The sequence below is a fragment of the Balaenoptera ricei genome, chromosome 1 (assembly GCF_028023285.1).
Source record: "Balaenoptera ricei isolate mBalRic1 chromosome 1, mBalRic1.hap2, whole genome shotgun sequence".
NCBI lineage: Eukaryota > Metazoa > Chordata > Mammalia > Artiodactyla > Balaenopteridae > Balaenoptera > Balaenoptera ricei.
The window spans coordinates 7,530,057-7,974,604 of NC_082639.1; the positions used below are offsets into that span (position 1 = coordinate 7,530,057).

General features: G+C 42.1%; 9 protein-coding genes, 3 non-coding genes and 2 pseudogenes across 33 annotated transcripts; 7 read left to right on the plus strand and 7 right to left on the minus strand.

The window, feature by feature from the left end:
• Positions 1-1,881: 1,881 nt before the first annotated feature.
• LZIC (leucine zipper and CTNNBIP1 domain containing) lies at positions 1,882-22,734 on the minus strand. Of its 3 annotated transcripts, none has more exons than XM_059912441.1 (8): positions 22,440-22,734; positions 22,000-22,159; positions 18,129-18,237; positions 16,933-17,068; positions 16,500-16,598; positions 14,730-14,825; positions 14,474-14,555; positions 1,882-2,215 (listed from the first exon to the last, which is right to left on the minus strand). In XM_059912441.1, the coding sequence occupies exons 3-8, from the start codon at positions 18,227-18,229 to the stop codon at positions 2,181-2,183; spliced, it is 549 nt and encodes a 182-aa protein (XP_059768424.1). In that variant the 5' UTR covers positions 18,230-18,237; positions 22,000-22,159; positions 22,440-22,734; the 3' UTR covers positions 1,882-2,180. The 3 variants fall into 3 exon arrangements, with proteins under 3 accessions (XP_059768424.1, XP_059768434.1, XP_059768414.1); XM_059912451.1 differs by lacking the exon at positions 1,882-2,215 and adding an exon at positions 5,734-5,940 and having other exon boundaries at positions 22,440-22,733; XM_059912431.1 differs by lacking the exon at positions 1,882-2,215 and adding an exon at positions 13,569-13,976 and having other exon boundaries at positions 22,440-22,731.
• A 137-nt stretch (positions 22,735-22,871) lies between these two features.
• Positions 22,872-51,352, plus strand: NMNAT1 (nicotinamide nucleotide adenylyltransferase 1). The gene is made up of 5 exons (XM_059912418.1): positions 22,872-23,139; positions 42,103-42,273; positions 44,370-44,553; positions 46,268-46,413; positions 47,137-51,352. The coding sequence occupies exons 2-5, from the start codon at positions 42,159-42,161 to the stop codon at positions 47,535-47,537; spliced, it is 846 nt and encodes a 281-aa protein (XP_059768401.1). The 5' UTR covers positions 22,872-23,139; positions 42,103-42,158; the 3' UTR covers positions 47,538-51,352.
• LOC132347488 (occludin-like) lies at positions 48,874-52,052 on the minus strand (annotated as a pseudogene).
• Positions 52,053-54,490: 2,438 nt separating this feature from the next.
• KIF1B (kinesin family member 1B) lies at positions 54,491-381,793 on the plus strand. 16 transcript variants are annotated; one of them, XM_059912466.1, is made up of 49 exons: positions 234,815-235,160; positions 249,557-249,737; positions 273,190-273,266; positions 274,013-274,192; positions 276,462-276,527; positions 280,119-280,297; positions 280,882-280,993; positions 284,776-284,853; positions 285,707-285,772; positions 289,925-290,000; positions 293,986-294,064; positions 295,168-295,310; positions 296,384-296,425; positions 299,199-299,410; positions 308,886-308,965; positions 310,056-310,131; positions 313,184-313,263; positions 313,774-313,880; positions 314,662-314,745; positions 314,970-315,150; positions 315,276-315,348; positions 335,547-335,640; positions 336,782-336,930; positions 338,317-338,495; positions 338,651-338,788; positions 339,967-340,215; positions 347,340-347,458; positions 348,444-348,529; positions 348,875-349,004; positions 349,180-349,342; positions 352,028-352,118; positions 353,892-354,010; positions 354,669-354,724; positions 355,741-355,779; positions 357,252-357,360; positions 358,725-358,791; positions 359,485-359,569; positions 361,946-362,072; positions 368,571-368,685; positions 369,455-369,588; positions 370,337-370,398; positions 371,570-371,715; positions 371,905-372,144; positions 373,260-373,331; positions 374,347-374,468; positions 375,923-376,072; positions 376,428-376,620; positions 376,829-376,947; positions 377,509-381,793. In XM_059912466.1, exons 2-49 carry the CDS (start codon positions 249,632-249,634, stop codon positions 377,549-377,551), a joined length of 5,493 nt encoding a protein of 1,830 aa, XP_059768449.1. In that variant the 5' UTR covers positions 234,815-235,160; positions 249,557-249,631; the 3' UTR covers positions 377,552-381,793. The 16 variants fall into 16 exon arrangements, with proteins under 16 accessions (XP_059768546.1, XP_059768555.1, XP_059768449.1 ...); XM_059912483.1 differs by having other exon boundaries at positions 361,946-362,051; XM_059912509.1 differs by having other exon boundaries at positions 299,277-299,410.
• RBP7 (retinol binding protein 7) lies at positions 58,751-77,637 on the plus strand. Its single transcript, XM_059912678.1, has 4 exons — positions 58,751-58,859; positions 71,062-71,240; positions 71,360-71,461; positions 77,395-77,637. Exons 1-4 carry the CDS (start codon positions 58,787-58,789, stop codon positions 77,443-77,445), a joined length of 405 nt encoding a protein of 134 aa, XP_059768661.1. The 5' UTR covers positions 58,751-58,786; the 3' UTR covers positions 77,446-77,637.
• UBE4B (ubiquitination factor E4B) lies at positions 98,403-210,777 on the plus strand. 4 transcript variants are annotated; one of them, XM_059912603.1, is made up of 30 exons: positions 98,403-98,802; positions 98,988-99,134; positions 128,310-128,496; positions 136,852-136,987; positions 143,515-143,602; positions 144,667-144,811; positions 146,518-146,746; positions 147,211-147,627; positions 148,345-148,488; positions 154,981-155,122; positions 156,414-156,514; positions 157,502-157,616; positions 161,124-161,207; positions 163,798-163,854; positions 164,425-164,541; positions 164,640-164,738; positions 165,108-165,221; positions 167,065-167,263; positions 170,509-170,647; positions 178,580-178,679; positions 179,937-180,064; positions 184,446-184,544; positions 185,254-185,489; positions 191,450-191,576; positions 193,245-193,389; positions 197,461-197,595; positions 200,031-200,222; positions 207,773-207,947; positions 208,916-209,062; positions 209,399-210,777. In XM_059912603.1, the coding sequence occupies exons 2-30, from the start codon at positions 99,111-99,113 to the stop codon at positions 209,458-209,460; spliced, it is 4,083 nt and encodes a 1,360-aa protein (XP_059768586.1). In that variant the 5' UTR covers positions 98,403-98,802; positions 98,988-99,110; the 3' UTR covers positions 209,461-210,777. The 4 variants fall into 4 exon arrangements, with proteins under 4 accessions (XP_059768586.1, XP_059768597.1, XP_059768605.1 ...); XM_059912614.1 differs by lacking the exon at positions 197,461-197,595 and having other exon boundaries at positions 98,403-99,134; XM_059912622.1 differs by lacking the exon at positions 147,211-147,627 and having other exon boundaries at positions 98,403-99,134.
• On the minus strand, positions 234,856-235,545 carry LOC132347495 (basic proline-rich protein-like). Its single transcript, XM_059894060.1, has one exon. It carries the CDS (start codon positions 235,543-235,545, stop codon positions 234,856-234,858), a length of 690 nt encoding a protein of 229 aa, XP_059750043.1.
• LOC132347925 (small nuclear ribonucleoprotein G-like) lies at positions 242,864-243,092 on the minus strand (annotated as a pseudogene).
• On the minus strand, positions 251,456-251,562 carry LOC132354689 (U6 spliceosomal RNA). The gene has a single exon (XR_009499369.1). It is a non-coding gene; the product is annotated as a U6 spliceosomal RNA (small nuclear RNA).
• Positions 269,970-270,042, minus strand: TRNAQ-UUG (transfer RNA glutamine (anticodon UUG)). Its single transcript has one exon. It is a non-coding gene; the product is annotated as a tRNA-Gln (tRNA).
• Positions 381,794-392,748: 10,955 nt separating the features above from the next.
• On the plus strand, positions 392,749-407,876 carry PGD (phosphogluconate dehydrogenase). The gene is made up of 13 exons (XM_059912643.1): positions 392,749-392,881; positions 393,480-393,555; positions 394,254-394,433; positions 396,732-396,797; positions 397,469-397,587; positions 399,292-399,361; positions 402,040-402,174; positions 403,756-403,945; positions 406,260-406,390; positions 406,614-406,747; positions 407,167-407,266; positions 407,411-407,533; positions 407,631-407,876. The coding sequence occupies exons 1-13, from the start codon at positions 392,874-392,876 to the stop codon at positions 407,748-407,750; spliced, it is 1,452 nt and encodes a 483-aa protein (XP_059768626.1). The 5' UTR covers positions 392,749-392,873; the 3' UTR covers positions 407,751-407,876.
• Positions 407,877-421,199: 13,323 nt separating this feature from the next.
• Positions 421,200-432,386, plus strand: CENPS (centromere protein S). 2 transcript variants are annotated; one of them, XM_059912656.1, is made up of 5 exons: positions 421,200-421,380; positions 424,576-424,699; positions 425,488-425,521; positions 430,233-430,299; positions 431,985-432,386. In XM_059912656.1, exons 1-5 carry the CDS (start codon positions 421,327-421,329, stop codon positions 432,123-432,125), a joined length of 420 nt encoding a protein of 139 aa, XP_059768639.1. In that variant the 5' UTR covers positions 421,200-421,326; the 3' UTR covers positions 432,126-432,386. The 2 variants fall into 2 exon arrangements, with proteins under 2 accessions (XP_059768639.1, XP_059768648.1); XM_059912665.1 differs by lacking the exon at positions 421,200-421,380 and adding an exon at positions 424,442-424,483.
• A 506-nt stretch (positions 432,387-432,892) lies between these two features.
• On the minus strand, positions 432,893-432,964 carry TRNAE-CUC (transfer RNA glutamic acid (anticodon CUC)). The gene has a single exon. It is a non-coding gene; the product is annotated as a tRNA-Glu (tRNA).
• A 4,814-nt stretch (positions 432,965-437,778) lies between these two features.
• CORT (cortistatin) lies at positions 437,779-439,356 on the plus strand. Its single transcript, XM_059912692.1, has 2 exons — positions 437,779-438,046; positions 439,075-439,356. The coding sequence occupies exons 1-2, from the start codon at positions 437,951-437,953 to the stop codon at positions 439,291-439,293; spliced, it is 315 nt and encodes a 104-aa protein (XP_059768675.1). The 5' UTR covers positions 437,779-437,950; the 3' UTR covers positions 439,294-439,356.
• Positions 439,357-444,548: the final 5,192 nt, after the last annotated feature.

Consider the following 444,548-nt stretch of genomic DNA (forward strand, 5'->3'; position numbering starts at 1 on the left):
CACCTCTCCACCAAGTTGCTTATACCAGAAACTTAAAAGAGTATCCTTGACACCACGCTCTCCTTTATCCCTCAGTCCATGTTGTTTCCACCCTCAGACCATACCTTGAATCTCCCCACTTCCCACCCTCTCCACTATTCTGCTCCAGTTTAACCCATCATCAGCCCTCACCATGACTCCAGCACTAACTTCCAAGTGTGCTCTCATTCAGGCTTTCCCTACCACTGTCAATCCATTGCCCACACAGCAGCTAGAGGGATCTTCTTAAAATGTACTGATCTTGTCACACCTCTGCTATTCAATGACTCCTCTTTGTTTTCCTGATGAAGTTCAAAATCTTTAGCATGGCTACAAGGCCTTGCATGATCTGGCTCCAGCCTGACCTTGAACTACCTTTGCCAACTGAGCTTCCACCACACACAGGCCCTCTCCCTATTCCTTGATCACAGGATACTTCTTTGTGCTTTGGTACATATGAGTACCATTTCTCTTCCTTTTACTGAAGTGTAGTTGATTTACAATGTTGTGTTAGTTTCTGGTGTACAGCACAATGATTCAGTTTAACATATATATACATATTCTTTTCCATATTCTTTTCTTTTATGGTTTATTACAGCATATTGAATATAGTTCCCTGTGCTATACAGTAGGACCTTGTTGTTTATCTATTTTATATATAGTAGTTTGTATCTGCTAATCCCAAACTCAAGGAGACTTTTCTTGACCTATGCTAGGCCAGCCCCAGTCCCAACATGGCCATAAATTCCAGGAGGGCAAGGAGGTCACTGTGAACCACTCCCACCTAGCATAGTAGCTGACATGTGTAGATGCTCAACAAATACTGCATGAATAAATAAATGTGTAAAGACTGAACCCAGGACTTTCCCTCCCACTGATAGCCACTCCTATTTCCCCATCTCCACCCGCAACTCCAATGCTACCAACCCTCTTCTCACTCTTCACTCGATAAATTTATGATTCTATATTTTACCCTTTCAGCTTTGGGGAAGGCCTCTCTGTGCTCCCAGACATATATGTATCTTTAAATAGTTGCTTTCTGGAGGAAAAGAAATCTCTATCCTCTGTACCAAAGGGATAACTCTAACAGTAAAACATTCAGGCCAAGTACGAAACAACAGTGGAGCCACAGCAGGCTGCAGGGAAGGAAAGCTATTTTGAAGTAGTTATGGCAACAGTGGTCCTCAAATTTTACCCTATAAGAGGGCCTCCTGCCTACAAGTTGAGCAGGTACAAGGTGAGAATGGGAGAGAAAGGAAAAGACTTTGTACTGAATAAAGAAGAGATTTTTTTTTTAGTAAAGAAAAAATAAGAACTAATTTTTTTGTGTTTTGAAAACCAAATTTTAAACACTAATAACTTCCAATAATATAGAAAGTTCGAAAAATTGTCTTTTGCATCGGTCCCTATGTTTGTCATCCTGTTTACATGTGATACAACTCTAACTTCTCTGAGGATAGACAGCGACGCGGAGGCTAAGCACGCAGCAGACAAAGCATGCCGCGGTCGTGTGCCATTCTCCTCTTTCGCCTTGGCAAGTGACTTGTCATTTAAGTTTACTTTGGAGATGATAAGGAATTATTAAACACAATGATGAAAGCATTTTGTAGAGCAGTGGATATACATATTTTGTGTCATGAGTGGGGTATGTGCAGCTTTGAACATCTGGCTCGCCACCAACCTGTCCCTAGAGTGTTGGTTTCTGCAGCATCTGATACGTACATGCTCCCTACATCACGGAACCTTGTTTGTACTGTGCTTGGGAACAATATAAAGAAATAATTATTCATTTCTTTGGCTGAGTGTTTTGACAGACCAACATGTCTTTTTTTTTTTTTTTAATTTATTTTTGGCTGCGTTGGGTCTTCATTGCTACGTGCAGGCTTTCTCTAGTTGCAGCGAGCGGGGGCTACTCTTCATTGCGGTGTGCGGGCTTCTCATTGCAGTGGCTTGTCTCATTGCGGAGCACAGGCTCTAGGCGCGTGGGCTTCAGGAGTTGTGGCTCGCAGGCTCTAGAGTGCAGGCTCAGTAGTTGTGGCGCACGGGCTTAGTTGTTCCGCAGCATGTGGAATCTTCCCAGACCAGGGCTCGAACCCTGTGTCCCCTGCCTTGGCAGGCGGCTTCTTAACCACTGCACCACCAGGGAAGCCTGACCAACATGCCTAATAAGTGTACTTTGTGAGCCTCAAATGTTCACCTAGTAAAGACAAACCAACATAAGGCCTCAATTTAGATCCAAATGTTCAGCCTATTAGCCTTTAAGCACAGTAGTCTGTTTATCACCTTTTTTTTCCCGGCTGGTTATCGTCTAATTAAGCATAAAAAATTACCATCCCTAAAAGCAAAGCGCCTCTACTCTCTGGGAATAAATGACAGAACAGCTATCTTTCCCCCCTGCACAAACCAATGCATTTCATATCTGTAGATATTGAAATGTTACCAGTGTATTTAGGTGAGACTGAAAAGACCATTCCTAACAAGCAATTCCTTCCTCACCCTACTGATGGACACACTGCCCACCAGCTTACTGTTGCTAACAAGTAGTGGGGCCTGTTATTATTAAATATTTGTAGCTTTGCTCCTACCCTTCACTGTGCTAAGAGTAGAAATTTTCAAACCTACCTGAGAGTATAAATCCTCCTGTTCCACATTTATATGTTTAGCTATTTGCTATTTGTAAGACTGAGGTCGAGCTTTGCAGTAATGTGACAGACACTTAGATTTTGCATTTTGGTCCAGCAGAGGTTGCTCAATCTAAATGAACTTTGTGGCTTTGTTTTCTGCACACACCGCTCCCCTCACTTTCTTCATTACTGTTCTTCTAGGAAATTACTTCCCATCAGCAGTACTTGCCCCCAGCTGGTTGTAAGTCAGATGGGGCTCTTTTTTTATAGTTAATAAACACTAAAGGCTGAGGGCAGCAAATCTACACCCTGGTGCCAGCTAATGAAGAGCCTCACATGAAAGCTTATGCAAAGGGGACAGGCATAGTGCAAATGTCCTGGGATCCCAGATAATCCACTATTCTCCCACACGCTGCATAACAGATACTAATGATTATTAATTATTTAAGCAAAGAACATGAGAGCCAACACAGGCGGCAAAAGGAAAAAACAAGAAGCTGCACTCTAGAATCCTCTGTTGAAATCATTTTAATTCACACAAGCTACAGAGCCAAGGGAAATAGACCAAGATACTTAACAGCTAAAGAATTTTTTAAAATCCTCTACCACTTTTTTCCCTTAAAAAAAAAAAAGGCAACTTAGGCTATATTTGTATCCATTGCTGAAAAACTGGCATATGAAAATGACATGGCTTCCACAGGCTGCCCTCTGTGACGGCACGTGCAGGCCAGGGAGTGACAGGAGGAGGCTCAGCCAGATCTTCGTAGGCTCCAGTGAACCCTGAGGTTGTGAGTCCCAAGTCTCCCCTCGAGATGCATCTTTCTTGCTCACACACACTAAGGGCACTGGAAGTCTAACGCTTGAAGCTCCATCCACCTTGATTTTCTTTTCTTTGTGCTTTGTACTAAAACCTTTGTGAGATTTTCACTTCAAATTTCAAACGTCGTGTCATTCCTGGTAGGTTTTACTTTTTCTTTGTATATATCAGGATACCTAGAACGGTTTCTTCCTATTACATAAGCTGTGACACTATTTTAAAAAGTTAAGTGCTCAAAAGAGGCACAGTTTGATCTTATTTTTAAATTCTTAGACAATCTCCACTTGTTTGAAACTAATTGGTGGTTCTACAGTGCAACCTTTCCAAACTGTCAATCCCCTGGCAGCTAACGACATTTCCTCTTACAATCAGAGTTTTAGTTTCTAATTCAGTAACATTTAGAGATCTAACGCTCATTATTACTGTAACTAACCTGGCTCTGTGACTAACAAGAGACTGTGTTTTCTTTGCAGGTGTCTTTTTCTGACCTTGTTCCAATATTCACACTACCTTCCTCTAAGTTCTTACACGGGACCTTTCATTTGAACTGATTCAGAACTTCATCAACATTTCACACGTGAACTATTATGTATCCCCTGGCTTTTGTTCAAGCATAGTCTCTTTAACCAATCGCATGTCACTGTGCTAGGCAGGGGATAAAGCAGCAAATCAGACACATATTGTCCTTGCCCTCATGATGGATAAGACATACACCAATGAATTATACACCTGAATAATTCATTGCAATTATAGTTAAGTGCTAAAAGCTGAAACACAATGGGCTCTGAGACCATATAATTGGGAACCTAACCTTGCATTAGAGTCAGGGAGAGTTTCCCTGGGAAAGTAATATTTAAGCTCACACTTAAGGTATAAGTAGGTGTTAACTAAGCAAAGAGTGGGGAGAAGAGGATAGCACACAGTGGGACCAGCCCATAAAAAGGCCATGAGGAGGAAAGAGAGGATGGTGAGATCAAACTATGGAGACAGAAGGCTGGGTGGCTAGAGTGCAGAGTGATGGGGAAAGAGGTCAGGCCCCTATCATACAGGACTTCATAGGTCATGCTAAGCATTCAGTATTTATCCCCAAAAGTAATGAGAACCACCAAAAGGTTTAAACAAGGATATGACATCGTTGGATTTGTATTTAAATAGATGACTATGGCTTTTGCAAGGAGAATGGACTAAAGTGGGATAAGAACGGCGTACTAGCAAGTGATTGCTGCATAAAAAAACCACCTTGAAACTCAGTGGCTTAACAAGCATTTGTGGTTTTTGTTCAGGGGCCTGCAAATTGCCTGGTGTGGGTATACTTCAGGCTGTGGGTTGACTGTGACTCTGTTGGGTTAGGCCGGGATCAACAGGGTTTAGCTGTACATTGGGATTAAGTCTGCTCCATGTGTCCTCATTCTCCTTGAACGAGAGGCCACGAAGGGCACATTCCTCTTATGATGAATGGCAGAAGAGCAAGAGCACCGAGACAAACTGTGGAAGCACACTGAAGACTCCTCCAGGAATCATATCCATAAACATCCCATTTGTCAAATTCAGTCTAATTGCCAGGCCCAAAACAGTGGGATAAGGAAGTATATTCCACCTCAAGGCAGGAAGGTCTGAATAAATAATTGTTGAGTAATACTCCAATATATCAAAGCAGCTATCATCAAGGCATATTCCATTCTTGATGGAGAATAAATACATGGTAGAGTCTGTTGCTTTCTTCGTCCTAATCCATCTTGCTTTAGCCCCCAAACAATTGCTTTAATTTTCCCAAAGCCTTTACCGGATAGAATATAAAACTGTATAATATTATCAGCTTAGAATTATCAGCTTAGAATGGCACAGTAGGCATTCAATTTATGATGGATGAGTCTGGCACAGTGCTATGTACTCTCATCAATTTTTAGATTTAATTTATTGTTTTGGGGGGGTGGGGGTTTTTGCATTTTTTTTTCTTTTCTTTTTTTAAAAATTTAGTATTTGGGAGGAAAACAAATCTGTTTTCCCCCCAAAGTCCTGATTTATCTCACATTCTTGGGCTTAGCTTTAACTGGGATTCATTGTTTTCTTCCATTCTTGCAGTTAGGAATGCATTCACAGCCATAGTCCTGGGTCTTTAATAAGAAGCTAGTCTTGCTGTGGACATCAATATTTTTGGTGGGGTGTGAGGTTGAGGGGAGAGTTCATGTAACTTGGAAGCAGCCCTGGGGAGTGAAAGTGAACTATTTTTAGCTGAATTTGAGTGGAGGCAATGCACTTGAAGAATCCAAAGCCTTTAGCAATATCTTAGATTGACTTTAATGAGTAGTTAGACTGAAATAGCTACAGGCTCCAGGGGGCAGACCAAACCTATTGAGAACCTCTCCTGGGAGGTAAAAAGGCGCTCCTATAGCTCACATCATGAAGCAGCGTCAGCCTCTTCCACGCCCCCAGCACGGTGCTCAGCATGGCAGCATTTCTGCTCGTCTTACTAATTGGTGGCTAAGTACAGACAGAACAGAAAGGGACACTTATTTTACTAATAAGTAGAAAAGCTTTCTCAGGAAAGCAGAAGACATGCTCACAGAGAAGAGGAGGCAGGGAGTCCTTAAGCACGCATACAGGTGACACTTGGGACTTTAAAACAACTTTGAGCAGGCAATTTCCATTTAATTTCTTTTCAGAGAAGACACATAGAAACAGCATGCTAAAGGGGCTGCAGTGTCTGCAAAAGATAAAGGGACTAGTTTTAATTTGCCTTCCATTTCTGCTGCTAATGACACCCTGCTGAGACATACTATAATATTAACACACAAATTCCCACAAACCCAATAACATCCTTTCACTAGGATGTCTTGGGTTATTATAAGATCTCTGTAGCACAAGTTATGTCATTAAAGGAAATTTAAAAGTAAATTAATCTCACATCCAGGAAACGAAAAGACAGGAGAAACAGAATTGTAGGCTTTTCCCCACATTAGGTACTCCTAGTTAATATATTTTATGATCTTAATTTCCTGTTATTTCAAATATCTAGATATGAACACAAGCTTCCCTTTGTCAAACCAAACACAACGCCTCCATTTTATTTAGTATTCTTAAAATGTATATTTTAAGATTTTAAATATTTTAATGAAAGTGGCATTATTTAATTTTATACAGTTCCTTAAACTGTAGTTTCAAAGCCATTTAACCATTTAATAACTATTCTTCACAAAATATCTACATGAATATTTGGAAGGTGACTTGACAAAATGAGGCCAAAATTAAGTATAAAAGAGTGGCACAATTAGGATTAGAAATGTAGTGACAGGGTTCAGGGGACACACCACCCCACGATATGGCACCTTGGCATATTGACTATTTTAAGCCGATGGAACTTGAGAAATGGCATGAGTAGTAAGGACTTTCGACCTTCCCTTGAAGCAGGTCATAAAACCCTCATGTGAGAGGTGCCCTCCCCAATACCTGGAAGGAAGGAACATCCTTACATTCGAAGAAGAGACAGAGAGGAATGGGAACAAATGGATCTGGCTGAGTTTCCCTCAGTTTCTTACACTCAGCTCACCTTTGTTCTATCTCATTTTCCCACAACTTTCCACCCTTCATCAAATCTAGCATACAAGCACTCAGATTTAACTGTTTCTCTGGGTCTTCATTTCCTTATGAAGGTTCCCATGTCACATAACACTTACAGTAAATAAATGTGTATGCTTTTCTCTTGTTAATCTGCCTCTGTTATAGGGGTCCCAGTTAAGAACACAAAAAGAGGAAAGATATCTTTCCTCCTCTACAGGAGTATTCCCACTTTCTTTCCATTTAATATTCTCCAAAATGACTTAATAATATAAATACAGATGACTCTTGAACAACATGGGTTTGCATGTGTGGGTCAATTTATACCCAGATTTCTTTCACTAAATACATACTACAGTACTACACAACTTGTGGTTGTTTGAATCCACGGATGTGGAACCACAGATACCAAGGGCTGTCAAACTGTACACGGATTTTCAACTGCACAGAGGGTAGGCACCCCCAACCCCCGTGTTGTTCAAGGGTCAACTGTATTTTAGTGAGATATGCATTTTACAATATTGATTTTATTTATTTTTTGGCCACTTTGCGTGGCTTGAAGGATCTTAGTTCCCCGACCAGAGACTGAACCCAGGCACACAGCAGTGAAAGCACCAAGTCCTAACCACTGGACTGCCAGGGAATTTCCTACAAGATTGATTTTAAAATGAGGTAAAAAATTATAGATGAAAGAGATCATTTAGATCAAATTGTACAGATCAGAATTATTTCCAAGTGTAATCTTCCTTATAATATGTGAATATACATCTGAAATAATGTTTCTAAGGATCCAGCTAACTATGATGGAGTGACAGATTTGGAGGGAGGGGTAGATCTATTTAAAACATGATTTTATCATTGTGAAATAAACCTCTTGGTGATGCAGCCGGATATCTAAACTTCTATTAACCATATAAACACTTAAGAGTCTTATTTTTTTAATAAAAGTACTCTATTCAATATCCATTTTAGAAAATTTAACCAAAAAGAGCCAAGTAATGTGTCTGGCGTATCTCAGCACTCAATAAGTGCCTGATGAAAGAATAAATGACATCACAACCAGAAGAGGTAGCAGATAGAAGCTTTCCTTGCTTCCACATAGTAATTGCTGTTAAGATTTTTCTAAAACCCATTCTCTTCACTTTCAAGACCTAATCCCCACCAGGGAAAGTACATTTTGAGTTTTTCAAAGTAAAAGGGTCTAGTGTACACAATTTGTCCAGTGCCTTCATTGTAACAAAATTAACCTGGCACAATCAACCTCCCTCTCTGGCAAGAGCAGCACCGTGGGAGGTCGTAGAGTACTGTGGGAGCAGTCAGGCTCCCAGAAGAGAGGCACACACATGAATGAGCACACACTCACATCCCTCATTTCTGCTCCAGGCTCACAAGTTAAAGACAGAGTTCACATTTTCCTTCCTGAGAATGGGAAGTAGATTTGGGTATGTCTCATGTACTCTTTTATTTGGACTCTTGCTCATGGTATTTTCTCGCAGAGGAATAAACCACTCATAGTTCTGGAAGACAGGATGAAAAGAAATGCCACGAGGCTGAGGCTAAGGGGCTGAGATTTTGCCTGTTTGCTCGAAAATTACAAATGCTCCTCTCCTGAGTAAATATGAAACAAAATATTTAAGAAAATGAGTATAAGTTCAGAGGTCTTGTTTGTTTTGGTGCTTCAAACGCAATGGAAGTTTATTTCTTGCTTCTATGAGTTTAAAGTGGACTTTCCTGATTGGTGGGTGACTCTCTTCCAAGTATTGATATAGGGTGCCAGATTTATTGCCTCCTACAGGCTGCTATCTTTTTTCTTAAATTTTATTTATTTTTATTGAAGTATAGTTGATTTACAAGCTCAGAGCTTTAAAAACCAAATCTAAGGTATAATTTACCAAGACCTAGAATAAACTTGATGTAAAATTTGAGGTGCTAACAAAGTTAAAAAAAAAATTTTTTTTAAGGGACTTCCATGGTGGTCCAGTGGTTAGGACTCGGCACTTCCACTGCAGGGGGGCACGGGTTTGATTCCTGGATGGGGAACTAAGATCCTGCATGCCGAGTGGCGTGGCCAAAAAAAAAAAATTTTTTTTTAAAGATAAAGTAATAAACACCACATTTTCTAAGAACATGGTCAACCATAGGATTAAGACAATCACTTACAACCTAATCCAGGCCAAATATTTACTTTTACCTAAATTACCTATTTTTTTTATTATCATCGAGGGTCACTGCCTCAGTTTTCAACTTGGCCTGGTTTACGAGTATTGCAGGAATAAGGCCAGGCCTAAAAGAATCAGGTTTTCATACAAGCCAAAAAAATCACTGAACTCTTCTTATAAGAAAAGCTCCATGTATATATATGACAATTTAGCAGCAACAAAAAAATAGTACTTGAACTACTAAGACATTTTAGAGTGAACAGACATAATTACGATAACAAACTCTTAAACCATGTATTGAAATTATGACTGAAACACAAAATCAGAGGTTCTTGTGGGAAGGCTTCAGAAGTTGTCACAGTTGCCAGAAGCTGAGGGCAGAGGACCTGTAACTGATGCATAATCTTAGAAAGGACTCTTACTAGCATTACCTTCCTTTTTTCTTTAATTAATTAATTTTTGGCTGCGTTGGGTCTCCGTTGCTGTGCACAGGCTTTCTCTAGTTGCAGCAAGCGGCGGCTACTCTTCTTTGTGGTGTGCGGGCTTCCCATTGCAGTGGCTTCTCTTGTTGTGGAGCACAGGCTCTAAGCACGCGGGCTTCAGTAGTTGTGGCACGTGGGCTCAGTAGTTGTGGCTCGCGGGCTCTAGAGCGCAGGCTCAGTAGTTGTGGTGCGTGGGCTTAGTTGCTCTGCAGCATGTGGGATCTTCCTGGACCAGGGATTGAACCCGTGTCCCCTGCAGACTTAACCACTGAGCCACCAGGGAAGTCCCTGTCTTCCTCTTTCTTAACTCAAAAGAAAATTGGTGGCTCTCCTTGACCTCCTTTATAGAAAATATTTTTTACTTGTTTATTTTTAATTGTAGTCCATTGTCTGAGGCTGTAAGGAATGTGATGCTCTCAGAGGAAAACAACGAAGTGTTAGGAAGCTACCAACTGACAGCCTCAAACTGCTCAACTTTCCTGGTCCTCTGCTTGGAACAGCATGGACTTTGCATTGTAAGCTCTTAAGAACGTCAGTAACCCCTTGTGTCTGAGGTCCTTTCAGCATTACAGTCTTTCCACCTTGCTATTAGTGTGAGCAGGGAGAAGGGCTTTCAAAAAGAAAATGAGTGAGGATGTCAAAAGGCCATATTCTAGGGTGATATCTAGTAGAGCCATATTTCTAACCTGCTTTTTGCAACTTAATGAAAATATTAAGTACTAGTTTCCCCAGTTTCTAAATCTTTTTAATTCCAGGGCCACACAGACTGGAAGCAATTACAGCTTGTTCACGGGGGGTCTGTGGGAATGCTGACAGTTTTAATTTACATATTAATGCTGAAAAACAATTTGAGAGGCAAAGAAGAGTATTCTTTGGTCTTAGTAATGAAAAGACAAGAAAAAAAATGTGGACAGGAAAGTGATTGAAAAGCTCTAGGCAAAATGGTCTGGGTTTATTTTTTCTGTAATAATTTCAAACTATCCACCAGTCACTGTAATAAGATACTATTCCAATGGTGGATTTGCACAGTCTTTTATTTTGCCTAAGATGACCATTCTTTGGCTGAGTGTCTTCAATAAAAGGCCTATCGACCAAAGTTAACAACCCATCTGTCCCAACTCCAACTCGTTCCTGGGAACAACTCATTATATTGCTTGATTTCTTCCTCTACCTAACTTAACACTCACAGGATAAAAACAAAGCAAAACACTGAAAGAGAAATTGTTTTAAATTATTAGATTTCATTAAACAGCCAGGTTGGACACTGGATCATTGGAATTTATTTCTGCGGCAAACCCCAGTTCTTTGAAAAATGCAGGAATTCTTTTCATTAAAATATTAGCTTGACCCAAGGATGTCAAAAAGCTGCCTTAGCATTAGTTATTGCAGTCTGAGACCTCCCAAGACGTCTAAAAAACTAGAAGATTAAATATAGCAAAATATGAACATAAACATAGTTTACAAGTCATTTAATAACTATAGTTGTATAGACTTTTCAAATTATTTTTCTAAATTACCAAATTTGTGAAAAATATATCATATGGCCCTTGAAAAAACTATTAAATGGTGGATTAGCTCCAATGTAAAGCTTTCTACATTAAGAAAGAGAGGGGAATGCATGGTAATCCTACGTCATAGTTAGCTCCTATGATCCCCACTGAACAGATGAGGAAAATGAGGCTCAAAAATATTGTCACCAGGGCTTCCCTGCTGGCGCAGTGGTTGAGAGTCTGCCTGCCGGTGCAGGGGACACGGGTTCGAGCCCTGGTCTGGGAGGATCCCACATGCCACGGAGCAACTAGGCCCGTGGGCCACAACTGCTGAGCCTGCGCGTCTGGAGCCTGTGCCCCGCAACAAGAGAGGCCGCGATAGTGAGAGGCCCGCGCACCGCGATGAGGAGTGGCCCCCCGTTTGCCGCAACTGGAGAGGGCCCTCGCGCAGAAACGGGGACCCAACGCAGCCAAAAATAAATTAATAAATTTTTTTAAAAAAATTTAAAAATAGATGTTAAAATTAAGTAATTAAAAAAATATATATATTGTCACCTACCAAAGGTCACACGGCCATGACTGACAGTGTCTTGCTAGGCACTGCAAACTTTGAAACGAAGGTTAATTTTAAATTAAGTACTAGTCATCACTTATAAAATGAATATATTAATGTGATTAATGATAAAAAAAATATTTCACTGAAAAAAAAAAAAATATTTCACTGAGGTTAGTCTTACAGAAAGTTTAAGGGAAACCAAAGTTAAGGACTCCAGATTCATTTAGGCCTCTTTCAAATATAAAATATTCTTAATTTTCCTTGTCTTACTACTACTGGAAGGGAATCTTGCTACGAATTAAAACAAAACAAAACAAAACCCAAACAGCAATTCTGTTCCTAGGTATATACCCAAAAGAATTGAAAAGGGGTATTTATACAAATACTTAGGCACAAACGTTCATAATGGCAGCACTATTCACAATAGCCAAAAAGTGGAAAAAACCCAAATGTTCATCAAGAGATAAATGGATAAACACCAAGTGGTATCCATGCAAGGGAATATTTTCAGCCATTAAAATGAACGAAGTACTGATACACACTACAATGTGGATTAAACTAAAAAGTATTACACCAAGTGAAAGAAGCCAGACACAAGAGGTCACATACTATATGATTCCATTTATATGAAATGTCCTGATAGGTAAATCCATAGAGACAGAGAGTAGATTAGTGGTTGCTAGAGGACTGGAAGGAGGAGGGAATGACTGCTTAAGAAGTATGGGGTCTCCTTTGGGGGGGATGAAAATGTTTTGCAACTAGATAGTGGTGGTCATTGCACAACACTGTGAATGTACTGAATGCCACTGAATTGCACACTTTAAAATGATGAATTTTAAATGGTCATGTGAATTTCACTTTGGTTAAAAAAAACACACAGAATAATGAAATAATGGCGATTGACCATAAAGCCCTAGATGAATAACAGGTAATTTGCTTTTTCTTAGTTTGTCACAATTTTATGAGTTTGTGACCGTCATAAACCAATATATAAAAAATTACCCATTAAAAGTTCCAAGTAAGGCATTAATGTAGCTGAGGTCCCCTAACTTGTCCAGTTGGCAGAGCACCTAGTAGAGTTTACAGTACACAAGAAGCTTTAAAAATGTTTTTAATTTGTATAAAGTCTAAAGAAAAAGAATATTGAGAAAAATATGAAAGAATATGAAGTGGCCAGAGCCTAGGAAATAAGCTGACGTACATGCATATGGGAAAAATCTATATATCTGAGCATGCAGAGAGATGTAAACACTCAGGAGAGAAACCAGTTTCTTCTCATAACTTATTTTGTGTTTCTCCCAAAACTGAAGAGTAAATAGTAGTTTACAGTCACCACCCACTGGGTTTCAGCAAAGAGGTCACACACAGGGAGGGCCTCAAGCTGCCACTTCCAATTGCTTCCCTGGTGAAACAACGCAGGAGGTTAAGTTACTTCAGGAGACTCTCAACAGGGCTCCCATTGTTCCAAGCTCAAAACTCAGAGATACAATGGGCACCATTCATACTGAGAGCTTACGGGCTGGGGAATGGTCCCTCAGTGACTTTTTTTGGGACATTGAATTTTCATAAACACGGACTTGCACCGATAGGTGTGAATTATTTTTTAAAAGCAGCACAAAATAAAGAAATAAAACTCAATGTACACTAAACTGACAGGACACCTAAGTCTTATCCCCAGCTCTGTCTCTAATGTGACTTTAAGAAAGTCACCTGCTCTTTCTGAGCCTTACTTTCCTTGTTTGTAAAATGAAAATGATTCTAAGATCACTTAGAACTCTAAAGTTCTGTGAACACATATGAGGTCTGTTGATGTTGCTACATTATTTACTCCAACAAGTGGGGATAAATTATAAACAGAAAAGAATCGTCAGTTCGCATCTTTTCATTTACTACCAGCACTTAAAAACAAGGAGGCTCAATAAAGACAGGCAGAGACACTATTTTGTTTTCTCTTAAACAGACAAACCATAATGAATAAGGTCCAGTGAGCCCCTCCATCCCAACAAGTCCAGGATCACGGAAGTGGGTATCCCTACACAAAGCACAATGATGAAGGGCATAAACAAAAGCCTTAAGTATGTTTTTCTGTCACCTTTTCTTAGGTTATTAATACATTTCATGAATCTCTTGACTTCTTTGCCATGACTCAAAATCCCCGGAAGAAAAATGCCATTTACAACAAGAATGCGATCAATGTCCCAAGTTTTCACACCATGTCATTTTTTTGTTTTTTCAACCTCAAAACTTGCCAAAGCAAGAACTTTGTCGCCAGAGCCTAAGGAGAAAGACACATAATAAACAGAAATGTCATTTCAAATGCATTTATAGTTCCAGGTAAAGAGAGGAAAATCTATCACATAGATGATAAAACAGAAAATGAAACGAGCTTTTATTATCAGCGCATTATCCCTGACCCTCCCCACTGCCACGACAGTTTCCTTCCCTGCACAAACAACTCAGCCATGTAGGGCAATTTACTGGTTACAAATACTTACTTTAATTCAGGTATGAAATAGAACATGTAACATTTTAGTTTACTTTTATATTTACATTTAGCTGACAAATATTTTTAAATCATTAGGCTATATTAACTTGATTATTTTTAATTAAATAGTATTGCAAAACAAACCCATTAAAAAGAGGTTTATAAAGAAAACAATTCTGGTTTCACCTCTAAACTCAAGAAAAGGCCATCATTTTATCTCACCCGTGCCATCTGTCAATCTAGAGCAGTAATTCATGTCCAGCTTTCAGAAATACGAGGGTACTCACCAAGGTCTGTAGAGACTTTCTCAAACTGGCTGAGTATAGCACCTGCGTTTGCTGACAAGAAGGCCTCGTCATCTGCAGTCAGCTAAATGAACAGAACAAAGCCCAAAGGACTGAGTTCAAATGTGAACAAAGTGGCTCTAGGAATCACTGTTAAGAATGTCTTAGGACCACAAACCAAATCACAGATCAAGAAGTTCTATACCAAATACTTCCCACTTTTTCTTTATATCTAATATATTAAGTTAAATACAAGTACCTTCTCTCCAAGTTTCCTGAGAGCTGTTAGTATCTCCACTTTCTGCTGAGTATACAGGTCTCTTTCCAGCTTTCCTACCATGAGATCTCTATCCATCTGTAATAGATGAATGTAAAGTATATGGTATTTAAGTTAAAAGCATTCTTTGCATAAAATCAAGCTTTTCAGATGTACTTTTTTAAGAAAAGGTCCTCTACCAATTAATATTATAAAGAACTATAGAAACAACTCAAGGCAAACATGACGGAAATGTTATTACACAGTTCTAATAAATCTTGATTCTAATCATAACCATTGTCTTAGTTATAAACTCTACTGAGGAATTAGTAGGTCAATAGCTTCTTTAAAGAGGAGCTATCCTCTAAGAACTCTATTTCATTAAACTGAAGTGTGGTCTAAAGGCCTGAATGAGACAACTGGTAACAGATCTCCTGGACCTTTGGTTAAATATCACCTCTACCACCAGAAACATTGATAGCATGTACTATGCTTTGGTACTCTTCTATGTGCTTTACACATTTTACTCCATTTAAACTTCATAACAACCATAAGAGGTAGGGACTATCATTATGGCCTTTTTACAAATGGGGAAACAGGCACAAAAAGAGGTTGAAGAAGGACTTCCCTGGTGGTCCAGTAGTAAAGAATCCGCCTTCCAATGCAGGGGATGCGGGTTCGATCCCTGGTCAGGGAACTAAGATCCCACATGCCGCGTGGTGCGGCCGAAGAAAGAAAAAAGAAAAAAGAAGAAGAAAAAAAAAAAGAGGTTGAAGAAAATAACTCCCCCAACATCACATACGTCCATAGTAGAACAGGGGTACAAATCCAGACTCCATGCTCTTAACCACTGTGCTATTAAACTACCAATGGCTGCAAATAACTTATTAATGTCTTAACTATATTCAAGTCTATAAACAGACTTCCTCAAGTGTCAGGTTTATAAAGATGTTTGAAATTCTTAGATGGGAAAGGCCGCACATGCATAAAGCATGGCTGCTAATGAATGCTAGATGGGATTTCAATTCAGAGCTCCAGAAATAAATAGTAAAACTTTGAATGTAGAGTCGTAGCACAAGCAGTCAGTAGCAATTTAAACTGCCATATGCTGGTTAAACCTCTACATTCGTTATCAACAACAACTGCTCAAAGGACTAATTTTGTCAGAAACCTAGTTGTGGGTTGTGGCTCTAAAGTCAACTGACCAGTTTTTTGAAATAGACTATTTTTTAGAGCAGTTTTAGGTTCACAGTAAATTGAGCAAATGGTACAGAGATTCCTCATACACCCCTTGTCCCCATTCATGCATAGTATCCCCATTATAAACATCCCCACCAGAGTGGTACATTTGTTCCAACTGATGAACCTACACTGACACATCATAATCACCCAAAGTCCATACTTTACATTAGGGTTCACTCTTTTTTTTTCTAATTTAATTTAATTAATTTATTTTTAAAAATCATTTATTTATTTATTTGGCTCCGCCGGGTCTTCGTTGCGGCGTGTGGGCTCTTTTAGTTGCGGCACGCAGGATCTAGTTCCCTGACCAGGGATCGAACCCGGGCCCCCTGCGTTGGGAGCGCAGAGTATTAACCACTGGACCGCCAGGGAAGTCCCTAGGGTTCACTCTTGGTGTTGTACATTTTCAAATGACCAATTTTTAAACTTCAGAATAACATAAGCAATAACATGAGCAGAATAACATGAGCAAATTCTTGGGCTGAGAAAAGAAATACATACAGGGACTGGATCAATTTAAAGAACCTTTACCTCTGCTAACCTTGTCCGAAGCTGACCTGGTTGTTTCTTTGCAAACAATCTGATGACCTCTGGGGTTTTAAAGGCCTGGCTGATAGCTGCCTGGATAGCCTAGAAATACAAGAAGGTGAAAACTAACCAAAATAGTCCAACAAATCAGATATTACAATATTTGATTGATGGGTCTTCAATTCTTAATAGGTCTTCTTTGTTCATCAAACAGTGTTACAACTTTAGTATCCATTTGCTATTTCTATGCATGTCACTGGAGTCAAATATGTAACTAGATGAAGATCTGGAAGCAAATGCTGTTTTATCCATAAGTAGACATTCCTCTAGAAGTTAAACCCCAAAAAAGGTACATTTTCTATCTTAAATATACTTACTGGAAAAAAACAACAACAAAAACCAAACTGTGTCACCAACGTAAGTAAATTATGCTTACCAGTTGCATTCCACTTAGTTCATCAACCAAAGTCATATTTCCAGACATAATTTTCTTTAGTGAATCATTAAATTCACTTAGTTGCTCCAGAGTTTCTTTTTTGGTTTCTTCATATTCATCTGTATCAAGTTCCTCTCTGAAGTACAATGAACATAATATAGAAAAATATAGAGTTCCAAGAGAAAAAAACAATCTTAGTATTTATACACTAAGACTTCAGATACGTATATATACAAAAAATATCCTGGGGAAAAAAGGCTGAAAGGAAATATCAAAATACTAATGATGGATGTGTTCACATATTAGTATGGGCGTTTTCCTGCAATTCTGACAATTAAACTTTCTTTTTTTTTTAAACCAAAATGAGACATACTTAAACCACATAATAACTTCCTTTTAAGCAGTCTCTGAATCAATGGTACAACCTTGGGCAAGATATTTAACTAGCCAAGTCTCAGTTTTTTTATCTATTGTATAAGCTGCAGATAACGATAGTACCTACTTTATAGGGTTGCTATGAGCATTAAATGAAATATGGAAAGTACTTGGCATATAATAGGTACTTAATAAATAGCTGTTATTATTACCATCATTATCGTTAATGGTGGGTAAAATTTTATGCACCTTGAAATACAACAGCAATGCAGTACTTGCCATCTGAGTACTCCAAACAAGCCATTTATTAAACATAAACTACAAAACAGCTCCCATTTATTGAGTGCCTGCTTTGGGCCAAGCACTGTGTTGTTCCCTTCATCTGCAATATTTACAATAATCTTTCAAGGTTGTTAAAAAGGCAATGAGCAGTCTTAGTCCTTTGAGCAGTCAAGGCTGAAGACACACCAGAAGTTCAAGCAGTACCTTCTCAGCTTGATACCAGGCAGGGCTACTTTAAATACTGAAGACAAGGTGGGTGTTATTATTTCCATTTCACACTCAAGGAAATGGAAACTTAAGGTGGTTAAATATTTAGCCCAAGTTCACACTCACTTTGTAATTAATCTAAATACTTTCATATCCCAGCCTTTTTAACTCCAAAGCCAGTACTGAGTTTATTTCTCCAGCAGACAAAGCACTGTGAAGAACACTACAGGGGAAACCAAAATCACACATGGGCCTGCACACATGGAGCTTATAATCTAGCTGCAGAAAAAAAAGCCATTTTACAGTATAGCAGCACACAATTATACTATTACCTGCATTCCTCCAGGTCCTGTAATTGCTGCATTAGTCTATCCAACTGTTCTTCTAAGTTCTGCTTTAATTTGCTTGTCTCTGTCTTTCCTCTGGAAGCCATTTTACTCTCTAAGTAGAACAATAAAGCAATTTAAAGTAGGCTATACTCAAAAAAAAAAAAAAAGTGGTGGGGACTTCGCTGGCGGTACAGTAGTTAAGACTCTGCGCTTACCCTGCAGGGGGCGCTGGTTCGATCCCTGGTCTAGGAACTAAGATCCCGCATGCTGCGTGGCACAGCCAAAAAAAAAAGTGGCTATACTCTTTCTTTTTTTTTTTTTTTTTTTGGCTATACTCTTTCTGAGCTACAGGTGTGGGGAAGATAGTTGTGCAAAAAAAAGAAATCTCAATTTATATATAAAAGTTTAAACGCATATAGTAGTAACACCCCACAAAAATGCCTGGGAGTCTTCTTAATTGAATTGACAAATTAATTAGAAGCTTTAACTATTAGTCTATCTTACTTTAAACATATTTGATAGATGAAAATACAGATTTATAAAGAAACAGATCAGGCGTGACTCTGCTTTACAAGATTCATTTTGACATTCTTTTTCATTCTTAATAAGTACACTCCAGGACTCAGAATACTCCTAGTATTATCTTATTGGTCTTTTTGTGCATTTACCTAATGACTTGTGGGCATGAACAACTTTTGATATGAATTTCTTCTTTGGAAATGTGCCCATTTTTCTACTGGATTATCTTTCTCTTACTGATTTATATAACATAGATATAAAATCTTTGCAATTATGTTGCAAATATTACCTCTTGTCTCCTGACTTTAAAGTTTATTTATGGCATTTTTTGTTATGGTAAATTATTATTTTTAATGGCCAAACCTATCTTCTCCTCTATGTCTTCTTAGTTTTGTGTCCCATGAAAGCAGGCCCTGACCATCTCAAGATTTTTTTAAATATACTATTTTGTTTTTGTTTTTGGCTGCACTGCGGGGCTTGTGGGATCTTAGTTCCCTGACCAGGGATTGAACCCAGGCCCATGGCAGTGAGAGCGTCAAGTCCTAACCACTGGACTGCCAAGGAATTCCCAAAAATATACTATTTTTTTGTTAACGCTGTGAAGTAGGGATCTAACTTTTATTTTCTTTCAAATGGATAGCCAACTGCCCCAACACTGTTTACTAGTCAGTATTTATTGATGCTACCTTTAATTGAGACTCAATAAAAACAGACTCAAGTCTGTTTCATTGATAATATTCTGGTCCTAAGGCATTACTTTACTATTTTAATTATTATAGCTTTAGAGCTGGTGTATACTGATGACTGATAAGGAGTTGGCTCTATTATTGTTTTTTTTCCCCAAAATTCTTGACTATTCTTGTACATTTTCCCTTCTAGATGAATTTAAGAATCAATTTGACAAATTCCCCAAAAAAATTAAATTGAAAAATTTTTTTTTAAATTTTATTTATTTATTTATTTATTTTTGGCTTCATTGGGTCTTCGTTGTGCGCGGGCTTTCTCTAGCTGCGGTGAGCGGGGGCTACTCTTCGTTGTGGTGCGTGGGCTTCTCATTGCGGTGGCTTCTCTTGTTGTAGAGCATGGGCTCTAGGCACGCGGGCTTCAGTAGCTGTGGTGCACAGGCTTAGCCGCTCCGCAGCATGTGGGAGCTTCCCGGACCAGGGCTCGAACCCGTGTCCCCTGCATTGGCAGGCGAATTCTTAACCACTGTACCACCAGAGGAGTCCCTCAACTGAAATTTTGACAGGGGTTACATTAAAATTAATATGGAGAAAATCTGTATCCTTGAAATTTGAAACTTCCAATCAAGCAATGTATCTCTCCACTTATCAAAGCTTTCTTTTATGATCTCTAGTTTTAAAAAAGTATTATTTTATTTACAAAGGCTTTAAACATTGAATGTTCTTAGATATCCTGTATTTTTTGTTAATATCGGAAATAGGGTTTTTGTTATTACAATTTCTTTTTTAAAAAATAAATTTATTTATTTATTTATTTTTGGCTGTGTTGGGTCTTCGTTGCTGCGCACAGACTTTCTCTATTTGCGGAGAAGGGGGGTTACTCTTTGTTGGGGTTCCCAGACTTCTCATTGTGGTTGCTTCTCTTCGTTGCGGAGCACGGGCTTCAGTAGTTGTGGCTCGTGGACTCTAGAGCACAGGCTCAATAGCTGTGGCCCACAGGCTTGGCTGCTCCACGCCACGTGGGATCTTCTGGACCAGGGATCGAACTCGTGTCCCCTGCACTGGCAGGCAGGTTCTTAACCACTGTGCCACCAGGGAAGTCCCTATCCACCATTTCTTACAGGCAAGACTCCAGCCTCCATGACCTTCCCTGAGTTCCAAAGGGCGGATTCCGAACATTTGCTAATCAAGGGAGGAGTAGCCAAGAAACCACCTGAGGCAAGATTAAAGGGACCAGAGAAGAAGCTCATCCTTTTTTTTTTTAAAAAGACTGTCTAGAACTGTGTTCCTGAGGCTGTTTTCTTTTTTTTAAATTTTTTTTTTTTAAGTTGAATCTTTTTTTTTTTTTTAATTTTATTTATTTATTTATTTATGGCTGTGTTGGGTCTTCGTTTCTGTGCGAGGGCTTTCTCTAGTTGCGGCAAGTGGAGGCCACTCTTCATCGCGGTGCGCGGGCCTCTCACTGTCGCGGCCTCTCTTGTTGCGGAGCACAGGCTCCAGATGCGCAAGCTCAGCAATTGTGGCTCTCAGGGCCTAGTCGCTCCGCGGCATGTGGGATCTTCCCAGAACAGGGCTCGAACCCGTGTCCCCTGCATTGGCAGGCAGATTCTCAACCACTGCGCCACCAGGGAAGCCTTTTTTAATTTTTAAAAATTTTTACTTATTTTTTTTTGGCTGCGTTGGGTCTTTGTTGCTGTGCACGGGCATACTCTAGTTGTGGCAAGCGGGGGCTACTCTTCATTGCGGTGCGTGGGCTTCTCATTGCGGTGGCTTCTCTTGTTGCGAAGCATGGGCTCTAGGCGCGCAGGCTCAGTAGTTGTGGCGCACAGGCTTGGTTGCTCCACGCCATGTGCGATCTTCTGGACCAGGGATCGAACCTGTGTCCCCTGCATTGGCAGACGGATTCTTAACCACTGCGCCACCAGGGAAGCCCTCATCCTTCTCTTTTGAGCCTGCATTTTCTTCTACCTATCAAGGCCAAGTCATCCATTCTTCAAGGTCAGGTTTCACCTTCTCCATAATGCCTTCCTTGGTTCCCTCCCAATCACTACATTGTGAGTTATTTAAGAGTAGGGATTTTACATTTTCTTTATACACCAGCGTCTAGCACAATGCTGGGCAGGTAGAAGGTACTGGATAAATAACTGGTAAATGAAAAAAAAAAAAAAAAAAAAAAAAAACTGGTAAATGAATAATGAGAATTGACTGCTTTTTACATCTTAGTAAAATTGACTGCTTTTTACATCTTACTGCATTCTACATCTTAGTCTCCATTTAACACTATGTCTGCCTTGAATTATATGTGATTTCATTATAGCTTGTTGTTTGTCTGTCTTCCTCTCCAGACTGTAAACTGAGAGCAGAAAATGGGTCTGATTTCTTTCTTAGCCTCTTCAAGCACTTAATACAGACTACATATTCGATAATTGAATGAACTGTATAAAGGCACAACGTACTGTAAGGAGGTAAAGCTATTCTAAATGAATTTCAGGGAAGATGAAGACGCTTTAAAAACCTCACTCTCATGCTACATTATTTGAGATTTATCCCAGAAAGATTAACTCGCGGGCACCACCTAGTATTCAATAAAGGTGGTGCACCTTTTACCGCAACTGCAAAATTACTCTCAAAAACTGTAATTTTTGAGAATTAAGGTACTCATTCATGCTCACCTGTCTCTTAGTCCTCTGAACTCTGCTCAGTGCTGACCGGTCTCAAATTGCATAAACCTCCAATTCTTGAAGTTCCAAGTGTCTTAAACTTGAGGAAAGCGGAACTGTTCATCAGGACTATAAGAGGCTCAAAGTTCAAACCACCTGGGGGTGGAGCTGGCTGGGAAAAGGGAAACCATTAACAAGTGGTTTTATTTACTATATATAAACGTATACCTAAAGCAGTCCCAATAACTGCCACTTGGGCAGCCTGCGACTGAAACACACCCTCTCTTTCTAGGACGACATCATAGGGGCGGGAGGGGGTGTGGAGGAGGAGAAACTCGTTTTCCCTTTCGACTGTGCCTCTGGCAGTCTTTCTGAGGATTTTTCTAGTGAGGCCGAGAGTGTTATTCAGGAAAACCCCGCACCCGGATCTGCCTTGAAGGAAGTTGTCATACCCAAAAGCACGGAAAAGGAGCGCATACATTTTCCCGGCTGGAAGTCAGCAGCGTCTGGACCTCAACCATCCGGACGCGGTCAGGGAGCAGCCCCGATCACAGCCCCAAATCCCATCTCCCACCGGGGAACATGAAGCTCCCGCATTTGGGTCCTGCGGCGGCCGGCTCGACTAGGCCCGACTGCCACCAGAGGTCGCCGGGAATCCGCTGCCCCCGAAACTCTTCCGCTTTTCCCAGACCAGAAACCGAACCACCTCCTCAGGCCCTCGGGGTCCCTTCTCCGCCTCCACCCACCACTCGGTCCCAGAGTTCGGAGCCAGGGGCCCCGCCTACCTGAGGGGCCCCGCTCGGCGGACGCGTACAAGAGGAGCACTTCCGTCAGACGCATGCACTTCCGGCCTTCTGGAGCCAATGAGGGCGTGGTCGCGGGTGTTACCCTCATTAGCATCCGGGCTGCGGGGCGTCTGTTGGAGGGCTCGGGCCCGTCCGCCCTGAGGAGGGGCTAAGTCCCCTCCCCGAGCTCTTGAAAAACCCGCCTGTGGTGGAGTAAGCTCAGGACTGCTTAGGGTCTTTGAGGGTCAGGTACAACTGTCCCTGAAGCTAGGTCACATTGAAGTTTGGAACAGGGAGTCTTGCCCCTTCATTCTTTCTGTTTCTTTCTGTGGAACCGAAAACCTCGGTAAATTTGCCTTTGGAACAGGTGAGTTCACCCTGGAAAAAAAAAAAAATCTTTTTCTAGAGGCTTCTTGGGCTTGGCGGGGCACTTCTCTTTTTTCTGAAATCCTTAATTTCCAAATCTATAAAAGACTAGATCCACGTTCCTGGAAGCGGACACTCACTCCTCTTGAGAAGGAGACTGCTAGCTGTTGGCAACAGTCTAGAAGTTACTCAGAAATTAGGTGGAAACCATTTTCAGGTGTTCCCAGCCCATCTCCTTGAAGTCATTAGTCCACAAGACGACATCAGGGTTTCCGGCGGAATTGTTTCTCAGATGTTGTCTTTAAAGTTAATTCTATTTCAGCTGCCCGGGACAAACTTCCAAGATTACTGTAGAACTCCACCAGAATGAATTATTTGTCCAATTATAGAATTTCTTAATTTATCACCGTAAATTGTTTCTCAGAGTTACAATTTGCATGTGAAACCACTTTTCTAAATCCAACTTAGAGAAGACTGTTGACACACCAGTTGGAATGGTTCCAATAGCCTATCTTGCAAAACGCTTCAGATTCACAGAATATCCTTTGTAAAAGTAAGTGGCTGTCATGTTAATATAATTAGCTCTAATTTTTGACATGTGAATATGTGTGGAAGTGTCAACGTTTTTGTGTAATATCGAACTCTCAGTGACAAATAGTTAGGGCCAGTGCCACACAAAACAAAACTGGAAAATATACTTCTTTCATCATTTGAAGAACTTGCTGAATAAACATTTTCTCACTGTGTTCATCCCCTAATTTTGATGATGATAATAAGGTGTTCTATTTAGGCATTTATGTTGGTTTTAGTGTGTACAGTCTTAGAAGTGGTGGAGGAAAGGCCTCACCATACGTGCGTTGTATTTGCCAGCTGTTTCTCGGTGACAATCTGATTCAGCGGTTCTATGCTGAGAGTATTCTTACATACCTTTGAGTTCTGTTTAGAGCTAATGGATAATGAAAATGTATTTCTAGTGCATAGACAAGAGAAATTGGTTTGGGTTCCAGTTCTCAAACAAAAATAGAATCCAAGCCTGGAGGGGGAATAGGGAGGGAAGAGAAGATGTTGGGAAAAGAGGAATGAATATTAGGTAGGTAGTCACAGGAGAGCATTGGGGAAGAAGCTCAGAACTGGGAGTCATAACTGGAAAACCAGGTAAATAACTACTTGGCAGCTGGGAAGGTTAAGGACACCTCAACCTGGACTTGGGATGGGAGTCCAGAGAGCACTAGTTGCTCCAACTAGGTAGGGAAAATGCAGGGGCAGATGAAACTTGAGTGGCTAATAAGAAGTACCATGAGCCAAAGGCGCTCTGAATGCGTGGACCTCTTTCTAATGTTTACCAGTAGATAACGTACCATTGTAAATCTTGTGTAACGGTTAAGAGCATGAACTTTTAGAGTCAAGGTTGTTACACAAGCTGTGAGATCTTGAGCAAGTTAATCAACCTCCTTCAGCTTAAGTTTCCTCATGTGTTAGGAAGAAAAAAAGATAATAATAGTACCTACTTCGTTGGAGTGTTGTAAGGATCACATGAGTGCTTAGTATATTGCTTGGCACACAGGAAGAACTCAATGGATGTTACTGTTATAGTTGTCACCATCATTATAGTTACATTAGCATAACTGGATATTTATTTATGAGAAACAAGTCCATCCAAAGAGAATGGGTGAACGTATTGCCATTCAGTGAAGAGCACAGGAGAAGAAATAAGGATTCCATAGCAGGAACCCTGAAGCTTTCTGCCCTTCTTTTGTCAGTTTCCCCCACCCCAGGCAACCACTGATCTGTCTTCTGTCATTATAGATTAAATTCTTTTCTAGAATTTCATATAACTGGAATCATATAGCATGTTCTTTTTTGTATCTGGCTTCCTTCTCTCAAAATAATGTCTCTGAGATTCATCCATGTTATTTGTATCAGTAGTTTCTTCCTTTTTATTACTCAGTAGTATTCCATTATTTGAGTATAATAATAATAAACTTCATTCATTCATTCATTTCTTGATTAACATTTGAGTTATTTCCAGCTTTTGACTATTACGTATAAAGCTAAACCATACAATTCTTTGTGTTGACGTATGTTTTCATTTCTCCCCATTATTTTTAAGCTATGCTCTTAATTTGTACCTAAAATCCTTTCTGTGTGGCCTCCTTAAGGACCTTTCTCCATCAATTATTAGCTTTCTTGCAGGTTCTGTGGCTTCCTAATTGTGCTTTTCCCTCAACCAACCAACATTCTAATTCTATTCTTCAAAAAAAAGTCAAATCAAATAAACAGCCTTCTTTTAACCATGATATCCCCTTGAAGGTAGTCTTTAGTGTCTCTGGGTTTTACTGCCAGGTTCTAGTCTCTCTCTTTTTCTGTCTACCTACTAGATCTCCCTACTCGGATGTCCTGTCTATACCTCAAGTTCAGCAGCACCTTTAAAACCGTAGTGTGTCTCTTTATGCCTTGCCTCCATACCTCCCAACCTGTTCGTCCCCTAATAATCTCTTTGTTGACTCTCGGCACACCATCTAAGTGGTCACTTAAGTCAGAAATCTCCCTTCGCCTCCTTCCCTCCTCCATTCACTCAGCTCATCTACTTGTAAACCCTTGACACCATCCCTCCTGTTATTACCCTTCATTATCTCTCACCTGGACCAGTGGAGCTTTACAAACTTTAAGATGCATACAAATCACCTGGGGATCTTGTTAAGATGCAAATTTTGATTCAGTAGACCTAGGGTAGGGCCTGTGGTTGTGTATTTCTAACCGGTTCCCCAGTGATACCCACATTGCTGTTGCATTCTGTCTCACTCACTCTCTTGGTAAATGTCATCCAGTCTCACGACTTTTAAATACCATCTATATGCAGATGACCCCAAATCTAGTAAATCTCTCGTCCTCTCCCCTGAACTGGGCTCTGTTCTGCGTTACCTACTTAACCCCACTATTTACATATTTAATAGACATCCCAAACTTAACTTCTTTATAAACTGAACTACTGATCTTTTCCCCTAAACCTATTCCATGGCCATCTTTCTCTTCTCAATTAAAGGTAACTCTAGTCTTTTAGTTGCTTAAGCCAAAAATTTTTGGAGTCATTCCTGACTCCTCTTTCTGTCGCAGCACACATTCCATCCATCAGCAAATCACATTGGCTCTACCTTTATATCTAGAATCAAATGACTTCTCACCACTTCCGCTGCTACCACCCTGGTCCGTGTCAGCATCAGCTGTCACCTGGGTTACAGCAGTAGCTTCCTATCTGGTCTCCTTTCTTCCACCCTATTTCCCACTACATTCTATTGTCAGCTTTAGCAGCCGGAGAGATCCTTTGAAAGATCCTTTGAAAATATGTTTGGTCATGTCACTCCTCTGCTCAGAAACCCTGCAGTGGCTCCCTTTTACCGCTGATGACATCTACCAATACTCTTTTCCTCTGTTAACTCCTGCTCAGCCCTTCTGATCTCGCTGGAGACCCTGGAACGGGACAGGCATGCTTCTGCCTCAGGGCTTTTGCATTGTTTCCTTTGCTTAGAACATTTTTCCTTCAGGTGTCTGCATGGCTCACTCCCTTGTCTCTAATTCTTTGCTCAAATGTCACATGGTGAGGCCTTTCGTGACCACCCTATTTAGAATTCCAACACTCCTTATCCTCTTGCCTTGCTTTGTTTTACTCATAGCCCCATTATTTAATATGCCATTATACGTATGCATTTTTTAAAAGTAAATTTATTTATTTATTTGTTTTTATTTTTGGCTATTGGGTCTTCGTTGCTGCACGTGGGCTTTCTCTAGTTGCGGTGAGCGGTGGCTTCTCTTGTTGAGGAGCACGGGCTCTAGGTGCGCGGGCTTCAATAGTTGTGGCACATGGGCTCAGTAGTTGTGGTTCACGGGCCCTAGAGCGCAGGCTCGGTAGTTGTGGCGCACAGGCTTCATTGCTCACGGCATGTGGGATCTTCCAGGACCAGGGCTCAACCCCAGGTCCCCTGCCTTGGCAGGCGGATGCTTAACCACTGCACCACCAGGGAAGCCCTGAGAATTATTTCTAAAGTGCACTGATATATTACTCCCTATTTAAGCCCTCTAAAACATCCCCATTCCCTACAGGATAAAATCCAAACTCTGAGGGTGGGGATACCCTAAAACAATCTTCTAACAGTTCCATATTAACTTAAAAAGAATTATAGTAAAATAGAAAAAGGAAGAGAATTCTTTGTGGAATTTTTTGACCTTTCTCCAGTGAAATGTTTAACTATGACATATGTCTAATTAGGAATTCCATTTTTACATATCTTTATTTTTAATATAAGTAGAAAATATATATTGAAGACTAATGGTATATTGAATATACCCAAGCTTTCAGGTTAGGTGAGCATGTAGAAATTCAATATTCAATTCAATTCAATTAGTAATTAGAAAGTTTTCACTTCTAGGGTTTAGCAGCTGTGGAAAAAGTAGTGTGAAGACTAACTTTAAATTTGTTTTTTAAATTTTAAATGGAGAGTAGTGGGCTTCCCTGGTGACACAGTGGTTAAGAATCCGCCTGCCAATGCAGGGGACACAGGTTCGAGCCCTGGTCCAGGAAGATCCCACATGCTGCCAAGCGACTAAGCCCGTGTGCCACAGCTACTGAGCCTGCGCTCTAGAGCCCGTGACCCACAACTACTGAAGCCCACACACCTAGAGCCCGTGCTGCACAACAAGAGAAGCCACCGCAATGAGAAGCCCACGCACCGCAATGAAGGGTAGCCCCCGCTCGCCACAACTAGAGAGAGCCTGCGTGCAGCAACGAAGACCCAATGCAGCCAAAACTAACTAACTAAATAAATAAATTTATTTAAAAAAAAAAATGGAGAGTAGTGAATGTCAAACATCAAGTATTTTTTTTCTTATAGTAAATTTAATGAGTGTAATGCTTAATGTTTTTATTTTCTCAAACTTCCTTTGACATTCTCCCAGAAAGTTGCTCATAGGTGCACATGCCCAACATTTTGCTTACAACTTCAGAGACTTTGTACCTCTGAAGCCCAGGTCCCAGATTGAGAACCGCTAAAACAAAGCATCCCCCACGAAGTTGCTAAGCAAAAGTTTTCCACTCGGAGCAAACATGGGTTATAGCAGAAAGTGTTGTCAGTCTGTGAGGGACGATTGCTGATCATGGCTGTCTATAAGTTATGAGGGGCTAAAAAATAGCAGTTTTAGAATTTTATACTTTTCACCTGTGTGGAGAAAGAGCATGCTTTGTGTTTCATACGATATCAGTAGCATAAAATAAATGTTTCTTAATGAAATTAACTCTGGTGACTTGGTTTTGGAGGAAATGATAAAAGCATAAAAGTGCATGAAAATTCAGTTTTATAGGTTATGGGTTAAGATGCTGGTTAAATTATGCTTTGAGTTATGCTTATCAATTAAGAAACAGAATTTCATTTTCTGGAGTTATGTTAAGAACGTTGCGTAATTTCAAGGCACAGAAGTACCAAGCAGGGACTTCCCTGGTGGCACAGTGGGTTAGACTCCACGCTCTCAATGCTGGGGGCCCGGGTTCGATCCCTGGTCAGGGAACTAGGTCCCACATGCATACTGCAACTAACAGTTCACATGCCACAACTAAGGGACCCGTGTGCCACAACTAAGGAGCCCTGGAGCCACAACTAAGGAGCACATGTGCTGCAACTAAGGAGCCCACGAGCCCGCCTGCTGCAACTAAGACCCAGAGCAACCAAATGAATAAATTAATTAATTTTTTTAAAAAGTACCAAGCAGCCTTGGTCTTAAGAAGCAGCCTCTTGCATTTAGAAAGAGTCAGTTAAAAATTTCCAACTAGCGAAAAATGGTTGGATTCTGTATGTATTTTGAAGGTGGAGCCATTAGGACTTCCTGATGGGGTGTGGGGAAAGAAAAACAATGCATTTAGGATGATTTGAGGTACTTGACTGTAGCAACTGGAAGGATGGGGCTGTCATCAGCTGAGATCTTCAAGTAGATCAGGTTTGGGGGTGAGGGGCAAGATAGTTCAGAAAAAAAGAAACTTCTGATAAAAATCCTATCTTGAGATAAGTTGACATTCATCTGACATGTTAATATTTGGTTAATGACGTCTAGAGAATGTAAAAGGCTGTGTTATTTTTAAATAGTTTCTGTTAACCATAGTAATAGAATTATTTCAGGTGATTTCACTGTTAACGTATGAGTTACTCGCATTTCTACCTCCTAAGTTTTAGCGCTATGTCTGGAATGTGGAAGGTGCTCAGAAAATGTCAGTGTGGTGGATGGATAGTGTGTTGGTGGGTAACTTCCCCTGCAGCAAGTATCACCTGAACAGAGACGCAGATGGAAAACAATCATTCCCATTTGTGAAAATCTGTGTCTGTCATAGATGTGTTGGGAGATGTTTGTATTAAACTTGTTCCTTCTGCCAAGAGATACTGTTCTTCCCCTCAAGAAATGGCATTATCTCCACTTACTAAAGACTTTGAGAGCATCTGTGAGTATCTAGCTCCTACTTAAAATCCCTCAGAATCTGTGCATACACATAGAACAAGTCAAAAGACAAAGCATCATGCAGGTCAGTTGGCTATTTTCTCTAGACAGCAGTTGACTGTCATGATGCAAGAGATTGGTGTAGCCCAGGTACGGGAGATCGTAATGATTTTTACTCTAAAATCTCCCACTGCGCTTTTTTTTTTTTTTAAATTGCACCTTTTTTTAAGCCATTTTTATTTATTTATTTTTTTTAGAACATGGTGTTTATTTACCTTTACTTTCTCTTTTCTTCACATTTTACTTTATTTTTATTTATTTATTTATTATTTATTTTTGGCTGTGTTGGGTCTTCGGTTCGTGCGAGGGCTTTCTCTAGTTGCGGCAAGCAGGGGCCACTCTTCATCGCGGTGCGGGGACCGCTCTTCATCGCGGTGCGCGGGCCTTTCACTATCGCGGCCCCTCCCGTTGCGGGGCACAGGCTCCAGACGCGCAGGCTCAGTAGTTGTGGCTCACGGGCCCAGCTGCTCCGTGGCATGTGGGATCTTCCCAGACCAGGGCTCGAACCTGTGTCCCCTGCATTAACAGGCAGATTCTCAACCACTGCGCCACCAGGGAAGCCCCCACTGCACTTTTAAAGAAGTGATAGATTGACCTTGTTCAAATATACAGTCTGGATCACTGTGTTCTTTTGAAACTAGACCTTTGTTCATTACTGAGATCTATATTTTTCTTTTTCCTTCTCAATACTTTTATAGCGGCCATTCAGCTGATGCTACTAACTTCATTGAAACAGAAAAGGAGGTTCAGAAAGTCAAAGTACTAATGATCTCGAAAGTATCTAATAGGAGATCCTTACTGGGGCTGAATTTGGTTGTGATGTCGACCCAGTGACTTTGGTTGAACGATTCCTTTTTATCCATTGTCAGTGCTCATTAATGTTGTCACCTGACAGATTTCTTCCCAGTGACTGGTTTTGATGTGCTTCTTATTGTCGTGGCTCTGATGTTCAGCTGACCACTTCATCTAGGAGTAGCAGGGTGGAGATGGTCACGTGTTTGCTGGCAGTAGTCAGATGACAAGGCTGCTGGAAAAGGCTCAACCTGCCAAGACATGTATCTAAGGCAGGGGACCAGCAGGGCTCAAATGTCAGCTTCAGACTGTTGATTTAGCATCTGGCCTTGGACAGGTTACACTGGCCAGCCAAGTCAGCCCCAGGCTTGAGCAAAGCACTGTAGGATAAAGAATGGGATCTAATTAAATGGAGTGGAAATAATGTGAGAAGGATGGCTTTTTATATCCCATTCTAACCCTCTCTGCTTTTTGTTTGCTCTTAAAACTCTGTAGCTTCTTGGAGCTCCTGCTTTAAGAGGAGCTATACATTCCCCTTGCAATGTAACAATCCTAGCTGAGCACTTACTTCCCTTGAAGGACTGGTGAGCCTTTAAATAGGTATGGGTTACTTGGGAAGTTTTTGCTTACCTGTAGAAACCACGCTGCTTATTGAAAGCATCACAGACAAGTAGTAAAGTTCAGGAGTCATTTTTTCCTATATTTGGGAGGAAGAAAACACTGTTAGGAATACTTGTCTTTTAATTGCAATAGATATTTTAAATGTTTTTGCTGAAAGGATTTAAACAAAGGCACCAACTTAGCAGGAGATGGAAAGCTTGCTGCTTAATGTGCCAACCCCGTCCAGCAGTTCCTTCCACTATTGATTAATGTCTTAACTTTTTTTTTTAATTCTAGTAAAGCAGACTTCACCCTACAAAAAGAAAAATCTCTCATGGAATTTTTAAACTTTCCTTGTTGAAATGTTTTAACTGTGATGTGTCTACTTAGGAGCTCTATCTCTCCATCTCTATTCTTAGTGTAAGTAGAAAATAAATGTTGAAGACTAATGGTGCATTGTATACAGCCAAGCTTTCAGGTTAAGATGAGCCTTTGGAAATTCAGTATTTACAAACGTACACAGTCGGTTGCCAAAAATGTTAACACTACGGTGCAGACTCCTTCACTGAAGGACCCCACCCCAAATACAGAAAACATCCTCTTCAGTGCCTGTGGGACCGGTTCCATCTGAGTAAGCAGCACGGTGAAACCTAAAAGGACAGCAGAACGGCATCAGTTTACTGGGTTGAATTATCTCAGAAATATATTCCTTTTTTTTTTATTGAAGTATAGTTGATTTACAATGTCTTGTTAATTTCTACTGTACAGCAAGGTGAGTCAGTTATACATATATTTGTTTCATGTTCTTTTCCATTATGGTTTATCACAGGATATTGATTATAGTTCCTTGTTAATCCATCCTATATATAATAGTTTGCATCTGCTAATCCCAAACTCCCAATCCTTCCCTCCCCCACTCCCCCTCCCCCTTGGCAACCACAAGTCTGTTCTGTATGTCTGTGAGCCTGTTTCTGTTTTGTGGATATACTCATTTGTATCGTATTTTCGATTCCACATATAAGTGATATATAGTATTTGTCTTTCTTTTTCTGGCTTACCTCTCTTAGTATGATAATCTCTAGGTCCATCCATGTTGCTGCAAAATGGCATTATTTCATTCAGAAATATATTGTTGAATGCAGACCCTAAATAGAAGGTGTTTCCTCGTGTATCTACTGTGGAACAAAAGTGCTCAAAACCTAGCCAGGCTAAGGTTTTCCTTTGATCGAGGTCATGTGCTTACTATCAGCAATGCTAGTGATAATAACTGTGAGAGTTTTTTTTTTTTTAATTCCCCCATTATTTCATTTAAACCTTACAGCAAAACTGTGAAGCAGGTATTTTTATCTCCATTTTAGAAATGAGGGCAAGTAAGGTCAGAGAGAAGAAGGAGCTCCTGCTGTTGTGGGATGACTGTTTGGCCTCCCACCAGGGAATTCTCTGGAGACTCTTTCTAGAACCATGTTAAGGCACCCAGTAACTTTTTTCATTTTATAAAAATTTAGACATAGTCTTAATTTAAAGTGCATATCACTCTTAAAAGTACATACAAAGGAAAATATAACTAAAATATATTAGTTTAAGGTATTCCTAAAACTTCAGCACATTTCAGAGTCCAACTCTTCTGTGTCATTTTTTGACTTCAATTAGTTGGGGTCCCTGTTTTTCTACCTATATCATCTCCTTAGTAACTATTTATTGAATGAGTGGGTAAATCTGATATTTTTATAACTGTAAAGAATTTTATAACATCAGAACAAGACATTAGTATTTAATTTAATTTGGGTTCATATTCAAGTTGTAGGATGACTAAAAGAGATACTAAGGAACTTTTTAAGAATTCACTTCAGGGACTTCCCTGGTGGTCCAGTGGTTAAGATTCTGCTCTTCTGCTGCAGTGGGGCACGGGTTCGATCCCTGGTTGGGGAATTAAGATCCCGCATGCCATGCGGCATGGCCAGAAACCAAAACCAAAAAAAGAATTCCCTTCACCAGAATTCTAAACGTGAATTTCTTCTTAGGTTTCAGTCTTTGAGCTCTTGAAGAGCAAGAAGTCCTATCTTACCCGTTTTTATTCTAGTAGTGTCTGGCAAATAGTAGACACTTAATAAGTGCTTGACAGAATGACTGCACACTTACCAATTGTGAAGAAAGTAAAGATGATATTACCAACCAGGTTGGTGAGGAGAGGTTGACTGCAGTATCGAGAAGATCTGGGCCTAAAAATCAATACGCTGGGTCATACATTAATTGATTACTTATTAGTAGAAATCCACGCTGTTAGTGTAACACCAGAAGGCACTGACCCTTGGATTCTAATTGTGGCACTAGGTTCATTTGGCTCCAGGCAACTCACTCCTCTTAAGAACCTTGGTTCCTTTACTGTGACTGCAAATTAATTAATGCTAGCATTAATAAAAATATTATTAAGAGTTATTAATATCTTAATTGGTGGACAAATAATGTTTACCATTTTTCTAATTCATGTTAATTTGATATTTTGGTGAAAAAACATTTTGTGGAAATTCTGGCCTTCTGGAGTAAGGAAATATGCCCTACCACACACAAACCTCTTAGAGTAGAAGCTGGCAAGTTTGAATTAGGCTAATTACAAGGAGTATCACGGTTTCCATTCCTTTCCCATCACTTAAGTTTTCAGATTTTTTTTTAGAATTTTCACATTTTTAGAACTGCAGTTTATTTTGAATGTATCAAATTGCATTTGCCTTGTTTGCCCGAAAAAGGTATTAACTGACTTTTTCGGCCAAAACTAATTTCCAACATAGAATCTGAAATAACAGATCAAGTCATAATCTGTTTGAGTGTGCCTGTGTCACCCTCAGCCTTTCAGATGTTAGCTAATGCTAGGCTGTTGGGACTGCTCTCTGGGGAATTGATAAATTGAAACGTCGGTGCTCTCATTGTTTCCCATTTGACCTCTTTTTATACTAGAAGAAATAACTGTTGATTAAAAGTTAAACTCAATCTGCCCAAATCCCAGCTCTCCTCACTGTACTGAGATTTGTGACTCTTCAGAGAGGTGAAGCAGGTGACTACCATTGATAATAGGGGCAAAACAATGGGGCAGGCTGCAATTAAACACATAACAGGAATGGCAGAGGGCACCCGAACCATCTGCACAGGTAAGACCTGCATGCTGAGCTGCCAGGGGAGGGGGCTGGCTGGAGGAAGAACTCACCTCAGCAGGACATAGAACTGGAGGGTCAGAATGGTGATCCCAAACAGGAACACTGTCACTTGGCTGCATGGGACACAGTGAGTTACATTATACATTACTTTTTTAGTGATAAAATGCCTTCAAGAAACCAAATTCAAGTTCTGTTTCATGATAATGTTACATCAAACCACAGAAATAAAAGTTTTAAACATAGCAAAGATGAACTGAGATCCATACCATTACAGCAAAATTATGTCTAATAATACTTCAGTAAGAATAATAGTTACCATTTATTGAGCTCCTACTATATCACTGTGATTACTGGTCTCTAAGGAATCTTGAGAACCTTGGTTTCTTATTTATTTGTTTATTTATTTAGTTATTTATTTGTGGCTGTGCTGGGTCTTAGTTGCAGCATGCGGGATCTTTAGTTGCAGCCTGTGAACTCTTAGTTGCAGCATGTGGGATCTAGTTCCCTGACCAGGATCGAACCTGGGCACCCTGCATTGGGAGCATGGAACCTTAGCCACTGGACCACCAGGGAAGTCCCTGAGAACCTTTGTTTCTTTACCATGGCTGTAAGTTAATGCCATAAGACAACCCACAAGCAATAGTAAGAATTATTAATGTTCATAATTAATAGACAAATGTGTCACATTTTTTATTCACTTTCTCATTTAATATGCACACAATCCTATGAAATGGGACTGTGGTTTTCCATTTTATAAATGAGGAAACTGAGGCTCAGAAACATTAAATGTCTAGTCTGAGGACAAACACCTAGTAGTAGTGAGCAGTAGAGCTACAGCAGAGGGAGAGCTACAGCATGGTTAGGACCCTATGGCCCTGTACTGTGCTCGCTCTCCCTCCAGCCAGGTAGTTCACACTGAGTGAGTTAACATACCTACCACAACTTACACAACCAAATGAGGTCTGTGGTTGCCGCTCAATTTTGAAATTCTTTTGAGATTACACGTACATAGTTTCCACACATATAGGAAAAATCTTCCTTAACTAATAGTTCTATCTCTTCACTGTAAACTGTTATTCACCTTCATTATTTATTTTATTAATTGGATTTAGCACTGAATGACTTTAGGGTATTTGTAGAAATTAAATCTCCCCTCCAAAGACAAAGATTTACCCCCAGTGAAGGTACTCAAAACAAAAAGCAATTTCAAAATATACCCCCAGACTAAAGCAATGGCACATTGTTAGAACTAGAATATGGTTACATGTTTAAGGTTACTATTTTAAAAGGAATAGTGTTCCTTTAGAGGTGTAAATCTGAGAAGTTGTCAAGTCAATTGCATTAACAGTCGTCAAAATAGATTTAATTATATTGAGCATTCTGAAGTGTGACAAGAAAAGCCAAACAGTTTTTCTTTTAAGTTAATGTTTTAAAAACTGACTTAATGTTTACAAAATGTTTCATTAATGTTTACACATCAATGTTTTTGAAACTTAAAGTCAGTGATTTTAAAGTTGAAAGTAAATTTTACTTCAACCTCAGGACAGCCTCAGGAAGCAATGAACTTTTTGCCCCAGTGGGCTGGGGAGGGACACTTACAGCCTGAGCTGATGAGATCTTGGCAGCCAGCAGTGCAAGCGGTAGGCTGTGTGAGCCAGACAGAAGTGAATCATGGAGGCCCTGGTCCTTGAGCGCCTGGAGCAAAAGGCAAGGAAGACCCAGAACAGTCCCGTTAGAGCTTCCAAACCTTTTCTGCACTCATTCTTCCCCTGCCAAGGCCCCCTTCCCTCCACACGAACCCTTCGGGGATACGGAGGAAGTACTCTCCAATGGAGAGGGGCAGATCCTTGTTCTTTGAAAGCCACTCTAAGCTATGATAGAAGCTCGCTGTAACCTAATTCTTCTATGGCTTTGAGGATCTAAAGTCTAAAGCTGGCTGTGTTAACAGTGAATTAATAGAACTGAGCTGGATATTTGAGACAGGTCATGAATGTGAAAAGAGAGAAAGCTTCCTTTAAGCTGAGAGATCAGCTTCCCCCAGCCCTTTCCCCACCCCTTCCCTTGGGGAGGACCTGGAAACCTGAGCTCACCCCCAGGGTCAGGGAGGGGCTTCAGGCTCTTTGTTCCATCCTTCCCTGCACAGCCAGCAGCTCCCTAGGGGATCTGTACCTCCTGCTCTCAAGCTTACTGTTCTTCCAGCTCACAGCTTAGTCTCCCTGGGGAGTGGTACCTGAAACTTGAGGTGGGTGGGGCTGCAACTGACGCTGGACTCCAGCTGAATCAAGCCCCTCCACCAAGGTCCTTGAGAGTATGCTCAGTAGCTGGCCAGATACCCTGATTTCCCTGTGGGCCCAGGGCCACCCCATAATACCACAGGTACTTTGCATGGGAATTAGGGGACAGATAAGGAGTGGGAGCGGGGGAACAAGCCCCAGGTGAATCCTGGTATCATCCTTGGGGTGATAATTGAAAGGTAGGACATTTAAATCATTCTAACCAGTGAACTCATTTTTTTTAATGCTGTGTGGAGCATTATTGACCCTTCTCTCCTTTATTTCCTATTAACAATTAGCAGTGTCCCTGTGGTCCCTGCCACTGTTTGGAGTAGACCTCAAGTATTTATTGAATAAATGTTTCCTAATTTCCATTCCCACTGACTGTACTTAAATTGAAGCTTTCTTTACTTTGTAACTGGCCTTCCTATCTTGTTTTGCCCCTTCCAGTTAATCCAATAGCATCACCATCATCAGTATTATCACTTTCCTCACAAATAACAGCTACCATTTCTTTTAACACTGCACCAGGCACTGTCATAAGCACTTTGCCGTATCATATCATGATCTCTATTTTACAGATGAGGAAACTTAAGACACAGAATTAAGTGATCAGGTCAAGATCATACAACCATATAAGGATTTTAAACACTCATGTCACCTTATTTTTCTAGAGCATTGTTTTTCTAGAGCCCTGTTGTCACTCCATTGCTCAGAAACCTTCAAAGCTTCCTGTTGTCTAAGGAACTGAAGTTCACATTCTGCAACTCCTCAGCCAGAAGGGCTCATTTCCAATCTACACAGCTCCAGTTTATCTCGAATTTTTCTTTTTTGGTGAGAGAGAACCTAGGAGTCAGGAAACCTAAATTCTAGCCCTGGTTCTTCCACTCACTAACTTTGTCTCATGTGAGCATAAAATCTGAGCAAAAGTAAGTTGGTCAAACTAGCAATTGGGTCTGAACACAATTGGGCTACAAATAAATGGTCCTGATACAGGTCTTTTGAGTGTTGGCAAGACAGGTACACAGTGAGATGTTTTATAGCCTTAATTTCCAACTCATTCTCAACTTATTATTTCTTCGAGATGTTTGTAATAGTGAAAAATTAGATAAATCTAAATGACCAATGATAGACGACTAACTGGAAAAACTAAATATCTAACAATAGATTATTATTTGGAACAAACTAAATGTCTTTGGCCATTTTTTGTTCTTTTATGGTGAGAATTAAATTATAATGTGCATGAAAAGTAGTTTGTAAGTTAGAAAGTATCATATAAATGTTAGTTTCCTTTTTTCTTTTTTTGGCCGTGCCATGCGGCTTGTGGGATCGTAGTTCCCTGACCAGGGATTGAACCCATACCCTCGGCAGTGAGAGCTCAGAGTCCTAAGCACTGGACCGCCAGGGAATTCCCAAATGTTGGTTTCTTTATTGTCATTCGTTATGTTTCAACTTTAATTATAAAAATACTTCAGGCTCTGCAGGTGATTCCCTAAAAGTTCCCAAAACACTTTGAGCAATTTGGCATCCAGGGAACTCCTGAAAGTATTTTATTTATTGATAGTTAATAGGGAGTGTTTATTAAAGAAATAATTAGAACTGAGTGCTTTGAGTTAGAGATGGGTTCACTGAGTCACAGCACAATGAATGAAAAAGACCCCCACTATGACACATCATTATGGCATTTCAGAGCATTGGGGATAAAAAGAACATGCTTCAGATCTTCCAAAAAGACAAAGCAGGTTACATGGAAAGGAACAAGAATCAGAATAGCACCAGACTTTCAACAGCAGTGTTCGGTGCCAGAAAACAATGAAGAATGCATTCATAATTTTAAAAGAAAATTCCAGCCTAGAATTCTCTCAGTTAAGGAAGAATAAAGACAGATTTATTTTATCTCCCATTTGCCCTTTATTATGAAGCTATTTGAGGATATGCTCCAGAAAAATTAAGAAGTAAAACAAGAAAGACAATGACATGGTTCTAAGAAATAGGGGATCTCCCTTAGGAGAGAGATGAAATGTCATATTTCAGAATGACAGATGCACAGATGGGTTAGAGATTTTCAGCCCAGATTAAAGAAGGAATTTCAGGAAAAAAGCCTCCATGAAAAAACAGATTCAGTAGAGTAATAATAGTTGATTGAACCATTTGAAATTGATTTGTTTTGAAGATCAGAAAGAGTTGAGGGACTTTCCTGCTGGCGCAGTGGTTAAGAATCCACCTGCCAATGAAGGGGACACGGGTTCAATCCCTGGTCCGGGAAGATCCCATATGCCACGGAGCAGCTAAGCCCGTGTGCCACAACTCCTGAGCCTGTGCTCTAGAGGCCGTGAGCCACAACTACTGAAGCCTCAGCGCCCAGAGCCTGTGCTCCGCAACAAGAGAAGCCACCGCAATGAGAAGCTCGTGCACCGCAAAGAAGAGTAGCCCCCGCTCGCTGCAACTAGAGAAAGCCCGCGCGTAGCAATGAAGACCCAACGCAGACAAAAATAAATAAATACTTTTTTTTAAAAAAAGAGTTGAATTACAGCAACATGATATGCAGCATAAATAATTGCTGTATTCATAGTGTGTTCGTTACTTGCCAAAAGCAGCTTTATGTAGCATATGTGTATTGTCTCATTTAATTCTCACAGTAATCATGAGGTAGGTAATATTATTTTCTCTGTTTTAAGACAGAAACACTGGGGCAAAAGGAAGGTTAGGCTAGGGTTAGGTTGCCCAAGGTCATCCAGCTCATGTAAGTATTGGAGCTGTGGTTTGAACCTGGACAGCCTGATTTCAGAGCAAGGGTTCGTAACTGTTATGCTGTATAGGCAGGAGGTTGGAGGATACTTTTTTGTGGACGCTGACCAGTCCCAGGAGAAAGACCTGTAATACAGCCAAGTTCCCCTACAATGAAGCCCACTGTGCAAAAGCCCTACCTACCCACTTAGAACTTCTATCAGCTCTTTGAAGGAAATTTAAAATATATCATTAATATTGGTAGAGAAATAAGAGAGCGTAATGCATTGGTGAAGCAAGAACAGAATACCATAAAAAGGAACATTCAGAGGACAAAGGTCTAAAAAATTGAGTATTGGGAATTCCCTGGCAATCCAGTGGTTAGGACTCAGCACTTTCACTGCCGAGGGCCCAGGTTCGATTCCTGGTCGGGGAACTAAGATACTGAAAGCCTCGAGATGTGGCCAAAAAAAAAAAAAAACAACTGAGTATAATAGCAGAAATGAAAACCTCAATAGGTGGATTGGAGGATGAATTTGAGGATATTTAGAAATTAGAGCGTGAAGGTAAGAGATGGAAAAGAGAAGAGAAAGGATAAGAAAATTGGAAGACCAGTCCTGGTGCTTCAGCTCTAACACTCAGGCATTTCCAAAGAGAACAGAGAAAATGGAAGGTAGAAAATCATCCGTGAAATAACTCAAGGACATTTTATAGAACTGCAGGTTATGAGTTCTGAGATTGAAAGGGCCTGCTCAGGGCCCAGCACAATAGATGAAAATAGAGCCACACTAGAGGACATCACTGTAAAATTTCAGAACATTTGTGGACAGAGTTCTCGTAAGCTTCAAGGGAGAAATAATATAAGCCACATTAAAAGAATCAGAATTACTGGAAGTGACTTTGGATTTCTCACTGTTAGCACTGAAGTCTAGAAGCAATGCCTTCAGAATTGTGGGAGAGGGCTTCCCTGGTGGCGCAGTGGTTGAGAATCTGCCTGCTAATGCAGGGGACACGGGTTCGAGCCCTGGTCTGGGAAGATCCCACATGCCGCGGAGCAACTGGGCCCGTGAGCCACAACTACTGAGCCTGCGCGTCTGGAGCCTGTGCTCCGCAACAAGAGAGGCCGCGATGGTGAGAGGCCCGCGCACCGCGATGAAGAGTGGCCCCCGCTTGCCACAACTAGAGAAAGCCCTTGCACAGAAACGAAGACCCAACATAGCAATCAATCAGTCAATAAATAAATCTTTAAAAAAAAAAAAAAAAAAAAGAATTGTGGGAGAAGGTGATTTTCAACATAGACTAGAGATTGTTTCTCTCTCTTCCCGCCTATGCATAATCTATGAGGATTAACTCTCATACACCCTCACAATTCTCTCCCAAACTTCCCAGATGTATAGCCTGAGGGTAATGGGGGTGTATGAGCTAATCTTCTTTGATCATGAGAGAAAGTAAACAGACACTCTTTGGATAAATTAAGAAATAACATTATAAGCACATAATATAGAATTACAATAGATTCGACCAGAAGAAATAGCTGAAAAAGTTAAAAGTGGTCACCTCTTAGGGATTTGGTTGGAGGGGTTGGTGGGTGAGATATGGGCAATGACTGTTGCTTCCATTATGGGCCTTTTGTCACCCTATGATTTTAAATCTATATATGTGGGTTTGTTTAATTAAAAAAAATTTTTTTTAATTTATTTAATTAATTTATTTTTTGGCTGCATTGGGTCTTCGTTGCTGCCCACGGGCTTTCTATCGTTGCAGTGAGCGGGGGCTACTCTTAGTTGCGGTGCGCGGGCTTCTCATTGTGGTGGCTTCTCTTGTTGCGGAGCACGGGCTCTAGGCGCGTGCGCTTCAGTAGTTGCGGCATGCGGGCTCAGTAGTTGTGGCTCGTGGGCTCTAGGTACGTGGACTTCAGTAGTTGCGGCACACAGGTTCAGTAGTTGTGGCTCACGGGCTCTAGAGCGCAGACTCAGTAGTTGTGGCGCACGGGCTTAGTTGCTCCGCGGCATGTGGGATCCTCCCAGACCATGGCTCGAACCTGCATTGGCAGGCGGATTCTTAACCACTGCGCCACCAGGGAAGCCCTAATAAAAAATTTTTAATAAAATTTTAAAATCAGTTGCCTTGCATTAGTTCATTAGGGTTATAGAAGGATCAAATGGAATAATTGATATGAAAAAGAGTTTGTCTGTTGTAAACTGTTATTCAGTTGAAAGTGATAATATGACCATGTTGACTAAGAGGCAAAATACGGTTTTGAAGGATGGGTGTTGCGGAGTTATATTTGGTGGGTGATAATGTCATTGTATCTGTTAACCACGGCCACAATAGTGCAGTCGCAAAACAAACATTCGCTTTGCTCATGAGTCTAAGCTCAGCTTGTGGGTTCACTGATCTGATCCAGGCTCAGCTGATCTCACCTGGACTTGCTCGTGCATCTAAGCAGATTGTCTGGGGTTTGGATGGTCTAGGATGGCCTCAACCACATAGCTGACGGTTAGCTGTCTGTCAGCAGGAGCTCTGTCCTGCAAGTTCTGTCATCCTCCAGCAGGCTAGTCTGGGTTTGTTTTCACGTCAGGAGCAGGAGTCCAAAAGAGAGTGGGAGTGTACAACACCTCGAAGGCCTAGGCTCAGAATGGGAACACTTTCCCACGTGCCACATTGTTTGGGCCAAAGCAAGTCACAAAGGGTGCGAAGGAGGTTCCATCCCTTTATGGTAAGAGCTGCAAATTCACATTGAAAAGGAAGGGTGGAGAAAAGGGGCCATTTTTGCAATTCACCCAGCACAGTCACTGAAGCCAACTATTTATTCCACATATTTGGAATGAGAACATGGAAAGACATCAGAAGACCTGTAACTTAACTTACTTTCTTTTTCCTTTGTAGACAGTAAGAGAGGTGTCAGAGTTTTCCATTTAGATAGACAACTTCAAATTCTCAGCATGGAAAACTCAGAGAAGACAGAAGTGGTTCTCCTTGCTTGTGGTTCCTTTAATCCTATCACCAATATGCACCTCAGGCTGTTTGAGCTGGCCAAGGACTACATGAATGGAACAGGTAGGAACAGTAACCAAAAGCAATGATGGGGTTCAGGATGCACTACCCTACAATACAGCACTTTGGCTTATTGGATAGTTTAAGCGGAAGGACTTTGATAAAACAGCAGAAGCAGGAAGGTCACTCTGACCTCCTCCCTCCACCCCTCTTCCCTGAAGCAGATCGTAAAATGTTCATGTGAGAGGTGCTCTCCCTAAACCGGGAGAAAAGGAGCATCCTAATCTCTGAAGACAAAGGGAATTCAAACAAACATTCTTTGCTAAATTCCCCTGAGTTTTCTACACTTACCTTGTACTCTTTGCCCTATCATATTTCGCCATGACTGTCTACCCTTCATCCAACCTAGCATAAAAATACAGTAAGTCCCCTATATAGAACAAGTTCCGTTCCAAGAGTGAGTTCATAAGTCCAATTTGTTTGTAAGTTCAACAGAGTTAGCCTAGGTACCCAACTAGCACAATTGGCTATATAGTACTGTACTGTAATAGGTTTATAATACTTTTCACACAAATAATACATAAAAAACAAACAAACACAAAAAATAAAACATTTTTAATCTTACAGTACAGTACCTTGAAAAGTACAGTAGTACAGTACAACAGCTGGTATACAGGGGCTGGCATCAAGTGAACAGGCAAGAAGAGTTACTGACTCGAGGAGGGAGAGGAGGTGGGAGATGGTAGAGCTGAAGGATGGTCAGCAATAGGAGGTGGAGAGCAAGCTGCAATTTCACTCACACCTGACATTGATGGCACAGGTTCTGGTTCCTTGGTTCCTTGTTGGATTCAATTCCATCTACCATCTTGAAAAAACAATCCAGTGATGTCTGGATAGTAGCTCTTTTTTTCTCATCATAGATGACATGGTAGCACTGGATTGCATTCTGAACGGCTGCCGCAACCTTCATGTACCGTTCTATGTTCAGGTCCTGTGCCTCAAAAACTAACAGTGCCGCCTCAAATAAAGAAAATCCCCTTGCCATTTCCTGCGTCGTGAATCTCTTCAGTTCTTCAGTTACTTCTTCCTCTCCTCTCTCTCTGTCCTTTCTCTGGGCCTCCAATTCCATCACAGCTTCATTAGTAAGCTCCTTGTGTTGCACAGCAAGGAGTTCAGTGAAGTCGTCCTCTTGCAAATCTAGCTATAAATAAAGATACTATACTACTGTACCCTTACAGTACTGTACAGTAAAGTACACAAAAGCACAACCACTTGTAGAGGATGTGGTGCACGTGACAATGTACACCAGACATGTTAACTAACTTATGTGACTGGACATGCGAACACATGTTCGCATCTTTGAAAGTTCGCAACTCGAAGGTTCATATGTAGGGGACTTACTGTACTTAGGTTTAACTGTTTCTTGGAGTCTTCATTTCCTTATGAAGGCTCCCGTGTCGCATAATAAATCTTACATTAAGTAAATTTGTATGCTTTTCTCCTGTTAATCTATCTTTGTCAGTTTCACACCCCGCCAGGGACCCTAAGAGGGTCGAGGAAAACTTTTTCTCCCCTACATACACACAGATTTATTTTGTTTTGTTACATAAGTGATCATGCTGTGTGCTGATAGGTGGATGGGTGTCCAAACTCACTAATAATCAGGGAACTAAAATAAAAAATTAGATATATTCTGCCCATCACATTGACACAAGTTTTTAAACTTGATAATGTCAAATATCAGGTGTTGGGAAGGAATGGGCTCTTGCGTATACAAATAGATAAAGGCTTTTTACAAGGCGGTTTGGCAATATCAAAATTTAAACTGCTAAAAAAAAAAAAAATTTAAACTGCTGAGGAATGGGGAGTCAGTGTTTGATGGGTACAAAAATTTCACTTGGGGAAGTTGGAAGAGTTCTGGAGATGGACGGTGGTGATGGTCGTACAACATGTCACAGTACTGTACACTTAAAATAGCTTAAATGGTAAATTTTATGTATATTTTACCACAATTAAAAATAAATAAATAAACCTGAATCCCTGTGAAAAAAGGAGGAGGGGGGGGAAATCTGTGATTATGAAACCATATTGATGATATTTCCTGTGCATAAAATCTGATTTGTTATAATACCTCATATCAAATCTAATTCTTTACCCAGGAAAATATGAAGTTATCAAAGGCATAATTTCTCCCGTCGGCGATGCATATAAGAAGAAAGGACTCATCTCTGCCCATCACCGAGTTATCATGGCACAACTCGCCACCAAGAACTCAAAATGGTTGGAAGTTGATACATGGGAAAGTCTTCAACAGGATTGGATAGAGACTGCCACGGTGCTAAGGTATTCATGGTGCAGTCAGCTCTGCCGTGCCATTCCTGTGTGAGGTTATCACACGGTAACAGGGCGTGGGTGGTGCTCAGCCTTTATGGCTGTCACTGTGTTTTGAGATGTTTGCACGCTTGTTAACTGTATATCCCTGTTAAAGAATAGAGGAAGCACACCTGGCCTGTCTATGCCCCAAGTGAGAAAGGTAAAGTTGTAAGATGATGTTACTGTGGTCAGTCTTCTTAAGTATAAAAGAGAGAGGCTGGTAATTTAAGGAAGAGAAGCCGTGATGCTTGATCACAGAGAGAGCTGGTTTTGGGAGCTGCTTCCCTGACAGCATATGGGGGTTGTCACAAATCGCCGTGCTCAGAACTCTGAAACAGCTCCAGTTTAAGGGTTCAGAAACCAGAGTGAGTAACATCTAATGATTACTGAATGTTCTCTTGAGTATAGAACACCAGGACTTTGGGAAAAACCTGTCTAATGTCTATTCTTAGAGTTCGAACCTTCTGGTACTAACCATATCAGTTAGGGTTACGATAGGAAATAGAAACCACTCTGAGCATTTTAAGCAGAAAGGGATTTTGGTGCTCATGCAGAAATGTGGAAAGGGCTGGAAGAGTAGAAGTGGTGGCTTGTTTCAAGGTCATGCAGAAATGTGGAAAGGGCTGGAAGAGTAGAAGTGGTGGCTTGTTTCAAGGTCATGCCTCCTTAGCTGCAGTTGGAGTTCAGGAAACTGTTCCTGCTTCTGCCAACGATGCTGCTCTTGAACTGTCTCAGTCTATAGGGTCTGACCACCACGCTGACATGGTAAGAGATTACTTGTCAGGGTCCAGTATATACTTGTTTGTTTTTTTTGTTTGTTTGTTTAATATTTTTTATAGGAATTTTTAAAAATTAATTAATTTATTTATTTATTTGTTTTTGGGTGTGTTGGGTCTTCGTTTCTGTGCGAGGGCTTTCTCTAGTAGTGGCGAGCGGGGGCCACTCTTCATCGCGGTGCGCGGGCCTCTCACTGTCGCGCCCTCTCTTGTTGCGGAGCACAGGCTCCAGACGCGCAGGCTCAGTAGTTGTGGCTCACGGGCCTAGTTGCTCCGCGGCACGCGGGATCTTCCCAGACCAGGGCTCAAACCCGTGTCCCCTGCACTGGCAGGCAGATTCTCAACCACTGTGCCACCAGGGAAGCCCTACTTGTTTGTTTTTTATGTATTATTTGTGTGAAAAGTATTATAAACCTATTACAGTACAGTACTATATAGCCGATTGTGTTAGTTGGGTACCTAGGCTAACTTTGTTGGACTTACGAACAACAAAGTCCAACTTTGTTGGACTTATGAACGTGCTCTCGGAACGGACCTCATTGGTATTTAGGGGACTTACTTTCTGTAATCAATGTTAACGCTTGTTTTTATGGCACAGACACATACAGCTTAGAATAGTAATAGCTACCATTTGCTGTGCTCCCAGGATTTTCCTTGCTTTCCATTTTTGACAGCCAGAGCCCAGGGCTGCCATATCCTGGCCAGCATCCGTTCTGACCCAGCAGTACTATGTATTCGAAGGCATCCATTCTGAGTAGTTGGGCATTGTCTGTACCTGTGGTTAAATGTGTTTAATAGCTCCCAACCTTTAACATTGCGTCAGAGGCTCTTAGGCATCTCCAGAGGGATGACGTTTCAGTTGAGCATTGTGAGAAAGAGAAATGTTCTATTGCTTTGTTGCTTTATAGACACCATCAAGAGAAGCTGGAGGCCAGTAGCTGTGATCACCAGCAGAACTCACCTGTACTGGGAAGACCTGGACGGAAGCGGAAGTGGGCTGAACAAAGACAAGATTTTAGTCAAAAGAAATCACTAGAGCAAACAAAAACAAAAGGTCTGTGTGTTTTGCCAGGACTTACCAATGATAGCTGATAAGACTCTAGGGCTGAGCAAGCCCCCTTTGTATTTTACTTTCATATTCAGTATGTGTGGGTGCCTGGAAAATGCCCCTTGTTAGTATTCTTTTCTTTTTTTTTTTCCCTTTGGCTGCACTGCACAGCTTGCAGGATCTCAGTTCCCCGACCAGGGATTGAACTCAGGCCATGGCAGTGGAAGCCCAGAATCCTAACCACCAGGCCACCAGGGAACTCCCCACCCCTTGTTAGTTTTATGATGGGAGGAAGGGAGAGTGAGAGGCACCCTGAGCTCATTTCTCCTGCAGGAGGTAGACCTTAACTTTTGAGGGATCCTGGATCTCTTTTTAGAGAATCTGAATCTGATAGAAACTATGACCCCTCTAGCCAGAAGAACACACATACACATTCATTTTGATGCAGGGAGTTATTAAAAAGGCAAACCCTGGGACTTCCTTGGTGGCGCAGTGGTTAAGACTCCGCACTCCTAATGCAGGGGGCCTGGGTTCGATCCCTGGTCCGGGAACTAGACCCCAGATGCATGCCGCAACTAAGAGTTTGGATGCCACAATGAAGGATCCTGCAAGCTGCAGCTAAGGAGCCCACCTGCCACAACTAAGACCCAACACAACCAAATAAATAAATCAATTTTTTTTTTTAAAAAAAAGGCAAACCCTGAAGCTCTGTTTTCTTCTTCTTCCCAGGTGTGCCAAAGGTGAAGTTGCTGTGTGGAGCAGATTTCTTGGAGTCTTTTGGTGTGCCCAATCTGTGGAAGGGTGAGGATATCACCAAAATCGTGGGAGACTATGGGCTTATATGTGTTACTCGGGCTGGAAATGATGCTCAGAAATTCATCTATGAATCCGACGTGCTGTGGAAACACCAGAACAACATTCACCTGGTGAATGAATGGATCACCAATGACATCTCATCCACAAAGATCCGGCGAGCCCTCAGAAGGGGACAGAGCATTCGCTACTTGGTACCAGACCTTGTCCAGGAATATATTGAGAAGCATAGTTTGTATAGCTCCGAGAGTGAGGAGAGGAATGTTGGGGTGATCCTAGCTCCTTTGCAGAGAAAAATTGCAGAAGCTGACACATAAGAAATTCTCCAGCATGGTATTGTGGACTTCCCTTTTGGGAATTTGAAACAGTGTGGGTGTTAGTGAATGGGGGAAGGAATTGTGATCCTCTTTAATAAATTAAAGTTTAAAAGGTTGGTTAAAATCAGTAATAATTTAAAATCAGGTTTATCTTTTTATCAGAAGTTACTAAGATGAATGATTTCAATTTTTTTTTTTAGGAATATACAAATCCCTTTATCTTTAAAACAAGAGATTAGTAGCAGAGCTAATTGTAGAAAAACATAGAAGAACATTCAATATACAAATCCCTTTATCTTTATTTTTTTATTATTATTTTTATAAATTTATTTTATTTATTTATCTTCGGCTGCGTTTTGGCTGCGTTGGGTCTTCGTTGCTGTGCGCGGGCTTTCTCTAGCTGCATCGAGCTAGGCCTACTCTTTGTTGCGGTACACAGGCTTCTCATTGCGGTGGCTTCTCTTGCTGCAGAGCAGGGGCTCTAGGCGCGCGGGCTTCAGTAGTTGTGGCACGTGGGCTTCAGTAGTTGTGGCTCGCGGGCTCTAGAGCGTAGGCTTCAGTAGTTGTGGTGCACGGGCTTAGTTGCTCTGCGGCATGTGGGATCTTCCCAGGCCAGGGCTTGAACCCGTGTCCCCTGCACCCCTGCATTGGTAGGCGGATTCTTTTTTTTTTTTTTTTTTTATAAAAAAGTTTTACCTGATCTTTATTACCAGGATAACATGAAATAAAAAGCTCTTAAGCATTTATACACAGAGAAAAATCAATAGGGAGACTGGTAGGACTCAGTATCCATAGTAGCTAAAATAGGAAAAGGCCAGGGACTTTATCAGTGGAGTCACAAAACAGACTTAACCAAAACTGCAAGCTAGGCAACAAGCAGTTTCACTTCAGAGACTTTATTGCGGGGCCCCAGTTACCTTATCTGAAAATAAATGATTATAAGTAACACTTATCTGAAGGGAGAATTCTGGGAGAATTAAACTATCCCCTACAAGACGCAATGAGCATACTTAGGTATTAAGACCTGATTGCTTAGGGTGTGAAAGTTCACAGCACAGTCTACTCCAGGACCTTCCTTAAAGGTTTAAAAACCTCAAACAAAAGTTCTTAATACAAGAACCAATGTTTAAAGCATAAAATCCTTTCTTGGAGTGTTCAGCCCAGTTGATTATCAAAAGCTATTTATAAAATGCTTCAATACTGATGATATTAAAACTACCAAAACTCTGTAATGATCACAAAGATTTGGCCTCCCAGGTTAGAGTCCAAAGTCATTCTGACACCTGATAACATTGCAGAGATGTCAGTCAGATGCTTCTTAACCTAACAATGTGGCATCTGCTGTCTATGTTTGCCGTCAATCATAATCTCCAGCCATCTTCTTAATGTGTGACAATTTGCTCTTCAACTGCTTGCCGTAATTCCTCTTACTTTTGTAATCTGCAGATCCCTTAACTTGTTTCAGTCTATTGTGTTCAGCAGCAGCAGCCATGTACTCTTCACTTTCTTCTCTATAGTCATCCAGTTCTTTATCCAGACGAGAGAGTTCTTTATTGATCTCATCAAGTTCTGCTTGTAAGCTCTTGTATTCCTGCAGGCCAGTGTCAAAATTCCTCTTGCAGAGTTGTCTTTGTTGATCTGAAGTGATGGGTGGATATTCCCTGATCAGTCCTCCTGCAGCTCATCGCAGGACTCGCCACCCGTCGTGTAGTCTGTTTCATAGTGGTCTTGCTCTGATCTCCTCGACTTTCCTCGGTAGGCGGATTCTTAACCACTGCGCCACCAGGGAAGTCCCCTCTTTAAAACAAGAGATTAGTAGCAGAACTAATTGTAGAAGAACATTCAATCAAACTAACTACAAAAAGAATTCAGAAAAGACATCCTGGCTTTACCACAGAAAGAGAAGTAAAGTATGAAAAGTAAAGAGATCATTTAAGATCGTAATTTTAGTTACGAAAGGAATGAACATTTTATGCATGCCTTTCTTCCTGGGCAGCCCTCGCTCAGGGTGGCCAAAGAATTCTTAAAATAGTGATCTTGTAAAATGCATCACTGATCAGATCTCCAGCTGTGCAAAATACCGGCTGTGAAGTCCTGGCAGAAACTCTGCCAGTAGTTGGTTCTCTCCAGCACACATCAGAAGGCCAGTGAAGCTTTGCTAGGCACGCTTGCCTGAAGCCCCACCTCTAGAGGCAGGGAGAGGGGTCCGAGCCCTGGAATGTTTAGAAAGGTACACGGGTGTTTCTGATGCCCACGAGAGGTAGGGAGCCTCTGCCTTCCCCATGTTATGCACAGATTCTCTTAGCACAGCCCTGCTGTGGCTCGTGGTCCAGCCCTGGCCATCTGCCATCTCTGTATAGAAGGGATGTCGTGCTACCTGAAACAGAGAGAACCACAGAGAATGAGAGATCTCACTCAAGGATTTTGTGAGGTGTGAATGCTCTTAGACTTTACTGGTAGCTTAATTAGATGGTGAAAGGACATGAGAAATGCCACACTGGACCAGCCCAGCAGTTCCTCTTTTTTTTTGTGGCTGCGTTGGGTCTTTGTTGCTGCTCACGGGCTTTCTCTAGTTGCAGCGAGCGGGGGCTACTCTTCATTGTGGTTTGCGGGCTTCTCATTGCAGTGGCTTCTCTTGTTGCGGAGCACTGGCTCTAGCCGTACAGGCTTCAGTAGTTGTGGTGCGTGGGCTCAGTAGTTGTGGCATGCAGGCTCAGTAGTTGCGGCACACAGGCTCTAGAGCACAGGCTCAGTAGTTGTGCTGCATGGGCTTAGTTGCTCGTGGCATGTAGGATCTTCCCGGACCGGGGCTCGAACCCATGTACCCTGCATTGGCAGGCAGATTCTCAACCACTGCACCACCAGGAAAGCCCCCCAGCAGTTCCTTTAGCTCAGAATTTTGGTTCCTGATGAATGGCTTGTGGAAGAAATCTCCACAGCCTCAATCTAAAACTCTCGAGTTTCTGAAGACCCCTGCTGTTTCTATTCCAGCCCACTGTGAACCTGCCATTTGTGGATTTAAGCAGAAAAAGAGTCTGTTTTCTTATACTTTTTCTCTTCTTGTCCTTTTGTAGGAACTTTACCCAAACTAGAACACTCAAATAATAATTGAAGTCATAACGTTATGTTAAAAACACAAACTTGTTATATGGTTTGCTACTGATTAAAATTTTTTGGAAGTTTTACCAATTAATAAAGCAAAAAGACCAGAAATAGCTTTTTCTAGAATAGTTTTATGGTTCATGAAAATCACTCTGTGATAGAAAGAGGACTAAAGTTAAATTTCTAATGAAAGTAGAATAGGGACTTCCCTGGTGGCACAGTGGTTAAGAATCCACCTGCCAGTGCAGGGGACACGGGTTCGAGCCCTGGTCTGGGAAGATCCCACATGCCGTGGAGCAGCTAAGCCCGTGCGCCACAACTACTGAGCCCTCGTGCCACAACTATTGAAGCCCGTGTGCCCTAGAGCCCGTCCTCCGCAACAAGAGAAGCCACCGCAGTGAGAAGCCCGCGCACGTCAGTGAAGAGTAGCCCCGACCCGCCACAACTAGAGAAAGCCCGCGCGCAGCAACAAAGACCCGACGCAGCCCCCCAAAATAGTAATAATAATAATTTTAAAAGAAGAAAGTAGAATAATTTACCTTTACATACCTACATCTAATAATTTACATTTCATACCTACACCACTCTAAAGGATTTATACCTCTGCAGAAGAAAAAAATGTACTTACACCTGTGCAGTTGGCTAGTCAGATCTGAAGCCACCATTTGAAAAAGGAAAATGTTAAATAAAGTTGGCAAATGTAAATTCTACAACTCGTGACTTATTCTTATAAAGTCAACGGGCCGACTTCTCAAAGACGGAGGAGCGCAAAGCCTGGCACCCAATAGCTTCAGTCTCTTATCTGCTGAACGAATGAAAGGTTATAATCTCAGATTGTAGAGACGAGGCTCATTCTTCCGCTCCTCAGCTTTTTGGAGTTTAAGAATTGTAGCAGTACTGAAAAATAACAATGTAGAAACAGATGAAGTTATCAAAATTTAACTTTGATTTCTTCTCCTGGAAAACTACACTTAGTTTATATGAACTGTGTGTGAACTGCAGGAAGTTTCCAGTGCTAGAAACTTCTTTTCTACTTTGATGCCTTCCTGCCTAGAAGTGCTCACAGTCTGCTTAGCTGTGAGTATATTGACCTCAGGGCCCACTGGGTAAGGCATGTGGGGACCCTTCCAGGAGACCTGGTAACAGTGAAATGATCCTGTTGTTGTGCTATTTGTGGATCAACAACTTTGTACATGGAAGGAGCTGCTTGCCTTTTTGTCCCAGTATCAGGATGCTGCTAATGCCACAAAGTAATAACGTAGTTGAGGGCATCCTTAAGGACAGAACTTCCTCTTTGGAGAATGAAATAGGACAATGAATTTCACAAGGGAATAAATATTAGTAACTCTTGTGGCTTCTGTTGAGGAAGAGGGAAAAAATGCCATTGTTTGTTCCCTACCATACCTTTTTCATACTTGGCTCTTGTAATGTGAATTTAAGAGTTTAGGAAATGTGTAGAGCTGGTGTTTTGTTTGATGCTGGTGTTTTTTATGTGTTGTACTCCCTTACCTCTTACATTGTCAAATTTGAAGCAGCAGAAGAACGTTCAGTAGAAGTCCTTTACTGCAGCTTCATTCAGTTGAGCCTACAGCATATGGGGAGATTTGTGTTGTTGTTTGCCTGGTTAATGGACAAGTGTGAACAGCACTTGTTGGCAGTTCCTTGGAACTGGGGCACTGAATGCCTAGTCCGATTGAGCCAAGGGGGTGATTTAGCTTCATCTCCTGCGTCAAAGGATGCTCTTTCTTTTTCTGCCCCCCTGAGTATCTCACTACAGGGTAGAAGGAAGCCTCCCCCCAGGGTCAGCATGCATAGCAGTGGTGGGGCTGCTGTCACCCTTACCCCACCCTCTCCAGGTCACCTCTCTGGGGGCCCAGAAGTTGCTATATTATGAAATGGGCTCCTTTAACATTTATTTCTGGGTGCCACGGGACATCCATTCCTCCACCATTCTCATAATTGCTCCCAAAGGCCTCTTGGTCTAAGATGTTCACCATAGCATCCAGCTAACTATGAGAACGCGTAGACAGTATCCATCTCTAAAATCTGTACCTAGTTCACCAGTGGTGCTGTTTGAACTTAATAATGTCAGCACTTATTGAGCACTTAATAATTGTGCCCGGCATGTGCTAACATGTGCCTTATATCGTAAGGGAAATGGGCACAATTAGGTGACTGGTGTAAATGGCAAAACTGAAGCTTGAACGGGCAGTTTGTCTTCAGAACCTGTGCCCTTAACCTCTTTACTCCTCGTGTAATGTATTACTTTTCAAAGAATGAGGTTTTAGCCAAATCTTGAAATTTGCATCCACCCAAAGTAGATAAGTACAAAAAAATAAAACTTTCAACAGTATGGTAGTCTGATGGTGATGTCTGATGTGTTCAATCCATACGGATGGACTAAGTTGAACTCGCCCAGTGTTAGCATTTCCTTGGAACTGGGGCAATGAATGCCCAGTCAGAGGAAAGAGGGGTATGAGCCGCAGTTCACTCTTAACCAACAAAAAGATGAAGAAGGGCGCCCAGCTGCCCATGCTGGTACCAGAACGTCACCCTGCAGCACTGTTGCCTGTGAGTCAGCGGAAGAAGCTTCTGCCTGGGAGGCGGGTTTCTAGCTCCAGGCATGTCAGTCAGCCGATGGGGGGCAGTCACATGTCTCTCAGATTCCCTTTCTGTAAACAAAAGTGATGATTTTTTTTTTTTTTTTTTTGGCTGCACTGCAAGGCTTGTGGGATCCTAGTTCCCGGACCAGGGATCGAATCTGTGTCCCCTGCATTGGAAGCACGGATTCTTAGACACTGGACCACCAGGGAGGCCCCCAAAACAATGATTTTTGAGGCCCCTTCGGGCTCTGAAATGTTGTAGCCCTGATGGAGCGTTGCCACTCACACTGGCTTCTCACCACGTGTCCCCACCCTTCTGCACGACCAGGAAGCAGTTCTCGGAACACTCATCACTTGAGGTGCTAAAGGGAGCATCCTTCAGCACCCGTCACCAGCCTCTGTCGCCAGGCTGCTGGCAGTTAGGGAGGGCGGGCAGAGAAATGCTGCATTTGGAGCATCAGCAGGGAACTCTCCAGAGCCGCTCCTGAAGGCTTCCTCAAAATGAGTGCCCGGGGCTCCTGTAGTCAGGAAACCAGGACAGAGGGTGTTCCAGGTGGAACTCCTTATACTACCAATTATTTGTTGTTTATCTGAAATTTGAGGAGTCCTGTTTCTGGTCTGTTTTTTTGCCAACTCCAGCAACCTTAGGCAGGAGGAACAACCTAAGAGGAGGTATGGAGAAGAGCAGGCGTGTGACCATGGGCTTTAGCAAGGAAGCCAGCCTGACCGAGGCCAGGCGTGTGGGGTGGGATGTGGCGGCTCATAGGAGGGGAGCTTGGAAGGGTCCGGGTGGGGTTTCGGGCCTGCTGCAGTGGCGCCGGCGTGTGGTGGCGATTCCCATTCTCTGTTGTGGCTCCTCCTGAGGGACGATGGCCCTCCTCCTGCTGAGGGGACTTCAGTGCTGGGATTCTGATCCATTTCTGCCTCAAGCGTCTTACAGGTCTGAATGATACAGCAGGCAGTGTGTCCCAAATCAAGTTAAACTGCCTGATAAGTTTTTCCAAACCAGTGAGTATCATGATGACAATTACATTTTAAAACATTAGGGAAATTTTCAAACATAGAATTAGTGATAAAAGTATAATGAACCCCTGTGTATCCAGGTCTTATCCCTGGAACTGCACCGAGCTTCCTGATGGTGTTGCCTCCTTGCATTAGGGAGGGGAGGTATGGATGGGGTGAAGTTTACTACTGTCCACGCCATTCTTTGCTGGACCAGTATCAGACTCCATCACGTGTCCCTCATCATTCCCATCCATTACTGTCTAGGAGAAGCAGTGCTTGTACACCAGATTAGGACCTCATCTTGGCTCTAATTTTATGGTTTACTTTGCCAGTATCAAATAGAAGGAAAGAAAGGGCTCAAATTTGGCAGATAACTTTCTCTTTCCTTTCCAGAGATAACTTTGGTCTCAGTCTAGAAGAAAGATCTTGAAATTGCAGAGGAGAAAATGATTCCTCCTCCCATGGGCAAGTCCAGTCTTATGTCCACTTCAACTAAAATTCAACCCTCTCCCTAATAAATGGCCCTTGCTCAAGCTGGCCAAAAGCCATACCAACCAGCACAACTGCTAGAACTATTATTAGTTATTTCTGTGACTTTCATTTTCAGGCCAACATTTAGAACAATCAGATTTTAAGGATAGGAAGGAAATGTGATTTCTCCATGTCCTGTTCCTTTAGTCATCTGGAATTTAAACAGGTTTCATGCTCCAGAAATCTGGTCAGAGTTCTTCGTTCTGTGCCCTTTACGTGGCAAAGTATATCTAATCCCAGGACTTGATATCATCCTGTCATGTTCCACCAAAGGAATCAATGTTTCATACTTATAAGAATCAATAGCCTCATCTGAGCAAGGCAGTGAGTGCCACTATGGTTTCCTCAATAAAAATGGTATTTCTCCTTTGGAAAGGTCATAGCCATTCATTCAACAAATATTTATTAAGCACTTGCCAGGCACTGTACTAGGCACTGGGGATACTATAGAGGTGAATAAGATGAACATGGTCTCTGCCCTTGACATTTTAATGAAAAAGGTAGTCAGTAAACAAAGCGAGAAAAGATAATTATGGATTATGATAATTATGAAGGATATAAGCAGAGATGTGATACAGAGTAAATGTAGATCAGAAGGCTGTTCTGAGAAGGTGACTCAGATATTTGAAGAGATCCAAATATTTCTCTGTTCAACCTCTAAACTAATGGAAAAATAAGACAAAAGAAACAATAAGTGGAGAACCAAAATAGCACCTTTTTTGCCACACCTCGAGGCTTGCGGGATCTTAGTTCCCCAACCAGGGGTCAAACCAGGGCCCTGGCAGTGAAAGTGCCGAGTCCTAACCACTGGACCACCAGGGAATTCCCAAAATAGCACCCTTATGACTGATAAAATCCAGGTTAGAAGTTGTAGCTTAGTGTGAGGGTCAAAAGAGGGACTGGTAACTGTGACAGATGGTGTTTTCCAAGATGGCTATTACGAGAATCTCCCATCTCACGTGCTCCTTTTTTTTTTTTTTTTTTTTTTTAATTAATTTGTTTTTGGCTGCATTGGGTCTTCGTTGCTGCACGTGGGCTTTCTCTAGTTGCGGCGAGCAGGGGCTACTCTTCGTTGCGGTGCACGGGCTTCTCATTGCGGTGGCTTCTCTTGCTGCAGAGCACGGGCTCTAGGCGCACGGGCTTCAGTAGTTGCGGCACGTAGGCTCAGTAGTTGTGGCTCGCAGGCTCTAGAGCGCAGGCTCAGTAGTTGTGGTGCATGGGCTTAGCTGCTCCGTGGCATGTGGGATCTTCCCGGATCAGGTCTTGAACCCATGTCCCCAGCATTGGCAGATGTATTCTTAACCACTGCATCACCAGGGAGGGAAGTCCCCATCACGTGCTCCTTTTACAGTGTGACACTGAGGGATGAGGTCCATGTTCCCTCCCTTTGAATCACAGTGGGCCTTGGACTTTGGTGGAAGTGATGTTATATGACTTCTCAGACTAGGTCAAGATGGTACATCATCTTCCTGGTTCTCTTGGGATGCTCCCTCTTAGAGCCCAGCTATCCCTGCTTGAGGGAGCCCAAGCAGCCCATGGAGAGGCCCACATGGAAAGGAACCTGGCCCCCAGCCCACAGGCCTGGCTGGACTCCCAGCCAACAGATAGCCGTGAGATGGATCCATTTGGGAGGTGGCTTCTCTAGCCCTCCCAACTGGAGTCAAGGTACCCCAGCTAATGCCACATGGAGCTGAGATGAGCCATGCCCTGTGAGCCCTCCCCAGACTGCAGATTTGTGAGCCAATTAATGACCTGTATTATTTTAAGCCATTGAGTTGGGAGAGGCAAGAATAAATGATATACTAACTCCCCCAATCTAGGCAGTCTATCTGAGAGGAAGTTCAGGTCTGTGAAATAGACATACCCTCAAGTCCATGTCAAAAGGGAGAAGAAAATACTGAGATACCCTGTGTTTACAATATTTGATAGAGTAACTACCTAGTGGATAAAATTCTTCAATGGCTGTTGTCTGTAGGGCAAGCAACTCATTCCAGTTTTCCTAGAACTTTTCCAGTTTTAGTAATGAAAGTTCCATGCCCTGGGACTCCTTCAGTCTTGGGGAAACCGTAATGGGTGGTCACCCTAGTTTCTCCCAACCAGGTAACTCATTCCACCTCCATGAGGAAGAAATAGGGTTGGAAAAAAAAACAAAACAAAACAGGGTGTTTAGGGAAAATTCTTCTCCATGAAGAGCATGGTTAAAAATGACTGTTTCTCTAATAGTGACTTTTGAACTGGAAGCCAGAGGAGCTAACCATGCAAAAACCAGGAGGAAAAACCTCCCAGGAAGAGGGAACACTGTATGCAAAGACTGCGAAGAAAGAAAGGGTTTGACCTCTGCACGGAATCACCACCACAACAAAACTGGTATGATTGGAGTTGCTGAGCTGAGGGAGACAGAGTGTAATGATGTAGGAGAAGTATCCAGAAACCCAATCAGCAATGGCTTTATGAACCATGGGAGGGAGTGCAATTTCCTCTTACGAAAAGTGGGACAACACTGAGGCATTTTAAGCTTGAGGGTGAGAAGATCTGAACTACATTTCTCAAAAGCTTGCCTGACTGCAGGATGGAGAGTGGTTTGGTGGGATCAGGAGTTGAAGCAGCAAGTCCAGGGAAGAGGCAAGACAGGATGGTGGCTTGGGTTAGGTTGGAAGAACCAACAGGATTTGCTGATGGATTGGATATGGGTGAGCAGAGAAGGGAGAACTCCAGTGTCTAAATGGGCTTTGGGCTTAAGCAACCGGGTGACTAGTGGTACAATTTATGGAGATGAGGAAAGCCAAGGAATAATTTTGTTTTATGCTTTCTGCCTTGGATATGTTACATTCGAATGCCTTTAAGTCATCCAAGGGGAGACATTGAGAGGCATCTTAAGCAGTGAGAGGTGACACATGAGCTCTGAAGTCAGGCTGCCTGAGATCGAATCCAGACTCTTCCACCAACTGTATGAACTTGGGCAAGTTACTTAACCTCTCTTTGTCTCAGGTTTTGTCTCTGTCAAATGGAGATACTAAAGTAACTATTGGAGAGGTAGGATTTTGTGATAAATGATAATACACATAGTAATCACTCAATAAATGTTGGCTATTAATATACTTGAGTCTGGAGCTCACGGAAGAGATCAGAAATGGACAGATAAGCTGTACACCTGAAACTAACACAACATTGTAAATCAACTATACTCCTATAAAAAATTTTTTTTTAAATAGAAAAAAAAGAAAAGAAATGGACAGATAAGTCTTGGAGCCAGCCTATAGAGAGGGTGTTTGTGGCTATATTATAGGTTAGCCCACATTCGCAACACCTTACTCTTTGGCCTTTCTGTACTGACAAGGCTAAAGACTAGATACTAGATTCCCCCGGCTCCCTTGCAGTTAAAAGTAGCATAAGACACAGTTTGGGCCAATGAGGGTAAACAGAAATCTGATGAAGGGATAATGGCAGGTGGTACTCTACCCCTTCTTTCCCACCTTGAATGTGGATGTTCCGGCTGGAAACCCAGCAGCCAACTCATCCCAGTGAGGTAACCGGCAGGAATCACAGAGCCAGGAGAAGCAGAGAGGTGCCACTTCCGTGACAGTGGAGCTGCCGTATCATCACCGGCAACTGCTTATCCCAGGACTGCTTGATAGGTAAGGAAATAACCCCCTATTTATTGAGACCGCTAGAGTTGGATTTATTGGCATATTATTTGCAGCTGACACAGTAATGAATGCCATGCCTTTGAAGGAGATCCCGTGGTTAGTAACGTGTAGGCAGAGAAAACAGTGTGGCCGTGATCACGGTTTGGAGTTAAAGCAGAGAGGAGGAAACCCAAGGGAAAACTGAGCTATCTCCAAAAGGGAGGTAGCAGAAATCCAGGAGCGCGTGGCGAAGGAGGCTTCGGGTGGGGAGGGCTCCTCCCGGCGCGGTTCCCGCGCGGCCCCGCCCCGGTCCCGCCTCCCCGGCCACACATTTACCTCCCGGGTCCCCACCGCCCACCGCCAGTGCCGCCCCAGCCCCGCCATGCCCACCGACCTCAGCGGCACCTGGAACCTGCTCAGCAGCGACAACTTGGAGGGCTACATGCTGGCCCTAGGTAGGGCCGGGGGGCCGTGCGGGGGCCTCGGGCTCCGGCCGCGCGTCCGGCTCAGGGCGGAGGAGGCCGGGCTGGCCTGTGGGTCAGTCTCCCTGTCTCCCCTCACCCTCGTCCGTCCGTCCGTCCGTCCCCCCGCTTCCCCACACCCCCGTCCATCCTCCGTCTCGCTGTCCGTCCGTCTGACCGTCGGTCTCCCACCCTCGTCCGTCTGTCAGTCCTCCAGTCGGTCTGCTGTCCCCCATCCTTCGGTCTCCCCCATCCCCTTGCCCGCCACCCGCCTGCCCATGTCCCGGTCCCTCCCGTCCTCCCTCCTGTCCGCCGTCCGCCCACCCGCTCCCCGTCCTTTCTCCCCTGTCCGCGAGTCTCTCTGCGTGTCCTTCTGTCTGTCCGCCGGTGCCCCGTGCGTCTCTACCCCGCGGCCGAGGCTCCTGTCCTATCGCGGACTTCCAAGCAGGCGGGGGCGCGGGTGGCATGGGCCCACCTCGCTGGGAGGCTCGGGGACACGATGGGGGTCCACCCGGGTGAGGGGGAGCCCCGGCCCGAAGCCCCTCCCGGGAGAACCTCGCTGCGCAGCCGCTTTAACGCGAGGCTCCGGGCGGCGGCTCTGGGATTCCGCGAGTCCAGTGGCGGTCCCGGGGAGGTCCCGGCCGGCAGCACCGGCATCACCTGGAGCTGGTCCGGGACGCGGATTCGCGGGCCCCAGAGGACCTTCCCCAGCCGGTCTCCGGCCGCGCCCGCGCCCCCAGGTGACTCTGGTGCCCGGTGGAGTTCGGGAGCTACGTTTGAAATCTTTACTTTTCTGGCTTCTCCTAACCTCGAGGGCTTGAGGGGGGTCAAGAAACCCAGACCCCTTCGAGGCCACTACCCCGTCCCCCCCACCCCGGGGCCCAATTCCAGCCGGAAGGACTGTGGGTGGGCGCCTGGAGGGGTCGCTTCCACCGCCCCCTGCCCGGCTTGGGCTCCGGCGCTCTAGGCTCGAGGGAAGGGAACGCGGGGTCCTCCAGGGTGCGTAGGGGGGCGGCGGGGCCCCCGCCAATGACCTTGCTTCCCAGAGGGCCTCAAGAGTTTATTTCCTGCCGGGACTGTAGAACGCCTCCCTTCCGTACCGATTCTTAGTTCGTCCTGCCCTTAGTTTAATTCTTCAGACTTGATGGTTCAGAGTAAGTTCACACCTACTCTGTGCCAAGCACTTTCGCCTAAATGACACCCATCAGGGGCACTATTGACAGCTGGGCCAGAGTTGCTGGGAGTCTAGGGAGCTGGGGGCTGCTCTGGCTCGCCTCCTCATTATCTGACCTGGGCCTCAGTTTCTCCATCTGTAAACTGAGAGCAGGGGGTGGGGGGGTCCATTTTTTTTTCTTTTTTCTTTTAATTGTGCTAAAATAAATATAACATAAAATCGGCCATTTTAACCACTTTGAAACGTACGGTTCTGAGGCTCCCCTGTGTTTTTAAGATCTCCCAGCCTATGGTAAGATTCTCCCCTCCCTTTCTCACACTAAGTAGGGAAGTCTGGAACTTCTCAAGGTAAATCTGATTCATACTGACACAAAACCTCATAGGCAAAGAAAAAGTATTTTTCCTCTACCCATTTTAGGTTCATTGGCTGGGGGCCCTGTAAATTAGACTAAAAAAGACAGAGTAGGGACTTCCCTGGTGGCCCAGTGGTTAAGAATCCGCCTGCCATTGCAGGGGAGATGGGTGCAAGCCCTGGTCCGGGAAGATCCCACAAGCCGCGGAGCAGCTAAGCCCTGTGCACCACAACTACTGAGCCTGCGCTCTACAGCCCGCATGCCACAACTACTGAAGCCCGCGTGCCACAACTACTGAAGCCCGCGTGCCTAGAGCCCGTGCTCTGCAACAAGAGAAACCACCACAATGAGAAGCACGAGCACTGCAACGAAGACCCAACACCGCCAAAAATTAATTAATTAATTAATTATTTTAAAAAAGAGTAACAAGACACAAACAAAGAGAAGTTTGTTAGCACATGCATGGTGAATACACACAGGAACATTCAGTGATGAGCATCTCAGAGTGGTTAGAACTTGGTTATGTGGCATCTTAGCAAAGAGTAATAATTTTGTAGAGAAGTGACAAGACAAAGAAAAGGGCTTTGACTTTCTAGGGGTGGCAAATTGTGGGAAGATAAATACATGGAGGAACTAATGGAAAATGAGAGCTAGTTAGTAAAGTTTATTTTGTAAATTCTGATGCCATCTCTAGGCTGATAGGAATCTAGTGTTGTCTCCCTAACTTCTGTCCAACCTGATACAGAGGCGGGGGGGACACATTTACACAGTTATGTCCTGCTTCTGGGGGAAGGGCAGAGAGTTTTTCTTCTATCTGCTTCCCAATCGTCTTCATTTCAAAATAGTCAGTATGACAAAGTGGCATATCTGAGGGTGGCATATTCTGCTACCCTTCACCTGAATCTCATTTCCTCTCTTTCCCATTCATAAGAAGGAATTAATGATGATTTTTCCCAAAGGCAGTAAATCCTGATAATGTTCTTATCTCCTCACCCCCAAATTAGTGGCGACATGTGACCATAAGTGCTTTCTTCCCTGGTTTCTCTGGCTAGTATCTGGCTTCTTTATGGAAGATAAAGTGCTAAAGATTGGGAGATGGCTTTGAATTTTGCCTTGCTATGCTTTCTCTTTAACCATTTCCATGGCTGGCATTTATTTATTTATTTATTTGGCTGCGTTGGGTCCGTTGCGGCATGCGGGATCTTTCGTTGTGGTGCGGGCTCTTCGTTGCAGCACACAGGCGTCTCTCTAGTTGTGGCATGCAGGTTTTCTCTCTCTAGTTGTGGCGCACAGGCTCCAGAGGGCCTGGGCTTTGTAGTTTGCAGCAGGAGGCCTCTCTAGCTGAGGCGCTCGAACTCAGTAGTTGCAGCGTGCGGGCTTACTTGCCCCGTGGCATGTGGGATCTTAGTTCACCGACCAGGGATTGACCCACGTCCCCAGCATTGGAAGGTGGATTCTTTACCACTGGACCACCAGGGAAGGCCCTCCATGGCTTTTAGAGCAAATTTCTTAGAGAAGAAAACAGGGAATGGAGTCAGAGTCAACATTTCAAGTGTGCAAAGACATCTTTTGTTAAGCCTGTCACGTACCGCAAAGCAGCCTTCTGAGTGTTGTAATTAGTGTTTTTCAAATGTGTATTCATGGAATCCTTCACCTGTCCCCAGTACTGTCCTGCTTTTCTTATGCTCTGCTATGACCCCTTGTTTGATACTTTCTTTTTCGTGGTTTCAGTAGAAGCTTATCAATTATCTGCCACTGTATTAGATCCTAGAGGCCAACAGAGGCTATTTATTTACATTAGCTATCTTCATTTATCATCCAACCCACTTCACAAAGGATTAAGCCGTGGAATATTGAGTCAATATGCTGCCTCACTACTCCTTTTTTTACATTTGGTTCAGGTTCCAGAAAGATACTAGATCCAGACAACAAATGAACTCTTATTTGCAGTCTGTTTCCCAAAAGAAATATAAGTGTGCTAAGGATGCTGGAGTAGAGGCTAGTTAGTATAACAGAGCATCAAACTGGAAACCCAGATAACTAGCCGCCGATTGTTGGTAATAGAATCAAAGTCATATAACCTCTGAGTTCATTTAGATTCCTCATCTGTTAGAGGTGGTTGGATCAGATTTGATATTCTAAAGAGTGTCTAAAATACAAACCAAGGGATCTCTTAGTGTTACCTGAAAACTGGGTTCGCCTCTTGGTGGGTGACCAAGCCAAAGATCAGGAGAAGAAAGGATTTATTATTTCTTGCAGCAAGTAAGGACAACACTGCGGGTCTTTCCCAAAGCAGTGTCTCCCTGAATAGCAAAATTGGTGAAGTTTTAAGCTAAGGGTATATGCATATTCATGAAGGGGTTTGAGCAGAGGAGAATTCAGCATAGAATTGGGCAGAGTCCAAGCTTTAGTTGATTCACCTCAGGAGGGTCAACACCATCATTCCATCCTCCACCTGGGTGGGGGCCTTAGTTCCTGTGGAACTAAGACTGTATCAGATTGTTCTGTATATTCCTTGAGGAGGAATTGTTACCAAACTCAGGTTCAGCTTCTCCTGCTCAAAAGCCAATACTAAAGAGGCAACTGTTGGTAGAAAGGGAAGTTGCTTTAATCAGAAAAGCTGGCGGGCTTCCCTGGTGGCTCAGTGGTTGAGAATCTGCCTGCCAATGCAGGGGACATGGGTTCGAGCCCTGGTCTGGGAAGATCCCACATGCCGCGGAGCAAATGGGCCCGTGAGCCACAATTACTGAGCCTGCGCGTTTGGAGCCTGTGCTCCGCAACAAGAGAGGCCACGATAGAGGCCCGTGCACCGCGATGAAGAGTGGCCCCCACTTGCCGCAACTAGAGAAAGCCCTCGCACAGAAACGAAGACCCAACACAGCCATAAAATAAAAATAAATAAATAAAAATAAAATTTAAAAAAAAAAAAAAAGAAGAAAAGCTGGCAATCTGGGGAGAACGTGGACTCATGTCCCAAAATCAACTCCAAAGATTATGCTCAGCCATGAAAGTTTTTAAAGGGAAAAAGGGGGAAAAAATCTCAGTTAATTATTAAGGTAGGAGGTCAGATTCTTCATCATTTTTCCATTGCTTGCAAACCTGCTGACTTCTCCTGATCTTCCTTTGGATGCTATTTTGCCTGTGTGGTCTGCCTGTAAATTTGCTCAGGGAGTTGCTGGGGGTAGAAAACTAGTCATTCTTTACTTAATTCTTCATTCCTACTTCTTTTAATCTAGGGAAAGAATCAACAGGTTAGGCAAGGCATTGTGAACATTTAGTAGAGCATAAGTCAGGAGTTAGGTTAAATGTTACCTAGTGATCTCATTGTCATAATTAAGGTTTAAGGGGAACAGAAATAGGCAAGCAGGAAAGGGACAAAATAGCTGCTTACAGAAGTAGGACTCTGTTTTATTGCTGAGCTATTTTTTCTTGACTGCTTTTCCTTTGTTCCTGAATTACTAAGACCTGCTCAAGGGCACTCAATATGGCCAGGTTTAGATCACAAAAAGTCTAGGCCATGGGACTTCCCTGGCGGTCCAGTGATTAAGACTCTGTGCTTCCAATGCAGGGGGTGTGGGTTCAATCCCTGGGGAACTAAGACCCCACATACCACATGGCATGGCCAAAAACTAAAATAAAATAAAATAAAAATAAAAGGCAACACCAAAAAAATAAAAATAAAAATGGCAAGGCTAAAAATGGTTTCTCTTATGTCAAGAAAGCCATGCCTGGTTCTCTTTCTCTGGGGGACCCCCTAACCTATCTGCTTACATTAGCATTTTATACAATAGCTGAAATCAGCCTGAAACCTATTGCCAGTTGCCAAAAACCTGGGAAGAAAATGATTTGGCACACATGGCTATTTGTGTGGCAAACACTCTCTTCTGCCTTCCACGTGTAAAAACATAGACTCCAGGGTCAATGCATTTTTCCTGGGCAAAATAGGAGCTCAGATCCAGATGATTGTAGGGTCTTGTTACTCAAGGACCAGCAGAACTCCTTAGAATGCAGACACTTGTGCCTCATCCCAGATCCTGGATCTATGGAATCAGAATCTGCATTCAACCAGATTCTTAGGTGATTCTGAAACTGAGTAGAATCCTGTGGGGCCCTCATGGGTACAAATCCTTTCTGTGTCCCTCCTTTCTTATTTGTAGGAAGTAGGCTTCATTCAGTTTCCTTGACCTTCCCTGAGTTCCAAAGATCAGATTCAAGTTGCTTATCAGGGAAAGGAGGGAATGCAGAAACAAAGGAGGAGCAGTCAAGAAACAATAGTGCAGCCTTGGGGCAGGGTCCTTGTTCCTCCTCAAGAAACATACATAACAATACCTTTGAGTTCTTATGCAGGAACTAAGGTCTCCACCCAGGTGGAGGATGGTAACTTCAGACTGAGCACAAGATTCCTAGAACACCACCCTGAAAGTCTGCACACAGTGGAAGATAGCAGACTCTGACCCCCTCCCCAAATGATTCTCCCTTTAAAAATGTTTATGGTTGTTTTTTTTTAAATAAATTTATTTATTTATTTTTGGCTGCACTTGGTCTTCGTTGCTGCACACGGGCTTTCTCTAGTTGGGCTTTCTCTAGTTGCCGCGAGCAGGGGCTACTCTTCTTTGTGGTGTGCAGTCTTCCCATTGCGGTGGCTTCTATTGTTGCGGAGCATGGGCCATAGGCACGCAGGCTTCAGTGGTTGTGGCATGCGGGCTCAGTAGTTGTCGCTCACAACCTCTAGAGTGCAAGTTCACTCGAGTTGTGAGTAGTTGTGGTGCACGGGCTTAGTTGCTCTGCGGCATGTGGGATCTTCCCGGACCAGGGCTCGAACCCGTGTCCCCTGCATTGGCAGGCAGATTCTTAACCACTGCGCCACGAGGGAAGTCCCCCAGCATCTCTTTTGAGGGGAAAAATTACTCCTTTCTGACTAGGGCTGATCCTGCAACTCCCCAACATGGCTCTGATACTGCTCTTTCCTAGCTTCTGCCAAATTGCAGGGAGAAGAAAGGCAATTTGTCCTTTGGACATCGAAGAAAGTTTGCTTGGGTTCTAAAGTCTGGAGGAGCTAGCTCTGGATCTGGGAGTTCTTGGTGGACCCCACAATAGCAAAGGAAGACCCAAGGTGTGAAGCTCTAGGCAGGAAAGAACGCTGTGCTAATGCCTGCAAGGGCTTGACTGGTCTTGTCTGGACTCCCCTTTAATCTCATGAACATGAGAAGGCAGGGATGTTACCAGCTTGTCCAAGGTCACCACATAAACTGGATTTAAAACCAGTATCTCTTGGCTCCAAGACCCACATTGCCTCAAGATTAGAAATGGCTTTGGGATGAAGGGTTAATGTGAACAGATGAAGTTTAGAAAAGTATATGTTGCGTTGGCCTCTTTGAGATCCTGCCCTAAAATGTGTATGCTCACACACATCCTTGTAATAGGATGTGCATCGTTTAGATCGTCTCTTCCGCCTGCTGGAATGTCTTATTTCCTACTATAAAATCTAATGGTGGGGCTTCCCTGGTGGCGCAGTGGTTGAGAGTCTGCCTGCCAATGCAGGGGAAACGGGTTCGAGCCCTGGTCTGGGAAGATCCCACATGCCGCGGAGCAACTGGGCCCGTGAGCCACAATTACTGAGCCTGCGCGTCTGGAGCCTGTGCTCCACAACGAGAGGCCGCGACAGTGAGAGGCCCGCGCACCGCGATGAAGAGTGGCCCCTGCTTGCGGCAACTAGAGAAAGCCCTCGCACAGAAACGAAGACCCAACACAGCCAATAAATAAATACATAAAATAAATTTTAAAAAAAAATCTAATGGTGTGGAAAAGCATGGTTTGACCTAGACAAAAGCCTTATGGGCACTAAAGCCATTTGGCCACTGAGGTCATGGTAAGTGTAGACCTGGCAGAAAATGACCAGAACTTAAGCTAATTTAAATTTTGATCTTTAAAAAGGCCAGCCTTGCAACTGCAAATCTGTTAAGTGACAATCTTACAGTGTGGTAGTGAAACCGAGTGGGGCCTGCGCACGGAGGCCTTCTTTTGTCCACCATTTCTTCTTTTTTTTAAAAAATATTTATTTATTTATTTGGCTGTGTCGGGTCTTAGTTGCGGCATGCAGGATCTTTTGTTGCGGCACAGGCTTCTCTAGTGGCGGCGTGCGGGCTCCTCTCTAGTTGTGGTGCGTGGGCTTAGATGCCCCACAGCATGTGGGATCTTATTTCCCCAACCAGGAATCAAACCTGAGCCCCCTGCATTGGAAGGCAGATTCTTAACCACTGGACCACCAGGGAAGTCCCTGTCCACCGGTTTTTTAAATTAATTAATTAATTAATTTATTTATTTTTGGCTGTGTTGGGTCTTCGCTGCTACGCGTGGGCTTTCTCTAGTTGCAGCGAGCAGGGGCTACTCTTCATTGTGGTGCGCGGGCTTCTCATTGCGGTGCTTCTCTTCTTGTGGAGCATGGGCTCTAGGGCGGGGGGGGCTTCAGTAGTTGTGTCTTGCGGGCTCTAGAGCACAGGCTCAGTAGCTGTGGCGCATGCTCTTAACTAAGAGCTCCGCGGCCTGTGGGATCTTCCTGGGTCAGGGCTCGCACCCGTGTCCCCTGCGTTGGCAGGCGGATTCCACTGCGCCACCAGCGAAGTCCGTGTCCACCATTTCTTGTAGGCAAGACTCCAGCCTCCATGACCTTCCCTGAGTTCCAAAGCACAGATTCAAAAAGTTGCTAGTCAAGGGAGGAGCAGCCAAGAAACCACCTGAGGCGAGATTACAGGGACCAGAGAAGCTCGTTAAGATGAGGAGACGACCACCTGAGATGAGGTTAAGCAAGTACAAGCCCTGCTCACACCCTAATCTTGTCAGAGACTTCCCCGCCTTTGAACCACTGTTATAAAACCCTTCATCAAATCCTCTGGGGTTGGGACACAGTTTTTCGAGGCCAGAGCCCGCTGTGTGCCCCTTTGCCTGGCAAAGCAATAAAGCTCTCCTGTTCTACTTCACCCAAAACTCTGTCTCCGGGATTTGATTAGGCACCGGTGCACGGAGAGGCCGAGCTTTCAGTAACAGTAGTACTAATTATAAATTTACTAGCAACAAATCATCTCACTGATGGTAAAAGCATAACTGATGTAAAGTAATTATCTAAAGTTTGGATTCTTGTTTGTTTGGGGTTTTTTTGTTTTTTTTTAATTTATTTATTTTTGGCTGTGTTGGGTCTTCGTTGCTGCGCGCGGGCTTTCTCTAGTTGCGGTGAGCAGGGGCTACTCTTCGTTGAGGTTCGCAGGCTTCTCATTGCAGTGGCTTCTCTTGTGGAGCATGAGCTCTAGGCGGGTGGGCTTCAGTAGTTGTGGCACGCAGGCTCAGTAGTTGTGGCTCTCGGGCTCTAGAGCGCAGGCTCAGTAGTTGGGGCGCACCGGCTTAGTTGCTCTGCGGCATGTGGGATCTTCCCGGACCAGGGCTCGAACCCGTGTCCCCTGCATTAGCAGGCGGATTCTTAACCACTGCACCACCAGGGAAGCCCTCTTGTTTGTTTTTGTTCCACATACAGAATAAGGTTTAAGGAAAGTCCGTGATAACTATTTTAAATTTGGCTTGGTCATTTTAATAATCGGATAAATATTTTAAGGGTTTAGCCTCAATGTTTAAACATTGCTGAAAACAAGTAAAGACTGGATCATTTGCATTTCGTGCTAAAAACTTGAGCTCTAGGTTAAAAAAACTTGAAAACAAATTTTATTGAAGTATAGTTGATTTACGATGTTGTGTTGATTTCTGCTGTAAAACAGTGATTGAGTTATATGTATGTATTCTTTTTCATATTCTTTTCCATTATGGTTTATCACAGGTTATTGAATATAGTTCCCTGTGCTATACAGTAGGACCTTGTTGTTTATCCATCCTATATATAATAGCTTGCATCTGCTAATCCCAAGCTCCCAATCCTTCCCTCCCCCACTCCACCCCTCTTGCCAGCCACAAGAGAGGTGTGAGTCTATGTCTGTGAGTCTGTTTCTGTTTCGTAGATATTTATATTTTAGATTCCACGTATAAGTGATATCATATGGTGTCTTTCTCTTTCTGACTTACTTCACTTAGTATGATAATCTCTAGGTCCATCCATGTTGCTGCAAATGGCATTATTTCATTCTAAAACATTTACACTATCATTGAGCTTAAAAATGGGTAGGACTGGGAATTCCTTGGCAGTCCAGTGGTTAGGACTCCGCGCTGTCACTGCCCAGGTTCAATCCCTGGTCACGGAACCAGGATCCCGCAAGCCGCGTGGCAAGGCCAAAAAAAGAAAAATTTTTTAAGAAGACAAAAGGAATGGGTGGGGGCTAATGAGATGCTGAAGGACCCCTACTCAGGGCTTGGCCACGTTTTCTAGGCTGGAAATGGAAGTATGAGGCGCCCGGCCCTGGGAAGCACAGCTAACCCCAAGTGGCAGTCGTGTCAGGAAAAACCGAATCTGTTAGGGAAACAAATTAAAACAGGGGTCAACTCTGGGACCAAGCTACCTGCAATGAGGTACGTAAGTCTCTGAAATGAAGATTCCTAAAACTTTATTATACATAATAGGACAATCCCTAAATAGGAGCACCATGCCCTGTGACTCATAGAATTGTCCAGGGTGACGGGCCAGCATATAGCTGTGGCTGCCTGATCAGGTCAGATCGTGTCACCTGCTCTAAACATTCCGGTGGCTCCCATCTGACTCCATCTTGCTCTGGGTTAAAGTCCGATGGTCCTTATTGTCCCCTCGCATCTCATCTCTAGGTCCCCTCCTCCTCCTCATTCCCCCTCATTCTGCTCCGGCCACCCCAGGCTCCTGGGTGTTCCTGAGACCATCCTGCACGCCCTTCCTGGGATCCTTGTGACCTCTGTCTTACACTTCTTTCCCCCCAGATCTGCACAGCTTACAGCTCACTTCGTCATCTCCCTCAGCTCTGGCTGAAATGGCACTTGGCTTCCCTATTTAAAATAGCAACCCTGTTTGGGTTATTTGTATGGAAATATGTTAATATAAATGTTTCAGACATTACATGAAATTTCTAAAAATCTTATATGTTCTGGTATAATGTTATAAGTCATAATTCTAGTTATTACTTTAAAATGTATTTAAAAAAAAATAGCAACCCTGTGTCCTCAAGTCCATTCTCTACATCTGCGTCTTTATTCCTGTCCTGCCCCTAGCTGGGATGAAGTGAGAGAGTGACATGGACTTATATATACTACTAAATGTAAAATAGATAGCTAGTGGGAAGCAGCCGCATAGCACAGGGAGATCAGCTGGGTTCTTTGTGACCACCTAGAGGGGTGGGATAGGGAGAGTGGGAGGGAGACACAAGAGGGAGGGGATATGGGGATATATGTATACATATAGCTGATTCACTTTGTTATAAAGCAGAAACTAACACACAATTGTAAAACAATTACACTCCAATAAAGATGTTAAAAATAAATAAATAAATAAATAAATAAATAAATAAATAAATAAAATAAAATAGCAACCCTTACCTCTAGTACATAATGGGTTGAAAGCCACTTAATGGGAGCTGTCTATACCAAAACGCTGATCGTTTCAGCATTCCATGTTTCAGTGTGTGACTCTTTTTTAAAGCTTATTAAAGATTTCTCAATGTATAGTAGTATTTGCATGATTACAGTGTTTTTTTGAGGTGCTTTTTTCCCTCTTTTTTCGTTTTAATTTTTTTCTTTTTTTTCTTGTTTTAATTTTTAAAATTAAAAAAATTTTTTTAAATTATTAATTTTTTGTTTGGCTGCACCACACAGCTTGCGGGATCTTAGTTCCCCGACCAGGGATCGAACCCAGGCTCTTGGCAGTGAAAGCGCCGAGTCCTAACCACTGAACTGCCAGGGAATTCCCTATTTGTTTTTCTTTTTTGTTAGAGGTGCTTTGTTTTGTTTTGTTTTTTTCCCAGCGTTCAGAAACTGTTCAAATGCTGTCTTAATTGGAAGTGTAAATGTATAAAGCAGAAAAAGGCAGCATCGCTGTGACTGAGGCTGGATTGTGGCCTGAGCCCAGCCCCCTTGGCTTCCTCGTCCTCTTGTCAACCTCTGAGGGGATTCCCAGAACTGTCTCTGCCATGCCCAGCTTCAAATCCATCACCTAACACACAGCCAGCCAAATGAACTTTCCCTGAAAGCTGTTCAAGATTTTTTTAAAAAATTTTATTTATTTATTTATTTATTTATTTTTGGCTGTGTTGGGTCTTCGTTTCTGTGCGAGGGCTTTCTCTAGTTGCGGCAAGTGGGGGCCACTCTTCATCGCGGTGCGCGGGCCTCTCACTATCGCGGCCTCTCTTGTTGCGGAACACAGGCTCCAGTCGCGCAGGCTCAGTAGTTGTGGGTCACGGGCCCAGTTGCTCTGCGGCATGTGGGATCTTCCCAGACCAGGGCTGAAACCCGTGTTCCCTGCATTGGCAGGCAGATTCTCAACCACTGCGCCACCAGGAAGCCCTGTTCAAGATTTTTAATCAGCCTCTGGAAGGAGATTTGCCAGGATAGCTGACCCTGTAGATCCAATTTTGTCAGGAAACGATGCTGAAGTTGTAAAAGCAACACTAGCCATCAAATGCAATGATTTTGAGGACAGCTGCCAAGTTCTTAGCTTTTGCATCTCAAGGAAATGTTGAAATGTCTTCTTTTCTTTCTAAAAAATTATTTTTAAGATATTGACTTTGCCACTCGTAAGATAGCCAAGCTGCTGAAACCACAGAAAGTGATTGAGCAGAATGGGGATTCTTTTACCATCCACACAAACAGCAGCTTCAGGAACTACCTTGTGAAATTTAAAGTTGGAGAAGAATTTGATGAGGATAACAAAGGCCTGGATAACAGAAAATGCAAGGTAAAAATTAAAGTAATGACACAGGCTTTTAGTTTTGCAAGGTTACCTTGGCACCTTCCCTAGTAATACCTGAGGATGTTGCTAGAGCACACCAGTATTTTCTCCCATCCCTCATGCAGAGCTTGGTCATCTGGGACAATGACAGACTCACCTGTGTGCAGAAGGGGGAAAAGAAGAACAGAGGCTGGACCCATTGGATTGAAGGGGACCAACTCTACCTGGTACTCGCCCTGTTTTGTCTTTTTTTAAATTTTATTGATGTATAGTTGATTTACAATGTGTTAATTTCTGCTGTGCAGCAAAGTGACTCAGTTATATATATTCTTTTTTATATTCTTTTCTATCATGGTTTATCTCAGGACATTGAGTATAGTTCCCTGTGCCATCCAGTAGGACCTTGTGGTCCATCCATTCTATATGTAATAGTTTGCATCTACTAACCCCAAACTCCCAGTCCATCCCTTCCCTCCCCCCGCCCTTGGCAACCACAAGTCTGGTCTCTATGTCTGTGAGTTTTTTTGTGCTTCAAAAGTAGGTTCATTTGTGTCATATTTTATATTCCACATATGAGTGATATCATATGATATTTGTTTTTCTCTGTCTGACTTACTTCACTTAGTATGATAATCTGTAGTTGCATCCATGTTGCTGCAAATGGCATTATTTTGTTCTTTTTTATGGCTGAGTAGTATTCCATTGTGTGTGTGTGTGTGTGTGTGTGTGTGTGTGTGTGTGTGTATCATATCTTCTTTATCCATTCATCTGTCAATGGACATTTAGATTGTTTCCATGTCTTGCCTATTGTGAATAATGCTGCTATGAACATAGGGGTGCATGTATCTTTTTGAATTATAGTTTTGTCTGGGTATATGCTGAAGAGTGGGATTGCTGGATCATATGGTAATTCTTTTTTTTTGTATTTATTAATTTATTATTATTATTTTTTATATACAGCAGGTTCTTATTATCCATTTTATACATATCAGTGTATACATGTCAATCCCAATCTCCCAATTCATTTCACCCCACCCCCACCCCCACCCCTGCTTTCCCCCCTTGGTGTCCATACGTTTGTTCTCTGTATCTGTGTCTCAACTTCTGCCTTGCAAACCAGTTCAACTGTACCATTTTTCTAGATTCCACACATATGCGTTAATATATATTTGTTTTTCTCTTTCTCACTTGCTTCACAGTCTCTAGGCCCATCCACATCTCTACAAATGACCCAATTTTGTTCCTTTTCATGGCTGAGTAATATTCCATTGTGTATATGTACCACATCTCCTTTATCCATTCATCTGTCGATGGGCATTTAGGTTGCTTCCATGACGTGGCTATTGTAAACAGTGCTGCAGTGAACACTGGGGTGCATGTGTCTTTTTGAATTGTGGTTTTCTCTGGGTATATGCCCAGTAGTGGGATTGCTGAGTCATATGATAATTCTATTTTTAGTTTTTTTAAGGAACCTGCAAACTGTTCTCCATAGTGGCTGCACCAATTGACATTCCCACCAACAGTGTAAGAGGGTTCCCTTTTCTCCACACCCTCTCCAGCATATGTTGTTTTTAGACTTTTTAATGATGGTTATTCTGACTGGTGTGAGCTGGTACCTCATTGTGGTTTTGATTTGCATTTCTCTAATAATTAGTGATGTTGAGCATCCTTTCATGTGCCTATTGGCCATTTGTATGTCTTCTTTGGAGAAATGTATATTTAGGTCTTCTGCCCATTTTTTTTTTTTTTTTTTTTTTTTTTTTTTAGAGACGGGGTCTCGCTATGTTGCCCAGGCTGGAGTGCAGTGGCTATTCACAGGCGCGATCCCACTACTGATCAGCACGGGAGTTTTGACCTGCTCCGTTTCCGACCTGGGCCGGTTCACCCCTCCTTAGGCAACCTGGTGGTCCCCCGCTCCCGGGAGGTCACCATATTGATGCCGAACTTAGTGCGGACACCCGATCGGCATAGCGCACTACAGCCCAGAACTCCTGGGCTCAAGCGATTCTCCTGCCTCAGCCTCCCGAGTAGCTGGGACTACAGGCGCGCGCCACCGCGCCCGGCCTGCCCATTATTTTGATTGGGTTGTTTGTATTTTCTTGTTCCGTGTTCTTATTTTTGATGAGATTATTAAAGAAAATGTTAAACAGGAAACCATGACCAGCAATCCTACCATCCCGACTCACTGTTTTCAATTTGGTATCTTACCATCCAGTCTGTTAGAATATTGTGCCTTTTCATTCAATAGAAAAACATATTCCAGGTTTCTAAATAATTTCCCTATTGAATTCATCATGTATAAATTGAATACATATAATAACGTAGCAAACTGGCTGCATAATATTCCATCAGGTTCATGAACTCTCATATTAGTAAAACATTTTCTTAATTTCAATGTCCAGGAATATTTCAGGGTCTTTTCAGCTGTTTCTTAAATTCACATAAACAGACCTCTTTGCATGCATGGATTTATTCCCTTGGGAAGAATTCACAGAGAGGATCAGTGTTGTCAGAGACATCATTGCCTCCTGCTACTTTGTTGCCTTACTCGCTTCCAAAAGGGTACATCAATTTCTTATGCCACCAGCACTTCAAGACCATACAAATTATAGCTCAACCTAATCAATAATTTCTAAATATAATCTAGAGGGTATAAAATTGTACATCAAGGCTTAATTATGGCTTTTAAAATGAGAATTTCTTCCTGCCATACAGGTATGTTACAATGGCTTACATTTTTTTAAAAATTATTTATTTATTTATTTATGGCTGCATTGGGTCTTCGTTGCTGCGCGTGGGCTTTCTCTAGTTGCGGTGAGCAATTACTCTTTACTGTGGTGCGCAGGCTTCTCGTTGCAGTGGCTTCTCTTGTTGTGGAGCACAGGCTCTAGGTGCACGGGCTTCAGTAGCTGTGGCACGTGGGCTCAGCAGTTGTGGCTCGCGGGCTCTAGAGCGCAGGCTCAGTAGTTGTGGCGCACGGGCTTAGTTGCTCCACGGCATGTGGGATCTTCCCAGACCAGGGCTCGAACCCACGTCCCCTGTATTCGCAGGTGGATTCTTAACCACTGCACCACCAGGGAATCCCTGGCTTACATTTTTTGAGTGATGATTTTGTGTGTGATTACTTAGCTAAATCCTTTGAGTGCATTTTCTTACTTAGTCTTCAAGACAATCCTGTGAAAGGGACACTATTTTTCCCATTTACAAATGAAGAGATTGAGATTTTGAAATTCCCCAAGGTTGCAGAGTAGAGATTCAAATCTAAGTCTGACAAGAATGTGTGTTTTCAACTCTATGTTTTTTTAAGTCTCAACGTACATGTGAAATCTAGGTGAGATCCATGAAAACAAAATGAGAGCACTCATCTTAAAGTTGGATATGGGTGGTATTTGAGAGTCTGGGGATTCTTTGATTACAAAGACACTGAAGATATTTTGATTCTTAGATTGACAAATCTCACACTCTTCTAGCAATAAAAACAAAGTTAAGAAACTTGCCATCACAAAAATGTAACATGAAACTACAAAGAAAACACAAATTTGTTTGAGGATTCAGATTAGTTGGCTGTAAGAAGTAATGTTCAAACTGCATGCATCCTTCTTTGGCATAGCCAAGAACTCTGCCTAAGCAGAGGATAGAAGGACCCTTGCTCTAAGGATACTCTTGGGATGATTCTTACAAGCTGTGATACAATAAAAATAAATATTTGAACAATCCTATTCACCATTGCAACAAAAAGAATAAAATATCTAGGAATAAACCTACCTAAGGAGGTAAAAGACCTGCACTCAGAAAACTGTAAGACACTGATGAAAGAAAGCAAAGATGACAAACAGATGGAGAGATATACCATGTTCTTGGAATGGAAGAGTCAATATTGTGAAAATGACTATACTACCCAAAGCAATCTACAGATTCAATGCAATCCCTATCAAATTACCAGTGGCATTTTTTTACAGAACTAGAACAAATATCTTAAAATTTGTATGGAGACACAAAAGACCCCGAATAGCCAAAGTGGTCTTGAGGGAAAAAAACGGAGCTGGAGGAATCAGACTCCCTGACTTCAGACTATACTACAAAGCTACAGTAATCAAGACAATATGGTACTGGCACAAAAACAGAAATATAGATATATGGAACAGGATAGAAAGCCCAGAGATAAACCCATGCACCTATGGTCAACTAATCTATGACAAAGGAGGCAAGGATATACAATGGAGAAAAGACAGTCTCTTCAATAAGTGGTGTGTTGGGAAAACTGGACAGCTACGTGTAAAAGAATGAAATTAGAACACTCCCTAACACCATACACAAAAATGAACTCAAAATGGATTAGAGACCTAAATGTAAGACCAGACACTATAAAACTCTTAGCAGAAGACATAGGAAGAACACTCTTTGACATAAATCACAGCAAGATCTTTTTTGATCCACCTCCTAGAGTAATGGAAATAAAAACAAAAATAAACAAATGGGACCTAATGAAACTTAAAAGCTTTTGCACAGCAAAGGAAACTACAAACAAGGTGAAAAGACAACCCTCAGAATGGGAGAAAATATTTGCAAATGAATCAATGGACAAAGGATTAATCTCCAAAATATATAAACAGCTCATGCAGCTGAATATTAAAAAAACAAACAACCCAATCAGAAAATGGGCAGAAGACCTAAATAGACATTTCTCCAAAGAAGACATACAGATGGCCAAGAAGCACATGAAAAGCTGCTCAACATCACTAATTATTAGAGAAATACAAATCAAAACTACAATGAGGTATCACCTCACACCAGTTAGAATGGGCATCATCAGAAAATCTACAAACAACAAATGCTGGAGAGGGTGTGGAGAAAAGGGAACCCTCTTGCACTGTTGGTGGGAATGTAAATTGATACCGCCACTATGGAGAACAGTATGGAGTGTTTTTAGTTAAAAAACTAAAAAGAGAATTGCCATATGACCCAGCAATCCCACTACTGGCATATACACTAATATGTATAAAATGGATAACTAATAAGAACCTGCTGTATAAAAAAATAAATAAGATAAAATTCAAAAATTCAAAAAAAATAGAGTATACAAAAATAAATAAATAAATAAATAAATATTTGGTCTTTGTACCTGGTTCCTAAAACCCCTGGAATCTCAGAGTAATGAGGGTGTCTTCTGTGTGCTAATGAGATGACTGGTGGCTGGGGACCCTAGATAGCTGCAGGATGGGGGCTGGTCCCAAGAAAGATCAAGGCATTATTAGAAGGCTGGAACTCTCAGCACAGCCCCTGAGCTTGGGTGAGGGAAGAGCATCTGCAGATTCAGCTAATGACCAATGGCCAATGATTTAAGCTATCATGCCTGTGTAATGAAACCTCCATAAAAACCCCTACCTAAGGGGGTTCAGAGAGCTTCCTGGTTGGTAAAGACATAGAAGTGCTGGAAGGGTAGCCCTCCTGGAGCTCTGCCCGCCCTGCCAAATGCCCCCCCGCCCCGCCCCCAGCGATACCTTCTCCTATGCATGTCTTCCGTTTGGCTCTTCCTGAGTTGCATCCTTTACATTAAATCTGTAAGTGCAAGTAAAGAGTGTTTCTGTGAGCCATTCTAGCAAAGTATTGAACCTGAGGAGGGGGTTGTGGGAATCCCCAATTTACGGTTGTTCGGTCGGAAGTATGGGTGGCCTAGGACTTGTGACTGATGTCTGAAATAAGGGCAATCTCATGAGACTAAGCCCTTGACCTGTGGGGTCTGCACTGCTCTGGTCCTCAGTGTCAGAACTGAATTAAATTCTTGGCCATCCAGCAGTGGATAAGACTCCGTGCTCCCAGTGCAGTGGGCGTGGGTTCGATCCCTGGTCAGGGAACTAGATCCCACATGCATGTCTCAACTAAGGAGCCCACATGCTGCAACTAAGGAGCCCGCCTGCCGCAACTAAGACCTGGTGCAACTAAATAAATAAATATTTTTTTAAAAAGAGAAGGAAAGATACAAGTAAAAGTGAAAATTTAAAAAAAGAAAAATTCTTGACCATCCAGTTTGGCGTCAGAGGGTTGGAGACATGGGATTGGAAAAGACACCACGTACCTGGTGTCAGAAGTGTTGTGACTAATAGTAATAGACCACATGCCAACTCATCTTCTTTCGTCTTCCCTTCCTCCCTGCCCTTAGGAAATGTTCTGTGAAGGCCAAGTGTGCAAACAAACGTTCCAGAGAGCTTGATCTGGATCCAACCGCAGAGTCCACATGAGGCAGTAGCTTAATGCTGAATTATATTCCAGAATAAACAGGTGTTGATCTGTCCTGGTTTCGTGGATGGGGCCTTGTGGTCGGAAAGATGTCACACATCCTGTACCAGAAGCCATTTGGATTGTGAGAAAACGTCTCAGCTTCAATAAACCTGTCCAATGATTATGACTTTTTCCTTCTAAATTTAGCATATCCTTATTTTCAGAAATATTTGGAAGCCTTCTAGGCACACCACTGACACACCAATGAACAAGTTTTAATTCCCGCCTTCCAGGTCTAGTGAGGAAAATGGAGGAAACAAACAGTCTGATCAGTGGTGAGAAGTATAGGCAGCTGTGAGAGCTCAGGAGGGGCAAACCTGCCATCTGGGGATGGGCAAGTGGTGGCAGGGGTCTGCGGTATTTCTGGAGGTGCTCCTTAAGCTGGGACCTGAAGCATAGGTAAGCAGGAAGCATTCTAGGCAAAAGTTGGAGGGATATTTGAAGAACTGAAAAGATTGCTATAGCTGCAACTTAGGGTGTATTGGGTGGGGTGGGGAGGGGAGAGATAGCAGGGGAAAACTGACATGACAGTCAGGGGCCCTACCATGAAGAATCTTGAATGCTAGGGTAAAGAGGTGAGATTTTTGTCCCCAAGGTAATAGGAAGATGGTGATGGGTATTAAGCAGATATGCACAATTAGGTTGGCTCAAAGGAAGTAACTCTGAATGCAGAGGGAAGAAAGATTGTGGCTGGGGGATGCAAATCAGGAGGCAGTTTGGAAAGCCCGGTGGAAATCACAGTGTGAGGTGACATTATTTGGGATCACCTGGAGCCCAGGTCTCAAATACGGGAAAAGGACTCCTGGGACTGGAGAGAAGTAACCAATTATTAAGGAGGCAGAATCTATAGTCCAAGGTGATGGATGAGATCTAGGGATGCTGGCAGGGGGAAGAATCAAGGGAGGTGCTCTCTTTTGTTTCAGGCTGCTATAGGAAGGGTGAGGCCCATCAGAAAGAAGGTAACACAAGCAGAAGAAGGAAGTGGAGTCAGAACTTCAGATTCTGAGATGCCTGTGCCGGGTGAAATCCAGGCTGCCAGGAGACAATGGATAGATGGGTCCGGAGACACGCACAAGTTGTTGAGCATATAAACTACACATATGGATGAGACTGTCTGGGACATTATGTTTAAAGTGAGAAGAGAGAAACCCGAGGTACAAACCCCACAGCCCCAGGACCAGAGGGGCTGGAAAAACAGGGAGGCATCAGGGAAGCAAAGGAATGAAACATTCAGGCTTGAGGGAGTGTTCAGTGCTCTCTGAGATGCCCAAGTTATCCATAAGGCGAGGTGCAGGATTTTGCCATCTTGGTGAGGATGGTTTAGAAGCACATCTGGTACTGAAGCAGCATGCGAAGGGTTTTGGAACCAGCAGAGGCGAAGGGGTACAGACAGTGAGAAGCAGAAGGGACGTGGTGGTAGTTTCAGGGAGTCTTGGAGGGGAGCAACTTGGCGAGATGGATGGAATTTATGGACCATAGAGTCTATGCCAGATGATAAGGCAAGTCAGGGAAGGACTCATGGCCACTGAGTACTCACCACGTGCTAGGCTGTAAGCTGGGCTTTAGGGATTCCGTGGACAACAGCAGAGGAAAGGTCTGCGCCTGTAGGAGCTTACCATCTGCTGGTGATGACAGAAATCTATAGGAAGTTAAAGTCTGAGTATCAGATATAGCTCTTGTTTTAAGTGTAGACGAAAAATGTGGCCTGCCATATCAGTAAACCAAGGATGTTGCAGCCATCAAGCCACCAGCCACTGCGACAGCTTCCAACTTTGCACCCTGAGGGAACCCAGGATGGAGAAAAATAGGATACTGGCCTTAGATAGCTAAAGTGCATATCAAAGGAATTATTTCAATGGGCCCAGACTCTTGCATCTTCCCATACATAGAAAAGTGCTAAATTCACTAACTTGAGATGTCTGTTTTGTTTTTTAATATTTATTTTATTTATTTTATGTATTTTTATTTATTTTTTGACTGCGTTGGGTCTCAGTTGCAGCACTCGAGCTCTTCTTTGTGGCACGTGGGCTTCTCTCTAGTTGTGGTGCACCGGCTCTGGAGTGTGTGGGCTCTGTAGTTCGAGGCATGCGGGCTGAGTAGTTGCAGCGCACGGGCTTAGTTGCTCCGCAGCATGTGGGATCTTCCCGGACCAGGTCTCAAACCTGCGTCCCCTGCACTGGAAGGCGGATTCTTTACCACTGGACCACCAGGGAAGTGCCTGTTTTTTTCTTTAACAGTAATCTTTTGATGTTCTGACTACCCGGTTTTTGTTGCAAAAACTCCTATATATTCCGGCTCCTGCCTTACCTCTTTGGAGCTATCTGAGAGGCTGGCTCCTGGGCTTAAGTCCTCAGTTAAGTCTGCTGAATAAAACATAATTCTCAGCTTTTAGGTTGTGCTTTTTTTTTTTCTGTCGACATAAATAACAGAAGCCAAGTTATTAGTTTGACCTTAGAAGTGGTGACTTCGGAGTCAAATGAAGTCAGAAGACAGTTGTTGATCCAATTACATATCGTGATCCCACCAAAAAGAAAGAACACGAGATTGTTTCAGGATAGAATCAGGCAGTATGTGGATTGGCTGAGGTTGCAGACCCAGTCAGATTTGAGAATTATGTAGTGAGTAACCCAAATTGGAGGCTGTGGGCTGTGAGACCACCGCTTTTTAGAAATCTCCTAACATAACAACATTGCTTTGGGGCAATTTGAAACAATAGGCTCTGGTGGGAAGGCAAAGTTTTATCAGCATTTATTAATTTATCCAAATATGGGGGGACTTCTCTGGCGGCCCAGTGGGTTAGGACTCGGCACTTTCACTGCCGTGGCCCTGGGTTCAGTCCCTGGTCTGGGAACTAAGATCCCACAAGCGGTGCAGTGAGGCCAAAAAACAAAACAAAACAAAACAGAAGAAAACAAACATGAAGGACCTGCTTTCCCCAGGACCATGCTAATTCCTGGAATTTAGCAGTGAAAAAAGTGAAAAATTGTTCCCTTCATGAACCAAAGGGAGGAGATAGATAATATATATGTTAAACATACAGTGGTAAGTGCTATCAAAAAAAAAAAATTAGGGAAGGGGAATAGAGAAAACAGGATGTTGCTGGTGCCCTTTTAAGCAAGATGGTTAAGAAAATCTCAGGAAAGTGTGATATTTAGTCAGAGTCATAAAACAAGGAAATAAGCTTTGTGGAGAGCTGGAGGGCAAGAGAACCAGTGCAAAGGGCCTGAAGTGAAAGGATGTCTGACGTTCTGGAGGTGCAGCCAGGAGGCAGAGGGAGCAGGACTGAGAGTGGGAGGAGATGAGGTTGGCCTTTCGCAGAGCCAGGGGACTTTGAGCAATCTTATCTGCTAGACCGCTGCTCAGCAGTACCTGGAACTATCCAGTTCAGGGTATAGAGCATTTATTTATTTATGTATCTATTCAGTCCTTCGAACCCAGTTATGAGACTCTCAGGTCCCAGGAAAAGAGCATCACTTTTAGCGAAGCCGTGAACCCTTCTACCTCCACCTGCAGGCTCACCAGCTCCAGAATGGCTGGCTCTCCTCCATTCCTCCCTTATATGACTTGACTTAAAGCCGCAACAAGTAATAAGCAGTAGTTCTCTGCCTTTTTTTTTTTTTTTTTTTTTTTTAATTTTCTTTGGCTGCGTTGGGTCTTCGTTGCTGCCCGCAGGCCTTTTCTAGTTGCGGTGAGCAGGGGCTACTCTTCCTTGCAGTGCTCGGGCTTCTCATCGCGGTGGCTTCTTTTGTTTCGGAGCACAGGCTCTGGGTGCGTGGGCTTCAGTAGTTGTGGCATGCAGGCTCAGTAGTTGTGGCACGCGGGCTTAGTTGCTCCGCAGCATGTGGGATCTTCCCAGACCAGGGCTCCAACCCGTGTGCCCTGTATTGGCAGGCGGATTCTTAACCACTGCACCACCGGGGAAGACCCTAGTTCTCTGCCTTTCTCCTTGTTTTCTCCTTCTCCTTCCTCTCACCTTATGACTAGGAAGCATTTCTTTTTTTTTTTTTTTTAAATAATTCTTTTATTGTAAACTGAATTGTTTCTTCCTTTGTATTTCTAATTGGTCATTGGTTTTTTTTTAATTAATTAATTAATTCATTATTTATTTTTGGCTGTGTTGGGTCTTTGTTTCTGTGTGAGGGCTTTCTCTAGTTGCGGCGAATGGGGGCCACTCTTCATCGCGGTGCGCAGGCCTCTCACTATCGTGGCCTCTCTTGTTGCGGAACACAGGTTCCAGATGCGCAGGCTCAGCAGTTGTGGCTCACGGGCCCAGTTGCTCCGTGGCATGTGGGATCTTCCCAGACCAGGGCTCCAACCCGTGTGCCCTGTATTGGCAGGCGGATTCTTAACCACTGCACCACCGGGGAAGACCCTAGTTCTCTGCCTTTCTCCTTGTTTTCTCCTTCTCCTTCCTCTCACCTTATGACTAGGAAGCATTTCTTTTTAAAAAACATTCCCCACTTAGGCAACCTACCAAATCAAGATAGGAGTGGTTTTAGTTTGAACCTTCATCCCATTACCCCTGCAGATGTCTGTTTCTTCAGGCATTTTATTAAAAGTTTTAAGCGTTAGAAATTAAAATTCTTCTCGTTCTCCAAGGAAAAGACTGGTATACAGCTTCCTATGGTGCTATTTTGGCTCCAGTTATGAAGAGTTCAGAAACTAGCCTCCACGACGGAGTTTTTGTTTCAATCAGGAGACGTCCACCGGGGGAGAGCTATGCGGATTTTTCTGGGCGGCTCTGGGAGCAGCTGCTACGCGTCCCTGGGAAGAAGGGGCGAGTAGCCGAGTCCACGCGGAGCGCGCTGCGCGCGCTGCAGGAGCCTGATGTGTGGGAGGGTGACGCGCTGAGGCTGTTTGTTCCCCAAAGTTATTGCTGGCCATCCTGTGAGAACAGCAATGAAATAGATGGAACAGAATAAAATAGGGGATTCCTCCGGACGCGAGCTCTGCCAGCCTGGGAAGCAGAGGAAGCCTTCTGGAAAGACAGGAGCTTTCCAGGGAATGGCGCGCGTTTCAGGGCTGGCACCGTCTGCGCCACCCAAACACGGGGAAGGGGCCGGACAGCCCGGGAAAGAGGGGGAACCCCCCCACCCCGCCTCACCGCCACCACCACCCCCGCCACGCCCTGCCTCAGATTTGAAGTTAAGGGAAGTTGGGGTGGAGTGACCCCTCTTGGGTAGCCCCGGATGCTGCGAAGGCTGCGGAGGAGCACGGGGACCCGACGCGCCCCCTTCTGGACGAGCCTTGCATCCTCTTCTCGCGGGGCCCTCTGGGGAAGGAGGGAGGGCCCTTGCTCTTTTTCTTTTCTTTTTCTTTTCTTTTCTTTTCCTTTCTTTTTCTTTTCTTTTCTCTCCTTTTCTTTCTTTTTTTAGTTTTTAGTGTTTTAAAAAAATTATGGTAAACTATACATAACATAAAATTTACCATTTTAACCATTTTTAAGAGTGCAGTTCAGTGGCATGAAGTACAGTCACATTGTTGTACAGCCATCACCACCATGCATCTCCAGAATTTTTTCATTTTCCCAAAGTGAAACTCTGTCCGCATGAAACAACTCTCCATTCCTCTTCCTCCCAGCCGGTGGCAACCTCCATTCTACCTTCTGTTTCTATGAATTTGACTATTCACCTGTGTGGAATCATATATTTGTCCTTTTGAGTGTGGCAAATTTTACGCAGCATACGTCTTCAAGGTTCATCCATGCTGTAGCCTGTGTTAGAATTTCCTTCCCTTTAAAGGCTAATACTCCATTGTATTGTATGGATGGACCACATTTTGTGTATCCATTCATCTGGCAATGGACATTTGAGTTGCTTCCACCTTTTGGCTATTGTGAATAATGCTGCTGTGGACACAGGTGTACAAATATCCATTCGAGTCTCTGCTTTCAATTCTTTCGAGTATATACACAAGTGGAATTTCTGGGTCACGTGGTAATCCTGTGTTTAACTTTTTGAGGAACTGCCAACCGTGTACCACAGCAACTGTGCCATTTCACCAACAGTGCACAAGTGTTCCAATTTCTCCGCATTCTTACGAACATGTGTTTTCTGGCTTTTCGATAATAGCCATCCTAATGGGTGCATTTTTTTAAATTGTGGTAATTTACACATAACAAAGTTTACCACTTGAGCTATTTTAAAATGTACAATTCAGTGGCAGTAAGTACAGTCACAGTGTTGTATAACTATCACCACTGTCTAATTCTGGAACTTTTTTATTACCTCAGATGGAAACCCCTTACCCATTAGCAGGCAACCCCTTCCCCACAGCCCCTGGAAGCCATTAATCTACTTTCTATCCCTATGCAATGGCCTATTCTGGATTTTTTATATAAATCGAGTTGTACAGTAAGTGGCCTTCTGTGTTCCCATGACAGTTCCCTCAAGTTCAATAACTTGCTGGAATGACTCACAGAGCTTTACTTCCTGTTACTGGTTTATCATAAAGGATACAATTCAGGGACAGCCAAAGGAAGAGATGCATAAGGCAAGGGTGGGGGGACATGGAATTTCCATGTCCTCTCTGGGTCCTCCACCCTCCCAGCATCTCGACGTGTTCACCAATTTGGAAGCTCTCGTGAGCCTCATTGTTCAAGGGTTTTTATAGAGCTCAATCTCCAGTCCCCCTTCTTCTCCCAGAGGCTGGTAGGCCAGACAGAGGGTTCCCTTGGTCTTTCTGGTGACCAGCCCCCATTCTGAGGCTATCTGGAGGGGGGAACACCCTAAGTTGCCTCATTAGGACAAACTCAAGCGTGATCTACAGTCGCCCCTTATGAATGACAAAGACACTCCTATCACTCAGGAAACTCCAAGAGGTTTTGGACCTCTGTGCCAGGAATCAAAGACAAAGACCAAATATATATTTTTAATTATGCCTCACTGCTTTAATTTCAGTTTGGAAAGACATTTTGGCATGGTTCCGTAAAAACAAGTGAGAAAACATAATATGCGAAGGATCCCTGTCATTTTAAAATGCAAGAGGCCATCTTCATGGTGATTTACTATAGTTAACTATTAGACGCATTTTATCACAATTGCTTGGATTGAATTCAATTCAGCAGACATTTGGAGAGGTTCACCAAGTAGTACTAGGTCCTGAAAATATGAAACAAAAGTCATAAAAAGTCAATGATAAATTCCATATAAATGATTCTAACATTAAGCAGTGAATTGTAACAAAAAAAAAAATTTTTTTTTTAAGTTCATACCCAAAGCAGTAGTTCATTATAAGGATAAATTTTGCATAAGTGTAGTGAATAGTTTCTTGAATTGCTTGATAACCCAATTAAGAAAGGGAGGGACTTCCCTGGTGTCTCAGTGGTTAAGAACCCACCTGCCAATGCAGGGGACGTGGGTTCGAGCCCTGGTCTGGGAAGATCCCACATGCCGCGGAGCAACTAAGCCCATGCACCACAACTACTGAGCCTGCGCTCTAGAGCCCACGAGGCACAACTAGTGAGCCCACACACCACAACTACTTAAGCCCACGCACCTAGAGTCTGTGCTCCGCAAAAAGAGAAGCCACTGCAATGAGAAGCCCGCGCTCCGCAACGAAGAGTAGCCCGCGCTCGCCACAACTGGAGAAAGCCCGCTTGCTTGCAGCAACAAAGCCATAAATAATTAATTAATTAATTAATTAATTAATTAATTTTAAAAAAAGAAAGGAAGTGAGTCCAGACATAGAAAGGACTTGTGGTTGCCCTGAGGGAAGGGGGTGGAGGAGGGATGGATTGGGAGTTTGGGATTAGCAGATTACAAACTATTATATATAGAACCGATAAGCAACAAGGTTCTACTATATAGCATGGGGAACTATATGCAATATCCTGTGATAAACCATAATGAAAAAAATATGAAAAAGAATGTATGTATTTATAACTGAATCACTTTGCTGTACAGCAGAAATTAACACAACATTGTAAATCAACTATACTTGAATAAAATAAATGTTAAAAAAAGAAAGGGAATGAGTCAAAAGATTTAAATTTCTGACTAGTTTACATAAAATACTGACACTGATGGAGTTAATATGAAACATAACACACCATGATGAAGGCAAAACCAAACTGGTGATTGTGAGTCCTCAATTCAGAGTGTTACTGTTAATCACAGCATAAGAAAATTTATGATGCTCTGAAATCTCCCAGTTCATCTCTGAAACTTCATAGAAATAGCCCCAAGGGACTTCCCTGGCAGTCCAGTGGTTAAGACTCTGGGCTTCCACTGCCGGGGGCGTGGGTTTGATCCCTGATCAGGGAAATAAGATCCCGCAGGCCAAAGAAAACGAAATAGCCCCAAGTTTAAAAACAGTCCTAAAATTTACATATCCTTACCAATAGTGTAATATCCTTACTATAATGAGTTGTGAAGCTAAAAGAAACTTTCCTAAGCTATCAGTAATAAAAAGTAGATTTAGGTCAACCACGATAGAGGAAAGATTAGTTTACTTTTTAAAATCTCTCTAAAAAATTATATTATGAAATTATCATATGAAGAGACAATGAGTACGTTGCAGATAAAATTTATTTAGGGGCAATTAATCAAACTGTTATTTTTCTGATTTTTAAAATTCACATTTGAGACTAATTTTGTATTTTTTTTCTTTAAGAAGACCTCCCAAATTGCTATGTTTTAGGTACTACAAAACCTAGATCCATCCCTGGTACTGGTATTATCTAAAATAGCAACTTAGGACTATTTATTTAGTCACTTATTTCTCAGGAGAAGCTGCTATTTATCTCTTTTTTTTTTTAAAGTAAGCGGTACCTTATTTTATTTTATTTATTTATTTATTTATTTATTTTTGGCTGTGTTGGGTCTTCGTTTCTGTGCGAGGGGTTTCTCAAGTTGTGGCAAGCAGAGGCCACTCTTCATCGCGGTGCACGGGCCTCTCACTATCGCGGCCTCTCTTGTTGCGGAGCACAGGCTCCAGACGCACAGGCTCATTAGTTGTGGCTCATGGGCCTAGTTGTTCCACGGCATATGGGATCCTCCCAGACCAGGGCTCGAACCCGTGTCCCCTGCATTGGCAGGCAGATTCTCAACCACTGCGCCACCAGGGAAGCCCTCTTCTTTTTTTTTTTTGGCCATGCCACACAACATGTGGGATCTTAGTTCCCCGACCAGGGATCAATCCCACGGCCCTGCATTGAAAGAGCCGATTGTTAACCAGTGGACTGCTGGGGAAGTCTCTGTCATTTAGCTTTCTAACTAGAGGGGTGGATAATGGGATTTTTATTTTGCTCAGGGGCATTCAATTTGGTTCTGCTGAAGTTAACAACACCCCAGCTCTAGAAGTGAAACATGACCCAGACTAAATCAATTAGTGCTTTGGTTACATGTTGTCCAAGTGGTCTAATGTGAGAGGGTTTCAGGATTCTAGCTGGGAAGGATGGGAAAAGACAATCTCTTCCTTACAAGGCTTGGATGAGGAAGTATAACCCATCCTGGGGGCCACCAGCACACCGTGAAGGAAGCCCTCCAGAGGAGCATGCAGCTACTGCAGAAAACAGAGAGAGAATCAAGAACCTTGGGTCCACTGTCAAGTCTCTGGGACAAGCCTGACCTGAAAATCTGCTTCTGGACTTTGCAGTTACGTAAATCAATAAATTCCATTTATGGGTGGAGCCAAATTCTGGACTCTTTGCTTCAGTTTATTTATTTATTTATTTAGGCCACCCTGTGCGGCTTGTAGAATCTTAGTTCCCAGACCAGGGATTGAACCCCGGCCACTGCAGTGAAAGCGCCGAGTCCTAACCACTGGACTCCCAGGGAATTCCCATTTTCCTCAGTTTATATTACTTACCCAGATACTGATAATGATAAAAATACACATATATTCTCAATACAGAAACATGGTGAGGAACACAAATATGACCAAATAAATAAATGAAATCCATCAATCCAGGACTTCCACTCTGTATGTCATGTTTATTTTTATTTATTTTTAAATTTTTAACATTTTTTTTGTTTTTTAAAATTTATTTATTTTATTTATTTATTATTATTTTTGGCTGTGTTGGGTCTTTGTTGCTGCGCGCGGGCTTTCTCTAGTTGCGGCGAGTGGGGGCTACTCTTCGTTGCGGTGCGCAGGCTTCTCGTTGCAGTGGCTTCTCTTGCTGAGGAGCACGGGCTCTAGGCACCCAGGCTTCAGTAGTTGTGGCGCACGGGCTTAGTTGCTCCGCGGCATGTGGGATCTTCCCGGACCAGGGATCGGGGATCGAACCCATGTGCCCTGCATTGGCAGGCAGATTCTTAACCACTGCACCACAGGGAAGTCTCCCAACTCCCTTTTTTAAACAAAAATTTAAAAAATCTTTTTCTGAACCCCTTGAATCTGGTGTGACTGACTTACTCCCGTGTGAGGTGGTTTCTTCCATCATGTTCCTTTCTTATGCTCACTGACACATTTATCAATTCTTTTCTAAGAGTAGAGAGAGAGGAGGACAGTAGGAGACTTATGATGAAAATATAGCCAAGAGGTAGGTAGTTTTCTCCAGATAATACTTTTCACTTAATGAGGAAATATAGAAAATGAGTTCGTGAGTAGTTCGTCTGATTAAAAACATAATAAATCTTATTTTTATTCAAATGCAACTGTTCATTAGGTTTTAAAAATTAAAGGAAGCTCTTCTAATATTACATTTTAAGTACATATAACATTAATAGAATTTTTTTAACAAAAAGAGATGGAGTCAGTTCATTTGGCTATAAAATGAAAGTGGGGTCAAGATGTTCCTGCTTTTCAGGGGATTATAAAAATGAATTATCATGTTTTAAAATGTGGGGAAATACTGACATTAGTTGAGATCATTGGAAGGAAGACTGTTGGGTAGATTTCCTTCAGAATACCTGCCTGCTTCAGTGAGTCAGAGCAATGTCCTCCAAACAAGTAATAATCTCTTTATCCTTTGGGCTCCTCTGTGCTTTCCTGGAATTTCTTTTTTTTTTTTTTTGGCTGTGCTGCATGGCTTGCAGGATCTTAGTTCCCCAACCAGGGATAAAACACAGGCCCTCTGCACTGAAACTGCAGAGTCCTAACCACTGGACCGCGAGGGAATTCCCCCTTGGAATTTCTTTTATGGCACTTTACACTTTCTACAATGTATTACAGTTGTATACGTGTTTGGGGGTTTGTTTTTTGTTTTTAATTTTTAATTTTTTTTATTTTATTGAAGTAGAGTTGATTTATAATGTTGTGTTAGTTTCAGGTGTACAGCACAGTGATTCAGCTATACATATATATATATTCTTCTTCATATTCTTCTCCCTTATAGGTTATTACAAAATATTGAGTATAGTTCCCTGTGCTATAAATAGGTCCTTGTTGGTTATCTATTTCATATATGGTAGTGTGTATGTGTTAATCCCAACCTCCTAATTTATCTCTCCTGCCTTTCCCCTTTGGTAACCATAAATTTGTTTTCTATGTCTGTGGGTCTACTTCTGTTTTGTAAATAAGTTCATTTGTACAATAACTTTTTTTTTTTAGATTCCACATATAAGCAATATCATATGATATTTTTCTTTCTCTGTCTGACTTACTTCACTTAGTATGATAATCTCTAGGTCCATCCATGTTGCTGCAAATGGCATTATTTCATTCTTTTCTTATGGCTGAGTAATATTCCATTGTATATATATATATACCACATCTTCTTTAGCCATTCATCTATTGATGGACATTTAGGTTGCTTCCATGGCTTGGCTATTGTAAATAGTGCTGCAATGAACATTGGGCTACATGTATCTTTTCGAATTAGAGTTTTCTCTGGATATACGCCCAGGAAAGTTGTGTGTCTGTTTTCTCTCTCTCCTTGACTGTAAGGTATCTTATGGGTAGGAGAATACTTAGCATGTCTTATTCACCAGTTTGTCTTGGTAGCTTGTATAGTGCTTTGCCCATGATGGGCTTTTTTCTTTCTTTCTTTTTTCTACTTTTTTTTTTTGTGCTTGTGGGATCTCAGTTCCCTCACCAGAGATTGAACCTGGGCCACAGCATTGAAAGCCCGTAATCCTAACCATTAGGCCACCAGGGAACTCCCCCATCATGGGCTTTCAATAAGTGGTTACCAAATGCATGAATAGATGACAGACTGAGTCAGCAGTACTGGTTTTCTTTCCTGGATTTGGTGACCACATCTGCTGAGTGTATCAAACAACCCCAGACATTAGGCATAACAATGTAATCCTATAAAAATCAAATTCTACTCCAAGCAAGCAGAATTCTGAATCCTAAGCCCAAGTAAGAGTCAGAATACATAAATTTCAGATAGTTAACTTTTAGAGACATTAAATCAGTCACAGGCATTACCTGTGATTCTAGCCAGAAACAACATCTAATGATTAACATGGCCTCATAAAGCAGTAGGCATTCTTTGGCAGGCATGCTGTATCATTTTAGGCAAGAAGAAGGTTAAAAATCTAGAAAATTGCTAACATCAAATCAACAGAAATAGCAAACAAGATTTATGTAAGAAAAAATTTTGCTATTATTTTCCTTTCAAGAGGAAATACACTTTTCCAATTTGTAAGATAAGAATATGCTTCTTAGAAGGTAAAGGATTTAAAGAAGACATCAATAGTATACAGAATCTACTTTTCCCTAAATATTCAAAAATTTCCCTCTCAACTGATAATTCCCATTAACATACAAGATATACTACTATTTCTCCCAATATGAAAAACAAAACAGTTTTACCCACTTCTCCCTCCAACTACTGTCCCATTTCTTTGCTCTCTTTTGCCATAAAACTTCTTGAGAGTGTTGCCTATTTTTGCATTCTTTCTTATACATACCTAGATCAGTTTCCTGCCCCATCAATCCACCAAAACTGCTCTAAAGGTCACCGAAGAGCTGCTTGTTGCTAAATTCAATGGACAATCTCCATCTTCATCTTAAGTCATCTGTTGACAGCATTTGAAACAGTTGATCATTTCCTCTTTCTTTCAACACTTTGTTCACTTGACTTTGGTCACAGACACCACCGTCTCCTGGTTTTCCTCCAACTGCAGGCCAGTCATTGTCAGTCTCCGTTGCTGATTCCTTTCCTCCTCCTTGCTTCTTCTAATCACTCATCCCATCTCATGACTTTAAATTTCATCCATGCACCAAAGATGCTCAACTGATGTCTCTAGTCTGGACCTCTCTCCTAAACTCCAGAGCTATATGTGCAGCCATCTACTTGACATCTTTACTTCAAAGTCTAGTAGATATCTTAGACTTACTATGCATGAAACTGAACTCCTTATCTTCCCCTCAAATTCTGCTCCACCCATAGTCCTCCCCATCTCAATGGATCGCAACTTCTCCCTCTACCAACACTTGGAGTCATCCTTGACTTCTCTCATTTTTTTCATTCTCACCCTCCACTCCCAAATTCTGTTTGCTATTTCTTCAGAATATAACCAGAAGCCCACCACTTCTCCCTACCTTGCTTGCTGCCATCTTGTCGAGCCCTCAGCACCTCTCACCTGGATCACTGAGCCAAGAGGTCAGAACCCGACTGGTCTCTGTGCTTCTACTCTTATTCCCCACTGTCTGTCTTCAACGCAGCATCGAGAGAGTGATCCTTTTAAAAACATCGGAGAGATTCGCTCACTCCTCTGTTCAGAACGCTCCAACAGCTCCCATCTTAGAGTACAAAGCCACAGACATCACCTTCTACTTTCCCCAACACTCATCCTGCTTCAGCCACACTGGCCACCTGCCAGGCCTATTCCGGACTCAGGACCTTCTATACCCTCTGCTCTGCATGCTCGCCCACGGATATCCACTTGGCTCACTTCCTCTGTCCCTTCAGGTCTTTCTTCAAATGCTACTTGCTGAGTTAGGTCTTCTCTGACCACTCTATCTATCTATCTATCTATCTATCTATTTATTTATTTATTTGGCTGTACCAGGTCTTAGTTGCAGCACACGGGATCTTCAGTTGTGGCACACGAACTCTTAGTTGAGGCGTGTGGGATTTAGTTCTCTGACCAGGGATCGAACCTGGGACCCCTGCATTGGGAGCGCAGAGTCTTAACCACTGGACCACCAGGGAAGTCCCTTTATTTATTTATATATTTTAATTTATTTATCTATTTATAATAATTAATTTATTTATTATTTATAATAATTAATTAATTAATTTTTATTTTAATTAATTTATTTATTTTTGGTGGCACTGGGTCTTTGTTGCTGCATGGGGCTTCCTCTAGTTGGGGCGAGCGGGGGCTACTCTTCGTTGCGGTACACAGGCATCTCATTGTGGTGGCTTCTCTTGCTGCGGAGCACCGGCTCTAGGCACCCGGGCTTCAGTATTTGCAGCACGTGGGCTCAGTAGTTTGGCGCGCGGGCTTAGTTGCTCTGCGGCATGTGGGATCTTCCCAGACCAGGGCTCGAACCCGTGTCCCCTGCATTGGCAGGCGGATTCTTTTTTTTTTTTTTTTTTTTTTTTTTGGCAGGCGGATTCTTAACCACTGTGCCACCAGGGAAGTCCCCTTTACTTATTTTTTTAATTAATTTTTTAATTGGAGTATAGTTGATTTCCAGTGTTGTGTTAGTTTCTGCTGTACAGCAAAGTGAATCAGCCATATGTATACATATAACCACTCTCTTCTAGACTCCATTCCCATATAGGTCATTACAGAGCACTGAATAAATTTCCCTGTGCTATACAGTAGGTTCTTATTAGTTATTTTTTATATATAGTAGTGTGTATATGTCAATCCCAATCTCCCAGTTTATCCCCCCCACTCCTTTCCTCCTTGGTAACCATAAGTTTGTTTTCTACACCTGTGACTCAATTTCTGTTTTGTATATAGATTCATTTGTATGACCACCCTCTTTAAAACGGAAACACTGATCTCCAGCATTATTCTCCTTCTTGGACTTACTTTAATCTACTGCACTTATCATGTTGGCAGAGAGAAGAAGACTCAGCACTGAGCCTGCAGCTCTACAATATTTAAAACTTGGGTGAAGGAGGCAGCAAATGAACCTGAGGAAGAGTTTCCAGTGAGGCAAGAGGAAACCCAAGGGAGTGTGGCCTCAGTGAAAGGCAATATAGGGGAAAGTGTTTCAAAAGTGCTCAACTGTACTGAATGCTGCTGAGAAGGCTGATAAGTACTGGATACAAAAAATGGAACTGGTCTTGGCTAGATGGAGATCATTGGTGATCTCAACAAGAGAATTTTCTCAGAATGGCACAGACAGAGGATAGACTGGACTGAGGAATAAGGGAAAGAGTGGAAATAATATGCAAAATGTCTTTTGAGATGTTTTGCTGTCAAGGGAAGCAAATAAAGGAGGCATAGCCCAAAGGAGATGTAGGGTCAAGGTAGGGGTTTTTTTGTTTTGTTTTGTTTTTTGTGCTTTTTTTTTTTTATTAATTTATTTATTTTTGGCTGTATTGGGTCTTCGTTTCTGTGCGAGGGCTTTCTCTAGTTGCGGCGAGCGGGGGCATTATTCATTGCGGTGTGCGGGACTCTCACTATCGCGGCCTCTCTTGTTGTGGAGCACAGGCTCCAGACACGCAGGCTCAGTAGTTGTGGCTCACGGGCCCAGTTGCTCCGCGGCATGTGGGATCTTCCCAGACCAGGGCTCGAACCCGTGTCCCCTGCATTGGCAGGCAGATTCTCAACCACTGCGCCACCAGGGAAGCCCAAGGTAGGGGTTTTTAAAGTTAGTGTTCCTAGAGCAGAAATGTGTCCAGTGGGGAGGAAGAAAATGATGGTGCAAAAGAAAAAGGATAAATCCTGGACCAAAGTCCTTAAGAAGGTGGGAGGGGAAGGAATCCAGAATCCAGGTGCAGGGGTTGACCTCTGATGGCAGTAGAGAAAACAGAATATATTGTACTTACAGATGTAGGTAGCTTTGTAGATCCAAAGGAAGATCATCAAGAAGCTTGGTAGATCTAGCTTTGTAGATCATCAGGAAGACAAATTTTGGTCCAGTGAGCTCTCTATATCCTGGCACTTGCATACAAAGCTATCCTAAAAGACTATAAGTTCTAGAATTTACCATCACAAATGCCTTTTAATTGACTAGGAGGCTATTTTTTACTTTTTCTAAAGAATATTTTATTTATTTATTTTTAGCTGCGTTGGGTCTTCATTGCTGCTCGTGGGCTTTCTCTAGTTGCTGAGAGCGGGGGCTACTCTTCATTGTGGTGCGTGGGCTTCTCATTGCGGTGGCTTCTCCTGTTGTGGAGCACGGGCTCTAGGCATGCGGGCTTCAGTAGTTGTGGTACACGGGCTCAGCAGTTGTGGATCGTGGGCTCTAGAGCGCAGGCTCAGTAGTTGTGGTGCACGGGCTTAGTTGTTCTGTGGCATTTGGGATCTTCCCGGACCAGGGCTCGAACCCATGTCCCCTGCATTGGCAGGCAGATTCTTAACCACTGTGCCAACAGGGAAGTCCCTATTTTTACTTTCTTTCTTTTTTTTTTTTATTTATTTATTTATTTATTTATTTATTTTTGGCTGTGTTGGGTCTTCGTTTCTGTGCAAGGGCTTTCTCTAGTTGTGGCAAGCGGGGGCCACTCTTCATCGCGGTGCGCGGGCCTCTCACTGTCATGGCCTCTCCCGTTGCGGAGCACAAGCTCCAGACGCGCAGGCTCAGTAGTTGTGGCTCACGGGCCTAGCCGCTCCGCGGCATGTGGGATCTTCCTGAATCGGGGCAGGAACCCGTGTCCCCTGCATTGGCAGGCAGATTCCTAACCACTGCGCCACCAGGGAAGCCCCCTATTTTTACTTTCAAGTGAAAAAACCCCACAAAAACCCCTTTCCCCTTATAAAATAACAAAATCTGCCCAAAGTATACTTTTATTTTCAGTCACATGTTTCAGTTTGTTCTCCTCCTTTATCTGTTACTAGCATTAAAAGGTACTTTTGCTAACTTCTAGGTAATTCTGAGAACTAATTTGTCTTGGGCCTTGATGCTTGGTAGTTCCCAAATGAGGCAGACAGATTATTTTGCATGATCTAAAGGGGGTAATATAATGCCCCCTTTAGAAGATGGAAGATGGAAGAAACTGAGCAAAACAGTGAGATAAGTATCATGAACACCTCTGAGATAGATACTCCTATTTACGATTTTGTGGGAAAGCTTCCCCTAAGGGAAGTGGTAGGAACTCCAGCACTTGAGCAGTTTAAAACACAACTGTAAAAGGCACTAAAAAACATATTAGAGGGATTCATCCTGTAAGAGACCCTGGGAAATACAGTACATGGCTAAAGAGAGTTCACTTCTAATTTTTGTGATTTTACAAAATTCATTATATTTGCAGAAAGAGTACTTTGGAGTTGAAGAAAAAGAAAGGGAGTGGAGTTGTCACACAAATGGTAAAAAATCCCTGTATTTCTTAGTCTTAAAATAGTGAGACAGCTTTAAAAGTGAATTCTATGTCAGAAAATCCAAATGTCATAAATCATAAAAGGTTAAAGCTAGATTGGACATGGAATCTATGGTGAATAAAATACTGTGGCATTTTCACAATATCACTACTCAGCAAACAAGCATACAATCAGTACTTTATCTTACATTTTTCGAATACCCATTTTGTTCTAGATATTGTGTTCTTGTGATATATAGACAGAGATATTTCTGTGATAGGGAAAGAATTCAGGGAAGCAAGACTTCTAATCATTTTCCCATTTGACTTGGGGCAGGCCATTTAATATTCACCGTTTCGCTTTCTCCAGCCACAAAATGGGAAGGATATTTCCTATAATATTTGAATATTGTTACGGATGGAATGTTTGTGTCCCCCGCAAATTCATGTGTTGACACCCTCCCCCATGTGATGGTATTACTTTGCAGAGATAATTAGGAATAGATGAGGTCATAAGGGTGAGGCACTCATGGATGAGATCAGTGCCCTTATGAGAGTTTCTAGAGAGCTTGCTTGCTCTCTGTTCACAGTCATGTGAGGATACCAGGAGAAGCTAGTACAAGCCACCTGGAAGAGGGAGTTCACCAGATTTGACCATGCTGGCACCCTGACCTCAGACTTTGAGCCTCCAGAACTAAGAAATAAATTTCTGTTGCTTATAAGCCACTCAGTCTATGGTATTCTGTTATAGCAGCACAAACTGACTAAGAGAAATAATAAATGATTCAATATGCCTTGTAAAAGTGAATGTATTACATCAAAAGCACAAATGACAAAAGAAAAAAATAAACTGGACTACATCAAAATAAAAAAATTTGTGCTGCAAATGATACTATCAAGAAAGTGAAATGACAACCCACAGAATGGGAAAGATATTTATAAATTACATGTTTGTTAAGGGACTAATATCCAGAGTATATACAGAACTCTTACAACTCAACAATAAAAAGACAAATAACCAATTAAAAAATGAACAAAGGATTTGGACAGATATTTGTCCAAAGATATACAAATAACTAATAAATACATGAAAAGATGCTCAACATTGTTAGCCCTCAGAGGAATGAAAACACAAAACTGCAGTGAGATACCACTTCACGTCTACTAGTGTGACTATTCTAAAAAAGAGATACTAACAAATGTTGGTGAGGATTGGAGAAAATGGAACCCTCATACGTTGCTGGTGGAATGTACAATGGTGCAGCGCTTTGGAAAACAGTTTTTCAGTTGCTTGAAAAGTTAAACATACAACCCAGAAATTCTCCTCCTAGGTATATATCCAAGAGAAATTAAAACAAATGTCCACACAAAAACTTACACATAAATATTGATAGCAGCATTATTCATAATAACCAAATGGTGGAAACAACCCAAATGTCCATTAACTGATGAATGAATAAACAAAATGTGGTCTATCCATACAATGGAATATTATTCGGCATTAAAGAAATGAAGTACTGATATATACTGCAACATGGATAAACCTTGAAAACATATGCTAAATAAAAGCAGCTGGACACAAAAAGCCCCATAGAGTAGGATTCCATTGGTAGAGACAGAAAGTAGATTAGTGGTTGCCCAGAGGGAGAGGAGGGGAGAATGGGGAGTGACTGTTAATAGGTACAGGGTTTCTTTCTGGGGTGATGAAATGTTCTGGAATTAGTGATGATGGTTGATAACTGTGAATATTCTACAACCATCGTACACTTTAAATGGATGAATTGTATGGAATACGAATTATATGGCAATGACCACGTTTAAAAAAGTAAATGGGGGCTTCCCTGGTGGCGCAGTGGTTGAGGGTCTGCCTGCCAACGCAGGGGACACGGGTTCGAGCCCTGGCTTGGGAAGATCCCACATGCCGCGGAGCAACTAAGCCCGTGAGCCACAACTACTGAGCCTGCGCGTCTGGAGCCTGTGCTCCGCAACGGGAGAGGCCGCGACAATGAGAGGCCCGCGCACCGCGATGAAGAGTGGCCCCCGCTCTCCGCAACTGGAGAAAGCCCTTGCACAGAAACGAAGACCCAACACAGCCAAAAGTAAATAAATAAATTTATTAAAAAAAAAAAAATTAATGTACTGATATCAATGTCACCAGGCATCTAAATTCTGGCTTACACAGAATTCCTTTCCTGGAGAGCAGATAATATGTAAAGCCAGCAGTGGTCTAATTTTACTTACAAATTCCTTACATATCTGGTTGTCAGGTTACTATTTTAAGTAAGTAGCAGGAAAAAAAATTGTGACTTTTAATTCTGGAATGCAGTCTGTAATATTATGGTTAAGTAAACCATCCCATACATTACATTCTTCGTAGGTGGCAAAATCTGGAATTTCATGACACTGTTAAACGTTGACCACTGTTTAGACTTGTATATTACAAAATATTTGCATTCTTCAGAGAACAGATTGGTGGTTGCCAGAGGGGGATAGTGCGTGGGCAAAATGGTGAAGGTGGTCAAAAGGTACAGACTCAGTTGTAAGAAGTCTTGTGGGTGTAATGTACAGCATTGGGACTACAATCAACAATACTGTATCATATATTTGAAAGTTGCTAAGCGAATAACTCTTTAAAGTGCTCATTCCAAAAAAAAAAAAAACAAGTATGTGTGGTGATGGGTGTTAACATATTGTGGTAATCATTTCCCAATATATACGTATGTCAAATCATTATACTGTACACGTTAAAACTAATATGTTTTGATTACACACATTTCAATTAAAAATTTTTTTGTGTTCTTGTCCAGGTGAGGACGATGGTTTCTTTTCCTTGGCTCCACAAGTGTTCCTTGTGTTTGTGTATGCACTTCAAAGTTTTCTGGGTCTCAAACCCATTTATACTTTCAAATTTGGAACACACTTAAAAAAAAAAAATCAGAAATGATCTCTCTAAAAGAACAAAGTGAAATGAAATGAAGTTCTACTTGTGTTAAAGTTTTCTTCCAAATGGGCTTTCCTTGCGGAGGAGGAAGAGTCTACGTAAAAAGGTTTTGCAGAATGTGAGCGGTCAGGCTGGTAGAGAACGCTCATCCCAGAAAGGAGACGTTTTCCGTTTCTTTTAGTTCGTTTGGGCGGCATCGTGGAGAGTCGAGAGGCGTTTGTGAGCCGCTAAAGAGAAAAGCCTGGGAACAACGGAGGCGCTGTGGGCCCGGGTCGCTGGGCGGGAGTCCCCTTCTGGCCAATCTTCCCGTTGTCTGCAGGCGCCGTGCCCCGCGGCCTCCGCCATCGCCCGCCCGCGTGGCCCTCCCGGGAACCTACCTGGGCCGGGCCCGCGCACCGCCCCCCCGCGCTGTCGCCATGGCACCTCTCCGCCCCGCCCCCCGCGCTCGGCCGGCCCGCCCGCGGCCCCGCTCGCCCCTCCCCCCGCCCCGCGCGGCTGCCGGGGAGAGGGTGGGGCGGAGGCGGGAGGAGACACAGGAGAGAGGAAATCGGCGGCGCGACGCCCGCGGCCCATTGGCTGCCTCGTCCTGGGGCCAGAAGCCCCGCCTGTCTGACGGGGTCACGTGATCCCTTTCAAAGATGGCCGCCCTGTTGTTTTGATGAATAATACTTGGTAGGGCGAGGGGGTAAGAGTAGGGGTGGAGGGGTAGGAGGATTTACTCTTCCAGCCAGAGCATCGCGAGTCCGGTCCTCCCCCTCCCCCTTGCCCAGGCTCCGGCGTGGAGGCGGGGCGTGGCCGGCCTGCTTTGGGAGGGGAGGAGCTTCCCTCCTCAGTGCTGGGCTCTGCCTGGGCGGCTCTGGGGTCGCCTTGCCTCGGGGCACCCACTCTGCAGTTGAACACTTCCCGCCAGGGGGAAAGGGCTGGAAGGAGAGCACGATCTGCTGGAGGAAGCGCAGCTGCCGCGCCACCACGAAGACACAGTAGGCTCCGGGCACGAGGAGAGCTGGAGACCGAGCTCCCTAGTCTGGGTAACCTGGGAAGCAGAGGGTAAAAAGTGGCGCCTTACGATAACCCTGTAGCAGCAGCAGTGGCGGTCAAAGGAGGCTGCTCGTGGCGTAAGCAGCTGTAGGAGTCTCTGGGGCAATTGGAGTGACCGACGCCAAGGCATTTCACTGCCCCTCGTGTTCTTATTTTTTAACCTCTGACTATGCAGTTCTGAAACCTCCCCCATTCGGGGGACCAGACAGCCCGATAGACACCTTCCACTCTCCTCCCGCCCTGGTCTCAAAGAACAGAAGATCTCTCCTTAACGCCTTTCACCATTAAGAGGAAAGCGATGGAGGAGCTGAGCGCTGACGAGGTGAGGAGGTTGGGGGACACCTTGGGAGATTAGTTGGCAACTCTTTGGCGCTTTGGATAGGGTTGATATTGCGCCAGTGGTGCCTGGCCTTTGGGCAGGAATGGAGATGACATTTTCTAAGAATTAAATGAGTCCCTGAGAGGGTCTCCGGTTGTATTCTCTTGTATTCCTTTGCCTTCTTTTTCCATCCTGAACTCCATTTGTCTCTTTTCGAGTCTTCTTTTAGGGTCTAAAGAAGAGGAGAGCATACTGAGGCTTTCATTCTTTTCTTCAGGGTATTTAAGCAAGAAGGGCTAGATTTACATCAAGTCTGTGTGTGTGTGTGTGTGTGTGTCTACGCGCGCGCTCGCGCTCGTGCTCGCGCATGTGCGTGTGCGCGCGCGCGCCTTACTGCAGAGATCTGAAGAATAATTTTGGGAGGAATCAGAATGTATAGGTGTATGTTTTTAAAGGATTTGAAATCCCAAGTATGTGTGGCATTTCATTGTATAAGTTAATTAAACATTACATATGTGTTTGGGGGTGGTCTACAGACAGATTCTTTGATATTTAACAAAATATGTATCTTCTCCATAGCTTCGTGAATTACAGTTAAATTCTAGCAACTTAACAGACCACTAATGGCTTCTGGCATACTTCTCTTTCATTATGCCTTTTTTCTAGTTTTTGGCCCTTTCAAACTTGTGTTTTGCTGTAACAGACACTGAACAGGAAGCAAATGACTTTGAAAATTCCCCCTATCATTTCTGAAAGGAGTCTTACAGATCCCCTTCTTGATGTTTTCAAGATTATTTAATAATAGTAATAAAAAGTGGCATGTAGGGTACAAGGATTTTCCTGTGACTCTGTTGACTTTGCCCTTCTTTTTTTTTTTACAAATTGGGAGCTTCCCTTTCAGGACCCCTGCTGGCCTCACTCTCTTCCACCTACCATTTCTTCCACAGTTCATGTAAAACTTCCCTACAGTATTATGAAAGTAGTCATCCATCAGGTTGGTTGTACTGTAAAACTTCCATGCTTCAGTTTTAGCTGCAGAGTAGTCAATATATTTACCTAGGGACTAAAATTCTCCAGAGAAGAGGCAGGCAGGTGGTGGGTTAAGGGTCACATAGGAAAGGAAGCAAATAATTTTGTTGGTTTTGATACCTGGCTTTTTGGAAAGTCAGGATTGCCCATTCTTTGTTACTGACTTTGTTTTCTAAATACATCAGTAGTGTAATCTTAAATTAGAAGAATATTGAACAATTTCTTTCATTCAGGTAGGAACTATCAAGAGATCCTTGTAGAGGCACTTTGTTTTGTGTAGTTTTTTTAAAGTGCACCCCCTTTTTTCTTTAACATTAATGCTAGTGGATCAATTTCTCTTAAGGCAAAGAGTTTTTTAGTAAGTCTTTTACCTCCAGAAATTACTTTTTTTCTTGACATTCTCTAAATTGTTCCTGGTTTAGAAGTTTTTACATACTTGAGTTTTCACTAAGAAAACCATTAAAGCATACAGACCAGTTAAGGAACTGTATAATCCGAACTGTAGCTCTTCACTTTATCCAGTCCTTGAGGAAGGTACTAACTTTTTTTTTTTTTTTTTTTTTACCATATATGGAACAAGTGTAATCATTGTGGAGGAGATAGACATTTTTCAAGGTCAACAAAATATTAAAATAAATGTGAAAAATTAAATTCACTAATATAAGATCAATATAAGATTATGTTCAACAAATTAGTTGGCCTGAACACAAAGGGACAGTTCAATAACTGGTAATTTTACTCTCAGCATAATCTAAAACAAATATTTTATGGGGAAAAAGCTTAAGTTTTTTTTAATCCATTTCCTTTAATTCTGGGATTAGGTGAACAGTTCTCAACAGAGACATTTCCAAAAGTTTTGCCTTATTGTTACTCTGTTGGTGGAAACTTGTGTCACAGATAACGGTAGTTGACATTTATTTGGTTAGAAAATAATACATTTATATTTATAACTCAAACATGCATCTCAGGGTGTAAACAGTCAAGACATTGATCTTTCAATCTAAATTAGGAAATTAGGTAAGACAGAGTTTCATATTTTAGCAAAATGAAAATATATGAGAGTGCAGTCCATGAAAAATAGAGGCTGCTATAACCAGGGTAGTAGCTTTAGAAGATTTTACATTATGGGTACTTTTTGGTCCCTCTTATAGATCACCCTGAATTCTTGTACTTTTCTTCTCTTGTGCTTTCTAAGTAGAGTATTTCTTTAACTTCATTGCTGTTTATATAGCACATTACAATGAGTCCTTTGCGGTATAGAGGAGATCCATGACTAAGTTTATTCTCTTCAGGAACCTGCATTTCAAGGCGTCATTATTTACATTACATTCATTCTGTACCCTGCTCATGTGTTGTTTTTTTTATACCAAAATGATGCTCTGAGTAGGGCAGGTATTTTAAACTGGTTTTCAACTGTGGTGATGATGTGTTTTCATTGAAATGATTTTCTTTTTTTTTTTGCAAAATCTGTATGACCTAGTTCATCTTTAAGAGGGCTGGCTGGGATTCAGGGTGTGGTCAAGGTTTTAGAAATTGTCTTTCCCAAATGCAGAATATGTGAGTTGTCTTCCTTCTCAAATGCAGAATATATGACCTTGGACATTTTAGCAGTGTTTTTTCAGTGGAAAGGGACCGACATTTATTAACAGTCTTAGAACCCTGCTCTGTGCCAGGCATTTTACAACCATTGTCTCATTTGATAAAACAGCGCAGTCCAGCAGTTCCTTAAATTTTCCTTGTTTTATAGGTGAAGCAACTGAGAATTAGGTTAAGTCCATAGTGCCCTGGCTTAGAAGTGGCAGAATTGGAATTCAAACCCAGGGTTCCTGATCTAAAAGCTCTTTTTACCGTATTTTACTGCCCAACAACTGGCAATAAATTCACCACAGCTTCTATATAAATATCCTACTAACATGCTTGATCTGCATAGTTTTTCTGTAAAAGTGTTGTTTTTTATGAATTCATTCATGATGTGATCAAGTTTATAGTCTTTTTGGTGCTGACTCTCATCACACCCCTCCAAAATCATTCACTCAGCAAACATTTTTTAAAAAGATGCTGGTACTTTGTGACCACCTAGAGGGGTGGGATAGGGAGGGTGGGAGGGAGACGCAAGAGGGAGGAGATATGGGGATATATGTATATGTATAGCTGATTCACTTTGTTATACAGCAGAAACTAACACACCATTGTAAAGCAATTAAACTCCAATAAAGATGTTAAAAAAAAAAAAAAAGATGCTGTGCATCTCCAGCAATGTGTTAGGTAGGTTAGGAGAAACACAGTCTTTTTCTTAAAGAAATTATTTAACTGGGGTTAGGGGATGTGTAGAGATAGAGATAGCTAGGAGTCCAGCAATTACAATACAGGGTGCTAAGAGCTGTTGTGGACCTACACACAAGACAGTAAGAAAAACAAGCAGGGAGCCTCGGTGGCTTAGCGTCTTAGGGAAAACTTTCAAGAAAAAACGATGCTTATGCTGAGCAGTAGTTGTCAGGCGAAGGGCTCTTGAAACCGGCTGTGAAACTGGGGAGCCCAGGAAACCACAAGAAGTAGTGGGACTGGAGACAGGATTTGTCTGGGGGAGTGGCCGCAGGCAGACAGGCACCAGGTCTCAGACGGTTTTCAGAAATGCTTAGGAGTTTGAACTTTCTCAGTAAGACTATCAGAAGCCTTTGAGGGATTTTAAGGGATTAGAAAGATAACTGGCAAGGGTGTCGAAGGTGGATAGGAAGAAGGTGGCTGCTGTTGCTATGGGGAACAAGGCAGTGGAGTCTGAAGCCAGGCCTTGGCAATGGGAACGGAGGAGAGCAGACATCAGAAATATTGAGGATCTAAGTTAACCCACTTCTGATGATAAGTTTGATGTGAAGGATGTGGAGGTAGGGGAGGAAAGAAAAAGACGACTCCTTGGTTTCTAGTTTGGGAGGAGGATGGATTGGAGGAGAGAGAAGGAATTCCAGACAAGGAGCAGATTTTGGGGAAAGCAGATTAGTTCCTTTGGACCACTGAAAGATGAGCTGACATAGAGATGCCAGCCCTGGCCTTTCTGCTCTTAACATCTCCATCTCTGACCTTTTCTTTCTTTGTAACAGGCCTCAGGACCTAAGCTCACTTTTTTCAAGTAGATCATTGCTAACACTCACTTGATACCCAGGATTCTCCTTCCTCAAGCCTGGAAGGAGAGTGGGATGTTGCCTCCCAGGTCCCTTCTCTACTCATTTTTGTTCATTTTAGCCAAGAAACAGAGAATGATAATGATAATAGCTGATATTTATGAAGCTCTTAATATGTGCTAAGCACTTAACTTGCTCAGCAAGGTTGGTATTAATAGCCCCGTTTTACAGATTAAAAAGTTGAGGCTGGGGCTTCCCTGGTGGCGCAGTGGTTGAGAATCTGCCTGCCAATGCAGGGGACATGGGTTCGAGCCCTGGTCTGGGAAGATCCCACATGCTGCGGAGCAACTAGGCCCGTGAGCCACAACTACTGAGCCTGCGCATCTGGAGCCTGTGCTCTGCAACAAGAGAGGCCGCGACAGTGAGAGGCCCGTGCACCGCGATGAAGAGTGGCCCCCGCTTGCCACAACTAGAGAAAGCCCTCGCACAGAAACGAAGACCCAACGCAGCCAAAAAATAATAATAAATAAATAAATAAATAAATAAATAAAATTTAAAAAAAAAAAAAGTTGAGGCTGATAGAAATTAACTTGCCAAAAGGTGCACAACGAGGAAGTGGTAGAACCTGGATTCTAATCCACAGTCTGATCCCAGAGTTCTTAATCCCTTTGCTAAACTACCTCCAAAATAGGAATAATGTGAGCCAGATGTAATGGTTACGGCATTTTTATTGTCCCTTTTGAGGTGGGAAGCGGAAGCCCTCGTTATTGCTAAGAGTGGAGCTCATCAAATAGCCCTCTACTCTTTTAGGGGAAAAAGAAAGACTTTTGACAAGGGGTCCTTGGGCCTTCAGGCCTGTGCTTGGCACAGAATGCATTTTCTCAGAAGGTACTTGTGGCGTGTCCAGGTGGAGAGAGCTTCCTGTAGCAGCTCATTCAGTGGTAGTTGCTGTTTACTTGCTGCATGTCAGACACCGCACGAGCCTTGCTTGCATGGAGCTCCATTCTAGTGGGAGGAGACGTGATAAACAAATACATACACATAAGATGTCATTTGGTGACAGTACCACGGAGAAAAATAAAATAGGCTATAAAGGGATGGAGAGCAATGCGAGGAGTGTGTGCAGTTTTAGGAGGACTTCTGGAAGGAAGTTTAAAGGATGACAGGGAGCCATCTGGGGGGAAGAGTGTTTTCAGTAACAGGGAACACCAGGAACCAGGGGCGTATCCCCCATCTGCGCTAGGAGCAGCAAGGAGGCCCAGTGTGTTTGGAGCCGGCTAAGCAAGGGTACAGTGGCCGGAGATGAAGTCTTTCATTCACTCAGCAAACATTTACTGAGTTCTTGTAACTGGGTTTCAGTCAATTCTGAGGTGCCCCACCCTTTTTTTTTATACTTCACATTTTCACATCTTTGAAATTGGGATGCTTCTTGGTGTAATCACGGTTGGCCACGTGGCAGTTGTGAAAGTTGTCATTTCCTGTTTATGTGTAAACCTGGTTATACCTGTTCATGTTGTTGCACCTTCAATTAAATGCTGTGCATGATAAATATAGTTGCGATTTTAAATGCCTCCCCCCAAATTACACTTTGCTTAGCAGTGAAAGCATATGTTACTTTGTATGCAGAGAGAAATGGAAACAGCAGTGGGGTCTCAATTTGATATTAGTAAAGAAAACAAAGAAAATGTTGGTGAAAGAATGACCACAATTTCATATTTTATTGCAAAGCAGCAACCAAGTGCATTAGGGAGCCGTAGAAAGGCAGAAATCCACAAGTCTCTGAAGCTGTGTCACATTTTGAAATTGAACATACAGTTAGAAGGACTGCCTTTTACACCCAGGCAATGCAGTGGAAGGTCAGAGACACTCCACCTTCTCAGAAAGAAATTTCAAAGCAATGAGAGGCTGGCGTAACTGATTACTACTCTGGCCTGGTCTGTTGTTAAGGTATTTTGTTGTGGTTTAATGGACAGTAGTTTTTTTTCTTGATGGTGCAAAAAACAACGGTGCAGTTTACAGTCAGTGACATTTTGTATTTGATGACATACGGTATATGCCCAGCTTTGTTTTAGATCATGAGGATATATGAATGAACAATACAGGCAGAAATCCTTGCCTTCATGGGGCTTACATTCTGATTTATGTGGTTTTTTTAAAAATTTATTAATTAATTAGTTTTTTTGGCTGTGCCGGGTCTTAGTTGTGGCATGTGGGATCTACTTCCCTGACCAGGCATCGAACCCGGGCCCCCTGCATTCGGAGCGTGGAGTCTTAACCACTGGACCACCAGGGAAGTCCCTGATTTATGTTTTAAAAGAATCACTGTGGCTGCTGTGAAGAGAATAGATAAAGGGGGAAAGAGTGAAAATGGAGAGAAAGGTTAGGAGGCCAGTGCAGGAGTCCCAGGACCAGGGTTTGTGGTGGCGAAGGTGAGAAAAGGTCAGATAGAGGATGGTCAGATATTTTGTGGGTAGAGCCAGTAGGATTGGGTGATGGGATGGATGTGGAGTCAAGAATGGCCATCTGAGCTGGGATGTCATCGAGTAGACCGTTGTAACAGTTGAAATAGCGTGACACGAAATAGCTGCTTAAACCAGATAGATGTTTATTTCTCTCTAAATAGAAGTCTGGGTAGGAGGCTGGGGCTGCTGTGGCAGCTCTGTGCTCATTAGGGGCCCAGGCGCCTTCTGTCCTGTTGTACCAACTCTCCTAACATATGGCATCCATCTTTTGGTCCACGTCTGTTTGCACTGTAGCCAGAGGAACAAGAGGAGAGGGGAAGGAGGAGTCACGCTCCTCTTTAATGGCACAGCTTGGAAGTTGCACAGATCACTCACTTCTGCTCACCTCCCATTGGCCAGAACCTAAGTCACGTGGCCACGGCTCCTTGCTGGGAAGCTGAGGACTGCAGTTCTTACTGGGTAGCCGTATGCTCAGCTAAAAGTTTTCTCACGTTAGAAGGGGAGTACAGTCAAGGCCATTCTGTTCAAACCCTTCTTCCGAAACCTAAAACACACGCTCTGCTTTCCTAAAGAGGCAACATTCAGTTGAGTCCAGAATCTCTGGGTGATATACCATCCATGAACCTTTAGATTAAAATGCAAGTTATCAGCTGCTTTCCCCTCCCCACGCCCCCGCTCCACCATGTGCTCTGGTGGAGTAGGATAGGATCATGGAAATAACTACCATTTCGAAAAGGGAAGAATGGGGAGTACAGATCCCGCATTGGTCCACAGCCATTGTCAGCTCCTGCCAGGCTGTGGTAGGGGGTCTCCCTGCCTTGGCAGTGGTGGGAGTTCCTGACACAGTCCTTTGGGGCCAGGTCACTGGAGAATATCCCCTTCCTGGGGCCGAACAGTGTCTTCAGCTTGTTTCTTTCAGGAGACTGAAGGAGTTGGCTTTTTCAACCCTACTTGATCCCCAAATTACCAGACTCTGAGCAAACTTAGACTACACTGTGGACGTGCCTTAGGCAGACCTGTTTTCCCTTTTATCTCTGCAGGCAAATTGGCAAACTGCAGCTTGAGTCTGTCTCATTCTTGCGGAACTTCTTGCTTAAAGTGGCAAGAAGCCAATAGGCACCCAAATTCCGAATTGTTCAACCAGTTCCCCTAGAATTAATTGTAGGCCGTGTAGGCATGCAGGCTATTTTCTGAGGTGTCACAGGTTTTACCAAACGTTTTATTGTGGCGTAACAAGGGTTACCAGCCTTCCATCCTGCAATATCTGTGCCCGTACTGAGCCCTAAGCCACTGCCACGTATTTATATTCTGTTTAGGTTGATTACTTCCAGGTTCCAAATTCTATATATTAGTTAAGATATTGGTTTGATTGCTGCAGCAGAGAGATCCAAAATAAAAATGGTTTAAATACGATAGAAGCTTATTTTTCTTTTAAGTAAAAATCTGGGTAGGTGGTTGAGAGCCGGTTTAATAACTCCATGATGACTAGGGAGCCAGTTCTGTTTAGTGCTCTGTTACCCTCTGTATGAGGCATCTACCTTGTAGTCCAAGATGGCTGCTCCAGTGCCTACACGCACATCTGCATTCCAGTCCTCAGGGACCAAAGGGGAGGACATGTTCCTGTCCGTCAAGGGCATGATCAGAGGTGTCACACATCATTGCTTACATCTCCTTGGTCAGAACTTAGTCATGTGGCCATAACCAAATGCAAGGCTGGCTGAATGTATAGGAGGAGGAGACAACTAGCTGCCTCTACCACAGTGATGCCAAGAGTTTTAGCCTACACAGCTTGAAAAATGGAGTTGTCCTGTACTGAGGTGGGGAACACTGAAAGAGGAGATTAGAGGGAGAAATTAAGCTATCTGTTTTGATCATATTCTTGTTATATTGCTTATTATTTGTCCACTTGGAGATGTTAAGTAGGTTGTTGGATATATGTTGGGCTTGCAGTTCAGGAAGAAGGCTGGGGTTGGGGATACCAATCGGGACGTTGTCAGTATATTTAAAATCACGAGAATGGACAGATGACCTAGGGAGTGAGCCTAGAGAGAAGAGTGGAGGTCAGAGGACTGAGCCTTGAGCCTCTCCAGCATTTAGAGACAGGGAGGTAAAGAAGACCCAGAGGGCTTCCCTGGTGGCGCAGTGGTTAAGAATCCGCCTGCCAATGCAGGGGACACGGGTTCGAGCCCTGGTCCGGGAAGATCCCACATGCCGCGGAGCAACTAAGCCCGTACGCCACAGCTACTAAGCCTGCGCTCTAGAGCCCGCGAGCCACAACTGCTGAGCCTGTGTGCCACAACTACTGAAGCCCATGTGCCTAGAGCCTGTGCTCCACAATAAGAGAAGCCACCCCAATGAGAAGCCCCTGCTCGCCATAACTAGAGAAAGCCCGGGCGCAACAACAAAGACCCAACACAGCCAAAAATAAAATAAATAAAAATAAAATAAATTAATAATAAAAAAAAAAAAGAGGACCCAGAAAAGAACTGACAAGGGATAGCCACTGAGATAGAAGGAAAGACAAGAGAGCCTGGAGTTCTGGTGTCCAGGAGAAGAAAGTGTTTCATGACGGAGGGGCATGTTCAGCTCTGTTGAATGCCAGTAAAGTAAATTAAAGGAAGACCAAGACTCAACGATGGGATTTGGCAACGTGGAGGTCATTAGTGACCTTGACAAGACCAATTTCATTGCTGAATAGGTTCAAGACAGAATAAGATAGAACGGGATGGGAGAGTACATAGCTCAGGAGTGAGGTATCAACTCCAGGGGTATACTGGGGAGCCATCCGTAGACTGTGAAGCCATGGGTTTAAAAAGTGGGAAGAAGATACTTGGCGAACATATCTATCTATCTATCTGTCTATCTATCTATTTATTTATTTATTTATGTATGGCTGCGTTGGGTCTTTGTTGCTGCGTGCAGGCTTTCTCTAGTTGCGGCGAGCGGGGGCTACTCTTCGTTTCAGTGCGTGGGCTTCTCATTGCAGTGGCTTCTCTTGTCGCGGAGCACGGGCTCTAGGCGTGTGGGCTCAGTAGTTGTGGCTCACGGGCTCTAGAGCGCAGGCTCAGTAGTTGTGGCGCCCGGACTTAGTTGCTCCGTGGCATGTGGGATCTTCCCGGACCAGGGCTCGAACCTGTGTCCCCCACATTGGCAGGCGGATTCTTAACCACTGTGCCACCAGGGAAGTCCCAGAACATATCCTTTTAGATTTTATCTTTTACCATTTCCTATTATGATCACTAATTCCTTTATTCATTCAGTAAATATTTATTCAGTCTTTACTCTGTTCCTTTCTTTCCCGAGGTAGGAAGTAAAGGTGTGGAGGTAGATTTGTATATTATTCCTAGCAGGGTGTTTGGGGCCTGAAGAGTTCCAAGTGTAAATTTTGAACCATAATCTGGGCACACTGAATCATACTACAGTTAATCTTTAAAACATTTAAGAAAGAGTGGCAAATAGGTATACGATAAAATATTAATTTTGTTTGTGTAGTTTCAGCAAATATATGTGGGATGTTTACTCTCTGCTGGGTATTGAGGGGTACATGTGTGAGATACCATCTCAAATATGAGTAAGAGCTGGTCTTCACCTTCAGCGAGCTCGTACTGCAATGGGGAGACAGGAACACAGCCAAATCCAACTAGAGTTCAAGGGCTGAAATAGATATTTAAGTAAAGGAGTACAGTTGATGGAGCAGTGAATTCTGACTGGGAAAATCTGGGAAGGGCTCTGGGAAGATTTGAGTTAGTCTGTAAAGATGATTAGAATTCTTGACATTTAGAAAAATCTGTGGTGAGGATAAATGTTTCAATTATTTCTTACTCTGGGCAAACTCTGTTACATTCACTCTTTTGAAATTGATTGTAAAATCTTTAGAAGCACTGAAGAAAAATTGGAGATGGTGAAAAAATCTCTGATATTGGTGGGTGTTTGTGGCTCTGAAAGGTTTTGCCATGTGATTATCAAGCACAGCCAACTGTGTAACCCCAGACGCTGCTAAACCAGTAAGAATCAGCAGAAGCTGAAGGAGGAGTTGAGGAGAAATAGGAAGAACAGAAAACGTGTTTCATTAAAATCGCTCCTCCTATCCTGATATTAATCACACTGGTTGGAATTGTCTGTTCGTTTGGTGTATCTCCTACTGCAGCATAAGCCCTGATTATTCTTGTTTTCACTGTTTTTTATCTATCTCTTAGCACGGGGCTTGACACAGGGTGCCCCGCGGTAAATATTTGCTGAGTTCACGAAGTGACTACAAGGCGTCTTTCCGTGACTCCCAGTTCTTGTGCTGCAATAGTGTTTTGTTTTTGCTGTTGCTACATAAAATTACATCAGTTAGGTTAAGGTAGGCACTGGAAAGAAACCTTATTGTCAGAGCTGTAATTCAGAGTCAGATGTACCTGGGTTTTAGGTGGACCAACCAATCGGATGACCCAGGGCAGAGTACTTCCTGAGCCTCGGTTTCCTCACTTGTAAAATGAGGGTCTGCATACCTATCTGTGGCATTGTTCTTCATATTAATTGCAGTGGTACATAAAGTGCTGAGTGCAGTGCCCTGGCAGAGTATGTAGGGACATATTAGCTCTCGTATGTCCCTTCCTGGTACATATTAGCTCTCTTTTCCAGAGGAAGATTAAGTTTTACATGGTTAGAATTTTAGTTGGTGCTCATATAGCACCTAACGCGCCCTTTGCACATAACAAAGCTGAGAGCATAAAAGGAGGTCTCTCACTTGTTAAGGTAGCAAATAGGCTGAGGCTTGTGTGTTATCACTTGTCACACCTCCTCCTCCTTTTTCCTAAAATCTGGAGTGATCAGGTGGCCTGCATGTACTAAGGGGGTGAAGGAGGAGCGAGGAAGTTTGAAAGGAAGGGAACTGTGCAGACAGGAGACCTGAGGAGTCCCAGGAGAAACATGCTGCATATCAGGACCAAAAACCAAAACACGGGGTGATTCAGTCTGCTCAAGTCAGATGACGGACGTGTTTTGTCTTCTGAAGGGACTGTCCCCTCCTGCAGGGTTGGGGAAGGGGAATCTCTGAATGGGATGACACCGTGTGAACTGCTTACCAGCTGCCGTATCTTTAGCATCATTTGAAAACAGTAGTCAGGCTGGGCAAAGAGGTCTCTTTTGGGTCCTAGTATTGAGAATGTCTGGCCTTGACTTAATTAACTTTCTAATTAAACATTGTGAAATGTATTCAGTGCACATTGTTTCTTTGTTCCCTGTCAGTGTTTGGTATAGATTCTAGATGTGTAATAGTGTCATGGTAATTAGTTAAATTTTCTGCCTAGATGAGGTGGCCCTTTTCTTTTATGGGTCTTTTTGGGAGCTGAACTCCTTGGGTTTCCAAACAAATCATCATGCACATCTGTCATCCGCCAGGCACTCTTCTAGGGTCATATTAGGTCAGGGTCTTTGGTCAGACCTCTGTCGATACTTGTCACCAGGGCTGGCTTCGCGGACATGTGACCTGCAGTCAGAAGTGCCCCACACTTGGTCGAATGCTCTACTGTTGCTGTCTTGAAATTTTTAATACATTTGAGCAAGAGGCCCTGCATTTTTATTAGGCACCAGGCCCCACAGATTCTGTAGCTGGTCCTGCTTTGTCACTGACTTTCTCTGTACAGGTGGGTATATGTCTGGAGAGTGTTTGGTTAGAACCAAGGTTTTAGAAAATGGTATGAAAGCTCATCAAAGACTGATGTTCAGGTTTTAATGGAAAAAATATTGATATATGTCTGACTCTAATGCCCTGTCATTAATAGAATTTCTTGAAATTTTTAACAAGTTTCTACTTATACACAATATTGAATTTTTGGATAACTCATTTAACTTCATCAGATAGATTCACTTTTTTTTTTTAAATCAATATTTTTACATAGAGGCATTTACTTCCATATTATCTTTTTCATGTTGCATATCTTATTTTTCCAATTTCAATAAAACCTCTTTTGTATTTTATCAAATACATTGATCATATTGTTATAGTATAAACACTTGTTTTCATGAATTATGAATTGTTGCATTTAAAACTATAACTCGTGTTTTAAAATTAAAAATTTTTTAAATTAAAAAGTGTTATCCAACAGCTAGTTTTCTATATTATTAGTGCTTATCTGTAAATACTTCTTTGTGCTGGCCAATCAGGTATTATGATTGACCCAAAATAATCATATACAGATTTCTCATTTTCAAAAATAATAAAGTATATTTAATGTTAGAGATGGAAAAATTTTGTATATATGAATGTCCTGGTGGGAAAAACTTATTTCTGAGAGGGAAATGAAAATTGGTGGAAAATTAAAAAATATCTAGCAACCTTTATAATCTACTGAGTAGAACTTTTTATGTGTGATTTAATTTACCCATAAAATTATCCTGTTTAGGCTATCGAGGGATATGAATATTTAGAAAAAAGCAGGTAGTAAAGTTTTTTTTTTTTTGGCCACGCCGTGTGCATGCGGGATTTTAGTTCCCCAACCAGGGATCGAACCCGTGTCCCCTGCAGTGCAAGTGCGGAGTCTTAACCACTGGACCGCCAGGGAAGTCCCTTTTATTTTTTTTTAATTAATTAGTTAATTTAAAAAAATTTCTGAGGCATGATGAAGGAAAAATTTTAAATGCTAAAAAGCAATAGCAAAACCCTTTTACCTTACTGTATATAGATATGCCAGAGGAGTTTACACTTTGGTTTCAGCAATAATTATTTTGTGGGCCAGTTAAAAAATGTTAACATTCAATCTACACAGAGAAAGAAATGTATAGCCCCTTTGAGCTTTGAACATCAGTTATGTAGAGTAGATGTTTAGAGTGTCATTTACGACATTTTTGTTTTAGGATGCTACCGTATGACAGCATATATATGTTTATGTTTGGTGAACATTAATTAATTAATTAGCTTTCCACTTTTATGTTAGTTAACCTTTTAGTTATGATAAATACAGACCAGGCATCATTTCCGTGGAGTTTCATCACAGGAGTGCCCAATTTTTTTTTCCTTCAAGGCCAACTTGGGGCAGATGGGTTGGTCATCTGCAAGGGCTTTTGTGTGTTTGTTCTTTTTTACTTTGTATAAATGTCCTCACACTCAAATAGTTTGGTGGTTTCTTGTCTAGGGAAATGCGGATAAAGCAGTCTTTTGCCTTGAGGTGTTATGATTAGAATGGCTTGTGAGTGGGAGAATTTTAGTGAATGCCAAGTGGAAAATATGCTTGTGAAAGTGTCCCATTAGACACCTCTTAGTCTTTTTTTTTTTTAATAGAATTTTATTTTCAAGTTGTTTTTCTCGTTTATATTCAATTTCCACTCAGTCCTTTTTTTTAAAAAATTAATTATTTATTTATTTATTTATTTATTTATGGCTGAGTTGGGTCTTCGTTTCTGCGCAAGGGCTCTCTCTAGTTGTGGCGAGCGGGGGCCACTCTTCATCGCGGTGCGCGGGCCTCTCACTGTCGCGGCCTCTCTTGTTGCGGAGCACAGGCTCCAGACGCGCAGGCTCAGCAACTGTGGCTCACGGGCCTAGTCGCTCCGTGGCATGTGGGATCTTCCCAGACCAGGGCTCGAACCCGTGTCCCCTGCATTGGCAGGCAGATTCTCAACCACTGCGCCACCAGGGAAGCCCCTTTTTTTTTTTTAATGGTAAGTTTTTTTAAAGTAAATTTGTTTATTTATTTATTTATTTTTGGCTGCATTGGGTCTTCGTTGCTGTGTGTGGGCTTTCTCTAGTTGTGGCGAGCGGGGGCCACTCTTTGTTGCGGTGCGCGGGCTTCTCATTGTGGTGGCTTCTCTTGTTGCGGAGCGCGGGCTCTAGGCACGTGGGCTTCGGTAGTTGTGGCACGCAGGCTCAGTAGCTGTGGCTCTAGAGCGCAGGCTCAGTAGTTGTGGTGCAGGGGCTTAGTTGCTCCATGGCATGTGGGATCTTCCTGGACCAGGGCTCGAACCCGCATCCCCTGCGTTGGCAGGCGGATTCTCAACCGCTGCGCCACCAGGGAAGTCCCTCTTTGTCTTTCTTGATGTTAATGTGGACAGGTAACAAAGCACATTGACCCGTACTGGAACGAGATGGTTATATGAAAGTATTGCCATTTCTGTTTTTAAAAAGGGCTGAGTGGCATCTGGGATGATGCTTAACCTGTAGGAGGAACTTAAACATTAATGATCCATGTTAGGAAGGAAACCTTTATTCATATCAAGAATATGATGGTCAGGAAATGGCCAGAAGTCAGTGTTTTCTCCCTCTGAAAGAGCCCGCTTTCCCCAACCCTGCTATATAGATGTGCTAGAATATTGGCTTTGGAGTGTTCAGAGTTGGTGTGAATGTAGAACTTTGGTAGAGATTAGAGAAAACGCACGAACCCTGCCCCAGAAGAATTTACACTTTTGTTTCAGCAATAATTATTTTGTGAGTCAATTTAAAAAACTCTTTCCACATAGCTGGGCTTCAGGAAATTCTTTAAAATGTTTAATATTGCCTGTTTCACTCGATCATTCTTAAGTGACCAGGAACCATTCTGTGAGAGAGCGTCAGAAGTAGCTGCTATTTGGTCTATAGGCTCATCTCGTCTATCTAAGGGCCACCAGGGAAGCCCTGTAAGAATCATTTTTAAAAAATCAGATCTAGTTAAAATGATCCTACCCTCAGGATGTTTCTCTGCCGTATAATGTTAGGCTCTTGATTCTAGTGGTTTCTCCTAGTTTCACAGTCAGCTAATAGATCCGATGTTTTTCACAGATCTGATGTAGCTGTGCTGTTTATTCATACCGTTTGGGTGAAACAGAGCCCTGAGCCAAAGGAAAACAGCATCTGAGCCTAAAAGGGAGGTGGACAGAACAAAAGGATGGCAGAAACTTGGAGGCTGAAGCTACAAAAAAACAATGACTGTTTACTGTGTGTCAGGTGGGCGCTTGGTTTGTTCAGAAGATATCTACCGAGTGCTCTCTGCTGTAGGCATTGCTGTCATTGCTTGGGCTGTGGCGGTGAGCACGGTAGGCCAGGTCCCTGCTCTCCTTGTGCGGCGCTGCGGGGAGGTAGGCCATACGCCCATAAAGAGAGACCAGCCCAGGTAATGTGTTGCGTTACCTTTATCTCTGATGACTGTCTTGCAAGATGAGTGATATTTATATCATCACCTGCTTCCAAATGGGGAAACCAAGACCCAGAGAGGTAACACGGCTGGAAATGGGTACAGCTGGGATTTTGACCCAGAGCTGGCCCCAGGAGAGCTCGTCCCGTTGAAGGCTGTGAAGACGGGGCCTGGAGCAGCAATCGCTCACCCACTGCGCTCAGTCTCTTGTTTTACTTTCTCATTTTTTTCCCCCTTGTTTTACTTTCAAGCGGAATGCTTTTTAAAAAAAATTGCTCTAATATCAAATGTTGATGAAGAGTCTAGAATAAGTATTGTTATAAGCCATTAATTATTTTAATTTGAAGTAATACTATTAATTAATATTTTCAGTGTTACAGGGTGACTCAAGAAAGTACGTTGGATAATCAGGCAGGTTATGCCTTTGGTTCTTAGCCCTCGGCCTCTGGCGGAACGTGCTGAGGCACATATCTAACACATACCCAGGGTTCTCCATACTATTGATCAGATGCAGAAAATATTGACGTCAGTCATTTTTGTTGGACTTTATAAAACTCCATGTAATGAAAAACCATGTAATCACTGCCTGGCATTGGAGAATATTAAGGGTCAAACCTTTTTTCTCCCTGAGACAAAACAGTTTATAGTCTCTTTTCTAATGACAATAAAATCATTTCTTTGTCATGAGCCAGACTGTGGGGTTAGGCTAGTTACGTAGGTGTGAGTGTCCTATGGTAAAGCAGCCAGGGTAGTAGAGTTCAAAAGACAGTTTGAAAATTGTGTATTTTGCCAGTGACTGCTGGAACTTGGCCTCTGTAAGAATTTTGTGCTTTATTTTTGAGAGATTTACTCAACTAGAAAAGTACTCATGGAGGAAGTCAGATAACTTACCTTGTCTGCATTCCTTTCGCAGGGAAGGGAAGGGGAGCCTGGCAGGCAGCTGAGTGGATGTGGGCAAAGACAGGCGCTGGAATAGAGGGGGCACCGGCCCCGGGGCGCCGAACGCAGGGCAGCCAGACGGATAGCAAGTGACCACGAAATGGTCGTGTCCAAACCAGGACTCTTCCGAGAGTGAAAGGGGCTCCGTTAAAATTAGACAGGAGCACCTGGAGTGCCCTGCTGGGATCCATGGTCCCCCTGCTGTATGCGACACGTTTGGGCTGGGGAGGAGTGTTTGGGAAAAGCACTGATGCTTTAAGGTTTTGATTTGGGAGTCAGTCGTGAACATGGTCATCTTATCCTTTGGAGAGGAAATGCAGCAGAGAAAGCAGGCTTCTTGTAGCTTTGAGTAAACATTTATTGAGTTGGCTGGGTAATCTGGAAAGTGAAGCAGAAGATGATTGGAAAACAGATTGCAGAGGTGACATTGCTGGTCTACTGTCGTCTCTCTCTACTGTGCTTTGTGTGTCCTGTGGCAGGTTTCAGCTGATTGGAGGGCTTGGTCCTTTATTTGGAGTAGGGGATCTGGGCTTGTTGAACTGTTAAATTCATGTGTTACAACTTACGGTGCACAGTCACAGGAATGCGACCAGCTGTCTGTTCCTTTCTTCTGATACCTCCCTTTTATGACTTGCTATTAAAGGAAGAGTAGAGAACTGCAAATTCTACAATTAAATGTACTTTAGGTTCATTGTATTATGAGGCAAAAATAAAAATAGGAAACAGAAGGTAGAAGCAAAATCTTTGTTCAGAATCTCACCATCCAGGGATACCTGTAGTTTACATTTTGGTGTATATACTTTCTTCCACTATTTTTTTCTAGGTTAGGTATTTTCCCCCCACAACTAAATCTTCTAACATATGATTTTTTTTTTGTCCCTCTAGAGTCATAGATTTTTGGAAATTGATTATAGAAAATTTTCTAACCTACCCTCTTCGTTTAAAATTATTTTTTTCTAATTATAAATTCAGTAGTATAGATTCACTGAATTCTGCATGATTCATTGTCGAAGACTTCCATAATCAGGAATAAAGGGAAAAGCAAGAATTACCTGTAAACCTGTTATCCAGAGAGAACCATTGTTAATTTGGCGGGGGGGGGGGAGAATTACCTTCCCGGATTTTCTCAGTGTGTATATACTTCGCATACTCTGCTGTTTCCTACCTTTGTACCTCTGCTCTATCTGGCGTCCTCCCTCTTGAACATTACAAGTTTTGATTAAAAAAATGTCCAGTTCACTCTGGTTCGAAAAACAAGATGCCACCTCTAGTCCTGCATTCCCCTCTTGCTGTCACTTGATCCCTTGGCTCTACTTTCACAGACTAGGCTCTTACAAGGGTAGATCTCTTATCCCCACTCATTTTTCAGTCCCCCCTCCTTCCCTGTGCTTTTTGGGGAGGCTTTTTCCTTCATCTTTCCACTTAGATTGCTCTTGCTAAGACCACCTGATTGACAAATCCCTTGGCACTTTTCAGAATGTGTTATTTAACCTCTCTTTGGATTTTGACCATGGTGACCACTTCTTTTTTTCAAAGTCTCTTCCTTTGGATATCATGGGGATACAGCTTTTCTTGATTTCTTTCTTTTCTGTCTCCATCACAGACTGCTCTTTCCTGTATACCTTAAATGATGATGTTTCTCAGGATTCTACTCTCGAATCCCTTCATTCCCTACCTTCAAGGTATATCTGTTGAATGAATGAATGCCTGCACGAATGAATACCCTTTTACTGGGCCTTCACTTATTTATTCTCCAGGTACTTATTTAGTGCTCCTGTGGTCCATGCTCGATTCTGCAGTCCTCAGGAGATGGATGTGAACTAGATAGCAAATTTCTGCTCTGGTACCTAGAGTTATCTACCATGTAAATAGTGGTACTGATGACTTGCAAGTTCATATCTCCTGCCTGCGATCTGGACCCAAATCTCCAGCTGCCCCAGCCTGGCGGACAGTGAGGGTGCGTGTCTTCTCAGCAGCTACACTTCTACACATGGCTCTGCTTTGGGGTATCACTGGAGGGCCACTAAAACTTGCTTCAGCTCAGTGCTCACCAGGAGTTCTGTTGAGGGCACATGTTTATGGGGGATCGAGTGAAGGATACGCAGCCCATTCATTCCCTGAGAGAGTGATTTTTAATCTGTTTTGAGTCAGGGACCTCTTTACAAATCTTATGAAAACTGGAGATCCTCATGACCCTCAGGTTTTGAATCCCTGCCCTTAGTACTCTAAAGTCGATCCGAAAATCAAGCCACGCCACAAAGGTGAGGCAAGGCCCTCCTTCCTCATTTGGGCCACTCTAAAATTGATTGCTTCCTCTGAATCATATTTTGGCATTAGCGTCTGCCGATACTGAATATGTGATGTGTTGTCACTCACATACTGTGTTGGTAAACTACATGCGTAATGTGTACTAATCTCCCTTCTGGCTTTATCTGATTCTTTCTGTCATCATCTTATTTCTGTCCTAGTTTCCTTATCTATCAATATTTGATTTTAACTTAATTTGGTTAAGTTAAATTAAAAATGTATTTTATGTGTTTTTTTGTTAATCATTTTTCAATCCTTGTTAGAACAAGGAAATGATAACCATAAATAAAACAAATGTCAGCTGCCTATAGGGCATTTCTGTTTGGATATTCTTACAGGCATCTCATACCCAGTAGTCTAATCATAACTCATCTTCTCTTCTTAAAAACTCCTCCCTCTGTATTCTCAGTTTTAGGAATTTTACCATCCACTTAGGTATCCTGGCCCGAAATCTAGACTCTCCACCCTTCCTCACATCTCACTTCCAAAATAATGACCGAGTTCTGTTGATTATACACATTAAATATCCCTGGAACTGTCCCTTGCAGCGTCCCCCTTGCCCAGGCTCGCTTTGTCCTGCCTGAGTCCATTCTCTGCATGGTAACTAGAGTGATGTGTTTTAAAAGATAAATCTGACCCAGTCACTCCTTCAAAATCTCTTCCTTGCCGTCATGAAAAAGTTCAGTCTTCGGATGGTATTCAGAGCTCACCATGGGCTTGCCCCAGCCTGTCTTTCCTGCCTTGTGTCTTGCTTTGGCCATTCACACGCATCCTTAACAAGCAACCCAGAATTCCCTAAACACTGTGTGTTCTCACAGAACCTCCCCACCTTTGCCAGTGCTCCTCTGTGTCCCTTTGCTTGCTGAGTCCTGCCTGTCCTGAGGAAGAAACTCTAGTCAGGTAACGTGCACAGCGTGTTTGTTATGTTGTAGAATTTGTATGTTGCTTGATTTTCAAAATTACTCTTTGGGCTGATTCAGAAATGACTTACTATAGTTAGCGAAAGTGATTTTGAGTCCTGAAAACCTAATAGTGAAAAAAGCCAGGTGTTATTCTGTGCACGAACTATTGATCATGTCTTTGGGGAATTGAGTATTTATAAACATGTACACAGTAAGTAATACAGCAGCTTATCCAGCTTAAGCAAAAAATGGGATTTATTTTAAGGATAACAGGGGTCCTCCTTCTGAACCCAGGGACAGAAAGATAGCTGGGTCACGGGAAGGAACTGGAACCTGGAATCCGAACGCTGCCAGGGCTTCCTTTGTCTTGGGTTCGTGCTTCATTGTAATCGCCCCTTGTACACACTGTGCATTGCCTTCCCTCTGTCTCACTGTCTCATACTCATGGGCAACCCTGGCTGCTCCAACTTCATGCCTACTGTGTGCAGCTGAACACAGCTAGAGAAAAGCCAAGCCGGGTGGGCTGGTAGGTGTAATTTTTTCTCTCAAGTTTTTATTCTGAAAATGTTCAAATCTGCAGAAAGATCGATCGAGTCACCTGGATGGAATCATCATGTGTTAGCGCTGCCTTTTTCCGTATTCACTTAGTATGTAAGTGTGTGTGTGTGTGTGTGTGTGTGTGTGTGTGCATGTAAACATACATACGTAAACCTACATGTTGGTTTTGACTGAACTGTTTGAAAGTACAGAGAACCATAAAGCAGAGATGGGGGACAGGAGGTGGCCAGGGAAGGCCTCACTGAGAAGGTAGCATTTGAGCAAAGACCTGAGGAGGGGATACTGGGCAGTTGTCTTAGAGAGGAATGTGCTAGGGAGAAAGAGGCAGCAGTACAGGAAGTGACCCCCAACACCTGGACAGTGTGTTGCTGAAGAAAAAAGAGCCTCTGCTGCACTAGACTATTTTACTGTCAAGATATCCCCTGCCCCTTCCTGGCCGAAGGTTATGCTTCTCAGCCCCACTGGCTGTAGGCGTGGCCATGTGACTTGTTTGGGCCAATGAGATGTGAGCAGAAATGAATAGGTCCCTTCTGGGCCTGTACCCAGTGTGCACGCCCCTCTCCCTTTGCCTTGACAAGTGGGAGTGTTCCCTGTAGAGGCTACTTTGTCATCCTGGGTCCTTGGAGTGAGGACAATTTGGAGCAGAGCAGCACTTGCATCTGAATGTTTTCAGATTTTATAGACATAGTAGGAAATAATAATAGTTTCATTCTCTTCGTCAGAAATTGTGTGAAAGGAGAAGGAAGATGGGCAAAAATAGAAATTTATTATGAATCATTGCCATTTTCATTTGCACTAATACCTATTGTAATGTAAGTATACCCAAATGGAATCACAGTGTGTGCCCTTTTGCAACCTGCTTTTTCAATTCAATTAAAAAAAATACTGTGGTAAAATACATATAACATAAAAATATACCTTTTAAGAGCAGGAGATATCGAAGTGAATAGGAAACACATTGTTTTCTTTAAAAGATACGGCATGACTAAGCTCCGTATGTATGTATGTATTATATATGTATGTGTGTATGTGTAACCTCCCTATGAAGTGATAATGGATGCCCCAAACATCCATTATCAAAGGAGAAGAGGGGACTTCCCAGGTGGCGCAGGGGTTAAGAATCCGCCTGCTGGGCTTCTCTGGTGGCGCAGTGGTTGAGAATCTGCCTGCCAATGCAGGGGACACGGGTTCGAGCCCTGGTCTGGGAAGATCCCACATGCCGCGGAGCGACTAGGCCCGTGAGCCACAGTTACTGAGCCTGCACGTCTGGAGCCTGTGCTCCGCAACAAGAGAGGCCGCGATAGTGAGAGGCCCGCGCACCGCGATGAAGAGTGGCCCCCGCTCGCCGCAACTAGAGAAAGCCCTCGCACAGAAACGAAGACCCAACACAGCCATAAATAAATAAATAAATAAATAAATTTATTAAAAAAAAAAAAAAAAAGAATCCGCCTGCCAATGCAGGGGACACGGGTTCAAGCCCTGGTCCGGGAAGATCCCACATGCCGTGGAGCAACTAAGCCCGTGTGCCACAACTACTGAGCCTGCGCTCTAGAGCCCACAAGCCACAACTACTGAGCCCACGTGCCACAACTACTGAAGCCCGCGTGCCTAGAGCCTGTGCTTCGCAACAAGAGAAGCCCCCGCAGTGAGAAGCCCGTGCACCGCAACAAAGAGTAGCCCCCGCTCGCTGCAACTAGAGAAAGCCCGCGCACAGCAAAGAAGACCCAATGCAGCCAAAAATAAATACATAAAATAAATTTATTAAAAAAAAAAAAGGAGAAGAGTTGCACTCTTCTCCTTTGTGTCTTTTCTACTCTCATTATATCTTGTGCAGACCTTATTTTGCTGTATCATAATTGTTGATTTTCTTCTATGTCTTTCTCCAGTGGTTCTGGAAATCCTTAAGGATAGAGCTTATGACCCCAGTGTTGTCTTACTTTTAGTGCCTGCTACCGTGGCTGGTGCAAAGTAGACAAAAAAACCACCAAAGGACTGAATTTGGGGGGCAAGATTATGTTCATAAAGTGTCATTTTTTTCCTGTTTAATTTATCGATACTCTATATATTTTAAACCAGAAAATGGAAATATTCTTTGTTTCAGAATACACAGTCATCAAAGAGGGAGTTTACTAATATTCTAATGTTGTTAGAATATAAATACAGTATCTGAAATACCAACATTCTATGCATACATTCCTTTATTCGTAACTGATAATGGACAAGCACCGTGTCATCAGGGAGGTAAGGCTGCCTCCATCTGCAAGACGCTGCAGCTTCAGAGGGGGTTTTCTTCTGTAAAAGATCAGTGGGGTTTGGGTAAGATTGTACCCTCTGGAGTTAGACTGGCTACTCTTTGGCTTTCTAGCTGTGTGACCTTGAGCTGTGTGACCTTGAGCAAGTCGCTTAGCCTCTCTGAGTTCAGCTTTCTCATCTGTAAAATGGGAAGATAAATGTACCGTCTCTTTGGATTATGAACTAAGTTTATATACGTGAAGCCCTTAGAGCCAGCATGTGACACATGATAAGGGTTTGGTTCGTGTTAATGATGTTAATGTTAATTATTCTTTTGTCTTAGAGTTTGCAGCAGCCTCCCAAAGAATCAATCATTGTCAGTGACTAACCTAGAAAACTTTATTATCTGAGTGCCATATTCACTTCCTCTTTGCAGGAGAGGAGATGATAGGATTGTATTGAGAAGTAAGGAGACATTTACTTGTGTTCAGTTGAAATCTTTGACTTAAATTCTTAAGTCACTTCTTGCTATAATGTTAGGATTTAAAGAAAAAGCACTTTTTCATATTTTTGGCCTCATGTATATAGGGTGACAGTGGTAGACTGAGTTTAATATATTCTTTTTAAATGGGGGGGATTTAAGTGACAAGACTTTTGGAGCTTTAAGTGAAAATTAATTTAAAATTGTGAATTTTAAAAAGGAAACTTGTGAATTTTAGATCACAGAGCTGTGGTGTTCAGATTTGAATGTATTTACTTTGAGATATATTGTTGGGCTTAGATATAGGCATATTGTGAAATTGTCATAGCATTTTATAACTTTTAGGTGTGACCAGCTATTAAAAAAGAAAATAAAACCTACAATAATAATCAAAACAGGAGATATCTCTAGAAGGACACCATCCCAAAGAGTAAATATTTGAAAGTGTTTTTCTTTATGTTGGAATTTAATATTTTAGAATTTAATAATTTGGAAAAGTAAAATGCTTTTGTAGAATGACTGTTTACTAAATTTAAAACAAGGTCTTTTGGATTTATTTTTCCCCACACAAACGCTAAAAATAGGAGGAGCAATTTGGCCCATCCTGTCTTAGCTTCTGCCTCATGTCACCACAATGGCCCTAGCTGTTTTGAACAGAGGCTGTTTTGAATTTATTTTTAGTTAGTCAGAAACGTGAGGGTAGGAAATGCTGCATCAAGATAAAACAGTTCCAGGGAAACCTCTGTTTTATTTATTTTTTATCCTTTTAAAATTCTATTATTATTTTTTCGGCTGCGCCGCGTGGCTTGCAGGATCTTAGTTCCCCGACCAAGGATTGAACCCGTGCCCCCTGCAGTGGAACCCAGGCCCCCACAGCAGTGAAAGCGCTGAGTCCTAACCACTGGACCGTCAGGGAATTCCCGGGAAACCCCTATTTTAATGTCGTTTGTGAAATAAGAACTGAAACAGTCAAGACAAGAAAAACTCTAGGAATGAGATTTCATGATCAGTATGTTTGGGTTTGAATTGTGGTTAGGACGTAAGTTGAGGAATTGGAAGTTCCTTTTTTATGCTCTTGGTTTTTTTCTCTCTGTGACATCTAGGAAGACAGTTCTTTTAAAAAGGACTTCCGCTTAACTTAAAAGACATTCTACCAGTCTTACCTGCTTATGTATAGAGTAGGCAAAGAGAAAAACGTTTAATAATATTTTGGTGTGTCGGGACTATTTTTAGTTTGTGTCTCATACGTTCTGCTTGTGATGAAAGTGAGGTCACGTCTCTTAGTCAAATTAATTAGGTAGGCCTTCATACCTGCGATTGCTCAAAGCCATTCTCTTGGGATTCTCCAGTCCAGAAATTCCCAGGGTCCTCAGGCTGCTAAGCTGGTTCAAAGCCACCACCATGGTGGAAAGTGGTCAGTCCACTGAAGGGCACTGTCTTCTACTGAGAGCATTGCAGCGGGGCCGCCCAGAGCACTGCCCCATCCATGGCTGTTTCTTCCCTTCCCAGCAGGTTTTTAAGATGGGGGGGTCAGGACAGGTTCTGCCAGTCTCCTCCTACCAGCTCATGTTATGCGTGGACCTGTCTCTTTTCCTTACTTCACTCCTCCATCTCTCTTCCTGGTCCACAGTATATTTCACAAGGTCTTGATTCTTCTTCTTTTTTTTTAAACCTGTGTTTGTGGAGTGGTGGTGGGGAGGGATTGGGGAGTACCAGCACGGTGGAAATCTTTCTTCTTGGAAAATTTCCTTCAAGCCCGTATTGCAGTGAGTCAGGACATTTATTCTATGTTTATATCACTGAGGAGGACATCTGAATGTAACACCTCAGGCTTAACTTGGCACCCAGATTTGAAGTGGCTTCATATTTTTTTCAAAAGCAATGTGTGTGCTTTTTCAAAGGTAATATTATCATTCCCTAAACAGTAAATTTTATGTGCAATGCGTTTTCTGATAGTTTTCATTTATTCTTTAATTCATTCAGCAAATATTTAAAGAGCACCTACTATGTGCCAGGCACTCTTCTAGGCATGGATGAGCCATCAGAGAAAAAACTGAGAAAAGCCCGGGCCTGAAGAAACTTAGAGTAGGGGGATGGTGAACACGCAACACACAAAGAAACATCACAGGGCTTCCCTGGTGGCGCACTGGTTAAGAATCCGCCTGCCAATGCAGGGGGCACGGGTTCGAGCCCTGGTCCGGGAAGATCCCACGTGCTGCGGAGCAACTAAGCCCCTGTGCCACGACTACTGAGCCTGCGCTCTAGAGCCCTTGAGCCACAACTACTGAGCCCTGAGCCACAACTACTGAGCCCGCATGTCACAACTACTGAAGCCCACGTGCCTAGAGCCCGTGCTCCACAAAAAGAGAAGTCACTGCAATGAGAAGCCCGCGCGCCTCAACGAAGAGTAGCCCCCGCTCACCGCAACTAGAGAAAGCCCAGCAACGCACAGCAACGAAGACCCAATGCAGCTAAAAAATAAATAAATAAATAAATTAAAAAAAAAAAAAGAATCATCACATATGTAGTAGGTCAGGTAAGAGCTGTGAACATAAAATGAATTAGAGAACAGGGCAAAGTGGTAGCTTTCTCACAATTCTCTGAGGAAGGCACTGTTTATGCCCATTGTACAGATTTGGAACTGGAAGCCCAGAGAGGTTAGGCGACTTGTTGTGAGCCTACCTAGGTACTGAGTTAGTAGTAAAGGTTGCATTTGAATTTCAAGTCAAGCACGGGTAAGTTTAGCTGCCTCTAAAGTAATGAAACTTAACTTCTAGCATATCCCCAAATGCTGGTTTCCTTGAAAATTTAAAGTCTCTTCTGTTGTACTGGTGTGTATATACAAACACATTTAAAAATGAAAATACTGCCTTAATTTCAGTATCAGGTGGTAAGCACAGTGTCTGTGTAAGGTATTTTAATTTACACTAAATTTTTAAAAATGGAGAATCCTCATAAAGACTGTAGCATTTCCAGTGGGCCTTGAGGGATAAGTAGGATTTATTTTTTAAAATTATATCCTGTTTGAAACATGTAAAAGACTATATTTAACGTATAAGTTATGAAGAGTAATATGATGAACACCCATGAACTCACTACCCATAGTTGTAAGTGTACAACCCAATGAATTGTCACAGAGTGGACACACCTGTGAAATGAGCATCTCATTAAAAAAGACAAAAGACCATTACTGGTGCCGGAGACGCCCGCTCACGCCTCCCCCAGCCATTCTCCCTGTACCCCCACACCCCCTGCCAAAGGTAACCACTATCCTGACTAATGTTACAGTTTAGTTTTTCTTGTTTTTGAAATTTATCAAAATGGAATCATGCAGTCTTTGCTTCTTCATGTCTGGCTTTTTTTTTTTTTTTTTTTTTTTGGCTGTGTTGGGTCTTCGTTGCTGCACGCGGGCTTTCTCTAGTTGCGGTGAGCGGGGTCTACTCTTCCTTGCAGTGCACGGGCTTCTCATTGCAGTGGCTTCTCTTGTTGTGGAGCACAGGCTGTAGGCGCGCAGGCTTCAGCAGTTGTGGCACATGGGCTCGGTAGTTGTGGCTCGTGGGCTTTAGAGCGCAGGCTCAGTAGTTGTGGCGCATGGGCTTAGTTGCTCCGTGGCATGTGGGATCTTCCCGGGCCAGGGCTCGAACGCGTGTTGCCTGCATTGCCAGGCGGATTCTTCACCACTGCGCCACCAGGGAAGCCTCGTGATTTGTGTTTTTAAAGAATTACTGTGATTGCTGTGTGGAGAATGGGTTGCAGAGGAATCTAGGTGATACATGCTTTCTTACTATTTAAGATTTTATTCTATACTTAGATTAAAAAAAACATCTCCGTAGCTCTTGGCAACCAGCATTCTACTTTCTGCCTCTATGGATTTGACTAGTCTAGGTGCCTCGTGTAAGTGGAATCATACAGTATTTGTCTTTTTGTGACTACCTTATTTCACTTAGCATAAAGTGCTCGGGGCTCATCGTGTTGCAGTCAGAATTTCCTTTTTAAGGTTGAATAATACTCCATTTATGTTTAGAGCACATTTTATTTATCCATTTATCTATTGATAGACATCTGGCTTGCTTCCACCTTTTGGCTTTTGGAAATAATTTTACTAGAACATGGGTAAACAAATACATGTTCGAGTCCCTGCTTTCAGGTCTTTTGGGTATATACCTATGAATGGAATTACTGGATCAAATGGTAATTCTATGTTTAATTTCTTAAGGAACTGCCATACTGTTTTCCATAGTGGCTGCACCATTTTACATTCCCACCAACAGTGTACAAGGGTTCCAGTTTCTCTACACCCTTGCTAATAGTTGTTATTTTATGGGTTTTTGTTTGTTTTTTTTGATAGTAGCCATCCTAATGGGTGTGAGGTATTAGCTCATTGTGGTTTTGATTTGCATTTCAGAAGTCTAAAGCTTTGAAAGTGTTTAAAGAAAGGCGGATGGGGTCTCACCAGGCCAGAGTGGACCCAGGCATATCCATTAGGAAGCTTTTGCAGAGGTCCTGGTGAGAGAGGGTGGTGGCCTGAAGAGGGTGGTGGCAGAGGGGCTGAGCGGGGAGGGTGGACTCCAGCGGAAGAAACAGGACTTGGTGGTAAGTTGTCTGCGTTTGAGGAGGTGAAGGGCAGCAGAGAAGCTGGGAACACAGACCCTGGGTCTCTGGCTTGGTAATTGCGCTGGGAAGAGGTTGGGGGTGGTGTTTCTGGTCCCCCTCTCCCCCCACCGCCCCAGTGAAGTGTTCCTGAGAGAATGACTTTGTTAGCTTCTTTCAGTGAGGTGTTTTTTTTTTTTTTAAAGACACATATTCTTTTATTTCTGTTAAACTGAATATACAATTATTGTTCCCTAGGCAGCCAACTTTTACTTATAACTACAATTTAATTTCACGTTAACAAAACACAGACAGTGAAAAGACAACTTTGTGTAGATCTAATCACAACAGTAAATAATGTATACAAGTTTTTTTTTTGTGACCAAACAACTTAAGGATTTTGTATAAATTCATCGATAGATGTATTTACAGCAGGGGGACAGGGAGGGGCTTCTGAACTTTGGGGTCAAGAATCAGGATGTTCTTGTTGTCTGAACAATAGAAGGAGCAGATTTCCAACAATGTTAGAATGACAGATAGATTCTTAGTTCAGACGAGGTCCGTCCCAGTTAGCATTTGTCGTAATTTAACTTTTTCATTTAACTTATTCGTAATGGAAAGAGTGTGAGCCGCCTAGTTGGTTTGCTTCTTTGATGCCTACTTAGGGCCAGAAGCTTTATCGTAATTGTTACGTGTGCCCACTGCCTGGGAGGGCAGGTGCTCAGAGTTTATTGCCTGGTTATGAATTAATGGCTGTCAAAATGTGGGGAAAACATTTCTGTGATCCACTGGGATTTTGTGGTACATATCTGTAATCACTTGATAACTCTGAGATGTCATTATAAGGAAGAAGTTGTTGATTATATTTTTATTGAAATTAAGTAAGAAAAATCTAATCATTTTGTTCTTGAAAGTGAGAGTAAAATTTGTCCTAGTATAACTTTTGTTACTTTCACTGTTTTAGTGACTTAAATTTATTTTATATCCTACCTACTTAATATGACCAAATTTATATAGTTTTATTACAATAACAACAAGCTTTAGTGTGTTCAAAAGTGTTGTATGCTTATTATAAATTCACAGTGTCACTCAAGAAGATTCAATAAACAGAGGTGGTGAGGTGATTAAGATGCAGGTTTTAGGGACTTCCCTGGTGGTCCAGTGGTTAGGACTCCGAGCTCTCACTGCCGAGGGCCTGGGTTCAGTCCCTGATCAGGGAACTAAGATCCCACAGCTGTGTGGTGTGGCCAAAAAAAAAAAAAAAAAAAAAAGATTCAGTTTCTAAAATGTGAGGTGGTAGCTTATGAAAATACTGGTACACAGAGTTATCACTTGTCTCGAATGAGTACTTTTTTCTCAAGGCATATTTAGTTGTTCAACTCTGGTATGCTTATTGATAACATTAATGTTGTTATTCTTTGGCAGAATTGTGTTTCTGCTGTTTAGTTATCAAATGCCCTTTTGCTCTCATTGTAGATCCGACGGAGGCGCCTTGCACGACTTGCTGGTGGACAGACCTCCCAGCCAACCACCCCGCTCACCTCTCCCCAGAGGGAGAACCCTCCGGGACCTCCTATAGCGGCATCAGCCCCAGGCCCGTCCCAGAGTCTTGGTCTCAATGTCCACAACATGACCCCAGCTACCTCCCCCATAGGTGCATCAGGTAAGCCTTACCTTCACACCTGGACACATTTATAGTTCCCACAACTGTAAGCTTGCTATTACCCTTACAGTTGTGACGTTTCCACAACAACATACAATGAATTGAACAACAGGGTAAAATGAACTGAACAATTGCTGACTTGAACAGCAACTTTTTAAAATCCTGCAAGCAGTAAAGATTAAGATCATTAGAGTGTGTTTTGTTAATGTCTGTTCATTTTGATAGTGATCTGTTGAAGCTACTTGTTTTCCTTTCTATAACTTTCATCTTTTTTTTCAAACAGGGTCAGGTCTTTATCTCTGATGGCAAGGAGATTAAGACTAAATTTGGTTCTGCTGACTTCATGAGTTTGGTTGATGCTTTTTTTTTAAGATAAAATAATCTGAAAATGCAAGATTGAACTAATGGTCAAAATGACAAGCCTCTGATTATGGATTTCCTTGTCTTCATTCTGCATTGCCATAGAACTCTCTAAAATTTCAGGGTATAAAAGTTCACCTGATGTGATGTTTTCTATCTGTCTCATTGACAATTGTTTAACTATCGTAAAGGTTTATTTCTTTATAATTAATGAGCTCATAGTTGATATCCAGGACTATCTTTGGTGGGAAATGCTGATATTGACTCATACTGTATGTTTGAAAATCTGTCTTTTCACTCAGTGAACTTTTCTATCAAACATAATCATTATTACCATTATAATTATTTTAATAATTAAGATTTTAATTAGGGAAATGCAGATGCGAAGAGACCTGCGTTGATCATCATATCACCTAATAATGAAATATATGATTGTCAGCTCTGCAGTCATTTCATGCACTCTCCCTTTGTCACCTCGGAATAATCTGTCTTCATGGTCTAGGATAACTTGTCAGTTTAAAGTATCTGCAGAGTTTGTTACTGTAACTCTTGTTAGGCATCATTGTAGGCTTCTCCCCATGCAAATATAAATGCGTCTACATAAATCTGTTAATTATACATATGTTCCCATATCTCTTCCCTCTTGCATCTCCCTCCCTCCCACATATGTATAACTGATTCACTTTGTTATAAAGCAGAAATCAACACACCACTGTAAAACAATTATACTCCAATAAAGATGTTTAAAAAAAAAAAAATCTGTTAATTATAAAAGTGAGAGAGGTTCAGGCCAAAACACCAGTTAGTAGTAAACTACGCCTGTGCCTGAAACGTTTCCTGTGTACACTGCTTGGAGAAGGCGTGATGGTCTTCTAACAGGAGGTGGGTTCAGGATTCCAATTGTGTTTTCTTCTTTTCCTTGGAAGCTGTGCTACCAGCAGGGCTGCTTGTCTCACCGTGATCAGACCCCACCCGGAATGCTGGAAGTTGTCCAGGGAAGAGCTAGTGGCATGGGGAGGGGCTTAAAATTTCACTGCATCAGCAAAGGTCAGGCAGGAGACCCAGAACTCTGCCTGCTCCTGGCAAGCTCCTCCACCCTCCCAGCCACAGCACGGCGTCTCTTTGGGACCACCAGGAATAATCTCGGCATGCCCCTTATCCCCGCTCATGTCAGCCACCTGGTCTCCCACGTCCTCATCCCTCATCTCACAGGCTCTAATCATTACCTGGTGTGTTACATGCACCTTTCCCACCCCACCTCGCCACCTCCTCAAATTCTGAAATCCTCCTGCTCTGTCACCAGCAGAATTCTGCTCTGTGAACATCCCTTCCCCTTGGGGCTCTCGCTGGATTTGTGCTCCTCCTCTGTCGCGTTCTCATTTCTTCTTCTAGACCATTCTTCCTCCACCCTAAAAACACATCGGTTTCAATCTTGTGTCACCAAATGGTATTCCCCACTCCTCTAGCTTGTTGTGGCTTATCCTGTGAATCGCCACCCACAGTTCTGTCCACTGTCTGTCTCTCCAATACCATTTCTGTCTTAATTCATGATGATGTCAGTAGCCACACGGATGATGCTTCCAGCACTCCGACCTCTCCGTTTCTTGAGCTCCTCTCCTTCAGCGACCTTTTCTTCCACCGGACTCCACCCACTCACTGCCATGGTCAGGCTCTAGATCTTTCAATCTCAGTGATTTTCTGATCACCACCTTCAGCTTTCTAGCTCAGCCCTCTGTGCCCAAGTCCTGAGGGTTCCCTCGGGGCTACAGTCCATTGACCCATCACTTTCTTTGCTTTTTCCTCCCCTCGTATTCTCACTTCCCTCCTCACCCTGTGGAAATTCCATCGTCAGTCACTACTGTCACTCCCTCTCTGGCCTCTCTCTCTCGCTTTGTCTTACTCGCTTGGTTAAACCATGATCCTCGTTTTAAATCCCATTCCCCTCCTATTCTTGGTCTCTTGCCGTGGAATAAGGCTAGAGAAAAACCATACTAGCTGTCTCATCTCAGACTCATGATCACAAACTCAAGTGGACCCTTAATACGAGCAGGTAGTTATACCGTATTTCCTGGTTCACTCTCCCACAGTCTATTTCATACCTTCTCTTCCACTCTGTGACACCTCATTCTCCATGTACACTCTCAGCTGGTGGCCTGCCTGCCTATTTCGTGGAGAAAACAGATGCAGGCAGAAGGGAACTTACCTCCTTAAGCTTCGATCATGCCTCCACCCACCTACTCGAATGTGTGGCCAGTTCTTGTTAGGCTTGAACTGTCCCTGCCCTAACTGCAGGCTACACCGTGGGTCCCACCTCCTCTCACCTACCCAGAGCCGTTGCTCCAGCAGTGCCTGTCTCTCTCCTGCTTCATCTGGTTTTCCATCTCAAGTGGAAACCTTTTATTTTTTCTTTTAACAGCCATTGTACATGCTGTTCCTTCTCCCCTCTTGGGAGTAAATAGAAAGGAACTCTCTCGATCTCATATACCCTGCTGGCTTCCACCCCACATCTCTGCACCCCTTCACAACAGAACTCCGGGAAAGAGTTGCCTGTCCTCAGTCTCCTCCTTCTGTCCTTGTACCTCAGGTGAGGCCTCCCGTGGTCTGCTCTGAGTCACTGTCTGATCTGACTTGTCAGCCCCACGCGACGTGGCTTTGGCCTTATTCTCCTTGAAGTGCTTTCTCCGTTCGGCCCCAGAGCATCACGCTCCTGGGGTTCATCCTGTGTCCATCTGTTCCTTCTTAGCTCTTTGTGTGAGTCTTTTTCGTTTCCCTGGCTTCGAAGTGTCAGGGTTCCAGGACTCAGTTAACCTCTTGTCCTCTCCATCTATACCTATTCTCTTACTGATTTTATCCAGCTTCCTGGGTTTAATTAATATTTCTAATCTGATGATGCCTAAGTTTATGTCTCCAGCTCAGGCCTGTTCTTTGAACCTCAGACTCATACATCATCTAATACACATCTCACAGGTAACACATCCAAAATCGAGTTCCTGATATTTCCTTACATCTTATCTTTTCCTAGGACCCCTTCTCAATAAATGACAACTTTTTTTTTTTTCTAGCTACTTAAGCCTAAAACATTCTCTCTTCTTTTTACCTCATATTCTAGATCGGGGGTCAGCACACTCTTTCTCTAAAGGGCCAGATAGTAAATATTTTTGGCTCTGCAGGCTCTGCCGTCTCTGTCACAAATATTCTTCTCTGCCCCGTAGCACAGAAGCAGCCATAGGCAATACGTAAACTAATGATCATTGCTGTGTTCCAATAAAACTCTGTTTACAAAAATAGGTAAGTGTGGCCTGTGGACTGAAGCTTGCCGACCCCAGCTCGAGGTCTGTCGGCAGAATTTAGAACCAGACCCCATTCTCACCATCGCTTCTCATCTCACCACCTCTCCAGGTTCAAGGCACTAGCATATCTTGCCTGGATTCCTGGAGTGGGCTCCAGACTGGTCCCTCCACGCCTACCCTCGCTTCACCTCAGTCTGTTCTCGGTGTAGAGCCATACTGCATCCCACTAAAGCATAAGTACAGCATATTGTGTGAGAGCAGCGTTATTTTTTACAGCAAGCAGGATAGTTACCGTCACAAACCAACAGACTCGGGCGGCCCTGGATGGTTAGCTCTTGGCAGCGCCCCTCTATGCTGTTCAGTCCCGATTATGTTTCTCATGTAATCATCATTATTCATCATCATAAATAGGTAGATGTTATTAGCCATGCTCTTGGCAGGTTGGATAAACAGATTTTCAGGGATCTATTAAATAAACAAGTTTAAACAAAACAAAATAGAAAACGAACCCCTCGTAAGACAGGTCACATCATTTTCTGTTGGCTCCTGGCCTCGCTCAGAATGAAAGAGTCCTCACCTGGACGCGGGGCCACGTGTGACCTGGCCCTGCCCCGGCCCTGCCCTCCTCCCTCACTGCCCTCCTCGCTCCCTCTGCTCCAGCCATACTGGCTTCCCCTCTGTTCCTGGAACATGCCAGGCATGGTACCTAGTGGGGGCCTTTGTATTTGCTATTTCTTCGCCCAGAATGCTCCTACCCTAAAATCCACATGGCTTTTTCGTTCAGCTCTTCAGTTGTTTATCCAAGTGTCACTTTCTCAAAAAGGCTTTCTCTGGCCGCCTTGTCTAAAAGTGCAACCTCTATCTGACATAGACACTTTTTCTTCGAGCTCCTGTCACCAGCTGACATAGCATGTATATTTCTTGTATATCCTGGTTTCTCTGCTTCCTCTGCTAGAGTATAAGCTCCGCGGGGCAGGGACTTGTGTCCGTTTTATTCACTGCTGCGTGCCCAGTGCCTTAACAGTGCATGCCACCTGGTGGGCACCGAATAAAGATCTGTTGAATCAGTAAGTGGATTGCAAGAGCAAATGACCAAAACAACATAGGCACGTGTAGTTCAAACAAAAGAAATCTCAGGAGGTTGTGATAGCTTTCCATGAAAACAATGTGAAACGTCATGAGGAGGAGGACGGCTTATGCTTGCCTCCTTTGGTCCTAGATGGTAAAAATAGGGCCAGTGGGTAGCTTCATTATCCACTGAGCATGAAGGGATGACTTCTGTTCCAGAATGATGTGCTTTCTAACAGAGACAAATACTGGGTGGGCTGCCACCCATGGGAAGGAGGTCCTCATCCGGGAGTGACTTGGCAGTCACCTGGCGGCCTTCTTAATTGAGATGCTTTCAGTTACAAGTAACTAAAGCAAGGGTTGGGAAGCTGTAGTGAGTCCTACAAGTTGTTTCTCCCATCTAGTCCCAGCTTTTTCTTTTTTTTTTTTTTTTAATTTAATTTGTTTATTTATTGGCTGCGTTGGGTCTTCGTTGCTGTGCTCGGGCTTTCTCTAGTTGCGGCGAGCGGCTACACTTTGTTGTGGTGCGCGGGCTTCTCATTGCGGTGGCTTCTCTTGTTGCGGAGCATGGGCTCCAGGAGCGCGGGCTTCAGTAGTTGTGGCACACGGGCTCTAGAGCGCAGGCTCAGTAGTTGTGGCACATGGGCTTAGTTGCTCCGCAGCATGTGGGATCTTTCCGGACCAGGGCTCGAACCCGTGTCCTCTGCATTGGCAGGTGGATTCTTAACCACTTTGCCACCAAGGGAGTCCCCAAAGTGATATTTTGTACTGTTGTTTTGATTTGATTTTAGTTACAGTATTTAATTTATATCGATTCTAGATAAAGTCAAAGAGACCCTCCGTTTTTTTAAGTTTAAGAAAGAAGTGGGGGGCTCCCATGGGGACACAGTGGCTGGAGTCTGCCTGCCAATGCAGAGGACATGGGTTCGAGCCCTGGTCTGGGAAGATCCCACATGCCGTGGAGCAACTAAGTCCGTGCGCCACAACTGCTGAGCCTGCGTGCCACAACTGCTGAGGCCCGCACGCCTAGAGCCCGCGCTCCGCAACGGGAGAAGCCGCTGCAATGAGAGGCCCGCGCACCGCAACGAAAGAGTAGCCCTCGCTTGTTGCACCTAGAGAAAGCCCATGTGCATCAATGAAGACCCAACACAGCCAAATAAATAAATAAAAAGAAAGAAGTGGGGTCCCTCCTAGATTCTAGATGGTTTGTAGAGATTGGGGAACACTGGTAGACATAATAAATTCTGGGGAGAATTGCCCCACTTGAGCCTTGTGAAGATCATATGGAGGGTTGAGGAAAAAAAGAATTCAGATGATATTCTTGCTGTCTTATAAAAATATTGCAAATACAGTATATTATACTATATGATATACTCTGGCACTCTATTACTATAGGGTTATTGTATACATAGTATAGCGTAGCACCCTATGTTACAAGTATAGTTACTTAAACAACTTATTGTAATTATCAATTTAATTTTAGAACTGGTTTTTATAAGGTGGAGATTTAAAAGCTGCTAAATTGATATCCCATAAAAATTGTTGAACTTTATTATTTTATTAAAATTTGTCAGTCCTTTCAGTGTGGTAGGTAAAATTATATTCTCTTCAGGACATTGTTGATGCTCTGTTATTTAGTCCTTCAACAAATATTTATTGAGGACTTATTTTGGGTTACACTGGAATTAATGATTTAAAGTTTTACTGTCTTCTCTAAGCTTGTTTCAAAATTCTCACTACTACATCAAAATTCTCAGATGCTTTTGGTATTTTACTTGAATCTACTTATGAATAGTAAAAATTTAGTTTCTCTTTCCCTCCTGAGTCCTGCAAAAGTTTTAATAAACAGGTCTGGGACTTCCCTGGTGGTGCAGTGGTTAAGAATCCGCCTACCAATGCTAGGGTCACAGGTTCGATCCCTGGTCCGGGAAGATCCCACATGCCGCAGAGCAACTAAGCCCGTGCGCCACAACTACTGAGCCTGCTCTCTAGAGCCAGTGAGCCACAACTACAGATCCTGCACCACAACTACTGAAGCCCGTGTGCCCTAGAACCCGCGCACCGCAACTACTAAGCCTGCGTGCTGCAACTACTGAAGCCCACACACTCTAGGGCCCGTGCTCTGCAACAAGAGAAGCCACAGCAATGAGGAGCCCACGCACTGCAACGAAGAGTAGCCCCCGCTCGCAGCAACTAGAGAAAGCCCACGCGCAGCAATGAAGACCCAACACAGCCAAAAAAAATTAAAAATTAAAAAAACAAACAAACAAACAAAAAAACAGGTCCATGTTAAAACCTGCTGTCAGGGCTTTCCTGGTGGCACAGTGGTTGAGGGTCTGCCTGCCAATGCAGGGGACACAGGTTCGAGCCCTGGTCTGGGAAGATCCCACATGCCACGGAGCAACTAGGCCCATGAGCCACAATTACTGAGTCTGCGCGTCTGGAGCCTGTGCTCCGCAACAAGAGAGGCCGTGATAGTGAGAGGCCCACGCACCGCAATGAAGAGCGGCCCCACAACTAGAGAAAGCCCTAGCACAGGAACAAAGACCTAACACAGCCAAAAATAAATAAATAAATAAATAAACAAAGTAAATAATGGGTTTAAAAAAAAAAAAAAAGAAAGATTTTAAATTAAAAAAAAAAAAAACCTGTCAGGCATGGATAAAGTCTTTAACGAAGAGGGAATTGAAAGGGTGGCAAGTGGACTTTCTTGGGATGCTGGGAGGGTTAAAGTTTCATCCACTTGATAGTTGTTTCAGCTACAAGTGATAACTCAAGTTGTTTTGTTTTGCTTTTTAAAATATATGAGCCATTTTCCTTTCAGCAACATAGGTATATATTTTTTAAGTACTTGAAAATGCCTGGGTAAACTTTTTTTTTTTTTGTAGAAAGATATTCATAGAGTTAAAGTAATTTTTAAAATTCTGTGAAAAAGATGGTTTTGAAGACATTACTAGAAACACTGTGTTCCTGTGTGCCTGGCGGTGGTTCACTACACTGTGGGCTCTGTGAGGGCAAGGATGATGTCAGGATTTTTGTTTTCCCCAAACTATCACAAGATAAGATCTTCAGTTAATAAATGGATTGATCTGTATTTAAGGTCATGGCTTAGATGGATCTATTCGACATCTTATTATGAAAATTTTAAGCATACAGCGAAGTAGAAAGAATTTTGCAGTGAATGCTTATATACCCATCACCTAGATTTTACCATTAACATTTTACTGTATTTGTTTTATCACACATCTCTCCATCTATCTGTCTCTCTATCCATTCACTAAGGTATCTTATTTTTGGTATATTTCAAGGATATTTCTGGACTGTCTTGGAAGCTGATTTGTACTCAGGGACCATAGTTTGAATTAGTGAAAGAGAAGGTGATGAGTTAGTTTTAGATATCAGATGTAGCTCTGTAACTGACCTCAAGTGATATCTGTTGATAAATTATGATTTCTTGCTAACATTCCTATGATTTTAATGTTCCTTCAACCTTCAGTGTAATATTCTGATAGAAATTCCTCTGTTGCCAACTGTCATGATTGTGTGAATGCCGATTCTGTGTGTTTACTGTTGCCGTTACAAATAGCTTTGACGTTATCTCACATGAGACTTCACCTTGCATGTCTCTTCTGGTTAGGAGTAGCCCATCGAAGCCAGAGCAGTGAAGGAGTCAGTTCTCTCAGCAGCTCGCCCTCCAATAGCCTTGAAACACAATCTCAGTCTCTCTCACGTTCCCAGAGCATGGATATCGATGGAGTCTCTTGTGAAAAAAGGTAATGTAAGCCAGTTTTCCAGTAAGCTGCTTTGTTGATGGAAAGGGAAAGATCCATTCACTTTAATCTCTAGTCCAGTGGTCTCAAATGCCAGCCCAGAGATCCATGCCAGTCCTTAGCAAATCAGAGCTAAATATAGTAAATTGAAAGGTCTTTGTTTTATTCTGAAATGTTCTGTATACCTTTTTTTGTTTTTGGTGTTGGAATGTCTTTTATGAAATAATGGTATAGGTGGTTAAAAAAAAATTTTTTTTAATGTCTTTAGTTTGTAAATGCAAAGTTGGCAAGCATAGGTCGGCCCCTAAAAATCTCTGCAAAGATTTGCTGCTTGGTGAAATTTTAAAAGTTTGGAAGGGTATAGGCACGTAAGCCCCATATTCTCGGAGCTCCGTGAGGATCAGGGTGTCTTGGAGCAGAGCCTTCCGGTGTTGAAGGTGTACTGTGACTGGATAACAGAGTCGCTGAAGGGTTGATTACTCCTTGGGCAGCCAGACCTCCAGGGCCTGGCTCCTTTGCCCTCAAGCAGCCCCCTCTGTTTATGTCAGTGGGCCAGACAGATACCATTGTCTGTGTGTGTTAGGATACTGGGGTGTCGTGCACTTGGTGGGTTGGGGTGAGGGGCCAGGTCAGAGATTACCCCGCATTAGGCAAGAATTCAGAAAAGACTACGCTCCCAGGAAGAAGATCAAGTAGAAAAAACCAACCCCATAGCGTAAAAACAATTGTGTTCTTATTACCTTTGCTCTGAGTGGATGAATTTTTAAAAATCAAGTCAACTCTGCAATTTCTTGGCCAGTGGGTAACTTTCACATGGGTTTAGAACCTAAATTTACACTACTGTGGTAGTCTGAAAAACCTCAGGCTAAGACTGTCATATGCAATGGACTCTTTAGTGTCTTTAGGCATCTAGCAGATATAAACATAAGTCATCCAAGTCTTTAGAGAATGTCCTTAGAAAAATTTCCAGGAAATATGAACTCATGGTCAAAAATTAAAGCACGCTAGAAAAAAGCCACCATGAGTAAGAGTCTATAGAATCAATAAAAACAGAATTATTCACCTAGAGGTTTTTGGGTTTTGGAATTATCAAATACAGAATGTAAAATGTATATGTTTAAATAAATTTAAAAGGGTATTGAAAACATGAATAAGGTATAAATAACTATAAAAACAACCAAGCACATTTGAAAAAGAACCAAACAGAATTTCTAGAAATGAAAAGATAATAATAAACAGTGGATTAAAATAACTAAAGAGAAATTAACAAATGGAATGATAGAGCTGAAGAACTTACCCAGAGTGCACCACAAAGAGAAAAAGAACTGAAAAATATGAAGGGTATTTAGAAACACAGAGGACACAGGTCCAATATATATCTAATAGAAATGTCAAAAGGAGAGAATAGGCAGACTGGGAGATTCCCCACCCCTCTCCTTATTCCATGTTTTTTCCTCTGCTGGTTTGGAAGCCATTATCAAAAAGATAAATGGCGGAGGATTTTTCTGGAGTTGATAAATGTTATGAATCCTCAGATTCAGGAAGCCCAACAACTCACGAGCAGATTAAACAAAGAGAAATTCATATCTAGACATTTTATAGTAAAATTGCAGAACACCAAAGACAAAGACGTTTAAAGCAGCCAGAGAGAAATGAGAGATTATCTACAAAAGAACAATAGTTAGATAGATGTCTCAGTGATGGAGGCCAGAGGATGGTGGAAATAGCGTTAAGTGCTGAGAGAAAGTAACTGTCAGCTGGGAATTATGTGCCCTTGTGGAACTATCTTTTAAGAGCAAGGGTGAAATAAAGACATTTATAGATTTAAAAAACAAACTAGAACAACCTGATAGTCTGTCACCAGAAGACCCCAACTTTTAACAGATGCACTTTAAGATGAAGGAAAATGATCTCAGGACTATAATGTCTGAGATGCAAGAAGGAAAGATGAGTCAAGAAAATATTAAATATTTGGTAACCCTAAACACTGATGGTGTAACACAGTAATAACAGTTTATGAACTAGTATAGGGGGAGAGAAGTAAATTATCAGGTAGATCTAACATACTGAACAGCAATAGCAGGTAAGCCAGAAGGGGAGTGATTGTATACTTGGGAGAGGGGTAAAGATAGTGGCCAACTTTTAGATTTTGATTTAAGAATACTTGATAAAGTTTCAAGGGTAACCACTGAAAGAATAGAAAGAGTTTATTTTCAAACCAGCAAAGGGAAAATATGGAATTGGGGTGGGTAGGGAGGGGATTTAAGTCAATTCAAAGAAAGGGAAGAAAGAAACACAGATTTTAAAAAAGAGGCAAACAGCACAAAATAAGATGGTAAAAAGAAATGAAAATATGTCAGTAATCACAGTAAATCACAGTGAAACGTCAGGTTGGATTAAAAACAAAATAGAACACAGCTTTATTCTTGTTTACTGAAGGCATACCTGAAACATTAGGTTAGAGAAAGTTTGAAAATAAAAGAAAGGGAAAAAATATACCGGGCAAATACTAAGCAAAAGAAAATAGAGGAAAGTATATTAATAAATTAGACTTTGTCACAAAGTATTACTAGAAATAAGCACTGTACAGTGATAAGTGTTTAGTTTACCAGTAGGATATAACAGTTTCCAAAGTATATGCACTTAGTAATATAATAGCAACATGAAATAAGGCAAATCTTGATAGAACTAGAGGAAATTGACACAGACATAATCATAATGGGAGGTTTTTAACATGTCTTCTTCAGCCATCAATAGAGCAAAGAGAATAAACATCAGTAAGCATATGGACAAATTAAACAACACAGCTAACAAGTTTGATCTAATTGAAAGATACAGAACTTTGCACTCTGCAGTTGGAGAATACACATTCTTTTCTAATAATACCCATTGACCCAAAGGTTTCAGGAGTCAGAATCATACAGATCATGTTTTCTGACATTAGCTTAGATAATTATATAAGGTAAAAAAAATCTTTTAAAAACCCATCATGAATTTGGAAATTTTAAAAACAGATCATGCTTCTAAATACAAGTCAAAGAAGAAATCATAATGGAAATTTGGAAGTATCTACAACTGAACAATAACAAATATTACATATCATCATTTGTGTGTTGCAGCTAATGTGCTTCTTAAAGAGAATATAAAGCTATATATAATATATTAAAAATGAAAAATGGAAAGAGAATATAAATAAATATTGGGAATAAAACCCCTTTACTTGGAATACTTTTCCTCTGGATATGTGCATGGCTAACCACCTTCATATTTTTGCCCAGATAGCATTTCAGTGAGGTCACCCCGTTTAAAAGGGGGAAAGCCCTGCCCTCTCAATTGCCTTTTCCCTGCTCTTTTTTCTTTAATTTTTCCATAGCATTTATCATATACTATATGCTTTGTTTATTGTTTATTATCTTTCTCCCTTTAACTAGAATGGAAGCTCCATGATGCAGGGATTTTTTTGTCTCTTTGTTTGTTGGCATCTCAGACACCTGGAGCAATGCCTGCATAGAATGGGCACTCAGTAGTACTTGTTACTGAAAAAGAGAATTCTGTGAAAAATGTAAATATGCAGGATGCACATAAATTTGAAAATTTGGATGAAAATCAAATTCCTAGAAAAGCACATTCTCCCAAAATTGACTCAAGAAAAAAGAGAGAACCTGAATAATCAAAAAAACGTGAAATAAATTGAATCAGTATTTTAAAATTTTCCAAAGAAAGCACATTTCTCATATGATTTTATAGGTAATTCCAGCATTCCAACTTTACACACATTTTTTAGGTAATTGTTAAACTTACCAAATCAGTTTACGAGGCTAATATGACCTTAATGTACAAAACCAGACAAGAATAATGTAAAAGAAGAAAATTAATTACATGGTAATCATACTTATGAACATATTTGCAAAAGTCTGAAGATATTGGCAAATCAAATACTGCAACACATAAAAAGAAGACAAAACCTCTATCGGGCTAGATGCCAGGATAGCAGTTACTGTGGGCTAGCGTAGTAGTGATTGAAAGGGTCATGAGGGGGGACTTTTGGGGTGCTGGTAATGTTCTGTTGCTTGATCTGGGTGCCGGTTACATTAGTATGTTTCCTTTGTGAAACTGTTCAGCCAAACACATCATGTATGCACATTTCTGTATATTTCAACTAAAAGATTAGTTAAAAAAAATAATATAACATGACCAACTCGGGTTTATCTTAAGAATGCAAAGGTGCTTTAACATTAGAAAATCTATAAATATTATTCACCACATTATATATTAAATAGAAAAGCCATATAATCTTGGAAGTTGCAAAGGTTTGATACAATTCAACATTGATTCATGGTAAAAATCTTAGCAAACAGGAGACAGAAAGTTGCATCCTTAAATTGTAGGGCAGAGACAGAGTTCACCAAATATTCCACAGGGTTCCCTGCATTTCCAGTCTCCTTTGCCATTAGATTGGGGCCAATTAACTAGTTCTGTCCAGTAGACTTGTGAATGGAAGTGACATGTATCACTTTTAGGTGAAGGCAGTTGAGCCGATGTTCCTCCTCCATCCCTCTCTTCTCTTGCTCCAGTGACCTTGGAGGCTGTATATTGCAGACGGCGTAGATTAAAGATGGAGTAAGGTTGCTTCACTCATCAAACTTTGCGTAAGCAAGAAACAAACCCTTATAGTGGGAAGCCTCTAAGATTGTAGAGTGTATGTGTTACCACAGCATAGCCTCTTATTCTCACTAATATAAAGGACATCTACCAAAAAACCACAGCAGCTCTCATACTCAGTGGTAAGAAATTAGAAGCATTCTCTTTAAAATCAGGAATAAAAACAAGAATGAGTGCTGTTTCTGCTTCTGTTCAACATGGGATCCTACCCACTGCAGTAAAGCAAGTTAGGATTGGAGTGAAAGAAACAAAACAGTTATTATTTGGAGATAAAATGATTGCCTTATAAGCCCAGTGTATAAGTAAACAAGTAGCTTATAAGAGGTCTGTGTCTAATGTCAGTTACATTACTATGTACTCGCAGCAAATTAGAAAACTTAATTTTTAAAAAGGCCCATTCACAATTTTATTTAAAAATATTTGGTGCCGGGCTTCCCTGGCGGTGCAGTGGTTAAGAATCCGCCTCCCAATGCAAGGGACATGGGTTCGAGCCCTGGTCTGGGAAGATCCCACATGCTGCGGAACAACTAAGCCCGTGCGCCACAACTACTGAGCCTGGGCTCTAGAGCCCGTGAGCCACAACTACTGAAGCAAGCCCGTGTGCCTAGAGCCCATGCTCCACAACAAGAGAAGCCACCGCAATGAGAAGGCCACGCACCACAACGAAGAGTAGCCCCCCCTTGTCACAACTAGAGAAAGCCCGCACGCAGCAGCAAAGACCCAACACAGCCAAAAAAAAAAAAAAAAAAAAAAAAAAAAAAAAATATATATATATATATATATATATATATATATATATATATATAGTGCCTAAGGATAAATTTAGCAAAAGAAGTGAAAGACTTAGGGAGAAAATTATCAAAGTTTATTGAAAGAAGACCTTAAATACTTGGAGAGAGGTACCTTGTCCATGGATAGATCAGTAACATAATGTCGTCTTTTCTTCCCAATTTGATCTATAGCATCAGTGAAATTCTAGTCAAAATCCCAACAGGATTTTTAAGGAACCTGTCAAGCTGATTCTTAAGTATGTGTGGAAGAGCAAAGGGCCAAGAATGGCCAAGACTCTCTTGAAGTAGAAGAACAAGGTAGAGGCATTGACCTAGCAGATAGCAAGGTTTATTGTTAAGTCGTAGTAAGTACAATACAGTGGTATTGGCTCAGGGACAGACAGATTGTCTAATAGCACAGCAGTGAGTATCCAGGAGACCCGCACGCATATGACAGTTGGACATATGACGTAGGTGATTTCACATTGGTGTTGAAAAGGATGGTCTTTTCAATAAATGGTGCTGGGACAGTTATTTAATGTGGGGGAAATAATATATGTACTTCACCAGATTTTGTAATCAGGCTCTGATTGATTGTATATCATTTAGAAATAGTATGTATAGAAAATCTGCTCTTCATTTTTGTTTTTGAATGTGAGCCTAAGAAAATGACAACTTGAGGAAAATATTTCCGACAATATTATTATTATTTTTGAAAGTGAGCCTAAGGAAATGACAACTTGGGAAAAATATTTTCAACAAGAATGATAGAATGTTTATATCCTAATATATGAAGAGCTCTTAAAAATTAATGGGAAAAAAGATGAACCTTTATTATTTTGCTTTCCTGACTGATTTTGATTGATATTTTAAAACTTTTCCCCAGGGAATTCCCTGGCAATCCCATGGTTAGGACTTGGTGCTTTCAGTGCTGAGGGCCTGGGTTCAATCCCTGGTTGGGGAACTAAGGTCCGTTAAGCCATGCGGCACGGCCAAAAAAAAAACCCCCCAAAAAACAAAAACTTTTCCTCAACCAGCAGCTATGACATTGGGTGGATTTATCAAAGGTAAAAGACTGATTGTCTTTTATACTTAAAGCATGTCCCAGGTGGATGTGGATTCGGGTATTGAAAATATGGAAGTTGATGAAAATGACCGAAGAGAAAAAAGGAGCCTCAGCGATAAGGTTGGTAAGAGATGAAGCCCTTGCTTCTGTTTTTAGTTACAGGTAATATAAATAAGCACTGCTTCATGTCTTGTATCTGTAAAGTCTATGAGAGAATGCCACCCCAAACCAGCAGATCCTATTTAAGGTGACTGGGTTTTTTTCTTTTTTTCTTTTTCTTTTTTCAGGAAAAGTGGGTCACCTTGATCACCCTTATTAATGGAAGTATAACTCAGTCCTTTTATGTGATAAAAATCCTTCAGTTATCTTTGTTTCAGGTCCATGTTTTTATCAGTAAATGTTAGCAATTAATTTAGAGCTAATTTGAATTTTTTCTGTCGGTCTTTAATTGCTTAAGCAAGTAGGTCATCACATCTTTGGTTGTATTCTGAGGGAAATGACTGGGAATTGAAGCAAGAATGTGAGGAAACAGGAGGCTTTTATATTTTGTTATCATCTGAGATTTAGTTCCCTATATTTAGAAAAAAGGATTTTTTGGGTTTTTGGTGTGTGTCATGGTGTAGAACTGGTAGAAATAATTGCATCAGTTTCTGTTCAGTAAATTATTGGTGTTCGGCAACATTATTAGAAGTTGGACTGTAGCCTCCTAGTGGTGCAGTGCTTTATTTTGTATAGGTTTTGAATGTTTACAAAGTTCTTTCATATATGATACTTTCTGTAATGGAAAGTAGTGAAAAACATTGAATTCTGGAAAAATTTCTAGAGAAAAATTGGTTGTGTACCTAGAATGTCAACCTGGTCTTTTAGCATTCAGAAAAGTAAATAAATGGGATATATGTACATCCTTTATCACTGTCTTCCTTGGCAATTCCTGGTAACAATCCTGCTGTTTTATACTCCCCCCCCCATAGACTTGTGTTGTAAGCTCATGAGACCTACATGTTGTAACCTTGAAGTCATAGTAGCAAGTTTATTTTTCCCTAAATCAGTGGGTAAATAGTTTTATGCATTTCTAAAATATCCTCATTTGTAAATAAATTAAATCAGAATTAGGTATTTCTATTAAAGTCTAACTCACACCTCCTACTACTTGAAATTAACCCTCAAATCTTCTTCCTCACAAGGAGCCTTCATCAGGTTCTGAAGTGTCTGAAGAACAGGCCTTACAGCTGGTCTGTAAGATCTTCCGTGTCTCCTGGAAGGACCGGGACAGAGATGTCATCTTTCTTTCTTCTCTTTCTGCACAATTTAAGCAGAACCCAAAAGAAGGTAGGAATCAAGCTCAGCTGTCTTATTTCAGAGCCCTTAATAGAAAACCAGAATGAAAAATCTTTTGTCTTTCCCTCCTATCCACGTTCATTGTCTTGCTTTGCAGTTGTATGTTTGATTACAGGGATACTTCTTGATGAGGACACTGCTCTTTGGCTACTTTCCACTTATCTTATTGATAAATTGTTTTTTTTACTTTTATGATTTCTCTAAAAGAAAACTGTATAAATAAGTTAATGGTCTCTACTGTCCCAGGGTTGAAGTTTTTTCCTTTGCAATAAGAAGGTGCTTAGAGAGAGCATTAGCGCCTCTTATACTCTGGGCGGGAGTATACTGGGTAGTCTCCGGGGATCCTGAGAGAGGCGCTCTGGATGACCTATACCTGCTGTAAGTGCCCCCCGGGTCATATGGAGACAGTGGAGTAAATCTGCTTGATTAAACTGCTTAGCAAGATAGCACATGTTGATATTTTGCAGTGTTTACAGGGTTCTATTTTAAGAGGCTACACTAAACCACACTTAGAGCAAAGTAATAAAATATCTTAGCAAGATACCAGCATTACAGGGCACACTCACTTTTCTCTACAGCAGTCATTTCGAGAACAGAAGAGGGAGGGGAAGTGCGCCGGAGTGTTCTTCTACGTATCACTAGTATATAACCTCCCTGCTGGCAGGAATTTTTGTCTCTTTTGCTCACTGATGTATTCCCAGTGCCTGCACTTAATAATCCCTCAGTAGATATATTTTAAATGAGTGAATGAACATCAAGGAGATTGCATTTCCTTTTCTCTGCTGCCTGTCTTCCATGACAAACACACACACACACACACACACACACACACACACACGAGTCCTCTGTGTTCCTGGTGGATGGATAGTTTACTTCTGACTTCACTGAGATCTTCTTAACTCTGGTTATAGAGATGAGCTTAGCAACCATGAGTTTCAGAACCCTGCCACTTGTAATTATTGTAACTGTTAAGATTCTCAAATCTGTCCAGTACATATATAAGTGGTAATTTTTAATAACAAATCAGATAAGATTTACATGGGTTAGACATTTTATTTATTTAGTAATATTTAAAATATATCTAAAGGCCTACAGTAAAGCAGATGGGAGCTGCAAAGAATAAGAAGGAAGCTAGAAGACAGAGTGTGCTCCAGAAAGGCAGGTGGTGACTAAATATCAGACCCTTCCTAAAATACTTTGTACGTAATAGTTTAACTGTATATAAACATATATAGGTGAAGAAATATTAACCCAGTTGCATTTGTAGCGTAATAAACTAACCTCTGTAGTTGGGAGTAGCTTCTTTTTATAGTTAATATATATCAGCAGTGACTCTCATCAACTGGGCTCCAGTTCTTTTTTGCTTTTTTTCAATAAGCTTTCTGTTTGGGAATAATTTTAGATTTACAGAAAGTTCTAGAGATAGTGCAGGGAGTTCCTATATACACTTCACTCAGTTTTCCCTAATGTTAACATCTTACATAACCATAGTGTATTTGTCAGAACTAAGATATTACTGTTAACTAAACTCCAGACCTTACTTGGATTTCACCAGATTTTCTACTGACGTCCTTCTACTGTTCCAGAATCCAACCCAAGATACCACATCGAACTTCTCTGGTTCACTTTGGCTTATTCAAGGACCGTGTGTATGAAGAACCATGTGTAACCTCTTCTTTATTCTGCCTTTCCAACAGTGTTCTCTGATTTTAAGGACTTGATTGGCCAGATTTTAATGGAAGTGCTAATGATGTCCACTCAGACTAGAGATGAAAACCCATTTGCCAGTCTGACAGCCACATCCCAGCCAATTGCAGCGGCAGCTCGGTCACCAGACAGAAATCTCATGCTAAATACCGGCTCCAATCCAGGAACAAGCCCCATGTTCTGCAGCGTGGGTTCCTTCGGTGCCAGCTCTTTATCTAGGTCGGTGTGGTTCTTTTTGCACATCTCATTGGTGGTAAAATAGCCAGGAAGTATGTAAGAGAAGGGAATGTTCATCTGGGGGCCTGTCATGCAGGTTATGACATGTATTGTGTTTGGGGGATGGATTGACTCATTGAGGAGATACTGTCTCTTCCAGATGGGTCTCTTTGGCTTTCCATGGTTAGGCTATTGGTAAATTAAATTTTAGGAACAAATGGCTGTGTATAGTGTGTTATTCTTTGGAAAGAAGGCTTTCTCATATTATAAGTATAGCTTCTAAATCAGTACGGCAGTCTGATTACAGTTATATAGATGAGTCTCTAAAAGATCTGTATACTTGAACACTTAGAGATATGAAGTGAAATTATACTATTCTTTAAAAACATGATATTTTCCATTTTAGTTATTTATCTCAAGCTTTTCTTCAATTTTCTCTCCTTTCCTCCCTTTCTCAACTCGTTTAGCCTCTATGAGACTAGCCCAGCTCCCAGCACGCGTGTCTGGAGCGCTGTGCCAATGATGAGTCTGCCTCTGGCGCCCCCCTCCCGGGCAGCCAGCCAGGCGTCCGCTCCTCCCGCTTCCCTCAGTCCTCACGGCGCAGCTGCGGGGACACCTGCGGGAAGCCAGCCCTCGTCTCCGCGGTACCGGCCCTACACTGTCACCCACCCCTGGGGGTCGTCATCTTCTCCTGCCCCGCGGTCCTCGGGCAGCTCCGTCCTGTCCAGCTCCCCAGGCCTGCCCATGCCAGCTAGTAGCCCTCAAGCCGTGCCCGCCAGCTCCTCCCGACAGAGACCCACCGGCGCGGGGCCACCTTTACTGTCCGCCTCACCCGGTGCGGGTGCCGTGAGCAGACGGCCCTCCTCCCTAAGGAGCTCTCCTAGGTATCTATGCAGCAGGAGAGTCGGGTGCGTGTTTGCAGTGCAGGGAGAGGAGATTAACACGGTTTGGAAGAACTGTCGTGTGGCACTGACCTCAGTTACCTGTGTTTCTCTGTTTGGGGTCATTAACCCGCGTGTCTCACTGGTTCGGTAGGCTCGTGCCCCGAGTCCACGCCCAGCCAGGCTTCAGTCACATCAGAAAGTATAGGTTGCTTGATGGTGAGACCCTTTCTTCCCTTCTTCTCCCTCACTCTTCCTCCTTCCTGTACAAAATAAAAAGAAGTCACTTCGTTTTTGAAATCGAGTGCACATGTCACGCCTCATGACAAATGAATTTCAGAGACTGTGGGCAGCTTGTATTTGAGAGTTGGGGCTCACAGGACCACTTTTCCACTTTTCGTACTGTTGCTAATCATAGTTGAAATACAGTCAGACCAAGGGGTTGAGGGAGCAGATCCCTTACCTCTGGCAAGTGGTTATGCCTTGACACTTTGTCTTCAGCCCCTTAGAAAGAAGTAGTATCATGACTCCATTAATCCGCGCCCTCCACCCCTCAAGTGTTCCTATGCCTTTATATAATTTAGGTGAATTATTTTTCTGCATGTCAGTAGACAAAACTTGTAGCGTAAGATTTCATTAAAAGGCCAGCAGCTGTAAAAGCTTTCCTCCTCTCTGTTTTCCTTTGTTCCCTGATGACTTTTTTTGCTTTTGTTACGGTAGTATGTACGACAGTCCTTTCTCCTTCCTCTTCCTCGCACTTTCTGGGGACAGTAGTGATGAAGATGGAGAAGAAGATGATGATGATGGTGATGATGAAGGTGGTGGTGGTGGTGATGAGTTTTCTTGTGTCCAGTTTGGGTCCAGGTATCAGAGGAATGGAGTCTTACCCCTGCATGTGCCTAGGTGCTTAGGAACTAACTTTTATAAGTCCTAATTAGAGGTGTGCTTTGAATCCAAACAGGATAGGGTCACATGACTCCAGGTGGCCTGGAGAGTCAAGATGTGAGAAACTTTGCATGTACTAAAGCATTAGGACCTTCTCATGGGGTGAAGTGGTACACAGAAAAAATTTCATAGTTGTTGCCTGGCAAGTTTGGAGAAAAACTTACATGTAATCATTTGTCAAGAACATGAACAGGATCAGTCATCATTAAGATTAAAGATTAAAGATCAGTCATCATTAAGTTCACCCACCCTAGGATCTAAAATGAGAGGCCCTCCATTTATCTGTTGGAAGAGTATTCTTATGAGCTGCCAGGTGTGAACAACATCTCCTCTGGGAGGCATGTTTTCCTATGTACAGTTGCATGGATTGCTGCTATTTAGGAATGGCAGAGAGGCTGGAACTTGTGTCTGTGTGTGTGTGTGTGTGTGTGTGTGTGTGTGTCCCTCTCCAGCTCACTCCGGGCAATCCGTTGAAGAGCATATGGGGTCATACTGTCTGGTATAACTGTGATGCTGCTTTCACTTCTTCTTTTTTTTTTTCTTTTAATAAATTTTTAAAATTTTATTTATTTATTTATTGTTGGCTGTGTTGGGTCTTCATTGCTGCGTGCGGGCTTTCTCTAGTTGCGGCGAGCGGGAGCTACTCTTCATTGCCACTCACGGACTTCTCATTGTGGTAGCTTCTCTTGTTGCGGAGCGTGGGCTCTAGGCGTGCAGGCTTCAGTAGTTGTGGCACGCAGGCTCAGTAGTTGTGGCTCACGGGCTCTAGGGCACAGGCTCAGTAGTTGTGGCACACGAGCTTAGTTGCTCTGCAGCATGGGGGATCTTTCCGGACCAGGGCTCGAACCCGTGTCTCCTGCATTGGCAGGCGGATTCTTAACCACTGCACCACCAGGGAAGTCCCGCTGCTTTCACTTCTAATCTTAAATTTTGCTAATCATTCACCTCCTTGGCCTTGGTAAAGCCAGACCGTATTTGTTTAGATGGCCCGTGGAATGGCAGCAGAGGCTAAAAGCATAGCTCATGATGTTGCTGAATGTTCACCCCTGAAACCCGAGTGAAAAAGACCGCTTGGGTCTTCTAGGTGACTTTGAGCAAGAAAATATAATAGCATCTTCTTTCTAACCCTCCCACTCATTGTCTTACAATTTTGCTCTTAAATTGAAGTTTCCTCTGGACTGAGTTGATACTTGTGCCCAACAGTGTTCAAAAATAGCTCCAGGCTATAAATAGAGACAGCCGTAGGAGCGAGGTACACTGCATTCAATTCGTCGGTGTTCAGAAGAATCATTAGAGGGTATATAAAGAGAGAGAGGAGTGTTGGTGCAATGTTGAATATTGATTCAGGAAGGTCGATATTTGTATCAGGTTGAACGTTGTATCACTGTTTCTCAAGTAAATTTCCCAAAGATAGAAGTGTCTTTTTCATGTAGATAAAGTCCTAATCCATGACTATAGTAATGCAGCAGACATCCTTGTCAGGAATCAATTTCTGTACGTGATAAAAGTGCTTCATTATCTGTTTTACTCTGAGCTATCTGTGGGAGAAACGCTGTCTCTCCCTGGCCTGTTTAATTCCAGCTTCCTCTAACAGAGATACCAGAATTGTATGCTGCTTTCACTGACTCCGCTCTAGACTTCTAACATCCCGACCTTGTCTCAGATCTAGACTCGATAAGGAGAAATAAATCTTAGCGATTATGTACTCATAGCTGCGAATCGTTATGAGCATCACCTGCCAGGTACTGTGTCAGCACTCAGCCTACGTTTATCTAATCTTCACAGCAGCGCCCCTAGTTACTGCGAGGAAACGTGGGTACAGGGAGGTTCGTCACACAACTAGGACAGGCAGAGCCTGAGTCCAGAACTCACATGCCTCCCACCATACCCAGCTGCCTCTGGCTTCTCCATCTTTGCCCAGTGGGACTTGTGTTGTTCTCATTCCTTACCATTTGTTTCGCTGCCCGGAGTTTACACATCTACTCAGTTCCTTGGCAAGAAAGTGCCAACATTTTACTCCTTAATTACAAAATTCCACTCCAGTCGGTTGGCAGGTCCTTTGCTGGCTGTTAAAATGAAATCTGATCTGTCCAGGTTTTAGAAATTATAGATTCTGAATAGATATCAAAAAGAATATAGAAGGACAGGGCGTATTCATATATAACTGATTGAACAAATAGAGAGGAACTTGAGAATGCACGTAGTGTCAGAACCAAGAAGAAGTAGCGGAAAAATCTTATTAATTTGAACAGTCAGTGAAGAGTTTTTTCTTTCCCCTTTTCTAATTGATCTTCTCAGAATTTTATTTACTTTGAAGTAAGCACTTTTAACACCCACTTCTCGCCTGGTAAGATCAATGCTGTAGAAGCAGCAGTCAAGGGGGCTTGTTTCTGTCTCCCTTTTTGCTTGCCCAGTGGAATCGATGGGTTGTACATCTTTTGTGAAGTAGTTAGGACATACATTCCTATGTTAATTATTTATAGTGGTGATAATAAGGGTTAATTTAAGAAAGGCAAAAACATTCCTTCTAGAATGTTTCGTAGTGCTCTGTGAAAAAAGCTATAAGAATTATAAGGAACTACTTCCTGCAGGAATGGAAATGAGTGAAGTGAGGGTTATCTTTGTAATAAAGATAACAAAGGAATTATTCTGAGGAAACGTTTTCTGATTGTTTCCTAGGAAGTTGATGACTAGAAAGAAATTTTTCTTTCGTTTATTGGGTTCTTCTTTTCACTGCTTAGATATTTTAGTGAAGGAGATCAAATCTTGAAAGTCATGAGCCTATGTGAATAGAGAAAGAGAAAACTAGCAAATAGTGGAAAACATTGACATTTCGCCTCTTATTTCTGCTGATCATCACTATTTGGAGATGAAGCAACGGAGGTGGTCGAAAGGAAATCTTTCTACCATGTCTGTCCCCCAAACCCTCCAGTGATTTCCCTTCTCCCACAGAGTAAGACCCAAAGCCTCTCACCCTGGCCTGCAAGACCGTGCATCCCACATGTACACACACACACACACACACACACACACACACATACACACTCACACACACACACACACACACTCTTCCTGCCCCTCTCTGTCACCCATACTCTGCCTTTCCTTTCCTTCATAGCACTTACAGCACTTCTATACTATTTTTTTTTTTTTAATTGTCTCCTCTCTGTAATGTAGTTGCCATATAACAAGGTCTTGATCTGTTTGATTCAGTGTATGACCCCCAGAACCTTCAACAGTGCAGACATTTGTTCAGGGAATTTACATGGCTTGACCCTGCCCAGCTCTGCCTTTGCCTTGCATCGAGAAAATATACCGTTCCAAAGTCTGCATCTAAAAAAGTAATAAAATAGGGTGATTATTCCCACGATAGAAGAAAAGAAACTGCGATGGAATCCTTTTAAGAAACAAGTTTTCTTGGTACATTTAAAATGGGACTCAGTTTGCACAGATGTGATGCATGTATAAATCCCCAGAAATATTTTCATTGTGTTTTCAGAAGGATTCAGCTGTATTTCCAATATGTGAAGTAATTACATTATTCAGTTGGATTGTTGATGTAGTTATCAGAAAATGGTTCACATATTCTCCCAAGGGAGGTATAATTTTATAGATACTCTTAGGACTTAAACATGATATATTTCCAATGTCATATTCCATATGTTACAGTTGTAAAAGCATCATGAATTTCGTAACAACTTCTTTAGGAAAAAAATGAAATACTATTTTAAAACATTTTAAAATGTCCATTGATAGCATAAATTTAATGCATATAAACTATACACCCCTTGCTCCTTCAGTATCACATTCAAAATTTGAGTTCAGCTCTTTGAGTTCAAACCTAGAGATCCTTATAAACCAGTTTTGACCACTGACAATCATGCACAGCCCTGGTGACACTGGCCGCTTTGCATGCCTGTGCTCATGATCTACTTCGGCACCCTTAGGACTGATCTTATAATTTGGAAGCATATTGACAAACACTAGGGTTTATTCTATGTTTTCTGTTTAGTTAAACTTATGTTTCTTTTTTTTCTTTCTTTCTCTTCTCTTGAAAGTCACTTGGAAGTGTTGTTTGGTGCCTGACAGATGATCACAACATACATCAACGTCTTTTATCTTTGAAACTTCTCTTATACATTCTGAGTGTCTCTCATTGCCTTGCCTGGCAGTCTCGTACACACCCTGTCACTTTTCATGCCTTTGCGAAATGTTCGTGAGGGCATTTCGGTTGAGTTTGAGGTGTTCAGATCTGAGTTAAAATGAAAGGGGGCGTCTTGGCTGAGAATGGAGCCCAGTGTCAGTGCATCAGCAGCCACCAGCTAGGCGCGTTGACTTCCCACAGTCGTTCACAGGCACAGCATCAGACTGACTCCTTGCAACTGGCAAGGACCTATTGGCATCAAATATCAGATGCTTTCCATTTCAGAGGTGTAACAATGTGAGAAAGATGGGGCTTATTATCAAGGAAATGTATAGTTTAAATGCTTCATCTTAAACATGAGGACGATCTATTTTCATTGTCATCTGTGAGAGCTTCTCAAAGGGAATTTAACCTTAACCGTGTATAGTTATAAGCCTGTGTTAGCAAATTTCATCTTTGGGAAGTGCAGTGAATATAGTCCCTGAGTCACTAAACTCAGATGGAAGAGGGAGGGATAGCAGATAGCTTGAGAGCGAGATCGTGGCAGGTAAAGCCAAATATCTTTTTCCCCTTTCTCCTTCTGGGGATTCACCACACTTCTTATATTTATGGGTGGGTTTTTCTGTTTTGTTCTTACGTTGTTTTTTTTTTTCCTTTGCTTTATTACAGTCCTCATCTTTCTGTTGTCAGGCCAATTAACAGATAACAGATCTTACCATACCATGAAATGTAGCCCAAAATTTAAGTGGTGTGAAGACACAAGGATTGTTTTTGGTTTTTTGAGGTTTCCCACCCTGGGCTGCCCATCTTTGTCTCTGGTGAGGCACTTTGTGGGTGGCTCCGTTACCTGCCCAGTCAGGAGGGCGTTGGCTGTCTTGTGCTTTTGACTGCTTCTCGGCCTCCCCTCCTCCCCTCCCTTCTCTCAGACCTAGGTAGTAAGTAAGTTGTAAGAATTCAGATTTACGAGACTCTGGCCTGAGAGCCTTGGATTTAAAGCCTTGGCATTGTTTTCATCTTTTTAAATTGAGATACTCTAATATCATACTTTGATTCCAAGGTCAATTATATATATTCTTCTAAAATTCTAAGGTCAGTTATGTATATATTCCAAAATTACTTATGTGTATCTATGCATCTATCTGTATAACATATCATTAATATCTTAATTCTTCTTTTAGTTTCTAGCTCCTATCTGCCCCAGGCTGAAGTAGGGATGGGTATCTCAAGTTCCTGATATTCTTCCCCACCTTTATCATCTTTCACATGTAAATTTTTTTTTTTTTGCTAAGTTTATATTTTTTCATTTGTCTTCATTTCAAAATTCCTGACCTCTTCCTCTGCCATGATTAATCTTTTTGTATCTTTTATGTCTATCAAATTTGTGAGTTAAACATCAGATTTGGTATTTGACCTATTGATGGTTGTTAATCTAAACTTTGATTTCCTAACACCTAACCCTTGTGATAATGGTCTCAGGGAATAGTTGTTACTAATAATAACAGTGCCTCATGTTGTATCCTGCTTATATTTTACAAAGCACCTCCACATGATTTTATTGAACCCTCACTGCAGATGAGATGAAGTTCTGGGTTCAGGTAACAAGTAAGCAGTAGGGATGGGAATAGAATGCAAGTTTGGATACTCCTAGTGCAAGGTTTTTGTTTTGTTTTCACTATACTACTTTGTCCCTTTTGCCAAACATTTTGGAAAATTTGTGTTTGTAACATATTTTTCATGTCTTCTTCTAACTGGACGGTTTTCCTAAGCCCTGGTCCTGTTGCCTAATGCTGGATGAAGGCTTTTAAGATCTGTGCTAGAAGTTAGGAAGAGGGGTATTTTGTTAGTCCCTTGTAACTTCACTCCTAAAGACTTCGATTATGTAATAGCATAGGCCGGCTTTGACCTCCAAGCCTGCCTAATTGCAGCTGGCCAGTTGGATTTACATACGTGTGGTATCCCTTCAAATGCCCAGCGCTCAGTAGCAATTCTTAGTCCTCCTGGTTTTGTAAGGTGCTGTTCCCAAGAAGATAAGATGTTGAGTTTCTGGACAGACTTTCTTCTTAGGTCAATAAAACGTTTACTAAAAATTGCTATTGTTGGACTTGGAGCAGGTGAAACAAGCAGTCCGCTCCAGCCTCGACTGCATGGGTGTCTGTGCTTTGTTCTGGGCGCGGGGACCCTAACGGGCTTTCTGCAGAAGTGCGAACTCTATCAAACGTGATTTATTGAGAACAGATAAAAATCATCCATTCTTCTTTTCTCCAAAGCTTGGGAGCCTCTGGTGGGGCAAGTACTTGGGATTCCTACAGCGACCATTTCACCATTGAGACGTGCAAAGAGACAGATATGCTGAACTACCTCATCGAGTGTTTTGACCGAGTTGGAATAGAGGAAAAAAAAGCACCGAAGGTAACATGAAATGGACTCATTTTAAAACCCCCACAAAAACCTGGTTATGTGGTGGATAAATAATTGGTTTTTGACCCCCTAATGAGCATTCATTCACTTATTCAATCAGTAAAGTGGTTATTGAGCATCTACTATGGGTCAGGTGCTGTGTTAGAAGCTGGGGGTGGATCAGTGAACCGGACAGACGAGGATCCCAGTCCTCATGGAACTCACATCCTAGTGGAGGGAAGAAGTGACAGGGCCAAGTGCCACTGCCACCAGCAACTTACACGGCCCTGAGGATTCCTCTCCTAGTCTGTCGTAATCATAATAACCAACGTTTATGGAGCGCCTAGACTGCCAGACACTTGGCTAGGTCTCCTTCTCACAGTTGTTCATTAGTCCAGTGTAGTCCTGTGTGGTATAAGTATTATTTTTTTCCATTGTGTTAATAAGCAAATGAACCTCAGAGAGATCAAGTACATACTAACCTTGGTCTTTCCTAAAAGCCAAGTGGCGTGAAGTGAACTTTCAAAAAGCGGGGGATACCTGTAATTGTCCAGCATCACATAAATAATAAATTGCAAAACTGGATTTGAACTCAGCAAGCTACACTTTTTCTTCTATTTCATGCTGAGTTACTTTACTTTATTATTATCTCATTTCATTCCTATTTCATTTTCTTTTTTTTTTTTTTTTTAATTTTTATTGGAGTATAGTTGATTTACAATGTTGTGTTAGTTTCAGGTACACAGCAAAGTGAATCAGTTATACATATACAAATACCCACTCTTTTTTTTTAAGATTCTTTTCCCATATAGGCCGTTGCAGAGTACTAAGTAGAGTTCCCTGTGCTATACAGTAGGTCCTTATTAGTTATCTATTTTATATATAGTAGTGTGTATATGTCAATCCCCATCTCCCAATTTATCCCCCCCCCACCCCAATTTCATTTTCTAGTTCTGGTTTTCCATTGGAAACTAATCCAGTTGTCAACCTGTTAGTTTCATATTTGTGAAGGGCCTCTTGGGGTTTGCTGCATTTAACCTTAGCAAAAGCAAAGAGAGTGGGCATATCTCTGAAATCCCCACGTGGTCACCTGAAGCTTCAGCTTCTCTCTTCTCTAATTGTAGATTTTAACGGAGGCAGTATACTTGGATGATACAGTTACTCTAGTTTGTTCATCATCAGTAAAGGAAGAGAAAAGGATGCCATTTCCTGCAGATTGATCTCTTCTGACTCGTGTCAGTTTTCAACTGTATGGGATTATTTTGTTTGTCTTTGTAGACCTAACCTCTACCTTTCTTTGCAGATGTGCAGCCAGCCAGCAGTCAGCCAGCTTCTGAGCAACATCCGCTCACAGTGCATATCCCATACTGCGTTAGTACTACAAGGGTCCCTCACACAACCAAGGTATGAAAAACCAATATGTGCTTGCTGTTAGCAGGGAGAGGGCCCTCTCCATCAGGCTGCCCAGCCATTCTGCATCGCGTTGGATAACTCACTTCCTCACCCATGAAATGAGTGGTTTACTAGATGGTTTCTGAGGTCCCTTTCTTTCTCTAAAATACTATGAAAATAAAACACTGTGTGCTTTATTGAGATAGACTGTGGTTGAAATATGTTGACATCAGGGCAGGAAATTAGTAATGCAGTTTAAAAGCAGCTGCTTGAAAGCAGTATAGATACTTGAAAAAAATGTGCAGATCATCACTTTCCATGTATCATATAATCAATTTCTATTATTCAATAATAAAGAATAGTGGTGGAATAGGTAATATGGGAATCACCCAAAGTGTACTACATTATTAATTTTTGTTCAGAGGGTCCCATAAAGGTTTCAAGTTTAATAAAAGAGTATTTCTGTATTTCATTTCTCTTATGAAAAAAAATCTAAAGGAAAAATGACAAAGTTCAAGATTTATTCATTCTGGATGATCTTACCATAACCATTTTTAAATCTGTCAGGAAAAAAAAAAAGGAAAATGATGCACATGTACTAAAACTTAAACACTGTTCCATGGTTAAAATTAATAAGAGCTTAAAAAAGTCTTCAGCCACTGCTTATCTTTTTTTCCCCCATTGGATGAGGCATAAATAAATAAGTAAAAGAGACATATAATACTTTGGTTTTTCTAATGCTTTATTTTTCAAGGGCTGTATGGAGGAAAAGATGGATTCTTTAAAACTTTCTATAGTTTCTCAATGAAAAGCCCCAAAAGTGATTATCTTAACAATGAGAAGGGTGATCTTTTGCCTAAAATGATTGACTATTGTGTGGATTATTTGGGAAATTTGAAGCTTGACCTGTGATTGTCAGCCTCATGACATTCTGTATGTTCTGTTGTTACACGGTGACAAGTTGATTCATCAGAGCCCTTGACTTTCATGGGTCTGCAGGTCCCTGCAGCAGCCATCCTTCCTGGTGCCGTACATGCTGTGTAGGAATCTTCCATACGGCTTCATTCAAGAACTGGTGAGAACCACTCACCAGGATGAAGAAGTGTTCAAGCAGGTAAGGTTTTGTGCGTTTGCTACTGAAACTTCTGGATTAGGAGCTTCTCTGCCGAGGTAGATTTCTAAAGACACGATATTATTGAAAACTTTGGTTCCTGAATTTGAACATGCACATGTAATTTGCTCAGAGAGAGCTACCCGAGGTTCCTTTCTTGAGGAAATCAGATTGACAGCTGCATTGTTCAAATCATGTGTACGTTTCAACTAATCAGTCAAGCATCAGGTATTTTAAACATGGTCTGTGCTAAGTGCTTTGGGAGAGTAGAAGAAATATAAGGCCCTGTCTTTGATTTTAAGAAGCTTTTAACACACTACCAAGAGATAGCATAAGACGTGATATACATTTGCCGGATAAGTAGTGTTGAAAATTAGTTCTCTGAGTTTACAAAAAGGAGATTAATAAATCAAAGACCAAATTAGCTCAGCGGCAGCTTGCATGTCACATAAAACCATTGTCTTCTCGCCACTAGACCGGGAATGAAGTCTCAAATCTTACTGATTACTTCATTCATTAAGTATCCATACATTTTTGATATCCCATTGTGTAAAGGCAAGTGAAAATGCAGGTATGTAATATTTAATAATAAAGTTTAATAATAATAATAACAACTAAAAAAGTTAGTCTTGAAGATTTCTTCCAAGGTAAAACCTTGGCATGAATTTTGATTACTGTTCTGTGGCCTGTGTTGTAAAGTAAGCACTTTGCCACAGCAACTTTAACACAGCTGTTTCCCATGATGAAAGGATGCTTATGACATTTTCTTACAATTTGTTGAATGATAATCTCTTTTTTTGTTTCTAGAAAGAATAATAGAGGCACTAGCTACAAATGATGATTCCTTTTAATCTGTTTTTTTAAAAACTCTTTGTTTGTTTGTTTATTTATGGCTGCTTTGTGTCTTTGTTGCTACGCACGGACTTTCTCTAGTTTTGGTGAACAGGGGCTACTCTTCATTGCGGTGCGCAGGCTTCTCATTGCAGTGGCTTCTCTTGTTGCGGAGCACAGGCACCAGGCACGCGGGCTTCAGTAGTTGCAGCACACGGGCTTCAATAGTTGCAGCACACAGGCTCAGTAGTTGTGGCTCACGGGCTCTAGAGCGCAGGCTCAGTAGTTGTGGCGCATGGGCTTAGTTGCTCCGCGGCATGTGGGATCTTCCTGGACCAGGGCTCGAACCCGAGTCCCCTGCATTGGCAGGCGGATTCTTAACCACTGCGCCACCAGGGAAATCCCTAATCTGTTTTTATACCTAATATTATTTTTAGCTATTCATATTGAGGCCTTTGAATTCTCAGGAAGTGTATTTTCGGCAGTTTTCAAAATATTAGTAAAAGAAGCATCCAGGAGTGAAAATCCCAGTCAGTGCTATGTATTCTGTATTTGGAATTTATCAACTGCTCATCTTAGATGATGGTCTTACTGACTTATAGGAATATTTTAGGCATTATAGTGAGCTTTTCTTCTCCAGAAAATTAAGTAAACTCTGATGAAAATACATAACTGTCTTGGAAGGTTTAAGTGATATACTATATTATATGTGTAGTATACATAAAGTAGAATACTTATACTCAAAAAGACATCACTTGAGGAACCAGAGTAGCTTTACCTGTATAAAAGCCTGGTGATCAGCTAAAGAAGTATGTTATGCCTATTTTATTCATAAAGAAACTTACATAGAGGCTATGAAATGACCTCTATGTGTTTTTAAAATTGAGATGAAATTAACATAATATAAAATTAACCATTTTATAATTCAGTGGCATTAGTACATTCACAGTGTTGTGCAACCACAACAGATCTGTTTATTTTTAATCACAGAATTCTGATCCCTTGTCTTTTCTTATGTGTCACCATGTTTCCTCAAGAGAAATGATGAGTACAGTGGAGTTGCTGAACTGAAAAACAGCATTTTACCTTTTGTCTTAAGAATGTGGCAGATTTGAATTATTAAATCTTTTGACTGAAATTTCAGTCTTCCTTTAATTAAAGTTTGAGATGTTCATAGATAAATAAACAGCAATAAATAGTAGCTAGAATTTAGAATTGGAGATGAACACTTGGAGCAATTTTATCAGTGCTGGGAGGTATTTGAAAATAAAATTATTTTAAAAACGTAAGTCACACAAACAGTATAATGTTTGATATTTGAAAAGTATTATGTTTAGTAATATTTTGTCTGCTCATTATAATTTAAACCCTACTTGCAAAAGAGGATAACTCTAAAGAAGTTTTACTTTATAGCGTTCCTGAAAAAAATGCCTAAGAGATTTTTCTAGATGATCAATTGTGAAATTTATTTTTTGGTGATTCTGGAACTACTGTTTTTCCCTCAATTGCAGTTTGGGCATTTCCCACCCCTACACCTAAGCATTTCCTCTCCATTTTTAGCTAGCTTACGAAAGCACGTTACTTCTACCCTGATTGCTTGAGTCGCGAGAACTAGAAGGATCTCTTCAAGAGCTGTGTTGATATCTCAAGACACTCCAATACACTTTGTCATGCAGGGCACCTTTTTAATACTGTGCTCCTTACATGACAAAGGTGCTCCCTACAATGGGATGAAATTAGTAGGAAAGAGAATTTTTCAGGTTTTCTAGTAGCTTTTTAGAACACTCCCTTTTGCAACTTGTTGGCGTTCAGACTGTCAGCTGTTGTTTACAACATTTTCAGCTTAATGTTATTAGTCTTGAATCCCAACCCACTTCCTAAATGTGCTGCTCGGTGAGTGCACTGTGAAATTTAAACATGAGCTGTGCTGAGCAGATTCTGCAGTGTTCCTGTGCCCTGATATTAATGGTGAGCTTGTAAACGTAAATTTGAGTGCCCTTAGGCTCTGACATCAGGTTGTTGTATTAATCACACCATATATGGAGGTAAGGCACCCTGATGAAGTTTTCTTTTTCAATTTCAACATTTACCAGCCATCTCTTTGTGCTACATCATTAAGATGATAATAATATCCATTATTGGTCTATTTTTTTTTGTTCTCTTCAAAGTAAACAAGGAAAGGTGGAAAGAATTAAATGTAGGTGTAGGGGTGGCAACAAAAAATTTCTTAAAATGTTGATAGAATTGAGCAGATATTGGAACATTTAGTCCAGTTTCTTTACAGATTATAGGTGCTTGGTAATCAGAAACATATTCGTTGCTGTGATGTGCAGGTTAGATTAATTTATTTGATTAGAGCAAGGAGCCCTGGACAGTCCTACAGCAGGCTCCACATTTGTGAGTTTCTGTTGAATCACGGGGAGTCTTGTCAGAGTTTTAGGGTTCACCAAAACCTATTACTTCTGGAGAATTCAGCTGCCTTACTTTACGGTCAGCCTTGTGAAAGGACAAAGCAACACCCTGTGGCTGGATTCTAGGCTCCTGTGTGTGCAAAACAGCTTTTCCTTGGGCAAGCAGTGCAAATGCCTGGACTTGCAGATTCGGCACTTTATTTGACATGCTTCCTGTTCTTAAATTTTCTTTAACTTATATTTCTGATTTTTTTTTTTTTTCTTGTAGATCTTTATCCCCATTTTACAAGGCCTGGCTCTTGCTGCCAAAGAGTGCTCCCTCGATAGTGACTACTTTAAATACCCCCTCATGGTAAAACTTTGTTCTTTTCCTTGTAACACATTCAGTAGATGTTTTTCTTCCAGATGATTTTAACATACACTTTTCTTTCAGGTCCATGATCGACCTTGTTTTCAAACTTAAAACATGAAATCATTGTGTTGGCCATGCAGAGTGTTTGGTGTGCAGTGAGATGCATCAGTGAAGACAGTTAGCAGCGCGGTACATATTTCACCATCCGAGCCCTAGACAGGAGTCAGTGATGCAGTCATTAAAATGTACTTTGCCTTACTCTATAGCTTATGAAAACAATAATCATTGGTGGTCTCCTTCTTGATTGTCCTAGCAATGAGCATACCATATTTGGGGTGAAATTTTATTAATTAAAAAAAACAAAAAAACAAAAAAAAGAACTGTGACAAATGCAAATAAAGAAGGCAGAGTTAGATTAAGAAAAGGAATACAATCTTGTCTTTATGTAGTGACTTTGCACAGAAAATTGCACAGTGCTTCTCTTGTTCATCTTCCCCATTTCCTGAGGCTGTAAACTTCACTTCAGGCTTTACTTGGAAAACACAAATTTGCTCAGCTCCTCCAGGCACTTAGAGGAAGCATAAATTGTGGACAGAACTTTTGGCTAGATTCTCACCAAGGGTCTTCAGAGTTGTGAAAATATTGGAACCAGAAAGAAAATAAGAGGCTGTTTTCTTCTCTGACCTTGCTTCTTTAAAATTTTGGGAGAAAAATACTTTGAAGTATTACTGAATATTTTTCATTCTGAAAGTATGAAGGAAAAATATCAAAACATGAAATTAGTTGACTGTGTATAAATACGACCTTGTGTAAATTGAAGCCTTGGTTAAATTGATATGTTTTGCTGCCCATGTTCCTTTTACTCATTCTGCTAACTTGATTCCATCTTACCATTAATTCATTGCTTCCTGAGCGCCTCGAGTGTGACATACACAGAGGACCCAGGAGCTCATGAGATAAAGTGCCTCTCCTCAAGGCAAAAATCAAGACCACAATGATACAGTCAGATAATTACAATCAGTGCAAACACAGAGGTGTATTTATCTGTTTCAGAAAATCAAAACTGAGCTAAAGGCTAAATATTAAACATTAAAACACTAATTAATGTTTTAAACATTAAAACATTAAAGCCAGGTAAATAGAAGGTGAAGCAGGAAGGCTTAGTTTTAAAAATAATTTTGAATGAATTTATGTCAGGGTTCTTCCTAGTGCACATGTTATTCCGGTTCCTAATGAAATTCTATTAATCCTTATGCATTGTTCTGTCTTTGGCACATAAAAGGAAGTGGAAAAATCTGATTATTTGAGTTCAGTGATGAAATCTCTTAGTGTACCTTAATTATCACTGTATTATATAAATATTCCCTCCTGGAATTGTTGGCTTTTCTCTTGTGGTTTGAATTAGCTTGATGATTCAGTAAGGAGCTTTTAGTGTCAGATATCAACAAAGTGCTCTTCTGGGTCAAAAGACAAAGGCCTCCATTATGATAGACAATAGTTTTATTTTGTACCATTATTGATGCTTGTGCAGCAAAGGGAGTGCAGTGAGAGAAAGGGCAATAATTTAAGGCAGGAAGAGGAAGACCGTTGGAGCTAAAATCAGAAAGAAGCATGATTATCCTCTAGGTCAGTGGATCCCAACTTTGCCATACCTTGGAATCACCTGGGGATCTTTAGAAAGTACCTCTGCCTGGCTCTCCAATGCTGTGACTTAATTCGTTGAGGGTGTGGTGAGGGCGTGGCCTGGCATTGGGCTTTCAGAGGCTGCCCAGGTGATCGTAAGGTGCAGCTGAGTTTGGGAGCCCTGGAGCTGAGCAGGGAGAATGTTTCCTTCTCAGTGGCTCTCTGAGCCTCAGCGGCTTCTCAGATGTGTCAGTGCCTAAATGCATGGACTCAAAAGCTTCCAGCAGCTGTTTTAGCAACTCCCATAGCAACATCCAAATCACAGAGGAAATTAAATTCACTGTTAAAGTAGTGTTTGACTGTATTACCATGGCCATGGTAAACTCTGTTTATGTGCCTAAGAACTATATTTCCTGATTGTCTTAACTTGAGAACGATTGGAGCTCCAAAGGAAAACATTGAGGTTCTCAAAAAACCAGGGATCTTGAAACCAAGGGATACTTTAAAATATATTTTGAATTTGGTCGCTTATTAAATTTTAATTATTTATAGTCCTGTTTAATACTGGCAAGACTAGCCATCTAAAGTTTATGAACCATATCTTTTTGGTATAGAAAGATGTTAAATGAAAAAATCATTTATTGTAAGAATACACTCATTTACCTCTGTTGTGTATATGTACAAAAATATGTCTAGAAAGCTCTTAGCCAAAATATCAATAGAGGTTATCTCTGAGGGGAAAGTTTATGAGTGACTTTTAGTTTCATTTTATATTTCTGTTTTATCTGAAGTTTTTTTACAATGCACATGTACTAGTTTATTCATCAGAAAAGCAGTGAAGCTATTAGTGCTTTGTTGGGAATGCATACGTATTTATAGCAGCATTAAAGCTATGTCTTGATGTTACACATGGTGGTCAGTTTAGGATGAAATACATTTAAATGACCCTTTCTGATCTCATTTCTAGGCTTTAGGTGAGCTCTGTGAAACCAAGTTTGGAAAGACACACCCTGTGTGCAATTTGGTAAGTGCCGCCCTAATGGACTTGCACATTTTCAGTGAACATGTAACACAGAAGATATTCCTTAAGTAACAGTATCTGAAAAATGTCTCTTGGAGGACGTTGAGATGCAGATGTGAGTAATACATGTTGGGTGGCTCTCAACTGTTAACATTGTCGTCACCTACATTATTTCCGGGATGACATTAATTCACTTTCTTTTGTGATTTTCGGGGGATAAGTATTGTACAGCTAGCATAACAGGTCCTGTTGGAAACGTTTCCTTGAGTCCTTTGGTAGTATAGGAATAGTTCATTTGCATGATATCAAATACTATCATGAAACATAGAAATTAAAAGTATATCTTGTAAAAATGTAGAGGAGCTGGAGGGCTTTCCTCCATCTGAAATGAGAAAAAGCGGACAGGGATCCTAGCGTATTTGTGACCTTGTGCTTTTGGATGTTAAGTGTCAGCCACTTTGCTGCTGGTTAAGAGCCAGCTGCACAGGTCGGCTGCTGAGAATTCTTCTTGTCTCGTTTTTACCGCCCTTGCTGATTTAGCAGCTTGACTCGCCTCTTCTGTTTTTTGCCTAGGTTGCTTCTTTGCCTTTGTGGTTGCCTAAATCCTTAAGCCCTGGCTCCGGGCGGGAGCTGCAGAGACTCTCGTATTTGGGGGCTTTCTTTAGCTTCTCAGTCTTTGCAGAAGATGATGTAAGTACAGCGGCCCTTTGCACTTCGCCGCTCTTATGTTCAGATTCTTCCCCAAATGTACATTATACGTTGATTGAATTTTTGCTTTCTCTTTCCAGGCAAAAGTGGTTGAAAAATATTTCTCAGGGCCTGCCATTACCCTGGAAAACACTCGTGTGGTGAGCCAATCACTGCAGCATTACTTGGAGCTGGGAAGGGTAGGTGTTGAGAAAATGAATCCAGAGGATGAATGTGTTTTCAGTTCTGAAAGTTAAAAGCAGCACAATTAGAGGCTCATTGTAGTGTGATTAAGGTAATTTGGCCCCTATCCTGGAAAGGAAATAGCAAAGGCTATTTTATTAAAACTATAACTACTCCCCTCTTCCACTCCACATTCTGCTTTCATGCTGATCATCTTGATACAGTTGAATACGGACTTTTCTTCTATCCTTGTAGTCAGGTTCTTCTAAAATGAGTGGACGTGGGAGAGGAGAAAAAGTGGGAAGGAGTTTAGCTTTTTGTAAAGTCAAAAAGGAATAATTTTTTAAAGCTTTAATTTTTTTCTTCCCTTATAAAATAAATTTCAGCAAGAGCTTTTCAAGATTCTGCATAGTATTTTGTTAAACGGAGAAACCCGTGAGGCTGCTCTCGGTTACATGGCAGCTGTCGTCAATGCCAATATGAAGAAAGCACAGATGCAGGTAGGATTCCTGAAGACTGCTTTTACTTATTCATTAAATTCATTCATCTAACTCATATTTATTAAGAACCTACCAGACATTGTGCTAGGAAATGGAGATACAGTGTTGAACAAAATAGACAAGCTTCCTGCCTTTGTGGAGCTTATGTTCCATAGGGTAGATGAGTAGACATGTAAATGTATAATTCTAGAATCGATGAAGCCAGTGAAGCAAGGTAGAGGACTTGAAAGTAACCGTGGAGGCACCAGAAGGAAGGCATGGGAGTGTCCAAGGAGGAGACATTTGATCAGAGACCTGACTGATAATAAGAAAGAGCCAGCCATCACAAGGCTGAGAAAAGAGCTTTCTAGATACGTGTGAAGCACGAAGGTGGGAATGAACCAGCTTTGGTACGAGCCCCACGTGCAGGCTTTCGTGGCTGGAGGATAGTGAACAGGGAGGAAACCGGCGGGCCATGGGCTGGAGAGGTGGGCAGAGGCTCCTTCAGGTTGAGCTGATGTTGTAAGAAGTGTCATGAGGAGCCACGGGAGGGTTTTCGGGAAGGAAATCACCAAGTCTGCTGTGTGGAGGATGGGCTAATGGGAGGAGGGCGTACAGGGGCCAACCCGAGGAGACCAGGTACAAGGTGCAGTGTTCCTGATGAGGGAGGCTGGTGGCTGGGACCACTTTACCGGCATGGAGAAGTTAAAGGGGCATCCTTGCTGTATTATTATTATTATTAATAAATTTATTTATTTATTTATTTTTGGCTGCGTTGGGTCTTCATCGCTGTGCGCGGGCTTTTCTCTAGTTGCAGCGAGCGGGGGCTGCTCTTCGTTGCGGTTCGTGGGCTTCTCATTGCAGTGGCTTCTCTTGTTGCGGAGCACGGGCTCCAGAGCGCAGGCTCAGTAGTCGTGGTGCACGGGCTTAGTTGCTCCGTGACATGTGGGATCTTCCTGGACCAGGACTCAAACCCGTGTCCCCTGCATTGGCAGGCGGATTCTCAACCACTGCGCCACCAGGGAAGCTCCCTTGCTATATTATTAATGAGCGATGTGACATTTCTACTCAGAAGAAAAAGCAGAGAGAAGAGCATGGACCTGGTATTAGACTGCCTGGATTTCCAACTGGGGTTCCACTGTTTGCCAGCAGTGGGACCTAGACAGCTGCTTCTCTATGCCTCCATTTCCTCGTTGCCAAGTGGGGATAATAATAGTACCTGACTCGTGGACTTAGTGTTTGTAAAGCTGTGAGAATTATGCCCAGTACGTGGTGAGCACCCCACCGATGTTAACTATCTTTATTAGAATTGTGGTCTTTTTTTTTTTTTTTTTGGCTGTGCCACACGGCTTACAGGATCCCCAACCAGGGATCGAACCCAGGCCCTGGGCAGTGAAAGCACGGCGTCCCAACCACTGGACCTCCAGGGAGTTCTTAAAGCAGGATTATGCTATCGCTGTCGTCCAGAGAAGCTGTTAGTCAAGTGGTAACAGTGAAACGAGTTGTTCCGATGCTTTTGTGGGGAAATAAAGAAGAGAAAGGAAATAGTATTTATTGCATTTCTGCTTACTGATTTTGAGGATCTTAGGCAAATCACTTAAATTCTCTGAGCCTTAGTTTCCTCCTCTGAAAAATGTGAATAACAGTATCATTCAATTCCAAGGGCTATTGTGGAGATGCAGTGAGAGAAAACCCTTCACGTACGGTTAACACTCAACAAATCGCACCTGCCAGTAGAGTGACGATGGTGATGCTCTAGGTGTCCCCTCGCTGACTTCAGGATGAAAGTTTGCTCTCCTTTCTTGTACACTTGTGCCAAAATTTCTGTTCAGATCATGATTTTAAATACTTTTCTCTTTCACAGACGGATGATAGATTGGTATCTACAGACGGATTGATGCTGAATTTCCTTTGGGTGCTGCAGCAGCTAAGCACAAAAATCAAGTTAGAGACGGTCGACCCCACGTACATATTCCACCCGAGGTGTCGGATTACTCTTCCCAGCGATGAGACGAGAGTGAATGCCACGATGGAGGACGTGAATGACTGGCTGACTGAACTTTGTGAGTGACATGTTCATTGTTAGGTCGTTAAAAGCTGCCCTTCTTTTATTATTTTTTTTTGGCTGCGCCGCGTGGCACCTGGGATCTTAGTTCCCAGACCAGGGATCGAACCCACGCCCCCTGCATTGGAAGCGTGGAGTTGTAACCACTGGACCACCGGGGAAGCGGTTCTTCTATTTTCTTTTAATTACAAGAAGTAGAATAGATACGCATTCTAACAGAAGGATCCATCTGGACTCAGCATCATCCCACAGTTTGAATCTGACACCAGCTACCGCGTCCCTGTCTGTCACCTCCCAGCGTCCCACCCCCATCCCTGGGGCTCCCTCTTGCCCTTGTTCCTGTTCTCCATCATCAGTGCCAGTTTTCATTGGCTCCTCTCCCCCTAAAGCTGCTACATCAGACTGTTATGGGATTATCAGGAAGAGAACTTTAATAAACATCTTAATAGCAACTCTACTGTCTTACTCGTTAAATATAAGGAGACTGAGGCTCCAGAAGGTGCCCAGCTCACCTAGCCTGTCAATCAGCAAGTTGCAGCTGCTGCTCAGGCGTGCTGAGCCGAGCCCAGGGCTCTCTCTGCTCCACCACACTCCCTGATCTGGGTCCATCCTTCCAGGTGTTTAGTTCGGTTCCACTTTTTCTTACTTGTCAGTAGTGAGGGAAGCAATCTAATTCTTTAGGGAATTTCTGTTTCTCTCAGGTGACCTGATTTCTGATAAGCCAGGCAAACTCCAGAATTAGGATCTGGGCTCCTGGGGTCGGCCAGCCAGGGTTGGGGGTAGTTAGAGGGTTTGTGGAGAAGGTCAAGGGGGTCCCCTAAAGAACAGGCTGCTCAGAGGACGGCTGGAGCTAGGGAAGATGCTTTCTGAAGAAGGCCCCTTCCAGAGGGAGGGCCTGTAGGAGAGAGGAAGAAGAGAGCCTGCCCTGCTTGACCACAGCTGCTTTCCTGGCTAAACACGGTCGTGACAGAGAGGTCCTGAGGGGCAGAGGGAGAGAATGCAAAGGAGTATAGATGGAGAAGACAGAAGAGAAGGAAAGACACAGGCAAAGGGAAGCTTGTGACGAATAAAATGTATCTGAGAGACCGGTGATCAGGAAAACAGAAAAGTAGAAATGCAAGAGAAATGGGTACATATTTTGTGTTGCAAAATACTGGGTTTGAAAGTGATTCCTGAGTGAAGAAAAAAAATGACTTTCTGCTTTTCCATTTCTTTGTTTTGGTACAATCCCTAAGAATCTGTCAATACTGGGAACGCTATTCATTCACCGCACTGAGCCACATCCAGCTTATGTGGAGGGGTGGCTCTCAGCTGCCCCAGGTGAGAAGTTAGAGTTTACAGAGTCTAGGAAAAAAAAAAAATTTATTTTGTTTGGATGCTAATGACTCCTCACAAATTGTTACTACCTCTCTAGAAAGCACATTTATGAGCTAGAGATATGCAATAAAAATTAATACAGTAAAAAAGTTCTTTTTTGGATTAGCCAACATCAAATAGATATGTAGAACAAATGGGAGGAAATGTACTGTTCTGGGTTTAAATATATATGTGTATACAATAGAAATGATAGCAATGACTTAGTTATTATGTAAATTTTATATATGCCGATTAAAATTCTCATGAAATCTCTCATAGATCTTGATAAATTGATGGGATAAAAATACGAATATTTTGAAGGTGTTAAGATTATGGATCTTTTTCTCTATATTATAAAGCATGTTATTAAAGCAACTATACTTCAATTTAAAAAATTTTAAAAAACATGTTACTTAATGACAAACATAAAAACTGTATGACATTTAGTTTTAAACATTATAAAATTATTCATGGAGTAATGTAGAGATTCCATCCTTCCCTGGCACGAAAAAGCCGAACAGAGGATTTGACCCAGCCATAAAAGAGAGAGAAATTTTTAATGATTTAAGAAATGTAGAGTATCATCAGAGACAATATATATATATCTTAATATATAAACATACTTTTTATAGAGGGAGACAAAATGAATATGTAAAATAAAAGAATGGTAGAAAATATGTGTCACATAATTGATAAAATCATATTCAAAATGCAGAACTGTTATAAATGTGTAAGACCAAAACTAAATTCTACCAAGAAACAGTTATCTTTTGTTTGGGGGAAAAAAATATAAGCAGTATATGTCAAATAAAATATACTTGTAGGGAAAAATATACATATTTGTAGGAATTAGATACAAATTGAAAGAAATTCAAGTTAACATTCTGTAACTATAAATTATTCAAAAACAGAGTGATAAGATAGAATATAAGTTTGTAAATAAATAGATGGCATTTTATCAATTAATTTAGTCTACTAAAGTGAATTCTGGTGATTCATAACAAAAAACTGTAATACTGTCTTTCTCAATAATTCCACTTCCCAGAATATGCTCCCAAAGCTGGCAAGGGAGAGGGGGTGAGGGAGTAACTTGTTGTACATAGATCCTCCCAGCACTGTTTTCTAATAGAGAAAAATTAGAAACAAAAAATATGTCCAACAGTAGGGAAATGGCTATGGAATCCGTAGCTTATTTACATAATCTAATACCATTTTGAGGTTTAACGATGATGTTTGAATAATAGAAATGATTCTATAAAATACACCAGGAAGACACATCACCGAAGATTGTTGGTGTACATCTGTATAAACATTTAATTAGATGGGGCAGAGTACCTGATCATAAATGGAGCTCAGAGGAATTCTGTTTTTCTTATAACATTACCTAAGCCTAATTTTTTTAATAAGTTTGTTTATTTATTTATTTATTTTGGCTGCGTTGGGTCTTCACTGCTGTGCATGGGCTTTCTCTAGTTGCGACGAGTGAGGGCTACTCTTCATTGCAGTGCGCGGGCTTCTCACTGCAGTGGCTTCTCTTGTTGCGGAGCACGGGCTCTAGGCGCGCAGGCTTCAGTAGTTGCGGCACGTGGGCTCAGTAGTTGTGGCTCACGGTCTCTAGAGCACAGGCTCAGTAGTTGTGGCACACGAGCTTAGTTGCTCCACGGCATGTGGGATCTTCCTGGACCAGGGATCGAACACGTGTCCCCTGCCTTGGCAGGCGGATTCTTAACCACTGCACCACCAGGGAAGTCCCATTAAGTCTAATTTTTTAAAAGTGTCCTTAAACTTCTTGAAAATTCAATTGTAATTTTGTCTTCTTAATTGTGCTTTTCCTCTGATATAGTCATGTGATAGATTTTATTTCAGGGACTTTGTTCTTTTTCCTAGATGGAGATCAATCTCCGTTTTCTGAGCCGAAATTCCCTACAGAATGCTTCTTTCTTACCCTGCACGCTCACCATCTCTCAATTCTGCCGGGTTGCCGACGCTACATCCGCAGGCTCCGGGCCATCCGGGAGCTCAACAGGTATGTGCGTGATGCCATGTCCTGAGGTTGCCTGAGTCACCACTTGTTCTCACAAGCAGGCAGTTCCCTCGTGACCAGTAGATTTGAATGTGAGGGGTACATATGGTACAGTATACCATCTGCCTCTGCTACTACATCCATGTTCCTTGATTGGCCAGAGTTCTTTGCATGGTGAAGTGACCCAAACTTTGTTTTCTAGAGTTCTCAACCCTTGGTATGTGGTTGAGACTTCCATTAACTTTTTCCACTGGGCACCATATTATCAGGAGGCACTTTAAAGGATTTCTTGGGTTCCAGACATACCCCTCTTTCCCTGGACTGTGAAACAGTAACTGTGGTTTCCCTTAATAAACAAGATCATTTACTCCCACCAACATGTAATTCACTTTTTTTGCACATTTTCCTGTGGCATAAGAAGTCTAAAAGGGCCAGATAGTAGCCTCAGTTTCCTATTCATTAGCACCATTGTTGTTTTTCTTAATCTAAGCATTTCTCCCCATGTACCAGCACCTGCAAACAAAGGTCACAGGAATAGGAGGCAAACATTTTTTTGAACAGGTCATCTGGAATAATAATGGAGTAGCCACTTACACCATTTGGTCCAGGAGTGGTGTAGTCTGGGTATGATAGAAAGTGTGTCATATCTCTATCTGCCTTGAATTAAAATAGAATAAATCACTTAATAATTCTAATAATTGCCTGGTAGATTTCTTAATATTGTTTTTTCTACATGTAATCATATTGTCTGTAAATGATGACAGTTTTCTTTCTTTCTCATAATTTTCTTTTTCATGCCTTACTGCCCTGGCTACAATTTCTACTGCAGTCTTGAGTAGAAGTATTGATAACTTTATTAAAATTTCTTTCTTATTCCAGTTAATGGGGGGAAGTTTTTTAGACATCCTCTATTATCAGATTAAGTAAATTCCCTTTTAGATGATTATTTTCTACAAGTTTTTTGTTCTCAACAGGAGTTGAATTTTATTAAAATCTTTTTCCATCTCTGTTGAGGAGATCAGATTTTTTTTCCCCTTTATTCTATTAATATGGTTGAATTACATCAATTGGCTTTCTGATATCAAACCAATCTTACATTCTTTTTTTTTAATATTATTATTGTATTTATTTTATTCTTGGCTGCACTGAGTCTTAGTTGCGGCACGTGGGATCTTTGTTGAGGCATGCAGGATATTTTGTTGCAGTTCCTGGGCTTCCCTCTAGTTGTGGCGTGCAGGTTTTCTCTCTGTAGTTGTGGCGCGTAGGCTCCAGAGTGTGTGGGCTCTCTAGTTCAGGCGTGCAGGCTCAGTAGTTGTGGCACACAGGCTTAGTTGCCCCGTGGCATGTGGGATCTTAGTTCCCTGACCAGGTATCGAACCCGCGTCCCCTACATTGGAAGGTGGATTCTTTACCACTGGACCACCAGGGAAGTTCCCTTATATTCTTGAAATAAACTCAACTCTATATTATTGCTTTTAAATCTCATTGGATATTCAATTTGCTAATATTCTGTTTAGGAGTTTTGAGTCTATATTCAAAAGAAAGATTGACCTATGATTTTCATTTCTTGTTAAGTCCTTCTCAGATTTTGTTATCAACATTATTCTTGCCACATACAATGAGTTGTGGAGTGTTCCCTCTTTTTATATTTTTTGAGGAGTTTATTGTGTAAGAATTATTTTATTTCTTCCTTAAATGTTTGGAAACATTGATGAAGTTGTCTGGGCTTGGAGTTTTCTATGTGGGAAGTTTTTAAAATTATGTATTTTATTGTTAACAGATATAGGCCTGTTTAGATTTTCATTTCATCTTGTGCCAGTTTTCCCATGGTACGTAAAGTTTCAAAACTTTTCGGTGTAAAGTTGTTCATAGTATCCTCTTTTTATCACTTTTGTGTCTGTAAGGCCTTTATTATTTCCTTTTAGTTTAATTTGCTTTTTGTTGATGTTTCTATTGCTTTTTGAGGTTGATATTTAAATCATTCATTTTCAGCCCTTTCTTATATATTCATTTAAGGCTGTTTAGTTTCCCTCTAAGTATGGCTTTAGCTGCATCCCTCATTTTTAGTATGTCATCTTTTTTACTGAGGTATAATAGACATATAACATTATGTTGGTTTCAGGTGTACAACATAATGATTTGGTGTTTGCATATATTGCAAAATGATCACCACAGTAAGTCTAATTAACATCTGTCACCATATATAGTAACATTTTTTTCTTGTGATGAGAACTTTTAAGATCTCTCTCAGCAACTTTCAAATACACAGTACAGTATTATTAACTATAGTCACCATGTTGTACATTACATCCCCATGACTTATTTATTTTATAACTGGTAGTTTGTGTACCTTTTGACTCCCTTGACCTATTTTGTCCACCCCACTCCCCCACCTCTGACAGCCACCAGTCTTGTTCTCTGTGTCTTTGAACTTGGTATTTTGGGTTTTTGTTTGGTTTTTTAGGATTCCATACATAAGTGAGATTATATGGTATTTTTCTCTGTCCGACTTATTTCACTTAGCATAATGCCCTCAAGGTCCATCCATGTTGTTACCAGTGGCAAAATTTCGTTCTTTTTTATGGCCGAATAATATTCCTCTGTGTGTGTGTGTGACATTTCTTTTTCCATTCATCTGTTGGTGGACACTTAGATTGTTTCTCTATCTTGGTTATTGTAAATAATGTTGCAGTGAACATGGGAGTGCATATATCTTTTCATTTTTGTTTTCGTGGGCTAAATACCCAGAAGTGGAATTGCTGGATTATATGGTAGTTCTAATTTTAATTTTTTGAGGAACATCCATACTGTTTTCCATAGTGGTTGTACCAGTTTACATTCCTACCAACAGTACACAGGGGTTCCCTTTTCTCTACATTCTTACCAACACTTATTTCTTATCTTTTTGATAGTGGCCATTCTAACAGGTATGAGGTGATATCTCACTGTGGTTTTGATTTGCATTTCCTTGATAGTGATCTTGAGCACCTTTTGGTATGTCATATTTATTGTTCAGTTCAAAATATATTCCAATTTTTATTATTTCTTACTTGACGTGTGGATTATATAAAGAGGGGGTGCTTAAATTCCAGATTCTTGGGAGGATTTGTTCATTTATCTTTTGTTACTGATTTCTAGCTAAATTCCATTGTCAGAAGACATATTCTGATTAATGTTCTTTGAACTTTATTGTGATTTGCTTTGTAGCTAACATTTAAATTAATAAATGTTCCATAGTGGAAATGAACGCACAGGAATTCCCTGGCGGTCCAGTGTTCAGGACTCTGCACTCTCACTGCCGAGGACCTCAGTTCAATCCCTAGTCAGGGAACTAAAATCCCACGAGCCATGCAGCCAAAAAAAAAAAAGAAGAAGAAAAGAAAAGAATCTGCTTTCTTTGTTGCTTATTGCAGTATTTCACATATATCGATTAAGTTTGTTTATCTTTTGTTCAAATTTTCCTTATGTCTGCTGATTTTATCAGCTTATAATATCAGTTATTGAGAGGCTTATAAAAATTTCCGACTCTGATTTGTCTGTTCCTTCATCCTGGAATGGATGCCATCCTGTGGTCCCATCATTTCCACTGACTTCAGAGGGTACGTTTCAATGGCACCATCTGCCATCTTCACTCCCAGCCTGCAGTGAGGGTTGGTGCCTTTCAGAGATGTTGGTGTTCCCCTCACCTGTGTATTTTTCAGTGCTGTGATACAAGAAATATCTTCCAGGGCTTCCCTGGTGGCGCAGTGGTTAAGAATCTGCCCGCCAATGCAGGGGACCCGGGTTCAAGCCCTGGTCCAGGAAGATCCCACATGCTGCGGAGCAACTAAGCCCGTAGTCCGTGGTAACTAAGCCCGTGTGCCACAACTACCGAGCCTGCACTCTACAGCCTGCGAGCCACAACTACTGAGCCCGGGCGCCTAGAGCCCGTGCTCCACAACAAGAGAAGCCACTGCAATGAGAAGCCCGCGCACCGCAACAAAGAGTAGCCCCCGCTCACCGCAACTAAAGAAAGCCCGCGTGCAGCAATGAAGACCCAACTCAGCCAAAAATAAATAAATAAAATTTAAAAATAAAAAAACTAATTAAATAAAAGTACATCTGGCTGAAGTCAGATTTAAAAAAAAAAAAAGTATCTTCCAGGACACAGTTGGGGTATGTGTGTGCTTTGAGAGGGTGGTTTTCTGAGCTAGTCATATATGGTAAATCTATATTAATATTCCCAGCTTCTTATATTTTGGATTCCTTCCTCTGAATTTATATCAAGGAATTCCTAACAACTCAACTTCAATTCTAGGTTTTAGTCAACCAGGTGGGCACACAGTTAGAGCCCCTCCCAGATACTCAGCATAAGGTTGAATCCAGAGGCTCTGGCCGTTGTATTCATGTCAGTGCATTTATCCCCACTTAGGAGTATGTTAGCATGTTCCTCTCTGGTGATCAAGCATCTTCAGAGTCTGTTCCACACATACTGCCACATTTCTTCACTACAGATGTAGTAGGTAGAACAGTGGTGCGGCAAAGATGTTCATGTCCTAGTCCCCAGAGCTTGTGAATGTGTTACCTTACATGGTAAAAGAGACTTCGCAGATGTGATTAATTGTAGGACCTTGAGATGGAGAGGTTTTCCTAGATTATCTGGGTGGACCCAATGTATCACAAGGGTCCTTTTAAGAGGGAGGCAAGGGCTTCCCTGGTGGCGCAGTGGTTGAGAATCTGCCTGCTAATGCAGGGGACACGGGTTCGAGCCCTGGTCTGGGAAGATCCCACATGCCGCGGAGCAACTAAGCCCATGAGTCACAATTACTGAGCCTGCGCGTCTGGAGCCTGTGCTCCGCAACAAGAGAGGCTGCGATGGTGAGAGGCCCGCGCACCGTGATAAAGAGTGGCTCCCGCTTGCCACAACTAGAGAAAGCCCTCGCACAGAAATGAAGACCCAACACAGCCATAAATAAATAAAGAAACAAATTAATTTAAAAAAAAAAAAAGAGGGAGGCAAGAAGGTCAGAGTGAGAAAGGAAATGTGATGACAGAAGCAGACATCAGAGTGATGTGGGTCCACAAGCCAAGGAATGCGGGCTCCCTCTAGAAGCTGGAAAGGGCAAGGAAACACTCTCCCTAGAGCCTCCAGAAGGAATGCACCCCCTGCTGACCCATTTTAGATTTCTGACCTCCGGAACTCTAAGACTATAATTGTGTTGCTGCAAGCCAGTAAGTTTGTGATGATTTGTTACAGCAGCAGTAGGAAGCTAATATAACATATTAGCAAATCTTGGTCTTTCTTTTTTCTTCAAATGTGTGCTTTTCCTGCATGAGGCTTTGTAATTGGCCCATAAGGGCAGTGATTGATCTCACTCCAGTTACGGTTCTGGAAGCAATGACGTATGATGGGTTGGGACCTAAGGGAAATTGGCGTCATCCTGCAATCTGACCACCTCAGCTACAATCACTGCAGGAGCTGCTTCTACTGTCAGACGAGGCTCAGGGCATTTAGGGATTTGGGTACTTAGGTTCTCCCGAACTCCTCCATTTGAATTCTTGGAGTCCCAGTCTTTGCTCTGACATTCAGATAAGAGATCCAGTGAGGTTATGGATTCAGTCTATGTTATAATTTGGTGCTTTATAGGACCAGACTCTGCTTCTTTATGGTCGTCTTAGAAACTTCCTGACTCATTGGCTTGAGCGAGATTTTAAAATCTGGAGCCTGTCATTTTCTTCTGTGAGCTCTCCAGCATAGTTACAAGTAGCCACACCATCTCTTCACTCCAGGAGGTCACTGGTGATCGTTTATGCAGCTGTTTTTCCACTGAGAACCTGGGCTACCAGTTTTATGCCCTCACATGCTAACTGAATCTTCACTGCTTTCTTTTTTTTTGTAAATATTTTATTTATTTATTTATTTATTTATTTATTTTGGCTGCACCGGGTCTTAGTTGCGGCACACGGGATCTTAGTTGCGGCATGCGGGATCTAGTTCCCCAACCAGGGATCAAACCCAGACCCCATGCACTGGGAGCGTGGAGTCTTACCCACTGGACCACTGGAAGTCCCCTTCACCACTTCCAAACCAGCCCAGTTGAAGAACTAATCCCAAAGGCCCATTTTTCTGGAGGGCCTGTTACCTGTAACCTCTTCTTGCCAATAAGCATATAGTCATTATGTTAGTTTCCTTTTGCTGCTGCAACAGATTACCACGACCTTGGTGAGTTAAAATAGCAAAAATTATTACCTTAGGGTTCTGGTGGTCAGAAGTCCTAAAATCAAGGCTGCATTCCTTCTGAGGCTCTAGGGAAGAATCTCTTTCTTTGCCTGTTCCAGCTGCTGGAGACCCCCTGCATTCCTTGGTTCACGGCCCCCTTCCTCTCTTCAAAATCAGCAGCATCTCATCTTCAGCTCTCCCTCTCTCTGACCTCTGCTTCACTTGTCACAACTCTTTCTCTTACTCTGACTCCCTCTTTCTCTTAGAAGGACCCTGAGATGACACTGGGCCCACCCAGACATATGGGCCCGTCTTGGGCTCCATGCTCTTAATCACATCTGCAAGTTTCCTTTTGCCATGTAAGGTAACATATTCACAGGTTCTGGGGATTAAGATGTGACATCTTCCTGTATGGGGGTGGGGCGGAGCATTATTCTGTCTACCATTATTCACGTTCCAATTGTAGACAGAGGAATCCACTTTATCTGAGGTAAGCAGAAAGAGGATAATTAAAGGCTACTATTTGGTTTATTGAATCATTGGCACACCTGGAAAAGAGGACTCCCAGAGCTCTCCTTCGAACCTGGCCTGGCAGGAAGGAGCTGCTTCAGGGTTCAGCCTCTGCTAGTGCCTCAAGCAAAACCCCTCCACGCTGTGCTTCCAGAAGAACCATGTGGCTGTCACTTCACTATATTCACTTCTGCCTTCAGTGAGGGCTCACCTCTTGGTGGAAGCTAGGTCATGTGCAGAAATGCTGGCAGCAAGGGAATCTAGGAAATGTAGTTTTTGTTTTTGTTTAATTAATTTATTTAATTCATTTATCTTTGGCTGTGTTGGGTCTTCGTTGCTGCGCACAGGCGTTCTCTAGTTGCGGCGAGCGGGGGCTACTCTTCGTTGTGGTGCGCGGGCTTCTCACTGCGGTGGCTTCTCTTGTTGCAGAGCACGGGCTCTAGGTGCGTGGGCTTCAGTAGCTGTGGCACGCAGGCTCAGTAGTTGTGGCTCGCGGGCTCTAGAGAGCAGGCTCAGTAGTTGTGGCACACGGGATTAGTTGCTCTGCGGCATGTGGGATCTTCCTGGACCAGGGCTCGAACCCATGTCCCCTGCATTGGTAGGCGGATTCTTAACCGCTGCACCACCAGGGAAGTCGCTAGGAAGTGTACTTTTAAAGAATTTATTGCCCCCTAGTTTCCTACACAATGTTTTGATAGATAGAAAGGGTTGACATAGTGTTAAGTGAGCCAGTCTTTAAAATATGCAGCATATTACATGATCAGGGAAGGCTTTACCTCTCTGACAGGTGATATTTGAGGAGATACCTGAAGGGAGTGAAGGAGCAAGTCGCAAAGGTAACCTCAGAGAAGAGCATTCCAAGCAGAAGGAAAAGTGCCCTTAGTAAAGTAGCCTTTTGTTTTGGGTAATTGAGTAGGCATAGTAACCTTGCATTTTCTCCCTCCCAGAAAAACAGGGAACAATGTATTTCCTTCCAAAAGTAATGATTACTGTATTTCATCAAATCTAAAATGCCATCCACTTTAAGACATCGTTATGTTGGGAACCAGTAAGAAAGAAAAATGCTGCCAATTTAGCCATAACTTGCCACTGAGTTTGGTGATGCTGACATGGGGGGAGAGAGGGGACATGTGTCTGAGAGTCAGTGACATGGGGAAAATGAATAGATAAGGTGGGTGATGGATCTGCGTGTCTTCTTTCATTTGACTGTTAGTCTTTACTTTCAGAACTGTGGAAGATTTGAAAAACAATGAAAGCCAATGGAAAGACTCCCCACTGGCAGCTAGACACCGTGAAATGCTGAAGCGCTGCAAAACTCAGCTTAAGGTTTGTATCATTAATTGGGATAATTATAGACCAGCCTCATAATACTAATTTTCCCACCAGAATATGCGCCTTGAATGAGCAGTTTAATGTCCTCAGTTTTTCTCATTATTCTCTTCCCCCCAAGATAAAAATGGTACATTTAAAAACTTGTGGATAGTTTCTGTGTGTATTTAAATATCAGGACAGAAAATGCCTACGCCTATGCCAATGACAATATGAATTCTTAATGGATTTTATCATCCTCAGTTGAACATCACCTCCCTTTCCTTGCCTTGTGCAAGATCCTCCCCATCTGCTGACCCTCACCCCCGCACCTCAAAACACACACAACTCCAGTTTGTCCAGCCACGCATTTTCATGATGTTTGACAAAGTGGATTTGTGGTAGTGGAAAGATCTCTTTCCTTTGCCCCTCATTCTTCGTTTAATTGAAAATGATCCATCGTATAGAACCTAACTGCAGACGGGAAGATTTCTGCTTATGAGACATAGCTGAAAACAAGTGCTAGCTAAGGTTGTGCAAGGGAAGCACAGACAGCAAATTTATGCATTTTTCATTTATGCATTTTTATGTTCAAATTACAAAGCTGAATGTTAGCTGGTCGTGTTTTTTGTTGATTAGTAGGATGATGTGTAGACGTTTTACCTGACTTAGATTTCTGGTACAAGTTAAGATTTCAGTTTTATTTACCTATACAGTAGACCTCTTTGAGATGCAGAAAAAGCTGGGGGCTCTTTTCTGGGGTCTATAGACCCCCTAAGCACTCCAGAGATAGGTTTCAAGAAGCCTATAAACTGTGTATATGCAATGTGTGCTCACGTGTGTGTTTAAACTCACAGCGATACTCTGAGGGGGTTATTATATCCTTGGTGGGCAAGCATTTTGCCCAAGAGCAGCTTTTCAGTGCTGACCTGGAACTGAGATGCGGATTTGTCTGGCTCTTCTCAGTAACCATCCCTGACTTCCAAAGGGCCTCCCCCATCACGTTATTTGAATATGACAGTGACCACCTAACCTTTCTCAGCACTAACTGTGTGCTAGGTTCTGTGCCCAGTGATTCGCATGGCATGCCTTTTCTTTCTCTTAGAACAGGGAAAGCTCTTGAGACATGACCAGCAGCTTACAGGCAGTTAGCAATGAAGCTCTTGAAGCCCTAGAGCCTAGGTTTCCCATCTCCTTGCCCATTCCCTGCCCAATCACACTGCAGGTACTTAGCCGCCAACTAATCTGTGGGCGGGGACATACCTGCTTCCGCAGAAACTGGTACGATGCAAGGCCTGTGCTGACGCCGGTCTGCTTGACGAGGGCTTCCTGAGGAGATGTCTGCATTTCTACGGCCTTCTCATTCAGCTGCTGCTCCGCATCCTGGACCCCGCGTACCCCGCGTGAGTGTGCTCCGCCCTCTGCACCCCGGCTCCACGCACCAGGCTGTGCTGTCTTTATTGTTCCTCAAAGCCGATACCTGAAACCAAGACCCTTACGTTATTAAGAATTCATTTCCACGTTGTACTTATATAGAAAGTAGTAATTTTTTGTTTTTTTTTTGGAATGGTCAGAATGGCAGATTTCATTATTATTATTTTTTATTATTATTTATTTATTTATTTTTGCTGTGTTGGGTCTTCGTTTCCGCGTGAGGGCTTTCTCTAGTTGCGGCGAGCGGGGGCCACTCTTCATCGCGGTGCACGGGCCTCTCACTGTTGTGGCCTCTCTTGTTGCGGAGCACAGGCTCCAGACGCGCAGGCTCAGTAGCTGTGGCTCACGGACCTAGTTGCTCCGCGGCACGTGGGATCTTCCCAGACCAGGGCTTGAACCCATGTCCCCTGCATTGGCAGGCAGACTCTCAACCACTGCGCCACCAGGGAAGCCCCGAAAGTAGTAATATTAATAAATATTTTCGGGAACTTGCCTAGCAGTCCAGTGGTTAAGGCTCCACACTCCCAATGCAGGGAGCGTGGGTTCGACCCCTGGTTGGGAAACTAAGATCCCCACATGCCGCATGGCGCAGCCTGGGGAAAAAAGTAAATAAGTAAGTAAGTATTTTCCTTAGAATTAGTTACAGTAATAAGGGACTGTCAACACCTATTAAATTAATTTTGACATAGTGCTTTTTAAAAACTGGCTATAAAATCTTCGGGGGTGGGGCTTCCCTGGTGGCACAGTGGTTGAGAATCTGCCTGCCAATGCAGGGGACACGGGTTCGAGCCCTGGTCTGGGAGGATCCCACATGCCGCGGAGCAACTAGGCCCGTGCGCCACGACTACTGAGCCTGCACGTCTGGAGCCTGTGCTCCGCAACAAGAGAGGCCACGACAGTGAGAGGCCCGCGCACCGCGATGAAGAGTGGCCCCCACTTGCCGCAACTAGACAAAGCCCTCGCACAGAAATGAAGACCCAACACAGCCAAAAATAAATGAATAAATAAATAAATAAACAAACAAACTCCAATCTCTTTAAAAAAAAAATCTTCGGGGTTTTTTTTTGTTCTGCGGTTTTTTTGTTTTTGCTTTTATTTATTTATTTATTTTTATTTACTTATTTATTTATTTATGGCTGCATTGGGTCTGCGTTGCTGTACCCGGGCTTTCTCTAGTTGCGGCGAGCAGGGGCTACTCTTTGTTGCAGTGCGCAGGCTTCTCACTGTGGTGGCTTCTCTTGTTGCGGAGCACAGGCTCTAGGCGCGCGGGCTTCAGTAGTTGTGGCTCACGGGCTTAATTGCTCCGCGGCATGTGGGATCGTCCTGGACCAGAGCTTGAACCCGTGTCCCCTGCATTGGCAGGCGAATTCTTATCCACTGCACCACCAGGGAAGCCTCGCTTTTATTTATTTTTTTAAATTGAAGTAGAGTTGATTTACAGTGTTGTGCCAGTCTCTGCTGTACAGCAAAGTGACTCAGTTACTCATATATAGACATTCTTTTTTTTTATAATATTCTTTTCCATTATGGTTTATCACAGGATAGTGAATATAGTTCCCTGTGTTTATACAGTAGGACCTTGTTGTTTATCCATCCTATATATAATAGTTTACATCTGCTAATCCCACACTCCCAATCCTTCCTTCCCCCACCCCCCTCCCCCTTGGCAACCACTAGTCTGTTGTCTATGCCTGTGAGTCTGTTTCTGTTTTGTAGATAGATTCATTTGTGCCATATTTTAGATTCCACATATGAGTGATACCATATGGTATTTGTCTTTCTCTTTCTGACTTCCTTCACTTAGCATGATAATCTCTAGTTGCATCCATGTTGCTGCAAATGGCATTATTTTGTTCTTTTTTATGGCTAAGTAGTATTCCATTGTGTATATATGTACCACATCTTCTTTATCCATTCATCTGTCAATGAACATTTAGGTTGTTTCCATGACTTGACTATTGTGAATAGTGCTGCTGTGAACATAGGGGTGCATGTATCTTTTTGAGTTATAGTTTTGTTCAGGTATATGCCCAGGAGTGGGATTGCTGGATCATATGGTGATTCTATTTTTAGTTTTTTTTTTTTTTTTTTTTTTTTAAATTTTTATTTATTATTTATTTATTATGTTTATTTTTGGCTGTGTTGGGTCTTCGTTTCTGTGTGAGGGCTTTCTCCAGTTGCGGCGAGTGGGGGCCACTCTTCATCGCGGTGCGCGGGCCTCTCACTATCGCGGCCTCTCTTGTTGCGGAGCAGAGGCTCCAGACGCTCAGGCTCAGTAGTTGTGGCTCACGGGCCCAGTTGCTCCGCGGCATGTGGGATCCTCCCAGACCAGGGCTCGAACCCGTGTCCCCTGCATTGGCAGGCAGACTCTCAACCACTGCGCCACCAGGGAAGCCCTATTTTTAGTTTTTTGAGGAATCTTCATACTGTTCTCCACAGTGGCTGCACCAACTTACATTCCCACCAACAGCATAGGAGAGTTCCCTTTTTTTTTACACCCTCTCCAGCATTTGTTATTTGTAGACTTTTTAATGATGGCCATTCTGACCTGTGTGAGGTGATACCTCATTGTAGTTTTGATTTGCATTTCTCTGATAATTAGCAGTGATGAACATCTTTTCATGTGCCTACTGGCCATCTGTATGTCTTCTTTGGAGAAGTGTCTATTAAGGTCTTCTGCCCATTTGTCAATTGTGTTGTTTGATTTTTTTTGTTGTTGAGTTGTATGAGTTTGTATATTTTGGAGATTAAGCCCTTGTCTGTCACATCATTTGCAGATACTTTTCTCCCATTCCATAGGTTGTCTTTTCATTTGTCTTTTTTTATGGTTTCCTTTGCTATGCAAAAGCTTGTAAATTTGATTAGGTCCCATTTGTTTATTTTTGTTTTTATTTCTATTGCCTTGGGAGACTGACCTAAGAAAACATTGGTATGATTTATATCAGAGAATGCTTTGCCTATGCTCTCTTCTAGGATTTTATGGTGTCATGTCTTATGTTTAGGTCTTTAAGACATTTTGTGTTTATTTTTGTGCATGGAGTGAGGGTGTGTTCTAATTTCATTGATTTACATGCAGCTCTCCAACTTTCCCAGTACCACTTGCTGAAGAGACTGTTTCCCATTTTATATTCTTGGAACATTGGCTATAAAATCTTTGATTGAAAGAAAAGGAAATTGGAAGCTAAACGCTGGAGTTAACAGGATATTAGGTCCCCCTAGACACTGGGTCCAGGCAGATCCCTAGCCAATTCAGAGAATGAGCTGAGAACATTCTTGATCTCTTTATCATCACCTGGACAGCTCCTCCAGGCAGCCATTATTGTTGTTTTTTTTTTTTTTAATTAATTTATTTATTTATTTATTTTTGGCTGTGTTGGGTCTTCGTTTCTGTACGAGGGCTTTCTCTAGTTGCGGCAAGCGGGCGCCACTCTTCATCGCGGTGCGCGGGCCTCTCACTATCGCGGCCTCTCTTGTTGCGGAGCACAGGCTCCAGACGCGCAGGCTCAGTAGTTGTGGCTCACGGGCCTAGTTTCTCCGCGGCATGTGGGATCTTCCCAGACCAGGGCTCGAACCCGTGTCCCCTGCGTTGGCAGGCAGATTCTCAACCACTGCACCACCAGGGAAGCCCTGCATGTTTCTTTGATGACCAGGCAAAAACTGTTACAGCTTGGCTGGGAAGTTCTGATTCATCCACCATATTCACCAGACATTGCACCTTTGGATTTGAATTTATTTCGGTCTTTACAAAATTCTCTTAATGGAAAAAACTTCAATTCCCTGGAAGACTGTAAAAGGCACCTGGAACAGTTCTTTGCTCAAAGAGATAAAAAGTTTTGGGAAGATGGAATTATGAAGTTGCCTGAAAAATGGCAGAAGGTAGTGGATCAAAAGGGTGAAGACGTTGTTCAATAAAGTTCTTGGTGAAAATGAAAAATGTGTCTTTTATTTTTACTTTAAAACCGGAGGCACTTTTTGGCCGACCCAATAGTATTTAAAGTACATGTGTAGCTCTGTTGTCTCAAACAGTTTGGGTTCCATAAGATGACCAAACATGACCCTTTTATTTCCTTCACATTTATTGCATTAATCTTAATGCAATAAATAAAAATCAAGAAATCAAGAAAAGGAAAAACAAAAACGTTTCACGTCCACCCTAGCCTATCCCTGTCTTCATTATCCCCTGTTCATTTCTGGTTGTAGTTTCTTTGCCTGTGCACTTTTTACATAGTTGTATTATAGAATGAGAGCTTTTTCCAGATGAAACACTTACTTGTAATGGTAGTGTAATATTCCTTGTAGTTTGATGTGTCATGATTTCATTTTGTAACCTGTACTTTTTCTCTTTGACAGTGTCACACTGCCTTTAAGTTCAGATGTCCCCAAGGTATTTGCAGCATTGCCTGAGTTTTATGTAGAAGATGTTGCTGAATTTTTATTTTTTATTGTACAGTAAGTCCCATTCACGTATTACATAGTTCTAATATGTGTTTATATTTAATATGTACATTATATTATGAACCTCCATCTTATGCCACTGCTTTAACCGAATGCTGCCTGGAGACTGGAAAAATAAATCCGGCTGTGGCATCCAGCCAATTCCAATAATAACTCAAGACAGAGGAGGATTAACAGTGCTGGTAATAATGTGCTCTGTGAAAAGTGAGTCGAATTGTGTGTCTGAGAAACAAGGAGGAAACCGTTTATAAATATCTGAGTGAACATTCAAAAGCCAGAAATACCCACCTCTATATTTTGTAGCAAAATTTTTCTCAATTGTAAAATTAGAGAATGCTTACAAAGAAATTGGTTGAGTTTATAACCAATGTTTGAACTTTGAAAAAATGAAAACAACTCCATCAAAATATTTTTTAAAGTCTTTTTGGTCATGAAGATCTTTTGTAAAATTCACCTACGATTTAATCATACCTTTGGTTTATTTTCTAAAACATAAGATAATATAACATGCTATGGCCAATAGACGCAATGGGTTTTAAATCTACCTATTTGTAATGGGAATAGTCACCTTAAACTCAGCAAGTTAAGGGGAACTCCGTGTCCTGGCTGCTAGACCTATTCGTCCCCTTCCTTGCCTAATGACACCAGCATCCACCCGTGTTTTCTCAGAGCTTTACTAGCTGTTCCTCTCACCTCTCTTCAGATACTCTCCTCAGGTGCTTTATGAGCCCTGTACTCAGGATATTGTGATGTTCCTCGTTGTGATGTTGTGTAACCAGAACTACATCCGAAATCCGTATCTGGTGGCCAAACTCGTAGAAGTCATGTTTATGACTAACCCTGCTGTTCAGCCACGGACCCAGAAGTTTTTTGAAATGATTGAGAACCATCCTCTCTCCACCAAGCTGTTGGTCCCTTCCCTGATGAAGTTTTATACAGGTAGGTTCCTGTTGTGTACAGGTGGGCAAGGTCGTCTAAAGCCAGTGGATGAAGTTGTTCCAAACCTGTTACCTAATATTCTGACATCAGCTTCTAAGTATGACCCACTCATACACTGCCAGCAGAGCATAAACTGTTGGTTATTTTTCCCCTGAGTTGTGGAAATATTACACTGACCACTCTACATACTAGTCCCTGATGATTCAGTGGGATCCATTGAAAGTCAGATGGGTAACACTGAGATCAAGTTGGTGTTTTTATCTGAAACTACCTGGGTCATTTTAGCTTTTAACTTACAACATTAGTTTTGCAACACTGTCCTGTAACCCAGAGTTTCAAAACTGGGTAAAACCGGGAGCTTGTTAAAAATGCTTATTCTTGAAGACCCCACTCAAAAACCAACAGAATCAGGATCTCTGAGAGTCTTCACTCATTGACTAATTCTGTACATTCATCCAGTGCCTACTATTTGCCAGGCACTGTTCTAGGTGCTGGGTGACACTGGTGAGCAAGACTGAGAATGTATCAGACACTTTGCAAGGAGGTCTTCCTCTTCTGGTTGAATTGTATTCCAAATTTTCATTTTTAATTTGGCTTTTGAACTGCAAATGTGTATTCATAAAGCCTGTTACTTAGGGGACCATTCACCTGTTCTCTACCAAAGGCACAGGATTGTACAAATGGAACATTTTCCCTCCAGTTTGTATATTTCTCAGGAAAGGAAGTGTGTTGTCTGTCTTCTTTTTATTTATTTATTTATTTATTTATTTATTTATTTATTTATTTATTGGCTGTGTTGGGTGCTCGTTGCTGCACGTGGGCTTTCTCTAGTTGCGGCGAGCGGGGGCTACTCTTCATTGCAGTGCGTGGGCTTCTCATGGTGGTGGCTTCTCTTGTTGCGGAGCACAGGCTCTAGGTGCACGGCCTTCAGTAGTTGTGGCATGCGGGCTCAGTAGTTGTGGCTTGTGGGCTCAGTAGTTGTGGCTCACGGGCTCTAGAACGCAGGCTCAGTAGTTGTGGCACATGGGCTTAGTTGCTCCGTGGCATGTGGGATCTTCCCGGACCAGGGCTCGAACCTGTGTCCCCCGCATTGGCAGGTGGATTCTTAACCACTGCGCCATCAGGGAAGCCCCTGTCTGTCTTCTTATCTTCTATGGAACCTAGCACGTTCTGGGCGCCCATTTAGCAGAATGTACTCACCATGCTCTTGGAAGAAACACCAGCCTCCCAGAGCACAGTCCATTGCTGTTCACGGCGGCAGCAGCGGTTTGGGGATTCCTCTGTGTTCAGTGACAACCATCCCTTCCCTGTAGACCAAGACCTGTTCCTGCTCATTTTGGGCTGGTGCTGGCATCTCTCTCTGTGTGCTTCTCAGGCTCAAGAACCTGTCTACCTCCTTTCCCCTTTGTCACTATTATCTTATGTCACCTACTGGGAGTTTCTCTCCTTCCCCAAGCCTGCCTGTATCCTCTTAAACCTAAACAAGTATGCGGGCCTCTTGAAGTTTTGTTAACATGCTCACCTTGGCAGCAGCAGAGAACACTCCTGGGTAAAAGGCCCCCACTTGGCTCTCCTGTCCTCCTCTTACCTCTTAGCCCTGGTAGGAGAGGACCATGGGCCATTCAGGTACAAGTGGTGCATCACCCGTGTACAGGACGGGACCTTGTATGGTCCCTTGCACCTGTCAGGCTTAGCTGAATTGAAGGTAATTCTGCATTTCTTAAAATAATGATGAGGTACGTCTTTTCACCTATTAAATTTATTTTTAAAATGGGAATACCTAGTGCTAATATGGTTGTAGGGAAATAAACGAACCTGCAAAAGTCTGTTTCATCTCCTCTGTAGCTCGTGTGTAGAATTAGTGCTATGAAACTCTCTGAGAATGTAAGTTGGTAAAGCCTTTCTGGAAGGCAAATTGGCAGTCCACACCAAAGCCTTCTATCTTCCATATCAGTCAAGGCCCAGTTAGGATAACCTGCCAGTTAGTTTAATAGAGAGAATTTAACATAAGGAACTGGTGAAATAGGTAGTGGAAGACAGAAAAGGCAAATAAGGAACACTGGGGTGATACAGATTGTCGGTGCAGGGAGAGGCCATCATCTGTCCCTAGGGCTGGGGGAACCAAGGGAAAAGGCTGGGGTTACCAAGGGAAAAGGCTGGGGTTATGGGATTCTAGTGCCTCAAATGAGTGCTTGGACAGAACTGGGACCCAGGCCTGAGGAAGCATGCTGGCCAGCTGGTGCTGGTGTCTCTGAGGGCATGTGGGATTCCTGGTCCTGCGAGTGTGGAACAAAGCTGGAAACGAGCCAGCTGCTGCTGCTGGGCTGGAGAGTCCATGATGGGAGCAGCAAGCCAGCAGAGGTCCAAGTCCCTTCTTCAGTTTTCCAGCTCCCCTGCAGCGCCCCCTGTTGGCGAGCCTAACAGGGGGCCAGCTGGCAAAGGGAAACTTGGAGTCCCAGCGTCAGTATCACAAAGCCAAGTGTAAAGGGTGGATTTGGGGGGACCCCCTGGTGGCCCAGTGGTTAAGACTCCGTCCTCCCAATGCAGGAGCCTGGGTTCGATCCCTGGTCAGGGAACTAGATCCCACGTGCATGCCTCACCTAAGAGTTCACATGCCGCAACTAAGGAGCCCAGTGCCGCAACTAAGACCCGGCGCGACCAAAGAAATAAATAAATAAATGTCTTTTTTTTAGAAAAAAAAAAATGGGTGGATTTGGGGCTGAGAGACAGCAACTAAATAATGAGTACACCCTCTTACATGTAAACTTCATTCCTAGTAATCGATTCTGTGGGAATAAATATAAATGCCTGTAAATGTTTATAACAACATTCACTGTGTTAGTATTTATAATGCAATACGGTGAGAGTATTAAAAACAACCTAAATTCCTGCCAGTTGTGGGTCAGTTAAGTAAATTATAGTTTATCCATACGGTGGGTCTATGTGAACCATGAAAAATAGTGTGTTATTTATAGTACGTGGTTAAGTAATAAAAAGTAAAGAAAATGCCATGTAGTGGAACAATATGTCAAGTATGACCACGTTTTGGTACACATATATATATTACAGAAAAAAGTATGGGAGAATATACGCCAAAATATTAACAGTGAATTGGTTATTTATGAATGGTAGAATTGTGGGTAGTTTTTTGGTTTTTTTTTAAATTATCTGAACATCTTAATTATTCTACAGTAAACATGCATTGTTAGTATTAAAAAACAAAAAATTTAGCTAAGTGCGTTTTGTACTCAGATAGTGCCCTGGGCCTGTCACTGTGGCTTTGGGATAAAGAACAGGGCTGGGCCTCTTGCCTGTGACACCAGTGCTGGGCCTGGGGGGCCCCCCACCGGCAAAATTCCAGGAGCTGGTGGGTGGGTGTTGTTTCTCCTTTCCCCCTTGCCACCAAGCAGTGTGCCCTCTGGCCCTGGACCACCTCTGTGGTGGTCCATGGGTATTAGATGATACCCATGCTAATAATAGCCCCTGCTTATTGAACATTTGCTAATCCTTTCACTTAATCCGCACAGCAGTCCTCAAGATGGGTGCTATAAATATCTCCACTGTACGAATGAGGAAACTGCAGCTTAGAAAGGTCAAGAAGCTTGCCGAAGGGAAACAGCCAGGGAGCGGCGGCAGCCTCAGCAGCTGGGCACTAGCACAGGTGCTCCTCCAGCTACCGCGGGCCCTGCGCCAAGGGAGCCCTGCCGCGGGCGTGGTGGACACCCCCCACGTGTCCATCAAATCCATGTTAAGTCCTGCTGACTGAGGCCCCGGCTCCTGAGCACGGCTGACTCTCAGGCATGAATCAGAGATTGCTCTCTGGAACAGGCTCTCTTTTACACCCCAGAGAGGGTGTTCTAGCTTAGACGATACTTAAGATCAAATGTTTGTTCCAAAAATAAAACTGAGTTTCAAAAATAAGAGTATTTTATTTGTACCACAGCAGTCAGTGCCTTAAGGACCAGCTCTCAAAACTTGGCTACTCAGAACCAGGAAGAACACTGATAACCAAGACTTACCTTCAAGACTGTTCTCTTCCCCACGCTGATCTGAATCAGCAAAGCCAGCGTTAGCCCAAGTAGATTCGATCACTAATTCAACAAATACGTTCGGAGCTCCTACTGCGGGTCAGCTTTGGTGTTGCTGCCAGGGCCTAGCGGTGAGGACCCCATATCCCCGCCCTCACCAGTCAGGCACCCTAGCTGGGAGACAGACACTGAACCCATAAATGAGGTAATTCCAGAGAGTGAGTGTGAGAGGAAGGCCTGGTGCTGCTTTAAGAAGCATAGTCAGGGGAGGTGTCTGAGGAGATGACTCTGGAGTAATGTTGAAAATGAGACCCGAGAGGGAACCATAAGCAGATCTCAGCCACAGCGTGCAGGCAGTGAGGACAGCAAGTGTAAAGGCCCTGAGGCCCGGGCAGCCTAGTGAATCAAGCAAGAAGACTCATGACGGGGGAGCAACTACCAGGGAGAGTTCATTGCAGGCCTCTTAGAACTAGGACTTGAGAATTAGAACTTGGGCTGATGCAGTTTTGAGGGAACATTAGGAATGAATTTTTTTTTAATGTTGGGAGAGATGTATATTGATGGGTAGTAAGTTAACGGTCATTACTTAGCCTCTGCTATGTTCAGGGTACAGTGCAGGTGTTAAGAGCCATTTAGAGCATTGACGAGGCTCTTTGTCAGCCCCCGGTGTTCTTCTCCTGTGGACTCTGCTAAATCAGCCCTCCACGCTTTAGTTCACACTTTTATACAGTTAATAAAATGACACTTAGTTCAGCTTAAAGAAAGGTTGACCTAATGAATATACGTAAGTGCTTTTAGATCTTTGTACCATAGGTCTTAGCTTATTCCTTTTATCTTGAAATAACTATTTTCCTTTTTAATCCCAAGAAAGTGTTCATTGGCAAATATAGAAAATAGCAAAAAGAAAATAAAAATCATTGATAATCTCTGCACTCAGAGAGAATCTGTTAACATTTTGCTCGGTATCTTTCCAGTCAATTTGTATATCATGTGTGTGAGTGTGTGTGTATTTTTTAATATGATTGGACCCAAACTGTATATTTTGTTTGGTAGCCTGTGGTTTTCACTTAATATATCACAAATACCTTTTTGTGTTCTCTGTTGGGCACTTGGATTATTTATATTTTTTTCACATAAATAGTACTTTAATGAGTATCCTTGGAGATCAGTCTTTGAACATGTGTTTTCTTGAATAGAATTGGTGGGTCAGAAAGATGGGCATACTGATGGCTTGTGATACATTTTGTCAAATTGTCTGTTCATCCCCACCAGCATTTATAGGGTGCCTTTTATCTTTTCCTTGAGTCTTACTGTCTTTACCTGACAGTTTTCCCTGTTTTTAAGATTTGTCATGAATTCAGGAATTTCTCATGCTTAAGCTGTTTGTCTTTTGGATAACTAAGTTTGATCTTTGTTCCATGTAAAAAGATACATGGATGATGGTAATTGGTAAATGAATGATGAGTACATAGAGATTTACTACGCTTTTCTCTACTTTTAAAACATCAATTATATAAAAGTAGTTAAAATAATAGTCACATTTAGTAGGTATGTGGCCCTTAATAAAACTTAACCCAATTTTTTTCCTGCTCAGGGATACTCATTTAAAGTTCTATGGAATTTCTATAAATTAGTAAGAAAATTGGGGGAGTTATGAGAATTCAGATTCTGGTCATGGGTGTTGACAAGCTATTTTCCCAGCCCAGTTCCTTTTGTTATTGTGTCATTGCCAGACCTTCGTTATGAAACTTTAGTCTTCAAAACCACCTCATAATTTCTCTTCTGCCTTCCATGTGAGATATAGACAAAATTTTGTCACATCTCTGATTTTGCAGATTTGTATTGTTCATTCAATGACATTGTAGCAGCAATAACTGCTTTTAGAAAGGAAAGAAAGTACATATGCTTCAGTCCCTTGTCTTTCTTCTTTAGATGTTGAGCATACCGGAGCCACCAGCGAGTTCTATGACAAGTTCACCATTCGCTATCATATTAGCACCATTTTTAAAAGCCTTTGGCAAAATATAGCTCACCATGGCACCTTTATGGAGGAGTTCAAGTGAGTATTGGGCCCCTAATGTCACAGCTTGCTGTCTTGCAAATCACAGGTAGAGTGGCCACTTAAAAACTTTCACAGCTGGGTTCTTGTTGACTGTTTGCTTGGTCTCAGCCTCCCTTAAGTTTTCCAGATGGTACTGCTAAATGTAAGTAGGGTTATCTAAATCTCTGTGCTTGCCAGACAGTGCTGAAGTTTAGATTTTTCAAGATACTGTGGGCATGGTACACCTAGAGAAAGAATCTATAACTATTCTGAAATGATGTGTTGTGTTTTTTGGTGTTTCCTGATTACAGTATTAAATGAATTTGCAGAATGCCTGAAGTGGGATCTTATGGTGCTCTTGAATATGATATCAAGGTTTAGAGTTAGAAATGTAAGGAGAACTTCAGATTCAGAAGCAGATAGGGTAAGGCTGTCACTTGAAGTGACGTTCTTTGTAGTGAGGCCCTAGACCTTGATTAAGGGCTTTTCATTACCAACCTGAAATTTCGGTGACTACTTAAAACCTGGACATTAGTAATTCCATCTAAGTTACTTTCAAAAGAAAGGTGCTTCAAAAAAGAAAGGTAGGTGAAAATATTGAACTCTTGAATTATTCTTCAGAAGAAATTTTATCCCATCTCCTTGGATCTTTTGCAACCCATGTTAAGTCTTTGATCAAGCCTAGCTGTCACTTGTTTACTGAGTTACTAGTCAACAGTATAAGTATGACCAGTGGAGTAGCCATTTGCTAGACACCTTTCTGCAGAGTAATCTCTTTAAGTTAGTTATCGCCATGAACTGCTCTTGTCATCAGAATTACATTCCAACAAAAGAAGCTTGGCATGAGCTTAGGAGACCAGGCAGGCCCACGGCTTGATGTGCACGGTGCTAATTAGGAGTGTTCATCCTGAACTTCTCATGTTCCTGAAATCCAGGCCTCTGCCGTTGTTCACAGGAACTTCTCTTCCCCCAACCCCCGGCATGGGCTCACTGCCCTCTGGTCACCCAGCAGTAGATCCTGAAGTGTAGCTCCTCTTGTCTCTACTAATCTGGCAGGTACAGAGTCTTAACAGGTGGGCCAAGCCATCTCAGCTCACCAGCAAGTCCCTCCATTATAATAGGATATGCAGGACAGTTCCAGAGATTGGAAGCTTCTGTTTCTGTAAAGTATGTTAATATCCTACTTTATCAGTATTACAGCTTCCAATTTTTCTTCAATGCGTCTTTCTTTATAATAAAGAAGAACTGTATCGGGAGTTCTCTTACCTCTTATATGTGGGTATTTGTGCTTTCCTTATATGTTGGGGAGTTTAAGCATATTTTCTTTTCTAGTCTGGAAGAGTGTTTTCTCTACTTAAAATTATTGAGGGAATGAGCCGGGGAGTGCTGGTAAATCCACTCTCTGGAGGGGGAAAAAAAAAATCAGCATTTGCTGATCGTCTAGGGTGTAAATACCGCCACTGTTGCCAAATTTGAGCTACCAAGGGAATTTGCTCGCAGAACTCTAGAATGTCAGGACTCGGCTCTCGGGAACCGTGCAGGGTGGCTGTAGCACATCGGTGGAATGAGCTTATCAATTAATATAGAAGAATAACAAGGTCTCAGGAGATGTGGGGCTGCAGCACCGGAGCTGCGCCTCCGCTCCAGGGAAATGTGTGACCATGTACCGTGTAATTGCCTTTTTAGTTCCGGGAAGCAGTTTGTCCGCTATATAAACATGCTGATAAACGACACAACATTTTTGCTCGATGAAAGCCTGGAGTCTCTGAAGCGGATCCACGAAGTGCAAGAAGAGATGAAGAACAAAGAACAGTGGGACCAGCTGCCCCGGGTGAGGACACGGTCCAGGTGCTGGGACAGCGTCGCAGGGAAGCAGGCTTGGCCCCGGGCAGAGCCCTGCTTTGGGGGCTGCATCTGGGTCTGAAGGCTTAGGTCCGACAGACTTGTCGGTACTTGTTACCATCCCACCTGTGGGCTTCTGTGAAGTTAGAGCCCAGGTTTGGGGTAGGAGAACCCTTAAACACTTGACCTAAAGCTAAGAAATGAGGTGAGAAGTCTTTGTCCTGAAAACTCTCTCTGCCTTTTTAACTTTAAAGGGCTGTTTTGGAGAAGAGCTTTTATTGTTCGAATATGTTAAGATTTAGGAAAGTAACTAGGAAATAAATCTCTAGAACTCTGTCTGCTAGTCAAGAATTTGGTTTGTTCGTATGATCTTCTTTGGACCTCTGTGTGTGTGACTAACTCAGGAGGGCTCTGATGGGGTGTTTTTCCTCTCAGTGCATCTTGGTTTTTATGTCCAGTTATAAACAGAAAAGAGGTCTGTTTTGCCAGGTTCCATGAGAAATTCCTGCTGTGCCAGTGACAGCACACTGCCCTCTCCTGATATTGATTGCCACCATTTAGATGATTCCCCAGTCAGTTATTAGGCCCTTCGCAGCTATTGGTGACTTCATATATTGGTTAGTTCTGCTCCTGGTTTTGTTAGGTTCAAAATCAGAACTGCTTTCCAGAAAGTAGGGAGGACCACTTTTTCTTTACTCGCAGCAGCATTCTCGAGATGAAGATAGGACTGAGGTTGTTCTAAAGCTGTGGAGTCAAAGCTCTCTTAAACGTAGAATGTCGAAGCACACTTAGGGAAGGTTTTCATTCCAAGTATTCCTGCAGCTTTGATGAGAATTTTACGTCTTACTCTAGCCAACATGCTTCAGCTACAAACTTAAACCTTCTGGGGGGCTTTGCGCAGAGTCCGTGGATGCTGGATTTCTCCGGTGTCCATGCCACCACGCTCCTTGAGCCCCTCTGATTGCATTCATGAGGTAACGCAGTGGTCGTCATCTTTTCCCTCGGCACTGTACTGGCACCCTCTAGATGGCGTTCATCCTACCCACCAGCCTCATACGCATTTCTAAACACACCTTAAACTGTTTTGCTCCTGTGCCTCCAAAACCCTCCTCCTGCCGCTCTCCGTTTCCCACGGGGCGGCGTCACCCCCAGGCCTGAGGCTCCCCAGGGTGGCTCTAAGACATCTTCCCATGCTTACCCCTTGTCACAGTCTGTCAGCTCGAATCTGGTCCAGTCCCCCGGCCTTTGCAGAACGTGCCGGGGAAACAGGTCAGCTCTAGTTGCAAGAGCCCCAGCTTCGGGGTCCAGGGGACCTGGGTTTGAGAACTGGCACTGCCACACATTAAAAGTTCTTCCTCGCTGTTTCCTAGCCCGTAAATCAGAGATAGTTCTTGCCTTGTGGGAAAGTTGTGAGGAGAGACGGATGGTGAGGACATAGTTCATGACCAGCCCAGAGAAAGTGTTCAGGATGTGTAGCTCCTATTGCTTTCTTTGCCTTGAGACACTTCTGTCCAAAATGCTGTACATTCTACTCTTATGTATTAAAATCTTACTCATTCTTTGAGGGATGTCTTGTCCAAATACTCCCTCACGGCTGGCCTTCCCCATCAGTGGAGCTGCACAGTCTCACCTTTCTCCCCACTCCTGTAACGCCCTCTTTATGTCACTCATGATGCTGATGTTGGACCAGCTTACGTTGTCGATGTTGGGATACGGGTCTGTGACACATTACCTCGTCCAGAGTCGGTGCTTATAATAATAGCATTTGTTTATGAGGCGACTGAGCAGATACTATTGATTTTTCTGGGTCAATGGATGGAAAAGGGCATAAATAATCCCTAAAAAAATGCTCCTTCAGAATCAGGTCTGCTTGACTTTGGAGTCACTTCCTGCCTCCTGCCTCCCCAGTGTGCAGCTCTCAGGCTTCTCTTCTCTCTCCACACTTGCTCCCTAGGTCGTGTGTTTCTCGGTGAGGACGCTGGTTGGAGTTTTGCTATAAGAGTAATTTTTTGTTATGAGAGACGGTCCCGGACACTGCGGGACCTTTAGCATCTCTAGCTCGTGCCCATTTAATGCCAGTGATGTTTCCCTCCTACCCTGAGTCACCATGCAACCGGAAACATTCCCACACGTGGCCTGATGCCCCCAGTTGAAAATCACTGCTAGCTGATCTCATCTATTCCAAGGCTTTAGCTGTCTGTATTCTGACGATTCCAAAATGTGCCTCCCCAGCTTGGCTCACTCCTGATTCAGGCTTACATAACCAGCTGTTGACCTGCCCCTGCCCAGTGGTCTAATAGGATCTCAAACCTGACTTGTCCAAAACTGAGCCCTCGATGTCGTCCCCCAGATCCCCTCTCCAGACTGCCCCGTCTCAGAGAGCGCCGACCGCATTCTGCTGCTTGCTCTGGCGCAGCACCTTCTGGACTCTTCCTTGATTCCTCTCTCTCCCAGCAAAGGCCCCTAGGCTCTGTCCTAAAGTATGTTTGTTATCTGACCTCTTCCCCCACCTCCAGCTCACTACTGTCTCTTAACCTGCATTACTGGAGTAGCCCCCCATTTGGTTTCAGCCTCCGCCCTTGCTCATGTGCATTCCAGCAGGAAGGTGTTAAAATCTCAGTCAGCCTCTCATCCCTGCTCTGCTCAGAGCCCTTCCAGGCTTCCCGAATTCTCACACTCGGGCTTGGAGGGCACTGCAGTCTCGGCCCCGCCCTTCCCCTTCGCTCACGCTACCCGCTACCCTGCCCCCACTCGCCTCCTTGATCTTCCGCCGAACAGCAGGGCCTTTGCACTTGCTGTTCCCTGTGCCCGGAGTGCTTTTCCCCTGGGTCTTGCTGACTCACTTCCTTCAGATACCTGCTTAAATGTTACCTCCTCAGAGAGGCCTTCCCTGACCACCCTTTCCAGACTGGCACCCCAGCCCCCGCACACTCTTCCTCCCCCCCTCCCCGCCCTGCTTTATTTTTTCTTCATCATTGTCAGATTTATGCTGTATCTGTTTGGGTGGGTGTCTGTTTATTGCTTATCTCCCTAACTGGCGTCTAAATTCCATGAGGTAGGGAGCCTTCTTGGTCACGTTCTGTGCTTCATCTCCAGGACCTAAAGGAGGCCTGGCCTGTGCAAGGGGCTGGATCACACTGATTGATGAATGAACGTGACACCCAGACACACACTGAGGTGGTTCTCACCTTGCTCTTCCTCCATCCTCCCTGCTTCAGCCTTTCGTTCCTGACCAAAGGGCGGTGGGCAGGTCACCCAGCACCGGTGCAGGATCTCCACCGGGCACTTACCCAGGGGGCCCTCGTGTGGCTACATCAGCTATTCTAGCTGTTTCCCCTCCCCCGAGGTAAAGTAAACAGGCCTCTGAGCAGATGTAGGAATTTAAGCCCGTACTGATGTTTCTGCATTTTGGTCTGTCACAGAGCCTTCAGTAGTTTCCACCTTATTTTACTCATGAGTCAAATACACCTTATTATCTTGTTTCCCAGCCTATGGCAGAGTAGAAGGAGGAGGATGGCGCCAGAGGCAGCATGCTGACAGTTGTAGAGGTTGACAGCCTAACCGGTATGGAGAGACAGAATTCAAAAGCTGAGCAATCTACAGGCCCTTGGTGTTGTGGCGAAACCTATAGGCCTCAGTGTGATAGCGCAGCACGCCTGTGGTTTTCAAAATAACGATGACTACGCAGACGTTGTTAGTAAGGACGGTGAATATCTTTTATTAGCACGTGTATCAGGCTGGACGTAAGAATCACTTATTGCGTCCTGCGTAGAAGTTGATGGTGAGTTCTTTTATCATTGAGGAGACTGAGTCTCATGTAAGTTAAGTCATGTGCCAAGGTCCCCTTATTCAAAGCCCTAAAGACATCTGATGGCGAAAGGAATAAACCTCAGTCATCTGGAAGGTTTGCTGTACAGGTTGTGGTATCGTTGCCTAAGTCTGTTGGCTGTGTCACGCACTTCCCCAGTCATGAGCTGGCTGTGCTTTTCCTTCTCACTTGGCGCGTGCTGAGCTGCTGGCTGTACTGAGACGTGTCTGGCATCTGTTCACTGTTGCCCAGGACCAGCAGCAGGCCCGCCAGTCCCAGCTCGCTCAGGATGAACGCGTTTCACGCTCGTATCTTGCCCTGGCGACAGAAACCGTGGACATGTTCCATATCCTCACCAAGCAGGTCCAGAAGCCGTTCCTCAGACCTGTGAGTAGAACCTTGGGGGTATTTGTTTTGTCTGTTGGATTCCACTTTCAGAGTCTATCACTTATAACTAAATAGAGTAGTTGTTGAAATCCTGGGTGTTTCAGCACCACAGTCACCGATCGGTGAAATTCTGTTACTGATTTTGTTCCCAGTTATGCTAATTGATACACACAACATTCTGTCCATAGTCTGAAGTCTGTAAAAGGTCACTTCCAAGATAACTTATATCATTTTCTGCTGAGACAGCACATTGGATTATTAATGTTGAAGCTGTGACGTATTTTTATCATCGTCGACTCCAGTATTTTATTTATAGGAAAAGTATAAGGTAACATCAATTGCAAATGAGACTATAGTAAGTAGAAATAATTGATAGTGTATAAGATCTTTGGTTCTCTTCGGTGTAGGTTTGTTACACTCAGGAAGCCAAAGGTTAACGAGAGCCATAATTAGGGTTTATGATAGGTCAAAGGTAGCCAGATTGTTTGGCCTTGACTTGATTGATGAGACCGGGATCCTGTTTCTGAAATCGAAACTGAGGGGCATGAATGAAGATCTCTGCTTCGCTTCAACAACCCCCCACAACACACACACGCACACACGCACACACACACACGTGCACGCAAACACACACACAGAGTTTAGCAGTCTTATGGTGGGGCCGGGGCAAGGATAGTGAGGAAGGCAAGAAAGGGGCCTGAGATTTGGAAGTTACTTGCCCATATGGAGACAAGTTTACAGTGGGATATAATTTTACTACACGTTTCCTCCAGTTTCCCTGTTTACTCTCACCTCCATCATTATCACCACACCCTGTCCTACGTGCAACTCAAGAGATGAGCCCCCTCCTCTGTCCCCTTTACATTTCATGTCTCTTCATAAATAGATTTCAGTGCAAGAGCAGCAGAGCATGAAGCAAAACAGTGCATCACTGAAAGCGTAAGAACACTGCAGCTCATTTAGATAAGCTCCTTCAGATACTTGCTTCCCTTAAAGGTTTGCAAATGGACTTCTTTAAACTTTTTCTATAAAGGCCAGACAGTAAATAGTTTAGGCGTTGTAGGCCACATGGCCTCTATTGCAGCTGCTAGCTTTGCTGTTGCTGTGTTCCAGTAAAACTCCATGAAGTGAGGCATCAAGCCAGATGTGTCTTGCAGCTAGCAGTTTGCCAATCCCTGCTCTAAGTCATGTTTTATTTGATGTTCAACTACTCCGATGGCAGTGCTCTTTGATTGTTCAGAAGGTCAGAAACTATAAAAATTACTTGAGACTAAATTATCATAAAGCCTATTTTTAGTTCTAAATTCTTCATTTTTTTTAAAGGAAATTATTGAAAACTAAGTCTATTATTTTCATGTCAATTAAAATTAATGTTTTTCAAGACCTACTCTTTGATCTGAGCTCTCCATACACATGGGTCATAGTCTTCTGCCCCCAGTCTTTGCCTGTGCCTGCTTTGGTCTTTCCTTTTCCTTTGCTGCACTGTTTTCACCTTCTCGGCTGGTTAACACAAAACTCTCCCACTTCAGGAAAAAAAAATTACCAGTTATATCCTATTCATATCCCTCCTTTACCTCACAGTTTCTTAACAATTAAATACAGGAGTACTTTACTTTGTGCAAAAGCAGGTCCTTTAGAAGCCAAATTTAAGTTGAATTTGTATAAATCCAGTCATGAAATTTAATGAAAACCTTGTTACTTAAAGAGAAGCTTTCACAGCTCATTTTATATGGCCGGTGTTTAATACTCTATAAGCCAGGTTTTCCTATTTCAGGTTTGCTTAAAGCAATGTGTGCCCACCTGTAGTAGGTACTGTGTCATCTTGTGGGGTTATAACATATTATTTCATTATTAGTTTTTAGTTGTTTCATTTGAGTTTGTTTTGTCTTACTGGCTAGATTTAAAACTATTCAAGACATAAATTTTATCTTCTACCTCTTTTATATTTCTTCACTCTTTGCATCTGATAAATAAGAATGGTGCATATTGCCTGAACTGTCAGGGACTTGAAATTTATAGAAAAATAATGCATAAAATGATGGCTGAAAGAGCATACTCCAGAAACTTTAGTGACACGTGTGATGATGATGGACTTATGAATAGTTTCCCTCTTTTACCTATTTCTCAACAAATTCGAAGTGATTCTTGTTTTTATAATTAAAGCATGAATTTAACGAAAATGTTGCCTTTTTGGTATTTATAAATATTCCATCAGCATGCAACATTCTGTGAAGTATTAGAATTACTGGATTAGAAGTGGAGAGTAAAGAAAAGTTTGAATGGAATGTCCTTCTTCAGCGTATGATATAGCACATATAAGGGCTTCTTTGAAGACTGAGCCTGCCAATTCCTGTTCCTCCACTGAAATGGGAGTTTTGGATCCTTCTTGCTTGTCTCAACAGCATGAATTGTCCTATTATCCTGTGATTTCCTAGGAACTCGGACCCCGACTGGCTGCAATGCTGAACTTTAATCTTCAGCAACTCTGTGGTCCTAAGTGCCGTGACCTGAAAGTTGAAAACCCTGAGAAATATGGCTTTGAACCAAAGAAGCTGTTGGACCAACTGACAGATATTTACTTGCAGCTGGACTGTGCCCGGTTCGCTAAAGCCATTGCTGACGACCAGGTCAGTGCCCAAGGGAACAGTTTCAGAGGGAGCCTGGAGTTCAGGCTCCTGAAGTGGGTGACTTGAGTTTGCTTCCCTGTGGATTTCCCGGCAGACCCTGCGCGATTACATATCCATCTGCTCTTGGATTTTCCCCACTTGAAATCAAGGAAGGTGATACTTTTCAAAATGTAGTTTGAGAAGTTTTTAGTATGTAAATAGAAATAATGGCCACAGTGACAAGGGGAACTTGTCTGGTGTACATGGATGTGACTCAGTTGTTTTCCTTTGGGCGTAAAGAGCAGATTTGGCTCTCAGATCCGTTTCCAGTTGAGTTTGTACCCATCTTGCTAAGGGCCTCACTCGACAAATCAGTTACATTCCCAGAAAGAGCCTGGTTTTCTCAGGGAATCCAAATCTTCTTCCCAAGAAGGAGATTTAATAACAGCTTCAGTGCTGCCGTTATTTCTGTGGTTCCAGGTTTCAAACCGTGTATGTTATCTTTACATTCTTCCCTCCTTTATTCCTTGTGTCCCTCTGATCGTATCCATTTTGTGGTTTTCATTTCCACAGCTACCAATTTAGTCCAAGCGACCCCTGCCCAGCCTCGATTTTTAATTTTTCAGTATCTCATAAAGGGCTTCCCCTCCCTCCACATTCCTCTGTCCTGCAGCATCTTCAGCGTCATAATAACTGATGTTTATTAACCACACGTCAAGTTTTAGCCACTTTTCATGTTTTCACTTGTACTCCTCACGAAATCCTACGATTTAGGCTTAGTTGGATTCCTTGCTTTACAAGGAGGCACACAGAGGTTAAAGAGCTGCGCAGTTGATGATTCCCACCTGGCAGTCTGGCCCTGAGCCCGTGTTCTCAGCTTCTCTGCTCTCCACTTAAAATGCCCCCAAAGTGCCATGTCTGTTTCAGTCTCTGCATCTTTGTTCACATTATTTATCCAAGTATTAACTCACATCTCAGGGTAACCATCACTGGGCATTCCCGAAGGTTCTTTACTTATATATCTCATCCAAAGGTCAAAATAGGGGAATTGTAGGTACTTTTTTTTTTCAATAACAGCTTTATTGAGACATAATTCTCATACCTAGGTACTTTTGGATAAAGCAAGAGAGGTGGTCTTGACAAAGCACCTGCAATGGAAAAAACCACATATGTCTAAAGCAGTTTTTCCATAAAAAGTCATGGTAAAAGAGCCGGTTAGGTGTTTGCAGTTACTTTGGGTAGATGCTAAAATGATTCTCTAGCCTATGACTGTATAATGCTGCACATGTTGAGAAACGGAAGATAAGCGGTAGCCTTAAGAGGGACAGGAAATGGAAACGCTCCCCAGGCAAGGTCAGGTCGTCTGCCTCGGGCAGCAGGCCGGCTGGAGCTGGGCCTCTGCAGCCCAGCCAGAGGTCGGGTGTGAAGGGTCCCTGGGGACTCTTCCGCTTTCACAGTCAGGGGCTCGGAAGGGTCGTTTAGCCTGCTCCCTCTTCTCCTGGTAGGTCTTGCTGTGGCTGCCACATCGCAAGCGGTTATAACACGTAACATAAAGTTTGCATAAACATAAAGGTGTGGATGAGCCCAGCACACCCAGTGAGACGGTGGAAACCAAGTGGGTGACAAAGGAATGTTTCCGAGTGCTTCCAGCTGCCTTTCCTTGGTGACCAACAAAACGTCCACACTGCCTGGTAATGCCTATGGATTGTGGTGGTGGCACAGGTGGTGGCCTGTGGTGGCACATGGCTTGAGTCACAGACAGCGGTTTCTGCACAGTGGCACATGGGTCTTCTCGAATGTCTAAATAGCCCTGTTCTTCCAGACCCGTGAAGCAGGCACACAAGTGCCAGTGGCACAGTGGAGAGAAAAACACTTTTTAAGTGGATTTTTTGCTTCCTTGTACAGTGTGGCGTTTGTCTTGATTGTTGGACACTCCATTTATATGGGCTGTAAGCTGATGAGGGGCCTGCCCACTGGATTGTTTCAAAAGAGGGTCTGGTGGGGCTGGGGGTGGAAGGATGGAAGACTAGAAAGCTCCAGGGAGGTGGTAGAATTTCGTTTTCTCCCTTGGGAGCAGTGCTCTTGGTTCACTCTAGTTCCGTCTGGTATGTCTTGTTTTCCTGGGAAGACAGAGGAGGAAAAAAACAGCAGCCGAGCAAGGGAAGAAGCTGAGAGCCTTCTCTCCTGTGTACCGAGAGCGGGCGGAAGACAGGTGCCCGGGAGAGGTGACAGAAGGCCCCAGCGCGAGGAGCCCTGAGCCTTACACTCACAGGCCTGAGGAGAGAGCCCCTCGTCAGAGAGGGAGTGCGACGGGACGGTTGTCCCTGGAGCCCAGAGAGCCCAGGAGAGAGAGAGGTCTTAGCCTGACACAGTGAGCTGCACTGAGGGCCAAGTCTACCTGTGGTTTCCGGGCAGATGGACGGCAGATCTGTTGTTCATGGAGCGCTGTCTGTTAACACCACGTTCCATTAAACAACAATAGTAGTAAAGAGCCCATGTAATGGGGACTTCCTGGCGGTCCAGTGATTAAGACTTTGCCTTCCAGTGCAGGGGGTGTGGGTTCGATCCCTGGTAAGGGAACTAAGATCCCACATGGCTCCTGGCCAAAAAACCAAAACATAAAACAGAAGCAATATTGTAACAAATTCAATAAAGACTTTTAAAAAATGGTCCACATCAAAAAAAGAAAAAGAAAAAAATAATCTTGGGATTTCCCTGGCGGTCCAGCGGTAAAGAATCCGCCTTCCAATGCAGGGGCCGCAGGTTCAATCCCTGGTTGGGGATCCAAGATCCCACATGCCACAGGGCAGCTAAGCTCGTGCGCCGCAACTACTGAACTCGCGCGCCTCAATGAGAGAGCCTGCGTGCCACAAACTACAGAGTCCTTGCGCTCTGGAACCCGCGCACCACAACTAGAGAGAAGCCCATACACTGCAGTGAAAGATCCCGCATGCCTCAGTGAAAGATCCCGCATTCCTCAACGAAGATCCCTCATGCTGCAACTAAGACCCAACGCAGCCATAAAAATTAAAAAAAAAAAAAAAAAAAAAAGAGCCCATGTGAAATCTCACTTCTCCTATGCAGCGTTCTTTTTTTTTTTGGGCTGCGTTGGGTCTTCGTTGCTGCACATGGGCTTTCTCTAGTTGCGGCAAGCGGGGGCTACTCTTCATTGCGGTGCGCGGGCTTCTCATTGCAGTGGCTTCTCTTGTTGCCGAGCACGGGCTCTAGGCGCGCGGGCTTCAGTAGTTGTGGCACGTGGGCTCAGTAGTTGTGGCTCGTGGGCTCTAGAGCACAGGCTCAGTAGTTGTGGCACATGGGCTTAGTTGCTCCACAGCATTTGGGATCTTCCCAGACCAGGGCTCGAACCCATGTCCCCTGCATTGGCAGGTGGATTCTTAACCACTGCGCCACCAGGGAAGTCCCACAGCCTTCCTTTTTTTTTTTTTTGAGGTGAAATTCACATAACATAAAATTAACCATGTTGAAGTGTGTGATTCGGTGGCATTTAGTACATTCACAGTCTTGTACAACCATCACCTCTTATCACCCCCACAAGGAAGTCCCATACCCATTAAGCAGTCACTGTCCCTTCCTCCTCCCCCCAGCTCCTGGCAACCACTAAACTGCTTTCTGTCTTTATTTTACCTATTTTTACATTTATCTATTAGCCTAGTCTGAATATTTCATGTAAATGGAATCATACAGTATATAACCTTTTGTGTCTGGCTTCTTTCACGTAGCATGCTTTCGAGGTTCATCCATGTTATAGCATGTATCAGTACCTGATTCCTTCTAATGGCTTAATGTTTCATTATATGGCTATACCATGGTTTCTTTGTTCATTCATCCATTGATGGACGTTTGAATTGTTTCCACCTTTTGGCTGTTATAAATAGTATCCTGTGAACGTTCATGTAAAAGTGTTTGAATACCTATTTTCAATTCTTTGGGATATACTTAGGAGTAGAATTTCTGAGTCATATGGTAATTCTATGTTTAACATTCCCACCAGCAGTGTACGAGGGTTCTGATTTCTCCACATCCTCGCCAACACTTGCTATTTTCTGTTTTGTATTTTTATTTTTAAATAGCCACCCTAGTGGGAGTAAAGTGGTATTTCACTGTGGTTTTGATTTACATTTCCCTAATGACAAATGCTGTTGAACATCTTTTCGTGTACCTGCTGGCCATTTGTATATCTTTTTTGAAGAAATGTCTGTTCGATCCTTCATCCTTTTTTTTTTTTTTGGCTGCACCAAGCAGCTTTGTGGAATTTTAGTTCCCTGACCAGGGATTCAACCCAGGCCCTCAGTAGTGAAAGCATGAGTCCTAACCACTGGACCACCAGAGAAGTCCCCTTCATCCATTTTTTATTTTATTTTATTTTATTTTTTATTTATTTATTTTTGGCTGCATTAGGTCTTCATTGCTGCACGCGGGCTTTCTTTAGTTGCGTCGAGCGGGGGCTACTTTTTGTTGCGGTGCGTGGCCTTCTCATTGCGGTGGCTTCTCTTGTTGCGGAGCACAGGCTCTAGGCTCACGGGCTGCAGTAGTTGTGGTGCACGGGCTTATTAGATGCTCCACAGCATGTGGGAATCTTCCTGGACCAGGGCTCAAACCCGTGTCCTCTGCATTGGCAGGTTGATTCTTAACCACTGCGCCACCAGGGAAGCACCTATCCATTTTTTAAATTGGATTCTTTCTGTTTTGTTATTTATATATTCTGTGTGAGTTCTTTATATATTCTGGATACTAGACCTTTATCAGATATATGATTTGCAGATATTTTTATGTTTAATTTCTGTAGCCATTCTGTAAGATCCTTGAGGTCAAGAACAACACCTTGGGACTTCCCTGGTGGTCCAGTAGTTAAGAATCAGCCTGGGCTTCCCTGGTGGGGCAGTGGTTACGAATCTGCCTGCCAATGCAGGGGACATGGGTTCGAGCCCTGGTCCGGGAAGATCCCACATGCCGCGGAGCAACTAAGCCCAGGCGCCACAACTACTGAGCCCGCATTCTAGAGCCCACGAGCCACAACTACTGAGCCCGTGTGCTCTAGAGCTCGCACGCTGCAACTGCTGAGCCCACGCACCGCAACTACTGAAGCCCGCGCGCCTGGAGCCCATGCTCCACAACAAGAGGGAAGCCACCGCAATAAGTCCACTGGCTGCAAAAAAGAATAGCCCCCACTCGCCACAACTAGAGAAAGCCCGCGCACAGCAACAAAGACCCAGCAGAGCCAAAAAAAAAAACAACATCTTTGCTTCCTCTCTGACCCCATCCACACTGAACTTGAAGCAGCAACTCAGTAATCTGTATTTGGTCGATTCATTGACACCGCTGCCCTTTGAAACCGAGTGCCATGTCCCCTTATCATAAGTACCCTTTGATTTCTTTTTTTTTTTTTTTTTTGGCTGTGCTGGGTCTTGGTTGCTACTCACAGGCTTTCTCTAGTTGCGGCGAGCGGGGGCTACTCTTTGTTGTGGTGCGCGGGTTTCTCATTGCGGTGGCTTCTCTTGTTGCAGAGCATGGGCTCTAGGCACGCAGGCTTCAGTAGTTGCGGCTTGCGGGCTCTAGAGCACAGGCTCAGTAGTTGTGGCACACGGGCTTAGTTGCTCCGCGGCATGTGGGATCTTCCCGGACCAGGGATCAAACCCGTGTCCCCTGCATTGGCAGGCGGATTCTTAACCACTGCGCCACCAGGGAAGTCCCTACCCTTTGACTTCCGATAATGCTCACTCCACTGTTCTATCTTAGAAGTTGACTTAACAGCAGGCAGAAGTCAGTTGGTTAAAAACTCAATCATCTTTTGAGAAATAGAGTGGGTGATATTTTCGAGAATAGTAAATGGGCTAAGAACGACTACTTATTTACACAGAGAAGTTCAAGGTGCATCGTCTCAGTAGTGTGGATAGCAGCACCCACCCTGTGCGTTTTTGCCCTTCCAACATCTCACCGTAACCCTTTGGCCATTTATGCCCTGTGCCTCTTCCCAAAGGGACGGGGACTGCAGCTTACCTGGCTCATAATAAGTAGACACCAAATAAAGTATCTGTTGACCTAATGTAATAATTTAGTTTCAGAAAACTATAACCGAGGCTCTCTGAACTTTTCAAATTATTTTAAAGGACTATTGCCAGGCCCAAGCGCCCTGCTGGCTTTTTGTCCTCTCCTCTCTTTTCCCCGGAGTTGCATGGATTAAATAGGGGTGTGGCTGTGTGTGGAGAGAGAAAGTGAGCACGTGCACTTATTTACAAACTGAAGTTAAAAAAGGACAGAAGGGGGCTTCCCTGGTGGCGCAGTGGTTGAGAATCTGCCTGCCAATGCAGGGGACACGGGTTTGAGTCCTGGTCTGGGAAGATCCCACATGCCGCGGAGCAACTAAGCCCGTGAGCCACAATTACTGAGCGTGCGCGTCTGGAGCCTGTGCTCTGCAACAAGAGAGGCCGCGATAGTGAGAGGCCCGCGCACCGCGATGAAGAGTGGCCCCCACTTGCCGCAGTTAGAGAAAGCCCTTGCACAGAAACGAAGACCCAACACAGCCATAAATAAATTAATTAATTAAATTTAAAAAAAAAAAGAAGAAAGATTGAGGACTTTCAATCCGGCCTTCTAAGGGAACACAAGTACTGAGATGAGTTCATCCCATGATGTTCATGTGAATCCTCGTTTAGAAATCACGGGTCACAGATTATGGTCCCATCATTCAGAGTTTCAGATTTAGTCATTCCCCTCCTCCATTTGCATCACTGTCACTAAAGTGACAAGCGGCCACTGTTTTTGCCCTAAATGCAAAATACGATATACTTTGATATTTTGAAATGGCAGTGATTTATATGAATTAGGCACCTGTGGGGTAGGTGTTACTACCCCCATTTTACACCTGAGGAAACTGGGACTCAGGAAAGTTAGAGCTTTGCCTAAGACCACACAGCAGGTAGATGGTAAAGCCAGGATTGAAGCCCAGGTTTGCCTGGGTCTGTGGTGGGCGCTTGCCCTGTAGACCAGCCCTCCCACTCTCACAGGCATAAACCCTGTCGCTCCCATCGGTAGAGCCCCTGACATTTAACAGCATTGAACTAAGAGATCTTAAATAAGGATTGACAGGGAATGGGAGAACGCGCTTGTTGATTATGAACTATATTGGGTTGTTTTCACCATGTTTACCTTTAGGGAAAAGAACTGAAATTTCCACCTCCTCTCATAGTCTGCTAGGGCTCAGTGCCTGGCAAGGACTGAAGTAGACGTTCAGTCCTTCTCTTTTTAATATTTCCTTCTCTTTTTAATATTTAAATTTTAAGAGAAATGCATGTTTGCTATAAAAGTAATTGAATATTTTTAAAATTCCCCTCATTTGCCTCAATTCTGAAGCCCTTTCCAGAGGCCTTGTATAGTTTGGCGTGTATTAGCCCAATCTTTATGTATTTATAGCCATGTCAAAGTATTTATATATGTACATTATAATTTTAGGGCTCTTTTAGAAAACATATGATGCTTTGGGTATTTTCTGCAGCTTGCTTTTTTCCACTTAAAATATATTTACGTCTCACAGTGTCTTTCCTCATTTTCAGAGATCCTACAGCAAAGAATTGTTTGAAGAAGTTATTTCGAAGATGCGGAAGGCAGGGATCAAATCCACAATAGCGATAGAGAAGTTTAAACTTCTGGCTGAGAAGGTGGAGGAGATCGTGGCCAAGAACGCGCGTGCAGAAATCGACTACAGTGACGCCCCAGACGAGTTCAGAGGCGAGTGGGCCAGCTTTTTTCATGTGGAATTCTTTGGTTTGAGTTAACTTGAAACATGTAATATTAGAAGAGGACGTTCTGTGCTCTCATTGCTTTTTTTTTTTTTTTTTTTTTTTTTCAATTTATTTTATTTATTTTATTTTTGGCTGCCTTGGGTCTTCATTGCTGTGCGTGGGCTTTCTCTAGTTACGGCGAGCGGGGGCTACTCTTCGTTGTGGTGCATGGGCTTCTCATTGCGGTGGCTTCTCTTGTGGAGCACGGGCTCTAGGCATGCAGGCTTCAGTAGTTGTGGCACATGGGCTCAGTAGTTGTGGCTCGCGGGCTGTAGAGCACAGGCTCAGTAGTTGTGGTGCACGGGCTTAGTTGCTCCGCGGCATGTGGGATCTTCCCAGACCAAGGCTCGAACCCGTGTCCCCTGCATTGGCAGGCAGATTCTTAACCACTGTGCCACCAGGGAAGCCCCTCTCATTGCTTTTTGAGACACTTGGTCAGAAATTGAAATTCTATTTATCTACCTTTAGTTCATATTATAAATTACAAGAGAAAAAAGTCCTTAGCCTGATTTCAAACCAGATAACAACCCTGAAGATTCTATGGTCAACCTTGCCTTTGCAAGTGGGAACTCATGTTTTCAAAGAATTCTGAGAAGTCCTAAGAGGAAGGGTTGATTCTAGCCTGCCATCTTCGCCATACAGCCCGGGAGGGCCTGCCACTGTGTCTGTCCTGCTGTCTTTTTTGTCTATTCTTTCCTCCCAGCAGTAGCTGACAAAATGGTGCTTCCCCTCTACGGAAGGCAAAGTATATGCCTTTATCTAATGCTGATTTCCTTCTAAACTTGGGGGCCTGGTAGGGGCCATTTAGTTGCTGTTTCTATGGTTATATTTTTCACTGATAGGAGGGACTTTGTTTTCTTTTTCAGTTTTAGGCTCTATTGTTACATCAGAGTTTGCTTTGCTTTGTCTCTGTAGACCCTCTGATGGACACCCTGATGACTGACCCCGTGCGGCTGCCCTCTGGCACCATCATGGACCGCTCCATCATCCTGCGGCACTTGCTAAACTCCCCCACGGACCCCTTCAACCGACAGACGCTGACAGAGAGCATGCTGGAACCAGGTAGAGGAGGGCCTGGCTCGAACTGCAGTGCCTACACCTGTACTGAGCAGTGAGGCCAAAATCGTGTATCAGAGAATCGTCAAAAGGGGGAAATTTAACAAATCCAGACACCGCATGGTTTCTGACACTTAATGGGCAAGACACAAAACATTCTTTGCTCTTTTTCACTACAGAATTCCAGTTCTTACTTTTCATGTCCTATTTCTTCTTCAGCCTGAATTCAGTTCAGTGAGGGAATGAATGGCCTTTTCTTTCCTTTTATACAGAACTACAAGCATCATGTCTCAGGAAGAGCCCTCCCATCTGGGGTATTAATTCTTTCCTTTCTTTTCTCAGTGCCAGAACTGAAAGAACAGATTCATGCCTGGATGAGAGAGAAACAGAACAATGATCATTAAACCATCCCCCTTGCCCACCCTCTGCGAGAAACAGCCAAGGCCGGCGAGGCAGGCCGGAGCAGCGTCGGCGGTGCAAATGCTGTTCACGTGTTGGAGGCCAGAAGTGGCAAAATACACCAAGAGCCCACCCAGAGTGACCAAACAGTGGAGACCCGAAAGGACATGAATAAGAAGAGGAGCCCAATTCCTGTACATATATTTAAGTGACAGACGTGGTCAAAAGCTTGAGGGATACGTTTTATGATTGCTTGTGTAATAGAGCACGTCCTTCATGTGTCACAATTTGGGGCTTTTGCTGCGGAAGTCTGTTAGTGATCAATGACGAATGGGTCTGGGCAGCATCCCCTTCATGTTTTTTTTTTTTTCCTAAATCCAGTATCCATTGATTTTGATTGTGATTAGAGAACCTTGGACATTTTGCTGCTAAGAATCTTCCCCCCCCCCCCACCGCCCCCCGCCGGCCCCATCCTGATCCTACTTGCACTGCTGTGGATTTTTTTTAAGAGAAGCAAAAACAAAAATAAACTCTTTTCCCTGGCCCTCCAAACATATATTCTGTGAGATAACTGTGCCTGCAACAAAGTGTTAATCCTGGGATCGTATTTTTATATCATATTCACATATTTGTTTTTTTAATTGGTGTTAGATGACATGATTAATAAAAAAGGCAAGATATTTTCAGAATTTGAATTTCAGTTTTTTTTTTTTTATTATTTTGAAATGTCCCTTAAAATTTTTTTTTATTCTAAACAAAATGAAGAGAATCCTGTTGCTCTGGTCTTGGTAGTAAGTCCACGATTAGGAATCCGAGGAACAGCTGCAGCAAAGAAAGCGTTTAAGTGTATCAGGATTTCGCATCTTACGGTTTGGGAGGGGGTTGGGTTTTTTTTAATGCTATGTGACAGTTGGAAACCTTTATAGTTATCTGCAAGGGTAAATAAATTCCTCAACCCTTGAGTCTGTGAGTTCAAGGCAGGGGTCGTTTGTATGATGTGTCCTGTGGGGCTTGGCCTTACCAAAGCAAAAAAGGGGTGCAAGAAATGTGGAAGTACGTCTGCTTGTAAAAACACACACGAAGAAAAACACACCCACACACACGCACATAAACATAAGATTTTTTGTATTACTGCTCCCCACTTACCATACTCGGATTCTTGAATCTCCTTTGGGGTAAAAAAGGATTTGAAACCATAAAGTGTTTTGAAGAAATTAAGTCTACAAAAACATACTTTCTTTTTCTTTTCCTTTCTTCCCCGCTCCACAGACAATGTCCTCTGTTCAGTTCCTAACGCAAACTACAATAAATGGTGATACACATTCAGAAGGAATCTTCTTTGAGTCTCTTCTTTTTGTGGAAAACAAAGGGGTGGGTGAAGACCAAGAGCCAGATGTGTTCGCATGTGGTACGTGATCTTTCCTGCAGCCAATTAGGAGTTGCTGTTTTTAAAATAAACCTTTCCTATTGTGTCAGTCTTGATGCTCCAGTTGGTTCTTCTGTCACTGTTTGCTTGTTCAAGCGGTTGAGCTTTGTCATGTTCAGTCTCTTCGGTTCTCAGGTGGTTACCCTATCGCAAATATCTTTTCCCTGACCTTGAAAATTTTTGCTCAAGTTCAACCCATCTCATGAACATTATCTTAGGTACTGCAGTTGATGAAACCTTACCTACCAGCTCATATAATAAGACCAAGCGTTTCTGCAGCATTTACTGTGTGCCAACCTATGCCAAGGCCTTTACATTTACGATTTTGTTCTCTAAGATGGTACGATCATCTTTGTTTTTTTCCAGCAGGTCAGGCTGTGGGATGTGGAGAGGTTAGGTCACTTGCCCAAGGTCACCTGGCCAGTTAGTGGAAGAGCAGGTGTCCAGGCTCCAGAGTCCATGCCCTTAGCCACTACTCTTGAGCACATTTGGACTAAATCAACTTTTTCCTTTTTCCAAAAAATATAATGTATTCCTGTTAACAATTTTAGACAATATAGGTGAAAGAAAGCCAAAATCACCTGTAATCCCACAGTGCAGATAATTGTTCATTTATTTTTTACCAAGTTTATATTCATTTATGCCTATACAGTTAATGATATTTATTGGCTTCTATTGCCAGTTTTGTTTCTCCATCTCATGAATGTGTATTGTTTCTTTCCTCTCTATCCAGAAGATAAACTCTGCAGAGGCACAGGTTCTGTCGTGTTATTTGCATGCCCCACTCTTTCCCCATGAATGTAATAAGATGCTGCTTTACCCCTTCAGATGTACTCATTGTTTTGAAAATTCAGAATTCGGAGGTTTGAAGGACCTTCTGCCGGCTAGGGCATGTCTCCTACTTGTACTGTCTCTAGGGGGAAGATATTTGCTATTTCTATTTTTAGAGTCTAAGGCTTGCTATTGTATAGAAACTTGTGACTGCCTTCATTCTGTGAATTATGGATATTAAAATAAGTTCCAAAATATTTTAAAAGTAGGTCTTGGCTACAAGGAAGATGGCCAAACAGGAAGGAGGATCTGAGAATCAGAGGAGCAGAAGAGAAAAGATCCTGAAGAGAAAGATGATTAAAATAGCTTCTTAGTCGTTTTGTGACTCACTATTGTGTGGGTTTTTAAACGGAATTGATAAGAATATCTTTTCAAAAAATAGCCGAGCACGTTATTTTGTTCACATTTTGTAACCTTTGGGTTTGGTACATAAAATAGTGAATTTCAGTGTTTGTGTTGAGGTGCTAAGGGGAGATAAATAGGCCCTATCTGACTAGGTAACTTTTTTTTTTTTTTTTTTAATTTATTTTTGGCTGCTTTGGGTCTTCATTGCTGCGCGCAGGCTTTCTCTAGTTGGGGCGAGCGGAGGCTACTCTTTGTTGCGGTGTGCAGGCTTCTCATTGCGGTGGATTCTCTTGTTGCAGAGCACGGGCTCTAGGTGCACAGGTTTCAGTAGTTGCAGCACACAGGCTCAGTAGTTGTGGCGCACGGGCTTAGCTGCTCCGCAGCATGTGGGATCTTCCCAGCCCAGGGCTCGAACCCGTGTCCCCTGGACTGGCAGGCAGATTCCTAACCACTGCGCCACCAGGGAAGTCCTAGGTAACTTTTTGATTGAAGGAAACATCCATAGTATGAGCTTGACGTTTGGATCAGCTGGCATTGGGCTAAGGAAGTCACCCTTGGTTGATAAATAATGTGCATTTTATGAGCATTTTCTATGTACAAGCCACTCATATATTAATTCGTTAACTCCTCAACAGTTGTGTAAAGGGAATAGGGAAATGGCATATGAATCTAGGCCATCTGGGCTTCAGGCTCTGATCCCTTCACCACTCCTGCTGTGTGGCAGTTCAGTGGTCCCTCAGTATCTGCAGGAGGTTGGTTCCAGGACCTCAAGAGATACCAAAATCTGCAGATGCTCAAGTTTGTTATATAAAATGGTGTAGTGTTTGCTTATAACCTTTCCATGTACTTTAAATCATCTCTAGATTACTTATAATATCTAATGCAGTGTAAATAGTTGTAAATACAATGTAAATAGTTGATGGCGGGCGACAAATGCAAGTTTTGCCTTTCTGGAACTTTCTGGAGTCTTCAAACCGTGGCTGGTTTAATCTGGATGTGGAACCCGCGTGTACAGAGGGCCAACTGTATTCCAGAATGGTCCAAGTTCATAAGGGCAAAGGAGATATGGAGAAGCAGCATAGCATTCCAGAAGGCACTTTGGCCTTGGGGTCAACTCTAGACTCAACCCTCATTTTATTTTATTTTTTATTTATAAAAATTTTTTATACCGCAGGTTCTTATTAGTTATCTGTTATATACATATTAGTGTATATATGTCAATCCCAATCTCCCAGTTCATCCCACCACCATCACCACTCCCCCTCACTTTTCCCCCTTGGTGTCCATACATCTGTGTCTCTGTTTCTGCCCTGCAAACTGGTTCATCTGTACCATTTTTCTAGATTCCACATATATGCATTAATATATGATACTTGTTTTTCTCTTTCTGACTTACTTCACTCTGTATGACAGTCTCTAGGTCCATCCACGTCTCTACAAATGACCCAATTTTGTTCCTTTTTATGGCTGAGTAATATTCCATTGTATATATGTACCACATCTTCTTTATCCATTCGTCTGTCAATGGGCATTTAGGTTGCATGACCTGGCTATTGTAAATAGTGCTGCAATGAACATTGGGGTGCACGTGTCTTTTTGAATTATGGTTTTCTCTGTGTATATGCCCAGTAGTGGGATTGCTATGTCATATGGTAATTCTATTTTTAGTTTTTTAAGGAACCTCCATACTGTTCTCCATTCAACCCTCATTTTAAATGGTTAAATAACTTCAGTCTCACAGCTTTCAATATCAGACACTCACTGTTGACCCCCAAATTTGTATCTCCAGCCCAGACCTCCCTCCTGTACTGCAGACACTGGACACCCCAGATGTCTAAAAGACCCTTGGAATTCACATATCTAAATCAAGTTCCTTATATTTCACCCCAAACCTAATCCTCTTAGTCTCCCCATCACAGTAAATGTCAACTCTATCCTTCCAGTTTTGTCAGTTCAAAACTTTGGGGTCATCCTTTACTCCTCTGTTTTACTCTTTTCCTATTCAGTCTGCCCACAAATTTCTCAGCTCTGCCTATAAAATATACCCAGAATTCAACTGCTTCTCACCAGGTCCACTGCCGTTATTGGTCTGAGTCATCATTCGCGGTGTTCTAGATTACTGCAACAGCATCATAACTGGTCTCCCTGTTCGTCCCTTGTCCTTTCTCAAAACAGCAGCTGAAGCAGTCTTGTTAAAACTTAACTAAGGTTATGTCACTTATGTGCTCAAAACCCTCCAGTGGCTTCCTAATCTCCTCAGAATAAAAGAAGCCCTTACACTGGCCTAGAAGGCAGTATCCACCCACCACATTATCCCTTTGACCTCATATCCTGTAACCTCCCCTAAGGCCAACCACTAAGCCACCCTGGCCTCATTGTCCTCCTTAAACTGTAGACACGCTCTCCACCCCTCCTAGGGCCCTGGTGCTCTTGGCTCCCTCTACAAGGAATCTTCTTCCCACAGAGAAATACATGGATCACTCACTCTCTTATTTGCTTGAGGTCTTTACTCAAAAATCAGCGACTTCCCTGGCAGTCTAGTGGTTAAGACTTCAAGCTTCCCCTGCAGCGGGCAAGGGTTCGATCCTTTGTCGGGGAACTAAGATCCCACATGCCGCACGGTGTGGCCAAAAAAAAAAAAAAAATCACCTTTTCAAGCCCTTCCTTGTTCACTCTTTTTATTTATTTTTTTTTTATGAATTTATTTATTTTTGGCTGCATTGGGTCTTTGTTGCTGCACGTGGGCTTTCTCTAGTTGCGGTGAGCGGGGGCTACTCTTCATTGCGGTGCGCAGGCTTCTCATTGTGGTGGCCTCTCGTTGCAGAGCACGGGCTCCAGGCACACGGGCCTCAGCAGCTGTGGCATGCGGGCTCATTTGTTGTGGCTCGCGGGCTCCAGAGCGCAGGCTCAGTAGCTGTGGCACACGGGCTTAGTTGCTCCACAGCATGTGTGATCTTCCCGGACCAGGGCTTGAGCCTGCGTCCCCTGCATTGGCAGGCAGATTGTTAACCACTGCACCACCAGGGAAGTCCCTGTTCACTCTTTTTTAAAATTGTAATTCATTCACCCACTTTTGCTGTGCTTTGCTAGTCCCTTTCTTTGCATTTTCTCCTTAGCATTCATCATTATCTAGCAGTCTATATCTACTATTTTCTTGATTACACTCTATTTCTCCCCACTAGAATGTATGCCCCATGAGGGCAGAGATTTTAGTCTGTTATGTATCCCCAGCACCTAGAAGAGTGCCTAGCACAGAGTAAATGCTCAATATGTTTGTTGAATGAATGATCTCTTCATATATTTGTTTGTCATTCCAGTTGTGTCAGTTATCTATCACTGCAAAACCAAATACCCCCAAATTTAGTGGCTTGATACAATAACAGTGATTTCATCTCCCACGATTCTGGAGGTCCCAAGAGCAAGCACCCGCAAAGACCAGACAGAAGCTGTGTTGCCTTTTACAACTCAGGTTTGGAAGTAACATAGGCGCCCTTCTGCCTTAGTCACGAGCCCACCCGGATTTAAGGGGAAAGAACATACAGCCCAACCTCATGATGGGAAGACATTAACATCACACTGTAAGAAGAGCATCTGGTATGGGAGATGTTGTTCTGGCCATCTTGCAAAATAAGATCTGCCATATTCCCTCTCTGGTAACAATTTACACTCTTCCTAGTTCATCCCTTCCTCTAAGACTCCCAAATTTCATCCCATTATGACATCAGCTTGAAGTCCATTGTCTTGTCCTTCAAAGCAAGCCTAGGTATAGATGAGCCTCCTCAGATCTGATTCTTTGGGTACCATCGAGTGCTATTCCTCTGGACCCAAAGATATGTGAACTAAAGATACAAGTTATCTCCACACATGGAGAACATATAATGGTGGGCCAGGCGTAGAAAAACCATTATAGATGCTCCTGTTCAAAAAGTTGGCAACCGGGAACACGCATGAGTCACTGGTCCATAGTAATTCGGAAATCCAGTTAGGCGTGTGTTTGCCAGTTCCTTGTTCAGGGATCAGTCCTACAGCCTGTGAATTGTTCACCAAGGTTCTCACTTCCACCTTCTGGACTCTTGGTTTCTGCCTCCGAATCTCTTCTTTCTTTTCCACAAGAAAACTGAATTGCAACTAAGTACCCTTCCACGTTTCTTTCCTGCTTGTGAAGAGATTGGGTTCCAGAGTCTCTTTTCATGTTGTACTTTTTCTGTCCCTTTTCATTTAAGCTGGAGGTGCTTTCCTCAAAACAGTTCTCTTAAAATTGTGTGGGTTTTCTATGAATCTTCTTGGGGTTTACTCTTCCAGACAAAAGCCACAACCACAAATGTCTTCATGAGAAACTCTTCTCTATTTTGAATTTCTTGTGAAACCCTTAAATCTTTCTGAGATCTTAACAAAGGATTTTACAGTCATGTTCTTGACCTCATCTTTAGAAGTTTACCTGACAGTGATCTCTACTTGATTTCTGCCCAGAAGCCATTCTTCCATAGGCAATGAGAAGCCAAGTGACACATTCATTATTCCTGCCTTGAAATTTCCTTACCTCGGTCATTGAGTTCACTAGGTACATTTCTTCTCTTCACATTACCACAGATGACAGAGTTGCCAAAATTTCCACCACTCCATAGAAAGCGTTCCCTTTCCTCCAGCTTCCAATAACAGTTACTCACTTTGCTTTAAAGCTTCTTAGATGCCCTGTAGGCCTCACTAATAGTCTCCTCTATGTCCTCTGCCTGCCATTCAGTCCCGAAGCCAATGCCCTGTAATTTAGGCTTGGTTACAATCGCACCCACTTCCAGGACCTAAATCTTGCTGCTAAACAGATTTAATGGCTTAAAACATTAGTTATTATTTAATGATTATCTATCATGGTTCTGGGTTGGCCTGAACTCAACAAGGCAGTTCTCACTCAGGGACTCTTAGGCCATTACAATCATAGTGGCTGAGGCTGGAGTCATTGTAAAAGCTTCCTCATTCACATCTGGCTGTTGGCTGGGACCCAGCTGGGACTGTTGGCTGGGACGCAACTGGGACTGTTGGCTGGAACACCTACACATGGCCTCCCTGGGGCTTTTGGCTTCACATACCAGGTTCTAAGAGCTAGCACCCCAAGAGGACCCAGCAGAAGTTGGTTTTTTATGACCTAGCAGCCTCGGAAGTCATATACAGTCGCAGGCCTGCCCAGGTTCAAGGGGAAGGAACACAGACCCCACCTCTCAATGGGAGGAATTCCAGTGTCACATTTTAAAAACAGCATGTGGGGGACTTCCCTGGTGGTCCAGTGGTTAAGACTCCACGCTCCCAATGCAGGGGGCCCGGGTTTGATCCCTTGTCAGGGAACTAGATCCCGCATGCCACAACTAAAGGAGCCTGCATGCCGCAACGAAGATACGGCGCAGCTAAATAAATTAATTAAATAAATAAATATTTAAAAAAAAACAAAACAAAACAGCATGTGCATGGGAGATCTCATTGAGCCATCTTAGAAAATGCAATCATCCACACAGTTTTCCCCCGTCTGTAAAATGACAATTCTGTGTTTTCCTGCCCCTTTTCTTGCTGTTTTGTAGGCATTCTTTTGTATTTTCTAGAATTTACTCCCTAGTCAGTTTTAGATGTTGGGAATATCTTCCGCCAATCTATTATCACTCTGATAGATTTGTTGTAATCTTCTTTTTTTGAGTGGAAGTTCTGAATTTTAGTACTGTTGTATCTACCTATATTTTTATTTATGGATTTTGGAGGTAAAATTCACATAACATACAATTAACCATCTTTCTTTTTTTTTAATTGGGGTACAGTTGTTTTACAATGTTGTGTTGTTTCTACTGTACAGTGGAGTTCCCTGTGCTATACAGCAGGTTCTTATTAGTTATCTATTTTATACATATTAGTGTGTATATGTCAATCCCAGTCTCCCAGTTCATCACCCCCCACCCCCCGCTTTCCCCCCTTGGTGTCCATATGTTTGTTCTCTACATCTGTGTCTCTATTTCTGCCTTGCAAAATGGTTCATCTGTACGATTTTTCTAGATTCCACATACATGCGTTAGTATACGATACAATTAACCATCTTAATGTTTAAAATTCAGTGTTGTTGGACTTCCCTGGTGGCGCAGTGAAGAATCCGCCTGCCAATGCAGGGGACACGGATTCGAGCCCTGCTCCGGGAAGATCCCACATGCCGCGGAGCAACTAAGCCCGTGCGCCACAACTACTGAGCCTGCGCTCTAGAGCCCACAAGCCACAACTACTGAGCCCGCGTGCCACAACTACTGAAGCCTGTGTGCCTAGAGCCCGTGCTCCGCAACAAGAGAAGCCACCGCAAGTGAGAAGCCACGCACTGCAAGGAAGAGTAGCCCCCGCTCGCCACAACTAGAGAAAGCCCGTGCACAGCAATGAAGACCCAATGCAGCCAAATAAATTAATTAATTAATTTAATTTTTTAAAAAATTGAGTGGTGTTTGGTGTATTCACAGTGTTGAGCAATGACCAGCTTTTTCAAGTTTCAAAACCATGAATGTGGTTTCAGGACTTTACATTTTTTTAATTTAATCTTTTTTTTAAGTTTTTTTTAACGTGGACCATTTTTAAAGTCTTTATTGAATTTGTTGCAATATTGCTTCTGTTTTATGTTTTGGTTTTCTGGCCGAGAGGCTTATGGGATCTCAGCTCCCCAACCAGGGATCGAACCCGCACCCCCTGCATTGGAAGACAAAGTCTTAAACACTGGACCACCAGGGAAGTCCCTAATTTAATCTTCTGAATAAGAAATACGTACAGGGAATTCCCTGGTGGTCCAGTGGTTAGGACTCCATGCTTTTGCTGCTAAGGGCGAGGGTTCAATCCCTGGTTTGGAAACTAAGATCCTGCAAGCCAGGTGGAGCAGCCAGAAAAAAAAAAAGAAAAAGAAAAAGAAATATGTACAAATAGTTCAAAATACAAGAAATACCTGCCTCCTTATTTCCACCCCAGTCCTCCAGCCTTCCAGTATCCCTCCCACTGCTGTTACCAGTTTTCTTTTTCAACAGAAATGGTAGTACTACACTGTCTGCTTCTTGCTTTTTTCCATGTAAAATATACCTTGGAATCCTTTTTTTTTCTTCCAGCAGCACAAATACTCTATTATTACTAAGTCATCTATCGATAGCACTTGGGCTGATTGCAATCTGGGTTACCTCAAGCAGTGCAGCAGTGAACTACCTTGTAAATTCATCGTTGTATGCATGCAAACATATGTTAAGATATATTCCTAGCAATGGAATTAGATGATCAAAGAGTATATAAAATTCCAATTTTGCTATATATGGGGATGTACCATTTACCGTCTCACCAGCAGTATATGAGACACCCTTTTGGGAGGTGGTTAGGGAAGGTCTCTCTGAAAAAGCATCATTTAAAAATCTTGAAAGCAGGGAATTACCTGACAGTCCAATGGTTAGGACTCGGCGCTTCCTCTGCAGGGGGACCAAGTTCGATCCCTGGTCAGGGAACTAGGATTCCATGAGCCACGCAGCCAAAAAGAAAAAAAATCTTGAAAGTAATGGAGAGAGGCCTGCAAAGATCTGTGGGAAGAGTGGTCCAGACTATGGAAACATACAAATGCAGAAGCTGCGGCTGGAGTTCTCTTGGTACGTTTAAGGAACAGCAAGGAGGCAAGTGTACTGGAGGGAAGTGAGCAAGGCTGTGAGTAGTAGGAGATGAGGTTAGAGAAACTGAGAGGGCTGGAGAGATGGTGGCTACACATGATAGGCCATTGCAAAGGCTATGCTTTTACCTTGAGTGAGAGCGATTGGTATTGAAAGGTGTGAGCAGAAGAGTGACACTACCCAACACTCATTCATGTTATCAACTCTGGCTACGGTGGAAAACAGATGGAAAAGGGGATGGGAGGTGTAAAAACAAAGACATGAGGGCACCCAGTGGAAGGCTATTACAGCAATTCAGGAAAGAATGATGGGAAGCTTAGACCAGGGCAGTGGCAGCAGAGGTGTGAAGTGTGGAGACCCTGGACATATTTTGAAGGTACAGTCAAAAGATTTGTCAATTGCCTGGATGTGAGAATGAGAGAAAAAAGGGGATTAAATATGGCCCTAAAATTTTAGCTTGAACAGCTTGAGAGATGCAGTTGCCATTTACTTACAAGGGGAAGACTGAAACAAGAGTAAATTGAGGTACGGAAACTCAGTTGCTTCGTTTTGTTCATTTTATTTTATTTTTTAAAATTAATTTAATTTATTTTTGGCTGCGTTGGGTCTTCGTTGCTGCGCACGGGCTTTCTCTAGTTGCAGCGAGTGGGGGCTACTCTTCGTTGTGGTGCACAGGCTTCTCATTGCTGTGGCTTCTCTTGTTGTGGAGCACGGGCTCTAGGCGTGTGGCCTTCAGTAGTTGTGGCGCACGGGCTTAGTTGCTCCGTGGCATGTGGGATCTTCCAGGACCAGGAATCGAACCCGTGTCCCCTGCATTGGCAGGTGGATTCTTAACCACTGCGCCACCAGGGAAGTCCCTATATTAATATATTTAATTTAATATATTTAAATCTGACTTTTCTTGATCAATATTACATCATAAGAATGAGTGTAGTCAGTATTGCTGCATTACCTATGATTCATTCATTTTCATTGCTATATATATTTCATTGTTTAAATATACCAAAATATTTTTTATCCATTTTACTGTTGCTGGACACTTGTAGCTCCAGTTTGGAACTACTATTAATAATGTAGCTATGAACATTCTTGAATATGTTTCAGGGTCCATTTGATGTTGATTTTTGGATCTTGGATTTTTGTCAAATGCATTTTCTGCATCTATTGAGATGTTAATATAGTTTGGGTTTTTTTTTAGGCTATTAATGTGATGAATTACACTGATTAATTTTTTTTTTAAGTAATTTGGTTGTATTTCTTTTTTTTTTTTTAATTTATTTATTTATGGCTGTGTTGGGTCTTCGTTTCTGTGCGAGGGCTTTCTCTAGTTGCGGCACGTGGGGGCCACTCTTCATCGCAGTGCGCGGGCCTCTCATTATCGCGGCCTCTCTTGTTGCGGAGCACAGGCTCCAGATGCGCAGGCTCAGTAATTGTGGCTCACGGGCCTAGTTGCTCCGTGGCATGTGGGATCTTCCCAGACCGGGGCTCAAACCCGTGTCCCCTGCATTGGCAGGCAGATTCTCAACCACTGCGCCACCAGGGAAGCCCTGATTAATTTTTGAATGTTAAACCTTGCCATCCTGGGAGAAATCTCACTAGGACGTCATGTATTATTTTTTTCATATATTGTTTGACTCAATTTGCTAAAATTTTGTTGAGTTTTTACATCTATCTATATCTATATCTAATATAATCAATATTTATATTGGTTTATAGTTTTTCTTTTCTTATAATACCTTTTTCTGGTTTTAGTAACTTCCTCACTGACTTTTTCTCTGTATTTGAGATGCCAATGTTCAAAGCCACTATATCGTATAAATCAGTGATTTAGCATTATAACTTATGATGCCATTTCTCTTTCTCTCTCTCTCTATGTATATACATATACACATATTTTTCTAAATGTTTCCCCTCTTAGTCCCTTCTTGGAGTCTTCTAGTGGAGTTTCTCAGTCTTATCTTCTGACTCACTAATTCCTTCTTCGTATGCATTTTCCTGTTGGACCCTGTATCTCCAATTAGTTTTTTTAAATAACTGCTTATTTCATTACTTATTACCAATAGCCTATCTCTTTGAAGATATTTATTATGCTTATTGGAAATTTTTATTGTGTCTTAGTCCATTAATTCTGCTTCCTCTGATATAAGTTGTTCAGTTTATGGTCTCTGATTTATGTTATAGCTGTTCTGCTTCTTAAATGTATAGTTATTTTCTCATGAGCTCATATTCCTTTGGGTACTATAAGTTACCTGGATGGTAATGGTAATGTGTAGTGAGCAGGGCTAAAGCTCAGGCCCCAGTCTGTGCCCTCCTGGTGAGTGAGTGTACGTGTGTGTGTGTGTGTGTGTGTGTGTGTGTGTGTTGGGGGGTGCATCTCAGAGGGTAAAGTTGGTGACATTACATTATAGGTCTCATGAGTCCCCATTTGTCATCCCAACAGGTCACACTGCCCTTCAAGAAAACTTCTTGTTGGAATTCCCTGGTTGTCCAGTGTTTAGGACTCAGTGCTTTCACTGCCAGGGCGAGGGTTCAGTCCCTGGTCAGGGGACCAAGATCCTGCAAGCCGAATGGTGGGGCCAAAAAAAAAAAAAGAAAACTTCTTGTACCTCTTCCCCAGCACTGCTCTTACTGTGGCTATAATCACCTGGTCCTTTGGGCATGGAGGAGGAGAAGGGAACAGGAGAAGAGGGTCAGGCTGCCGTCACCTCCTATCCCAGAGTGTAATTACCTTGTGTCTCCTTACGGATTTCTCAGTTTTTATATAGTTTCTCAGTCTCTTCCTCACTCTCTATTCAGGCCCCTCCATGGCTGGGTTCAGTGGTGTCGATTACAGCCTCATCTAATTCGCCCAAGATCCCTTGCGGTAGATACTATAGTTGTCCCTCGGTATCTGCAGGGGATTGGCTCCAGAACTCCCACGGATACCAAAATCCACAGATGCTCAAGTCCCTTATATAAAATGGTGCAGTGCAGCCGGCCATCCTTGTCCACGGGTTCCACATCTGCATGTACAGAGGGCCGACTGGATTATCCATCTCATCCTACAGATGAAGGAACTGAGAGTCAGAGGGGTTATGTTACTTGCCTGCCACTACACAGGTGCTAATTGAAAACACTGAGGCTCACCGATTTCTCCCTGTAAGGTACTCTTTGGAGTACTTTGAATCAAAAAATAAAGAAACATGGGCAAGAGCTTTGCTTCAGTTGTTTTGAAACCCTGGGGATCCTGGGATGAAAAGAGGAACGTTGGTGCAGCTCTTTTCCAGGAGACTGTCTCCTTTAAATCTTCTGTCCTCTTGTGTCATGTATCACTTTTTATGGTGGTTTAAATTATTTATGCTGTTTTGTGGAAATCTAAGCACGTTGGATAAATTGCCACTAATTGAAAGGTAGAAAGCGGACAGGCAGGCTGGATTGTGATTAAAAAACAAAAACGAAAACATGGTATCTCCAACCCCGTGACATGTTGAAGTTCTTTCAGTGCAAGGTGTGTGTGTGCGTGTGTGTGAAAGAGACAGAGACAGACAGACACACAGAATGCGCTGTTGTCAGAGCTTGTCTCGTCTGCAGGCCTCTCTGCTCACTTCACTGGTGGATTGATAGCCTTTGGAGATGATTTCTGTAGCTTTCAGTGTCCTTGTGAAATGAGTGTGTTACCTTTCAACATTACATGGATGGAAAGAAATGGCTGATGTAATGGCTTTTAAAAAAAAAAAAAGACTTTGAGCTCTTATAAAGAAAAGCACATTATGAAGAAATAGGGTTAATTTTGAGCTCTAAGTACAGAGTCAGCTGTTTATATAAATAGCATAGATCTAAATGCTTACCTTCTTCCTTAGAGACGCCTTGTCTTAAAGGCTGTGCTTTATCATGCTTTCAAACCACAATGTACTGAGGCTGTTAGTAATGCGAAAACATTTTTCTTTTCCAGTTGACTTCTGTAGGATGATTGAGAAATACTGTGGCAGCCAAGGGGACCTCATCAGTTCTCTGCACGCTTGCTGCTTTGTGCCCATAAATCTGGGTCGAGAACAACATTTAATTTAGAGCATTGCAGACCACCCTGCTATTCTGACCACTTATCTCAAAACTTTGTGCATATTCATTTAAATGGCCAAAAAAAGGGGGGAAAGGAGGTAAGATGAATCAAGTTGGTGGATTTGGAGACACACACTGATGACTATAAGAGGCTCAGAGTATAAACTAGAAGTTTAATGAGTGTTAAAGAGATGAAGGTCTTGTTCCTACAGAGAAAAATGTGGGCTCATTTGCAGATTAGGGTTAAATTCAAACCCCCAATCCTAACTTTCCCATTAGCTGATTTGCCTGGGAACTCCAACAGTCAGGAAGGTAGCAAGAGAGGGGAATAGAAAATCCAGTTCTTAGCCCTTACTCATTTTCCTTGAGAAAATTGAAGACAGAGTCCCAGCTGAAGGAGAAAAAAGGAAACAAACCTTTTCAAAAGATAAGCAGCTTCTGCTTCTCTGATTGCCAACTGTGGACTAAGAGGCTGAAATTGCTGCCAAGTAACCTCTTTAGCTATAAACTAAATGTATCATCTTTTCTCTTTTTACAAATTGTTTCTTCTCCTTGAAGTGCACACATTCTTGGCTGTGATGCAGGAATGACCTAATTTCGATGTAAAGTGTGTGGGAGAATGAACTTTTAAAGTCACACTTCTAAAGCTGAGATGTTTGCGGTAGAGAGAATGGATTTGGTTGAATCAACCAGAATGCTACCCTGCTTTTGATGGAATTCCAATTTTTCTTCTCCTTCCTTTTTTGATAGTTAGTACTTCGTCACTGTCTGTCTGTTTTATATATTATAAGGGGTGTTCCGTGCTGTGCTGAAGAGCGTAGCATTTGGAGCCAGATGTTCATGGATTTGAATCCTGACTCTATCACCACTTATTAACCATGACCATGAATAAATTACTTAATCTCAGTATGAGTTTTCTGTGGCCGATATAACAAATTACCACAAACTAGTTGGCTTAGAGTAAGAGAATTTTATGATCTCACATTTCTGGAGGCCAGAATTCCGAAATCTGTATCACTGGGCTGAAAAATCAAAGCACTGGCCAGGCCATGCTGCTTCTGGAGGCTCTTGCCCCTTCCGGCTTGGGGAGACTGCTTCCTTGGCTTGTGACTGCATCGTTCCAGTCTCTACCTCTGTGGTCACACTGCCTTCCTCACTTTTTTTTTTTTTTTTGCTGCACTGCGTGTGAGGCATGTGGGATCTTAGTTAGTCCCCTGACCAGGGATCGAACCCACATCCCCTGCGTTGGAAGCTCAGAGTCTTTACCACTGGACCGCCAGGGAAGTCCCCTTTTTTTTTTTTTCCTCACTTCTGTATGTGTAATCAAATCTCCCTCTGCCTTCCTCTCATAAGGATACACATGCTTGCATTTAGGGCCCATTTTTGATAATCTAGGATAATCTCCTGGCCTCAAAACACTAAATTTATATCTACAAAGACCCTGTTTCCATATAAGGTAATACTTACAGTTTCCAGGGATTGGGACCTGGTACCGTTGGGAGGCCATTTACCAGTCTCCACAACTTCTCTGAGTTTCCTTATATGTGAATTTGCAACAAGAAGAGTACCTGTTTTATAGACTGTTGTGAAGATCAAATGAAATAATGTGGAGTGCTTAATACAGTTCTTGGTTTATAGTAAATGCTCAATAAATACCAACTGCTATCATCACTGGCACCATCATCATTACCATCTGTTTAAACTCTTGGTCTCTCTGGAGAGGAAGGAAAAAATCCAGTAAGTACAGAAGGCCAAGGTATTAGAACTTGAAAGTTCTTTAGAACTCATCTACTCTAACCGCCTTACTTAATGATCAAAAACTGAAGTCTAGAGATATTGACTTGCTCACGATCCCATAGCTTGGATGAAGCAGGTGTATTTCATCATAACATTTTAGATACTGTGACTGTAATCAGTAGATACGGAAACAAGGGAAAGGAGAAATAAGCTCACTTAAAGAAGAGAGAAGGAGTCAATGAGCTTGTTTTTGACTCAATGTGACTATGGTTTTATAATTATTAATGTGACAGTGCACTGGACATTATGCTTTACACTCACACTTTTTCTTTTTTTTTTTTTGGGCCACGCTGCGCGGCTTGCAGGAATTTAGTTCCCTGACCAGGGATTGAACCCTGACCCTCAGCAGTGAAGGTGCTGAGTCCTAACCACTGGACCGCCAGGGAGTTCCCTACACTCACACTCTGATTTGATTCATACAATGTAAAGAGTGAATTAGGTATTATCTTCACTCCTATTTTAGAGATGAGGAAACCAAGGGCTATGTGCTCAAGGGCACATAGCAAGTGACAGAATTAGAATCCAAACAGTTGGATTGTAAAGGCCAGGTGCTCTCAACCCCTCTCTACTTCCTCTTTGCAGTAGATGCTTTCTCTCAGCAGGAATTATATATTCATCTCAAGTGGTTGTGCTCTAAGCAAGGGTAAAAAAGTGCAGTTCCCGTGAGGCACTGTCTGAAAGCTGGAGCTTTGGGCCAAGCTATGTCTTCAGGATAGTCTCCTTGGAATGGGGATTTGGGAATGATGGCGATGAAGGGGTCATCTGACACATCATGACTCTGCTGAGCCCCGTTCACCTGGACATCATCCCAGCTCTCCGTTTTGCCTAGAGTGTCCCTCCTGACAGCTGGCGTCTCTCTGGAGCTGTAGGGAGCCCATTTCAGGCACGTCTTCTTCCCATGTGTTCTAGGGCCATCTGTCACTGGCACAGAAATTGCCAGAAACAACAATTTGGTTTCTTTAATCATGGCTTTAAGACCAAAGTTAATTGATACAAGGTTGTGCCTAGTTAGTAAAAATGCTTGTTACAGAAAAATTATATGTAAACTGCAATTCAGAAGAGGAGAATCTATGCAGAAGATTCTTATTTGGCTGAAATGATGGATCCCCAGTTAGGACCAGGGGAAAAGCCAGACATATTGATTACAGCTGCCTGTTTTTGCAAAGAGCCAACAGGTGATTAAAACAAAATCTTGCACTAATCATTGGGAACTAAGAGAACACACCACATTAAAATTTCCCATTTCTTTTAGTCTACAAAAATATTGGTGCCTGGTTCTTGATTCATTACTTCTGCATGGATTTTTTTGGCATTTACTGTGTCATCCTCAGGGCCAGGGTGATCATAGCAATTGTGCTAACCTGCATTGTGTTGTATATATTACTTGTTAAACTGATATTCATTTTATATTTAAATGAATTGAGCATTGGAGAAAAAGGGGGGGAAATGACACCAGTTGATTTTGCTACCGCCTTTAACAACTTTAGAGACTGTGGTCCAGGTGGAGACTTTTTTCTTTTCAGGGCTGTCTAGAAGACTACAAACTTATTTTCAAAGGTGTCACTTTTGCCCTACTTGACATGTTTTTGAAATTACTTTTCCAGAATTGTGTTTATATCCTGCAGTATGATTTTGACTATTCTAGACAATACCAGAATTCAGTTTTTGTATTAGTTTGGTTTTTGGAGATAGCTAAAAGTCGTTTAGATCCAAGTGTTATGAGACAGCCAGGTTTTTTGAGATCTTACACATGCTTTTAAAATTTTAACCCTTGTTGTAGCAAGCCTCACTTCTAGTGTTGCAATCCCCCCTTTCCAATTTGTTCCACTGATCTCATTAGCTAAAAATTCTGGCAGTGGAACTTGTTAGAATTAGTGGTGCAGGGGACTTCCCTGGCGGTCCAGTGGTTAAGACTTCACCTTCCAATGCAGGGGGTGTGGGTTCAATCCCTTGTTGGGGAGCTAGGATCCCACATGCCTCGTGGCCAAAAAACCAAAACATAAACAACAGAAACAGTATTGTAACAAATTCAATGAAGACTTTAAAAATGGTCCACAACAAAAAAAACCTTAAAAAAAAAAAGAATTAGTGGTGCAACATAAGTAAAGAGGTATTGAACGTGGGCCTGAGGAAATTTCCAGTGAATAAGATGTTTGAGTTTTAAAACATCTATTTTGGTTGGTTTTCTTTTCCTTCCTTCTGGATTCTGGGTAGTTGAAGCCATCAAAAAAAATTAGTCCTCTGCAAACTAGAAGGCTTTCTTTGCTCATCGGTTTCCTGATGGAGTAGACTAACCAGTTCTAAAATATTTTCCTGTTTTGATTCTCTGATTCCAAATAACCTCAGCATAAGTGGTGTCACTGTATATTAATATTAATGAGTTAAACCAAACTGAATTCTATCGAAGTATTCACTGAAAAAAAGAGAGCACTTATTGATTTATCTTGAGCTCTAAATTGTTGTTATTTAATACAGTGTTTAATACAATCTGTACACACGTACTTATATCAAATAGATGTTAACTAATCAATATTTACAAGGACTTTGTATAAAAAAACAGATCTGGGGACTTCCCTGGTGATCCAACGGCTGGGACTCCACGCTCCCAGTACAGGGGGTCCCGGTTCGATTCCCCATTGGGGAACTAGATCCTGCATGCATGCTGCAACTAAAGATCCCGCCTGCCGCAGCAAAGGTCCCACACACCGCAACTAAGATTCGGCACAGCCAAGTAAATAAATAAATATTAAAAATAAATAAATAAAACACACACACACACACACACACACACACACACACACACACAAAACCCCAGATCTTTTCTACTTCAACATGGCGACCTCCTATGTCCAAAAATATAAGCAGTTTCTATTTTTAAATGTGCAATATGATCCAAGACTTAAGTACATGTGTTACCTGATCTTGGTTAAAATAACCAGAAAATAATTCGCCTTATGGACATGGATAATTCTGCAGAGGACTGCAGTCTTAATTCTCCCAGAAATGAAAATGAGCTCTTCCTACATTTTTGTCAGTGCAAGTGGTGGCATGTGGCAGTTTTGTTGCCGTTGTTGTTGTTTTTTGCCACACCGTGTGGCCTGCGGGATCTTAGTTCCCCAACCAAGGATCGAACCCGTGCCCCCTGCAGTGGAAACGTGGGGACCTAACCACTGGACCCCCTCCCAGGGAATTCCCCATGCGGCAGCTTTGAATGAATACAGACTCTGAGTCAGGAAGCCCAACTGTTTGGCCAAGACGTGGTGGCCTTTTACATAGCAGGCTGTGAGACCAGCGCATCTTAAAACCAGGTCAGAGAGAGGATTATGGCTCATGGTCTCCTGCGCACTCAGCCCTTCATGCTTCGTCCAGCTGCCACTGGTCAGTCCCTCTGATCCAGCTGCTGACCCAGACTGCAGAGGATTACTGGTGGGATCAGAGCTGGGATGCCTTAGGACAAATATCGTTTTTATTTTTTATTTATTTTTTAAAAAAATTATTATTTATTTATTTAATTTATTTTTGGCTGCGTCAGGTCTTAGTTGCAGCACACGGACTCTCTAGTTGAGGCGCGCGAGCTCAGTAGTTGTGGTGCATGGGCTTAGTTGCCCTGCAGCATGTGGAATCCTAGTTCCCTGGCCAGGGATCGAACCCACGTCCCCTGCATTGGAAGGCAGATTCTTTACCACCGGACCACCAGGGAAGTTCCCAAATATTGTTTTTAAATGATGAAGTATTTTGTAACAGGCAGTACAGGATAGAGACTAACATAACGATACCCACCCACGTATCCACACCCAACTCTGTCAACATTCCCATCCTCGGATCATTTTTTTTTCCCAAGAAATAAAATATTACAGATGGAGTTGATGCTTCTTGTGTCCTGCTTCCTTTCTTTTCTCTCTCTTGGGATAACCTATATTCTGAATTTGGTGATTATCATTCTCACCCATGTTTTCGACTGTACATGAATATAGTCCTACATACATTATACATAGGACACTATATAGTATAGTGTTCTTCTGCATGTTTTCAAACTTTATATATAAATGACATTATACGGCACACATAAATTTTTTTTTTTTTTTTAACTCAGCTTCATGTTTTTGAGATAAGCCATTGTGCTGGGTATTTACCAATTGTTTCTCAGCCCTGTACCCACCCTTCTGTAGTCTGTATTTCTCAGGCTCCTTTGCCAGTTGGTTTCCCTTTGGGTTCTGCCAAGTAAGAGGTATTGAGATGAGAGAAGTCATGGTTTTTCTTTCATTTTTGCTCCTTCCTTTCTTCTGGTGCTTTCTCCTGATGCAGCGGCCGTTCCTCTTCATCCCCAGCTCCAGTCCTGGCCCCTCCTCGAGTCTCCTAGCTTTGGTGACACCCCCTCCTCCTTTTTGTTCTCCCAATGCTCATGGGTGTAGCACCTTCCTACAGTTTCTAGTCTCTGAGTTATAATCCCGTCTCCTTTTTTTTTCTCTTTGAGCCTGGGAGCATCGGGATAACCATTTCACCTATTAAATCTGCTGTGTTTGTAACAACTATCATGGTTCCTGTTTCCTGACTGGGCCCTGACTGCTAAAGGTGTGTTGTTAAATGTAGCTCTTGGGAGTTCCCTGGCGGTCCAGTGGTTAGGACTCAGCACTTTCACTGCTGGGGCCCCGGGTTCAATCCCTGGTCAGGGAACTAAGATCCTGCAAGCCACGAGGCACAGCCAAAAAAAAAAAAAAAAAAGGTAGCTCTGGATCATTCTTTTTTTTTGGATCATTCTTTTTACTGCCATGTAGTATTCTATTATATGACTATATCACAATTTATTCATCCATTCTCCTGCTGATGGACATTTCCATTTTTCCCTATTACAAACAATATTGCAAACACCATTCTTGTATCTGTTTCCTTATCTACCTATGCAAGAGTTTCTCTAGGGTATATACTGGAGGAGGAATTGCTGGATTAGAGTCTATGCTCATCTTCTATTTGCCTGGTTGTTAACAATGTCGGGCCATTTCACTCCCTGACATCACTTGGTGTTGTTACGCTTTTCATTTCTGGCAATTAGATGGATGTGGTATGCTATCTCATTTCCAGTGAGTTAGGTGTCTTTTCATACCTTCCTCTGTGAATTCTCTTTTCTTTCTTTCTTCTTCTTTTTTTTTTGCGGCCGATCTTAGTTCGCTGACCAGGTACTGAACCTCAGCCCTTGGTAGTGAAAGCACTGAGTCCTAACCACTGGACTGCCAGGGAATTCCCCTCTGTGAATTTTCTACTCGTAACCTTTTGCACATTTTTTTCCTGCTAGGTTGTTTATATTTTCATACTAATTTGTATTATTGTAAATTGATTGAATTTCTTTATATATTCTGAATGCTTCATTGGTGAAATGTGTTGCAAATATATTTTTCCAATCTATGGTTTGTTGTTTGCTTTGTTTTACAATATCTTTTGTTATATAGAAGTGTTTTCTAAAAATTATTGTCAAATTCATCAGTCCTTTGTGATTAATACTTTTTTCTCTTTTTATCTCAAGGTCATAAAAATATTTTATATTTCCTACTAAACCATTTACAGTTTTGCTTTTCTTTTTTTTAATTAATTTATTTTATTTTATTTATTTTATTTTTGGCTGCGTTGGGTCTTCGTTGCTGTGCGCGGGCTTCTCTAGTTGCAGCGAGCAGACGCTACTGTTCGTTGCGGTGCATGAGCTTCTCATTGCGGCAGCTTCTCTTTGTTGCAGAGCACGTGCTCTAGACGTATGGACTTCAGTAGTTGTGGCACATGGGCTCAGTAGTTGTGGCTTGCGGGCTCTAGAGCGCAGGTTCAGTAGTTGTGGCGCCCAGGCTTAGGCGCTCCACGGCATGTGGGATCTTCCTGGACCAGGGCTCAAACCTGTGTCCCCTGCATTGGCAGGCGGATTCTTAACCACTGCACCACCAGGGAAGCCCAATTTTGTTTTTCTGATTTAGGCTTTCAGTCCACCTGAAATTTATTTTTTGTATGGTGTGATGTAAGGATCACATTTTTTACCATATAGTTAAGCAATTATTCCACATCAGTTATTATCATTTATAGTTTATCATTTCTCCATTGATTTGTAATGCCAGTGCTGTCATATGTTATATTCCCATATGCACGTGGGTTGTTTCTAGACTCTATTCTGTTCCATTTCTGTATTTGTATATTCTTGTGCCAATGCAACAGAATTCTAATTAGTATGATGTTACAGAAAATCTTACTAACTTATGGGCAAATCCCCACACCTCATTCTTCAAAATTGCCATGGATATTCTTGGATTTGTTCTAGTATATGATTTTTTCAAAATGGACATGGAATAGATTTACCATTTGAATTTTACCATCACCTTGTCAAATTCCATGAAAAATCCTGTTGAAATATTCACTGAAATTATAGGACTTCCCTGATGGTCCAGTGGTTAAGAATCCACCTGCCAATGCAAGGGGCACAGGTTCGATCCCTGGTCTGGGAAGATCCCACATGCCACGGGGCAGCTAAACCCATGCACCACAACTACTGAGCCTGCGCTCTAGAGCCCATGAGCCACAACTAGTGAGCCCGTGTGCTGCAACTACTGAAGCCCGCGTGCCTAGAGCCCGTGCTCCGCAACAAGAGAAGCCACCACAATGAGAAGCCCGCGCACCGCAACGAAGAGTAGTCCCCGCTTGCCACAACTAGACAAAGCCTGCATGCAGCAAGAAGACCCAACGCAGCCAAAAAAAAGGAAAAAAAAAAAAAGAAATTACATTGAGTTTATAGACTAACTTGGAAAGAAGTGACATCTTTATAATATTTTCTTCCTGCCCCCAAATAAAGAATACAGTACCTCTATTTATTTAGGTCTTCTTTAATGTGTTTCAACAATACAGTTGTATAACTTCTTTCCATATGGGTCTTGTTCATCTTTTGTCAACTTATCCTTAAACATTTAATAGTTTTATTGCTATTTTTAACAGAATCTCTTTATATCACGTCTTCTAGTTGGCTATTCCTAATGAAAAGGAGCACTTTGGATTTTTGTATATTGATCTTGTATCCAGAAACCTTATTAATTGTGGTAGCATGGCTGTGTGCATCACATTAATAAATCTTTTGGTGTTCTTTCCTTGTATCGTAGGGATAACTCTACTGGGCCATGGCTAAGTTCAATTTTCTAGTACTTTCTGACTTTAGAGAGGTGCCTTTGTACAAAATCTGTAATCTGAGAAACTGAAGGGCTCTGCAGAGTGACTTCATCTGTCAGAGGGGCAAAATGCTTATGCAGACCAGGCTATTTTCATCTTGAAACCTAGAACAGTCTAATCTGCCTCTATTGACCCTTCTCTGTGTGCTTTTGCTTAATTTGTCTAGGGCTGATTACCACCACATTCCCTTCACTGTTTTAGATTCTTTTTAATTTAAGCTCCATTGAGAGCTCAAACAATATTAACTACCATCCAGGTTTTTGTAACTCTCCATGGTGCTTATCAGAGTACTTATGCAAAGAGCTCTTTATTTAAGGAAAAAGTTGGTTTCTACTGATGAATTGATGAGCTTCTGTTTATTAACTCATTGTAAGCTCATTTTTGTGTTGGCCTTTAGGAAGCTAGGAGCTGGGTTTTGTGCTCAGTGGTGGCACATTCCCTTGACTGTTTTGTTTTTTTTTTAAATAAATTTATTTATTTTATTTTTGGCTGCGTTGGGTCTTTGTTGCTGTGTGCAGGCTTTCTCTAGTTGCGGTGAGCGGCGGCTACTCTTCATTGCGGTGGCTTCTCTTGTTGTGGAGCTCGGGCTCTAGGCGCGCGGGCTTCAGTAGTTGTGGCTCACGGGCTCTAGAGCGCAGGCTCAGTAGTTGTGGCGCACGGGCTTAGTTGCTCTGCGGCATGTGCGGATCTTTCTGGATCAGGACTCGAACCCGTGTCCCCTGCACTGGCAGGCAGATTCTTAACCACTGCGCCAGCAGGGAAGCCCTTGACTCTCGTTTTTACTATTATTTTCTCTTTCTATGTGTTCCCCTTATTCAGCCAGTGCCCCCACCATAGAGCCTTTTATTATTTAAAAAAATTATTAACTTTACTCCTACTTTAACGCTATATAGTTTTATTGTTTGTACGCTTCAGTGTAAGCTATGTCAAATCCTTTTGTGGATAGGTGAAGTTTAAATTCTAAATGAAATGAGAAATGTTCAATAGATGTTGACTGGATGGCGAGCATGAGGACTTTAGCAGGGGTGGAAATCTTCCAAAATTATTAGTGTAGAAACTTAATTTTGATGTTTTAGCGTCTATGCTTATAAAGAAGGCTTTTAAAATCCAATATTGTATTGAATTCAGGGGGAAAAATCCGATTTTACTTTAAATTTCTGCTAGTAAATCAAAAAGCATTTCACAACCTGATAAAATAGTGATGCTTGGCATGATAATTTCACATATTACCGCTGAATTAATATTTTGTTAAGTACTGAATTGTACCTCTCATGAACAGTTGTGGGCTTTTTCTTTTGAGCTGAATCTAAACCTGACTTTTAAAAATCGCTACCAGAGCTCTTGTGTTCTCCGGGTTTCTGAATTCCAATAACCCTCCTTCAAGGGCATCTCCCAGATGCGAGCTCGGTCGGTTAACTCGGGGCGATACAAAGCATTTTGTTCTTTTACTCGCGGCCCTTACTCGGTCTCCCAAGGAGACAAGTTGAATGCCCACTAACTCATGCTTTTCCATTACTCATTCGGCCTTTTCTCCCAAGGTGGCGTGTGGGAGGTGTTGTGATCGGGCTCGATAAGAATAGGCCGGGGGGCTTTCTGCGGGATCATACTCATCCCTTTGCGTGTTTCAGCTCCGACTGCGCCGCGTTCGGCGGCTTCAACGCGTGAGATGTTTTCCAAACGGACAATGACTCCACACTCGGCCGCCTCCCACAATCGTCTCTGCTCCTCTGGCCCCCACAGTCCCGCCCCGCCCCACATAGGCTTGCTTTGTCCCCTTACAAGGCGGATGATCGGGTTAGCCCGGCGCGCCTGCTGCCGACTTACGCCCTTCGGGGGTCAACCTGGAGGGGACTCCGGGCACAGCCTTCGCCCACGCCGCACCCCCGCACCCGCTCCGGCTTCTGAGCCACCAGGGGGCGCCCCGCCGTCTCCGCCTCTCCTCGCCGCATCCCTTCTCCGGCTTCCCCTGCGATTGGCCGGCCACCCCGAGCTCTGCAACCCGATTGGCCGCTGCCCGCGTCAGTCGCGGGCGCAAGGGCGGGCGGAGGTGACGCGCGGCGGCCGGGCTCCGGGCGGTGTCCGGCGCCGGCGGCTGCAGGCGGAGCTTCGCGAGGACCGACGCGGGGTAGTCAGACGGCGGCCGTGTTGGGAGGTGCCAGCGTGAGGCCGAGCCGCTCCCCGACCGCCGAAGCCGCCACCGCCGGCCCTTCGCCGCGCCCCGGTCTCTCGCGCTCCCGCCCTCCGCCAGCCGCGGCTCTCGGTGCGGGGCTGGCCCGATGCGTGATGGGGCTGCCGAGCGGCGCCCTGCGGCTCTCGGCGGCCGCTGCTCGCGCTGAGGAGCGTCGGTGCCGGGCTCCCCGCGCCCCCGCGCGCCGCGGCGCTTGCTGATCTGGCCAGCCCGCCCGCCCATCCGTCTGTCCGCAGCGCGGCTGAGGTAAGGCGGGGGGCGGGGAGGGCGGCGGGGGGCGCTTCGCCGCTGGCCTGAGGAGGGGGCCGCCCGGGGGGAGGGGCGGCCGGGGCAGGGGCCGGCGGGGTCCGAGCGGGGGAAGCTCCGAGCCGGGCCGGAGCCGCGAGTACTGAGGGCGCTGCCCCACCGGGGCAACGGGTGGGGCGGGGCGGGGCGGGGCGGGGTTGGGGAGCCTCGGCCTCGGGGGTGGGGGACCGTCCCCGCGAGCCCCGGGCTTGGGTCCAGCGGCCTGCCGGGTCCCCCGCAGCGCCCCGCACCAGCCCTCCGCTCCCCCTGAGCCGCCAGGCTCCGGCCGTGCCCAGAGGTCAGCCGAGCCGCCGCTGTCGGCCCGTTCGCCGGGCTCTCTGCGCATATTGCGGCTTTGCTCCGTCTTGAAGCTACCCTTTCTTATTTCCCCCATCCCCTCTTCCCCGTTTTGGTTGGCATCGGGGCTTCGGCTAGGAATGTGGTTGGGCCCTTTTGCCAGATGAAGGCAGGAGCGGGCATCGCGGGGGAGGGGGAGCCGATGGCGCAAGGACTGGAGAGGAGGGGCGCGGTGGGAAGGGAGGGGGCTTGTTGGATGCTGGCCAGCCGTGGGGAGGCTGGTGTGGTCTCGGCGGTCGGCAGCCCGGGATTACTCTAGCAGCCATATTGGGAGGATGATCTGACAAATCCTTTAGGAGCCAGGTCCGGTTGCTGGAAGGCACCGAGTGACAGCCCTGGCAGCTTTCAGGGTGACGGGCCACACCACAGCCAAACTGGGGGGGTTGGGAGGTTGCTCCAGCGAGCCAGTCATTGTTCGTGCCACACAAAACATTACGGGCCCTAAAACCAGAATGGAACTCCAAAATCACTTTTTCTCCTTGGTGAATTGTTAATTGAGCTTCTAGGGCAGAGTGCCTTCAAGATTCCATTCTTGTTGGGGTGAAATGATGGGTTTCTGTGTTCGTCTTCTATGGCCAGGGCTATGGACACAGAAGGGGTGGCGATGCCTGACTTGTACAGAGGCAGATCTGAGGATCGCTAAGGCCAATTTATCAGGATGGAGGCCTGGAATTAGTATGTTGCGTCGGGGGGATAGATGTTCAGAGTAGCTCAGTATGCAGAGGTGAAGTAAACTGGAATATTCTGATGATGGTAGAGGCTTGCAGCAGTATTTCTGAGGCCGCAGGTTGTCATCTTTGTGGAATCTCGAGGTAGCTGAAATTAGATAGTCAACAGATCCCTTGCTCACATATCTCTTACTGTTCTAGGCAGCTGTTCTGCTGATACTGAACGTGTTTTGTGTCTTTGATGGGTCTGTCTGAGCCCCATGAAAGTATGGTGATTGGATTTGAATAGCTCTTAAGAGGTGATATCGTGGTGGATATTTTATATAAAGGCTGGCATTTTGTCAGCTTAGCTTAGTCATAATAAAATCTTGTGTTCTCTAAGAAACGAGGTGATGCTCCCTAATTAACTTGGTATAGCTGTTGGATTATGAGGCAAGTGAAATTGGTAATGTACAGTTTAAGGATGGAATATGAAGATTGCACACATGTTGGCGTTGTAAAAAAGATCTGGATATGATCAATAAGTATTCAGTGTGAGCCTATAAATCTGTCTTTTCCTACATCCTAGATGTGGAAAAGTCCTGGAGAGTGGCATGCCCACCTTCTTTGTGCCCTTTGCTTTCATTCAAACTCCATTTCTTAATGAATAAATTCCTGTAACTAAAGTTGAACTACTTAAACATTTTCAGATAAGGTTTTCTAAGAAAAGTCTTAACACTTTATTTTCTATTTTATCAGTAAGCTTTCCTTTTAAAACTTGGTTGAATCAAACATGGCTTCAACAGAAATTAGTGTTTTTTGCATTATGTTAACATGCGAGAAATACAGAATGTCTGTTTTTAAATTCCATGCCCCAATTAAGAAATATTTCTAAGATTTAAATTTTGACATTGACTTTATTAGTAAAAAAAGACCGAAGAATTGTGGTTAAACATAATTTCAGCATTTGGTAAAATCAGACCTGATTGTGAGTCTGATTTGGAGGCAAGATTTTGTGAGTCTGTGCAGCTCTGCTCTGATGAATGTTTTTCCAAAGTTTATCCAATTAAGTATAGCTTCTAAGCAAACTTTCCTTTTCAAGACCAGATATGAATGCAGTTTTCCTTTTTTCTTTTGTTTCTCTTTCCCACTTTGAATTTGTGCAGGGAATACACTGCCAAGAAGAGTGCCAACAGAGTCTCTCCAAGGCCAAAGCTTTCTAGCTCACATCCCGCTTTGGTCTTGTCCTGGGTACAAAGTAAAGGACAACAAAGGGCCCCTGCCTTGTTTGTAAACCCCCTTCCCAGGCTGCTGATCACAGCAGGTCTTTTCCAGGAGTAAGCATATCCCTTTGGTCTTGTAAACTGATGTGATATAATTTCACAAGGCTCTGAAGGGAAAGGTATAGCATATCTACTTCATGTAGTTCTCTTTAAAAGATGGCCTTGTTGGAACAGATACTGGTGAATTTCTGGAGTTCATAAAAGAGTGTGAATAAATACACATTTAGAACTTTTTTTTCGTGCCGCTCATCAGTAGAAGATAAGTGAAACAGATGTGACTGTACTAGCAAAAACCTGCCAAGGGTGCTTTGGACTTCTGAGTTGGACTTTTCGATTAATGGCCCAGTAATTCGTTTATGCTCACTTCTAGGACATTCATTACCAGTTTATTAAGAGTGTGTGTAGAGATTTAGTTCTTTACTCTCAAGGAAGTTTCACTTTACCATATGCCTGTGGATATGGTAAGATCAAGTTAACTCCAACTCCTTTCTGTTTTAGTACAGTTTAGTGTATTGCTGCCCTTGCCATGGTGGTTTCCATGATCTTCAGTCAGAGCCTCTTCCCTCTCTGTATTGCCATATAATGCTTAACTATCTAATACTCGATTGGTACTTTTGTTATCGTTTTGTAGTGGTTTGTATATATGTTTTAAGTCACAAGATTGTAAATGTCTGATAGATTTTAGAATTTTTTTACATATGATATCACATTTTTTACGCCAAAGTGTATCATTCAACTACACCATCACCTACCATTGCTCTGTTTGACAACTTGGCTTACTTCTCCCTTCCATCCGAATTTCTGACATCATCCTGACAGATATCCGTGACTGTATAAACAACAACCACAACAACAATAATGATAAAATAGCTTACTCATATTGAGCTCTTTCTATGTGCCAGGCTCTTTTCTAACCACTTTACATTTACTCACTAACTTAATCTTTATAACAACCATATAAAATAGATACAATTATCCCCATTTTACAGATGAAGAAACTGAGACAGAGGCTAAGTGACTTCCCCAGGGTCACTAGAAGTAGTAAGTGACCACTATGCTGATCTTCCTTTATAACTACTCTTAACTTTAAAATTCCTTGACTTCAGCTCAAGCAAACGTTGGCTTCATTCTGTTCCAGTAACTCAGTATTGTGACCATATCTTCTGACATGTCATCACCTTCAGATCTTCAACTATGATAATTTACAGCTCTCACTTTAGTAGTCTCGCTGTGTGTTCTCCCACCTCAAGTCTTTGGTCCATTGGCCCCTTTCAGATTTTGCTTCTTTGTCTTCCTTTTCTCCACTGTGATTTCCGGGTGCATTGCCTCAGCCATTTTCTTACTAGCACTTGAAGTTTTTAATTCTTCTTTATTGTTCTGCAAGACCCACCGTGCCGATGCCAGCCTTGCATCATTCCTATCATCCGTAGCCTCTCTTTTTTACCCTGTGTCATGGAGAAACCTCACACAATGCTGGGGATTGGTGCCACAGTTGATGTGTAGTCTTAGGTTTCCCCTGAGTCTGTCTTTGGTGTCTGTCAAAGCATTTCTGCTCAGTTCCCTCCCCCGTTCACCACACTGGCTTTTCAAAAATCTTGACCGTTTTAGTTAGGCCTCCCCACTGCCCCATATTTGGCATAAACCTTACCTATAACCTCATAGGAAAGAAAAGGCGTGAATTCCCCCACTTCCCCTTCCTTTGCTTACAAACTTCTCTGCCTTTTTTTTTTCAACATCTTTATTGGAGTATAATTGCTTTACAATGTTGTATTAGTTTCTGCTGTATAACAAAGTGAATCAGCTATACATATACATATATCCGCATATCCCCTCCCTCTTGTGTCTCCCCCCCATCCTCCCTACCCCACCCCTCTAGGTGGTCACAAAGCCCCGAGCTGATCTCCCCGTGCCCATAAATCTTTATAGCCTTCTGACATTGAATGAATTGATAGGTTTGATCTTATTTTCTCTTCTCTGAAGTTAAAAGCAAGTCCTCATTTGATTTTATTTTTCTGAGGAAATACATTCCTTGGATACAGCAACTCTGAATACCAACCACAGCAGTACCTGCTTTGACAATCTTGCCTGCTGTGTTAGCATGAAATAATTATGCAGGAGCCTGAACAGCCTCATTTGCTTTATCACATAATCATGTACCAAGCAGGCATCTTTTCTGAGAAAATACTGAAAACTTCTGGTGCCTTCCTTCCTACCATAATTAGAAAACAATTCAAACTACCCTCGCTCTCCATAGTGAGGTCCTTGGCTCTGCTGTCCCCCACCCCACGCCAAACGCTCACATTCTGCCTTCTTTCTTACCCTCTTTCCTCCAGTCTCAGGGGAGAGGTTACTCTCTCTGACTTCAGCTCACTCCTTGGCTTGTGTTTTGTATATCACTGCCTTTTCTAATCTTTGGGGACTTGCTGTGTTGGCTACTTTTCTTTCCCTCTTTCGCTGTTTCCCCCCACACAGTTCCTTGAACACAGGAGGCGCAGTCCCACAATAGGGCCTTTGCTCTGACTCTTTCTTCCACTTGGAACACTCTTTGCCTGAAATCTGCTTGGCTAATTCCTTTACCTCCTTCAGGTCTTTGCTTAAACCTCACTACCTCAATAGGCCTATTTTGACCTCATTTATGCACCTGCATGGCACCCCTTCCAACCACACTCCTGAGCCCCCTGACTTTGCTGTACTTTTCCTCCTTCATAACGCTTATAATCACCGAACATTCTGTGTAATAAGTTATTATTTTAATGTCCCCTCTCCCCTACTAGAAGGAAAACTCCTCCATGGCAAGGATGTTTATCTGTTTTGTTCACTGATTTATCCCAGACTCCTGGAACTGCCTGTCACATTGTAGGCACCTCATAAATAGCTGCTGAATAAAGGATAGAAACATCCGAGTCTTTCGTATTAATAAAATGGGGTGGGGAGGAGAAAAATTCCTCCTTCATTCCTGTTCCCTCCTGGTTGTCTCTCCTGTCCTCCCAGCCAGCTTCTGGAAACAGTGAGGATACTTGCATTTCCAATTCCTTGCCTCCTAATTACTCCCCAGCCCACCACAGACTAGCTGCCGTGATTCCCCACTTCACCAGCACTGCTCATGCTCTGGTTTCCAGCCCTTTGTTGCTGACACCGGGGGCCACGCCTCACGCCTGTGCTGTATTGAAAGTGTTGCTCACTTCACTCCCTCCTTTGTCTGCTTCTGTTTTGTGGGGCTGGTTGCAGTCTCCTGGGCCTCGTGCTTTTCTGGCCACTCACATGGCTATCATTCATTCAACACAAATTTTTGTATAACTTTTAAAGGCTTACTTTATTTGTTTTTAAGAACTAGAATTTTGACTACATAACATATTTTCAGTGTTAAAATAAATAGCAGATTAGGCTATTACAGGAAAGTTTTATTTAGTTATAATTTATATCACTTACTGCTTTTAAAAAGGTTTTGAGCAGCTTACCACAATACTATATATACAGTGACACTGGTAAATATGGAGAAGAAACAAAAATCTATGTGACAGGAGGAAAAAGTAAATATACAAATTACAACAATTTGTATATGTGTAAGTTTGTATAGTGCGGTTATTGTAACTTAGTTTTGAAACTTTTGAAAGTCAAGATAAAAAGGGAAAGAGAAATTATACACTTTTCATTCTGGTAAAAGAAAGCTATTGATTTGTCAAGAGGAACTTTTTTTCTGGTAATGAATTCTAAAGAAATTCTAAGAGAAAAGTGTTATAGACATCCTGATAGATATACGTACTAAGTGTTTTCAGCAGGTCTTTAAGTAAAAGGAAGAAATGTTCTTCAAAGACCTATTTAAAAAAAGTAATCCACCTGCTTTCCGTTCTGAGAATACAACATTAAAATATAACTTAAGTCTTTTCTATGAAGGATATGACTAACGTGGTTCAGGTATATAACTTTATGTAAAGATAAGTCTGAGTATCCCAGCAGAAAACTCATTATTTAATAACCCTGGTGAGAACCTGGAATACTTGTATTCTGTGTTGTCATCTCAATGAAAACATACCTGTTAAACTTTGGGTACTGCTTTATCATGTGGCAAGATTGACACATTGTTGACACATGGAAAAGTCTGACCTGCGTTCTTGCCCAGCTAGTGAGCTACCTACCAGGCAGGTAGGTGCGGTCACAGGCAGATTTCAGAAAGAAAGAACCTTGCCTCATACCAAATTTGAATTAACCTCTGATTGAAACTTCCATTTCTACATCATAGCCGAGCTGAGTTCATTTTAACCTGGACAGTTCCAGGAGTAGCTGTTGTCATCCACTTTGACAATAGAAGAGCTTCAGTGGAATATTGGGATTTGAATGGCAGAGCTCCCAGTGGTTCTACTAAAAGAAAATTATGGCTTCAGATATTAAAATGAATTGGCTTACTAGATAGAGCTTAGTATTAACCATCCAAACAGTGAAAGATAAGAAAACAATGGAAAACTTTAGAGTAGTTTATTTTAAGCCTTAGGCCTTAGGAGCTGTTGTTTCTGGATGTACTTCTTCGTTTATGAGAATAAAATCATGTCACCAGTAAAAAGGAAGGTTCTTGATTTCTTAATTGCAGTGACAGGAAGACATGTGTCTAATAAATCTAAAAATTGTTTCAAGTTATTTTCTATAGTGGTTAAAACAGTTGGGGAGCCTGACTGAGCTAGTGTAATCTCATTTGAGATTGAAAATCTGATCTGTCAGGAAACTTCCTGTGCAGTCTGATTCTTGGCATTGGGTTAGAATGCAGAAAGAGGTTTTTCTAACGTGATCCATTTTGAGCTTTCACAGCTTGGCTCATGGCTGATTTTTATCCACAGAGTCAAAGACCAAGAATAGACATACATACACACACAAAATTCATACACACACAAAAATGAATTCTCACATTTTGGGGGCCATTTTGTCAGTATAGCCATGGTCAGTGACACAGAATATTGGATCCTAAAGCCTGCTTGGTCCTCAAGGAGAGTATTAGACCAAGAGATGCAAAACTTTAATAATAACAAGGAAATTTTCACACCCTCTCAAAACGGGCTCATTAGCTACAGATACTTATTTTGGAGTATCCATTTATTCTTTCTTATAATTCATTCTTTTTTTCTTTTTTGGTTGTGCTGCAAGGCTTGTGGGATCTTAGTTCCCTGACCAGGGATTGAACCTGGGCCCTCGGCAGTGAAAGCACCGAGTCCTAACCACTGGACTGCCAGGAATTCCCTAATTCATTCTTTTTTTTTTTTTTGACTATTACAGAAGTTTAACAAAAAAGTTCAGTAAGAAAATGTACATGACCCAATTTTCATTGTAGTAAAATGTGGAGAGGGGACATATGGAAGCAGTTGATTTCTCTGGTGAAGACAACCATTGTTCATACTCGTTCCAAGGCTTCTAACATGATGATACTGTTTCCTCATATGACCACCATTCCAATATTGTTCTGTTGCCTACTAGTTGCCATCTCCACACATTCATCTATCACAAGATTCATAAAGGGATCAAATCCCCTCAGTATTCCTTGGACATCTGCCACCATTTAATTTCAATGATAACTTCTTGTCCATAAATTTCTTCAAGTCTGGAGGGTGAGCTTTGCTCATGATGTCTACTCAACGAGCTCAAAGATGCCTCCAAATGGAATTCGAGTTGTCCCTCACCCCTAATTCATTCTTTAAAATGTAATTCACTAGAAAAGATTATCTTTTAAATAGACTGCTTGTTGATATTGTAAATTTGCGGGGATATAGCAAATTGTGTGAATATTGAATTTAAAAAGACTGAATTTCTTGGTTAAATTCCGTTTTCAGTTGTGACAAACATGTACTGAATAAAGTATCAATGTATGAGAGTTAAGTAAACTACTGAACTGCAACATAGGGCAGAATGAAATAAGTAGAAAAATGAGGAATCAACACAACATGTTTAGGGAGCAAAGAGAAAGAAGGTATGACTTTAGCTTAGAAAGGGGGATGTTAAGGAACACATGACTTAATGCTTCCTGCTTCATGGAGACAGTTGACCTTGTCTTCAAAAGATATGGACTTGTAATAGGTTAGAAGGGAGAGTGAGCTTCCAAACCTCACATGCTTGGTGTAGTAAGAGGTGCTTGGTGGAGAAGGCTTAAAGTTGGGCAGTGAAAACAGACTGGGGAAGGAGGTTGGATTGTAGAGGCCCATGAATTTTTAGGTTGTGTTCTGAGGCCATGGAAACCAACTGAACGCTTTTAAGGAGAGGGAACGACATACATTGACCTCTGTTTTAGGAATATAACCCTGGCTGTTTTCTATAAAAAAGGGATATTGCAAAACCCAACCAACCAAAAATCTAAGATTATTTCATTCTTGTTTTTTCACTTTGCTGAGAAGTCAGTTAGTCTTCTCCTTAGGCTCCTAATAATCCAGAATGCCTCTGAGGGCAAGAGAGAATTGCACAAGGTCAAAGTTAAGCAACTGTGCAAAAATTTAGAAAAATTCAAATGAATTAGATCTAAATGTTTTATTATCCCTTTACTGTTAGTGAAGGCTTCTGGAATTTTTGCTCCATTCCACTTTCCTAATGCTTCTAATCGTATGTCATAAGGAAGGAAAACTGGTCAGAGGAACAGCCTAGAACTGAGGCTGTGTAAGTGATTTAGAGTATGTATGGTTGCCTTTCCTACCTGCCTTTGGCTCTATAAAATTGGAAAATGTATTGTAATTTTTATCGTTTTCCTATAACTTCTTAAAAATATTCTGTAATTATTGTTTCTCACTGAAATTTAAACTTGATTTCAGATTTATATAATTGGTAATTTTTTAAAAGGATCAGGGAGTTTTGAAACTGTAATTCTTTGATGGACATCCATTATAAAAGAGATACTCTCTGTAGTTGTAGGGAAGTAACAAAGTAACACTTTCTGTAGTCCACTTAACTGTAGTTTCTTATTACTGTATAAAATTTTAACTCACTTGTGAAGATGGTTGCAGTTTTACCACAGGACAGTTAAATCAGAAAAAAAAAATATGTACTTAGGTTCAGGTTGTTTCGGGAAAGTAGTTTAAAAATGTACATATCCAAAGAAGAATGACTAAAAGCGTGACTAAAATTCTGTCTTGTCCTCAAGGAACTTAAAATTTACAGCAGAGATAAGAAAAACAGAGCTCCCTTGGTGGCGCAGTGGTTAAGAATCTGCCTGCCAATGCAGGGTACACGGGTTCGAGCCCCGGTCCGGGAAGATCCCACATGCCGCCGAGCAACTAAGCCCGTGTGCCACAACTACTGAGGCTGCGCTCTAGAGCCTGTGAGCCACAACTGTTGAGCCTGCGTGCTGCAACTACTGAAGCCCATGCTCCCTACAGCCCATGCTCCACAACAAGAGAAGCCACCGCAATAAGGCCGTGCACCGCAAAGAAGAGTAGCCCCCGCTCACCGCAACTAGAGAAAGGCCGTGCGCAGCAATGAAGACCCAACACAGCCAAAAACAAAAAAAATAAAATAAATAAATTTATTTAAAAAAAAACCAACAACTTATTTTGCCCTAGGTAAGGTCAGTGAGTTGAGAAGTATTAAATGGAGAAGCATTTGCATTTGGTTTGCAAGGTGGGGAGAATTATGAAAGCTTTAGAAATAAGTAGCATATGAGAAGGTCCTGGAAGAAAAATTGGATTTTGAGAAGAACAGGAGAGGCGGAAGGGTACAGTAGGTAGAAGGAGCATTGGAGCAAAGGCACAGGGACAGAAAAACATGAGGTGCTTTCAGGAAGCCCTCTGGTGGGTGGTTGTTAAGGAAAGTGGATGGAAGGCAGTGTTTTGTGGGCTTGTAAAAATAGGTGGTTTATGTTACAGAACACATTGAATGCCACTGGTGGGGAGTTCAGTCATTGCTTGGTAGACAGTAGAGAAACTGGACAGTGATATGAAGAGACCTGTGCGTTAGGAGTGTGAATCTGGCAGCATTGCATAGTATGGATGGAATAGATGAAAATGGCAGTGTTGTGTAGTATGGTTGGGGTAGGAGGAAGAAAGAGAAAAAGTGGTTAAGGTGATTAACAGTCTTGGGTGAGATGTACTGAAGGCGTAAAAGGGATGGTATGGCGGTGGTAGAAATGGAGAGAGAGATTTTATAGGTGGAAGCCATGTAATTTGGTAGTTGATTAGATGGATGGAGGAAGCAAGCTTTTTGGCCTGTGTGGGAACAGGAGAATGGTGAGAACATTAAAAGAAATAGAAAAGAGGTGGAAGAGCTGGGGGAGGTGGAGAGATGTTTGGGCTTTGGGTGTGTTAGGTTGAATGGTATGCCGGGAGGCTAGCTGGGTAGAAGAGTGAAACAACTATGGAAAAGTATATGTGTGGGGGACTTTAAATAGTAAAGAGGTTAGTATTTTGGCTCCTAGTACTTTATGTCTAAATAGTACTTTATAATCTAAAGCTCAGCAAGGAGGTTTCAGCCTTTGTTGTCGGTTTGTAAGTTAGTTAGCAGCATTCAACATTTTGGTAGGCCCTGGATAGAACACAAAAGAAGAAAGTTTTGTTTTTTTAAAATTTACGTATCTACAATATTCATTAATTGTCAACATTTAAGTCTCTTTTATTACCACCCCTCCCCCCCACATCATGCTATTTAATTGAAGAAACTGGGTGACTTGAACTGTAGATTTTTCTGTATTCTGGGTTTGGCTGATTGTATCTTCTAGGTATCATTTAAATTGTTTCTTTGCTCCCTATATGTCCTATAAACTGAGGCTTGATTCTATCAGTTTTTTTTTTAAGGGGAGTGGGATAATATTTACTAGGTGGTGCCCTGTGTTTCCTACTGCAGCACATCAGGAGGCATAGGCCACCTACGTGTCCCACTTTTAGTGATGTTAAGACTGATGATCATTTGGTTCAGATTTTGTCAGCCTAATTCATACAATATAATGTTCCCATATCAACCAACCTTTCGTTTAAGGCTTTTTTAGTAGATAGTGATGATGCAGAGAACCTTTATGTTAGTAGGGTTGGGAAATGGTGACATTCTAATTCTGTCATTTCTTCTGCATTTATTAGTCAGACTTTTTCTCTAAAGAAGAACTTGCCCTCGTTGTCTATTTGACTGTCCTGCAATATAGCTTATACAGGATACACAGACTGGACGCATGCTCCATTCTTTTATTTGCCAGTTTTCAGAATAATGAGGTTTTTGAAAGTATCGTTATAAACTCATGAATTTATATATTTAATGTTTTTCAGTCCACATGCAGTGTGTTTGTATGTATTTTTACGCTCCAATTATCCCATCTTTGTCCAGTGGGAGCTCCTTTAAGTTGGCACTTGTGTCTTTTTGCCATGACCCCATTCGTCTTTGATTTCTTGCTTGTGGTCATACTAAGATGTCCCAGAATCATCTCGAAATTTCTTGCCCAGACTTGGAATTAGCCACTTTTTTCAAGGAACCCAAGTTCAAAGAGATTTTTGAAGGAATAGGATATTCACTTTGGGAAGCTATTGAAGAACGTACAAGCTAGAATATAGCCATGTAAAATGATAGCAGTGCTCTCACAATGTGTTTGGGAGTGTAAGTGCTGTAGGAAATACCAGTGATTCCTGGAATGTTTGGGTGGTCATTTGGAAGAGTTAAGACTGGAGCTGGGCCATCAAGTAGAGGAGAAAACGAAGATTCATAGATCTGTTGTAGGGGGGAAATTGTTAGAAGGTGTGAAAGAACGTGTGTGGAATAGTAAAGGAGCTTGACTAGAATACAGAGTACCTTGACTGATCTTGTAAGTGTTGGGGAGTAAGAAAAGATTCTTGGGTTTGGAAGTGAAATTGAAAGTCATGCTTTAGGGGGCTTCCCTGGTGGTCCAGTGATTTATAAGACTCCGAGCTTCCAATGTAGGGGGCGCAGGTTCAATCCCTGGTCTGGGAACTAGAATCCTACATGCCGCGTGGCGCGGCCAAAATAAATAAGTAAAAAAAAAAAAAAAAAAAGATGTAGTCTTTAAAAAAAAAAGTCATGCTTTAGAAAGGTTAATATTGCAGTAGGGTTAAGCAGTTGAGTAGAGTTCTCAGCTGGAGGTTTACAACATAATCTTTAGAAAATGAACAAAACAAAACAACCCATACCTGGACCCTATCTCAAAACGAGGAGTCTAGGCTCATTTGCTTTTCAAAAGACCCCTGTGTGATTGTTTTGTGCAAATCCTGCCCCTCTCCCCCCATTTAAGGACTATTGGATTAAATCTAAAAGCTCAAAGATTAGTTTCTTTATTGCAAGTACGCTAGGCATGAGGTAGTAAGGACATGGATTAAGGTTAGGGCAATGGGAATGAGAGGAAGGAAGGGATAGAAGAATGGAAATTTATGTTTTAAAAGTTTTCATATGGTATTTCATTAATAATGTTAGCACTAATGAAAGGATTCAAAGAGAAGGAAGTAAAGATGACTCCAAGATTTATGGTATGGGTCCAGATAGAAATGGGAAGATTGGCAGAGATTGCTCGTTTGGGGGAGAAGATAATGGGACATACTGAGTGTTGAGATGATGGCTGTGTATTAAAGTGGACTCTGGGGGGTTGAAATGTGTTGTGTGTCTTGCTTTTTGTGAATGTTTCATTCACTCTCTTTTGACAAAGTGTTCAACTAGTGACTATAGGTCATGCTGTATCGATTGGAAGGGTTAATAACACTAAGCTTTCATTTAATAAATGTGATTAAAATAAATGTTTGATGTATTAAAAAAAGAACCATCTGTTTATTGTAAAATAAAATGTGAAACAGACTGGAAAAAACATTGCAGCAAATATAAAAAGATTAATATCAATAAATATTGTAATCATTTGAAACACAAACAAAAAAAGTCAGTAAACCAGGTAGAGGACTTGAACAGATAATTCTCACAGTTGGGAAATATAATTCATTAATTCAATCCTTCAGCAAACATGTAGTGAGCTCTTTCATCAGATATTGTTTTAAGTGCTGGCAAACAAGGTCTCTGAGCATTCTGGTGGTGGTGTGAGAGGCAGACAATAGACATGGTCCAAAAACCAAGAATTTCAAATAGTGATAGTGCTGTTAGAAAATAAGATAGGGTATTTATTTTTGCCTTTTCCTGTGGAAAGTATTAGTAGTTGTTCAGCTGGAGGTTAGCATTCCTAACCTTTACTTAATTATGTGGAAAAAAATTGGTCAGGTTTAAGTTCTGTTGGAGTTCCCTGGTAATTGGACCCATAAGTATTTTTCTTTTTTAGTTTTTTCTTTTGTTCAGTTCTTCTTGAAGATGTTTATGTAACAGATAGAGTACAGATTGAGATCTGTTGTTTCTTGTGGAAATTATTTATGTGGGTTCTTTTCACAGAATAGTGTTCGTTTTGTTCTGTTGGGAGGGAAACTATTCCTCTAAAAAATGTTCACATTTTTTCCTGTGGCTTCATTCAAAAGTGAAATATAGTGATTTGATTCTGCCGTGAGTCAGAGGGTAGAACTTGGGTCTCTTGAAACCTTCTCTGCTTATTGTACAGGATGGTTGTAAGGGCCAAATGAGATACATATGAAAGGGTTCATAGAAGGTAAAGGAATCCCAGGATACCTATAGTTAAAGAAGCTAGCTAGAGCTTATCTTTGTCCTTTTGCTGTTTAAATATACATCATGTAACTGGATGTTTCAAACTGAAATTAAGATATAGAAAGTTCAGTGCATTTCTTTAAAGACAAGTAATAAGTTATTTTGCAGATGGCAAGTTACTTGTGTAAGGAACCTTCTTTAACAAATAAACATTTTGGTTTTTTTTCATATATTATTGAAGACTGATCCAGAAAAACAGAGAGCAAGGAAGACGTTTGTTACTTTGCAGTTAAATTTTTTAGTATTAAGTCTAGGGACTTTTTAGGCATGGTAAAGAGATAATGGAAGAGGAAAACAAATTACAGTCTTTAATTTTCTATCTGATAATTTACGGTTGATAATGTAAGATTTATAGGGAAGAAAAGGGATGAGGTTTTTAGAAATGGAAACAAATAGTACTAAGATAATGGCTCATATGCTCAAGTTAGCCCATGCTTTCTTTAATTCTGACTATCTTGTATGAATCCTTTTTTCTTTTTTAAAGGAAACTTGAACATAATTTCATAAGAAGATTTGATTCTTTATTTCTGGACTGCATATATATAACAAGACCATCAGAATGTCGGGAGCCTCAGTGAAGGTGGCTGTCCGTGTGCGGCCCTTCAATTCTCGAGAGACCAGCAAAGAATCCAAGTGCATCATTCAGATGCAGGGCAACTCAACCAGTGAGTTCATGTTGTGTTCTATCAATTCTGTCTCATTCTCCTATCCTTCCCCCTTTTCCTGCTTGCCGTGATCAGAATAAATGAACATTTGGCTATGAACACTTTGAACTTTGCTGTTCTGAATGATCCATTGAATGTTTTCCCCCTGTGATATTTGCTGTAGCATATTTAAATATGGACTATTTATTTTCTTCTTTACAATTGAGAAGTCCCTAGAGAACTGAACGAATTTAGCTAGTGTTATTAAGTTGAAATCTTAACAGTAGTAAAGGTGTAAGCAGTGATTTTTAGTAAATGATGCTGTGAAATATACCTGTTGAGCCTCCAAGATTACTTTGCTTTCTTGACTTTAAATAGCACTTGAACTTGCCAAGATGTTCTTCACACTTACTCTGCTTCCTTACAATGATTCTTTGAGTTGAACAACAGATATAGCTAAAACAGATAGTAAACTTGTAAATTATTACTAAAAATTATCAGTCATTGCTTCCTAGCTTGTTTCTCTATATAGTTGCTTAGGTGAAAAATGACTGAAGTTCATTTGAAGCCCCTTCAAAACTGAAGGGGTTTTTGGTACTTGAATTAGTTACTTGATATGGATCTGTAGGCAAACTATTACTTAAAATAGATGTAGGTTCTACTGTTTTAAAACCTATAACTTTGTGATAAAGCCGAATTGTTGTTCTTTCAGACACAGATTAATGTTGAATTGTTGAGGAAACATGCTGATCTCATCTATTTGTGGGCCAGTGTTTTGTGTAGAGGATTCTCCCAGTGGGAAATAAAACTATATATATTTAAGGTCTACAGTGTGGTGCTTTGATATGTTTATACATTGTGAAATGATTAGCAAAATCTAATATATCCATCATGTCTCATAGTTACCTTTTATTTTGTGGTAAGAACACTTGAGATCTACTCTCTCAGCAAATTTTACGTAGACAATACATCATTATTAACCATAGTCACCATGCTGCACATTAGGTCTCCAGAACTTATAACTGAAAGTTTGTACCCTTTGATCAGTATCTCCTTTTTTCCCCCACTCCCCAGCCATCATTCTCTGTTACTGTGAGTTCGCCGTTTATTTTTTGATATAGATTCCTCATAAACAACTTTGAACATTCTGTTGCTTACATACTTTTCTGAACTTGCTAAATAGGACTCACAACATTCTATTTTTTAAAAAAAGATTCGAAAGTAGGAGTCTAGGGGCTTCCCTGGTGGCGCAGTGGTTGAGAGTCTGCCTGCCAATGCAGGGGACACGGGTTCGAGCCCTGGTCTGGGAAGATCCCACATGCCGCGGAGCAACTAAGCCCGTGCACCACAATTACTGAGCCTGTGCGTGTGGAGCCTGTGCTCCGCAACAAGAGAGGCCGCGATAGTGAGAGGCCCGCGCACCGTGAAGAAGAGTGGCCCCCACTTGCCGCAGTTAGAGAAAGCCCTCGCACAGAAACGAAGACCCAACACAGCCATAAATATTAAATAAATAAATAAAAAAGAACAGCAAACTTTAAAAAAAAAAAAAAGTAGGAGTCTAAACTGCTGTACCACTGTTTGTGCTTTACATTTCTTTGTCAGTTGTGCCAGTGATTCTGTGAATTATATATCCTATGAATAATTGTAAAAAGAGATGCAAAATTCAGTATTGTTCTCTAACAAATGTTTATATTCCTAAATGTCACTCATTCAAGCTATGTTATTATTTGTGTTTCATTTTAAGAATTAAGTTTTACACAGTATATAACTAAAAACTTGCACAGGGCCTTGCTAACCTTCTCTGTATCGTTCCAGTTTTAGTATGGGTGCTTGCTGAAGTGAGCACACTAAAACCTGATTATTGAGCCCCTTGTTTCTTTCTGAAAAATGCATTTAACTGTAACTTAGTATGGAGGCATTTTTGACTGTTGGTGTTGCCTCTAAATATGCTTGTGTGTATCACAAGTTCTTTTAAAGTGCGGACGTTAGGAAATCCTGGATCAGGAGCCAGAATTGATTCCAAAAAGAAATACTTTTCTCTGTTTTGCATGCTGAACTATCCAGGAATCCCCAGTGTCATGGAGATGGATTTTCATTAACAGTTGGGGTGTTGCTACTTTCTTTATAGGGTTGGAAATCTTAAACTAAAAACTTTTAAGGGGAAAGTGAGTATTAAAAGGCATATCCATGAATGCAAAAATCAGTTTATCATATAATAAAAATAGATGGAAAATGTTTATTAGTACAAGAAATAATACTAACATTTTTTCTTGATGACAGATCATTTTAGAATGCACACCTCTTAAATGGGTTATAAGTTTATATTCATTGTCAAGGTGAAATAACATTATGTTAATTTCACCCCAATTTTGATTTATTTTTGTGAATAGGTAAACCATTGAGAGGGTATGAAATCCAAAATGTACAAAGAGTGTACAGTACAAACATTCCTCTCACCCCATCACGTAGTCAACCAGTTCCTCTCCCTAGAAGTAACTTGTGTTAGATTTCCTTCAAGAGATAATTTAAGCAGCATTATCTTTTTCTAAGGTAGTTTTTCTCCTTTTAATTAGTGGTAAGGTATAATAGTAACTTATTTTTCAGTCTTGACTGCATTGTATATTTTATTTTTAAAAAATTAATTAATTAATTAATTTGGTTGCACCAGGTCTTAGTTGCTGCAGGCAGGCTCCTTAGTTGCAGCTTGCAGGCCCCTTAGTTGCAGCTCGCTGGCTCCTTGGTTGTGGCACATAGGTTCCGTAGTTGTGGCAGGCGGGCTCCTTAGTTGCAGCTCACTGGCTCCTTAGTTGTGGCTCGCCGGCTCCTTAGTTGTGGCATGCGAACTCTTAGTTGCGGCATGCATGTGGGATCTAGTTCCCTGACCAGGCATCGAACCCGGGCCCCCTACATTGGGAGCGCAGAGTCCTAACCACTGTGCCACCAGGGAAGTCCCCTGCATTGTATATTTTAAACACCTGAGTAAAACTATTCATGTTTATATCTTGTAAAAGGTGGGGTTTTATTTTTTTTTCTTTTTGAGATTTTAGCATGAGAGAATATCCATATCAGTTAGTAAGATTTTATTTATTAACAAGTATCTACTATATGTATAATGGTATGCTAAGTACTAAACTGATATAAAAAAACCTAATCTATTGACTATTCAGGAGAATAAAACTATTAGAGTGTGTCGCAAAATTAAGATTTTCTGTAGTTCTGGATAGTTATGTGAAATGGGTCTGGGTCTGCTTGATTTTCTGACTGCTAGTTTTTGATCATCTGGATTAAGAGCTCACTGAGATTATTGATGGCTAATAAAAAACAGTGTTAGACCTCATTGTATCTAAGGTATGTGGCTCTCTTTTTGACCTTATTATTTTGATTGTATAGAAAATAATGTCAGTTTAGGGGAAAAAAGTAAAATTATCCAAATATGATATTCATTCTGAATGAAGGATTTCAGATGTCTTCACTTGTAGTAGACAGCAAACTGAAGAAGAAAATAAGATTCCTAGTTGAACATTTTCTAAGGATAGGGCCATAAATTTTGGAGTTTGTGAGGATGCTAAGTTCTGTTTACTCATTCTTGTTTATTTCCCCCAAAGATCTCTCCAGAATTATTGAAAATATTTATATGTCTTTTGAGGAAATATTAATGAAGAAATGCCTGGTTTTTATTAGAAGTAATTAATATGGTTAGACTAGGCCTGGGCTTATTGTACTAGTACTACGAAAACCAGTCTGTGGACCACCTTAAGCACGGTGCTGAACTACCAATGGTTTTTCCATCATATTTTGTCCACAACCTTTCTAGACAGCAGGCTGAGTGGCTCTGCTCTGTCTTGCCCTATGTCTTTCTCTTCCTCTTTTGAGAGTCTGCTGTAATGTGAGTCTCTAGGGATCACAGAGTTGCATGTACCTTAGGACCCTGCCCTTAAGGAGTTAAAGTTTGTGGTAGGAGAGACAAGACATACCAGAATAACCTCAATATAAAGTAAAAAGCGATCAAAGTGATACTTGCCACAAAAAGGGTTTTAAAAAAGTGCAGATGTGAGTTTGGCAAAGGGCACATGTAAAATTCATAGGTGATAGGGTATTTCAGCTTGACCTTGAGGATTAAACTAAACATCTGGTACGTTTGGGGAAAGTTTCAGAATTGTAGCTTATTAGGACTTATTAGGACTTATTAGTGTTATATCTAGATTGGTACTCCTAGCCTCATCTGGCTATAACACATTGCCTCTTCGCTTAAACATTCACCAGGAGAAGTTTGTGACTTTTAAAATAATATTAGCCTCCTGAAGCAAAAGTCCTCCTTAGATGAATCAGCCTTAGAAAAAGTAGTGTTAGTATTCTAGCTGAATGCTTTGTCATGGTTCAGAAAGTTTGGGGTAATTTTGGTTTCTTTGAAAGGTGTTTGTTTTTGGAAAGCTAATTAGCTAATTGTATCAGAGACTTTCTCCTCTAGAATTTTGGCATTTTCAGTTTTCTACTGTTTTCTATTTCTGTTTACAATTTTATATGGCAGTTTCTTAGTAATTTGACTAATATGTAATCCAAATAACTTTTGAGAGATTTTAAGTGAGCCAACGTGTTATGTTTAGAAAGTATTAATGGCTTGTTTTTTAAAAATTGGGCTTAAGATTGGGAGAGAGCATGGATTTTGAACCTAGAATTGTTGCAAAAACTGAAATGAATTTTCTGTAGCCACATGTGTTAGCTGCATTAAAAGACTGCTATGCTGGCAAGCTGGCCTGGACTGCTGCTCGCAGGGATTATGGCTGATTGTAGATGGAATGCAATGGAATGTTCCTGCCATAAGGTCTCATGAAAAAGTAGAAGAGGGTGGTGAAGAGTACTTTAGGGAATGTGCTAGATTTGAAAACTGAGTAGTGGCAGTTTTATTCAAGCACTTTCTGGTCTCAGAGGGAGTATTTTCCATGGCACAGATAAATGTTACTGCCTTGACATTTTGGAGACCAGAGTGCATACAAATAGCTTTGTTTAATAATATCCCATTATATTCCAAGTTTCTCCCACTTTGGAAGCATTTTTAATTGTCTGATTATTTTTAAAAAGGAAAATGGGGGCTTCCCTGGTGGCGCAGTGGTTGAGAATCCGCCTGCCAATGCAGGGGACACGGGTTCGAGCCCTGGTCTGGGAAGATCCCACATGCCACGGAGCAACTAAGCCCGTGTGCCACAACTACTGAGCCTGCGCGTCTGGAGCCTGTGCTCCGCAACAGGAGAGGCCGCGATAGCAAGAGGCCCGCGCACCGCGATGAAGAGTGGCCCCCGCTTGCCACAACTGGAGAAAGCCCTCGCACAGAAACGAAGACCCAACACAGCCATAAATAAAATAAATTTAAAAAAATTAAAAAAAAAAAAAAAAAAAAGGAAAATGGGACAAAATTAATGCTCTAACCGCTCACATTTATGGTTAGGTTATGTGTGTAAATCTGGAGACTTTGAAACTGCATAAATTCCCCTCTGAAAAACAGTAAGTTCTCACACACTCCTTCTGGTGATTAAATTGTGATCTTTTGCTTTGTCTTTAACCATAGGAATCGGTCTCTAATCCTTTGGTTAAGTCTCCTTCATATTTTTATTAATCTTCCTTAGTTTAGGATCTTTTTTTTTTTTCCCCTATGCCCAGGTATTAAGTGGGATAAAAGAAATCCTGTTGTTGTTTTTTTCTGCTAATTGCTTACACTGTATATTTTAAAAGGCTTTTTCATTCGCACATGTGCATTTCTAAACCAAATGCTGCACATCACAGCTGGTACAAAGAATGACTTCATGTCGATTAATGAAAATTTGGGATGGAGGAACGTGGGGACAAAATGGAGTTTGGAAAGGAAGACTTTTGAAAGGAATTCTTATAAATCTGTATGTTTTTTCTAGCATAAATTAATATAGCTACATGAAAATAAATGTAAATGCATATAAATTATCTTTGTGAACATTCTGGAAAATAAGAGGGCAAGAAAAGTTACCTCTATTTTTACCTCTTTACTGCAGCCTACTGCTGCATTTTGATGGATTTTTGTTGTTGTTGTTCCAGTTAGGTTAAATGGTTAGCGTCTGTGTAATTTTGTATTCCAGTCTTTTCTTGTTAGTCTTTAGTCTTCTTCTCTCCTTAGTGTTACCTAATTCGCACTTGCATTTTAGTCTGAGTTTCTTTTACTGGCGTCTATGGTTAGACTTCTGAGTGTCTATCAAGGTGGGAGCCCTTTGAAATTATATGCAAAATATGTTTTATGCATATTCCTAGGGAGAGGGTAAATCACATTCAATATGTTTTTTAAAATTCACATTTTTTTTTATTGAAGTGTAGTTGATTTACAGTGTTGTGTTACATATATATTCTTTTTCATATTCTTTATCCATCCGTCTGTTGATGGACATTTAGGTTGCTTCCATGTCTTGGCTTCAGTACATTTTAAATTTTTTTAATTTTGGCTGTGTTGGGTCTTCGTTGCTGTGTGCAGGCTTTCTCTACTTGTGGTGAGCAGGGGCTACTCTTGGTTGCGGTGCGCAGGCTTCTCATTGCGGTGGCTTCTCTCGTTGCGGAGCACGGGCTCTAGGCTGAAGGGCTTCAGCAGTTGTGGCTCGCGGGCTCTAGAGCACAGGCTCAGTAGTTGTGGCACATGGGCTTAGTTGCTCCGCGGCATGTGGGATCTTCCCGGACCAGGGCTCGAACCTGTGTCCCCTGCACTGGCAGGTGGATTCTTAACCACTGTGCCACCAGGGTAGTCCCGGCTTCAGTACATTTTTAAAGAGAGCTCTGTCCCCAAAAAGGGTTAAGAAGCACTAGCCTAGCATCAAAATGTCTCCTTAAGTCTTTTCAGGATAAGCCAGGACATGATGAGGTCAGACTAAGGTGTAAACTCCAAAATATAACACCCAAAGTGCTTCACGTGTGGCTGGAGGAGTAGGATAAGGACAGCTCTTCAGCTACTACTTCTTCACCTCGACACCATGTGCTCTAACCATAGAGATGCAATATGCAGTTTTTGTTTTGTTTTTTACCTACCCTTTGTTAAGATTCATTTGGTGAACTGTGTATCTCACTCATGCCCAGTCATTCATCTCTCAGTAACCTCTACCAATGTCGTGAATTTCACTGAGAGTCACTAAGACTGCTGAATATTTTGGCATTTAAACTCCTAACAGCACTATTTTTCTTAGAGTCCAAAACTGGAAATAACCCCCAGTATCCATCAGCAGGGGAATGGATAAATAAATCATGGTATATTTACATAATAGTACATAGCAAAGAAGAGAAGAATTACTGCGTACACACACACACACACACACACACACACGGAAATCATAAACTGTAGCTATACAAGCAAGTTGCAAAAGCAGTTGATGTATTTTATTTATATAAATTTAAAAACATACAAAACTGTTCTCTCTATTCTTTACTCCATAAAAACACATAGGGTAAAACTATGAAGAAAAGTAAGGCAATAATGACAAAATTCTGCAGGCCTCAGTGGAGAGATGGTGGGCAAAGAAATCTGGGAGGGTCATACAGTGGAGCTACAGAGGTGAGAGTCATGTTCTGTAATGGGCTGGTGGGTACCTGGGGTTTTGTTTATTGTTACTGTTTAAACTCTACATATATTTTATAAGTAAATCTACTAAACATTTAATTAAAAAAGCATAAAAGCAAAGGAAAAAAACAGTCTTAATTTTGCAAATTGAGATGCTGTGCACCCAGGCCTATTTAGACCAGTGACCAGGGCGTATCATATGATAAGCACAAGTCCACAAAATTTGCCTCCTGTCCCCTCTTTCTGAAACCTTCGAACCACTTTTTGACTTCTTTTTCCAAAGAGAGGAATGCTTACATGTCCACCTTTGTTAAATGACACTCATTTAGTCACTGGAATGTAGGAAGATAAGCAATAAGAAGGTGAAGAGGCTTTTACAGCACAGGAAGAAGAGTTCAGTAAAATTTATTGAAATCAGCTTGGGTACCCGTGGCATTAAACTTTTTAAAAATTTTGACACAAAACACTTTTCCTGTAATCAGGACTTGAAGCTATAGCAATGAGAGGGGTCTGTGTGTGTGTGCTGGGGTGGGGAAATAAAGGTGCCCCTGAAATGATATTATGTTTACTCAGTTGGAATTGATTGAAACCAATTTTGTCCTTTAGAACGAGTTTTGGAATGGGTTGATAAAGGGAAGGTCCAGGTCTTGCACTGTCAATGGGCTTCTCACAATTTTCCTTGGTATTTAATGACTTCTCATATGGCACCTTAACTAAGCTGACATTCTGGAATGTATCCCTCTCTGTTTCTTACGTTTTTCTTCTACTGGGATAAAGTTTATGGTCTTAAAGAAGGGCATTGGATTGCACCCTCTTCTGGATGGGATAAATTCATTTACTATTAACTTATTGAGCACATTTTTTAAAGTATTCTTCAAGACATGATTTTAATGGTTATATAGTATTCTGTTGGATTTATGAACCATAATTTATTTAGTTCATCACCCATTATCAGACACTTGAGCCTTAAAACCACTTCTTAGGACTGCTGTAAAGAATGTAAGCCCCTCACAGGTGGGGAAGGAATTGTTTTTATTATTTATTTATTTATTTTAAAAAATTTTATTTATTTGGCTGCACCGGGTCTTAGTTGCGGCATGTGGGATCTAGTTCCCTGACCAGGGATCAAACCCGGGCCCCATGCATTGGGAGCATGGAGTTTTAGCCACTGGACCACCAGGGAAGTACCAGGAATTGTTTTTAGAAGGCAGTTTATGCAGCCGTCTACCTGGCACCTCTTACCTGCCTGTCTAAATAAACATTTTAAACTTGGAATGTCCAAAACTGAATATCTGATATATCCTCTTGCATTCTTGCTCCCCTGCATTCTCCCTCAACTCAGTTAAAGGCAACTCTACCTTTGTAGTTGCTCAGGGCAAAAATCATAATACATCCTTGACTCTCTCTCTTATCCTCTATCCATCATAAAGCCCTGTAGGCTCTGCCTCAGAGTATACCCAGAATCTTACTTTCCACCTCCTTTACTGCTACCACCTACAGTAGCCTCCTTACAAGTCTCCTTGCTTCAGCCCTTGCCCTCTAATAATCTGTTCTCCATCCTTTTAGAATGGAAGTCAGATTATTTTTTTGCTCTAAACTCTCAGATGGTTCCCATTTCACTCAGAATAAAAGCTGAAGTCTGTGCAGGGACCTCCCTTCTCCCTTTGCCAAACCTCTGTAGCCTCCTTGGTCTTTCCCTTAGTAATGCAGTGGGTAAATTTTCCCAAGTCTAAAGTAGTCTTTAGGAACATGATTTTAGTGGCTGTATTGTAGTTATGAGTCATACATTATTTAGCTCATCCTCTGTTATCAAACACTTGAGCCTTAGCTTCTCCATTTATTAAATGGAGATGTTGTTAATGCTTACCCAGCTCGCTATTCCTAGGTTGTTGTGAGGATCAGATGGAATTGGGTGTCTGCGTAGGATGGTATTTGAACGTTATTTGTGAAATTGTTTTTTGTGGTTAGCTTTGGTACCTAAATCGTTATTTTCAATGGGAGTATAACTGTATAGGCAGAAATAGTTGAACCTGTCACTAAAGGAGGGGGCCTTTGGTATTGTGTGTTTGGAACTGCTTTTTATTATAGTGTATAATTTAAACTTCTTCAATTTCCTAAATAAGTTGTTTTCACATCTGGATTCTGAAACGGCCAAGACAGAAGACTGAAAAAAATCTTGTAGGAAACCTGCTGCTTTGCATCTTACTATTTTAGTCTTTTGAGGTTGCCTTGATTAAATCCAGACTGTACTTCATGTGGCCTTTATATGTACATTTGTTGCTTTCTTCAAAGGGGAAAGCAACCATGCCCAGTTTTTTTTGTTTTTTTGTTTTTTTTTTAAATGCCTTCTTTGCAATTCTCAAGAGTTGTTTTGGAGTTCATTTTTGAAAGTCTGTGCCAACAGCGCAGTGCTGATAGCTTTTGGTAGTTGCCCAGTGAAGTGTGAAGCACTTGCAGTGGGAGCTCACAAAGTCTGGAGTGTGGTTAGAGAGACCGCGAAAGGGGCTACTCGTGCCGATGGTATAGTAGGCTAAGTTGGTGTTCATAGGTTTAATTTTTTGTAGTATATCAACAACGTGCTTATTTTATGAACAAACATTTCTAGTGGGCTAAAAACTGTTCTTGGTTGTACGGTTTAGGGATGAGTGCTTTGTACATATAGGTGGTAAGAATAAGAAATATGAAATTAGGTTTTTGAGGGCATATGTGGGAAATTAGATTTTTGTTACTCAGCAAACATAGGCTGGGAGGCCACCAGGGGCTCAGAGTGTTTAGTCTCATCTTAGAGATAAGTAATCAAAGCAGTGTGATGACCATTATGAAGGTATTAGGAGAGATATCTAAATAATTGAGGGGCAGGGCCAGGAAAGGTGGGGAATGTCTGGGAAGCCTCTTTTGTTTTGGCAGAACAGAAAACTGTACTGCCAGAATTAGCAGAAGCCACGTAAAGAGGAAATGATTTAACTACAATTACTGTTTCCCTGTGACATTGTTCTGGTCTGATACTAGAGTTCCTTTTGTAACTGTGAATAAAATTGAGAAGGCAAAATGGGTGAAGGGGAAAACAAAAGCAGCTTTTACTTTTTTTTTTTTTTTTTAAACTTGTATTTTTTTTTTTAAAGGAATTCTTTTATTTTTATTATTTATTTATTAATTTTATTTTTGTCTGTGTTGGGTCTTCATTTCTGTGCAAGGGTTTTCTCTAGTTGCGGCAAGCGGGGGCCACTCTTCATCGCGGTGCGCGGGGCCTCTCACTATCGCGGCCTCTCTTGTTGCGGAGCACAAGCTCCAGACGCACAGGCTCAGTAGTTGTGGCTCACGGGCCTAGTTGCTCCGCGGCATGTGGGATCTTCCCAGACCAGGGCTCGAACCTGTGTCCCCTGCATTGGCAGGAAGATTCTCAACCACTGCGCCACCAGGGAAGCCCGCAGCTTTTACTTTTTAAATTGCCTTTTAGTTGGGGGAAATCCACTGCGATTAGTAGTTAACGACAACAATAATAAACACTTAAGCTATGCCAGCCACAATTAGGCACTTACAGACTTTAACTCATTTAATCCTCACAACAATACTATGGCAGATACTCTTATTTTCCCCATTTCACAGATGAGGGCATAAATACTGGCTAACTTGCCTGGGGTCACACATCTAGGATTGAGAGAACTAGAGAATGAACTGGTGCTGTCTGGCTCCAGAGCCCTCACTCTTTTTTTGTATCTGCCAGTCCCAAACTCCTACTTTATCCCTCCCCCACACCCTTGCCACTTTGGTAACCATAAGTTTGTTTTCCATGTCTGTGAGTCTGTTTCTGTTTTGTAAATAAGTGCATTTGTGTCATATTTGAGATTCCACATATAAGTGATATCATACGGTATTTGTCTTTCTCTTTCTGGCTTCACTTAGAATGATAATCTCTAGGTCCATCCATGTTGCAGCAAATGGCATTATTTCATTCTTTTTTATGGCTGAGTAGTATTCCATTTTGTGTGTGTGTGTGTGTGTGTGTGTGTGTGTGTGTGTATGTATGTGTATATATATATACCACATCTTTATCCATTCATCTGTTGATGGACACTTAGGTTGCTTCCATGTCTTGGCTATTGTAAATAGTGCTGCTATGAACATAGGGATGCATGTATCTTTTTGAATTAGAGTTTTCTCCAGATAATACCCGGGAGTGGGATTGCTAGATCACATGGCAACTATATTTTTAGTTTTCAAAGGAACTTCCATACTATTTTCCACAGTGGCTGTACCAATTTACATTCCCACCAACAATGTTCAAGGGTTGCCTTTTCTCCACACCCTCTCCAGCATTTACTATTTGTAGACTTTTTAATAATGGCCGTTCTGACTGGTGTGAGGTGATACCTCATTATAGTTTTGAGTTGCATTTCTCTAATAGCGATGTTGAGCATCTTTTCATGTGCCTTTTGGCCATCTGTAGGTCTTCTTTGGAGAAATGTCTATTTAGGTCTTCTGCCCATTTTTGGATTGGGTTGTTTGTTTTTTTGTTATTGAGTTGTATGAGCTATTTGTATATTTTGGAAATTAATCCCTTGTCAGTTGCATCGTTTGCAAATATTTTCTCCCAGTCTGTAGGTTGTCTTTTCGTTTTGTTTATGGTTTCCTTTGCTGTGCAAAAGCTTTTAAGTTTGATTAGGTCCCATTTGTTTATTTTTGCTTTTATTTCTGTTGCCTTGGGAGACTGACCTAATGCAACATTGCTATGATTTATGTCAGAGAATGTTTTGCCTATGATTTCTTCTAGGAGTTTTATGGTGTCCTATCTTATATTTAAGTCTTTAAACATTTTTGAGTTTATTTTTGTGTATGGCGTGAGTGTATGTTCTAACTTCATTGATTTACATGCGGCCGTCCAGCTTTCCCAGCACCACTTGCTGAAGAGACTGTCTTTTCTCCATTGTATATTCTTGCCTCCTTTGTTGAAGATTAATTGACCGTAGGTGTGTGGGTTTATTTCTGGGCTCTGTATTGTGTTCCATTGATCCATATGTCTGTTTTGGTCAGAGCCCTCACTCTTAATCTCTGACCTGTATATATTGCTTCTCAAAATATTAAGTTTTACTATTCCGTGTAATAAGACTGAACGTCTGTGTCTATTTAGAATTTAACTGTTAAAATTTATCTTGATGTCCTTTTTTGATTCAGGGAAATTATTAATAAAAAGGGCATTATTATTAGTTGAGACATCTTTGTACCACTTAGCTTGAAGAAAAGCTAGGCCTTCCCTGTCACCTCCCTTCAGAATCATTCAAAATTTGCTTAGGAAGAGCAGAATTGTTGTTAAGTGAGAGTTTGTTTAATGTTTATTATAGCTAGCATATTTATTTTATACTCACTTGATGACAGTGTGACACTACAGAGTTGGTAGATTTTTTTCTTCTTTTTTTCCATTTGAATGTTTAATACTCTGGGATTGAGTATATAGTTGACCCTTGAACATCAAGGGGGTTAGGAATGCCGACCCTCTGTGCAGTTTAAAATCCACCTGTAATCTATAATCGACCCTTTGTATCTGCGGTTCTGCATCCATGGATTCAACTAGCCCTAGATCGTGTAGTACTGTACTATTCACTTTTGAAAAAATCCACATATAAGTGGACCCACACAGTTCAAACCTATGTTGTTCAAGGGTCAGCTGTGTAGTGAATGCATATAGTACATTTATCCTATTTTATAAGATTTAGAATCTAATTTTGTTATTTTAAAAGATCAAGAAATTTTATGATTGTAGGTCTTTTGCTCAAATCTACTTTATGGCAATATGCTTTATGCCATTTTAATATATTTTCAGAAATATATTATTCTAAGTAGGGGAGAGGATGCTTCTGGGGCTTGGTTTTATGGTTTTGGAATATAAATGGTATATAAAATAATCGTGTGCCATTTTTCTTGAATTTGGATATAGTAGAAAGTTTTTGGAAGAGGAAGTTTGTGCTGAAGATATCACTGGGATTTTTTTTTTTTTTTTTATCACTGGGATTTTTAACATGGTCAAAACATGCCATCAGAGAAAAGTTAATATAAAGCTACACTGTTGCCACGATGATATGTTAATTGTAGTTGCAAGCAAAATCTTTAATAGTTTGCCAACAACAGTGTAATTGCTGCATAGAGACTTTGAGATATTAGATAAACAAATTTATTCTGGAGAATAAAAGGGCTTTTAAGTACAAATCTTTTTTTGACTGCCTTGTTTTCTAGGACTTAGTAATTAAAACATTATTTCTGCATCTTGATGCTGGAGTAACAAAGTTGTAAAGAAGGCAAGGAAAAAGGGGGGTAAAGTTGGGGGACTTAGCAGACTTCATAAGGCTAATTTTGACTTGAAGGCACTCTAAGAAAGAGAAGATAGTCTTGCGGTTCATCAGTAAACTAAAGCCTATGGAACATTTTATGGGAGTCATTTTAAAGGCATGCCATTTATCTTGAATAACGGTCTTCAAGCCTTTACGTGAAAGGTACTGTCCTGTTCTTCACTCTTCTCCGGCTCTCTTAAGGTAAGGAATGTCAGCTACAGTGTGAAGAATAAAAAGTCTGAAGGCACAAGGGGAAAGGTGTGCAAGGTACAGGGAGAGGATAAACTCGACGTCCTCTCCCCTGTGGACCGGGGAAAAGATACAATCAGATCTTCAGTTCTGAGGCTGCCTTTCTGATTAATGAAGGGAGAGTTAAGAAAACAGCCTGGAAACCAGATGAGATCTGGATGGTGATGGGAGCCAAGGCCCAGAGGTGAGGATGAGCCGGACTGAGTTATGGGAAAGTCAAGTGATAGCCTGACAAAAACTCTTCCTCTTGGGAGTCCAGAAGGTGGTTATGATAATAAACACTGTGATGATAGTAGCTAACATAGCTTGACTTCCCTTGTCTCTTGGCTTTCAGGACCCCATGCTCTCCTGATTGCCTTCCTTCCTCCCTGGCCATCATTCTCTGTTCTTCCTTTCCTCCTGTGTTAAAAGTACACCAGGACCTTGTCTTTTCTCTTTGATCTCTTTTCTGTCTACAGAGAAGACAGACTCCCTAAGTGATTTCATCTAGGCTCAAGGCTTTAAATGTCATTGAGGTGACAATGACTCTCAAATTCATTTCTCCAGTCTGGACCCCTTTGTACAACTCCACGCTTGTCTACCCGGCTGCTAATTTAACTCTACTTAAAGGCCTAAGAAGTATCTCAAACTCAGCATGTCTTCAACAGAACTGATTTCCCTTCCTTGCCCAACCAAAGTGGCTCTTCGTTCATTCTTACCCATTCTTTAGTTTCTCAGACCAAAAATATTGGGGTCACTCTTGTCTTCTTTTTCTTACAGGCCACCTGTAATTCATCAGTAAGTCAGTCTTGTTGTCTCTGCTTTCACAGTCTCTCCTGAATCTGGTTACTTTTTATCATTTCTACTCTAGTCCAAGAACACTCCAGTAGCTTCCTATCTTTCTGTTTCTGCTTTTGTTCCTATGTAGTAGCCAGAGTCATATTTTAGAAATGTAAATCAGATTATGTCACCTTGTGCTTCAAGTCCTTTGTTGGCTTCCTATCACTTTTAGAATATAACTGAAAACCCTCACCTTGGCCACAGGCCCCAGAGAAATTTGGCCTCTGGCTAGCCCTCTGACTTCACATGCCCTTATAGTTTACTCCTTTGGCTACACTGGTGGACTTGCCGTGCCCTAAATGTCATGCAGGTCCCTGCTCAAATGTGGCAGCCTGCCCACTCTTATCTAAAATAGTCATTCCTGCTACCTCCATTGTCACGTTATATCTCCTAAGTCTTCTTTATTTTTCTTCCAGGTTGTACTATCTCTATTAGTTAATTATCTGACTTCCTGATTAGAATGTAAGCTCCTTCAAGGCAGGGACTGTTTTTTCACTACATACCTTCAGGCCTGGGGCATGGTAGGCACCCAAGTATTTCCTAAATGAAAGAATATTTTGAATATTTACTTTGTGCTAGGCCCTAAACTAAAACTCTTTTTTTTTTTTTTTTAAACTCTTGACATCGATTAGTGATTAATCCTCCCAACAAGTTCTATAAAGTTAGGCACTATTATTATTTAACCCATTTTACAGATAAGAAAACTGAGGCTTACTGATAGTTATGTGCTGAGTTTATAGATGGACCCTAGGATAATATTGGATACTTAGGGTGGAGTTAGATCAAAGCCTCTACAGTATTCTATTTCCTTCACTGCTAAAATATTTAATAATGTCTTATAGAAATATTTTCTAGATCAACTCAGGTTTTGATCATTGAATATTGGGTCAAATTGTAAGATAAAATTCAGTTTTGGATCAAGAAACACAATGCTTTTGATATAGGAATGGACCTTTCTTTCTCCAGGCCCCCACAGATGCCACAGACTGAAACTCATGGATTTCTGATGCCAGATGCAGTTCTCATGGGAGGCATTATGTAAATGGCAAAGATGTTCTGCAGTAGTGGTTGTGTTCTGTGTAATTGGTCTCCACACTTCCATTCATGCTTTCCTCCAATCCAGTCTCCATGCTTTAATCCATCCATCACTGTAATCAAGCCACTCCAGTGACTTCTCACTGCTCAGGGGTTCACCAGCTCCTTGAGGTCTGTCCACGACCCTGAGATTTTAGTGCTTTTCTACCCTTTGCTGCTCACTGCACTTGAGCTACACCTGTCAAACCAGTACGTGGGTTTCACATCCTTCTTTTTGCCCCAGGGCTTCCTAATGCAGTTCCCTGGCCTGGGATACACATTGCCCAGTGGGTCAGAGCCTTGGAGCCAGATGGTCCAAATTTCAGTTCAGGCTCTGGCCTTGGGCAACTCAGGCGCTCCAAGTGTAAAATGGAGATGATAATAACGTGAGGTTATTGTGTGGTTTAAATGAGTGTGTACATGTAATGCTTTAGCACAGTGCTTGGAACATAGTAAGCATTCAGTAGGTGTTGGCTGATATTATCATCACTTGGCTTTCCTTAACTATCTCCTTCTTATCCTTCAGCTCCCCCTTCTCTTTCACCAAATCAGAGTTTACTGACTAAAAAATTGTCTTTTTTATATATGTTTCCTTTTATATGTTTCTGTTTATATGTTCTTATAGGACCCCATGCTTATCTAGCATGGATCTTACCATAATTTGAAAGCATGTATTTATTTTGTGTGATTATATGTCTGTCTCCTCCATTGACTCTGAGCTCTAGAAGGGTGGAAATAACTCTTTTGCTTGCCATTGTATCCCTAACCCAGTGCCTGGTACATAGTTTGTGCTTAATAAATGTGCTCAGTAAATATGCCCAGTGAATAAAGGGCTCTTAACTTTTCCTTTCTTAAAATAGGATCTTGGGATCTTTTGTGATAACCCTTCCTTTGAGAAAGAGTAATGTCAGCCTGGAAACTAGCATTATTTCAGACTTGGGAGCTCATTGAGTACAGGTACACAGGGCAAAGGGGCAGGGACTACTGGAAGATAGGCAGAAAAATCAGGAACATGGACTTGTCTGGATGGATGTTGTTGTAACATCTGGGCTTTGAGTGATGCACCATCCTGGATGTAGCTATGATATTCAACAGTGATTCAGCCAGTTCCTATATAATCCCTGCTCTGTGCTGGGCATTGAGCCAGGTGCTGAGCACCTCACCCTTCTAATTGAATGTATGTTTCAGGGGAACTACTTGGAAAGATGAATGCTGAGAATATTAGCATTTATTTACGTCTTTTGGTGTTTTTACCATATGGCAGTGCCTCTTGGGTGTGTGTCTTGTGTGTGAGGTCAAGAATTTGTTTCATACCTACACAAGATTCGTTATGCGAGGCAAGCTTGTCATATCTGAGACACTGGAGAAAATTTTGCAGCAGTAGATTTTAATGTGGTAAGATACCTCTGTCTGCCATGAGATTCCATATTTCCTGTGAAATACAAAGTGTAAAAGACAATTGTAAAGACCTGGGGAAGAAGAGGGATTTCTAGTACCTATTCCACTCTTCTGCCCCCAGTGTACTTTCCTTTATCCTTGCCCTTCCTGCTGACCTCCATCAGCACATCTTCTTTTGCCTGTACTATTTAAAACCTGGTAATCTTTCCTCTTGTTCCCTGTTGTATTTCTGTTCTCTAGACTGGAATTTAGATACCTCCTTTCCCGGAGGTTAATGATTCTTGCCAGAAGCTGAATTAGTTTGTTGCTCAGGGAGAAAAGACTCAGTAAGCAAGTGGTATTGAGAGAGCTACATTCCAGTTCACAAATAAGCGTGACCTACTTATGAAGTCAGTGCCGTGAGTGATATAGAAAGAGGGGTCCTGGTTTCCAGCCACAAAGAAGTGACAATCTGTAAGGAAAGATGAAACTAACATATTCATTAGTTTTTTGGATATATATTGAGTATCTGCCATATGTCAGGCACTGTCCTGGGAGCTAGGGGATAGAACAGTGAATGAAACAGAAGTTCTGGTCTCATGGAACTAACATTGTAGTGACTCATATAATAAGTCAGGTGGTCATGAGAGCAATGAAGAAAAATAAGGCAGAGTAAGAGGATGGAGAGTGAAGTGAATGCTGATTTAAATTAAATGGTCAGAAAAGGGCTGTCTGATAAGGTGATGTTTGAATAGAGAAATGTATGAAGTTAGGGAGTGGGCGAGTCAGATACCTGGGAGAAAGCATTCCCGGCAGAGCAGTAAGTACAAAGACCCTGAAATGAGAATGTGTCTTTAGTAAGAAGGCCAGTGGCACTGGGGTAAAGGTTGAATCTTTGGAGAGGAGGTCACAGAGGGAGTGGAGTTTTGTTCAGTGTATGATCGCAAGGTTCACTGAGGTTTGCCGTGGAGGCGATCTGGATTACGTCTGAGAAGGGTCATTATCTACAGTGTGGAGATGAGACTTTTCAGGGGCCCAGGGGAAAAGTGGGGAGCCCAGTTAGGAGGTATTGCAGTCATCCAGGTGAGAGAGATGGTGGCTTGACCAGGGTGGTACTGATGGTGGTGGTGAGAAGTCGTGGGATTCTGGATACATTTTGAAAGTAGAACTGACAACGTAGATCAGATGTGGAGAATTGCTGGTGGAGGTGGGTCCAGATGTGGAGTATACTGTGTGTCCAGAGAAATCTTGATAGAAGAAGAGGCCTCAGGTGCAGAAGGAGTTTAAAAGGGGTCTTGAAAAGTGGCATGAAATGGTGATTTTTATAGGAAATAAAGCACTATGAAGTATACAGCACTTAAAATAGAGTTATGTTGTGACTGTAGTCCTCAAAGATATGCCAGGAGTCCATTCCTTGAAGAAAAAGTGTTGATTTGTCTGAGACAAACTCTGTCCACTGATAACACTTGACCCTGGGAGGCATAAATATTTATAATAGCTTTTACATTGGTGAAAATATGGTTTATATGTTGAACATATTCATTAATTACTAGAATTCCAGTCATATGTGCATGCTTTCTGGGAGACAAATTAGAAGTCCTGCACACTGTGTTTTAGCTCAGTTGACTTTGATACAAGAATCACTGTGTTTTAAATATTGCCCAGTCTTTTCAGTGATAGAATTCTCTCTATATTCTTACTGTGAAAGTTAATAAAATTTACTGGTATTTTATGTGTATATTGCATAGGTGTATACTGTTTTGGTTTTTCCTTTTAGGTTCCTGAAAATGGTACAAGATTTAATGAAATTAAAGTTACACATGACCTGTGGAGCACATTCATCTGCGTGCCTGTTTGGTGTAGGGCAGTGTAGAGGACCCATAAGACATGGTCCATGTACTGAAGGGATTTTTAATGTGGTAGGAGCACCAGAGACTTGATGGCACATCTAAAGGACTCCAATGTAGTATTTTGACTCTTGCCAAGAAGTAGAATTCTTATATTATGCTTTAGCTTATTTATCAGTGAACTTTTCTTGCTTTGGTTTAAAAACCACGGAATATGGTTATCATACCCACCAAACATTGGGAGAATTTAAAACAAGATAAAGTACCTAGTTTTGAAAATTAACATTTGTGTAGTGCTTTACTCATTTAATCCTGTGAACTAGGTATTACCTCAGTTTTATTTTTAACTATTTATTTGTTTGGCTGGGTCTTAGTTGCGGCATGCAGGATCTTCATTGCCGCATGTGGGATCTTTTAGTTGCGGCATGTGGGCTCTTAGTTGTGGCATGCGGGATCTAGTTCCCTGACCAGGGATCGAAGCTGGGCCCCCTGCACTGGGAGCGCAGAGTCTTAACCACTGGACCACCAGGGAAGTCCCTTACCTCAGTTTTCTTTTTTTTTCTTTTAAAAAAAAAGTTTTTATTAATTAATTAATTAATTTTTTTTGGCTGTGTTGGGTCTTCGTTTCTGTGTGAGGGCTTTCTCTAGTTGCGGCGAGCGGGGGCCACTCTTCATCGCGGTGCGCGGGCCTCTCACTGTCGCGGCCTCTCTTGTTGTGGAGCACAGGCTCCAGACGCACAGGCTCAGCAGTTGTGGCTCACGGGCCCAGTTGCTCCACGCCATGTGGGATCTTCCCAGACCAGGGCTCGAACCCGTGTCCCCTGCATTGGCAGGCAGATTCTCAACCACTGCGCCACCAGGGAAGCCCCTTTACCTCAGTTTTAGAGGGGACACAAAAGTGTAGCAATACCCAAGGTCACAGAAAAATCTAAATATATATATATATATATATGTATATATATATATATATTTTTGGTTGCGCTGTGTGCCTTGTGGGATCTTAGTTCCCAACCAGGTATTGAACCTGGGCCCTCAGCGGTCAAAGCGCAGAGTCCTAACCACTGGACCATCAGGGAATTCCCTAAATCTAAATATATTTCTTAATTGTTCTTACTGATGCTGGTCCTTTGTTTCCAAATCCTATACCCTTTCTATTACATGTTCTCTCTCCCCCCTCCCCATTTTTATTAATGGTTGGAAACATCCTGTTTCTTAGTTGGGTTAAAGGAAGTGAGTTGGATCACAGCTGTTATTCAGAAAGAAAAATCCTTTGGCACATATGAAAATATTAATTCATTGTCCGTGGAAGTAATAGTGGAGTTCATGGGCTTCTGATGTGCTCAAGCGCTGTCATTAATACTTTATCCTTATAACAGTTTTTTTCCTTTGCAGAGTTTTGGAGTTTAAAAAAATTTTTGCTAGTAAATATTTAAAATAGTCAAGATAATACAATGTATATGTAAATATAAAGAATAATATAAAACAACTCTGTAACTACCACCCATTCTAACATATAGAAATGACCCATACCTTCTGAGTCTTTCTGCTTACACTTTCCCCCCCTAAGTCAGGTAACAAGAATATTGAATTTTGCATTTTTCCAAGGTGTCTTTAATATAACTATCTTTCATTTAGGAATTAATATCTTTTAAATATTGTGGGTAAATTTCATCTTGTTTGATATAACTGTTATATAAATGGCTCTTTAAAATTATATTTTGATTTACTTATTTATGTTAAAGATATTTTTGTTGCCTGGAGGCAGTTATTTAAAAGGCAGTTTGGTATAGTGTATACAGAAGTAGAAATATAATGTTGTGCACATGAAAGTTATCTAACATTATATACCAATGTTACTTCAATAAAAAAAAAGGTTGTATCTTTCTTATCTTTCTTTGTATATCTAACACTTAATACACAGCAAATGTGCCTCAAAAAAGTTTGTTAAATGAATTCATGCATCCATGTGCTGAGTGGAATGAATAATAGCTGGAAAGAAAAAAAAAGATAAAAATAAAAAGCAGCTTGGTTTTGAAGATGGAAGTTAGGAAAATTTATTAGTTTCAGAAGTTTCAAAGATCTGGGAGAAGGGTATATTGAGGAAGAGGAAAAGGATTTCATGTGAATCAAGGAAGTTACTCACTGGCATAGTTTTTCTTTTTCTTTACTAGAGAAAAGGGAACAAAGGAGTAGGATCTGAAAACTTGCCCTTTCTTAAATCATTCTTGGCAGAATTGGTACTACCAGTGAGTAGCCAAAGATTTAATGAAATGTGGCTTAAAAGTTTTATGACAGCGGATTTCCTAAAGGTTAGAAAGTGTTTATTTTAACCGTGGTTTTGAGTGGTAAAGTCTACTTCAGAGGTCATATCCTACATCTTGTTATTGCCCTCATTGCTGAGCCACTGAAACCTGGAATCTGGTTCACGAAGTATGACACTAATTTCCATTTTCTTGGTAGAGTTTGTGTGTGGTCTTTCATCTTTTAGGAACTATAATTCTCATAGTTCCTAATTTCACATGTTGTAAGGAGAGTTCTGAGCAGTGCCTGTGATACAGTTTTGGGGGGCAGTGGTCATAAATGTGCATTTACATGCACATATGTATGCATATGCATAGAAATGCCTTACCGTGTTTGCCTTGGTGATCGCTGCATGTAGGGAGTATTTAATTGATGGGTGACTGGGCTCAGGAACTAGACTCTCCAAACTCACATCCTGAATCGCCACTAGCTAGCTCTGTAGCCTTGGGTAAGTTACTTAACCTCTCTCTCTGTGATGATTTCTTTATAAAATGGGGATAATAAAACATCTGCCGTATTGAGTGGTTGGGAGGATTAAACAGGTTTGTGCACAGAAAGTACTTAGAGCTCAGAGTAAGTGCTCCATGAATGTTGGCTATTATTTAAATCTTGTAGGTAGTGCCTTTTGTTTAGAAGTATACTTCTTTGCTTAGGCTACCATTTGTGTGTGGGGAGATGTTCTTTCTAGAACCATGTCTCCTTGTCACATGATTATGTGCTGTGTGAGCCTTGTTAATACTCTGTCAGCATTTGAGGTTGGAACATAAGTGTGGCCATACCCCGTGGAATCCAGTGAGAGAGAGCTAAGCACCGTAGCAACTGTTGCTATTTGTATCCTGAGCAACAGCTGCCCGGGGCAGATTTATTTTTTAATCCTGATCTCAAATAGCTTGGGATGTGGCCCTGCCTTAGAGCAGTGGATTGGTTGGTCTGGGCTTTGAGGCGATTTCATGACCACATGTTACAAAGATTCTATTCCGTGTGAAATATGAGGTGCTAAAGCTTTGTGTGTGTAAGGGAGGAAGAGAGGCCAAGCCTCAGCATTCAGTCAGTCCCTGAAGTATGTGACTGGGTTAATCACATGAGAAATCACTTTAAAAAAAAAAAATTTATTCATTTTTTGGCCATGTCGTGTGGCATGCGAGATCTTAGTTCCCCGACCAGGGGTCGAACCTGTGCCCCTGTGGTGGAAGCACGGAGTCCTAACCACTGGACCGCCAGGGAAGTCCCGAGAAATCACTTTTAATATGGACAGTGAGGCTTCATACTTTTCAGTCAAAAGTAATTTTACTGTTTATGACATTCTACAGATGATTTAGAGGTCTGTGTTTCTAGTGTATACACGCACACACATACGTACACACGTATATACATATATCTAATCTAATAACTTACGTATTAGTTATTATCAATTGTGGATTTCACAAATAAAACTATCCTTCCAATGAATGCTTCATTACTAAATGCTTTTCTTAAGTAGATAATAGGATCTTTAAAAAGCATTTGTTTTAAATAGTGGTTGGATTAATTCAGTAATTTTCTAATTTTTATTTCTGATATATTGAAATATTTCAAGCCTTATGAAGCACCTTGAAATAGTAACATGGTCCATTTCCAAATTTTGTCTGCTAACTTACCTAGGATTCAGTCACAAGATATTTACTGAGCACCTACTATGTACCAAGCTCTGTTGTAAATTCTGGTGACATCTAGTGAATGTCGTTGGTCTGATTCTTTTCAAGTTCTCTATATAGATCCTACCTATTAAAAATGTGATTATTTTTGTTTTTCGATTGCCCTATTCAGATTCAGTGGTATGAATTTACTGATTTGGTTGTTGTGAGTTTACAGTATAACATCATGCTGAACTAAAAAACATTTAACTGAGTCACTTATAAAATCAAAACATTTTCATCCTCTAGGTATTATTAACCCAAAGAACCCAAAGGAAGCTCCAAAGTCCTTCAGCTTTGACTACTCCTACTGGTCTCACACCTCGGTGAGTGTACCCATGGTGCAGCGTGGTAGAACAGTTGTGGGTTTTAAACCTTTTGAAAGAGGCTGAAGATCCACAGGGAAAACAAAGATTACCAACATCTAGGGAAATAAAGAGTAAGACCCTTTGCAGTATCCCCTTACTGATTATAGGACCCCAAATCTTGCTGGCTTCTAGGGATTGTTCCTAAACTAGAGTTTGCTTCTGCATCTCTTTGTTATGCATTTTTTGTTCTTTTTTTCCTATTTTGTGTTAGAGTAGGAGATGTTTTAAACTATTGCAAAGCCTAATTGCCAAGGGAAGGGCCTGTGAAAGGGGTTGGAAAACATTCTTCACTGAAAGCTGTGTTTATTGAGAAATAGCCACACCACCTGGAGCGAATTAAAAGAAATATTTTTATATGTGGACTTGATCTTTGATCTTTCAGCCCCATTTTCCACTTAAAATTTTCTTGGAGCTCCCTGTGAATGGAAGAGTGATACCTTCAAGGTTATGGAAAATGAAATGTAATCATGTCAGATAATTTCATGTAGATATTTTTATGTATGGCTGGCCTGGATGTCTCTGATAGTGCCTCTGTGTGTGTGCATTTAATGGGAAAAATAAACTATATGTAGGGGGGACTTAAAAAATATATTTTAGGTGATTATTCTGATTTCAAACACTTTTATTTATTATAGAAGTAATCAAATAAGCATAGGAAAGAATATGAATAAAATGCCATTTATTTTTCCTTTTAATCTTTATAGCCCGAAGATCCCTGTTTTGCATCTCAAAACCGTGTGTACAATGATATTGGAAAGGAAATGCTCTTACATGCCTTTGAAGGATATAATGTCTGTATTTTTGCCTATGGGCAGACTGGTGCTGGGAAGTCTTATACAATGATGGGTAAACAAGAAGAAAGCCAGGCTGGCATCATTCCACAGGTAAAAAACAAAAAAACAGAAGAATGAAAAACCTCTGTTCATTATTACTCTTAGTCCTCAATTGCATTAACAATTATTTTTATTAGCAAACATTTATTCAGGGACTATTGTATGCAAGGCACAAAGATAAATCCCTTTCCCTGAGAGGAGCTAATAGTCTGATGGAAAAGACTGATATGTATTCATGTCTGTTTTTAAAGGTGGGAAAGTTGACTTTTTGTAAAGGTTTTGCTGTATATCCAATGCCATGTTACTTTATCTTTTGAACAATGTTATCAGCTTCTTTAAAAAGTGATAGTATGTGCCAGGCTCTGTTCTGAATCCTGGGGACACCTGGTGAGTGTTGTTGGTCTGATTTTTTTTCCCAAGTTCATATATAGATCACCTCTTAAGAATGTGTTTATTTTTGTTTTTTGATTGCCTTATTTGATTGCCTTTCCTTTTATCCTGTTAAAATTAATTCTATCACTTAAAGCTTGAACAATCTGAGATTTTTTTTCTTTTTTAAGAGCAGTTAGTCTTTTGATTCTGTATTGTTTGGGAATGGAGAAAAGTTGTGACACAGGTACATTTAGGAAGAACTTCTTTTGCTAGTAACAGGAACGTGGTTTGCTTTTATTAATGATATTTGGGATTAATTTTAAAGTGTTCTTTTACTGTAGGCCTAGTGTGGCCATTGCTATATTCTGAAAATAAAATATATAAGGGAGCAATAGCTACTTTTTTGAATGGATTATTGGATTATAATTTTAAATTCAGCTATATAATTGAAATGCTTATTATTAATAAAGATTAGGACATTTTCAGAAAAAGATGAACATACTAGCGTGCACACACACACACACACACACACACACACACACACTCACATATATTTTTTTAAATTTTGACTGTGCCAGGTCTTAGTTGCAGCATGTAGGATCTTTAGCTGCGGCATGCAGACTTCTTATTTGCATTATGCATGCGGGATCTAGTTCCCCAATCAGGGATTGAACCCGGGCCCCCTGCATTGGGAGCACGGAGTCTCACCCCCTGGACCACCAGGGAAGTCCCTATTTTTTTTTTTTTAACGTAAAAAATAATGTCTGTATTGAGACATATATTTGGGAATTGTCCTTCTTTGTGTATAGTAATGGTAATAATTATAAAGCTAATTAGAGAAAACATTAAATGTAGCACTCATAATGTGCCAAGCACAGGTCTAAGTCTTTGCTTTTACTACTATGTAATAACTTCTTTGACAATAAAATAATTGTTTGTAGATATAGCAAGTAATATTAAATAGTCCTTCTCTTTCCTTTAATTTGTTTGTTATTGGAATTCTTGTATAGTTACATATGTATCTCTTTTCTGGTAGAATTTTTGAATATTTTATTTTAATGCCAAAGTATGAATTTTTAAGAAGACTTATGTTTTAGAAACTGCCACTTAAAATCCATCTTAAATTCTATTTAGACTTCTAGAGAATCATGAACATGTAGTTCATTTTTCAAATGTATATTGATTGCTTTAATACTAAATATATAGCAAATGAAAATTCAGTGGATTTTTATTAATTATTCTTATTTAAAACATCACATATTTTAAATAAATTCAAAGGAGAGGGAGAGTGAAATTTTATAATTTTCCTGATCTAGAAAAATTGTTTTCTGTTAGAAATGTCACTGTGTAATGGAACAGCCTCTCATAAAAGGGATTGGAATCTTAAGGCAGAGGTAAAGGGGAAAAATTTATAGAATCAAAATTATTCTCAAAAACACCTTTATTCACTCTTTTCAAATAGTGTATATTCTCTCTATGCATATATGTATGAATTTACAATGTATATAGTAACTGAGAACATATAATAAAATTTATATATCATGATAAATAAGTGTGCAAAATACAGTTTAATAGTAGTTTTACTCCTACAATTATAATACTGATAGTTGAGTCACAGTTAATTCTAGTATAATATGAAGAGTTGAATTCACATGAAGTAAAATCAATGACATAACAATAGAAGAGACATAATCCCTTCTCTTCCCCTATATGTGGCTTTCTTTCTAAGGAAACATTATTGAGGTGATACTGTTGAGGGACAATAGGGATTAGATGAGAAGAATGTATTAAAAACTTTCATTTCATTCAAAGCATTTACCTTTGATGTTGATGCCATTAATATTTAGAGAAAAAAAGAGAAAGGGGATCTCGCTAATCCCTTTAGCACGCATGGGTAACGTAGTACTTCTGATTTATGCTCTTCGTGCCTCTCGTTCTGTTTCTACAGTTATGTGAAGAACTATTTGAGAAAATCAATGACAACTGTAACGAAGAAATGTCTTACTCTGTAGAGGTGCGTACATTCGTGGGTTAAAAACAGAGTCCTCTGTGCTCCATTCTCTCAAATGCTACTTTTAAATGGTTCCGAATTATGACTGAGCTATAGATCGCTTAACCATTGCCCCAATTCTGTACTTTGAGGCTATTTCTAAGTTTTGGTTATAATGAAGAATGTTGCAATTAAATCCTTGTTCATAAGTTTGTGGCTTTATTTTCAGTTATTTCCTTTTTATGTATGTTGGTTGTCAGATGATACATTTGAATTGCCAAATGGCCTTTTGAAAGGCTATACCAATTTTCCATTCCATCAGGAGGGTGTAAGCACCCACTGTGTCCTCGTCAACGTTTAGTATTTTTGTTTTTTAATCTTTGCCAATTTAATAAGGGAAATTTTCTCACTCTTAAAATTAGAATTTCTTTGATTAGCAGTGTGATTGAACATCTTGTAAATTATGCATATGCCTGTTTACATTTTGGGATTGCAATGTTTTTGTTATTCATTTGCATGAACTCTTCCCCCTTTAATATTATTAATAATGACTTTTGACAGGCATAGGTTTTAAAATATATGTAATCAAATCTCTTCTCCCCTTCTCCCCTTTGTAATTGTTTATAATCTTGGAAAGTTATTCTCCATTCAGTGTATATACCCTAGTTCTTTTGAGAAGAGGTCTGTAGAATTACATTATTTATGTTAGTTTATTTGATAAACATTTCCACTTTTTTGTACAAGTGCTTTATGAAGCTGTTGTTTTACACATCCCCATTTTTGGTATTCAGTTTCATAGTAGCTGAAGTTATTAAAACATTCTGTTAACATGAGCCTGTTGTTTTGAGAAATCAGTCTGTTTTTTAAGTGACTTCTAGATTTTTTAAAATGTATATGTTGTGACTTTCTATAGGTCTTATGCAATTCTTAGTTGACCCACTTAGCTGCTTTGGGTTTTTTCTTTACCTATAAAGTGTTGTATAAATTTCAAAGAATTCTGCCTGGTAACTATCATGCACCAAAAGGGGAATGTGCTGCTCTAAAAATATTTTTTGTTAAAATGAATTCTCTGAATAGCTTGTCTCATCCTATAACTATTCTTTTTTGAATATTAAATGTATAGCAAATGAAAATCAGTAATCTTTATTAATCATTCTTATTAAAATATCATAAATTTTAAATAAATTCAAAGGATAGGGAGAGTGACAATGTGATTGAAGTTTTTGAGCTTATAGGTAATAAAAGAAGCTGCCATTTTCTTTCATGTTATTCAGAGTTCACAGGCTTATTTGGAGTGCACAGTGTATCCCTAATTGATACTTTGTTGTTCTTCACATTGGTGGGACCTCTACCTCCTCTCCTGCCTCTCTCCCTTATTTACTCTACTGCAGCGACACTGGCCTTCTTTTTTTCTTTTTTTTTTTTTTTTTTTTGCTGTTTCTGGAACACACCAGGAACATTCCTACCTCAGTGTCTTTTCATTTACATTTCTTTTGGCCTGAAATTTTCTTTCCTGGATGTCTTTTTTTTTCTTTCTTTCTTTTTAATATTTATTTATTTAGTTGCGCCAGGTCTTAGTTGCAGCAGGCAGACTTCTTAGTCTCGGCAAGCAGGCTCCTTAGTTGTGGTTTGCGGGCTCCTTAGCTGTGGCATGCAAACTCTTAGTTGTGACATGCATGTGGGATCTCGTTCCCTGAGCAGGGATTGAACCCGGGCCCCCTGCATTGGGATTTCAGAGTCTTTGCCACCAGGGAAGTCCCAATATCTTTTTGACTAAGTTTTCACCTCCAAGTCTTTTGCTCAAATCATACCCTCTCAATGAGGCTTGCCATGACCACCTTATTTAATTTTGCAACTTGCCCTCTACCACAGCACTCCTGACCTCTCTTGCTCTGTTCTTTTTTTTTTTAATAGTATTCATCACTTCTAACCTACTTTATAATATTTTACTTATTTTTTATGTTTGTTGTTTATTTTCAGTATCCCTTTTAGAATCATAAGCTCATTAGGGCAAGGATCTTTATTTACTGATGTATGCCAAGGGCCTATAAAGTGCCTGGAAGCTAATGGTGCTCAGGGAATTGAATTTGCTAAGTGGGGTATATGATGGTTGGTTCAGAAGTAGTGATGTCTTTAGATGGATTTGCATATTAGAGAATAAGTAACGGAGCACATCAACCTTACTCAGGTTATTTGGGTCCTCTTAGTACCATGCCTGTGTGAAAAGGGACAGTAAGTTTTCCAAGAAAATATAATATCTTCCTGGGATTCAGGATTGTATGTACAAGTTTTAAGTACACAAGAATGATTAAAGTTACCATTTCAATTTCTCATCTAGAATAACCTGCTTTAAGAAAGAATATTTGTTGTCCTGTTGTTTTATTCTTGTAATAGATCAATTACTTTATCTTTTGAGGGTTTTCAGTATTTTAAAAACTGACTTTAAAATACAGTATAAATATAGTCAGAGCAGACTGAAAGAGAATGGAATGGAGATACAGTTTTATTTCAGATATTCTGAAAATGTTTCTCTAGAAATTTAAACTTGAAGAATGCAGGAGTTACATTGTATGATTGAACAACTCGGTGACACAGAAGTGTTTTATTCCTAGGGAAGCATCGTGATAAGGCTTACTGTGGTGAATTTTTCCCACTTCAGAGCCTTGATTGCTTAGAAGTCTGATCTTGTAGATCCTTCAAAGCCAGACTCTTGAGTGAAGCTCATTTGACTGATGTTAGGAAACCACCATGTTGGTTTTTGTTACTTTCCCGTGAGGAATAAATATTACCCTGACCAGAACACTCAGATTAGCAAGACTGGTATATTATCCTCCTGTGGGCAGACCTCTGTTGGAACCCTGTTGTTTTTTTTGGTGAGTATGGAATTGGAGAGGAGTTGATTAGACAAATTAAATGTTCAATTGCTTCAGATGAAGAAATGATAGCCTAATACATCCCTTTCCATGATAGGAATGTTCTTGCTGATGGGACAAGAATTCCTGAAGTGTACTGTCTGTGGCTTCCCCTTTCCCCAGGGGACTTGGATAGGTCCTCCCAAACAATCAGGTTCCATGCTAACCAACCCTTACCCCTTCTGATAGATATATGTTTGGTCACAATGTGGCCAGACTTAAAGTATGAGTCGCAGATCTCTTTTGTCTTCCCTGCTCTGGAATATTGATGTTGTTCCTTGGTTTTAACACTAATAGAAATCTTGTTTTCAAGCTTTTGGAGTAACCTCATTGTAATCCCCAGTTATTGACAACAGCATGCATTAAAAAAAACCAAAACACTAAAAACTGATAAGTTACTACTAAAAATGATTTTTTTTCTGCCTAAGACAAGTAGGAGCTATTGTGTGCTGAGAGAGCCTGTTTACCCCCTTTTCTTTCCTGAGAAAGTCAGAAGGCTGGTTCTAACCTACTCAGTTATATCTGTGCTACTGGTAATAGAATAAAAGGGACTGGAATTGGTATTTCACGTTGTAAAGGTTACTGATCTCTAATTGTAGAGCTTTTAATAAAAGGTGAAAAGATAAAAAGATTTTAAAATCATTTTAATGTATAGGATTTCTTTTTCCAAGTCCTCTAAATCACTTTAATAATATGTTCCTAGGTGAGCTACATGGAAATATACTGTGAAAGAGTACGAGACTTGCTGAATCCAAAAAACAAGGGTAACTTGCGTGTGCGTGAACATCCACTTCTTGGCCCATATGTGGAGGATCTGTCAAAGTTGGCAGTAACTTCCTACACAGACATTGCTGACCTCATGGATGCTGGGAACAAAGCCAGGTATGGTAGGAAATAGACTGATGACTGAGGTCTTTGGTATATTTTGAGGCCTTTTGTTCCTGGTTAAGGATTTGAGACCACATTTATAACTATGAAAGTTGCTTTCACCGTGGAGTCCTCTGATGCTTTGGCTGTGCTGGAGAAGCAGGGTCCTCAGCGTATTTGGTATCCTTCTCATCCAAACAGTGCACTGCTGAAACACGTTAGAACTTTGATTAAGTTTTACTATTAGGTTTTCATCAAGTTGTGGTAAAATGTTGGTTATCACATGCCTATGGTAGTAATTGATTCCAGAATAACTGAGCACCTAATAAAGAATAAAAATCAAATGCCTTGGTGGTTTCTAAAGGTATAGCTGGAGTATGAAGAATGATTCTGATGGGTGCCTTTGGAGTTGGCAGGTAACTTGATAGGTTCACAGATAAGGTATATTGAGAGCAATTTTGTGTAAGTGACAATCTTGTAATCTGAATAAGTTTAAAGCTGTCGCTTGTGATTGTTATGCTTATAATTTGGAGGCTACTGTCATTTTAGCATTCATCTAAGGATTCTGTTGTCATGTGGTCACATTTATGTTTTTTTAGGACAGTGGCAGCTACCAACATGAATGAAACAAGTAGCCGTTCCCATGCTGTGTTTACCATTGTTTTCACCCAGAAGAAACATGATACTGAAACCAACCTTTCCACTGAGAAGGTAGGAGAACTTCAGTGTCTGGGCTTGAGTTGTGTGGAATGGGGATTTTCAGAAGTCCCTCCTGCTACCTTCTGATTTTGTGGAAGGGAAGAAAGTTGCCCTTTTACTTAATGAAGGGTATTTTATACTTTCCACTAATCATTTTTATTCCACTCTAAACCAGTTTTGAGTGTGGGTTCTTGAGTGAAATTGCAAGATAGAAAACAAGGTTAAGAAAAAACAATCCAAGACTTTTGAGTCTCAAAAACTGCTCTATGCAAGAGAGTTAAGCAGTTCTGTGGGGAAGAAGATCCTTTCTTTTCTTCTTGACTGGAATCTCTTAATTACCTTGTTAACTTCTCTGGTATGTGTATTTTACTTTTTTGAGCTCTGATAATGTTACTGTGGAATTAAACTGTTTAAGCAAACAATTAAGCAGACAAGATGTGTTTTATTCTTGGGAAAAAAATAACTGCACAGCATTTCTGATGTTCCTCAAATACCTGTGCTTGTTAGTTTCTCATTTTCTACGGTGGTTGGTTAAATATAGTAGACTTTGGGATTAAACTGCTTGCTTTAGATCTTAGCTCTGCCATTTTTCTGCAGTGTTATGTTGGGCAAGTTAGTCTTTGTGCCTCAGTTTCTCTAACCTCATAGGATTGGTGAAGAGGGGTAAATATTAGTATAGGGTAAGTGCATCTACTAGTGCCTGGCACAGAGTAGCCACTCAATAAATGTTAATTTTATTTTTATTACCATTAATAATAGACTTACGTTGATTTCTACTCTGCCTACATTCCTAAGTAGCATGCAGCTGGATTTTTAAATCTGAAGTTAGATTTATTGTCCTGGCTGTTATAAAAGATCTTGCCTTATAAACTGAGTACTTTGTGATGCTAATATCACTAAAAACTAAAATCAGCTTTTAGTTGGTGACTTGTTTGTTCATTTTAGCTGAAGATTATTTTTCAAAATACACTCTTCATATAGGTGATCAAATAACTTGACACTGCCTAGCCAGAGGTTTTATATTAATGTCATTTAGTAGTCAGTATTTGTCTGAATGGCACCAAGGAACATGCTATGTGAAAGCATTTTTTCTTTTCTTCCCTGATGTTAAATCTACAAAAATGATGATGTTAACCCATAACCATAGCTTCTATTTTGGATACTTTTCTGTAAACTTTCCTGAAGCTTTAAAAAAATTTTTTAAACAACTTTATTGAGGTATTATTGAAGTACAACAAACAACACGTATTTAGAGTATAAAACTGGATCACATATGTATACAGTAGTCCCATCCTTTATCTGCCGGAGATAACATTCCAAGACCCGCAGTGAATGCCTGAAACTGCAGATAGTATCAAAACCTTATATATACTGGGCTTCCCTGGTGGCACAGTGGTTGAGAATCTGCCTGCCAATGCAGGGGACACGGGTTCGAGCCCTGGTCTGGGAGGATCCCACATGCCGCGGAGCAACTAAGCCCGTGAGCCACAACTACTGAGCCTGCATGTCTGGAGCCTGTGCTCCGCAACAAGAGAGGCCGCGATAGTGAGAGGCCCGCGCACCGTGATGAAGAGTGGCCCCCGCTTGCCACAACTAGAGAAAGCCCTCGCAGAGAAACGAAGACCCAACACAGCCATAAATAGAAATAAATAAATTAAAAAAAAAAAATCATTTAAAAAAAAAAAAAAAAAGGAACTTTCCAAAGTCTTTAAAAAAAAAAAACAAACCTTATATATACTGTTTTTTTCCCATACATTTATATTTAGGATAAAGTTTATAAATTAGGCACAGTAAGAGATTAATGACAATAATAAAATAGAACAATTACAATAATATACTGTGGTGTTGATATGTGAATGTAGTCTCTCTCACTCTCAGAATATCTTATTGTACAAATTTAGTGCCTTTTCCATCTTAACTAAGCAGTTATCACACACTGTGGCCATAACTTTTGCAGCCTGAAGTGCAACAGCAAAACTAGCATGAATTACTTTTTCCCTCTTCACAATTTCATGAATAGAAGATTCATTGTTACCGTAGATATTAGCAACCTCAGCATACACTTAAAGGAAGCACTTTGCGGCTTCTGTTTGGCATATCCGAATTGCCAGCATTACTACTCTTGCGCTTTGGGACCATTATTAAGTAAAATAAGGGTCACTTGAACACCAGCACTGTGATACCACAACAATTGGTCTGATAACTGAGCCGGCTACTAAGTGACTAAGGAGTGGGATATGCTGGACAAAGGGATGATCACATCCCAGGCATCGACCGGGATAGAGCGAGATTTCATCATGCTGCTTAGAATGACACACAATTTAAAACCTATGAATTGTTCATTTCTGGAATTTTCCATTTAATATTTTCTGACTGCAGTTGACCATGGGTAACTGAAACCGTGGAAAGTGAAACGGTGGATAAGGGGGGACTACCTGTACACCTGTAAAACCAGTACCACAATTCAGATAATGAAAATTTCTTTTACTCCCCAAAATTGCCTTATGCCCCTTTGTAATCTCTTCCACTCTCATCCTCAGGCAATCCCTGATTTGATTTCTGTCACTATAGATTAGTTTACACTTTCCAGAATTTTGTTAAATAGAATCATATAGTACGTACTATTTTCTTCCAGCTTCTTTCAACTTAGCATAATGATTTAGAGATTCACCTGTATTGTTGTGTGTATCCATAGTTCACTCATTTTCATTGCTGATCAGTATTCCATTGTATAGATATATCACAGTTTGCGCATTACTTCATCTGTTGATGGTCATTTAAATGAACAGTTTTTGATCATTACAAATGAAGATGCCATGAACATTTGTATACAGGTCTTTGTGTGCATACTTGTTTTTTGTTTCTCTTGGTAAATACCTAGGAGTAGGGGACTTCCCTGGTGGTCCCGTGGTTAAGAATCCACGCTTCTACTGCAGGGGGTGCGGGTTCAATCCCTGGTCGGCGAACTAAGATCCTGCGTGCCACACGGTGTGGCCAAAAAAAAAAAAAAAAGAATAAAACACAACAACAAAAAATACCTAGGAGTAGGATGGTTGAGTCTTATGGTAGGTGTACGTTTAGTTTCTTAAGAATCTGCCAAACTGCTTTCAAAAGCGATTGTAGGGCTTCCCTGGTGGCGCAGTGGTTGAGAGTCTGCCTGCCGATGCAGGGGACGCGGGTTCGAGCCCTGGTCTGGGAGGATCCCACGTGCCGCGGAGCAGCTGGGCCCGTGGGCCACAGTTGCTGGGCCCGCGCGTCTGGAGCCTGTGCTCCGCAACGGGAGAGGCCGCGATAGTGAGAGGCCTGTGCACTGCGATGGGGGGTGGCCCCCACTTGCCACAACTGGAGAGGGCCCTCGCACAGAAGCGAAGACCCAGCACAGCCATAAATAAATAAATAAATTAAAAAAAAAAAAGAGCCTCTTAAAAAAAAAAAAGCGATTGTAAAATTTTACATTCCCATCAGCAGTGTGTGAGAGTTCCAGTTGCTAGAAGCTTCATCTTTAATATGCCATTTAATGGGTTAATGAGTTTTATACATTTTTATGACATATCATTTTAAAATGTGTTTATCCTAAAATTACTTCTTTTAAACCAAGGTAATGGATATGAACTTTTTTTGCATGCTCTTTAAATTGACTGCAGTATGTTTGTCTTCTTATGCCACGTATAAGAGGTCTAATTAACATTTTTAGTGTTCTCTATGACTTAATCTTTTAATTTCTTGCCTCTAAATGTTTTCTACTTCTACCTTGCTTATTTTTTAATTGCCCCAGTGTTATTGTTCTTTACCAGGTCAGTAAAATCAGCTTGGTGGATCTAGCGGGAAGTGAACGAGCTGATTCAACTGGTGCCAAAGGGACTCGATTAAAGGTATTTATTTTACCAAACAAATAGCCTAGTCAGTAAATGTTCTTTGGGAATTCCCTGGTGGTCCAGTGGTTAGGACCCCTCGCCTTCACTGCTGAGGGCACGGGTTCAATCCCTGGTCGGGGAACTAAGATCCCGTAAGCTGTGCAGCACGGCCAAAAAAAAAAGTTCTATAACACAGGTCAGCAAACTATGGCCAGTAAGCCAAATCCAGCCCACTGCCTGTTTTTATAAATAAAATTTTATTGGGACACAGCTACATCTATTTGTGTATTGTCTGTGGCTGCTTTCGTGCTATAGTGATAGGGTTGAGAAGTTGCAGCAGAGACCACATGGCCCACAAAACCTTTTACAGAAAAAATTTTATGTCTTCTGATCTGTAACTTCAATGCAAAGATATGTTACATGATAATAGTTAAGGTGGACTTCATGGTCAAGGTGAAAATTGAATTGTATTTTGAGGAACAGTCAGAATTTGGTTAGATGGAAGTAAGGGACAGTAATGGGAAAAGAATACACAAGATCTAGATGTGAGAACAAGCATGGAGTTTTCTAGAGATATGCTTAACAGGAGGAGAAATTTCATGTCATTGAGTTGTCGGAAGAAGGCTGCATCTGTAAGTTTTTGGAGCGCAGACATCTTGACGATACTTCAGGACTGCGAGTTAGGCATGTGGTCCTGGCATGTCAACAAGTGGAGAGGAGTAAAGATTGAGGGTTAAAGGAGGTTTTTAGAACTTGTGGTCATAAATAAACAAATAATGCTAGCATATGGTTAATTGTATTTTATGTGTTATATGTGATATGGCAATAGTAGAAATTATCATAATTCTTTTATGTTTGGTGTTGATTTCAGGAAGGAGCAAATATTAATAAGTCTCTTACAACTCTGGGTAAAGTCATTTCAGCCTTGGCAGAGGTGGTAAGTGTTATACTTCATTGCATGAGAAAATTTGTTCAACACATGTACTTGACGATATTTTATGGTGGCTTACGAAGGATGGTCTCTTGGTCCTTTTATATAATCTTGCCTTTCTCCTTTTAAAGCTTTTCAGATAAGATACTGGGTATAACACACTTTGACTTTGTACTGAAAATAAAAGTGATTAAGAAGAATGAAAGTAAATGTAGATCTGTAAAGGCTAGAATTAAAACTAGGTCTTTGCAGACCTAAGGTTTGACTATTTGAACCTTATTTTATATCTCTCATAAAAACCAAGTGTATTTATTACATATTCTTTTCTATATGATCTTTTCTAAATAGGATACTGTACATTTTAGAGTATTTTGAGCAATTTGCCTTGGTGAATGCTGTTGATTTGTGGGCCAATAATATACTTATTAAACTAGTTTTATTTTTTCTTATTCCTTAGCTGTGGAACACTAAAGCTGAAACAGTTTTTGTATAAGGGACTTCATTATTTAGGTTAGAAGCTAAGGAACTACTGGGTACTGTATGCTTTAATTTAGTTTAGTACCTCATTTGAATCCCTAAAAAAGAATGAAATGTTTTCTTGCTTGTCTCTGAGAAGTCATATTCAATTTATGACTTAAAATTTAAACAGAATATTTTCTATTTGGAGGCTTATCCTGTGTTTTCATTCTCTTTTAAATGCTTTCATCTGTAGGATAACTGCACCAGCAAGGTATGGTGGGGCTTGGTAGAAATGAACTAGCTGTATATTCAGCTGTGATGATTTTAAATCCTCAGCAGGATATATGGAGGACTAAGTAGGAATGGGACCTTCAAAAAACTTTTTATTTATTTTCTAGCACTGGAATTTAGAATTGCTGTTTAGGGTGACCATGAATCATGAGACTACACACCAAAATTAATTTAGGGAACATGATGTGCTTTGGAGAATGAATAAGGGAGCAAGAGAGAAATTTGAGGATGCTTCTATATTGTGTTATCTTATGGTGCTTCTCCTAGTGATCTATAAGATTGTGACTTGAAGAAGTCGCCTATAAACCTCTTAAAGAGCAATAAAAGAAATTTCTTATGGGTACCATTCTAAAACATAGCTGGCTTCTTGAAATTATTGGTATATATTTTTTAAACCTCTTTTTATTATCTTGTTTCCTACCATGGAAAGTCATGGATTATTTAATCATTAAAAAAATTTTTTTCTACTGTTTGATGATACATAAAGTGAAGGCTCTAGAATCAAGTTAAATTTCTAACTATATCTACAGAACACATTATTTGCATCCTTATTAATCCAGATACAATAGATTTTTCTTTTCCTTAAATTCTACACAGATATTCTAAAATTTATTACTACTCTTTAGCATAAATAATAGAGCACTTTAACAGTTTGTTCTGAATCACAAGAGTAACATCAGGGATAGAGGCAGTGTCTGCATTGAAATATTTTTAAATGTATAGATTTGTGTATTCTCTACTTCTACAAAAATATTAATAAAACATAATGCTCTTTTTCTGTTTTCTGTTTTTTATTTTTGTAAAGCTGCCTTAGATTAAGACATCTCTCTGCTATTTGATATTATACATGTGTGGATATTCTTCACATATCTAATCTGGGTCCCAGAACAATGAAGACTTAAAATTTAGTGATTATTCTGACTTGTCCATTTGCTTATCTGTTAACATCCATATCAACCAGAAGAAGAGTCCTAGTTTTCTATGTATTTCCCACACTGCTCTATGCCACAAAATTTTGCAGATGATTTTTTTATAATCAGTTTTATAAAACCCAGTTTAGTACTTTGTATCTGTGTCATAAACTGTAACAGATCAGAAATAAATTTTAGTTTTTATGTAACAAGCATGAGTTTTGGTGAATTAAGATGTATTATTATTTCCGCTGAGGGGAGAAACAGGATTATTACCATCCATACTTAATAGTATTTCTTTTTAGAGAGGTTAATGATCTAAGTAAAGCTTTTTATGTAAATACTGAAACACTTATTTTGAAAAAATTATGGATGTGAGAACAGGAGATTAATTTGTATGAGAGCAAATAGAGAAGAAATGGCTAAAATTCTGTGGTATTTTCAAGTGGAAAAGATTGAAGTTCTATTTATGCTTCTTCATTTAACTACTTCTTAATTTAGTCTAATTGACAGAAGTGAAAATAGAACATTTTAGAATCTGACACTGCTTATTTTTACAGTGCTGTTGGCAGTCACTGTAACTGGCATACTTTAAATCTTGCAGCCTTTTCAGTACTAACCACAGGCAAAGTGGAGTGTTTAGGTGCAGTGGGGAACGGAAAGGATAAACTGAGGTTTCAGGCCCCAAGAATTTTATAGTGGAATGAAAGTCGCACTCGGCTGTGAATGACTGAGACGGTTAATTCTCGCTAAAGGTCTGTGTAATTTAGAAATAGAACCTGCTGTGGAAAATGACTTTGTAATTGGTGGAACGTGTGTCTGTGGGTGGAGTAGGATGAGATGTAGGGGACGTATTTGATGAGATGGAATTCAAGTGCCAACTTGCCTACTTCCTTTCCTCCTCAACAAACCAGAGTCAGCTACTTAGTACTATTTTTCTGAATACCCATGCTTTAGCACGAAGTAGATCATCCTTAGTTTAATGTAACCTCAGATTATACCAGGAATGGATTATAAAACTGCCTGTTACTGGGGAAATGTTGATCAGTGAACTCTGGCTTTCCCCTTAGAAACTTCTTTGTTGTTTTTTTTTTTAACGTATTTACTGGAGTATAATTGCTTTACAATGTTGTGTTAGTTTCTGCTGTATAACAAAGTGAATCAGCTATATGTATACATATATCCCCATATCCCCTCCCTCTTGCGTCTCCCTCCCACCCTCCCTTTCCCATCCCTCTAGGTCCCCTTAGTAGCTTCTTAAATTGTCACAACATAGTAGTCAGCCAGCAGATATTGGAGTAGCTATTATACACAAAGCGTTTGCATTGTTTTTTACTTTCAGAGGATATAATTTTCTCCATTTCAGCACTGGCTTTGTGTTGGTGCTTTTTGCTTTATCCTGTGATAATGAGAAGGGACATGGAGAGAGCAGTACAAGTAAACTATTTTTTTTTAAATTTTTATTGGAGTATAGTTGAGTTACAATGTTATATTAGTTTCAGGTGCACAGCAAACAAGTAAACTTTTGATAAATATAGAAACTTTATCTTGCAGTCTTTTTAAATCTCCAGATTAGCAAATTACATCACTTTCTTAGACCTTTTCACTTTGAGTCCAAATTCTAATGGTTGGATTTATTTTGAACATAATTTCCTTTTAAAGAAACCAAATGTGTATTAATATACAAGAGTTACTAGATATGCAATATCCCACTTGCTGATTTGGTGGTTGGCCAAGTAAATTCATTAACTAAATGAGTTGTTCCTACACATCCAACCTGGAACACACAGGATTCATCTTTGCCCCTCTGCAAAAGTAAAAATTATTATTTCAGGATTGGGTATGAGATGATATTAAGGAATTACTGTTAATTTTGCTAAGTGTGAGAATGGTCTTATAGTTACTTTTTTTTTTTATAAAGTCCTTCTCTGTTAGAGATATGTACCTGAAGTATATTTAGGTGGAATGTTGGATTTGCTTTAGAGCCCTACACGAGCTATAAAAGACAGGGTATTAGATAATAGTATTGTATTGGTGTTAAATTTCCTGAATTTGGTCATTGAACTGTGACTGTGTAAGAGAATGTCCTTATCTGCTGAAGTGTTTAGGGATAAAAGGGCATGGGGTCTGCAGTTTCCTCCAAAATGGTTCAGGAAGAAAAAATGTAGAAGAGTGTTTGAGTGATAATTGAAAAGTGATTGGCAAAAAATTGATAATGGTTGGAGCTGCATGATGGATATGTGGTAGCTCATTATGCTACTCTCCAAACTGCTGTGTATGTTGTAAATTTTTCAAAATAAAATATAAAAAAAATTATTTATTGGATGAGCTTCGGGTATTGTGAAGAACTGAAGCTGTGAGTGTTAAATTTCAACAGTGATGACATCGTACTGTAATTTAATTTACTTGGGAATTTTAGACTGGTTTGCCTTTTGTGTGAATTATTCCTCTCTAACAACGCTAAGAGAGGCTAAGGCCATTTCTTTCTGTTTAATAGAGTAAGAAGAAGAAGAAAACTGATTTTATTCCGTACAGAGATTCTGTACTTACTTGGCTCCTTCGAGAAAATCTAGGTATGTTGATCCACCAGTGTGTGGATCTTTTTAAAGCTGTTTACTGATTATGTTTTGTGGTTAATTGTCCTGTATTTCTGTTTTTTGAGAAGAAAAATCTCTATTACTAACTTGAGTACTCTTTCCTTTTTTCATTGTTTCTCTTGATTCAAGCTGATTGGATTTGCTCGCCTTAATGTAATTTAATTTAATTTTTTTGGGTTTTTTTTCCTACTGGTTTTATTGAGATATAATTGACATATAGCACTGTATAAGTTTAAGGCGTACAGCATAATGATTTGACTTACATCCATCATGAAATGATGATCACAGTAAGTTTAGTGAACATCCATCGTCTCATACAGATGAAACAAATTAAAGAGATAGAAAAAATTTTTTCTTGTGATGAGAACTCTTAGGATTTACTCTCTTAACTTTCATTTATAACATAGTGCAGTGTTAATTATATTTATCATGTTGTACATTACATTCCTAGTACTTATTTATCTTATAACTGGAAGTTTGTACCTTTGGACCACCTTCATCTAATTTCCCCTCTGCCCTACCCCCTACCTCTGGTAACCACAAATCTGATCTCTTTTTCTGTGAGTTAGTTTGTTTGTTTGTTTTTGAAGTATAGTTGACCTACAACACTATGTTAGTTCCTGTTACACAACATAGTGATTTGGTATTTCTATACATTTCAAACTGATCATCACACAAGTCTAGTTAATGATATGTTATCATACAAAGATATTATTGTAGTTTTTGACTGTATTCCCCACACTGTACATAGCAATCTATATATATGGATTATTGTAAATTACTGATCTCTTAAGTTCGTGCATTTTAACAACTCAACCTTTTTACCGCACATCCCCCCGGCCCCCCCCACCTTCACATTTAATGTTTTGGCATCATATTTTACATCTCTTAATTTGTGTATCCCTTAATTACTTATTGAGGATATAGATTATTTTACTACTTTTATCTGTTAACCTTCCTACTTGCTTTATACGTGGCTTTACTACCTTTATTGTATATTTGGCTTTACCAATGAGATTTTTCCTTTTGTAGTTTTTCATGTTTTTAGTTGTGGCCTTTTTTTTTTTTTACTTAGAGAAGTCTCTTTAACATTTCTTGTAAAACTGGTTTGGTGGTGCTGAACTCCTTTAGCTTTTGCTTATCTGTGAAACTTTTGATACCTCCGTCAAATCTGAATGAAAGCCTTGCCAGGTAGAGTATTATTGGTTACAGGTTTTTCCTTTTCATCATTTTAAATATATCATGCCACTCCATTCTGGAGAGTTTCTGCTGAAAAGTCAGCTGATAGCCTTATGGGAGTTCCCTTGTAGTAACTTGTTGCTTTTCCCTTGCTGCTTTTAACATTCTCTCTTTATCTTTAATTTTTGCCATTTTAATTATAATGTGTCTTGGAGTGGTCCTGTTTGGGTTGATCCTGTTTGAGACTCTCTGTGCTTCCTGGACCTGGATGTCTTTTTCCTTTCCCAGGTTAGGGAAGTTTTCATCTATTTTATCTTCACATATGTTCTCTCCCTCTTTTCCTTGTGCAGCCCCGTCATGTCATGTTAGTATACTTGATGTTGTACCAGAGGTCTCTTAAACTGTCCTCATTTCTTTTTATTCATTTTTCTGTTCAGCTTTAGTAATTTCCACTATTCCATCTTCCAGCTCACTGATCCATTCCTCTGTATCATCTAATCTACTGTTGATTCCTTCTAGTGTATTTGTCATTTCAGTTATTGTATTCTTCATCTTTTTCTAGTTCTTCTTTATATTTTCTAACTCTTGTTAAAAACTTCTGACTTCTCACTCTGTTGATTCAGTCTTCTCCCGAGTTCTTTGAACATCTTTACAATCATTAACTTGAACTCTCTGTTGGGTAGATTGCCTGTTTCCACTTAGTTCTTCTGGGTTTTATCTTGTTCCTTTGTTTTGAACATACTTCTCTGTTGCCTCATTTTGCCTAATTTGCTGTTTTTATTTGTGTATCTGGTAGGTGGGTTATGTGTCCCGACCTTGGAGAAGTGGCCTTTTGTAGGAGACGTCCTATGCATTCCAGCAATGCACTTCCCTCTGGTCACCAGAGCTATATGCTCTAGGGGTGCCGCCTATTTGGGCTGCGTGGGTCCTTCTCTTGTGGCAGGCTGACTACTGTGGGAAGTCTGGTAGGCGTGGCTGACCCCTGGTCTGGTTGCTTTCCAGGCCCTGCCTTGTGTGGAGGCTGCCAAACATTGGTGGGTGGGGCTGGGTTCTGGAGTGGGTGGTTACAGGGCTGGGGGTCCTGGATCTGTTGTCGATCTGCTGGTGGGTAGGGCCAGTTCCTGACAGGGCTGGCTGCAGAGCCTGGAGTGTCCTAAAGCTGGTGTTGGCATGCTGGTGAGTGGGGCTGGATCCTGGGGCAGCTGGCTGAAGGGTCCAAGGTGTCTCAGAGCTGGTATCGGCCTGGTGGCAGGTGGGACTGGAACCCAGGGCATCCCGGGGCTAGTGCCAGCTCACTGATGGACAGAGCTGGGTTCCCAGATCTCTGGCTGCAGGGCCCTGAGGGTCTTAAAGCTGGTGTTGGCCTGCTGGTGGGCAGGGTTGGGGCCCAGGGGATTCTGGGGCTGGTGCTGGCCCACTGGTGGGTGGAGCTGGGTCCCAGGGTCCCTGGGGCTAGTGCCAGTGCGCTGGTGTGCGGGGCAGGGTCTTGGGCCCTCTGGTAGACAGGGCTGGGTCCCGGAGTGGCTGTGGGTTCTGCGGGTCTTAAGGCAGCAGACCTGCTGGTGGGCAGGGCCAGTCCCAGCACTAATAAGCTAGAGGGAGAATTCCAAAATGGGACTTGCCTGTACCAATGTCCTTGTGATAGAACGAGCTCCCAAAATTGGCTGCTGCCAGTGTCTGTGTCCCCAGAGTGCACTCCTGCCTCTTGTCCTCCGAGATCAGCATGTGGGTCTGACCCAGGCTCCTTTCAGATTACTGCTTCTGCCCTAGGTCCTGGAGCGGGTGAGACTTTGTGTGTGCCCTTTAAGAGTGGAGTCTCTGTTTTCCACAGCCTTCTGGCTCTCCCAAAAGTAAGCCCTGCTGGGCTTCAAAGCCAAACGTTCTGGGGGCTCATCTACCTGGTGCAGTAGCCTGATGGGAGGCTCAGGCCCCTTGCTCTTTGGGGAGAACCTCTGCAATTGTAATTATCCTCCCATTTGTGGGTCACCCACCCAGGGCTGTGGGTCTTAACTATCCCACATCTCTGCCCCTCCTACCTGTCTTGTTGTGATTCCTTCCTTAGTTGCAGAAGGTCTTTTCTGCTAGTCTTCCGTTTTTTCTCATCAGTAGCTGCTCTGTAAACAGTTGTAATTTTGGTGTGCCTGTGGGAGGAGGGAGCTCAGGGTCTTCCTGCTCTGCCATCTTGGCTACTTCCCTGGATTTGCTCACCTTTAAATCAGGGTTTGCTCCCAAATCTCGTTTACTTCAGGACATGAACTGTGAAGTAGTTGTTTATCTGACCACACGCACCTGCTTCAAACTGTTGTTCCTTCTTCCTTTTTGAAAACCCCATGTTCCTTTTGATGCACATAATTAGATGTTACCAACCCTTACTCCTCTTTGTTGATGTTTTCCGGCCTTTTTGCCCTTCATTCACTGTTCCTGTAGACCCTTTCCCTCATTCTTAATGAGAAGGAGGTAGTGATTAGCTGTGTCACATGTTGCTGATAGAAGGACTGGCTGAGAATGGCCTGTTGTGCTGTCCATGTTGCCAGTGACTCTGACATCACTAAGAATGGCCTTGGTGGAGTGTCTGAGATCTTAATGGGAGTGGGAAGAGGGAAACTGGGCACAGTACATCCAGACGCTAAGATGTGCATCTAACAGTGCCTGGCGTGGGGACAGTCCAAAAATCTGTTGATTAAATCTTGGGATCTGAGATTGTGCTGTCTGATTTGACACATTCAATAAAATTTTTTCTAAAATGAGTATGGTTTGAGATAATTATAATTCATCTTTTTAGGTGGCAATTCTCGGACTGCAATGGTTGCTGCTCTGAGCCCAGCAGATATCAACTATGATGAAACTTTGAGCACTCTGAGGTACTCCAGTTTGATTTCAATAGCTAAACAGAACACAGTGCTACCATAAGTCATCTTGTTACGCCATGGATTTTCATATGCTATGTGGGTAGTCGCTTGAGTAAACAATGATCCATCCCTCTCATAACAGGGGGAACATGGGGGGAGGTTATTTTTATTATAATAGAGTTTACCTGTTTATAGTTTTTAGTTTCATTGAGGAAGGCAGGAACTTTTTCATAGGAAACATATTAAATTTGCTCTAGTGAGATTTTTGGATAACTTTTAGATAATAGTAGAAATTTCTTACAATATTTATTTCTATAAAAAGAAGTGTCCCCTTCTCCTGTTTGTCATTATAGAAATGCTCACATCATAAAAAGTAACAAAGTTATGAGTACATGTAATATTTTAAAAATTACTGACAGAGGGCTTCCCTGGTGGCACAGTGGTTGAGAATCTGCCTGCCAATGCAGGGGACACGGGTTCGAGCCCTGGTCTGGGAAGATCCCACATGCCGCGGAGCAGCTGGGCCCGTGAGCCACAATTGCTGAGCCTGCGCGTCTGGAGCCTGTGCTCCGCAACGGGAGAGGCCACGATAGTGAGAGGCCCGCGCACCGCGATGAAGAGTGGTCCCCGCTTGCCGCAACTAGAGAAAGCCCTCACACAGAAACGAAGACCCAACACAGCCATAAATAAATAAATAAATAAATAAATAAATAAATAAATAAATAAATAAATAAAAATTACTGACAGAATGTTTACTAATAGGGTAGTTTTATATATGAATAGGTTCCATTACTTTAATCTGGAACTTTCAACTCTTGTCTCATTAAAGACATTTTTGATATAATGGAAGAAACACTATATGGTCTAATAGATTAGTTTTGAGTCCTCTCTCTGATATTTATTTCCTTTGTGATCTTGGGGAAATCACTTAAATTCATTGGAGCCTTTTTCCTCATCTTTATAAGGTACTGTAAAGCTTTCTACAAATGTATTATTACTAAGGCTCATAAAATGTGTTAATACTCAAGCTGTTTGATTTACAAATAATGGTATGCTACTTATGAGAAGTAGAGCATTTGAGGAATGGCAAAAATGTGTTTTCTTTTTGGATCTAGATATGCAGATCGTGCAAAACAAATTAAATGCAATGCTGTTATCAATGAGGACCCCAATGCCAAACTGGTTCGTGAATTAAAGGAAGAGGTGACACGGCTGAAGGACCTTCTTCGTGCTCAGGGGTTGGGAGATATTATTGATAGTAAGTGAATTAAGAATCAACAGAAAATCTATTCCTTTCCTCTCAAGGGCTCTTCAACTTAGAGTTAAAGAACTTGAGGCAGCTAGATGGTAGAGAAAGAGTTTTTTGTTTCTTCTTAACTTCTAAAAAAGCCCATTGATGGTAGTTCCCTGGTGGCTTAGTGGTTAGGATTTTGGGCTTTCACTGCCATGGCCCGGTTTAATCCCTGGTTGGGGAACAGATCCCGCAAGACCTGTGGCCAAAAAAAAAGAAAAAAAAAACTCATTGAAAATGATCTTAGAATTCCTTTATTGTACCATGTACCAGGTTATCCGTTTGAACTCAGGAAATTACTTCTTAAAACGTAATATATCATTATTTGTATTTTTATTAGATTTCTGTTTTAGATCAGCAGTGAAGTTTATTTGGAATGTTAAGTTTATTCTCACTGAGAAATTAATCACTTCATAAAACTGTTACTTAAAATTTTTGGTTTTGAGTTACGGGTTTCTCTAGATTAATGTAGTAGTAATACATATGTAAGAAACCCACCATTCCAGTCACCTTTCAGGTAAGATTTACCTTTGAGTGGTTGCCCCCCTACAAAATGATTGAATGCCCCCCAACTCACTCCTTATGAACTTATGTAGGGGAAAATAACCAATTCCTGTCAAGTTCAAGAATTAGACTTCCAGAGAGTCCTACAATGTTGTCTTAAATTGAATCTTTTTTAACCTCAGTGATCTGCCTACATAATGTCTAATCAGAAGTTCTCCTAAGTGAGTTAACTAGATCATTCAGGTAGAATAGTGTATGGGTTTATTTAATAAAGCATATTTTTATTTTTTGAGTGTCAGATTAATATTATAGTGTTGGCAATTCTAATAAGATTTTCAAGGCCTCTTCTAGTTTAGTTCTTCTTACTGATTAGCACCTGAGTTTAAATGAATACATACAGTTTGCAAAATGATAATATATTATTCTAAGTGTCAATTTTTTCACCTTCCCAAATGCCAAATACTGCTCTGTTCCCTCTGTCATTGCTGAACCTGAACTTTGACCCTTTTTGTATTTTCCCTCTTGCTTACCTTCAGCTGATCCATTGATCGATGATTACTCTGGAAGTGGAGGCAAATGTGTGTATTTCATGTACTGGGTATTTCCAGCACTCTGACTCTCTGATCTGCCTCTGCTGGGTCAGCCCTAAAATGAGCTTTGCATGCCAGCCGTCCTAACAGGGAAATCCCAGACAGAGCATACTGTAGATCCAGAAATGTTCCTATTTTTGCCCTTTTCCATTAGCAAAGCAAGTTTTGCTGAATTTCAGTTTGTGGCTTGAATAAAGTCGAGAGGCTTAAAAACCTCTTGCTGCTTCTACTGTTCAGTTTTTCCACTTAAATGTGATTAAATTGAATCCAGAGTCATACATGATGATGATAGTGATGACAGCAGCTCACATGTTTTGAGTGTTTATAATGTGCCAGGACCTGTTCTAGGTATCTTGAATATATTATCTCTTTAGTCCTGTCAGTGACTCTGACAAAGCTCCATTTTGCCAAGGAGGACACTGCTGCCTGGAGTGGGTAGTTTGCCACTAAATGAGATCCTGTGGTTTCTTTGTGGTCAGACTGGGTAGTGTAACGCAGAGCCCTTGTTTTTAATCATATTACGCCTTTTTTGGCCTCTTGATCCTTCAGGGCCTGATTATTTATTAGGAAAATCCTTTTAAATTAGCTGTGTAATTCTGAGCCTTAGTGTATATATAATTGAAAACAATCACTTCTAGTTGGCCAAATCTCCATGACTGAGTAGCTTTGTGAATGTCGGATTAGCACTCACCTGTGCTTATGCTAAGTTGATTTCCTCCATATCTTGGGCCTCAGCTTACTTGATGGTTAGGTAAACTTTTTTTTTCCCTTTTTCATGAATTACAAATTAAATTTTAAAAAACTTGGGTGTCTAAAATGTGTGCTTGAAATGAGGACATTTTATAAAGCATCACACCTCATTACCCGCTGCATATCTGTCATTATGTTGGCAAGAAAGTAATTTCTTACCCTTTTAAGATAATTCATCAAGAAATTATTAGAATAAGTGAAGAATCTTGATTTTGGGGGGTTAAGTTTTAGGTTTTTATTGATTTGTTTGTTTCTACAGTAGGGCATGTAACAAGGCTTGGTAGACAGTGAGGCAATACATAGGAGAAACCAAAGGTAGCCCTGGCTGCTGAGATGAGGTTAAGCCTTGAAGGCACTATAACATCCTAATCCAGAGTGACTCTTGGACTGGAACAGCTCTGTCTGAGATTTCCAAAGCCAACTGATATTGGTATGGGAAAGACACCCTTTGTTCTTGCTTTTGTGCTCCAGGTGATGCTGCTGCCAGCTTGCTGCCTCACTCTTTTCTGAGCAGTTGTGGCATCTCCCAAAAAGCTATGCATGACTAAGTTTTAATTCTGTATCTGTGCAGGAAAGCAGCCTTGACTACTTCTAAGTTTCTGTTTCAGTCACTACCCTTAATGCCTTTTAGGGCTTGCATGTGTCAATTGGACCTTCTAAACTCCATCCATCCTATTCTTTCCCACCTTGCTGCCATCACCTGATGGCTAATTTTTTTGCTCCAGTTCCTACCCGCCTTTTAAAACTTGCTTGTTTCCCTATGTTCTATATTTGCAGATGGTGGTTTTCAAACTGGCTTGAAGCAACCGCTGGTTTTAAGGGGCTTCAAGAAATGGCTTTGATTAAATCCACATGGGTAGACCCAGAGAGAGCTAATAACGTTTTTTCTGACTCTTTGTGTTGACTCATATTATATCCTTTAAGGAAAACTTATTTAGTTTTGATACGAACTTTGAGCAATGTAGATTTTCTTACATTTAAAAATGAGCTAATTTAAAAATAGGAATGCACCAATACCTATGGATTTCCTCTGGTGCCTATTTGAGAAAGATGACTAATGAAGAAAAGTACAAACAACAAATTAATGAATTTGTTGTTTGTGACACTTTTTACCAAAACTAAGTTTAAAAGCAAAACTTAGAGCTCTATTAAAGACCTTAGTAAATGAAAGTATGTCCCTAAAACTTGCATTCCATACTAGGAACTTGGCTCCCCAGTGACTCATGGTCATTCGGTTAGGCAAAGTGAGAGCCTTACTTAAATTAGCAGATAATCAGCCTTAATTTTTGCTTGCTCTAATAGATGAATGTAAGCTACACCAAATTCAACAGTTTGCTAATTGTTCATCACTGTTGAGGTAGTCAGCCCTAGGTTCTTAACCAGGACTTATACAAGATCCCTGTAATTGCTACGATTACCTCTCCTTTTTTTAAAAGGCGTATTTTAAAAATCCTTTTTAGCATACAAAGAACACTACTGAGCACTCAGATTTTTGTTTTAACGTAACATTTTCTTGGGAATTTTTGCTGAATGACATAACATACTGGGCCAGACTGATATGTATTGATAATTGATAAATAAATGATCATCTTTTTTCCCTTACTGTTACAAACTACTGGGATTTAAGAGTAGTATAAACCTAAGACATTGTAGATTTGGAGCCATAGAAGGAATACAGGAATGTAGCATGGCTGTTTAGGGGGAGAGCCTGAGCTGTATCCTTTGAGGCTCTGGTTACCCCCTAACAGATACAATGTTAACCCACTTAGAATTTTTTAGTTTCTAAATTCAGAAGTGGTTCTTAACTTCTAAAATACCAGTATTAAAGACAGACTTGTTTTAGAACTGCCATCTAGAACAATTATAACTTGTCTTTGTATCATAACTTGTCTTGGTCTTGCTGCTTTAATGCTGTCCTTTCTTACACTGGTGTTCCTTCCTGTCTTTTTTCTTCTCCTGCTCCTTTCCCTCTTTCCTACTTTTTCTGCCTTCCCTTCTTTCTATCTCCCAGATCTGAAAGATTTTCAGAACAATAAGCATAGGTACTTGCTAGCCTCTGAGAACCAACGTCCTGGCAATTTTTCCACAGCATCCATGGGGTCCCTTACTTCATCTCCATCTTCCTGCTCACTCAATAGTCAGGTGGGCTTAACATCTGTGACCAGTATTCAGGAGAGAATCATGTCTACACCTGGAGGAGAGGAAGCCATCGAACGTCTAAAGGTAAGTAGTAACTCAGATTCAATGAAAGGTATTCTGTGTAGCTCCACAAGGCAGAGTTAGAACTAAAAATCACTGAGATTCTGGTTCAGCATATGGAAGAACTTTCTAACTCTCAGAGGTGTCCTGAAATTGCTGCTTTGTAAGATAATTTATTTTCACCAGAATACTTGAGTCTGACATGGCCAAGCAGGGATGGGAGGGAGAGATGCACGGGCAGATTGTAAGTTGGCCAGGCAAAGTAACTGATAAGTAGATATGTCCATTAATTCTGAGGTAGTTTATAAGTCACAGTGAAATTGTTTAGTTAGAAATTTCACTGGAAACTAATTAAACATTTGGTTTATTTTGAAGACGGAATTCTGTATAGGCCCCTGCTTCTGTTAGGAAAATGTATAATCAAAAGAAAGTTTGCACATGTGAGTAGCTGTACCAGGTTTATTCAGAGACATGTGAAATGATATTTTCTAGAAGTTCACAGAAAGCCCTGTGAGCACTGCTGTGGAAGGGCTGCCCCCTCCTGTGCTGGTGCACATGGGCTTACGGGTCTTAGTGCTGCTGCACGCACTTGAGTCCTGCGTGTGCAGGTCACCCGCCATGGCACCCAGCTTGGCTTTCCCAGCCTGTTGCTGGCTCTGTCAGGTACTTTCTGTCTCTCTCCATGAATACGAACGTTAGGAGCAGCAAAACCTTCTGACTCATAGGTTCTTCCTTCCCCCTCGGTGACTACAGTGAGAGCAGACAGTTGTCACCTGTGGTGCCATCCATGAAACCACCGTGACAACAACACAAATGCCTTTTCTTTCCCTGCTTGTCACTTCCAGGATGATAGTTTTATCCATACCTTGTGGCCTTTGCATTCAAGAGTACTGGGGTACATATACATATATCCCCATATCTCCTCCCTTTTGCGTCTCCCTCTCACCCTCCCTATCTCACCCCTCTAGGTGGTCACAGAGCACTGAGCTGATCTCCCTGTGCTATGTGGCTGCTTCCCACTAGCTGCTTAGAACTTAAATTAAAAAAAAAAAAAGAGTACTGGGTAGGAAAAGCAAGATGAGCAAAGAAACTTCAAGGAGCTGGGGAGTTGCAGTCCTGCCCCGAGCGTGCAGTCCTCTCCACACTGCGCTCAGTGTTCTCCGCCATGGCTGCTCATTCAAGGACCGTTGAGAATAGTGACACACTTTGACAGGTTAACGATGGAAAAGGTTTGCTGAACCTTTTTGCTAAAAGGGAATTTAGCTTGATAATTGCTAGAACATTCATTTTGGTTTGCAGGTGAGATTGAAAAAGATTTTATATGAAGAATGGGCTTCTGCTTCTTAATCAGCCTACCTTTTCCTTGGCATTTCACTCACTTCTAACATAAGGTGCTTAAGAAACAAAAGTAATCTGTTTCTTCCTTCAGAACTTGTTAGTGGAAAGTGGGTGAAATTCTAAAATACCTGGCAGAGGGACAGGGAGTGAGAAACCTTTTCATTAAATATTGCAAAGGAAAGGATAATTTCTGCTATTGTGAAATTGACTTTGAAATTTTACTAAAGATGTTCGTGAAGCCCTATGCAAGAAGGCTTTTATTTCTGTATTTTATCATGATAGGCAAAGTTGCTGTGTAGGGTTCTGTTCAGGCCAGTGGGGACATGCAGAGGTTCTGTGGAAAGGAAAAGTGAAATCTTTCATTTACTATTCAATATAAAATGTTATTTTTCTTTGGGGATTTTGAATCTTACTATTTGAATCTTACCTTAGTCTACAAATGAGATTACGTTCCCTTTAACACACATCTTGATGTAGGAAAAAAAATTCTTCCCAACTGCCAAGTGGAACCAACTGAAAATAATGTTGAATGTTAGGAGTCAAGATGTGGAGCAGACTTTTTAAGCATTAGGTTGCCCAGTAGCTTCCAAATAGTCTCTAGGGAATAACACTGCCATTATTCAAGGAACCCTCCCCCCAATCTCCCTACTTCCCACCAAAAACAAAACAAAACTGTATTGCTTTTATCAGAAAATAAATTTCTGTTTTAATACTCCTTTAAGCCAACCTAAATGACATCTTCCATTTTCCCTAGCTTAAGAAATAGTTTCTTTATGGTTTTGCGTTCAATCTTGTTTTTTAATGCAGCATGGTAGTTTGCTGAAGCATAAGCGCCTTAGTTCGACTCCTATTTTGTGAATGGTGAGAGTTCATGTCGGCAGACCTGCATTTTAATGCTGCAGGCAGATAACATCTTGTGTTCACAGGGCAAGGCAGTGTTTGTATGATAGAAATGCTTGAGAATTTCTCATTTTTGGACTGTTTCGTTGTTGAGTGTGAAGGAGTGGCATTCCTAAGACATGACACTGTAGGAGAAAAACTGTACCTAATGGAAAACAGTAATACAAGAGGTTAATTCATTTTCCTAACATTTTATGTCCCTTTGCTTCTCTTTCCTTTTAACTTTAGAAAAATGATCAGTTGGTAGAACACTTTTACATAGGGAGTTGCTATTGCTTCATTCATTGAATAGCCTATTTCCATATGGAAGAGACCCATGTTACCCCATCATAAATATCTTGAGCTCTCCACAAACCTCTGGCAATAGAGAATAAAGTGTAATTGCTTTCAGTTTTTAGTTGCAGCTCAAACTGAGTTGAAATGTTGTCTCCTTGATTTGGATTCCGACTTAATAAGGTTTTAAATATGTAGCTACAGTTACTATGTGGTGCCTCTGGTGTTTATTAGTCTGGCATCAGTGTCAGTACTGTGAGTGCCATTGCTTAGGCTTAGACTATAAATATCCACAAATATCCATTACAGAAGCATGCAAGGGTAAATGCTGTGCTGAGCAGCCCGAGGGCCCCACGCTTGGAGCTCACTTACGACGCATGCTGCGTTCAGTACAGTAAAACCCATCTGATGGCTTCAAGGAATGTTCCATGTAGCAAGCGTTTAACTATTTAAATACCACAAGTTAAACTGTAATTTTTTGGGGGGGGAAATATTTCTGACTTGTTCTGTGGACTTCTCTGCCACCTTAACTGGATCATGATGAAGTCATTAAATTGTATTTAACATTATGAGCATAGTTATTAACCAGTGCTGTACAAATAGCTAGATAATACATGATGTGAGATCAAAGTGAATGATGCCTGAACCCAACATTCCTTGGAGCTTAAAAAAATGTTCCTGATGTCACTCTGTTTTTTCAGAATTTTTTAATGTACAGTACCTGCAGGAAGGAAAGACCTTTAAAGAGTGTCCTCTTGACTCCTCATTTCTGAAGCATAAATCCCAATTTCAGTTTAATCTTAAAATTAGGTTTCTAGAATGAGGTATGGGCAGCACTGGAGACCAGCATGCCAGGCTTGCCTGCAGAGTAAGTTGACGACTCAGACTGAAAGCTGTCTTCCTGTTGGCATCTCTATTTTATTTATACTAAGTTTGTTATTCAGGCTTGAAGAAAGAATATTCCTCACTCTTTCTTAATTTATGGTGAGCTATTTCGTAGAATATTTTCTTTAAAGGCTGTTGATTCTGCCTTAATTGGAAAACAGAACACACAGGAAACCCAACTATAAACCTGGCTCAGGGAGAAGTGGGGCCTCGGGATAATCACTTAGTTTCTCTGGTCCTCAGTTTCTCTATTTCTAGAATGTTTCTGGAATAAATGGCTTTTTCCAGCACTTAAGTTTAACTAAATGACACTCAATATTGTTTTCTCTAACCTTTCTTCAGAGTTTAAAAAAGTAACTTTCTAGGAACTTCCCTGGTGGCACAGTAGTTAAGAATCCGCCTGCCAATGCAGGGGACACGGGTTCGATCCCTGGTCCGGGAAGATCCCACATGTCACCCAGCAACTAAGCCCGTGTGCCACAACTACTGAGCCTGCGCTCTGGAGCCCATGAGCCACAACTACTGAGCCCATGCACCTCAGAGCCCGTGTGCCGCAACTACTGAGCCCACATGCTGCAACTACTGAAGCCCTTGCGCCTAGAGCCCGTGCTCCACAACAGGAGAAGCCACCGCAATGAGAAGCCCGTGCACCGCAACAAAGAGTAGCCCCGGCTCGCTGCAACTAGAGAAAGCCCGCGTGCAGCAAGGAAGACCCAACACTGCCAAAAATAAATTAAAAGAATTAAAAAAAAAAAAAAAAAGTAACTTTCTAGACAACATAAAAGTTGCAACTTTTAAGCCCTAATGAAAAAGGAAAGTATAGTGTACCTTACTCAGCTTACTCATTAACTTTTCTACAAGGAGCTCATATTCTGATTTACCCTCCAGGTGGTGAGTAAAATGAGAGAGGTCACATTAGAGTTGGCAGCAAGATGGTAAGAGGATTCCTAGACAGTAACTTTGCTTCCTTGGGGTGAGTTTACAGTTGCCCCAAAATAGAATAGCTTTACTACAGCCGGATTAACCTCTGCTCTGACACACTCTTTTTCTGAAGATAACCAACCAGGAAAAAAATATTTTCAGTATCTCATAGGTCAGTTTGTATTTCATAACTAATATCAGTGTGGCTTGTGGACCACAGTATATATAATAAGCACTAGTCTCGCTGCTGTGGTTTGGACATCCTGTTACCCTATGCCTTTGTTTTTGAAGTTGTCACTTTGAGAGTGTAAAGGTTTCTATCCAGCTGTCTTTAATTTAATTTAATTTAATTTTTTAATTGAAGTATAGTTGATCTACAGTGTTGTGCCAGTCTCTGCCTGACAGCAAAATGACTCAGCCATACACACATAGACATTCTTTTTCTTATAGTCTTTTCCATTATGGTTTATCACAGGCTATTGAATGTAGTTCCCCGTGCTATACAGTAGGACCTTGTTTATCTATCCTGTATGTAATAGTTTGCGTCTATTAATCCCAAACTCCCAGTGCTTCCCTCCCCCATCCCCCTCCAGCAGTGTTTAATAAGCCTTAAAATCTTGTAGGTTATGGTGGCAGCTTATATTGTACTTGCCCTTTTATAGTCATTTGCAGAAGCATTGAATGCTATCCTGTTTGAGTTGTTGGATAACTTTTGTGGCACGTTAGAGATAGGCTGTTGACCACTCGGCACCTGGCACACTTCCTTCCCTGGCCATATGGGTTTTTCTTGGCTGCTGGCCCTCTAACGTGGCTTGTTGGTTCCTCACTCAGCAGTGGAGTGGCATATGCACTGCATGTTATTCATTCCTATTGGAGGACTGTGTAGAGGTGCCATTCAGGGGGCTGTTTTAGTCTTTCAGCCTCTGTGTGTGCTCGGGGGTTGATGAGAGCCAGTTTAGGTGATTTTGTCTCTACCCTCCTGCCTTCCGCTGCAGGCTTGCTTTAGCTTCTCCCACTTCGTAACCAACTCATTTCTGAGTACCTGCTGTGTGGTCCCCTTTATATTCACCTTACTGACGCCCAGGCCTTTTCTAACTTTTATCAGTTTTGCTCTTTGTCTAGCTTAGCCTGTTGTTGTTGTTACTGTTCTTCTTCTCCTCCATCATCATCATCATCATCATCATCATCATCATCATCATCATCATCATGCTCTCATGTTTGTTTCTTCTGACTCCTTGAGTCTTTACTTGGCTTTTTTTTGTTTTGTTTTTTTTAAATTTATTTATTTATTTTATTTTTGGCTGCGTTGGGTCTTTGTTGTCTCTAGTTGAGGCGAGCGGGGGCTACTCTTCGTTGCGGTTTGCGGGCTTCTCATTGTGGTGGCTTCTCTTGTTGCAGAGAGCGGGCTCTAGGCACACGGGCTTCAGTAGTTGTGGCCCGCGGGCTCTAGAGCACAGGCTCAGTAGTTGTGGCGCACGGGCTTAGTTGCTCCGTGGCATGTGGGATCTTCCTGGACCAGGACTCGAACACGTGTCCCCTGCATTGGCAGGCAGATTCTTAACCACTGCGCCACCAGGGAAGCCCTGCTCGACTTTTTAACATGCTCCCATACCTCGTTCCAGAAAACCAAGTGCCAGATGCCTCAGGGTTTATTGTATTACATATTCACGATTTCTTTCTGTGTAGATAGTTATGTTTTGGGATCTCAGAGGCTTCATACAATAGCCCAGTAAATGAATTATACAATGAAATATTTTGTGAACTGTTAAGACTTCTCATCCTGAATCACTACCATTACTATTACCTCATCATCATTATCATCATTGTCATCTGACTTTCTAATTTCGTATCCAGGACTAGCATTTTCTCCTGCTTTTTGCATGTGCTTAACTCCCTTTTTGGTACCCCTCTCCCTCCATTTTTTGCCTGGTCAGTTCATTCTCAGTATGAGTATCACTCACCCTTGGCTCATCCACCCTCCAGCAGACCTGTGAACACTTCAATTCTAGCACTTAGCACACTGCCCTGTTGTTTTTTCCTACCATTCCCATTCACAATCCTCTAACATGCTGCTCTAGCTATGCTGTTGTTCCTGGAAAGTGCCAGGCATTTCCTACCTATTCCCTCACATACCCATGCTTGTGTCTGCCTGTGTAGAACCTTGTCAGTGAGCTCTGTCCCGACAGCCCCACTGCAGGTTGCTCCCTCACCCACCCCTCCCCCTACATTCTCCCTTTTCTTTGCTTTATTTTTCTACAAAGCTCTTTTCACTGTCTGGCATACTATATACTTACTGATTAAAATGGATTGATTATCTGAGTCTCTTTACGAGAACATAAACCTCATAAGGGGCAGGAATTTTGTTTCCTGTCATATCTCTAGTTGCCTAGAACAGGGCTTGGCATGTAATGGAGTTATATATAATTACTGCATGAATGAATGATCAGTTACTTCTTTCTCTCCCTGGTATACAGTAAGCTCCTGAAATCAGGAAACACGTTTTAGTTCTTATATTTCTGGCATATAATAAACACTCAGCAAGAGATTGGGAAATTGTCACTCTAGTGGCTGCATGCCTTCACATGAGATTAATATTAAACCTTTCTATATCGGGAATTGGGTTGTGTTCAGAGGGGTATTGTATGGTAGGGGAGGAAAAATATCTTTCCTTCTACCCTTCTAGGTTCTTGGCTGGGGCCCCAGATTAACAAAAGGCAGATTAACGAGAGAAAAGCATACAAATTTATTTAGTATTTGTTTACGTGACATGGAAGACTTCATAGGAAATGAAGGCCCAAAGAAGTGTTAAACATGAACATTTTTATGCTGGGTTTGGTGAAGAGTGAACAGTTGTGGGAATATGTGGTAGAACAAAGGGGGATGTGAGTTAAGAGTATAGGTACCTGGAGGATATTGCAGGTTCAGTTCCAGACCACTGCAGTAAAGTGAATATCACAATAAAGTGAGTCACACACGTTTTTTGGTTTCCCAGTGCATATAAAAGTTAAGTTTACACTATACTGTAGTCTGTTAAGTGTGCAATAGCGTTATGTCCAAAAAAAAACCTTAATTTAAAAATACTTTATTGCTAAAAAATGTTATCATCTGAACCTTCAGCAAATTGTAGTAGTAACATCAAAGATCACTGATCACATATCACGATAACAAATGTAATAATAATGAAAATGTTTGAAATATTGCAAGAATTACCAAAATGTGGGCTTCCCCGGTGGTGCATTGATTAAGAATCTGCCTGCCAATGCAGGGGTCAGAGGTTCGAGCCCTGGTCTGGGAAGATCCCACATGCTGCAGAGCAACGACTACTGAGCCTACGCTCTAGAGCCTGCAAGCCACAACTACTGAAGCCTGTGCGCCTAGAGCCCGTGCTCCACAACAAGAGAACCCACTGCAATGACAAACCCGCAAACCACAATGAAGAGTAGCCCCCGCTCGCTGCAACTAGAGAAAGCCCGCGCACAGCATTGAAGACTCAATGCAGGCAAAAATAAATAAATTAAAATAAATTAAAAAAAAAAAAGAATTACCAAAATGTGACACAAGAGACACGAAGTGAGCAAATGCTGTTGGAAACATGGCACTGGTAGGCTTGCTCAATGCAGGGCTGCCACAAACTTTCAATTTGTAAAAAATGCCATACCTGAGAAGTGCAATAAAGTGAAGCATAATAAAACGAGGTCTGCCTATAGTAAACTGGGGAAACTTATGAAGGCCTATCTGTTCATATTCTCCATGTTCCTTCATCTTGAAAAATAAGTATGCTCCATTCCTCCAGGTGTAGGGAGGTTACATCTCATGAGGGTCTTACGACTTGCTTCAAGAGGAGCTCAGAGTCCTTCCTACTTGCACCATTTCTTAAATCACTCAGCTTAAAGTATTCAGTATGCCAAGATAATACCATATTTGGGGGGAGCATGTTCTGAACGCTGTCAGTGTTGTGGTGTTGTGGTGAAATTATAGTGAAACAAAAAACAATGAAGAGGGCTTCCCTGGTGGCGCAGTGGTTAAGAATCCGCCTGCCAATGCAGGGGACACGGGTTTGTGCCCCGGTCCAGGAAGATCCCACATGCCGCAGAGCGGCTAGGCCCGTGAGCCACAACTACTGAGCCTGCGTGTCAGGAGCCTGTGCTCCGCAAAGGGAGAGGCCGCGACAGTGAGAGGCCCGCGCACCGCGATGAAGAGTGGCCCCCGCTTGCCGCAACTGGAGAAAGCCCTCGCACAGAAACGAAGACCCAACACAGCCATAAATAAATAAATTAATTAATTAATTAAAAAAACAAAAACAAAAACAATGAAGAGACTTCCCTGGTGGTGCAGTGGTTAAGACTCTGAGCTCCCAATGCAGGGGGCCCGGGTTCAATCCCTGGTCAGGGAACTAGATCCCACATGCATGCCGCAACTAAGAGTTTGCATGCCACAACTAAGGAGGCTGTGTGCCACAACTAAGGAGCCCATCTGCCACAACTAAGACCCAGCACAGGGCTTCCCTGGTGGTGCAGAGGTTAAGAATCTGCCTGCCAATGCAGGAGACACGGGTTCGAGCTCTGGTCCGGGAAGATCCCATGTGCCGTGGAGCAGCTACGCTCGTGTGCCACAACTACTGAAGCCCGTGCACCTAGAGACTGTGCTCCGCAACAAGAGGAGCCGCTGCAATGAGAAGCCTGCACACCACGGCGAGGAATGGCCCCCGCTCGCCGCAACTAGAGAAGAAGCCCGAGTGCAGCAGCGGAGACCCAGCGCAGCCAAAAAAAAAAAAAAAAAAGAAAGACCCAGCGCAACCAAATAAATAAATAAATAATTTTAAGAAAAGCAACAAATATCTTCGGGGGCTTTATTCTTTTGTAGCAGTGGCTGTCAGAAACAATGCTTTGCATTTTGGGATGCTAATACTACCTTTCCTTCTACACACACACACTCTTCTCTCTCTCACACATATACATACACACACACTATTAAGCTATTTTTATTAGGGCTTAAAGAGAATTAATACATCCAGGGCTGATTTCTTTCTTTACATATTAAGAAAGGAAAAAAAAAAACCTCATCGTATTAGATTCTGCCTCATATCCTCAAAAGGGCATCATCTGCTTCTTTCTGCTGTTCCTAGACATGGCATGTTAAATTATAAGACTCTTTGGCACTTAACTGTGGACTTCCTCCTTAGGAATCGGAGAAGATCATTGCTGAATTGAACGAAACCTGGGAAGAAAAGCTGCGTAAAACAGAGGCCATCAGAATGGAGAGGTCAGGAAGTTAACTCTGGAATGTTTCTAAATTTTCTGGGGAATTTAGATTACTTTTATAGTAAGAAAAGATAAAATAGAAGTTAAAAACAAAGAACCTTTCCTCCCCAAATACAAAACAAACAAACCAACCCTGTATGGGACTTACGGCCCAATTTACACTCTGAAGTGAAGTTCACGTATTTTAAAGGTTCCCTAGGGAGTCGTGTTCTTAGTTACTGTACTGTGTGTTGCTAGGGATCCATATAAAAATTGAAGATATTGAAGGATAGAGTTTTTAATTTGCAAAAAGACTGCCTTTGATAAAGGCCCAAATAAAAAAAAAGCTGTTCTGATTACTGACTTTCAGAGTTCTGTTTTCTAGAACCTCTTTGGTAAGAGGTTAAGTAGTTTCAGTTGCAAACTTTCAAAATCTGTATTTTATCTTAACCTCCCAATTCTCTACCCTAAAGATGAACATAACCCAAAATAATACTTTCGCTATTGGAATAAATATACATTTAAAAAATGTTAGTTCCTATCTTCTTCCTTCATGGAAGATGAGGCAGAAGTGAGTGCTAACGTATTTGTAAAGTGAATGTATGAAACAATATTCTTCTCTATTGTAGAGGTTTTAAGCTAGAATTGTTGAATCAATATGATGGTGGTCATGGGAACATGACATTTGAGAAAATCACATTTACAGATAATACTCCCTATATCAAAGTTACTTTCTGATTGCTTTCTTGGATTTTAAGGAATGGTTCTTTGAAGTGGATGTATTGCCTTAAGGGAATATTCCTTTCTTCCTTTTTTTATATTAATAGACATATTTATGAATTATTGTCTACCTCCAAAGTCAGATGTGACAAAGTTCTTATTTGGGTGAATATAGCTTTACCTAAGATAGGAACATACTTTATTTTGAATGTACAATTTCTCTTAGAAATAATTTCTCATTAATGATGGGATAAGCAGATTCTTTCACATTTGTATTACTCACTTTAAACATGGACAGTTGCTTTTGCTTTGCATTATTTTCCAATTCAAGTTAGACTGATTTACTTGACATTTTGGTATTGTTATTCTCATATGCTTGTTGCTTTTTCTAGAGAGGCCTTGTTGGCTGAGATGGGAGTTGCCATTCGGGAAGATGGAGGAACCCTGGGGGTTTTCTCACCTAAAAAGGTAGGAAACAATGTTGTGAAACTTAACACTTTTTGTTTGTCTTAGTCAGGGGGCACTTCATGTCTTTTAGGGCTGGCTCCTCTTCTTCCTTTTCTTTTAAATCTTGAGACTTGGCTTAATTTCTGATATTTTTGATTTCATCTTATAATACAAGGCCAACCTGTTTCTAAAATGCTTTCAGAAATGTTTACTGTTTATAAAATAAAATCCAGGGCAGTATAAATCTGTAACTTTGGGTCATGATTCAGTATGTTTCCTCATCTTCATTGTTGCTTTCTCTTAAATTCCTAGCCTAACCTAGCATACCTTGCTTCAGTTTGGCTACTCTTTCTATGTAGTTTTCCCCACAGATGCCAGCAACCCTGAATTATAATTCTTTGGAAGCAGTTTCAGCTGTTCAGGTTTGTGTAGAAAAATACTGCTTCAGTTTGCTTTTACAGTTTGTGTGATAGACAACCACTGTACTGAGTAAAGCAGTTCCTGTCCTCATCCTTCCAGCCTCCTCTGCTCCCTTCTCAGTTTTTTTGTTTTTTTTTTTTAATGACTCCAGTAGTTACTGTCCTACTTACATAGTCATAGTTGTTAAGTAGTAGATACGTTTTTAGCTAATTAGAATAGCAAGGTCTTTTCTTTCTTTTTCTTCCCCCCCCCCCCCCACTTAGTTGCTTCTTAGTTATTATTAGATATTGGAAAACTATTATGAAATGATTATTTTGTGTGCTTATTTATAGGACAGTAATAGAACGTATATTGATGTACAAAGCATATATTTCATACTAGTAATAAATGGTCCTTCATTTCATATGATTTCAGATTAGCTATTGGATACTTAAACATCTTCATGCAAGGGTCTGATAATGGTCTCTCTAGGTTAGCATAGAATGGGTATGGAGTTTTCAATTGTACTTTCATTTTATGTGATATGAAATAGTCCTGTGGTTTATTTTAGGATTCTTCTGGTTAGGTTTTTCTTTTTTATAAATTCTGATGTGTTATTTTCAACAAAGAAAATTGCTTTAAAGACATTTTAGATATATATTTAGACCTGGAACAATAATAACAGTATTTCATATGTTTATATTGCCAAAGGTCAATGATTTTCAGTTTAATAATTTTTCCTTCAGTAAGACATTATTTTATTCAGATATATTATGTATGATTGTAGAGATTTTAGCAGTTATAGGCTTGATAGAATTTAGATTGTGCCTTCGCGTATATGTAAAGGTATTTTATAACATCTTTCAGTGTTAAGAACTGTGAGGAAAAGTTTTATAACAGCTTGTATAATTATGGCATTTAACACAAATTATAAATAACTTGAGTAAGTATTGTGTGTTATAAGTATTATAAATAGCACAGAATTCCAAACTGAGATCCCTGTTTCCAAAGCTTTCTCTTACTTGCTTTAACTTTCTAGACTTCTTCAAGAAAGGAAGGGATACACCACTGACCACACCCAAATTCAGTTTTAGAACCTGTTTCTCATGTGTTAACTTGATTGTGGTAATCATTGCACAATGTGTATATGTATCAAATTGATACATTTTACAATGACATTGTATTACCTAAATAAATACAGACTTTGTCATTCATATCTCAACAAAACTAGGAGAAAGTACTTCTAAGGGAAAAGGAAAAAAAAAACCTGTTCTTGAGGTTCCCTTTTCCTTAGGCCAGTCTCATGATGGGTTTTAAGGAATGCTGCCCACAGAGGGCTTTGACTTTCTCAAACCAGCAAAGCTGTTAACTGTAGAGACAGATGTTAGTTGGAAGGATGTAGAGGTTTTCCTAATTTCTTTTAAATCATCTTTTGCAGTCCCTTTCCTTAACCTGCTCATCTGACTCTTCTTTCATTTTTCCATATTTGCTGGCACTATCTTGAGTAGATTTTGACCCCAAGACCGTGTGACTTATTTTTGGATTCCAGTGGGGTATTTTCACCAAAGAAGGTTGGTTTTTAAAAGATCTTAGAAATAGTAGAGTTAGATGAAGAGGATTTTTATAAGATGTATTACTGAATGTCAGTAATTTTAATTTCTTCTTTAAGATAAAAACTAACAAACTAAAGACAATAACTGGGACCATGGAAGAATTGATAAAAATTATAAAGGGAAATGATAGGGGATGTGGGAACATTTTTATAAAGTAAATGAAAAACTAAATATTTCTTGAGGTTGTAGTGGGCAAAAAATGATTTTTCCTCTACCTTTCTGAATTCTTGGCTGAGACCCCTGTAATAAAAGACAGATTAGCAAGAGAAAAACAAAGAAGTTTATTAACATGTATACCTCATGTATACATGGGAGATACCCAGGGAAAAATGAGTAACTCCCTGAGATGGTTTAGAATTCTGGCTTAAATACCATCCTAATAGGGAAAGGGGACGGGGAGGTAGGCCTCTCAGGGGAGCATAATTGGCTTTTAGGAAAGATGAAAGGACCCTTCAAAGAGTAGAAGGGAGGAATGATAGTTTGTGACGAAGTTTGTCTGGGTGTGGTGTCAACTTCTAGTTTTCTCTCCTGGTTGATGAGACTCCCAGGAGGGGATTTCTGACAGCTGAGTTCCTTTTGGACCATCTGTGCTTAGGCAGGAAAGGGGATTCAGAGAAAGCTGCTCTCTGCCTGTACTGTTTTTCAGGTGCCTAACAGCTCAAAATAATCAGTATGTCAAAGTGGCATGTTTAGGGGCAGCAAATTCTGCTGTCTTTCAAGATTTTTGACCAAGTGTTTACAAAAATTATGATTAATCCATCCAGAGAATCAGCCTGCTCTAATTTTCCTTTTGTGTTCTCTATGCTTTGACCTTATCAAGAATTGGATCTTGTTCTTTATCCCAGAACTCAGGTTTTTAAATAGAATGCATTAGTGTAGTTTGGGGAGGCCTGAAGAGAGTGTTTTCTGTTTACTATGGAATTGCAACTAGGAATGAAAGCAGTCCCTCTTCTAGGCACTCTGGTAATCCAGGAAGCCATCAGCCTCCTGTATGTCCCTGTCATTCTCACAGCCCTCTCAGTGGTACTTGCTCCAAATTGATCATCTGTAACCTTTTTCAGACGCCACATCTTGTTAACCTCAATGAGGACCCACTGATGTCTGAATGCCTTCTTTATTACATCAAAGATGGAATTACAAGGTACATTTGTTTCTTCTTTTGGTCACTTAGTGTTTTCTTTTCTCTTAGGATGATTGAATAGCTAAAGGGAAGTTGTTTGGTGAAAAATTTCTTTTACTAATTTGCTGTTTTTCTTGTCTGAAATAGTTATAAATTATCCTCTCTACTCTTCTCAAATTAAGTGTTTTAACCAGCTGAACCAATTAACGTGTAGTTTTTTCCTAGCAGACCGTAAGTAAGATTTTACTCCTAACATCTTATATGAATTCATTAAGGAGAGTAGTTCACTCGTATCTTTTTATGATGCTCTGTGAGTTATTTGGTGTATCATTTGCCCCTTCGTTGCTTTTTCTGATGTAGGGAGGTTGACCATATATGAAAATAGAATTTGCAGTTCAAAGCCTCTGATAAAAAAAAAGGCAATACCTTTTTTGTATGTACCAAAGAATATTCTTTGGGAGAAAGAGGCTCATTGTTTGTAGTGCTTTTTGTGTCTGAATTTCCCTGGGAAACACTTCCCCTTGTGTTCAGGGTTGGCCAAGCAGATGCTGAGCGGCGCCAGGACATCGTGCTGAGTGGGGCTCACATTAAAGAAGAGCATTGTATCTTCCGGAGCGAGAGGAACAACAGTGGGGATGGTGAGAGTTCTTGGCTTAACTTTTCCAGCAAACTTTTCATTCTATATGATGAGAAATCCCCAAGGCTTGGTAGTCCCTGTCTCTTTCAGTGATACTTCCTTGTACAATCTAATATTTGAAAATGGAGAAACTTGGGCTGCTTATAAATGCAGGCATGGACATAGCTACTTTACATGAAAAAAGCCTGGACGAAAGGAGCCCTTTTGTTACTGCCAAGAATTGAGCAGGACATAGGCAATTAGGCTTGGTCTTGAATCTTAATTATTTGATAGACTAGTAAGAAGGGAACAAATATCCTGGCTAGTGGGAGATTTGAAAAACCTCTGGTCTTAAGCCAGTAGAATTTATTTTTACCTAAAAGGGAAGAAAAAGTCCATCTTGATTTTTGCCCAGGTTATTAACAAAACAACAACAATCTAATAGTACTTTTGTGTTGTATAATTTATTCCTCCCTTAATCAAAATAGTAGCTTTTGATCGTAAGTTTCTGATTATTACCTATATCTCATACTTAAGATTTCTGATGGTTTTCGTTTTTATATACTGAACTGTCAGATATCACTGAAACTAACATTTCCTATCTTCTTCTGAAGTTTGTCAAATTCATTTAAATGTTTCTGAGCCACAGCCCTGGTTCTGGTACCCTAAAATGAACTATTATATAGCTACTAAGCCACTTGGTTGGTTGCAGGAATCTATTTTAGTCACCTTGAGCCCTCACCTGCTTTCCATTATTTTCTTCCAGTGGTTTGTGATGCTAACATTAGTCTGTGTTCCTCTAGTTATTGTAACCCTGGAGCCCTGTGAACGTTCAGAAACCTACGTAAATGGCAAGAGGGTGGCCCAGCCTGTTCAGCTGCGCTCAGGTGAGACTGGAAGAGGCTTGAAGTCTTCAGAACACCTGGCTTGTGCAAGCAACTCTTTAATTTTTAATTCTTTGTCTAAAGGTTGAAGTGATAGTCAGCATTAGGATTTATGTTCTTGTAAAACTCCAAAAACTGTCTTTTTGCATTAGGGAGTGTTAGGTTATTAACCTAGATGCAACACATTTAAAAAATGATTTCTCATCCATGTTTCTGTTCTGTGCTAGGAAACCGTATCATCATGGGTAAAAACCATGTGTTTCGTTTTAACCACCCGGAGCAAGCACGGGCTGAGCGGGAGAAGACTCCTTCTGCTGAGACCCCCTCTGAGCCTGTGGACTGGACGTTTGCCCAGAGAGAGCTTCTAGAAAAACAAGGAATTGATATGAAACAGGAGATGGAAAAAAGGTAATGTACAAATGTGATGTGGTCCACGTGACTCTCATTTCTTTTAAACACATAGCAGAATTCATGAAACAGCTCAGTGATTCTGCAATTTATTCTTTCCTCTCTTACTTCTCTTTTCCGTCTAGGCTACAGGAAATGGAGATCCTATACAAAAAGGAGAAGGAAGAAGCAGATCTTCTCTTGGAGCAGCAGAGACTGGTAGGAGTGCATCCTGAATCCTCTTTTAGGAAAAGGGCAGCTTGCTTTCATATCACACCTTCCCTGTTCCATAGACGAGCACTCGCCCAGTTGCTTCTCCAGCTGTCATTGATACCATACGCTATTCTCTCATTTCCTTCATGGAGAAGGAACTTACATCCCCCGGTAGCCTTAGCCTGAAACACTGTCCTCAAAGGTACTACTTCTGTGCCTCTTATGTCTTAAAGTCAAGTCTTCTATCAAAACCAAGTGCTTTTCAAGGAAATAATATGAGCTTTTCTAGTAGTCTTTTCCTTTTCATAGTGGTTTTTGAGTATGCACCAGTGGTGGTTCTTGTAATAATAATTACTCTGAATATTGAATTTGGTGGGGTTTTGCCTTGGTTTTGTTTCTGATCACCTGATAGTACTAATTCTCTGCTCTTGGGCTGACTTGGGGATTGTTCTTGTGCTGGGTGGACTTTTTTTTTTGTAAGTTAAACTGTGTCTAAAAGTGTTGCTGCACAGTTGCATGTGTTAATCCTTTTCTGTTCCCTGCATGGAGTCTGAATCCTAAGTAAGGGTCTCCGTGGCATATGGGGTGACAGTGGAAGTAGGGGCTGCACACCCAACTCCGAGAGGAGAGGGAAGCCTGGTTTCTCTGGGTTGAGAAAGGGTTTGTTTGAGCAGCTGAAAAAGTCAGTTTATGGTTGCAGCTTATAATACTAATGGCTAGAGCATTTTATGATGTTAGTTGATTTTCTAGGTTTGTAGAAACTGAATCTCATGAATGAATAAGTTTATCCATTTAGTTAGACTTTCATTTTTAAAGCCATCCAATTTTGATTTACAAAGCCCTGGTTATAAGAAGCTTCTTGGCATTCATTTGATATATAAGAAAAAGGCATAACAACCTTTGGACACTGTGATACAGTTTAGGAATTTCTCATTTTTTAAGATTCATGGACTTCTTTTAAGATAAGGGGGTATTAGGGAGAAAGCTGGGGTACTGGTTTCTTCCCTTAGCATAAAATATACCATGTAGAATACCGAGTGTAAACTACAGCATGTAAACCACAGCCTGATAGCCGTGCTCTGCTTTGGAGAAGAGAGGCTATTGCTAAATGGGCCAAAAAAGCCAAGGACTTGTGCAAAAGCAGTCTTTTCCAGGGCTGCTCGGTTCTCAGGCTTGGCAGTGGGTTAATTCAGTTAGTTTGTTATCTTGGAAATTATAGTAAAGCCCAAGAAAGAACGGATTGTAAGAATAAATCAAGTGTTTGGGGCAAGATCATAGCAGTGTTACAGGTAGAGTCTCTTTAGGAGCCCTAGTTGGCATTTAGTTTGTAATGGAAACAGAAGGGTTTGGCTACAATGTGATTAGGGACTTGAAAGCTTTGTGACACATGAAGGAGACTTTTATCTTAATAATGTAGTATAATCTAATAACATGCCTTTGATGGTCTGTGAGTGATCAAACGAGAACAGGTATAATTAAGCTATATTTATTATTAATAATAGTGCTTTGTATTTGTGTAGTGCTTTATAATTTACAGAGAGTTTTAACATCCATCATTTTTTTGATTCCCAAAACAACCCTCTTTGGTAGCTGTATATATAAATAAAGTGGCAAATACTGCCTCCAGTGTATAGTTGAGGAAGCCACGTCTAAAAAATGCTGTCTTGCCCACTCTTAAGTACCTGTTAAGTCATGGTTCTGAGGCTTAAACTTAAACTTGAGTTTTCTGACTTGCTTCAGTGTTCTGTCCGGTAGAGCAGTGCTTCTCAACAACTTGGGAGTCTTGTTAAAATGCTGATGCTGACTCAGCAGGTCTGGGGTGGGACCTGAGAGTCTGCATTTCTAAACAGCTCCCAGGTGATGCCAGTGCGGCTAGGACCAACCTTTGAGTAATGAGGTGTAAGAGAATAGTGATGGCTGGTGATCTCCATCACCAAGAGCTGGTGATCATTCTACTCTGTGAAATAAAGACAGTGACCATTGAAGAAAGAGAAAGTAAATGTCTCTAGGCCATATTTAGTTTCCAGAGGACATACTTAGTTTGCAAGTAATCAGGTTCTGATTGTTGTTTGCTCTCTGTATCTGAAAGCAAACTAGGATTTCAAGAGCAGCTCCTTTCCATCATCAAAAAATCTACAAACAGTAAATGCTGGAGAGGGTGTGGAGAAAAGGGAACCCTCTTGCATGGTTGGTGGGAATGTAAATTAATACAGCCACTATGGAGAACAGTATGGAGGTTCCTTAAAAAACTAAAAATAGAACTACTGTACGACCCAGCAATCCCACTACTGGGCATATACCCTGAGAAAACCATGATTCAAAAAGAGTCATGTACCACAATGTTCATTGCAGCTCTGTTTACAATAGCCAGGACATGGAAGCAGCCTAAGTGTCCATCGACAGATGAATGGATAAAGAAGATGTGGCACATATATACAATGGAATATTACTCAGCCGTAAAAAGAAACGAAATTGAGTTATTTGTAGTGAGGTGGATGGACCTAGAGTCTGTCATACAGAGTGAAGTAAGTCAGAAAGAAAAAAATAAATACCGTATGCTAACACATATATATGGAATCTAAAAAAAAAAAAAAAAAAAAAAAAAGGTTCTGAAGAACCTAGGGGCAGGACAGGGATAAAGACGCAGATGTAGAGAATGGACTTGAGGACACGAGGAGGGGGAAGGGTAAGCTGGGACGAAGTGAGAGAGTGGCATGTACTTATATATACTACCAAATGTAAAATAGCTAGTGAGAAGCAGCCCCATAGCACAGGGAGATCAGCTCGCATAGCACAGGGAGATCAGCTCAGTGCTTTGTGACCACCTAGAGGGGTGGAAAAGGGAGTGTGGGAGGGAGACACAAGAGGGAGGAGATATGGGGATATATGTATATGTATAGCTGATTCACTTTGTTATAAAGCAGAAACTAACACACCATTTTAAAGCAATTATACTCCAATAAAGATGTTAACAATAAATAAATAAATAAGCATCTCCTTTAAAGCAAGGAGGTTACTTTCCTCCCATAAGTCCAGCTTTCTGTTCCACTTAAAGTTCTTGCCCTCAAGAGTTGATTTCTAACCCTTCAGCCTGAAGAATACCTAACAGTTAACAATACTGAATAAAAATGTAATTTTATGACCCTATATTGGTCAACCAACAGATATATTTTGAATGTACCCTATGGATATACATTGAGAAGATACAAAGGAATTATTATTCAGTAAATATTTAATATTTATTATATACAATTATTTTTGTATAACAACAGCATTAAAAAATGGAATTCAGGCTCATGAGTTTTCTATTACAATGATTCCCCAAATGCATCCCATTGTTACATTGCTGAACATTCTCCTACAGTTAGTACTTGATTATACGCCTGGTCCTTTCTGTGCTTGCTTTTTTACACATGTTTTGGGTACTTTCTCTCTTTTATTTGCATAATCTTCATGCAGAGTCTCTTTAGGAGGCCCACTTTGCATTTGGTATTTAATGAAAGCAGAAGGATCATTTAGTGACATGTGAATTGGACAGATCTGAGTAGTTTTTCCAACCCTGTAATAAATGAATCTAAATTTCTTAAAATCTCTCTCTCTCTTTTTTTTTTTGACATGAGATAGGATTTGCATCTTGGCACATAAGCTTTGCAAAAGTTTTCAGTATCATGGTCAGTATGTGATGGGGGTGATATGTTTGAGCTTTAAGAACATATTCTACAGAGTCAATATGACAGTATTTTAAAAAGAAAGAAAATTATGGCCGCTTTATTAGTTCTTTTGGATTTATGTAAACTCATTTAGTTATGTTTTATTTTAGAGTTTAAAGGCATAACTTTTCTCTCTTAAGTATGACATTAAAGCAATGATTAGAATATTTATTTCCTGAATTAGGTAGTGTTCATTTCATCATTAAGCAGTTTTTAAAGGAAAAGAAAAGAAGCCAGGAAAAAACCTGATAGTTAATTATGTAGGAAGAATCAGAATTTGTGTTCTATAAAACTCAGTTTATTAAAAACAAACACAAAAACTCAGTTTATACATATTTGCAAGAAAACCTTTTTAGGAGTCAGATATACTTTTTTTCTCTAATATTTATTAATGTCATCTTTTATCACTTTAGATTTTATCACTTAAGATTTTTAAAATAAAAATAAAAAGGAAAAAATAGTGTAGAGTCTGTAAATTTAGCTTTATCTGCTTTTTGCTGCTAAATTTTCAAATAAGTAGGGGTTATAAATGGTTTAGTATCCATTTATAGACGAATGGAAATAATTCAAATCAGTAGTAACATCTCCAGATTCAGGGGCCAAATTATTATTATTGTTAGAGGTTATTTTTTTGTTCCCTAGAAAGTAACTGTACCTAGAAACATAGAAATCTTTGGTCTAGAAAACAAGATACTATTTATCAGTTTCAACTCTTTTTTTTTTTTTTAAACCCTTTCCTAGAGATAATTTTGATAATCATAGCCAAGTAAAAGAGACTATTAAATAAGAATATTTTCATTTCCTAGACTATCTTGAACTACTCTTCCAGTGAGTAGTTTCTTTTCCCAGGAACTTTTATCTCCTGAATAGAAATTCTTCCTTAATCCTATCTGTCATAGGGAGTTCTAAATCCAACACTGCTTTCATTTAGACCCATGTTATCAAGATTTGCTTGTGTTAGTTAAGAATAATTGGCTATTATCCAAATAGCCATTGAAACTGCTTAGCTGTGAATTCAGGCTGCTGTTTTAGACCTAAGTAAAGTTGTTTGAAAAAGAGGTAATGGTGCAAAGACAGCTGGAAGGACAGAGAGGGATAACATTTTAAATTGGGTCCATAAGCAGAATACATAAGCAGAATATAACTTTTGTGTTTTACGTGTTGATAGGAAGAGTTGTCAACTTAAAATAATATTCCTCGAAAAGCTAGAAATACCATGGGTTTTCATAGATGGAACACGTCTCTAAGTTGTATTTATTAAAATATTACTTGGGGAATTTTGAATAATGTTTAATGAAAGTATATTTACCTGGCTTAATTTATGTTCTGGAGATTTGTTTCCTAAAATTATGGAGGTGAGGTATTTATTAGTTTAAGTGTGTGGGAAACAAAATAGCAGACCCACTATAAAGATCGTTTTTTATGTATCCTTATTCTCTGGATAACAAACTTTAATTGTACAAATGAAATGGATCAATTTGACCTGACACAAGACAGTAGCAAATCTGATATATGCTCATGGAAAGACTAGTTTCAGAACCCTCTTATCGTCTAGAAAAAAAACCAATTTGGTTGATAAGAACCTCACATGGTCTGCTAGTAGGGATTCTTAGCATTTTTAACATAATCCCTGTTTGACTGCTTTTTCTACTTTCTCATCTTCTAACTTTTTTCTAGGGCTGCTCTTTTTAGTAAAGCTAAACAAAACGTGGCATCCTACAGCATTACTAACCTTTGTTAATCCGCCTGCTCGTCACATCTTGTATGGCATCTGTGCTCACTCATGGGGGAAAGAGTTTCTGGAAGAAGCAACAGCAATAACCAAGGCAAACGTGGGGAAGTGGCTGCATGGGTGTTAGCATGTATGGGGCGAAGGTTTTACTTCGTTTTCTTGAGGTAGTGGAGATGTTCTTTTACACCGTTTTGTTAATAACTTCATGTGACCTTACAGTGAGAGACTTCTCACTGTTTCAGTCCTCCTAAGAAATTTGATTGCAGATTTCATCACTTAAGCCAGAAAGTGGAAATTTGGATTAATGTTACTAGAAAAAAAAAACACCAAGCAAATCTTTATATTAATAATAATCTACATAAGCATATGTCTTAATAGACTTGCACATCATTTAGGGGTTTTTTTGTTTGTTTTTTTTTTTTAGTTTTTTTGATTTTGTTTTTAAATTTATTAGGGCTTTTTTGCTTGCTTTTTCTTCGATTTGATTTTCCTTTTTTACATTTTAATTTTGGTTATTTTGGGGCCATTTTTTGATTTTGTTTTTCCAAAGGACGCGGATTCTGATAGCGGGGACGATTCTGACAAGAGGTCCTGTGAAGAGAGCTGGAAACTGATTACTTCTCTGAGAGAAAAGCTACCTCCCAGCAAGTTGCAAACCATTGTTAAAAAATGTGGCCTCCCCAGCAGTGGGAAGAAACGAGAACCAATTAAAATGTATCAGATCCCCCAAAGAAGACGCCTGAGTAAAGATTCCAAGTGGGTCACCATCTCAGATCTTAAGATACAGGCTGTAAAAGAGATATGCTATGAGGTTGCTCTCAACGATTTTAGGCACAGTAGGCAGGAGATTGAAGCCTTGGCCATTGTTAAGATGAAAGAGCTTTGTGCCATGTATGGGAAGAAAGACCCCAACGAGCGGGACTCCTGGAGGGCAGTGGCCAGGGATGTCTGGGACACGGTTGGTGTAGGGGATGAGAAGATTGAAGACATGATGGCCAGTAGTAAAGGAGGAACTGATGTGGATGACCTCAAGGTTCATATAGACAAGCTGGAAGATATTTTGCAAGAAGTCAAAAAGCAAAATAACATGAAAGATGAGGAGATAAAAGTATTAAGAAATAAAATGCTCAAAATGGAGAAAGTCTTGCCACTGATTGGGTCTCAGGAACAGAAAACCCAAGGAAACCACAAAGCAAAGGAACCTGTTGCAGCTGGTGCCAGTAGCAAGTCTGAGATTGATGTATGTAAAGGAGACAGTGGAGAACTTGGGAAAGAAGAGCGTGTTTCCCAGCTGATGAATGGAGACCCAGCTTTTAGACGTGGACGTCTGCGTTGGATGAGGCAAGAGCAAATTCGGTTCAAGAACCTGCAACAGCAGGAGATAACAAAGCAGCTTCGTCGGCAGAATGTACCTCATAGGTTCATCCCTCCTGAGAACCGTAAGCCCCGGTTCCCCTTTAAGAGCAACCCTAAACACAGAAACTCTTGGAGTCCGGGGACACATATCATCATAACAGAAGATGAGGTTATAGAGCTTAGAATTCCGAAAGATGAAGATGGAAGGAAAGGAAATAAACAGGAGAACCAAGAGAAGGGGAATAGAGCAGCTTCTAAGGATCCCCAGTTACCATGGGGCTCTCAGGGCACTCAAAGTCAAGATCACATTCAAGTTAGCAAGCAGCATATTAATAATCAACAACAGCCACCTCAGTTACGCTGGAGAAGCAACTCGCTCAATAATGGCCAACCGAAAAGCGTGCGCGGCCAGGCATCTGCTTCCTCAGAATCACTAAACTCCCACAGTGGTCACCCCACCGCTGATCTGCAGACTTTCCAGGCAAAGCGCCATATGCATCAGCATCGTCAGTCTTACTGTAATTATAACACTGGAGGTCAGTTAGAGGGCAGTGCAGCCAATTCCTGTCAAAAGCAGACTGACAGACCCAACCACTGTAGCCAGTTTGTGACACCTCCGAGAATGAGGCGACAGTTCTCAGCACCCAATCTCAAAGCTGGTCGAGAAACCACAGTGTAAATTACTGGACAAACTTGAAACCTTGGTGGAGGAAACAGGCGATGGTAGCTTATGATTTGGGTTGGTTCTAGCCTTGGCCTTGAGTTCCTAGTAGTTGCGTTATGATTATAATGTTGTGCTTCTAAAATATTAACTGATTTTAATATTGTTAAAACATAAAACACTGGTAAATGTTTCGACGCCTCCCTTTTGTTTGTATACCATAAGTGGGCAGTTTCTGGAATTTTGGACAAAACACTGAGACCTCCCTTATTTTTCTGAGACTTTCCTCCTTTCTTGGTGCCTAGATAATATACTTACTTACACAGACTGGTCTTATTTTGGTGTAAGTTTGCTATGTTTTTATAATGCCTATAAATTTATCAGATATCCAGAAAGACTTGCCTCTTGGTTTATGCAAACATTCAAAAGAGGAATTTGAAATGTAGCATTAAAATGTCTATTATTTCCCCATAAATGTTAGACATTAGTTTAAAAATAATAACATGCAACTGTGTGAACACAGCTTTGGATTTCTTATCCATGTCTGTTTCTTTCTTTAAATATCATGGAAATTTTCAAAACGCAGAACTAAATGTCTTTGGACATGTTTTATAGGACACAGCTTTGCATCTTCCGTGGAACTTCCACATCTTCTTGCTCTTCTATATTTTACAAAGAACTGATTCAGTAGGGTTTTTTTTTTTTTCCTCTTGACTGCATCAGTGTATGTATGAATTTTGTCATAATACTGAAATCTTTAAATTGGCATCTCTGGATTTCTGTTTGTGGTTCGCATTTTGAAGTTTAACATATCATTTCTCACACAAATACATACACAGAGAGACGCTGAACTATTCACCAATATCATGCCAACAGAAATACCAACAAAATACTCGTATGATTCTTTGAGCCGTATGTATAAGTTTATAGGGAGGTTATTTGGTGGAGAGAGGGGAGAGGTGGGGACATGGGGAGAAGGCTACAGCATTTGGCTGTATCTATTTTCAGTAGATGATGAAATAATGAAATAAGTTAACTTTGGTTTGGTTTAGAATAAAGGAGATGATGTATAATAAACTATTCTTTGGTCAGCAGCAGTGATCCTCACAGATACTCAAGCAAGGAAAGAGAAGTCCTGATGAACAGTTATTGTATCAATACCTCATTTTACTATGTTGTGGTCTCAGTTTGCCTCACTGGAGAATCCGCTAAAAAAGATGGATTTTGATGGGAAGAAAAGAATAGTTTTCTGCATCCTTCATCTCTTGAACTTGTCAGAAACTTTTTAAAGAGGCGGTGTGAAGAGCCAGAGATGTCTATGAGATTGCCTGACATCACGTTGTTGAAGATTACTAAGTCACCTATCAAACGCTTGGCTTCCAGATGGTGTGAAAGATTACATCCAGGATAGCAGTTAATGTTCAAGGCAGCCTTAAAGATTGTGATTATATGGGTTTTTTTCCTTTGCGTGTGGGCACTATTCTTTATTAGAACATTATTTTTAATCATAGTATTTTTTTTCTTTGCTTCTAAGAAAATGCTTTTATAATGCACAGAAAGTTGCTTCCAATTAACTTTGGGGGTTATTTTTGCTTTCATAGCTAGAGCAGTCCTAGTCTTCAGCTGAAGTTTTATGGCAGATTAGACAGGGGTGATGTCTGTCATGGGTTGACTGAATGATGTTTGTAATGAGTTGACTTAATTGAGATGACAGTGTCCTGTACCATGTGGTTTGAATATACTTGGTAGGGTACTTCAGATCAGTCACTTCAGTGCATCTTGTGTAAACCCCATTTGTCCTTCTTTGTTCTTCTTAGACATAGTTATGTTATCTATTTCTTTCCTGCAAAAAAATTCATTTTCTAAAACTAATAATAACAACAACGCAGGTTTCAACTCTGTAGCAAAAGTGGGCTTTCAATTTTCCAACTTGAGATAACATAGGATAGGCCTATATATTTTCATTTTTATGGTGGCCTTTTAATCTCATTATGGGCAGGTACCTCCCTTTCACACTAAACAATGGGAGTGAGTTTCTACTGGTGATCAGGAGACACTGTAGAATGAAAAGAAATACAGTACTTTCATTTACACATGTGGGTTGTGGTCGGCACTACACCCACGCTGATATTCCAAAGGATTCGATTTGTATTTGTGCTTCATCTGCTGGTCCAGGCGCCCTCAGTTACTGAAATGTTTAGATATCTAAAGTAGCCCTTCACTTCAGATGACCAGAAAGAAATGAACCAAGATTTGATTGCCCTTCATGCATTTTGGAGCAGATACTTGTCTTAGAAAATAACTGTGTGAATGAAATTTCTTCATTGACTTTCACTGAAGAAGTAACTAGTACCATGCTTTTGTGATTGGTATAGCCTACATTGCTTCGTTTGTTTTTTTAATTTGACAGTATCTGTCCCTAAGCTGAAATACTACAAGACCAAAGGGAAATGGTCACCATTAAGCCATTATTGTATTATTGAAATATCCCTAGCTATTATCATAGTGAGATTTTTTCAAAAAAGTTTTTGCTATTGAAATTATATAATCTGACAATAATGGAAATAGAGTCCTAATCAATTAGTACAGTTTCACAAACCAAACCACACACTATGGTATTCCTTGGAGAGTTAAAGACTTCTGTTTATCTAATAAGTCTAAACCAAAGGGCTTTTCCTTTAGTTTTGCTTCTAAGTCTTTCTGGCGCTTCTCTTTTCACTGGAAATGCAACGAATGGGAATTGTTTATTCCATTGAAGTGACTTGAAGTGACCTCTTGTGCTTTAGGTGTAGGTTGATGCTGAAAAAAAACAAAACAAAACAAAACAGGACAGAACACAGTTTGTCACACCGATGTCTGCATTAAAGGCTGTCAGACTACAGGAAGTCACATAGGTTTTCTCTCATCAGCTGCTATACCCCTGTGCCTTATTGGTCCTTTGTAGACTTGCCTTAATGATTTGTACAAAAGACTGGGAGCAGGGGAAGCTGCTGAGTCCTGGCGTACCTTAATGAAGACGCCTTCTTGGGTGCAGTGCAAAGCAAGCATTTGTTCTACACTGTGAGAGCCAAATTCTGTATTATGAACAGTTTTCATAATTGTCTACTTTATGTCATCTTTCTGAGATTTAAAAATCTGCTCTAGATACTTAGTTTGAACCACTGTAGGTTGTGAAGTGTATTGGTTTCCTCCCATCATTACTGTAAAAAGAAGTTGTGAATCTTCTTGTTAATGAACTATGGATTTCTCCCCCAGTTTCTTTTTAGAAAATGCTTGAAGATTGTCTTTGAGTGTAAGATCTACCTTTTCAGAAAGGGAGAGTTAGTTTGTAATGTTAAAAAATAAAGTCCTCATTCAATAAAAACTGAAATTATCTCTTAAGAGTGTGATTTCTCTCTGATGTGGGAGGAGGGGAAAGTGAAACAGAGTGATGCTAATGAAACCTGGTCTTGACTTTTATTTATTGCTCTTTCACCTGAAGATGGTTACAAACCATATCTTTTAAAAAATATTTCTACATGCACTTGATTTGTTTAGAGCTTTTGCTTTTTGTTACCCTTTTTGATTTATCAAAATTCTATCTTAAATAAGGTCTTTAATCCCTATTTTATGCTACGTTTTACTTAAATAAAACCTTTTATATTATAAGATAATGAGGATATCAGATATCCCTTTATGATTTCTTTGAGTTTATCTTGTATTTTCTGTTTTTTTTAACTATGTAATTTTGATTTGCAGTTTTCTTTAAATGAAATGGCATACTTCTTCATATGGGTAGAAATGAAATTTCTAAAAAGCTTTGAGTAACTCTGTTTAGCTTTTCTTTTTTCCCTTAACCACTGCTTTTCTCCACCCAGAGCATTGGTGATATGTTAGAGGTAAACAGGACAAAGCAGAAGATTTTTCTGGAGCGGACCATCAGTCTTATTGAACATTTGGACATGACATTTTTTATGTTGAAAAGCAACATAATCATACAAAATGGAGTAGAATACAAAATCCACATTGGTTTTTTCTTTTTTCCCCAACATGAGTTTTTAATATGAAATTTGGAACTTGAGGGAAACGTTAACGCTTGGATTGGCTTGCTTCAGGCTTCTTACCCTTTCCCTTCAGGTACTTCGTATTTCTCTGCTGTTGGAGAACCTGGTGGAAAAGTTGCCAAGACCTGACCATTTCTAGGACAGTACAGACAATTCCAATGCAGTATGATATGTGTAGTGATAGTTGTGTGCACAGGATGAGTGTGGGCAGAGTGGGAAAAGGTTTTTGAAAGAGGAAGCCCTGAGCCAAGAGCAGAGTCCCAAAGTACAACTGCAGATGTATCCAAGTGGAGAATGGCAGGGGGAAGGAGGAAACGTGTCAGGTCCAGGGAACTGAGAGTAACTTGGGGGACCTGGCGGGGGGTGGGGCAGGGGCCAGATCATGGCATGCTAAGGACTTCGGATTTTATCTTGAGCATGATGGAAGCTACCACGTATTATACAGGGAGATTGCATTATTAGATTCACCTTTTAGAAATGGCCAAAGTTTGGGTTGGATGGAGGCAAATTCAGAGCCCAGTGCTGCAGTTGGGAAGTTGCTGGATGAACTAAAAGAGAAATGATGCTTTCCAAACAGAGGCGGGGGGACAGGATGGAGGGAATGACTGATAGATTATTTGGAGATAGAATCAATGAATCAGTTCGTGGGGGGGGGGATAAGCCCTGTGTATATATCCCACAAGGTGAAGAAGGCTCTTGCTTGGACCATGTTTGGAAAGTAAAGTTAATGAGACCAAGATAAGACTGAGAGATTGGGAGAAAATAAGAGCTGCACAGGTCTAAGAATAGGTGTTGTGAGACCCCCGGAGGCATAGATCTGAGACTGTGTCCGCATGGTGCTGCTGGTGGTGAGTACATTAAGGTGTTGACAAGAACTGGGGCGTGGACATCTCCCTTCCAGCTATCGCTTGCTAATTATAATCTGCCATTAAAAGAGGAAGGCAGCATTAGCAAAATGAGCCAAGCCTCTAATGTCAGAAACAGCCTAACCAGAAAACCCAGGATTGTGACATTGACTTTACCTTAAATGCCACCTCCTGAGAGATGCCCTAGTTGTGGCACCATCGTGTCTCACCTGTAGTACCACAGTAGCCTCCTAGCTGGTCTCTTCACTTCTGTTCCTGACCCCCGTACGCCATTGTCCACATAGCAACCAGCAGCGTCCTTTGAAAACAAAAATCAGTGCCAGTGGCCTCCAGTGGCTTCCCATTGCACTTTAAAATCTGAACCTCTTATCGTAGCTTCCAAGGCTGTCCATGTTTTGGCTTCTTGCCTGCCTCTCTGACTTTGAGTCTTAACGTTCTCTCACTAGCAAGCACTTTGGACTTTTGTTCTTTGAACTTGCCAAGTTTGTTTCCACCTCTGGGCTTTTCACTTCCTCAAGACTGGAATCCTTTCTCCTCGTGCTGAACTCCTCTTCCAGATCGGTGCTCACGAGCCCCTTTTCCTGCCGCAGCCTATCCCAGGACAGCTCGCTGTTTAATAATAATGCTAACCTGTAGTTATCTGTGCACTTACTTGGTCCTTCCATGAGACTGTAAACTCACCTAGGATAAGTACCGATCTGTCTTGTTTTCTTCACTGTTCGTCTGTACACATCACCCAGAAGAGTGGTTCTCAAACCGTCGTGTGCATCAGAATCCCCTGAGGGGCTTGTGAGACCACAGAATGCTGGGCCCACCCCCAGCGTTGCTGATTCAAGAGGTCTGGGGTAGGGTCTGATTACTGTATTTCTCATAAGTTCCCAAGCGATACTGATGCTGCCAGATCAGCCTCCACCTTTGAGAACCACTCTCTAGAACAGGGATTGGCAAACTTTTTCTGTAAAGGGCCAGAGAGTAAATATTTTAGGCTTTGGGGGCTTCGTGGTCTCTGTCAAAACTGCTCAGCTCTGCTGTTGTAGCACAAAAGCAGCCATAGACAATATGCAAAGGGATGGACATGGCTATATTTTGATAAAACTACTGTATTTATCAAACGGTGGGCTGGATTTGGCCTGCAGATTTGCCAACCCCTCAAAGATGGTCACTTTTGAGAACTGTTAACTAGAAGATCAGTACACGACTGTGTATCTGATCTAGAAGACAGATAAATGCCAGATGCCGGTGAGTCAGTGGTGAATGACAGATCCCCGGCCTCATGAAATTCACAGAGTTGTGGAGGAGATAGCTATTAGACAGTCACACCAGTGGTTATACAGTACATTTGTGACCAATGCCCTGAGGGAGAAATACAGGGTGCTCTGAAAGTTTACAACCAGGCGCCTCAGGGAACGAAAGGTGGCCTTTTCTTGCTCTCAGCTGATGATCTTCATGTTGAGAAAAAGAAGGAATCAGAAGTAAACTTCCTTTTCTTCCCACTTCTAGGTCTGCGTCCAAACCATACTTGGCCTTCCCTCCTGTTGGTGGAAGAACCGTCCGTGCTCCTGTCTTAGCCCAGCCCTTGTTCCCTTCATTCTGTCTTCTGAGGGACTTACTGAACATTTACCCCTTCTCTTTTACAACATCAGTTTTTCTCCCTCCATATTATTCCTGTCAGCGTTACAAGCATGCCATTTCACCAGTTATAAAAAAGTTCCGTGTTCCCTGTGATCTGCCACTGCAGTTCTCTGTTCCTTTTTCTAGAAATACTCCTGAGAGCGTTTTCTGTACTTTTTCCCACTTGTCCACCTTCTTTTTCTTGTTTCCTCTCCCTATTCTTAGTTGAACTCACTCTGGTCAGACTTATTCCCACCTCACCACTGAAGCCACCCTGATTAGGGTCACCAGCGATCTCCATGGTGACAAATCCAGGGTGTTTTCTCAGACCTCATCTTACTAAATCTGTCTAGCATTTGACATGGGTTGCCTACTCTTTTTTTTTTTTTTTTTTTTTTGGGTTGCCTACTCTTTACTTCTTGGAACACCTTGTTCTGTTGGCTTCTGATTTTCCCCTGACCTCACTGGCTGTTCCTTCATCGTCTCTGTGGGCACAGACATTGGCTCTTTCCGTATCTATTCATTCCCCCAGGTGACCTTATGCATTTCCATGTTCACACAGATGATGATGCAGACAGCACCTCCTGTGTGCTGCGCATTTACAGTGGACCCTTGAAAGACACGGGTTTGAACTGCACGGGTCCACTTATATGTGGATTTTTTTTTTTTCAATGCATACGTTCAGCAGTACTCCTCGATCCACAGTTGGTTGAATCTGCAGATGTGGAACCTCAGAAACCGAGGGCCGACTGTAAAGTTACACGCTGATTTTTTTTTTTTTTTTTTTAAAGAAATTCACGTTCTTTTATTTATTTATTTATTTATTTATGGCTGTGTTGGGTCTTCGTTTCTGTGCGAGGGCTTTCTCTAGTTGCGGCAAGTGGGGACCACTCTTCATCGCGGTGCGCGGGCCTCTCACCATCGCGGCCTCTCTTGTTGCGGAGCACAGGCTCCAGACGCGCAGGCTCAGCAATTGTGGCTCACGGGCCTAGTTGCTCCGTGGCATGTGAGATCTTCCCAGACCAGGGCTCGAACCCGTGTCCCCTGCATTGGCAGGCAGATTCTCAACCACTGCGCCACCAGGGAAGCCCTACACGCTGATTTTTGACTGCATGGTCAGTGCCCCAACCCCTGTGTTGTTCAAGGGTCAACTGTACTTGGGCCAATAAACATTTTACATGTATTAGCTCATTGAAGCCTCGCAACAGCCCTCTTCTGTAAAGTAGGTGTAGTTATTCCCATTTTACATACCTTCCCATTGTCACACAGCTACCAAGTGGGGATCCAGGTCCAGTCTCAGGCAGTCGGTCTGTCTGCAAACCACTGCCCTGCCTCCCTCTCTGCTGACTCTCAGATGTACTCTCTCCAGCCTGGGCCATTCCCCTGACCTCTGGACATAGATGCACAGCTCTGACCTGCCATCCAGATAGCTAACTGGCATCTCACATTTAAACTATCTAAACCAGAGCAACTAGCTCAGACCAAATATCCAAGGGTGATCCTCAGTTTCCCTTTTTTCCGTACACCCCGTGATCACATCATCTGTAGGACATACTTCCTCTGTCTGTAAAACATATCCCAACTCCATTCTCTTTTCATCACCTTTGCTGCTGATACCCTGGACCAGGCCACTGCCATCTCCCTTGAAACTGCAGGGACAGCTTCATGACTGCTGGCCTTGCTTCCAAGCCCGCAGGCTATATTCTCCGTGGAGAGTGGTATTTTTAAAACATATGCTAGACCGTAGTACTCCCCAGGTCTAGACCACCCAGTGGCTTCCCTTAGAATAAAATCCACAGTCCTTCCCGTGGCCTATAAGGCCGTCCATAGCCTGGTCCCTATCTGACTACTTCTCAACTGCATCTCCAACCCTTCTCACTCCTCCACTCCACCCGCACAGGTTTTCTTGCTTTTCCTTAAACACACCAAGTTCCTTTCCATCCCAGGACCTTTGTACTTGCTGTTAGTTATATTTGACTGGAATAAACAACCCCCACCAGAGATCTCAAGAGTGCTTGCTTAGAGCTCTGATTAAATGTTATCTCTATGGAGAGACCTTCCCTGACCACCTAATCTAAAAGTCTTCCTCCACTCCTCTCTTCTCTCTGTTACCCTCTGAAAGCTGCCTTTCTTTATCTTTCTTCATAGTGTCAATACTACTCTCTACTGAAATCCTAGTATGTACAGTGTCTGTTTACTGTTTATCATCTCTCCCTTACCAGTGAGACTTCTGCCTTATTGACCACCATATTCCTAGCATCTGGCACATAGTAGGAGTGAAAAAAGTATTAATTTGTTGACCAAATGAATGGATGGATAGTGGTTAAAAAAAAAAAAAAAGCATGCTTTGAGTCCAATTGCTTGGGTTCAGATCCTATTTCTACTACTTGCTAATTTTGATCTTTGGAAAGTTACTTAATTTCTTTAAGCCTTTTTCTTCTTTTTTAACATGAGGATAAAATAGTAGCATTTTCATAGGGTTATTGGGAAGATTGAAACAATCCATGTTAAACATTAAGAACAGTTCCTAGCACAGTGAGCTTAAAAACAAGGATAGTCGGGTGGAAGAGAGCATTCTAGAAGAGGAAACAGCCAGTGCAGTGCCTTTATAAATATGGAGCATATATTCAGTTAGTTGGGAGTTTTTATAAACATGGAGGTTTCCTGGAAAATATATTATTTTTTAGCGTGTTTTCCATAATGGTCCTAGTTTTCCCCATGAAATCAGCAGAACAGTAGTATCTGAATCTCTTTATCCGTTTGTTGTAGGAAAATCCAGGGCTTAGAGTTTTTCTGGTAGCATACAGAATATCCTTGTTGGAAGCTCATGTGCAGCCTGGTTTGGGGAAGAGGCCAATTCAAGAATGGTGTTGACATTTGGACTACCAGCTGCTTATAGAAATTTTCCCTGGTCAAAATGCAATTAAAGTTTTAGGTCTATAGCATTATGGAACATCTTTTCATGTCAGCTTTACTGCCACTAAAGCACAACCACAGCCTTTAGGGAAAGTCACCCTTATACTTTAACTGTCAGAATCTGAGGATTTTGTTTTCATTGGTAGTTTGACCAGCTTGTAAACCTGTTCTTGAGGAAGTCCTCAAAAATAAGCCAGTCACAAAAAGTCACAATTGTATGATTCCATTTATATGAGATACCTAGAGTAGTCAAAATTGTAGAGACAGAAGGTAGAATGCTGGTTGCCAGGGGCTGCGGGGGTGAGAGTTAGTATTTAAAGGACAAAGAGTTTCAGTTTTACGAGGTGAAGAGTTCTGGAGCATGGACAGGGATGATGGTTGCACGATGTTATTAACGTATTTCATACCTTAAAAGTGGTTAAGATGGTAAATTTTATGTTATGTGTATATTACTCTAATTTAGAAATTGGGGAAAAAATGAAAAACAACAAAATCCTCAAGCTAAGATATTAACATTTTTTCCACCTGATGCTTTTTCCGTAAATCAACTGTCTTTCTCTTTTTGCTGAAAGAATCCTATGTAATAACATAGGTTTTTTAGAAACCACACCCCCAACCTCTTACTTTGAAAACAAATAGTACAATGAACCTTTGTGTACCCATGTTTATATACTTTTCCTGAATCATTTGAAAGTAAGTTATAGATATCATGTCAGTTTACCCCTAATACACATGTATCTCCTAAAATCAGGGATATTCTCTTAATACCATTATCCCATCCAAAAATTTAATACTGATTCAGTATCATGTAAAATACAGGTCATTTTCAAATTTCCCTAATTGTCTAAAAAATATAAATGTTGGAAGTGTGTGTGTGCATGTTTTTTAATCCAAGATCCAGTCACGGTTTATTGATTGCATTTGGTTCTGATGGTTCTTTTATCTTTTGTTACACAGGTATTTTTGAAGAGTCTAGGCCACATTCTAATTTGTCTGATTGTTTCCCCAAGATTAGATTTAGGGTAAACATTTTTGTTAAAAATGCTATAAATGTTACATTGTGTACTTCCATTTGCTTCACATCAGTAGACAAAAAATGTCAATTTGTCCTGTTATCAGTAATGTTAAAGTTTAATAAATTTAGTTAATGTGATGTTTCCCAGCTCTTTCTCCTTGTTAGTAGGCTCTTGAGATTGTGTGAATATTCTGTTTTCCATCCACCTTTCACTCAATTGTTTTGGCTTTTATTAATGATCCTTGCCTGATTCAATTACTGCATCTAGGGTTGCAATATAGTGATTTTCTAATTGTCATTCCCTCTGCATTTATTAACTGGCTTTTTGTTTTGTTTTTTGGTAAAGAAGAGCTTTCCCTTTTTCTCTCCTTCTTTCAGTATCACTGTGGGCGCATGGATTCTTTTTATACTCAATGTGCTGTATATTCTTTTCCTGTTATTATTATTTATTGGCCAATGGGAGTCTTTTTCCTTTTGAAGTGGCCCCATCGGTCTTTGAGTACTCCATGCTTTCTGGCCCAAGATATTCTGGGGCTACCTTGTATTTTCCTTGCTCCAGATCTGAAGTCAGTCATTTTCACAAGGAGCCCTGGTTCCTTTTAGTGGGGAATGGTATTTAGAAACCAGGATTGGGGCTAGGTGTACTTAGAAAAGAAACTTTAAAAAAACACTACCTGTCATTTTGATAGTGTGTTACCATTTAAGAGGACTTTAACTTGCATTTTTAAATGGTTTGTCATTTGGTCCTTCCTGCAGTCCTGTGTGGTAGGCAGGTCGAACACTAAAATCTTCATTTTAAAGATGACAAAAATGAGCTGTAGAAAGGATTAACTTTCCCAGAATTATAAGACTAATAAGAGCAGGTGCCAGGAGCAAAACCCCAGTCTTTTTACCTGCTACTTTATATTTTTATTTTTCTTTTTTCCTACAGTACATAGTCTCCTAAAAATTGTGTTTAGATGTCTTTAAAAAGCTGTTTTGCTGGCTCTTGGTCACTGCCAGCTCCACTAAAGAGAGAAAGCTTCCTTTGTGAGACTAAATGATAAATGACTAGAGCCTGGAGAATATTTGCATCCCTCTTAGCATAGCCATTGGGAGCGCCTTTTGTAACGGGGTTTGCTAGCGAGGCTTTCAGTGGTCCTCTGTAATGCGTGGAATATTTGATTTGTGACTTGGAGAGCTCTGTTTGAAAACAGTACATAGTCATACCTAAACCATGACAGCCTGGAATTGGGCCACTCCCAGAGAAGCAGGAAGCCTGCTAGTATATTTTTAAAATGCTGTGCTTATGTTGTGATTTGGTGTTTTATTATGTGAAGGTCTTTTTTCTTAACTTGTTTTATTGTCAAAAACCACAAGCTTTTTTTTCATTAACGCTCCAAGGAACCTTTTTAGACATTTTTTTCCTTAATCTCTCCCCACCATGCAATTTTAATATGTCAGATATATAGTATATCAGTTTATACACTCTATGTATATTTGTGCTTTATACATAAAAAGAGTACTTTTTTTTTTTTTTAATCCCCCAAGAACCACATTTTTTCCCTATTAGGAGTGATATCACCCTAATTGAGACTGCATGGAGTAAGATGGAGGAAGGAAGGATGAACATGATTTGAAATATAATAATACATTTTGTATTATAATAGTATATTTTGAAATAAAGTTTCTTTATTGAATAAATAAATGCAATATATAGATTATTTCAATCCTAAGAGCACTGTGATCTTTTGGTTACCTGAAGGCTAAACTCATCCTACAGCTGCAAAGGTAGTAATATTTCATCCATAGGGAGCTTCAGGGTCTACAGTCTGAATTCTTTTCCCCATCCAAACAGCTAGATAATTAGAACTCTTGGCAATACTGCTGAATTTAATCTTTTCCAGTATTGTTTTCTCCAGAATTCTTGGATGTGTAAAGATACTATTTAAGTGTATTTTAACATTTAAGGGACACATGCATTTTTTCCTTCAAAATCCCCCCTCTCCTCTACCACAACCCCAAGTAAAGAACTCTTGAGTCTGAGGGAGTAGAAACAGAGACTGCAGTTAAATTCCTTGGAACACAAGATCTTTTAAAGCATTTACCCATTGCAGACTATTTTGCGTGCTTTATGGCTTTTTTCTGAAGCATTTCTCTGTATGTCTTTCTTTTCATTGTTGTTTCCTGCCTCGATCTTCTCTTTTCTTTGTCTTTTGCAGTCTCTGCCTTGCCCCAATCTTCCTTTCATTTCTCTTTTCCTTCCTTCTTATGTCCTCTCTCTCCTACATGTTATCTCCTTTCTTTTCGTTCAGGATTATGAGAGTAAATTGCAGGCCTTGCAGAAGCAGGTGGAGACGAGATCCCTGGCAGCAGAAACAACTGAAGAGGAAGAAGAGGAGGAAGAAGGTGAAATATAGAGACTGAAACTTTCCTCTGTATTGATATATGTTTCGGATCTGTGTTGTCAAATTACTGAGCCGATTTAAAGATGATTTAAAAGATGCTCAATGCTGAGAATCCAGGCTGTACTCTGTGAGGTGGGGATGGGGCTCATAGTGTCTATTAGAACACAAGCCATCTGAGCATAGTCTCCATAGAAATCTCTTGGGCAATTTATATAAACTGTCTCATATTACTGTACATATGAAGTTCACATATATGTTGCAAATAAATATAGAGCTTAATCTTTGTTAAGATACTCTGTTTTATTTCCTGGTTTATGTCAGGAATTTCCCAGTGAGGGCTTTGTAATATATCAGTGTACATTAAAGCTATTTCTGGCAGATTGCTAATCACATTGCTTAGTCCTGCCTACCTGTCTTAAGTTTTCTAGAATTTCTTAGTTGAATTAAGGCTTTAATGGTTAGTTACTGCCTTACAATGCAGTATGAACATTCATCACATTTAATTTTTCTACCCAACCTCTCAGTGATCTCAAGCCTTCATAATAACTTTGAAGGAACTCTTAATTTATGTACTAAATTCTTTATTTTTAAATATCCATGTGAGGGACTTCCCTGGTGGTCCAGTGGGTAAGACTCCATGATCCCAATGCAGGGGGCCTGGGTTCGATCCCTGGTTGGGGAACTAGATCCTGCAGGCATGCTGCAACTAAGAATCCGCGTAACTTAAGAGTCCACGCAACTAAGAGTCTGCATGCCACAAGTAAAAAAAAAGGTCCCGCATGCCACAACTAAAGATCCCGCATGCCTCAACAAAGAGCCCACGTGCTGCAACTAAGACCCGGTGCAGGCAAAATAAATAAATAAATATTTAAAAATAAAAAATAAATATCTATGTGAAATATGACCTTTTTTTTCCTGTACTAGAAAGAAAAATAGATATATTTGAAGTTGTACAACTTCAAATATATCTATTGTAGGGGTTTTTCTTTATTATAAGCCACACATTAAGGTGTATCTTAAAAAAGAAAAAAAGAATGGAGAAAAACTGGAAAATACTTGATGAAAGAGATGAGGTAGAGGAGGGATATAATTTCTACATGGTTATGAGATCACCATTCAATACACTTCGTTTGCTCTTTCAGTTCCTTGGACACAACATGAATTTGAGCTGGCCCAGTGGGCCTTCCGGAAGTGGAAGTCTCACCAGTTTACCTCATTAAGGGACTTACTCTGGGGCAATGCCGTTTACCTGAAGGAGGCCAATGCCATCAGTGTGGAATTGAAAAAGAAGGTACGGAGGGTGTGGGAACATGGACCATCTGGAGGCAGAGCTGAGCCTGGTGGGCTTCATGGTCCTCATCTTGAGCTAACCTTTCCCTTGGGTGAACTCAGCAGCTTTTTGCTGTGAAACAGGTTTATATATGCCTGTATTTAATATATGTGCCTGGAACATAGTAGGTACTAATTAAATATTTGTTAAATGAAATTTTTAAAATAACATGTTTTCTAGCTTATTTTACAAGCGAGGAGACCGTATTCCTGACAGGAGCTAGAGAAACATATTAGTAGCAAAATACTTCTCTTGGGTTTCTGAAAATCTCAATTTTCTTTTAGTTTTCTACCATTAAGTTGGCACTTCTAAGTCCTATGTGCCCTCTCATCTTCTAGGGTCTGAGAGGCAGTTTTGTGTAATGGACAAGCGCGTACACTCTGCACCCAGGTTCCAACCCCAGCTCTCCCAGTTGTTTGACCCTAATAGCCCCAGGCCTCCAGTCCCTCACCTGCAAAATGGATTTGGCAACAGTGCCTGCCACCCAGGGATTTTGTGAGAGATGAGAGAGTGAATGCATGAAAGGTGCTGAAGTAGTGCCTAGACATGGTAATTAATATTACTGAAACATCACACCACATCTTAGATTTATTCTTCTGTATGTCCCACGGTTTAACAGTCTCCTGACGGCTAAGATTTACAGGGGGCGGGGGGGGTGGGCAATACTGTGAAGTAGGTAAGAGCACAGACTGCCTGGCTTTGGGAAAAATCATTATCTTCTCCGAGGGCTATATTCTAGTTCTGTAAAATGGGGATAAGACGTCTTATTCATTCATAACCCCATCTTACTTTGTAATCATTTATTAACTGTTTCCCTCTTCAAATAGACTAAAAGATGGTAGGGACTATCTTTTTGTCTTACAGCTGTATCTAGCATTTCATTAATAGTTGGTAAAAATATAGGGTGGTATCAAGAAAATAAATGACATAATGAATGCAAAGCACTTAGCCTATGGTAACAATTTTAAGAGTAGTAGTTGTAATCCTCTGAATTTAAAATGGAAAACCTTAGCATGCCTCCACCCTCTCTCATTAGTGAGAGACTAGAGGGTGCACTCCTGGGTCCACCTTTTGTTCTCTACAGAAGTCTTCGTTCAGTCAACCAAAGTATATTTATTGAGATTTTAGGTTGTGGGAAAACACTGTGCCAGGCTAGGAAAACAAAGTCTGTAAATAGCTTAATGATTAATATTCAAGTGGCCACTTTTTTCAGTTAATCACAAGCTGTCAAGCACGTGCTGCTGTTTGACCTCCTTCCCATCGGGCGTAATTATATTGCCTTGTTTCCAAAACTTACTTGCTAAAAACAGAAAGGCTGTTTGTCGATGGTTTCTTCCTTCCATTTAGGTGCAGTTTCAGTTTGTTCTTCTGACTGACACGTTGTACTCCCCTTTGCCTCCTGAATTACTTCCCACTGAGATGGAAAAAACTCAGGAAGACAGACCGTTCCCTCGTACAGTGGTGGCCGTAGAAATCCAGGATCTGAAAAATGGAGCAACACATTATTGGTCTTTGGCGAAACTTAAGTATGAAAATGTTATGCATAAAGCCTTTATTCTTATTTAATATCATTAAATGGTGGGAGCAGCTTTTTAAAATCTTACATGGAAGATACTTCCAAGATGACATTTTGATGTGACCTTGTGATATTAACCCAGCACACTTTATGGTTACTGTACAGGCAGAGGCTGGATTTGATGCGAGAGATGTATGACAGGGCAGGTGAGATGGCCTCCAGCGCCCAAGATGAAAGTGAAACCACCATGACTGGCAGCGATCCATTTTATGATCGATTCCATTGGTTCAAACTTGTAGGAAGGTATGTAATGATTTTATTGATGTCTTCTTTTCAGGTAATGAATGGTTTTATTTTAATTGTTTAAAGCCTCGGCAGATATTACAGAAAGTTAAAGAAAAAGAGTATAAAAAAGCCCCATTTATAATCTTATCCACTCATACACAGCCACTGTGTCATTTGGTATATTTCCCTTTAGTTTTATCCAACAGGCACATTTGTTTTAAGTTCCGGACTTTCAATCAAAGTAACTGACAGTCTTCCCTGCCTGTCAACTCATTCACAAAATGTCTTACACTGGACCAAGATAGATTTAAAAGAAAAAGGAAACCTGTGTCTGTATCCTGCATAGTTTAAAATCACAGTATGACGTCCAGTTTATCAGACTGCAATCTCTCCATGACCTGATGTCCTCACTTTAATTTTTAAAGCAGTTCATCTCACTTTAGTCTTTGCCAAGAGTGAATAATTGCACACCTTAGTAATCCACCTGAGCCTTTTTTGTGTATACTTTACTTTCAGCATTTAACGTGAGTCCATATTGAGTAACGTTTTTAGAGGTTTAGAATTTTTAAAGCAGAGAAGTGTAAGTTTTCACCTTAATGATTTCAGAATTTGAAAAATTTTCTAATTGCAAAAACTTTCCAACAGTTTTAAAGGAACTGGGTTAAAAGGTGGAGCTGAAGTCATAGTATTTTGTAGAAATGAAGTAAGTCTTTTCCAGTCTACTCTGATAGAGCATTTTCAAAGAGATGAATTGGCCAAACACGTCTTACCCAAGCAAGGCACATACCTGCTTTGCCATATACCATTTCATCCGTTTTGTTTTCTGCTCAGAGATGACATGGGAATTGGAATAAAGATTTAAACCTTATTATTTCACCTAATATTGAGTGGCTCCTTTGCGACCTGGCTGCTGATCTTTTGTGTGAACTGGAGAACTTAAATGTTTTACAGCACATTATTTACCTCGGATATTCTACTCATGTATTTCCTTTGCTTTTCTCATTCCAAGGATCAGTCCTTGTTCCATTTCACCTGAGCCAGATGATTTATGCTTATTTTATCCCTTTGCTTTTCCACTTGCTTGTGTTGTTTTGGTTCCCCAGTGGGTTCTGTCCTGTTGGCAGCTGTAGCTTCCTGTTTAACCAACTATTCCTCTCTCCTTGGCTGTGTCCGTCGGTATCTTACCTGGTGTCTAGCGCCCCCATTTTCCACGGCTGTGTGAATGAGCGCCTTGCTGACCGCACGCCCTCCCCCACTTTTTCCACGGCCGATTCCGACATCACTGAGCTGGCTGACGAGCAGCAAGATGAGATGGAGGATTTTGATGATGAGGCATTCGTGGATGACACCGGCTCTGACGCAGGGACGGAGGAGGGATCAGATCTCTTCAGTGATGGGCATGACCCGTTTTACGACAGATCCCCATGGTTCATTTTAGTGGGAAGGTTGGTGAGGTTAAAGTGAGAAAGGCAAAAAGGGACCAGCTCTTGCTCTAAAGAGGCTCCTTGTGCAATTTTGGACAATTTTGCTTTAGCCAGTTCAATTCATGACACGCTGATCTGGCTGAGAGAGCCCTCAGGCAGCGTCTGTGAGGTACTTGGCCTACTCGGTACAGCATGCGGCAGCGTGTGGACACTCTCCGTGGAGGATTCCTTGTCTTAAACTGCCCAGTAATTTTGTTCTGAAGGGGGAGACCCCGGAGGAGAAAGTAATCAAAGCTAAGAGTCACACCGTTACGGAGTTGAAGAATGTTATTGTGTCTGATGTTTCCTCTTTGTGGGAATGTGAGTGAGAAAGCAAAAGGGGCAACGTGAGAAGGATAGCAGAGCAAGTCCAAGGCTGGGCTGAAAGGACTCGTGGCATCAGCAGGAATCGCGAGGACAGAAGTGGAATCAGGAGTAGTGTTAGGTTTATTTCTTGCTTAGTATGTGAGTCCAGAAAAGAACCAGGAGCGTGAAGTTTCCTCTTTGTCTAACTAAAATGGATGTCTTTCTTTGGCCAGTTTCATAGATCTTTGGCTTGTGCTAAGATTTTACCTATAGGCATTATAATGATGAATCTCATAAAATTATCAGTTGAAACCATCAACAATGGATATTTGTTCAGTGCTCCATGACACTGCTTTGTGTTAAGTTCAGCTTATCAAACCAAGGCATTGTCTCTGGCCCCATCTGTCAGTGATGCAGAGCTCTCAGGCACATGTTCCTAATACTGGGGTCTTTGTCTACAGCCAGTCTTCATGCTGAAGTAATTTTAATTACAAATTCAACAGTGCAGCACTCACTGGATTAGCAAAAAATTATGTCTATGTTTTGATTTAATTTCAATGCTGCATTAAAACCACATATCGTTGAACCCTTTAAAAATAAGGGAAATTACATTAGTGTTAGTGGATAAGCACCAGTTATCTAAAAATATGAAAGTGCAGTGAGTCTCCTGACCCATTAGGGACACAAGGTTCTAAAACTTAGCTCAGAGTGTGGCGTTGGTTACCTGGTGAGAGCTAAATAAATAATGTAGAAGATGATCACTTTTATGGAGAGGGGGAAAGGAAAAGCTTTTTGATAGAAATTAAAGCCTCAATTATGACGGTGGGTTGTACTGTTAGACAGTCTTGGGGTTTTACAATGGTAAAGGGGCATTTATTCAGTTTTTCCATGAATAAATATAAAGGATTATACAACCATGAATATTGTCTGGTGTATTGCCAGGAATAGATGCTTAGAATTTCAGAGAAGCTGATTTATATTAAAATTGAGAAAGGTACTTCTGTGTACAAATAATGGGACCATAATGCTTTCCTTACATTATGGCTGTTTCCATCCTCTTCTGAGAGGGACGGAAGTTGGAATCAAGTTTTTATCCACAAACTGCTTGGTCCTGATGCCAGTCTTGCAGCTTCTCACGCTGCTCACTTTGTTCTACATCATCACACATGAGGAATAGGTAGCTTCACCCTATGTGGTGTGGTGGAAAGAACACTGACCTAACTTAGGACAAGCAACTAAAACTGAGGCCTGTTAGGTTCTGAAGTATAAAATGTAGAGTTAGGTAGGGAGAAGAAAAAGCATTAAAGATCTTTTTCATCTTTTGTATTCTTTCATCCACACTAGCAAAATGAATATCCTGGTTCTACTCAGAGTTCTACTCAGAAGCATTTGTATTTTGAGTCAGTTGTATGAAAATCCCGCGTAATGCGGAAATTCTCTGCGTTAAGATATATGTATTTTCTCTCATTTTAATCATATCAGATTTAAGTGTAGATATAAGGCAATCAACTCTACTTTGATTTTCAAATAAATTATTTGTGGAGCTATGGCTCAGGAATTGACCTTTCCATTTCTTTGGGTTCCCAGGTTCTAAAACTGACTTTGCTTTGCAAGAAAAGTATTAGGGGAGAAGGTGAAATCATAGCAGTCAGCAGAGTGAAGGATAGCTCTTTGTTTTCACCCTTGACTGCATTTCTTACCTACAAACAATTTGTAATAATGCAACATCACCCAGTTATGTACCAGTCATTCTCTGTGTAAGAGGAGTAACTTCTTTGCTGTTTTTGTGATTCACGGGATTAGATTTCCCGTATTGGCACATAATTGCAAATACGATTTACTTATAAAATTTTCCAGTTTTTTGTAAAATTCCATTTATAGGTTTTGATTCATGGCCTTGGCTGCCTCTGGTGAATTATTATATGAAAATTAAAAGAGCTTGTCCCTTTAGCTATTCTCTTATGGCATGCTGGGATGTTATGAACCATCCGTCATCATTTGGGATGAAATGTAAAATATTTAGGCTAGTGTTCTGGGTTAAAAGTCTCCTGGTTATTCTGTGACCTAAGTACCTGAACTGACATTCTTTCTGTAACTAGAATCATAATTATGCTGGTTTTTGTTATCTTTATGTTGACAGAATTTGTTTCCCTTTTTATGTAACTTCATAGAACTTTATGCTAATACATCCTTTACATCTTTCCCTCTCTCGTCCCTGTTCTCTTTCAGTCTGCTAGGTCAAGGTACAAGGATTCTCAAGAATGAAGAATAATTATAAAGATTCCAGTTTAAAAAACTTCGTGAGAGAACATTTATAGAGCCCAAAGCATTGATTTTGGACTAAAGCCTATGTTATAATAATAAGACAAGGAGCTGTCTAGTGACTGTGCAGTTGTGTAGTCACAGCGCCAATGCACACGCCACTGCCACTGAATTACAGAGTTCTCTCTTCCAGAAAGGGAAGTTTACAAGAATACTTCCTATTCTTCCACTTTTGGAGTAGCCGTTGCCATAGACAGAAAGGAGATTCTTCTTTAACATTTGCTCAAACAGTACTTTATTGTAATTTAAAACAGGGGTTCTTGCTTTTGAGTAGCTACTTTTAAGTATAAAAATAGCTATACGAATTAAATATGGTTAGGAATCTAAACATGTCCTATATAGTTAATATCCATCATGAGTATGGCTTTGAAAAATCAACCTAATATAAAGTTGAATGGCTTTGCTTCTCTACCTCTGGTTTAACCCATTTTTCTGGAAAAATCTTCCACTTCTACTTAAAGATAGAGGACAGATCACTTTCCCATTCACTTATGTACATAATGATGAGTGATGTTCAATCACTCACCAGACATTTATTGACCAGACATGGTTCCTGCCCTCATGGGTTTTCAGTCTGGTGGGTGAGACAGACAAATAATTACATAAATAAATGGAAATCATAGCAATGATGGAGTTGTGTGTTACTGAGATCCTAAAACACTAGGGGGACCTGTCATAAGAGAGTGGTATTTGGAATAAGATGTGAAATCAAAGGCATGAGGTGGGTAGTAGAGCTCAGAGAGGACAGCAGACAGGGGACGAGCATATGCGATGGCTCTTTAATGGCCAAGGCATTGAACGTGGGCAGTGGCTGGAATGCCAGTAAGAAATGAAGGTGGTCTGTATGTGTGCTGACTTTGAAAGTGAAATTATCCATTTGGTACCTTATGCCAAATTCGTAGTCTTTAAACTCTATCACAGTAGTTGATGTTTGAGAGTCTTGTTTGTAATCCTTTTTAGACTTTTCTTTTAAAAATTTTTGTACAATGGAGCTTTATCCCTCTTTTTTAGCATTGCCCTCCCCCACCTTTGGAGCAGACTGAAAGGGAAGTAGACATCATTTGATCTGATTCAGTGTCCACTTGCAATTATTTTTGTTATACTTTCATTCATGTTTCATTTATGCTCTTTCAGTTTTATTAACATTTGTTTTTCTGTGGTGTATTTTGTCTATTTTCAGAATTGTTTTCATTACTTGGAGTTGAAATCCCAAGAATCCGCTCCATCTTCCTTTTCTTTGTTTTAAAGTAGATTCAGAGCAGGAAAAGGTGCAGACATGCATACAGGCATACCTCGGAGATATTGCTGGTTTGTTTCCAGACCACTGCAATAAAAGCAAATATCGCTATAAAGCCAGTCACGTGCCTTTTTTGGTCTCCCAGTGCATATAAAAGTTATGTTTACATTACATTTGGTCTATTAAGCGTGCAAAGCGTTATGTCTAAAAAAAAATGTATGTACCTTAATTAAAAAATACTTTATTGCTAAAAGGAATATGCTAGCCATCATCTGAGCCTTCAGTGAAGTAGGCTTTTTGCTGGTGGAGGGTGCTGTTTGATAGCATCTAACCCACAGTAGAACTTTCAAAATTGGAGTCAGTTCACTCAGACCCTGCCATTGCTTTATCAGCTATGTTTATGTAATATTTTAAATCCTTTGTTGTCATTTCCCAGCATCTTCACTGGAAGTAGATTCCATCTCAAGAAACCACTTTCTTTGCTCATCCATAAGAAGCAACTCTTCACCCATTAAAGTTTTATCATGAGACTATAGTAATCCAGTCCCATCTTCAGGCTCCACTTCTAATTCTTTTTCTCTTGCTATTTCTACCACGTCCGCAGTTACTTTCTCCACTGAAGTCTTGAATCCCTCAAAGTCATCCACGAGGGTTGGAGTCAACTTCTTCCAAACTCCTGTTAATGTTGATATTTTGACCTCTTCCCACAAATCACAGATGTTCCTAATGGCACCTACAAGGGCGAATCCTTTCCAGGTCCATCAAAGAAGTCACTGTCTATGGCAGCTGTAGCCTTACAAAATGTATTTCTTAAATAACAAGACTTGAAAGTCAGAATTACTCCTTGACCCATGGGCTGCAGAATGCATGTTGTGTTAGCAGGCACGAAAACATTCATCTCCATCAGAGCTCTTGGGTGATCAGGTGCATTGTCAGTGAGCAGTAATATTTTTAAAGGGCTCTTTTTTTTTTTGCCCTGAGCAGTCAGTCTCAACAGTGGGCTTAAAATATTCAGTAAACCATGTTGTAAACAGATGTGCTGTCATCTAGGCTTTGTTGTTTCCTTTATAGAAAACAGGCAGAGTAGATATAGCGTAATTCTTAAAGGCCCCAGGATTTTCAGAATGGTAAATGATCATTGGCTTCAACTACAGGTCACTAGTTGCATTAGCCCCTAACAAGAGAGTCAGTCTGTCCTTTGAAGCTAGACATTTACTTCCCTCTAGCTCTGAAAGTCTTAGATGGCATCTTCTTCCAATAAAAGGCTGTTTCATCTACACTGAAATTCTTATTCAGTGTAGCCACCTTCATTAATTAACTTAGCTGGGACTTCTGGATACTTTGCTGCAGCTTCTACCTTAGCACTTCTGCTTCCCTTTGCACTTTTATGTTATGGAGACGACTTCTTTCCTTAAACATCATGAACCAACCTCTGATAGCTCCAAACTTTTCTTCTGTAGCTTCTTTACCTCTCTTGGCCTTCATAGAATTGAAGAGAGTTAGAGCCTTGCTCTGGATTAGGCTTTGGCCTAAGGGAATGTTGTGGCTGTTTTGATCTTCTATCCAGACCACTAAAACTTTCTCTATGTCATCAATAAGGCTTTTTCGCTGTTTCGCTATCTTATATCACTTGTGTATTCGCTGGAGTAGCACTTTTAATTTCCTTCAAGAGCTTTTCCTTTGCATTCACAACTTCTCTGACTGGCACAAGAGGCCTTGCTTTCAGCCTGTCTCAGCTTTCAACATGCCTTCCTCACTAAGCTTAGTCATTTCTAGCTTTTGAGTTCAGGTAAGAGACATGAGACTCTTCCTTTCACTTAAACACTTAAGAGGCCATTGTAGGATTATTAACTGTCCTAATTTCAGTATTGTTGTGTCTCAGGAAATAGGGAGGCCCAAGGAGAGGAAGAGAGACGGGGGAATGGCCTGTTGGTGGAGCAGTCAGAACACACATTTATCGGTTAAGTTCAGTGTCTTGTATGGTTGTGGTTTGTGGCACCTCTAAATAATTACAACCGTAATGTCAAAGATGACAGATCACCATAAAAAAATAATAATAATGAAAAAGTTTGAAATAGTGTGAGAATTACCAAAATGTGACACAGAGTCATGAAGCAAGCAAATGTTGTTGGAAAAATGGCGCCTTGCTGGAGACAGGGTTGCCACAAACCTTTAATTTGTAAAAAATGCAATATCCGCAAAGCGCAAGAAAGTGGAACACAATAAAACGAGGTATGCCTGCATGTGTCACATTTAGTTATGTGTGATTTCTTGATGCAAATGTTTGCTCTTTGTCTTGTCTTGTCTTCAAAGATCAGCATATACCAAGTGGGAAGACAGGAGTAATAGTAGGAACTAGATTCTATTTCCCACCCACTAATTGGAATGAACACCCAAGCTTTGTGATCACCAGTTTGTGTTGCTTAAAAAAAGTCAATAGCTACAAAATAATGAAAGAAGAAAAAAAGAGAACAAATGTGATACGACTTTGCTAGTTCATTTGAAGTTGAAAAATGTTAGGTCTTACCTCATGTATATGCATTTCTGAATAAAGTTTTGAACCCTAGAAGCAAAAGCAATCCTTTAGGGATCAGCTGTCTCCTTCTCCCTTAGCATTTATCTTGATGTCAATCCAGAGTCTCTTATAAGCTCACTAACAAAGAAATTTCTGGCTACATGGCCTTTCTGCCCGTATGTGTCAGTCACCCTGCCTAAAGATCATAGTCATTTCTTAGGGTAAAAATAAAGACCCACAATGCTGTGACTTGAAATCTATTTTAGAGTTATTGACTGTATTTCAGTCACATTTCTCTGACCATTTTTGTCTCCTGATTTCTGTATTATCAGGGAAAAAAAACAAAAACCTCTTTGTAATTAGTTACATTAAAAGGTTAAACTCCTTAATGGGCTCCCTTTTCCCACTCATAGCAGTATTTGTAGAGGAGTATCTTGGAAGTCTACTTCCAATGGTCACTCTACCTATGGTAGTAATTCTTACAGGGAGTAATTTGGTGTACGTTGGTCTTTTCCACTGCTTTACCAAGCATTTGCATTTGTTTATACGTTATGTATTCTGAAAAAGCAACAGGAGGCAGTCTGCGAGTACAGAACAGAGAGGTGACCTTAAGACAGGGCCCAGAAGCCAGCTCACAGTTTCATGAAGGTATTCTCAGTAAATCTGAAAGCCACCTTCTCTGCCTGTGGGATGCTCAGATGTCTGTCTCCTGGTTTCTGTCTCTAGAGCATTTGTTTACCTGAGCAACCTGCTGTACCCCGTGCCCCTGATTCACAGGGTGGCCGTTGTCAGTGAGAAGGGCGAAGTGCGGGGATTTCTCCGTGTGGCTGTGCAGGCCATCGCAGGTAGGCGCCCCTCTTCTGAAATGAGGGCAGTGGGTCCTCTGCCTCAAGACAAAGCAGGCCAGTTCCGTAGGGGCCGCGCTTCAGTGCAGACTGAAGAAAGCCTTTATTGCTTCCTTTCTAGCTGTTGTTCCCAAGTATCACAAGTAGATCCTGTTTGGTTTGGGCTACTGCTGTTCTGGAATAATGGGGTAAAGGGATTTCCTTTAACATGAAGAACAACCCTTGGGTTACCTTTATAAAAGTCATTTGCATTTTAAATGATGTATCTTAACTGCTTCAGAAATAACAGAGGATTTTCAGACGGTTTCTTGCCTAATTTTCTCTCAGGATACTTCTGCTAGACATTTCTGTCCTTTGGCTGCTATTTTGCAATGCGTGGATCAAGATCTTGACACTTTATACTTTTTTCCAAGATCCAGCCTACATTCTGAAGAAAGAATGTGGCTGTTCCCTGTAACGTTTCTGTTTTAGTTTCCAACTGCTGTGCTGTATTTAGTGACCTCTTTCAGCCTTTCCCCGTGGAAATGCGTGATAGTCACCAGCGTTGAGCTATGGAGGTCTTCACAAGTACAGTCTAATATTTTCAAATATTTATTGAGTATTATTGAATATAATCTTGTCAAGTGAAGGGATCAGTATTTCTAAGTATGACATTTGAACAACATCAAGAATGAAACCGATCCTTTATTCATTAGTTTCATTCGAGCTAAGGAGGTGGTAAGTTTACCTGAGTAGAGTTGGAAGCAGCCTATTTGACTTTACTGCTTTGGTCTCTTTCTTTCTCATGCAAAAGACTTGTTCTTTAGTGTCTCCTCTTGTATTAAAGTTTGAAAACCCTAAGGCCCACTATCTCCTATTTATTTTTATTTTACTTTCCTATATATTTTTATTATTGTAATCCAATAGGAGTCATTCCTCCTTGTCCCCATATCTAGTCTCATCCTTGCTTTTTTTTTTCTTGCTTTTTTTTTTTCCCTCTACTTAGCGGACGAAGAAGCTCCTGATTATGGCTCTGGAATTCGACAGTCAGGAACAGCTAAAATATCTTTTGATAATGAGTACTTTAATCAGGTGAGAAATCTTCCAGGAAGAGGAAAACCTTGTGGGAGGATAAGGAGGTAGACAGGTTTTGTAAGGAGAATGTTCAGCACTGGAGAGCAGTTCTGCCTAGAACTAAAAAGTATAGGTTACCACAGGATAGTTAATAGAATATGGGACATGTCTAACAATTACCGAGGTAAGGGTAAAGGCCCAGCATTTATATTGTGTTGTATTGCCTTTTCTCGGGGAGCTCTTAATCCACATAACTTTTCAGTCACTATTATCTGTTGGGCAAATAAACATAAGTTAAGGAAATGGGGGGAAAATATGTTGTCATACTACTTTATCATCTACTTACCCCTGCCTTGTTTTCAGAGTGACTTTTCTTCGGTTGCCATGACCCGTTCTGGTCTATCCTTGGAGGAGCTGAGGATTGTGGAAGGACAGGGTCAGAGTTCTGAGGTCATCACTCCTCCAGAAGAAATCAATCGAATGAATGACTTGGGTGTGTAATCAGAGTGTACTATGATTGCATATGTTTTCAAAGAAGGAAAAATACTTACCATTGTCAAGGAAGATAGTTGCTTTTATCAACTAGGGGTGGAAAGATACACTCTCCTCTCTGAAAAGTGCTTTGTGTGTTACTTGAACCATACGTGTGTTCATTTGACCCTCTTTAGATTTGAAGTCAAGCACTTTGCTGGATGGTAAGATGGTAATGGAAGGATTTTCTGAAGAGATTGGCAACCACCTGAAACTGGGCAGTGCCTTCACTTTCCGTGTAACAGTGTTGCAGGCCAGTGGAATCCTCCCAGAGTATGCAGATATCTTCTGTCAGTTCAAGTAAGCCGCCCCTTTGCTCTGCCTCCCTAGGCTCTTACCCCGGATGATGTCCTTTGTGCACTATAGAGCGATCTGACACTTGCCAGGTAGTACACTCTTGAGAGAGAAATGACTACCAGCCGCTGAAATCAAATGCTTTCTTCACTCAAGATGGGAGTAAGAACTGGAAACCTACAGTGGAATGAAACAGAGTTCATTGTGGGGAGGAGTGTGGCCACATATCCTGCTAGAAGGTTTGGTTGTGGACTGTCCCCCTCTGCCAGGAGTATAGGATCAGATCCAGATGAGCCTACTTATTAGTCTTTTTAAATGCTCTTCATGCTGAAATGTCTCGTTAATAAACAAGTATGAAAGCAATGAATTATCCAACCGCCAATTATGCTTATTTAATACTTGGGAAAGGGAAAATGTAAGTCATTTAAAGAGCAGCAAAATTCTGCATCCACTGAAAAAAAGCTAGTAAGTACATAGAGAAGATGTGACAGGTTTCATTTCTCATCCACTTTCTAAGCATTTTCTATCCTATAACCCTCTGGAGCTCTGTGCTCTAGGTACTTTCAAGACCTCCAAAAACATTTTTTTGGAGAATCTTTAAGTTTTAATACCCCCAAACATCAATATGTCTTCAGTACTTGGAAAGGGCCACAGTACAAGAGGATGAAGTCTGAGCCACCCCATTCCTAAAGCCCACAGTTTGCCACTGGTGCCACCAAGAGGCTGCTTTAGATTTCTGCCATTCCTTTCCCCTCAGTATGTGGCTTAGCCTTCCCTGGGGTCCTAAAGCAGCATTGCTTTTTACATAGATTTTAACCAAGTCCTCAATTAAATGTGATTATTACATAGTAAGCCACTAATATCATTCGCTGTAACTTATAATTGATGAAATAGTATCCATCCAGTATAGATTTTGCCCATTTAATGTGTTTTCCCTAATAGCCTCAGTTAGTAACTGATGTATTTTATGGAAAAGACCTACTTGGTTAACTGACATCTGAAATGGCAATAGTGGTATGTTGACTTCTGTCCTAAAATCTCCTAAAACGAGAGTAGCATCTCCACCTGGCATTAGCTCTGGAGGAAAGGGCATGTTGACTCATGCTGAAAGAAGACTCAGATTCTTCTGAGGTTTTTATAAACTCTCATCTGGCCTGCACAGGGAAAACACAGCTGTAGAGCAGTGTGAATGATTTCATGTGTCACCTGTGTGGAACCCCAGGATATTTGTATCTGCTCCAAGCAGAGCCTTGTTGGAGTGTAGATCAGAGATCAGCTGATGCTCATGGCGCCTCTGGTAGGTACACTGTGTGGTGTGGAGAGGAAGAAATTGGAAGAAAAAAAGGAGTAAGAAGTAAGAGAAGGAAAGGGAGAGAGGTAAGGAGAAAATGAGAAGAAAGAAAATAGACAGGAGTACCCGTAATATGGAATGCTGCAGCGCCACAGCAGTATGTGACATCAGTGATTTGGATGCCTGGCAAAAGGACAGCACTGTCTTCGGGCTCAGTGAATTACAGTTGACCCTTGAGCAACTCAGGAGTTAGGGCACTGACCCTCCGCACAGTCAAAAATCCGAGTGTATATCCAGGGTTCCACCATATCCGCAGTTCCGCATCTAAGGATTCAACCAACTGCGGATTGTGCAGTACCCTAGTATTTACCATGGAAAAAAATCCACGTATAAGTGGACCCACGCAGTTCAAACCTGTGTTGTTCAAAGGTCAGGTGTAATTTGGAAGACTCGGAGTTCATGATCCTGGTCTTTCTACCCCCTACTCTAAGTATTCTTGGACTTCCCTGGTGGTCCAGTGGTTAAGACTTCGCGCTTCCACTGCAGACCCTGGTCGGGGAACTAAGATCCCACATGCCGCATGGCACAGCCAAAAAAAAAAAAAAAAAAAAAGTATTATTTCCATTTTTTTCTTGCAGGAGTGTGGGATGTCCTTCTGGTGGATATTTCTATCTGGCAGTAAATCTTTGAATTGAGTATTCTGTAATTCTCCGCTTCTTTTTATGTCAGACTAATAATAGGGAGGGAGAGAGAACAATAAAATCTCATATTTATGAGAATAAGTCAATATAGCCCACTGACTCAAATAGTTCAGGAGTATTTTCTACATTTAGAGCCCTGTGGGAGACACTCACTGCCTTTTGGGGAGACAAGCAAATAAATACATTATTACAAACAATGATATTGCTGTTGAAGAAAAATAGGTCTCTAGTGCTGTGGGAACATAGAACTGTTTGAGTGAGTCAGGGAAGTCTTCCTGGAAGAGGTGATATTTGAATCTCCTCCTAGCTGGTCTTAGACTCACAGGCAAGTATGTTGTCCACAGGCTTTGATACTACCTTATAGAAGCTTTAATCTGCCATATCTTTTCTGTACAAAATGATTTCACAATTTTTATTTTCAGTAAAAAACTTTTACAAGGGAATAGGAGTTCACTGAATTCACTCTTCATACATTCACATGGCTAGGTGACAGGGTTAGTTGATTTTTAAGTCATTTTTGACATAAAAGCTAAAATGCTATCTGAGTGATATGGAGAACGTTCTCTGCAAGGAAACGTAAATAACTTGACTCAGTTAAAGACTCTACTTAAGTAAGGTGCTGCTTTCCGTGGGGTCCAAGCTGATCCTGATGAAACCATTAATACGAAATTCACGTGGCTCTTTTTTTTTTCTCTTAAGCTTTTTGCATCGCCATGATGAAGCATTCTCCACTGAACCCCTCAAAAACCATGGCAGAGGAAGTCCTCTGGGCTTTTATCATGTGCAGAATGTAAGTGACGTGGACGTTTTTGCCAAATGTTTTGCGGGTTTGTGGTACCTTGAAGCAGCTGGGGGTGAGGCAGTCGTCATGTGTGGGTCCCTTTGGCTTTCTCAGCTGAAGAAGGATGATAATCTAAGCTGCTGTGCAGGGGGAGCTCTGTGATGAGAACAGACAGTGGAGGGAGCGGCCAGGGCCCTGAGCTAATCCTCAGTGGACAGAACAGGCAGCATCTTCTCTGAATTACAGTGGGGCCTGTGAGTAGCCTGGGGGTGGGTCTGCCATTAAATTCTTTGTCGGTTTGAATGTAGTGAGTTGTTTTAGTGTTTCCTTCCTAGAATAATAAGCATGTTGCATATGAGTTTTGTTAAAGTTAATATGTTATTCTTTAAACCATAAGAGACAAATAATTTGGTTGCAAATAATGTAGAAACTATGAAATACATTTTGTAGCTAAATTAAGATTCAGAATCTGTTTCCTTGCAGCTGATTCTATGATTAGTCCTTTAATGCCCCTTACAACTCTCTCATAAGTGGAATAAGAAAACAGACTTTCCATCTCTTCTAGAAAGATTTGCTCAACTCTGTTCAAAAGGCATGATCCTCATTACAATAGCTAACATTCACTGAGAGCTTATTTTGTGTCAGTCATTGTTATAGGTGTGTTTTTGTGTCTTAATTCATTTAATCCTCACTTTTATGCCATATACTATCAGAATCCCCACGTTATAGTTGAGATTACCGAGGCAGAGAGCACTCGAAGTCACTCACCAAGGTTATAAAGCTAGGAAGAGGCAGAGGTGGGGTTTGAACCCAGGGAAACGTGGCTCTAGCATCCAGGAGCTTCACTACTGCTTGAACAGTCTCGTTCTCTTGCCAACCATAATCCACTCCCTAAAATGCGAGAGGAAAGGACAACTCCAGAAATGGAACAAGCAAATACAGAACACACTGTTTCCTTTTTTATGTTTAATTGTATAAATATGAGCATGCCTGTATATGATAAATATTGATTGGCTCCTGTGCACAAGGACTGTGCCTGACGCCACTGGGGGTGCTCAGATGAATCACAGGGTAGATTATGCCTCCGAAGAGCTTAGAATTATGATAGGGGAAATAAAATGCATATTTAAACAATAGTGGTACAGGATATAGAAACATTCGAAAGGTATTCATTAAATGCAACGGGAGTAGAGAAGGGAGAGTTATTTCTACTAATGGGAAGAGTCTTTTAAGCTACATTCTTTGTTGGGGGTGGATGTTTTTGTAGAAAAAGGAGGTGGGGGAACTTCCTGAAGACTGTAGTGTAAATAAGAAAAGGTGGGTCACGCTTGGCATTGTACCTGGCACAGAGTCTGCAGTCATGTTTTTCATATTGTTGTTGCTGTTTGAGCTGGGCCTTGAAGTACAGGGATGACAGAGGTACAGAGATGTGGGAAGGCCTCCCAGGCACCGCTGCAGCCTGGGCCAGCCCTCAGGCACGGTGGAGGAGAGAGCAGGTGAAGGGAGCAGCAGATTGAGTCCAATCATTGTGTGAAGGGCAGCAGAGGGGCCAGAGGTCATTTGGGGCGGACACTGGAGGGTGTTGAATGCCTGAAGCTTGGTGAAGTTACTGTAGAAAGAAAACCAGAGAAGAGCCCCTCTCTTTTGGTGTGAGAGGCCTGCATAGTAAAATTCCCAGCACATACTGGGTACTCAAAGTGCTGTAGTGCTGTTTGCCCCCAAAATGTGTATTTTCCTATAATAAATCTTTCGCTAATCTAGGTTGCCTTTATTCCTTATTAGATTGCAGTGGAGGTTACGGAATCATTTGTGGACTATATCAAAACCAAGCCTATCGTGTTTGAAGTCTTTGGGCATTATCAGCAGCACCCACTTCACCTGCAAGGACAGGAGCTTAACAGGTTTGGACCGAATGAGCAAAGATTTTTGTTATTGATATTATTGTTGTTGTTATTGTTGTTACTGTCAGTTGCTGGAAAAGAAGAAATCTTTTGCGGAATTAAGATAGGTAAATAACAGTTTTATATATTACCCTATGTTTGCATTTCAGAAACATCACCATCTTTCTTCTAAGCCACCCAGTCACTAACTGTAGGTAGAGCAAATTGAGTTTTGCCCAGGTGACCTTGAGTACTGTCTTTTTGGAGGAAGAGACTTTGAATAGGATAGAAAGTTGAGGTGATAGGGATATAACCTGAAAGTTGTGTATAATTGGTCCTAACCACCCAGAACTTTATGAAGCATAAAGTCACTATGAAGCATGTGTCTCTAAGTGGAGACATCAAAACTGGGGAGGGGGATGGTGATAGGGACTTCGGGATGACGGCAGAGTGTCGGTGTTATAACAGAAAGAGTTTTCTTGTTTATTAGCTCTGACTTACAAGGGGACTTTTATCAAAATGTCTTAGCCTCAGTTTTACTGTGTGGGTTTATATCTGATATCTGATAATATACCAGAGTTGAAAGTACAAATGATCCGTTTCTAAAGGGGATTTAAACACGCCGTTAATACCACCATGGGACTGTTTAGTCTTGAAGAACTTTTGTCTTCCTTTGCAGTCCACCCCAGCCATCTCGACGGTTCTTCCCTCCGCCCATGCCACTATCCAAGCCAGGTGAGCACAGCTGCGTTCTTTGTATGATGTAATCTCTTATCCTGAGTGACTTTTCAGATAAAAAAATCATATTCAAATTCCTACTCCACTTCTGTGCATCCTTGTGTGTTCCAGTATCTAGTAGGAACTAGAATTGTTGGTTCCTGATGTGAAATAAGAGGTGCCAAACAATAGGGCTCTATATCCCCGCCGGTACTGTGGTCTTCTTACTGCAGTTTTTTTTTTTTTTTTTTTAATTCTTGTTTTACCTTGTACAATCCCTATTTAATATTTACCTACGTTACACCTTAAGGCATGTGGTCAGTCTTTTTTTTTTTTTTTAATTTATTTATTTATTTATTTATTTATGGCTGTGTTGGGTCTTCGTTTCTGTGCGAGGGCTTTCTCTAGCTGTGGCGAGCGGGGGCCACTCTTCATCACGGTGCGCGGGCCTCTCACTGTCACGGTCTCTCTTGTTGCGGAGCACAGGCTCCAGACGCGCAGGCTCAGTAGTTGTGGCTCACGGGCCTAGTTGCTCCGTGGCATGTGGGATCTTCCCAGACCAGGGCTCGAACCCGTGTCCCCTGCATCGGCAGGCAGATTCTCAACCAGTGCGCCACCAGGGAAGCCCCTTACTGCAGATTTTGATAAGCTCCATGTTCCTAAATCTCTCTGCTTTGTGTGTAACTCCCTTTAACTGTCAGGTGACTGGGCACTCCTTTGCATATTACGTTTATTCTGCATGTTCACGTATCCTGTTCTGATTTTTCTTTGTTTATTTTCATCCCTTTTCCTCGTTGCCCACTTGCCTCATTCCCACCCCGCCCTGTGCTCATTCTCCACCTCTGTGCTCCTCGCCTCCGTCCTGCCTTCAGACCATGAGAGAAAGATTGAGCTGATTCGGTTTCTCGTATCTGACTATGTGAATGTGCATGTGTTGGACACGTTTTCTGAGCATGCCAGTGTGCTCGCATCCTCTGCCATTGCCACCTTCCAGGATGGGGCTGACCCATTGCCGCCTTTTCTCTTTCTGCCAGTTCCCAGCTGCCAGACCGAGAGGGTACCTAAACGAGATGGTTAGTAGCTAAAATTAGCTCTGCCTTAGATGTAGAACCATCCTCAGAGGCTGGTCCTAAAGCCTGGCTCTCCGTGTGTGAAACACCAACGTTTCTGTTTGCTACTTGACCTGAATGTAGAGTTCAGCACGTTGTCAAGATCATATCACATTTCCTTCAGACAGATTTTTAGGAAACACCTTCTCTATTTATACCCCTTTCACATCATCCAGGGGTGGGGCGTGGTGGAGGGGCTCCTTATATTTGTTGGTGTGGATTCTGTGCAATGGTATTTTTAATTTTAAAGGTTTTTTACTGGTAACTGGCTTTTCGTAATGCTCTAGTTTTGCTTTCTGACCCTCAGATGCCCACCAGAACCAGTAACCCCCTATTATCTTCTTGACTAGCATCATCACCAGCTTACCTGGAATTCAGCTAGGGTGAATAATGCTGATAGGCCATGCCTCTGAATAGCGCTGTATGAGTCATACAGCCCCTTTAGATGTATTGTGTCAGTGGATCCTCACAACATATTTTTAGATAGTAGGCAAGATATTACGATCTTCATTTTCTAGTTGAGGAGACAGACTCCCAGAGGTTAAGTGACTCAACCAAAGTTTCATAGCTAGTTAGCGGTTGAGCGATAATTAGATCCCAAGTCACTGGACTCTCACACCACTGCTCCCAGGTTCAGAGCAGAGAACCCTCTTTGTATTGCCAAGATTTCAGAATTTCTACGTAGTGTTTCAAAATGCCCACCATGTGGAATCTGAAATTCTTGAAAATACGGGGGTTTTGGCTAATATATTTCATCAGTACGGATAAGAATATGGAATTTACATCTGAAGAAAATGGGTAACATGAGATCATTTACAGAATCCTGTATTTACAGATGAGACCAGTGGTTCCCAAACTTGTCCACACATTGGAATCACCTGGGGGGCTTCAAACCTCTCAGAGGGCTGAGTCCCACCCCTAGAGACTGTGATTTAATTGGCTGGTGGTGTGGCCTGGGCCATCTTTAAGATCCCCAGGTGACCCTCGTGTGCAGGGAGGTTCAGGAACCACTGGGTTGGAGGAGGGGTCTTTCCCGCCACAGCAGCTTTGATGAGGCCCTGTGATGGGCGAGGCTCGCCCCACATTGCCTGTCCCACATTGTTACCGTGCTCTGCATGCCGCAAATGTGAGAGTCTAGGGAAGGTTTTTTAATGGTTTCGTGAGCACATTTACTCTGCATGAAACCTGTTTTCTCATCATTGGGTAGTTTGTTGAGAGGGAAAAAGATGCTGACTCTCTGTTTTCCTTGTTCTCTGAAGTTAGAGGTACTAATATAGTTGACGGTGACGTTTCTCTGGGTCTTCTGCACTGAAATCTATCCCCTCACTCTCGCTGCCTTTCCCAAGTGTGTCCTTGAAGACTGATATTAGAGAAGCTTATACCTTTGCTGAGTAGACTTGGACCAAATTTTAACATTTTCCAAAAACTTTTAAAAGTTCCAGCCACCAAGTTAAATACCATGAGCAAAACCAGCCTTGGCCAGAGCATGAGCAAGTATGATCTTCTGGTTTGGTTTGAGATCAGTGAATTGGAGCCTACAGGAGAGTAAGTCCAACTTTCTAAATTTTTAAATATGACAACTTTTCCAAAATTAGAAAATGTAATTTTGAGTCTCTCTTGTCTTTGGGTTCACAGAACATTGTCACATTCCAGTTTTGAACTGAATTTGGGTTGGGGAGGGTCTTTATATTATTCTTTGAATCATGTTTGTCAGAGAACTGTCTAGCATAATAATTTACCTTCTTGTTAGCGATAGCAAGATCATGGAGACTGGCACTTTGTTATGAGGGAAGACAACCTGCAAAGTGGGTTTTAGCAGCAGCAAAGCAAAGGGAGTCAGAAGCATATTGCACATAAAAGGACCGAAGGCATATCAGTATGTCAGGGGATGAGGGGACAGAATGTTTCTGTAGACCAAGGTTTCTCAGCCTCTCACTATTTGGGGCCAGATGATTCTCTGTTGTTGGGGGTTGTCCTGTGCATTGTAGGATATTTAGCTGCATCCCTGGCCTCTAACCATAAGATGCCAGTAGCACCTCCCCTCCTGTTGTGACAACAGACATTGCCAGATGGCCCCTAGGGGTCAAAATTACCCCCACTTGAGGACCACTGGCCCAGGTCAAAATGATCAGCATCAGCTTACTCTCTCTGTATGCGCTGTGTTAGACTAAGTGATGAAGGTAATTACTGTTTATAGTTGTCTCAGAAATTCTTTTGAAAAACACAAAAGAGATCCCTCTCCCGAAACAGAGGCAAGGGGTTGTATCAGTTAGTGTAAAGGGTAGGGGATAAATGTTATCTTAATGATCCTATATTTATAATGCTGGGTAATACCATTATGATCACCTCCATAAAACATTTATTTAGTTCCTACTGTGTGTGAGGTTTGGCTCTATCGATCCTATATAGAGTTGACAGTAGTGACATTGCTTCGAGGAATTTGACTTTCCACAGACAGATCTATAATGTGATTATAACTTGCATTATGAGGGAGCAGTAGTTACAGTAAATGGTTTCTACTGAGTTAATTGCTTTCTGATTCTTAAAAAATGATCTAGAATCTGAAATTATCTCTTTCTTATCTCCTGACACTTGCCATTGCAGTAATATGTTATTTATGGAAATATCTGTTAGACAAAGAGCTGGGATCGGAGCCAAAAGATGTTACTGCCCTATGAATACTTCAGTCTAGTCAGGATGATGAGACATACATATGTGGAGAGGTTTACTAAATGCATAGGACTGTCCAATTAAATGTCCACCCCAGATGGTGAGAAAGACATGGGATCAGAGTTTAGAAAACAAAGACTACTGAGGGCTGGAGTGACCAGGGAGGACCTCGCAGGTGAAGTTGCACTTAGCACAAGCATTCTGTCTAACTTCTTTCTTTTACATTTCTGTTTTTATAGGTATATTCCAGCTGTGGTTGACCATACAGCAGGCTTGCCCTGCCAGGGGACATTTTTGCTTCACCAGGTACTAAGGAAGGAGCAAAAGAGGGCTTAGAAGGGAACACCAAAAAAGTTAGAATAAGAAACGTAACTCTCTGTTTCTCTGCTTTTTTATCTCCATTTCAAGGGAATTTGGAGGTCAGGGGACATTGCCCCATCCTTTTTTTTTCTTTCCTTAATGTTTCTCAAACCTTGGCTAATATTTATTGATATATACCCTCGCTTTTATGTGTAAATATATTTTAAAAGAGCTATTTTGAAAGACTTTATTTCATTCAGTTACATAGTAATTTGTGCAGCTCCCATGTTATTTTATACAATTTTCATTTTGTGATGTTTGGAAACTCTGCTTTCACAGCCAAAAGTTCTTAATGGAGATTGAAGATGAAGGTTTCAGTGGACTAAAAATCTGGCCATGAAATGTAGGTCCCCCTTTGGCAAATCAAAAGTAGATTTAGTGAGTGCTCAAAAGTGCTCATGAGCCAGATGGGCACACTCTGGGACTTTCAATCTGGGCATCGGTTCTTACAAGCCATATCAGAACCTGGCTCTTCCTCAGTCCCTGACCTCTGTCCCTTTGTTCAGAATAGCAGTGTGGACAGCATTCCCCTCTCCCTCCATACCTCCCCTTCCTGCCCATCAGACGATCCAGAAAAGGACAAACAAGAGGAAATAAGAGATTGTCCCAGCTAAATTGCAACCCTGCTCCATTATCTAGGGCATCCAGCGAAGAATCACAGTAACCATTATCCATGAGAAAGGGAGTGAACTCCATTGGAAGGATGTTCGGGAGCTGGTGGTAGGTGAGTATGTTCCAGCAGCTGGGGGCGGAGCTTAGCGGAGTGCCTGTCCCCTGTTCGGAGCACAGGGAGCGTGCAGAAGGCTGCGCTGGAGAACGTGACTGTCAGAAGAGAGTCCTTGAGTTGGAAACTACTCTTGTTTCCCAGCTCCCTTCATGGGTTATTCAACCTGCCATTGTTTTTCTCAGTGCCTGTGGGAGCGGTTCTGTGCCCGAGGCTGTGAGAGGGCCTAAGAGAAGTCTCTGCTCCTTGTGAGCTTGGGGTCTAGTGAGGAGACAGCGTGTGTGCATGTACAGAGCAGTTTGATGAGTGAGTACCAAATGAGAACAACTGAAAGACCTTGCTAAAAGAGTTGACGACAAAGAAGACCCAGGAGAACTGGGTTAGCTTGTGGGAGATGATCTGAGTAGATTTGAGAGAACTTAGAGGGTTTCGTTTTTTTGCAAGCATTTGGAGTTAGAGAGTCAGCAATGTCTAACGTGCAAATGGCTAGAAATCTATGGCCAGAGTGGGGAGACTAAACTAAAGCACCGTGAGAGGCAAGAGTGGCCGAACAGCATAAGCTATAGAACGAGAGCCCAAGGCAGGGGGTCTGAACCTAGTTTTGCCATGGACCCCTTTGGCAGTGGTGAAACCTCAGAATTATGTTTTTAAATGTAGAAAATAAAGCACTTAGGATTACAAAGGGAACTAATAATATTGAAATACAGTTGTTAAACTTCTAAACAAATTTGTAACATAAGCTCTTCAATGATGTGGTCAATAAGCAGCGGGTCTAATTTCTGTCATTTCAAAGTGGTGGTGAATGTCAAGATACTTCACATTAGTGTGATATGAAAACATCTGTGATTTCTGCTGGGGACAGAGGTATGGGTACTGCTGATTCTCCTGTGGTTTGTGCCCTCCCCTCGTAATAGCAGGGAAAGGCAAATTTCAGTTAGAGGTTCCTGAAAATAAAGTTGTAATTTTTTTTTCCCATTCAGTTCAGACCTCCTGAATTCTATCCATAAACCCCTTGGGTATCTGTGGACCAGATTAAGAAGCCCTGGAAGGAAGATTATACTCTGTCCTATCTGGGGCAGTGGTTTTCAAGCTTTTCAAGATTAATTTTTACACAAAACAAGAGAGATGCTTTCTGACCAGAAAGGGTGGGGTGCAGAGGCAGCAGTTACTAAGGCTTCTCTATAACCCTATGGCTTATTATTTTTATAACAAACATGAAATGTGGCAGGTGCTTTTCTGAATGCTCTAAAAATATTAGTTTATTTAATATAACATAACAAACACATAATATGATCGTAACAATCTTATAAGGGAAGAATTGTTATTCCCACTTCACAGGTGAGGAAAGTGAGGCTCAGGGGTTGAGCATATGCCCAGGCCGCACAGATAGTTAGTGTTGGAGCTGAGATTTGAACCCAGGCAGTCCTGCTCCAGAGACTGTGTTCTTAACCTCTGTGCAGTGCTGCATCCCCTAGTGTTATTTGAAAACAGCATTGTAAGATTTTGAAAAAGAAAATGGTGTAATGAAGGCAGTGGCTTAAGAAGTTTATAGAAGGTGAGTGTGGGATGGCTTGGAAAGGGGGAGACGTGAGAGCAGCAGGGAGACCAGTTAAGTGGCTGTTGCCGTGTCTGAGATCAGAAGGGGATGACCTTCGTGAGCAGGGCAGTGAGTTGGAAATTAAAGCTGAGACAGATATGAGAAGCTCTTTGAACAAAGAGTTAAGTTTTCACCGTTGACTAAATGTGGGATGTAAAGGAGAGACAGAATATGGAGAAGAATGGAAGGCCAAGAATTACAGAATTAGACTGTAGGGTTATAGCTGACCAAACGACGCTTCCAGCACCTGAAATTACACAGAGATTTCACAGTCTCTTTTTGGCCTAATGAATTACCGCTTTGTTTTTATTTATTTATTAATTAAAATCAGTTGAAATTTAATTAATCAATTAATTAATTAATTTCTGGCTGTGTTGGGTCTTCGTTGCTGCGCACGGGCTTTCTCTAGTTGCGTTGAGCGGCAGTTAGTCTTCGTTGCAGTGCACGGGCTTCTCACTGCGGTGGCTTCTCTTGTTGCGGAGCACGGGCTCTAGGTGCGCAGGCTTCAGTAGTTGCAGCACACGGGCTCGGTAGTTGTGGCTCGCGGGTTCTAGAGTGCAGGCTCAGTAGTTGTGGCTCACGGGTTCTAGAGCGCAGGCTCAGTAGTTGTGGCGCACGGGCTTAGTTGCTCCATGGCATGTGGGATCTTCCTGGACCAGGGCTCGAACCCATGTCCCCTGTATTGGCAGGCGGATTCTTAACCACTGCACCACCAGGGAAGTCCTACCACTTTGTTTTTAAATGTACCCATGTTCTGGTTTCTTTCTTCTTTTTCTCAGGCCGGATTCGGAATAAAGCTGAGGTGGACGAAGCCGCAGTTGATGCCATCCTCTCCTTAAATATCATCTCTGCCAAGTACCTGAAGTCTTCCCACAACTCTAGCAGGTGGGGCACCCGGGGAATGTGGTAAGTCAGCCCTAAGGGGGTTGAGTGGTTCAGTGTAGATTCCTTGTTCATTAATGACTCCCCCCTTCTCACTTCAAAATTCCCTGTTTCCTCCCCTGCCCACCCTGCTCTTCAAAAATAAATACATAAATCATTGGAGATACTTGTATGTGATGATACCCCCAGAGAATGGAAATGTTCTATCCCCTGGGGAGTTTGAGTAGATGTAATACAGTGACAGAGAAAAATCAGAAAAAGAAAACTCAGCATGCCACCCAAGGGTTTAAAAGTACAATTGAATTACGGCTAAGACTGAATGTTTTCCTATGAGGTGGTTGCTGTGGAGAAAGACCTCTCAGCCTGGGGTGTCATGGGAACATGCCCTCTAAGGTATAGTGCACCCTCTTGTGTTCATCTTTGCTGCTGCCAGTATCGGCTCAAGGAGTCTCAGTATCTGCTTTTCATTTTCCTTTATGCATAAAGGCAATAAATTATTATAAACTCTTCTGAGTAAGATTGGCTGCTATAAATAATGAATTTTATTTTAAATTTTAAATTAGTTTCCCTTAGAATTCCATTTTACAATCAAGTGATGGCAATGCATGAAGTACGTAGCCGTTCTACTTTCCCGTGTCAGGGTGGAAATAAATCTGCTGGGGCACTTCTACCTCCCTGGGAAAGGAGTCCCGTCATCGTGCACAGAGACTCCCATTTCTCTACGTGGTGAGGGCTAGGAAACAGGAGTGGCTGTTTGTTCTAATGTGGGCTCAGAACTCAGCCTTCGAATTACAGGATTTTCCTGTTGTCTGCCTGTTCCTAAAAAAGTTGCTCACATGTGTTGGCAAGAGGGAGAGGAAAAATAAGACAATAAGCAGAAGCAGAAATGAAAAGTTCGGGCAAGGATTAATTTCTTTACATTGTTTCTGTGTGTTGCTGTTTTGCATGGGAGTGAGGAAAAGGAAACAAATGTCTGTTTGCTTTTTGCCAGTCAGAGGAGCTGGCAGGAACTGTGGACAGAATGGGAAGGTGGGTGAGAGGGTATGTACCTATGTGGAGGGGGTGTGGCAGTGGTAAAGTAGGGTGCTTTGACCCCCCCTTGGCCCATTCCTGGGCAAAATCTTGAACAATACCATATACCGAAGTCAGCATTAACCCCACATAACGTTCCCCCTTCTGCCAGACATTTACAGCAAGTATCAGCTGGCATTCACCACATTTTCCTTGCAACTATGAGAAATATATCTTAAACTTCCCTATGGTACTTAGCAAAACAGGGAAAAATGGTGTTTGGTTGAAGTGCTGGTTATGTTAAACTTGCTTACATTAGAGTAACCTTCAAAAGTCCTTTGATTCCTGTCTGGAAGCGTGTCACATGCTGTAGAAGATGAATTTGGCTTTGTCAGAAGCAGTTTATTATCTTTCCCAGTAGAAGATTAGAGTTAATCAAAAAAGTTGCTGGGACTTGCCTGGTGGTGCAGCAGTTAAGAATCTGCTTGCCAACGCAGGGGACACAGGTTTGAGCCCTGGTCTGGGAAGATCCCACATGCCGCGGAGCAACTAAACCCGCGTGCCATAACTACTGCGCCCAGGTGCTGCAACTACTGGAGCCCGCGTGCCTACAGCCCACGTGCCACAACTACTGAGCCAGTGTGCTGCAACTGCTGAAGCCTGCGCACCTAGAGCCCGTGTTACACAACAAGAGAAGCCACCGCAGTGAGAAGCCCATGCACTGCAACGAAGAGTAACCGCTGCTCGCCGCAACTAGAGGAAGCCCGCATGCAGCAACAAAGACCCAACACAGCCGAAAAGGTTAAAAAAAAAAAAGTTAAAAAAAAAGTTGCTAAAGTCAAGAATAATAAAAAGAGGGACTTCCCTGGTGGTGCAGTGGTTAAGAATCCCCCTGCCAATGCAGGGGACATGGGTTCGAGCCCTGGTCCAGGAAGATCCCACATGCCGCGGAGCAACTAAGCCCGTGTGCCACAACTGCTGAGCCTGCGCAACTACTGAAGCCCGCGCGCCTAGAGCCCGTGCTCCGCAACAAGAGAAGCCACCGCAATGAGAAGTCTGTGCACCGCAAGGAAGAGTAGCCCCTGTTCGCTGCAACTAGAGAAAGCCCACGCACAGCAGCAAAGACCCAACACAGCCAAAATATAAATAAATAAAGAAAAATTTAAAAAAGAAGATACAGACTTTAAACACTTATTTTAATTTAAAGTATATAAATGTACATTAATTTGTCAAGCTCTTGCTATAGGGCCAAGGCCTTTTCTTTAATTGTAGGCTCATTTATTAGACTTCTGACTGTCTTTCTTGCAAAGCCACACCCATAATTCATCACCTGTTTTTCAATTTGGTGGAACTAGAAACCTATGAAGAAAATCTAAGTGCAAAATCCTTTAAACTTTTTATCATATGTCATCAAAATTTTATTTCCCTCTTTCTTTTACATTGATCTCACCCAAACTTAACAGCTGTTTTTTAAACAACTCACCATTATCAAGTCTTTTTAAAATGTTCAATTTATTTTTCACACTAAGTTTCCACACTTAGTTTTGTTTCACACTAAACAAAAATTCTTTTTGCCCTCATGTTTCAGTGATTTATCTAATATTTAATTAAACTAGATAATTATAATAACAAATCCAACCGCATAAACAGGTTTGTACTACTGACACTTGAGAAGCATGAAACTCAGCTCTTTGGAGCAGATTGTCTGGGCGATGAGCTACCTCTTTATTTTAGAATAATGTTCAGTGAGAAATGGACGTCAGTCTATACATTGTAGGGATGTGGAGCGCATAAGTTCATTTGGTAAGTGGCTAAATGCAGTTTGGTTAAGAGAGCTTTTGCTCTTTTTGCCTAAGGTTTAATGTTTAAAGATGAACTTACAGAACTCCAGTTGGGTGTATTACATATGTAATTAGAGGGCTCTTGTAATATATTGATAGTGGAGCACAGCTGGCAAGGGCCATTACTCCTTTTCTTCCCAGCCCAGCGTTTCTGTTACCTACTGACTTGGTTTTCCCTTAACTCCACAGCAACTTCCTACCATTTCCAATAGTAAGTCACCTCCTAAAGGGATGTTAATAGAGGTGGTCTCCACTTTCCCTTCTGTGCCCAGCATTTCCTTAACTGAACGTCTCAGGAGAGGGACCTGTGTCATTGTAAGCCCTTTATCAAATTGTGTCCCATGGAATTCTCTGTTAATTGTCCACTTGAATTCACTTTTGCTTATCAGCAAATTTGTGTTTTTTATATATATTTTTTTCTCTTCTCCTCTCTCTCTCTCCCTCTCTTTTTTCCTTTTTTTTGTTTTGCTGCACTAACAAAAGCTTTTTCTGTGTTTTTGCAGGCTCTTTCTTGATAAGGATATTCCTAGGTATTTTCTGTTTGCTTTTTTGCACATAAAGATTCTAGTTTATCAGAATGCTTTATGTCTTATGTAGCTTTGACTGCTATTTTAATTTAATAGTTTTCCCCCATGTAAACTTGCACCCACCTAGGATAGAGCAAGACCTTATTCTGCACCCTTGTGCCCTGGGATTTTCTGATGCATGTAGAGTTTCACATATAGGCTCTTAAGTAATTTGTAGAGTTCTTAATTATTTTCTCATTCCATTTAGTAAACTTGCCCATTTTATTCTATGCCCCTTCCGGTTTTCCTCTTCCACATTGCAAAGTAGAATGTTACTCCCCTCATTTCATGAGGAATCTCAGGCTTGCATAATTGTTCACTTTTTTCTTTGTTTTGTCCTGTGTAGTAGTAGAGACCAATTTAGTTATTTGAGTAGCTGAGTCTGTGAGAAATACTTTTTTTATTTTTAAATATTTCTCTTTCTCGTGTCAGGACTGCTTGTCTCATCTATTTATTTTCTGCTTTTGGAAAAGAAAAAGTTCCTGGTTCAGTAGTAAAGGAAATTTTCCCCCATCTCTCTCTTCGTCTGATTTAGGGAAGAAAACTGAAGGAAGTGATACATGACAATATAGCCTAAATGTTTTTTTAAAGATGCACATACACACTCACACAACACATAAACGCACACACATACACATACACACACACATACACATACACACACACTGCCGTTGTCCGGAACATTTGAGAAATCCATTTGGGATTATTTCCTGACCACCTTAGCACCATACAGGGCAGCATGTCTCAGGACTCTGCCCTCTTTCTAACTGCACATTCTCTTGCTAGCTTGATTGCGTTGACATTTCTCATCAGTCTTGGTTGTATTTCTTACGAGCATCTCTCAAGAGTTGCCACCCTTGGTGAGTATTTCAAAAGAATGTGCTGCAGTAACTCCCAGGCACCAAACAAAACAAAACAAAAAAACCCACCTTTTCCCCCCCATCCCAATACAGGGAGATTTTAGTGATGTCAGAATTTTTCTATGTTAGCCAAGTTTCTGCCAGTGAAATTTCCTCTTTAGGTTAAGCGAAAAACAGAAATGTGAAGAGGCTTTCTCACACAAATTCAAAACATCTGCCTCAGTGGAAAGGAAATCATGAACCCTGAATACTGGCAGCGGGAGGTGCTTGGCTTCTGGTGTGGCGCTTGATGAGTGGCGGTTTCCAGGCAGCAGTGAAGTGCTGTTGCTGTCACGTGTCTCCAGGGTAACACAGGCCCTCGCCCTGAGAAGGGGCCTCACTTCACTCAGCATGGGGTGTCCAGACCTGCAGTGTGACAGGCAGGCCCCATTCTGGGCACCTCGACAGACCCTGGGACACAATAGAAGAGCAGTCTCAGGGACAGAGCCCTCAAGTGGCTTCTGCTAAGTAATGGATTTCACCACCCAATATTAGAATTTGTCTTAAACCAAATTACAATTTAGATTTGATGGAAACAGAGCTTTGTGGATGCATAAAGGGTTCTCTGCTGAGCCCAGTGAGCCCAGGAGCTGGGGAAGGGCTTCTGTCGTCCTTTGCTGTGGTTGCTCTTTGGGTCTCTTGGTTGCTTTGTCCATCTTTGTCCTGTTAGTTGTCTCTATATTCCTTTGGTGTCTTTGTAGAGAATTTTCTTGACCCATACACACTGCCTCAAAAGCTAGATGTTTGAGAGGGTATCATGTACAGCCGAAGGCCCTTGGACAACATGGGTTTGAACTGCGCGGGTCCGCTTGCGTGTGGATTTTTTTCAATAGTAAGTACCACAATACTACGTGGTCCGCAGTTGGCCGAATTGGTGGAGGCAGAACCTCGGGTACCGAGGGCCGACTGTAAGTTATACACAGATTTTTAACTGCATGGAGGGTCAGCCCCCTAACCCCTGTTGTTCAAGGGTCAACTGTACTTCAAGAAGACTTAGATCTAGAAGTAGCTACAAGATGAAATAATCAGGCTTCAAACACTGGCACTCAGAGGATGAGGTGTGGTTATGGAGTTCATTTAAGTATTGTTTTCTCTGTTTATTTCTGGAGAAAGAAGCATGGAGATGTGTTTAAAGAGAAGGTATGCCAGCTATTTGTCATGGGACACCTAGAAAAGACAGCTGCAGTGAGGTTACCATTTGGGAAGGAGTGAGGAGGAACGTACTGGGCAGGGGAGAAGGTGTGCAGAACTCTAGTTGAATTGAGTGGGGTGTATTACACGTGCAGAGAGTTAGTGGTGATGGGAAGCCCACTCTGAAGGGGTGGACGAAGTATCTTCCCCAACAGTCCTAACGGGGGTTTGAGGGAGGGACATGGGGAATCGAGTTGGGAGTTGATCTGTGACACTGCTGTTGAACTCAGGACGGTGCTTCAGGTGAGACTTGCTGAGCTGGAAGGTTTAATGCCAAGTAGGGTCTATGGTGTTTTACTAGTAAGAGGAAAGAAAGATATTAAAACAACTTTAAAAACCAGTTTATGGGTGTTTATTAAATAATCAAGCTTCTAGTTGTTATTTGAATGTAAGATTCTGTGGATTTTTTGGAAAACTGATAAATAGTAGTTGGCTAGCTCTGGTGTAAAAAATCATTCTCTTTTACTGAAATGTCAGCTAAGAATAACCGCTTATTCTTCTATTTAAAACAAGTCTCTCTATACTCTTTCTTTCATGAACCCTCCCAGATGTGTTTGTGACATTTCTGAGGCTCAGCAGAATGGGATCGAGATACAAAGACTGCAGCTTCCAAGTGACTGAATCTTTGCTTCCGGCCCTCATCACTGACTGAGGAGCTTACTTAATCTTTCTTTCCTGTTTTAGTTTCTGTTGATACTCATTTCTCCTTTTCATCTTAATCCCTTTGATTGATCTCACTATTTTTATGTTTATAGGCAGAGGAGAAGCAGGCTTGTCAAAAAACAAACAACAAAAAGCATAGCTTAAGTGTTCCTTGACGACGGGTGGGGGGCAAGAGCAGGGGGGCCTGCCTTTTCCTCCTCGGAGGCGCAGGTTCTGCTCTGTCGTTAGACTTCGATAAGTTGGAAATGCTGGTCGGTGTGGGATTCTGCAGCATTACTGACAATGGCAGTGCCTGGACTGAGGTGACGTCAGCTTCTTCTGGATGACTCCCTCTTGCCTTTTTGACCTTAGGACCTTCTATCGTTTCGAGGCCGTGTGGGATAGCTCCCTCCATAACTCCCTCCTTCTGAACCGAGTGACACCCTATGGGGAAAAGATCTACATGACCTTGTCGGCCTACCTGGAGGTGAGAAGACCCACAACTTGAGTTGCCGTGAACAGCCAGCCCTGAACAGTGGGAAAGTTACAATAGGAAACGGGGAGGAAAGATTTGACTGATTTTGTCTTCCTTTCCCCCTGCACACCCTTAAGTTATTTATTTTATTATACTTTGCTAACTGTTCTGGTTATATTAAATTCTGTTCCTAGTCTCTAGTTAATCAAAACGTCGCATAACTTTTATTACAGCTTCAGCTTTAACAGCCCAATTCCCATTCTTCAGAGAATGTATGATTTTAAGAATACCGCCTCTTGTCCTCGTAGTTGTGGGCAGAGCCTAGTAGTGGTTAACAGCGCAGACCCTGGAGCTAGCCCATCTGAGTTCAAGTCCCTGTGTTGCCACTTACTGCCCTCATGTCCTTGGACAAGTGACTTCATCTCTCTGTGCCTCAATTTCCTTGTCTTTTAAACAGGGGTAATAATAATAGCATTTATCTCAGAAAGTTGTTGAGAGGTCACAGAAAAGGATTTAGAACAGACAGTGCTTGGCATATAACAAGTAATAAATATTAGCCGTTATTACAGAAAAAAAACTTTGAAAAAAATAAACGCATCTGGAGGCAACACCACCTGACCTTGCACGTATTATCTTCTGATTTGCTGTTGAAATCATCGGTAGAGCTGAAATCCTCCACCCCCCACATCTGGGAGCAGCTTTCCAGATACGGTAGTGCCCAGGCTGTGGTCACAGCTGCTCTGTCTGTGTTTAATCGGAGCCCACTCCTGTTTGCTTTCAGCTGGATCATTGTATCCAGCCAGCTGTCATCACCAAGGATGTGTGCATGGTCTTCTATTCCCGGGATGCCAAGATCTCGCCGCCACGCTCACTGCGCAGCCTCTTTGGCAGCGGCTATTCAAAGTCACCAGACTCGTAAGTTTTTGAGACAAGTTTAGCTTCCAGTTGGTGTACCCTGTACAGAATCAGCAGTCTTCTAGCTGCTGGTTTCAGGGTTAGTTCACAACCTATAAACCGTTTTGGTAACTGATACCTGGAGTGCAGTGACTTGAATGTTGGCATTTAATAAAATATTGATAGATGAGTTAATGAGGGAAGGAAGGAATGTTCCATTGTGAACACTTCTCAAACAATTTTGTAGGGACTAAATGTTCTTTTTAAATGTCATTATTTTTATTTCTAACAGCTTACCATACCATTGGGATTTTTTTCTTTTTAAGATTTATTCATGTTTAAGATATATGAATATACATGAAGAATAACACAGTGACTACCTGTGCATCACTACCCGGCTTAAAAATTAAATATTACTAATACAGTAGAAGCTTCAGTCCCCTTCTTAACCACACCCCCCAGAAACTGATGTTTATCATTTCATTCTAGTCAGACTTTTCCCCCCTCATCTTTTCTTTCTTGTGGTAAGAAAAGGCAAAATTTTAATCTTCACATTTGTATTATAAATCTTCTAGTTTATCATTCAGTTTTATTCTTAAGTTCAGAACAGGAAGACAACAGTGACTGATAAGAAATGTCTGTAATTATATTTGAGGGTGGATTGCAGTCCCAGCGGAGGAGACAGTGTTTTAAGCAGAGAGAATTGAGATTTTCCTGGTTTTGTTCTATATGAAATTAAGCAGTTGTTTATTTGTTTTAATTCAAATAGCAATCGAGTCACTGGAATTTATGAACTCAGTTTATGCAAGATGGCAGACACCGGTAGTCCAGGTAAGCTCTATGCATCAGGAAAGTGATAGTTACCTTTGCATTTGACTGGAGTACAGTATATCAAAAATCTACCCCACCCCTGTAGGATAGATATACATTATTGAGAAGCCAGTTATATTTTACAAGCCACTTTGGTGGTGGTGGTAGGAGTTGCCTTTTTCTGAGTTGTAGCACTGTTTGGTTTATGACATGCAATACAGTCATAAAAGCTGTATGGGAAAAAATGTTGCTGGGCTGTGGAACACTATAACAAATTCAAGTGTATTAGAGTGAATTTGGCTTGGAAAACTTCAGAACCATTTCCCTCTCCACCTTAACCCCAAAGGTAACTTGACAGTATAACTTTACAGGTGCTGTCAGCCTAGAATTTGAATTTCCTATGCTCTAGAAAGACAAATTATTAAGTTGAACTTGTTCTGTGTCCTTTTTAATGTCTCTGAACTGCTGTTGTTCCTCCAGCTTGGTGGCCTTCAACAGCACTCTACGTTTCCATGTTTGTAAACTGGAACGTGGACACAAGTCAGGGTTTTTAAAAACATTTAATGTAAATTTGAGTCGGTTTAGAGAACATATGTGGAAAAGAGGCCAAGGCCCACAGGTAAGATTGAGATAAAAAAAGAAGACTTTGAGTATGAATCCAAGTCCCAATAGCAGCTAATTATAGTGTCTAGATAGTTCCTTCAGAAATTTTTTAATTAACATAAATTCATGTCTCTTGTATGTGAAACCAGCATAATATTTTAAAAAATTAATGGGAAATAATGGAGGCTAAACCAGTCTGTCATCTACCATCTTAACTGAGCTACCAAATGTGAGGTAGCTCACATTTTTCCCACTTTTTTCCTATATGAGTGTGTTTTTATATATTTAGAACAATAACGTACAGACTATTTAATCTCTGTATTTTCACTTAACATAATAACTAGCATTTTCTCAAGAGGCATTACCAGCTTCATAATTATTAAAGAATATAAAACTCAGTTTTTAAAAGAAGTTTAGAGAGTTGCTTTGGGGCAAAAGGGATAAATTTTTATTAATAATCAAAATCCCATGTATCTTGAGACTATAAACTGTCTCAGTGTGCCATATATTGTGAATTATTAATTCATTTTGAGCTAAAATAGGAATTGGATTTTTTTCTGGAAAAAAGAGTTGTTTCCTCTTATCTCAGGCATGCAGAGGAGGAGAAGGAAAATCTTGGACACATCAGTGGCGTATGTGCGGGGAGAAGAGAACTTAGCAGGCTGGCGGCCTCGTGGAGACAGCCTCATCCTTGAGCACCAGTGGGACTTGGAGAAGCTGGAGCTCCTGCACGAGGTACCCCGGGGCACGGGGTGCGCAGGTGAACTCTCGGGCAAGACTCCCGTAGCATCATCAGTCTTACACTCGCCTCCTGTCTGTGATCCTGGCTTTGCAGTTTTCGATCACGGTGGAGGCATAATATTTTGCTTATTAAGATCTTGATGAGCTTTGTGTTTGCTGAGGCGGTAGTGTTGATCTTCTCAGGTGGAGAAAACCCGCCACTTCCTGCTGCTCCGTGAGAGACTTGGTGACAGCATCCCCACATCCCTGAGCGACTCGTTGTCCCCCAGCCTCAGCAGTGGGACCCTCAGCACCTCCACCAGCATCTCCTCTCAGATCTCAACCACCACCTTTGAAAGTGCCATCACACCCAGTGAGAGCAGTGGCTACGACTCCACAGACATTGAAAGCCTGGTGGATCGAGAGAAAGAGCTGGCTACCAAGGTGTGGCTCCCTGCCTCTGCTGAGCATTTTCCCCCGTGAGGCTCTGTGAGCTGGTGTTTCTGGTTTTCCACTTGCATTTTCATCTTTCTTTGAGGGCCTCTGTTTCAAGGCCTGTGCTCACACTGTGAATATAGAAATAAATGAGACTTAACTTCTACCCTGAATAAGTTGACAGGCGAGGGGGTGACAAGCTTATAATAGAGGTGTGGTCGAGAATGCTGGGGGAGCCGGAGGAGAGGCCTGCCCAGGAGGGCACTCGTGGACTGACCTTGGAAGGATGTGCAGGAGAGAGCCAGCGGCGTCCTGCATGATCAGTGTGAGGGAATCCGTGCAGGAGAGGGACAGGAGATGGAGCTGGAGAGATAGGGCAGGGCCAGATCACGAAGAGTCTATGTGCTGGACTAAAGCGTCCAGAATATTCCGGGAGTGACTTGGAAATGTTTCAAACAGGTATTTGTTTTAGAAAGATTTCTCTGGCAGCAGTAAAGAGGATGGATTTGTGGTGAAGAGACAGGCTAGAGGCAGAAAGAATTCTTTATTTCAGTAATCCAGATGAGAAACGGTGAAGTTTTTAGCTATGGCGGGGGTGTGTGGGATGAAGAGGAATCATGGGAGAGACATTTGGAAGGTAGAATCCACATTCCTTGTTGCCTGGATAACAGCAGGAGAGGGCAGAGGGGTTGTTGAGGATGACCACCAGGCATGTGGGTCTGCGCAACTGGCTGACAATGGAATATAGAAATAAGAGGGATTTTGTGTTCGTTTCAATAATCGAATGGTCATCTAGTTGATTTGGGAACATATGTCCATCCAGAAACCTCCATGCCTTTTAGTACCAGGGCAAATGGAGAATGAAAGGGATGCTGTTGCATTCTTAAGCACTTTAAACTATGGTGTTTACGGTAATTCATGAGAATGGCTTTTTATCCACTCATTTTATCGTCTTTGTTAGGCATGTACCAGGCTTCTCTTGCTACGTACTCAGTTAATTTCTAGAGCTATCTGAGCAGCACCTGAGCTCCACTGTGAGTCTTAGGCATGTTATTTTCCCTTCCTGCTTTAATCCCGGGCTTTGTTTAACCATTGAAACTTACTCTTCCTTCTCTCTTCCCTAGTGCCTGCAGCTTCTCACCCACACTTTCAACCGAGAATTCAGCCAGGTGCACGGCAGCATCAGTGACTGCAAGGTGAGCAGCTCTCATTTCCTGTCCTCAGGTTTTGCTGCTTTTAGGTGGCTTGAGATGGGCATAGCATTATATGTGAGGCTGTATGACATATCTGCTCTTTGTTTATTTAATTTTTCAGTCAGAACACTGACTTCTGAAGATAAAAGTATTCTTCTGTGTCTCTTAGAGTAATTATGAGATGGGAAACATGTGGGCTTTTCCCTGAATCCCTTGGAAAAGAGTATTCTGCAGGGGGTGATATATTATTATATGTCAAGGCACAAGAAGTCCTGAGGTTCTCGGTGGCATGAAATTTTGTTGCCTTCGACAAAGAGTGAGGTGAACACTTTAAAGAATTTCTGCATCATTCACTCTGTTCTGGCCATCTTCACCTTTTTTGCTATTCCCTAGACACTCCAAGCTTTCCGCCTTGAGGTTGTGTACAGTGGCTGTGCATTGGCCCAGTATAACCTTCCAGATAGTCCCATGATTCGCTTCTTTATTTCATTTTTCTGCTCAGATGTGGCCTCCTTGGAGCAGATTTCCTTAACTGCCCTATGTAAAGCCAGCAGCTCTCTGAAACCTTTTAACCTGCTTCTCTGCTTTACTTTTTGCTGTAGCACTGATCCCTGCCTGACACTTCTTAAAGTGTTTGTTGATTGGTTTATTATCTGCCTTCTCCACTTAGAGTGTAAGCTCCAGGAAGGCAGGGCCTCTGCCATATTCTTAGAACAGTGCCTGTTGTTCTTAGTTCTCAGCACACATAGATAGGGTCATTTAGTTAATGCAGGAGGCTGTAGCAATATAAAATATAAACATATTTTATAAATATAAAAAGCTAGCCTTGCCTCTTTTATAAATGTCTTGATTCCTATTCTGACACTTAGGCCATAAAATATTCGTAAGAATTGTTTTCTTGAATGACCTGAAACAGAAGAGGATTTATGAACATGAGGTCACTGGCTGTCAAAGCTTCTTACTGCAGAGGTGGTTTTGTTCATCTGAATCTCACTTGCTGTGTTCTGTTTTCTTCCAGTTGTCTGATATCTCTCCAGTCGGACGGGATCCCTCTGTGTCCAGTTTTAGCAGTGCTACCCTCACTCCCTCCTCCACCTGCCCCTCTCTGATAGACGCTAGGAGCAACTCTTTGGATCAGAAGTAAGTACCCAGATTTCACTGACAAAAGCTAATGTAAGAACCAAGGGAAATGCCAACCTTCCGCTGGCTCAGTGGTTCGCAACCGAGGGCAGCACCGTCCCCCTAGGCAGCCTTGGGAAACATGTGGGAGCCTTTTCTGGATGTCACAGTGACTGGAAGATGCTGCTGACATCTCTTAACCTCATACTTTTTACTAACTTTCTGCATCAAGTCACTGACTCCTCTTCTTCATCCCCTTTTGCGTGATTTGTTCTTGTATTCACACCCCTGATTGTCTCCCCAGTCAGATCAGGCACAGGAAGCCCCATCCTGGGAAAAATATTTTGAAATTACTTTGGAAAAAATATTTTAATGACACAATAAAACATATAGGTAAGAAGAATAGAGATGAAGTCCATGAATGATTCCATGAATTCATCATTAGAATCACTGCTGTGTAATGCGCCATCAGTCTCCTTTGCCCCATCTCCGTTCATTATGCTCACCTGTCACAGCCCACCTGGTTATCAGCCAGCTGTCTGTCTTCCTGTATCAACACTGAGGCAGTGGGCTGGAGAAAATAACACAACCAGGTAATTTAATTGAATCTGGGATGCCATCAACTCTAAGACATTATTTTTATATGCCACTAAAAGAAAAAGCAGTGCCAACTAAAATGTGACATGCCATCAATTACAAGATGCAGCCCAATTCGAGAAATGGTAAAGTTTCAGAAAAATGGGCTTTTTGGAATTGGTGAAATACAATTAATTAGACTAAACTGCTCTGCAAAGATAACGGTACAGAGCATGGGGATTACTTCTCACGCATCAGTTCTGAGCTGGACCTGGTCGGTGGGGCAGCTCTGCTCCAGACAGTCACTTAGGAGCCCAGGTTCTTCCCATTTGTTTGCTTGCTCGCTCTGCCAGTCCCTCGGGCAGTGGTCCTCAGACTTGAGTGGCATCAGCGTCACCTGGGAGGCTTGTTAAAGCCCAGATGGCTGAACCCCATTCAGAGTTTCTAATTCTGTAGGTCTGAGTTGGAGCCTGAGAATTTGAATTTCTAACAAGTTTTCAGGTGGAGTTGATGCTGCTGATGAGGGACCTCACTTTGAGAACCACTGCCCTAGGTGGTGCCCTAGGTGTGGCCTTGAGACTAAATAGAAACATATAAAGGAATGGAGTTCGTATTCAGTACCCTTCTGTTCAGAGGGCTTCAGGATAGGAAGAGAGACCGAGTGACTTGGTGGTCATCAGTGATGAGTTTCCTTTGTAACTGCCGAAGGAGGACACCAGGTGAATTTGGGGTTACGTTTCGGATGCCAGCTTTGTCTTCTTAGCCAAGCTCTCTGGAACTGATGTTTGCAAGGTCCCTGGTGTTCGGGGAGAGGCATTGTTCCTCCTGGTGAGATGGTTGTGTACTGACCTTACTGAAGCACCTGTTACCCCTTTCTTCCTAACCTCTCTCTTTTCAAGGACCCCAGAAGCCAATTCCCGGGCCTCTAGTCCCTGCCCGGAATTTGAACAGTTTCAGATTGTCCCAGCTCTGGAAACGCCCTATTTGGCCCGAGCAGGAAAAAATGAATTTCTCAATCTTGTTCCAGATATTGAAGAAATTAGACCGGGGTGAGTACTATATTGAACAGTGATGCCAGGTATTAAAAGACAAATTAGCAGGAATTTACTTTCAGCTCTTCTACATGAGGTCTGCATTACAGTCTAATGCAAATGGAATCGGGGTGAAAGAGTGCTGGGCTGGGTTTCCGCTCCAGGTGTATCACCGCCACCCAGCACAGCATGTGGTGGTGGTGCTTTGTGCTCTTATGCTGCATTTCTTCGGCAGATAAGATTCTAGACCAAGTAGATCATTTGCCTGTTTCGTTCAGCCTAGGGACTTGGCCTGGGTCTGTTTTGATGGCCCTCAGCTCATGATCACTTTATTTTTGTGAGAAACTAACCTCTCTTGTACTGTCCTTTTCAGCTCAGTGGTCTCTAAGAAAGGATATCTGCATTTCAAGGAGCCACTTTCCAGCAACTGGGCTAAACATTTTGTCGTGGTCCGTCGCCCCTATGTCTTCATCTATAACAGTGACAAAGACCCGGTGGAGCGTGGCATCATTAACTTGTCCACAGCGCAGGTGGAATACAGCGAGGACCAGCAGGCCATGGTGAAGGTCAGTCCTGCCCTCTCTTGCTTTTCATTGCCACGCACAGCCTTCCCTGTTGAGTTCTGAACTCCGTCGTGTGGTGTGGAATCTCTCTTTCGTATTTGGTGTCTCTGAACCTTCAGTGTGAAGGGCCGTGTGCCCTCTGAATATGGCTGGTGGTCCCCATTGTTCAGCATCCATAGTAACTTTTCTCATCTTCCTGTGTCTCTTTCAGACACCGAACACCTTTGCTGTATGCACAAAGCACCGTGGGGTCCTTTTGCAGGCTCTCAATGACAAAGACATGAACGACTGGTTATATGCCTTTAACCCACTCCTTGCTGGCACAATACGGTAAGAAGTTGTTCCTGTGTTTGCTTCCTCTCCTTGGTCTTTGGTTCCAGGGACGTCAACATAAACAGAAAAGGAAGTCTTGTTGCAAACAAGTTTAAAACAGAGGAAGGACAGGAGTGTAAGTGTGGTTGTAAGGTGGCGATGAGGCCTCAGCTTCTCATAAGGTGGCATCTGGTGTCCCGAATGGCTAAGGAGACTCTGGTCACATTTGTACCCAGTTAATCTCCTGCTTTGACCTTTTATTCTTAAGGGGTCTACAGCTGGGGTCTGTGGGACCGAGTAAAGGGAAGATTGTGAGAACCTTAACGGTCTCCCAATATTCAGCCGTATGATCCAGCCTCAGATCCTGTGAGGGGCTTGTGTCCCAGGGTCCCCAGGGTGAGGAGGACCACTGGCCAGCCTGTTTGTTCAGGGGCTTAGAGACCTGGGCCTGCAGTGCAGGATGGGAGGACGTGCAAGGAGGGGAGCCCAGAGGAGGAAGACCTGCGAGGGCAAGAGCCCCGGATCCAGTTTTCCAGTCCTGCCGTCTGTCTGATCCTCTGATCCCTTTGTTGCCCACAGGTCAAAACTCTCCCGCAGATGCCCGAGCCAACCGAAGTTCTAGGTGACTGCCGAGCGCCCTCACTCGCCTTCCGAGAGATAAAGAAAGTGTTACCTCTCATTCCTCTTTGTGATTCTTGATGGTTATTCTTGTGTGTGATCCTGTGGCTTAAGTGCTCGTCCCTCCTTGTCCAGCACTTTTTCTATCGCTCCTGGTCCCCATCCCCATTGCTCTGTACTCTTTTCTTTTTTCCTGTGCTGAGAATCTTGTTAGAAGCATGTGGCCTAACAAAAGGGGGGGAAAAAACGAACAAAAAAACAAAAACCCAGAGGGGATCCAGTGAATCTCCCAATTATTTTTTGATGTATTTTGGCTTCCTTTTGTGTGATAGGTCCCCATATGACCACCTCTGATGTCTGTACTGCTGTCTTCGGATATCTCTGTCTGTTGTTCAAGACAACATAATACTTTTTTCTTTTCATTGTGATATAATTTTAATTTTTCTTGGGTGGCTTAGAGACTAAAGGAAGAGACATCTGGTCTTTTTTAGAACCTGAGAGGAAAAAACTTACCTTTTCCCCTTCTGTCTCTTTTTGCCATGACTAATACCTACATTTTCCATTGAGGGAAAAGGTTGTAGTGAGCTTAGAAATGGGACATGTATATTCTCTGAAATTGGGGCTTATTTAGAACATAGTTATGTAATTTTCATTTAGTGGAAGAGACTTTTCAGCAGGTTTGGGACAGTGGCTGCTGTTGACCTTATAAGAAGGAAAGAGCCAAGGCTATTGCTGATGGATTTCAAAGGACCGTGGGACTTGGCCCGTGACAGTGGGGGTCAGTAGGATGCTTGTAGTTCCTCACAGCAGGGCTCCTGTGAGCTGTTTGTCTCCACTGGGAGGGAGCCTCTTCTCTCAGAGTCTCAGTTTCTGTTCTTGGAGTTAGTAATGACAGTGGTACAGTTTGGAATTAGTGCCATGATGTCATATACAAATATCCCACAAGGAGGGAGTGTTTCACTATCTGGTGATGAACTTGATGGTGTTTGTCATCATTATGATTATGATAATGCCGGGTAGTGACCTTGTGATTGTTGTAGCTCCCTTTGATCAAAGAAATCTAGCTCTTAAGTATACTTGGATGTCTCCCTCTGAATCCAGTGGTCATTTACAATGATCCTTGTCAAATTGAAAACACTTTCAATGATGCTTGTTTCCCTATGCTCATAGATAAGTGAACATGGCAGGCTTTGCTTTCTGGACCCCAGAATTATAACGGACTTCCTGCCACTGCTAAGAGCAAAAGGACACCTGGGGGCAGAGAAGAGGGTCCACCTGAACCCTGGCCCCAGGCCTGGTCATTTGTCTCCTCCTTGGTTATCTCCATCGTGCGTGGAAATACTGCCAGAGGAGAAAGGAGGAGCTCACTGCCGGTGGCCTCCTTCTGTGACAGAACAGGATCGCCTGCTTCCAGAGGCCATCGCGGAAGATGCTCTTTCTCTTTCAGCTGCAGTAAGTGTCACAGGAATGACATGGGAGAGAAGGCCTGCAGTTACTTCAGTTGCTTTGCCAGTTGACTTGGGGCTGTTCTGTACCATCCTTTACTGCCCTCGCTCACACCTCTGTTTGACCATCCATCCTTCAGGTGTTCAGGAAAGTATCTGCTTGCTCCCACTTTGTGGAGACCGGGGGTCCTCCGCCTCGAGGGTGCTGACTCTCGGGTAGCAAAGGGGAGGGGCCCGTGCGCGCAGCAGATTGGGTGCTGGGCAGGCTCGCCAGCACCCAGACCCTTGCCTCTGCCTTCCTGGAGGGGCTCATCTCCTGGCTTCATTCATCGTAATTGCTTTGCAAAGAGGAGGAAACGGGAGTCACGGAGAGCTTAACAAAAGAAAGACTAGAAATCAAAGGCTATGACCTTACCTGAAAAATGATCAAGAAAAATTCTATGGTAGATTTTTTAACTTTCTTCCTCTCCTTAAAACGTAGGTCACTAACTCTAATGTTACTTGTTTTCTAAGTGGTGCTTCAGACTTTAAAGTAGTTAGAGGTTTCTTGTCTAATGGACACAATGTGCCCTTCCAGTGTCCGCTCAAATCCAGGGTCTGCCCGTGCTTAGAGACAGCTTCCTGGGCTGAAATTAAATCTGATTTCAGGGAAACGAAGATGAGATTTGAAGGTTACTTTTCGATTTAAATCCTGGATGCTGCTGCCGTTACAAAGTCTGATAGGAGGATCCATGTCTGTGGCAAAAGGAGACCAGGGGAAGCCGAGGGAGATAGAATCAAGTGATACAGTGAGGTGACTCTTGTTTTTTATTCTAACTTAAACAAAACTGGCTTGGAAAGTCTTTGTTTTGGAATGTCAGATACTAGAAGAGGCCGAGGTGAGAAGGCCTTGTGAGGCAGCGGGGGCCTTGGCTGCAGCTCCCGGTACACACAGCCCCCACTGGTGCCCCTTTCTCTAGGGGTCTGTTTTCAGATTGGAGTTGGAGCAGTTTCAGGATTAGTGTTCCCTTTCCAGGCAGGTCCGTCCCCACTTCGAAGCTCTGAGAGAGAATTTATGGCAGGAGTTATTTATGAGGCTTTCACGGAAGCCATAGTGTCAGGAAAGTTGAAAGAACTCAAACCTTTAAGGAAACCACCTTTTAAGGGTTTGTTTGTTTGTTTCCTTTTTTTTTTTTTCTTAAAGCACACCTTTAAACAAGCAAATAATAATAATAATAAAGCAAGAAAGAACACTCTTATACAAATTTAGGAGAAATGAGTGCTAAAGTAACCATCTCCTCCCCTCCTTCCCCCATCCTCCTTTCTCCTGCCAAAGCAAAATATGGCCTCACAGCTTCCACCAGACCAGTGCTCACACCCTCCTTGTCTCTGCGCCTGCCTGGGGGTCAGTCAGCTCTCAGGCTGGGCCCTGCGGGGTCAGCCAGCCCACGCACGCAGCCACGAGCGCAGGGAAGGGCTGCTTTTGGCAGCTGGGTGAGCACTTGGATTCCAATACGTTCTGATAACGTGAGGGAAGTCGAGGGAAATGATTTTCCCCAACTACGACTACTCATATTTTGGATGAGATTTTTCAGCTCTTGTAAGATGAAGGAATCAGTTATGCCATTGTGGAAGATCTTTTGGTACCTAAAGTAAAGTGACTTCTCCTGGCACATATATCAAAGCAAAGACTTTGTTGTCTGCTGCTTGTTGTCTGATTTACAGGGATATTTAATTTTGTAAGGTATTTGTATATTTATACAGCTGTAATTAATTGCACATTGAACTGGAAAAGCAAGGATGACCTAGCGTGTAGCACCTGCTGGTACTTGGCATTCCCTCGTCTGGGTTCCACTAGGGTTCTCCTGGACAGTATCAGGGCTTGTTCGTTTCTTGTTTGACTTGGGTCCTTCATTCTACCTTTTGGTTCCCTTTTTAAAATGTGATTGTTAACCTGCTCTTTAAAAAGAAAGAGACTGATTTTGCTGCTGCCCTCAGAAGGTTTGCTGAATGTATTTTCACTAGGACTCGAGCTCATGTGCACTGCAGCTGTCCGCTGTGGTCAGAGCGTGACTGTGTAGCGGGAATGTATTGATTTGTGCTTCCTTATTAGTACATGGAGATATCAGCTGAGAGATGATCTGCTGCTGTTGTTCAAAAGGCCATTTATGAAACCTGTGTTCAAGCCCCATAGAATCTTAGGGAAGCCTCTAGTCATTTAAAGGAAGAAGGTAGAGGTGATACAAATTTCACATTAAAAACTCAGCCAAAACGGCTTGTGCTCAGACGGAATGTCCGAGTTGAGGTTGGTCTCTTGCCAAACCCTGGCCGTCACGTGTTGTTTTCATGTCTTCAAGTTAATTTTTTTCATGCTGCGTATTCTGGCATCAGTTCACCTGAGGAATCCATCAGCCTTCTCATGAGTCGTCTTAGACTTTGTGGCTCTGATGTACTTGTCCGGTGAGACTTCAAGTCCCTTGTCACCATCCTCATGCACAAAACCCATGAAGCATAAGTGGCCTTTTTGAACCAAGACTTTGCAAACTGATCTCTCCCCAGGGAAGGAGTTGAGCACATTTAGCAACAATGTACATTATTAATTTCAGATTCTCATTTTCATGTTTTATTATGTAAATATTATCTGATGTTCGGAGCCTGAGTATACAGAATGTAAATATAGTTCTTGTATTTGTACTAATTCTGGTTCTTTTGCTGTATAGCCTTAGATGTGCAATGCAGACATTATCTAACTGTGTATGGTAACCTTGCATCACGGAACTATTAGTGAACGAGGTAAAAATAATAAAGGTACAACCAGTGCATCAGAAGGCTCTTGATGTGCGTTTATTCCTACACCCTTTGAAAGGTATTTACACAAAGATTTTTCTTGATTTGCAAATATATTACTCTTCTGGGACAGATGTCACCATGCTGTGACCTACATGTTCCTTTCTGATAATGCAAAACAGCAGTTATTATATAACTAGTGTGATGCTGTTTCTTCGAAAGTACTTTCCTCCCGGTTAGGGAAGTGGCTATTTTAGGTGGAAGATTTGCTTTTTTTTTCTCCCAAAGCCTCTGTTTATATACCTACCAATGATTCTGTAGTGTTGTTGTAGGGTGGGTGATGGAGGGGTTGAAATTTTCACTGTGTCAATTTAACAAGTTCCTGTTGTGAGCAGAGAGTGAGCAGAGAATGAGCAGGGACCACTGTCCTGGGTATTTGGGGAGAAATGGAAGCAGGGAAGGGAAGCAGCATCCAGGCAAAAAGCAGCAATTCGTTCAGTGCGTATCTGAGGGCCCACCTGTCCCCGGCAAGTGTCTGGATTCTGATGATTCAGCAGCGAACAGAACAGGCCCTGTACCCGGGGCCCTCCCATTCCAATGAGGGAAGACACTCGTTATACAAATTTAAAATGTTACAGAGCAAAGTAAAGCTGAATAAAAGATTAGAAGGGATGGGAAGAAAGCGTCTTTTTAGATTGTGTGGTCAGGGAAGGCCTCTTTTGGGAGATGACATTTGAGTAGACTCCTGAATGAAAGACCGGGTAAGCCATGCAAATCCCTGGGCAAAGAGGTCTCCACGCGGAGTAAATAGGTACCTGAGGCAGCGGTGTCCTCAGAAGATTCCAAAATAGCAAGGAGGCCGGCATGGAGTAAGGAGGTAGCCAGAGACCAGGTGTTTTTTAGGGCTTAGATAACTAATTTCATTAGAGGGAAACAGGAACCAAGGGTGGATTTTGAGAAGATAAGTCCCATGATCTTATTTGTGTTTTAAAAGACCATTCAGATGGCTGGGTGGAGAGCAGCCTGTGTGTGTAGAGATGGGGGACACGTGGAGGAAAGGGGGCCAAACGGGAAGTTGTTGCCACAGCGTCCCGGGGGGAGGATGGAGGCTCGGACTAGCGCAGTAGATTCGGGGAGAAAGGGCCAGATTCAGGCCACGTTTCACTGTTAGAACTCAGAGTCTGCGAGGGACTGCATGTCGAGAAAAGGAGGATGGAAACTCCCGGGACGTGTGTCTGAGCAAACAGGACGGCCTTGCGGTTCCCTAGGGTGACGGAGGCTGGGAGGTTCTAGAAGAGCTGAGGGGTGGTTCTGAGTAGAGGACTTGGTTGTGGCCGTGTTCACCTGCATGTCTGGTCCACGAGGCAGTTGCATTCAGGGGGAGAGGTGGGGGCTGGAGACACATTTGGGAACTGTCACATGAAGGTGACAATAAAGGCAAGAGGTGGGGAGATCTGGGGAGCGAGTAGCTGTGAGAACCAAGGGCTCTGCGGCCTGGAGCAGTAGGAAGAGAGGATGACAGCAAGGACCAGGAGAGGTGGCTGTGAGGAGAGCGTGGTATTTGGCAATGAAGTTAAGGAAGTGTTTGAAGATGGAGGAAGTGATAACCGTGTCAAAAGCAGCTGACGGGTTAAAATAAGAACTGAGCAGTGACCACAGGTTTTGGCAACAGGGAGGTCTAGGAAGTTTGAGGGAGCCAGTGAATGCCATCACTTTTTCCCAATTTCAGAGCCAACTAATAATAAGGCAGATAGAAGATCGAAATATCACCTTCGTTACTGTTAAAGCTATGATTAGAGAATGTGGCTTATGTCTGTGGGTAAATGAATTCCCTAATACCGAGCCTCAGGACTAGAGGGCCGGGAGCAGTGCATCTTGAACTTTAATGTGCGTAAGATTCCCCTGTGCTGTGGGTCATACTATGTGCAGATTCTGGCTGAGGAGGCCTTGGGTGGGGCCTGAGACCCTGCATTTCTCATAAGCTTCCATGTGAACCAAGAGGTTCCCTGATGGCAGCCGAGGTCCCCAGAGAGAGGGAAGAAGTGGTCAGGCTGGCCATGCCAGGGGCTCCTCCCAAACTCGGGCAGTTTCGTTTCTCTCCTGGCCCTCTGTGAGGGGCTGGCGGAAGCAGGAATGTTCCAGTAACAGAGCTCACTTCACATGGGAGGAGACATCAGGAGTGCCTCTGCTCTGGCGAGGTCGTCGGCGAGTAGAGCATCTTCATGAGTGGTGCAGAAGAAAGCCTACCCAGAGTAGGTGCCAGGGAAAGTGGGAGGAGAAGAGGTTGAGTGAGTAATAGGGGGGGGAGGGGCAAGAGGTCAGGGAGAGGTTTTTATTTTAAAGGAAGGCGATAGCCCAGCATGTGTGTCTGCTGATGGGGATGAATGCACTAGAAGGGAAAACCTGACGGTGGGACGAGACCAGAACAGAGAGTTTGCTGGCGTGATCCCCTGGAGGTGGCCGGCGGGCTTGGAGGGGCATGAGAGGGGAGTTCAGCCCCGGGTCCTGGGGGAGCAGTGCTGTTGATCTGCGGTACCAGGAGGCGACACCAAGTTGTAGGCAGCCCCCAGGCAGAGAGCTAAGTGACAGGAGCCTTCGCAGGGCCTCCTGGTCATTGGTTTTTCCCTGAGACTCATTGGTCAACTCTAGGCCATGTCTTCCTGAACTGCATTGGACTTTTTGTTTGAACTGCATTAGTTCTTATAAAGCGGGTTGTCCCTTACATCTGGGCCTCATCCAGGGTCACGTCGTCACCATGGCTCTTGCAAAGCTGACAGTATAGAACATCAGGAGGTCCCGTGGAACGGTATATGTTTATTTAATGCATTACTTTTATATCTGATTTTTCTTGTCATTCCACTTTTGGTTTTAGAAACTTCTGGGGGACTCCCCTGGCGGTCCAGTGGACAAGACTCCGCACTTCCATTGCAGGAGGCGTGGATTCAACCCCTGGTTGGGGAACTAAGATCGTGCATGTCGCGTGGCATGGCCGAAAAAAAAAGAAACTTCTGGTCTCTGCACAGTCTTAAATTTCTAGCTTTTCTGAGCACATCACACGCGTACACTCTGGCGTTAGAACATATGATCTCTGGGTTTTTTCAAAATCGCTCTTCCTACCCACTCTGCAAACAAGCCATTTGAGTTCAGTTGCAGGAATTATACAGCAAGTGAGGGTCAGAGCCAGGATTTTCAAACTGCCCCAGCTAGTATGTTACTTACACACCCTCTTATGTAAGTCAAACAAGGGATTCAGCCTTGGGAGGTTTGCAGAGAAGGGTGATTTTTGTAGACTTCCTGCCCAGGCTTTGATTTGGGATTTGGGGAATTAGAGCAAGGCAAAAAATTGTTAAGGTGAATAGTAATGTGAGTTGACTTAAGCATTAAAAGCCAAGAATTTGAGGGTTTTCTAAAAACTAAAGGTCAGCATGAAGCTCTGGCCCCAGCCAGCCCTGGCTTTACCCCATTCATCTCTGGGGAGAGTTGCCTTTGTCCCAGCCCTGCTCTCCTTAAGCCAGTTTGCTGTAGCTTTCCAACCATGCTGGGAAGCAGTATTTTTTGCTGGTTGTTAGCACTTTAACAAAGAAATGAGAAGGCCGTGTAGCATGTACCATTAATAATAGAAGAAAAAATTATTGGCTGTTTGATTAGATATTTAAACATGTTTGCCTAAAATGATGCTTTGCAGTGGTAACTTGGGTGTGTCCAAATGTTTAGTCACATTGACTCAGCATAATTTCTCCTTTGCCAAATCTCAGACTAGAGCAATCAATTTGTTCCTGCAGCAAAATCTGATGGTAGGTTTTCCTTGTAACCAAGTGTCACAGAAAACGGAAATAGTTGCAAAAAAGTTGAAAGTTATGAGAGGTACAAAGTCCATCTTGAAGAAAGCAATTGTGTAAAGTTCTACCTGTAAAATTATTACAAGTGCTGTTTGGTCTCCCAAACTAGTCATTGAGAGTTCATTTCAACTTACCTTTCCACTTAAAGTCAACTAAACGTCTCTAACATACAGATATACCCAATTTCTCTGTGAAAATATGTCTCTGTGAGTTTGCATAATTATGGCCTGCTAATCTGATTAGGAAAGAGTGCTGGGCTCAGCCCTAGTCGACTTGGGTTAAAGTTCAGTTCTGCCACTAATTAGCTGAGAAAGTCAACTTCCCTGAGCTGAGTTTCTTGTTTCAAATTAGACAATATTAATAATGGTATCTTAAATCGTACAGTACTTGAAATTCCCAAGGAACTTCCATAAGCATTAGCTTATTTTGATACGGGGAAGGAAGCAGGACACACGGGAGGTGGTGCCCTGCAGTCAAGGATCCTGCAGATTGTTAGCCCCTGGAGGATGGCAGGAGTTTGGGGAGGTTCTGCTCTGTTTGCCCTCTTTGAAGCTACTCTCTGCATTTTCTGATTCTGAGTTTCTCTCATTTGCCACAAGGCTGAAGTACGAAATCCAGTCTCTGAAAGAGGATGAAGATCTCTGGAATGATAAATGCATGATTAAATATAAGACACTTTATATTTTTTCTCTTAAAAAAAATTTAAGATTGTTTGAACTAGTAATTATAACATATTATTGGGCTGACAATATACAGATAAAAAATACATGACAGTAATAGCAAAAAGGGACAGCGAGAAAATGGAGCTGTATTGTAGTAAAGTTTCTATATTTACCAGAAATGTTCAATATTAAGCTGAAGTACATTGTAATAAATTAAAGATGCATATTGTAATCCCTAGACAACCACTAAGAAAATAACTCAAGATATAGTTAAAAAATCAACCTAGAGGGGAAAAAATCAACCTGGGGATTAAGGTAGTACACACACATACAAATTAACAGAGCAGTAAAAAGAGAACAAAGGAACAAGGAAGACATGAGACATAGAAAACATAGCAAAATGGACCCATATATCCAACCGTATCGACAGTATACATTACACGTGAAATAGACTAAACATCCCAATCAAAATGCCACTACCACTGGCAAAGAAAATAAAAGGCATTCAGATTGGAAAGGAAGAAGTAAAATTGTGTTTATTCACAGATGACATGATTGCAGGTAACAAAGTCTCCAAACAGAAGATCAACATACATATATTAGGTGTTTCTGTATACCAATAATGAACAATCTGAAAATGAAATTAGGAAAATTCTATCCACAGTAAGACAAAAGTTGCTTTGGAATACGTCTAATGAAAGAAGTGCGAAGCCTATACACTCAGACTACGAAACGTTGCTGAAGCAAAGAAGATCTAAATCAATGGAGATGGCAGTTCTCCCCCAAATAATCTACAGATTCAGCGCCCTCCCTATAAAATCCTAGGGGCATCTTGTCTAGAAATTAACAAACTGACTCTAAAATGTATATGGAAATAGCAAAGGACCTAGAATTAAGAATTGTTAAGGTCATAAAAAACAAGAAAAGACAAGAAATTGTCCTAGATCAGAGGAAACTAAAGAGACATGATGACATAATGTTCTGGATGGAAGCAGAACAGGAGAAGTGCATTAGTGGAAAAGTGGTACTTACAATAATAAGTCTGGAGTTTAGTTAATAGTATTAACACCAATGTTGGTTTCTTGGTTGTGACAAATATGCCATGGTAGTGTCAAGATGTTAACAATAAGGGAAAGGTGAGGGCTATATAAGGGAACTTTCTGAACTGAGAAACTTTTCTATAAATATAAGTCTATTCTAATATTTAAGTGGACAAGCAAAAGATTTGAATGGAGGTCTCACCAAAGAAGATATGTGAGTAGCTAGTAAGCACTTGAAAATGTGTTCAACCTTATTAGGGAAATGCAAATTAAAACCACGATGAGATCCTACTTCACACCCACTAGGATGGCTATAATCATAGATAGTATCAAGCGTTGGCGAGAATGTGGAGAAAGTAGAACCCTTGTACACTGCTTGTGGGAAAGGGTATAGCCACTTCAAAAATAGATTAGCAGTTCTTAAAAAGTTAAACATACACTTAGCATATAACCCAGCAATTTCACTCCCAAGTATCTACCCAAGAGAAATGAAAATATGTGCCCACACAATGATTTGTGCATGAATGTTCAAAACAATTATTTATTCTTTAATGCCCAACCTAGAACAATCCAAATAGCCAACAGATAAAAGGATAAACAAAATTATGCACAATGAAATATGACTCAGCAATAAAAAGGAATGTACTACTCATAAATACAATGATATGGATAAGTCTCAAAAACATTATGCCAAGTGAAAGAAGCCAGACACAAAAATTACATATTATTCCATTTATTTCTAGGAATAAGCAAAACTGTGCAGACATTAAATAGATCACAGGTTTCTGGGGCTGGGGTGGGAGCAGAGATTGACTACAAACAGGCACTTTTGTGGCGTGTTGGAAACTTTTGGGGTGATGAAAGTGTTCTAAAAAGGATTGTGGTGATGGTTACACAACAGTATAAATTAACTAAAAATCATCCAACTGTACACTTTTATAATGTATGAAATCGTTGGCATATAAATTATACTTCAATCTTTTTTCTTTATGTACAGTGCTATGAAAAAATAATACCATTTTAAACTAGCATACCAACATAATTTATCATTCAAGCCAGAACAATTTTGAGAGTGAAAAGGATTGCTATTAAAACTATGCAAGAAGGGCTTCCCTGGTGGCGCAGTGGTTGAGAATCTGCCTGCCAATGCAGGGGACACAGGTTCGAGCCCTGGTCTGGGAGGATCCCACATGCCGCGGAGCAAATGGGCCCGTGAGCCACAACTACTGAGCCTGCGCGTCTGGAGCCTGTGCCCTGCATCAAGAAAGGCCGTGACGGTGAAAGGCCCTCGCACCGCGATGAAGAGTGGCCCCCGCTCGCCACAACTAGAGAAAGCCCTCGCACAGAAACGAAGACCCAACACAGCCAAAAATAAATAAATAAATAAAAATAAAATTAAAAAAAAAAAAAACTATGCAAGAAGACAGGTGTGAACAAGGACTGTCCCAGACCAACTGGCTTGAATGGTGCCCCTTTTACAAAACTGTCATTGGACAGCAACAGTTAGTGGCCATCTGTTATGTGCAGAGCATCGGAAGGTGATAGAAATACACTTAGGAAGGAGATAGACATGGTCCCTGTCCTTTCAGATTGATGGCACAGTGAGGGAGATAGAAACGAAGGCAGCAACAAGCCCAGTGCTGTGGGCACGTCGGGGGAGGCGTCCAAGTCATGCTGGGAAAAGAGAGGAAACTGTGAGCAAGGACTGCAAGGCAGTGGGAGGTAACAAGGACAAGAGCAGGCAAAACAGTGACCCAGGCCCTGTTGTGGAACCAGAAAGTAATTCAGTGTCTGTAACATAGCCTAAGGGAAGAGGACAGAGGTGAGTCCTTGTCTCACACTGTTGTGTATTGTGAAAAAAAGGACTGTGGTGCTTGAATTTGAAAGTAAAATGTATCATCTGGGCTGGAGATCTAGCAGAGAAAGGGCTGTTTCACCACTCTGGTCAAGTTGGTCACATTGGTCAGCCCTGTGGACCAAGCTCAGACTGAGCGCATGTTCCCAGACACTGTATTGGGATCCTCTGGGGAGAAAAAAGCACTTTTAATAGGATGTGCTGGTGCCCTAAAGGGGTGTAGAACAGAGGTCATGACTATGGGGAAGAGGAGAAGATGCCTGGGATGATGTATCTGGATCAGGAAGATAGACACTGTGAAATGCACAGGCGTGTCGTCAAGTGGGAATTTTTCCGACAGCAGACAATTCAAGTAACGGACCATTTTCGCACCAGCTGAGCTTGATCTATGGGAACTACTCAGGAGCATGGCAAGAAGCTGCAAACGTGTTCTTCTACCTCTCTCTCCCCAGAAGCTTTCACAAGGAAGCTGGGAGAAATTTTTTGTCAGTCCTATTTTCCACTATGGTTTATGTCTCTCCTTTCTGAGTCCCTTTCATAAAAAAAGGTAGAAACTAATGTATGAGTACTAAGTACTAGACACAAGTCCCACTGGCTTCATTTAACCCTAGAGCTACCCTGTGAGATCTTTGTCATTCCTGTTTCACACATGAGGAAACTCTGAGATTCGATAACTTGCCCCAGTTGCACAGTTAGAAAGAAATGGAACTGGAGCCAGCTAAAGCCAGCGTTGACACCAAAACCCATTGCTTTTCCCTCTCCAGCAAGCAGCTTCCAAGAAAGACACTCCAGATCATTTGAGAAGCCATCTGATCTGACTTCTGGGACAACGTACTATCCGGCCACTGAGGCTGTCTCCCAGTCCCAGGTTTTATTGAGAGGGACTTGGAGAGCATCCAATCCATCCCACAAGGTAGTTCTAGTGTCTGTCACTATGTGACTCAGCAAGTCGCGGCTCTCTGAGCCCCAATTTCCTCATCCCTAAAATATGAGTTGGGCTAGATCAGTGGCTCTCAAACCTGGTTGATGTCAGGACCCCTTTACACGCTTAAAAATTATTGAGGACCCGAAGAGCTTTTGTTTATGTGAGTTATGTCTATTATTATTTACCATTTTAAAAATTAAACTTCGGAATAACAGTTTCCCAAAACAAAAGGAAATGCAGCGAGATGAGTGGAATTGTTTGACAATTTTGTAAATCTCTCTAATGTCCTACAGCTTAAGACAGCTGGATTCTCATATCTGCTTCTACATTTAATCTGTTCCGTATCACATGTGATGTAGTCTCTGGAAAACTCCACTGTACTCTTGTGAGAGAAGGAGAATGAAGAAGGCAAATAACGTCTTACTGGTACCATGGAAATAGCTTTGTCTCCACTTCCCCTGCAGGGGCTTCCAGAGGTCCTGACCACCCCCTTTTTAAAAAAAAAAAATTATTTATTTTTGGCTGCGTTGGGTCTTCGTTGCTGTGTGCGGGTTTTCTCTAGTTGCAGCGAGGGGGGGCTATTCTTCGTTGCAGCGTGCGGGCTTCTCACTGTGGTGGCTTCTCGTTGCGGAGCACAGGCTCTAGGTGCGCAGGCTCAGTACTTGTGGCACGTGGGCTCAGTAGTTATGACTCGCAGGCTCTAGAGCGCAGGCTCAGTAGTTGTGGCACACGGGTTTAGTTACTCTGCAGCATGTGGGATCTTCTAGGACCAGGGCTTGAACCCGTGTCCCCTGCATTGGCAGGTGGATTCTTAACCACTGCGCCACCAGGGAAGCCCCCTGACCACCCTTTGAGAATTGTTTCCTCTAGCACTCAGAATCACCTGGGGGGTCCTGATAAAATGCACATCTGGCCTATCCCAGACCTGTGGTATCAGAATTCACATTTAATAAGCCTCCTTGCACACTGGAGTTTGGGGACACCGGGCTGGGAGAGCTCCAAGATTCCTGCCAGCCTGGTTCATCCAAAGCTTCCGAGTGACCTGTTTCGGTAGAGTTGGGATTAAGGCCCAGGTCTCAGTGCAGGGCTCGCGGTGGCAGTCAGCGCCTGCTCTCTGGCTTGCCTGGCTTATCGGTTCACATCTCCCTACTCACTTTCCCATTCAGGGAAGTGCTGAGGGCAGCTGGGCACCTCGCTTACAGCTTTAAAATAAATATTAGGCTTGCTTACAGCTATACATTTCTGCACACAGCAGAAGCAAGAAGAAGTGAAGGACGGAACCCATGGGGCAGGGACCTCCCTTGCCCACAGGAGGAAGTTCTGTGCTAAGCTTGGCCCCCCCTGGGTATCTGTGCAGTGAGTCATCCACAGCTCATGAGTGTCGGGCCAGGCAATGGGAGCATAAAAAAGAAAAGAAAAACTATACCCTCAGGAGTGTAAGGTCTGGCTGGTGCAAAACAGGCAAATGTGGAAGCAACTCAAGGAAAAGAACAAATTGCATAAAGAATGTCTCTAGTGGAGAAACCCTAATGTAGAATACTTACATACTGGATAAAGTGGACTGTACTAGATATCGCTTTTAAATTTCAAAGTAAGATTCCACAATTGCACTTTAAAAATATTGTGATTTAATTAACACACACAAAAAACGCAAAAAACCCGGCTATAGTGGGGCATTTGCTTACATGGAAGCTATAACAGTATCTGTTACAACCTATGTTACAAAGTAACCTGTGCAATTGGTGCACAGGATGGAAATAGCCTTGGCCTTGAATCGGTCACAACTGGGCCACTAACTAGCGTTAACTAGCTGCAGTGCCTCTAGTAATGTAACATCTGTTGAGCACTTACTATGTGCAAGGCACTGTTAGGTGACATGAAGCGTTCACAGAAAGCAAAAACCCTAAAACGCACCGGAGGAGCTAAGCCTTGTTCACAAGCATCTGCACCAGAGGCGGCAGGGTTCAGGGCTGAGAGTTAAGATGCCTCGTGCACTGTGGACCGTGCACGTGGGAGATGCGTATTTCATGCCCTGGACCGCCATTCACCAGCACGTCGCCTCTAGTTCCTCAGCTGTACGGGAAGGGGTTCAGTGACACGACCTCCAAAGCCTGGCCCCATCGCACCCCTGCAAGGACATTCCCCACCTGCTCTCTCTGCGCCTGTTTCTCCACCTGCAAAAAGGTCTCCCACACAAGGTCATGGTGAGGAGCAACATTTCCTGGCACCCATCACACGTGCCCACGGACAAGAATACACCTCGGACCCTGCCCGGGTGGGGCAATTTCACGCGTCAACCCCAGAGTGCACCGCAGCGACGGGAGGAAGACGTGATGGACCCTTGGACAACAGGCGTCCAAGTGCCCGCTACACTAGAAAGCGCGGCCCGACGTGAGCCACCACCCTTCCGCCCCGAGCCGCGGAGCAGAGCCCAGGCCCTCAGTGTCCTTTGCCCCGAGCCAGAGCCCGGCCCCCTCCACCTTTCCCCGCGTCCCGCGCCTGCGCCACGCCCCCGCGCTCTTTGGGAAGATGGCATCGATGTGCTCGGCGCTCTCCTGAGCCAGCCCTAGGAGTGGGCGGGTCCATTTGCCTCAGGTGGTCTAACAGGCGCCGGGGCGGACCAATGGCGTGGCTACGTGGCTCCGCCCCTTCCTTGCGATTGGCCGGCGCTGGAAAGCCGCGGCCTGGGCCTCGGGAGGCGAGCCGGAGAGGGATTCAGTCCCGGTCGTCCGCGTTGCGCGTTCGCTGATCGCCGGCTCTCTTCGGTCCAGCCCGCTCTGCCGCCGCCGCCGCCATGGCCCAGTGAGTGGCCGCCCGCGGGCGGCCGGGGAATTTTCCGAGGGCCGACGCGGAGGCCGGAGTCGCCCCAGACGTCGCCTCGCCCCGGGGGTCGCCTGAGCCCGGCCTCGTGGCGCCCGGAGCCCCGGACCCCGAGCCAGCCCCGCGGCCTCGCCTTTCCTCGGACCCAGCCCCTCTGCCCCTCGCGGCGGCGCAGGCGGATCCGGTTCCAAGGAAGGGCGGGAGGGGAAGGGACAGGCGTGGCCGCGGGAAACCCGGGCCGCTGGACGGCCCGGCTGTGGGAGACGGGAGGCCTGGGACGAGTCGTCAGCAGCTCGGCTAGAGTGCAGAAGAGGCTTCGTGCCGTGGACCCCCTCCTGCGGGCATGTTTGGTTGGCCCAGGAGAACATGAGGACCCGTGAAGTGGCAGAGCGGGGTGGCCCGCCTGGAGTTTCACGGAAAGCTGCAAGCCCGGGATCTAAAGTGCAAAAGGGAGGAGGGGGTTAGAGGAAAGTTAAGACGAGTTATCAATCACAGCAAAAGCTAGAAAGCTCTGGGTCCCTGACTTGGAATGAATTAAATGCAACTGACAGTTTCCTTTGTTCCTTTTGCCGTCTTTCAGAGCTGACATTGCCCTGATTGGACTGGCTGTCATGGGCCAGAACTTAATTTTGAACATGAACGACCACGGCTTTGTGGTAAGTTAGGAGGGGCACACTCTTCCCTTAGGGGTTCTTGTTGCCTTAGTCTGAGTGCTGGTGACCGTTCTGATTCCGAAGATCCCATATAAGCTGGAACATGGTTCTCTTTATATGTGCTCTGTTGCTGCTTAGGACATTTTTGCAAGAGATCGAGAAGCACCACTTTACATGTGGGTGTGGGAGGGGCAGCTCCACAATTCTCTGAGGAAGAAGAGTCCTGCTAAATGTATCTGCAGATTCTGTCAGTTCTGCAGCCTTGAATAAACCTGTTGGTATCCTAAGGAGGAGAAATCCCGCTGGGAGTATAGATTTCTGACTTTATTGCCTAATGGGATCTGGTGAGACGTTGGGGTGTGAATACTAAACTGGCTTAGATACAAGGATTATCAGTGACAGAAGATAACAGTCTGGAACTAGCTTGTTCCCAGATTTGAGTCCTAACCAAATAGCGACAGACTCTGTCTAGCCTGATAAGTTTTGGGCAGTTGACATTTGCCTATATTCAGTTCTGTGCCTTTTCATCCTATTAAAATTAACTTTACGGTGATCAGTCAGCACTTGGGTGGGGAAAAGGTAGAATCAGGGTCCTACCTCCCCAAAACCTTGGGCTGCATAGAAATTCCCTTGTCACTTGGTCCTCAGTCTGAAGGTCTTGTGTGTCCCAGATCTCCTGATCAGGCCTTTTGTCCTTCTAGGTCTGTGCTTTTAATAGGACGGTCTCCAAAGTTGATGATTTCTTGGCCAATGAGGCGAAGGGCACCAAGGTGGTTGGTGCGCACTCCTTGGAGGAGATGGTCTCCAAGCTGAAGAAGCCTCGGCGGATCATTCTGCTTGTGAAGGCTGGTCAGGCCGTCGATGATTTCATTAAAAAATTGGTGAGGCCAGCTCTCTCCCCGCCGCTACTCGTGTGACAGAACATCTCTCGTTCCCTTCCTTTAGCTATTTCACTTTTTTTTTTTTTTTGTCTGCGTCGGGTCTTAGTTGCGGCACGCGGGGTCTTCTGTTCTGGCGCGCAGGCTATAGAGCGTTCAGGCTTAGTTGCCTTGCGGTATGTGGGATCTTAGCTCTCCAACCAGGGATCGAACCCGCATCCCCTGCATTGGAAGGCGGATTCTTAACCACTGGACCCCCAGGGAAGTCCCTCACTTCTTTTTGCTTAAGAAATTTTGTCCCTTTTCAATTTCTGGATATGATCTGCTCAGTTCTGACAAAATGTTGCTTAAAAGTCTCAGTGTTGGTTAACTTGACTGGCACCAATTAAGTAACAACATACCCTCAAGTGGTAATAATTCTTAGTGTATAAAATTCTGAGGACAACAAGAGACACGTCCATAAGAATTCATTATCAACCAGAAGAGAAACAGTAGTAATCTCAGTGAGCTCTATCTTTGATATTCAAAAGAAAAACTTATAGTTTTGATTGTGTATTATGAATGTTTAGTGCTAGTCACTATTAAACCTTACTGTCCAAATTTAGAAATAGAGTTCATCTTTCTCAGTATTCCTATAAAGCAACAATTCTCAAATTGTTGTATCATTTAATATAAATGACAAGAGATCCCCTTAGGGAGTCCTAGCAAATGTATCTTTTTTTGGAAGAAGAAAGTAGGCACCTGGGTGGTGCTGGCCGTGCTGTGGCAGGTGTCTGCCTCAGTGCAGTTCTGGTCTCTGATCATCAGCTGAGGGGGCGTTTGCGTCACGGAGGTGCTGATCTTGGTTCTTTGGCACATTGTAGTCTGACCCCTTATTTAGGCTTTCCGCCACCTCAGGGCCAGGGGGTAGTGGACCCATTTGTTCGTGGTCACCGCCATCTGTACTCTCCCCAACTTGTTCTCACCGGAGGCCTGATGGCCACTCCCCCACTGGGGTGTCTGCGGGAGAGGAGGGGCCGAAGGGACAGCTGCCTTTTCCCCAGGGAGCGTGCCCGGCAGCTTCTGGTCAAAGCGCTGTTGCTATAAGCTTCTGGGGGGACGCCTCTAGGGCCCCTTTCCTCAGCATACCTCTGGGGGAAGACCACACTGTATTAAGCAGGAGGATTGCCCTCACCGTCAGTAAATGGAGACAACCTCATTGCCAGTGCCCTGCAGCCTTGGGGTGCTTTTCCTTCAGGAAGAAAAAAATGCAGATGGGTGAAGGAGAATCAGTGGGAATAATTTATTTATTGGGTTGGCCAACGCGTTCGGTTTTAAGTAAACATAAAAGACATTTTTTATCTTCACCAAGAACTTTATTGAACAACGTATTCTTTAATCAAAAGAACTTTTTGGCCAACCCCATAGATACTCAAAAACAGTTCTACAGTATCAGCTCTGAAAAAACCAAGGCATTAGCCATTTGGAAGAAATGTTTTGTTGTGAGAAGTGTTGTAACAATAAACAAAGGAAAGGGATGAACATTCCTTTCCCAGAGGAGTAATGTTACCAGTGGGGTTGTTTGTACAGGGAGAGGAATTTGTAACCAGTATGCTACCATTTAAAAAAAAAAAAAAAAAAGACCTAGAAAGGAAGAACGTTGCGATAAAGGACACATCAGACTTTTTGTGTAGTAAGATGCCAAGCTGCCTATGGTCAGCTACAGACAGAATGGACTGAAAAATGGTAGAGTACTCTTCAGCATAGGACAATATTAAGTAATGTTACCTGGAGCCTTGTTGGGGGAGATTGAATAATGAATACAGTAATAGAGCCAGCCTGATTGGTGTGGCGTAGGAAGATACTTTTGTTCAAGGCCTGGTCTCTTGCTGCCATCTCCAAGTGGTGGTGATCAAATTGTTTATTCATACACAAAACCATTTGATATTTACTGGACCCCTACTCTGTTCTAGGCAGAGATTTTATAGGTCTTTTAGAGCTAATCCAATCTGGGAATAAAAATCAGGCAGGTGGTACACATTGGAAACACAATTTTCCAAGTAGGTTTTGTTTGTTGTAAAAATCTTAGTTAAAAAGAATTATTTCGGTTGTGGAGAGTTCTGACTGTGTTTGCTAGCCCTGAGCTTTTAAATAAGGTCTAGCTCTAGCCCCAGAGAGGATTGTTGAAGATTAAATAATATATGTATACTTTCAGACAGGGTTTATTTGGGATAAATTCTTGTTTGCTTTAATTGGTCAAGGTATGTTTATTTTTGTCTTTCATTTTTTTGGTCCGCCTTAATGCTGGTGTCTGGTTTACAGGTACCCTTGTTGGACACTGGTGACATCATCATTGATGGAGGAAATTCTGAATATAGGGATACCACGGTAAGCATTCTTCAGTCCACATTCTTCCAGGTTTTGAGAACATTCTAGAAAAAAGTACCAGCATTGCACATGTGACAGAAGAGTAGACGTCTTTCTGTGGTGCTCTTTTGGGATTGGCCATCAGGACATACCTGATGGATGAGGTTCTCATTGGTCACACACATAACTCAAAAGAATGACTGCTGCTTAGATACGGCAGGCTGGGCGTTTATGCTTAATCTTCCCTTCCTGTCCCGCCACTCTGTGATACATCAGTGTGCAACGTGGGTGAGCCCCGCTGTGCTGATGGTCTCGTGTGCTGGGAGAAGTCCCTGTATCATCTACGTGTCAAATAGTCATAAGTCATGCTTGTATTAAACCAACTCTTCATTGAGTCTTACTGTACAAGGTCTTTTCCTGTAAAATGAGAATGTATGTTTAGCTTTATTATTTCCCTTTGAGGACAGGGTAGCCATCTTAAACTTCCATGGATTTTTTTTTTTTAATTCCCAAACAGAGGGGATTAGTAAGTCAGAAAGGGGATTAAATTTCTTGAATGACCAGGTTATTCGTGGATCCTTGGGTCATTTAAGTCAATTGTGGGATCTCCATACCTGTCTTATACCTCTTCTCATTCAGTGGGAGAAACTGATTTTAGGGAAGCATGACGAAATTCTTTTTCTCTCATGTAGAGACGGTGTCGAGACCTCAAGGCCAAGGGAATCTTGTTTGTGGGGAGCGGAGTTAGTGGTGGAGAGGACGGGGCCCGGTATGGCCCATCACTTATGCCAGGAGGGAACAAAGAGGCTTGGTGAGTACCAAAGGCACCACCCTTGCGTCGGCACAGGGAGCCTGAACCTTGAGAACGGGTGAGCTGTGAGCAGTTCTGCCACCCGATCTCCTCTGTGCAGTCAGTGTTGGAGATGGGAGATGCTGGAAATATTTATGTATACATTTTGTGGCTTTGACGTAACGCGTGTGCCTGTTCCTCCTTTCCTTTTTTCTTCTGTTATTTCCTCTCGTACCAATAATGGAAGTTCTAAATAGGCTTCAAGGGTTTAGAGGCTTTAACGAGGCAGCTCAGATAACGTCCTGTGCACTGTCTGGACTTAGGAGCAAGGTCTGCCTCTTCAGCCCATATGTGGTGTATTTAACCATTGTGAGTAACGGCAAAATCAGACAGGGCCTCTTTCGTCCCAAGGAATGAGGTGGAAAATTTTTATTTGACTCGGGAAAAAACGAATTTTACACTGCTCACTGTGCTGTGTATAAGAGGAAGGGTTGGCCGCAGAAGGGGGGATGCTTTGGTGGTGATGTAGCAGGAGGGCTGTATAAGGCATAGGCTGGGGGTGATGAGCGGGATAGAGGATTAAAATGAAAAGATGCAAGTAATTAATTATGCATAATGTAGACTGAGGGACACACCGCTGCTGAGACTGCAGGAAGAGAGAAAGCCAGATAGAGGATGATAGAGAGATGGAGCAGAGGAGAAAGGAATAGAAGAGGAAGGATCCTTGTGAGGGAGACGTGGGAAGGTAACGCGCTTTTCCGAGTGAGTTTGGTTTCCGATTATTCTAGACTTACATTAGGCATTAAAGTAAGGAGTGATCAAACCTAATCCCCAAAGGTGAGGGGTTGACTGGGGAAGATTAGTCTTTTAATTACCTCCCTAATGATTAAGTCTGGGGATTCTCTTCAGTATGTTAAAGTCTAGAAATAGAGGCCTTCCTGCTTCTCAAAAACTTAAAAATATTTATTTTGGGGTACCGCTAAGTGGGCTGTTACAAATGTAGACAATACACATGAAAAAGTCTGATATACAGAGGTGCTCTAGTTCTCATTAATACATTTTCTCACACTGACCTGTTAGAAGCAGAAATGGTACTTTTATCTGAAATAGTCAAAGTTCAGGGAAGCTCTAAAAGCTTAAGATGTAGCTACCCTAGCCCCCTCCTCCTGAGCATTCACTTTGCAGCCCTGTGAGGTTTTGTGTCTTTACCAAAACCCTTTTGTGAAGAAGGCTTTATTGGTCAAAAGTGAGGAGAACAGTAGGGAACGGCGTCAGGAGTTACTCTGTACTCCTAGGGGAGGCGTGGAAGGAATGAAGAACAGTTGCTTTTTCTCTGGATGATAAGGAATGTAGCTCTTGGAAATGTTGCATGGTTCTGTCTGTCCAGAATCCTGCTGTGCTTGGTAACATACATCCAGACTAACAGAAGCAGTCGCTACAGGAACGGCTTGGAATCACAGCTTCTTCTGATAGTGCAATAGAAATTTCTTCTGGGGCTTTGCTGACCCTCTTACCCAGCCTTTTTGTCTCCTGTCTCAAATCAGATCGTCCGCAGCCTCTGACTGATTTACCTTGCGGACTTAGCTTATTCATTACTTTTTTGTGGGCACTTCCACCGCCCGCTAGAAAGCAAACAGTTGGGGGGCGGGGGGGAGTCCTTGAGAATTTCGTGGAGACCCAGGCCTCCCCTTGTCAGCAGCTGAACCACCCACTTCCTTCCTACAGGCCCCACATCAAGGCCATCTTCCAGGGCATCGCTGCAAAAGTGGGGACTGGAGAACCCTGCTGTGACTGGGTACGTTGTGGGCCCCCCTGAAGCCAGTTGGCGCCACGGGCATCGACATGACCAGGTGCAGAGCAAGGATCACCGTGGTCCCAGCGGTTTGCTTTGTGACATAAGCTCCTCAATGTTTACGTCGCTAGCACAGCCGATGCCGAAAATGCGTCAATTGTACATGTCCTTGTGTCTCAATTGGAGGTTGATATTAAAAGCAGCCCTTCTCAATTCATCTAAAATATGGATTCCTTAAAAAAGGAACAGGAAGGATGAGATGAAGTAAGGTTTTTTTCTCCATGTTACTTCATGGCTAAAGAAAGAATGTCAAGGGAGTTGCCTGGTGGTCCAGTGGTTAGGACTCTGCACTCCTACCGCCGTGGCCTCGGTTCAATCCCTGCTTGAGGAACTAAGGTCCCGCAAGCCGCATGGCGTGGCCAAAAAAAACAAAAAGAAAAGAAAAAGAAAGAAAGAATGTCAAGGGGGTGGGGGAAGAAAAAAAAAAAAAAGAGAGAATGTCAGAATCAAAAGTGGAGTTTGCTCCCTTGGGTAGGTATTGTGTGCTTAGAACAGAGTAAGCTGCAGCTCTTCGCCCTCACTGAATGTGAAGGAGGCCGAGGCACATTCTTTCCCTTCCTATATTTTGTGTTGCTGGTAAAATAAATTTTATCCCTTGTTACAGCCTCAGTCCATCCCATGGATGAAAAAAAAACACTAGTCAGGGGAGACCTGAGTTGTCCTTCTGGCTCTCCATTGACTAGCGGTGTGACATTAGGCAAGTCATTTTCTTCCATGGGCTTCAGTTTTCTCATCTGTCAAATATGGGGGTTGGACTGGATGACCTCCAAGTTCTCTTTAGCTCCTGATCCCCTTGCATTTTACTCTATGTGCCATTTTTATGATGTTAGTTTTGTTTTATATGAGATAAAAGGTAGAGAAGAAATGAGGACTTGGGCCCACGGGGGATGAGGGGAGGCCTCCCCCTGGGCCTGACAGTGCCTGGTGACTAAGCTGCTCCTCACGTTTTAACCAGTGGTCACTGAGTTCAGTCAGAACCTGCTTAGCATTGAGAGACGCTGGTGCTGTGATTTAGAAGACTGAGTAATTTTCTCACTAGTGTGAAGGATTGGGAAGGGAGCTTTTGTTCCTTGACAATACATTACTATGGTAAAAAAAAAAAAAAAAGTACAGTGACAGTAACTTCTTTTTAGATACATTTAGGACATAATCATGAGGAAAATAACAGTACTTGCCTGTGTATCTTGATCAACTCCTGTTGACTTTCCATAACCCCAAGCCTTACTCTTAGGTTACTGAAAAGAAAAAACTGGTATAGATACTAAAAGCAGGCACCCCTTAGCTCAGTTTTGAAGTTACAGGAAGGAAGGGGTGAAGCAAGGTATTATTGGCCATGTTACTTCATGGCCAAAGAAAGTGTCAAAATCAGAATGGGGGGACTTCCTTGGTGGCGCAGCGGTTAGGAGTCTGCCTGCCAATGCAGGGGACACGGGTTCAAGCCCTGGTCCGGGAAGATCCCACGTGCCGCGGAGCAGCTAAGCCTGTGCGCCACAGCTACTGAGCCTGCGCTCTAGAGCCCACGAGCCACAACTACTGAGCCCACGTGCCACAACTACTGAAGCCTGCGCACCTAGAGACTGTGCTCCACAACAAGAGAAGCCACCGCAATGAGAAGCCCGCACACCACAATGAAGAGTAGCCCCCGCTCGCCACAACTAGAGAAAGCCCGCGCACAGCAACGAGGACCCAACGCAGCCAAAATAAATTAAAAAAAAAAAAAATCAGAAAGGGTAGGCCAGCCATGGAAACATAGACGGAGGAAGTCTCTGTGTCAGGGTGGCAGTGTGACAGCATCCACCCCGGCAGTGCTGCCAGCACTGGTCCACCGGCAGGCATATCCCTGTCATGGTGACGGGAGTGTCTGACTGCAGAGCTCTCCTTGTTCTGACTCCTTGCCCTCCAACCAGTTTTCAGATAATCTGGCTTCCCAAGTAGCTTGTCCACAGGGACAGAATGTGTTGATCAGACTAACACTTGTAACCATTAAGGTACATAGTTAAATTTCTCATCATAAATTCACAGACTGGTATTCTGATTTTATACATCTTGCCAGCTTTATTAGAAATCAGTACCTTGTCAGTTGTGGGACCCTGGCAAGAACACATTTCTGGGCTTAAAAGGTTGAGGGCAGACCTTGCATCTGAGGTCATTTATCTCTCGGTGGCCATTACAACTACAGTACATTTATATATTGTTTAAAGTACAAGTGATTTAATTAGCCAGCTTCTTTTCACCTGTGGTTGCTAGAAAAATAACTTCAGGAAAAAGAAGACTCCTTTTACTTGTGGGAGGGGGCTGGGGAGTGGGGAGTCACTTTTAATAACAATGAGAAAGAATGGAAAATGTAGGCTAAAGACCTGTGGGTACTTAACAGTGAATTTGGGGATTTTGAAAAACCTTTAAAGGAATGAATTTGGAGTTAGTTTACAATAGCATCGTGCTGGATTGAGGCTTGTGTTGGGTTGTTATATGGTGAGTCTTTTTTTGAAAATACTATAAATATTTGTTCGTATTTGTTATTTTTTGTATGGGGAGGGAGCCTTGCCAAAGAACTGGAGGTGGGCTTCTCTGGTGTATTTCCTGGCTCCCTGAAGGCCTCTTGGCGCTTGTGGCTCTAACAGGTGGGGGACGAGGGGGCAGGACACTTTGTGAAGATGGTGCACAACGGGATAGAGTACGGAGACATGCAGCTCATCTGCGAGGCCTACCACCTGATGAAAGACGTCCTGGGCATGGAGCACAAGGAGATGGCAGAGGTGAGTCCCGGGCCCTGGGTGGGGAGCGCTGCTCAGGTGAGAAGGCTTTGTTGGTGACGGTAAGTCCTTCCTCATTCTTTTTCCCTTGGTCATTCTGGTGGCCTGGATGGACTCAGCCTAATCTAAGGGAAGCTCTCAGTAACAGGACCATAAAATCTGATAGCCAGTCACTAAGCCAGAAGTTCCCAGAGACTCTTGGTGTAATCGTCTCTCCCACTCAGGGACCCTGACTGTGTGTCAGGCCTGTGTCACTTAACCGCCTGGTCTCGTTTGATCCTCCGATGGTCCCACGTGGGAGGTGCCGCAGAAGCTCGCTTTTCTGATCCAGGTGGGACTGGCTGTTAGACAGCTGTTCAAAAAAGGTTGTCAGAGTTGGGAAACATAAGCATTTCCCCAAACATTTTATTCTGAAAATGTTCAAACATACAACAAAATTGAAAGAATTTGACAGTGATCACTTACATACACACAACCTAGATTCTACCATTAACATTTTACTCTGCTTACTTTGTGGAATATCTGTCCATCCCTCTATCAGTTTTATCTTTTTTAAAAAATACACTTCAAAGTAAACTGCAGACATTTGTACTATTTTCTCTAAATACTTCAGCATCATTAACTAGGCAAACATTTATTTTAATTGAAAATATAGGAAGGTACGTTCAATCACCCATCGTTTCATGGAGAGCCAGGTCCTTTTAAGTGTGGCTCTGCTGATTAGCATTCTAATCAACTTTCTTATCATCTAGAATTTGTAGTTTCGGTTATTTCAAGTGGAACGTGATTTAAAGACACTTGCACACAGTGCAGAATCCTTCCAGATGTTTTACATTCTTTTCCCTCCTAATTTTAAAATTTGTGTTGGGAATTCCCTGGCGGTCCAGTGGTTAGGACTCTGCACTCTCACTGCCAAGGGCCTGGGTTCAACCCCTGGTTGGGGAACTAAGATCCCACAAGCCATGTGGTGTGGCCAAAAAAAAAAAAAATTGTGTCATCCCCACTTACTTTGTTTCACTAACTTGCCTTTATTGTTCTTTCCAAAACAGTTTGACTTAATTTTCATAGAAACATTGCTTTTCCTTTTGTGTTCGTATTTAATTGGTTTACATAATATGAGTACCAGGCACTGTTGGGATTAGTGGGAAAAACAAAGTCCCTGCCCTCATGGACCTTGGAAAGACAGTAATGACTGAATATATAAAACTTGTTCGTGATCACTATTATAAAGAAAAGTAAACGGGAGGAAGAGGCTGCTCTAGATCGAGTGATCAAGGAACGTGACTGTACGAAAACCCAAGTGAGGTGAGGGGACACCTGGCTCTGAGGAAAGCACTGGCCTGGTGACCAGAAAACAGCACGACCAGGTTGAAATCAGAAGCAGCCGACTCTTGGTTAGCATAACACTCAGCTGGTGGAAGAAGCGTTCGGGTGTCCTGCACAGGAGCCTGGTAGCCTCAGGTGTTGGGCAGATTGTGAGCGTCGGTCAATATTTACATGGGAAAGGGATGAATCCGTTAAGGGAGCATCTCCGGTATAATCCTAGGTTCTCCCACATTGTTTTCTTTCACATCCTGCACACAGGCCTTTGAGGAATGGAATAAGACAGAGCTGGACTCATTCCTGATTGAGATCACAGCCAGTATTCTCAGGTTCCAAGATACTGACGGCAAACACCTGCTGCCAAAGATCAGGGACAGCGCGGGGCAGAAGGGCACCGGGAAGTGGACCGCCATCTCTGCCCTGGAGTACGGCGTCCCCGTCACCCTCATCGGTAACACTCAGCTTTGGATTGAACCTTTTCATCTCACTGTTTTGACCCTGATGTCCTTCAGGCAACTGAGAGTTACCAGATCTCTCAGAGAATCTGTTCAACCCTAGTCGGCTTTCCGAGTGCGGTCTGCTCTTTCTGCACTTGAATAAGTTGACAGTGTGAGAGAGGCTGAAGCTGCTTTTGAATCTCTTCTTTATAATCCTTCTGTCAGTCATGAGAAAACTCATTTCTTCTTTGAGAGAAATTCAAAAGTTACTACCTGTCTTATCCAGTTTGACTTTGGGGATCGGTTTAACATTAGTGATCAAATTATAGTCAATGACCTAAGATCTTTCTAATAGGGAAGCTAACTGTAATGGAATTTTTCATACAAAAGTTCACAGAATAATAAAAGTTTAGGTACTCAACATTTATTACTATTTTGCTGAGGTTTTTTTCTCAGATATTTGAGGAATAAAATATTACCTAAGCATTTCCAGTCCTTTAATATTCTTTTCCTAAATTCCTTCCCCTTCTTCTTTTAGAAGAAAACTACTGTCCTGAAGTGAGTGTATATCCTTCCCATCCATGTTTTTTATCTTGTCTTAATGAGCTAAGCATCAAACTCAAAAAGTTGTAGAGAGAAGGAAATAATCAAAAGCAGAAATAAAACAAAAACGATAAGGGGATTAATGAAACTACATGATGGTTCTTTAAGAATAAAATAGATACATTCTGTCAAGATTGGAAAAGGAGAATGAAGGGAGGCTCCTGGTCTGCTTAATGAAGGCTGATCTTTGCTCCTGGCAGAATGGTTCCCCCTGTAGTAATAAAACAAGTTTTCTTGTTGGCTCTTCCAGACATAGGTTGCCTTTCCCTCCCTAGTCTCCTCCCGCCTTTGGTTTCCTGTTAATTATGCCTGACTCTGTTTACAGCTGACTGGGTAGTTGCAGGCACAGTTAAGGAGGGAAGCAGTTTGCTTTGTCCAGCTCTGCAGAGAAGGAAGCTGACTGCTTTTTAGCTAATCTGAGTGCTACCCTGGGCGGGGGCCCAAGGGCACAATAACTGGGAGCAGTTTTTTCATCACTGCCTCAAAAGGAGTCCTACTCTCTTGTTTCAGAGACTTTGTAGCCTACCTAAGTCACATCTCACTTTCTTCCTGCACGTCAGTTATTCTAACTCCAGTGTCCACCCTGCCCCGTCTAAAGCTGATGGCAGGCAGGCTTCCTCCCTGGCTATGTGCCATTCTTGTTTGTTGAACTAATGGGGAAGTGAGTCTTCCAGCTAATCTTTAGGTAACCCCCGAGGGTTACGCCACACTCGCCTCTTCCTGCCTTTCGTCTTGTGAAGCTTCCGCCCAGGAATGCTAAGTCATCATGTGTGTGCAGTGCAGGAGCCCAGAGGGCCAGGCAAGGACAAGGACAGGGAGACACCTGCTCTCAAGTTTATGGCCAGAACCCTTTCCTCAGAAATAAAGTCCTCTGTTAGTCCCAGAGGTTTTACTTCATTTTGTCTGTTGGGGGAAAAAATGGTTAATTTATTCTAATTATATAAAGTGTCAATTGGGCAAGCATTTATAAGTGATAATTTTTAAGATAGTAATATCTTAATATTAAAATACCATATTGGGGACTTCCCTGGTGGTCCAGTGGTTAAGAATCCACCTTCCACTGCAGGGGGCGCGGGTCCGATCCCTGGTCGGGGCACTAAGATTGCACATGCCGCACAGCACAGCCCCCCCACCAAAAAAAACATTGAAATATTTTTTATTCAAATGAAGTAAAATTGTGAAACTGTAATGGTGACCATGGACATAGCAAAAACTAAACTGTAAGAATTAGAAAATGGAGTTTTTTGAAGGGTGAAGTCTCAGTGTACTCGTTGTTTCAAAGTGATGAGTATTAGTGCTTCAAAAGAAAATAAATGAAGTCTTTGGTGACCATTTATAAATTAAAGTCCTCGCAAATGAAACTGAAATTTTACTGGTGGACCAACACTGAGTAATTCTTAACAATAGTGGTTTTGCTCTTCGTATTTTCCCCTTAAAATTCCCCTTTGAAGTTGATGGTGATCTTTGAGGTTGAATACGTGTCTTTATGTTGGAAGACTGACTTGGAGTTGTCATTTTCAAATTAACCGTTAGAACTTTTTATGAAAGTTCTTTCTGATCCAGGTTAACCTTTGTGGCGGAAGGTTGAGACTTCCAGCTCGTGGAGAAACTGGGACTCGTGCTCCCTTGCTCTTCTCCCTCGTCCTCTCTGGCTCGTGTGTGCTCCTCCTCGGGTTCTGCGTGTGAGTTGTGGTGACTTGTTATCTCCCCCTTCCCCCCACGTAGGAGAAGCGGTCTTTGCTCGATGCTTATCATCTCTGAAGGACGAGAGGATTCAAGCCAGCCAAAAGCTGAAGGGGCCTCAAAAGGTCCAGTTCGAAGGAGATAAGAAATCATTCCTGGAGGACATTCGAAAGGTGGGGTGCCGCCCCGCAGTGGCAGCGGGGGTGGGACTGGTGGGGAGAACACCCCGAGGCCACGGGGAGGACGTGGGGTCAGTCCAGCCTTGCCTGTTGATCTGATTTGCAGCCTTTGCTAAACCGTGTCCTCGTTAGAGCTGCACTGCGGGGCGGGGGGGGGTGTGGATTAGGCAGCCGTGGGCCAGCCGCAGCTCTGATGAGTCTTTGTGCCCTCCTTTAGGCCCTCTATGCTTCCAAGATCATCTCTTATGCTCAGGGCTTTATGCTGCTAAGACAGGCAGCCACTGAATTTGGCTGGACCCTCAACTATGGCGGCATTGCCCTGATGTGGAGGGGGGGCTGCATCATCAGGAGGTGAGTGGTCGGGGGGCCTGCCGCCTGCCGTGCGGGAGCGCCGCGGTCTTTGGGCGCGCTCGGGGACGGCTTCCCTGGAACTGGTGCAGTGAGTCCTCCCGCTGGGACGCTGGCAACCAGGCAGGTTTAGGGGTCACATCTCACTTTCTTCCTGCACGTCGGTTATTCTAACTCCAGTGTCCACCCTGCCCCGTCTAAAGTAGTTCTGTGAGCACGGTTGTGCCCTCGGCCCTCACCTCTCGGGACCTGGGCTGTCTGTATTCACGGCACATACAGCGAGCTGGTGGGGATGGGGGGACAGGTGCCTTCGTACCTCGCGAGGGTATCTGTCAGCTTCCCACTTACTTCCCCTGCTTTCTGCCAGGCGTTCAGCCTGCTAGTTAAGATTTATTGATTGTTTTCCCTCTTGATTATTTCAGTGTATTCCTAGGAAAGATAAAAGATGCGTTTGATCGAAACCCAGGACTTCAGAACCTACTACTAGATGACTTCTTTAAGTCAGCTGTGGAAAACTGCCAGGTATGTAGCCCAGAGTTGGGTGGTACAGGAATTCTGTCTCAGTGGGTTTTGCTCTGGGGGCGTCTGCTTTTTCATTTATGTATGAAAATCTGTTGTCTTTTCTGTGAGCTAATCACTAGTCTTTGGCTTTGCTTTTTTGCTCAGGACTCCTGGCGGCGGGCAGTCAGTACTGGTGTCCAGACAGGCATTCCCATGCCCTGCTTCACCACTGCTCTTTCCTTCTACGATGGATACAGACACGAGATGCTGCCGGCCAACCTAATCCAGGTGAGCTTTTGGAATAGGTGGTGAACATTAACCTGGGTGGTACCTAGGGTCATGTGCCTGCGTCTGTCCTATAACCAAACCATTTCTTGTTTTCTAGGCTCAGCGCGATTACTTTGGGGCTCACACCTATGAACTCTTGGCCAAGCCGGGACAGTTTATCCACACCAACTGGACAGGCCACGGTGGCAGCGTGTCCTCGTCTTCATACAACGCCTGATCAGATTCTGTTAGGCGCCACGACTCCACAGACCGGTACATTCCACTTGCCACACAGCACTGCTTACATGGCCCTTTGCCCTACTTTCTGCTCAGATCTTTGAAAATAAAGTGTCGTAAGAGACTCCTGAAGAGTCAACCCGAGTTTATTTGTAAAGTAGCTCTTTGAGAACCATCACGCCCTCTGCCCTCGCCTCTTGGGATGGAGCAGAAATTGAGCCTGTGCGCGACCTCGAGAGCCAGCTCCCTGAGGCAGTGTTTCCCGCGTGTCCCCCGTGGGTTAGGGAGACAGAGCTCTTCTCACATAGGTGGGAAAGGTTTTTGTGGAATTTGATCAAACTGGAGCCTTTGTATCATGCAGCTGAATTCCCTTTTCCCTTTATTTAATAAAAATTTAAAAAAAAGAAAAATCATATTTATGCTGCTTCTCCAGATTCTTAAACATTCTCACCTTATCCACACTGAGCCACATCCTCATTGGCAGAATGATGTGCACCTGGTTTCATTACATTTGAATTAGTTTATTTCCTTCCTTTATTTAGCCTTGTTAAATATTTTCCTCTTTGTTTTCTTTAAAAAAAAAAAAAAGAAAGAAAGAAAAGACCTCAATAATAGTACCAGGAACAGCAGAGTTAGGTAATGATTAACTCTGGAGGGAAGGGTGGGGAGAGGTAGTCAAGGGGTGGGTGTACAGGCTTATGACTGGACAAATTATTTAATCTATCTGGCCTCAGTCTTCTCATTTGTAAAATGGGGATAATCATCGTGCCTGCCTCCTTAAGGCTATTTTGAAGATTCACCTAGTAAAAACAGACCTACACTTGACACATAATAAGCACCTACATAAGTGGTAATTATTATTATTACCACTTCGGGGTGTGCCTGTCCCTGAAGCAGTGGCGTTTCTGAGAGTTAGAAACCAAATGTTACTTCTCAGCACTCACTGGTGAATTCACTTTGCAAACCAGCCCTCAAAAAGTTCCTGGCGGGGCTCCTCTGTGTGCTCAAGTGTGTATGTTAAGACAGACAGATCTTAACTGAATACACTACCGCCATAACCCCTTCACCACCACCCTGCCAGCGGGTGGATCTTGGGGAAAAAAGGCAGATTCTGAGTCAGCAGGTCTGGGGTGGGGCCCCACATTCTGTATTTCTAACGAGCAACCAGGTGGGGCCATTATGGCACAGTCAGGGCAAAATAAACGGAAGCTCCTTTATCGCTAAAAGAATATAACCGTCCTTTGCCTAGGTCCTTGACAGGGAGGGTTTTTTTTACTATATATGATTTCATGCCTTTGGAATTTTACATCCCATGACTTATTTGAAAAATTAATGTCTGCCACACAGTGAATACTATTTAAGGTTGACTATTACCTACTTCCTGCTGAAGGTGAGGTGGTCGAACAATTCTGAAAGTGGATAGAGGTGGCCATGGATGGGTTCTGCCCCCAGCCAGGTCCTGTCCAGCCTAACTGCCACAGGGACAGTCTGGTGGCCATTCCAGCAAAGGGCCTCCCTTGGCAGAGACTGGGGGCCTATTATCTTTCTGCTTTCTTTCTGCTTCATTTGAGACACAGCGGAGTTAAGACGTATGGGTCAGGCAGGGGAGCAGACAGGACCTCTCAGCAGAGGCTTTAGGCAGGGGATATACAGGTGTTACATTTCTTTGAGGCAGATGTGGAGCCATCTTTTTAGGAGGGGTAGAGAGACCGTCAGGATGTATATACTATGTTTAGTATGTATGTTAGCACCGACATGTTCGCTGTTTTGTAATAGATATGCTGTTCCAGTAACAAACCACCCCAAACTCAGTGGTGTGGTATAACCACCATCTTTATCATTCTCCTAATTCTGAGGGCCAGGAAGTTGGAAGGGTACAGGAGCGACAGCTTGTCTCTGTTCCACAATGTCTTGGAGCCTCAGCTAAGAAGACTTGAAAGCTGGGGGTGATTCCATGGCTGGGATCACTTGGAGGTGTCTGTCTCCTTCATTCATTGGGCGGTTGATGCTGGCTGGGACCTCAGCTAGGGCTACCAGCTGGAAAGGTGCACAGCGGCCTCACCACGTGGCCTTAGCCTAGGCAGACTTCTTACTTGGTGGCCCAGGGCTCCAAAGGGGAGTGTTCCAGCTAACAAAATGGATACCACATTGCCTTTTAAGACCTAGCCATAGATGTGACACAGCATTATTTCAGCCACACTATATCAGTTACAAGTGAGTCATAAGCCCTCTAAATTCAAGGGAAGGAGTATTAGGCTTTACCTCTTGATGGCAGAGTGGCAAAGTTCTAGAAGAGCATGTGTGTCAGGAGTTTTTTTTTTTTTTTCCAAATATAATCTGCCACATATGCTTCCCTGGAAAAGGACAATTTGTTACATGGGGAAGCTGGGAACTCTGGCCCTATTTGGGGGTTTTCCTGAGGGCCTCATACAGTATTTATGGAATATATAAGAATATAATAATAGCTAACAGAGTGTGTGCCAGGCACTGTCTTTTTTTTTTAAATTATTTTCTTTATTTTTTTCTTTTTTGGCTGCGTTGGGTCTTCGTTGCTTGCTGCGCGCAGGCTTTTCTCTAGTTGCGGCAAGTGGGGGCTACTCTTTGTTGCGGTGCGTGGGCTTCTCTGTACAGTGGCACGGGCTCTAGGCGTGTGGGCTCAGTAGTTGCGGCGCACAGGTTTAGCTGCTCCGCGGCACGTGGGATCTTCCTGGACCAGGGATCGAACCCGTGTCCCCTGCATTGGCAGGCGGATTCTTAACCACCGTGCTACCAGAGAAGCTCCCAGGCACTGTTTTAAGTTTACTCATTTAATACAACAGCCTCTGAAGTAGGTGCTACCATTATCCCCAATTTACAGATGAAGCCCAAGGATGTGAAGTAACTTGTCCAAGATCACATAGCTCCTGCAGAACTGAAATTTGAGCCCTGGCAATCTGGTGCCAGAATCCATGCACTTAATCATCAGACTATCTTTTTTTTTTTTTTTTTGTCTTAAACAACAGGAATTTATTTATTACAGTTCTGGAGACTGGGAAGTTCAAGATCAAGGTGCTGGTCAATTTAGTTCCTGGTGAGAGCTCTTCTATAGGCCTGAAGGCAGCAACTCCTCTCTGTGTTCTTTTTTTTTTTCCTGGCACATTCCATTCTTTTTTTTTTTTTTTTTTAATCAGTCATCAATTTTATACACATCAGTGTATACATGTCAATCCCAATCGCCCAATTCAGCACACCACCATCCCCACCCCACCGCAGTTTTCCCCCCTTGGTGTCCATATGTCTGTTCTCTACATCTGTGTCTCAACTTCTGCCCTGCAAACTGGCTCATCTGTACCATTTTTCTAGGTTCCACATACATGCGTTAATATACGATATTTGTTTTTCTCTTTCTGACTTACTTCACTCTGTATGACAGTCTCTAGATCCATCCACGTCTCAACAATTGCGTTCCTTTTTATGGCTGAGTAATATTCCATTGTATATATGTACCACAACTTCTTTATCCATTTGTCTGTTGATGGGCATTTGGGTTGCTTCCATGACCTGGCTATTGTAAATAGTGCTGCAATGAACATTTGGGTGCATGTGTCTTTTTGAATTATGGTTTTCTCTGGGTATATGCCCAGTAGTGGGATTGCTGGGTCATATGGTAATTCTATTTTTAGTTTTTTAAGGAACCTCCATATTGTTCTCCATAGTGGCTGTATCAATTTACATTCCCACCAACAGTGCAAGAGGGTTCCCTTTTCTCCACACCCTCTCCAGCATTTGTTGTTTGTAGATTTTCTGATGATGGCCATTCTAACTGGTGTGAAGGGATACCTCATTGTAGTTTTGATTTGCATTTCTCTAATAATTAGTGATGTTGAGCATCTTTTCATGTGCTTCGTGGCCGTCTGTATGTCTTCTTTGGAGAAATGTCTATTTAGGTCTTCTGCCCATTTTTGGATAGGGGTGTTTGTTTCTTTAATATTGAGCTGAATGAGCTGTTTATATATTTTGGAGATTAATCCTTTGTCCGTTGATTCATTTGCAAATATTTTCTCCCATTCTGAGGGTTGTCTTTTCGTCTTGTTTATGGTTTCCTTTGCTGTGCAAAAGCTTTGAAGTTTCATTAGGTTCCATTTGTTTGTTTTTGTTTTTATTGCCATTACTCTAGGAGGTGGATCAAAAAAGATCTTGCTGTGATTTATGTCAAAGAGTGTTCTTCCTATGTTTTCCTCTAAGAGTTTTATAGTGTCTGGTCTTACATTTAGGTCTCTAATCCATTTTGAGTTTATTTTTGTGTATGGTGTTAGGGAGTATTCTAATTTCATTGTTTTACGTGTAGCTGTCCAGTTTTCCCAGCACCACTTATTGAAGAGACTGTCTTTTCTCCATTGTATATCTTTGCCTCCTTTGTCATAGATTAGTTGACCATAGGTGCGTGGGTTTATCTCTGGGCTTTCTATCTTGTTCCATTGATCTATGTTTCTGTTTTTGTGCCAGTACCATATTGTCTTGATTACTGTAGCTTTGTAGTATAGTCTGAAGTCAGGGAGTCTGATTCCTCCAGCTCCGTTTTTTTCCCTCAAGACTGTTTTGGCTATTTGGGGTCTTTTGTGTCTCCATACAAATTTTAAGATGATTTTTTCTAGCTCTGTAAAAAATGCCATTGGTAATTTGATAGGGATTGCATTGAATCTGTAGATTGCTTTGGGTAGTATAGTCATTTTCACAATGTTGATTCTTCCAATCCAAGAACATGGTATATCTCTCCATCTGTTTGTATCATCTTTAATTTCTTTCATCAGTGTCTTATAGTTTTCTGCATACAGGTCTTTCGTCTCCCTAGGTAGGTTTATTCCTAGGTATTTTATTCTTTTTGTTGCAATGGTAAATGGGAGTGTTTCCATAATTTCTCTTTCAGATTTTTCATCATTAGTGTATAGGAATGCAAGAGATTTCTGTGCATTAATTTTGTATCCTGCAACTTTACCATATTCATTAATTAGCTCTAGCAGTTTTCTGGTGGCAGTTTTAGGATTCTCTATGTATAGTATCATGTCATCTGCAAACAGTGACAGTTTTACTTCTTCTTTTCCAATTTGTATTCCTTTTCTTTTTCTTCTCTGATTGCTGTGGCTAGGACTTCCAGAACTATGTTGAATAATAGTGGTGAGAGTGGACATCCTTGTCTCGTTCCTGATCTTAGAGGAAATGCTTTCAGTTTTTCACCATTGAGAATGATGTTTGCTGTGGGTTTGTCATATATGGCCTTTATTATGTTGAGGTAGGTTCCCTCTATGCCCACTTTCTGGAGAGTTTTTATCATAAATGGGTGTTGAATTTTGTCAAAAGCTTTTTCTGCATCTATTGAGATGATCATATGGTTTTTATTCTTCAATTTGTTAATATGGTGTATCACATTGATTGATTTGCGTATATTGAAGAATCCTTGCATCCCTGGGATAAATCCCACTTGAGCGTGGTGTATGATCCTTTTAATGTGTTGTTGGATTCTGTTTGCCAGTATTTTGTTGAGGATTTTTGCATCTATATTCATCAGTGATATTGGTCTGTAGTTTTCTTTTTTTGTAGTGTCTGTCTGGTTTTGGTATCAGGGTGATGGTGGCCTCATAGAATGAGTTTGGGAGTGTTCCTTCCTCTGCAATTTTTTGGAAGAGTTGGAGAAGGATAGGTGTTAGCTCTTCTCTAAATGTTTGATAGAATTCACCTGTGAAGCCATCTGGTCCTGGACTTTTGTTTGTTGGAAGATCTTTAATCACAGTTTCAATTTCATTACTTGTGATTGGTCTGTTCATATTTTGTTTCTTCCTGGTTCAGTCTTGGAAGGTTACACCTTTCTAAGAATTTGTCCATTTCTTCCAGGTTGTCCATTTTATTGGCATAGAGTTGATTGTAGTAGTCTCTTAGGATGCTTTGTATTTCTGCAGTGTCTGTTGTAACTTCTCCTTTTTCATTTCTGATTTTATTGATTTGAGTCCTCTCCCTCTTTTTCTTGATGAGTCTGGCTAATGGCTTATCAATTTTGTTTATCTTCTCAAAGAACCAGCTTTTAGTTGTATTGATCTTTGCTATTGTTTTCTTTGTTTCTATTTCATTTATTTCCGCTCTGATCTTTATGATTTCTTTCCTTCTGCTAACTTTGGGTCTTGTTTGTTCTTCTTTCTCTAGTTTCTTTAGGTGTAAGGTTAGATTGTTTACTTGAGATTTTTCTTGTTTCTTTAGGTAGGCTTGTATAGCTATAAACTTCCCTCTTAGAACTGCTTTTGCTGCATCCCATAGGTTTTGGGTCGTCGTGTTTTCATTGTCATTTGTCTCTAGGAATTTTTTGATTTCCTCTTTGATTTCTTCAGTGATCTCTTGGTTATTTAGTAACGTCGTGTTTAGCCTCCATGTGTTTGTGTTTTTTACGTTTTTTTCCCTGTAATTCATTTCTAATCTCATAGCGTTGTGGTCAGAAAAGATGCTTGATATGATTTCAATTTTCTTAAATTTACTGAGGCTTGATCTGTGACCCAAGATGTGATCTATTCCAGAGAATGTTCTGTGCGCACTTGAGAAGAAAGTGTAATCTGCTGTTTTTGGATGGAATGTCCTATAAATATCAATTAAATCTATCTGGTCTATTGTGTCATTTAAAGCTTCTGTTTCCTTATTTATTTTCATTTTGGATGATCTGTCCATTGGTGTAAGTGACGTGTTAAAGTCCCCCACTATTATTGTGTTACTGTCGATTTCCTCTTTTATAGCTGTTAGCAGTTGCTTTATGTACTGAGGTGCTCCTATGTTGGGTGCATGTATATTTATAATTGTTATATCTTCTTCTTGGATTGATCCCTTGATCATTATGTAGTGTCCTTCCTTGTCTCTTCTAACATTCTTATTTTAAAGTCTATTTTATCTGATATGAGCATAGCTACTCCAGCTTTCTTTTGATTTCCATTTGCATGGAATATCTTTTTCCATCCCCTCACTTTCAGTCTGTATGTGTCCCTAGGTCTGAAGTGGGTCTCTTGTAGAGAGCATATATATGGGTCTTGTTTTTGTATCCATTCAGCAAGCCTGTGTCTTTTGGTTGGAGCATTTAATCCATTCACGTTTAAGGTAATTATCGATATGTATGTTCCTATGACCATTTTCTTAATTGTTTTGGGTTTGTTTTTATAGGTCCTTTTCTTCTCTTGTGTTTCCCACTTAAAGAAGTTCCTTTAGCATTTGTTGTAGAGGTGGTTTGGTGGTGCTGAATTCTCTTAGCTTTTGCTTGTCTGTAAAGCTTTTGATTTCTCCATCAAATCTAAATGAGATCCTTGCTGGGTAGAGTAATCTTGGTTGTAGGTTCTTCCCTTTCATCACTTTAAGTATATCATGCCACTCCCTTCTGGCTTGTAGAGTTTCTGCTGAGAAATCAGCTGTTAACCTTATGGGAGTTCCCTTGTATGTCATTTGTCATTTTTCCCTTGCTGCTTTCAATAATTTTTGTCTTTAATTTTTGCCAGTTTGATTACTGTGTGTCTCGGCGTGTTTCTCCTTGGGTTTATCCTGTATGGGACTCTCTGCGCTTCCTGGACTTGGGTGGCTATTTCCTTTCCCATATTAGGGAAGTTTTCGACTATAATCTCTTCAAATATTTTCTCTGGTCCTTTCTCTCTCTCTTCCCCTTCTGGGACCCCTATAATGTGAATGTTGTTGTGTTTAATGTTGTCCCAGAGGTCTCGTAGGCTGTCGTCATTTCTTTTCATTCTTTTTTCTTTATTCTGTTCCGCAGCAGTGAATTCCACCATTCTGTTTTCCAGGTCACTTATCCGTTCTTCTGCCTTAGTTATTCTGCTATTGATTCCTTGTAGTGTAGTTTTCATTTCAGTTATTGTATTGTTCATCTCTGTTTGTTTGTTCTTTAATTCTTCTAGGTCTTTGTTAAACATTTTTTGCATCTTCTTGATCTTTGCCTCCATTCTTATTCCGAGGTCCTGGATCATCTTCACTATCATTATTCTGAATTCTTTTTCTGGAAGGTTGCCTATCTCCACTTCATTTAGTTGTTTTTCCGGGGTTTTATCTTGTTCCTTCATCTGGTATATAGCCCTCTGCCTTTTCACTTGTCTGTCTCTCTGTGAATGTGGTTTTTGTTCCACAGGCTGCAGGATTATAGTTTTTCTTGCTTCTGCTGTCTGCCCTCTGGTGGTTGAGGCTACCTAAGAGGCTTGATGGGAGGCTCTGGTGGTGGGTAGAGCTGACTGTTGCTCTGGTGGTCAGAGCTCAGTAAAACTTTAATCCACTTGACTGTTGATGGGTGGGGCTGGGCTCCCTCCCTGTTGGTTGTTTTGCCTGAGGCACCCAACGCTGGAGCCTACCTGGGCTCTTTGGTGGGGCTAATGACAGACTCTGGGAGGGCTCACGCCAAGGAGTACTTCCCAGAACTTCTGCTGCCAGTGTCCTTGTCCCCACAGTGAAACAGAGCCACCCACCGCCTCTGCAGGAGACCTTCCAACACTAGCAGGTAGGTTGGTTCAGTCTCCGCCGGGGTCACTGCTCCTTTCCCTGGGTCCTGATGCACACATTATTTTGTGTGCGCCCTCCAAGAGTGGGGTCTCTGTTTCCCCCAGTCCTGTCGAAGTCCTGCAATCAATTCCCACTAGGCTTCAAAGTCTGATTCTCTATGAATTCCCCCTCCTGTTGCCGGATCCCCAGGTAGGGAAGCCTGACATGGGGCTCAGAACCTTCACTCCAGTGGGTGGACTTCTGTGGTATAAGTGTTCGCCAGTCTGTGAGTCACCCACCCACCAGTTATGGGATTTGATTTTACTCTGATTGCGCCCCTCCTACCGTCTCATTGTGGCTTCTCCTTTGTCTTTGGATGTGGGGTATCTCTTTTGGTGAGTTCCAGTGTCTTCCTGTCGATGATTGTCCAGCAGCTAGTTGTGATTCTGGTGTTCTCGCAAAAGGGAGTGAGAACACGTCCTTCTACTCTGCCATCTTGGTTCCTCCCCTGGCCTCTGTGTTCTTACTTGGTAGAGATCATCAGACTATCTTACTGCTCAATGTGTACGATGCATTACTCATTGGCAGATTTACTGTACACCTACTATGTGCCAAGCACCGTGCTGGGAACCATTTGTTTAGTGGTGAGAGAATATGAAAGTCCTGACCTCATGAGCTCCTAGAATACATATAACAGCCGATGGAGAAGGAGTTCTGAATCAGCATTTTACAGTGCAAATTTAGGGAAAATAAATGATTAAACATTTATGGTACCCTATTTAATGCAGCTGGAAGGGGCTCAGGAAACCTGCAGTGTCCTTGCCTTATTTATGGTGAGGGCAGTGGGACGAGAGAAGAGGATAAGAGTGTGAACTCAGAAGACAGGCTGCTCATAATCAAATCTGGGCTCTACCACCTCCTAGCAGTTCAACCTCTGACAAAGTCCTTTCACCTCTGGGACACTCTTCCCTCATATATAAAATGGGGGTAACAGTACCCACCTCCGAGGGCAGGGCACCTAGGGCACAGCCAGGAGCAAGTCAGTGCTCAGTGAGTGTTAACCAAGGGGCAAGAGGGCGTTGTCGGCGCAATGCTGACACCTACTGGCCAGTTTACATGCCAGCTCTTCATCCTGTGAAAATAGTCCCAACCAACCACAGTTGACCCTTGAACAAGAGGTGGGTGGGTAGGGGTGCTGATCCCCACTTTCCCCTCTCGCAGTTGAAAATCTGCGTATAATTTATAGTGGGCCCTCCAAGTGTGTGGTTTGGCACGCAAAGATTCAACCCATCGTGGATCATGTAGTGCTGTAGCATTTAGTATTGAGAAAAACCCTTGTGCAAGTGGACCCGTGCAGTTCAAACCCGTGTTGTTCAGAAGATCAGTGTACATCCATTTTCTGTAACGTAATACCTCAGCCCTGGACCTCTCTCTTCAGACCCTAAAGGGTTAGGGTATTCTGCACGTGTCGCTGGAATAATGCTCTTTCAGCCTGGGAAGCAGCTGCTTTAAAGTGAGATACATTGCAAGGTAAAAAGCACAGACGCTGCCTGGGAAATAATTGTTACTGTTTCTTGAACACTTATGTGAGGCAATTTAAATCTCACAACTGCTCTGCGAGGCTGGTCCTATGATCCCCACCTTATAAATGAGGGAACTGAGCCTTGGAGGGGTTCTGACTTGATCAGGGTCACAAAGCTGTGAGAGGGGCTGGGCTCTGAACCCAAGGCCTGGTCCGAGGGCTGGAGTTCGTTTAAAAATGCAGAATACAGGGCTTCCCTGGTGGTGCAGTGATTAAGAACCCGCCTGCCAATGCAGGGGACACGGGTTCGAGCCCTGGTCCAGGAAGATCACACATGCCGCGGAGCAGCTAAGCCTGTGTGCCACAACTACTGAAGCCCGCGCACGCCTAGAGCCCGTGCTCTGCAAAAAGAGCCCACGCACCGCAACGAAGAGTAGCCCCTGCTCACCGCAACTAGAGAAAGCCCGCGAGCAGCAACGAAGACCAGCATAGCCAAAAAAAAAAAAAAAAAATTCAGAATACAGAAATATATAAAGTGAAAAATTTGAGTGCCTTTACCTGCCTTCTCTTCAACCCATGCTCAGAATTTAACTGTATTTGTCATGTATCCTCCCAGCTCTTTTTCTATTCCTTTCAAATATCCCACATCCCCATATAGATGCATATGCTCTTTTCTTTAAAAAAAAAAACCAAGGGCTTCCCTGGTGGTGCAGTGGTTAAGAATCTGCCTGCCAGTGCAGGGGACACGGGTTTGAGCCCTGGTCCGGGAAGATCCCACATGCCACGGAGCAACTAAGCCCGTGCGCCACAACTACTGAGCCTGCACATCTGGAGCTTGTGCTCCGCAACGAGAGAAGCCGCGACAGTGAGAGGCCCGCGCACCACGATGAAGAGTGGCCCCCGCTCACCGCAACTAGAGAAAGCCCTCGCACAGAAATGAAGACCCAACACAGCCAAAAATAAATAAATAAATAAACAAAATTTTTTAAAAACTCTTAAAAAAATAAAAAATAAATAAACAGAGCACTAAACTGTAAAAGAAGTGTCAGGAGGTCCAAAAATATGATTTTCCCCTTGATGACTGCAATAAGGCTTTAGAAATATACAGGTTTCCCCCCTTCCTGAAAGTTCGAGTTCCACCACTTTGCTTTTATGAAAGCCCTGCGTTAGTACCTGTTTTCGCTAACTGAAAGAAATCCAAAGAGAATTTTCATTTTTACGAGAAAAAAGCCGTTGCCATACTAATGTAGAACTTCATAAAAGTGCAGTGGCTCAGTGCAAACTTTCAAAAGCAGGGGATACCTCTACATCTATCTAAGTCAAATTTCTTTAAAACAATTGGGGGGGCCTCCACTTTGTCAGGACTCACTGAGATGCTGCTGAGAGTCAGATCCTCAACAAACATTCAGTGAAACCCACCGTGCGCCCGGCTCTGGGGCTCTCACTGGAACTCAGCTCACTCAGGTCTGCATCTAACAACTGATTCCAACACAGTACATTCTTTTTTTTTTTTTTTTACAATGCATTCTTTCAACTTTGATTCAGTAAGTGTTTACTATGTGCCAGGCCAGCAGTGTGCTAGAGCCAGTTCGTACGGTGAGAGTTGATTTCTAAATTTTCAGGAGTACTGAAAACTAGAAACAAACACAGCCATTATTAAGAACTAAGTTCCATAAATTTGGGCTTAAATAAATTGTACTAAAAACAAAGGTAGTAAAAACTCAAAAGTCATCACTTCTTAATTACGCTACTACGTTGCACATTTTTCTATCATCTCCGTTCTTGCCGTTATTTGCATCTACTGTGTCTGACTGGTGGTGTGCAGCATCTCCTCTCCGTGAGGCTGTGCCCCACAGGGTTAGCAGAAATCCTTGAGCGTGTCCTACCGAACAGCAGATAGGAAACCGCCTGTTAGAAACCCCTCTGCTTGCAGCCTCCTTTACTGATTAAGCCTGCTTATTTGTTTTTTGTTTTTTTTTCCCATTCTCTAACTGCATCCCCTCCAAGCTTCACATAGCCTAGGTAATGTATCACCAGACTTCTAAACTGCCCTTATAGATAACGCTTCTGACGTATGGGTCACTATAGTAACGGGGGGGGGGGCTTGTTTTCGCGAACTTTGGAGTTGGCTCCTGCCCAGTTCAGGCCAGCTAAGACTAGTTCGGACCACCGACCCTAAAACTGCGCCTGCGCAGAACACTGACTGCCTCACCTTTCCCCTGCCTCCGATCACCTTTCCCCACACCTAAGACCACCCTGCTTCTTTATCCCATAAATATCTCAAGCCTCGAGCCTTCTGGGATGCGGGCCTGAGATTTGTTCTCTTGTCTCCTTCCGTGAGGACCTACGTCATCAACACACTCTCTGCTGCAAACTTCAGTGTCTCCGTGTTTGGCCTGCTGCTCCTGGGGCACACAAACCTGGTTTGGTAACAAATGCTGAGTTCAGTTTCCTCATATTGGTGGCTTGAAATCGGCCATGGTGGGAGTATTTACACCAAGGAAATCTACAGATCTACAAATTAATTCCTTGTTGACTGTTTACTTAAGGAAGTGAGGGGGGAATATGTTAATAATGCAGATTAAACTTGAATGTGTATGGTGTCTGCAGCCTTTACCTCATGAATAGCACAAGTTGAGGAACTACTCTTCCAGTACTTGACACTATTATTCGACTTGGCAGAGAAGTTCCTTACTCATGTCATCAACGTGTGAGTGAAGCTCCAAAGAGTGCAGCTGGGAAGGAGGAAAGTAACTGAAGAAAGTTTGGAAGCAGTGAAGATCCAACGTTGGGTTTCACTTTACTTTTTTTTAAAAAAATTTTTGGCCGCGCAGCACAGCATGCAGGATCTTATTAGTTCCCCGGCCAGGGATGCAGCCTGCGCCCCTGCAGTGGAAGCGTGGAGTCTTAACCACTGGACCCCCAGGGAAGTCCCCTATTTCACTTAACTCTTAACGTAAAAGAAAATCAGCCAACATTCGGGTCATAGCTATATTCCTTTGACAATGGGGTGAGCAACTTATTCGCTGAAGGGGATAGAAATCAAGCATTTATCCGTGGTCTGACTTTGTGACACTACAGAATTGCAAAAACCCACACTGGATTTTGCAAGGCACACCAAGGTTACAGCCGCATGTAATTTACAATACAGAGTTGTGTGCCGTTGTCCCTACACACACACACACACACACACACACACACACTCTTTCCGGGAGCTGGTGCAGAGTTGTGTACCGTTGTCCCTACACACACACACACACACACACACACACACACACTCTCTCTCTCTCTCCCCCCCCCCCCCCCCCCGGAGCCGGTGCTGCCCACTGTGCTCCGCGCGGAGCTGGCTCTGGGGTCCCCGGGGAGCTCGGCTTGGGCGCGGCGGGAGCAGACAGACTGCGAGGCGCCCTTCCAAGAGCCACCGCTAGGGGCCGAGAGCGAGGCAGGCGGCAGCTTCGCGCTTTGGCCCCCCGCGCGGCCCGTCGCCCGGCGCCGCGGCGGGAAAATCCGACTGGGCCTTCCCGGCCGCCGCCTCTTTCTGTCATCGCGGGCCTGCCAGGATCCGCTCGCGGTGATGATGGAGGAGGAGAAGGGGGCCGAGGAGCAGCAGCGATTCTCTTACCAACAGGTACAGGAGAATGCGGTCTTGGCTGGGCTGGGGGAGGACGGCGTCTAGATTGTGCAAGGGAGAAAAAAGCCCTGCCTCCGCCCGCCCTCGCCTTCGTGCCGGGGTCGGAGGGCGAGCTCGGGCCTGCTCGGACCGGCTCCGGCCGCCTGGCGCCTGCGCTTAGGCCGGCTCGGCTGCCGCGGGGGGTGCTGGGAGGCTGTTTCCATGGTATCGCGGATCGGAGCGTGCGGGCGGCGGCGCAAGAAGGGAGAGTCCGAGGAAGTTCCTGCGGCGCTCCGCGGCCGGGGCCCCTTTGGCTTTGGGGCAGCCTCAGTCTCCTCGGACACGGTCGTTGTGAGGCGCCTGGCACGCGGCACAAGCTCTAAAATGTTGGCTCCCGTAACCCGTGCGCTCTCCGTCCTGCCCGCGAGGAGACAAGCCTCAGACCCTGGTGCAAACCCAGGCCGTCCGCCTTCCGAGCCCATCGGATGTGGGTTCGAATCTCGACTCCGCCCAGAGGGTTGTGTTGACTCTGCACAAACTCAGTTTTCCTAGATGGAAAATCGGGGTGATAGTAACCAGCTCTCGGGGTAGTTATGGATATCCAGTCCTTTAGTCAGCACCGGAATAAATACCGCGTGGCAGAGGCGTGAGAACAGTGTTGTAAAGAGGTGAAAACCAAGAACCAGGCTGGCAACTTCAGGGAAGATTAACCGAAGAGACACGGGAATGAGCTCCTAAGGTTCAGACGCTGTTTACCCACTCCCTTCCTTTATTTGAAGTTCAAGCCTTCAAGAAAAAGTTGCAAGAATAATGTATTCATCACCCATATGCCCCTCACCTCGATTCACCGATTAACATTTTGCTGTATTTGCTCCCTTGCTCCTTTTTTCGGAATTATTTGAGAATTAAATACACTTGACACTTCATCTTTAAATTTTTTTTTTTTTTTTTTTTTTTTATGGCTGTGTTGGGTCTTCCTTTCTGTACGAGGGCTTTCTCTAGTTGTGGCAAGTGGGGGCCACTCTTCATCGCAGTGCGCGGGCCTCTCACTATCGCGGCCTCTCTTGTTGCGGAGCACAGGCTCCAGACGCGCAGGCTCAGCAATTGTGGCTCACGGGCCTAGTCGCTCCTCGGCATGTGGGATCTTCCCAGACCAGGACTCGAACCTGTGTCCCCTGCATTAGCAGGCAGATTCTCAACCACTGCGCCACCAGGGAAGCCCCATCTTTAAATTTTAATACTTTAGCATGCTTCTCCCAAGAACAAGGGCATTCTGTGACATAATCTCTGATCACGCTCAGGAAGTTTGATATTGATAAAATCCTATGATCTAATGTCAGTCCATATTCAGTTTCCCCCAGTTGTCCCAAAGATGTTCTTTTTTTTCCTTTTTATTTATTTATTTATTTTTGGCTGCATTGAGTCTTCGTTGCTGCTCGCGGGCTTTCTCTAGTTGCGGTGAGCAGGGGCTACTCTTCGTTGCGGTGCGTGGGCTCTTTTTGCAGAGCACGGGCTCTAGGCGTGCGGGCTTCAATAGTTGTGGCACACGGGCAGGTGGGATCTTCCTGGACCAGGGCTCGAACCCGTGTCTCCTGCATCGGCAGGTGGATTCTTAACCACTGCACCACCAGGGAAGCCCCCAAAGATGTTCTTTAGTGGTCTTTTTTCCATCATCCAGAATCCAGTCAGGGATCATGCCTTGCATCAAGTGGTCCTGGCTCCGGTCTTCCCTGGAACGGTTCTCCACCTTCTTTGTGTTTCATGACATTGGTGGTTTCCAGGAGTCCATTCATGGCACAGGTGTGGTGGGAGATAATCTCTTTGAGAGCAGGGACTGTCCTTTTCAGTTTTGTGTTCTCAGCCCCTAGTACAGAGCGTGGCTCTCAATAGACAACGCTTACTGAGTAAGTAAGGCTGCAAAGAAAGACTGAGAAATTTGAACCTCGTTCTCTATGCAGTGGTGAGCGGGGTGGGGGGGGGGGAGGATCCAGCCATTCACTCAGCCAGCTGTTCTTGCCACTAGGTGGACAGCCGTGAACAACACTTGAAGGGTCCTGCCCTCGAGGAGTTTAGACTCTAGAGATTTAGCCTCTCATGTTCAGCATCGAAGAAGGCACTTAGCCCGTTCCAGGAGGTCGGGGGGAGGGGCCGGCAGAGAAAACTTCTGGAGCAGTCGGAAGGATCCATGTCCTGTTCCCCCGCCCCTAACCTCACCTCTACACATACCTACAAAAGATCCCTTGGAGGGTCTTTATCCCTCCCTGGGTGGTGGTCTCTTTGTCTCCTCCCACCAATGCCCTCCACTTACCTACTCTTGTGACATCTGAAACTAAGGAATGTAGGTCCCTTGCTTATCTGCCTGGCCTCTACTCTGGGGTCCTGGACTTCTGTTTTTGCAGTTCCTCCTCATCTTGCTTCTACCGTGAACACTTGCTGGTAGAGTTGATACTGTCTTGGGTTCAGCTGTCACCATGTCCACTTCAGCTCTGTTTCCAGCACAGGTGGAGCCCACACAGGGCTCAGCAAGTTTATTCACATGAGACGGAGACCTTGGCTTAGCTTGTTTTGCTTCTTTACTCCTCCGCATGGGGTAGAGGCATGTTTTCCAGTACCTGAAAGGGTTGCTGAGGAGCAGTGAGGGTCCTGTTGAGGTGGGCTAGCAAACCAGCAAATCAGAGGAGGGTCCGATGCAGCCTCACGAGCCTTTCCCTGTGTTGTCCTGGTCATTCGTCCTGTCTCGTGCAGGACTGGGGCTGGCAAGGACTTGAAGCACGGGGACGGGGTCCTTTTGCATGTGCTTGATTAACCCCCACATGGGGGCAGAAATCCCTGTCTTTTTTCATTGTGTTGCCCAGACACCTAGCACACGCCTTCACGCAGTAGGCACTTGGCACATAAATGTGGAATAACTGAGTGAAGTCACATAGATGCCTCCCAAGTACCAGTCTGCCTTCATTCCCTGCTGAATTGCCATCATAATTCCTTACCTTTACTTGACCTAAATCATAACCATTAACTAGAAAGTAATGTTTCTACAAGTCACACTCCAGAGGGCCCCATTAATTTTTTAGTACAGTTGAAAAGTCACTCAGCCATTATGGAAAGTGCTGAAGGAATTAGGGTGAGCAGACCCTCTCCTTGATCTTAATTTTTTAAGATGTGAAAAGCTCTTATTTGCAATCTTACCCACGAAGTGTTTTGATTTTGCTTCAGAGGCTAAAGGCAGCGGTTCACTACACTGTTGGCCATCTTTGTGAGGAAGTTGCGTCGGACAAAGAGATGCAGTTCAGCAAACAAACCATTGCAGCGATTTCGGAGGTGACTTTTCAACAGTGCGGTATGCAGCCACGGTCTTCCTACGGATGTATAGAAAGCCCAGAGGTTGATTTGCCTTGGGGAAATGTGCGGGGGGGTGCCGTGGCGTGTCTTACCAGCAGACAGAGAACATTATCATTGGACACCGTTCATGAAACGTTTCTTTTATCGGCCGTAAGATTCAGATAGCTTATGGAAAGAACTATTTTTTTTTCTTTCTATTACCCTAACACGGGGGCATCAGCACCTTTATTTTATTGTGCTTTAAACTGCCGGGAACATTAGACATAAATTTCATTGCTTTATAACTTTTTTATATCACCCACAGTTTATTTGACAGTTGAACTTGCAGCCTTGGTATTTGCTTGACTTCAGAGGAGATTAATGTCCTCCTAAGCCCTAACTCGTGGCAAAATTTAAAGTTAGGGATAGTTTCTAGGAAGGAAAGGTGTAGCCACAATTACCAAAGGCTTGTAATGAAGGTTGGAGGGGGCCAGGGAGGACAAGGAGGTCATAATGAATCCAGTGATGGACCTGCCTGAAGGGCCTCCTCTCACCTTTAAAAGGATTTGTTGTATTAGTCACTGTACTTACTGTAGGCATTGAGATTTCACTTTTCTCCCTCTGAAATAAGATTGAGATGGGGGGTGGATTTCCTTGTTGGTCCAGTGGTTAAGATTCTGTGCTTTCAAAGCGGGGCACGGGTTCGATTCCTGGTCAGGGAACTAAGATCCCAAATGCCATGCAGCACTGCTGAAAAAAAAAAAATTGCTATAGGGTAGCTAAAGCACATCTCTTTTTCTCTTTCAGAAAATTTTGCCAGAGACCTTGAAATGTTTGCAAGGTGGGTAGAGAGCTTGATTGTGGGATCTTTGTTTACATGCTATTGATACGCCCCATCTGGTGGTGAATTTCAGGAGAGCTTTAGCTTTTTTTTTCCCCTGTGTTTTGTGGATGCTCAGTCTCCAGTCATGATTCTGTAAGAAGGTAACATCTGCTTTAATCACTGTCCATTTAGACTTGATTTGGCATTTTTTGACGCTTTCCAAGTATTTTTTGTTAACGGAACCAAAGTTATTCAGTTCCAGGTTAAAAAGGTATGAATCATGTCTCCAGGGCTCTGTGCACAGGGCGTGTGCTTTTAAGGCCGTTTGTGCAGGTGGTGCGGTGCTGGGGCGTGGGGCTGGGCGCCCGGGCTGGGCTGCATCGTGCTCCGCGGGGGAGCTCGCAGGTGTCGGGATAATGCAGCCCGCGGCCCGTCAGCCCTGCATTTGCTGAGCTTGTTACGAGTGAGACACATGCTCCTTGGAAAGTGTGTGACTTACTTTCAGCTGGTAAAGTGTTCGCTTTTACAGGTGATTTATGCTCCTCTCTTCAATTAGTACTGCAGGTAATTGAAAACAATTGCAACGAATTGCTTTCATGAAGCAGTTTGAATGAGGAAGGCCTGAAAGGGCCAAAGCTTTCTAATTTGCTCCCACTTCTGATTTGGTGCCAGCCTCTCCCACACGCCATACTTTTCACCTTCCTCCTATTAGCTCTTTGTTTCTCCGATGAATATTTTGAATGAATTACAGCAGTAGGTTCTCAGAGGTCAGGCTCTAAATCTTTCCTATTCCTGTGTATGAGTCCCTAAAAACCGCTTAGCATCTTCAACTTGGCCAGAAGGGATAAGGATACTGTATGGGATACTGATAGCTTATATGGCTTATCATTGTTAATTCAGGCGGTTGCCCCTTACCTGTGCCTCGTGCCCACGCCCACTCTGAGTCTCCTGCGAAATACATTTACTACCTTTACTTACCATTTCTTTTCTTCTTTTTTTAAAAAATATGAGCCCTTTATATTACAAAGGAAGACACAAAAATGTAAATAAGTAGACAAATGGTTATTTGATTTGAACATAGAGTTTATCAATACAGATCACCTCAGCACTATTGACATTGTGGACTGGATAATTCCTTGTTCTGGTGGTGGCTGTCCTGTGCATTTTAGGGTGTTTAGTGGCACCCCTGGCCTCTACCCACTAGATGCCTGTAGCAAGCCCTCAGGTGTGAGTTTCCTCGCCATTTCTGTGTTAGTTGTGGGAAAAGACTTTAAATACTTCTAAATACCAGGAGTAAAAATGAAATTAGGGGACTTCCGTGGTGGTCCAGTGATTAAGACTCCCCACTCCCAATGCAGGGGGCCTAGGTTCGATCCCTGGTCAGGGAACTAGATCCCACATGCCGCAACTAAAAGATCCCGCACACAGCAATGAAGATCCAGCGTGCCACAACTAAGACCCAACACAGCCAAAAAAAAAAAACCTACAGAGATTTTTAAAAATTTAAAAAGAAATGAAATTAGAACTATTTAGCATTGTAACACATTAAGCTTTCAGGTACTCTGTGTTTTTTATAGTTTTTTTTTTAATAGTCATCATGCTGTACATTACATTCCCATGATTGTCTTTTTTTTTTTTTAATTTATTTCATTTATTTGGTTGCACCGGGTCTTAGTTGCGGCAGGCATGCTCCTAAGTTGTGCCTCATGGGCTCCTTAGTTGCAGCTCACCGGCTCCTTAGTGGTGGCACATGTGCTCCTTAGTTGTGGCATGCGAACTCTTAGTTGCGGCACGCATGTGGGATCTAGTTCCCTGACCAGGGATCAAACCCGGGCCCCCAGCATTGGGAGCGCGGAGTCTTCACCACTGCGCCACCAGGGGAATCCCTGTGTTTTTTATAGTTACGTTAAGTCCATTTCCTTTTGCTGGGCACTGGGGCAGAGTGGTGTGTGGGTATCACTTAGACTGTCAGCTCCACAAGGAAGGACGTCATCTTTTGAGTAAAGGAGTCTGTGTAAAGGCTATCAGCCTATGTTCTCCGAGTGAGGCTTTACTAGGAGGTGCCTCCTCTTCTGCGGTGCTCACGTGGGTGCACCAGGGCTCCTCAGACGTCCTCCCAAGGACCCTGAGCGAACACAGGCACAGATTTTCTTAGAAGACTCATCCGTTGTCTTAATTTTACATTCGTTTTCAAAATAGTCCAGTTTGCTCTCATATAAAAAATCCTGTTTTAAAGTTTATCACTGAATAAAATTTATGTTCCCAGAAGGTCAACTTTATCCTGTGGTTTTGGGTTTTCCCTGTCACATAGTCCCTGCCCTGAGAACTACAATATGATTACCCCAGTTTGAGAAGTCTGAAATACATACTGTTTCAGGTTGGCTGTATATTAAATAGTCTTTGGAGGCTGGGAACCTAACCAGTGTTTGTAACGTTGTTTCTATGAAATAAAATGCATTTAAATTGTAAATACTATACACTGAATTCACCTGTAAACTTTGGAAGATCATCTCCCAATTTAAGTTGTGAATTTCCCTTATTTAGCTTTGAAATCTCTAGTCACCTAATATTGTTAACATGTTAAAGATGAAACATTTTGAAGAAGATAGATATTCTACAGTAAATAAATTCTAGGGGCATTTTGGGAATAATCTTTGAAACCTGTGTTGCTAAAAGTGTTATATGAAAAATCCCTTTGTTACGTTCCCTAGAGTAATTTTCTGGAGCCAGAGGTTTGATTTAGGAGAATCTCTGATGAGCAGTGGCTGGCATAGGATATACCTGCTCCTCCATCTGGGAAAGTGGTAACATTAAAACATGGTGCAGAGGGGACTTCTCTGGTGGTCCAGTGGCCAGGGCTCCATGCTCCCAATGCAGGGAGCCCAGGTTTGATCCCTGGTCGGGGAACTGGATTTCAAATGCACAACTGAGAGTTGGCATGCTGCAACTATGAGTTGGCGTGCCACAATGAAGATCCCGCGTGCTGCAACTAAGACCCGGCGCAGCCAAGTAAATAAATAAATAAGTATTAAAAAAAAAGAATAAAGAATATGGTGCAGAGAAACCAGATGACAAGCTGAGTGGTGGAGACGATCGACTCTGCTGTTCCCTAAATGCTTCTGGTGAACAGATAAGCTAATCTTACTCTGTGAATAGTTCAGCTGCTTCCTCTTACCTACTCCTTGTATGGCACTTTACCAAGGCGGTAATGCCGCCAGAGCAGCATGATCGTGTGATAGAGATGAAGGCCACGGTGTGTCCATGGCACCTAATGTCCTGCACACAGGGAACCTGTGGACTGGCTTCATACTTTGTGGCTGCTATTTTATCACCTTTTTTTAAAAAATTTGTTTATTTTATTTATTTATTTTTGGCTGCGTTGGGTCTTCGTTGCTGCGTGCAGCCTTTTTCTAGTTGCGGTGAGCCGGCTTCTCACTGTGGTGGCTTCTCTTGTTGCGGAGCACGGGCTGTAGGCGCGCGGGCTCTAGAGCACAGGCTCAGCAGTTGTGGTGCGTGGGCTTAGTTGCTCTGCGGCATGTGGGATCTTCCCGGACCAGGGCTCGAACCCGTGTCCCCTACTTTGGCAGGTGGATTCTTAACCACTGTGCCACCAGGGAAGTCCTCTGTCACCTTCTGTCTGACTTTTTTCCCCCCTTTCCTCTGTTCTGGTCCTTGCAGGTGGCTAGTTAGAAGTTATCTTCTGACATGGGTATTATATCAGGACAGGCAGATATTGTCAATCATGATGAGATGGCACATGATACTTTCACACTTAGCAGGATGTGAAAGACTAACTTGGCCAAATTATGGAGTATAATTTCTGTGATTTTTATCTTTAACTCAACAGTGAGGACTTACTGTGTGCTGGCCACTTTGATAGTTATTAAGGATACAAAGATTCCTCCTTATTCCTACTTACAAGGTTCCTACTTATTTTTGGAGGAAGTTAGAAATGGCAAGGAAGGGTGTAATTAGAGTAATAAATTATTGAATAGAGCTTATTATCTCCAATTACCTTTTTTTTTTTTTTTTCTCCAATTACCTTTTAAAGCAGGCATAGGAGGACTGGGACGAGAACTTGAGTCCGTGTTGTGAGCAAGAAACAGACTCCAGTTGAGAGGATGTTCTTTGTTCTAACTGGGCTATTGTCGCGGGGATGCGTTGTCTCCTAGTTGGGAAATGGGGTGTTAGGAGACACCTGCACAAGCTTTTTCCTGCAATGTAGCCTTTGGAGAAGAGCTTTAGGACCTTGGTGTAAGTGAAGCCATGCTTCATGGAAATTCTCTGTTCTTCTATTTAATGTCTACTTAAGCAGAGACGATCTTTGTATCGTGAGCTCTGTGTCATTCTCTTTTCACTGAAGGTGCTTCACTGACCTGCTTCTTGCTTTTTGTGTGGTGGCCTCTGTGTCCATTGTGACCAAGCAGGCCATTTGGGAAGGGTTTAATGCCCCTCACTCCTTCCCCTGCTCATATTCTCCAATCACGCTGGCCCTCAGGTGGAAGTGGACAGACGGGCTTCTGCTTTCTCTCAGTCTCTTTATTTAGTTGGTATCTTGGCTCGTCACTTCACTCATTTTTGTGTCACTGTTGCTTAATGACCTTAATCTGAAAAGATGGGCTACTTATAGATCCTTGCTGGTGTGAAGTCTGGCCATGAACTTCTGTGTTTCATCAGAACTTTAAATAATACCAAACATTTTGGTGAATTGTTTCTGCCCTTTCTACAGACATGCGAAAAGAAGCACCATTAACACTGAAGATGTGAAGCTCTTAGCCAGGAGGAGTAATTCACTGGTGAGAGATGAATTTCCTTCCTCACTCCCCTTTCCCATCAGAATACATTATTCCCAATTAATCACTTGCAGCCATGAAGTGATTCCCCAGGGCACCTTGCATTAAAAACGAGAGATGCTTGAACCATTCAGACCTGCCCGTAATTTATAGGCTTTCTTTCATTATGATGGATCTTACTAAGCCAATTTGAAATTTTCTAATCAGTGCTCTCTGGATTCATAATTTGCCTTTTTTGTAATATCTCAAAACTTTGGTCCCATGTTTCATTTGGAGCATGATGTCAGAGACAGGTCGCAGGCCAGAGTGTATGGGGATAGTTTCGTTATGGTGCCCACAGTTCTGTTGGGCCAGGTATGGAAAGAGTATCTGTACATCTGGGATGTGCAGGAAATTGAGCACATTGTCTGTCTTTTCAAAGAAGTCTAGACATCATCTTGACCAAGCCCTCATTTTACAGGTGATGCTGTGATCGTCCCAGGCTAGTAGCTGTGGCCAATGGCAGATCCAGGACACCTGTGAGGTTTCCTGACTTAGTCTGATCCTAGCAGTTAAAATACTTTACTTTCCTCCCCAGGATGTGAGCTCCATGAGGGCAGGGATTTTTGTCCCCTTCTTCTCTGCTCCATCTGCCGTGCCTACAATAGGGCCTGGCCCACAGTAGGTGCTCACGAGTAGTTGCTGAATGAATGAACTTGTGTAGCACTTGGCAGTTTACACAGGACTTTTATTGATAATATTTTACATATATTATTTAAAGCTCACAACTACTCTCTGAGGGTTTTCAATAACATGACTAGATAGCCCCATTTTACAGGCTAGGCTACTGGAGTTAAGTAACTTCCCAAAGTTAAATAGGAAGTTTTCTGGTTGACAGCTGAACCTTAACCTTTGAACCCTGAATCTAGTGCTGTTTCCACTGAGCTGTTCTCTATCTCTGCTCTTCTAATATTATTTCTCCAAAGTTTAAGTCAAGGTTAAGGATGATATGATTCCTAAGTAAAATAGCTCAGGTGCCTCGTGGTGCCGTGTATCAGTGGAAAAGACCTTTCTCTCTCCTCATAAATCCTGTCATAACTGTTACTTGGTCAGCTTCAGTGAGCAATTTCTGTCTTTTGCCAAGGAATCGTCAGTGCAAGTCATCTTAGACTATTAATTGGGAAGTTTCCTGCTTAGTGCATATTTGTCTACTTCAGAATGTTGTTTTTATTTTGGATTCTTAATTTTTTTTCCATCTGACAGAAACTTATTACTGAAGAGTTGGAGCTAAATTTGTGCATTAGAATAAGTCTTCCCTGAGGGCAGGGACCTTGTTTTATTTCCCTTGTATCTCTAGTATCTGGTACACAGTAGTTGCTCAGTAATTTTAGTTGCATAAATTTAGGGGCATGTTGACTATATTTGTGCTTTGTAGAGTATATTTGTGATTGGCATGCCTTCTGTAAGCTACAAGTTTTAATTCTTTTGATTTTTCAGGGAACTCCTACCTGTTTGGTAGGATATGTAGCAGTGAGTTGACTTTTGAGGTTGATTCCTTCTTCCAGAAAAAATTTGAAGCTGTGTTTAACTCTAAGGAATGTAACCCAGGGTGGGAGTGGTTGGGAAACGGTGTAGATTTTTTTCTCCCCTTAGGTTTATAAATGGCTTTGCAACCAGATAAAAATGTAGTTTAAAAAATTTTTTTATAGCTAAAATACATCACAGAGAAAAATGAAGACATCGCTCAGTTTAACCTGGAACGAAAAGCAAAGAAGAAAAAGAAGTTAGAGGATGAAAACAAAAATTCAGTGGAGCCAGCAGAGGCTAGTGTAGTGGAAAGTGAGAATTAAAGTCTGTCGCCGTTTGGAAAAAGCAGCCTTCAGGTAGAGCCACTAAAAACACGTATTGCCAACAAAGGGTTTTGAAAGGGTAAGTGGAGATTACAAAAAAAAAAGGCTTGGGGGCTTTTTGTACTGTATTGTCCAAGTCACTGACTGCAAAAGGTGGTTTAAAAGAGAACTGGAAACTCTTAAGCAAAATACTCCCATGTCTTACTGAAGCACATGAAAAAAGTGTGTGTTTGAATGGTATATATTGGAAATTGTATCTATTGCAATTAATAAAATTGTGTTAGCAATTACATGTTATTGACTTTTTCAAGCAAAAATCATAGTTATTTTTTCATTCTTTTTTTTTTTTTTTTTTTTTTAGAAATTCACGTTCTTTTATTTATTTATTTATGGCTGTGTTGGGTCTTCGTTTCCGTGCGAGGGCTCTCCCCAGCCGCGGCAAGTGGGGACCACTCCTCATCGCGGTGCGCGGGCCTCTCACCATCGCGGCCCCTCTTGCTGCAGAGCACAGGCTCCAGACACGCAGGCTCAGTAGTTGTGGCTCACGGGCCCAGTCGCTCCGCGGCATGTGGGATCCTCCCAGACCAGGGATTGAACCCGTGTCCCCTGCACCGGCAGGCAGACTCCCAACCACTGCGCCACCAGGGAAGCCCCTCATTCTTTTATATAATTTTTCAGGCTGACAGTCCCTGAAAGATGAATAAAGCTATATTTATTTAGTCCTTTTTTTTTTTTTTGGTTGCCCTGCAAGGCATGCGGGATCTCAGTTCCCTGCCCAGGGATCGAACCCGGGCCCTGGCAGTGAGAGCGCCAAGTCCTAACCACTGGACCACCAGGGAACTCCCTATTTAGTTCTTTTGATTACCAATACGGATTTTTAAAAAAATCAATTTATTTATTTATTTTCGGCTGCATTGGGTCTTCGTTGCTGTGCGCAGGCTTTCTCTAGTTGTGGCGAGCAGGGGCTACTCTTCATTGTGGTGCGCGGGCTTCTCTTGTTGCAGAGCACGGGCTCTAGGTGTGCTGGCTCAGTAGTTGTGGCTTGCGGGCTTCAGTAGTTGTGGCACGTGGGCTTGGTAGTTGTGGCTTGGGGGCTCTAGAGCGCAGGCTTAGTAGTTGTGGCGTATGGGCTTAGTTGCTCCGCGACCTGTGGGATCTTGCCGGACCAGGGATCGAACCTGTGTCCCCTGCATTGGCAGGCGGATTCTTAACCACTGTGCCACCAGGGAAGCCCCTCAGTATTGTTTTTTTTTTTTTTCCCAGTATTGTTTTTTAAACCCGCGTCACTTGTGATCACAAGGTAAAAGGGTGGGTGTTTGGAAATGGTCCTTTTTACATTTTAAAGGTGATTTTCTCCGGAAACACAGTTTATGTGACTTTTCTCTGGCTATTTTGTAATTATACAGGGCAGAAGTTTTGCTTGAGAGGAAAACCCGACTACTCCTCCAAAACACTTCAGTTGTGTGTCCTCTGTTTTAGTTTGTGAGAGATGATGCTTCCAGGAGTCCCAGGTCTGCTGTCTTCTCCTTGGGGTTTATTAGGGGTCCAGGGCGTGCCTTTTCCCTATTGGGGCAACAGGAGTAAAGAAAAGGGACTGGCATTTACAGAGCCCGTTCTGTGTGCCAGGTGCTGCTCTGGGTGCTCCATATACTTCTTCACAACTTTTTTTTTTTTTTTTTAAACATCTTTATTGAAGTATAATTGCCTTACAATGGTGTGTTAGCTTCTGCTTTATAACAAAGTTAATCAGTTATACATATACAATATGTTCCCATATCTCTTCCCTCTTGCACTTCACAACTTTTTCAGGGTTTTTTTGTTTATTCCCATTTTACTGATGAGCAAGCTGGAGCTTGAAGACGTTAACCAACCACCCAGGATCTACTGACCAATGGAGATGGTACTCACGTTTGGAGTGATGACTCTAGACTGGGTGAGAGAGAAAAGGGCGTGCAGCTGGATAGAATTTATACCATCCATGCCCAGATATGATCAGCAAAAGATACCCCAGAGTCTAACTCTCAAAAGGAGATGCTGAGCTATGGTCATAGTAAAGCGTTGAATTCAAACTTCACAGTTTCAGGTTCTGCAAATATCTAATCATTTGGTCTCCGATAATAATTGTAACACCTTTGTGTCACATCAGTGAAAGAAATGTGAATCATGCAGGCTTCCGTCCTTACAGTACATTCCAGGCAAAGATCTGTATGTTAGCAGTTAGTTTCATTTTCAGGTAAGCTATCTTTAAACGCCTCATCACGGAGAGTTTTGAGACTAGATACTGTGGACTTTCCAAAGGCTGACAAATCTAGACTTGCATCCTGATTTCATAACTCTAATAGCTGTACGACTTTCTGAAACTTTGTGTTCTTATCAGTGAAATAGAGTTAATACCTCTCGCAGCAATGTTATATTCGACAATAAAAGGAAATTGGTAGAACCATTATAACGCATCTTGTTTCTATAGATTTCTGTAGCTCCAGAAACTCAGAATACACATGACTCGAAATGATGAACCCGTGTGTGCCCTGGGTGTCCTGTCCCTGATTAGAGGGTTGTAGAGGGCCCCTCCTGGCTGGCGTGGGTATTCTGACATGAAGTTTTCTAGCCAGATGAGAAAGTTGACTTGATGTTCACGTAATCTTTTGGTTTATTTGGCACATTTATGTATGACCTGTTCATATTTTAGACAAGTGGTAGTACAACACGTTTTTCGGGGATTATAACACAGGGGTGGCTAGACTTTGTATGGAATGGCTGAGTCTACTCCCTGAGTTCTCAGGAGCTGCCTCTTGCCCACCGCATGTTCCGATCAGGGTTTAGTTGACTCCGGAATGTCCATGTGATGTCAGTCATCCTTTCCAGTTCCACCTTTGCTGAGAGTGGCAGCAGGGAGTGGTAGAGGGCTCTTGCTCACAGGCTTGCTTCCTCAGAGTCCTGGAAGCTCATCTGAACTTTAACTAGATTTATTAACCATGTAGCCAGATTATTGACCGTGTAAAGCAGCAGATGTCTTTGACATAAATGTGGCCTGGTAGCGTAGTTGGGGCAATTTACATTTATAATGTTTGTTGTCTTCCTTGTTACACCAATTCCTCAAAAAAAATTGAAATAAAAGATCCTGTGTTAATTTTTTATTACTCAGTTAACGATCCAGGGAAGTTTCAAAGCATCCCCTTCTACACACAGCAGCAGCTGGAATGCGCTGGGGTAGGTCTACACTGGGTCATACACAGCTGATACCTTGAAACCTAGGTGTCTGGGAAAGCGTAATCAGGGCCCGATTACTACCTTTACTGAATTGCAGAATCTGTAAAGAACCCTTAGAGGTCGTTTAGTCCAATCTCCCCAGCAAGTAGGAACCCCTTCTGCAGCACTGCTGACTGTGGTTCCCCGGGCTCTGCTGAATTCCTCAGGGACAGAGCGCCCTTTCTGTTATCGGACACTGATGGTTGCAGGTTTCTTCTATATATGAAGAAGAGTCTTCCACCTTCTATCTAGGTCCTACTTCTGCCATTTAGAATAAACAATCTCCCTTTTTCGAAATCACACGGTACTGTGTTCCTTTAGTCACAGTTCCCGTGGTACTTCTTTTCAGAAGCACACGTTCTTGCATAAAACATTAGACCGTCGGCTCCCTGTGGGCCGGCTTTGGGGTGGCGGATGGTGGTGGGTGCCTTGTGTAGTGCTGTGCACACACGCCAGGCAGGCGCCCCCGAGTCCTTGTTCCCGAGTCTGAGATGTGCTGGGTGGTGAGGAGGAGCCTTTGCTTGAGTTTCATGGCTCTAACCAGGGATTTCCAACGTTTTGTGGCAGGGAGCTCTTCTTTATACTGTGGGGCAGGAAGGACTAAGGATTTAGGGTATCTTCTTAGTAACAGTTCCTATCGTGAGGGCCTTCTGTGCTTTCTGCTTGTGTTAGGTGCTTATCATGATTTTTTTTGGTCCTCACAGAGTTCTGTGAGGTAGGCAGTAGGTACGGTTTTTATCCCCATTTTATAGATGAGGAACCCGAAGCCCTAGAAAAGTTAATTCAACGGCAAAACCAGGATTTTAGTCTAGAGCCGTCACCTTGAAGTACTACGATATGTCGCCATCTCCTTGAAAACGGCCAGTAATAAGATCACATGAAGCCTTCTCCAACCCGCAGCACATAACCCTCTTTGCACCAAAAATTTACTTTTCTCTCAATTGCAGAGTGTGTATCCTGCCCCTTAGCAGGGCTGTAACAACTCTGTCGGGGTGGAGGATGTGGCTCCCTTGTACTTGTAGGTGGCACATGCCAGGCGCTCAGTGTTTAATGAGGCCATTGAATAAAATCTGGGAAATATACTAAGGCTATAAGAAGCTGGCTGAGCTGCCATGACCTTCTCATCTGCAAGAATATCTAAACATTTTTAACACCATTTGTGGGAGTTAGGCAAAAAATTTATTGTGGTACCAAAAAAAGGACTAAGCGATAGGCAGCGTATGATCCATGGGTCATCAGGCCGTGCCGATTTTACCTAGAATCTTAAACAACAAGCCTGTGATGCAATGAAATTTAAGGTTGAGATTTCCCTTGTGAAGGGGTGTGAACCAGGATCTTGGAAAACCGAAAGCTTCAATGTTCACTTCTGGAAAGCGCTGTCAGTTCTTTGGTTGCTTTCTTCCATTTAGAACCTTGCCTTTGACGTTGGTCACCTTAGTAGGTCAGTGGTGGATGTTTCGGATTTTCCTAGCTGTCTCAGTTAGGTGAAGAGGGTCTGCACATTTGTTTGTGTGATTCTGAACCTGGGACCCATCAGGAGGAGCCAGGAGGTGGCACGGCACAGAGGGCTTCACGTTCTGGAGTTCTCAGCAGCGGGGCTGTCATCGGGAGGAGAGGAAGCCCCAGGAGCTGGTCAAGTGCAGGGCATGCAGTAAGAAGTACGTTTTACACTTCACACACACACACACACACACACACACACACACACACACACACAGAGCGGTATTTATCCTTACTCAACATGATGCCCTCTAATTTTTATTTCATTCAAAAAAAGTGCTAGTTTATGAGCCACTAGTGAGTAGCCAGTAGCGGATGAAAAACACTGGTTACTGTAGTGTCAGCTCATTAGAATTGTGGGATCTCGGCTCCTCCTTGTCCCCACGACATCAGAATCTGCATTTTAATCTTAATAAGGTGATTTGGGTCCACGTCACAGTTTGGGAAGGCCTGGGCCAGAGGACAGTGTCTGGCCTGCTGGGCGGGGAGGTGGTACTGGGGAACCATCACTCGGGTCGCCCTTGCCTGCGGTTTGGAGACCAGTGGGTGCTGAGCGGCTCCCTGAGCCCTCACCGTCTCCTTGCTTCTTCTGCCCAGGCAGATTCAGTCATACTTTTACGTGGGCAAAATTGCAGATTTTAAGCTCCTTATCCAAGGCTAATTTTGTATTCTGTTAAATCACTTGGTTTTGTTCTCATGGCTTCCTGCTTGCTTGGGCATAATTACGAGGAGGTAGAACTTCTTCAGAGGCAAGTGCACTTTGCATTCTAAAGTAGGAGCAAATCCACTCTCAACACAGGAAGAGATCTGAGGCTTTAATGGAGGGGTTAAATCCAATCCGAAAGCACTTTTGTGGGCACTGATTGCTCAGGCTTATGCGTCACTGCTTGAGTGTGAAGGAAGAGGGGGTACAGGCTTTAGACAGGCATATATACAAAAAAACAGCTGCAGGTTGAGCTTAAAATAACCCCCTGGTCTCCAAAGAAGAGACCAAAGTCCACAAAACACTGATTTCGGGACTGCCAAGCAGGACGAGCAGCCGCAGGGCTGGAGAGAAGTGCCGGTCAGCCTGCAGGATGCTGCCGCCGCTCTGCCTCCTGCCGCCGCCGCTGCCCTCGGGGGCCGCCGCTGCCCTCCCCCTGGAGCGCGGCCTCGCCGGCCACGACAGTGCGGTGAGTAGTCTGACTCGGCCGCGCGCTAACCCGCTTGTGGGCTGTCTCTTTCCTTGGCACATCTGGCCACCCCTGCGGATTCCCCAGCATCTCCACGGCTGAGTGTGTGTGCAGGACAGGCTGCAGGGCTGGACTCTGCAGTGTGCCCCGCAGCTGCCCTGCGCCGTGATGTCCACATAGACCATGGATTCTTGTTTACCTTCAGTTGTTAGGATGTTTGTTAGAAAGCTCTGAAACTAAGGGGAGCTTCTTCAAGCTAGCAATCTCCACCTGCTAGTCTTTGAAACATTTAGTGATTACACCAGTCTATTGCAGTGCAATCGTGGAGCTGCCACTGTGGTATTACTCACACATACTTCTAGAATCTTAATTTATATATACAGCACATGTTCTCACTGGCTCAGATTAATTGACATCATTACGTTTTCCGTTGTGAGACTTTGTAATTTCATGACATGACTTATTTTTCTCTTTTTCCCATTTTGAAAAAGTTCCAAGAAAGAGTACATAAAGTTGACCATTAAAAATGGATTTTTCTCTGAAATTATCAGCTGAGTTCCAGACAAGTCATTCATCATCAGATTACTCCTAGAAGCTCTCTAAGGAGTTTGAAAAGCCAGAATATAACGTCTCAAGCTGATCTGTCTCGAAAAGCAATTTGTGGACAGCCAGGAGGAAGACCAGAGATGGGAAAACCAAGCTAAATTAGCCTGGTCCACCTTGGGGGGCTTCTTAGCTGCCAGTCACTTGTCAGGGAAAATGATAGATTTCTTGACCTCTTCTAATTAAGAACCTCAGCAAAGATTAGGGGCAAAACAAGCAGATTTTCCTTGATTGAAAATTTTCAACTTCTTTTCTCTAATTAGAGCAATTTCGTTAAGGTGTTCTCTTAACATCCTTTAAATAGAAATGTGATTTATTGTTCTGGAGCTTTTTTTTTTTTTTTTTTAAAGGAATTATGTATCTTAATGCTGGCTGAACCAGGTGGTTGATTTGTCTTTCCTTTGTCCTCTGCTTCTTTTTAAAAGCATATGCAGGAAGTGGCAGAAATAAAGAAGAACAGCCTGTTGACTTTCCTTGCGTGGTGGTATGAGTGGGCCTCCCAGGCCAGGGCAGTGTCCTTTGTAGGAGGGGAAGCCAGGGAGGTGTCCAAACGGCAGGAAGTCCTGCCCCTCCAACAGTCCACGCGCCGAGATAAAACGCCCTGCAAGAATTTCTTCTGGAAGACCTTTTCCTCCTGCAAATAAAACCGCACCCATAATTACTCATGCAAAGAAGTGTAACGATGGATCTGAATAAAATGTATTAATCAGCCGTGATCTTTCTTCTTTATGCAGTTGTCTTCTCTTTCTCGTGTAATTTGAAAAGTAGTTTTTATTTAAACTCCAAAAACACTCAATACTGAGTGTCTTGAGTAATTTGGAACCCAAAGAGAGTATTTTTGATAAAGATTTTTGTGGCTATTTCCGTTATTGTCAATGCAGCCATGGGGCTTTCCTTCCACCTTCATTATGTGCTTACAGGTTGTTCTGTCCTTGTCTTCCTTGCTTTGATTTAAAATAGCTAAAAGCTACATATTTAAGTGTTCAGAATAACAGAGTTTATTTTGATATAAACTGTCTAATTTAAACAATATTTCCCCTATTAAAAGCAATTTTTAAAAATAATTTTATTTTTATTTTTATTATTTATTTATTTATTTTCTTGGCTGTGTTGGGTCTTAGTTGCGGCACATGGGATCTTTTATTGCAGCACGTGGGCTTTTCGTTGTGGTGCGCGGGCTTCTCTCTAGTTGCGGTGTGCAGGCTCACTTGCCCCGTGGCGTGTGGGATCTTAGTTCCCCCGACCAGGGATCGAACCAGCGTCCCCTTCATTGGAAGGCAGATTCTCAACCACTGGACCACCAGGGAAGTCCCAAAAGCAATTTTTAACATTGTGCTCAAAGAACAAAATGATTGTTCCTCATGTTTTAGCTAAAATTAATTTAAAAACAAATGTCACGCTATTAGGCAGACAACATCATGTTGACATGCTTACAAAAGTTACATTCGAAACTGCTGTTAAAAAGTACCTGTACTAATTTTAACTAGTAAGTTAATATTAATTTGTTACAATTCTTTTTATGGAGGAGAGCTTCAGGCTTATTTCAGATCAAGCATAGTGAGCAGTGCTGCTGATTGCCTCCACTGCTGATACAAGGACTTCCAGAGTCACAGGGTCCGGACTTCATTTGGAGACCGATGCATATGATATGTGTATAGTTGTTATATTTCCCCTTTCCTCAGTAATTTCCCACAGAAGTGAGTGAATGGTGGGTAAACGAGGGGGAGATTCCTTTCTGTGTGATATAATGCAGAGCAACTGTCGAGCCCCATGTGGACCAGCATCTGGGTCCCCTGAGATGGAGGCAGGAGTAAACAAGTGCTCAGTTCCAAACCCTAATCAAATTTCAGTTCTCCCCTGTAGCCCTGAAATGCTTCCTTGATTACACATATTGTTTATGGCTCTTGAATCACAGACTCTAAAGAAAACTTCCAGCGTGAGGTTTTTCAGATGCTAAACTTTGAAGCTTAGAGATTCAAACCTGGAGTTACAGAAAGTTTCTGAGGGTCAGGGCTATTATCAGGAAAACCGGCAAAGGCTGGCTGGAGGGCATTGTGATATTTTCTTCTCTGGACACCAGGGGAGCAGACTCACGGAGTATGACTGCTGACCGTTCCGTTCTGTTTTCCACAGAGCTGAGCTCATATTCATAATTACTAGCTGAGTAAAGTATAATGTGATGGAAGTGCCTTAATAGCATCCACATTTCCAAACACAGCAGCTTTCAGAGACCAGTAATTGGGTCAGTGCGCTGGTGGAAGATGCCTGCCTGAAAGGCCAGCTAACCTTCAGAACTGAAGTTTGTTCTAGAAGAAAAGCATGCTGTTTTTCAGTTTCAGTTGGGGTCATACATACAAAGTCCTTAAGACTGGAGATTGTAACTTTTTTTTTTTTTTTTTTGGCCACACCGTGTAGCATGCGGGATCTTAGTTCCCTGACCAGGGATCGAACCTGTGACCCTGCAATGGAAGCACGGAGTCTTAACCACTGGACCACCAGGGATGTCCCTGTAAATTTTAACTAAGTAATATCTGAAGGAAATGAAGCTATGCTAATGACACTGCCAGGAAATTCATCAAGTTTAAGCCTACCTTAGTTCAGGGGCCTTGATAAAATGTTAACTGGCATCAACTGCATGTTAGACTAGAGTAAAATGCTCATGATTAATAAATTAGGGTAAAATGGGTAATTAGGGTGATTTCCTACTATCTTAAAGTCTACCTTTGTGTAGTTCAATATAATCAAATGTGTAGATCTAGGCCATCAAGACCTGGACAGCTTCTAATTCATTCTCTTGCATTTATTTCCAGTATTTGTCACCAGAATAGATCCTTAACTGCTAAGGAAGAATTGATGTGGCATAAGCATTCGACAGAAATCCTTTCAGAGTATTCACATGTCAGTGCTGACAGCAAACCGTTTCAGTGGACAGTCAGACCAGTGAGCTCATGGGAGATACGTAAACACCCGGAATTGACAGCGCCTGCTGAAGGGATAACCCACATCTTAATAACAGCAGCTTCTTCAATAGAGATGGGGATTCGCTTTTGAACAAACCAGAAGAGGAAATGTCATTTAGCTCTGAAAAAGAAGGAAGTTTTCTGTTTCTAGACGAGGAAGGAAGAGGCAAAGGACAGCTGGGCAACCCACTATTTCTAGCTTCTCATAACCCTAATAAAAATTAACACGAAATTATCCTTTCTATTTATAATTAAATAGTTAAGTGAACAGATACGTGTTTGTCTTATTAAAATAACTGTAAGCTGGAGAAAAAGCTAGAATTTTCTTGGTGATAGTTCTTGTAACATGATATTAGAAAATACCGAAGAAAATCCCATAGCCCTGCATTAACCTGTTGGTTCACTTCCTTATAATTGTGGAAGTGTTGTCTGACTTAGTTTGAGCAAACAGCTAACTTTAAGGATCTGCAGTCTGAAAATTTAATGCAGCTCCTGGGGAGGAGTGAATCTGTTCCCTTCATTGGAAGCTTCGGAATAGGACGGAGGACTCCACCGCCCCCCCCTTTATTACTTAAAAACCTTAAGTAATATAAGACATAGCCAAAATAATTTAAGGCAAAACCCTATAAATATACCAAAATAAGAAAAAACCCTGAAGGCAAAAAAAAAAAAAAGATAAGAAAAGACTAGATAATTAGGAAATTAAAAAATCTGGTTAGTAAAGGCACATTAATAATTCTTGTAATTAATGTATTTTTTTAACAGACTACTATTATTTTATTCCTTTCTCTCTGGAAAATGAAAAATCCATTAGTTTTTTTCCTTTTGCTTTTACCCAGAAATTAAAGGTTGGTAAGTGGTAATTAGCACAGCTCCTGTCAAAGCCAGTTGCCTAATGGGGACCGACATTTGACTTGAGTTGAAAGAATGGAATATGGCTAATGTAGAGTTCATTAGTCCCAGTTGCTTTCTTTGACGTTCTTTTCTCCTAACGTAAGAACAGGCATGCCCTGCTCTCTCTCTCTCTCCTCTCCTATTTTTAGACACATTGCTGTGCTGCTACATTTCTATTCTAGAAGGCCTGGAGGCACAGTGGTGTAAGGAAGGTAAGTGGCAGCTGGGGCAAAATAACTCTCACTCCACATTTGGTCTAGGGTTTGCAGACTAAGGTCTTTGCTCCTGCCCCCATCTCTGGCCCTGGGGAGGTGAAGGGACCCACTGGGTTCTGTGCCCTTCCTCATACTTAACTTCATTTAACCCTTTCAATCTTGGGGCCTTAGGCTAACCTTACATTTTTGGAAACTACTGTCCCATAAGGTTAGACTCAACGTGGGTCTGTCTCACTCCAAAACCCATAGTACTTTTTCCACTCTCCTATGCAGCTGAGATGCTTGGTGGGTTTGTTTCAAGTACAGAAGACCAATACCAACACCCAGGCCAGTCAACTAAAGCTCTACTGTGTATTTGACAGAAATAACTGAAGAAAACATTTTTCATTCAGCAGGGCAAAGATGGAAATGTTGCAGAATTGGTGAATAGAGATGCTATTCTATTATTTCTGGAATACAGGCTTCCTTTACTACTGGGCTAACTACACAGCGTTCACAAGGCTGATTCACTTCTCTTATGCCACCAGCACAATGACTACAGTTAGAAATCTTTGGGCAATCATGTTGCAGACATATTAGGCCTTTTCCAGTTGGAGCTGACTCCAACTTATTCCATTGGTATTAACAAAACCAGTCATCTGGATGTAGAGTAGGAAAGAGTATGTGGACTTAAGAGAAAATGCAAATAAGTAGAAAGAACACTGGAATTAGAACCAGAAGACCTGCCTTTGAACCCTGGCCCTCCAATTAGCCTTGTGACATGAGGCAAGTCATTGACCCTCCCTGAGCACAACTTTGCTCATGCATAAAATGAGAGGCGACAAGCCACGCCCTGCTTAGCTCACTCAGTTTTGAGGCGCCAATGTGGTAGGTGCTGGCACAGAGCAGACTACAAACTAATATAAAAATCCTCAACTGGCATTACTGCCCCTCCAGGGGCATTCTGAAAATGTGTGGGGCTGTTTTCAGTTGCCTCAGTACCTGGAGGCTGCTACTGGCATTGAGTGGGTGGGGTGGGAAGTGGGATGCTTGTCTCCCTGCAAAGCACATGACTGCTCCATACAATGAAGAATCATCCCATATCCCGTGTGACGTTTTCCCCCTACCTGACTTTTATATGTCATTCTGGATGTTCATAGGGATGAAAACCTCTTCCAAATTAGCCCCAAACCTAATTCTGTTGTATATGTAAATACAAAGTATTTTTTCCGGTTTTAACGTTCCCTGGATCTATCAAGAATGCAGCCACCTTGTAAATGGAGGATAGATGTGTTACTCTGTCCAGAACGTCACTGTTTTGGGAAATCCCATTACAAAGGGCAATGCTGCTTGTGGTATTTGAGTTGACAGTCACTACACACCGTGCCTGGCTGCCTCTAACAAGTTCACAGTAATTCAACGGGTAAAAGTACAAGCATCTGACAGCTTCATCGTGCCTTTCGTATGGCCGTCTCCAGAAAGTGACATACTGAGATACACACCATTCTGTTGGAAATTATTTTCCTTTATTTCTTCTGAAATACTACATTTGGGGGTATTATGTTGATGAAGGGTATGCACATAGGTAGGTTATCAGCTCTGGCTTTCATTTAAGGATAATTAAGAAGACATTATAAAATATGCTATTAAAGAAGAAATACTGGGGCTAATAAGTGAGAAGCAAAAGCGTAAGGCATTAGTAAGAGTATGCTGAGTAGGTCTGAGTCCTCCTTGAGGAAGGGCATAGGAGAAGGAAACAGTTCTTTTTGTTCTGTTTGTTTTCTGTACCTCTCCCTCGCCCTAGGACTTACTTATTGTTATATTTCTTTTTACTTAATAATTAGCCAATGT

What these genes read in the sequence shown, in the direction of transcription:
- LZIC (XM_059912431.1), bottom strand. Translation starts at nt 18,229, where the DNA reads ATGGCTTCCAGAGGAAAGACAGAGACAAGCAAATTAAAGCAGAACTTA. An exon ending in AACTAAGTGGAATGCAACTG is followed by an intron (nt 16,599 to 16,932) that starts GTAAGCATAATT and finishes TTGTATTTCTAG; the next exon opens with GCTATCCAGGCAGCTATCAG. An exon ending in TCAGGAAACTTGGAGAGAAG is followed by an intron (nt 14,556 to 14,729) that starts GTACTTGTATTT and finishes CTGTTCATTTAG; the next exon opens with CTGACTGCAGATGACGAGGC.
- NMNAT1 (XM_059912418.1), top strand. Translation starts at nt 42,159, where the DNA reads ATGGAAAACTCAGAGAAGACAGAAGTGGTTCTCCTTGCTTGTGGTTCC. An exon ending in GGACTACATGAATGGAACAG is followed by an intron (nt 42,274 to 44,369) that starts GTAGGAACAGTA and finishes TTCTTTACCCAG; the next exon opens with GAAAATATGAAGTTATCAAA. An exon ending in AGAGCAAACAAAAACAAAAG is followed by an intron (nt 46,414 to 47,136) that starts GTCTGTGTGTTT and finishes TCTTCTTCCCAG; the next exon opens with GTGTGCCAAAGGTGAAGTTG.
- RBP7 (XM_059912678.1), top strand. Translation starts at nt 58,787, where the DNA reads ATGCCCACCGACCTCAGCGGCACCTGGAACCTGCTCAGCAGCGACAAC. An exon ending in GGGCTACATGCTGGCCCTAG is followed by an intron (nt 58,860 to 71,061) that starts GTAGGGCCGGGG and finishes ATTATTTTTAAG; the next exon opens with ATATTGACTTTGCCACTCGT. An exon ending in AAGGGGACCAACTCTACCTG is followed by an intron (nt 71,462 to 77,394) that starts GTACTCGCCCTG and finishes CCCTGCCCTTAG; the next exon opens with GAAATGTTCTGTGAAGGCCA.
- UBE4B (XM_059912603.1), top strand. Translation starts at nt 99,111, where the DNA reads ATGGAGGAGCTGAGCGCTGACGAG. An exon ending in AAAGGAGCCTCAGCGATAAG is followed by an intron (nt 143,603 to 144,666) that starts GTTGGTAAGAGA and finishes CTTCCTCACAAG; the next exon opens with GAGCCTTCATCAGGTTCTGA. An exon ending in ACTTTAAATACCCCCTCATG is followed by an intron (nt 161,208 to 163,797) that starts GTAAAACTTTGT and finishes TCTCATTTCTAG; the next exon opens with GCTTTAGGTGAGCTCTGTGA.
- LOC132347495 (XM_059894060.1), bottom strand. Translation starts at nt 235,545, where the DNA reads ATGCGCAGAGAGCCCGGCGAACGGGCCGACAGCGGCGGCTCGGCTGAC.
- KIF1B (XM_059912466.1), top strand. Translation starts at nt 249,632, where the DNA reads ATGTCGGGAGCCTCAGTGAAGGTGGCTGTCCGTGTGCGGCCCTTCAAT. An exon ending in TCTTGGAGCAGCAGAGACTG is followed by an intron (nt 315,349 to 335,546) that starts GTAGGAGTGCAT and finishes CTTTTCGTTCAG; the next exon opens with GATTATGAGAGTAAATTGCA. An exon ending in CAAGGACAGGAGCTTAACAG is followed by an intron (nt 354,011 to 354,668) that starts GTTTGGACCGAA and finishes CTTCCTTTGCAG; the next exon opens with TCCACCCCAGCCATCTCGAC.
- PGD (XM_059912643.1), top strand. An exon ending in AGCACAAGGAGATGGCAGAG is followed by an intron (nt 402,175 to 403,755) that starts GTGAGTCCCGGG and finishes TCCTGCACACAG; the next exon opens with GCCTTTGAGGAATGGAATAA. An exon ending in CAGCTGTGGAAAACTGCCAG is followed by an intron (nt 407,267 to 407,410) that starts GTATGTAGCCCA and finishes TTTTTTGCTCAG; the next exon opens with GACTCCTGGCGGCGGGCAGT.
- CENPS (XM_059912656.1), top strand. Translation starts at nt 421,327, where the DNA reads ATGATGGAGGAGGAGAAGGGGGCCGAGGAGCAGCAGCGATTCTCTTAC. An exon ending in GGTGACTTTTCAACAGTGCG is followed by an intron (nt 424,700 to 425,487) that starts GTATGCAGCCAC and finishes TTTCTCTTTCAG; the next exon opens with AAAATTTTGCCAGAGACCTT. An exon ending in CCAGGAGGAGTAATTCACTG is followed by an intron (nt 430,300 to 431,984) that starts GTGAGAGATGAA and finishes ATTTTTTTATAG; the next exon opens with CTAAAATACATCACAGAGAA.
- CORT (XM_059912692.1), top strand. Translation starts at nt 437,951, where the DNA reads ATGCTGCCGCCGCTCTGCCTCCTGCCGCCGCCGCTGCCCTCGGGGGCC. An exon ending in TCGCCGGCCACGACAGTGCG is followed by an intron (nt 438,047 to 439,074) that starts GTGAGTAGTCTG and finishes TCTTTTTAAAAG; the next exon opens with CATATGCAGGAAGTGGCAGA.